A 558,682-nucleotide genomic window follows, 5' to 3' on the forward strand; every position below is an offset into this window, starting at 1 on the left:
AACTAACTTATAATCAGTACACTTACCAAAGGGTAAGATAATTAAGAGAAAATAATTTATCACGGAGAAAAGATCCTAAAAATAAAGTCATGGTCTTTCCAAAAGACAGGACTAGGTCCAATTCACCATCCAAAACACAAATACAAAGAATGTATTTCGTCTGTGCTCAGAAGATTTCCACAGGACCTATTAATCACTCAAATAATAAATAGGTCCTCCAAACAAACATTGTGGAGACTTTCTTCAGACCTTTAGAACAGGAATGAGCTATACTTGAAATACAGATGCTATTACTTGGGATATGTTTACACTGAATAATGTAAACATTCAGGACCTTGACAAATTTTAATTTAATATTGGAGGTAATGTATTTTAGAAAATTATGCAACATCCAAAATTGTGGCAGAGCCAGCCTAAGTCTGAAGGTGATAAAAGATAATTCACAAGAAAAAAAACTACCAAGGAAACAACTCCCCTCCCCCAAAATAAGCCTCCCACCCACATTTAGGGACTACAGAAAGGTAACCCTTGCAAAGCAAGGTTACCCAATGACACAAAATGTAATAATTCTATTATAAAAACATGTTTTTGCAACTGAGTAATTCCAGTTGGAAAATCTATTAAAAAAAAATAAAAACCAGTTTTGTGAAAGACTTACAACTTATAAAAATATATTCCAAACTATTTGATGAGACAGGCATAGAAGACTAAAAGAAACATTATTTTTCAGGCACTTGAGTCTTTATGCTCTTCTTTTTTTAATCTCAATTATATCTTGTTTAACATTTAATACTGATAATTATATTACCTAAGTAGAAGTGGATTTTCTGCACAGAGCATTCAGAATGTCAGTCAAATCACAACTAATGGCAGTGCTGAGGTTTACGAGATTCATTTAGACAAAGATTTCTGGCACCAACATGTTAGCATCACCATTAACATTTTAAAAGACTAAATAATAAGAATTTTTGTATCAAATGACAGATATATACAGAAAAAGGTTGAATATGATCTCTCTTCTATAGATGAACAATCTAATTGCTGTCCACCACTTTACTGTCCCTTTCCATCAGACATACCACGTTGTTTTCAGTGCATCCCAGGTGAAGATAAGCCGTATGCTACGCGATGGTTCTTACCACGCAGAGTATCTGCCTCCAGCCATGTGCAAAGCTTGTTGGAACAGTCAGCCTGTAGTAGGTTGTCCAGCTGCACATAGCCTGTCCCAGAAGCTGCCACTTAATAGGACTTGAAATTCCAGTCTTCAACTCAGAAATAATTTATTGCAAAGTCTACATACCCTGAAGTGTTTGGAAAATAAGATGTTTCCTTTGTTTAATCCTCTGCAGAATACCAGAATTAACAGTCAGGTTTGTGACTTCCATGTGTATATACTCCTGCACCCCTGGCAGAGCAAAGGACAAAGGTCTACTCTGAAAAAAATTTTTCAAACTCTGTTTTTCCTCCCAAGCATTTTAGTATGATTAAAAAGAAACTTTGTTAAATGGATTTATGCTGGTGTAAAATCAAAGACAGGGTGGATAAGCTGACCTTTTAAGAACAACTTTCCTCTCTTTCAAGCTAGCAAAAGATTGAAAAATTGACAGAGTTGAAAAGGAAGTTGAAACTTCAGCAGAAAGGTCTTTGAGAAGTACTGAAACAGTTTCCAAAGGTCTCCCCCCACTCCCTGATTCAGTCACTCACAGTTACTCTGCCCACAGTAAAGTGGGCAGAGATCAACACTGCAAAACAAGGGAGTAAATTATAGAGTTAAACTGGAGCAGGAAATCTCCTCTCCTTTGATACACCAAAAGCAGATTGCCTTCCTCAAAACATGATGGCATCTTACATTTTACTCTGCCTTTACACCATCCATCTCTTATTTTGCAGCTGAGATATACATACTTTACTTAAAAGACACAGCAAATCCAAAAACAGATTTAAGACAGGACAACTATGAACACAAATTTTCCTCTCAGGAAAAGAAGAAAAAAAAGTGTTTTCAGGGGTGAAAAGACTTGGCATGAAAGCTAAAATCCTTTCCCTAGTACGTGAAAGATACATACTGCAGACCATACACTGGAAAAGTGTTCCGTGATAAAAAAGATCCTTCTCTGTTGCTTTACCAGTTTCACAGATGTAGGAATCAACAGGGGCATAGTAACCTCCTTGGCTTTATTTTAACAGTTCCTGCTATGATAAAAGTCTTACTACACAAGAGCATTTAATGTGGAACCATTAGAGTCAGTGTCAATTTTCAGAGGTTAACAGAGCTTTTTTTGTAAAACAAGTTTTAAAAACAGAAAAGCAAAAATATTAAATGTTCCCAGAATGAGAATTTGCCTGCCAAGATCCACACAGACTTTTTATGGACAAGCTACAACTCCTTTAAAATGTTTATCTAATGGAAATATAAATGTCAGTACAATTTAAAGAGAGTGAGTGCCATAAATAGAGAATTGAAAGGTTTAATTGTCCTTTCCAGGTGTTCTCTTCAGAATTGCTTTCCTTGGCAACCTTTCCTTGTAGTTTCCCGTAATGTTGATTAGCACCTTGGTCTGGACTTTTGGGTATGCGAGCCTTTCATCACCCTCAAGTTTTTTACAATTTGACGATCATTGTCCTTCACTTGGCCAGAAGTGTATTTTATTCTAAGGGAAAGCAGAGTGTTAGCAGAAATTGTTCTCACAGTGTGATAGACCAGCTGAGGCTGGAGGGGACCTCTGGAGATAGTCCAGTCCAAATTCTTGCTCAGAGCAGGGGCTGCTGCAATAGCTGCCGGGGTCCATATCTGGACTTCTGAACATCTCCAAGGGTAGAGACTCCACAAGCTCTCTGGGCAACCTGCTTCAGTGCTCAATGCCTCTCACCATAAAATATCTTTTTCTTATGTTTACATGGCACTTCTTGCATTTCAGTTTGTGTTCTGTTCACCTTTTAGTCCAGTAGGTAATATTTCCTCTCCATTCCAAGAATGGAGTGTTGCATGAGCACATTTGCAAAGGGACCAGTATTGAAGGCCCGATCACCCAACAGAACACGATGCTCATCCTGCTGCTACATATAATCATTCACTTGTCATGTAAGGTACATGAAATTTTGTTAAAGAAAACAGTATCAAAGATTTCTCATTTCTTTTGGCCTCAACACCTAACAAATTGCCTCCTCCATTACCCCATTTTGGAACGCAAATGCAATAGGGACACTTAGCTGGAATACAGTCTGACAGGACATGGCTGCATGTTTGCAAGCAGGACAGACTGCAACATGGAACTCAGCAGTGCCAAATAACATGGTGAACATAAATATCACTTGCCATAGTAATGATACAAGAAATGAAATGCATATTTCATTTGCGAGTTGAGGCTTAGAAGTTAATCACAGAGACATATTTGTTTTTATTATTACTATTTAAAAACCCTTCCTGAACCTTCAGTAAGGAAGATAGTACATATTTCTTTTTTTATGAAGAAACTATTACAGTCAAGAGGAAATCTTACCCTGGGTTTTGTACTCAGTATTTGACAACATATGTAAAATCACAACTGGATAGACTAAAACTCCTTATTTAGTGATTACATATCTAAGAGATTTCCTTTATATATTGGCTCAGTTAACATTCAGCAAACACTGTGCTCATGGTACTCACACCTATGTGCTACTTTCTGACAAAAGAATATTAATAAGTAGTTATTCTATTGGAATGTTAGATAGGTGTACCTACTCCAAGGACTCTTTTGTAAGATACGGTCAGGCACAAATTTTTATGAGACGCAGCTGTTTTTCACAAATCAAGCTCTCAACTTTGTGCCTAAAATGTGCAGTTTAAAGATTAGGTTTTAGATCCTCCTCCCTTGATACATTTAAATCCTTTCAGCACCACAGGTAGTGTATATCACTTCCTTATCCTAAAATTGCTCACTCATTGTTTATGTCTTTGTAATGCTGAAAGCAGAAAATAGACTGAAGGACTCATAGATAAATTTATTTAATCTCCAGAGCTACGATCAGTTAAAACAAAAACCCTAACATATTTTTTACCTAAAGAGCTGTAATTTATGTTACTGATAACTAGTACATTATGTTATAGAACAGGAGTGATTTTCAGGAAGGACTATATTTATACATGAAACAGAGAAGTGTAACCATTTTAACTGCTTTTTGGACCTCAAATCAGTTTATGGAGTTCACAGAAATGTATCACATGGTACAGAAGAAGACAGAGCCCCACAAAATCAAGAGCCATGGAAATTATCTCTTTTGCTTTGTTTTTTAGGCCAATTAGATTTGACATAAAAGGTATTATATTAATATGATTCATTGAAATAGCCAGTCCCCTAAATGTATGCTCCCTAGGGTCGACCATATACACATCACAGGACAAAGCAACCTCCCAGTCCTGCCCGCTAAGAAAAAGTGAAGTCCTAGCAAGCATCTTTGTGAAACAACAGCTTCAAACACTCATAGCATAAATGAAAAGGGAAACAGACCTTACTTCTTCCACTGCCTCCACTCTCCTCTTTCTCTTGTCAGTTACATATGTTTGTTTCCTACCAAGACATGAATTATGTAATTAGAAAAAATTCCATTTGGATACGTAAATTCTAAACATGAAATTAATACTGCAGCATGTCAGGGTAATGTCTTATCTCCCTAGGAAACATGTATACATACACAAACATAAATAGAGAAAGAGTTTAAAGTAGTAGTAGTAGTAACTATAATAATAATAATAAATCCCAAACCATTTAGAAAGAATAATGTGAAATTCTGGTTAAGATTAAATTAATGGGAATTTAGTCACTGACTTTGTTGGAGTTGTTTGTGGGGTTTCTACATTCAGTCTTGCTGAACACAGATGAAAATTAAACACTTCAGTTGTTAAATCCTTGAAATCCAGTATTTTCCCATGAGGGAATGCATGGCCAAACTGGATATCAGGACCAGTTTATAGTATCTGTGCTCTCATTTTATGGAGAGTCTTCCAGATCCAGAAAAAAATAATTTTATTTAAGATGTTTTCATATGATCATTTTGTTTAGGGAGGGAAGATGAGACTCCTTCTCTTCAAAGAAGTATAATTTTCTTAAACCTGCATTTATCACCTGCTGTTCCTACTAAACCAGTGTTCAGTATTGCACAAGCACAATAAAGGAGACATTGAGCAATCTGAATTAACGTAACTTTTTTGTGTGTGTGTTTTCTCAAAACATGAAAAAACTAGTGGGATTGAAAAGTTCTTTGTTACTCAATTATCCACACTTGTTCCTCAGACCTGCTCAAGTGTGTGTTTTCTTGGTAAGTGCATAGGAGTTTGCCTTTGGCTTCTATGCAAAACTGCCCAGCTCCAGTGTAGTCCTAGAACTGTATAGATGGCATAGAAGGCAGACAAGCAGAGCAATACAAATACACTGGGTATTAAGTTCTTTACTTAGTTTTTAGGTCATTACAAATCAATTTGGTTTAGTTTCTCTATGTGTTACTGGACACCACCCAGCTGTATGCAACACACAGTTTAAATAAACAGAAATATAAATTCAGTGTTTTCCTTTTGAAAATTGCACAGTAATTTCTCCTAGTAAATTAACTTGGTCTAAGTGGAAAGAGAATAAGTATTTTGAGGTAAATACTCTGCATGTAATTACATTTCAGCGCTTGAAAATTCAGCAAGTGGCTGATTTTTACCCAAAGATCATTCGCCAGAGGTGTTGGATAGACAGACAGACTTCCATTTATCTGTACACCAGTAACTATTCATACAACAAGCAACACAGAAAGCTTCCTTACCCTGCACTACCAATGGGTAAGGTGTCCAGGAGTAAGCTGGACTTCAGTTTCCAGCCTCGTTGAACTTTTTAGCCTTTCTGAGGAGACATCACTAAGCCACATTGGTACAGAGCACTGCCTGTGGATGTGTCAAAAGAGCACTTACACAGAATCACTAGACGGGTCTTCTCATAGACAAATTATATTCTTATGCATTGCATCCTTAGCATTAACTTTAGGACAATTTTTCTTTTCTTCCTCATTGACCTCAGACATCCAGATCAGAAGTGAAGTAGTTATAGTTCTCACAGAGGATTTAACCTAGGAAGAGAATAGAGTTTGTGATCCTTAAGCCTTTGAGGAAGGGAAAGATGTTCCAGTAAGCAAGGCAGAGAAAGACAAATGCCTCCTGGTTTTTTGCTATGTGAGGAACTGCAAAGCACTGGCCTCGTGTCCAACTACATGCCAGCTCTGAAGTATCCAAAGGCGCCACTGATCTAAGCAAAATGAAACAAGCCTCTTCATCTACCCCCATTTCTTCTTTGCAAGTATTTCTCTACAAAACTAAGCTCATCGTGTGGACTCATTGCATCCTCAGGAAGACCTGCTGTCTGTGGAGTTCCTAAAATTAGACCCTGTCTTATCTTTTCAGTAACAATGAGAAGAGTTGTCACCTAAAGCTCCAGCTTTTCCCTCTGCATGTGCTTTCCCCAGCTATGCCCTGGAGTCAGGCTTTTTTTCTCTCTTCAGCAGTGCCTAGGTACCAAACCTCCAGCCTACATGCAAGGAGCAGCTCCTAAGCATTTGGTATAAAATGAGTCATAGAAAATCCCGCCTTTTCAGAATATGCTTCATTCCAGTCAATTCAAAAGTGGAAGAGGAGTGCCACAGCTTCAGCTTTCTGCCGTCGTGATAGTGAAACTCATTTACACTACCAATAATCTGAACGGACTGAAGGAATGAATCTCATTGAAATGCAATGAAGGCTGTTAAATGTGCGAAATCTATGGTAACAGCAGGGCTTAGTGCAGTTAAGTCTGTTTTAAAGGTGAAGTAAACTTTACAAGAGAGAAGGCTGGTTTAAGCCTGAACACGTTGCCCACCAAGGAACGTGGAACGGTTAGCTCGCAGTGGTAGCTCCCGGCCCCGAGCTGGCTGCGCGCAGCCACCGAGTGTCCCCAAGCCTTGTCCCAGCGCAGCCGGCACTGCTCGCTGGGCCGGCCTCGCGCCCCAGCCGCTGCCGCAGCGCCGGGACCGCGCCCGCACCCGCGGGGCCGCCGGGCGGGAGGGGCCGGGACCGCCGAGCCCGCCTTGCCGAGGGGCGGCGGGGGCCGCTCCCGGGTGGCTCCGCCGGCCGCCGCCGCGCCGGCTTCCCTCGGCTTTTCGCAGCACCTCCCTCGCCTGCCTCCGCCCCCCGTCCAGTGGCTGTCCCAGCTGCCGGGGCCGCCGGCGCGCCTGCAGTGCCCAGTGCTGAGCGAGCGGCGCGGCGTGGCGGGGACGGGACAGCGCGGACGGGACGGGCGGACGGGACAGCGCGGACGGGACGGGCGGCCGCCCGGCTTCAGGTGAGCGGCTGCGGGCTCGCGGGAGCAGAGGGGCCGGGGGCGGCGGGCTCCCGAGGGCGGGAGGGACGGGCAGCGCGGCGGCTGCGGGAATGGGAGTCGTCCTGAGCCGGGTGGAGGTGAGCGACTCTGCCGGGCCGGGCGGCAGAGGTGCGCGGCTCCCTTGGGATGGAACTTTCCCGCCGACTCTCCCGGAGGGGACGAGCAAGGTTAAGGTGGGGAGGTCCCGCAGGGGCGGCGGTGGTGGGCGGAGGAGCGCGGGTCCGGGTGCTCCGACCTCCGCCGGGCGAGTCCCGCGGCTCCCGCTTAGTCACGGATCCTCCCCTGGAGTGGCGCTGCGGGTCTCGCCCGGCCGGGGGCAGCGCGGCCCGGGGGGCTGAGGGGGAGTCCCGCGGGCGGGCCGGGCCCGCTGGGACTCGCGCCGGGCCGGTGCGGGGCGAGGCCGCCGTGAGGGGCCGCGGGCAGCGCGGCCGGGCTTCGTCCCGAGCGGCGCCGCGCCGCTCGGCAGGTACGGCTCCCGGTGCGGCTGGTGGAAAGCTCTCCTTCAGCCCTCCAGTGTTAGCTTAAGTGCTTAATCAGTCAGCGGCGAGAAACATTTAGTAACGGGTTTAAATTGGCTGAAAAGTGACTGATTTTTGTAGAGGCGTTGGTGGGGTTTGAATGCGGTTTAGACGAAGAGAAAACCGATGGGACAGTATTGCTAGACCGGGTCGGGGTTTGCTCTCAAACCCGTTTTCTGTGGGAACAGGTGCAGAGAATATATTCAGCTTAATAGTTTTCCCTACTTCTTTTGCATACATTCTGCCAGGAAACCTGTATCGCTGAAAGTGATGTCTTCAGAGTCACCTTTTGTGTACAATAATTATTTCGAGTGGGAGGGTTGTCTGTTGTTTTTTTTTTTTTTTTTTTTTTTTTCATGTTCACTGGCTAAGTGTACTGGAAGCATCCTTTCTTGACTGAATTTATTTTTGCTTTGGAAATATATAGGTTTCATCATTCATGGATAATATTTGTAACAGTACTGAACTCTGTTGCTTTACTGTATTATTTTCTTATATTGATTTATGTGGAAACAGGGTATAAATGTTTGTGAACTACTTCAAGATGTGTTTATCCAGCAAATTAAATGTGTGATTGTACAAGCCTAGGCTGGTTTGGACTTCCATGAAATCACAGAATTGGTAAGGTTGGGAGGAACCACAGTGGATCTGCGCCAACTCCCTGCTCAAATCAGTTTGAGTAATAGAGAAGGTGTGTTGGAATGGGCTTCAGCATGAGCCAAAATAGAGTTTACAACCTCCAGATCTAAGAGATATCAATCCCAAAGCAAATTAGTTGTGTCTTGAGTTCTGTCACTTGTACTGAAAAAGTAAATCTGGTATTATGTGTGTCTACTCAGAACATGTTCCTCCCTGTTGCTTGCATAGGCTGACAGAGTACATCGTCACTAGAAGAGAACTGCACAAGCTGATATTCCTGTTCTTAAGTTTTTGACCATAAGGGTATTCCAAAGTGGAAAGCAGACTTCTGTAAATGTTTCCATGGGGGAAACAAGCAAAATTTGTTCCTCTGCTAGGTGACCAGTAGTGTGTTTATTGAATTAAACTAAAGAATGAAAAACATGTCTTTGCTTAGGAGGATCTCCAAGTACTTGTCTTCACTGAGGAAGCACACTTAAAATTTAATGATGAATACAAATTTTTGAAGTGGAATGCTGTGAAAGAAGATGCAGGAAAGAAATTGCACATAAACAAAATTTGCTCAGATACAAATTGGGGCCACAAAATTTTCAACTTACACTGTAAGATAATGTTATGTCATTTCTACCATGGTACCAAGTGAAACAGTGTTATTGGTATCTTTATTAATATTACTTTACTGTCTTAAGGTAATTCTGTAGATCAAATGGAGTTTGTTAGCACATTCTTTTTTCTTCAGTGCCTTCCAAATTGAATGTTAAACTTCTGTTTCTTATACATCAACAGAAACTGGTTCAGATTAGGGCCAGTTGGAGAGAGATGAAGGACTAGATTCCCATTCTCAAGTTAATTACTCCATTTACAGTTTTTGTGCTGTGAGTGCTCTTAGTCAGGTCTTCCGCTAATAACTGTAGAGGGCTGGCAGATTCAGAAAGTTTGAGAGTTCATGGGAGAATACCTCTTGTTAAATTTGAACAATTTTTAGTTCTTAATATGTAACATGATCACTGGCCTTGGCAAATGCAGTTTAGCTTTAAAACTTTAAAGCTTTAAAACACTTGGGTTTTATGTTTTCAGTGGAATATTAGATTAGATTATTTGAAGGCCAAAGTAAGGTTAGTTCATGCAAGTTATCTCATAGACTCCAATGTAAAAATTAGCATGAATAAGTAATGTTATTTGCCTTGAAATGTTAGCTTTATGATAAATGGTAAGTCTACTAGTGGTTTTGTATATCTAGGTTCAGTTAAAAGATTTGCTCTTTTCCAGATGCAAGGATTTAGAGAATACTAATTTGTTGGTAGGTGCTACTCAGTTTGTGAATATGAATGGAGTTGATAGTTTTGTTTGTTAGACAGATGTTCATGATTATGAGGGTCTTACTCTTTACAGTCATAAATTCCTGGTGGAGTTACAGTTTGGAAAAGCTCTATAATTGCTCTATGAAAAAGACAGGCTTGTATAACTATATGGTATTAATAGGATTCAATTGCTTGGGAGCCTTGCATTCCTTTTGTGACAAAATACCTTTGAAATTTATTGTTGTTCAGGATGGACAAAGGGTCTTTTGTAGGTGACATTAAATCGAAGACAAAAAAATCCATCTCAAACTCTTCCCTGCACGAGTCACATGGATTTGTCTTCAGCTGTGAGTTGAATATTTTGTATGCCACAGGTATTCAACCTGTGAGTGCTACCTACATCAGATCCAGGACAGTTTTAGTGCAGGTGTCGTGCAGTGGAACTGATACAAGATTTTAGAAGTGTGTCAAGCAGTTCAAGTCCCTGACTCAGCATTTCTGACTTTCTTTTATTGATGTATGTTTCTGTAACACAGAAATATAAATACTGTTTGGCCCAACAGCTGCTTTTCAGCTAGTGCCATATAAAAATGTGATTTTGTTGTTCTGCTCTAGGTCCTCTTCTGCTGGCTTAAATATGGTGTTCTTAACAGCTCAGAGAAAAAGTATAGTTAGTAACATCATGAGCTTATTTTTGTTTATTTTAAAAGAAAACTGTAGAATGTCAGTTATAATAAATTAGACAGTAGATAGAAAATAAATAATTTATTAAGTTCCTCAATCTACTTAAAATACTTTTTCAACCTGTAGAATTTATAGAAAATTACTAGAATTTATCACAGTATTTCTGTTTAGTGAAATTTGCATAAGTACCTCAAGTGATGTCTTAGTTACCAAAAAAGAACAACCCCTCACAAATTAAGTACTGTTTTCTCATTTATGGTGTTCCTTAAAGGAATCATTGAGGAGTTAAAGTCTAAGAGATCCATCAGAAGGTTTGCCAGAAGTTGTCATGTTTGACAAGATGTGATACTTCTAGAAATGGTAGCATTTCAAAGACAAAGAGTAGTGTGATTATGATAATTGTGGAAATGTTAGTGTGCACGCATAACAAAACTTACCTTTTACTGATACTTTTAGTGGTCAAAATATTCTCTTTGTAAGTCCCTTTCTTTAGAGAAAAAAGGACTGTGCCTCTCTGCTTGTATTTATTAGACATTTGGGCATGCCTGATTGTGAATGCTGCTAAATTCCCTGTTTAAGTTGTAAAGTTTCCAATCACACTTTGAATACCTTTGTTTCTTTTGCCCCAAATTAATTATGGACGTAAGCTGAGTGAATGGGTTTCTGAGGGGCTTCATGTTTTGAAGTGACTTTGTTCCTCCATTATTTATTCATAGCATAGTGCATGTGTTCATATAAGTTGGATTCACCCTCATTTATGTTTCAGCAAGTCAGCAATGTGGTGATTGTGGTTTATTTCTGAGAAGGTGAATGACTTTTTTATGGAGATTATGATGGTAGAAAAAGCCATGTGGAGTGTAGTTGTACAAAGTAAATTTTTTGAGCTGATACATTTGTGGGGGTGCACACAGGACTAGTTCAGATTTAAATAAACTTTTCTGGAGCTACTTTCAAGTCATCTACTTACCTATGTGATGACTTTCAAGTGTTTATGAATGTTTGCTGTTGACTAACTTGTTTCAGTTGTAGTAGTCTAACATGGGCAATGGTACCATCTCCTGTTCCTCTGCAGACACTTACATTGAACCTTGAGGAGGAGAAGTGCTAAAGGAGGGCCAGAATGCTGTTCTGGCATAACCCTGTTTCCTAGAATGTCTTAATAGAGGTTCCCTAAATATTTACCCCATGTAGAGACTGAAGTGCCAACATGACTGTATTTCCTTAGGCTGTGTAGGGTAGTGGTGCCTTATTCTAGATCAGACTTTTAGTGAGACTTTGGAAGATGCTTGCTTCAGTGCAGCCATCCTTCCAAACTGATGAGTTTTATCTCTGTGGTATAAATTATTAGTTTTGGTCATTGGGCTGTTGACTGAAAGAGTCTGAGAGACTGCTATAAACCACCCCCACCCCCCCTCTTTCAACCAAAAACCTCCACCAAATACTCTGCTTCTTAGCTTCCAGAGAAATTTTAATGGCTCCAAGTGCAAGATCCAAGAGACCTGTTAAATCCATAAAGTGAAGCTTAGGATGAAATCACGGTATAATTTATTTTTAGGGTGTTGCTATTCAAGTCAAGAGAGCTTGGAAAAGAGAGTGGGGGAAAAAAGTGTAAACTGAGCAGAAACAACTATTTACTTTTCATTTTCCTTCACTTACAGTAAGATGACACATTCAGAACTTCCATACCCCAAAGTGTTAGTGAAAATGTAAACAACCTGTCCAAAATTGAAGTAATCAGATTTGCAGCAAATATAACTACTTTTATTGCATCTTTGCTTGTTGTGCTTCACAAGTACTTTGTAAACTCTTTTCAGAGGAAACCTGCTCAGGCATTGTCAGTGAAGGGCTTTTTAGTTTGCTGTAGAATTAATAGAGGGTGTGGGTAAAACTGTGCTGTTGAGGGAATACACCATGCAGACAAGGATTTCCTGGATAGTGTAAAAGTTTTATAAGAGCTAGAGAAAGGTCTCTTACTCATCTCCCAGGTGATTATTGGATATGAGGACCTGAAACATTTCCAGTCTGGGTAAGAAGGCGCAAAACTTGCCTGTAATTGTCCCCTGTCCTATTTTTGCACTATATAGAGCACAAGTTGCTGTACAAGAGAATTAAGTACCAAAAGTGCAGGTTATTTGGCCCTGAAGTCCATAATGGAGAGCCATCCAATAACATGTTCCACTCCCAAATCCTAAGTGATTAAGTTTGCTCTTTAACATGAAGGGAGCTCTCTAAGGGGAGATCTATGAGTTGAACTGAAGGCAGACCTTGGCTTGCACAGCTGGGCATTTATAAAATAAAATATATTAAAAAGGCATTCTAATGCCAGTGTCCTGCAAGAGTTGAAAGGCTAAATGAAAGAATGGATTTCTCAGAGTTCATCCTCCAGTTCTCTGAAGAACTCAGTCAACCAGCTATGAGTTTTGCAGATGACTGATGTCTGTGCTTAAGTGGCTTGTTGCGCTCTGTAAACCAACTTATTAAAAAGTAAAATATTTAATATCTTAGAAAACAGTAATGATGTATATCAGGAGGGACGTCCTTGAATTTGTACACATTACCATTACAGTCTTAGAAAAAGCTGGTGTTTTACATAAAGTGACTATACAGAATACAGTTTTTACAGACATGATTAACACTGGAGAAAATTAATGAAAACCAAATTTTTATCAGACAGTAGTAATCCTATTACTGTCTTCTGGAAAAACACATAAGAAACCCCCCATGGAACAACACTTTGAACTCAATGGTGCTACTTCTGCTGTTAAGTCAGTAAATTCTGTATGTGCCAAGATTTACTGTGACACAATAGTTTCCAACATAAGCGTCCTCCCTATTACATCTAAGCTGCTTCAGCCAAAATTTAAAAATAAAACGAAAACTTCACTGCATTTTGGTTCCAGTCTGGAAAATATAAGGAGTTGATGGAAGAAGTCTACAATCTTACATTTTGAAAGGAAAGACATCAAGAAGTTTTCATACCTGGGCAGTTTGATGTGTTTCTCTTCCTTGTTTTAGCCTGTTGTCACCTGGTATAGACTTGAATAAGGCAGAATATCACAGAAGAGCAGCCAGAAGCTTAGCATTCCTTATTATCCTCCTCCTAAGCAGTAGCTTCTATAAATTTGGGGAATATTTTTATTGAAATCCACAATCTTAGTAGGGGATGAGTACAGAAGATTGAATGATACCCAAAGAACATGGATTAAATAAGTGTGGCTTAAGCAAGGCAGTTTGATGTGCAGCAGTAGACAGCATGATTGGAAGTAAATGAATGATTTCTTTGGGCCATGGTTTCCATAACATGGTTCTGTAACCAGTTGTTCATGCATTGGCAGTGAAAACCTGCTCTGGCTAAAACTTAGCATAAAAGAACTAATAGTTTATTAAATGTCAAGGACCACCAGTAAATATGTGTTTTCAACAGGAATTGTGAAATTTGGATGTGAAATTTTTCCAAAAGTGATGTAACAAAATGCATTACAGAACACAACTGCTGTATTTATGTTTTGCACTTTCTTCGACTTTAATCCCATGAAAATATATCTGCTGTACTACAAGGCAAGCAGTTGCTGAAGGTAAGTGCTAAATGTCGTGATATATCCCCTATGGGTGTACACTTGGAAAGTTGTAAAGTAAAATAGCAGGGCATGAGCTAATTATTATTAATGATAGGAATACAGACTCCTTTTTTATACCATCTTCCTGTCTTTGTTTCCACTAACCTCTGTAATTTGCAGAGTGTGATATTAATGCAGAAATGTGTCATGTATTACAAAACAGACAAACAAAAACAAGTCAAATTTTTCAAAATATGTTTGTTCATTTGTTTTAAGAAAAGCACTCTCAATTATAGTTTGACTTTCAAATTAATAAGATGGTGTGAAATGTTGTAAGACCTGGGTACAAGGTTATCATTGGTCAAAATAAGACACTCTTCATGGAGAGCAAACAGAACATAACAGATTTATGCCTGAGCCTTTAATTCCTATTTTCTGAATTTTCATTTTTTCCACTGACCATAAAGAAATGTAACCACTTAGTTGTGACTGAGAAAGTGAAGCCAGCTGGTTACATCTTTACCTGAAGTCTGTGCACAGAATTCTTTCCCACACTTGGGTAGTTCAGTAACTGTTGTGCTTAATTAGATTTGCTTGATATACACGTGAAAATTTTTCATCCTGCTGCAAAAACTATGCATAATTATTCTGCATAATCCCTGAGTCACACTGTATTCATCTATTATGAAAAAGAATACAAATGTTCATTTGAACACATGAGCAAATTAATAACAAATGAAAAGAATCCCTTATGTCTAATTCTGTAATGTTCACAACTATATATCTGCAATTACATTACTGTTCAGGATCATTAAGAATAAAGATTTAGGATTCTAATACAGAAAAGGGCTTAAATAAGTTTAAGAAGAACATAATGACCAAATGTTCTGGGATGTATCATATGATCTTTATTTTAATAGATATGGTGAAACTGTACTTTATGTCTTGCTTTTTTTCTTTAAAAAACGTACCAAAGATAGCAGCATATTTTAATTTGGTAGTGTCTAAACAACATCATTGCAAAAATAAAGGAACACAAATGTTATTTTCCCAGCTCTTTTAATTCTATATTTTATATGAACATTGGAACAAGTCTTGAACTAGTGTAACCGTTCAAAGTCTTGCAAAAAGTCAGTTGAGCTGACCATGTTAGTATTTCACTTTATTTTCCACTTATCTGGATTTTATTGCTTTGCCTGGGATCATTAATTTTCCTTCATATCTTTGAATAGTTTTGGAGTTCTTGATGTGACTGTGTTCAGTCAGCAAGAAGCTCTGACTCTGTCCCTACTTGTCTTTGCTAGGCCCAACTCTGGAAGTGAGTACAACGTCAAAAAACCCCAGATGAGACAAAAACCTAAATGTACATAAAGTATTTATTACAGCCTTTTGTTTAAATACTGGAAAAATATTAGCAAAGCTCCCTCTGAAATGCCAGAGTTAGAAGAAAGTCCATTCAAACTCCTCAGGGCTGCAGAGTGCTCAGACAGGGCTGGAGTCATTACCAGGAATTTCTTGGCTCCTGTAATCAAATTTAGGCTTTTGTAATGCAGTTTTTATTTCTGGGGGTGGGACACTAACATCATTGTCTAATGGGCTCTGCCAAACAAAACAGAAGGCATGCTTGGTGGTTCAGGAGTAAACCTCTGTCCTAGTCAGCTCATTTCATGTCTGTCTGTTTGCAGGAGTGAGACTTAAGGAGAAAACAAAAAGCAGGGAATGTAGGCATGTTCTCAATGAGTATCATATGTGACACAAAGCAAGCAGCTTGCCTCATTACTTACCAGCATTAATGGCTACACTTGGTGGATGCCACTGAGTATTTTTGGGCTCCATCCCATCCACTTTTCAACTCTTGGTGTCTAGGTAGTAGAGAAAAGGGATGCTGGAGCTTGTGTTTGTTTTGTTGTCTAAATACATCCATAATATGGATGGATGGTTTAGTGTACAAAAGATTTCCCCATAAAATGGAAGAATAGATATGCAGCTTGGTTTTGCTTGGAAATGACCTAATTTGAGACTAGACTGGGAAGTGTAAATAAGCAAAGAAAGGAGACAGTTTTTGGATGAGCATCTCTTTTAACCCTAGGAAATTTCACTGTAAATGCACAGTCTTTGAAGTTGTCAGGTATATTTAAGTGCAATAATTTTCATTATCAGATTCTTAGGCTAATGAATTTAATTCTGCTACTTAGGTTGCTGATGGAACAACTTTATTAATACATGATTTTTAGGCATTCAGAGAAGCAAGTGGAGGACAGGTTTTAACATGTTTCCTGGGGATCTTTAGAATGCTAGACCACCATTGACATTTCTGTCCTTTTTTTGCTTGTTTTTGTTTGGTTTTGATCTGTTCCTGCTTAGGAATGGGTATATTAGGTATGACCATTGTTTTAGAATATGATTTATTTTGTCAGCTTTTTTTGATTTGTTAGAAGAATTTATTTTTTTAATTTGTTATTGCATGTTGCATAATTCTTGAAACTACTGACAACAATGTTACAGTGCTCTTTATTTTTTAAAAGCCTTTGCTCTATGCTTTCTATGTTATGTTGTTATATTGTTATAATTTATTTGCATGTATGTTTAATCAATTTTCAAAGTTTCAATTACTTAGCAACTTCACCAGTTCTTAGCTTATTCCTGTGGCACTTGTCTGGCAGAGTTCAGCCCATAGTAACCATTATAAATTAATAAATATTTACATTGTGTGAATCTCGCAAAAACATTACATTTTAGCCCCAACCTTAAAAAAAAACTAAAACTCCTGAAAGAATTCACCATTTAGCAATGCCTGAAAAGAAGGGAAGCTACTGCAGCCTGACAGAGCATGAGCAGAAGTACAGTGCAGTTTGTGAGCAGTGCGAGTGCTGACAATGAACTTGCGCATGCACCCAACTTGTGATGGCCAAGTTAAACTTCTGGTGTCAGGCAGAATGCTCTGATCTACCCTAAGGCTGATGCATGGAAGAGACTCAGTATGTAAAGTTTACTGCTTTGCATGTTTCAATAATCAGCTACAGAATCACTTGCCACTATGTATCTAAAATTTTTTATTTAAGAAAAAGCACCTTTTTCTTAAATAAGTTTCTTTCAGCATGCCAAATATTCAGATGCACCTTTTTTTTTAAAGATCTTAAAAAAAATCATAGAACAACATCGCTTATAATAGGAGGCATATTCTTTGTCCTACACATTTTCTTTTGTCCTGTTGCTCACATTAAACAGAAAGGTGGACAAACCAGGTTTTCATGATATTGTTCATGAACTTGCTGCCCACAGTCATTTGTGGCTGTTAAAGTGTCACATGAGAGAATGTGAGGGTAGTGGACTGAAGAGATGCTTTTTTGCATACTTAGTGAGATTATTAAAGCTTTTGGACAACCTTTCTAGGATTGCTCTGTCAGCTTTTGTTTGGGTTTTATGTTGTTGTGTGCGAATCTTTTGGAGGGGTTTGTTCGTTTGTTTTTCAAATGCTGAAAGTCTTATTTATGCAAGGAGTCATGGCCATGCTCTGATGTGTTTGTAGTCTTTGAAGAATTAGAGCTTGGATGGGTTTTCTTTGGTTTTGGGGTTTTTTTTTCCTTTCAGCAAACATCTCTTTCTCTCTTAGTGTCTTGGCAATATACAGAGTATCTGTGCATTTCTGTGCAATATATACCCAATAGTATAACAGGGTTGAGAAGATTTATGCTCATGTTGGAAACATATTTTGTCATAATGTCCATACACCTACATGTTTTCTAGTCATTGTGGTTTATTTATTTATCTGTTTCTTCTAGAATGGTTGCCTGGGGAAAACAGCACTGCTGTATTGGCAGAATACAGGAGATTTTCTTGAGATTCAAGATTGTTCAAGCAGCTCTTTTACTTCAGTTGTTCTTGGCTACAGCAAGCAAAGGTAAGAGAATTTTTTCCTGATTTGTCTAGTGTTGGTATTCTAAATAAATACCATTAGTCTTGATGAATAGGACTTTTGAATATATTCAACCAGGCAAGTTTTTGCCTCTTGAAATCAAGAGGAAAAACTGTCACTAACAAGAAATGAAACAGTTGGTGCTTAGCATTTTGGATGTTTTTTATGTTTTCATAAAAAATCATTGGTAGTAACTTTTTTTAGGCTATGGATGAGGAGAGAACCAAAACACAATTTGTAATAACAAGACAAATTAATGCTGGGTTTTTTTGAGCTGGAAGTGTTACTATTTTCAGAACATGTTGTTAAATCTTTTACACTGCTCTTACAAAAACACCACAAGATCCTTTGAGATTTGCTGTATTTAGGGCATGGGTAAGTGTAGAACATCTGTATTGATCTTGGTTGTGGACCTTAATATGGCTAAGGAAAAGGTAGTAAGGCCCAAAACATGTAACAGAAATGAAGTATTTGAACTTGGCAGTTTATGCTCTTTATCTAACAGTAAAAGAAAAATAAATTCATAAGGTTCTTGTGGATAACTGACGTGGTGATGCTTTTGTGTAAGGTTAAGTAGAATAAAGTGAGGTTAAATAATTTGTGTTTTTTCATAGCTGATCTATAAACTGATGGTTAATCTGTTACTGCTTTGGACCTTAGCTGATAAAGATAATAGTGCTTGTCATTCATAAAGGTTCCTTATATCAACAGTGGGTAGTGCATTTATCATGTTAATAATGTGCTTAGTGTATTAAAAAAAATGGAGTGTTTTTTGCTGTGTACCTAATGGATAGTTTCAGAACCTTCTTTCTGTGTCATGGCATGTTATTTTACTCTAGGTCAGAACTTGCAGTTCTGATTTAGTGCCTGATTTTTTCAATTGAAGTATGCCTGCTTAATGACGTTGTACAAACAATGAGGTTTCATGGTTTACAGAATAGACTAGCTTTGACTCTAATTCTCCAGATACATTAACTTTTACAAAATGTTTCTATTGAGACAGAATCGGAGATTCAGGTGATAAACCTGCCGCTAAGATGGAGAGGTATTAACCTCTTGTACTTTAAATTGTAAAAAGGACAGAGCTGCTCAGCAGATGGACAGATGTCATAGAAGAGCTTTTCCAGGGAAAATTTAACTCTATCTAAAGTTCTGAAGAAGCAAGCAAAGAGGGATTTCATTTTCACCTTTGTACCATTTACAACTGTCATTAATCATCAAGGAAAGCTAAACTGACACAAGAGTGTGTTTATGTTTCCCCCCTGTTTTATTGGAGTGTTTTGGTTTTAGGCTGTCAGCAATTAGTACTGTCAGCAGCATCTCTACTCAGCTCTCTTCTCATCTGAGGTGTCAAAGTATGTTTGTGTTCTCTGAAAAATATGAAGAGAGAGGAACTTCCTGTGTTCTTTTTGATGCTCAGGATGCTGCATAATGTGATATTGTTTGTCCCCAGCTAAAGAAATAGAGCTGTGAATGAAAAAGAGGGATGAAATTGATTTTGTGGAAACAGTTCTTAGCTTCAGATTTTAAAATATTCAACGGAATCAAGAGACCCACACATAGAAAGTTTAGAGTTTTAGACTTTTTATGAAACAGTGATGAGCTCCAGATGGAATACATGAGTATACAAGAGTCTTTTGACGTCATTTTAATGGACTGTAGTGAGCCAAATGTGTCACAGGTGGCAAACACTTGCAAGGAAGTTAATAACTATTGTTGCTAGTTAAAAGCCAGATTGTCCAGACATATAAACTTGTGACTGTTTTTATTTAAGAGAATACCTGACTGTATTAATGCTCAGCTGTATACTGATCCGGTGGTTATTAGTAATATAAGGAAAATTACACTGGTGCTTATGTACTGAGAGAATCTGCTCCTGTAGGTCTAATTCTTAATACCTACAGTTGGCTATCTCTTGTAAAGATACCAATTATCACAGTCTAAAAACGTTTAGAAAAAAGAAAGAGATGCAGTTTTGGTTTATGTTGTCATTCTCAGAAAATTAATTTTAAACATTTGGAAATATGTGCATATGTTTCAGGATTTCTTTTAGGGCTTAAGAGAACATGCTTATTAAATACATGCTTTTAGCTTAAGTGAGGGCAAAACCCCCAGGTTTTCCATCTCTTAGAGATAAATATAGTAAGAAGAAAAAATTTTCATTTCTGGAAAGGCTTATGTGCCCAAATACAGCAAAAGACATTGAATAGTCATCCCATGATTGCTACTGAATGGAGTTTCCTTCACTCCAAATTGTGAGGGTTTTTTGGTGGTGGGTTTTTTTTTGTTTGTTTGTTTGGTTTTTTTTTTAATTATTATCATTTTTTATATTTTCCTTACTCTGGATTTCTCTTACTCTGGAGCTGTTTGAAGCATTCTTTCCCTTATGCTCCCTTTTCTGTGCTGTGGTGATAAAGGTGTGTTCATGGCTACTTTTCTGAATTTATTGCATTGTGTGCATGCAAGGAGACTACAGGAATGCCTCTGTTAGAGCACAGGCAGTTCCAGCTCCTCAGTTCCATGGTCAAGGGTGGGTCACAGCCCACAACCACCGTTGCTAGAGAAAGTAAGTGATGATTAACAGATCTTCTAAAGGCTTTACTGTAATGTCATGTCCTGCTTACAATGCATCCACTCACATGTCAAGGAGACTTAGTCAAGATAATACTGATAATTAATTTCTAACGTAATGCTGTACTGCACTCACTTGGAACAACAAAGTGCATTTTCTGACTATGATTACAATTTCATTTCTGCAGATAAAGCATATTAAAATTTCCAGCCTTTCTTGCAACAATTCATATAGTATTGGTATCTATTCTCTGAATTTTGGCATTTCTTTTTGGCATTTTTTTTATGACTGTTTAGAGCAAAGTGTGCCAGCTTTCCAGAAGAGTAGACCTTTCTATGTAAACACTTTTCTTAGTTTGAATTAATTATTTAGGCCTTGCATATTGATCGACAGCAGTCTTTTTGGATTATATAAAGCAGACCAGAAGAATCATCAGCAGATTGATCTCATTTTGCATAATTTCTGTTGGCTGTCTGTTTTACAACTGTTTTAATCTACAAGTCTATGTCCACTCTGTCTCCCTTGACAACTTTGAAGTCACAATTCCCCTAAAGAATGTAATAGAATTTAGCGGCCCTTTAATCCACTATTGGCATATCAACACTGCTTTAATGCTTAACATGAAATCAAGCCTCTCTCAGAATTCATTCACTTCCAAAACCACGTCTGCTGATGATACTTCAAGTTTTGATTAGAATTTTTGCTCAGGAATGGAATTCCAGTCTGTCAATTTGGATAGTTACCAGTAACTTCACGTTTTGAAGCTGCTTCAGGAAACTTCCTTTACCAGTCAATTTCTACTTAATAATGAAAGTCTTGAGCAATATTTTTATTTGGAAAGACTGTGTCACCAGTATTGGCATGTAACTAGCTGGCTATTTCCTTTATAAAATTGGTTTCCTTATGACCTGTCCACGCTGTCAGATGGACATCTGTTTTAATTTTACTTAAAAAGGTAGGTATATTTGAGCCCCCCATTTTGAAAAATCTCATATTCTGTGACTTTCCCCTCCCATCCAGTCTTCCTCATCCAGCTTTTAAATAATTTTAAAAATTAGTTTTCCATGCTGAAATATTTTTAGCTGGGTATCCCAGATTTTGCTTTCAGACTCTGACAAGTGGCCAAACTGAATGAGTAAATTCATGCTTCAGGGTTAGGCAGGGGAGGTTTGCTGTTGGGTCAAGTATGTCTTTCTTCTCCTTTGCCATTTGGAACCAATCTAAGTATTAACTCACCATTCAGAATCCACTGTCTGCTAGTTAGGATTTTCACCTAATTTTAGCCTGTACCCAGAGAATTTTTGTTTGGTCTATGGCCTTGCATGGCACTTCTGTCACGTATGTTGAACTTGAGGAACGATTCCAGGTTGTGAAAAATGCCTGTAAGCTTCTGCTAGTTGAGAGTCACGGAGAGACTCTCAAATCTATAGGGTGCAACGAGAATAGGTATCAATGACTTTCCTTGAAACTGGATTGATATATTTTCTGTTTCAAACATTTCTGGTAGCTTGTGCCTATCAAGTTGCACTTGGAAGTTAGGAACTTTCTCCTTGTTTTCCCTTGTTGCTATTGAAAAATAAATTTGAGAGCCTGCAGGTCAAGAGACAGAAAAGTTGTTAGAATTGGCCTGATGAAAGCTGGTGCTCTGGTTGCCTGAGAACATTACAGAAGAACTGGCTGTGATCTTGACAGCTAACTAGAACTATGAACATAATCTACCCTGGAAAAAAACCCTGATCCAAGTTGCCTGGAAGTTTTTCTTCTTACAGAGGAGCTAATGGAAAAGGTTTTTTCGTATGTTGGATGATCTTTTTCTGCTTTCCAACCCTGACCAATCATGATTAATCCTATACATCTTCTGGAGTGTACATAAAACCTCTGCATGTATTGATAAATAATTACCTCCTTAAAGATATCAGTAGTGTGTTCTCTTGCACTGGCTGAACATCTAACAGGCTGTTTCATTTTTCTGTTGTTCCATTTCATGTTCCAAAGGAACTTTTTCTTATTTTGTTGCTGCTGTGTGCAGCATAAAGCAAGCAGCCATGATAATGATTATGCGAGTCAAGTGTGCATATTTCCACAAAATAAGAGTCAGCTCCAAAGAGTTCACATCTACAACCACAAAAGTCTGTCCTTTCCTGTACTGGGACAATGGAAGAAATGAGGCACCTACAAGAACTGAACAGTTATGATTAAGTTTCAGTGTTTGGGGCATTGTCTGGAGCTACTTGTTTTATAGGGAAGGTGCCTGCTGGACCTGTTGTTTATGAACAGAGAGGGTTGGCGGATGATGTGATGGTTGGAGCCCTCAGCAATTACAAAATTATTAGCTTTCGATTTTTGGAGGCTTAAGGAGGCGACTCAGCAGAACTGCCACCTTGGACTTCTGGAAGGGAGACTTTGGCATGTTTAGGGGATTGGTTGATGGAGTCCTTTGGGAAGCAGCCCTGAAGGGCAAAGGAGTCCAGGAAGGCTGGACATTCTTCTTCAAGAAGGAATTCTCAAAGGGGCAGAAGCAGCTCATCCCCTACTGAAAGATGAGCCAGTGGGGAAGATGACCAGCCTGGCTGAACAGAGAGCTTTGGCTGGAACTCAGGAAAGAAGAGTTTATGACCTTTGGAAGAAGGGGCAGGAAACTCAGGAGGACTACAGGGATGCCTTAAGATTAGGCCGGGAGAAAATCAGAAGGGCCAAAACCCAAGTAAAATTTAATCAGGCTACTGCCATAAAAAACAAAAATATTTCTATAAATGCATTAACAACAAAAGGGTGAAGGAGAATATCCAGCCTTTATTGGATTAAGGGGGAAATGTGGTGACAAAGGGTGAGGAAAAGGCTGGTGTACTTCATGCTTTCTTCACCTTAGTCTCTGAGTACCTAGCCCCCTGAGCTGGAATACAGGGATGAGGAGCAGAATAAAGCCTCAGTTGTGTGAGGTTTGAAAAGGCCAAGTGCCAGGTCCTGTGCTTGGGTCATAACAACCCCATGCAGTACTACAAGCTTGGGGAAGAGTGGATGGAAAACTGCATTACAGAAAAGGATCTGGAGGTGTTGATCAACAGCTGCTGAACATGAGCCAGTGTGTGCCCAGGTGGCCAAGAAGGCCAATGGCATCCTGGCCTGGGTCAGCAATAGTGTGGCCAGCAGGACCAGGACAGTGATTGTCCCCCTGTACTCAGCACTGGTGAGGCCACAACTCAAATCCTGTGTTCAGTTTTGGGCCCTTCATTTCAAGAAAGGCATTGAGGTGCTGGAGCATGTCCAGAGAAGGGCAATGGAGCTGGTGAAGAGTCTGGAGTACAAATCCAATGAGGAGCAACTGAGGGACCTGGGGCTGTTTAGCCTGGAGAAAAGAAGGCTCATGGGAGACTCTTGCTCCCTACCTTAAAGGAGGTTATAGCCAAATGGGGGTCTGTCTCTTCTCTGAAGTAACCAGCAATAGGACAAGAGTAAATGGCCTCAAGTTGCACCAGGGGAGGTTTAGACTGGATACTAGGAAACATTTCTTCATGGAAAGAGTTGCTAAGCATTGAACCATGATGCAGAGGGAAGGTGCATCCCTGGAGGTGCTTAAAAGATGTGTAGATGTGGCACCTGGGGACATGGTTTTGTGGTGGACTTGGCAGTGTTGGGTTGACAGTTGGACTCCATGGTCTTGGAGGTCTTTCCCAGCCTAAATGATTCTGTGATTCTACATGGTCATCCTTGTTCTTGGGCATAAGTTTTACTTCAAAGTTTTTATGAGCAGCTAGGATTTATCGACTGCCTCCAAATTTGTCACTTCCCTACCACAAAAATAAATCTAAAGGAGTAGGTTACAAGATCATTTCTTAATGTGTTGTTTTCAAAATTCCTAGGAAAATGCCTAGAAACAGTACTATATGGAAGAATAACTTTTATATAAAGGATCTTTTTTAAGACCTAAAGGTTTTACAAATCGCCTTTTCTTTATTTAGATCAGGAGGATTTCCTAGGGCGATACAAAGCCGTCTTTAAGACTGCGTGTGAAGATCCTTGGAGTATGTCATCAAGAATTTCTCTGCATCCCTTGAAAGAATTCCTTGTCTGTGTGCACCTCAAGCTGTATTCCTCAAGTAGTCCATGGACAGCATATGTATACGCTGAAAAAACTCTTCATGCCAATCTCTCTGCAAATAAGTATGATCTTGGACTTACAGGAGATCATGGGAAATTGAAGATATGGTTGTTTGGAAAACAAATAAACATAACAGTAAGACTTCGTAAAAACACTTGGAACCAAATATGTATCCAGTGGAAAAGTGACAATGAGGAGATGAAAGTATTCATAAATGGAACAGAAAAATTTCACAAAAAACTAAATGGGAAAGTTTGTTTGCCTGGAAAAGGCCAGTTCTTACTTGGCTGTTCAAAGCTGCAAGGTACAGCTGCATCACCTCGCCAGGGTATGACTGGGGAGCTGTACCTGTTCAGAATGTGGGACAAGGCAAATATAACACAATCTAAGGACTGCCAGGATAGTGGTGTTATACGCTGGAGAGGGGAGGATTGGACCTATAACACGACAGTAGAAGAGGATAACTCTTTGCAATGTGGTAAGTACTACTGCACTGCTTTTGAAATAGTAATTCAGTCAAAAGTTGATTTGAGTGTGTCTAGCATTTCTCTTCCAGATTTTACAAAGTCTCAGTCTATTAATAATTTCTAAAATCAAAATCAAATTTTTGATGAGATCGTGTGAGGACCTTCTGCTAGTTTTCATCCAAATGAAAAAGTACAGTATAGTACCAATCCTTTAAAGATTTTCAGCTTGCTTCAACTTTTCTGTATATCAACCATTTGTGTAATATGAGAGCAGGATGCAGGCAACTGAAACTCCTTAGAGTACTGGGGCATGTATCAATGTCATCTTAAAATAATTAATTTACACATTTTCTGTTCAGGGAATAAATACAGAGGAAAGCATTGCTAGTTCTCATTCTGCACATTTGCTGGGCCAAAGCTTCAATGAGTGCAACTTTTCACTGCTTCAATTGGCACATTACACCACCTTCAGCTGGTAGGGTCTACATCTGCAAAAAATTATAGGAGGATCCAATTTCTTTATCAGTATCAGTAATGTCTCCTTTATTAAAATTACCAAATGGTTTCTCACACATTTCTCAAGTTTTCCCTCTTTCCTGAAAAAGAACCATAAAAATCTTTGAATCAAATCAATCCAAGATGTTATTTTCAGAGAAACTGAGTTCAAGCAAGAAAATAATCCTATTTTTAGCTTTTACTATCATATCTGTTGCAAAAACTACGAACTTGAATCAAGCTTTGATGGAATACAATTGTAAATCATAGGAAATTATATTACCCCCCAAGAGATTTTAATGTGCCTAGCTCAATTAGTTTCCTAGAATTTTTATACAGCATAATTGATTCAGTTTAAATGTGGCACCAGTCTTAATCTTCATCACCTTTATCATTAAAACATGTGCCTATCTATTTCATGCAGATTCAAAAATATGTTTTATATATGTAATCTTATAACCACTGCCTGACTAGATTCAAAGTGTCTTAGTAAGGGCAGTAAAATAAGGTGACCGGATTTCTTTTTCTGGAAGAGAAAGAAATCTGTCCAACAAACCAGGACTCATGGAGAATGCTGCTAGAACTGGTTTGTAATGTATGAAATACCTTTGGTACCCTTGATGCTGTAGTTGAGAGCACATCTTCTTTGTTGGGTTGTGTGACTTGTGAAAGGAGCTGAAGAAAGGCTGTCTTTCTTTTACTTATGTCTGGCTGTGCTTGAAGGAACACAGTCCTAAGGCTGAAAGGAGGAACATTCTGTCTACCAGATGTACAAAGGAAGTCTGAGAGAGGTATGTCTGGACAGTGGGAGAAATCTCGGTCAGAGTGGAGCATCTGATTGTCTTTTACTGATGCACAGAAGGGACAAACTCCTTGTTTTCTGTTCCAGCAGTTTCTGCCCTGAATATTGAGCATCCTTGACCATCACAGGGCAGCTAGATCAGGCAATGTCCATCTTCCAGCCCTAACTGATTAATGATTTTAGAATTCATGATTTAGTGGCTTGTGGAATCCTCTGTCTACCTGCAAGAGCTCTGCTAGTGAGTGTGTAAGATTCATGGTTTGCAAAGCTTTGTTGATTAGCCAGACTGAATAACTGTGCTGACAGGGGTTTGTTTGAGTATAGAGACCATCTCTACTGCCAGATATGAGTTATCTCCTCTAGATAACCTGGGACATTAGCAGCTTTTCAAAGAGAACTTGCTGGAATTTTTTTACAGTTTATTTTCCTCCTTTCAATAATAGATGCATTTTAGCTGATTAACCCCCAAGTTATCTTGTGAAAAGCATATATTTAGCAAATACCAGTCCAATAGATAACGAAGCTTTTATTTTATGGTAGAAATATCTAATAGTCCATGTCAGGTGATTTCAATTGATGCTGCTACTACTCTTACAATCTGATTTCTTTCAGTAAGTTCCTCTGAACACCTGTGTAAAAATTACCTGATTTGAGAAATTTCTCTGTTTTGTGTCAAAGCAGAAGGACTTTAAGTAGTAAGTCTGCAGAAGGATCTAATTTTACATCTGCAATGAGTGTAACTGGCAAGGGACTAAAGTTTAGGAAAGTCCTCAGTAGGCACAAAAGGTCAAAAGGAAGTGGTTCGTTACAGTCATAATTGTGCCGGAGGACAAGTTTCAGAATATTTTTTTGTGACCTGGTTGGCATTTTGTGCCTACATAAAACAATTATTTGTAAAATGTTCCGTCAAAGGCTACCGTAATTTCTGTGATTTCTTTTTTGCTTAACCACTCAAAGCCTTTGTGCAGTGTAAGCCGTTGTCTAATTGGTGTCTCATCAGCAGTGATCCATTCCATTAATAAGTCTAGATTTACTTAGCATCAGTTTTCCTGCCTTTGTTTTTGTTGACTCTTCTCATTCCTTTACTTTAGGTTTTATAATTTATTTTTGTGAAAACTTTTGAAATTACCAAAAATTTATTAATTTTTTTTTCTTAACCATTTGAGGTCTAATAAGGATCAAAATCCTGATTGTGGTAAGATTCACACACATGCTTAGCATTTAAAGGTATGCTTAACTTTAACCGAATAGCTTACTCCCCAGAAGTGGCTGGGATTACCTCTGCAGTAGCTGCATATTTTATGCATCCGAAGATTTGCAAGACAGGACATATCTGACTGCTTCCCACTTTGTGATGAGGCTGATCACATTTCTTGGACTAATGGTTCTCAATAGTGAACTTTTATATCTGAGTTAAAGATGAGACTCTTGCTCCTTCCAGTGATAGAGTCTTCTGGTTCTCCTGCTCGGTGTGGCCACTGCACGCTGAGCAGGTGTAAATACTGCAGGCAGGGCCAGAGAGGGAAGGAGGTCATGCACTTGGTGCGTCACTGGCCTTCCACCTACATTCTTCATGTTCCTTTGATAATTCCCCTCTTGCTAAGAGTGAGAAGTAGCATAACAGCTGTGATCTAGAGAGAAGAGTGCAGGTTGAATGTCTCTCACTTTACAGATCACCTCCCGGTATTTAAAAATGCCTAAGTGAAGAAACTATTCCATATTCTAAACTTGGAAAATGTCTTCATCTTGTTCCTTGATGTATGACTCTAGCTACATACTTTAATGTGGACAATTTGAATGGTATCACTCTGTATAATCCAAGAAAAAAAATCTACTAAGTAATCTAAAGTTTGGAGTGATTTAAGAGAACAAACACACAAGAAAATAAATTAGTTTAAAGTGCTAAATCCTTGAAAAGAAACTCTAATCACCTGTAAGTACCAGGTCTTCTGTTGTCATTTTTACATGTGATATTTTTAAGTTGCCTTTAATAACTTCACAGTGAAATGCACTGTTTAAACATTAATAATTTCAGTTATACATTAAACAGTAAGTTTCTTAATCCAAATACAGATATCCAAACTGTTACACTGTGCATTTATGCAAGGAGCACAGATATGATGGGATATCTTTAACAAATTTCAATGAATAAATAAAATAGGTTATTTGAGGCATAACTGTAAATAGTATCACTGCTGTCTCATTTGTGATATTGGTGCTGTGACTTTCAGCCTGTTGCTTTTGGTTGCTTTTTATCCTAATTAAAATTCAGTGTCATTATGCATTATTATGGCATTTTGATTTCTCTAAATTGTCCTGTCCAACCTTCAAGATTAAGATGTTGTCTTCTCTTTTTCATGTACTCTTTTGATTTTCAATATTGCTGAGCCTGCTACTGGTATTGCTGGAGGGGGTTTCCACACTTGTGGGTACAGAGGAATTTAATGCTGATGGGAGAAATAGGAAATGACCAGTGCCCTGCCCAGTGTGGCTATTTGACTGTTTTGCCTCTGCATTCTCAAGGAAGAGAAAAACTTCAGTTTGGGCTTTTGTTCTAGTTTGCAGATGTGGACAGTAGAAGGTACGTATTAGGCTCATGTAACCCTGTTTAAAGATTTCCCAACTGTGTGCCCATCTGATGACAGGATCACCTTTCCTGGAAGGGAGGGTGAAGTCTCAAGATTTTACATCCTCAGGGAAGAAGTAGAAATACAGTTGTCCCTCATCCACTCATCCAGTCTCCATCCCAGTCTGTTGGGTACCAATCCTTGGGCTGTATTATTGCGTTTACTAAGTGGATCATGAAAGCAGAAGATGAAAAAGCAAATTATTTGCCCCAATGCCATTTTTTTCCCCTAGAACTGTAAGGACAGAATACTAAAGAAACCTCTAGAAGCTCTTGAAGGAAATGTGGTGGGAAAAATACCTAACTCTGGAGTGCCTTTTTGATGAGTCATGTGCCACTTTACTTTGTACCTATTAACAGAATACATGTTTGACCTTCCCTTTCTTTGCTCTTGTTCCTCCCTCTCCTGTGATACCAAACAAAGTGGCTTTTTGGAAATCAGCCTTCCAGAGAAGTGGTAATTCGATTCACCTCAGTATCTAATGTACAACTTTCCACGAACAGATAAAAACTTTATTTATAACCTAATTTCTTACAAGCTGTGAAACATCAAAGCTGAGTTAAAAATACTGAGCCTAAATTTTCTGTTAAGGATACTAAAATAAACTGTCCCAAGTCACCGAGCCTGATGTAAACAAGTTCTGGCATTTTTTTCTGTCTAATGGCCAGTGATAATTCATCCTTTCTTTCATGGTGCCACCACAGGGGGTCAGAGCAGATACAAGGTGTCATGAGGGACACCGAATCATAAAACTAAAGATTGCACTTAAGGTTTATCCTATGAACTTATATACAATGTGCCTCAACAGCTACCTTACATAGAAAGGTCCTTGTATTTTTATTTTCATGTGTTAGTCAAAACTGATCATAGCAGCAGTATACAGTCGTGGTTGTCTCATGTCATTCTGTGGTGACAGCCAAGTGCTGTGGCTTCAGGAGACCAAATTACATAGCCACCAAGGTGTCCCTTGGGATTCTCCCATTTGCTGTTGATCTGTTTGTGAGAGCTGAACATAGTCGAGACTACTTGTACTTTGAATGAAGAGGCCTGGGTGCTAATACAAATGGTTTTCATTTTTGGCATGTTTTTCAATTAATCTAAGTAAAATTTTAGTCACTTCATTCCATAAATCTTTTCTCTAGGCCCTACACATATAAGTGCAGGAATGTATGTTTCTCTGCCAGGAATGCTGTTGTCCTTCTACAGATTGGCAGGGCTGTTGCTGCTCCTTAGCATTCAGTGCCTATGTGGTGTCTGGAGCTGACTGGGAAGCAGTTGCCCTTGCATTCTCTCCCCTGTTTCCTGAGATAGAGGCCAGCTGGCACAGCCCTCCACTCTGCCCCTCCTCACCTATCACACAGGCTGGGCAAGGGGTGTGTCCATGGGGAGACTCGAGTTCACTAAATTTCAGACTCTTTCTCCTCCAAAGAAACCCCAATAGTTGCTTTCCCAGTCTCAGGCTTGCTCAAAGGATGCTTTCTGCAAAGGTTTAAAGGAGATCATGAAGTGTTAGGTAAAACAGCATTAGTCAGCAGCAGCACTGTTCCCCTGAGACAGGGGGACAAGAAACTGCTGCCAGTAATGTCCTTCTTGCACCAAATTGTTATCAGCAGCCAGGTTCCAGCTGCTTCTCACTTCTCCACCCTGGAAAAACTGAACTGTTTCTCACAGACTGGGTTGCACGAAGACAGGTGAATCAGAAATGGTGTTGCTTTTCCAAAAAATTTAGGAAAGGGTGTACTGCTCATAAGTTACTTTGAAGGTAGGGAGAAGAAATTTTTTTTTTCATTTTCACACTTGGAGATAGAACACTGTACACCTTTCATGCTTTAAGGGCTCTGTCCTGTGCCTGAGTTACTGAACAAATGATATACTTTGAGTGACAGTGCTTTTGCTGTACGCACCAGAACCATCTGTCCCATCTTGACTACTGTGTTACAAAACCTCCTTCTGCCTTTCTTTCCCTTTCACTGAATTAAATTTTCAATTCTGCTTTGCGTGGTGGAACAACTTCAGCAGGATATGTGGAGACCATCCCATCCTAAAAGATCCAGTAGCCTGAGAATTAAAAGCTGTCATGCTGAGGAATGCTTAAGCACAAGGCTATTTTTTAGACAGGGCCAGGTACTGGTCTTTCTCGGAGCTACATCAGCTTGCACATGTAATCTTAAGTACTGTTAATAGGTTTAGTCTCCTGCCAGTCGGGAGCTGCTGAAGTTACACTGGTTCCCATTGTCACATAAAGTCATTGGGAAATGAAGGTTGTCACAATTTTTGCAGCTGTGGTGAGAGCTGCTAAACCCGTTTCATACCTGTGGAGCACAGATGGGATTCCGAGGTTGTGGCTTAGCTAGCTATTTGTGTCGGACCAGTACAAAGTGATATGAAGACAGTAAGGGACTTGCTGCTTTTGTTTCTAATGATTCATGTTAGGAACAGAAACCAGTGCTTATCTCATTTAATCAAGTTGCCTTTTCCCTCAGAAAAGAAACCAAACAGTTCTTGTGGGGGCCTATTCTATCTCCCTTGCAACAAAAGCAAGGAATAATACTGCCTATTTAATTACTGTTTGTATCTTTAAGAGTGTTTTCTATTAGAGAAAATGTAGCAAAGTATTATTACAATGTGTAATCCTTTGTTTATGATGTGGAATAGGATATGTTAGTTATATTGATTTGGTGATCCTAAACTAACAATGTTGCAAATAAAATCCATAGAGCAAATAAATGGAACTTTCATATATGTAAGGATTTTGATGCTCTTATCAATAGTAAACAAGAAAAGAGCAATAAATTTTCTGTTAGCTTGTAACTAACACATCTTGAGTTACTTTACTTTCCTTTTTACATGCCAACTTTAGGGATATTTTACATTGAACTCTAATCCTTCTCCAAATAAATCTATTCACCTTCTTTTCTTGCTCTTAAACGCAACAAAGGAGGAGGGTTAACAAATTAATTATATATGAGTCTTTCCTCCTTCCTCCTTTCTGTATGCATAGGTGATTCTGATTAAAGACTTGGTTAATGTACTTAAAGATGGACCTTGATAAGTCCACACTCAAGCCTTGACAAGTCTCATACTCATGGATAATTTCTGGCAACTGTGGGCATATGACTATTGTGCTGTAAGAGAAGTCATGGTTAGATTGGTGTCCATAAAAAAGTGCCTCTCAGATTATGCATGCCATCATCAGTTGCTGCGTTTGCCAGCTCCATATTCGTGGCTTGTGTTTAGCTTGTTTTACTACCTGTGCTGCTAGATGTGCTGTTAAAAGCACTTGGCATTTTTACAGTTCACTGTCTTTTTACTAACCTACAAAACCAAGTATGTTAATGAACAATTTTTGTACCTACCTCAGGGTACTACTTGTATTCTCAAAAATTCACAAGGTGGTTGAAGGGATATAGAGGATGCAAAAGGCACCTTGTATACAGCAAGACTGTCTCCACTGGCTCCACAAGAGTTTGTGAGAAAGATCTTAAAGCTAGATTTCCTGTACAGATTTTATTTTTTAAATGGGCAGAAGAAGCAGTATGGTGGTGTTTGCTCTGAGGTGCTGCATATTTATGTGGGTTCCTTTTGAGAATTTAATTTGCTCCAGAGCTTTTTTTGGAGATGAAGGTTTTTGCATTGATTAAGACAGGATTAGTAATAGGTAAACTTTTGGAGACAGAATTTACTTTCTGTGTTAGGAAAGTCAGATTGCCCACGTGTGGAAGGATGCTTCCGTCTCTAACCAGAAGTTCAGTCAATTATCTTTATTCACCTCATTTTACCTTAAAAAATATTTACTGTTTAAACAATACAGAATAGTTTTATCTGACTGCTGCTTCAGTTCTGCATATTAAACTTGGTATTGTCTTGGTATTGTATTAAGAGTCTTCCCCAAGCCTACACTAGGTGCTAAGAAATTAATTTTGTAGCATCTGTAATTCGTAATCACTTTACAATGTCAAAGTAACAGGACTTGTACATAAGAGCTCTAGAACACATACCTTACAGGAATTTGTAAATATGTATTTTATCTGGACTTAACATATAGTAAGAAGCCCTAATTTTCCTGAAAAATTACCACAAAAATTAGGGTTATATCCAGATTTTCATGATCTACCAAGTTCATACAGTTCTAGTTGTCAAAAAGAGCAATTTTACTTCTCTGTAGGCAGAATCCTAGTTGTCTCAAAAGAGATGTTTGATGTAACTTTGTTTTATCTTTACTGAAGGAGTTTAAATTCATTAGGCTGATATGTATAAAGGTGTGAATTTTTACTTACGCTTTAACTTAATGGGTATGTATTATTTTACTAAGAATTTTGGTTCTCTCTTCTGCATAAGGAAGTTTCTACCCAGGATGTAAATTAACTAAAACTAATAGTTTAATGGAAAACTCCTAAAGAATTGTAGTGCAATTAATTTTATTTCCATGTATTCATCCTGCCATATTTCAGAGTTGCTGCTTTTAGCTTCATGCAATGTATGACATTCAACAAAAATGAACTGACTTTTTTCATGTTGTCAAGCTCTCGTGTTATCTCTGACTTCAGATCATTGGTCCCAGTATCCCAGCATTGGGGAGCCAGGCAGCAATCTGCTTACCTGGCTGGCAGCTGTCATCTTTGTGCATCTTACATCTTGCTCAGGAATAGGGACTGGTTAATTTCTCTCTCATTTATGATTTCTGTAATTTTCCTCTCCTGTTCTTGTGGCTGTCCTGCTGCAGAGCAGGCTGTGTCTTCTGACTTTTCTTCCTACATCACCTCCAGAGGATCTTCTTCCTCCTTCCCTAACTGGGTCAACCTCCACTTCCATAGCTCTCCTTTGATTGTTATGGTTAGGGTTGTATCTCTGATTCAGCTGCAGCATCCATTTGTTTTTACCTTAGATCCAGAGATCCTCTTGCCTCTTCCAGGGTGTAGGACACAGGCCTGGTAGGCATATGCCAGGACCCAACACAGTACCAAAAGTCTCTGCCTTTGGTGTAAGCAAGACATCCTTCCTGCAAATGGTCTGTCTTCTTACCAGGATTCTTTGGCTGCTTGGGTGTAAACTCCCATGCCATCAGAGGTGAATACTGCTCTAGGCACCTGCCCAAATTCTCCTGCATACCTTGCTCCCTAGATATTTGTTCCCTCAGAGCACTTTCCTGTGTGTCGTCTCCAAGTGATTGGTTACTGGAGGTCCCACAGAGATTTGAGTTTGGATGCCTGGATTCAGAGTTTGAGGATGGTCATGTAGACTGCACATGCAGGTGGACCACCACTGATGGAAGAAGGAAGGTGTCAGCATCTGAAGGCATTAGCAGTGGTGGAGGTAATCTACAGCAACCTGGACAGCAGCGACGACTCCAAGGATCTGGGTGATGTCCATTGCACATGGGCTGTGTGGGACAGTTTAGTACCCACCAGTGCGGCATGGCAGTGCTGGAGTGGCCAGATATCAAGGAGATATACCTGTGGAGAAACTGTCCCACCTACTCCTGCAATTTGGAGAGAATTTCTCTCTTCTTCTGTTACTCTTGGGCTTGAATCCTGATAATGCTTAGTGTCCCACCAGGTTCAGTGACTTGAGAAGAGTTTTCTTCCTCCTTGCCCAGACGGGGTCTCACCTATTAAAGGAGATGAAATAGGTGTTGCTACTTCTTTTTCAAGGCCCAGGGTGGTGTTTTGAGTGGTGACAGGCTACAGGTAACATTTGGAGCTGTCTGCCGCTTTTCCTCCATCACAGGAAGCACATAGCACTTGCCTTGGTGGCAGGTTTGCTGCAGTGGTGTGATTTAATCGATCTGCTGGGCCTCCTCATTTATAGCCCAACCGCTACCTTTAATCCAGAGAGGCTTTCGTCACTTGGCTCACTTGATGACATCATGTTTCAAATTCATGAGTGTGATGGCTTCAACTGTCAGATCCACCCCTTGATCAAGAGCCCATCTGTGTATTGCATCTCTCCCTCGGTGTCTCTGGGGACATGTTCTGTGGGCCCATTGAGCAGGAAATAGCTCGCCTTTTCATCCCAGCCCACATCCACCTGAGCTGCTTCCCTTCTGGCAGCCTGATCTTTCACTGTTTAGATGTTCTTTGGTGGTACAGCTCTTGGACACATGAGTATTTATATGATGTGCATGCACATCATGATGTTACGTGTTACATTTTTAGTTGCTGCTATTTTAGTCCTCTTCATCTTCACTCAAGCAAATGTGCTGAATAGGTTTCTGAAGACACTAGCAATGGAAGAGAAGAGGCAAAGCTCATGGCCTAATCTCTGTCTTCCATAAGTATAAAAATTTAAACTGAGGAAAAAACTGAACTCAAAAGAATTCAACTTCCAGCTTTCAAAAAAGCATATTGACACATATTTCTCAATGGATGCAAAGTAGTTTTGCAAACCATTTTGAAGTGAGGTGAGTACTACATCTAAAATAGCTGTGTTTTAAAAAAATGGGTGTATGTATATGCATGTGTACAAATGTATATATATATCTTCTGCTCCTAAAAAAATCTTCTTATTTTTCAGTTGAAACTACTGCTACGCTGCCTAGCAGAAAAATAACAGGTATGTTTGGGTCCTATGGGATTTTGCCCCATTGTTCTTCTGTTTTACAAAGTGTGTAGTAAGATTGTTGCTGTTGATACTTTTTAATTCTTGGAGATAGTAAAGCATATGCAAACATCAGCAAATTAATTTTCCCTATCGTCCTTGTGGCTTATTAGCTAATTTTGTGGTGCAAACAGCATCAGTAATTTTCCAGAGAAAATGAAAATTAAGTCACTGAGATGATTCTGATTCTCCCTTCATTACAGAAATTATATTCACATTTATCCTTTGGAAAGAAGCTATTGCTAGTTTTTAGTAAGGCAAGCAAAATAGCCTCACTGGAGCAAAGAATTAACGAGTTTTTATCATTTCAGAAAATCCTTCTTTACTATTTTTAGTCCAAAAAAATCTGGTATTCTTCAGGACTTTTGGTATCTCTGATTTAAGTCTTCTGTAGGAGTAGGAAAGGCTTTACAGTAAAATTAGCATATTATAAGTAACATTATAGGATGACTTTTGACCTTTGAGAGATGTTGAAACACCTTAAGTATATTTTAAAATAGTGCTTCATGTTTGCATCCAGCTAGTCTTTAGATTATATTTCTGTGATAACTGTGACCTGTAACTTGACTTGTCTATGACAGTATCAAAAACCACCCAGTGACTGAAAGGGCCAACTTTAAAGTTGCTATGTGAACAAGATATCAAATTTCCTAATTTCTTTTTGATCAAAATACTGACTGTAACTATATAAAAATCTGATAACTAGTGTTTGCTATATAAATAGTTGGCTGGTTCCTGTTAAAATCAGAGATTCAAACTTGAAATTAGGTTTTTTTATCTCTGCTTTTTGCAGGATAGAAAAGAGAATACATATGAATGGGATAAATTTTAAGTGGCAAGTCTCACTGTTATTATAAAAAGTCTGAGAATAGTTCTTCATACCCAGCTAGAGCCATCTTGCTGTGCATGCTTGATTCCCATTCCTAGAATTAGCAAGACACTCAGGATAAGCATGTAGCTTTCAGGCTAGTGTGGCACGTATCTTGGGTCTTTAACATTATACAGTAGTGGTTTTGTAACATTATGCAATTCAAACTGTCCGGTATTTCTCAAAAAAAAAAATTGTATTGCATCAAATTCTATGTGAGTGCATAAAGATTGTGACTTTTTTTTTACCAGAGATTGTTACATCTGCCTTTTTGACAACCTGGAAGTGTTTTTCTGAAAGAGCAGGTGTTGCCCTCTTCTGGTGAATGCAGGAAACTTTTGATAATAGAAGAAAAGCATGTTGAGGATGATAATGTATGTGTCTGAAACTTCATAACGGTCTTTTTTTTTTTCTTTTTAATCTGAAATAAAATTCACAGATTCTGAAGAATCAGCTGCAACAACCATGTTCGGTAAGAAAATCAGGACTTTACTGTTTTTTTCCAATTTTTGTTATTTCCTCTTCAGTAAATCTGCTTTTATCTGAGGTAGTGCAGAAAGGTTGTAATGTAATAGAGTTCCAAAATTCAAATATTTTCATTTCAAATTACTTGTTTGATTCTACATTGTAATGAAATAGCTTACTTTATAGGATCACTCATGGCTTCTGACAGTGGTGCTTGGGTTGAAGTAGGTGCAAGTTGCTTGATCAGGAGACTTTTGTTCAGTTATCTGAACAGTGAAGAGTTTGCAGAGATGGCAGAGGAGGAAAACTGTAGTGAGAGCTCCTTTACATCTCCTCTCACCCTAGCAGGTGGCATTTCATGCAGTGTATTACACTACACACACCCAAGAAGCTCTAACAACTTCTGGAACCAGAGGTGATAAGCATCACCTATGAAAGCATTTTTAAAAAATTAAGAATGAGACACACAGAAATAACCTGTGTGAAAGCCAGTTGCTTTCTTGCTTAATGTATACTGACATAGAGAGAGTGCTCTGGATAAAAGAAATAATACAGATGCAAACACACGTGATCTTGTTATTTTACAGATACAGTCTCTCTTTGGGAATGGTTTGTCTTTAACAACTGCATCACATTCAATATTTGTGTAGTATATACTAGGCCAAGTAACACAGGTGAAACCAGCACTTTGTTTTCACTCCGCTCATATTTTGACTACTTGTTAATTGGTTCAGAAAATTTCTTCTTGTGTTGTGGATCTGTTCTGATCCATTTTAAAAAAATCATTAAGTTGTTATATTGAAGTGTTATAAAGTGGTCTTCTAACCACTTTGTATTCTTGTGCTGACATCTAAAATATTCTTACTAAGCACAGCCCTTTAAATTTTCATCGATGGTCTTAATTTAATTTAGTCCTTTTTTTTTTTTCCTTTTGATGTAGCTGAATAAAACTTTGCATCATTACTTAATTTTATTTATCTATGGTTATTGACAAAACCAGCTTTTTTGGAGAGACTGTTTGCCAAACCCAGTGAGTCAATCTCTGCTTATGAATGTTGTGAGTTCATGCAGGAAAAGGTACTTGAGGTTAAGTAGTTATTGCAGTTGGATATGCAAAAATTTATCTGTACCCTCTGAAAGAATGAAACTAGTAAAAGGAACTTACTTGAGGAAAATTTGATTCCCAGCTGGTTGTATTCAGATACCCAGATTTTTAAAATAACATGAACATTATTTCAATTATTAGTATTGAAATAATGTGAACACTCCTAACAAGCTTTGCAGTTGTTCTTAAAATGAAATTTAGATAAATAATATTCAGTTTCTGTTCAAAATCTTGCAGGCTTGATATTTTTTTCTCAGAAATTCATAGAAGTAGAATACTTTCTTAATACAATTTTTACTTATTTTATATTTTTCCCTAGAATTCTCTATTGTTACTTTTATCATTTATCCTATTAATTCTTCAGGCAAGATGTTATAAATGTTTCTCTTATTTAGACTTTGCTGGACTTAGACTTTTGGGCTTTTCTTGGTTTATTTTATTTTTATAGATTTTACTGTTACGAATTTTTCTATTTCAGATATGTCTTCAGAGGAGACTACACAAAGTACAGGTGAGAATTTGCATGAAGAAAGTAAGGTTTCAAGGCAGATGTTCATTGCATTCATGTTTGTTGCTTTTTGATTGTTTTTTTTTTAGCAATTGGGATTTGTTTATTCCAAATTGTTTTCTTTCATGTTTTTAAAATTTGTATTTATCTTCAATCTGTATTTTAAGTCTGCAGGAGTAGGGCTCTGAGAAGCACTTAACTGAGCTGTAAACCTTTCTTTTTCATTCAAAATATTGTATTGCTTACCAAAACCCAAACAGGGCAGATATATTTTTAGCAAGTATATAGGGTGTTTTGTATGTAGAGTGTTTTCTATGTTTTCTGATACTATTTAAGGTATTTTACAGAACTAAAATGTGCACCCCATTCCTTGAAGACACTTACATATGTACTTGCAAGGAGCTGTCAAATAGGATCGGATAAGACTCAATCAGAAGAACTTGATTCTCCTTCCGTTCCTGATTTTCCCATTTGAAACAAGGAGTAGTCTCATTCCATATCAGTATGGATTCCTCCATGCCTCTATAGGACCTGGACATCCTGCTGTTCTTCATTGTTGATTGAAAAACACATTTTTAGAACAGGATTCCTCCTATGCTGGAGTGCCCATGTAGAATTGGATAAATAGGAATCACCTTAAAAGCACCACTTACTTCTCTGAGCAGTAGGGAGCCAGGAGTCACTGGCTCAGATTAGGATACAAACATGTAATTGGATGAATCTTACTCCACTTGCTGCTTTTGCATTTCCCACACTGAAAGTAACTTCATTTTCTTAAAATATTTCAGGTGTTTACACTTTTCCTGGAATGACAGTCTGAAATAGAAATAAGAATTTTTTTTTTGTGACATGTATTGCATGGGTTTTTTTAAGTTAAAATGCGAAAACTTTTGTCTTTCTTTTTCTTTTTTATTTTTTAATAACAGAAGCCCTTACAACAACTGACTATTACTCCACCATAACACCAGGTAGGATTCATCTATCACCACTGATAACATTTTTGTGCATCTCCAATTCTAAGTGTGTGTGAATTCAGGAAGTTTGCTCCCAAATGTTTTTTAGTATGCTTTTTACTTGGTATTGTGGTTTGTCATGTTAACAGTCTGCCCTACCTCACATCAATGTCCAGTCTGGTAGAAGGACTAATTCTGCAGTGCTTGTCTAGATGGCTGCATATAGAAGAGTTTGGTTATTTTGTAAGTCAGAGCAGTAGGTTACCACAAAAATGTAAGAACCACAATCTCAGGGACCGTGTTTACTTAAAAAGAAATCTTCATGCCTTTTAGCAGATGGAAGCAAACTGAATACTGTCATTGTATTTGACCTCAGGGCAGGCCCAGTAGGACCAGGAACAGACTGAATTTTATTTTTTAATTATCCGTGTAGAAGCTCAGTAGTCCCATGACAATGGATTTGTCCTGAGTTAGTGCAAGTGGAAGAAGAACTGGCTTGGAGCCTTAGTGACAAGGATAATTTGGCTGTGTGAACATGACCTGCAGAAACATTGCAGCTGTGTTATCTGATGCTTTCATGGGACTGGAAGCCCTAGTGATCTTCGATCAGTCTTTTATCCAGTCTTTTATTCTTTATCCCACTGCTAATCTGTTTTTGTGCATTTTGGTGGCATGCAGAGATCTTAAGACTAGGGGGCACACAAATGGGTGCTCTGTAAGGAAAAAGGAGCTGATGTTAATCTTTGGTGGCATTTTAGGATTTTGTGTTGGATTTTTATAAGGTATTCTCTATAGAGTAAAAAATTTTGACAGTTTATTGTTATATTGACATTTGATTATTGTTTATCAATTATTTATGAGCTTTTTATCTTTTTAAGGATTGTTTAAAACAGTATACAAGGTTTGTAATCATTTCACTGCCAACGAAAGGGAAGGCAAATTTAGGGTCATAGAATTGTTAAGGTTGGAAGAGACCTCTAAGGTAATCAAGTCCAACCGTCAAATTTATTTGATTCTAAACTGCTGTCTGAATTTTTTTTTCTTATAATTTGAATATTGCCACCAGCTTGCAGTCTGTAACCTCTAGTGGCTTATTTATTGATGGTGATAAAATTAATAAAGCAGCAAACTTTTACAGTCAAAAAGTGAAAAAAAATCCCTTCTCATTTGGTACTAACTAATGATAACAGCAGAAAAAATAGAATTTGGTTTTTTTTCTGGTAATGGAGGCCAATCCATCTGCTTAAGTAAGGAAGTTTTTTTAATGAACAAGTGTAGGAGTTTTGTCTTGGATGCAAATATATTTCCAGTGATTTATTTTGTAATTATACAACAGAGCCATCTGTTTACAGTACCCTAATTTAAGATGAGTGTTATTTCTCAGCAGTGTAGGTTGTATTGAAAATATGGAGCAGCCAAAAGCTTGCTGTAACTAAATGAGGGCATGTTCTGCTAGATAAGAGTGTACATGGTTGCTGTCATCATAATTTGAATTCCATCAGGTAGAACAGTTTTAGCTTCATGCTATCCTATGGATCCATAGTAGGATCCTCAGAAGCAGATAATATGCTGCCTAGTGATTGAATTCTGTGATAATTAAAGAGTTTACCAATTATATGCTTGTTTCTGTTTCTATTTAATTTTTTTTTAAGAAAATAAAATTGAGATCACTGGCATGTATGTCTTCTGTCAAAACTGTTGCAGAAAATTATTCAAAATTAATTAATCAAAGGCAGCATATTTCTGAATACTAAATCTTGGAAAATGTCACGGTAAGTCCTGTAGAGAAGTGAAGCCTAGACAATATGACAAATACTTCCGGAAGATAAATTTCAAACACTGGAATGATTGTAAATACATATGATTATATTGGATTTAAGTTTAATTTTTTTAATCCGTGGTTGTTTGTTTTTTTCCCCAAAAAAACTTATAGCTGGAGAAACCATTGTATGCAACGTAACACATGCCTGTAATTATTCAGGTTAGTGGCTTTCTTTTCCCGTTTTTTACATAAAAATCTTACCCAACTATTTTATACTCTGAGTAATGAAGCAATGTTTAGTTGCCATGTAAAAGCTACTTCTATAATAACTATCCTTGTAAATTTAGAGAGATTTTACATTAATTCAAAAAATATTAAAGGTGAGGAGATTAAGAAATGTTTAGACTCTTGTACTTTTGATCTTTGGTTTCTTATCAAAGGCACACAATTGCAGATAAGAATTGCAAAAAAACCCCAAGAAACAAGTAAGCTAAGGAGTTCTATTTATAGTAATGGTTTTCTGTTTTGGGAAAAGATTACCTGGAAGGAATTTAGGGACAGCCATCAAAATTAAATATATAGAAAATAATTAGGCTATTGGACTAGTTCATTTGTTAAAATTGGTGAAAACATGGAAGAACAGTTGCAAAAATAGATAAGCTAGTGCAAGTGTTCTTATTTCCCTTGTATCAAAGCACAAGACAGTAAGTTTTGCAATTCTCAAAAAAAATTTACATTCTGTGTTTCAGCATTGATTTTCCATTTTACTTTTGGTTTTAGTGTTCTATGTGGGCAAGGTAAAACTTCGAGCAAGTGAAGAAAGTAATGCATCACTAAACGTAGAAATAGTAAGTATACTTTCTTTTAAAACTTTATTGTAAGGAAGGTTGAAGTGAATTTCTTTGTCTACTTAAAGTAAGTAGACAAAGAATACTTTGTATACTTAAATACAAAGTATACTTTGTATACTTAAAATAAGTAATATGAATCTTACTGTGTTTACAGTACAAGATACTATATGCAGTGGTTGGACAGCTGTTTTAAACAGCTGCTTTGCAGCTAAATTTGAAAATTCCAGCTAAATAAACTTCCTACAATAAGGACCTGTATTTTCTACATCACCACTAAAAGGAGGGGGAAGCCCTGGGTAATCTCAAGAATTTACATTTAGGCACACAGGATCTTCCTTTGGAGATTAATTTAGACACTTGACTTTGGAAGATGAGCATCACTAGATGGCAACTATTTGTGCATAACTGAAGTTGGATTATACCCTGGAATAATTGGTGTTGAGATTCTCATAAATAGTTCTATGGCTTTTTGTGTATTTTTTCGATTATGCTTTTGCATGATCATTCAGTGTTTTTTGGTTTGTGGTTACTGAGTTATTAATTTTGCAATAGGCTTATGTGACATGAGTGTGTCCATTTATACAAGACAAGACAGGTTTAAGAGGACTGTGTCATGCATGGCAAGGACCATATAGATGACCCAGTATCAAGGTAATACTATGAGGATGAAAATGTTTAGTTGTTACAGATGGAAACTGAAGGGAGGAAAAAAGAACCTTGTATCTTTATCCTACACATCCCTGTCAGCCCTCAGCCTGAAATTTCACATGCCAGTCCTTGAAAGCAGGACTAATCAGCAATGTAACCACAGAGAAGAGCTACTGCACATGAAGCATCAGGTTTGGGCAGGGATGTGCCCCTGGCAAAAGCCACCTCTGCATTCTGTTGTGTTTCAGTGGTGATAATGCCTGTGGAAACTGTCCTAGCATGGTAACATTACACCTACAGTTTCTGGAAAAACTGGTTTCCATGTCTTGAAACTCTTTTGCTTTTTAGAAGAACATTTCTTAGGGGAAATCAATGCCACGTATATTAGATGATGTTTTTCCTCCTGGCACTTGCTGTTTGCACAAAATGTAAAAATAATCAGTAATGCTGGTAACCAGAAGAGCATAAGAATACATATATGGAAAGGGTTCTTAGATAAACCTCAGTGTATCCCCAGACCTTAATGCTAGATCATACTTATTTAGCTCAGTTCTATCATGTCTTTCACTACAGCTCTTGACTTCTCATTGCCAGTATTCTGTCATCTATTATTTATGTCATTTATGAAGCTTGCCCCATTGTTGCACTAGAGTTAAAAAATTCATTCAGTGTCTGGGGTGAGCTGTCTTTGTTGCAAACTAAGCCAAAATCCTCTTTTTCCAGCATAAGACATGGTGAGTTTACTGTCCTTTTGCCCCTAACTTTCACAAAGATTTTGGGGTTGGTCTATACAAGATCAGTGGTTCCTTCCCTAAATTGTGACAACAATGTCATGGTAAATACTTGTTGCAGTGTATTCATCAGAAAAGGTGCTTCTTATCTTTGTAATTTCAGCCTATTAAAATGTGTGAAATGAACAATTTTCTTTTAAGGCTAAAAATTACTGGTTGTATTTAGCTGTGGGATCTTTTTTCCTAACAGATTAATAACATAACCACCCACAATCAAGTCAAAAAATTAATTGAAATTCCAGCACATACCCCACAAGAACTGAGGTAAGTAATTCTGAATAAAAATTGAAATCTTTTTTATATTTGAAAAAGATGAAGTGAGACCTTCCATGTGTTGAGTGGACTTTGTGTTATTCCTGCACATTAAAAATTTCACAAGTTCTAAGTTTTTGCTCTTTCACATAAAGTTCATGCTGATTAGAATACTCTTAATTAGTTTATGTACCACTGGAGTTTCTTTTAAAAAATGGTACACCAAATGTTTCTTATAATTTAAGGATTCAGTTTATCAGGTAGGAAATTATGAAGAGAACTTTCCTAGCTGCATGTTCTTTAATAAATATTCTTGAAGTCATATCTATGGTTTTATTTTGGTTTAGTTTTTTTCTATCCCAGTCTTTTTAAGGAGAGGTTTGAATGAGTGAATATTTCCCAGACTTACCCCGAAAATCAAAAAGATGTGGTTGGCTAACAAATCTTATTTGTAGAAGAAATCCGTATTTCTTACTTGTTCTATTTCTGTGGCTTTGAGTATAAATTTAGAATTCTATTCCAAGGAATGCTTGGCAAAAGGCAATTTTAAGATTTATCTTCTGCTCTTTTAAATAACATTTACAATGGGTTGATGTTCAAACTTGATGACAGAGGTTTAAATTTAGTTTGTGTAGTGACTAATAAGCGTCTGCTCTTCAAATGCTTAATGCTGGTGGTTTAGAGTATTACAACTGGCCTGACTTTGAAAAAATAATTGATTAACTGGAAAAATATTTTTTTCTCTGTAATATTTTTTTATTAAATTGTTGTAATTGTTTTTAGAAACATAACTAAAAATCCTCCATAACAGTAATATTTTATTTTAAAGCATTTCAGAGTTCAACAAAACCTTGCAAGCAGTAAGTGAGGTAAGATTACTGATTGTTGTTACTCTCTGGAAAACTCTTTTTTGACTTACTTCTGATAAAGCATCACTCCTGATTTCTCCTTATAAACCTTTTTTTTTTTCTGTTTTCATTTGTCATTACAGTCCTCTGTTATGGAATGCAGTGCAGAAAACCAGAGGTTTGTTTTTAAATTTTTAAAGAAAAATATTTAAAAGCTCATATATTGTCTTGTGACAATATGCATGGCTCTTTAACAGAAGAAAAAGACAAACTCTCTAAGAAGTTCAGAAGTTCAAGAAACAGGCTGGAGAAATATGTATAGGCTAACAAAGGAATTCTGATTTCTGATTATTGTCCTGGCATTAGTGATTTTGAAAAAAACATTTTAGAGTTTGTAGGTTTGGTTTAACCCAAATGTATTGCTTCTCATTAGTCTTCTGCTGAAGCCCAGGCTTCCCTGCCATATTTCTTCTGCATCTTGGTATTACCTGAGTCATGTGACTGGGAGCACCAGAATTCCAGAATTTGTGAATGCAATGTAATCTTTATGAGGGATTTGTTTGAGACATCCCAAGTTGCTGTTCTTCAGCTTGGGAAACCAACCACTATTGGGGTAGGGGGAGCCTGAGGAAGTAAACAGTTCAGAATCTGGAAAACATGGATTATCAGAATGGCAAAGCTGCTCCAGAGAGGTGATCCTGGAAACCCTGAAACATAGATGGCATCTCAGTTTAAATGCTACTCACCATTAAATTGTCCTTCAAAATGATCAGCTTGGAAACATTGTATCCTAAACCAAAATGAAACTTCATTTCCCCAAATACTTGAATCTAGACTTTATCTTCCTGGATTAGGAGGAAAGAAAAGACCAAAACACTCAAATAAAATAGAAAGTAGTCAGATCACCCCTTCATGTCATATACTGGCAGTCGCTAGAGTAGTCTTTTAATTCTTATGAGCTGGAAAGAAACCTTTTAATTCATCTCTATGTTTGCATTTGCTGAATATGAAAAAATTTTACTGGAGATTCCCTAGTTTAGGCAGGGCTTCAAGTCCTCTAACTGTAGTCGTAAAGATGGAGTTACATGATTGAATGGGTCACTGACGTTCTCTCTAAAGTCAAGAGAGAATGCTGGCTTCCTCAGGTGGTGGAAGTTTCATAAACGCTGGCATATTTACACTAACAGCAGAGATTACATTATTATTCTTACAAAATAATCAACTCTTTAATGACTAACATTGATCAGGGAGAACCCCATTTAAGAGTTGACATAGTAGATGTGCATTAAAATAAGTGCATTAAAATAAGTGCATTATGTGCATTAAAAATAAGCCCAAATCTGACAGAGCCTAGGAAAAATGTGCTTTCATACTTAGCATTTGTACTAATATGCTTTAAGTTAGCATTTTATGTTAGTGTTATAAAGATGAGGCAGCTCTGTTTCTTGAGTCTTAAGCTTTTTTCTTCTCATTTAGTACACACTGCAATTTCATAATGAAGCTGGCTGAGAGAGAGAATATAAGCAGTTTAACGCAAAAAGCAAAAATAAGTCAACTTGGTAAGTTATGCTTTAAACACAGTCTCATCACAATTTTATGTAAAGATGTGGTCTTCAAGTAGCTAAAAAGACAAAATAGTTACTTTTAGATCAAAATATTTTTGGTTTTGAGCAATAAAAATACATAAAAATGCAGCCTTCTGATTTTTGGGGTTGTATGTGATAGAAATAACTTTTTAAAACATTTTGGTATAAAATTGCCAGCTACTTTATTAGAGCACACTTTGAAAGGATTAGGTGTAAAATAAGCTGAGAACATAAATGTCTTGCTGAAATGACGATCTGAATTTAAATGGTTGTTAAGTAGCCAGCCTTTCTTAATGATATTACAACAGGATGGAGTACTGTCACAATACTGTCTCTGTTTCAAAAGCTGTCGTGTTGCATTTTGGTTTGTTTAAAATAAAAAAAAAAAAAAAAAAAAAAGAGAAATCTGAACTTGTCAGGCCTTGAACAAAAATCTGGGGGTATGACAATTTTATGACTGGTCAAGAGTTCTTTAGTTTTGCAAAACTAATTTGAGAACAAACATCAAAATAAATAATGCAGTATATACTGTTTTTCAAAGACATAATACATATGGTTAAATATTCTACTTAATGGTATTAGCAGTTGTTATGCTTAAGGATAATGCTTCTTTCTCATCTCAGATCAGTGCTGCTGTTCATCACTGAAGTATTGTTCCTTGACTGCTGAAGAATTACGAATGTAGTAAGTATAAATACAAAATTTGACCTGCTTATTTCCTGAATTTCCTAATACATGACTAGAGTCAACTTCCATGCTTCAGTGCAATAGCCAGAAAGGACTCCACAAGAAAAAGCTGACAGGCATTTTCCAGTGTAGCTCCCTCCTCTTTCCTCCCTCTTTCCCTTCCTCCCTTCTTTATCCCTTTTTTTTTCTTTGATAAATCTAGCTTTTGTGTTCAACAATAGCTCACCTTCAGAGAAGGCAGCAAAGGCAGTAGTAGTATTTGTTTACAGACTTGCTAATTAACAACTACAGCAAAAGAGAATGTAAGAACCTTCTAAATATTAGAGCATGAAACATCCAATCTGATTGATTTTAAAATATACATTATTATTAATATGTCCATATAATTTATATATATATTCCTCTATTATAACTTGTTTTCTTTAAAATAGAAAAAATCTTAACCTGGATTTTTGTACCTTTTTTTCTTTTACAGTACTATACAAGTGCCACCTCATTTTATATGGGTTCCTTCCTCTCATTCACCTTCTCTCCTTAAAAAGACTTTCCTCAAATCTAATTCTTTTATTCCCCCCACTGTACTTTCTGCTAAGCAAAGCTCCACAATTAGACCACTGATCCCACCATTCACAGAAATTTATTTTTCTGGAACTCTTTCCACATCTCCCCTTACAAACCCTCTCTCTGAAAATTCTATGCCTTCCAACAGTGTTACCACCAGAGGTTCCTCTTCCGAGTCTCTTGCGCAACCTACCATGCCAACTTTTTCTTCCATAACTTCCATTAAATCCATCACTGTTCCCATACCTGCAACAAAATCTGTCACTAATGCTGCTTTCTCAATTGAATCTGATGCTGCACACCTTAACAAGACTTCTACAATACTTTCTTCTTCTGTAGGTTACACTTCTTCTGAGCCTCACAAACTTCCAATTGTAAATCGGCACTTTGAGGCTATCACCAAATCTGTTGCACAAATTCCCCCTGCTTCAAGCCAACCTATATCTGGTCACAAAAATGTTAGTAAAGTACCTATTGTTCCCCTTACTCCTTTCACAATATCTTTGACCCCTACTGTTAGTCCTGTCAACCATTCTGTCTCTGCTTCTCGTCCTCATTCTACTGCTGATGGCCATGGGACCCCAGGTAAATATGAAAAATAAATAATTATTTTTGTTTGAATGCCATATACTGGATTGGCTCTTAAACTTCATTAAACAATGTTATATATATGAGAGGTGACCTTATAATTCTTGTGAATTACTTTGGATGGGAGTGTTGATATGCTGGAGGTTAAGAAGGCTCTACAGAGGGATCTGGACAGGCTGGATCAATGGGCTGAGGCCAACTGTATGAAAGGCTCAACAAGGCCAAGTGCTGGGTCCTGCACTTGGGTCACAGCAGCCCTAGGGAGCAGTCCAGGCTTAGGGAATAGTGTCTGAAAGCTGCCCAAAGGAAAAGGACCTGGTAGTGCTGGCTGACAGTGGCTGAACATGAGCCAGCTGTGCCCAGGTGGCCGAGAAGACCAGTAGCATCCTGGCCTGTATCAGCAATAGCATGGCCAGCAGGACCAGGGCAGTGTTTGTCCTGTGTACTCAGCACTGGTGAGGCCACACCTCACACCTCTTGTCCATTTCTGGACCCCTCACTACAAGAAGGACATTGAGGTGCTGGAGCGAGTCCACAGAAGGGCAACAGAGCTGGGGAAGGGTCTGGAGGCGTCTCAGGGTTGACCTTATCACTGTATACAGCTGCCTGAAAGGAGATTGTAGCTAGGTGGGGGTCGGCCTCTTCTCCCAGGCAACCAGTGACAGGATAGGAGTAAACCACCACAAACTGTGCCAGGGAGGTTGTTGGACATCAGGAAGAATTTCTTCTCTGGAAGGGTTGTTAAGCATTGGAATGGGCTGCTCAGGGAAGTGGTGGAGTCACCATCTCTGGAGATGTTCAAGAAATAACTGGACACGGCACTCAGTGCTGTGGTCTAGTTTACAAGGTGATGTTTAGTCAAAGGCTGGACTTGATCTTAGAGGTCTTTTCCAACCTAAATGGTTCTGTGATTCTATTCTGTGTGAATACCCTGAGACAGAGACAGCTTTCACTTGATGTGCATATATTTCAAAATACATTCTGATGCCTTTGGGCATGGTGAGTGATACCTCACCCTACACCACTGTATGTAACTGTCATAGGTAGGTACAGTGCTCAATTCCCATTAGAACAAATGTCTTTTGGACAGAAAAAATTCAGTCAAAGAGCAAGGTAGATTTTTTTTAAACTAACCCAATATTTAAAATACTGCACAGTAATGTTGGATCATCCTTAAAATATTGTTATTGACTGGGAATATTCTTAGTGGCTATGTATTTTCTTATGAAAATTCTACACAAGCTTCTTCTCAAATTTCTGACACTATCTTGATTTTACTCTACATTCAGGCATTCAGTGGCTAAAAATTCAAAATAATAGGTTATTTAATATGTTAATGGTCTGATGTGAGGAACTTTGAAATTAATAAAACTTGAAATTAATGTTGGCAGTTTGAAACCTTGATTTATGTTTTCATCAGATTTAAATTACCATTCTCTGCAAAGTAGTTGATAGGGGGGGATTACATAACTTGTTGAGAAACCTTACGAGTAGTGATACAATTTTTTAATCAACAGAAATGTTTATTTTTCTGCTTCTCCAAGATTACATAATTTGTTGAACACAATGTTTAATTTTTCATTTGTCACAGGAAAAACCCTTTCAGCTACCACAAATATAACTTCTGTACCCACCACCATTAGTATTGCCACAGCTGAGCAAATCGTGTCCAAAATAGAAAATGATTTAGCAGCAGGAAAAATAGAGCCAAAAGATGTAGAAAGGATGGTTAGTGAGGTGAGCACTATCCTCACTGCTTCTCAGCCATTACCACCACGAATTTCTAACAGGTAGGTCATTTTGACAATAGATTACAGGAGTGTTGTATTTACTGTCTTGACAAATTGGCTTCAGCAAGTTTCACTTTTTCATAATCATAATCCAGAAGAATATTTCTTGTTCTTTTATGTAGCTATTCAAAATGGAAGAACTATCATTCTAATACTACCAGCTCTACTATAATATAATGCCATGGAAAGCGGTGGGGGTATTTTTGTTGATACTATAATAAGTGATTGTTTTGCATTACACTCGGATTATTGCTCCATAACCATAACTTGCCTGAGAATTTTGGAGGTATGTGCTTGTTAATGCTAAGTATACTTTTTCTTAACAGAATTATAAAGCTGGTGGACTATATTGGCTTAAAACTAAACTTATCAACATTATCTGCTGAATTTGTCTCCCCTTCCTTGGCTCTGGCAGTTGTCAAAACCAACAGAATCCGCTCCAACCAAATGTCTTTTGCTGTCCAGGACTCAACTGATCTCCAGGTTACAAAATACTAACAATACCTATGAACTGTCAAACATTTATTTTAAAGTGTCTATGGTTTTATATTTATAGGAATATGAGTTTGTTTATGTCAGGATCTTTAGTTCATGTTAGTTTCAGACTTTTTTTAAGCACTTCACAGTTTTTCCTTTAATTTTCAACTGTGTAAATAGGTATAGAAAAGAGCTGATTTAGCAAAAACTGGCAGAACTAATAAGCTGTTGGACAGGGTACAGCTAGAACACCAGAATGGACAAAGTGCTTGGCAGAATAACTTTGCCTCAAGCCCCCTGAATTATGAGTCATTTATTCAACCACCATAACAGTGCTGAAATTTGTCAAGGAGTGTTGCCAAATGGCTTCATCTGTAAGAAGGAAATAATTGTAGAGAGTTCCAGAAAAGAACTATTATATATGTTGCTTGGATAATGATGCTGAGAACATTTGTCACTAATGGCATCTCACCAAGAAAGAAGTGCTTAGAAGGTTTGGTTGGATCCCCTTTATCTCATTCAAAACCTCCCTCCTGACAGAGAAAATAATGGACAATACCAGCCTTGGAGGCTTAAGCAAGGAGAGATGGAAAGTTTTGGACCAATTTTGACACATTCTGCCTCCTCAGAGAAGAAAATAGCTTAATGTATCGTAAGCCATATGTAGTACTGGAACTTTTCTGTGTTACTGAGAATTATATAAATGTTTAACATTTAAGTTCTTTTCTATTTCTTAGCAATATATAGTGCATGAATGTGAGATGACTAGGCAATGCTAGTGCTGACATACAGATATTTGCTAAGGAATAATTTTTTATTTCATGGCACTGGCACTGAAACACTGAAATTTTTCAATAATTATCATCTACTTCAAACTAGAGCAACAGGAGTGCTTTTGTGGAATTGATTCAGGATTTCTTTGATGCTGTCTACACCAGTGGTCTCCAAAGTGGGGTCTGAGTACCCCAGGGTGTGCACACAGCAGTCCATTGCAGTGAGGGAAAATGTTATTTATATGATTAATAAATTAAAAAATACATTTTTAAAAGTAACTTTTAATCTCCTTAATTTTAAAAAAATATTTTATAACTTGCATAATATATTAGTAAACTAATTAATACATGTAACTTATAGATAGATATATCCTGGGGTCCATGCTCAAAAACTTTTAGGGGATGCATGATCAAAAACATTTGGAGTACAGTGGTCTAAACAGATGCGTTAAATCACATTGTTAGGGCACTTTGGGGAGTTCACACTGTTATTCTTATTACAGCCATTCTTTCAATACTCAGTTTCTTTCTGCATACTACTGTTTCACATCTCCCAGGAACTCTGAGTTGATGATATTTGTATGTAAGGGACTAATGTAAGACAGGAATGTTGAGAGATTCTGTACTCAACAAAGCTGCCTGGCGGGTAAGCACAGCAAATAAAATGTGCAGCACATAAAATGGGTGAAAGTTCAGATCTCTTTTTGTACAATATTAGGTCACTAAGCTCTTGAGGTACCTGAATTGTGCTTATCTAGTTTAGTTTTATACTTTTTGCCAGAAGATCAAAAAGTTAGGGTTCGTGTTCTTATCTAAGAACATAAACTTAACCTCCTAAACTTAAAAATGTATTGACAAATAATGGCTATTTTCACTTTTTCTGAATTCTGACGTACTTCCCACAGGGTATGAAAATTCTTTGCCTTTGCAGGCTTTCATGCTGTGAAACATTGATCTCCCTACACAGTTATAGTTACACAGAGCTAACTGGGTTTTTGCTCCTCACCTTTTCCAAATCAATACAAAACACACAGTGGTGTGTTATATCCCTGTAGGGAAATGGTTAAAGCCAGATTATTTTCAGTGGAAGGCAGACCTGAAATGGGATGCATCCTTTCCAGTCCTGTAAGTGCTATTTATGTATTGAAGGAATGAGAGCAGCAGTGGGTTTGTGACAGTAATTAAAGAGGCATTTATTTTGAAGTTTTAAACTGAAAATAAGTCATAATTTATTTATTTGGAGACTGAAACGAAGCATAATCCTGGTGTTTATTTTTCAGATCTCTCTAGGAGTTCAGCCAATTCAGAATTTAAATAATCTTGGATCAATTACACTTCCTTCATCATTGCTGAAAAATTTACGCACTGAAGACTTGGACTTGGCTTCTAGAATTATATTCAACTTCTTTAAAAAGACCACTGTGTTCCAGGTATTGTTTGACCCACTGTTCATAAGAATTTTAAATTCAAGCTTAGAGCAAAATATGAATGGATTTTTTTCCCCCACAAATCACATTTCAAAACTTCTGACTTAAAAACGAATTACTTTTGTCCTCTGCTTGCTCCACATAGTAAATGAGCTTGTGAGTGCTGTACTCTAGTATTGTTTCCTTTAAGATTTTAAAATCTGGAGCTTTTTTGTCATTTCAGGATCTGTCCTTGAAGAATGCATCTTTAATCAGCAGTGTTATATCATCAAGTGTTGCTAACCTCACAATTAGTAACTTAACAGCAAACGTTACTGTCATTTTGCAGAATATCAAGCCTAATCAGGTAAAATTTACATTTTGACAGTCTTAAAGTACAGTTTTGTTGACTCCACTGAAGTTGTTGTAGTGGAAACATTTTACTAATAATACAGGTCAGCTTGTTGTGCTTTCCTAGTATGGACGTTTCATTTCCACCTGGACATTAAAAATCACTCCTGTTTGCTTATTTGCCGCTGGTATAAATTTTGGTTCTCAAGTAGTGTAAGGTAATTTTGCTCTATCACAAATTCATCCAGTTTTTCTCTTTCTTACTTACTCTTGTGTTTTATACTACAAAGAATAAAAGCTCTTAGAGGGAAGACTGAAATTGTGGGTTGCTATGGTAGATGCTGCAGTCATGACATTTGTGGGTGTTGCCAGAAGATAATGTTTTCTGTTTCCCTGTTTTCTTCGGGGAACTGAAACACAGGACTGTGTCATCTGGAAGTATTAGGATTCTTACACACCATCTCTTTCTGAAAGGAGCATCAGGGATCAAAGTCTTCTATCTTAAGAGAGTTTAAAATACTTAATTATTATAAACTGAACAATGTGGGGTTTCCACTAATGCACCTGGAGCTTTTTTCAGGAGCTGGCTTAGTGGTGTCTTTACTTGTTTTGACATAATAACAAGTTTTGAGATATAACTGTAGAAGTATTAATATTTATAGCAATATAGTGTATTGCTGCTGGTATTTATAGAATTTGCATGTGTGTGAGGAAGTCTATGTCTAAGAGTTTAACATTGTGATCAAATATTTGCAAATGAAAGGGTTTTTCCTTTTCTGTGTGATCATGACTTCAAAAGTTACAAAGTCTGGAAGGAGGAGAAATCCCAAGAATTTGTATGGTGTGGGAAGACATTGAAAGAGTATTCAAAAGGTTCTACCAGGAGAAGAATCTTTGCATAAGCACAAAATTGCATAGCTCCTGTCTGGTGACTTCAAATCTGTTCAGCATATTTTTGCATGTAGTTTGCAATATTAATACTTTTATGCACCTACATTTATTTTGTGTTCACATAGAACAGGCATATTTGCTGTATACAGTGTTTATTCTTCCCTGATTTTTGTAAATCATTCATAAATCATTTGATCCTAAACTCACAGTTTAGTAACTTGGGTTTTTTTGCTTGTTTGTTTTTACTCCTGAACAGGATAATTCAACAGTTAGATGTGTTTTTTGGGACTTCAATAAAAATGGTAAGTACTTGAGATGACTCAAGATGCTATGCTGTTTTAGTTTTGTTAATCCATGTTAATATAAATGAGGCCTTTTATGAATAACAAAGCTGCTTTTTTTAACAGGAGGACATGGAGGCTGGTCATATGAAGGTTGCATAGTCAAAGAAAGTAGAGTAAATGAAACAGTCTGTTCATGCAACCATCTCACAAGTTTTGCAGTTTTGATGGTAATTACTTTTAAAATTATGCAATTTTACCCTTGTTCAAGAACACATTTAACCTTGCCTTGTCTTAAGCAAGTGAAGACCCAATAAGCCCATACAACCTAATAAATAATACTCAGGTTCTATTCACTTTAGTGTTAGTACAGATAGCCATACAATTAGGCACATGCTTAAACTCCTTGTTGAATTGGAGTCCATGGGTTCCACTGGAGGAAAGAAATTCTTTAAGTGCTGCAGATTTTTAATTTAGGCAGCTCTTTATACTCTAAATAAAATTTAGGAAATCAAATTTAAAACAGGTTTTTAATCAAATGGGGTTTCACAATTAGTGTCATAGAATTATAAAATAGTATCTCTAGTTGGAAGGGACCCATAATGATCATGGAGTCCCAGCTCCCTGCTCTTTACAAGACTAGATTGGCATTTTTCCATCTAACCTTTTATAAGAACCATGATGAAAAGAATGGAGTGCTTTTTTTATTTATAAGAGTAGAGGGAAAGGTGTGTTTTGATTTTTTAAAAATTGTTTTATATTTTTCCATTAAATAAACCTGTTCGCTGAAAATAACTTCTGTTTCTGTTTTAGGACTTGTATGGAAATACTCCTTTGACTCCCAGACAAGAATTGGTACTGACTTTTATATCGTATATAGGCTGTGGCCTCTCTGCTATTTTTCTTTCTGTTACTCTTGTGACCTACATAGCCTTTGAGTAAGTACCTATTCATCTGAGCTCCCATTATTCTTCAATTGTGATTGATTGTAGTCTTCACTGAGAAATCCTTCTCAATAGTTATGGATTCTGTCTCCACAAATAATGCACAGATTTGACCAGTTCACCAGGAAGATGTTTATTCAGTCTTCAGAAATGTTCACCTTACGAACAAGTGAATTATCATGAGACTCTAGGCAGTAAGAAGTGAAGAAGTGGCCCTCTGAAGTATTTTATAATGGATTATCATAATAGAAGTGTGAAGGAATGTATTTAAGATACAACATAGAAACCCAGTGCAGAATTTTAGCATTTTTAAAAGCATTTGTATTCTTTCTTTATTCTTTCACTATTCAAAGACTGGGACTTGCCTCTATCAAGGCTTTACATACCCAGTCAAAAGCTTGATCTAGTTTAGCAATAAAGAACAGACACCTTTTGGGTTTGGGTAGCAATGTAACAAGAAGTCCAACATACAATGGAAAAAAAATATAACCGTGGTGCTAAACAGTTAGACTCCAAGATTGTTTGTATTTATGTAACCTTTTCTAAAAAACTTTTTATATACAAACCATTAATTTGGAAGTATGTTGTGAATTATTCTCTCCATGTATAAATGCCACACATGCAGCATTGTATATGAATGAAAATGTATTTTTTTTTCTTGGCCTTTGTGAATGCCAAGGACTGCAAGAGAGGAAGTAAACCAGGGATCTATGGACAGCTGATGTCGTCTCATGAATTTTCGTTTTCTTTTTAGGAAAATCCGGAGAGACTACCCCTCTAAAATTCTTATTCAGCTGTGTGCTGCATTGCTTCTACTCAACTTAGTTTTTCTCCTTGACTCATGGATTGCACTGTATGATACACGAGGCCTATGCATTGCAGTTGCAGTATTTCTTCACTATTTCCTCTTGGTTTCCTTTACCTGGATGGGCCTGGAGGCTTTCCACATGTATCTGGCCCTTGTGAAAGTCTTTAACACCTATGTACGGAAATACATACTTAAATTTTGTGTTGTTGGTTGGGGTATGTATTTTTTTTTCCTTTTTTATGCTAAATAGATAATTCCTCTTATCAAGTATTGCAGTTAATGTGATACAGGTCAGAAATGAAAATTAGGCAGTCATTAAATGTTATATGTTCCATGCCTCTTTCTGAGGCATGGAGTCCCCCCATCTGCAGAACTGAAGTTTCTGCAATTCAAAGTGATAATGAATTTTCCTTGTGCTAGTACAATAGAACCAATTTTGAATATGCATGCTTCCGTTATTTTGAGAATAAATGCCAATGAGTATATATTTCATTTCTGGAATAGCACTGTTGCTAACAAAAAGCAGGAAAAACAGATCTAACTGGATGGAGGATGAAGAGATTCTGGGCCTCATTTTTATCTCCTATTTATTTCTTAAAACATATGTAAGAAAGAAAATCAGTTATCCTGTAAGAGATATTTTGAAGCAGTTTGAAGACTGATGGTATTTGCTGGTTTATTCAGAAAGTTTTGGAGCTAGCTGTGAAGGACTCCTCTTGTTTCTTTGGAAGTTGTGCTCCTGAGCAGTTTGAATGCAGCAAGTCTTTGGACAGCTAGTAGTCAGCAGAATTCAACAGGCAAATTTCAGAAACAATATGTAGATTTTGTAGCAAAATATAATAATTTCAAGTCCTCATAATACTGTCTCTTAGGATTTTTATGTAGTGTTTTCTCATAATCTTTTAGGGTTACCAGCAGTAGTTGTGTCCATTGTGTTGGCAGTATCACCAGATAATTATGGACTTATAACCACTGGAAAGGTTTCCATAAATGGACCTGATGAATTGTGAGTTACAGGGAAGTGCTGTGGGGGAGGTGAGGGTGGGGTGTGGAGGGAGTCCTACAAATTGCTTTTCTTTAAAGTGAAGGGGGGGAAGGCAAGAAAGCAACAGTAGTGCTTTGAAATAGTATAACTCTACAGTATCTCATGTGCTTTAGGGGTATCACTTTTATGAAGGCTCATATCTTTTGGCCAAAAAAACCCCTTTTTTTGTAAAAGGCAAAAATGGTTTGCATGCAACAAACTGCAAGTTTGTCTCATGTTTATTTCACTTAATTTCTGTTTCTGATAATGGTTGACAGACTGTTGTTCTGTTCTAGCTGCTGGATCAAAAATAGAATTGTCTTCTATATTACTGCTGTGGGATACTTCTGCCTGATATTCCTGATCAATATCAGCATGTTCATTGTTGTGCTGATCCAGCTCTGTCGTATCAAAAAGAAGAAACAACTCGGTGCTCAAAGGAAAACCAGTATCCAAGACCTTAGGAGTGTTGCTGGCCTCACGTTCTTGTTGGGAATTACTTGGGGGTTTGCTTTCTTCACAGTAAATGAGGTATTTACTTACCTCTTTACCATTTTCAACACTCTGCAAGGTAAGTTTATCCTCCATGTAATAGCTCCCCGTCTATAATATAACAAACCATACATTTTATAGCATCATTTTCTTGATTCAGCAATAAAAAATTAAATTTGATATGTGCAGTAGCATGTTAATTATGTTAGAGATGAGATGATACTGCTTTAGAGTAACCTTAAATTGCAGTTTTGTTATGATAAGGTATAGAAAAACTAGATACTACTTATATAGGTATGGGATATTTATAAATATTGTCATTTTAAAAGTGTATGCAAACCAGATATCCCTGTAAGTTACTGTGTTTCCACTAACACAGTGTTTGAATACTCAGTTACTTTAAGTGTTCATGTTATAATGCAATTAACGTAGTGAAAACATATCATTTCTTGAGTTTCTCTAAGGCTTCTGGGGGAGATTTGACATCCAGCAAAGGATCATTGAGACAGGCAAGGCTGAAACATCTAAAAGTTGGTGACCCAACTCTCAAGCGTGGCCTATATAGTACTTAAGTATATATGGGAAGTAGATATGAAAACATAAAGTTTTGCAAAGGCCAGAGTGCTATTGGACATATCCAAAAGCAGACTTGCTGCATAGAATTTTATATAAACAGGAGGTATTGTAGCTGTCCCCAGTGTCCTAAATATACCTGAATTGCCCTTCTGAAGTTTGGATGGAAACTTCTGCTTAAATGGCACTTAGATGACTGGCTGGATGGTTTCCCAGGGAGACTGAAGTAGTGAAAATTGCAGTTCAATGTATTCACCTCTCCCCTATTTGCTGTGTTGACTTACTATTATTTACTATTCATTCTAAACCTAATACAACTGTTCCCCATTGCAGATTGGAAACTGTGCAAAGATTGAGTGCCACTTTCCCTTAAAGGGGGACAACTGTGATGAACTTTTAAGCAGGGAAAGTTAGATGCCACCCTGTGTCAGTTAGTAGTGAATGAGAAGTAGAAAAAGAGACTGTAATGTGGCAGTGGTAGGAGATGGGATGGGCACCATCCCTTCTAGTAAATATTTGAAATTGTGGTAAAGGGAGTACCATTTATTATTGTTTTAGATATGAGTTATTTTCTTTGGATGAGTACTCAAAATTTTGTAGCATTGGTGATAACAGGTTAGCTGCTAATAAAAGATGTAACAGTGTCACACCATGTGCTAAAAAAGCTTGATAGTCTGATAGTGTGGTATCATATCCTCTCTTTGACATTGCTTTGAATTCTTTTCCAAAAGCATTAAGTAAATTTCAAGATAAACAAAATTTTCCCTTTTTATTTGATAAAAAGAAACTTTATGTACTTCGTGTATTTGGTTGTATTTGTTATTTTTTCTTTTGTGTATATGATTCCTCTAATGTCTGTGAGGAAAAAGTGCTCTGCAGCATTCAGAGTTGTAAACTTTTTCAGCAAAGAAAGGTGTCATTACTTTTTTTTAGAAATTTGAAAGAAATTAAAGAAAACCAAAACACCGTTCATTAGGAAGTAGCAAGAGTGAATTTTGCAACAATCTTTTATGCTATTGCTTTGCAGGGTTCTTCATTTTCATCTTCTATTGTGTAACAAAGGAGAATGTCCGTAAACAGTGGAGAAGATATCTTTGTTGTGGGAAATTCAGGCTGGCTGAAAACTCTGGTAAATATTAATGTTTTTTTTTTAACTTCTGAATACTTATATTTAGTGTTAAGTTTAAAAAAAAAAAAAAAGAAAACATAAAAAATAACAAAAAAAACCAATACCACCATTGATCATGTTGCTACAGTTGCAGCTCTAATTTATTATCCAAGATACAGTAAACCTCCAAAATTACTCTTTAAAGGTGGTAGCTGATGCAGTGCTTGCATGTTTACATGCTGTTGCCTTAAGCTGCTAACTGCTAAGAGATGACCTCTTCCACTGCAGGGTAAAGGCATGTCTTTGCAGAAGACTTTTGGTCAGTTAGAAACGGTAAGATTTGTTCCAGTTTGTGGGTCAGCTGTAGTTTTACCAGTTATTTCCACAAAAACAAAGTGAAGCATGGATTAAACAAAAAAAGACATTAATTACTTTATGTTATTTTAAGTAGTTGTCCTCTTGTAAAGCCATGTATTTTTATACACTTTCACTTAGAGAATCAACTGCACTTCAGTTTTTTTTCTGATCTGGCCTGCAGTTGTAAAACTATTGACAGCTGGCTGCTTGTATTTTAAAAAGGGACAAGAGAAAAGGAACTAGATTTAAAGAATTTTAAACATCAAGACTCATTAAAATCTTACAATATAAATCTGTCTAGAATACTGCAAGAATTGTGTAAAGCCTTGGTTTTATATCGTTTCAGTTGCATTATTAACTACATTTTTATATAGTGCTTGTGTAAGTTGTATTATTTTTTGTTTTAGACTGGAGTAGAACTGCTACAAATGGTTTAAAAAAGCAGACTGTAAATCAAGGAGTATCCAGTTCTTCCAACTCCTTACAATCAAACAGTAACTCCACTAACTCTACAACACTGCTAATGAATAATGATTATTCAGTCCATGCAAATGGCAATGGTAAGTTAATGCAAAATAGTACATCTTCAGAAGTAAAATTCTCCATCCTTCCTGTTCTAACATAGTACTGTCCTCCACACTGCTGCCCTCTGCTCATCCTGAGGAGTTGAAATGCAGGTGTAAGTAGCACTGTGCTCAATTTCACTTGCAGTTTGCTGTGGCTAATTTATCTGTTGAGAAAGCTAGATATGAATCACCATTGAAAGTACTTATTAAAAACTGACCTTTTTTCAGTGAACATAATCTAATTCTTCACACTCCTGCAGGGCACATGACATGCTGCTGATTTGAGCTCTCAATAAAGACAATCAATTTTTCAAACAGAAAAGTAACTTACAAATCTGTAATGTATAAAACTCTTAAGTCAAGCAAAACTCAGAAGACATTACTCCTGTGTGCCTGAGGTATTTTTCCCTACTGATCTAGAGTTGAGGCTAAGAAGTCATGTCATCAAGTAGAATGTTTATTATGAGGTTGTTGAACATGCTTGGAGAGGCTGTGTTGTCCTCATTTCTTGGCCTATGCTGTCAGAAGTCAGCACATAATCAACAGGATTATATTAGCAGATAACCTCTCATATGTACAGAGTAAAAGCTAGGTAATTCATTTGTGGGTTACAGGTTACTGTTCCTTTAAGTGTACTAACTGCATATTGCAGAGAAATCACAACACTTCAGGAGATGGCATTTGGACATGCCCTTTACAGCTTTCCAAATTGAGTTGGTTTTTTTTTTTTCACATTCCTTTGTAAAATCTCCCTGTTTGGATACCACATAATGCAATAATTAACATACTTTTTAACTAACAGATCAGTTGAGAACCAGAATCCAGTGACACTCACTATCATTAAACACAAAGTAAGGCAATATTTTTAGGTAGAAGTATTTCCTTTCAAAGAGAGAAATCTTAAGGTGCAAAAGCCTGCATGTCATGTCGGGTTCTTTTTCCCCTGCTACGTTAATTGCTCCGATGAAAGAAGTCATCTCTCCCTGCAACATCTGACATGCTTATACCAAGCTACAAAAGCATTTTGACTGCTTTTCTCAACAGAAAGAAAGAGCAGAAATGTTCTATTGAACTTGTCTGTTGTAGCAACCGAATGAATGAGCCTGTTGCAGCTTTCTGGAAAAAGTTTTGTTCTTATGGGTGTTTTGGAATGAGATGCTAAATTGATGATCTAAACCACTGAGTGATGCCAATTCTGTTGGCTGTGCTCCAATTCTGTCCTACTATATTCACATAATCAGACCTTTCCAGTGTGTCTGTGTGTGCTGTGCCAAAAGCTTCTTAGACAAAAGCAGTTGAAAGAACTTTGATAAAACCTTGTTCCTGTGCACTTACAAACAAGGATATCTCTGGTGACCCCCCTAATTACCTATTTTGTTGTCTATTTTAAATGCTGTGAACCTCGTACCACATCCTCCATTCATATCAAGAGGGTGGTATGATACCTTGCATAGTTTGACTAAATAATTATTCTGGGTCCGTGGGACTTTCGTAAGAAGAGGCTGAACCTATGCTTGGATAGCTCCCAGAAAAGCTCTTGGAGGCAATTCCTTATACCTAATCTTCCAAACATGGGGCAGCTGTAACTCAGAAGAGCTGGGCTAATGCCTCCAAAAGGTATTAGACTACTCTTAGATAGGAAGATGAGATCTTCTAATTTGCTGCACCTGACTGCTCTCCTCTCAAAGCTGGAACTTGAAAATAACATTGCAGCACTTAATTGTAAAAAATGACCTCCAAAACCACTCTAGAAGTTAAGACCTATGTCATAAATACACTGAGCTGTAAACACTTGATGGTTTTAGCCTCACTGCTTCAACTGAAATGCTGTTCCAGATTCAGGACTGAATGATTTACTGTGGTAAGTTTGGAATGTCTGTATAGCCTGTAACTTTGCTTTCCTACTGGACTTCATCTTTTCATGGCATTCTAATATTTCCTTATTTTCAGTTTTTTTCTTGCAGATTTGCATGTTTCAGAAACTAAAATTAGGTATCACATGGCTGAACCTGCAGATTTTCTCACTGAGGAACAAAAACCACTTTTCTGAATTTGTTCACAGAAAAGCTTTATTTTCTTCTCAGCTTTTGCCCTAACATTAGGGCACAACTATTATGAACAATCCTAAGATAAAACAGTGTTAGGCAGGCAGGGGTTTAAACAACAATCACAGTATTAGCAAGTATGGTTATTTTCTATCATTTCAACCTTTTTCTTACTTGAATTAATGAACAAAGCTCTCTTCCACTCGTCTTACCCTGTCTACATTTGTGCCTGTTTAAGTGCTTGATGGCTGCTTAAATTAATAAGAAATTTCTTTAAAAGTCTAAACTGAAGTGTTTGCACAAATACTTAGAATAAAAACCCCCAAATTCTCATTAAAAATATTTAGAACGTGATACATAGAAGCAGGAGATTTATCCAGTGAACTAAGCATTTGTGTAGCATTTAATTAAAAGGCTTCGGTCAGCAATGGTATTAGATGTGTTCATTGTGGATTCACCTAAATATGTAAGATTCTCTGCAGTTCTAAGTATGGTTTTGACCCATGATCAGACCTAGGCCTTGTTCTGATTGTCCTTCAGAAGTAAATGCTATAAGTTGAATTTTTTGTACTCAAATCTTATTTCAGATGCATGGCACACCTGAGATACCTTTAAAACTTATTTCAAAAAATCAAATCATTAAAATTAGGAGTATTTTGCATTATATCCAGTGATACTTATTCCAAGTCAAGTCTACATTTTGAGAAGTGTGACCTTCATTCCTTAAAATATGGAATCCTTGTGCATAAATATATTAATATCTCTCAAATATCAGGATTTCACACAGGAAATGTATACAAAATATTTACCAAAAATACACATTTTAAAATTGTTGCAGGGATAAAATGAGAGCGTATTAACTCCCTATAGTGACTAAAAAAGCATGGGAGGCTTGATTCTGAACCTTTCTGATAGGGAATTCACTTTTTTGTTTCAACAGGTCATCTTTCCAGTGAGAAGAATGGTGTTTGTTTCAGTGTACAGAATGGTGATGTGTGTCTCCATGACTTTTCAGGCAAACAACTTGTATTCCAAGACAAGGATGATACTGGCAGCCAAAAAAGCCAAATCTCGCTCAGAAGGACTTCAAAGAGAGGAAGCCTAAGTTCTATGGAGAAAATGTGATTTCCTTTTAAACAGCACATTGATTTACAGTGTGAAGTAGAGTTTAACTTTAGCAGTTTAACATAATGTGAGCAGACCAAGAACTCGTTTTATTTAATATATGGTACTGGAACTTCAAGGCAGCCAAGCAATGGATTGACAAGGACAATTATTAAAAAAAAAAAAAACCAAACAGAAAAGAAACCTACTATTTTGACAAGGTCTTGGATGTCAGATTACAGCTGGCACACTTCCATTTTGTTTCTTCATCAGAGTGGGGTTTTTTGAGGGGTTTTCTAACATTTAAACAAAAGTTTTATTTAGACTTTTTTCACTACAATTAAGTTTATCTGGATATAATGCTTAGTAATATTGTATAAATGTAGAAAGTTACAAGTTGTGCATACAAACGATGTTAACTTTAAAAATGTTAGCTACACTGTCTTCCACTTTTTGTATGTTTTAGTAGCAAACTCTGCAGTGATGTACATAAGCAGAAAATATCAACCTTTAAGCATCTCAGTGATACTTTTATATTTATTTCTTGTAATATAAATTTAAATATACCTATGTATAGAAAAATAATTGGTATTTTGTTTGTAACTTTTATTGTGAGTTTGAATTTTTCTTTAGTTAATTATCTTTAACATGGAATGCTACAAAACTTAATTTGTCCAGTAAGTGGATCACTTACAGTGGTTTGAATATATTCACTAGATGCAGAACTGTAAGTAACAAACACAATTGTCTTGAACCTTTAGCTACCTTTTAGTACACCATAGAGGGATACAAATTGGGTATAATTCAAGTAGAGGGCCATGAATGGAGTATTAAATAGTCAGTAGGTTATTAAGTACAACTAAGTTGTGTTGGTGGCTTGAGTGAAGTCATCAGTTTTTGCCATTGATTTCACCAGGGCCAGTAATTATATTGAGTGGTGAGACACGGCCATTTTTCATTTGCAATGATGGAAGTAGGGAAGTTTGGAGAGGGGGAGAGGCAAGCTGAAGAAAAAACAGAAATAATAAATGACAGCTGCTATATTTAGTAGCTGAGAAATGTTTTGTTTCATTGCATGGCTGTTTTTTAAGGGGCAGCTCTTGAGCTATTCTAATGAGTATTTCTGCTTGTGCTTTGGCTCGTGGTTGGCAAACCAAATACTGAGGCACTAGCTCAGTTATTGCTGAAGCAAAATTTCATTCCTCTTGGGGTATTTGCTGGGAAAAAAATGGATTTTGGCTCTTCATGTAAAACAGCTGAAAGTCCATACAACATTGTGAAGATTCCTCTTGAACAGAAATTGGCCTAAGCCCTGGTCTTACCTCTTCTTCCTCACACACATGTGCAGCTATGGCCACTGCTTTTTCAATTTGCAGTCTTGGGCAAAAGTTGGATGCTCCCAAAGCTAACTAGGACAAACTGGTGCCAGACTGCAGAGTACCAGGCCCTGTTAAGAGGGCTGCATGAAGCAGGTGCATGCTGATGGGGAGCAAGGACTTTGCTTTCCCAGTGGGGAGGGCTCAGTTGCCCTGAAAACACTCTCCTCAACAAAAAGCATGAGTTACACGCCTCTTATCTGGGGCTCTGTTGGAGTTAGCAATTGAACCTCTTCAGTGCTCAAACCCCATTGTGGTTCTGTGGGCAAATCGGTTCTTTCAGTCACTTACGTCCAAAATTACTCTGACTATGCTTTTAAGGTGAGGATTTAAAGTACTTTTTGTGTTTCTCCACAGGGTTTTAGCTGCATGTTGGTAAAAGCCCATCCTGGAATGCTAGTAGCTGGAATACATTTCTGTGAATGCTTTAACTATTTGGCTAATTGCCTTTGCAGTGTTTCTTGTAAATTTATTTAATGTTATATTTATATTTTCAACTGTAAAAAAGTAATAAATTTGCAGCAACCACAACACAAAATATATAAACTTTGTCTTTTAGATAAATGTGTCATTAATACTGGGCTGCATTACCATTGTTCAGATTACAGGATCAACAGTATGTCACCTCTTGGAGAAAAACCGGACCCAGCTTTTACAGTTATTCTCTGCTACATATTGTACCTTGCATGGTTCTGACAGATCTGGATTTTAGCAGAGAAAACCCTGATGTAAGTTAGTCCAGTCAATGCCTGCCCTCAAGTCTGCTGAAGCTCTCCCAAAGAAATGATGTAAGCAAAAGCACATAGCTGAGTTTAGCTTCAGTAATTAAATTCCCTATGAATACACATATTCCACTGACCTGTTCGGAGTCTTTTTTTTTTTTTTACACAGTAAATATGTTAGGATTCTTGAAATAAAAATTATTTTATATATTCCTAGGGGAGAGGAGTCCTTTCTGACTTTGCCACTTAATAGCACACTCATATTGTAGTAAAAGTTTGCACTTAAACCAGCGTAATATTTTAGCATAATATTTTAGGTCATCCTCAAGCTAGCTGAAAACATGTTTTTACATTGGGTGTTACAGTATCCTTTTGGTTCTTGGTCTCTCGGACTTTGTTTAGCCAGGACACCCAGAGCTGGGGGAAAGCTGCAACACCCGCCCAGAGCACCAAGTAAAATTCGGTGCATTACTTTGTGGCTGCACGGCTAACTCGGGCGATCTGTGAGGAGGTTTTAAGCTTAGTCAAAGATAAATAGCCACCTGCCGTGTACAGCTGGCACCACCCTGCTCAGCACATTTGGTCCCTAAGTGCAGTCTCTAAAAAGCGGTGCCCTGAAGGGGGAGGCTGGTGCGGAGCTCGGGGGAGCAGGGAGCTGGTCCTGGTCCATGTTTTGGCACGACGCAGGTGTCACCGCACGGCTCTGGCAGAGGGAGATGATGAACCTCCGAGCTCTGTCCTCTGCTCTGCAGGACCTACAGAGCTGGTGTCCCACCACCACCGAAGGAACGAACACGGCTGTGAACGCTGCTTTCTCAGCCACGACTGTCAGCTACAGGCAATGAAGGAAGAACAGTAAGGAAAAGTTACAATAGTAACTCTGTTAATGCCACAATTTCACTTAAAAAAAAAAAAAGACAACCGGGAAAAAATTCTTTCCTTTGAAAAACGCCAATCACTTGGTTTTTAAAATATTAAAAGTTTAATAATAATAAAATAGTTATAAAAATAGTAATACAATTAGAGTAATAAAAATTTAGAGTTAGGGCAATTACAAGACAATAAAAAGCAAAGAATTACGGACGTCCGGATGCTCTTGGGCACTTAAGCCCGATAAGCATGTTTTGTGAACAAAGGGATAACCCTTAAAAACCATACACTGTTGCATATTCATACATACTTCACGGTTATGCATACATTCTATTTAAAATAAGAAACTCTGTCTGGAATATGTCAACTCCTAATCCCCACGGCGTCTTCCGAGTCTGAGCAAGGCCTGAAGAAATTAGCTTCTTCTGATAAGAGAACAATAAATTCCTCTTCTCTGGAGGATTTAGGTGTTTTGGGACTGTTCTCTCAAAGCGAGTATCTCCTTAAAAAAAACCAAAATACCCACATGGTTTCTGTTTTAACTACAAAACTACATTTACTATACTATTAAAATGTTAATACAGCACTTCTAATCAATATAAAATAATACATATAGTATTCAATTTAATATTTGTGAAAAGCCAATCATAAAATATGCATTTTTCACACTTCCGAATTTTGAGTGAATACCACACCTTCAGCCGCTCAGCAACATCTGTTCCGTGCTTTCATTCGATCAGATCTCAAAACGGTGGGTTTTTCCAAGGCTGGGGGAAAGCAAAGCTTCCAACAAGTATTCTGGCATTCTCAGCTTTATTTCACGAACTTACCAAGCGGTTCTGTAAAATCGACACTATTTTTTTCCAACGCAGCCGGGCTTTTGTCGCGCCAGGAGGCCCCTCCTCTGCTCGGTCCTTGTGCAGGGCCGTCCCCGCGTCCCCGCGTCCCCTGAGGGCGGAGGCCGCTGCCCGCCCCGCCCCGCCCCGCCCCGCCCCGCCCCGCCCCGCCCCGCCCCGCCCCGCCCCGCCCCGCCCCGCCCCGCCCCGCCCCGCCCCGCCGTGAGGGCGGGGAGAGGCCGCCGCCATCTCCGGGTGCCGCCGCCCGGGCTGCCGGCTGGGCCAGGCAGCCGCGCACGCCGCGGGGCCATGAGGAGCCGCAGCAACTCGGGGGTGCGCCTGGACGGCTACGCCCGCCTGGTCCAGCGGACCATCCTCTGCCACCAGGTGAGGAGCAGCCGCCGCCCCGCGACGCCTGCTCGGGGCTGGGGTCGCGGTGGGGCCGTGGCGGGGCCGTGGGGCGGCTGCCGGGGCCGGGGGCTGCAGGAGGGACACGATCATCCCTCCTCCGGCCGGCGCACGGCCTCCTGTCCGCATGTCCCGCCCCCGCCTGCGGAGCAGCGCGGGGAATGCTGAGGCGGCGCGGATCCTGGGGGCGCTTGTGTAAGTGTACCTTGGAAATCACAGCGAGTGAAAAACACAGCGAGTCTGAGCTTACAAATAATAATAGTATTGTTTATACAATGTCTTCATGGCCATGTGATGCACGCCCACCCGTTGTGCACACTAGATCTATCTATACATCTATCTATCTATATCTATCTATCTATATGTGTATATATATCTATATCTATTTATATATCTATATCTGTCTATCTATAGATGCACACTACATGCTAAGTAGTAGTGTATATATATCTATATCTGTCTATCAATCTGTCTGTCTTGCACATGCACATATGGTAACAGCAGCATTCCGCCCCGGTGCCGTAAGCTCCGAGCAGGACTTTGTGCCGTGCCTGTCAGCGCCGCGCGGTGCCGATCCCTGTGTGCTCCCCGCAGCACACAGGCTCGGCACGTCCCAGAGCTTCCAGTCTGTTCTCCTGCTGTCCGCACTGCTGAGGCTCTGGAGCTGCACAGGCGAGCAGCGAAAGAACGAAAATAGCCGCGGTGGTTCCGGGAGGTTGTTGTGCACCTTGTGTTTTTTGGTCAGCACAGTGCTCTCTGCTTAGTGTGCTTGCTTTACCCAGGTGGGCACTGAGGACTCAGAAGATGTTCAGCAGTGTCATGCTTTGGTTAAAACAATCCAGTATATAAAGATGAGCAACAGGGGTTTTTGCACAGATCAGTTACCAAATATGCTTTGTTGATGAAAGTTGCAAGAAACTGATAAGCAGTGAAACAAGAGGCTGGGCCCCAAATGCAGTTTGGTCAGTAAGATTTTTGTCACTGGCCATTGTTTTGAGCACAGGGTCCAAACACCTGTGAATTGGTGTTTGTGTACTAATTATTGTAGACTCAGTAGAAACAAATGCAAGAACTGGTATATGTGGCGTAAGAAGATAATTTTTGACTCATCCTGTGCTGGGGTGCAGGAGAAGCTTTTAGTTGTGTTCCCATCTCTGCCTTTTGTCAGCAAAATGACCTTGGGCAAGTCACTTTGGCTTCCAGTGCCTGCCTTGATTTCTTTGATAATAAGATGAGGATGCTGATAACAGCTTCCATCAGGGGAAACATGGAGGCTCTGAGATTCAGAGCTCAAACGTACCCCATGAAAGCCTTGATGATATTAATATTTAACAATAGTAAAAACGGTAAGTAAATGGTAATACAGGGGTTCATACTGCTGACCAAGAATTTTGTAATTGCTATTTAAAGCAATAGGATGAATGTTCGTGACTGTGTATTGCCTTTTCCACTAAGGGCTCAATGTCTGGGAGAATTCAGAGGTGGGGAAAGGAGCTAAGTTTTCTTCTTTGTGTGGAAAGCAATTCACAGGCTAGCAGCAAGGCAGAGGATCAGTGGTATCTCAAGAAGACCCAGAGAAATGCTCAAGGCATGTTTCTAGATTTTTCAAATATATTTATTTATAGTCTTCCTATTTTTTTCACTGCAGTAGTTTGAAAATGTTGTGTTCAGCCAGGTGAAGTCATGCAGTGTTTGGGCAAGTTAGGAAGGTTGTCTTTGGGCTACACGCAACTATGTCTTTCTTGGGAGCAGAAAGTCTGTGGCTGGATGGGCTTGGATGTTACTGCTTCACTGCTGCTGGTGCCTTCTTCATGCCTCTCAGGAAGGAGCCAGGGAGGTGAGTTTTAGCCATGGGTTTGCCCAGGAGCAGTGTGGCAGAAGAACCAGGAGGTGTTTAAAATGCTTCTGAGGTGCTGCTGCTCAGCGGGGGGTGCTGTGTGACTGGTTCCCTGCCCCTCGCATCCACAGCTGCAGGAGTGCAGCCTTGGCACTTCAGCTGCTGTGCTCTGACAGAGGGCAGTGACACGCTCACCTCTGTGAGGTGCAGCAAGGGCAACACAGACTGTGCACAGAACATTGGGCTTTGATCAGGTGTTTAATACACCAGGAGCTAAGTTTTTCAGTAGCAGACATTGATCTTGTGCTCATTCCAATCGCTCTAGATCAATGTGATTTTAGAGGCAATTTTTAATGCAGGATATCTGTGCTACCGGGTAGATGTGTTCAAATAACAGGTTCAACTGCACCAGGGCTGATAGTTTTCTCTGTGTGGCATCTTGACCTGATCTTGTCAGGATCAGGTCAGTAGCAAACCTTTTTCTCTTTTGCAGATGTTACATTGTCCTTGTCAGTCCCTGTAGCATGCACAGTGATAGTTACCATCCTGTTAAAGGTTATAAAAGGAGGATGAGACCAGACTACTGGCTGCTGTCTGTGGGGGGCCTGCCATCTGTTGCATGTACCCCAAGGGACAGGGGTCAGAGGGATGCTTTGGTGCTGAAGCAGAGCAGACATTGAAAAGCACCACCAGAAGGATGTTCTCAGCTGGTTATTACACCTTTTAAATTGAATGGCATAAGAAAAAAATGTGAATCTTAAGATTAGGAAATAGTAAAACGTAACATCTATGTAGATTTTAAGTATTGCTATGGTACTGTAAGTGAAAAGCATATGGACCTGATAAGGAAAGCTCATACCTTTATGGGTAACCCCAGCTGTATTATGGAATCATATTGGAAGGGACTCACGAGAATCATCAAATCCAGCTCCTGGTCCTGCACAGGACCATCCCCAAGACTCACTCATACCATGTTACAGCTGGTTTCACAAACAAATCTACAAGCTTTGCTAATGCTGCCTCAGTTTTCACCTGACAGACCAATGAGACAATCTCTTTAATTTGACCTTTCAGCAAGATGCTGAATTACTTGCTTTGCTGCTCTTGTTAGAACCCTACTGGTTTTGTGCCTGTCCTGCTGAAGTTCTTATTGACACCTGCTGCCATGTAGGAACTGGTGTGGTTTTTTATTTGAGTTGTTGGGTTGTTGGGGGGCCTTTTTGTCTCCAGACTGATGGATAGATTTAAAAATAGGTTTGGGCACAGTACATCAGTTTAAAGACTTAGTCCAGCATGTCCCACCCCCAGTGCTCTCGGTGCTCTCAGCTGGCAGACCAAGGTGCTGATAAAATTCTTTGCTCTCTGGATCTTATGAGCAGGGTGATTTGCAGGATGAGACCTGCTAGTCTAATTAGCTATCACTGCATAGATGGAATGCTTGAAGTACTAGCTAAGCTAAAATCCCTTTGACATCAGGGGGATCAAGTGCACTCAGTGTTTCTGTGTGTTCTTTAGCACCTTCTAAACATTGTAGTTTTCATATGGTGCCAGCAGGTAACAGAAGAAAGTAATTGTAGTTTTTAAGAGAAAACACTTCTAAAAAAGCTGAAACAAAGCCACTTAAAATATTAATTAGTATATTACATTGTTCTGCTAACATTCTGAATGTGCACGAGGAAAGATATTGATGTGTTGTCAGTTCATGAGAGCCAGCCCCAGTGCATTCCAAAAGCTGGGACCAACTTGTAGAGGAATCAAAGGTGGTGAAATGGTGATAGCTGCCCATGGATGTGTTTAATACAACCTCTTGAGGTAGACAAGTCCCTCCCTGGGAGCTGAATGGTCTTTTAAAGACTCAGATGGGCCATTTCTCTGGGATTCCATTTTGGTACACAGAGACGTTTTTATTTTTCAACTGGCAGCTAGACAGCATGGAGAGTAGGGAAAAATAAACCAAAATGATAATTTCTCAGACAGCAGAGTGATCTCTATCAAGCCAGGGCTGCAGGTTAGTAGACATTTGTTATCCTGAATTGGAGGGAGGGAAACAAAGTGTCCTCTATGAATGTCGGGAGTATGTGGTCTGTCTTTTGAGACCCTGAGTTTTGTCATGTGGGCACAGTTCTGATCTGGGACTTCTGTTACTCCTTGTTTGACTTTGCAAGACCAAAGAGAAGTTTTTTAAGCTGTTTGCATTCATATATGGTACTTTTCCCATCAAAGAGGTGACTAGGGGTCCTTCAATAGTTGCTGAGGCAGGGATGTTGCAGCAGAACTTCCTTTCTACTCTGAGTTAGCCGCTAAGCATTGCTGTATTAAACTATAACAGTAGGGCTAACTGTGCCAGGTCATGTCTGTCAGGCTGTCACCCCTATGCTGCTCACATGTAGAGACCAGGAAATTGTAACTAAAGCCCCTCTCCCTCAAACCAGCTTTTTTAAAAAATAATGAGTTGAGTGAACCAGTGTGTGGGAGAAATGAAAAATTGGTGGATGTATCCTTTTCAATTTTACTTTTGTAGAAGTAGTCTTTAGTAATCTTTGCCCTTTGTCACACCAGCCCCACCAAGTGGTCTTCATTCACTGAAAGTTTCTGTAAAGGCTTGATTTGATTGAAAGTTCTACTGACCTTTTGCCTCTTTGTCTCATTTTTTTGTTAGTCAAGAATGTACAGCCAAGAAAGATGGTCTAAAAAAATTAAGGATAGTGAAGTAATGGGGATTAATGATGCAATGAAAAATTTAATGGAGTATTTGGGATGCTCTGCTTTTCAGACAGTGCTGCTTTTCAATACTTTCAGTGTTTTTTTTCCTGTACGTTTTCCAAACGAGGATATAAAAAAGCTTTTGTATTCATTTAGCTGTCATAAACCGAGTAGGCAGATATATAGAAATACTTCTTCAATCTCCTAGAAGATCACTAGTGGTTTTTTACTTTTTAAAGATTGTGCCACAGACCAATTACATAGAGGAGCATATATCCCACACTCAATTTCTAGTGTTAACTCAGTACCTTCTTTTCCTCATAAATATGTCAAATTTAAATTTCCATTTCCCTGATGTATTCTGAATTTCATTCAGTGACTTAGCTACTAATCCTTAGTGGATGAAGATGTCCAGCTGGATGCTGTAAGCTTTACAAGCTGAAGTGTTCAAATAAATTTTGCATTTCACTTGTGTGAGTTTGGGAAGGAAGGATGGGATCTCACTTCTGTTGTGAAATCATGAGCAGCTGCAGTGTGCACTTAGCATGAAATCATCTTTAGTTTGTTACTCTTTAATACAGAAAGAAGTGATGCTTCATAGCAGATGGGACTTGAGGTGGTAATGTTTGTTCTTTATTCCTTGTGCCATGGTTAGAACCCAGTGACGGGGCTGCTTTCAGCCGGGGCGGACCATAAGGATGCCTGGGTGCGGGACAACATCTACAGCATCCTGGCCGTGTGGGGGCTGGGAATGGCGTATCGGAAGAATGCGGACCGGGATGAGGATAAAGCCAAAGCCTACGAGCTCGAGCAGGTGCGTCAAGGCTCGGCATAAACCAGTTCCACTGTTTGGGTTTTCTTACTGTGGTGTGTTTGGAGAGTGCATTTGCTCTGCTGCTGTGTCTGGAATCTGGCAGGGTTTTCCCAGCTTGGAGTACACGTTCCAAAGACAGCAACATCCATGCAGTGTATGGTGTGCAGTATCCCTGGCAACTTTCTGGCAAGGAGGATTTGAAGAACTGGATGGCACAGAGGCTAACATCTGAATTTAACTGCAAATGAAACAAAAATATGTAGAAGTCAAACTTGATCAGTTGGCTGATTGTTGAAAATTAGGCTTCTGAGCGGTTTTGTGTCCCAATTTACAATTACTCTCTCTGATTAAACCTTGAGGTTCCTTGTGAGGTGTGTTATGGTGCAGAAAATCAGGCCTAGGCTGCTTGGATCTTGCAGCAATTTATCTGCTAGACCATTGTTCCCCATAAAGAGAAGCATGCCATTTAATGTAGAAGTCTTTGGAATGTGCACGGAGGTTGTACATGGTGTTTAGGTGTGTTTCATCACAGTGGAGAAGGTAACGATCTCCAGACTGATAAGTTCTGTGCTGGAGAATTGGAAGGGGACATAACTCACGCAGTTAAATACTAAAATCTGCAGCTGGGAATGTGAGTATCAGAAATTAGAATGTAAACAGAGGTGGGTTAAATGTGAAGTGAGGGATTGTTGGTGTCCTGCTGTTGTTTTGGAGTCACTGGGTAAATTTTTTGCTGGTGTGTCCTACTCGAACCAGGGAGGTCCATGGTGACAGAATAACCTTGACTCAGTTTACATGATATTTATATTTTGAGGCTATATTTTTGGGGTGAAAAGGTGGAGTTGATTATTTAATGCACAGTCTTGCACTTCTCTACGTTCACACAGCTCTTTCTCTACAAGTCACTTGATTTTTGTTGTACTGTATAAAGAGTGGAAGAAGCTTTACAGGTTTCACAGTCATGTCAGTGTCCTGAAGTCACCTACCAATGTTCCCTAGATCTGTCATTCAAAAAACATAGTATTAATATTCTTACAAGACACAGCATTCTTCTTACTTCCTTTAGTTCAGATAAAAGGACTGTGGAGAGTTGTTCTTTGGGAAAAGACTTCTCCTAGGTAGGGATGAAGGAATAAAATTTGATCAGTGTATTAAAAAAAAAAAAGTTTGCAAAACATTTTGGGCAAATACACATTCTTTTTTACCTTTGGCAGGATGGTAGTAGAGGGTTTGAACTTTGCCACTTTTGAATGTTGTTTGTAAGAGCTGATGAGGCTGAAAATGGCACTGGTATGTTTTGTTCCTGCAGAACGTTGTGAAGCTGATGCGGGGACTCTTGCAGTGCATGATGAGACAGGTAATGCCATAGGATTGAGTTAGTAGATGTATTTACAAAGTGTTTCATGGAAGTGTGTAGTTCTTTTGTCTTCTGTGGAGTGACTTATTTTGTGTGTGTGCAGATGATGGTGTGGGGAGACTTCTTATAACTCTTGAGCAAAGCACTGACCTTGCTTCCACTTCTTGTCCAAGTAACATTTTGAGAATGTGCTTGTAGCAAATCAGAGTTTTGCCTTTGCAATCTGATTTTCACCAAGATGGATGCCTCTAGTTTACATCTGAGCTCAACAAGGTAATTTAATAATATTCTTTCCTGTAGAGATGTGGATTTAATTGGAGTCTGATGTCAGAGTTGTTTAAGCCCTCTGATCGATCAAAAATGAGTGAGGTAACAGGATTAAGACCTCAAGATTCTCCTCACCTAAGGAAAGTTGTTAATTTCAAAATCATTCGGAGAATTTCTTCCAGAATGTTTCAGATTTGAGATTTGTGATGTTTTTTAGGTAGATAAGGTAGAGAAGTTCAAACGCACTCAGAGTACCAAAGACTGCCTCCATGCCAAGTATAACTCTGCAACTTGTGCCACGGTGGTTGGGGATGACCAGTGGGGGCATCTACAAGTAGATGCAACTTCCCTCTACCTGCTCTTCTTGGCACAGATGACTGCATCAGGTAAGCAGAAGGTATCTTTGCCTTTTGTTGCAGCCTTTTCTATTCCAGCTCTTATTTTAAAAGGAAAAGAAAAGTAGTAACCAGCTTCAAAGATCTTTACATAATTATTACTCAGAAGCAAGTCATGTTTCTCTGGAAAAAAAATATGCCTTACTTGGAATTTCATGTTTATAGTAATTGGCAGTGTCTGTGCCCTTAATCAAGGCACTAAATACATGAGATATTTACAATCGTGTCAGAGAAGTCTCATGTTTAAAGACTTCATAGGGGACAACCACGTTTCTTCAGAGAGCGGCAACATTGAGTCAGGTGCACTTGTGCCATCAGTGTTTCTTCTCTTACTGGTGCTGCTTTATCTTGTGTTCTTAATCGTACTCCTCCTGTGAGGATAAGGATTTGTTTCCTTACGTGCTTTTCTGTCCTTGAAGCCCCTTGCAATTGATCCCTGCAGAGCAGGCACCTGGTCATCTTGAAGGTTCCTAGGTAGAGCACTGAGCAGGCAGAGGGTTGGGGAGCTGCAGCAATTGGTATTCACTGTTCTGGAGAGCCAGAGCTGGCTCAGGTGCCTCAGGTTTTTACCCATGGTCTGAGTGTGAGGTGGTTTTTGGTTGGTCTTTGGAACAGTCTATGTTGGTGGGGTTTGAAGTGTTTTGTCAGTAACAAGTATTGAGGCTTCCTGCCTGACCTTTGGAAATAAGTATGAGTTTTTCTTTTGATTTCAGTGGGCAGGGATTGGTAGCAAATAAAAGCATGAGACTCACTGTAGAGTAGCTATTGCAGTTCTGATACAATATAATTATTCGCTTTCCATTTTTGATCAGGGCTACGTATTATCTTCACCCTTGATGAAGTTACCTTTATCCAGAATCTTGTTTTTTACATAGAAGCTGCCTACAAAGTTGCTGTAAGTAGTTATTTATATGTAAATGATCTGAACACTGCTCAGATCAAGTGTGGGTGGAAAATTTTTTATTGCTGGAGAAGTAAAATAAGGACTTGTTTTTTCCACAAGAAGATATCAGAGCCTGTCAGTACTTTAAAGTGCAAGCAGCATCTTTGGAGATATTGGGAGGGCTGTGGAGGATTTACTGCTGCGTGGGTGAGGTATACTTGTTCTGTCATAATAATAGGGGGTTTTATTAATAATTAATACTATTTCCTGATGTCTAATTATAAGTCTTGTAGGCCTTTCTAGAAAGAACAGGTTGTTAGCAAACCAGGTTGAAGGGACATGCACAGGAGGAGGGATAAAGGGCTTTGTGTGTTCTGTGAAGGCAGTGATTTGTGATTGTACACGTGATCCTGATGGGGTTGTACTTTTATGTGCTTCTTTTCAAACATGAGGAGGGTCTCTTTTGAGACTTGGAGCCCCTTTTTACTTTTTTTTTTTTTGAAGGCAAATAATAAACTAATTTCATGTAAGGGTGGGGATTTGTTGTGGGACAGGGGCAAAATGTTGTTTTAGTGTATAATTGTACCATTTTTTTCTTGATGATGTTGTTGCAGGATTATGGAATTTGGGAGCGTGGTGATAAGACAAACCAAGGAATTCCTGAACTGAACGCAAGCTCTGTAGGGATGGCCAAAGTGAGAATGTCTTCTTGACACCTCCTTCATGACTGCTGTTATGCTTACGGGCTCTGACAAACCTGATCACTTCCTTTGTTTGGTCTTCTTGGCCGCTGCAATAGTTAACTGATTGTATAAGAATTTTTGTTTAGGTGTGAGTATTTTTTAGTATGAACTCTTTGTGATAATGGCTCTCATTGAAGGGCCTTGGCACAGTTGTTCCAGGGATTGCAAGAAGGGTACCAGATTAATTGAACCATGAATCTGACAGATTCAGTGAGATGCGGTCTTATAAAGTGGCCTCTGGTTTTCTTTCCCTCCTCCTTAATTCTTCAGCCTCAGTGTCATATGTGTTGTCACAGTAAGATTAAGTCAGATGTAAATTCTGAAAAACAGCAGAATATCAGTTTAAGATATTTTCTACAAGTAGTTTAGAGAGAAAAATAAATGAAGATATACTTAAAAGAAAGTGGATATTTCTGGTTCCCTCATAGCTCAAGGTCACAGAGATACTAAATGAAGCTCAGAAGGCCATAAATGTCGTTGTGTAATTGACAACTACCTTATTACATGGTGTCTGAGGGACAGACAGAAGACAAAAATCATTAAGGTTAAAGGTGTATTTGCCTTTCAGCAAGATTTGTTAGATCTTGTGTGCACTGCAAGAGGGAGACACTGCTGGTCTTGGCCCCACACTGATAAAGGAGGCTATTTTAGAATACAGGGCAGGACAAGCATTTTTTACTAAGTACGTCAGTATTTAGATGATATCTCTCTGGAAACCCAGCTCCCAAATTTTTTGCATTGCATTTAAATTGTGGGAAGGATCACCAGTACATCAATCCTCTATCCTACTAGTTGAAAACCAGAAATAGTTACTTTTTCTAAAATATTGCCATGCTTCCCTTTAAAGATGAAAAAAATGTCGGTGGGGCGAACTGCTGTCTTACGTAATTTCTTTCAGAGACTAAGTAGAGGTGCTAGGGTGTATACTTGTTTTAAAAGGTATTTATTGATTTTGAGTTGTGGTTTGGTTTTCTTTGAAGGCTGCTTTGGAAGCAATTGATGAACTAGATCTTTTTGGAGCTCATGGAGGACACAAATCAGTGATTCATGTTCTTCCTGATGAAGTGGAACACTGTCAGGTAAAAATTAGTCTGCTCTTTGCTTTACTAGGGGAAAACCTAAAACCCTCTCCTCTTTCTTTTAAATGAAATGTTGATTAACTAAGCCGAGAATGTAATATAATAAGGATGGCTTCAGGCTATGCTGCTCACCCTGTTTCTAGTAGATCATGTGAAATTGAATAGGGTGAGGCATTCTCATTCTAACTCAGTTAAAAATAACTGCACACACGTCTCTGTCAGTTTGCAAATAGTGTAGTCTCATTTGCACTTGACATAGCTTTTGAAGTCAGCAAATTGTTTTACATCCCTCTCCTGTTCTTGTTTTGCTCAGTCTATTCTGTACTCCATGTTGCCAAGGGCATCCACGTCAAAGGAGATAGATGCTGGCCTTCTGTCTATTATTTCTTACCCAGCATTTGCAGTGGAGGATGTAAACCTTGTTAATGTAACCAAGAGTGAAATCATATCCAAATTGCAGGTAAGGATTTACTTTATTTTTGTTTTCCAAAAAGAGAAGCAGAACCTCTTTCTAAACCAAAAATCCTAATTAAACAAGGGTTGCCAGGTTGGTTCATCTGTGCATGAAGAGAGGGAGGAAGATCCCTAAGTGACTCATAAAACTCGGCACACATCTTTATGCTGATATTAGTCTATGAGGAAGAAGTGTATGGGAAATTTTCTGCAATGTTGTCTGTTTTTACAGGGCCGCTATGGCTGCTGTCGCTTTCTCCGAGATGGTTACAAGACACCCAGAGAGGTACTTCTATGTATATTTATGATGTATATTTTCAGTAAGCACATGGGAATAGTTTTATCTCTTCTTTATAGACATATTTTGTTTTATTTACATGAAGGGGTGAAATTTTCCATCACTGCTAATCTTAGTGGATTTGGGGGTAATCTAGGTATCCACCCTGGATAGGACACATATTTGAGGGAGGCCAAGGGTTTAAAAAACAGTTATTAAGGACAGAACTTAATTCATAATTCTGTAAGAAATTAACCATTAGATATGGTGTCTAAGATGAAGTGGTATCTCTGAAATATCCCAAAATATCTTTGAACTGAGGCAGAGCCACAATCATTTGGGAGACACTTAGATCCCGAGACTAGGAAGGATTGATTTGTCTAAAGAACCATTAAATGAGTTTGAGAGTGAATGTGACAAAGACAAGAGACTGCATGGAAACTATTTCTGGTGGGTTTATTGGTTTCTCTGTTATAATTTTTATAAAATAGGCTGCCATTATGATTGGAATATAAGTGACTAATTTAGCACTGTGACTAAATGAGTGTGGTTGAATTTTTAGGATCCAAGCAGGCTGCACTATGATCCTGCTGAGCTCAAGCTCTTTGAGAATATTGAATGTGAGTGGCCAGTATTCTGGACATACTTCCTAATTGATGGAATATTTAATGAGGACAAGATCCAGGTGAGGAAAAAAGAAATTGTTTTCAAATTGCAAAGGCATTTACCCACAGTACTTTGTAACTTGGTTCCATGTTTGTTTTGAGTATTATTTAGATACCCCATTAGCAGAGTGGAATAGTCTTCAGCCAATTTCACCTTCCTGGGGAGTTCATGACATGGTAGAGGCAGCAGGGTTGTGCACACTGGGGCCTGCTTGCCCTCTCCCTACCAGGTTGAGTGACTCTATTAGCTGGGGTGACAAACCTGGGTTAAACAGGGTTTATTTTGCTGGTTTTGTCTTATCACCAACCTTGATGTCCCTTTCACAATTACTTCAGGATGAGACAAGCTTCCTTTTCCCTAACCTCTCTGGCTTGGCTGCTGAGAACAAGATTTGTAGTACTTTCAGTCTTTTTGTACATTCTGAGAGATTTGAGATTGGCTTATGTGGGGCAATTTCATTTTCACTAGTTTCCCAAGTAACTTCATGCCGTTACTGTGCCAGACATCCAGTGGTCAGTGGAACTAAATTGATTGTAGCCCTCCAAAGGTTATGGTGGCACCTGGGGAGTATTGGTAAGTTAAAGAGCAGCAAGTAGCCAGGACTAAATGCATTCATACCAGAACTTCTGCAGTTTGGTAGCTTGAAAGAAATTTAAAATATATGTGATTTAAAATTGCCTAGTATGCAGAGGAATAGGAGATTGCTGAGCCCCGTTAAAAATTGAAATGTCATCAGAAACAATTCAGAGAATTTCAGACCAAAAAGCCCTCTTTCTGTATCAGATGTTGCAAATAAAGTGAAATTTCTCCTGGTGCTAGACACATAAAATGTTTTCCTGAACACAGCAAAAGTAGTCTGATGAAGAGAGAAATGGCATTATTTTGTGAGGGAAAAAGTTAGAAAGTTTACTGAAACTTCAGTCCAGCCAATAAAATACCATTTCCTAAGGCAGTCTCTAGACCTTAGTTGGATTATCTGGGACAGTATGTACCTGGTTGTGGTTTTTTTTTGGCATGCAGATGGACTGTTATAGGGCATGGTCAGGGCAATTGCTCCTAGTTTCCACTATGTAAACATAGTTCAATGAGTCACTGAGACACTCAGGTGAGTGTCTACTCCCCACTGCAAACAAATGGTTTTGGTTTAAGCACCCTGAGGACTCAAAAAAAGTGGAGTGGGACGGGATGTGGGAAAATATCAGTGTGTGTGAACCTGTGGGTACTTTGAGTAATCCACTGTACTCAAGAATAGCAGAAAAAAGATTTCTGAGGCAGATGCTGGTAGTGCTTGAAAAGTTTCCCTCTAAGTAAAAACTTGGATTGGATAGTTAATAAATGGAACAAACTAAGGAATCTGGTAAAAAGAAAATTCATTGCATGTTCTTATCAGTCTGTTATTCCTATTCCTAATATGTTGTCTAATATCACAAGAACAAGAGGATTTGCTAGTCAGTGAACTTAGGTATTTTTAAACATTTAAATCTATTTTAACCTTTCCTTATGACAAAATTTTAATTAAATGAGTTAAGAGAAACTGATATCCCAATCCTGCAAAACGGAATTCAGTAAGCCACAGACAAATGTTTATGGCATAACAGCTAACAATTTATACACCTTACACTCTGACAGATACTGGCAGTCTGATGTCTGTGTCACTGCACTGTCATTGAAAATTACTTGGAGGATCTGTTTCAGTGACTTCTTGTGCTGGTTTTGCATTGGAGCCATTCACAGAAGTGACTTTCTAAGAGAAGCTGCTAGCAGTTTCCTCTGTGTCTGACAAAAAACCTCAGCTTTGAGAATTAACAGTCTGTTAAACCACTGAGAAAGCTGGACACGCCTCTGTGGATACACGTTGAAGACTGAAAAATCCCGGGAAGCCTCTTTTTCCTTCCGGCCTGCGAGCAGGTAGCAAGGCCGGCCTGGCCCCCATCTCAGCTGGGTGGGCTCTGCCACGGGGCTGGGCCCCATCGGCTGCCAGTGACGGGGAGGGGAGGCCATTGGCCCCCAGCGTGCGGCAGCTGAGCCCTGGCCTGGCTGCTGAGATCCTAGCTGCTCCCCACTCCAGCCCAGCCACAGCTCCAGCCGAAAGCTATCCAGCCCGGCCAGGGCCTAGTAACCATCTTCAGGTCCCAGGCAAGATATTAACTCTTTCAGTGCACAGATGAAACTTGCAGACCTTCAATCCTTGCTCGGGTGAGAGAAAAGGACAGAGTGAGACCATGTAGAGGAAGAACATGAAGACACCAAAGTCAGTGAAGAAAGAGCCAAGTCCCAGATGGGAGGGATGAGGAGATGCCTTGATCTCCTCTCTTTCAGGGGCTGAAATCCTCTTGTAAAGCTATGGAGAAGTATGCAGTTGATACATCAGAATCTTTTTCCCTGTAACTCCTTGAAAGTATGGGGAGATTGAGTGTTCAAATTGTAGATATGAGCAAACGTCTCTATGCTAAAATAAGCAAATGTTGAAGTAGCTGTGAGCCCATGAGGTGTTTGAACAGAGAGAGAGAAGAGTGATGAAGACCCTTTGCCCTTGGGTCAAAGAAGACTTCACAGAGATGAAGATAATCTCAGAGATAAAGAGAACCTTTGCTCTTGAACAGCTCATCCTTAAAATAGTACCCCATAAGTTGACATGGCCCATAAACACAGCTGTTGGAAAAGCTGTAAAAAATGGGAGGGACTTCACAATTGCAGATTTCCAGGTGGCTGCTGTTTGTGGAAGTTAAAAGCCACAAGAGAACTATTTTCTTGTGGGTAAGCCTCCTTAAATTGACAATAGGGACTCCTCTCCCTAAGTGAACTGAAGAAAGACTATTCTAGAAGTGATAAACTGATTGAATTGTTTCTGTGCATCGTTAGTGAGGAAAAAAACGATGTAGGGGGGAGAAGTGTTCTAAAGGTTTTATTCTGATTCTTATTATTCTTTCTTTTAGTTACTGTTAATAAAGTTTTCTTTATACCCTTTTTAAAGTTTTGAGCCTGCTTTGCCTTCCTCCTAATCCTGTCTCACAGCAGGAAATATTCTAATGGGAACACTGGTGCTTGGACAGCGCTAGACCCACCACACTTCTCAGTAGGAATATATTGGAAGTTTTGTAGCAATGTGTTACGGTCTGAAGACATGTGTTCGTGTTTCTGATAACACTGAGATGCTGGAACAGTCTCTGATAATTTGAACCCTCTTCTTCCATCAGCAAGTCATGATTCCTCCACTTCTCTTTTTTCTTTTTTAAATATATTAACTTTCAGTAAAAAAGTACTGCACAAAAGTACTTTATTGTTTCTGTTTTGCTGACTGTAATGTGAATTCTCACTCTCCTTTAAAAATAATTCCAGGTACAAGAGTACAGAGAGGCTCTGGAAGGAATACTTATAAGAGAGAAGAATGGATTAGTGCTAATGCCTGAACTCTACGCAGTCCCTCCAGAAAAGGTATTGTAAAAAGGCAGTGTCCACTTCAGTATGCAAAGTAGAGAGAGCGAGAGGAATGTCAGTCTTACAGTGTTTTTGTGTCTGATGAAACCATAAAACCAACAATAAAAAAGATTATTGCACATTATTTTAAAAAGTAAGAGACCTCGCACAGCTCTTGCTGAGAAATGGTAAACTTTAGGCTTCCCAATGGTCACATTTTTCACATGTAAGTTGTCTGTGGAAATATCACAGCAGGTCTAAAATTTTACATCCTTAGAGCAAGACATATATTTAAGAAGTGCTGATACTAGCTTAGTAGCTGAAGCTCAAAGAAGAGCTAAAGCATAGACTGTCCTGCCTGTCTAGTCTGTTGATTGATTGTGCTGCCCTTTTGCAGAGCATGTATGGGAGACAGATTTCAAATGGATTAGGGTTTGGGCTTGGATTTTGGGTTGGGTATTTTCTTTTCCCCCACCTTTACTGTTACTGTTTATCTCATTCTCCCGTTGTGACAGAGAAATTCAGACGAGCTTATGTGCTCTTCCATGCTATTTGCTTTTGTATCCCTCCCTGCCAACTTCTTCTCCCACTCCAGACTTCTCAGCCCTCACTCACTAAGGGTGTGGAGCCTCCTGGGTTGGTCTGAGTTGCTCAGCCGACAGCTGATGCCTTGCTCGCAGATCTGAGGTGGAAACTGAATTGCCTTCCTAGTGGGAACAAGCGTGTAAGAGTCCAGAGCCTTCTTGTGAATTTTGATATGATGATAATGTTCCGAAAAACATGCCACATCAACAGCGTAGATTTTGTCTGTCTATAAAAGAAATATGAAATGGCTGCCTGAAGTTGTAATCTGGGAGGGTTTTTGCCCTGCCCTCAATAGATCTGTATATTGCAAAACTAAGGCAGTTTTTCTAAATTAGTAACTCTACTCTTAATTTTTCTATTGACCATCCTTGCTAATACAGGAAAGGTGGAATAATCTTAATTTTGGAAAGCACCTTTTCTTCAGAAAGCTGGGTGGACATCAGTGAAATAAAAGCGTCATCTTGGAAGGGGTTGGAAAGCAGACACCCAGTTACCTATGCTCAGCCCAGAGGGAGGGCAGCAAAGGCATGGTGAGAAGAAAGTGGAAGAGCTAATACCAAAGCTGTAATTGCATGCAGAGTCCCCATTCATGCTCCAGCTTTGAAGGGTGGGAAGAGGCAGAAAAAGGAACTATAGTTCTTGTCCCAGAAAATGTGTAGCCTTAGAAGTGAAACCACAACATCTCTATGTCAGTAGTAAGGGCAGGCTTGAAAGGGTTGATGTTAGACTATATGTCTGCAAATACTTACATGTTATTGATTGTTCTTCACAACTTTAGGGTAATTTTTCTTGCTTATGTATTTGTTTCCAGGTGGACGAGGAGTATGAAAATCCTCACTCGGTGGATCGTGTTCCAATGGGAAAGTTGCCCCATCTTTGGGGCCAATCATTGTATGTCCTGGGCTGCCTGTTAGCAGAGGTAATTTTTCCTTGCATAGTAGAATGGTAGATAAACTTGTATTTCATTTTGTTGGAGATGGCTTGGGCTTTAAGTACAGTTTGGTTAACAGGTAGAGAACAGTGTGTTTTCCAGTAGAAACATGCACATGAACCATGAAAGGCTGACTCTAAGCTTTCAGGACCTTTTATATATATATATATATATATCTAAGCAATTGTCTGTTTCTAATCAAGCTGAGTAAGTTGTCACATGGTCTGAAATATGGTTAGAATAGAGGAGTATGCCCAGGCTGACTTGGCTGTTCCAGAGCCAGGATTTTGGGCCTTTTCAACTTTACTAGGCTATTTCTTGCTCTATGAGGTACCTACTAGTCAGATGCATTAAAGTCAGACTAGTTAAAAGAACCACAAATATCTCAGTGCAGCTGCAAAAAAAAATCACTTTCCTGGTGAAATTATGTCAGTTGCTGTAACTCTGAAATAGGAATTCTGAATGCAGATTTTGTCGGTCAGAACCATTTTCTTGTTCTAAAAATTATTGCAGCCATTGTTTTTATTGAATGTACTACTTAGTGGACAGGGTAGACAAACCATCCTGCTGTCCTGAAAAAATATGAAAATTAGTTAGGATTTATTCTATGTGTCAGAAGCCTTTTGCTTAAATTCTATTGGTTTCCTTCTTTTTTCTTTTTTTTCCATTTGTTCTAGGGATTCCTTGCTGCAGGTGAAATCGATCCCTTAAACAGGAGATTTTCTACGGGATTTAAACCTGATGTTGTGGTACAAGGTGAGGGAATTCTGTGAACATTCTGTGTGAATTGAATCATGTGGTGGCAAAGTTCCTGTGTACAGGACAGATGAAAGATGTGTTTAAAAATAATGTGGATTTTTTTTTTTTTTTTGCATGGGGCATAGATGATTTGATGACACTGTGAGAAAGAGTTTGTTTGCCTAGCTGCCTTTTTCCAGGAGGGAAGATCGGGTTTAAGACACTTTAAAAAATTGTTAACATTTAAAGACTTGTCTGGAATTGGAAAGTGGTAAACTTAATCTTGTAGTGAAAAGGAAAATCTTGGCAGCTTCTAGAAAGAAGAAGCAGGACTGACAGGAGATGGATCCGGGTAATCAGGTTTCATGTAGCCCCTTTTCAGAGGAACCAGAGAGCACTGAGTGTGGAGGATCCCAGTACACAGAGGTGAGGCAGCCAGAGTTACCAGCTTTTGGCTGCTGAAGGGAGTGGCCTCTTTAGTTTGTGCAAGAACAGCCAAAACCAGAAATTAAGTAGAGAGCAAACATCAGCAGATCAGGTCTTAAAGACTCTTATAGTGCCTGGACCACACTGAAAGAGCAACCAGCTCTATCAGGAACAGCCTTTGTCAAGGATCCTGTGACCTGGGCTGGTGCTTCTTTACCCCCTGTTGGTGCCTCATGGGAGTAGCATTTCATTATTCTGAAGTGCTTAATTTCCAACAGAAATAGAAGCGCTTGCTTATTTTTAGCATTCTTTGGCAAGTATTCACAGAACAAAGAAGAATACTGCGTTACTAGTCCCAAATCAATCAGCCACTTATCATGGGCAAGACCTCGAGTGGGACAAGAGAAGGGTTCTGGGCCTGGACTGTAAATTCCTCTCATTAGGGATTTTTTTTTTCTCCCTACCTCTGCCATGTTGTGTCCTCCGAAACATGTATTGCTATACAAGTGATAGCACCTGTTCCCAGTGACTTGGCTGCATTGTTATAGTGTACTGTGTTAAAAGAATAAAGATTTTCAAGTCATGTTTCCCTTTTTTCTATGGGGGGAAAGCCCTAAAAGAGACTCTCTTCTAAAAGAGACTGTGATATCCAAACTAGTGGTACTCAAATAAATCAGAAGTAACTGATTAAGTCCCCAGGAACCTGCTTTAACCTCAGCAGTTCTGACCCTGCTTTGAGCAGGAGGTTTGAGTATAGACCTCAGAGGACTCTTCTGACCACCACTGTCATCCAAAGTGGACAGCAATGGCAAGAAATACTGAGAAACAGAGAATTAAAATCTGTCAGGTGCCCTATTGCAATCCCTTTTGATTTCATGAATCCATAAATTAAGAAAAAAGTGAGGTCTTCGTGCCTTTTCAGTTAGCTAAATGCATTTGTTAAGAGGTGACAGTAGAGACAGTTAAAAAGAGTAGAACATTGGTTTTTACTTGTGTTTTTGTTTTCTATTATACAGTGACTGTTTTGGCAGAATCTAATCAAATTAAGAATCTGTTGCAAGACCATGGAATCAATGTTCAGAGCATTGCTGATATCCATCCACTCAGGGTGCAGCCAGCTCGCATCCTCAGCAACCTTTACACCATGCTGGGTAAGTATTTCAACATGGAAGCCTCTCTACTTCCAGGCAAGGTATTTTTTTTAAGAAGCTTAACCAACTTAGAACTTCTGTCTTAAGTAAGGGACTCAAAGAGGTGGAAAAATTACCTCATTAGAAATGGTGGAGAAAATACTAGTTTCCCTGTGCCATTGGAGTTAGACATAAACTGAGTCTTCATTTGTCCTCCAGAAACTACTTCCACAGAGAAACTGGTTTTTGAAAAAATGTCTGGTAAAACACAGAAGAAAAAAAAATCAAGTATTTTTCCTTCAAGAAGTCATTTGATTCTGGAAACTGGGCAGTATAATTTTTATCTTCTGAGCAGGCAGTCTGGGAAGTTTTTTGCTCCAAATCAGGGAACCTGTGCTGCTATCAGGGCATCTTTGGGCTGTCGGGTTCTTGCTTAAGTTCCTTCCAACCCGGAGCTGAGATAAGCTGCTGAGGCTCTCTGTCTGTTGCAAACCCAGAAGCCTTTAGGGCTTTTCTAAACACAGGACTTCAAATACATCCCAGTTCCTCAGCAGTGGCTCTCAAGTCCTATTTTCCTCAGAGCCTGAATTGACTTAAATAAATGCTCCAAAGCTCTAACTGGTTCTAGTTGTTAAGACTTTTTATAACTGGTTCTTGATAATCCTTGCTGGGATTATTTGGGTCTTGGTGGAAAGTTTGTTACATGTATTCCTAATTTAACTTAGTTTACTTCTTCAGGCATGCCAGCAACTCGTGACTCAAAATTGTGGATACTGCTATAAAATAAAATTGAGGTGGGGTGACTCAGCACTGGTAGATTCCTTTGCTGTCTGGACAAGGGGAGCTGTGTCCTGCTTCTCTGTCAGTCTGGAGCACGTTCCCATGGCAATTTGGTTACAGATAATGCTGAGGCTCCTCATGGGGTGAATATTTTTTTGTTGTGGCGTTTTTGGTGTTTTTTTTTTTTTTTTAAGTTTTTGTTTTAACAGGGAGCTTTTTTTGAATCATTCAAAGTAGCGGGGCCTCCAGATAAATTTTAGGAACTATGCCCTTTACACAGAGAAATTGTATATGTTGCTTCTGCAAAAGAATCTGGCTCTTCCTCTCAAAGTTCTTTTAAAAAAATGAAACATTTGCAGGGCTTTGCTGAGGCTTACATTTATTTTATTATAATTCAAAATAGCTTTCTTTCACTAGTGGGGGAGTGTGAGTAGGATGATTTGATACATTGTTTTTAACAGTGACTTCTTTGGGAATGTTCACAGTAGTATTTTTCCCGCACGTGGTTGTTTGGTTCTTCTGCCTTGTCAGAAAGATTCAAGTCAGCGCCTTGCTGCTGGTGCAAAGGTTGTAGTGTGGGTCATTTGCTAATAAGCTCTACTGAGAAAAGTGAAGCATATTAAAGTCTGATGAAAATCTTTTGTTTGTATTTGATGTGCTTTGATTTAGCCTGCAGGCATGAGTTTTTAAGGTCCTATATTTGAAAACACTGGAATTTCTGGGTTATGTTGATGGCCTTGTTTTTTGTAATATCACATCTCCTGCCTTTCTTGGTGGGGAAGCTTTGGGTGCTGAGCAATTACTGTAATTATAAGACCAAATCCATGGCCAGTGAAGCCAAAATTTTAATTTTTAATCAGGCCTTTGAAGGACTGATTATCATATTGCTGCTTGCTACAAAACCAGTTTGTAGCCTCACACTCTGTTACTGGTTTTCTGCCTTACTGGTATTAGTGGAGTGAATTTTCCTATCTAAAGTGGTTATTTTGGGAAACAACACAGAAAATGTTAGCTGAGATTCTTTTCTTTCTCTATCCTTTCCAGGCCGGAACAAGAACATGAAATTAAGTGGCCGACCACACCGACACATAGGAGTGTTGGGCACCTCCAAGCTCTATGTGATAAGAAATCAAATATTTACTTTTACCCCTCAGGTAAGCATGTAAAGGTGGCAGGAAAATCACTCCCTTCTTAATGGTGAATCATTAGTGAAGCACTTTGCTATTCCCTGGTGTCATTGTACCTTAGGTAGAATGGGGCTGAAACAGCAGATGTACTTTATTTTGTAGGGTTTTTAAGAGCATGGGATGATCAGCATGGTAGAACTGCTGATAAATCTCTTTTCCATCACACAGACTCTGGTTTCTTTGGCTTTTGACTTAGGAGAACACAGCGAATCAATAGTACAAAGATGTTGCTGATCTCTGCCCACATCAACATTCTAATCAATGAAATAGTTTCTTCAGAAATAGATCACTTAATACATCTTTTTACCAATTGCTTTGATGAAAAATTTAGTACCACATAAGTGTGCCAAATTCTGTAACCCCTAGGAGGTGAAGGTGTGATCTTTTCATTAGGTTATTGAAAGGGTAGTAGTGCTGAGAAATGGATGTTCTGTCTTTTTTTTCTCTTTAGTGTGTTTTTTCAATGTTGCTGAAAGTTTGGATCCTCATAGAATTAATGGCTCCTACTGAATGAAATGCAACATTCAATGCATTTAACGAAACACAACACACTTATTTCAACAAAATTATTCCAGCAGTTGGTACTAGATGACCAGGGAGTCCCCTGCTCCAAGCATGTACAACTGATGCAGGATAAAGAATGCATCCACCCTTCTAAACAGATGTTTGACTAATGAAGTCTTTAAACTCCAGCTGAAGGCATTCAGTGGACTCTGTAGAAGGCTTCTGTACTGCTTCATAATGTCCAAACAAATCAGATTTACTGCAAAAAATGTAGATCCTTTCTCATTCTTCCCCATGGCAATTGATCACAAGCAGCTTTTTAAAATGTTAGTCGTTGTGTTACTTCCCTGTACCAATTTTCACTTTTGCAAATAAGGGGAAAATTCCTTAGAGATGTGATTTTTTTTTTCAAAATACCTCTTAGTTCACGTCTTACTATGTAAGTAGGACCCAATATTCCTGCTAAAATCTTGTCACATATCAAATAAGGACATTCCAAAATGGCATTTATCTTTACATTAGCAACACAGTGACAGTTCCTGCTTATTCCATGTTTTACTAGAACCTCCATAACATTTGCCATTGTACTTTGAAGCCAGATACTTCCCCTGCCTTTTTTTTTTTTTTTTTTGGTGGATGGAGTTAATATTTAATGTCACCTTCCTAAGGTTAGCAATTAAATCATCTTGTTGATCTTGACTAGTGTCCACAAATTTTGTCATTTGTATTTCATCCTCTTTTCTAGTGAAAAAATTGATTAGGCGTGGGGCAAAGGCAAACTTCACTCAGATACAGTAGTTCTGGAAAAATGGTTAATAACTACCTTTTGAGAACAATTTTAAAAGTAGTTCTGCTTCCTAGGAAGTCAGATCAGCTTACTAGTGTGAAAATTTGCAGAAGCTGGCAGGTGTCAGCCATTTTCTTATACTTACCATGTGGTTGCTCCAAAGAAGGAAACTGGACTAATCTGTTGAGATTGGTTTTTGACCATCTTACTTTATCATTTTGTAATTATCTTGTCTGTCTCAAACTGGCTTTGTTTTCTTTTGCTTCCACACACTGGAATTGGCCTGACTTTTTAAATGGCTCTTCCTTTTTAAAGATGCGCAGTGTGTTTCCTTGTCTCTGGATTGCTGGGACTTGTTGTTCCTGAATTACCAAAGCTAACTGTGAGTGGCTCAAGGATTGTTTTGGCTAGTTCCCGATTCCTTCTGTGAAAAAAATTTCTCTGGACTTTGTCAGCTTGAACTTCCATGTTCTTTATGCATTTACCCCTCCACAGGGCTTATGGGCTTCCTTAACTTTTGTTGTGGCTGCTTTGACATACTTTCCATTATTTGTCCAGCTTCTTTGGTTCCAGCTCCTGGAGAAGCCACAATAGTCTCTTACTGTGGTGCTTGGCTTCCTGCTGCAGTGGGAGCAGCACGTTGCAATTGCACATTTCATGTACCTTTTTTCCTCAGTAACTGCCAGCTTTTCCGTATTCTGCCTGACTTCTGGATGGCTCCCAAGAGACAAACAGTTACTGGCTCCCAGTCCCCAGTGTGTACTTAAGCCTGTTTATTTGTTTTGTTACTATTTTTAACTTTTTGTCCACATTTAGAGTACTTCCATCTTCTAGATCAGAGGTCAGTGTAATTGGTCATTGGGAAGATTCTGCTTCATGGCTGTGATTGCCTAGGTTTTATTTTTACAGCTTACGTTGATGGTCAGTCTACAGGCATATGGAAATGGACTCTTGCACAACATGGATTTCTTTGTCACAGTCTGAGGCCTTGTTAGGTTAATTCAAGTCATTTGTGTTGTGGTCAGGAGCAGCTCATATGGCTTTTGTGAATAATTTAAGGGAAGAAACAAAAAAAAAAAAAAGGAAAGCACTAACAACTACCCCTATGTTATGTTTTTCTCTTCTCTAGTTTACTGACCAGCATCACTTCTATCTGGCTCTAGACAATCAGATGATTGTAGAGATGCTCAAGACAGAGCTGGCTTACCTCACTTCTTGCTGGAGGATGACAGGGAGACCAACCTTGACATTTCCCATCACCCACACAATGCTTGGTAAACTTAATTTTCTGTTTCAAGCAGAGTAGATTATTGCAGGAGAACAGGATGGAGGTTGGTTTAAGAGGAGACAGGTAGCAGGACTTCTAACATCAGAAGTACAGTTCAGTTTTCTCATGGGTATGCCAAATTTGGATTACATGGTAATATTTAATTTTGGTTTTACTCCCTCTTCATATGCTTCCATCATTGACCATCTCCATGCTTTTTCTGTCTAAAGAAATTTCATAGAAATCCCTTTGGAACTTGTCTTGAGCGTGTTGGTGTTTGTCTTTAGAACTTATCTAGGGGTTGTGTTTTGTTTGCTTGTTTGTCTGGGATTTTTGAATAAGCTAGTATTGATAGCAGTTGTGGGTTCTGCTTTAAATTTTCCTGATTTACATAGTAGACGACACCCAGTAATTCACTGTATTTGGATGTGGTAATTTGAGAATGTGTTGATGAGCTTCAATTCTTCCATTTTTTTTTTTTTAGTTGATGATGGTACTGACATTCATCCAGCAGTTCTTGCCACAATAAGAAAATTAGAAGATGGTTATTTTGGAGGTGCAAGGTAATGTCAGATTTGCCAAATTATCTTCATGGTTTTTAAAATGAAATCCTGTAAAAGTCTCGGCTTTGAACTTGTGATAGTGCACAGACTTTGTACTAGAATTCTGCAGAGAAGGAAGTTTCAGCTTTAATTATTATGTGGCAATCAAATGGTAGCTGGGCCTCAGGTGCAATGGAAAAGATCTGTCTCCCAAAAAGTGCACCATCTCTGACTGCCATTAATGGATAAAGAAAACAAACATCAAATCTTTGGAAATATAAAATCTTGAAATATGAAATATGAAATCTTTTAAATATTAATCTGACTGGGCTTCTGTTATTAAAAAGTAAATTAATTTCACAGTTACTGGATATGTTTTAAACATTGATTGCATGTAGTACTTGTAAGGTGGAGTGTTCCTTTCATCTATGTGTAAAATATCCACAGTATCTCCCTATTCTTTTTCTACTTTCCCTCTCAGTCAGTATCTTCCTTTGACAATGAAACCTTGTCATGGCTTAACTTCAGTTAACAGCTCAGCCCCACATAGCCACTCACCCTTGCTCCCCTTAGTTGGGACTGGGGAGAGAATTGGAAGAATACAAGTGAAAAAACTTGTGAGTTGTGATAAAGAGAGTTTAGTAAATGGAGCTAAAACCACATATGCAGGCAAAGCAAAATGTGAAATTCATTCACCACTTTCCATGGGCAGGCAGTTGTTCAACCATCTTCAGGAAAGCTGTACTCCATCAAATGTAGCTGTGGTTTGGGAAGATAAATTTCTGTATCCCCGAGGATCCTCCCCTTCATCCTTCTTCCACCAGCTTTATATGCTGAGCATGACACCCTAAGATACGGAATGTCCCTGTGGTCAGCAGGGGTCAGCTGTCCAGCTGTGACCCCTCCCAGCTCCTTGTGCACCCCCAGCCTGTGCTGGTGGGGTGAGGTGAGAAGCAGAAAAGGCTGGGATGCTGTGTAAGCCCTGCTTAGCAGTAACTAATACATCCCAGTGTTACCAGCACTGTTTCCAGAACAAATCCAAAGCATAGGCCCATCATTAACTCTTGTCCTAAAATCAGCACAGATGGTTTAGCAGCCTCCAGTTCTGTGAAAAGACACATTCACGGGGCCTTTTCAGCCCCAGTTTCTTATGCATTATCTTTGGAGCTCAGGTCTTTGTTCAGTCTCTCTTCATATGAACATACAACACCCTGCAGAATTAGGCTGTGAGTTAGGCTTGTTACCATAGCACAGTTAAAATGAATTAGTACCTAGAGCAGTAAGTACCCAGCTGGATCTGCAACTGTTGTTTTCCTTTTTTATTTTTCAGTGTCAGTTTCTGTGGCTTTATAGTTGCCAAAGGTGGATTGAACAGTAGGTTTCATAAATTTTGGAGTAGTTGTTGAAAGCTAAGTGAGCATTAATCAGTATCAGAATGGTGAATGTTAATGCTTTTTGGCATGTGTCCCCTTTTTTAGGGTGAAGATAGGCAAGCTATCAGAATTTCTTACCACTTCTTTTCATACATATCTGAGCTTCCTGGATCCAGATTGTGACCTAAAACTGTTTGATGACCGTAATGACGACTGTAATAGCCCTGACAGTGAATATGGAGACTACCCAGCAGATTTCTGTGAAAAAGGTAGTAGTGTTTTTTCACTTGGTATTTTTTTTCTCTGTCAAGTTCTATCAGCAGAGCCTGGGTTTGCCCACAGTGCAGTCTGTTCTGTGCACAGCTGATGGTCATTTGGTTTTCTCATGCATCCACCTGAGGGCAGGACCTGCATGACTTAGTTTGGAGAATGAATTAATGTGTGTTCTTCTTGAATTTGTAGTATGGCATTGACTGGCAACTGCTACAGCAAAGCTGAGTCTGGAGAGTCAGCAGGTGGGGAGGTGTGGAAGAGGTTAGAGGGAAAAGGACTGAAGAGTCGTGGACAAGAGCTTGTGTGGAAGAGATGATAGAGTCTTAGAATCATACAAGTTGGAAGAGACTTATACAATCATCAATTCCAGCTGTGTTCTATGATCTACCAGCAAAATAAAACCCCTTTTGATTCCTTTCAAAGGCAAAGCTAGCTTCTAGCTTCTAAATCTGTTTTCAAAACAGTGTCAAAAAAGGTTTTTTCTTTTGTTTCCATTTTTTGGCTTAAAAAAAACCTCTTCCTTACACTATTTTTGCATATTTGAGTGCCCTTATAAATAAGCAATAATATAGTGGTGTATTTGAATAAGAAAGTGATGATGATAAATAGTGATTTTTACCTTTAAGAAACCTTTTCTTTTAATGTATGTTACACTAGATAGCCAGGATGAGCTGGATCAGTATATAAATGATGTCCTGCAGAGCACAGCCCTGAAGTCATACCTGCCTCCCACTTCAAAGACAACGAGTGAACCACCTGTGTTCAGTGCAAACAATTCCACAGAAGAGATACTGTCAATAATGGCCAAGACAAAGGGCTTGGAAGTTCCAGGTATTTCTCCCTATTGTTTATTTAGTGATAATAATTTAAAAACCTGGTTTGGCTGCTACAAGGGGTAAGTTCAAGTATTTAAAAATTATACCTTTTGACGTACTTGTGCCACTAGTTCTTTCTTTATAGAGAAGAAATAAGAAATTCCTTATCAATTAAGAATGACTAAAGCTGTTGCTTTTATGTTCCCACAGTATCCCGTGTCATGGTGTATACACAGCAAACCTGCAGTGAAATGTAACATTTAATCAAAGTTAATGTTATGGAAGTTGCTACAGCTTCTTAGAACCCAAATCAGTTAATTAATTGTTTTGTCTTTGCTTGTATGAAGGCAAACAAAATGTACTTTTTAATTTTAATAGAGTTGCTGTGAAATGAAACGTTTCAACACAAGAAAAACATAAATATTCACATGTACTTTCTAAATTTGTAAGAACAAATGGAGTAGAGAGGGAGAACAGTCTTTCTAATTATGCTACATTTCTGATAGCCTGTTTGGAGGATATACACCAAAATAAGACTTTGGCTGAATTTGTAAATAGATTCCAACATATGCATTGTTTTATACGTAGATATGTAGTATTCAACACCCTGGTCAATGGAAGACTTCCCTTAACTTCAGTGTAAATTAATAACTTCTAAGCTTTTCTGTTAGTTTTTTTCTAACATCTTCCATGTGCCACATCATCTGATCCTCCATTGAATTCAGCATATGAAGTTAACAGAGCATTAACCTGTGTTTAGCATTATAACTTTAATTATGAAATCTTACCAGTTAGGCCATTTTCTCCACTCATTTTTGGCTGAAATGTTTAAAACACTTGGCAGGGTCAGGTCGTTGGGCTGCAGGATTTCAGAGTCACGGGTTGAATAAGAGGTCTCAGTTGAGCAGAGCTCAGAGCCCCTGAGCCTCTGACATGCTGATCTCAGAAACTCTCAGAGCAAACCTGCAAAGAGATAAGGTTCAGAACATGAGCTCATCTCAGTTCCATGCACAGCATTTCAGAATCACTGCCTCTGTATTTTGACTCTTGGAGGTATTTCTGTTGTTTTTACCTAGTCAAGCTGCTTCATGTGGGTGTTTTTGATTTTCATGTTACTGAAACAGCCTTTTTTTTTCTTTCTGTTCTGGTGACTTTGCTTTCCAGCTGTGTCTATGTCTCTTCCCACTAAAGTTCTGAACACACACCGAAAGTCTCTGAATCTTGTTGATAATCCTCATTTCTTTGGGACAAAGGTATGGTGTGGGAATTTTTGTGGTTTTAGGATGCAATGCTGTAGCCTTTCCTTGTGTTTTCCTTCCAAACCCTATGCCGGGTCTCATTTCTCTTCACTGACAAGCCATTCTGCCCAAGGCACTCCCTTGTTTTGGAAAATTTTTTTTTGGCTGGTTGACAGTTTTTTAGTCAAATAGACACTATCAAGTGGAAGAGTTTTAATTGAATGTGCAAAACAGAAAAGAACATAATGATTGCTTTATTTTTAAAAGCCAAAAGTTAAGCCATTGTCTTTAGTTCTAGCTGAACACAAGGGGAAGGATGGGATGTTCACAGGCTTTAGAGATGTTTTCCAAGAAATGCTACTTATAGTAACATCTGGGCAAGAGGGAATGTGTGAATGTCCTTAAGGCACCAGCCAAATCCCACCTTCAAGGCATGAAGATGGGGTTGTGCTGGGCACTTGTTTTGTCTTGGTATATGTGACCAGCTGCTGAGAATGGCTAAAAGAGGTTGTACCAGCCTCCTGTAGGATTCTGTTCTGCACAAGGCTCTGTTTGTGGAAATGGTATTTTAGGATTATATAAACTGCTGAACAGCTTGTTAAACAAAACTCTTTTCATCCAAGAATTCACCATAAGATTGCATCATCTGATTAGTTATCATTTTACTTTCATTTTACTTGCAAAACTTACAATGGCAATATTTGCATTCACACAGTGCCACTTATGTACAGGTTAGAGATGGAACTCAAAAAGATCTAAATTATTTCAGCAAAAAAAGGATAGTATTTCTCTGCTTTTCTCTTTACAACTAACATAAGATGACAGGAAAAGTATGCAGATAAAATTATGCAGTATCCAGATTTCTTTGTTTTGTCAAAAAAAAAAAAAAAAAAGAGACAAGGTTCCATTCTAGAGCTTGTGTTTCTTGGGGTTAGTCTCCTTTTTGTGCCTGCAGTACCCTGACAAGAACTAAGTGGTATATCTGTATTTCAAGTGCAGAGCTTTGTTGCAAGTCTGTGGAGTCTGTGATTTTTTTTTTAATGGGAGTTTGAAGTTACAGGAAGTTGCAGATCTACTTTTTTCAAGGTCATGTCATATGATTTTTCATTCATCTTTGTTATCAGGACCATGAAAATGTTTTGCACTTACCTAAAGATGCTCATGGTGATTTGGATTGCAGGAAGCTTGTTGATCAGCTGAAGGAATGTCCAACACTCCATGATCAAGCAGATATCTTGTATATCTTGCATATACTCAAGTAAGTTGCCTTAGTGTGAACTTCAGCATCTTTAAGTTTGGTCACAGCTATCTGATTATTCTTGTGCAAAAGGTCCACTGTTCAGGTTGTGTTTTGAGGGGACAGTGGAAATATTTTGCGCTTTAACAAGCATATTCTCAGTTAGTTTGATTATGGGAATTATTTGGATACAAAAGAAGACTTGTGCAAATTCTAGAGTTGATTGGCACACAGTTACAAATACATAAAGTCTCCAGGGCTCACAAATTAGATGCACAAATCCTTTCCATGAATGAGAACACACCCTACTACATTTGTGGCACTCCATTTGAAATTCACAAAGATTTGGTGTGATTTTCATACACAAGAATGAAAGTGGAGGGAAAATTCATCTTGTCATTTTCTAACCAAAGGCAAAATGCAATTTTGATGCATGTTCACTATTTTTCCTCTAGTCCCTTTGCATATTTAAGTATACAACTGGCTAAAATTTGGTACTTTTTAATTCTTGGAAGTAGTCTGGACCCATCTGCTGGAGTTAGTAAACACCTGCTATTTAAAATTATTTGATGGGAACAAAATGCAAATAGAAACAACAGAATCATCTTCTGAAGTGTATTTATTGAGCTTGTTTTTTTTTCCTGTGCAAGAGAATACTGCTGGAACCTGTCAGCTTTTGGTGCAAAGACAAGTACGTGTTAATCACAGATGGTCTTCCCTACTGCTACAAAGACTGCATTTTTGTTTATTTTAGTCTGTCTCCTGTGTGGACATCTTCTTTGATCTTGATTTCCCACGCAAAATGTTTAGCATCCTCTCTTAAAGAGTAAAGGAAATCCTATAAAAATATGTTTTGTTGTTTTACTGCATGCAACACCAATAATTTCACCAAGGGAGACTGTTGGGCAGGCAGATGGACCTCTGGTGGACTCTGTCAGCAGGAGTTGAAAAGTCATTCTGTGACAGTTCAAAACATTGCCAAAGAGAAGCCATAGTGCAATGAATTTCAAAAGCAGGACAGGAACAGAAATCTCCTTTTTTTTTCAGTAATGACATAAGCAACACAGAAGTTTAGTTAATAGCTAAGAAAGAGGAATAGCTAAAAAATCCCCCTGAAGGATCTGGAAAATGGGTGTAGTCTTCAGCAGCACAGAAGATATTGCTGAATTCTACTCTGAAAAACACTGCATGGAGTGTTCCTCCAGCAAACTGTCCATGTGAATGCTCAATTTAAAGTCTAGTAGGAAATCCTTCAAGTGGTTCCTTTTCAAGTTGCTGGCTCACAGCTCTAGTGTGAAAGTTCCTGGTATCAAGGGGATTTTGTCCACATATAGTCAATCTGTGGTGAAGGCACAGATGTCCCATTTGGTATTTAATTCTGTCACCAACGTGAGCAAGGTAGTCAAAATCCAGCTGTGTGGTAAAGTTTAGCATTGTGCCTGATGACAATTACCTCCTGTTTGTTTTGTGGCAGAGGTGCTGACTGGGACACAGAGCTGGATGGACAGTGTGGTGTCACTGTTCACTGCCTCCTCAATGAGCTCTACAGAAAGGCAGGCCTCAATCAGGAATGGGGCTTAATCCGTTACATTTCTGGCATACTCAAAAAGAGAGTTGAAGTCCTGGCTGAGGTATGAAATACAAATAATCCTGGCTCAGCTTCCTGCTTGGGAACAGAGATAAAACTACCAGTTTGCTGTTGGGGTTTGTGCTTGCCCTTCTTCTAGTTTTACTTTACAACATACATAGTGCAGCATTTTTAATTAAATATTGGTTGTTTTTCTGATCTAGAGTCTTACTACATCTTTATCTTTCATCTGTACTGCAAACTCTGCTAATGTTGACATGGACTGAGAATGTCACACTGTAAATAGTTGTGAAGGCTTCATTTCATCTCTGTTAATTGGACAAGCTTAACTGTGTGCTTTGAAAGCTGCGGTTGTCACTGGTAATTGTCTGTTGCTGTTGTGATGGTATGAACACCTTTGGAGCACTGCTATGTCAGGGTGCTAGTGATGACGCAAAAACATGTTCTGCCCATTTCCATCCCCTTGGATCGACAGTCTGCCTTGTGAATGGGTGTTTGGAACCATTTAAATATCCATGACTATTAAGTGATAACAAGAAAAATCCACTGTTAAAAATACATACATGATTTTGATCATTATAAAAAGGTTTCCTCTCAAGTATTCTAAGAGTATTTGTTTAATTTTCTAGTAATCCCCTGCATATTTCTGAGGGGCTCTTTCTGTAATTCCTGGCTATTTTCTAGACTCTGTCACATCTGGGATGCCTTATTTTAGTGACAGTCCTGTCTGTGGAGAGCAGTATGTGGTAATCACTGTGCGTGGTACTTCATTAAGCACAGAATTTTTGCCTTCTCAAGACACAATGGACAAGCAGTACAGACATGTTCACAAAAAGCCATGTATGTTAACTTGAGAAGGTATTGACAAAGAACTGGGGAGGAGGAGAATAGAGATGATCTGTTTTCTTCCATGCTAAGGGAGTGAAAATAACCTCTTCAAAATCAGAGGAACACTGCTCTGTGATGTTTTTTGATTCAGGATACTAAAACAGGTAAACTGAACACCCACATTTAAAGGAGGTCAATATAAAAGAGTAAACACTGTGGTACTGGGGAAAGTACCTATTTCAGACTGCATCAGGAATGTGATGCAATATGCTGAGTGTTTGTTTTAGGAGGTATGTTAGTGCACAGGATTTTTTAACTAATGCTGCCAAACTTTTCATTGATTAGAAATATGATTGTCTTAAATAAAGAACAAAACTTTATCATATGATAAAGGATGAAAGCCTTTATTGATCTGCCAGCCCCACTAGAGTTCCTAATCTAATTGTTATGCTGCTGATTTCACTGAGCAGGGAAACAGGCTACTTTGAAACTCTCATAGCCCTGTTGACCTCAGGAGATCTTTGGAAACTATTTAGTAGCATTCTGCTGGATTTGCATAATGTCTGGTAATTAATAGAAATGCATTTAAAAATTGCTAAAGAAATAGAATTAATTTATTTTGGTGAATTAAATGCCATATCACTTCTACATGACACAGAGAAAGGTCTCTTGCTTTTTGTCCCCTTATGATAGGCATGCACAGACCTTCTGTCACACCACAAGCAACTTACAGTGGGCCTGCCACCAGAACCCCGTGAGAAAATCATTACCACGTAAGTTGGAGCTCTGCCTCGGGCACAGGCTGCCCTTCATCTTCCTGCTGGTACCATTCTGCTGCTGTTATCTTCTTTTAAACCTTACTCCTTGCCCTCAAAGGGATTTGCAGCCACCCAGGGTAGAACTGTAGGCACCTTTGTTCCGCGTTATTTGATCCCAGTGCTTGTTCAAGAATTTAATAGCTGGTTGTCACTGCTACCTGTGGTTTGACTTCTTGCAGCCCGCTGCCCCCTGAGGAGCTCACAGATCTCATTTATGAAGCCAGTGGCCAAGACATCAGTATTGCAGTCCTGACACAGGTATGCAGCCTGTGCAAAAAGGCTTCTTGGACTGTGCCCAGTGTTTACTCTGAGTGTTTGCTCTGAGACAGGGAAAGCCATGAAGACCCACTCTGACAAGTGCCTTTATGGATTTCTCCTTACAGGAGATAATTATGTATTTGGCGATGTATGTCCGGTCACAGCCCAGTCTTTTTGTGGAGATGCTCAGGCTCCGCATTGGTCTGATAATCCAGGTGATGGCCACTGAGCTGGCACGAAGTCTGAAATGCTCAGGTAGGAAGCAGTTTCATTGTAAAGGTACTTATGGTATCATTTTTGCCTCACCCTTCGTGGTTGATCTTTACATTTATGTGTGTTAAATCTTTTTATTAACCTCTTAGTTCATATGTGCAGTTACAACCCTTGAAGATCACTTTTTTTTTTTTTTTTTTTTTTATGAAAGATTTCTTTCCCCTCAGCACCCAGTTATTCAAAGACTATCAGAGGATATTCTTTATGGAATAACTCTGTCTCTGGAATTTAGATCCAGGTGTCATCTGCTGTTGGGAGATGGCTGTCATACCTTTCCAAGTGATCTTGTTCTATGAGGGAGCAACTGCTTTCTCATCATGAGCTTCAGTGAAATTTTGCAAAAGCTAGGACATAATAAAGATTAATGCAAGAAGTGTTATTTCCATGGAGTGTTTGTTGTTTAGTCCTGAAATATATTTTCTATGAAATGTGACGGCCTATTAATTTTTTAAAGGAAGGGCTAGCAAGAGTTAAATGTGACTGGACTTCATTCACAGTTTCCTTAGCTGGCTTTATAGCTCATTGTCTTCCCAGTGACATTTGTCATTCTGTTTTGTTTTATTTTGTTTAACTAGGTGAAGAAGCTTCAGAGAGCTTGATGAATCTAAGCCCCTTTGATATGAAAAGTCTTCTACATCATATTCTCAGTGGGAAAGAATTTGGAGTGGAAAGAAGCTGTAAGTTGTTCACTTCTATGAATCTAAGTTAGATTGTCTTACAATCTAAGTTAGATTGTCTTACAAGACAATCTAACTTAACATATAAAATCAATTTTTTAGATTTTAAAAAATAGATTTGGATTAAAAAATATTAATTTCTATTCTTTCTGCATGTAAAATAAAGGTATAGGTAATATATTAGTCATGGGTGAGCAGTACATGTGTATGTCTGCTGTGAAATTCACAAAACATATGGTGGAAGCGATCCTGCACTGAAAGAAGATTGTATCAAGTTTTCAGTAAGATGAAGGCAAACTTTTAAAATGAAGAAATTTTATTGAACCATAACAAAAGCCATTAAAAACTCATATCTAACCTGCCTTCAAGAAAGCATGTCCTTGATACCCACCTATTCCTGACTGGCACATCAGCTGTGTCCTGGGCTCCTCTCTAGACCCTCAGAGACTCATTGCAATTCTGACTAAATTTACAATTGCTCACTGTCTTGGAAGATCAGTTTCTGATACCCAAAAAAGGATTTAAGCCCCTTACTTGGTACAATCAGATGTGAAATCTTGATGTGATTCTGTTGAAAGGATGCTGTCACCAAAAGCATTGCACATTTCTGAAATTATTTGTGCTTACCTTCTTAGATAGAATTTAATCTACTTTTCTACCCCTAGAATGTTAAAAATGTCCATCTGCTTCTTTAGTGCGACCTGTAGATTCTTCTTCATCCAGCCCTGCAATTTCTATCCATGAGATGGGGCATTCTGGAGCAACCAAAACAGAAAGAAGTGGTATTACTAAATTGAAGAGTGAGATGAAGCAGGTGAGGGTTTTCTGTCAATGCTCATCAGAAAGTACAGCTGTTCTGGAACTGTGGTATGTTGGGTTTTATTCTTGCTAAATAACAGAAATTTCCAAAGTTGCTTTGATTTTAAAACTGATCACTAAATACTGAAGGCAGTTAAGGAATGTTTCCTCCAAAAATGTTCTTCCTCTTTTGTTCTTGTTTCACTTGCTGAATGTAGAATAACTTGAACAAACTGTAATGCATTCGTGGTGTCCACTGTAAAAACAGCTAAGGAAATGTCAGATGCTTCTCTTCAACGAGAAGCTTTTATGCAGTGTTCAATCTTGTTCTTGGTCGAAGTTGCAAAACTGGACCACATGCCTTTTGGAAAAGTTACAGGTAGAAAAGGAATCTTGTTTTGTTTTCTTCCAGTTCTGTTTCTTCAGGAATGGAGGATGATTACTGCTAGAATTTATACATATATATTCATGTTTAGTACTTTAAATTATACTTTATCTGAGTATAAGGGGAGATTACAGAAAACACAACCAAAATACTCTGAATGAATGTGACTAATGGTTTTGTTATGAGTGATTTGATTTCTCTATTTTGTGTCTCTATTAGTAATTCTTCTTTTGCTTTAAATAAATAGGAAGGTAGTGGTCAAATAAAATACATTTGTAAGAAAGAGTCTATTTTTCCTCATGGGTTATTCAAACTGGAGAGAGAAGACTCCAAAAGACCTGATTGCAGCCTTGCAATATATAAAGGAGGCTTAAAGAAAAGATGAAGAGATGCTTTTTGCCAAGGCCTATAGTGACAGGATAAGGGGCAACAGTTTTAAACTGAAAGGGTGGGCTTAGATTAGATGCAAGGACACTTTTTTATGATGAAGGGGGAGAGGCAGTGGAACAGGTTGTCCAATGAAGCTGTGGATGCCCTGTCCCTGGAAATGTATAAGGTCAGACTGGATGGGGCTTTGAGCATCTAAGGAAATATTTGATGTTTTCCTTTGATTGATAAAACAGATTGAATAAGCCTTCAGAAAGGAGTGACATTTTTACATGGTCTTAACGTGAAGCATTTGCTGGTGGCAGTGAAGATCGGTTAGTTAATGATGCTTCATGGGACATGGTCAGGCAGGGAAGCAGAGATCCCAGATCTGGTTGCTGTGTTTGAGCTGTGCCACTGCTGGAGCATCATCGTGGATGTGGGCGAGGCTGTGAAGGTGCTGCCGAGTGTGCTGCACTGGCCCTGAGGTGGCCTTGGAGGTCAGTCCCAGCAGGGCTCCCAGTCAAACCGGGGGTGTCTGGATTCAGGGCTTTTCCAGGAATGAGGGACAAGGCACTAGATGGCAGCATTGTTTTGTTTGAAATACAGAGGTGGGCCTGAGCTGGAATACTTGGACCTCTCCTGATATTAGAAACATAGTTCCTTTGTTGCTTTCGCATTCCACAGAAACTTGGTATTTTGCACAGAAGAGGAGTTGGCTGGGTTTATTTTTGTAACCCCCCTACCCCTCCCCACTTTGCCTTTCCTGCTGCTTCCTGCCACATCTCACTGCATTCTCTGAATAATTGACAAGCAGCTAATGTAGTGACACTTTGGCAGGGGCTTGGGTGGGGTGGTGCAGAATACACTTCGTTTTACAAGGAATATTTCAAGTACTTGTACTAACATCTCTAGATGTGTTGAGCAACTGCAGCTCCCTCTTTTGTTGCTGTTCTTTCTTCAGTCAGAACCATTAACACTGAATGTGAAGGCATGGCTTGGGGTGGGCAGTTAGAGAAAAGTGCTTGTAGTCTGAGGTGCTGCATCCACATTTCAGCAAAAATTTGCCTTGCAGCTTTTTGTTTACTGCTGCCCATCCAGTTGGCAGTCTGCTGTCTCTCCAGCAAGATGGCCTTCTCATGCAAAGAGAAGCTGGTGGCATGACAACAAATGGGGAATGGAAGTAGGGAGCTCAGTTTTTACCTTGGCCTCGAGTCACAGGGAAGCTTTTGCTTGCATCTTAAACTGGTGGTTTGTGCTGGCCACGCTGGGAGCTCCATGGATGGCGTGGGCTGCCAAACAGGCTCCTGGCATGGCGGGCTCTGCCTCATGGTGACCCTGGGACTCAGCAGCAGCTGCCCTGGTGTCAGCTGAAGTGCAACACTGCAAGAGGCCAGGGGCTGCTGCAGTTTTTCTCTGAGTACCTGAGGTTATTCCATATTTCTTGTCTTTGCACCTGTGTGTTACCTAACCTTGTCTGTGTTCTGTTCTCCTGGCTGTCTGACACTGGTGTCTGGTTTTGTTTTGTAGTTCTTTCATGAGGGTCACTCCATGTCCAGCAGCATGTTTGCTTCCACGGTAAAACGCTGTCTGTAGCTCTGCACCTGCTCTTCACTCTGTGTGTGTTTGTGTGTAAGGGTTTTAGTTCTAGACACCTCCTCTGTCTTCTCCTGCCTAAAACCTTGTTTTTAAACCCTACCTCTTTGTCTTGTCTCCACTGGGAACCAATTCTTATTAGTAATGTTCTAATAGAAGTTGAGTCTCACATTTAGATCCACTTAGTTCTTCTGAAGCTTAAGCGTTGTAGCAGATAAAGTACTATAGCAGATTTAGCTACTTGGTAGTGGCTTGTTACAGGTATCTCCAGCATGTAAAAATAATGTAGTGTTGATAAATGCTGACAGCCTCTGGACAGTGAGGAACCCAGAATAGCTTCAAGTTGCTGAGATAGGGGTTGCATGAGTATCTCTTCAAGAAGTCATCTTCTCTCAAGGCAGAGAACTGTAGCTCTTCTTAAGCTCTCACTGTCTGCATCTTGAGACTTTCTGTCAGTGGCACGCCTCCCAAATGCCCTAAAAACACAGCTACAGAGCAGGAAGTTCTGTCTGTCATGGTCAGTTTGCAGGGGAAAGGAACAGCAAACATTGGAACATCAAAGGAACACCACGTGTGCCTCATGGACATTAGTAGCAGTGGAAATGGACTGTTTGCTGGGGACATTTTTGCAGAGCTATGTAGAGTCTATGAGCCTGTGCTTTCCAAACATGCAGTTTACAGTCATTTTCCTCCTTCCCCATTACATTGCTCAAGTAGCTTCTTATTTGGAGATAACGAGATTAAAGATGGCACTTTGATTGAAGTCCTTTCTGGGCTGAAAGTAACAGGTATCAAAAAGGAAGGAGAATACAGAACAGTACAATCTCTGGGAGTGCAAGGAATGGGCAGACTGTGTGTGTGAAAATCACAACAGCAATTTGGTGGTATTGCCCCAACTTTGAAAATGATCTGCTGCCTAATTTAGTATTCAGACCTGGTAAAGTAAAATAATAGAGCAACAAGGGTACTAAAGGAAACAAGACTAATAGTTACAGAGAGGCAGGCATGATGATTTTGTGGCCTCATTAAGTCAATTTTTAATCTACTTACTTTAATTGAGCTTTTGCATGAGGGCCTCTCTTGCTGGACTAATGAACCCTTTGATACTTTTACAACACCGAGCCCCATGTCCAATGATTTGGACCTACCTGCAGATCCCCCCACCTTGCACACCAGTGATACTGACCTGGAAGCAGCTTGTGCCTGGTAAAATAGTCAGATGTTGCATTAAACCAAGCAGTGAAGGTGACTAGGTTATGCCATGTTGAAGTGCTTGCCTGTTTTGTTGAGAAATGATGGAAGTACTTGAGAAATTAAGCTTGTTGCAAAGGGGAGAGATGAGGATGAAGGATCAGTCCCACCCCATCATCCTGTATGACACCAAGGCCTGTATTTTTTCCCTGGTTCCAAGGTAACCAGGGAAAATATAATAGAAATGTACTGGCCAGGAGTGGCACTTGGGATGGTAGAAAGCAACTAACCAAAGCTTTAATGTCCTTACAGAGGGGCAGTACTCCATCCTCTCCCACCACTACTTCTCCAACTGGCTCCAGCGGAGACATGAGCTGGGGTGACAGAAAAGGGCAGTGGCTGCGCAGAAGGAGGCTTGATGGTGCTATTAACAGAGTTCCTGTTGGCTTTTATGAGAAAGTGTGGAAAATCCTTCAGAAGGTAAGCTGAATGCTGTGGAGGAAGCAAGCAAGCTGTAACTTGGGGAGGTGGTGGTCCAGGGGTGGCATCTTGCCAGGAGTGGAAGTTGGTCGACAGGTGGAAACCAGAAGTGACTGGTGGAAGGGTGTCTCTTGAACATGGAAGGGCTCCATTAGCACAAGTTCATGTGTTTCTTTGAAAGTGTGTTTTTCTCTGAAACCACCAATGCTGAATTTTGGCTGAGTGATTCTGTTCCACTGCTGCCTGTTGTGCATCCCCTGGCTTAATGCACATTGTCAGTGCACCTGAAGGGCACTGCAGTGCCATGCAGTTCTGTGCTCCAGGTCAGAAAGGCTGTGAGAAATGAAGTAGGAAACTGCTCTAACTCTTCCAGAATGCATTGAGACCTCTTGCTGGCTCTTCTGAGCTGTATGGCATTCTTAACATTTTTTGTTTGTTAGTTTGGTTTTAAGTGAAAAGTAAGTCCTTGCTAGCACCTTGGATATCACGGGTACAGAAAGGTAAAAAAAAATACGCAACTCTCCAGGAAGAAGGAGAGGGGAATTAAAAATTTTAACTTATTTCAGAGTGATTATGCACCTGTTTTTCTGCTTTGCTGGATACAGGCCAGCATTTGGCACCTTGCAGCACTGAGCTGTTCATGTTTGCTTAGTTGAGAAAAGAGTGCATCACCAATTTAGGCTGGTTTGTCCTTCTAAAATCCCTTACACTGAAGCTGTTCGTGTTGATGTCAGCCAAGACAAATCATATATGACCTCTTGGCTATTTACTAATAGGATCTTCCAGTAGAGTAAGCATCACTTCTGACTTAATGTAATAGCTGGAAGTAATTGTATATTTTTTCTGGCTGTTAAAATGAATTGTGCTTGTCTTCAATATTTCATTCTCAAAATCTTTTTGGATTACTCATAAAATCTGCCTCCTCTTCTTGGTATGTTTCTATTCTATACCTCATGTACCCAGATGTGTCCCTCCTTAGCCTGCCTTTTTGCCATTAAGGTTTTGTCACTGTTTTCTTTATACCACTTGTTATTTCTCTCCCCCAGTGGTTGACATCCTGAGGTGTGGTGTCCTGGATCTGAAACACATGACTAAATGTTGTTCTAGTGAAAATGAAAAAAAGATTCTTGTTTTTGTGGTCTGTTGTCTTGCTTTTGTGTTATCTTTTATTTCCAAATCTCCTCCAGCAGAATGCTCCCATCGATTTGTTCCCTCCTTTGTGTGCCTTTGCTGTAGTGGCTCCTGAAGTGCTCTGCTTCGTTAGCTGGGCTGGAGCACAGCATGCTCTGTTGTGTCATGTCAAGCAATTTCTAATCTTTGCCAGTTACATAATAACTTCTTCAGGAAGGATAAAATAATATTTTTGAAAAGGGCTTTTTATGTCATTAGGGGGGTTTTTGCTTTGCTTTTTTTTTTTACTAACTGAAAGTTGTTACATATTGGCTTAGAACAGACAACCCTTAGACTGACTTGAAAGAACTTTAATTTCTGTTCACTCTTGAAATGTTTCAGTGCCATGGTCTGTCCATTGATGGGTATGTCCTTCCTTCTTCAACCACCAGAGAGGTACAGTAAAATGCCCATGATTTTCTAGCCACATGTCTGGATACAGGGTTTGACAGTGTAAGATGCAGTAGGGCCTCTGTTACAGATCCTTTGTTTTAATTTCAGAACATCTGGACCTTCCCCCAGCACCTTTGACAGCTTCCCTGGATCTGTGCAGGTGAATTCCTGCCAGGCAGGCCTGGGAGGAGGCTTGTGACAGGTTTTCCCTTTGTTGAGCCTGCCTTCTGCACACCCTCACTGTCCCCCTGTGCCCACAGGGAGGCTCCAGAGAGGGTGGCTGACAGCAGCCCTTTGGGGGGAAGGTGAGGCAGCGCAGACTTGCTGGAATAAAGAGGACACGTTACTTGCCACTTGTTTTTTTTTTTATATGCTGCAACAGCAGTCAGTGTATTTTGGCTTCACAGTGTCAGAAGTAAATACCAGTTAAGGATGATTGTTTCTAACCAAAGCTTTGGCTCTTTAAATCCATAATATTTTCTTACACTTTTTCTTAGCTGATTCTGTCTTCAGGTGCACTGGCAAATTTTGAATTCACATCCATAAAACAAACTCTTGTGCATAGGAATCCATCAGTGCGAGAGTGGTGCTTGTGTGCCCAAGACTGTTTTCCTGAATGTTTCTCTCAGATTTGTCTCTGGCTTCCTTCTTTTCTGAGGAACTGTGGTAACAGCTGAAGAGAGGAGCTGGAATTTTCTGCCAAATTTAAATGGTGGGGTTTGTGGCTTTTTTTTCAGTAAGGGGAGCTTTATTTATCCCTATTGTGTAGATAAAGAGACTTTTATTTTTAGCCTGTCAGACCTGGATAGTATCTAATTTTGCTGTTTAAACAGTTGAATAAAATAAAATAACAAATTTCCTAAGGCAGCATAACATCCACAGAGCTATGCCAGTGCAAATTAAACTGCTCTGCAAACAGAATAGTGATATTCCTACATAGCAAAGCTCAGAGGTTATTTAAAAATCACCCCTCTAAGCAAGTAGTTGTTTTTAACTCAGCACTAAGTTTGGCTTCGCAACTCACCTGCAAGGCCAGAAAGACGTGTACAAGGCAGAATGTGCGAGACCACAGCCTGAGAAGCAAAGAGTTAATGTGCCAGCTAAGCATCAGCAGCACTGAATGTAAGTGAGATGTGTGTGATGGGTTGCAGGGCTGGAGCAGGCTTCTGGACGTTGTGTAACTGTTTGCAGAATCAGGTCTAGCAACACGAAAACTTTCTGTAAGTGCTAAAGCTGCGCAAACATTGTGTTCGCTTCAGTCAGTCTGCCCCCATGTGCGGAGAGGAGCATATGTTTCAGTGCTTGCAGGATGTGAGGAGCTAGTCTTTTGGATTTGTCAGTTTGTCTTTCCATTTCCACTCAAACTTGCCAGATGACCCCGTGCGAAATCAAGTTTGCAGTGCACGTGGAGTCGGTGCTGAACCACGTCCCCCAGCCCGAGTACAGGCAGCTCCTGGTGGAAGCTATTCTCGTCCTGACGTTCCTCTCCGACATCGAGGTGAACAGCATCGGGGGCATCATCCATGTGGACAGAATCGTGCACATGGCCAATGACCTGTTTCTGCAGGAGCTGGTGAGCTCAAAGGGCAGTGGGGGAAGCCTCCTCCTTTCAAAATTATCTCCTGCTCTTTTTTTAATGTGTGTGATGAACTTGATTTTGTCCTGGCTTTTTCTCTTATAAAGGCAGACCAAATCACTTAAGTAGCTTCTGGAAATATATTTGGGAAAACTAACGTAAGAATCATGGGAGATTTAATAAGGGGATAAAATCGTAGTGGCTAACAGGCTCTGAAGTACAAGGGTAGATTGAAGTTCTGCTCTATCAAGGCATTACTATTACAAATATTTGACTAATCCTACCCATTCCCCCCAAAGGACAAAAATCCATGAAGTTATCTGTTCTTCATTTACTTGCACTGATCCAACTAAGTCATGTGGGCCCTATTGTAATCCTGATTAAGGTTTTCATGAGGGGAAAGAGAATTGCTTTCAGTATTCAGCACAAATAAAAAATTATAATGAGGTGGGGTTTTTTTCTAATAAATAAGCATGCATGCCTAACTTGCTCTTCTTCTTTGCTTGTGTCTTTACAGAAATCATTTGGAGCTACCGGTAGTATATTGGAGAAAGACACAGCCACAGGAATTTGCCACTTTTTTTATGATAGCGCTCCCAGCGGAGCCTATGGCACCATGACTTACCTAACAAAAGCCATAATTATTTATTTACACGATTTCCTGCCCAGCACAGGCTGTGCAATGCAGTAAGTGATGCCTCATGTGGGAGGAAAGGCTCAGAGGCCCTTCCTCCCCAGTTCCCTGTCATGAACCCCTTGGTTGCTGCCTCTGTGTGTGCCATGCACTCACTCAGCATTTGGCACTGCTGGAGATGCTCTGTGCACATCTACTGCTGGGGACAGGGAGCTGGAATTTGGCCTGGTTTTAGGAGAGTGTGTGAGAAATAACAAATAATGAGGGTTATTCTGCCCAAAGTGCATAATTGTAATTCATATTAAATTAGCAAGAATTATACAGTTCTGCCAAGGGGAAAACAGATTACTCTTTGGAGATCAAAAGGCATAATAAAACGAGGGAGCTGCATCTTGGGCATAGAGTCTCACAAATAAGGGAAGTGATGGAATTCATTAATTTTTCTCCTGTTGTGTGTAAATGTACATCGTTGTGAATCACTAATGCACAGTGTGAAACATCCAGGGCAATGTAAATTAGAGGAGTAAGAATAACTTGAAATAATGTGGTGATATTTCTAATACACTTTTATCCTGATTCTCTTCTCATTTGCACCTAGTCAGTGCAGGGCTAATCCCAGTAGGGACAAACATCCTACAGTATCCATTAATGTGGGAGGATAGCCTCTGTCAGGAAGCCACATCTGTCTTTAATCTGAATAGCTTCCTTGCCTGCATCCCCAAGACTTCGGAGGCAAAATCTCAAGACTCCAGCTTCTCCAGTGTGACAGACAGTTTTATGCCTGTAATCCTTTCCTCTGAATGGAGCAAGATAAACCTCATCCACTTGAGCACCACTTCCAAGTCTCCTGATCATTTCCTTCGCAAACAGCCTCAGAGTTAAGAATGGCATAATTGTGGCTTTTCCAGTGTAGCATGAGTTTATGGAAGGCTTTGATGTTTCTCTTTGGGTTTTTTTTTTGTTTTTTGTTTTTTCTTTTATTTCCTTTTCAGTTTTTTCTTTTTCTTCTTTTTAGTTTGAAGTCACACTGGTCTCATATAATTAGGGGTTGGGCTGCCTGGAAGTCTCCCTACAGACAATTCCCAGATTAATGCTGTCAGTTGGAGGCTCTGATGTGCTGCAGGGAGTAGGTGCATCCTGCATGGAAATGACTCCATGGCCATTTAAACTGAAAACAGAGTTTGGCAGCCTCTGGAGAGGAAAACCCTGCCTTACCCCTGGCACTGGCTGTGGTTTTCCTTGTGCCTGTGCTGCTGGCTTTGCCACCAGCCACATGTCAGCATCTGACTAACAGCTTAGGAAAGTGGCAGTAGTTTCAGCATCCCATGGCCACAAACAGGCTCCCTCAGTAGCACTGCTGCTGTGTGAGCAGAAAGGATCAGAGCAATTCTGTCTTGCCAGGTAGAGGTGAAAAGAGCAGACAGGCCTGTAAAAACAAGTACTTTCTGAGCTATATAAGCCTGACAGCCTGCCTGCTGTCCCTCTACAGTCACTGCTGCTGTAGCAGTATCTGGGATCTGACTCAAGAGAGTGTAGGTGTAGGAGGCCTTAGTGTGAGGTGATTTAATGTTTCTTCAGAGACCAGAGGAGTTTGGTAGTCAGAGGACCAGGAGCCCTGTGTTACCCACCATGGGAACCATGGGCCTGTGCAGGGGCCAGTATAAAGTGACAGTTCAGGTACAATTAGCACTTGGGTGTGGAAGTTATCTTATTGGCGTGGTGCCTGTTTTGTAAGGGTTTGCCTTTGTTATTGTTTGGTGTGGGTTTTTTAAACTTTTCATGTGTATTATGAGAGCTCACTTGACTTGTTTCCCAGTGAAAGGAAGTAAAATCCTTTGTCTAGTTTAAGCAGATGTGACAGTGCAGAGCATAAGCACAAGAGCAAAGTGATGGGTTTTTTTATTCTACTCATTATCATACAAAAAGTAGTAGCATTTCTTTTTGCTTTTCTTCTTGAATCCTAGATTAAGAGAGATGCAAGATGACTTTTTGCTCAGACTTCTAGTTTTTTTTTTACCTACTGTGTGAATTTCTTTCCAGAAACAAGAAAGCTGATGTTGGCTTTCCTTGCAGCTGCATTGAAGTCTAAAGCAATGAAATGTATGGCCTAACATACCTGGACACCCTTTAAGACTTCTTAGTTTTTAAATGGGAGTGTCATTGGTGTCTTTACTATCAAATTCACAGTATGACCTAGGTTATGGTATATTCATGATGATCACAATGAATTACCACGTGGTAATTTGAAGAGTTTAGGTATCTGTCTGGTGGTGAAGGGTGGTACTCAAAGACAAGGCCAGTGGAAAGCAAACTTGTATTATTTGCAGGGTCAGACACAGCTGCACCTTGCTGCTGTGTTACTGCTCAGAGCAAAGAACCATTGCAACTGGAGAGTGGCCTTGCAGTGCAAACCCATTTATGTAAATAAGGTTTTACACAGACCCCCTGCTTTGCTGAGGAGCCCCTTTGTGTGTGAGGCTGCTGCAAAGCAGAGCTGGCACTGGCAGTGGCCAGGGTGTGCTCCCACATAAAATACAGGAGGACTTTGCAGTTTGTGCAGGGCTGAGCTAATTGGCAGAGGCTCTCCTTGGCTGTGCAGCCTCCCTGGGGAGCCAGCAGAGGATGACACTGCCAGCTCCTCGTCCCTGGAAACTCATTTATGGAACGAAGGCAAAGGTGAACAGACCTGTCCTGTGCCTCAGAAAAAAAGGGCATTAGTGAATTAAAACAGATTCACCTGAGAGTTGCTCATGCCGGCCTGATGGGCCCTGCTGCCCCAAGCAGTTTGCAGCTGTGGCATCAGGAGCACCCACACAGTGCTGGGGGCAGCTGGGTGTGCCTGGAGACAGGCACGGCGCTGGGGGAGGAGCTGGCAGAATAAGGACCTGTGTCCAGCTCAGAGCTCATACCACATGCTGGCCCCAGCCCTGCTCCCCAGCCCAGTGCCCCCCCTGCTCACACTGTTGTCTTCCCCTTGCTGTGACAGGGACATGGGTTTGTCAGACTAGACAGATCAAAAGTGACACTGATCTCCCTCAGCTGCTGGTCCCACAGGTAACTGTGAAAACTGAATGGGTGGACTACAAAGTTTGTCTGACTTCTCTCCTGCTAATTGTAGTCTCCTTTCTCAGGGAAAGAGTTCTGCTTGTTCCTGGAAGGTGCAGGTAAGCCTCACAGTGCTTGGCTGCCCTGCAAAGGGGCAGCCACTTTCTGTGGGGCAGTGAAACACCTGGCCTGCCACGTGTAGGCATGGGACACTGCAGGAATATGTCACCCCTCTGGCAGTAGCTAGGGCCTTGAGTGAAGCGGGAGCTCGAGTCAGTCCAGGTCCAACCTTGGGCACTTTTTGGAGTGGTCGGCAGGCAGGAGCAGAGTTGCACAGAAAGCAGGGGAGAGATGCTACCAGTGGTGGCAGCTGTAGCTGTAGGGTGAGAGCTTGGCACTCTGCAGGCTGATTCAGGCACTGTTTAAAGGACCGCTCACATCTGGAATATTAAGTAGCTGCTGCATAGAATCATGACTGAAAAGGGATTGAGGATGTGGGTTATAGAATCAAGCAGTTTGGATTTAAGTACAAGCAGCAGGGCTTTTTCCCACTCCCAGTTTCAGTCTCATGTGGCATTTACTTCCAGCATTAGATGTTTCACAGTTACTCCCCCTGCCACCCCCTTCCTGTCAGGGGCCAGAGGGCTCTTTGTGCCACCAGCAGCTGATAGGACAGCCTTTATCTTTTGGCTCAATGATTCAGCTCCTCTCATACCTCAGTCCTACATCCCCAAAAGGCTCTCCCTGCCTGCTGAGTGAAGCTGTGCTATGACTGTACCTTGGCATCCCCTCTCAGGAAGTGATCTCTCGAGGCCAGTCCTCTACATGCCAGGTTCAGGAATGTGTTCTTAGTGGGGGACATCTACACTGGAAGCTGCCAGCCATCCTTCAGAGGTCCTGTGTCTCATTGTACAGCCTGGCTTTGTCCTTTTTATTGGGGCAGGTGCAAAAGGGGGACTCCAGAGCTGCAGTGTCCAGTTCCACCTTGCACTTCACACCCACCACATGGAAGCCAACAGTGGGAAGCAAGATCCCACCACATACAGAGATGTTTGGCCATTATAAGTGGAGCCTTTTTGTAAATCCACTGGAATAAGGTGGGACTGGTCATCACAGTGCATAGATCAGAATAACTGCATGCTAAAAATATACATTGTGTATTACCAGTGCCATTAAAGTTTCACTGTAAATTTTGTTTGTACTGTTAAAGATTTTTCTTTCTCCTCCCCCAAGGCAGTAGAAATAAGTGTGTGCATGTTTGTTCATTCATCTGTCAAGTTACAAAATACTTCTGGAAAAGTGTTCTGTATTTAATAGTAGAAAACAAGATTTAAGAGAGACAGCAGTGCCTTAAGCTTGGGCTGCTCTTATATTCTGGGATGATAAACTTGGAAGGACACTTTTTTTGTACTTTCAGCACTTCTATTAAATGGAACCGAGCTGCTTTACTTAGCTTATCTTTAGCAATTAAAATTTAAAGAGGGACTAGGTTGGAACTTTTTCCTACCCAAAAAGCACTTTATGTGCATTCGATTTACTGAGCCTGAATGAGGTAATACAGTTACCAAAAAGCTCCTGACCTGATCTTGCTTTCAGAGTGTAAGATGCAAGAGCATTATATCCAGATCTCCTGACTTCTCCCACTTGGGAATTGACAGGGTGGTACTGGCAGGAATGGGAATACTGACTTCCAGTCAGGGAAAGGAGACAGGAATGTGAGTGCGAGAGTCTTCAATCTTGCTGCCTTCCAAAAACTCAATTTCAGAATTTCTCAGTTTCCTTTTCTTGGTAAAGAATTTATATTTAACTATGTGCAAGAATATTTAGATTTTGTAGTATCAAAATATGTTTATTCTTGTGTTCTTACTCATGTCTGTTTTTAAGAAACCCAGTTCATCTTCAGGAAGAGTGTTCTATGGTGATTGATGCAGGGTGCAAAACACAGGCAAAGAGACACCCCCCTTAGGCATTGCTCAGAAAGCTAAAGCTTTATTCTGTGATCTATCATGTGTTGCATTAACATGCTGTGGATTTAGCCGTCGTTAAGGTCACAAGTTATCTCGGAATCACCGAATCCCAGAATGGGTCATGTTGGAAGAGACCACAGTGAATCATCTGGTCCAACCTCCCTGCTCAGAGAGGGTCATCCCATAACACATAGCACAGGACTACATCCAGATGGTTCTTGAATATCTCCAGTGAGGGAGACTCCATGCCCTCTCTGGGCATTCTGTTCCAGTGCTCAGTCACTGCACAGGAAAGAAACTCTTGTTCATGTTCAGGTGTAACTTCCTGTGCATCAGTTTCTGCCCATTGCCTCTTGTCCTATTGCTCAGCACCATTGTGAAGAGCCTGGCTCCATCTCAGAAATAGTTATAATTGTTTCATAGCTCCAAATCCCAACAAATACGGGGAAAAGAAACCAGAGGCAAGAAGAAATCTAGTGCAAGTGTAAACATCTTTCAACCAAGAGCCTCTAAGTTGTGCCTGTAAACTATTAGAAGGATAAGAGATTGACCTGGAATAATTTAATTTCTCTGCATCATGCAAAGAGCAAGATTAAATGCAGGACTATCAATTTTAACCAGATGCGTCCTCCCTGTTTTCCTCTCCTGCAATGGACACCCCACAGCCAGCCTCTTGTGCCTGTTCCATCACCAGGGTGGATCCGATACATTCCTTGTGGTTATCGATGCACTCAGCTGTCACTAAGGACTGCTGACAGACACATACCAAAGTCTCTCTTCCTACACAGCTGTAGGCATGACCTTGGCAATGTTCAGGGATTAGATTGATGGGGGAGATGCCACCAAGAGGAGGGGATGAATTGTAATGTCCTGCCAGCGTGTGGCAGTGACAGTAATACTGGAAGTGTGGGTTTTCATCTCCTCTATCCCATTATTAGCAGGCACAGATCATCCAGGAAGGGCTAAATAAAGGCTTGCACTGTGACCCTATCAAGCAGCCCTTTTATGACTAATGACAGCAAGCTGAGCTTCCAAGACAACCCACAAGAAGTTCTGCCTTTTCATGGGGTTGCCTTTTTCTCAAGTCTGTGAACAACATGAAAGGCCTCTAAAAATTCGTTGAAGTCAATGTGGCCATCTTTGTTGTAGTCTATGCTGAGGACTAACTTGTCAATGGAGTCATCCTGTATATCAATGCCCAGGTGAGAAGTGAACAGTCTCCATGTCTGGCTGAATTCCTCAAGAGAAATCAAACCTAAAGGAGACAGACAACAGATTGCTTTTGGCAGTGTTGTTTCCCCTTCCTACATAAACACACACATGCATCCTCCACTGCAAGAAAGTTACCTGCCTACCATGCTGGAGTTAGTGCTTTCATTATTGAAGCACATTTTTACTTCAGGTAATGACTGAATGCTTTTGACAGTGGAATTGAGAAAGTAGTAAAGAGTAAGACTAGAGTGGAAGGGAGAAAAAATCCCCAAAAGAGGGAAGCCAATACTGGAGCTGAGGTGTATGAGAATCTTTTCTTGTAAACTCTGTGCACGGTCCCTTATATGACTGTAGCCTGACTGCTTAAAGTGGTTTCCACTAAACTGGAGAAATGGTATCACCTGTGGTTCCTCTATATTAAGAAGCCTTAAGGAGGAAACACAGTGGGGAAAAGATAACTGGTATAGGCTCCCTAGAGCTGACACGGTGAAGTTACCTAGACTTACCTGAGTGATCTTTGTCAATTATGTTAAAGATGATTTCCAGATCCTTTCTGTGTCTGCACAGTGTTTCTGCCAAAGTTGGCTGAGCCTGGTTTTGAAATCACATACAAGAAGCTATTTAGACCTTGGTTTGAGTTAATTTAACCAACAGAATATCTACTATCCAATTTCCATTTTCCCAGTTTAGCTTGTCAAATGTGAAAAAACAAATCTTTATGCTTGAGTTCTCTGGAATGACAGTTCTGTGTCTTGCCCTGAGGAATAATCAGATAAAACCCATCACTTTCAGATGGCAGGGCAAGGGGGAAAGGAGCTCTTCACACCTCCTACCTTCAGTAATTATTTGTGGAAATAATCTTGGATAATCTAGGGAAGATGGCATAGACCATGCACTCATACAATGCACTCACTGTACAGATGTGAATGGATCCTTCTGTTTAGGAAAATTGTGGTGATACCTCTGTTCCAAAGCACTGTGCAGCCATTTGGTAACAACTGGGCTCTGTAGAAGTGACCTCAGATACCATTATAAACATCTAAAAGTCCATCTATAAATGTGACTTCCTCCCACAGGGGCCTGAACTGCCTCTGGAGCTTGTTTGAAATGCTTATTTCAAAGAGTAAGGGTTGAGTGCTCTGGGCAGGATTTGTCACATCTCCTCAGCTCCGTTATCTAAACGCCCTCGAGAGCCAAGAGAAAGTAAGAAGCAGTTCTAGCATGTGATTCATCCAACCTATTTTAAGCATCTACCTTAGCAGGGAATGATGATTTGTACCCTAGAAGTGCTCATTTTCCTCCAGTGACTATAAAAGGAAGCTCAGCAACTAGTTCAGCTGTAGATGTCTCCTTGTTGGGCCAAACCACTGTCTTGTGCTTCAATTTGCACCAAAAGTTGTTCCTCCGAGAACTGCAAGGAAGTGTTTTCCCCTTTACCTCTTTTATAGGTTGACCCATTTTCAAATCATAAAAACATGACATGAAGTCAACTTCTCCATCTGGGTTCATCTGTGCTAACTGAGACCGCAGCATCCTCCAGGGCAGTTCCAGCTGTAGGACAGACTCCATTGCTGCAGCCCAGTCATTGACAGAAATCCTGCCTGCCAGAAGGGGTCAGGTCATGGTGAAAAGTACAGGACACAGCACACATCAGTCACCAGCACAAAACACAAGGATTTTCTCTGAACCCTGGGATGAAATCCCTCATAACAAAGGAGCGGTGGGGTTGGACTAGGCATTTCCACAAAGTTGTGATGCTGTTATGATATTTTAACACCTTTTTAGAAAGCCAGATTATGCCATGAAGAGTACTTCAGATTTCAGCTGGGCTGCAGTTAGAATGACATGTGGCTGAAAACAACCACACAGAAATATGTGAAACTGCTGTTCAGTGGCCAAAGAAAGAGTATTGTGTTATTGAGTGCCCTTGTAAGGACACTGTCAAGTGTATTTGTGGCAGAAATCAACTTCTTGCTTCTACATAAAAGGTTCATCTATTAACTTAGCACTGATTTTTCTTCAGCTGAGGGGCGAGTGTGTGTCTGCTAGAGGCACAGGCAGGCAGCTTTCCCCAGATACCTCCCAGACTCAGAAGGAGACCAATTCCACGTCCCCCCACCTGAGACCCCAGTTCCCTGTCTGACACATTCTGAAGACAGTCCTGCATGAAGGTGGTGACCTTTGAGCTTCTGGAACTGAATTTGCCTTCCCAAACTCTCTACCCAACAGCAAATATCATTTATTTATTTGCCCATGTCTTTCAGTTTTCTTTTTCCTACTTCAAGCTGTTTGGTCTAAGCCCTTCCCAACGCCTATTCTCCTCTGTGATCATGAAAAACAAGGTCAACCAGCCTCTGCTGCCCTCAGCCTGACATTGGCAGGCAGGCAGGACTCCTCTCCATGGAGTTTGTCCCCTCTGCCTCCCACACACATGGAAGCTGTTTTCCCATGGTGGCAACCGGACAGAGAGGAAGTAGTACCTGTGCCATTGATGTCATATTGTGCAAAAGCACTGATGAGTTCAGACCTGTGCGCGTAAATCTTCTCTCGTAAGGACTTTAAGGCAGATGATTCAATTGTACCTACCCTAGGAGGAAAAAAAATCTGCAGGATTAAATTCCTCTAGCAGGTTATGCTTTTCAACCCTCATATAAAATTCTTATATCCTTTAACATGTAGTATGTTTAGGGTCTAGTATGTTTAAGTAGGATGACCCAAAACACACTAGAACAACATTCAGTGGGGGGAAACCCCAAACCAAACAAAACCAACAATGCTCCACAAGAATAAACTGAGTTTATGAGACAATTGAGTTTATGCAGTATTTCTAAGCTGCTTTCCTTTAGTAATCTGACCACACTACTAGGCATGGCAAAGCTGTCATGATAAACTTGAGACTCAATTCATAACAGGATTTGTCCAGATTAACACTGCAGCCTTAAAGCAGACAGGTGCAGGCCATTTATGAGTCCCTGACAACTGTCAGTTATAACTGCTTACTTCATTGGGTGTTTCTCAGGAAACCAAGTTAAGCACCCAGAACATGTTTTGTCTACTGTATTAATTTTTAAATTGCAAAATAGAAAACTAGTGAGAATCAAGGAAAATGAATGCCTATTCAGTTATTCAGTCAAGCTCTAGATTTGTGGCAGGTACACTCACTGTGAGGTGACTCCATGCTCACTGCATGCAACACACAGCTTTACCTCTCCCGGAGATTCTGCCTGCGCGTGAACTTGCTGACCTGGTACTGCACAAACCGAGGGGTCAGCTCGGGGTTCAGCTTGATGTAAGCGCCCCGGTTACTGCCCTCTTCGTAATAGTTAGAGGCAGAGAATATGGTGATAACCTGACATAGGAAACAAAGAAACTGGATTGGCCAGAATAGCTTGACACTTATTTCTGAAACCGGTTTGAGAAAAAATTCCAGGTTACAAAATTGTGTGTCTACATATAAAACTCTGTCATTCACCAAATTGCTCTCGCCTTTTGAGTCAGAGCTCTGGGCCTTTATTTTTGACCTGTCAGACTTCAGAGAGCAGTGAGATATAACATGCTGTTTAAGAGAAACCTCTTTCAAAGAGAGACCTGATTTTCAGGATTCTTGTTGGCCTCCCAATACAGTAAGTTAGAAAACAGGGCCAGAAGAGAAATCAGTAAGCTAAAGGCTTCTAAAGTCTTAGAGCATGTCTTGAACTGTATTTACACACAACTCTTGTTGGGGATTTTGTTGATGTCCATTTGTTTTCATGTAAGTAATAAATTGGTCCCCACTCCCTAAAGATGTAAAGAATTTTTTTACTTGGAACTTAGTAATTTGTTGTAACATCTATCTAGGACAAAGTTCCCCCAAGCCCAGTTTAACAAAGTGACTCTCTTTTTTTAAAAAAAAAAATTGCAGACAAATCTATTGTGGATGTTCCTGTGAAATTCACAGGAGAATTCTACTTTACATGGAAGCATCTTACCTTCCCATCATGACTGATCTCATAACCTTCTGGCTTAAATTCATGAGACCTGATGAGCATCTTCAGATTATATCTCTCAAACAGCTTGGCAGTGACATCGGGACCAAAGTAACAACCTCCTCCTCGACACTTGTTTGGGGTACAGCCATTTTGGCTTCTTGGATCACTCCACAGAATGTCAAGGATCTATAAATAGCAAACTCAAGCAAGTGAGGACTGATAGCAAAGGAAGATTGACAGGCTATGGCTGTCTAAAGTGGTGGCCACAGCAAAAGCCCCACAGTACAGGGAGAAAACACATAGGTCTTGGGGTTTTTCCTTCTTTTCAGGAGCATATTCTTTTGGGCTGAGACTTTTCTTCTACTTTTTAAGACACATTATCTAGATTTTTGATTAACTTTTTTGTTTCAGAAGAAGTATAATTTCAGCAATGTACCTCCTTTCACAGCTGTCGTTTTCAGACTTGGGCAGGTGCACCAGAAACATTACCTGGGCTAATTCAATGAGAAAAAAGGCTGCTTTCTTCACATGTTGGTAGAAGATGCAATTTCTATTTTCCAGCACAGACTGGAAAACCACATTGGTCAGTGGTTTTACCTAAGCTTGGGAGTACCTGCTCTAAACATGACAAGAGTTACCTTTGGCTTTAATGTCTTCAGTTAGCTCACCTTTCAAACCGACATTTTACATATTAGCATTTTAGCAGGGTTCAGACATGAAGATGAATTATCATGGTTTAATTCTAGTCAGTAGCGAACATTATTCAAAATGTGTTTGTTTAAACATTTCTGGGCAAGGTTTGCATTAACACATTCCACTTCATGTTTGTGAGCATGGCTTAGCGGATGAATGATTAGCTGGGGGAGTATCAGATTTGGGGGGGAGGGGAGGGGAACCTTGCTTGTGCTCATTCTGTTAGTTTTGAGGTGAGATAGGTATCTTGGGAAATCAGATTTTCAGAGAAATTAAGCTTTTCAAATTGTCACAATTTATTAAATTACAGTATAACAAAAGCTCTATATTTGCTCTGATATTCAAGATGAAATTAACAGCCAGAGGACAAAAACTTCCCACTTCTGAGTAATCTGCCTGTATGTCTCAGGGGCTGGCTGGCTTTTTTTGGGCTATGTCAGCATTCAGCTGCCAAAAGCACAGCCAAAAAAAGGTGCTTTATCTCACCAACAACTGCTGTCTGACCTGTTTAAACCAACAACCATTTATGAACCAACAGTTCCAACCACATGAGGGCAGGCAAACCCATTTCCTACTGAGCAGTTTCCTCCTCCTAACGGCTATGAAAAAAAATACTGGGTGAATTTTACTTGTAAAGGATAAAACCCCAAGCTTTTATTACCAGATCTTCAAAAAGCATCCAAAAAACCCAATAGGTATCTAATCTACTCCTTAGACTGACTGGTTTCCTATTAAGAGACAGTTCATTCAGACTCATGAACGCAGTGCCAGAATAGAACACCGGCTGAGTTTGTGCGGGAGGGGTTTGGTATCAGTGCGTCTTTGGTTTCACCTACTTGTTTCCATTCCTTCAGGGCAGGGTCTGGAGGCAAATTTGAAGCTGAAGGCTCAGTGGAGCCCGATGAAGAGATGTGTTGTGTCTTCCCTGCAACATGCTGGTTGGCAATGTGTTTACTGGGTTTGGTCGTGGGAATTCTCTTCTTCATTTGGTCCTGTCTGTTTCTCTCTGACTTTGGTGGCCGCATCAAAGATTTCAACTTAAAAAAAAAAAGTTACTGCCACAAAAACAGAAGTTGATACAGAGATGTTGGCTGAAAGGCACATCCGCTCCCGTTTCCTGTATTCAGGAGAACTCCTTGAGAGTTCAACTAATGTTAGCTCTCATAATAGCCTGATTTCACAGGTTTGGGAGAAGCTGCAGGTATTTTGCCCTTGCAGAAATTTTGCTTTATACCTATCGGTAACTAGGCTCTTCAGAGCTGCTTTCATATTCTTATCCAGACACACACACTCATTCCAAACACAGTAAATCTGAAGGTCTCACTATACAGCAAGTGGGGCCTGGGCTCGGGGAAGACACTTCAGTGCCCAGCTTCCCTGGAAACAAAATATACATTCAAATTGTATAGAAGGTGAAACTCCATTCACTTCTGACACAGTACCATGCTGTTAGATTAATTTGGCTAAATTAAATGGAGTATCAGGAAGACAGTAGTGAAACTGATGGAATATTACATCAGGCCTTATACTGTTAAATCAAACTCCTCAAACATGCATGGGCATTTGCTTTCCTGGAGTGGTACGCTATGGTTCCATGAATGACCATTCACATGGATTCTTCTCCAGGGAATGTCTTCTCATTTGAAATTCTCTCATACTAGCTTATTTCTAGAACAAAGCCAAAATAAACCCCAAAACCAAACCAGCCAACCAACCCAAAAAACCCAAAGCAAAACACAAAATCCCAAACAAAAAAAAACAAACAAACAAAAAAAAACACCCACCAATAAAACATACACAGTTGGCAGGCCCCCAGATTTTACTCTTTAACAAAGGAAAGGACTAATTCAAAACAAATGCACAACACAGGGTTATTCACCAGTGCACTGACCTGTATTGACACCTGTCCACTGCCAGCTGTACCAATTAAAGTACATCACTTGGCCTGGAGTGACACTGCCCTGGGTTGGGGCCCACACATGTATCATTAGCAATGCTCTCCTGTGCAGCACTTTGACCTGTTAATTCTGCATTTCACAGATACTGCATTTCACAGAAACATGCAGAGCTGAGCCCTGGTGAAAGCATGGGCAGAACTCAGCTCACGGTTAGGATGCCTCCATCTGTAGTTAGGCACCCAGTTTTAGTGCTCAGTGGTGCAGCCAATGGAGCCTAGACTCCAATGATCAGAAGTACTCATGCCCTTTTTCATATCTTTAAAAAAGAGACACAACTGACTGTCCTGCAAAGCATTAATTTCTGCTTTAGAAAATATGAGGATTATAAAAATAGCACTAGATTCCACAGACATTGATGACAGGGTACACTAAGTTGCTCAAACATTGGTCTCCTATGCCATCTGAGCTGCTCCACTATGGCTGTGAATTAGTGTGAGGGGGGCACACACAAATCTGGCCTAAAGGGGACTGGTGGAGGGGACCTACAGAGAAGACTTCCTTCAGAGGCAGGCTAAGGCCAGAGGGGACATCCCTAGCCAATGGGGCACTTCCTTAAACAGCACTGGAGACGTGTGCCTAAGTAATGATCTCCACCAAATCTCCTGGATCTCCACTGACTATAAAGGAGTCTCAGCACCCTGATCACAAGCAGACATCTTGATTCAGTTGTTCATATCGAGACCAAATCCCCCACTATTTTCAGCTGATTTGAAAGGTCTGTGTTTGCTCATCATTTCAGAAAAAAACATGAACATTTTTGTCTTCTAAATCCCTGAAAAGCAGTAGATTATGTTTTATCAAGGCCAGTTCTTGAATTTTGATCCTTCTGGAAAGGCTCTCCCACATGTACAACACTCAGCTGCTGCCAAGGGAGCGCCTCACAGGTGGAGAACTTCCCCCACACAACAGATGGCAGAAGCACAGCCCCAGGAAAAAAGGCAGTGCTGGAAATATGTGGCTAAATTGATTTCTAAAGTGTTTAAAGGAAATGCCCAGGAATCAAGTAATTTTCATACTTTTTGGCTAATGTGTCATCAGTGCAGCAGGAGGCATCTAAAGTGGCTTTAGCTATTTTAAGGTCAAAAGACCCATGTTATGTGGAGAGCCAGACAACTGGCTCTCAACACCTACTGCAGGTCCTAAGCCCTGATTTTGAAGAAAAACTGGACTATACTTTTTCTTACATGCCTTATACTGCTGCCATTTCCTTTCCTAATGCAAATGACCTGATCCTAGCATTCGTACCGCAACATTTCTAAAAGAAAACAAAATTACCCTCACATGAATATGATCTCTTACCTTATTTCTCTCAAGTGCATTCAGGAAATCCAAATCTGTGGTGTCCGAAATCCCCCCATGTAGGATAAGAACTTTGCTATCAATTATAGTGGCAAGGGGAAGCCAGCTAAAAACATCTCGCAGAAGACACAAAATCTGTTTCCAATGGTCCTGTAAAATATACTCTTACATTAGATCCTATTTCTGGCAGATTCTGTTGCTTCCAAGTTCAAGATTTTGCTGAAGTGTCTGCTACAGTTTATATGAACAGTTTTGTTCAGGTGATATCCTGAACTGCAACCCTGACAAACATGTTCCGACATTTACTTTAGGGCCATTTGATTGTCTCTGTAGCGTTTCGTTTTTTCTTTCATGTCCACCTCTTTCTGTGTTCTTGATTGTTCTTATGGATGTTACTTATTTCATCCCATAGATCTCTGGGCATAAGAAACTAGCACTTAAAATTGTTTTGTCAGTTATTCCACTGATAGGTCAAAATAATTTCACCTACATCACTAAAGAAATGCTCTGCTAGACCTAAATAAACTGGTTTGAACTTTTCTTGTTTACACAGGTTTCATTTTACATGTGCAATTCTACCAAAACAAATATAGGGGAAGGAGGAGGAATCTTACCTTGTACTTCTTTGAAACTTCTTTTGTGAATCCATATCTGAAAACAGGACAGCATCATGAACTGGTTTTCAGTATACACCTTCTGCATGGTTTCCTGTGCTATGCTGTTTTCCTGGAGTTTTCTAGCCCCCTTTTTCACCTGCCATTCCATTGCACCTCAGCTGAAATGTGCTTTCCTCCACTCTGTCTTGAGATTTGAGTTAAACTCGTTTCTTGTACTTAACAGAGGTTGGGAACAGAATCCAGCCTAGTAGTTATTAAGAGGCCTTTTTGCCAGCTCTACCTCTTAGATACCAGAGAGAAATTCCAAAGGAACCTGATGATGGGAAAAAATTCCCACAAAATCTTCAGAGTTTTTGTCTTAACTATCATATAATGAAAGAATCATATCATAGAATGGTTCAGGTTGGAAGGGGCTTTAAAGATCATCTCATTCCAGCCCCCTACCATGGGCAGGGACACCCTCCACTAGATCCAATTGCTCAGAGCTTCATCTAACTGTCATGTCTTTTCCCCAACAAGGGACAAGGATTTTGGTACCTAATTCTTTTAACTCTGAGATATCCTTCATCAAGGAGCATTTTCACAACACTCAGCTTTCAAATTTACCAATGTGCAGCACTGCTAATCAAAACACAGAGCAAAGAGTGACAGACAGGAACACATCTGTGCACTCCATACCATCACAGACTTAGTTAATATTTTCTGCTATTCTGGGGAGGAATTTTCCTACCTCGTAGATTAAGTAACTGATCTTGGTTTATGTTTGTTGTTTTTTGGGGTGTTTTCAATTAAATGCCGAAAAAATAATTACCACGTGAAATTGATTCTCTTTTGTGGATCATTAGTAGGACTTGCCTACGGGCCTCTGAGCCAGGTGCTGACACAGAGGCCTGTGTTAAAACAGCAATACATCCTGTGTGCACACATCAAATGATCCAAGGGGTACAGCAGGTTACCCACCAGTCAGTCACCCAAAGGCTTTCTGGGGCAGTTTAGAATTGTAGGGAGTAGGACTGAGGAGTTCTCACATCTCTGAGATGTTTTTTGTCTCCAAGTCACACTTGGACTACAGCCAGAGCCACTGGCTGTGCTCACTCCCTTGCCTGCATTGCACAGCTGAGTGCAAATGTCAGTGTTAGAAAACAGGGTGTCAGCTTTCCTGCACTGACACCTCCAACTGACGAAGCTCCTCTGAGTAGAGGGTAGGATATTTACCTGTCCTTTGTGTTAGAGAAGTGAAATCTTAGTTCAAAGTTAACTAAAATATCAGATTTCGCTAAATATGTGCTTTAACTAAAATGCAATCCTTCCACCCATTCTTCCCCAACTTTGATACTCTGGAAGCTGCACTAAGCCCTCTGACTTCAATGGATCATGATTAGATCAAAGACAAGACATGACTGCCATTCAAATGTCTGTGTGTAGTGAGGATGTTCCTTCCCCACACACACCCTGAAAAGGCAAAGCTCCACCTGACTACTTAATAAAATATTATTTCTGTTTTAGGGTGTCACAGTGGCTAAAGTAGCATTCAAAAGCTCAAAAATTTCTAGTGATAGGCCAGATATTACCTGCCCCCTCCCAAAATCTACCTCAGGTTCATGATGTAGTCTTCATGGTTTCCTCTATTCAAGTGTAAATCATTGGGATAGATAAGAAGAAATGCAAACAGGATTATAAGTATTTCCATAGAATTTTTCCCTCTGTCGACAAAATCACCATTAAAGACATAGCAGTTTTGTTGTGAAGGCAGACCATTCTGCAGAAAAAAAAAAAAAAAAGGGGGGCATTTAGAGAGGGTGCTATGCTACTGTAATAAAGGAAATAGCATTTAAATGAGATCCCATTGCTAGAAATTCTGAAAAAAAATCCTGCATAATACAGAGATCTAAAATGCAGCATTTCTTTATTCCCACAGTTTAGAATAAAAGCCTTCATATCAGACAACCTGAGCCATTAGAGAAGAAAGGACCTCTCTGGCTGTTCTAACAATGCCATCTCTAATCCTTTCCTCTACCTATTAAATTAAACTGAAAGGGACCAAAAGGAACATCAGTCTTGTAGTAAAATATACGTTTTTGTTAATGCAACTGTTGCCAGGAAATTATGCACTTGGAAACAGAAGGAAGTCATTCTGTTTGAATGAAAGATAAGAAATGCATGAAAAATTATCTTCTGATGTAAGTTTGAATGGATTTCATATATTTACCTTGTTTGCAGTGTATGCTTCCAAAACTCCTGAGAAGGAATATAGTCCAGAGGATATAAAATCTTAAGACAGAATTTAAGACTTGAAGAGTTTGATTTCAGATACTTTAATCCTGAAAACACTACTTGAATTTCACTCATGAGAGTTACGATATACTTGAAAGCTCACAAATCTGAGAGGTTGTATATACAGGTATTTCTTACCTTATTTTTTTTTTCTGAAGATAATGTAAGAGGAATACTTTATTATAAATGGTGATTTAGTAAAGACAAGTATTTTGAACTGATGGTATGTTTTATTAGATTAATTGCCAGCACATGAATGGGTGCCACCAGCTTACAGAAAATATAGCACCTCCTATACGTAGCTTCATCATTTCCAGTCATGAGTATCAGAAATAGTATTTCAACTTTGACTTGCCAGAAAAGGGAAACCTGTTTTCTCAACTAATATGCACAAGAAATATCAATAGAACTTCTATAAAATTACATTATAACTGTGGAAGCCACTCTTAAGAGTTCTGGCAGCATTGTAGGACATCCCACTTCTTGAATATATCTACGGTATCAGTGTCAAGCTTTTCTTGTGCTCCTATGGCATTACTGGTATTCTGCCTTAGTGGGTTTATTGCAGGATGTGTCATGTGGCCAGGGACTGATGTAATGTGTCATTTAAATCAGTGTTCTGTGCTTTCATGTTAGGTTGCAGTAGTGAACCCTGGTCTCTCCATCCTGGCTGCTGTAAATTCAGCTTCCTTGGATTTTGCTATAGCCTGTCCTGAGCCCTTTCCAAGTTAACTTAGAAGGGGCCTTTGCTTGTTCGGTGCTCACAGGCGTGGCAATGTATGAGGCTCTTCTAATGCAGTGGGTTGAAGTGATTTTAAAAAGGAAAGGATGGATTTCAGGAGTGGAACAGACAGCAGAAACTCAGCAGCAGTTTCTGGAAAGATAGATAAATAATAAATAAATAAAGGCTTTGCCTTAAAGCCAATAGGCATGTGAATCCACCAGCAGATTGTGAGTATACACACAACCACTCTAACTGCAGTTCTCATGCAAAGACACATTTACTGGAGCACCCTCCAGACACTAGCACCCTTCTATGGGAAAAGATTACACACAATTTGAGTTTTAAACAAGTTTGGTTTGGACTTCCAACTTCAATTTTAGTTTTGTTCCACACTCTTGCACTTTCCTTTTCTGTGGTTTCAACCAACAATGAGAGCAAAACTAAATTAAAGGTTGTTGCAGCCTCTGACATGTCAGAGAGGCAAACAAGGCCCTCTAATGATTAGCAACTTGCTGCTGGGCATCATTACTGTATCTCCTGGGTTAGTGATTAATTAAGTTCCGTTTGTTGTTGGCATTTTCTACTGCTTCAGGCCATTTCTATCTATAGCATCCCTTTAACAATCTAACTGAGCAATACATAATTTAAAATTCAAGTGTTTCACGGAATATCAGGAAATACTGTAATTTAATGAAGATTAATGCAGGGTCTGAATGAACCTTACAAACTGGTCATTGAGGAAATAAAAGCAAGTGTCTTAGCTTCAGCCAAACCAGGTGTAAGGATTATACACCATCTGCAGCATTGTATCAATACGCTATAGATTGCCAGCTCTGTGTGTTTGCTGGGGGTGGTCTGTGGAAGTGACAAGCCTGGTCTGCATGCAGGCCTCCAGAATCCATTTCAGCTCTGCACAGCCCTGTACAGACTGAGATCACTCCAATGGCACTGTTTAGGATTGCACCCTCTTGTTCAAGGTAGTTTGTACCAACCTGGAGGATGAAATCCCTTCCAACTGAAACAGAGTTTAGGAAGGAGAAAAAGAAAATGGATCCCAGAAGCCAACTGGGTTCACTACTCATCTGAGTAAACTGCTCAGAGGGGACAGAAAATAGTGTGATTTAATCTGCTTCTAAATAACTAATCAGCTCTATCATATGCTCTCTATATTCTCAACTACTTTGAAATGACAAAACATTTGCCCATTTTATTTGATTTGATGGAAGGGACTTCCCTAGAAATTTAACAGAGAACAACTGGGTGTTATCTCTAGTCTGAAGTCAGTGGGAGTTCTGGCTCTGAATTTACTGAAGTCAGGATGAGAGTTGCTTGATTTTTTTCTCTTTATAACATCCATTAGAGGGGGGGGAAAGAATTGGCATCTGTTTACTCCAAAAAAATAAAATGCAGGCTGATTGCAGTTGTAAATATAATTATATCTGAGCATTTATCTCCAAAATACTTATATTTCCCATTCCAGGTTCTGTGTATGAAACCAATATGTGTCATACTTATTCCAATTTTAAAAAGAGAGCTAAACAACCAAAAGACTGCAAGCCAAGGACCAGCTAAAGATGGTTGATTAGTAAGAAAAGCAGGACTCTGTAAAAAGGTCTGATTATATTTTAACTATACTTCAACAGACTTCAGATGTGCACTTGGGCAAAACAACCACATTTACGTTGAACAAGTCTTAGATGAAGTGTAACACAGCTGGAATCAGGGGGAGAATGGCATCATTTAAACACCTGGTTTAGCTCACTCCAGTCTCCATTCAGTGCAGATGAATGTGTAAGGATCTAACACAAACCCTTCCCCCCTGCCCCGGAAAGCTCAAATCAAAGAGAGTACCTGCTCAATCAAAGGTGGTGATTCATCCTGAAGATAAATGTGAAACTAAATACACAACATTTCCTGCATCTTCAGTTAAACATACAATTGTGGAAAAGCTAGCCTGGACCTTAATTTGATTTACACATCAGTAAAACAGAGCTATGCTTTTTTAGCATGATAAAAAAGGATATGTAAAGGATGCCCAAAACATTTATTTTTTGCAGACCATGTGATTGCTTCAAAGGCTTAAAAAGCTTTTAAACACCACTCTTTCTTGTTTCCTGATAAAAACAAAAAACATTCCCCTCCCAAAAAACCCCAACAACAATAAAAAACCCAACAAACCCAAAAAAATAAACCAAACGATAAAAACCTAACCAAACAACAAAAACCCCCAAACCAACCCAAAAGCAAACCAAAAAACCTGCAGGTATCGGTGGGAGGCCTAAATGAAAGCTTCTGCATTTTTTCTTGAATGTTAAAATTATCCATGCTGTAGTGTTACATCAGGAACTCAGCTCCTGATTTTAGCAGACTTCAGTCAATATGGAATTTAAAACAGTGGCAGAACTTTGGAGACTTTGCAAGGAATCCTCTTATGTTTTGGCTCATGCTGCAGTTCAGCATTCAGGAAAATAACAATGTCCTCAATCTCCTTCACAGTGAGCAAGAGGATATGAGGAAGGGAAAGCCCTGACAAAGACACCAAATTGTTCCAGGATTTGTGTGTGTGGTGTATGGACACCACATGAGCAATTCTAATGGAAATAAATCTGTCACATATAAATATCTGCTCTTAATAACAAGCATAAAGTGAAAATGCTACATCTTAGAGTACCTACTTACCTTATAGAATATCAGCAAGAGATCATCCAGGTTTCCATGCAAATCTCCTACAGGAAACAAAAACAATTTTTTAAAAAATTCTCACAGAGGAGGAAGAAACTGGAATTATAAAACCAGAATTAGTTGGATCTAATAGCTTTTTATACTGTACAACTGAACATGTTTCAGGCCCAGGTTTTGATTATTACCAGTAGGAAGTGATGGAGAGTGTCAAGAACTGTTCATGCCTGTGTGCCTCAATGCTAAGGCCACAGGAATGACAGATTGGGCCCTTTCTGAAAGGTTTGTTTGGAACAGGCAGGAGGATTTCACCCCAACACAAAGCGTCACTGCAGCACAGATCCCCTGTGCATCTGACTGCATTTCATGCTCACAGAGCCAACCTTTTCATGTCTGTGACTCACCACCACAAAGCTGCAGAACAGTTTCAAAACCTATCTTGTGATAATATGCTTTTACCACCAATAATTAGGAAAAGAGAAGTGACATTTTTATGTGTATATGTTTTCTGTGCTTTTGATTAATTATGAGCCTGCTGAATTTGTTCTAAGGGATCTTTCAAGCTATGATAGATATTTATCACATGTAGATGCAAACATTTCAGCTATATATTCAATCTACATTATGAATTTGAAATTTTCAGAAATGGAGAGTGATACCTTAAGGAAATCAACATTTTGGACCAATTATGCTTAAACATGGCTTATCTGTCTTCTGCAGAGGCTCTTTCTGGTGACAAAAGCTTTTCGTTTCAGTACAGGAGAGGGATCCCTTTTGATGCTGCTCACATAGTGCAAATGCAATACCAATATGAAGAGGAAAGTTTATTTAATGAGAACATGTGTCGTGAACAAGCATGAATCTGTGTTTCCTTGGTTTGGAAAGGGGTCTTGTTGGCTTGGTTAATAAATTATTGTTTATACAAAACCTCATTTAAACAAACCCTTTCCTGGCAATCAAAGTAGGTCCATAACCACATCTTAAAAAATATTATTTATTTTGCATGTCTCACAGTACCTCCCTTATACCACTTTACTATTACACACAGCACACACTGATAGATGTCAAGAGTTATGTCACCATTACTGTTCTGTTTTGCAGCTACTGCATTCTGTATCAAGTCAGGATACTGCATCCCATTATCCATAATTTACAAAAGTGTAACAAAATAGATGGGCAAAGAGCTCTTAGTTCCTTACTGTGTGACACATCATTCTGTGAGACTAAATTGTTGGTTGTATAAAGACTTATCCATCCTCTTGGGTCTCCTTAGAAATTAGGGGTAATTATCATTTTGATTTATTCTAGATAGTCATGCTATCAATGAAAGGTCTTTTCTGCCACCCATATTAAACCCTCATTAAAATCATTACCGAGTAAATTATGATTAAAATCATTAAAATCATTACCGAGTAAGGTTTCTTTCTCAGTGAGAGGAGAAAGAGGTGAGAATTAAAGCCAGTGATCAAAATACTTGGTGGCATTTTAGAGGTGGAAGTGCAGGAGTATTTAAGCTGCTCTTCAGTGTTAGCTGAATTAATTCTGACTCATTCAGAAATGTGAAACAAGAACAGGAAAGAGGAGGTGAGGGAATTTCCTAAAATATACTTTATGATTCAGGAACTTTATTTTTTTGTTTGTTTGCTCCAATTTATGCATTTGTGGGGGAAAATAAATAAAAAGCAATATTTTTGGTGCATTGAGAACTTTCTTCTAATGGCAAAATGTGGAAATGCTAGTATCATTCTCTAACCACTTAGAATATCAACCCATAGCCCAAAGCAGTTATCTTCTCTGGCACCTTACCACAGACAGTTATCTCCTTGGAATAGGAAGTTGAAAGATGGGTGATATTTGGCATCTCCTTGAGAACCCTCCTAGTTTCACTTAGCAGCTGCAGTACATAGCGGGCATGAAGCAGCTGTGAGAAGAAAAAACAGGTAGAAAAGGAAGACTTATCTGAATTAGCAATAGGTCTGTCTGCTTTATTAATATCAGACATGTACTGCCAAGGTTATTTATAGTACAGACCTCCAGACATGAGTACAGGCTGTATGGCTGGGAATTAGGAGTGTTCACAGCTTTGCATTTGCTTCCCAGTGAATGGACATGGAGCCCTTACTGAACTTGTTTTATAGATTTTTCCGCTTTATTTACACTGTACTGTTTCTATTATTCCTGTTTTTCAGGAGAGAGAGATAAGACTTAAAGAGCGCTCAAAATCACTGCATAAAGCCATCTGTTTAAAGTAACTGGGAAAAAAACAAAAAGGATGTCAAGAGACATCTTAGGTTGAGTAAAAAAAAAAAAAAACAAACAAAACAGAAAAATCCCAGAACCTCCAAAACACAAGCCAACAAAAAAACCACAAACGTCATAAATGGTATTTCAGCAGATTGCAAAAACAATGACAAGAAAACTCCAGTAAGAGCTGCCTTGGTAAGCGTTATCTTCCTGTTCACAGTGAAGAAGTTATAACAGTGCAACATTGAAGCTTCTGGTCTTCTCTCCTGATGCTTTTAAGGAAAATTTTGTCGTTTGGTGATTTTTAAAGCTTTTAATTTCACCAGAGATCTGAGGAATTTTAGTAGAGGAGATAGATGAGCTACAGAATGACTTGTCAAGATTCGTGTCTTTAAGCAATCAAAAAGGCCAATTACATATGACCATTTCCTTAATAAAATGCCAGCCAGTAAGAGAAGGGAGAGTGGACAGTAAGGTGACGTCTGGGTTGGCTTATTTGTCATGTGCTTTATATTTGGTACTTTTACAATCAGCCTCCACAGAAAATTACTAAAGAAAAATATCCTTATTTAGTAAATTAAAAAGCATGAAAGATCCTTGCCCCTTTTATACAGATTATTTTTAAGCACAAATAATTACAAGTTCAAAGAAAGCTGTCCCATTTAATGCCTCCCTGCTCCACCCTCATCTTGGGGGCAACGAAAAGGCTTACTCAGGAATATAGAGAATGAGGAACAGCCTCCTCAGTGCCTTGGAAGCTGCAGCCTGAGCTCCAGAGATTTGTGCTGTCACTCTGTTCTGCTACATTAGCAATGCTTTATAGTCACTCCACTGTTATGGTGGAGTCTTGCACCCTGCAATGAGGTGATTAACCCTTACACCTCAATTTCTCTAAAAGAATGAGGTGGGGGACAAAAGACAGAGGACCAAACAATGAACACTTTTAACCCATAAAAAGATGATAATTAGTTTCTATTTTAGCTCAGGACACCTTCCCCAGCCCTGCACTCTCACTGAGAACCCCTGCCTTGCAGCTGCTGAGGGTTCCCATTTCATTTCACTAGCCCCTGCCTCCTCCCCCTGGCCGGGCCTGGTGGTCATGCAGCAAAGTAGTGAATCAAATGTGGGAACTCGTCTGTCTGAGCACTGTCTGCTTTTGATTTTATTGTGTTAGCTTACAGCCAGATCAATCTCCCAAGGCAGTTTACCATGCACATTTATGATCACATTGGGCTAGCAGGAAAAAGCAATGAGATGTAAAAGAAGGGTGAAATATCTCTTTGGCCACTAGTTTAGCTTTACATTGGATTGTGGAACTACAACTTGACAAATGTAAAATAAGTTAAAAAAAGAAAACAAGCTAGTTGCAAATTACCTGTTCATTCCTGAAAGCATGAAGGAGAGCATTGGCATCTTCAACAGTAAGGGGGAATGAGAGTCGTGGTCCATAATAGGAGTCTGGAACATCAATCTTCTTTTCAAATTCTTTTAAACATAAGTCTTCATCCACCACCTGAGAGGCACTAGGGCTGGTGAAAATTTGAGAAACTGGAACAGGATGGAAGGAAAACAAAAATGTAGAAATTCCACCAGGCCTCCATAGAGCTGTAACAGCATGGCCAGAACTGGTTGAATGTAACTGCTTTAACTGCTGCAGTATAACAGTGGCTGACTCCTGCCTCCTTTGGTGGAAAAGCTCCGGTCTCCCCAGATTGTTTCACAATACTAAAACCAACCAACCAATCAACCGCAACAAGGAAATAAAGATCAAACCAAAATTAAAAACAGGCTAAAACTCTTTTCCAACTGCTAGTAACTATGGTCAGGGTGCAAAACATTTTGCACTGAAGTTGTGGAGCAGTCTGCTCTTAGGTAACGAGAACCATCACCTGGTACAAACTTCCTTCTCCTTCCCCCTAATGCAAGGAGATGCAAAAGTCATAGCTGATCATTTAATGAACATCATCTGTTTAAAGTTCAATATTACACTTTTAATACAGGTTTTGAAGATTTCCTTCTATTGCTTTTATTTTCTACTTAAAATTTTTAGGCTAAATACCAGCAGGTCACAGTGATTATTTTAAAAGTCACCAACAAAATTATATTTATTCACAGCAGACTGCAAATCACTCCTTTCTGATACAGCTAGGAAACAATGCCAGCTTTTGGTTGGCTGCCATAAAACTATTGGATGAAGCAAAGTAAACAAAAACAGAGTGGTGAAAGTAGAGCACAGCTTCTAATTTTCCTGGAACATGAAGGAAGCAGGAACACTGCTAATTGCTTCAATCCAATATTTTTCTTGACATAACCTTGAAACATAACTGGCTGATCAGCAGATTTCAGAGCTTTCTTCTTGCAGATTGTCTTAGTCATATATTATTCTAAAAGAGAGAACCAGTCCCTAAATAAAAGTGTTCTAGCAGATGCTGTTGCAGAGTTGCTCTTGTGAGATGATTGGTGTAAACACTTTGTGCTGGGCTACAGTTAAGTTTTCTGTAACCCTGATTTCCTGCAACTGCAAATAAAAATGTATTATTTACAGCTGTGTAGCTGTATTATTTATTGCTGATTTACAGCTGACCTGTAGCTGTGACTCAAAACTCACAGTAGCCAAAACCAGCATGTAGCCTCATAAATGATGAGATTCATAAAGGCCAACTTGTCTTGCAACTGGATAAAATCCATATTAAAGAAATAAATAGATAAAAATGTAATCTGGATTTTAAAAAGTTCCCTTTTACTATCAGTACTTCAGCTGTGAGCTGATTAGCACTTTCAGTGCTAATGCAATGTTATACTCAGCCATTTAAAATGGATTAAGGCATCAAGTAACAGCAAGGGGCTCAGGGTTCACCATTTTCACCAAGTGCAGTTTGATTTGCAATCCTCCACCACAGTTACAGCTTTGTCTGGCTGGACACCAGAATGTCTTCATGGACTGAAATTGCTGATTCTCACATACGGATCAGCCAAGCACATTTGCACCAATTCTTGCTCCAGCTCTAGCAGCAGGCCTCTGGACAGTATCTCCCTCTGCACCCCACTTCCCAAGAAGTGGAGACTACAGAACCAACTCCTCAGACCACCCAAATGCCCCGTTTCTTGCCTGTTCTAACCAGCTGTCCTCATCTGACTTGACTCCTTCAGAGTCAGTGATCTTCTCAGCATTTCAAGCCAGGCAGACACCTGCCCATGCCTGCTCCCACTCTTACCTTCCCTTCCAGCACACAGTAGGCCATCTATCCATTACTTTACCTCTGAACATGAACTTGCCTTCCTCACAGACTCACTTCTATTTTGGCACATGCTCAGGCTGGGAAACCTAATCCTTCCCTGCAGGGCATATCTCTGCAAAGTACACTCCGTTTTCCACTTCTGGATGAGTTGTCAAAAGCCAGTCGTGGTCATTACCCTTAGAGTGTGCTTATGGCTCCTCAGGCTGTCTTTCAGCTGGATTTTAAGGCTTCTTCCTGCACAGCATGACTGTCCCATCTCTGAACAGTCAGTAACAGAAGACTTAATGCAACTCGGGGAATCATCACACTGTCCAGCAAGTACCCCAGCTCACCACATGCCCCATGTAGGACTAATTCTGAAGGATTCAGCACCCCTCACATTTTGCTGTTCTAGTCAAAGCTGTCAAGGCTCTTTCAGTTCATACTGAAAGACAGGGATGAAAAGCCTTGGCATGCCTGGTTTGGGCATGCACATCAAGACAGAATGAAACATTCTCTGCCAGCATCTGCATCTCTCCACTGACTAGAGGGAGCACAGGCAATGACCTAATTTGTACTCTGACACCAGAGGTCTAATTTGTACTCTGACACCAGAGGTCTAGCCCAGGCTCAGAGAGCTGAGCCTTCACTATTAACAAACCCTAAACAACTACAGCCATATTCCATGTTAAACACAAATGCCCAGAGCTAAGTGGAGTCAGTTTGGCCACAGAAAGCCCAAAGACCTGATTCTCCTGACCAGATCACCTTGCCATGGGAGTTTTTCAAGGCAAGTCAAAGCTGCCACTGCCAAGGATGTACTATCAGGGTAACCAGGAATCAGCTACTTCTGCAGCTCTGAAATCAGTTCTCTGTTCTGCCACCATCTGCGTGCCTTCAGCTGACCATTGGGGTACCTGAGAGCACCTCTGACTTCTGAGAAGTGCTCTTACATAAGCCAGATACTGATCCACAGCCCTCAGGTCAAAGCCAAATGGACACTGAGCCTACAAAGAGGAAGGAGGTTTCTAAAATGCTTCAAACATTTCTTCCTTCACACCATCCCTGGTGCTACAAACTGCAAGCAGCTATAACTTATTCCCCAGTGCAAGAATCACTCTGTGTAAAACATCTTGGAAGGGTGTTAAAGCTGTAAGGGAAGCATCATGGGGAGTGAAACTGCAGAAAACACTTTTTTTTTTGTTTCCCTTTGAAGGAAGGCTCCCGGAGGTGCCCTGGTGACCTTGAAAGGAACAGGTTTAGATTCCCAGTCCCACCATTTTTCTCAGAACGCATCTGCAGTCTTCTCACCCTCAATGTGCCCATAAAAGAGTGACTAAATGGGTCATCTTTTGCTGGAAAGGCATTTTCCAGCTTTCTCTGACCAGAAAGCTTTCCACTGAAAGCTGAGAAGGTAGGAAGATTTTTTTCAGGAAATGAGGGAGAAAAATGTAAGTTAGAAAAAGGTTTTATTCTTATTTTCCACAAACCTTTGCAAAATAGCCTTTAATAAAATGCAGAACAAGACACTCAGCTATATAATATCCCAATCACAAACTACACTGACATCTTAAAGAGAATGAGAGGATGGAAAAAGCTTTAGGGTATAACAGAAACAATCACATCAAAAGCACTACTGTGTTAATGAGATGGCAGCTACTTTCTTACTTTGAAAAAACATAATCTGAAAAAAAAAAAACAGATTAAAAAGAGGAAAGTAACAAGATTAATGGTGGAGGCTGAGTAGTTTATAATGTAAGGAAAACCATACATCACAAAATTTTCAGGTAACTTTCTTATCACATACTGAGAAGAACAGGCAACCCATTCTTTGGTAAGAATATTATATACTGTCTTCTTGGAGACAGCTTTTGAACCATATGCTATCACTCTAATTTAAGTGAGCACACACTGATGAAACAGAAAAAAAGCCAGAGAATTGCAAGTTTTAGAAAATGCTTGAGAATATCAAAGTCAATTTGAAGCCTCTCTGGTTGTTATGTTTACATTCACTGTGGTTCACATCTTAAGATGGTGATTCAGCAGAAGTGGAAGCAGTTCTTTAAGAATCCCTCTATTCAGTAATGATTTTGCTTACATCAGTGGGGCTGGCATGAGTGATGCAAAAGTCACTTCCAGGGGCAAGCAATCAAGAGCTTAAAGCAAAGAATGCACACGGCCAGCAGTTGGAAAAAAATAACCGCAATCCACACAATCCACATCTGATATGCAATTCCTCAAAAAAACTCTAAGTCATCTTTGCATAGGCAGCCTTGGCCATCTCTTTGTTAAACATACACCAGAATTTTTCTGTTTTATTTAGGGTTCTGGTATCTGTAAACACATGGTGTTAGAAAGGGGGAACAAACCAAGACAAAAATAAAGCTTTTAGAGCAGTTATCAAGTCTTAACAACGTCAGTCCTAAAAGATGGAAGTTTTAAGCCAGCAAGATGAAGGGATGCTTTACCATAAACCATATACACTTTATCATGTGTTGCAGCCTTAACCACATCTGCAATTCCCAATATCTACAAGATCAAGAAACAGGTCACCTGTGCAGTGATGATGAGGAGCAGCTCACAGGACCTTCCATATCCCTCCCTGTGCACAGGAGAGGCTCAGATCTGCACCTGCCCATGAACAGCCCTTGCATGTAGCAATGTGCTCTGCAATGTCCTGAGCCCTAGCAAGTCATCTGAGACACCTCACCTTTATTCCTTCTGTCAGTACACACAGTTAATAAAGGGGGGTAAATATTTTCTACAACAAGCAGCTGTAAAATTCCATTTTAATATTATAATAAAAATAGAGATTAACAATATTTTGCCAAATCTCAGACCGAGCACTACTGTTTTATTTCCCATTCAGGTGGAAAAGCTGAACAGAAGTGCACCATCAGCATGAAGAAGTAGATTAAGTGAGCAGTATCTGTTTTTCTTTAAGTTTGCCAATTCCTTCCCAGGAAGTTAAATGACTAAAGCAGATTTTTTTCACAGAATATGGCAGTAATGGGAAAAAAATCAAAGGGAGGACTGTTGAATCATCTGCCTTGTCTTTGGAGCAAGGCTCAAATGTAATTTATTTTTCTGCAGAGCACAGAGAGCATTAGGCACTCTAAAGTATTTAAGAGAGAAAATTTGCAATTTCTACCGGTTGTCATTAGAACACTGAACCACTTAAGGTTTTGATGGTGTTTTTATCCTGCTATCAAAGTATCTTGTGCAATTTTTAATTGGAATAACCCATGGCTAGACCAGATGGAAGTGAAAGGGCATTTTCTTGTAATGTAGTAAGAAGGAGACAGCCTCATTTTTAACTCCACTGGGATTAGATCTATTCTGAATTTGTTCAGGGAAGTCACGTTTGTTTTCTGGACTTAGGAATCACATTCAGTCTGTCCTTCTGTTGAGCTTGACCTCAAAAGTAAGTTATGTCCAAGGATCCCAAAATACTTCAAAAATTAAAGGTTATTCCTTGAATAACTGAAGCTTAATTGAGATGGTTTCTAAAGATTTATCTCCAGCAGTTTAAATTTATTTCCTTATTTATCATTCACATACTGATACATGTTGCAGTGAAATCTAGAACAAATTAAATGAAAACATGGTCCAGAACTGCCAGAGGTGGTGAGTGGTGGGGGAGAAAGAGCAACCTCTTTGATTATACCTGCCTTAAACTAACTGAACACAATCTTTCTGAATAATCACATCTCATAGTTTAAGAAAACATGAACAGAAAGCTGTGAAAATTGGATTCTGTAGGAAAGGCAGTAACATATAAGAAAGGACTCTGAGCACCTCTGAATATTCTCATAAGGACAACAGGCACCTGTTCTGACTTACTGACTGCTCTGACTCACAAAGTAGATAGTGAGCAGTGTCAATACTTAGAGGATCAAATTCATATTACAGTATTTAGAGTATCAAACCTCAACCCCAGCACATGCCATAGGCTGTAAATATCACGTTGAAAATTAAGTTTCCTCACATCAAGTTTTTCAAACACAATCTCCACATTACTTTTATTTTTATTGTTACCTGAATCGGGATGAGTACAATGATCCAGCATGAATGTAAAAAAGTTGGATAGCTGAGTATGAAAAAGAAAAGAACAAACACACTGATCAGTTTAGGTGATCCAACAAGCATTAATATCTTTCTTACTCAATTACATGCAATTTCCCATTTAGGGGGATATAAGTCAGTACTGTATATTCCCCATAGTATCAGCCTGCAATAATGACACAATTTGTGTCCTACTACAAAAATAGCTTCCTTTCCTTTTTTGCTATGAATTCACCACTGACACTTCATGGAATACATAAAATGTTTCAGGGCTGTTTCAGTGCTGCTGATGTTTCTAGGTGTAATTCATCTTGCCTACCACCCAGACTATTTACCTAGACTTCCTTCATAGTCAATAGAAACAACTGCTACAATGCAGTGAACTGACTTCAGACACAGATGCTAGGATGAACACAAAGGCCTCTAAGTTCCAAATTTCCTATATTGACCCTAAAGGAAGCCTGGGCTGACACTGATACTGACACTGGGCTGAAACGCTGATATCTCTGTTGCACATATATTGCCTCACAGACAGTTAAGATCACCCACAGTGGTCTGTAAATGACCTGCAATCCCTGGCTAACAGAGCTGCTATACAGGAACCTATACCCTAGATATGCTGTATGGGTAGAAAGGTGTCCTGATGCCTATGTAGTCACAGTCATCTGTATGTCTGTGTATGAATACGCATAAATTAATTAATGTGTCAGGTAGGGAAACAGTTTTATTAATCAAGTCCCAGCTTTGTAAAAGAAATCACCACACACCCATTTTGTTTGTGCAGCCACAGTCCTGGGGATAACAAAACTGCTTGTATAGGAAGAATGGAAGATTACAAACCTGTAGCTGGTCCTGTTCATCAGCATATTCGATTGACTGAAAGATACTGAGAGAATAGCGGCGCCTCATCTCCAGCCGGGCCATGGTAAAGCGGTACCACTTCTGGATGAGGACTGCAGCTCTAATGACTGTCAAAACAGAAAGCACTGGAGTACACATGGATGCAGGGTAATCTACAAGGAAAATATGCACGCTGCCTTTGCAGAATTTTTCAATCAGATGAGAAATTCTGTCCATTGTACATAGTCAACAATAATATGAAACCCAGTAAAAGTGAGACTGAAAAAATACATTATGCCTTTACTGTTTCTGTCTTCTGACGCAGATCCCAAGCTAGCTGACTTGCTCAGACCCAAGTAGTTAGTAACCTTCCCCATTTAATTGTCTTGAAGACAATACCGAGGTAAGAAGTCAGTCATGTTCAGCTGATGGGCACTATATGGGTTTTGGGAAGGTGAAGGAAGAACAGTTTGCCCTATCAACAATATATTTCTTTATCAAGCTGTAGTAAAAGGCTTTGATTTTGCGAGCTGTGACATGAACAACAAGGTAATGACTCTATTTGCAACAGCCTCTTCTACCAGAAAGTTTTTGCCTGCAGAGCTAGCTAGCTTGGTTAACAAAAGAACACTTGCCCCAAAAAGTCAATGGAACATGACAGAAGACCATTTTTGACTATGTGCTGAATATGCATTCCACTCAGCACTTTAAGAAGTTGTGTCTACCAGGGTCTCAGTCTGGAAAACTGCTAGAAACTTCACTGAAGGACAATCATCAAGACTGCAGCCTGGAAGAACGAGCCTGCTGCCTTCAGGCCTCATTCATGCCACGAAGAGATCACATACCTTTAACTGCTCAGATAAAAATTTATTAAGCAGAGAAACATCTGGTGGTAGAAAGAGGTCCTGGGGTGGGTGGGCACTGCCCTGCCCACTGCAAAACAGTAAAGAAAAGCTCTGTACTACAGGGACAACAATTTATACCAATCAATTATTGTAACTGATCACAAATACCAGGAATTTTTATACTGGGATGAGTGGAACCTAAGTGAGAATTTTTTTTTCTTACGATAGCTATGCAGGTAAGGGCAAATATTAATGGGAAAGTGATTCTATTAATAAAGTATAACATAAAGGAAATATTTTTATAAAAGTGCTTACAGACGCCATAACAACATGTTCTTTGCTTATTTTACCATTAATGAATATTTGGTATGGTTAAAATGGTAGAATTTTCTAATCTAACCAAGAGCAAAATCCAGAAAGAATCCCATCCTGTAGATATTGCATTCATCCTACAAAAATCCTCCTGCCTGAAGGAAATGTGATCTTTATATGGCTAAGCGCGTCCTTCAGACCATACATAAACTCTGAGAGCTCTCTTATTTTCTGTCATTTCTGGAAGTTCCAAAACTACAGACCTGAAAGTCTGACACATTACAGCCAGGCTGTCACCAAAATTTCTGTTTAGAAGAGTACCTAAGGGGCAAAGCACAATCACCAGCACAGAAACGAATTTCCAGCATCAGAGCCATTAAACTTCCCATTAAAGCCCTCTGGGTTGCTTAATGGTCCTGAGCACTTAACTTGGCACAGTTCCATTGCTATCACATAAGACAGATACATATCAATCACTGTGGTTAATGTTGCAAATCTAACAGAATGTTTCCTGTCTTTCTTTTTCTTTTTTTTTTTTTAGTTGTACTTATTACAGCACTGTTATTCTCAGGACTGAATCAGAACATGATTTTCACACTAGGCTAAACTGCATCTCTAAACAAAATTGTCATCAGTTGCAGTAGGTCTCTATACCAGCAAGTATCTGTTAAATTCATGTTATTAATGCATTAGAGAAATGTACAGCCTCAGGCTTCAGACAGAATGATGGTTCACTATCACTTGACTACTGCGGAAGAGCAGAAAGGAAACCATCCAGCAGCTCCAGAAGACAGAACACAATCCAGGAAGCACAAAAAATCCTAAGCCCCATATCAATGTGTGTTGATGGTTGTTATCAAGAAAGAGTACAGCTCCTCATGCCCACTCCAAGCTTTTATACACTCAGAAATATTCCCAAGTAGCACATCCCTAAGGTCTTGCAAGGCACATGTAGGCATAGTGTGCAAACCCAAACAGGGTTTGAGCTGCCTCTCAGTTACAGGTAGGTCTGGGATTCCAGATGATTCCATTCTACTTTCACTACTGTGATACAGCACTGATGCTGCTTTGTAGTAGTATACACAAAGCTGAGTGCTGCTCTCAAACCAGTCAGCTGGGATCCCTGTAGCCATGACTAAGTGCTCCTGCTTCTTAGTCACCAGCTTCCTGTGACTCGTGTCCTGGCTTGGCAGCCAAAAAAAGCCTTCCTTTTCAACCACGGCTGTTCAGCATAATAATGTCCTAAGACTATGCACAGTACCATGTAAAATGGGTCTCTGCTGACCAATAAATTATGCTTTAATGAAAAATTTTGAAAGAGAACACAGAGGGTCTGAAAAAAGGTCTGAGTGAATCCTGGAACATACCTGCCTGTGCAAAGACTGCTGAGTTCATACCAAGGTGGGGTATGATTAAAAGGAGGGTGATGATCCTTTAGTTTAATTAAACATTTAACCAGGTCCTGTGGAGACTTTCAGCTGACAGCCTCACTAATTGTCAGGGAGAATGTCACCAGGCCAGGCACTTGGTAGGCCAGAAAACTGATTTTGAAGTCATTGTAATAGCCCTGCTTTATTACACTTGTTTCATAACTGGGGTCACACAATAGCAGGGAAATTGGGGCGGTTTGCCCAGGAATCCTGTGGTGTGAAAAGCCATAAAAGGTCCCACTCAATACCTTACCTCCTAAGCTTTGCCAGTGACAGAGCGAGCACAGACACATCTGAAATTTAGCTTCTGTCCCAGATGATGTGAATCTTTTACAACCCAATCTGTCAATGTTAGAGGTGGCCTAAAGCTGCTTCCTGACCTCAGCCAGCATCTAAAAGCTATGCAGAGTTTTAAAAAGAAAATAATTAGAAAATAATTTTCCCTGAACAAATATTTTGACAAGACTGGGCAGGGGTTGTGGGGGAAAGGAACATTATCTTGCAATCCTCTACTGGTGTTAGAGAGAGAACAACCACTTGCCCTGAAGATAAAGGCAACACTCACCATTCTCTGACCTTCTGTCAGCTACAGAACTGCTGCACCCCATGGTTCCAATGATGCTGCCCATCCGTTTTAATTGCTGCTGATATGAAGCAAGTTTCTCTCAGCTGTTAGCATTATACACATTTCCTCTGTTGTTCCCTCAGTGATGAGGGCTATACTCCTTTGAGCTCCTGGGCTCTTCTTAGTACTCCTAACAGGGATGAGACTGGGAAGGAGGGATAGGGAGAAAAAAAAATGGTGCTTGACAAAACAGTATCTAAAGTACCTTCAGCCCATAAAATCTTATTGTACAGCACATCCTACCTAAACTGGACCACACCAGGTTTGTTTTTTTTCTTCCCACATGTGATTACTGTCAACTTGCAGTCAAGAGAAATTAATTTAGTAATTAATACAGTTTACTCCTTACATGTTAGCTTAATGCGCAGCAGTGATTTCTTATATGAAGAACAGCTATTTAAAGCTATTCCTTACTACTGTCCCATTTAAAGCTGTCCCTTACTACTAGGGACAAGGGACTATGGAGACACATTACTCTTCATTCTTATGATTTGAAAATTGGAACTGCAGAATTTTAAAGATTTTAAATTACATGTGATAGTACTGCTAAAAAACTCCAATCCTCCTAACACTCCACTGATTTGAAAAGTTGCCTTACTACCCCATTTATCATTTTATTTCTCAGTGTCACCACCACCAAATTTACCAGAACAGACAGTACCATAGCAAATCACTTCATTATCATATTTCATTTAAATAAAATATCCAATTTTCTGTTGCATTTCTACTGAAAACAATCCAATGAAAAGATTTTGTTTCATTAAATAGATGAACAAAATACATTTTGAAGTGAAGTCTTTTGGGTTTTTCTCCTGGCACTTGCTCAGTCCTTCACTAAATAGTATCACTCGCTAATGCAATACATTCTCTAATCAACAAACTCAAATGAATACAATTCCTCTGAGATACAAAATGGATCAATTTCTAAGCAACAAGAAATTAACTGATGCTCTTAGATACTGAACTTTGTTTTAGCTAAAGATTTCTTATATGATCACACTGACCCCTCTCTCTCCATCTCCAGGGATACAGCTGACATCTAAATTATTTTATCTGTTGTTTTGTTTCATTGATATTCCTTTTCTTTCAACTTGAGTTTTAAAAGAAAGAAGAAATTCATCAGCATAAAATGAACGCTTAGCTATTATTTTCCTTTGGCTTTACTAGAAGATATCAAAATAAAAGAAGGATACAAAAGAAAAAAAAACATAAATGCATAACTAGGTGATTTTCAATTTCAAGAATTAGAAAACACTTATAGTTGTGGGTCTGTATGTGCAGATTTCAACATTTATTATTATATATGATATCCTGTCCTGTCATGTTAATATAACACAACTCTCAGTAGTTCTGGGGATTTTTTTCAGGATCCCACAAAACAAGGGTATCTTACACTTGAGCTGGGTCTGACTCCTTTTGAGTCAGTAATTGATTCAGGAAAGAAGGATTTTAAGGTTTTTTCCCCCGCAATGGACTGCTTTACTTCCTTCTGAAGGAGCTATCATGAAATAAAAAAAAAAAGTGCTCTTACATTAATTTTGAGTCCATCAATGGCTTTGGCAGCATCAAATACAGCATTGATATTGCTAATAGCTCAAATTTGTCTTCTCTCCAAACAATTCTTGCTCTCCTGGTTACCATCTCCCCACTTACCCTTTTAAGAGAATCTCAAGCCTTCATTACTCCATCTCCAACAAGCCAGCCATGACTTGAATTGTGATCTGAAGACTGGCACTAAGGGCAAAATAGACCTTACAATCTAAGTTCTACTTAGACTCTTGATTAAAGGGCAGATTAGCCTGTGCCCAGCAAGTTGGCAGTGGGAGCCCTAAACAGAACCATCACACCTCTCAGGACTCCCTCCAAACCACAGCAAGCAATGGGCTGACCCAAGAAATGGGGGGCTGAATTGTGATTATAACCTGCTTCCAATGACTTCAGCTTTCCTCCCAGTCATCACCACTCTCCTCCACATACCTCTAAACTCATGAACTTCTACAATCTCCTTGACCAAAGAAATTAAAAGATAGAGCATAGCAACAGAAATTTTATTGTGACAGCTGTAAATGAAGACTCAAAGATACACTCAGAGCTTGGAGGAAAACTTGCACACATATATATCCTATCATTAAACCTCCTAAAAAGGCCAAACCTGGCCACCAAAGGGCTAGTCCAGGGGAATATTCACCACCTTCAGTCCCAAATATCTGCATTCCAAAATGGACAGGGTGAACATTCAAGTGTCTTTTCATGACAACTTCTCAAGTGGCTATGGAGCCGTCCTCACTGCCAACCTGCATGCCCAGACTCCAGGCCAGGAGAGTAATTTCCGTAAGCTACTTCCTACACAGCGTAGCAGTGTCTGGTGAAGAATCATTTGCCATTACAAAATTGCCCCAAATGTTGGCTGATAAAATGGAAAGCTGGGCTTTTTACCAAGGTATTGCAAGAGACGCAAGGTAGCTGGATGAGAATTTGAAATATAGCACTGTGTTAATATTCTGGATATTATACCATTGATTTACCTTTAAGAGAGAATCCATCATGTTGACTAAAAAGCAGGCATTCCATTTCTACAAGTCAGTAATCCGCCCCACTTTTAGACATAATTGAAAAAATTGCTAGATTTCTCTCAGCTTAGCAAAAAAGCCAGTTTTGTGATAGACAGTCACTAAAAGCAAAACCCATCCACTGAAGCAAAATAAAATGTCTTTGCAATCATGCCAATGTACACTCACAAAGCTAAGCCAGAGTGGCACATGCTGCTCTTTTCTGGACAGGAGCCACTGAAGGTTACACACAGCAAGTGCTCCAAAGGAAAATGGAAGTCCTGTAAAGATTTATAGCTGACTTTCAGTGAAATCAGACAGCAGGGTCTTTGGGCAGAGAGCCATCCTTTAAAGCACACCTTATCTTTTAAAATTATTTGAGCTGTGCTACTGGCTGACAAGTGTAATCTAGGTTAAACCTGAGGATATGGGAGCCATACAAATAAGACCCACTGGGATTTAAGTGGATTTCTTACTCCTCTGTATTTTCATTTGTTTCTTACCTTTGATAAACAAAAATGAAAGGCTCCTCCTTTTATTTTTGTTGGGATGGGGTTTCCATAATTACGCTACTTCCTCTAGAAGTTGTTTCAACAGTTCTCTCCAGCAATATGCCTCCTTTCACTACTCACCTCTTTTCTCAATCATATTTTTGAACAGGTAGCTATGATCTCCTCCCATAACATGTCTTAGGAGGTACGTGTACATGGAGAGGTGATAAGATAGAGGCAGTTTTAGCATAAAGATCAGATGGATGGATGGATGCTTCTCATGACAGAGGCTTTCCACTGGTGCTATCTTGTATAATTTTTTATTTTACCATGACTCACAGATTTCCTTTAGAATTGTTTTCCTTTGGAAACTAGGACTGCAGAGAATGTAAAAATGCCATAATGTGCATTTGTGATGGATTTGCTTCTGTGCATTGCTAAGGGAATGAAGCTGGAAAGAATAAAATACCCTAGAGAAAAGAACCCAGACATTAAATCACAACACTCAGGTCAGAACCTGCAGAAGAACAGGTCTCCAAAACTGTCTTGTTGGGATTGTCAAGGATGAGAATCTGGAGATGAGTTTAAGATCTCATTAGCTAATAGACCCACCCTGCAGAAAGTAGGATGAAGCAGTCACAGTCAACTAGCAGAATGAAATGGAACCTGGCTATGGCACAGGAGCTGTAATTTTGACACCAACACCGAATTTGATCTGCCAAGAGGTTGATCTGAGAACATCAAACATAAGCAAATCAATACATGATTAGGGCTCCATCATTTCATATCCGTGGAACAAACTAACATTTCCGTTAAGTGACTGTCAGTGATTATAAATATGTGAAAGACAGAAATGAGAAAGGGTTTTGTTAACAGATAATTTCCTCCACCTGCTCAGAGAAGCAAGGCTAAGCTCAATGTAGAGCTGATGGAATGATTGCTATAAGTGGTCGTGTTGACAGACCTCAGTGTGGGGCCAGGAATCAATAGGGAATGGGATGCATGTAGTGGCTTGAGCACTGGCCAAATGTAAGTAAGATACCAGAAAGCCAGCAAAGCCTGAAAGAGAATAGGATGAAGTTTTAAGGTGGATGAACATTCCTGAGCCAAAAAAATGCACTGCAAAAAGAAATAAAAGCAAGAGTAACAAATGTGTGAATACTTAGATAATTCAAGCAATCCCTGAGCTCAGGAACTGCATGCAAACCCAAAGAGAATCTGTAGAAAAAATGGCGAGAGAATACTAGTTCATATTATTTATAATCAATAAAGGGTATATTTATTTTTGGATTTTGTTTTGGTTTTTTGGGGGGGCAGAAAATAAACAAAGCAAGCAGCCTGGCTTTTTTGTGCAGCAAGACTTTAGGCAGATTTTGTTTTAAAAAGAGGAGGAATAGCAAATACAAGTGTACAAATGGGGTACACATTCTTCTTCACCTAGAAGAATAAGCAAACCCACCATATCACTTTCCAGAAATGCTAAACGCCTCTAGGGGGAGATTTCTTTAGGCAACAAGGGGAAAACTGAAAATCCCAAAGCAAATTTGGTTCTAGTAATCTGAACCCAACTGGAGTATAAAAGTTAACACCCTTTAAGCAATAAGCTGGATCACATACTTTCCTGCACTTAATTAGCAGGGTCTTAATGACATCCTGAAAAAGCAAATCTTCACAATAAACATGTGTTGAAATCTGAGCCAGTTTAGAAATTAAATTCATGCTTCAGCGTGGTTTTCATAAAATTTAAGTTAAGCATTAGAACAAGGTTCAAAATATAATAAAAATTATTTTTCCTAAAAAAAAAAAAAATATGAAATACAGTAGTCTCAAAGCTGTTTGATTTCATCTGTACTCAGAAGTTCTAGATAACTGATTCAGTCCAGATCAAACTATATTTTTAAGCACAGTGATCTTTCTCATGGTAAAATCATATATAATGCCACATACGTCTGTCATTTTGTCAATTTGCTCTTTAAAAGTGAGCTATATATATATATATATATATATATACCCCACCCAAAGATATTACCTTTTTTCCTTTCTGCTTCAGCAATACCGAGATTTTTTGTACTAGAGTACCTTTAGAAGATTCTTTTTTTTAAGAGAAAGCAACCCCTGAGGGGTGCAGCTCTGCAGAACAGGTGCTCCAATTCTCTCTGGGGCTCTGGAGCTCAGGAGCTGCAATGCACTTGCTCTCCACCTATTTACACAGCTTCCCGAGAAGAAATCTCTTGAATGCTGCTCTTCAGAAACAGTCAGGAGAAAATGTTGTTTTCATCGTCCAACCTGATGTGAAAGCTCATGGCTGCAGCCCTCCAGCTGGGCTGTTTCTGTGTTGAAAAGCTGTTTTGTCACCATGCCTCCTGAATCTCAGGCAGAGAAAGGGATGGGCTGAAGTTATCTGCCTCGCATCTGAAGTCACATGATCTCTTTCGGCCTTTCTGCTGTGTAGAGGCAATGATTTGCATTTTAGCAGATCTAGCACACCGGAAAAAAAACATAAGGCTGTCCAGGTTGTTTGGTCATCTGATGTGACTGGCATGGTTATGAAAGCCCTTAAGGAAAGAAATACTGAATTTACCACAAGGCATTGCATCTGCATGCAAGTGATATAATATATAAGTGTTCTCCAAATCACTCAGTCATACCCAGATAATGGCACAAGTATGAAGCATTCAGATCTTGTGTTGGGAGACACTGTGCTAATGCCTTCAGTTCATTTCTTCATGCGTGCACATGTTAACACCAAAAATGTGTGACTGGAATTCTGTGGACTCAGTTCATGTTTTGGCTCATCTTCTCCTTGTGTGACTGCTGGGAAGGGATTGGAGAAGCTGAGAACACTGCAGCCTTGCTCCGGTCAGAAAGCCACGATCTGAAATCAAACCCTGACCCCTGGCAGCACGTCCACATCTCTGACCCAGCTCCTGGCCACGCTGACCCCTGACTCCCAGTAACGGCACAGGATCCCTTGGGAAGGGCAGAGCCATCATGGTGATTTGTTGCTGCCCACTGCTCACACAACAGCCCCTGAGGAATCTGCTCCACTGGCAGTGCATGGATAGCACGGGGACACTGTGATTTCGAACACATACCCCGCCAAACCGCTCAAAACGAGGGGATGTCTGTAGAAGCATGATAGTGTAATATCACCACTAGAGTCTTGGGCCCGGTCCTCATCAGCGTTTATGTTCATCAGGACACCATTGCCCCACTCCAAAAGCCAGGGAGGGGTTGCTTGCTGCTGTGCAGTGATGGAACAGAGCACAGCAGGCATTTCTGTGGGGTCAGGGCAGGGCCTGTGGGTCCGAAGAGGACCACAGGTTATAAAGCATGCTGTGGTGGGAGAAAGCTCCATGTGCACAGGCACAAGATGAAGACCACTGTGCCCTTGCTCTGAAGCCTCTTCAGGTGATGGAGCCCCAGAAGGACTGGATAGAAACAAAAGATTTTTGAGAATAGAGGCAAAGTAATATCTTCATCCTCCTGCCCCTCCCCAAAGGTCTAATAATACCATAACATGCTATTTTCAGAATTTTTTTGTCATCAGTGTGGTGACAATTCTAAAGGCATCAACCACCACTCTGAAGGACAGAGTGATCAAATCCCCTTTTGAAACAGACATTTATTAAGGTGCACAAGATATTTAAAATGCCAAACCAGCAAAGCAGAAGGCATTTGATTGACCGAGCTAGTCCTCTGAGGTTCTGGAGTCCCAGACACAAGCTTCCACTTTCAAATCTGTTCCTCTCCTGTGAGACGAGACAGTAAATGGAAAGCATACCAAGCACAATAATTCTGCATGACCCAGAACAGTTTTGATGTTTGTTTTTTCTGGCAGGATGCACTTTCCCTGATCTGAGTTACAGCAGCTAATCTTTTATGTATGATCATGCTGCTCTGCCAAAATGCATGCAAGCAAAAATACATCACTACCTCTTTCCACTGTACTCTTGGGATACACATTATTTATAAACATTTACTGTACCTGATAAGTTCATCTCTATTGGCATTTACCAAGTTCACTGCATAATGAGAGTTTTGCTGCAATTGCCAATAAATCCATCAGAAACATTTCATCCAAGATCAGTGGGAGAGGGATAACCTTAGTAGTTAGGTTCTTTAGGACATGGTTTATTTTGTTTCTCTTCTTTGTCCTCTGTCTCAGTGATCTGACATGACCAAGCAACCTGATAAAGAGTCAGTGTTGCTGGACTGAGCCACCTCTCCAGTTACTTGTGGGGATCACGATAACATGCAACTTGAGGAAACACAAATGTCCTTTCCAAATTAACCTTTCCTATTCAAGTCCAAGGAGATAATACCATTTTCCTTTCTACAAAGGGCAAAGAACATACTCGTCCCATTAACAAGGTCACACATACTACTGCTTTTTTGCTCAGCAGTCATGTATCACACACACACTTAATATGCTGAATAGACTTTTAGCATCAACAGCTGCAACAGAAAGTAGGCTAAAAAATTCTGACAATATATGATTGAGCAGTCTAGCATGACAAGAAAAAACCCAGTGATGGTGCTAGTGTAGAAATCAGGGCATCCCTCTAAAAGCAGCCCTTCTTGATATAATTGCACCTATTCTGTTTTCCAAATACTTTAGAAACACTAACCTGAGCAAGTCTTCATGCAGGCATTCCACATACATAATTCAAATTCTGCTTCAGGCTTATTTCTCAGAAGCACCCACTACAAAGTGATGTAACCGATATTTTTTTAAGAATATGAAGATAATCATAGTTGAAGGGAACGTGCTCCTTCTAAGCTCTGACCATGGTTTCCCTCCTCTTGCCCTACCAAGCTTAAAGAAGTATTTTTATATGACCCAGCAAAGTATTTTAAAGTACTAGCAAGGGGAAGAGTCCCTGACTGAGAAACCTGGATGCCCAGAGACAGAAAGGAAAGGGAAAAAAAAAAAAAAACCAAAAAAACAAAAAAAAAAACACCTAATAGAAAAAAATGAAGAGAGAAATTAATGTCCAGAACAAATTTAAACTCTGACTCAGTCAGTGAGATGACAGAAATCTATGCTCACACATTAGAAGAAGTAGGTTAATTTGTGTGAACACAAAAAGAAATGTTCCCCCACTGACAATTCTGGGTGAGGTGAATAAAAAAACATCAAAACTAGCATCCTTGGCAAAAAGCACACCTAATCAGAAATGTGAAAGAAAGGCAGTGGTAGGGCCTCAAAGCTCCTGAAGATTGAGAAACTAGACCAGAACACTATGAAACCATCAGAATACCCTCTGCAAAAAATGAGAACAATTTTTTTTTCTTAAAGAAAGTTTCCCAAATTATCAGATGAATGCAGATTATTCTGGGAAGCAATGACTAATGACCTAATTTGCACAACTCTACCTCCCTGACGTTAGCTTCAACCTCCACTTAGAGCTTATAGAAATGATAGCTATCTATCTACAGCACTCAGGGTCTGACAGATCTTAGTAAAGCACCGTGAGGAAAAAGAAATGAGCATAAGAATTGCCTAACAAAAGCTTGATGTGCATTTTGTTGGTCTGGTGAACCTGAAGCTCCACACACAGTGCAAACCCTACATCCTGATGCCTCAGCCTACCAGGCTGTCTCTTTGCCAAAGGGGTAAAGCCTTTAAATCAGGCTCTCCAGGTCAAATCAGGATCTCCAGGTCAGGAGAGCACACAGATTAGACTCCCACACTAATGATCAGTATGTAAAAGGATTTAAAAAATATTTTAAATTGTTTTTTAAAGAATGGAATTTAGCAACTAATAAGTGCAACCACGTACATGGCAAGGGGTCACCAGGTCTGTGCAAATAATTGTCTTCATCTTTATTTTCATCTAATGCTTATTAAATTGCTTTTAATTAAACATTTTCTACTTTGTTAGAGTAAATAAATCTGCTGCTTCAGCAAAATATTATTAATTTCAACAATCACGTGAACTATGCTATTTAGCCACAAACAATACACTGTTTTTCTTACAAGTACCACACTTCTGAAAACTCTCAAACTTACCTTTTATATTCCAAATAATAACTTCTATTTGTAACTTTTGACCTGTAAACATAGCACAGGTGCCTTAATTTCTGCTCCAAGCCACTCCCTTTGAGACGTGAGGTGAGGCGCAGTATGGTGAGGTAGTGCAAGTAGTGCAAAACAGCGGCTAAAAGATAGGAGAGGGAAGACGGCAGTTACTGTGGGGTGTAAGGGGTGACAAGAAGGTCCATGGATGGATGGATGGATGGATGGATGGACGGACGGATGGATGGACGGATGGATGGATGGATGGATGGATGGATGGATGGACGGACGGATGGACGGACGGACGGACGGACGGACGGACAGACACCCAAAACACCCACTTCCCGCGCAGGCCCCGGGCCCGAGCGGGGCGTGAGGCGGTGGCCGAGCGCGGGGCGCCCCCTGCCGGCGGCGCAGACGGCCGCGGGAGCCGCCCCGGGGCGGCCGCACGGGAGGAAAACTCTCCGTTCTCTCCGGGGGATTGGGAAGAGCCGGGCGCTCCTGCCTCTCGCTGCCTTATGTTTTTTAAACAGCCTCCTGTGCCGAGGAAATCATCTACACGTCCCTCCCCCGCTGAGAAGAGAGCTGGAGCGCCCCGCAGCGAGCAGCGAGGCGCTTCCATGGCCGGTTTCGAAGAAATCCCCGCAGCTGGGCTCCCCCGGAGCAGCGGCGGTGTTGCTGCAGCTCTCCCGAGCTTAGGCCGCCCTTTCCCACACTTGGGCCAACCTGACGTGACACTCCAGCCCGACTCGGGGGGGACAGAGCAGCCGAGCATAAGCCAGGAGCAGCGGGATGCGCAGGAAGGCTGCCGGCCCTTCCCGAAGCGGGGCCGGTGGCACTGGCGTTGGGAGCACACGGGCTGAAGGCAAAGATTTACCGAACACGTTCGCTATGCGTGTGCCGAATACATGCAGGGGAAGGGAGCGCTCCCTGTAGCGTGGCCCGCACGCCCCAGGGGCGCTACCTGCTCCTGCGCGCCGTGTGCGGCCGGGCAGAGCGGGGCCCGCCGCTGCCCGCAACACGCAGCGGCACAGGAGCCTTCCCGGGAGCTCATTTACCCCCGTCACTGGCCCTCTGTAGCTATCAGAACGGCAGAAAAAGCATTAGGGTGATTTTTAACTACTGCATTTGTTTTTAATCAACCAGCAATGAAAGAGAAAATACCAGACTTCTGTCCTCAGCCAGGGAAGAAGGTGTGGCCAGAATGTCGTCGATAGGGGCAGTGCAGTGGGAGCACATTTATGCGGCGGTTCCATAGTGTAGTGGTTATCACGTCTGCTTTACACGCAGAAGGTCCTGGGTTCGAGCCCCAGTGGAACCAGCGCTGGAGCGGGAGGTTTTTTTCCCCTGCTTCACACTAACTTTTTCATAATTTCTTTCAATGCGGTGAATTTCGGCTTAGCTGTTTCCTCCACAAGACGGGGAACAGGAAGGCGCGGGCCCTGCGTGCGGCAGAGGCGGAGCAGTTTCCAGGGAAGCAGAAAGGCGCCTCAAGGGAAGCCCTGGCACACGGGATCTCTTCCACAGGCTGCAGCCTTGGCAGCGGAGCCTTTCCCTGCCAGCGAAGTAGGTGAATACCCACACCTTACCATGGTTCCTCGGAGGGGCACCCGAGGAGACCACAGAGAGCAGAGGCAGTGGGCAGAAGCAGCAGCCTGTGCCTGCTCCCAAGCGGCGAGGGACAAAGTCAGTGGCGAAGTCTGCACCCCCTGCATCCCCAAGGCGTCTCACGGGGACGGACTGGAACACGGGTCCTTTCATCTCTGTGTTTGGGGACATGTTTGAGCGCCGGGGAAAGGCCAGCCGTTTTCACAGCACACATCTAGCAAGCACAGTTAACTCCACGCTTGTTTTCCCCTGTACTGTGCATATCGTTTTATTAACTGAGAACGAAAGAGCCATCTCAGCTTGCCTTGGAGCAGTTTAATTTTTAAATCATAACGTGTTGTCTCATTTTGCACGTGCAAGGCTTTAGAAAAGGGTAACCTCTGGGCATGGGTGCTGGCCCAGCGTCTGTCTGTGTGTGGGAGCCCTATCGAGTGCTGGGATTAAGACGTCTCTGCAGGAGGAGGAAAAGAGTCCCTGAGCTCCACTGACCTGGAATCAGCTCTTGAGTATCTTTGAATGATCAGAGTGGGAGAGTGTGATTTACCTATCTTAAAGATTAAAGAGAAAAAATTGGCTTAACTTACTTTAATCAGAGACTTATTAAGAAACTTACTTTAATCATCATCATATGGAGAAAATTATTAACCTTTGTCAGTGCTTGTTCTCACTAAACAAACGCTCTGAGGTGTGGGCAAGCTGCAGTCAAAGATTGCAGATAGAGATTGCAGACCAATGCAAGGATAACTGGGCCAGGTTGCAAAAGCTTTTCTGGGTGGATAGCAGCCGTACATCCCAGAGTGAGACCTGGCAGGCTAAAGGTGTAACATTAACGCCATACTGATGCTAAGGGCCTGTGCATCCCACAACCTGAAAGTGCAGAAGTACTCAGATCTGGCTTTCCTCTGCCTATTTGCTCAGCAGTATGTGCACAGCCCCCAGGAGGTGAAGCCAAAGCAATGTGGTCCCCCGTCTGGGGTAAACTGTCTTCCACAGACTGGCTGCTTCCAGGATACAGGCTCAAACTGAGGCAGACATAGCTAGACGTCTCCTAATGTAGGGTCTGCAAGCCTCTGGTGTAGGTACATCCCATGTAATAGGGATAGTGATTCCATGGTGCCTACCCTGCCATCAACAGCCACAGCACCTCCAAGTGCATGAGTTACAGGGAATGGGCCTGGGCCTGGTGGTCAGCACTGGGTAATTATCTGCCTCGTGTTTTCTTACATTTAGGAAAAAGTCTTCTTTTCAGAAGATGACTTAAGCTCATGCTTCAGACTTGTAAAAAGAATGTTTTATTCTGAGAGCCATAACTTAAATGTGTGTAGACTACTGCAGCTCCATCCATTTGAAGGGGATCCAGCTCCTGACTCAGGCTCTAAAAGCGTTGACAGCCTTGCCCTCTCCGCACATCAGTATCCATGGTTCACACGTACATGTGTAAATGTGTGTTTTCTACGTTCCCTTACTGTGCTAAAACAAAAGTGTGCCAGTCACACATTTTTTGCTGAGATGCTGCTCGACGTGTGTGTTCAGCTTCCAGACGCATGGATCTGTGTGTGCTGCTCTGACTGAGCCGTCTGGCACTCTGACTTGGGGAGAAACGTGACACTGCTATGTGGAGTTCCACTTCTCTCTCACACACGAGTACTTTTGCCTCCTGATTCCCCTCCAAGGTCACACACACATGCTGCCAGTCAGACTAAAAGCATCTCCATGGTGCGGGGTGATCTCTGTGTTTTTTCCCAAAATCTGGCAGAGGAAAACATACCAGTATTTCTGAGGGATATGAAAACATAGCAAAATGTCTTACGGCCAATGGGACATGAGCTAGAGCTGGAGAAGATGTATGGACAAAAGAGCAAACCTGCCCGGGCAGTTCCTGTTTTACATAGCAGTGGGAATGTTACCAAAATGTCTTAATTTGGGCTGATTTTACTAGTCTCAGTTTTGTTCTGTAATCAATGCCAGACTAATCTTTATCCTTTTTGAAACTGTATTTTTCTTTTTTATACAGGGCAAATGTAGCCATTTCTGGTGCTGTGTTATGTACTGGCCATTAACTTTTTTCTGCCTTCTGTACCTGAAAATATTTCTGTGCTTGCTAGGAATTAACTCCATGATTCACTTAGCAATGCTGTCTGCAGTGGCAGCATGGTTTTGCTGTTTATAGTTATTAAAACGAAGGACTGTCAACACCATTAGACATAGACTGTCTGAACTGCATACCATTTATATAGAGACTTTAATTTAAATGCTCTTCCAATCTTCACGTGAAACAGTTTGGTTTTTTGAATGCTATAGACCATTTTTTGAAACAAAGGCTACCTTTCCTTCTGTGTGGAGGGAGTTTTACAACTGGGCAGCCACCAGTCTTAAGAGTATCTCTTTGGACGGAATGTTCTTTGATAAGAGCTGTGCTATTTCTGAACACGTTCCCTGAGCTACTGTGCATTTCTTACACAAAATCAAAATGTATTTGAAGGGTGGGGTTGACCATAAACCAAGCTGATTTAAAACTGCATGTGATGATGGGAGAGAATTTGGCTTTGCTTTTCTTTTAAACATGGTAGGTGATTTCTCTTTGTGTGAGTAGCTCTCCTTCTGTGTGACCTGTCCTTATGAGACCATAAGGTGAGAGGCTGAAGCTCAGATCTGGTTTTCCAAGAGATATGTGGATGAAGGTATTTAGGGATTTTTAAGCTGGGATTTTCAAACCCACGAGATTTAGACACCAACTGTTCATCAATGCAGAGAGGGAATAGATATCTGAGTGTCTTCAGCAGCTCTGAAAATCTCTGTCTCTGTGGCAGCCCATTTTAGACTGAACAATATAAAGAGGATACTGTGTAGAGACTGAAGTGAGATGCTGCACTGCATCAGATGCCCAGAGCCAGCCCTGGTACCCTCAGTGGGTCTCATATTTCTTTAATTCCTGGCTGGACCTTGTGGTGGCTCTCACTGCCCCAGGACAGGAATGGCATATGTGCAAGAGGCCTTTGGCAAAAAACCAGGAGCAGCACCATGTCCTTAGAAAAATCACCTCCTTCCTGGGGCCTGGGATGAGCTGCCCCTCCTGCTTGCCCTGCCATGCTTTGATTCTCCCCCAATGTTTGGGGTGAGCTGGCCCAGGTCCATGAAGCAGAGTGGCCACGTCTATGCATGTGGTACATGTCTGTGCCACAGGGGTCTGCCTGGGACAGCCCTCGTCTCCATGGAGGTAGGGTAGAATGGGACAAGTGTTGGGCTGAGGAGGTTAAACTCCTTGAGGCTCAGCAAAGCAGTGAGATCCTTGGTGGGAGAGTCCTCCCATCCATGTCACATACCCTGGTGCGTCTGGGGTGTGCTGATGCTGGAGATGCAACTGCAGTGGGATGCTGTACCTGACAACAAATTTACAAGGCATTCCAAATTTGTGGGTATCTAAAGGCAAGTGAAATGAATCCTGCCCAGGGGACTGTTTTTGAAAAGCCAGCATCCTTGTTTGCACAGCATTTTTGAATGAATATAAACCAGAAGAGTAGACATACAACTAGCTTAACTCAACTGCAGCCTATGTGACCTAAGCAGTGCCTTAATCTACTCCCAGTGCATACAATCTGAGATCTCTTGCAACAAAGCAAGCTGCTTCTGAAGCAATTGCTTTCAAAAACCTCCATTAAAAATTCACTGCTAATTTCATATGATCAACAGAGTTTGGAGGAACAGGTGCAAGATCCACTGGAATCACTAGCAGTCTGTTTTTATCTTGAATCAGTCATTCTAAAATCAAATCTTTGACGTAGGCTGGTTGAGAGAATACTGTTGGTAGAAATGTTAGTGAAGAGAGGTTTACAGCTTTGGTTAGAGATTTTTGCAGCCTAGCAAGTAAACAACTGAAAACCGCTATTTTTGTTTGATCTACTAATTGCAGTTTTCAGCCCTGTGCAATTAGGTGACTGGAAGAGCAGTAAGGCCAGGGCAGATTTCTACACACAGCTATTGCTAGGAAAGACATTACTAGTGTAGAGGTAAATAATTGGGGTGGAAGATAATGAATACATGCTATATACAATAGACAACATATACTATACATCTTTTATGAGCATTAGGCATCTGCATTTCTGTAGGGTGTATATGTGGTGCATACGTTGGTATATCCTGGTTTATTTGGACATATGTCTGCATGTACAATCAGATTCACACTCAGAGTGTCAGTACCTCAGTACGTGTTGCCTTTTAAAAACTGTTACAGATGGCACAGCCTCTAGGATGGAGTTTGACAGTAACAATTGTGTGGTTGGCTTGATGGTGCTTGATAAAATCATGGGAATGGGGGAGAGTAAGGTGCTTAGGCAATGCTTAAGGTAATCTCATGCCTTCCCATCAAGCCAAGCAGTGCACTAAGGAGCTATTCACAACAGAGGGAGGAAAAGATGCAGTTCAAGATGGGGAGCGTCCTGCTGTCTCTTCTTTTCTGGTACAAAGGTATGCACTTTGCCTCCTGAGAGGTGCTTTCAAATATCCCTCTTTGTGTTTCCTGTTTCAACCACGCTTTCTTCTGCCAGGGGCTGCGGGGTACAGAGCAAGCTCTTCTCTACATTCTCATGGAAACATAATAATTTGGGGAAAGGCAAAATGTGGAGGAGATGTGTAATTTATGTACATGAGTGAACAGCATTCTTACAGCACTATGAATATTCAGTAGTAAAACTGTTTCAAAAAAATAATTGCAGTGTAAAAAAATTGCCATATAATTTGTCAAAATATGAATTTGCAAAGAAAATTGTAGTGCAGCTGAGCCAGTGTGTAAATAATAATGCTGATTTGAAAAATGAGGTACGGTATACCATGAAAAACTGGTCCTTCATTAATCAAAACTCTTGATTAATCAAAAACTGATCATTTTCTCTAGCAGCAAGACATTGCTGATGAAGATTGCCCTTTTTTTTGAGGCCTTTCAAGGTATTTTGGCCTGGGAAGGACTTCCAAAGACACTTTTAGAACAAAAAGCAATTCATAAGCCTAGAAAATGGGAAAGGTATTTATCAATTTTGAGGCTTTCTCATATTCATTTTTCAGAAAAGTGGAAACAAAAGTAGGTAACGGGGAGCTGGAAGGAGACAGAAAATTTAGGGTGACAACTCCTTCCATTTTAATTCACTCAGCTGAGAACAAGGAGATAATTTCCTGGTTCATATTTAAATTTCTGGCTTCATCAAAGCCAATAGCAAAGCTACTTTTTTCTTAAATGAGGCTGAGGGTTGCTCTTGGTAAGTGGTGGGCAGTGTCTACCGACATGAATGTGTGAATTGAGTATGATCTGTCAGGGTGAGGAACAGATTAATCAGACAGCCCAACTTTTCTCATGTGGGTGTTGAATTCCCAGTGTTTTTGTATGTCTGTTTTTTTCCGTCTTTCTATGTTTCCATTGAATATTTTGCTCTACCAAATTTCATGGGTAGGAAAATAAATGCTCCTCAACTAGCCATGTCTTCATTTCATCTTGCTATTTTTGGCTGTACCCAGCTCTGCCTAATTAATAGGTCTTTCTTTTAATCTCCCAGCAAATATTTGTACGTTCTCCTCGTACCTTATCTCATCACTCTCCTTTGTTTCACTTGGGAAGGTTACTGGTGCCTCAGCTTCTAGGAAGAGTGTTTTTATACAGACTCCGGCATTTTTTTCCCTATGGGTGGCATAACTGCAATTAGTCCTTGGAATAAGTTCATATACCTTGCTCTGAATTCCAGACGCAGCTTGCTTTTAATAGACACCCACACATCGGGATATTTTTGGAAGAGCCTGCAGTGAAAATTAAGTTGCAAGATCACTTTCCAGGCATCACTCATTTGGTATTTAATTTATTTTCTTAATTTATTGTATTTCTTAATTTACTGGTTTTCTCTGTCTCGTGGACTAAGTGTCCTCTTGTGGATAAAAAGAGCAGCCCAGGTGCCCCTCACGCTGCTGCCTCTCCCAGCACGAAGGTGCCGCTAGGTCAGCTCGGAGCTACGTGCGCTGATGCCATGATAAGCTGCTTAGCTTATTTTCCCTGGCAGAGCAAGTGGCTTAGAGGAGCACCCGGGGGCTCCGCGCCTCGGCTGGGCTCGTGTTCGCTGGGGACACAGCAGAGCAGCGGCAGCGGCAGCAGCGTATGGCGCGACCGGAGGGCTCCTGCGGCAGCTGCCCGGCCCCTCCGCACGGCGAGGGGAGCGCCCGCGCCCGCAGCGCCGCGCTGCTCCGGCCTCCCGTTCCTGCGCCTGCAGCAGCGAGCGCACCTCGGCCCTTCAAGGGAGGGGATTTATCCTTTTTCACATCTGTTTTTTGTAGCTTGGGAAAAAAAAAAAAAAAAAAAAAAAAACCAAAGCAAGAATCTCCAAACCTTCCCCCCCCCCTTCAAAAAAAAATAAATTAAAAGCTCAAACGTGTTTTTGGATCAAAGTAAATAACATTTTTAGTAGAGCTGCCCTTTGGCGTAATCAATGCATCTAATGAAATTACTATGCAGTAATAAATACTGTACTAGTTCTGCGTAGTTCCAAGCAGGAAGGAACAAACATGTCAATAAGGTCTGAAAAAGCTGAACATTTCTAAGGAACACTTTGGGGGAAAAAGATAATTAATTATACATCTCTTAAGAAAAAAGGGAGGAAAGGTAGATTTAAAAAAAAAATTTAATTTATCTTTTCTCAAATATTGTCACAGCATAAAAAAAAATTAGTGGAAACATTACGGAAAAAAGGGAAATTATTATTAATGAAATAGGTGTAATTGTGATTACTACAATATGTTTTTTATTGCCTTCAAATAAATACCAGTAAATATTAAATGAACCACAATAAAAATGAATGAAAAGGAAAACCTAATGAAAAGCATTCAAATAAAGAAAATGAAACGGAACTGAAAATGATACAACTGTGAAGAATCCCCACAAAAGAAGGAGGAAAAGAATAGCCGATTTAAAGCCTGAGGGAAAGCTTAGCACAGAGCGTGAGACGTCCCCTTTGCAGGCTAAGGTCGCCCTGCCCTGGGCTTGTCCTGCCCTGGGCTTGTGGCTCTGACCGAGCCTGGCGGCGACCAGCAGAGATCAGAGCTCGCAGGCGGATGCGTGCCGGGCTGATGGTGCCCGGCTGGCCGCTGCCGGGGCCGCAGTGTCACCCACAGGAGAACAGCCTGAGCACTCGGCCCAGCGTGGCTTTAGGTGTTGGAGTCTCTGGGTGGGCAGCGTGCTGTCCCCAGGCCAGCCTGGCTGCCGATGTCTTCGTGTGGACACAGATCTGCAGGTGTCCTGGGGTCCCTGCCTGCTGGCACAGCTCCCAGGGCCATTTAAAGCCCCCGCTTGTTAGAAATAAAGGTGCTGTTTGCACAGCACAGGGTCCCGTGGAGCCTGCCTAGCCTGGCCATGGAAAAAGCCCCGCGGGAAAATCAACAAAAACAGCCACGAAGCGTGTGGGCAGCGGGGCTCTGCTTGCCAAGGGGACCTGGGGACCGGCCACAGCTGCCGCAGGGGCCCCTGGGGCCACTGCCTCTGGCACAGGGGCGAGGGGAGATGGGGAGGATGCCACGAATGTGGCAGCTTCCCGAAATGCACCTACCTTCTTACGGAGGCTGGTGCAACCTGATGTGAGTCACCTCAGCCGCCTGGCACGATTTTCAGGGCTGGATGTAAAAATAGCCTAAGTTAATAATATAGCAAGGTACAAACTACCACCCAATGGGCACAGAGGCGTTGCAATGCTTTTTTCAGTGTTTCGACCCTCGGTATTGCTTACGGGCTGTTACCTAACTCTGCCTCCTGATGCTGTCTAATGCAGTGCTCAGGGAAAAGAGGGCCTTTCAGAAAGCATGGTAAGACCAGTGCCAGCCATTCCAGCCATTCCATACATTTTTGTGACTTTTTTGAGCATTTCTGGGGCTCCAGCCTTATTTTTCAGGGGTTTAATATATTTTCTTTTCCTCTGCCTCATAACCCACAAGTGCAGAAGAGAAAAGGTGACTATCTGTGCAAAAAGAGCCATTGTGCACAGAAAGCACTGCTGCATCATGGGGGCATTGCTCTCCACTGGGAGGAGAGAAAATAATTTTGCCTCTCTGAGCACCATTAAACTGAGATGGTACTTACAGAGATGAAACCAAAAATCAACTATTTTCCAGCTGAAGCTTCTAGGACACCTATGTAATAAAGTAAATAAATAAAGAGATTTAACATTTTCCACATACTTTGCCTGTAATGATAAGTTTGTGTGAACTTATTCCAGTAAAGTGAGTGATTGATATTTATTCTGTGTTATATTTTATTTATTTCTTTTCATATTTATAATGTGCTTTCTCATGCTTGTATACCTGTCATTAATTCCTACTCTAAAAGATGACTTGCTGCTTTGACTTTATGGTCAGGATAGTGAATATGATTCCTCAGAGTTACTGTATTGAACACAGCCTGTGGCAGTGTTACTTCTGCCCACACTTATCTTCCTCCTTTCTTTCTCTTGTTTAACCACATTCCTAATGATTACAAATTTTCTGAGAAACACAGGTACAGTTACATGTTCCTGTCATTAAAACACCACCAGCTGGGTTTCCTTGCTATTGATTGCCCCTTTTGCCAAGTAGCCCTAAGCTGTGGCTGCTGCTTTATCCAACTTCCACCTCAGGAAGCCCCACCCCAAGGCTACTTGTGCCAGCTCTTTTCTTTCTGCCCCAAACTTGGACCAGTTCCTGGAGTATCATTCCCCTTCATCCTGCTCAGCAGCAGGTGCCAAGTGGAGCCATCTCAGAACCTGGGCTCCAGCCCAGCCTCACCGGCACAGGTTCCATAGCACAAAATCATCCCCTGGATCTTGTCCCAAGCCCTGGTCCCTAAATCCTGTGCTATGGGATAGCATTTGTGCATGGCAGTGCTCTGGACATACCACACTGAAGGGTGGGATGAAGGGACAGGAAAGGTGCAGGCCTTATCTCCCTGCCTCCTACAAACACAGATAACAATTTATTTCACTGAACTGATGGTTTGCTGGAGGTCCTGGGAGGCAGTAAATGGAGGTCTTTCCTTTTTAATGTTTTTGTCAGTCCTGTGCTTTTAAAACAACAGCCCCTGGTGGCTGTGCAGGCCATATGACTCTCCCTTGAATTGCAGAAATTGGTTCTGTCTGACCTACAATTACCAATTATCTTTGTAACCTTCCTTGAAGGCAAACATGCTTGCTATAAAAGCATACTGCCCATCACATTTTTAGACTATTGGCAGCCAGCTTTCCTCTTCATTTCCTTTGTAGGACAGGGCTTGTCACAGCTGTAAACACACCAATATATCAATTACTATGTTTTGTGGCCAACTGCAGGCAAGGGCATCTTTCATTTGCTTTCCTCTCCCAAGGCCCGGGGTTATCAGGCTGCACTGCCCAGGCAGGGTATTTGGCCATCCACTGCTATGCTTACCCCACGCCAAGCCTGCTGCTCCCCTGTACCATGGTTGGATGGCTGAGCCCCTTTGGGCATGAGCCCTTAGCAGTTCACCCCTGCTAGCTGAAAAAGGGGATGCTGAACTCCTGTCTGAGGTGTTTAAATCAGAAAGTTATGCAGTGAGGAGTGGAGGTGCCCAGCCCAGCTGTGGCAGCCAGAGGGGCAGCACACTAGCACCAGTGCCCTGGCAGTGCCTTTGCACCACTGCCTGTTGTGGGACTGACCCAATGAAACATTGCATTGAAAAAAGGGCTTTTGTGCTTGAAATTCACTCCCTTGCTTGGTGTCACTCATCTGCTTGGTGTCCCCTAGCAGATAAGGCTAAAAGACCTCAAAGCCACTCTCACAGCTCAGGAGCAGGCACCACTGGCTGAGTGCAGCCACCCACAAAATGCTGGGTCACCTGGGGAGGAGGATTTATTCTGGGTGGTTGAATTGATGCTACCATACACCCACCCACCTGAAATCTATTCCTATTTTGCCTGTTGTTTCACTCACAGCTGTTGAGTTTCCAGCTGCATGTGTCAATTTGGCATATTAAATTTTGATCTTGGCTCTCAAAGGGACAGACTCAGGAGGCCTACTGAAGGGCTCAGCAAGGTCACAAAGCAATATCCTACACCATCCTGGTAATTCACATCCCCTTTCCCCACCCCAGGCATGCAGTGCTCAAGAACAGGCCTCACCACACTAGAGTCATGGAACATAGCTTCCTTAGGTTAATGGCTGGACTCCATGATCCAGAGGAAGCCTTTTCCAACCCCTTTTCCAGGCTAAAGTACATTAAACAACCACAAGAAAACAAAACAAAAAAACCAAAATCCACAAAAGTTTTCTCTGCAAAAATCAATCTTCTAAAGATGAAAATAAAGCGGTTAAGCAGATGGAAGGAGCCGAACCTGTAGCCCTGTGAGCCAGGGATTGCTGGGCAATGGGAACACATAGCAGGCTGTGATGGCTGGGGAGCAATCCCAGATGTCAGGGGAAGGAAACCCTTGCAGCTGGTGCTCCTGGAGCAGGGCACCTGTCCTGCTTGGAAAGGACACCACTCTGTGGGCCAGGGGGCAGGAGAGATGCCTGCCAGCCTGGATCTCATGCCCCAGGTACCAATGCCTCTCCTGCACTGACATCAAACAGCACAGGGCAGGCAGGAGAGGCAGGCACTGCATTCATTTTATTGGCAAATATGGTCCAGTTTTGGTAAGTGATAAAATCCTGGTTTCTCTTGTACTGACAGACAGCATTAACTTAAATCACCTTCACACAGGTTTAAGTCAAAACTCTTTGTCCATGTGGCACAGCACAGGGGTGACTGGGTTTGCCCCTCTTCCTTGGTTTTCTGATTGCACAGTGGAGTCCCAGGGCTTGGCTTGGTAATATTTGTGCTGGGACAGGTGTAGTGCAGTGCTGTGTGGGGCCCCCAGCCTACGCTTTCCGAGTTGTCTGGAGATGTACCAGCATGTTTTCCTCCTGAGCATGCTGGCCTCTGGGTGATCCCTGCCTCCCTCTTGGGCCGGACTAGAAGCCACAACTTTTTATTGTAGACTGGTGTTTACTTCTTCTGCCAGGGCCAATGCCATGGGTTAATGTGGTAAGTTCCTGATGCCAGAAATGCTGCTCTGGGACACTGAAGCACAGGAGACCATCCCTGTGTTAGAGAAAGGAATTAAAAAAAAATTATCATTTTGGTTTTGAAGGTCTTTCTTTTAGACACTTGATACATTTAGACTCATTTTCACACCCAAGGAGCAGTTGCATTTCAGTAATAAACAGAGCTTTGTATATAGTTTATATTTCAGCTGATTATAATTGCTCTGTGTTTGTGAGTCTTTTGAGATGAAACTTGCTATAGTAATGTAAGATGTAAATTCCCAGCATTAGCTGGAGCTTCCTAGGCTCAGCAAAGTGACAGTGTATGAATGAATAAATCATAACTAGATTTCAGTGAATAATTCAGTGTCTAATTAATTTGGTGAAAATAATCATCTTTTTGTATTCACAGTATTTCTGGAGATGGCAGGTTTCTCATGGCTCCTGTATGCAAGCTTTTAGCTGCTCAATCACTTTTTCCTTACTGGCTTGTAGATTACCTACATCTCTGAAAATCTGATGTTTGACATTTGATTTGTGTTGATGAGTTATCAGTAGTCATGGGATTATTTCTTTTATTATTTTATTTTCATAGCTGTTTGGGAAATATTCTACCACTCTAAAAGCTTTTAACATACTCTGCTTTGGACTTCACTGTGAAGCAAGAAGAGCCTTTTCAGTAAGGAAAAAGCCTCATAAAAAAGCCATTGCTCAGTAAGAGGCAGGAGATAAAACAGGTCAGATGTTGCAAAAATAGCAGTCTCTTCCTCCACAGCCACAATTACTGGTTTTCCCTAAGAAAGGAAAAAAAGGTAGTCTTGTCTGTAAAACAGATTAGGAAGGCCTATTTACATTTCTTTTTTCTACATCACATCCAGAGGGAGTGATCTCAGACCTAGCACCTTGTGAGATACCTTATCTCCTCCAAAGACATTTAGGATCTGCAGTGGCACCAGGCTAGGATTTCAGCCTTGAAGCTCATCAGCTTAAACATTTAAAGGGGAAAATGTGACAGGAAAAGTGTGGAGCAGAAAGACAGAAAAATGGATATGAGTGAAATTAGCTGTAAAGCAGAGACTGAGGGGTCCAGCATGTGCCTTAGGGTGATTCAGGTGTATCTGATCAGAAAGAGGAGATGCCAAAGGCATCTGAAGGAAAACCCTGTGGAGGAGCAGCACAGACATGAGCACATGCAGTGCCCTGCTCCTGCCCATGTTCTCTTGCCTTCTCCTGGCAATCATCTGGGGGAAATGTGGTAGATTAATCAGTCCTTCCTCTATTTGTCTCTATCTCAGGAGTAAATGTTGATTGTATTTCCTGATGTTTGCTTACAGCATCTTTGTTTCTGATCTCTCTCTCTCTTCTTCCCTCCACGCCCACTCCCCAGCTGTGATGGCCCTCTCCCCAGGAGAGGTAAGTCTCTCTAGATAGTTCAGCTGCCAGGTAAATTCCTTGGGGCAGAAGGAGGGCTGGCACCTGGGCCTTCAAGCTCAGGCACATGCTCTGACCTCTGAAGCTAAGGGGATCCAAGTTGTTCTCTGCTTCATGTTGAGCTGGCAACAGGAAAGGGTCTCAGACAAGGTGCAGCAGTCCAGACAGGCACAAGCATTTGTCTAAGGTTCAGAATTCAGATTTGGCCTCGTGACACTATTGTTGATGACTGTATATATTTATTACTTGATTTTTACCTTTCCTTTAGGATGAGAGACTGGAGCTGTGGCACAGCAAGGCTTGCAAATGTGATTGCCAAGGAGGCCCTAACTCAGTGTGGTCCAGCGGGGCTAATGGCTTAGAGTGCATGCCAGGTAACAGAGGGACCCTTCAGCTGGGTTTGTCTGGGGCCCTTCAGCAGCTTCCCCTTTGCACCTGGCATTGCAGAGCTGGCACGTTCCAAATCCAGCTGCCGATGGGGCTGGTGGAGCTGAACCACTGTGAGGTGAGGGGATGACCCTGCACCATCAGGCAGAGGCAGCCCCCATGCCTGGGCCTTGGCAGGTCACCTAGACTGGCCCATGCTGACCAGTGACAGTGGGCATTTGTCTTTCTCCCTCTGGAGCCCTTGGTGCTGGTGCTTCCAGAAACTGGCTGGGGCAGCTACTGCCATGTGTAGGATTTGGTGTAGGAAACCTTTTGTACCACATAGGCTCATTCTCCCTTGCTGCTGTGAAATCCTCTAGACTCTCCAGGGATCAAGAAAAACAGTTGATTCCTTCTTTGCAGCATATTTTTAAATGGGAAGGGAAGGGAAGGGAAGGGAAGGGAAGGGAAGGGAAGGGAAGGGAAGGGAAGGGAAGGGAAGGGAAGGGAAGGGAAGGGAAGGGAAGGGAATGTGGTAGTTTTGGTTGATCTGTTCATGGCCAAGGAACATGTGGGCAAGGAGGTGTGCTGGGTTTCCTGGCCAGACCAGGTGTGAGGGTGCATTTTTCACATTAGCATTATGTAGCTGAGTAATGAAATAATTTCCTTTGTTTTCCTGAATGAGGAATGTTTCCAATGTAACTCTCAGCTGTCGCTGTCCCTAGAGAGGGGTTTTGCATTCCCCTTGCCCAGCCCAGCCCAGCCAGCGTGGTGTGGCCCGGTGTTCCCTGCTGCCCAGGGACAGTTTGCAGAGCAGCCATGCGGAGCTGCCTCTGGCATGGCCGAAGGGAGCAGCTGGCCTCACAAACACTGCATGACTTTTCTCTGGCTTGGCAGTAACAGTGTTCAATGGTTCAGCTGCTTTGGCTGGGCAGGCATCAGGCATCTGTTTTGGCAAGTCCCTGTGCATGGCACAAACGGACTCACCAGAAGGTGACCTGCTAATTGCATTACGGTTGTGTGGTCTGTGGATTAGTGTTGCTAAAAGCAAAGTTGGGTGGTGTTTGAGATAAGCCTGACAAATAGTAAACACATGGGGCCACCCTCTTGCACAAGGGGAGCAAGGCTTTTAACCTGGTGGAAAAGCATGATGTTTCCATGCCTGAAGGAAGGCAGGACAGTGGCTATATGTTTTCATGGGGAAAAACATGTTAATGAGGTTTCAACTGAGCAAGATATGTTAATGAGCTATTGATGCATGCAATATTGACTTAGTAGAGCTTGCTAATGAGACATCGACTGCATGGCTGCAGTGCTGGGGAGCTGCACTGGGGAGGCCACAGTCATGCCAGGTTCTGGGCACCCACTGATGCTCCCCATATGTTGATTGGTTTTGACACGAGGCACCACGGTGGTTGTTCAGGCACGGATAAGGCAAGGAAACCTCTCACCCACAAGTGAACTGAGCAGAGCTTTGCTTGCTCCTTTTTTGCCGAGACCTGTGAAACAGACTGTGCTAAACTGGAGAAAGGGACAGAATTACCTCTGGGAACTCCAGAGGCTTCACAGGCTGCAAAATCAGAAAATGCTGCCCATGATATAGATGCTTGCCTAGGGAATCCCTATATGACACCTGAGTGCCTTCATTTTGTATGTCTTGATAAACAATGATAACCTGATCATGTAAAAAAAAAAAGATCATAACAAAAAAAACCCCGCAACTAGGTCCAGGTAGCATGCAGGTGCTCAGCCTCACTAAAGTCTTGCCTTCCACAGCACTGTGTGGTGACCCACCACAGAAAGGTTTAATGAGGAGCAAGTATTTCTTTCTCCAGTAGTTTTGCAACCAGTGGTAGTCGTGTTGAATTTCTCACTATTGCAGAAGAGAGTTGTGGGGGCAGGATTGTTACCCTGAAGATCTGCAGTCAAAAACTGAGATGGAAATCCCTGAGCCATCAGCAGGGCTGAGCATGACACGTCACTGGCACCAGAGTACCTGCAAGTTTTTCCACAAGGCAAGGCTACCTCCAGATGCAAAGAAATGCAGATCTGAGGGTGCTTGTAGAGGGATGACCTGAGCTGGCTCAGCAATTTTGCCATGCAAGTAGAGCCATAAATCAAGACAATCATTGGAGGGGCAGAAGGAGGTAAAGCCCAGCAAGAAAAGTGCCCAGAATTACTCAAGGCAAAAAGCTGACAGCCTGGAGGCTGGATCCAGGTTGATGCAACCAATCAGGCTCTTCTTCCAAATGATTACAAGAGGGAGATTCAGACTGCAACATCTGAATAAAGCCTTTCCCCCAAAATGTTGCAGTCAGAACAAGTCTAGTAAGTTTGAGAGAGAAAGAAGAGTTAGAAATTAACGGAAGTGAAGGTTAGAAATGAAGACCCTGTGGCCCCAGGGCAGGTTGTGATCTAGGATAAGAGCATTCCCAGCATTCTAATGAGGGAGAAGAGAGAGCAATGAAACCCCAGGATGTGTTCACAATATGTGTGCAAACACACCCAGAAAACAGAGCCACTTCTGTCCCTTAAGTGTTTTTTCCCTTGTTCTGCAGAGTGTCCCTACCACAAACCTCTGGGCTTTGAGTCTGGTGCTGTCACCCCAGACCAGATAAGCTGCTCCAACCCTGAGCAGTACACAGGCTGGTACTCCTCCTGGACAGCCAACAAGGCCCGCCTCAATGGCCAAGGCTTCGGGTGAGTTAAAAAATGCTCCCCTGAGGGGTCCTGGGGGCTGTGGGTGTGGGGGCTGGGGAGCCCTGGCCATGTGGGGGCAGGAGGGTCTGCCTGGGAGAGCACAGTGAAGGACAGAGCAGGGCTGGTGGTGTCCCCCCAGGTGTGCATGGCTTTCCAAGTACCAGGACACTGCACAGTGGCTGCAGATTGACCTGAAGGAGGTGAAGGTGATTTCGGGGATCCTCACACAAGGGCGCTGTGACGCTGACGAGTGGATGACCAAGTACAGCGTACAGTACCGCACCGACGAAAACCTCAACTGGGTGTACTACAAGGACCAGACTGGGAACAACCGGGTCAGTGACCTTTGCTCTTTGGCTGCTGGTGGAAGGGTGGCATGTTTGATGACAGCAGGTGTCAGAGGAAGGTGCATCAAAAGGGGGATCCTGTGGGAGCAGCAGGGTGGGTCTCAGTGCTCACTGTGCCTTAGGGAGCAGCACAGAGAGGGGCCATTCCCCCAGAGGTGGGAGTATGTCATGCTGACCAGTGCAGAAGGACAAAATACATTATTTGTGTTTTCTAATGATCATACTGGAGTCCAGATTAAGCTCAGAGGCATTAGCTGGAATTGCAGAGGAGGCAGCAACTCCATGACAAAGCCCCTTTCTCAGCTGCGGCCACAAAGCCCCAGCCATGCTTCAGCACTGCACGGGGATTTCTTTTATTGCAGTGTCCAATGTGTGTTATCCTGGTGCAGAAAAACCCCTCAGAAAAAATCTGCAAATAGTTAAGTCATAACCCACCAAACCATTCTCATGCTGCACTTTTTACTGGTTGAATTGAAACAAAAAATTGCATTGGGGAGATATTACAGAGTTGCCTCTGATCTCTGTGCAGTCCAGCTGGGCTGGGGGATGCCACAGCTGCTGCCTCTTAGGTATCCTCAATGCCCATCTGTGGGAATGGCCCTGTCCTAGCATAGGAGGCTCTGCTGGCTTTGCTGAAGTTCCTGCAGCCCTGGGGAGATGCTGAGCTTTCCCAAAAAAGTAGGTCATGGCAGCAGATGTGACATGCAGGCCAAGGAATGGGGAAAGGGCCCTCACATATATTTTTTTGTCTATAATGGCTTGTGTAGGAGCCTGGCTCATGAACTTCAACAAGCCAAAGTCAATCATGCTCACTCCTTAAAAGCAGTGCCTTGGTATATGAAGGCAAATGAGAGAGAATAGGATGAGAATGGGGTGAGATTTTCTGGCCTAACTGTAGAAAGTGCAGGACCGATGGGGAAGAATGGCCTACTAAGAAAACTGAATCAGTGTGACAAAAATTGTCTACAACTGGCTATTTTTAAAGTCTTTTGTTCTGAGGGTAGAGGGGAAGGAGCCTGCTCCTCCTCCTCCTCTGCTCTGCACAGGCACCCCAAAGTCATGGGACAAGATTTCCAGCCCCTAAACACCCACCCGCCCACCCCTCCTTTGACAGGTTTTCTATGGCAACTCCGACCGCTCGTCCTCGGTGCAAAACCTGCTGCGGCCGCCCATCGTGGCCCGCTACATCCGCCTGATCCCGCTGGGCTGGCACGTGCGCATCGCCATCCGCATGGAGCTCCTCGAGTGCCTGGGCAAGTGTGGCTGAGCGCCGTGTTCGGAGGGGCTCCGTGGGTGTCTGCCGGCCCCTGCAGCCGCCCTGCCCCATTCCGCTGTCTCGCCCGCGGTGTCAACGCCCAGCCTGCAAAGGGAAGGGCTGTCTTGAATAAAATGTTGCTTCACACCATGCCTGGTGATAGAGCTGATGGGGGGTTGTGGGACACGCACTGGGGAAGAGGAAGGTTCAGGGCCATGGCTTGGATCCTGTGAGATGTGGTGTTTCTGGCCCTGGGCGTTAGGCTGGGGAAATGATCATCACAGTGTGCTGTGAACACTGGAATACATGCAGATGAGGTCCACAGGCAGGCTTGGAATTCTCTTCTGGAGGGCAGGTGTAGGCCAGGACAGACATCTCACCCTCATGCCCTGAGATGGGGTTGGGGCCTCATCTGGCCTGGTATGAGGGCGCCCATCTGAATATCACACTCTCAAATCACCTCACGTTTGCCTGTATCAGGAACGCTCTGGCCTGAGCTGCTGTGCCTGGCTTTGGGACAGACATCAGTGCCTTGAGCACCAGGTAGACAAACCCTCTCTGGTTTTGCACTGATACATCTTGGGGACCTGAGCATTTTGCTCCCTGTGGATGTTTGGGCACAGATACAGGGAGTCACTCTCCTTAACTGTTTGATCTCCATGGCCCAATCTCCATGTGGAGAATTTAGCACCCAAGGAATTTGGGTGGATGTGTGGATGTTAAACCCAATGTGGATGTTAAACCCATCTTCCTGAGGTGACAATCCAGTTACTAAGGTTCATGTCCCTGCCTCAGCCCAGGAGCTGATGCCCAGCACAGCCTAGATGGGACCTGTGCCTTCCCACACACCTGCAGCACAAACCTGGCAGGCACCAGAGGCCTTTTCCCTATTTTCTAACAATCTGTGCATCCATCCCAAAGACCCACAGCAACAGAACCTGAACTCTCTCTGGGAAGAGAGGAGAGGCATGAAGACAATGGCACTGAGGCAGCCTGTCTGCCTCTCCTGCCCTTTCCTTATCCCTATGGGCAGAGAGGTGAATGCTCAGTGTGCAGTGCAGGAATACAGATACAACTAAAAAGGACATGTGACCAAAAACATGAGAAAAGCTTTTGGATGGCTGTGCAATTAATCACATTCATTTGTGAGAACAAATATTTCTGCCTTGTTTTACTCCTGTATGTAGAGACAAATAATAGCTGTCAGGGAAATAAGCTCTTCTGGCCTGTCTGAAAACTGCTCCACTAACCAACAGCATGAAGTCTACAGAGATGTTAAAAAGACCAATTCCCATCTGCTGAGATGATTGCTATACACCAGCACTCCCTTGCTTCTCTCCCACCTCCTCATCCATGGACAGGATTTTTGCCTATATAAATTGGTCTAGAGACACATTTTCTTAGTAAGAAATCACTGTGTGGTTCTCTTAATGCTGAACAGTCAAGGCAAGATCTACTGAGAGGATCCACTGAGCTTGAGGCACTTCCTCAGCAGCCAAGCTGTGGGACCAGCATGGCACAGCAGCCTCCCTGGAGGCTGCACATCCAGCACCAGGGAGACAAGGGCAGCAGCCATCACAGCTCTTGTCTCGCTAACACCAACACTGAAAGCTGAAGCATTTCCAGGCCCTGGTTGCAGTTGCCAACATGTTAACACATAGCTCTCCCTGCCCTAAAAGCGGCACAGGCAGCTCTGCTCCATGACCTGATGGATGGTAATGGGGGAAGGAGCCTTGGTGCTGATGTTTTCCTGCATGACTGAGGAGTGAAGGAGTGGCTGCGAGGGGCAGAAGGATGAACTGGGGCACAAGCTGGTGAATATTTGTATCATCCCAAATCAGTTAAGCTTGACTGTAGCTAATCAAAACCCTGTTTGTGACTGACCTCTGACAAGCTCCTATGCACAGTTCAGGATTTTTCAGTTGTCTGGTTTTAGAAATGCACCCGATGGCAAAGGCCAGAAGCTCCTGTGAGATTTGGAAGAGCTGGCAGGCTTAATGCACAGCCTGAATGGATGGAACATACACCATTATACACCAAGGCACCACACTAAATTATATATCTTCACATGACTGATCCTACAGAGAGGATATAAAAAAATGGAGGAAAAAAATACTTTCTAGGTAGAAAAGACCTGTGCTATCACTCTTCCAGCCTCCCATCTTCAAAGAAATCGCTAGACCTTTTTCTAGATTGAAACGTATGGCAATACATAAGATGGAACACTGCATTTCACACTTCATTTGCCTCTTGTCTTGCCCTGTCCTTTGTCTGCAGTTCACCTCTCCACTTGCATGTGGGAGGGACTTGCTTCTGACTTGCAACTAAATGGCTTCTACTATAGCAGGAGTTTCTGTTCTGATCCTTGCTATGCAGCTCACTTGCTAATTGACCTCCAGAAATTCACTTAACCTACGCCTCTTATATAAAGAGCACTGAGAGGCTTAATTAATTAAGTGGTCCTAAAATGCTTTTAGAATTGCATTTGACTTCTGCATAAATTCAGCATGTTGGAGTAACAGAGTGACTGAGACCATAATGAAAGTGAGACAGCACTAGTAAAGTATAATTACATAAATACAAAAGCTTTTCCTCATAATCATAGAATCACAGAATGGTTTGGGTTAGAAGGAACCTTAAATATTATTTAGCTCCTATCTCCCTACCATGGGCAGGGGCATCTTCCACTAGACTAGGTTTCTTAGAGCCCTATCCATGCTGGTGTTGAACACCTCCAGGGATGGGGAGTCCACAGCTTCTCTGGGCACTCTGTTCCAGTGCCTCACCACCCTCACAGTAAGTAATTTCTTCCTAATATCTAATCTAAACCTGTCCTCCTTTAGCTTAGAGCCAATCCCCCTTGTCCTATAACTACATGTGCTTGTGAAAGTCCCTCTCCAGCTCTGTTGCAGCCTCCTTTAGGTACTGGAAGGTGCTATAAAGTCTCCCCAGGGCCTTCTCTTCCAGGCCCAAATCTCTCAGCCTGTTTTCATAGGAGAGGTGTGCCAGCCCTGTGAACAAATTAGTGACCCTCCTCTGGACATGTTCCAATAGGTTCTCTTCTTTCTATTGTTGGGGGCCCTAGACCTGGCCACAGCACTCCAGGTGGTGTCTCATTGGAGCAGAGCAGGGGGAGGGAACCCCCTCCCTCACCCTGCTGCCCACACTGCTTTCGATACAGTCCAGGATACAATCAGCCTTCTGGGCTGGAGGTGCACTTTGTCGTCTCATGCTGAACTTTTCATCCACCAGCAGCCCCAAGCTCTTCTCCTCAGGGGTGCTCTTGATCAGTTCCTCCTCTAATTTGTATTTCTGCTTGTGACTTTCTTGACCCACACGCAGGATCTTGCACTTGGTTTTGTTGAACTTCATGAGGTTTGCACAGGCCCAGCTCTCAAGCCTGCTCAGCTCCCTCTGGATGGGTTTCCTTCCCTCCAGCTTGTCAACTGCACAATAGGGGTTGGTGAGAGCACATCCATTCCCACTGACAAAGATGCTAAACAATCCTGCAGGCCTTTAACTGCAGAGATAGGGAGACCAATGTATGGCTTTGCAACTGCATAAAATACGAGGGGTTTGAAATAGGAAGTAGGACCAAGAACAGCTTTCAGCTTTATCACCTGGATTTTTAGGATGGGATGCATAGAGAGAAGTGAGGGAACAAAGGGTGCTGAGAAGTTTGTACCCAGTCTAAGTTACCTGATCAGAGACTGCCTCAGGCCTCCAGACCAGCAACTTCATTTGTAAGTCAACACCCCTTTATCTTAATGGAATGCAGGAACATGCAGGAATTATCCCTTCACTTCCTTCCAGAGAAAAATGTCCACTCTGCCCTCCATCCCATGGGGGTTTAATATTGACTACAATGGGGATACCACATCGAGGTGCTCAACCTCTTCAAGGAGATGGCCACTCCAGTTTCTGGGGCTCGTCAGGGAGTACAGAAAACGGGTTACTAAACTAGGTTGTTGGAAGAGTAAGAGCCAAGTAAAGTTTTAAGAGTTAAGCTAAGTTCCCAGAGCACTGGGCACCTCAAGGAAATGCATTTCAACTCCATTTCTGGATGGAAATATTAAAATGCTGGACTGCTTTTTCTGGTGGAAGTTGAAGCCATTAGCTCAGGCTGGAAGTTGCTCTCTTAGGGAGGTGATGGGCACAGCTCAGTGCAGGCACTGGCAGCAGCCTGTTCTCACCAAGGCTGTGGTTGCTGCACAACCCATCAGGAAGCTGTTTCAGAGGGTTCTAACAGACCTCAAGTCCTGGCTTTCAGCAAGTCTTGCTGGAGCTCAGAGGGAAAGAAGGGAGGCCCAGGAAAAGTGGTCCCTAGTGAGTTTGTTTCCAGTTACCCCAAAGAATGAGAGACTAGCAGGGAAATATTTAAAGTTTTTTTAAAAGCTGCACACAGTAGCAAAAAAACCTCATAGCCAGGATACATTAAAGAGGAAGCCAACAAAACCTCTTATTGCTGACACCTCAACACCTCAACATTTGCCTAGAAGTGTCTCAGTTTACATGTGACAATGACAAAATGTCATCATGACACTTCTCCTGTGGTGAAGACTGTGGGCTGAAAACTTTCAGGGCCTTTTAATTTCTGGTGGTGCCTGCTAAGGGGCTTGGTGGGTTGGTACTGCTCAAAAAAGAGAACAGCAGACATTCTTGCCCTGAAAGGAAGAATCCATCCTGCAATGAGACTAGAGATATGGTGGGCAACAAGGTGCTTCAGAGACGTTGCCCTGTGGAAACATCCCATGGAAACATCAGGCTTGTGGACAGATGTAAGTGACCTCTCAGGTGGGGGTGTCAGCCAGGACCTGGCAGTGACCCACTGGGCACAGGAGTCCTGGTTCTGGTCCAGGACCAGGAACCAAAACCAGGTTTTGGTCCAGGACCATCCACTCCTCTGAGCCAAGCTAACATATGGAGAGGTGCTCTGGAAGAGACGTGTCAGGAATAAGATCAGCTGTTGAACAGTGCCAGGGTTCTAGTGCAAAATCTGCATTTTTATTAAAGACATATTTTGGAAGGCCCATTCAAAAATACATTGTGCTCAGTAAAAATTAACCATTTCCATGCTGATAATTAAGGTTACCACAGGATTTTTTTTTCTCTTTTAGAATATTTACAGCAACAATAGAAATTTTACAGAAGTAAAGAATGGAATACATGCTCAAAAAAAATTGGTAAGGTGTACCAACAACATGATACAAAGGGTTGTATACAAACACTTTACAAATGGTTTATTAACTTGCATGAAGTCATCCTTAAATATTCAACACATTTTAAAATCAATTTGTATTCCAGGATTAAAAAGGCTAACACCACAACATATCCCTTCCACAACAGAAAGCATGATAGATTTAAAAGTTTGTGCGCTTTAGATTTCTAATAGCTGTTAAAAAACATCAGGGAATCTTATCCATAAATTTTTAAGTTTTGAAAGTTGCCTCCCCAGCCTGCTAATCTGTACTGGCAGACAGTTAAAAAAAAAATCCTAAATTTTTTTTTTTCTTTCTTCCAAATGTCACTAATTTAAAATTAAACATTCCACAGTGGAGATCTAAGCAGTCCTGGAATTCCTTATCAGATTAACCAGATTTTAAAATGCCTGCATAGAATTTCCAACAAAATTATGGTTTCTGGGAAGATTTTAGCTTATTGGTCCATATAACTCAAATATAAAGTTACTTCTTTCAATTAATCATATCCTTCAGTAGTACGAGTTCAAGATGTGCACTAGCAAAAAAAAAAAGCAAGAAAAGGAAGGTCGGGACAATTCCCTATGCTTAAAGTTTTGCCTTGTAACTAAAGAGTTAAAAGCTCTGCCACTGGATTTACATGTCAGGAGTTTACACCAAGAGGTTCATATCCTATAGGAAAATGGAACAGCAGCTTCCACCTTGTGCTATGAACATGCTTTATCTTTATGCCAATGGAAAGCTCTACAACAGCAGCTACTTCACAACGCATTTCTATGCCTGTACAATTGAGATGCCACCTTGCATTTCTCAGAACGGATCCAGAGAAACAATGCCCTGTGAAAACAGAGACCTGGTGGAAGGAAAAGCCTGGTAGGCAGTGTGTTTTGGTGGGGGCACAATGAGGTAAGGTATCTCACCCAGATGAAATGGAAAATTAAAATGAAGGAAATCCTGAGCAAGTCTAAGGATAGCTGTTTGAGTAAAACAGCAAATAGGGTGGAGTAGTAGATAAGGCCTCTAACTCCCTGAAAATCTGCACTAGAGAAACAACAAAGAACAAGGCAACTGCAATATTTGAGAACCACAAGGGGAAGGCCAAGGGAAGACTGCAAAGCAGTGCAAAGGATGGTACTGGGATTCTAGAGAAAGAGCTCAGATGGCTTGGAGGTTTCAGAAGTATTTCAGATGAAGGCCCAACAATATTTTATTACATGGTTGCTAACAGTACCTAGAGGAAGAATCTTTTTAGATGTCTCTTCAAAATTTGGAGTCAATAATAAGCTCAGAATAAACAAACCCTACCACAACCACATTCTGCAAGAGAGAGGAGGTAGATTGACTTGCAGAGAAGACAAGAGATGTGTAGTCATTCTTAGGCTAAGACACAAATTCCATGTTCAGGCTCTTGGGCCATGTTTCAAGAGTCACTTTTGCCCAGCTGCATATTTTGTTATGTTCTAAAAGAGCCTGAGAAGCAATCTGATTTGGTGGAATGAAAGCATCCAAATATAGTGGGGCCAGTCCTCTCACACTTCGCATGCATCTTCCACTGAGTAGGTCAAACCCCAGCTTTTGCACCAAACAGTTGGCGCACACAAGGTCACAAATCTGTATGCAAGCAGAACAAGTAAAATTCAGACCTAATCCATAAGATTTACCTATGCTGTCTCATGTGGTAGTTGTTAAGACACTCCACTGAGAGAACAGATGACCTAACACAGCTTTTTTCTTACAATTGAAAGAGGATCTATAAAATACGCTTTCCTAATTTTAATGAAATTTTCTTTGTGACTGCAAAATGAGGAATCTTCTGTTTCAGTACAACATTCAGTACAGCACAAGCCTTCACTTGCCTAATGAGCTTGAGCATTGATGCACTGCTGCTGCTTGACCATTTGAAAAGGTGCCAATATCTAGAACTTCCAAGTTTTGTTATATTAAAAGGGTTTACTCAAATCACCCTCTTTTAAAAAAAGGCCAGAAGTTAAATGGCTTTTTTCCTCATTCATTACAAACCCAGTTAATGAATGGTTAATATCATTATACCATTAGAAAGAGCTGTGGAGGGAAAGGCACCTGTTCTTAAATAGTGTCCTGATTTGAAGGTTATTCAAAAATGGTTACATAGGGCACATCACCTTTCCAACCACCTTCTGTGGCACTCTTATTTCAAATGGTTGGCCTACTAACATTAACAACAGCCTAGATGCATGGTTTGTGATATTACCCCATTAACAGATGTAGTATGCATGCTAGCTGGAATGGAAAAAATAAACATTCATTGCCACCCCACATTTTGCAGTATGTCATATATGGCTATCCTTTTCATACTCTTTGTGTGACTGGGATGCAAATATTCTCCCAGCTCTACTCTGACAGTGATCAACACATACAGAATAAATTACATGCAAGTATTTTGAAGCATGTCTATCAAATCATTACAAGACAACAACAAAAAAAAAATGAAACATGAATAAAACCCTCAATATTTCTAGAGCACAGCTCCTCTTTAAAGTGGCTAGGTTTTGCCTTAGCTACCTAGATCACAACAGCGCTTTCAGAGCTGTATAATCTGTATTCCCATAGGTTCCCTGTGTTCTTACAGGGAGGTCTACAGAATTGTTGAGAATACATAACTCCTTCTGGGTGAACCTAGGAGTCTACTCAGCTAACACCTCATCATATTTTGAAGAAAAAAAGAAAAGGTTGATATGCAGCTTTTTAAACAAGTGAGATTCATCTCCTAAGAAATCTAACTGCAATGACAAGGAAGGGGAAGAGCCTACCACAGGCCACTGCTTCCTGAAGAGTCTCTCCAGCCTTGGTCCCAGAAACAAGTTGGTGTGGTAGAGAGAAAGGTGACAAGCCAAATGATGACCTGAGGATGCCTCATGCACTTGGAAGTTTGAAGCGTGCTTTAATATTGATCTAAAAGAACAAGGGGTGTTTGGGGAAAGTTTTAGGAGACAAATCTGGGATCATTGACTTCCTGCCAAGAACGCTGCCCAGTGCTCTCCTGGCAGCCTCTCAGAGGGGCAACGAAGCTTGGGCTGCAATAAACGGAGCAAAAAGCAGTAAATAGGACAAAGGGACTGCTCTATGTGCCCGGGTCTATTGAAAACAGATGTTGTTCTAGGTTAACACATTTACATTGCAGTTTAAAATGACAGCTTAGACACTTATACAATTTCAGTTAGGATGACCTTAAGGTGCTTTTTTTCAGTTAAAAAGAGCTCAAGAGCTGTAACTAAAACATATAGACACGTTTAGGCAGCTTGAGTTCTGCAAAATGACTACAATTAATTTCTGAAACATAGTTTCTTTTTTATTCACATCATCAGTGATGGCATAAGGCAAAAGATTGCCAAAGAATAAAATACAGTTTAACTAGGATCCTTTATACTAAATAAATCTATAGAGCGTGTAGTACAGGACTCACAGACCAGTGCAAAGGAATGCTCACACTTACAAAATAGTTTGCTCTGTATTTCTCTTCCTCTTTATTAAGTCAGAAAATCTCAGTCACTATAATAAGACTCCTTTGAAAATCTCAACAAAATTACATTAGCCATATTCTAAATATTGGGAAGCTAGACTAAGTTAAAAATACAGAATTCATCCCAGCACCAGCTGGCTGAGCTACTGTAACTTCTTTCCAACAGAAGAAAGTACTACATACATACAACACAATTTAGTATTCAACTGAAAGCTACTACAGTTTGTTGAATTCAAGAGGAAAATGCAGTATGAAGTAGAAACAAGTTTCTGTAAATATGGGCCACTAAATACTCAAACATTCCTTGGGTCACCTTTGAAGATTTGCTAACTACTTTAAAAAGCTATATGTACAGTCAGGGCTCACCCTGATTTAACTTAATGGGTACGGAGAAAAAAAATCCTTTACTAACATTTTTCCTTGCTAGAAATCCTAACAACCACATATAGCCCAGTATCATCATCCCCAGTATGAAGATCTTACCAGCAAGCTAAAAACCTTGCAGAGGCAAAAGGATACATATCCACGAAGCACAGAAGAGTCTAGACTGAACATTCCCTGTGAGACTGAATGCAGAATCATCAAGGTTGGAATAAACCTTTAGGATCATCCAGTCCAACCATCAACCACCCCAGTACCCCTAAATCATATCCCCAGGTGCCACATCCAGATGCCTCTCAAACACTTCCAGAGTCGGTGACTGCACCACATCCCTGGACAACTATTTCCAATGCCTCTTTCAGTGATCTTTTTTCCCCAATATCTAATTTGAACCTCTCCTGGCACAACAGAAGGTAATTTCCTCTCATCCTTTCACTTGAGACATGGGAGAAGAGGCTGATCCCCACCTGGCTACACCTTCCTTTCAGGTGGTTGTATAGAGCAATGGGGTCCCTCTGAGATTCCTTTTTCCAGACTAAACACCCCCAGCTCCCTCAGCCACTCTCATAAGACTTATGCTGCAGGCCCTTTACCAGCTCTGTTGCCATAGAAAGAAACATTCAAACCACACTGCTTAGAGCCCCACGTTCTCAGGCAGTGCTTTTGTGAGGGATTTCAGTGGCATCAGCCCATTTCAAAGAAGGGCTAAAAGGGCTCATATAGCTGTGACCAAGCAATGAATAACAGAGACTGCTAAAATAAGCTGCTAAACTCTGACAGTGACGACAAGTAAATATCACAACATCTTTCCTGGATGCCCACTGAACTTAGAAAAAACTGAATTCCCTTCCATGTCTGTTGTATTTATATATGCTATATATATGATATATCAATACAGTATATATATCATATATAGAGAAATATTATATATATTATCTAGCTATAGAAAAATCACATGCACATTTCTTGCAGGCAATTGACAAAGGAAAAATTCCTGTTTTTTAGTTTTTCAAATTTAGTAGACTTATTTTTAGTCCTGGACAAAACCAATGTAACATCCTTCCACACTGTTCTTTCTGACAACCATTTTTACAGTAGTGGTGCCAAATTTGCTGTTGTTAGAACTTTGGTATGACTCAAGAGGTGCTGAACAGCATGTCCAGTTTGCATTGTTATCCAAGAAGGAAGTTCAGCTTTTACTGCCTGGCTGCTTGTGTTAACTACATCTATGGCTAAATCATTCAATTTACATTCAGGTTAATCTCTTTTTGGAAAAGACAGTGTATTTGCAAGTACAGGTGTCTTAGAAAACAAAGTATGCTGCAGAGTAATGAGGGAGTAGAACTAACGTGTTTAAAAAGGAAAGATTGTATTGTTCTGACACTACAGGCCTGGCTCTCCTCTTATTGCACAAAGTTTAGACTGGCATAACTCTTTTGACTCCTACTGGCTCACCTTTGATTTACTTTATTGGTAGCAACAGAGGAATCAGGGTGTGTATTTGCTACACTTGACATTCACCAAGGTAAAGGCAGTTTTAACTACGTTGTACAGGAGACTGGAGCCCAAGATCTAGTATTTTGCTGAGACTGGTAGCTGAACTGGGTATGGGAATATTTGGATAGTAAGACCTAAAGAGAAGTCAAGTTGCATGGCAACCTTCTCCCTCAGTATCCAAATATCAGATTTGTAGCTTTAAATACATCCTGAAATATAATAAAAAGTGCAAGAGTAGTTTAAATTCTAATACAGTGTTTATCTTATTAGCTAATAGATTGCTAGAGATGTAAAATACACATATGCATAAAAGCTTATACCATGATCTGCAGTGCCATGCTATGCTTAAGTGTCAAAGTTTTGCATTTCACTTGCAATTCATGCTGTGTTTCTTTGGTTTTCACCCCTGCTATTAAGTGGAAGAGCACCTGCTTTCGCTTGTAGTAATGGGGCACTTTATCTCATTTAGAACAAACAAAAATTTGGTACTGGGGCTCTGTGCTCTTGATGCAGAAATCCCATTAATATTACTAGGAAAGCTAAGGACAGGGGAGAACATACCACATTTAGATTACTGTACAGTTCTGCAGTCTCTTACATTTAGCCAATACTTCCAACAAAATAGCCCATAATAAAGCTTGGAATCAAATGTTGTCTTTTGTTTGTTACCAAAAATGCCTATAATACTGGGCTCTCATAGCCAAGCAAGATTCATACTGTTACAGTCACGTTTATATCCACATTCAGCTTCCTTTTATTAGAAGTATAATACTGCACTTTATATCACAAATGTATAAAAAATATGGCAGATAGTGTCATAACAATACTTTTCTTTTAAATGAGTATATTTAAAAAACAGACAGTTATTTTCCATTTATATATATATTTATATATAGAATAAAATACTCCTGATGCAATATATAAATGTTACTGTTAGTTTTTTATAGAAACTACTGTAGCTGTTGCACTGCTTCACAATGTTTCAAACAGCTCAAAATAACTTTACATTATAACATAAAAGATATGATTATAACAGTACAATATTAGGTCATCATAAATAAATATTACAAATCCTATCAAATATGGAAGTTTAAAAAACAAATTTAAGACATACAATTTAACTTTAAACCCTTAACAGGGATACACTTTCATCACATAAACCCCACTGTTTTAACTAGGCAGCAAAAAATGTAGTAAGGGCATAGGCCTAGACAATGTTTTCACCCTTATAAGTGCCAATACATACCAGAAGTCTCCCAGCTTTCAGACAGAGATGTGCACTAAGCTGGAATGTAAATGAGAGAAAATGACAATGCATTTTTCTCCCTGACCAGCACACTCTGCCTGGCGTCCAGTGACATTTCTGCTGACCGGTAATTCATAGTTTCACTTGTGTTCCTGTATAATCCCTGACTCTCTCGTGGTGCTGAACAGAATAGCTCCACATGTACATATTGCACACCTTTATAAAGCTGAAAATGCAGTCTTACCATCACCAGAACACCACCGCTCCCCCATGCTGATCTCCACCCACACCGGTCTGTTTGCTGGAGCGCCATTACAAGGCTGTCTCTTTGAGATCGTTCAGATTTGGCATTCGCGACCGGTTTGTTCGGCTGTAGGTGTGCCCGTTCTGGCCGCTCTTGGAAGGCAGCTGGTCCGAGTAGGGGGGCCCGTCGCTCACGCTCCTGTTCACAGGGGACACGTGCCAGGTGGGCTCCAGCTGGCTGGGGATCTGCAGCGTTGGCCGGCTCTTCGGCTGCGGCTCTGGCCGCACGTTGCTGCTGCTGCTGCTGGAGCTTTGACTCATGGGATGGATTCGCACTTCAGGAAAAGAAGCTTTGGCTGGCTGGCTGGGTAAGGGCTGGAAGCGGGGCTCAGCAGCGACAGGATGGTTTGAAGAGAGGTGTAAGAGCTTCCGAAGAGATTTTAACGGCTGGCTCTGAAAGACATGCAGAAAAGCTCCATCATATCAAACCTCCCATAAAAAAGCTATCCTAAACTGAACATCTTAAACTTTACAGGATTTCTTCACTTTTAGTTCATACTTGTTTGATATATTTCATTCTAAGCTGTGACTACATATCTGAGAAAATGCCTTCTCATCACAGTCCAATCTATTAGCTACCTGAAAAGATGGAACTTTTTCTCCCTCAGAAAAAAAATCCTCCCGTCAATTATTTTATCCTTGTTTCCTTTGAAAATGCAGGCATAGACAATTGCATTATCTGTCCATCTGTCTGCTATTAACTTAAGAACCTCAACCATATTTTATTATATTTTCTGAACAGATTTCAGAAATACAAGTTCTTAAAAATGTTGTGATAAATTAAGGGTTGGAGTAAGTTTTGAGTAACCATCTGCGTGAAACAAGGTCTGGCAGAACTCAGAAGTTATGTATTTTGTTTGCTGGCAGCTGAGTGATAGGCAGCTCTAGTCTTCCACAGCTTCTTTCACTGGTGAGCAGGTTGAAGGTGAATGGTGATATGGCGTTACTGAAAATGAGTAGCAAGAGCCTGGGGAAGCCTGTTTTCACTAAGTTGTATGAAAGCAGTCTTGTTAAATTCCACAGCTCACAGAGCAACTTGCTTCTTAAACACTGCAGCTGCAACAAACCCTCTTTTCAGTTTCCAATGTGACAACAATGGAGCATGGCACTGACATTCCCTCCCAAACACTGCCCACTGAGCTGGTTTTAGAACTGGATAAAACAAAGTTGCACTAATGCAGTGCTATGCTCCAAAAATGTAGCCTGCTGAAACTGTAGTCTTGTGCCAGCCACACTGTAACATGGTCTCGATGCTTTGGTGACCGCATCAAGTATCAAACTCTGCTGAGCCGCAGCCAACCCTCAAGATTCACTACTCCTTACAGAGCTGACTTGAGAGATTTTGTACAGCACTGCATCGCTACCATAGACATGCAATGAAACACTGCTTGCCTATAATAGAAAAACATAACCAATATTTCAAAGGGCTCAAAGACTGACACAGGACATTTAGTCTCTCTTTTCCTTGTAATTCTTGTCCACATTTTAAAAAAATTATGCAGGACTGGAGGTACATCCAGTGAGCAAGGAATTAGAAAGCTGGGAAACAATGTCAAATACAATTCTTCTATTCACCAGAGAGAAAGCTGTCAAGATACATCAGTGATATTAATATATAGGAAATTGATAATGCCACTTACATGAGGCTGGATTTCTGTCATCTTCTCAGGATGCCAATCCTTCTGCCTGCTGCTCTGGTGATTGGAAGAATGAATGGCTTTCTGTAATGCCAAGAGATCCTGACCTTCAGTATTAGGCATCTGCAACAAAATATTAAATACTGGTCTCCTAGTATTTTCTTAAGAATAACTGTAAATAATTTCCCACCGTTAATTACAGAACACAAGTGAAGCCCATTACTGCAGCAGAATTGCAATAACCTCTCAATAATTCTCCCCATAGAGCAAGTGGCTGTGGACATCATGCAGATTTGTTCTACCCTTAGCCCTTAAAGCATTCACATGCTGTTAGTGTTAATTGCTGTAAGAAAGAGCAGTTAAACAAGGCCTCAAAAATAAAATAGAAAACAAAGTATTGTTGAGCCTCATCTTCATTTAAAAAGCATTCCATACTGCAGTTAAGACCATGGATCAGTTCTATAAATTTGCTCCAGAATGAAGCAGACCAAAAGCCCTCTAAACTGATCTCTTGACTGACATCACAAAACCAAGAGCTTTCTCTATTCCCATCTTTCCTCTCCTCCATAAAAAGCCCAAACTAAAGCAAAAATTAAGAAATAGTTGAAACTTCATGGCAGAAAGATAATTTAAAACTTACATGTAGCCTTTTATCTCATTTCAAGAATTCTAAGTAAAAAGAGGACAGTCAAAATATAATCTATTTTTAATGCAAGCTGTCTTTTATCATGAACAATCAGGACAAACAAAAATACAACAGACGCATGAGCCAAAGTTCTTTGCAGATAATCAATTGCTAGTATTTTATTTATTTAAATTTATATATAAGGGAATAGTTTGCATAAAATTATGTATTTACAATATAGTTATAAACCAAACCAGGTTGATTTCTTTCCTGAATGAAACATAGTGAGACAGTTTAATGTTTAATTTTAAACATACAGAATTTTACAACTATTTGCTGTCCTTAGTCTTACTCTCAAGGCTCATTTTCTATGGAACTGTGTATGTTACATTTTCACTATATCAAAGACTATTAAAAATTTTCTTAGGCATAATCTGTTTCAACAAAACTGCCAATTTTACTTAAATTTATTGAACTGGCCCAAGATACTTAACTGGAATGAAGAGGAAGTGATACCATGAAAATAAACCACATGCTGCTGTAGTCAGTAAAACAAATTTACTGGAGCATTTTACAGTGTTACTGTACTTAAAAATTAATACCATTGGTAGAGTGACTACAGGAAGTTTTTTCAAAGAAGAACTATGCTTTAAATTATTCTTTGAATTAAAAAGAGGAAAGAGGGATTTCTTGATGCTTGGATTCTCGCCGTTGGTTGAGTCTGTCTGCAATATAAGACACAAAAACTAAATGCATAGTATTTCAATTCAAGAGATCTGCCCCTTACTAAGTTAACTCTTTTTTTTTTTTGATAATTAAACAATACATGTTATCAAATCTATAATTTGATAACAATAATGACTGAAAAAAGCCTATGGAACAAATTCAAGGAACTCAGTGCATAGAAAGTATGTAAAAAAAAGGTCAGCACAACTATTCTTATATCCATGTTCATTAGGAATATAGAATGTGTTTATTTCAAAGGCTTTTGGAAATAACTGGTAGCTCTTGTTGACTTCACTGAGCTTCGAATTAAATCCTGTAACTCTGGCAATCATTTGTATTTCTGATAATGACCTAAAGCAGCATGACATTTCTTATTTTTATATAAAGAAAATATTAAAGATACACTAACAACAATAGGACATGGTTTCAGAATGAGCAGTTGATAGTTACTCTAGGGAAAAAAAGCCTTTTATTTTTAACTTGCAATAAGAGCTGAGGCTTCAAGATTAATTATCTCAGTTTTAACATAAATATGCCATTAGCAACTTCACATATAGCTGCAAGTACACTGGCTGTTTTATTTCAATTTATGGAGCACAACCAAAGATCTTACCAGTAGATGAATGAACAACAAACAGAACTATAAGGCACTAGAACTATAAATGGGTCTGTTTCTCCCCTGCTCAGGTGCAAACAAGCATAGGGCATATATATTGTGCCTTGCATTTTCCTGTCTATCAGTAGAAATCTTTATTATGCAATAGAATTATTATATGACTAAATACAAGTGCACTACCAAAAGTATGGGCTTTCAAACAGCTTTTTCATCTTCCAGATTCCATCCAAGGTAATGAAAATCAATAACTAGCATATCTTATGTTTAGGAACATTATGGTCAGAAGAATTTCCTGTTTCAAATTCAGTAAATTAAAAAGGAATAAAAGATTGCTAAGAGAAATGCTCACCTGAAACTGTTTTTTCCAAAACAGATAATTTCTTCAGACCCATAGCTTGAAATAAGTGCCAAAATCTGCAAAACTCAGGCTCCTTTGAAGATAGTGCCTACTGACACTGTGCACAACCCTCATGGATATCAGATCATTTGGTGGCAGATAACATAAAACTGTGATCCTAACAAGCCTCAAAACATTTTGCTACATTACTAAAACACTTCAAATGATGAAAAGGAGAATGGATAAGAACAGCTCTGAAAAAACAGTATTGCAAAGAATTCCCATAACAGGCAGTAACAATTGCTAACCCGTGAGGTACTGCACCTGGAGAACTCTAGGGAGAATGATTCATGGCAACAACCTGCAGGAAGAAGTGTCAGGAACTGGGACCAATTCTGGGCTATTAAATATTTTGAGAATGATATTACTAAGATGTCTTCAATCCAATTTCAGGTATCTTTTACAGCTCCTCTGATGATGATCACCAGCAAAATGAGACTTGCCAAAGGAAATCAGAAGTAAATAACAGCTAGCTATTATGTGCTTCCTAGCTCTGTGACAGTCCCCAGGTCTAGTTTGGTATTTCTGGCTGAAAGTCTGTGTTTGAGTAAGTAAATGGAATTTCATACTTGTAGGACTCTACATGAATTGTAGGTCTCAGAAAAAAACCTTGGGTAGTAACAAGCTGTCTATTAAGACTTAATAGGAATTCGCAGAAAACATTATATGTGTAGTTGAAGAGTTAATATTACAGTGCTGTGAACAACTTTTACTACTAACACCAAATCTGGTGCTGAATTGAAGGCAGTAATTTTATTTTGTGCTGCAAGATCCTAAAGACTGTCCCAGTGTTTGTTAGGTAGATGAAGTTAGTTCTTTCAACTAAGAGATGAAGAAGAACAACAAAGACCAGTGTCTGAGCCAGACACTTGTACACACACCAATGGTACAGTCTATGCCTAGACACTGTCCTGGTAATCAGCTGTAAATAGAAATGAAAGCTGGTTTTTCCAGCTCTGGTTTGAGCCAAAACTCAAGTAGATCTCAGCAAGTTTCTAGCTGAGGATGAAAGAGTTGTATCACTATATTATTTCACTAATTTATTCATCTTTCGGTGAGATACCACCTCTAGGTAGCACACACAGTTTTTTCCCTTCTCTCTCTCTCTCTCTCCATTCCTCTCTACCCCTCTTCTTAACAGTGAGAAGAAACAGGAGCAAGGATTATATATAAATCTGCCTTAGCTTGTAATCAGTGATGGTTTTGGTAGCTATAGATCAAGGAGCTTTTGATTTAGGTGTTTTGTAAAATGCCAGATTTTGAGAGGCAACACAATCCAGTATGTATTTCTTTCACACAGTTCGATGTGGAAGTAATCAATACACCATCTATCAGCTGAGCTATTGGAGTGTTGTCTGCATGGCTGGAATCAGAATACAGTATATCAATGCCAATTGAATACCTTCCTCCCCCCCACCCCCAGCTTGAAAATGCATCACTGGAACCAATGGCCTTAGGTGTTATCCTTACATGGACATTTTGGTATCAAACAGTTCCAGAGCCATAATCTAGACATTTAATTAGGTTGTTCAATATTTAAGCTGCATACAGGTATGAGGGTGAACAAGTTCAGAAAGAGAGGTAGATGACATTGCTGTAAATCTCACCCAGCAGGAAAGTGAGGTGCATTGCTGAGTTCTAGTTAATATACATATTAACTAACCTTAACAGTAAATATTTTCATTAAGTCACTTCCCTTTGCCAGGAGTAAGCATGATTTACTAAATTCTGAGAATCTTCAAAACTATAACTGCATTTACACTTACAGGAACATTACAGTTTTAAATGGTTTACTGTTTCCAGAGCTATCATTTAAGAATGAGATTATGTTTAGGTTACTTCAGTTCTTAGGGATATCTTTATTATAAAAATTTGTGAAATGTTAGTATACCACTACTTTCTGATAAAAGAAAGTCCTTTCTCCCTCCCAAAAATTTATGAAAATGTAAAAACATATGAGACACTAAAGACTTATATTGAATAACACAAGCCACAATCCATTCCCTCAACAAAACATAAAACACTTAAGAATGGTTAAGACACATCATCCTTATTCCAGTCAAGGAATGCAGCAAGAAGACAGAGGCTATTACCAAGACACTTCCATGAAAAAGACTGGAAAGAATTCTCATTTGTTACAGTCTCATTTTCTTTGTATGGGTGGGTGCCTGAAACTATTCAAGCTCTGGGGACATGCAACAATGAAGTTACTATTCTTGGAATGGTATCATCATAGCCTGAAAAAGAATTTGTTGCAACATCATCTTAAAACTTGCATCAAAACTGGCTCTCAAAGGGTCTGAATGAAAACAAAGTGTAAGTTTGGATTTCTTCATTTACTAGTCCTAGTAAAGGACGAGTAAGTGAAGAAATACTTGAAAAGGCATAAAAATCAACCCTGAACAGGAGAAGAATTTGATTTTCATATAGTGAAGAGAGAAAATAAAAGAAGTATATACACATATAATCATAAGTAATACAAAGGTACTGTACTAATCTAGCATATTAAAATGGTATGATTCAAAATGAATAAAATAATTCTTCTACTAGAAATGCTGCATACTTACATTCTGAGATTTCTTCTTTTTCTTTTTTATTGCCCTGAAAAAACCTTGCTTTTCTTTCTCCTTGAGCTGTTCTGAGTGACTGTTAAGGTTTTCAGGACTTTTCCTAAATATGAAATAAGGTATTGTAAGAGAAATTTTATTATAGTATTACTTTGTAAATTCTGTGCAATACTGAGATCTGATGCCAAAGAATGTAAATTATTGATTAAAGTAAAAAGATAATTAAAGTTTTAGCATTCATTGGTTCCATGGTTACTACACAAATACTAGATAGACTTAGTACAAGGGATAGGAGGTACACAGTGTTAGGGTAAAATGTTAAGTTTAAACCAATGAATAGTTATTTAGGGAAAAGGAAGGCATGCATGTGTTCTTTTAAGCCAGAATTTAATACTCAAATCAAAATATCACACACGAGGTCTTTTAGAAAAATGAAAAGCATATCTGAGAGAACATACAAATGGCGATGAGCTATCAAAGCACAGGTCCAGTTTATCCATTGCTTGTCGGAGAAGCTGGAGTTGCAAAGTTGGCCAGAGAGAACCACTTTCGACTGCACTTCCTGACCCTTGCTGACATGGTTCCAAATCTACCATCAGGGAAGCTGGGGATCTACTGTTGTCCATTTCAACTTAAAACCTTCAGTTAGTTTGTTATGCATGAGACAGTGCTGGCAAAAGAAGGTGACCCAAAAAATGGAGCAGGCGACTTGCCTGAAGACTGAATTTCTGCCTTTTAACTCTTAATTTACATACCTGAAGCAACTACAGCTGATAAATAACACGTTACTTTCAATATACATGGTATATCGTGTATGTGAAGTACTTACACAGGGTAAAAAGATTGTTTACAAGGACAGTAGTGAGACATAACTGAATGCGGTTCTAGTGCCCTTTAAAATAGCTTGGAAATTGAAAATGGTGCAGGAAAACATCACAGAAGTATTTCCAGAGATTTCAATTTCTTTAGTGTGTTAAAAAACACACCCAAACCAGCTCAAATATTTAGTTTCCTTGATCACGATACACAACTACTTGTCCAGAAAGAAATTACAGAATACTAGAAAAATCTTTGAACTAGCAGGCAGATATTACAAGAACAATGTAGCCTAAGAAGTCATATTAGAAGCAAGGCACTGATTTTCACAGTAACATCATTAACTGCCAGAACAACCTCCTTAGTGAAGTGGATTTCCCGTCTTTGACATTTCAAATCAGGACCTAATACTCATCTGGGAGAAACACAGCCAACAGGTCTGCCTGTGGGCCTGGACCCCAGAGGATGGACAACATTTAGTAGCAACTAACATAAAGTCATACGGGGTCATTTCATAGTCCCTTTTCACACTTAAATTGCATGAAAACAAAAAAGAAATTATTCCACTGTCTTGATGGAAAACCTAAAGCAAAGCCACTGTTTTAAGGGCTCTGTGTGACAAACAGGAGCAGCTTTTCTTGGAGCGACTGTAATGTAGCAACATTTAAATGTCTAATATAGTTGTCACTGGCTTCTAATTCTGGCTTTAAATGCTATGCTATCAGCTGGTGATTCAACTGCTACTACATGCCAGGCTGACTTTTTTCCCCAAATAAATGTGAAAAACATAACTGGGGTAGAAATCATTGGAGTCGTTCTCTTTATTGATAAAACCATCTTCATTCTGATAGGTGGTATCAGTTCTTCAATTTCTACACAAAACCACCTCAAGCTTGAAATGTTACTTGGCTCTAAGTACAAATGCATGCAGTGTTTAAATTTTGTAATAAAGTGCAACTGTTCTTTAAGAGAATGGTCTTAGCAAAAAGATTCATAGGCAGGAAGTATGGTAGAAATTTTCCTGATTTAGATTTTTGGGAAGTTATATCTAGATGCAGAAAATACATTCAGGTGCATGACAATATATATTCAATGTGGACATTACAACACTACTACAGGGAAAAACTCTAGTTTAATGTATTTATTATACTTATAACAGGTATTTTAAATATACTGGATTGCTAAGGATTCCTGTTGTTGTCATGTCCCTGTATTTGGTACTACTGTAAGTAGTGTGACAGGTGTAAAGCATTATTATACAAGTCACTTAAAGCACCAAGGAGAAAGCCAAAAAGTAAAGACTACTGATAGCTTTAGATTCGGTGAACTCAGGAGTCTGACATAACACAGACAGAACACCTGTTGAGTTATTTACTCAGTGAGTTTATTTGATTTGTTAGAAAAGTTGGAGGAAGGCACACACCCTAAGTATCCTGCTTGTACTCAGAAAGTCATGTAAATGGGGCTAAGAATCTACAGAGTCTTTCCCCAAAGGAGCTCCTGTGCATCCACAGCTGCATGCATATCCCAAACCATAGCCCCAGTGCAAATTATCAACCTGATGACTGTTGTCCACTGAGGAACCAGTGTCAGATCATAAGCAAGACCCCAGGAGGTTACTTTACACTATCCTTTAAAATTTCCAATGTCATGCTATAGCTTTTATATTCCAAAGTCTATTCCAAAATGGAGATGCTATATTTTAAAAGGTGAAGTTAATCTTCAGAGTGAAGCTTGGAACAATTTTTACCATACTTTTAGACAGAGATTCACTCAAGTGTGACTCTTTTCTTTGGCCCAGGGAACCTGGATGAGAAAACTGCTCTCCACAGCAGTTGAGCAGAGAGGAGAGAAATTAAATTCTGCACCATCATTTCCTCTTTAGGCTACAGTGACCAGAGAGAATTGGAAAATAAGGGGCTGAGAACTGCTCATTTTCAATTGCTGCTTACCCAAAAGCCAGTGGTTTTATACTGAATGGTTTATGTCATTAACTCCTATGACTCATATTGCAGTACAGTTGTCTGAAAAAGCATTGACCTTGAAAAGCAACTGCTTCAAAACACATGCTCATTATGTGAAGAGAGTGAACATATATAGCATTATAGCAGGAAGCTTCAACACCAGGATTTTGTACTGGGTAAAAATAGAGCAGAACATTTTGATCAATGATGAAACTGGGATAATTTAGGCATCCCAAAAGATGATTTTCAGATAATGGACAGTACAGGAAAAAATTAGGATTATCAAAAAAAATCTGTAGACTCACATGACACTAAACTCTTACAACATACTTCAAGTATCTTGGTATTTTGCATAAAGCTTCAGCTCTTGAAAGCAAACAGTTCCTCCAGAATATTTTATGTGCTGTTTTAGTAGCAAGCAGGAGCAGCCCTAGAGAAGAGCCTGCACTCAGCTCATTCTCAAGCAGAAACCAAAGGCACAATGTGCTGTGCTTTGTTATTTTATCTTTGTGTACCTTTTTCATGTTTAGGACATATAATGTAGAACACATTGGTTACTCTGGTCTGAAACACTTGGAAAAGGCATAAGTACAAACAGAAATTCTGTGATTATCACTCTTATTTATTACCCCTGGTAGGAAAGGTATCCAGCTTCATGCAGGTGCAATGAGGTGTAGCAGCAAACATGCATGTAGCAAGCAAGCTGATGTGCTTTCACATTAACTACAAAGAAAAAATAGGAAGCATGTTGCATTCATGCTGCCATAGAGAGGTTTGTATTGCAGACAGCTCTTTTTGGGAGGCAGTTCCTCATGCTTTAGTTATTCTTCAGCAACCCTAATCTCAGCAGGCAGCCTGGCTTGGAAACCCTCATGTACTACTCCCTTTATGGATCCAATCACAATTACAAGAGTAAGGTTTTTGTGTAATGAAGGAGTTACTGAAATAGCAGAACTTTTCTTTGAAAGTAAATGACAAACACTAATTCTCCAAGTTACCTTTTAGTTCTAGTCAAAGTAAGACCCTTAAGGGGCAGTTACACAGTTCAGCAAGGGCAAGAAAATGTCAGAAACTAATGAAACAATTCAAATAGATAGTTCAAGATAAGAATCTCAATCCCACAAGCTGAAGCCCACAGTTAAACTTCATGGTCTAAAAGTCTGGCATTGAAAGCTTAAAATCAAAAGATCAAATCTGAACTCTGTTTGGAGCTGCAATTTTTTTATCACATGGAAAAGGACGATTTATTAATTAGAATAAACCCCAGATCTATTATCTCATATGCAGAATACTATTCAGAATTTGAAATTTCCTGGGTTTTTTTTACAAATTCTATTAAAGAACTGGAAAGTATTTATAATGCAACAACAGTCATGCTACACACACAGCTGAACATGCTCCAAACTAATTTGCTCAGATGCTGGTAACCTTTTACTTTCAGGAATAGGAATTGTGACTATAATGTTACACTGACAGAGCAGTATAAAAGTCAGTCATGTCCTGTTTACAAAACACTGTATTCTGGAACCTTGAAACGTGACAGTGGATAAAGTTTTAAGCCTTTTACTCTTGTAAGAATGAGTTGTTTTTTTTTTTCTTTTCTTGAATGACAGAGATTTTGTGTGTATATATATATAATATATACATATAAAAATAGTAATACTATATGCATGGTTCCTCCTTTTTATTATTTTTGCAGAAATGTGTGACATATGCTAGAGAAGATACGACAAGCTACTTGTCATAGCATGACTACATTTGTATGGACATAAAAGGTCTAAACAAAAATGCTTTCCAGAAGCCCCCAAATATTTTGTAAGCAGTCAATGCAAACACTTCCAATATGATGTGAGATACACTACTGCATGTTGGAATTAATCCTAAAGGGATATTTAGAACTATGACAGTGGTAAAGATAATTCAAGCCAATGTTCTGGCACACTGGCAGAATACAATTAAATATCTTGCCTATAACTACTGATTTTTTCCAGTTCAGGACAAAGCTTGTATAAGTAGAAGAGAATAAAACATCTATTCTTGTATCAATAAAAAAAAAAAAGAGCAAGTTCAAGGTCACTTACAGGAAATTAAACTCTAGCAAAGAAAAGATTTTCTAGAAGGATAAAAAATTTGCCTTTTTTCATATCAAGTTGTCTGAAGTTCAGAAATGATCTAGCAATTTAAGAGTAAAATCTGATGACAAAAGTCAAGTTTATAATATCTTTATTGTAAAAGGCAGGACAGTGGGGACAGAGCGAAAATATGCACACAAAGACAAGGGAACATCTGTGACAATTCAGTCTAGCAAACATTCACAGAATCTTTGACAGAAGAAAGGCAACACAGAGCAATAGTATGAGAAGCAATATTTTACAGTACTGGCAAGTCCAGGTGGAATACATGTCACTCATATTTCGAGATGAATTGTCATGTACCAGTTAGGTATGTCATTCAAACATCAAATATTTACTTCATCATAAAATTGATGTAAGCAGAATCACATTCCATTAGAGCTTTCAACATTTTCATAAGCATTTACACAACTTCTATACAGGAAATTAAGTAGAGGAACACAGACTCTTCACTACTCAGGAATTGGATTAAGCTGCATTTATGGCACAGAACAATTTTGCAACATTAGACCATTGCCAGGACAACTTGAACAGAGTTAGCAGGTAGAGCTGGGCAGGAAACATTTCAGGAAAATAGGGAGTAGGAAAACAAAAGAGAAAGATAAGCATATGCCAAAATAGCAGTAACTTGGTGTTGCAGCCACTGCTATTTCTTCCATTTCATAAGAAGAAATGCTTATTCTTCTGTGGGTTCTTCTCTCAAAGGAGCTGTTCCACTTTGTGAAAATATTTGAGTAATTTGGAGCAAGGACTTAAATCTAACTGTCTCAAAGTTAATGAAGTGCCTTTTTCACAAAGCCATATTCAGCACCTCTGTGGTCCTTTCACTGTTTTAACAAGATGAAACACCTTCAAGAGAGTACACTGAGGGAACCAGACAATGTCCTCCAGAATAACCTCTAACTTCTGGTTTAGGGCATTTACTTGTTAGATCTAAGATCTTGGTTCAAGCCTCTGGTTTAAATAACAAAGACCCTGCACTCAAGCTCCTTGCATTCTAAAAAATAATGCTGCCTACAAAATATTTTTTATTTTGAGAGTATCTCTGGTTTTGACTGGCAACTATATCCTGGAGCTGAAGAATCCTCACAACAAAAGGTTAGTGGTTATCAGCCAGTTGCTTTGAAAAGTTTTGGTTTTTGTAATTTGGCATTATAAATAAAAAAAATACTTCATAAAAATTCCCAACCAGCTCTAATAACATATGCTATTTTTCTCAGTTCAGAGTTCAAGTAACATTATATGTTTCTTTGCAGTCAAGACATTATATTGCTGAATGATATATAAAGCAAAACAAGATTTCAGTTGTCTTATGTTATATGCAAGATAGAAAGATCCAGATACGAAGGACAAGGTAAAATGGTAAAAGGGTTCAACAGCAGGAATAAATACCTTCTTTAGCCACATAAGCCACAACATAAGTACCACTGTTTTACACAAATGACCGGTTTCCTCAGCTAACTTCCAGAAAATGGATGTAGGTGGAGCTACTGAAGGACAGGAAGCAGACTCTAGTGAATCAGAGCAGGTGAGAAGGGTTCTGGAGTAAACATCTTCTATTACTGACATAGGTATAAAACCTGAACACAAGCTGAAATACCAATTGTCCACCACCCACCACCGCCCTTTCTCTTTAAGCACATAATTCTCTGGTTATTTGTGTGAAAACACAGTAAGTCAACAAACCACTGAAACAGTTTTGAGAGCATGACTTCATGGCCCTTTCAGAGAATGGTATAAAGCATAGTTGAACCATGCAAATGTATGCAGTCCATTCCTCTTACCAATCTTGTGACGCTCCATCTGCTTATTTTTATTCAATATGCTTTATTGTGATTTAACAAAATATAAGATTATTTTAGAGCCAAACAGCTCTAAGAGAAACAAAACTATTTCCCTTTAAGTCCTGCAAAGCTATGTATATGCTATCATTTTATTAGCATAATTAAGGTGCTCTATGTTATATATTGGAGCCATGTGATGCTTTTAATCTTTTAAAATCAATATACACCATTAAGATGTTGCTTAATCTGTTTTCCCATGGAATGTATTCATTTCCTTCTGTGTATAAACAAAGAGATCAGCAGTCCCCATTTTAGGGTGAAAATATTGTTCATTATTATAATACTTCATATATGGAAACATGCATTTTGATATTTTTTCCACTTGTCTAACAATTCATGCTTCTGGAATCCACAAATTTCTATATATACTACACACACAAGCACTTTGTACTATCTTTAACTAAAGACTAATAGCGGGAAAAAAATTGTGAAGGACTGGACGAAAGTATATAAACTTTAATGCATTCATGTTATGGGTGCAACGCGGGATTCCCTGCTGCTCAGAAGGGGACAGAAAACATGCCATGCTATGCTCTTATAGCTGGAGGAAGCAACTAAGCACATGGACAGCTGCAAATCTCGAGAAAAGCGGGAGGTTTTTGTCCATCCTGTTAAAACCACATTTTTTCCTGCCATTCTCTACACGTGTGTGCTCGTTACAACTCACCAGGTGTCAAAGGTGGTTTGTCTCTTGGGGTGGTTTGTCACCGTGGTGCTGTCTGCTGGTAACACCGAGGCTCTGTTGGACACATTGTTTTCTATGTAGGTACTCTCTGGACGCGGAGATGGAACTGAACAGAGAAACAGCAAACAGTGTACATGCAGCTGTGCCAAAAATCCCAGCTCCCACTTCTCTGCTTCCTCTCTGCCTCTTACAGTAACAGGAGAGCAAAGACACGGTTGTGTTTTGTGTATGAATGAAAAAAGCTGACTTTTGTGATCCTTGCAGGGTAATGTTGGTTGTAAAATAAGACCATCATCAGAATTTGGGTAAATTGCTATTAGATTTGAGAACACTTCTATTTGTAGGGAGCTCTAAGTGTGATATTTAAAAACAGGAAAGAGAAGGAGAGGTTGGAATACTGTTACTAAAGACATGAAATACTATAGTTTACACTTTTTCTTCACTTTAGATCTTAAAAAAAGTAGTACGCATCTTGAAAAAAAATTTTGTTTTATTTTTGATGCAACTAAGAGATAATGCACTAAATATTAAAACATCAAAATTAGATATTATATATTTTTCAAACAGACATACTGTGGTTTTGAAAATAGACAACTATATACAGATCTAGAACATAAATTTATAAGAATTATGAATATCACTAGAAATATCTGCACTGGATTAAAAATTTACAAGACACTAGCTGGAATATTAATGCAGCACCACATTACACAATCTATCAAAACAGCATCTGTAAGTCTTTTTTCAAGCTGTAGTACAAAAGTATATGCTAATAAATACTGTTCTAATACAAAGGTTAAATTTATATAAATAAGGATTTACCTTTTTCACAGTAACTGGCATATACTATTATCACCAGTTTTGCATATACGAAAAGCAAAGTATTATTTTAAATATAATATCTTCCCAAAGCAATAATTAAGTCAATCCAAAATATATTTGTTTGATCGATAAAGTTGAAGAGGAAAAACCCTCTTATTTATAAAAAGTAATTGAATAAATCCCAGACCTGCAGTTTCTTTAGCACATGACTTAGGGAAATCATTCTTCTTTGGAACTTTTGTTACACCATATATAAAAAAGATGGATAACCCATGTAGAATTTTAGGAGCTTTTAAGGGATTAATGAAAGCAATTCAGGATTGAGAATTCTTGAGCATCCTCTGTTGCATTTGCAACACAAACACTCAAATGCATTGCTCAAAACAGTACAAGCTTTAATTCTGCTCACAGGTTTTAATACTGCAGTGGGACACTTGCAAGGATTGTCAGATTTTAACATGTCTAAACCAGGTCATCAGCCAACCGATCAACCTGAAGAGGCTCAGAGGGAGATTTGTGACTCTACTTAAGGTTATTAGGTGACTCATAATCGAATTTCAGCTGATTGGGACTTCTTAAGGTTCAGGGGAGCCCCACAAGCCTCCTAACACTTGCAGGACAGTAATTAGCCTCTTATCATCTTTTTCAAAACAATTACCCAGGCTTAGCCATGAGGCAGCTGCTCAGAAACCACCATCTTTTGTGTGCCATAACAGAACTGTATCTATTTATGTGTGTCCATACACAGACCTATTTTATTATTTATTCTGAACTGGAATTATCTCAGTGTGCTCTTGCTTGTAAGAAACCCTGATCTTTAGAAAGTCTTAACAAAAGAAAAGCCACAGATTTCAAGCCATGAAAAGCTAGCATTACACTTCCATGTAACACAGTATCTGAAATAGATCAGTAAGTAAGTCTATGTACTACAAGTGCACAGGTATAAATAGAGTCTTTATAAGAACTGAAAATAAAAATTTGAAATATTAATTAACTGCCTACTTTGGTAATATTAATTTTGTTCATTTTGCCCTGCTAAATTATATTCTGCTTTACAAGGTACTGCAATGAATATACTTTCCAATTAAAGTGAGCTATCATTTACAAACAATAGGGTACCAATGCAGTGCCTGCAAACTCACCCTCTGAAAGCTGAGTAACAATTACTTTTCCAATAAACCTTTGTAGTTCATGTTAATTCTCTGTATAAATTTCTAGTGCTTAATTTATATTCCATCCTAAAATTCTTGATTAGATTTGAAAGATCTACCATGAAATTACCTCTGTAAAAGCTGCCAACTCTTCTTGGAACAGGGTCATTATACAGAATTCTATTCTCCTTAGTAGATGCTCCATCTTCTGCGTGTGGATCATGATATGCTCCACCCTATGGAAAAGAACAAAAACTATTTAAAATGAAAGACTGTAAACTGATTTGCAGTTTTAAACCAATATACATAAGCAAGAAATCTCCAAATTCACCATACAATTTTCTTTCCTTTCATATTATTAATAACTGCAAATATCAAATCACAGACTATGTAATCAAATATTACTTGGTTTTGCTGCTTGTTTCTTTCCAAAATGATAAAAATGGCATTAACAAAATTTTGCCTCTAAGTAGTAATTTTAAAGACATGAATCTGATTCAGGCCCTCAGGATTTCAACCTGAATGAAACACAGCTGTAACTTCTCTGGAGGAATCTTATACTGGAGATTTGTTAAATTAATTTCTGATGGAATCTGGTCACTCTGCCACTGGCAAACATTAAAAAGCAGATAGGAATGCATCTAATTTGTGATAATTGCAACACCAAAGCACCATCATCTCTTAATATCATTACCTAGAGGTACCAACAATCACAAAATCTACTGCATGCAAAATAAAACAAAGTCTCTGAACTAAGAAATCTATAGACAAAGTTCTTCAGTCAGACAGAACAGCTAAAAGCATATCATTACCTCTAATTTATTCTATTTTCCTGAAAATAGTACTGGAAGTATTTCAAGTAAAAGTTTAGGTCAGCCTGTAGAAACATCCTTATGCACATAATTAGACACCAAATATGACTTAACCCCACTCTTAAATGAATTAGAAACTACAAATTGTCCCTCAGTATGGACTGACCACATGAAATTTAATGCTCTCTCCAAGACCTCATAGGAAACTACTGAAATCCTTGTACTAACTGAAATCTAGAATGTCCAAGAAGGACAAGGGTTAAAAACCAAAGCCACAAAAAAACCTAACCAAAACTCAAGACTTGGATTTCAATTCACCACACAAGTGATTTGCAAAATCTACTTTACTTTTTGTGGATGAAGAGCTGCTCTCACTGTCACAAAGAAAACAAACCTTGAAATTGAGGGCAGAACTGCAGCTAAAACAATGTTTCAAAACCCAGCTGGATTCTTCTAAAATTTACTAGAGGCTGAAGCATTTGATTAAATCACTACTTGTATTAGATACCTTTTATTTATCAGCAGTTAAATTTTGAATAATAGCAACTTGCATTTAATTTTCTTCTGCTTAACTCTTTTTGTGTACATTTAATTTAAATGTAAAAAAAAACCCCTTAAAACAAAACTGTTGTGTTGAGACTTGAGAAGTCCTAAAGCTAAGATTGGATGACAGGTTTTTTTTTATTTTTTAAAAAATAAAATCTACAGATTGGCAAACAAAGAATGTTTTCCTTTAAAAAGACTTGGTAGAGCTAAAAAGAAAATCAATGAAAAACTAGAAACATGGAAGCGAGGAAACCACCAAATATGAGCAGAGAAAAAAAACCCAGGAGAACTGATCAGAAAAAAAAAGTATGAAAACAGTAAAGAATCTATGAGAACACATATTATTAATGAGTTTTTTACTTCACTAATCCTGAAGGGAGTGGAATTTTCTGACTCCTAATGCATAATGTAGGAAAGTGGGGAAAAATAAGGATAGGAAGCAGCCAAAGAATGACTTCTTTATGAAAATGCCTTTATGAGGCATAAGAAGATTGACAATTTGATTTTGATTTGTTACTGAAAGCTGTATAAATAAATAAAAACCAGCTTTGTGAATTCACAGACTTAGCATCCATTTCAGAAAAGTAATTTTCCTTTAACACTTCTAATGGTTGAAATACAGATTTAAAAGCACTAAGTGAAGGCTGAAGTTTTAAAAATACTGACCATAAGAGATAAAGGCAAGTTCTTTATCTTGAATGAACAGACTTTCCAAAGCAAATGAAAGTGAAAAAAACATAAGCATTACAATACATATTGATTTTCCTAATTAAAATAAAAATCTGTCAACCCATTTTCAATGACAAAGAATGATCTAATAAAATCAACTGGCCTCTAAATAGTATGAAATAAAATTTAAATTACTTCAAATTTCAAAATTACTTCTGCTGCATAATGCAGAAAATGAACTGAAGAATACAAGGTAGTGTGACATTTTATTATCAAAAACTGAAACACTGATATTACTGCCCTTCCAAATAATATCCTGAAGAATAAGTAAAATTTCATTTGACTGAAATGAGAGAGATAGAAAAATAACCACCCAGGAAAAAACTGATTTTGAAATGTAGCTGCTGTAATCCCTTCTAGGTAGCTTTTTAAAAAGTATTATTGCATTGCACTTCTATTTTGATATTTTCTCACGTTTGAATACACATAATCTTGAACAGAGGAGATGTGCTATGAATGAAAAAAACATATTATGTCTTTTTTTCTCTACTGGATTGAGGAGAAAACAACTACCAGAAATTCTTCTTTTTATGGTACTCATAGACCCCTATTAGGTCAGCTAAACATATTTCTTAGATTAACTACTAAGCAGGCAGAGTACTGTAGTTTCTCATAGTAAACCATAATCTTTGGACCTTAAATATTATTTGCAGCTCTTTGACTTTCTTCAATTTGTCAACAAATCTGAACTAATGTTCTCTCCTTAGAAGTCAGTGTATCACAGGTGTAGGCATAGAGAAACAAACATTTATTTTTGTATTTGTCTCTGCACCATTTTGTTAATAGAGAAATTTAAAGCTCTGAGGACAAACACAGTAATCTTTACATATCTGATGTGTAAAACATGAGATAATTCAGAAGTGTTGTATAACACATGTAAATCAACTCCAGAACCAGCCTGTCCTCTAATCTTTAATTAATGCTCACAGAAAACCACAACCAGGTATCCGCTGACAGTAACCACTGTGAGGAGTCAATTTACCAGTGGCTACTACAACATGAAATTTCTACATTACACCAGTTACTTATCATACCATTCTAAAGAAATATTGCAAGCTTTGATATTTGTCTAGTAAATTAAGGTGTTTCAGCAATAATGTCCTGTTATACCTGAATGAAACACTGGCTTCAAAAGTTAACATTAGCATTCATAACAGAAATACATATAGGAAAAGCTAAATAAAAACACAAATGAGAAAGATAATTAAGCAAAATGATACAGTAAAAATGACATCAGACCATGTAACCAAGGACTAAAAACAACTAATGAAATTTTAACTTCAGAGACAAGTTTTCTCATTTCAGTACTTTAAGATAATGGTATTCATAGTCCATTTTTAAAAAGTACTTTGAAATATTCAGCCCTTCCGAAAAAAAGCCCCCAACAACATCCCCATACCTTACAAGACAAATAAATGAATAACTGCAAAAAAACAAACAGAAGACAGAAAGCAGGCCACTGCCCCCACATGAGTTAAAAGGAGAAAGGTAAACCTTCAAATAAGAGGCAATATTTTGGACTAACCCTATTAGAATCTTCTGTACAGTCTTCTCGTGATGAGCCAACAGACCTTGTGAGTGACTTATGCTGCACCTGTGGAGATAACAGTTGCAGGCTGTTTGCTCTGGCTGCCATCCCTTGCCCTACGCTTAAGCCACCCTCTGAGCCCTTTGACCTCACTCTGTCCCGGCTCACATACATAGAGTGTCTATGAGGGCGCTGCTGTGAAGAAAAAGGACTGGTATAACCTAGACCATAGGAAAAAGATTCATGTGGAGCAGACAGAGAGTGGGAATGGCTTCCATCCATGTGATCTGGCAGTTTTAACTCCTCCATTGTTTTGGAGTGTCTTGTTGGTGGTCTTCGGGCGTCCAGGGTACCCTCGCTGCGGTTATTCCTCGCGGATGGACTGAGCATAGTTCTGTTCTCACTGTGCCGGGGAGCACTTGGACTGGTAGGAGAGTTCAAGTCCATACAGCTGGATGGAAAATACCTACTGGTGTTTGGTTCTGCAGCTTGGGCCCTGGCCTCAGAAAGGTTGCCCACAGATTTTGAGTCTGTCAGAACTCCATGGCTCTTGGACTTTGTCCGATAGGAGGGACTCTTAGAAGACTGTGGGATGGTATCGATGTAGCTGTGGCGACTGTGCTTGTCGCCAGGCTGCAACGTCCCAGTTTTGCTTTGAGAAGTTTCCATAAAGGAGTGCCGGTTCTGCTGAGATCTGGTGTTAGACTTCAGGTACTTTGTGCCTGAACCATCAGAACTTTTGGTGTCCACATTAAAATCAAACTCTGTTTTTCCCTTTGGTTCCTTTGGGCTGAGAAGATGCGGCATGTTATTATTGGCTATATCCTTGTTGCCAGATCCAGGTGTGTTGCTTGGTTTTTTTGCGTGCATTGGACTAGGTGCAGGTCCAGGAAGGTTTCCATTTAAAAAGCTTTCATTTGCTGGAAGCCCCTCTTCTCTTGGCCCACCAGCCCCTAGTGTCTGCATATCCTTGCTGTTTGATCTGTGGTGTGACTGCAAAGCAGAACTTTTGCTGGCTTGATTTCTATATTAAAATGCATAAAGAAGCATTAATATACCAGATTACTTATTCATGTATTAATAACTTTTAAAAAGTACATCTATTTCAGTTGCCATTTAAAAGCAAAAATTTAACTGCAGAAAGATCAAATACTGCCAACTAAGGCACCAAAAGTTTCACTAAAATAACAGATTTGCAAGTGCTCATACATTGCTGTTTCTGGTTATAATCTGATGGCAAACTCTGCTTTGGTTAATGATTTTGCTGACAAAAGCACTGAAGATATCAAATCTAATAATAGAAATTCCAACATATATTTGCACATTTATGCATGTATGTGTGTATGATGTGAGTACATCGCTAAGTGAAGCATTACATTATAAAAATTAGCTATATATCAATTGAAAAAATCTTAAATACACCTGGCATATCAAAGGAAGGTAGAACATTCAAATACGTCAGCACTGTCAAAAAGCCCTGATACAATCAATGCTCCAGGCTATCTTGTGTATTCCTGGTTTGGAGGAGGAGGGGAGAGGAAAGGAGAGGAAAAGAGGTTATTGTTCAGATGGAGTTAGCCTGAGCTAGCCATGTAACACCAAAACCAGGTCTACCACAGGAAGACAGCTTTTGTGGAACTTGGCATTATCCCAGTTTTTGGTACATTAACTCATTCCAAAGCTGCACCTGAAAGGCTCTGCAACCAGACTGACTTGGTGCAGAGCTACTTGGTTGTGTCCTTAACCTCTACTCCCTAGCCCTTCTGGTTCTGGGACTACAGGACTGAGGTATGAGTTGGTTCTGCAAACCCTGAGCCTGATTTTTTTTTTTTTTAGCTGGATTTATTATCTCAGGTTTTCTGGCATTAAACCAGTTTGGTTTCTGGATTTAGTCACTGCAATAGCCAAGACTGAACAGTGCTGGAGCTGTGCTTGCTTGCCTTGATGGACCTAAGCAGGCTATGAGCAATTAACTTATTTCTGTCACAAATCTATGATGTAACTCAGATATATTACTAAGGGTTGAAGTGAGAGCTCACTGTACCTCTGTTGATCTTTTTGTCAGTTATAATTGGATAATGCTAGCTGTTTTTATACCTTTTTTGTATTAACCACTTCAAGTGATCTCATAATCTATTCCATTACAGTTTCTAAAACTTTAGCAATTCTAATGCCAATTCAAAATATTTTTAAGTTAACAGAAAATATATTTTCTAGAACTTTAGAGATAGAGGAACCCAGTATTTTCACTAGGCAAGCCTTTTGGACAAGTTTCCAGTGGATGTAGGTCTTTCTTCCTGATGCCATATGTCTAATGGTAAAACTTCTACTCTAAGCATCTGTAAAGGCAGCTAAAACTTTTTGGTGTCTATCTTTGAAAAAGTATAGATTGTAAATGTCATCATCCCAAGTCTTAAAATAGAGGAGCAATTTTTTGAATCTCACAGGATAAGCTAAAGAAAAACATGGCCAGGATTAAAAGCCTGCATATAGAATATTGAAATATTCTGCATACTTCAGAGGGTGACCTTTATGAAGGCATTTATCAGAGCAATAATAATAAGCTTTTTGTACTGAAGTATTTCATCCAGCAGTAAACCTGGTTCATTGAGGTATGAAAATTAAGTGGCTTCTCTCAAGCTACGTGGGTCCAGCAAGGGAGTCACTGAGCAAACATATCCTGCTATGAGTCTGAGGTCAAATAGACTAGACATGATCCACAACTGCAACTGCAGACAAAATTCTGTTCATCTCCAATTTGGAATATGATCAATGTGCACAATTTTCAGAACATTTAGCTGCTACAAATCTATGTGAACTTTAAGCTTTTAAATATCAAAATCTTGGACAGATTTGTACATATACAGCAATGGTAGCATTCCAAAGAAAAGAGCATTCCTTTGGAATCTTGGGCATCTTCCAAGCCACAAAATTCCTATTGTTCAAGAAAAAGACTAACATTTTTTTAAGGTGGATCAGCCAATTATTTTATTTTGTCATATGCAGAAATGGCTTCGAAAATGTCTTTTTTTTTTTAAGATGCATGCAGCCTGATGCAGAAACGTAGCAGAAATTTCAGCTTGTTTGGCTGTAAATACCATGTCTGCTTCCTTTATTCAGAGAATACACAGAACAGCATACATGTCTCAGTGTGCCTAAGCTGTCAAACAACCACTTTTCGTGTACGTGATGCTGCATGCGAGCAGGACAACAACTCCCTCACTGGCAGAGCAAATGTCAGTGGTAACAGTGACAAGACTACATTTACCTGTTAGATAAAGTGTTGCTGTCTGCATGGTAAGGTTTTCTCTTAGCTGACCGCGAAGGTGAACTTCCACAGCGATCCAAGAGTCTTTGGGTTTGAAACGAAGGGTGGTTCAAACATTGTTCTGTCAAATATCTATCTGCTGGATCTAACTTCAGTAAGTTCTTTGAAAAACAAATCCCAAAGTCTAAATGTTAGTATCTGTATTTACATTAGCAAAAAAAAAAAAAAAAAAACACACACAAAAAAACCCCAACAAAACAAACCACAAACCCAAAAACCAAACCAAACCAAATCAAAAACCAACCACAAGAAAATAAAGAACATTATTGGGTAATTTTTTAATCTCCACAGTTTCTGGGATTAGATGTCACTGCTAGAATAATTTCATGGTGCATAAAACTACATATGATACAAAATAAACATATATATGTGTTATATGTATGTAATTTTTTGTACACATATATGATAGTATGTTTAAAATACAAAGATATCTAAAACTTTTAAAATATATTTTATATATCTCTATATATGTTTTAAATATATGTATTTTAAACACGTTTTTCAGGATAAACCGTACAACATTGTTTTGAATCAAAAATATTAAATTTACCAGTGATAAAATGCTGCAATGAAATAGGCTTTACAAACAAACAAAACAACTATATGGGAACATACTTATGCAAAACCAAACATTACTTTAAAGTTTTTAACAATACTTACAAATGTAAGAGTTTTTTTTAGCTTATGGGGGTTCAAGTCCACTCATATTTCCAAAGAATTCTCTAAACTGTTTACAATGCATTCAGAATAACACTTGCCTTATAATTCTGTTAGATCAGCTCTGATTCTAAACAAAGATACTTCCTGACACGTAGAAAATATTTAATTACTAAACTTGAAAACAGGAGCTTGGGAATTTTGGGAAGTTTGAAAGGTTTCTTGCAGGAAAACAGCAATACAGAGCTTACACTGGAATATGCAAACATGCACGACTGTTAGCAAGGTTAAAAGTTTGAATGGGTATTAAGTAAAAAATCCAGCTATTTCTTAAGGGTTGTATGTGTTTAAGAGAGAAGAAATCTCCGTGTGTCTGTGCATACACAAGCATAAACACACATGCACACACACTACATTAACACCATATTCAGCCACTTGACCACAAACTGGTTTTCCCTTCACAGGATCCCTGCACTTCAAAATGGAAAATGGTCAGGAAACAAAGCAAGTGGCAAACCAAACTCCTATGCAGTTTGGTCATACAGAATGCAGCATCTTTCTTTCTCAAGTGACACACTGGACTGAATGATTAACAATTTCCTTCCCCCTTTTTTTCTGGTGCTCATCACTGCGGTGGCTCAAAAGGCCAAACAAACATGAGAAGGCCACATGTGAATCCTATATTCCCCCTCAGAAGAGAGGATGTCCAGAGGCTTCTCACAAGTGCCTATACACTACCTTACACAGGCTGGACAACAGACGAAGAGAACTGGAAGTCCATAGGTTATCACAAGGCTGGGAATCTGCCTGGAATCACAGAGAAGTAGAGGGACAGGGCTCATGGCTGAGGCCTGGTCACTGATGGGTACAACTGGTCTGAGATGGAAGGGGATGGAGAGGGAGAAGAGTAACACTCCATATAATTGACTTCCTGGATCATATCCAGCATCTGCACGGTACAAAAAGTTTATCCATGGACAATCTCTAGGTCAGGATTAGAAGGGAAAGCAACATTTGGTATGTTATGATGGGAGTTTGTTACCAAAAATGCATTGAAGAGCATGAAGGTGATGAAAAGGAAAACTCTCTACAACAGCATAAAAACGTCTCCTGGTCACAGATCCTCATCCTCACAGCAGACTTCAGCTATCCTGACATCCAGCCTGTGTACATGTTCCAAGAGATTTCTAGACTCGGTTGGTGGAAATTTCCTAGTGCAGCTGCTGGAGAGGCAAACTAGCCAAGGAGGGGACTTCAGTTTACTTGAGCTGCTGCTCAACAACAGCAAAGTAGTGGTGAGAAATCTGATCAGAGAAGACACTGAGCTGTAGCAACCATGAGATGATTACAGTTAGGACTGAAAGAAGAGGTGGGGAGATGAACATCAAAGATAAGACCCAGGACTTCAGGAAAGCAAATTCCATTTTCTATAAGGAATTACCAGGCATAATCTCCTGAAAAACTACCATAAGAGGAAAGATGTCTGGGACAGCCACTGATTTTTATGGAAAATTTATTTTGAGTTCAGGAACAAAACATCTTACTGTATAGAAGACCCAAGTCTTTTTCACAGGTTCAGGCTGGCTAAACAGGGAATTTCCTAATAAACAGAAATGCAAAACAGGAGTGGGTGAGAACCAGAGTGAAGGGCGGGATACAAAGATGGACTATAAAAGCAGTGTATTAGCACAAAGGTCAGGCCACTCTTCAGAAGGCTCAAGTCCACCTAAGGCAAGAGAAGAAAACCAAGGGTAAAAAGAAAGGGTTGTTCAAGTATTCTCTTTAGCAAACAGCTCAGAGAAAATGCATGTCTGGTGCTGAATGATAGAGACAACTGAATGGTAGAGGATATAAAGAAGAGAGTCTCGATGTCTTTTTTTCCCCATGGTATAACATGCAAAACCAACTCACTAGTGCTTGCAAATAAGCATGACTTGTGAAGGAGAGCAGAGGACTAGAGCAACCACAAAGCAACAAGGTGAAATCGGTGCCTCATCATTAATCTAGTCCAGAAATGCTCTCTAAATAGATATGTATTAATAGAACTCCCTACTTCAGCTGGCATAAATTGAAGTGTGGGCTATTCAGTAATCTAGTAATCCGACCTGAGGTCCCTAGGAATGCAGTTAATGAGGAGCACAACAAGTGTGGACGTGTGTCAGACTGTCCATTGTCTGCAGAAGAGACAGGCACACAACAAAGGATGTGCAGCATTTGCAACATGTAACTTAACCACAAGTGCCTTCTGTTCTCTCCTTGTAGCATCTGCACATTGCTTAACAAGGTTCCAATTCTTGAATTAAGAAATGCAGATCAAACACAGAATATCCTCTCTACAGAATTCCTGACCATTCTCACGTTGTAGGCAGAAACATCAACAGAAAAGATTAACAGAATGAAATTATTTGGAAACCTGTGCTTCCCTAAAAACTCAAGTGCTTCATTTCACAATTTTGCAACTTTTAAATCATATCAAAAGAACCTAGAAGACACCCAGATATAACATAAAATCTAGGATAAAATTAAATAAACCCTCCCCCAGTACATGTAACAATGGTTTTAAGACTGATGTTGAAATTTCCGTTCTGCAATATATGCTACCAGATCTTGAGCTACAGCTAACTATGAAAAAAAGTTTCTGTGAATTAGAAAATAGAGGAGAAAGTAATATACCAAAACAAGTAATTATATGCACTGGAGTATATCATATTGCAGACTCCGTGAAACCAAGATAAAAGCCATGCTGACTCTCTTCATAAGGCAAGGAGATCAAAGGGATTTGAACTGGCTGTGTTGAAGAAGAGTAGGGCAAATTTGGTGGATTTCTGCTGGCTACAGCAACACTACTAAAAGCAAGTAAGCACCCAAGTATTTCCCAAAACATCCTTGTTTTCCAAGACAAGTGGTGCAGAAGGGTTTGGGATCATACAATTCACTCAGAGTTGATCAGCCATATCCACGCTTCATGTGTGTCCCATATTGCCTTTAATTCTTAGGTGGTTCTGTGATTATAAACCTAATTTTGTATACTATGACTTCTTTCTTCAGCTCACTGGGGATGAAATGATGTGAAAGTTATACTGCAGCTTACCATGGGAGTATTTTTATAGTGCAGTAGTAAGGACAACAAAAAGTGTTCCATACCCAGGAACATGGCACAAATGCAAAGCACAATATTTTTGTGGGGAATGAGCTTCTCCTGATTCCCCATAAGAAGAACTCTCAAGACTATAACCTACTTTGGCCATGTGTAACTAGCTGACTTGTTCCAAAACAGGACTGAAGAGTAAACTAACATATACACAGTGTAGAGGTGATAGCAAGCAGATTAAGAGTTTGGATAAAGACCCAGAACTCCAGTGTGTCAGCTTTGTTTCTAACAACTGTCCACATCCTCACACTTGCCCAACAACAAATTAAAAACAACTCAGGTTAGCCCAGTACTCTGTGAATACATCTAAATATGATCACACTCCAGCAGTCAGTGCATGGATGTCACTGTGAATGTACAACCCTGCAAAGGATGGTGATGATGCTTTGTCTGGGCCACACATTCTTTATCAAATCAGTTAAAATTGAACAGATTCTCCTGGCATTTGCAAGGGATATTTTCCTGATTCCTAGGAAATACCAGGCCTTACTACAAACAATGGTGGAATCAAAATATCTCAAAAGGGAGTTCCCAAAGTCCTTCTAAGATGCGTTATATTTAGAAAAAAAAGGTAAAAAGTCACTTATATTTTTTCCTACATATTACAGAGAATAAAAGACATTTTCCTACCTTCATAAGATCAAGCAATACACCACTTAAAATTCCCAAATATCTTCTCTCTAAAGACTGTGGATGATTGACTGCTGGAAACTGTAAAAAAATACACTGTAAATATACTGATAATGTAAACAAGGTAATACATGAATACAATGTTTCAAAAAATAGAAACTAGTGAATCAAGACATGTAATTAATGGGAATCCTAAGCACTGAAAAATGTAGTGGTTTATGAAAACTATAAAATATTATAGTGAAAGAAGTAACTCTTGATGTGTGGTAAGGATCTAGTCAACTGAAGAAAGTATTCTTGGTTATTAGGGCAGCCAAGAAACTACTCTCAAGTGAGAAATAATCAACTTTTTTTTTTGTGGCATTATCATTTACAGAAGGTTTAAAATAGATTCAGAATTAACATAAGTGATATATTTATTTTAAAAAAGGTTAAAAATAGCTCAGAGAGAATTTCAGAGTGCAAATACAGTATTAATTAAATACCAAACATTAACAAACAATTCCCAAGTGCTTTTAGTGAAAATAGGCAAAAGCTCTAAGATTTGAGTTTCAGGGTTACTGCTGTGGTCATGCTGATGGCAACACCATGAGAAGCAGTGCACACTGCTGGAGGCATCCATTAGTTGTACTAGTATTTCTTTTCATAAATTACATTATGTGAACATTGAAGACAAATGAAAGAACATTAGTTTGAATGCTTTTGTTCCTAAATAGTCTCTGTATTTTTCTTTTGACATTGCTTTATTTTGAAGTGGCTCACTAATAATTGAGAAATTTTAAAGTCTAAGTATGCTATATTGATCTTAAACAGTAACTTAGGTAAAACAAGGCTTCCACGCTTCCTCCAATTTTAATACAAACCAAATTGTAAAATGTTTGTGTCTTCCTGTGGAGTGACAATCATAAAAAAGCTTTTATATCTAGAATGATCAGGGTAACATGAAAATGTGCTGAAGTCATGCAAAGCACCAGTAGCTTGTCACTGTAATTGTTCAGATTCTTCATTAACTTATTGGTAGAACAAATATTTATAGCCCAACATTGCCACTCACACTTTTCTGTAAAGTCATGAGCCCATTGGTAATTTCTGATCCCATATTATTTTACTTCCTTATGTCTTCAACATACCCTGGATGTATTCCTCCACAAAGAAATTGAAGAAAGATCACTAAATATTCCCTAAACCTCAGGAGTGAGGAAAATTTTGGTATATACATATATATGGAGGACATGCGTAGAAAGAAAAGACAAGTTTGCAAATGTGCATTTGGATCCATGCTGGAGAATCGAAGAGAATTTTTTAAATCCTGTTTTACAATGTGGTAGTATTCACTTAGGGTAGTGTAAAAATTCACAAAGTCTAAGCATATGGACAAAAAAATTTCACAACATGGGCTAGTTTCTATCTTGAGAATATCCAGCACCAAATCCAGCTTGTAAGTAATAACTGGCTTGATCACAGCATACCTACTATCTGCTCTGCAACAGAAAATCTTTCACTATTAAGCACTATGCTACATTCAGAAAAAATGTACTTGTAAGGCTGTCTTATAGCACAGGATAATTTTTTCCCATGAATTAACTAATGAATACCATATTTCAAACAAGTAATTTTTGTAATATTTTTGATGTTTAAGCCAGACTTTATTATTTAGACTTTACTTCAATTCTAAAAAATACTCTCTATGAGGAGCCATATGGCCCCGTCCACATCAGCAGTATCCTGACTTTACAGACAGGCCTAAGAAGGCAGGAACATGTCTGAGGCCAAGCACTAAACCACTGATCTGGGATGAGAACAGAGACTCATAACTCTGAACCTTGTGCTAATCACATTAGGTCTGTGCTGTCTTCTTGAATTACTGTGTTTTAAAGCTACAAAACAAAGATACTTCATCTTAAGACATCACAGAGCATTCATCCAAACAAGATTACACGGCACAACTAGAAATGCTGTAAAATAATGTTGAAGAGGCAGTAATTTATTTTGCTTACAATTTTTAAAGAATTGCTTTCCTGATAAGAGTTTATAAATTTCTCATATAGAAACACCATCCAGCCCACTCTTCTAAACAGGGTGAAATACAAATAGGTTGCAAGAACTGCTTGTCTAATAATTTTTTTAAAACCCTCCACTCTTGAAGGGTCTACAAACTTCAACAAAAACTCTTCAGAATTAGTTATTCTTATACCTAAAATAAATACCCTAACACCTTAAGCCAACTCTTTTCTTATCACTGTTAGCTAAACCAAATTTATGGCAACTTTGAACATGCTTTAACAGAACTAGGTCCCCATTCCTTCCCTTTCATATTCTCACATTTTCTCTTTCTCGAAGTAAACTCAAATCTTGAGTCCTTGAGATCAGGTCTCCTAAAACCTTCATATGTCTCTTTATATGATTTACACAAATGATTTCAGAATATTATCAAGATCATAAACTCACCTTTCCAAGCAACATTCATCAATAAAGAAAGGACAACCAAAACTGAATTACAAGGAAACAAGAATGCAATCACTGACCAGGTACTGTTAAAAGTAACAAAGTTATTACTTATTTATTGATTCTGGTATTTTGTCATATTGCATATGCCAGCTTGCATAGATCTTCCCACTAGTGAGTCTCTGTCATTATATTATATTGGGAAACCCTTGAAAAGAACAATGTTGTCAGTAAGAAGAGCTTTTTTACTCAAGAGACTTACATAAAGTCCCCAGGAATATAAATCAAAAGGCAGAAAGCTCTTCTGCCATGATAGTAGCATCTATAGCTCAGGTTTTCCCAACAAACTAGCTTGAAGACAGCAGTCCTGAATTTTCCACAACCTGACCTTACAGAGCTTTGCCACTGAACTTTCCAGTGCAAACTGGTGTAATCAGAATTTTACTTTGACTTACGAATGCCTTGTAATCTCTATATCCTATACTTACACAGAAACCTAGGCAGCAGATAACGCACAATGTAAATGAAAACAACCTTTGAAGCACTTTACACAAGTAAATAAGAAAAATAAGAAAAAAAGAACAAAGCTTTCTCCTACCCGCAAGCCATGGAAGCGTGGGTTGCTGTAGAAGAGCTTCATCTGCTCGGCTGGCAGTGGGCCCAGCACCTTCTGAATGGTGAAGAGCTGGTCAATCTCACTCTCGCCAGGGAACAGGGGCTGCCCGTCGCTCAGCTCCCCCAGGATACAGCCTACAGACCACATATCCACAGCCTTGCCATAAGGGGCTCTGCGAAGCGAAAATAAAATGTTTGTCACTCGCTGCCACTGCCTTTTTACTGACCTGCTTCAATTTACTGGCCGTATTTCCCATGGCACGCTTCCTCACAACACAGAAGAATAAACTTCGTTATTAAGCAAACTACCTCAAAAACCAAGCCCTCTGCTTCTGCCCTAGATTTCCTGATGTATCTATCACTGCTTGAGAAGGCAGGAGATGGATTCTCAAGTGTCCCCAGGGACCTTGTTCTTTTTGAAAAATCTTACATACAAGAATAATCTTTTTGACTGCAAAGTGTTCTCCACTCACAGTTAAACTACCATTAACTTTTCTTCTCTCTAGAGCTTATGCCTGCACTCTGTTCCTGCATTACATTTCTTGTTTGTGCTTAATAGGTGGATGGGCATACTGGGTCTGGCCACTGGGAGAACTGAAATTCTAAGAATCTTTATTTCAGCATTTATACACAAAAGTTTTAATTGGTGAGAAAACAGAGTTCTCCTCAAAACTACTTGATAGAAAAAACAAGTGAGGAAACAATGAAAGCATCATAAAGTAATTCCTGTTTGGGAGCAAAGCCACAGGCTGGGGGTTGGGGAGAGCTCTTTTTTATACACCCAAATTCTTGCTTGTTGAATTTGTAAAAAAAATTGTAAAAAAAATATTTGTAAACACCCATATTATTCCAATAATATCTTTCTGATGTTTAGATTCTGAACAGAATGACTGGAGAATTCTTTTCATGTTAAAAAAAAAAAAAGAAAGCATATAAAATAATAAAGACTAGAACAAAGATTGAACTGAAAACATATTTCACTGAGTCTCTTCTTTTTGAAACTTGTAATCCAGTAACTCAAACTCTATTTCAAGAGATTTAAGTTTACAGCTGGCTTGCCTTTTTCTGGAAGAAGACAGCACCAAGAGTTGCAGGTGAAAAATCCTATCCCAAATCTGTCTCCTTCACTCCTTCCTTATATTGCTGATTAATGATGTTTAGAGAAAGAACATCCTCAAACAAACAAACAAACAAACAAACAAAACCCAAATTGACTCTTCCCCATTGGTTACTCATTATTATTTACTTCACTTCCTTGGCCAGAGGAACAGTAAACCCCTATGGTGATTTGGCTAGGTGAAGGTGAGAAAGCATTGCTAGCTGGACAACAGCCCAAGTGAAACTGCTGCAGGACTAAATGGCAGCTGGGAAAGCTGAAGTAGGGCACCAAAACTTCAAGAACCACTTGCCTTAGAGAATGTGCCATGAGACACTGTAGTCCTCTCATAACAACCATCCCAAAATCAAAAGTTTGCCCCACTGGAAGAGACCACTGACAAAGAACCACCATAGGCAAAGCATACCATGTCACAATTCCTCAAGTACCACTACTACTCAGTGGGTTCATAATTTGCTTGCTAATCCTGCACAGTGGCTCACTACAGATTTGCTGAGACTCAGTGTTTGACCCTTCTAGGATGCTGCTAGTCCAACCCACGCATTAGGTTAGAATGACTTAAAGTAAGGCCCAGTTTTTTTTCTCAGTGCACAAGGCAACACAGGTAAAAATGGACTCCAAAGCCAAGGATCTGTAAGCAAAACAGTGAGAGTATAGGTAAAAATCCTCCACTTTTATTATGACAAAAATCCAAATACATCTTTGTTTGCAACTCCTTCAATACACAGTTTTCTCCACTAAAATGTGAAATGGGGAAAAGGTTGCTGTAGGTTGGGGTACTGTAGAACAAGCTAGGGTTACAACTGAGGGATGGGCTAAAACTCCTTTGAGGCATGGACCATTACCTTTCCTTGCTCTCAAGAATAAAGGAAGCTGAACTACAGTTAAGAACTTTTCACTATTTAGTCTGTAGTCAAACAGAAACAAATCAGAAAACAGCTATTTGGTAAGGCAGCACAAACTGCAACACTGTTGTTTGAAAAGGCAAACTCGAGACTTCTTTTCTGCTGATTGTCACGATCAGTCTAGTCAGATCACAGCAGACAAAAAATGCAAGTGACATGGCTGGACAAATGAAAATAACTCCTACAGCACAGATAGACCATATCTCAGAAGCACTACAGTCTATTCCTGCACATATTAGATTCTCCAAAATATGTTTTCAACTAGTAATTTAGCATGCTTTAAAATCTACTGGCTTTTAGCAATATTTTGTCATCAAAGGGTACAGGGTACTCCACTAACAGCAATTACCTGAGGCTCTCCAAAATGCATAGATTTTAGATGTTCTGTGAATAATTACGAAGCAATTTCTGTCTTTTCCTGAAATTTAAGTCTTGAATGTTATCACTTAACAAAAACCTCTCTGGGACACATTTTCAAATTTGAAAAAGTAAAACTGTATTTGTTAAATTGAATGTAGTTAATAAACCTGTGAAGACTTTTGAATATTAGATGCTTATAAAAATTTGGTAAATGTAAGGAATGGGAAAGATGAATGCCTGGGAAACAGAACAGGATTGCCAAGAAACAGGCATCACTTAGCCAGAAAAACCTGGCTTTAAAAACATACACCAGCACAACTGAAACATTAAATACATAAATCCCCTCCCTTTCTCTACAAGCTAATCAAACAGACTTACTCAACTACAAACAGATATAATTCCTGCTAAATTTCCCCTGCCAACAAAACAGCTTCAGAAAATGCAGGTCAGACTAATACTATGTCTGTCAAGCTTTTCATGTCTTTCCTCCTAAATCCTCATTACTATTAGAGAGAGAAAAAAATGGTTTGTATCTAAAAAGATCACAATTGATGCTATTTTTCCAAGTCTTTTAAATTTTTACTTATATATGCACATTCACACTTCACTGGAAGCTTTATTGGTTTCTCCAAAACGTGAAAAATTGAGCTTAGAGTTTTTTAATAGCAACTTTAAGATACTATTATGCACATAAAAACAACTGCCAACAACTTTGAATAAGATTAGCTCAGCCCTGGGAATACTGGGATGACTTTATTGACAGAATAATTATTACTTAATTATTTACCTGTTCAAAAAATATCTAGTTCAGTGTTAATCAAATGTGCCAACAAAGACTTGTTTCCCAGGAGCACTTAACATGGTACTTAAAGACTCTTAGGAGTGACCAGAAATGTTCTGATTCATCCTGTGGCTAACAGTTCCTTATTTTAAGAGTGTGTATATATAAATACACATGCACTGTATATTGGAATTGTATTCTATGAGAGCGTTCACATAGTTTAGATTAATGCTGTGTTTAATTGACTGTAATGGGAAGATCACATATCACAGATCTCCACTTTTTTTCCCCCCTCTTCCTTTGCCCTTGAATTTGTTCATTTAGTGTCTCAAAATCTGTTTTACCTTGTGAGGTAGTAAAATGCTCATTTTACAGATGAATAAAGGAGCAATACTAAATTTTCTGGCTGAGACTACTCATGTAATTAATACTTTTGCAGTCAATGCAATGCTAACTTCTCAGTGCTTTATTAAAATAAAATTTTATACAGCCTCCTTCAATAAATTCTTCCTAACTAGTAAAAACCTAGCACGTTCTTTTTGACTGACTTCAGCAGTGCTGGAAAAGGGTAACTACAAATGAAAATAAAAGCACAGAATCATACAAAGTTTTGGGTTGGAAGGCACCTTTGAAGATCATCTCATTCCAATCCCCCTCACCTGGGCAGGGACCCCTTCCACTAGATCAGGATGCTCAGAGCCCCATCCAACCTGGTCTTGATACTGCCAGGGACGGGGCACTCACAGCTTCTTTGGGCAACCTGTTCAGAGCCTTGTCACCTCTGAGCAAAAAGTTTCTTCCTAATATAGTCCTGATTCAAAGGAGGAAGGTATCTAGGAATGTTGCATTGTGAAAGCTGTACTGCCATTGCTATGTGATGTCCACACAGGGCTGATGGAACACTCCAGGCTAGAGGACTACCATGGAATCCTCTTCTGAAAGAACTGGGGATGGGGTGCAGGAGCTGGAAGTACATCTGTTATAACTCAGCCTAATATTTTGATCAGTTAAATGCTGCTCAGCTCAAGACAGGTCAATATGTTAATTATTCATACTGACTTACTGGAAATGAACAAAATTAATGAAAATCTGGAAGCTCTTGAAATCTTGCCTTTAAATCAAACTCACTTCTCCACAGGCAAAGCTTACAAAAGGTGCTGAAAACCTGTATAGAATCAGTAAAGATTTATTATGGCAGTTCTCAAAGTGTACTTACCCAAGCAAGAGTTCAGGTGAGCGGTACCATCTGGTAGCCACATATTCTGTATAGTTAGCATTGCTTCCTTCAGAGAGATTACGAGCAAAGCCTGTCAAACAGCGAGAAAGATTGTGTCCCATTTTGAAAGCAGTAAGTGTATCACCACTGATTTTGGCAGTAAGAGGTCATGTCTATTTATATAGAAGCAAATTGTTTACAACCCCTGCTGCAGAATGATGTCTCCAACAACTGCTTGTCTACTGAAATGCAAGCTTTTATTGATACAACAGTGAAAGTCAGCATGTCTGCTTTATTGACTCCCTTGTGTACTATCCTCACAAGTCAGTGGGGTTTTACACTACTCTGTATGCTATTATGTAATCAAAACAGACTGATAAATGTTAACTGTCAGTATGCCATGTCAGCTATTGAAATACTACACTAAACTTCACTGAGGTGCTGTTTGCAGAAGAAGATTCATAACTTTAGAAACATTACACATGCCTGTGTACCAGACTCTTCTGATCATTGATCCTAACTACTGCCATCTTTGATTTTTTTTAAACTGGTCAAAAAATGACGTATTATTCTCATCTAAGGACGTTCCCTCCTGGGCTTGGCAAGGAAAATGGTCATCTCCTCAAAACTAGAAAATGCAGGAGTCTAGGAAAATCAGCAAAACTGTTTATATCTGCACTTGGTTCACTCCACATGTTTTGGCTTCCCAACTGCTTTAGTATCACGTTCACAACAAGTTCATGTTCTTAATAAATTAGGATCAAAAAGCATGTCCAGATCAACTTCTTTATCCACATCCTTTTGTTAAGAATTAAAAAAAAATTAACATGTATACTTATTTGCAATTATACCAAAACTTCCCTACTGTCCTAAGGCATAACAATTATGACCACTGGCTGACACATGTGTCTGGAAAATCCATTTGTAGGAATAATTTGAACTTTTATTTTCATTCTCCTCCATTCATTAAAAGTCAGCCAAGCACCACAATAATGTTACTGGATTTTTCATGTAGAAGTACTCCAGGACAGATGTTAGCACTATTTTCAAAACCTGTCAAGTCTTACTGTTTTGAAATAAATAATTAACAATTAGGTGAGACAGGACAGACAGATGTCAGCAGCAAGACTCCACATGTGTCAGCTCCTCACTAAAGCTCAAAGTGAGACAAACTTTTGGGACTGAAATCCAGAAGCAGCATTTCTGAAATGCTTTCTTATTGGGATGTGGCATTGAAACACAGTTCAAAATTCCCTTCAGTGAAATCACTATAAGTCTTTTCATTATTGCATGAACAATGAAGAAATAGTAAAAATTCCAAAGTGTTGAAAAAGAAAAAGGCGCAACTTTATTTTCTGACTCAATAAGTGCTACTTAAATGCAATGGATGTTTTTCTTTATATCTGATTTCCTCTGCAGAAGCTGCCAAAATTGCCTTTTCCATTCAACTATGTTTTGTAAGGTTCTAATTATAAAAAGTTTTAAAATTGTTTTTAGTATTCTGAAAGTGTAAAGCTTAGTGTGAAGAAGTCCAATTCCACTCACCCCTGTGGAATACTAATTTACTACAAGTTGAAGTAAAAATCTGGATGCAGATAATTATTATTATTATTATTATTAGACTAGTGATCATAGAAAACAATTATAAATTTGTTAATGACATAGGTTGCCGCAGTTACTTTTTGCAAGATACGTCTAACTTCAAGAGTTAGTAAATTAAAAGATAGGATGAGTATGATGAAGAATGGATATTTCAAAGATGTTCAAACACAAGAATTCATATCTGTTCCCATAAATTCTATTGAACATAACTGGTGCTGCTGCAGAAAAGCTAGAAAGGATTTTTTTTTTAAAGTTCTAACATGGGGATTGATTGAATTTTGAAATGTTACTATATTTAGAACTGCTTAGGCAGCCCCATTTCTGTTTCAAATTACGAGCTATCTGATTAATCTTGGCAGTGGAAAATCTTTCATTCATGTGTTTAAAGAACAGAGGGAAGACAATCAGGAGCTACACAGAAGAAATGGGACAGTCAAAAGGTTGGAAATCCCAGGCTGAAAGGGGGAGGGGAAGAAAGGAAAAAAGTTGTCACATAATAGAAAAAAATACATGTGCTTATGTAACACCTGAGCCTGGCAGCACATGAGCTCCTGTGCATCAGAAGAATCAACAGGTCAAAGTTTCATCCTTCTCCTTCCAGGCCAGTCTACCAGAACTTGGTCACAGACAGGAGCTATTATGTCCAGAAATCTGCTAATGAAGCCTGAAAAATCAACCCCTAACTTTACAGGCCAGGTGCAGCATGGATTTTATGCAGCAAGACAAAAAGGAAAGTTATCATCATGGGCTTCAGTGTCACCTTTATACTGTCAGGTGATGCATTTTCTAGATCCAATATTGCTCTGACCCTATGACACCATGCAGAAAGATGATGGACAGAACTAGCAGTTCAGGAAAACACATCTTTCTAAGGGAAAAATTATTTCTGGTTATGATGGAGTTTGCTTATTTTTCCTTCTTCCAAACTGTGCTGAGGTATCAGGAATATAGAAATAAGAGAAGGAAGCTAGGGAGAAGATTAGACAAACTCTAAAGAGTGAGCAGGAACAGATTAGAAGATGAAGATAGGAGATTTGGGTGAGAGCATCTACGAAAACAACAGCATTTGCAAAAGCATCATGCTGCAGAAAGAAATAAGCAAAATCAGAAATTTCAGGAAAGGACTTTAAACAACTCAGAACATGGTAGGAGAGATGTCAAGGAAAAAGATGTAAGAAAAAAAAGGAGGAGGCTGTCAGTTTCTTACAGAGAAATAAGGTACATTTAAGTTAGACATAAGGTAAAGCATTCTAATCTTAATGACATATAAGTACTTTAATAGATGCCTAGGAACACTAGGGAACCTCTATTATTCAGAATTTTAAGAATATACTAAGCAAACACCTGTCAAGAATGACACAGACATTCTTAATCCTTTCTTTGAGTAGGTGGAAAAACTAGAGGATTTCTTGAGGTCTTTTCCAGTCCCATGTTTCACGATTTCTATGCTTACACACCATACAGAAATTAAGAGGTTTCTAAAACAAGCAATTTTGAAGGCCTGGTGTTGAAGAAGCAAACACACTAGTCAGAAAACCGAATTATTTCCAACAGTCAGATGCATCTCCTGTAATCAGCACTTTGTACTGTTCTCTTTTTCCACTTCTACTGGCAGAAGTGACACCCACACAACATGTGTCCAGGCAAACACAACAACCAATCTCAATTTTATTTAGCACTGTATGTACAGAACACATGGCACAAGGATTATGAAGAATTGTCTCGTTAAAAATGTATGATCTTTTCTGTACAAACTGGTTTTTGTCCACTGGGCTATTGCAAAGGAATGCATTATGCTTTTTTTTGCATTTGTAATCACAAGAGGAATGCGACATTGTATGTGGCTAGTACCCGTGTTCCAAAACATGAATTAAGCAAGGTGGTCAGACAGCATATCATATCATGCTACAAGGCAAATTCTTATATCCTAATCGCTGAACATTCAGGAAATACTTGTGGTTAACACAATTCTGACATGTATTTTACAGTAATACCTTAACCTACCAGCAATTATGTTAATTAGTAATAACACTAAAAAATTAAAACTGATTCCATCATACAAGAGTTCCTCAGGATTTTAAATTCAACTAAAACTGAAAGGCCAGTAAAAATGAAAATTAACCCACATGAACATTAAGAACCACAGAAATTCCCGTAACAGTTTGCCTTCCTTGATATTATGCTGATCGCTCTGAGTACACTGTGATTGCACATCTTTTCCAGCAGCAGAAAGAGAACATGGCTGGAGCACACAGCGTGAGCAAGCCAACAGACCACACAGAGCACCACTGCTGGCAGAATTCACACCATCTCTATCTGGTACAAAAACTGATGTCCAAAACATGCCCATACCATTTGTCTGGCTTTTTGTTTTCCTGCAATTCTGCTGCACAGAGGATGTTGACAGAAGTTCACGTGCAGAGATCTGTCAGCTGATGTCATGTGACAACTCTAATGGCATTACTTTCAAGCAGGGACATCCCTCACCCAAGAAAAAAGGAGGGAGGGAAGGTTAGGGAAGGATGTGTGGGGTGCACAGCTCCCACAAAGACCCACTCATGCTGCATGCTCCCACCGGCTGTTCCTGCCTGTGATGAGGCTGGCCCAGTTTGGGGCATGCGCTGCGCAAGGCACAGCCTGTGTTGGTTGTTCAGCTCTGCACAGGGCAGTGGGTCGGCCTCAGTGGGGTTTGCTTGGCAGAGGCAAGACCCTGCTAATCACTGTATGGTGAGGGAGGGCAACCACAGTGGTGCAGACAGGAGGCCTGTGGGTGTCAAAAAGGCAAAGACACCAAGGGTACCACACAAGAGTATCCTGATGTTCTGTCAGACCTGTGCAGTACCTTACACTGCAGAATAAATGGCACTGAATTCAAACCAAATATTCTAAGGTTTTTCCTAGAATGGTTATTGATTCCAAATGTTTCAGCAAAAATGCCTTTAGGATTAAAAGAAATAAGCAGCACTGCAAATGACAAACACCTTTCTTGTCTTCCTTAAAAACTATTTTGATTTATTTTGTTAGCAGTTCTTCTTTTCATTCAAAATTGCAGAGGTTTGGAACGACAGCTTTCAAACTGTTCTTACTTAAAAGTGTCCTTGGGGTAACACTATGGAACTGTCTTTCATTTATCAAGCCAAACTGTAAGCGTTTCAGAGGGAGCAATATTTTATTCTGTGTTTATGTAGCATTTAGAATAAAAATACAGATTGTTGGAACATTCTGCCCTGTTGTCTTCTTGGATTACTCACAATGGCAAAGTTCACCTTCTACTTGGGTGATGATTCTTCAAAGCCTTAAAGCTGACATTAAACAGGCATTGGTAGGTCAGGAAACATCAGAGTTAACCTAACATGTGCAGCTCTGACTCTGACCTGCAGTCACTCTGTCATTAATCACAGGTGGACATGTGATTCCTTAATTAAGGTAACAAAACCCCTATAACTACACACATAATATTCCACAAAAGCCAATGGTTCAAAAAATATGTAAAAAGTACAAGTTCACTGTGTCTTTACTAAACAAGCAATAATTATCTTTTAATACACAGGCCAGATAAACCTATGGTTTTGCCAGCCTCCTAATCAGCTCATCATCTGTGCTCCTCCCAGCTGAGCCTCAGCAACATCAAAAGCAGAAACCTTGTCTAATACTGGAAAAGAGAAATGCAGTGTTTCTATAGACATGTTAACACAGGTATTTCACAGGGTATACAAATTAAGAACAGGATTCTTTCAAATTAAAATACTAGCCCCAAACCTGAAGCAGTAATCAATTCTGACTGCTAGAAGACTTTTAAACAGTACATACTGTAGAACTCTTACAAAATAATGCAAAACTGCACTGCAAGAGATCTTCTTTAAAAAGGTAAATAACAGGTATCTTCCAAACTTACCAAAGTCACACAACTTCAGAACATCATTGTGGCTTATTAAGAGATTCTCTGGCTTGATATCTGAAGTATCAGAGTGGGTGGAAAGAAAAAAAAAAAGCTATTAACTTCTCTCAATTTTGGACTTTGTCAACAAATATTATTTCATTATAACTTATTTAGAGATATTCATGAAATCAAAAATGAAGCATTACAAGAGCAACTGCTGAAGCAGCTTCCAGCAATTCAGTTTGTGAACAGGCAGAATTAATTTTCCGCCTTTTGAAGTCTTTTAAAGTGTTTCCCAACAAAATATGGAAAGATGAAATGTGCTTACAGATATTCCTGGGCAGAAAACCAATATTCATATTTCATATTGCAAAATAAAAGAAAGGAAAAGAAAGAAAAATAAATTCAATTACCCAGTTAACCAATAAATTATTAAGTATGTTGTGCTCAACATTTACAGTTATAATAACCATTTGATCACCTCTTGTAATTTCTTTAGAAAAAGTGTCTTGCCCAGTTTTAAACCCTTTTTTCATTCCTCTGTTATAAACATGGTACATTTTTCAAATTACATTTTGAAAATATTTTCAGAATCATGCTGGTCTTAAATATAAAAAGCACACTATGTGAGGATTTTATCTTATTGGAAATACTAATTAAGAATGTTACTCTTGCAAAGTCACAAAGCAAAATACAATTTTACTGAATCAGGATAAAGTACATAAAACTAGATGAAGCAATTAATCAAGGTGTGTATTCTAAGTGCTTGAAGCTTAGGGAGAAAATAAATATACAGAGCTGAAACTCAAGGGAGCTGGGAGGAACTGCCTTAAGAAGTAAAACACAGAGGACCAAATTTTTAGTTTTAGGTTATTTTTCTTCTAATATTCTATTATCAGATTCAAAAGTGAAATGACTGAGCACCATGAAATGTTTTTAAAAAATCCTTTTTCTTAGACAATGTCTGTTCCTCCAGTTACAGTTTACTGTGCTTATCACTTTCCAAAGACAGTGGACAGCAAACTTTTTATGTAGATGAATTTCATTTTAAAATTATCTGGAGCCATGCAGCAGACTTAAGACCCAGGCAGATGTATTCTTTTTTTCTGTTGATAGAAAGCAATTGTTTGTATTTATGTTAAATGCAAATTATTTCAAGTTGTAACATGTTTCCCTTTAGAAAGGGCCTTATTCCAAGTGGCGAAGCACACACTTACCTCTGTGAACAATATCATTCTTATGGCACCAATGAATTGCTTTTATTAGCTGGTAGATGTAGCTTTTCACTTTTTCTGGTGGAACTCCATTTGGCATTTCTTCTAGCAATTCAAGCATATTCTAAACATTTAAAAGACACATCATTTAAAAGAGCTATACTCTAGCTGCTGGAAGATGCTTTCAGCCTTCTGAAGCAACAATTTTGGGCTAAAGAGCTCAGCTATGGAAAATCAGTAATTTAACATTCAGGGAGTGAATTTTCATCATAAGCATTCTCCTAGCTGTTTTCATTCTGGAGAAAACACTTGTGAAGACAATAATCCTAAAAGGTGAACTACAAATATACCATAAGCCCTTAAAAGACTGTCATCAAACCACTTTCCCTAAACACCTGAAATGTCATTTAGTTACAAAAGGCTGCTTAAACAGAAACACCAGGTCAGGTGTGTGGCCACAAAAGAAGTTTAGCAAATCAAAGCATTTTGTAAATATTCCACAATGCTTTAAGACATTATTCTCTTCATTAGGTTAGTTCTGCCACTGTGACACTGCAGGGCCACCATGAATCACCTACTGCATCTGTATATGGATGGATAGAAAACAACACAAGCCTCTTAGTGCAAATGAAGTAACAGATATAAAAATGCCTCACAGGGGCATAAATAGAAACCTAGGGAGTATCCTAGGAGTATTTTGGCTATATTGCCTTACACAACTAATTTAATTATGGATCTGAGCATTTGTAGATTTTTCATTAAAAGTAAATTTACTTTGTCTTTGACAAACATTTTTTCTAGCTGTAAAGTAAAATTTTTGAGGTTTCTCTTGAAAGATATTTTAATGAACAGTAGAGATTTTGATGATATTTGAAAACACTTCTAAGTTTTGCAGTTTGGGAGTAAGTACTGGAACTTATGTGCTTGAGCGCGAGCTTTCTTACAAACACACTTCAGATCTGAGGAAAGGAATTTTCTGTTAAGAAACCATATTGATTTTAGTTAGATTCTTGTCCACACAGAAGGCTGTGGATCTGGATAAATAAGTCAAGAAGTTAGTGTTACAAATACAAAACAAAATAATAGCATCAACACAGGAAGACATAATCCTACATGAAGACATTAACTAAGGGGATGATGAATAAAGGAGATTAGACTAAATGTGAATTTAAGTAATCTGGATTTCAGTACTGCAGAGTTAACATGCCCTGAAGGACACATAGTGCTCATTACCGGTTAAACAAAAAATTATTCTACTCCACCGCGTTTTATTTAATTCTTTCTACTTTTCTCTCATCCAAATAATTCAGAAACATCCTGGTCTTCAAAGAAACTATGGGTGACACTACTTAAGATATCTGAAAATAAGAAATGTTCATTTACTTCAAAGTTTAACTGAAAAGAAAGGTGAACATTAATACAGAAATGACATTACATACAAACTAGACATGGTGCCTACCTTTATTACAAAATTATTTTATTCTGAGGTAAATAATTATAGATATTGCAGCCTAGTGTTTTTACTGACATTAACCAGTTTTTAATATATACTCCTTTTCATATCAATTAAATATCTTTTACTTATGCCGCTCTTTCAACCCACTTCTCCAGATAGCTTATCCAAGTCAACTACAACAGAAAATTAAATATATGTTCTAAGTTGGTGTGTGATCAAAGACATTCATGTGTCTGGAACAATTACAATGAACATGGTTGAAACAAGTCAAGCTCTGAATGTTAGATCCAAGTAAGATCCACGACATTAGAAGTTGCTGACCGGCTGGTGAAAACCAAAACTGATTTTTGCCAAATTGTGGGCTAATATAGCTCACCTCACATTATGTAGTCAAGTTCTACGACAAAATAAGTTGTCAACTTGACGTAATGCATTTAGGGTGAGAAATTTTTAGATGAGAGAAAATTGACTGCAGAGGACTAGCACTCAGCAAGACTGCAACACCACACTGGCAGGAAATTAAATGAAAATTTCAATCAAAAGAACAGTATCTCATGAAGGCTACAGACATATTTAAACCTGCATTTTCTTTTACTCTGTGCATCTGAATACCATCTAAGTGTTTCCATGAAGAAATGCTAAATGGTTAGAATTCAAAAGGAAGATCTACCTTCATCAGGAAGGATGCAAAAATGACAAAAGACCAATCTGTTCTAGGTTGTTTCTCCTTGGAAACAGATCAGGATGCTTGGCAATAGTAGGCCAATCTAAGGAAATTTTGGAATAGTTTCAAAATGAGGTCAGGATTGGAGTTAATGACAGTGGTCTTTGCCAAATCCCTCTAAGCAACTATTGATAGTGGCCTTGTTACAGAAATACACAAACAAATCCTATTTTTAACAGGGAAGGGTGGAGAAAGTTGAAAGAGATTCCAAGGTCAAAAGTCTATGATCTTGTTTTAAAAGACTATGTCTACGTCAAGAGTCATTACACAACGTAACAGGACAGTTATCCAGCTTTACAATTAAGTTGGATTAAAGAGTTCAGATGGAAATTTTTCTTCAAATCATATGTATTCCAGTCTGCATAATTTTTAACATGTTAGTGTTCACAAATGGAAGAATTTTGTAAAACACATGACGTAAAAACAACAGTAATCAGTGTTGCTGTCTCACGACATATTGTATTAAAGTTTCTGCTGCTTCTCTTTCAAAATTAGGATAACTTAATTTTTTTTTTTAAAAGAAGTTCTAAAGGTATTTTTAGTAAGCTGATAATTAAACTGTGGCAAGGATACTACAAACTCAACTCACTTTTTCCACATATTCAAAAACTAAGTATAATTTTCCTCTTCTTCTGAAGGCTTCCTTCAGCTCCACAATGTTCTCCTGTTTCAAAGTGCGAAGCATTTTAAGCTCTCGTAAAGTGGTTTCTTTGACTTCTTCATTTTCTAGAATGTGAAGTAAAAGTGACAAAGTGAGCTGATTAAAAAACAGAACAAACCCTCGAAGTAAAAAGCGTTATTAAGATTTGTTTTGAACCACTGATTAAATTCTCTGGTTTTAGACATTACAGAGGAAAAAAAAGCTTATTTTCCAGTGTGGACTCTCTGTTTGCGTACTTCTGCATTGTAAGAGAGGTAAATGACAACTCTAATTATTATACAACCCGCCTCACAGATTTCCCATCACTACCATAAAGGTTTTCTGTGGCTGAGAAAGTCGTAAGAAACAAACTGTTTGCATTTCTATCTTTTTTTTTTTATTATGAAGGGAACTCATATGCTTCAAAAAAACATTAATGTGTGTGTACATGCTATACCCCAAAAATACACGGCACACACATTAACCACTGGGAAGGTTGTCCTCAGCAGAAACACTGCAATGCAAAGCTCATCTTTGAACGATACCAAACAAATGTATTTTATTCTGAAATAATTTTATTTTTCAAAAGCCATGACAAATTCTAAGACTGAAGATTTTTAAGTCCTGTACGTTCCCCACATGGCTTTCCAAGGAAATTCAGCAATGCCAGACCACTGTAGCAGCCACAGGAGGCAGCAGAGTAAGTATTGATGCAACAAAGTCTCGAATCTAATTCAAAGGAGTCAAGAAATTTAACTGTTTTGTTAATTAAATTTAATTTTAATTTAACTGACTTGACAATTTAATTGTCTGAAAGGTGTTCATGAAAGGAGGAGTGCTTCGCTAATGCTTCATACACTGCTTATCATTAAGGGGCTCTGAACTCTAAATAGATTCTAAAGGATACTATGAAGGATACAATATGTGAAGCAAGCTTGACTATATTAGGTTTTATTTTTCATTTAGTAAAATGAAATCCATTAATTCAGTAAATTTACTCATGCACATAGAAACAGTGTAGTTAATCACTTAGAACTGTTATCTACAACAGAGAGTTACTAAATAGGAAATGCTTGCATAAATTCAAAACAAAATCACATTTGCAGGTCATGTACCACAAAGACAGTTAGAGACAGAGGAAGAAAAACAAGAAAGAGAAATTGTTTTCCCAAGGCAAAAGGCAAGAAGATGTTTGCAGAGGAGAGCGAATAACAGTGGTCATGCAAATGCACTAATCATCATCAGAAGAGAGAGGGGGAAAATAAAAAATTGAAGTGCAGCAGGAGGGAAAAGGAAAACAAAATACTATAATCACAAATGTTTTGATTAAAAATATATAATTTAGAGCAATCTAAATCTTTTCATTTTAAAACTGAGTGCTTGATGTTGGCTTGCATCAGCCTGATTGCATAATCTCATCTATAAAAAAGACAGTCACTTTCCAGCACATTTAGTATTCATATGTCAAACAACGGCAAAAATTCAGTGAAACAAAAACGTCAATAGAAACAATTACAGTATATTCAAACTTCTAATGAACTACCATATTAACAAGACAGATGTGAAATGGGCTGAATCAAAATCCATCAAAAGAACTTCTGTCATATTTCCAGACTCGTAAACAACTAGCTACAAATCTGAAAAGCAGACATCAGTCATGTAAACTGATATTATGTAATACCCTTGGAAAGCCAGACCTAATGGCAATGTTGTATTTTTTGTTTTCATTTTTTGGTTGACAAACTAATACAATAATCCTGTTTAGGGCTTAATATTGAGATTTACTTCCTAGGATCTGTACTGAATAGCCATGGCAAGTTCCAAAAAGCACTTATGAGATACTCCCATGACCTGGTCAAGATGGTCATCACAATTAAACTATCTTCTACATCCTTTACAGGGATTTAAAACAAATTTGTGAACAGCAGAGCTAAAACATTTATCAAATGTACTCTCTAAGTGTCTGGGAAAATGACATGCCAAGCAGAGACTGCACTGTGCACAACAAGATGCAAATCAGACTTTGCTGTGTCTGACTCTGAAAAATATAGCCCTTGTAACTAACACCATCTTCACGGCCACCAGCAATCCTGTAGGACAGCAAAAAAAGAAAGTTTGCTAAAATAAAGTGACTGCTGTTTCTTTAAACAACACTGCTAACTTTTGGCTAAAGCCTCGGTACCCAGCAAACCAAGCAGCATCACATCACAGCAGGATGACTCCTCTCACACTTCATAGCTCTGTTTGTGCAGGCCTCTGGGGCTCAGGGCTGACTTACAATGCACACAAGGTACACAGCTGCTCTCATGGTTGATTGCCAGTGCTGCCCATGAGAGGATATGGTCATTCCCTGTCCCCCAGCGAGTGCGGGTCAGAGAACCAGCCTTGTCTTGTACAGTTCTTTGGGTTTATTACTGTTGGGTGAGGAATGTGTGTGTGGAGCACTCAGAGTAATTTCTGTGTGTCATGCCTTCCGCCAGCCTCTTTGCCAGCAGCACTAATCCTTGCAGAAATTGGCTCTTCCTCCCTCTCAGCAAACTCAGCAATGCTGTGGAGTACACAGGGTCTGCTGTGAAGAGGCAAAGAGCAAGTTTCCTGGAGGAGACTGAAGCCCACTGAAGTGAGGACAGAGCTGCTTGCACACCACCCAGCTCCCTCCACGGGTCCTTGAGAGCTCCCAGATTTATCTTCCTGTGACTGAACTTCTCAACAACTTCTTTCAGTCTCCTTCATTTACAACTTCAAGTTGCCCTTACATTTAGATCCCCTCTCACAGATGAAGGGTGATAAAGCCCAAGGACTATGCAAGTCACTATTACAAGATGACTTTTTTACATTTTCTGGTCACATCCAATCTCCAAATGGTAGATCTTGCTACCGTGTACAGCACCACAACCTCTTCCATATTAAGACAGATGCATCAAGAAAGAAACATAGTTATCTAATTAAAGTGCATAATGCAGTCTCTAGGAAGGTATGAAAGATCAAGTGCCTTGAAAATTTACAGAGCTAATAAATCATTATCTTTTTAAAATCATATCTTGCTATATGGGACTTCTCATTTTAACTGGATAGATATTAACAATGTAGTTACTGACATTAAAGATCATGCAGCAGAGAAGATTACCTTCACTGTCTTTGAATTTCTTGATAGCCACAATTTCATGTGTCTCCTGTAAAATAAAAGCGAAGAAATGGAAATGAGCAAGATTTTTTGTGCATTTTTCTTGCCTTTTTTTTCCCCTGAACATCAGAGGAAGAAAAAAAGAAGGAACTTCACAATACAAAAAATTAAGTGAAAAATCTGGGAAATAGCTCAGTGATCAGACCAAGTACAATACAAACCCACAGGCAGCAGATATGTCACAATTAGGATCCCCAGCACAAAAGCAACAGAGTTAAATGCCAGAAGTTCATATTTAAACACCTTGCAATATATAACAGTGAAATACTCAGAAGTGTTTTTTCTGTGACTCTTGTTTCTTAGTTATTCTGAAGCTCTAGTAATCTTTTATCTAACCACATTATGAATATGGGTGCTTATCTTTATGAGGTGAACTGAAAATACTATGCCAGTATTAGGTTTATAGTTAGACCTGTGATTTTGGCTGTCAAAAGTTTTTGGGCTTCAAAGTTCAAACATCCACAAAAAATACAGTATTAGGGAAGTAGCTTCTCTGTACCTCCTTTAAAAAAATTGTCACCTCAAGGGAAACCTATCCAAGATAGGAATCTTATCAAATGGGAAATGTAGCAAGCACATTTACCAACATCTACAACAGGGAAACCTATCCAAAATGGGAAGTAATTGTAGAAATTGGCAGTGTTCAATCACACACTTACTGTACAGTCTTAAGTGATAACCTCCTAATGTCCACCTGCCTTTGCATTCCTCTAGCATTCTCCACTCACCAAATCATAGGTCACATTTTTCTCTTAAGCTTCTCTCTTGTTGTGTGAGCAGGAATGCATTTAGCACATGGAGAAAACGTAGCCTAGTTCAGGTCTGTTCATTCAATAATGCAGCAACTGAACTTCAGCAGCAGGACGTGGAGGAAACACTAAAGTCACGGGGTGAGGGCCTGTGAGCAGACAGGCAGGAGGCTACCTGAGTACTTGATGAGCTAGATCTACCTCACACACCTTTAGCAAATATCACAGTTTAACCAAAAAAACCCCACCAAAACCAACAAACCAGCAAAATCCCACTATTAACAGCATATAAAGGCTAGATTGGAGGACAGCAATAAAAATGAAGCCAATTCTGGAATACCTGAAGATGTGTGCATAATCAGTTATTGAGTAACACAAACATTTACTCCATTTTTCATTTCAAATCATTGTAACACATGAACCTGTAAAATACCTGATCCCAATTAAAATAAAAGCAACTGGAAGGAATGGTCTGAAATAAAGTGAAAAACCTATTTTAATAATTATATTTCTACTACCGAGTTATAGTATTTTTATATTTATTAATTCTAATTCTAGCAATAGTAGTAATAGTTACTAGGACTATGAAGGAACATTAGGAGGGCGAGTAAATTTAGTTTATTTGACTTCTGGTATCTACTGGTAGGTGGTCTGGCTAATAAAGCCACTGAAAGATTTTTCAGGAAAGGAACACTGTAATTGCCCTAAAAAGCCTCTGCTGACTGTATTATGCCTATGTTTAGACAGCCTGCACACACCACTTTGCAGAAGAACCAAATTTATCCATTAGTGTTACATGCCTATTTCACATAAGGTAAAAGAAAAATTTCCAGATGTTTCAGCTACCACAAAAATGCTGTGTTTTATTGTCAAAATATTAGCTAAGTACACCAAAAGAAATATAGGAGTTGAAACATGTATCTTCATACAGTTAGAAATTCTGATTCATTCAAGAAAACTAGTCCACATGGCTCCTCTGCCATATCCTGATTACATGGAATGTGATTACTTTGGAAATTAAGTTTTAAAAGCTCTTGGGTCAAGGTCTTTCAAAGACTTGGGTAAGATATGCTATCAAACATCCTGGAGGATTCTAACTATTTACAGTACTTAAAGCATGAGTGGTTCTAGGAATAACAGGAAGAGAAAGACCTCAGAAACCCACTTACGGATGAAGAAGTAACCTGAACAGTTCAAAAAAATCTAACATTTAAGAAATTTTTATTTAAAAAGCTTTGTCACTTGTATTATTTCATTAAACCAATGAAATGATCATTAATGGTGTCATAAGCGATTAAGAAGTCATACATGACAATTTTCCTATCTTTGAAAAAAACCCAACAAATAATATTTAAATAACCTGAAGTGAAACAACAGCAGAATGAGACTAGACAATGGGTGCTTTAAGGAGCTGCCCTAGTAACATTATGTTCCATCTTAGCAAGGAACATTCTTGTCTAGGTTTCTTGGAGAATTTAATCCTATGTAAATTAGATTCTCTAGGAATGTGCTACTGGTGAAGCAGTCAAGCCAAGGCTAAAATGGATACAAGGATACTGAAGATTACTATCCATAGATTTTTAAATACATTGCACCTGCTTGACAAAAAGTCTGTAACTTCCCTGTGATGCAGAACACCTCCAGAAGAACTGGGGTGCTCCATCTGACAGAAGAGAAAATTGCAGCCAAGTGCACATTTCTCAGTTCTTACTCACATGCTTTAAAGCAACTAAATGGTTTATATGAAGTGCCATAAAAAATAGGCACCCCTCATAATTTTAAACTAGTTTCAAATGAAAGAACCCATCTGAAATGCCCTGTTCCTCTATTTCCATTACTCCTGCTAATTTTGAACTAGATGTCCGGTTTCCACCAAATTTTAAAAAAGAAATGCAAGATATAAAAAGAGGAAATTTCAAAAAAATTGTCTCAAATCTGTCATCTGTACACAGAATATCCTTCCTTGGGGAAAGGAACCAGCAAGAACTCAGTCTCCTGTACCCTGTATGATGTTGCACATCAGCAGCATATGTAGACTGTGCAACGCAATCAGCCATCACACATAATTTTCGTTAACTTAAGTTAATAAAGAATGGAAAACATGGAATAAATTTTGTATGTGGATGAATACAGCAGGCATATAATAGAGGTGGCAAAAAATACCCTTCCTGGATTAGGAGAGACATGCTGGTCAGATGCAGGCCAAACCTGAAGTTTCAAACAAATATTGACAGGCATTTGGTGCAAAGATAACAAACACCACGTGGCTGAGCCCTGAGAAGATGGACAGAACAGGGGATACAAAGACAAGCAGAGGAATGAGGAAATTCAATAGTGATAATTCAGACTTCTGGACAAATCTGAAAGGTTCTTTACAGATTGAATTTAGATTTTGTTACTTAAATATCTACTTAAAAGGCATTTTGGAGATCTGAGCTCTTTTGTGGATCTGTTTTTCTGCTCTTCAAAAACAGGCAAAATTGGAATTCTCCAAAATAGAACTGTCATTCACTAAAATGCATTTTTTTTACATTTCAAGGTTTGTTCTTTCAAGATTGTACTATGAAACAGAACAGTACTGAAAACAATGTTCACACTGATTGTGGAAACCTACTTATACAATAGCTCAGTATCCAACTCCTAGCATGAAAATTGTCATTGACAATTAAATGTATCACCTAGGTAGATAAGCTGGTACTAGCTGATTCAATGTTTGACTTCAGTGAATGCCAAGGAAAGAAAAAACTCACATAATCCTTTCTGATCTCTACTACTTATTACTACCAGCTTATAGGAAAGTAGGAAAATCACAAAGTAGGAAAATTTGAGTTTGCTTAGCTGTAATTTTGCTTCACTCAGCTACATGTATTACTAAGCACCTCATTACCATGTTCTAAAAAATTATGGCCTCAATATTTGACTTTACAACAACAGCAAATTTACAAACACAGAAGTGAAATCTCTCGTAACACTGGCATTTCCTCTGATTATTGAGCATGTATATTATAAACATTCTGTGTTATCAAGCTATAGGAAGAACACAGCTTTACAATTAAACATACAAAAAGAAATGAGTATTACTGAAAAGACTTTCAGTAAAAGTTAAGGATGTACAGGAACTGGTTATTCATACTACATGATTACATGTGTCTAAAATGGGGCAAGATACGTCTCCATGTATAAACCTGCAAATGTCTTTTAATAAGGCTAAGACAAAAATTTCTGTTCAATTTTCTTCACATATAAATATAGTGATAGTGAGGAGGAAGGAGATACCTGTTCATGGGAAAAGGGCACCTCTAGCCCTGGAGAGAGGAATCACTTCATACTGGGGCTCAGTCCTTTCCTGCACCTCTGTGTAGGAATATCTGTGGGAATTGCCTCTGGAGAAAGCACATGCCTTATTATCTGCCCATTTAACCACAGATGAGAGTATGGCTATGACAGCTGAGCATTTTCACTGCTGTGCTCCTTGCCACCCACAAGTTTCTCTCCAAGGTTTCCTCACAAGATTGTCACAGCTGGTGTTTCCTGTCACCACTATCAAACTAAAAGAGTTCCTGATTCAAAACCATTTAATTTTATCTTATATAAAGGACAGAAGTCCTCTATTTTTCCACTGTCTCTACAACATTTATATGATAGAAGTCACTTTTATTATATGTAATTATATATGGCACAAGACACAAGTGTCAGAACAGCAGAGTAATGTGTCTCTGTTGTTTTCTTGAAAGACCTTGATGGGAGTACTCAAGGAAAAAAATGCTGCTTAGCCTAAATCAAGATCTTAGAACTACAATCATTATTGTCTGGAAAGAAAAAGCATATCCTATTCTTGAAAATGTCATGTTTGAAAAAAAAAGTCTCTTTAAATGTTTGTCCTTATTTTATTTCAAAGTTTCTGTTAGGACTTTTCTTCCTTTTTCTTTTGCAAATCATGGAAAATCTGACACAAAGCTCACGTACACAACAAGATTGTTGAAAAATAGATAAGACTGACCTTCTGAAAGTTACATTGTTCACCTCTAATTTTACTGCCTCACCCTGTATGAGTACAAGAATTTCTCAAGCATGGAATTTTTAAGCAATTGAAAGAACAAATGCTTTTAAATATCAACAAATGTGAGCAGAGACAGCAGCAGTCAACACTGAGCACATCCTGTGCACAAGCAGCATGTTGCTGCTTTTACTCAGGTGATGCTGCTCAAGCACTGTTAGTACATCACACCAGGATTTCATGCCGATGCATTAAGTGAAACAATAAAATATGACATGGCATGTTCTGTGGTTGGCTCATCATTTCCATCTGTACAAGTGTGAGGCTGTTGAGGCCCTAACTCAACTCCTGTAAGAAGTTGTTAAATCAATCGCATTCTCTACTCACAGAGAGCATTCACATGTCAGAAAAATTATTTAGAAGTGAGCAATAATCTGGTTTGATGCTCATTGATCCATTATTACATTTATACAATTTAGTTTGCTACAACAAAGGCACACCAAAAAAAAAAAAATCAACAAAATTCAGCCAACCATAGCCAATGTCTTTTCAGAAAAAAGTAGTACAATTTTACTCTGACTTGCATAAACATTAATATGTTCTACAACATTAAAGTATTTAGAACAGATTATTCAATAATCTTGATTTTGCAAAAGCCCAGAACATTAAGCAGTCATCCACAAGGCAACAAAAGCCCAGAAAGCCATTACAAGATGGTAAAGTATTTTTCATGAGTTGCTTAAAATGAAGCTTAAAAAACCCAAAACAACCAACTATTTTTTTTTTCAAATTTACTCTCAAAACAGGAACATAAAATATTAGCATTTTAGTCAGATCAATGTATCATAAATGTGACATTTGTAATTATGAAAGTTTTTAAACTGAGCCAAGCAATGCATGTTCTGTGAGGTCACAGGCGTCATTACCTGCAAGTATGTCAGGTCCTTAAGTCACTGCCCATCTCCATCTCCATTCTGCCTTAAACAACCACCACCTTTAGGCAGCACTAAGACTGGAACACAGCTTCCTGCTGTCTCAACACTTCTGATGTTACGTGCTGGCAATTTAGCTGGCAATTACTTTCAAAATCTAGTGGAGTACCTTAAAATATTCTCTACAGAGAAAGATGTGCAAGATGATGCAATTTCTTTTTTCAGTTTGACAATATGAAATCACAGGATACTGTGTCTTCTTCTACACCTAAAAAACTTTAGAGAATTTCCCTCAAGAGATGCTTCACTGTTTCAACCTTCTATTTCTCTCTTGAGAAAATTGCAATTCTTTTTATCAGCTAAAACCCTCACACTTGGTTTATCTAAGCAGTATAACTCCTAGCATAGAAGAACTTTCAGGAAATTACTTTCTAATCTAAAAGACCTATTTATTTTTAGGAAGAGACGGAGTCTTTGGTAAGTAATGACAGAACAGTACATCTGAGTTATCACAATGCCTTTATTTACTGGAAAATTGCTTAGAATTTTTTCAACACATATATGTTAGAGTTTACTTGAGAAGAAGCACTTAGAGTGAATCGCTGCAAATAAATTTTTTGTCTCTTGAAAGCAGAATGTTATTTACTAACCATCTAAGTGCAGGGGAAGACTCCTAACAGAACAAAGAGTTCTATATTTGATGTGCTACTTTAGGGAAGATGGTCACACTGTCTCCTGAGGAAGAACACAAGGACTAGGGATAGCTTAAACCACTCTAAAAGATTTTCAAAGGGAACAGCCATGTAAACTCAGCAATTCCACTGGAGAAAGAGGCACAAGAAAAGGCCAGAACCTTGAGCTACAAGTTTGACAGGAAATTACCAGTAAGTACAGGTTATGATGAAAAGAGACTTTAAAGAAAAAAATAATGTAGATTGAAACAGTTTGTCTGATTTCTTTATCTATGTCCTTCAGAAAAACTTGCAACAACTTTACTGTTTGTTCAGATGTCACGACCAAATGCTTGCACTACCAATCTTACTTGTTTTAAATCAAGTGTAGTACAAGAGAGTCATAAACAGCAGGCTTTTCTCATCCAATTATCAGATGAATCCATAAGCCAAATGAGTGGCCCATCTGTATCCGGGGGTCTCCCAGACTGGGGCTCCAGCCCCAGTGGCAGGCTCGAGAGACAGTGATGCTGATGCCAGGGGCTCTCCAAACTGCAGGAAGTTTACAGACCCACAGGACAGTTGGGATTGGAAGGCACTTCTGCTGATTTTGAATGTCCCCATTTCTAGGGATATTCTGAACAGCCTTCAAGGCATTCAAAATCCACCAGGATGAGATATGGAGCAACGTGCTGTAGCTGATTCTGCTTTGAGCAGTTGTGAAGAGGCACACCTGAATCCTAAGGACTGCACTACAAAGCATGCAGTTTACATTCTTCAAGAACTTGCAGTCTACTAATTTAGGGTGTAAATACTACCCTGAAAAGAACACTTGAAAGTAAGTGAACCCATGCAGTATTTTCTACCAACTATTGGGCTGATGAAAGTGGTTAGCATCAGAACTTCCATTATTCCAAGTGGATTTTTCATATTCAATCACAATTTTCTCCAAGCAATAAAGTAAATATGCATCTCCAAAGAACGTGTACAATCATGTAATGAGAAAGATCTGGAATAAAAATCAGATTTAAACACTATAAATGTAGCTATTCTAGCTTTTCATGATAAACTAGTACTATTTTAGCAATTTAAAAAATAATCTGTGTTTCATCTCATTCAGTTGTAACACTAATTCATATCATTTTACAATCTGACAATATTGTTTAATCCAAACCATGGATATAAAACAGAAACCAAATTCAGTACATGTCTGTAAAATTCTTCCAATGCAGAAATGTCAGTAATTTCAGTTTCAAACCTCAGTCTTCTTCCAGTTCTATTTGTTTGGGGTTTTTTTTTTTTTTGGTCTGTTAACACTGGAAATTGTGAAAATGAAAGCTATTTATAAATAGTATAATACTGCATTGGCAGATACCAGTATTACTTAACTACTTTTTATAGCATAATCTTGACACTTGTAATACAAGTGATAACAAAGTAGAAAATGCAGTAAGGCAAACTGTACTACCTTCATGGCTTCCTTTAAGATATCACTGACTCCACAGATTCAGAGGTCAACAAGACATTTATAATTACATTGTATTTCCTAATTTTTTTGTTATTATAATGCAATGCTCCTTTCCTGGGCACCTTGTAACTCAAGAGTAGGTAGAACTTATTAGAAAAAAGTTACTTTGGTTGGTTGGTTGTTTATTAAAAAAATGTATCATTGGCAAAGTCCTCAGTGTTGTTATCCTAAGTCTCAGAGTCAAAATAGTTTCAGATTGATTGGCAGAAATTCTGAAGTTTATCACATCTCAAGCTTTAGTTTTGAAATCTTTATTTCTGCAGTGGATACAATTTATTTTTTTATCTGGTATTTTCACATTTTAAATTTTTGGGGGTTGTCTTTTTTCTCATCAACAATCTAGCAGGCATTTTTTTTGAACTGTAAAACAAGACCTACTGTGAACCAAAGGCAAACTTGTCAAGCAGGTTCCTGAGGCTGAAACTCTCAGATGAAATTCAGTTTCAGATTAAGATATCCATATTCAGATCCCTGTATGTGAGTTGTGTGTTCAAACTTCTAAGAGCTCTACGTTGATCAGTCACTCCAGTCATGATTCAGTAGCCTAAACATGGGCATCTAGTAGCATCCGAGATTGCTGAGCTATCTAGAACACTCACATAGGATTGTCAGAGAGGCCTCTTAGAGCTTCTTCCCTTCAAATCTCCACCTATCAGTTTTCTGAATACTGTCTATTCAAGGTCTGTACTTTCTAACACTTTCTCCTTAATATCATGATCTTGAGCTCCACTATTATGTAAACACTGTAGTCAATTATTCTAATAATCTGGCTGGTCTTTCCATCACTTGCATCAAGAAATTGTCCGTGATACCCTCCAGAAATCTCTGGGACTGTTTACATCCCACCACACTGCCTGTCCAGGAAATGCCAGGGAAGTTAAAGTCCCCCCTGAAAACAAGGGTCAGAGTTCCCTCCCTGGAAAACGAGTTTTTCACAAACATCATCAGCTGCATAAAGAAGGCTTTGCCAATTTCTTCACTTTCATCAGGTGGTCTACAACAAAGACCCAAAATCATGCCACAGTTTCTGGTCTCACCTCTAACTCTGAGCCACAAGGTCTCAACCACACATCATCCGTCTGCTATGACCCACTTTTCCCTTAAGAGTGGGCCATCACACCACCCCAGAAAATACCACCATACATCTGAGACACTCCTTCCCACAACAGGAAACTTCATTCCCCTTCCTTTTGAGCCCATCTTTTCTGAAATGTCTGCACTCATCCATCCATCACAAAGTACAACTATTAATTCTATGTCAATAATTTTTATATACCAGCTAAGTTTTTTAGTGTGCAAGCTACAACAGGATTTCTCAAACTTAGATAACTCGGCTTAACACTATCTTAGAAAAAAAATTGGCTCGCAGTGCTAAAGGAAAAACACCTAAACATAGCAGCAGCTACTGTCATTTCCATGCTGCACAAGTAGAGACAAGGTTTGCCCTAACTTTAACACCTCTCATGTGCAAATGGCAGCAACAACTCCTCTGTATTCTGCAGTGGGCCTTAAACAACCAGAGGTGGCAATGCCTGTTCAGGTACCAAGCAGCCATTCCAGATCTGTCCTGGAGCAAAAGTAAGAGCCAAGGTAGAGGTTATTTTTGGTTTTAACACATTCATTAGTAATGGTAGTAGTAATGGTAATCTAGGGGAAAGCCTAAGCTACAATGATCTTCCTGTCTAGAACCCAACTTTTATGTTTAGTGCCTCCAATTAAAAAAAAAAAAAAAAAAAAAAAAAAAAAAAAAAAAAAAAAAAAAAAAAGGAAGAAAGTTTAGAAAGTTTTAAACTGGAAACTTTTCCTCCTCACATTTTGGGTGCACAAAGTAGTGTAACACTGTAACCCTGTCTTCATAATGCAATTTGGTATGTAAAAGGTGTTACCTAAGGTAACCATCACCCTTGGTATTTTGGTGTCAGCTCATTGTTAGGTTTGGCTATGGAACATTTCATAGACGTCTGCATTAACCCTAGGAATCTGTCAATTCCCTTTCACTTATTCCAGATTTTTAATGAGAATATTTTTTGTGTTGTTCTCCAGGGAAGGATAAATTTTAACAGGAAATGCCACTTGTATTTTCAAGCTTCAGTTCACATTAGACAACAGTATTACAGAAAGAAAACAATACCCTCCTCTGCCCATAATGATTTTGTGGCATTTACAAGACATCTTTTTGCTCTCTAGGTCTTTTTCATCAAGAAATATTTTTGTTGACACTACGCTCTAACCAAAGCAAATCACATTTTAGAAGTTTTCTCCAATCTGTATATTGATGTGTATTTCAGTGAAGACCCTAATTTCTTCTCAAAGTTTTTAAATTCAGGTTTGCAGAGAAAAAAAAAGGCTTTTCTTGTCTGGGATTATAGAGACAGTGCACTCTCTGGAAAATAAGAGAGAAATTCTTGCCTCCTAAGAAAATTGCCTGTTTTATCTGGGAAGCATCTAAAAGTGCATTCCTTTTAGAGATTTTCTCTTCTTCAAAGAATAGCATTAAGATTAAAATTTATTCCAAACTGCTTAAAAGAAAGACAGCAGGCAAAATTCATACCTCAAACACTTCCCAATCACTGCTGCAGAGGTCAGAGGAACAGGAGGGCTGCCTCTACACAAGCTGCATGGTAATTTAGCTAACTTGAGAAGCCAACCATACATGTGGAAATAAAGGAATCTGCATCCAAGGAAGATTTCTGCTACTACTAACAGATGAAGAAGAAATGGCAGCTAAGTTTTCATAAAAATAGCATTTTCAGCAGATGAATTTCAACTTAGGAGCTAAATCAAGAAAGGGAGTTTGTGGACTTATTTCAGACAGTTTCTTCAGCATCTGAAAAGCTGTGGCCAGATCAGTATATCTTGCATTATATTTCAATAAGGAGACAAAAAGTCTAAACATCTAAGCAGGAGTTCTGGGAAGACTAAAAAAGCTCTTCTAGCAAAAACTGCCCCTACCAGTAAGACTAACATGTTGCCCTTTTTGATCTTCCACACAACACATGTACTTTTGAGCCAGGGAAAAAAAAAAAAGGATAACCACACAGAAATTAAGTTCACTGAGAAAGTTTGCCCAAGCATGACAAACAAATATTTCTTGGAAAAGGGGGAAGGAGAAGTGTCGTGATCTCACTGAGTTTATTATCACAAACACTGGAAACACTATGTGGGGAGAGAGGATAAAAAAGTGCAGAATGAAGAGCTAAGGGACAGGGAATACATGGGCTAAAGAAAATGGGAAAAGAAGGCAGACAAATGCAGCTTCAAAACAGATTGGAAAAGAGAACTGGGGTAAGGCACCTCGACTGAGAAGTTAGTGTTAAAACCAGCATAACAAATAAATGAATCTGTGAACATTAAAATTTTAGTGGAACCCAATTTAACTGAAAGCAGAGGAACAGTGAGAATTCAGAAATAGCTGCAAACCCACTAAAACCACAGATGAGTCTTATTCCACAGTGTTCTGGTATGCACGGGGGATGAAGGCAACAGGTTACTAGCTATGCCATCTCAAATACTAGAAGCTGACAGCTGTGTGACAACTGCGTGGGTATCCATATGGTGTTCCATGATGAATTTTGTATTTGAGAAGTCTAGAAAATTATGGGGGGAAAAAAAAGTAAGTTTATCACAGTATATATAAGCAAGGCAGTATTTGAGGGGAAGAGGTAGCATTCTTTCATTAGAAATACTGGAGTATGCAAAAGAAACTGAAGCCCTTCTCCAGGCCTAAAATAGAAACAGCAACCTCCAAGGCTAAACTTAAACTGAGAACAATTATATTCTGTGTTTTAAAAGACTCAATGAATCTACATAAAATGTCAAATATTTCCTAAGGTAGAGTCTATCTCATTTAGCTTCAGCTAGCTAAGAGTTAGATACTCCATGTGAATTGTCAAGGTTTTCCCCACAGTTTGTAAAAGCAGAGGAGGGAGAAAAGATCTGGCCAGAAGGTTACTGGTTTTGATAATTTCCAGATGGTAAAAGCTGTTTTTCGGATTTTGGACTCTCTCAACTTATATAAACGAGGGAGATTGGTTATGCAAGACCTAAGCACTGAAACAGTGGGTGAGATTAATTCCACCCAAGTTACTTAACTTTGCAGCCCTTCTGTCTGAATGTTTTATTTTTGCATGCACAAACTTACATGCATACCCATGTTTTTAAGGTACATTTCCAAATCTTATCGAGACTAGTAACCTCAGTGATATTACGTTCTCTGGATCATTATTCTTTGAGTTGCATTGCTGCATTAAGATCATCGCAGTTCATTGGACTGTATTTGTAATTAACATGCTAGAAACACAAAGTATTCCAAACTGTGCTACTGAAGTAAGAACATCTCCATTGCCAACGTAACGGCAGCGTCAATTCTCACATCCCACAAAGCAATCTGGCATAACTAGCGGCAAGACCAGAATTTCTGAAGCTCATCCTTCTTCTTTCACCTGCATATTAGAGAATAAAGTATATGTTCACTGGTGAGGATCTTCATGAAGCTATAAATATCCCTGCTATGAGCTTTGCATTTCCTTTCTCTGGTATAATTAAAGGTACTACCTGAGATGAATAAAACTTCAAATAACTTGCAAATAAGGCCCCACTAGAAGTAGCTTTTCTTCTTCTTATGTTAAACTTCCAGAAGAATGCTTTAGATCAGATCCTTGAGCAAGAGCTCAAATATTTAACATGAGAGGTTTTCATAAGAAAATTATGGATTTAGAATGTACGTCATATATTGACCTCCTAGAGCCATACTTCTCTCAGTTCCAAGGCACTATAAATATTCATTTAAACAGAGGTGAAAGAAGAAGTAACAATTGGAAAAGCTTTATGATTCTTTGTGGAGTAAAGGTTTTGAACTTTTTACTCAGCCAAATTCCTCATTAATGTTTAATAACAGGATTCCTACTTCAGATTTGATTTAAGATTACTACAAAAATCCAAAAAGTATTTCCTTGAGGTACTTGCTTCTTGAAGTACTAGCTTCTTGAAGTACTTGCTTCATTGCAGGCCTAAACTAGACACAGATATGGAAAACAAAGCTTCCTCAGAGGAAAGGTGCCTTCTGTCCTTTGTAAACTGATATAGTAGCAAGCCTTCTGGGTACAGAGAGTAAACAATAGCTCTAACAGCAGTTTGTTGACTAGCATTGTGCTTGAATGTGCTAAATCTGACTTGGTTTCATCATAACATGATTCTGGGTGTGATTTCTTTTTTTAAAAAAAATCCACCACATTGCAGTATAAAATTATACAGCAATAGCTCTGGATAGGTAGCAATAAATAAAAAAGTTAGCAAATGAGTAAATTGGTTACTCTAAATGCCGTTGAAATCTTCATGGAAAAATAAAAATAATTAGTCTCATCATACAGGTTTCATTCAGGTATTACTGTTTGAATAGTCAGTTATCCCCACCTCTTCAAAAAATAAAAAGGTGGCCTTGAAGAACGTTAATTGTTAACCTATCCCAGTCTAAAAATCAAGAGAAAAACCTCAAACAAACCCATAGATAAGAGACCCCTATACCTAATTATTCCTTTACTTTTGTCTTTCCACATATTTGCTCTTTGCAAGAATAAACTATGCGCTCATAATTTGATTCCCAGCCAGATCTGTTCAGGAAGGGCATGTTCTTCCACTGAAAAATTCTAGGTCTTATTGTTTACTGTAGATACAGAGCTATAAAACTAAACAGACCTTTCATTTCCATTTTTCTTTTAATAGCTCAGAAGTGGTAAAAGATTGTCTTTGTTCACACAAACATATTTAGGAAAAAAGACAAGACACTTTAGCAATAAGGATAAATTTTCAGAAAGTTCCTGAAACACGATCTTCAGATGAAGAGACAAGTGAAAGCTGAGAAAATATAATCACAAGACTTTGGCTGTGAAATTTTTATTCATATTTTTGTTAAAGCCTTGTACATGCCTGCTATATATTTTGATAAAAGAACAGATTTATTGCCATTCATATTTTATACTGAGACACAAGTGTTCAGTTCTCCTTACACCCATAAAAATGAAAAGTGCAACAGTGCGCTAACTAGCACATACAAAAACCTTTGCAGAAGCTACAGAAGGAACGGGCTAGTAGCATTTTCTAAAACTGACCAGAAGAGACCTCTATGCTGTAACTCATTAATTAAACAAATATGTGTGTGTGCATGCACACTTGTGCACAGCTCTGTACATGTGCACATGCGTAATTGGAAGGATGCTGGTAAAGGAACAGAAGCTCGTCTACAGCAATATAAATTAAACATTATCCATTTCATTGAGAAGCCTGCTAAATAGAAACCAAGACATACTATAGACAGGCTGATCACCCTTGATTTGCTTCTCTGATCCTGCCATCATCTAGACATCAACTCTGCATTCTCTTTTATGCTATCTGAGGAATATGGATGAAGGGGGCACTACACCACAGAATTTCTGAGGACAAATGCCACTCCCTCACTTTCAATTTTTTTAAATCTGCTAGAGCCCATAAGATGGATATTGTTTGGCCTACGTTTAGCCTTTCTAAAAGACACTGGGGAAGCTCCTACTGATCTTTTTTGCTCCCCAAATAGTTCCTTAGCACTGCAACGACATTTATAGCAGTGGAAGCAGGAAGGACTTACAAAATTAGAACAGGTTCAGAGCCCAGGGAGCAAGTCCATCAGATAATGTCTTTTATATGTTTCTTAACACTATTCTTCACTGGCTGATGCTTTGAGGGAGAAAAAATGGTAGGCACCACTTGGATGAGTTTTTCACACAGACAGTCACAGAAAACTTGATCCTGTAAAAGCAGCAGCTAGTCAGCTCTGCTCTGCAGATGGCATTGCCTGCAACATATTTCTGTGCATAAACATGGCATTACTCTATCTCTGTTGGAAATGTTAATTGATTTCAAGAAGATAGCTTGCCTCCTGGTCAAGATGCATACTGTCAAAAGAAGAGGTAGGTGTAACCAGTCAAGTTTTTTAGGTCCTACAGAATTTCATCTTTCCACATCTCAGTGCATTATCATACTTAAAAATATCACCTACCTCTGTCATACCTCAAACCTACATTTTTTTTCAAAGCCCACCTATAAACTAAAGGGAAATCAATAATGATGATAATCCTGTTCAGCCAAGTTAACAGCTAAGAAAGCTGTTTTGCAAATAATTTTCAGCACACTTGAATCTGTGGTAAACTTCTGTTCTTAGAACTGTATGAAAAATATGCTTCATAATATGCATTTGGGAAGGAGTTCTCAGTTTTGTAAGGATTCTTTCTGGACTGAAAGATAGGAGAGCTGTTTAATAAGGCAGCACACTTCTATGCCAAAAACTGAAAACAGAACAACCACCCTTTCAGAGAACACAGGCATCTTGTGTCTGCTGCTGGAGCGTGTAACAGATGAGGGTCTGAATAGGATATGGAGGGAAGCACTGAGAGAGGGCATGCACGAGCATGAGAAGAAACTGCACAAGGTTTCAAGAAAAAACAGTGTTGATAATCAAGAATATTGTTCAAGGGATGGTGGTTCAAAAGTAAAATTGAGTAAAACATTACGCCAAGCCCAGAAGGTTGCAGCACAGCTGATTCACAAGCAGACCATGTGTCCCCCAACAGGAGGATGGCTACAAACTTGCAGCTTATAATATATGAGCCCATCTTCTGTTAGCCCATCAAGGGAACAGATTATGAACATACTTTTCAAACACAAAGTCCAAATAAGGAAAAGCAGAAAACAGACCCATGGAAGTTGAAGAAAGCAAGATTGAAGCTAAGGACTATCCCATAACAACAGGTAACATCTAAACATTATATATACACAAGGTAAAATTTGTGTATGTATTCTCACAAATGTAAGAACTAGTCTGTCATCATCACCCACAGGAACTTCAGACATGATGTGGGAACATGAAAGCTCCTTACCCTTGTCCTCCATCCTGCATGCTGGAGATGCTGCCCAAATCAGACACCTCTCACAAGCACACACACATCCCTTTATACTTCTAAGTGTATGGGTACAAGTGAATGAAACCATGAAGGAATGGGCATCCATGAGTACAATCATTTCACTTCAAGACCTGCAAATATCCATCCTCCCTTTATGCAAGACTGGTACTGAACTTTATTACACTAATCTTTCTACACCCAGTACTACACAGAAATTAGTCTTCACATGGAGGAAGAAACAGAAGCTGTCTTATCAAAGTTTTTAAGGTGCAAGCAACTATAAAATTGGAGAGAAATGTTGGTATCTGTATCCAAAAAAGGGCTACCTGTTCTGTTCAGAAACAAATCCTCACTTTGCTACACATCTGAAAAAGTGAAAATAAAATTGCATAAAGTGTGTAATTTCTCATAATGGGCAAAGTAAAGCCATTATGTTCTACGGTGTTAGGGCTTAAAAGGAAGTTGCATAAGGATTGATCTAATTTAGCAATTTAAACAAAAATGCATCAGGGATAGTAAAAATGCAAATACTTTAAAAATCCAGACGATGTTTTAGATTTTATCTTAAATAAGAAGGGCATAAATAAAATATCCTTTAGAAAATGAGAAGCTAGCATGCAATTGGACTACTCTTGAAAAAAAGCAAGCAGCAGACTCATCAAGCTTTATTGTCCAGGTGCAGGTGCAGCTACACACAGCAAAAAGAAGTATGTATTTTGAAGAGTTTCAGAATTGTAATATGTGTATAAGGCACAGATCTCATAAAGAATGATTCCAGTTTGTGCAAACATTTAACAACTGCTACTGGTTGAAAAAAAGAGCACAAAGCAGTCTGAGCAAAAGTGGCCTGTATTCAAGAGCTCAGCCTGCCTTCCCACTGTATCCAAAACTTCTTAATCACCACACTTTGATGTCAGGTTTGTCTAGTCCCTTACTTAGGCTTTTAGCTGTGATCAAACCACACATTATAAGTAAAATTATTAGGTCCTTTGCATAAGAATTTACAATTTTGTACAAATTTTAACAGCTGTAGTCGTATAAAAGGAAACTACTTTCCTTTTCCCCCATTTATCGTTATCCAGGCTTTGAATGAGAAGTAAATACCACTATACTTCAAAATAAGTTACAAATTCAAAGAATTTTTATTCAAAAAGAATAGAAAGGTTTTTTTTTTTTATTTTATTTTAGGAGGATATTCCATGAGTTAGGAATTACGCAGAAGTGAGTAATCATGGAAATATAAATTGCTTTAACCAGGACATTCAGAGGGACAACTTACTATTTAAAAACACACTGTAATCTTTACTGATGAAAAAACACAGTGCCAAGAAGAGCCTATAAGTTTTCAGAAAAAAATGAAATTATAGAAAGTTTTCACTGTTATTGTGAATGTTTTGCCTACACTGTCAACTGCTCATTTTGCAGGACTCCTGAGGTTTAAAAAAAAGGACTTTAAATTCATAAAAAAAGAAAATTAAGAAAATAAGGTAATGTCAATGACATATTCAAGACACTTTAGTGTATTTAAATTTTAGATCAACTTGGTTGATACAAATAATTTTGAAAGCCAGACAGATGATCCAGACCCATTTTTACTATGGTACATTTAATAATCTACATGAATGATCTTCTGAAACAGTGAGTTATGCTCTTAGCAGCCTTTGTTGAAACACACAAAGTGTCCAGAAATCAATTATTAACCTAGTGCTCTTAGAGCTTCTCATGTGTCCTAAAACAGTTTAAAAACTCCACAAGAATCCCTCAGAGGAAAACAATTAACCTAAAATTTAGAAATACCATTTTGTTTGCATCAATTATGCTACACAGTAATTTGCAATTTAATGACAAGACCAGATTGTAATCCAATATTCAACCAAGTTCATACTACTACAGATGTAGTCCTATAATTAGCCATATGCTGTTCCCTCTCCCATATAATAATTTGCATTAACTATAAATTCCCTCGCTTGCACCACTACTTTCCTAATGATCCAAGACCCTACATCAGGTCTCTAAAACTCATCTATTTCAATTTCGTCTGCTGATGCTTCTAAGAAATACTGTAGTCATGTTCCTAAACTTTAATTATCAGCATAAAATTTTCAATTTTTTGCAAGAAAATATTATTTGTATGGATAGCCTTGCTTTGAGTGCTCATCACATCCACACTTAAAAATAAGATTTCACGTACAAGGACCTTAAAATGAGATACAGTTCTACAAGCTGTTTGCAATTAAGAGCCATTAAGGGCAGCCACAGAACACACTGCCGCAGGTCTGAATATGATTCCTGTATTATTACAAGTGTAACGATATATAATCCTTTTGCAGATGGATTTTGCAGCAACTACAAGGAGCTTGTTTATTTACTGGCAATCTTCCAAGCCAAGTTCTTATGTGTGGCACAAGCAGTAACCTTTCACTTAGCAACACCTGTAGCCAAAGCAAGAATTCATATAAAAGATTATGTAAAATACTATCAAAATACATACAGTTTGTTTAAGAAACATATGAAAAAGAGCAAAAATATCTGGTTTACACAGAGCCATTAGTGTGACCAACTGGAAGAAACTGTCTGATTAAAAGAAATACTGATCTGAGGTACTGTGACTGCAACAAATTGCTTGTCTTTGACTTAATTTAAACTGAAAACCATCAGTAATACATTTTACATATCTTTCCAAAGCAAGATGAATCACTCCTGTTATTTTTAACTTGAGCTTCTATGCTTCTTTCACCTACCTCCATCACTACAGTACAAGGGTGATTCCCTGTTTGGCTCCCCTCACCCTTCTTGTTTTGAAGATTTCTGCATCGCAGCTGTCTCTGCACCCCAGCTTTGTACTGCATGAAATGTTATCGTGGACAAGCCAACTTAAGTCATTCTAATTTGTGGTACTGAGAACAAACACCTTCACACTGTACTGCTTTAAACTGAAAAGAAAAAAAATTTTAGCATCCCCTTCCAGAGCAAGTTAATTTCTCCACTCTGAAAGCTCTGTCTCTTATCTTTGCCCTGCACCTTCCTTTTTTAAATATTAGCCATTGGGAGCAAAGGAGGGATGGAATGAGAATTTTTAGTACTGAATACCATCCATATCTAAGCAGGGTTCATAACATGACAAGCACAAAGGAGGAGGTAAGGGAATGGAGTATCCTACAAGGGAACTTCCAAACAAACACCAGTTTGGATTGTCAGAAAAGACTCAAAGGGAAACAACACAGCACAACTGCAGACGTCAAAGCAGCATTATTCCACTGATATGGCTACAAAGTGACTGATATTATTAACAAAAAACATAAACTTTCAAAAAATCATCAAATATCCTTAGTTGGAAAGGACCCACAAGGATCCTCGAGTCCAACACCTGGCCATGCACAGGACACCCCAGGAATCACACCATGTTCCTGAGAGCATTGTCCAAATTCCTGTGGAACTCTGTTAGGCTCAGTGACCACCTCCCTGGGGAGGCTGTTCCAGTGCCCAGCCACCCTCTGGGTGAAGAACCTTTTCCTGATATCCAACCTAAACCTCCCTTACCATTCCCTCTGGTAATTTAATGCATTTAAAAATGCATTCATGCCCACTTTGTTGAACCCTGGCAAGGCCCTTTTAAAGAAATAATTGTATGTGACTGATAAAGATAGCAAGGGTTTATATAAGATCAAATTAAATAAAACATTGAAACAGAGTATATCTTAGCAATGTATAGCAGAAGTAACAGACAGAAAACAATAAAAGAAATGAAAAAAAGATCTGGGACTACCTTACTTCATCCCCTCATCCTACATAGCCTTACAAATGTGAACCCAAATATTTACTTCAGTTAATCCCAGGACTCAGACTTTGAGGAAATTAGGACAACACCAAAGATCCATTTTTTTTTCCAGCAGTGTGGATAAGACATTTTAGAATATGATAGTTTCTTCAAAATTACTGCTTTAATGGGTTTTATTAAATGTATTATGAAAAAACTCTTTAAAAAAGTAATTGAAGAATGAGAGCAACTTGGGAATAAGATTTTGAGGAAAAGAAATAAAAGGCAGTAGCATTGTGATACGGAGAATATTATAGCCCACCTTGGGAGTGAGAGGGGAGACTAAATTAGTAGTGGTCTGCTCAAACTGTGGGAACTCAGCAAGTTCAGTTTCTATGCTCCATTCTGCACACCTATCTGATCTTTGCAGCACTAACAGTACACATATAAGTCTTCCACTTACTTGAATGTAAATCAGCACTTTATTGACACCAATCATATTTAAAACCACATTGATACAATGCTATCTGATTGTCTGTTTCCCCCTGCCACAGGGGACTGAGAGGACTATGGAAGAGGTTCAGATAAAGACAAATGTCACAATGCCTCAGTGAAAAATGAAAGCTACATAAACTGCCAATACCAGATTCACATCTACCCTGCATAGGAAGCAGTTGCAGATGGTCACTGTATGTCTCTTACATGTATAGAAAGCAATGCCTGAAGTGAATCAGCACTAATCAAGCTTGCCTCTCACTGCTACACTCAAGGGAATGCTATGGAAAGTAGAGTTTGGAATCCACCAAAAAAATACTCTATATCTGACATTTCAGACCAGAATTCTGTAAGGAATTCAAAAGGTAACTCACTGCCTCATAGTGAAGTTGAAGCAAGTGATTATTGAAGAGTTACTATGACTTTCAGCACTACCACTTGCCTAATAGATCTATTTTCCTCACATAATATCTAGGACAGATCTCAACTCTGACTACTGCAAACATTTACTGCTGGCAAACTCTATTTACCCAGAAGGTCCAAAAAGTCTCATATTCGTTGTATGTGTTTCACATAAGTTTTGGCACAAAAAAACTACCAGTGATATGATGCTTTAGTCCAAGGAATAACAGCATTAATGGAATAATCTTCTATAGGTAAGTTGTCATTACTGAAAGAAAACAGTACGCTGCACAGAGATTCTAGCCTGGCAACAATTAAACCAAAAATCTTGCCACAAAGCCAAACCAAATTTGATTAATTGAGAAAATTAGCATATTGCTTTTAATTACACGCAAAAAAATCAGCAAAAAATTTGAGGATGATGGGAAAAAACACAAGCAGCAATCTGGTTTCATTTTGAGAACTCAGATTTTTCATTTACTCATCATTTAATTTCTCAATCAACCAAACAGGAACTACTGTCAAATCAATCACATCCAAAGTAAAACAAAAATGAGCTGTACCCGTTTCAGTACAAAAGATTATACCATGAAAGTTAAAGATAAACTGCAATGACTATATTCTTCAGTCCAAGTACTTGACTTAACACATGCTGGGGAGCTAAGGAAGCTTGAGAGCCAAATCTAAAGAAAGTACATGAAAAAATACAACACACAAAAAAAACCTGCAGCTTTTACAAACAAGTACACTTCCCTTTTAATTTTGACACTAAAGGGGAACTCAACAAGTTAAAAATGGTTGGCAGATTTAAAAAGCGAAGGTGTTAATAACATCCTTAGACACAAGAGACACAAGAGTTGGAAACATCCTTAGACATCCTAAGACACAGGAGTTGGAAAAGGGATTGTAACATCCACCAGGGAAATTCAGAACTCTGCTATTATGACAATGAGAAAACCCAAATTTTCTATGAGTATGAAATTCTCATTTGCCTTATGAAAGCAGCATGAGCAGGTTCCTGGTGCCTGTGCATAAAATTTCTGAGAAAAGACCAGGAGGAACTAGGAATTAGTGCACAGTTCTAGAAATATGCATTATCTGAACTACCTGTCATCCTAGATGATGGCACTGCTCTTTAGGGGTACAAAAAATGTAGTGGAATAGCTTGTGTGACCAGAGCTCTGACACAACAGACACAGCTCATCTTCTGTTAAATATCCTACAAAGGCAAGGACATCCTTGCAGAGGAGAAGGAGGCTTGAATGCATGTACATTCCTTTCAAGTAGCTAAGACAAAAGCCAAAAGTTTTTAAAAAGGCTGGAAGACAGAACAACACAGGTTACATTAGGGGAACACCTGCAACAAAGCACCTTATGAAGAGAGCAAAACCCTTTTAAGGGAAGCCTTACAATAAAGTCCAGTTTTCACAGAGGACTTAAAGCACTCCAACATTTTCTGCAAGGGTAATACAGAAAGATGGGAGACAATCAGACTTTTGGAAAACAGAGAAGGCAATTGCTTGGCACTGATCAATGAACCAACAGGAATGTGAAGGCTGATGATAACCTCAGAGGCAATGTGTGTGCACCCTGACAGAAGACCACTGTACAGGGAGGGAGTAGTGACGCACATCAGAGTTCACCTGAGGTGGCCCAGGCTGCAGGACAAACTCAGCCAGGTCATTGTACCAGAGGAGTCTGCAAGCAGCTCCCTCTCAGCATCTGAAGATACATAACCTCCGTGGCCCTGCCTTTATCCAGCGATGTAGCAAGAAGTTCTCCTGAGAACATCTTTCCATCTGACAATAGAATTGATCAGGAGTTTTCTTTTAAAAGAATCCTGCAATAGCTTGAATAATAAAAATAGAGAAAAACCCCTTCTTACAGACTGGTCTTCACAGTATGCTGCATTCTGATCAGAGGCCATTTTGATGCTGCACAACTGAAGATTCGCAGCATCTGAAGGGATGTAAGGTCACCTGTTCCATTTTTACTTTATTATAGTGATGTTAATACTCACTGAAGAAGCAGCACTTTAAATTACAATTTACAGAGCCTGCATGCCTTTCTTATGGGTATTACAGCAGACCAGCATCTCCACTGCGACAGTGGAATTTAAGATTCTGAAATAACTCAGAGAGAGGGACAACAGAAATACAACCCTAGACTGACAAAGGAACAGATTTCACCTTGCTCGACAATGTGCTCGGAGACAGCCCAGAAGGGCAAAGGAGTCTGAGAGCTGGTATTACTTCCTCTGAGCAGAGTGATGCCCATGGGAAAATGTTCTCAAGTTGGCCAGCATTGGTAAAAGGGGAATTCCTGACTCTGCTCAAACACAAGCAAATAGTGTGAAGTGTGAAGAAGTGGGTTACCTGTAGAAACAAAACAAAAATATTGGTTTCAAAGGGACAACTAAGAAAATCACGACCCTGCTGATCCATAGGGGCTCTAGTAATAGAAGACATGAAAGAGGCTGAGATACTCAAAAGAAATGTAATGATTCTGCTATATATGCATATTCACTGTATTTTCTAATGAGTAAAATGTACCTTTCTTTTAGGGGTCAGCAAATATTTCTTTCATGTATTATGAAGCAAACAAACAACTTAACAGAACACAATGCAAGAGTATTACAGAAGGATCAAACAAGACAAAATTAAATATCAGGCTAAGAAGACACTGCCTGGAAGCAATAAATCTATTCCACAGGTTATTCTTCATTTTTCTTCAATGCACTGAAGTGCCAAATAATTCTAACTAACATTTCTTTTTGTTTCTTTTTAATATAGGAATTGAGTGGTGTTTATCTCAAAGAAAAAGGTCTAAAAAATACCTCATACTATTAAGAACCACCAAAACACATTCCTAAAATAAAAGACAAAAAAAACATCTTATTAAGTAGGTGATGTTGGACTTATAAGAACAACTGCCACCAGACTTCCAAATCATTGAACTGTATTACCCTCAGGCTCAAGGCCTTTGGTAACACACAGCAGGAGAAGTCAAGGAGATTTCATCCATTTCAACTATGCTTTCAGAGAAACTGCATCACCACACACCTTCCTGCATGCCTGACTAACCTAAATGACCACCATCCATTTATACATACAAATATATAGATACAAATATATGTATATAGGCATAGAATCATAGAATGTCATGACTTGGAAGGGACTCACAAGAATCACCGAAGTCCAACTCCTGGGCCTGCACATGGCACCCCAAGAATCAGAGCCTTTGCCCGAGAGCCTTGTCCAAATGGCTCTCATGGTCTGACTGCCTGCTCGTGTGAACTCTTCTTCCTCTCCAGCCTGGCTGTGTGGTGAGCTCTGCCTCACCCTAAGAAACAACCCCTGTTCCAGAGTCATCATCTTCTCCACCTAGACAGAATCTTCTCCACTTACCTCCGGCATCTAAGAATGTATTCATCTCATTTCTACAAACTCTACTTGCAGCTGCAATTGTCAGTGTTCCTCCTATAAACACAGTTTATTATCTCACAGTGTAACATTTCCTTTTCACATTGGCTTTTGGCTTAATTTTTTTTTCTTTAGGCTTCTTTCTCAATGTGCCCATCTTTGGAGACCTCTGGCTTTACCACAGCATCTTCCAATCATGTTATTGCCCAACAACTCTGTATGAAGCAGGAAGACCACTTTGTAAAGTAAAAGGGACACTGGTTTTATTTAAAGGGCAAACATTTGACAAGTCTTAAACATTAGCAAAGATTATTTTCCTCAGCCATGATCTCTGGCACTACTTAACTGATCAAGTGGCTTTTCTTTTCAGAAAACAGCCAAAATCCAAATAAGCCAAGATGGCCTTTTTAAATAGTTTGCAACTATCAAATGTATTTCCAGTACTTTCAACACAATGCACTTCAGTGTATTTCCTTAGGAAATAACTTCTGACTAAATGAAAAAATAGGAAAAAGCTTTTCAGAACATAATCTCTGCTTTTTTTCAACATTATTTGCATTAGCTTTGCATCAGAAAAAAAACCCTCAGATAAACAAATAAACTTTATGCACAAACCAAAATTAGCAATGAATGATTTGGGATAAAAACAGGCTGCCTAATAATGTAAACACAGTCATTCTAGAGGAGCTAGTTTAGCTTTTCTGGTAATGTTCCTTTAGCAAAGGAAAAACATATATAATAATGACAAGGTATTTGTTCCTTATGCCATTCTCTCCTACTTAATATATAGATATGCCAGTGAAATGCACTGAGGTAAAAAGCTACATATTTACTGAAGCACTAGTGGATTATAGGTTGGAAAATTGTTGCAATTAAGGGCTGGCTCCTCATTTCACAGAAAATTTACCCTCTCAATTATACAGTGGAGATATATTGACTGAAAATAGCTGGGAATTTGATCCTGGCATATTACCACTATTTATAAACATTCAAAAGTATGCCCACCAGCAGCCAAACAGAAAAAAAAAAAAACAAAAAAAAAAAAAAAAAAAAAAACAAAAAAAAAACCAAACAAAAAAAAAAACCAAACAAAAAAAAACCCAACAAAAAAACCAAACAAAACAACAAAAAAAACCACCCAAAAAAACACCAAAATCCAAAAAAATGCAACAAAAAACCCCAAACCATACGTCCTTGCATTTCCAGGTAAGTCTGTTAACACTGTATGAAAGTGTATTTAATTTCAGTATTCATATACAAGTAGGAATGGTCAACATTTAACTTTCAGACAGTTACTCTTTTTTTGGTAAAATAGACAGCTCCTAAACTCATCTGCTCTCAGAGGCTCAGTGCAGCTTGTTTTAAGCAAGAATCATAAATCAGATGAAAACAGCAACATGCCTCAACTTTTTTTTAGGTCTCCAAAAACTGGAAAGCCTAGGTTTCAGTAAACCTACTTGCCAGAAGCTTAAAGAAATACCACTTTGGTTTAAACCTTTAGCACAACTGCTTCCATTAAGATGAAGCTGTAGAAAAAAATGGTGCGACTACCAAAAAATTTAGATGTTCACAAGGAAGGCAGCAGTCTTACACAGGCTGTTGGAACACTTTCTTCTGCTAAAGGAAAGCCTTTCCTTTCTAGTCATCTGGTGTGCTGCAAGGTGTTCTCATAGGAACCTGGGCAACAGATTAGCCTGCCAATATACCATACTTTTAGAGTACTGAACTCTTCTGCATGAGCGTGAATAGACATGCACAGCTAAAATTTCACTCAGCAATGTAGGAAATCTGAGAAACTCACTGAGTCTGGCTGAGGTTACTTTCCACAAAGAACAGAGATGCCTAGTACAAACTGTATCATCACTACCCAGGTGTTCTCAAACTACTTGCCCTGAATTTTCATACCATGAATATCTAAAAAGATCCAATTTACCTAAGTCACGCTACTGACTGTTATACATCCCCAAGCCCAACATGGCTTCAGCTGGGAGGATCTTAAGCTCAAATTTTTGGTTTTTTTCCTTTTTTAAGTCAGTAAAACAGTGTAAGACACACCAGATTGATCCATACACTGTGTGCAAAAGCCCTTCTGTGTACACATTAAGAGCCACCATAGGAATATAAACCCTCTGCACAGTCCTAACTTTTTCTAGAAAAAAGGTATGAACTACATAAAAAGACTTTTATATATTTTTGGATCACTGCAATTCTGTGATTCTGAAATGTTTTGCTTCAGAGAAGTTATTTTGTTAAATGACTACACTGCAGCTCCAAAGACAGCAAAGTAGTTTGTGTCAGCTCCATGTTGATGAGCAGCAAGTTCAGATACATCCAACTTACACACGAGTTAAAATAGTGTAGACAGGTTGCCAGACTTAATTTTTGTATCAAACAAAAATTCAATTTTTCATTCCTTTTTAACTTCTTCCTTTTCCAAATTAAAATCCACAACCAAAAAAGTCACTGCTTTCTTACTGCCATTTGATCATCCTAGAGATGTTGTAATCCCTCATGGACTCCCCTTTCTCTCCCCTGCCCCTTCCAAGACAGCCAAGTGCTTCTACAGCAGTATTTGGCAAATAGTTTGTCATTCTAATTAAGACAGCTTGAGCATAAACTGTGTTCCGAAATAATTTTTTCAGTCTACTTTATTAAAAGCTCTCTAAGTTGAAATTAATAAAATATTAGCAATATTTTAGAGAAATATTAAACACAAAAAATGATATTTGGTACTGCCTATAGGCAATTCATCTGAAACATGCAATTAAGATTGCTATTAAGTAACTGACTGCAAGGAAAAGTCCACCCCAGATGCCATGTCTCACACATATTAACATCTTAGTTCTCATCAGTCACTGCTTCACTCAAACACCAACATTTCCCTCTGCCTTAAAAGTAATTCACTTACCTTGTGTCTGCATTTAAGTACAACGCCATAGGCTCCTGAAACAGAGAAGATGAGAGATAAGCCATCTCAAAGAAAAAAATTAAAAGTGGCAAGATAAAATAGTGTTCAGTAACCTCCTGACTACAGAAGTAACATTGTTCCCAGTATTATTATCCAGAACTTACATATAGAGGTACTAAATCTCTGTACACTGAAACAATTTCATTAAAATTGCTCAAAACAAAATGGATTTTAAAACACTGAAATTACTTTTTAAAAAATATGCATGCAGGTAAATTTGATAACTTGCATCTCCCTAGTACCACTAGTGAGAAATCAACACATTAAACTTTCAAAAGGAAAAAAAAAAAAAAAAAACACAAAAAAAACCCAAATCCCCACAAAATTGTTCTATTTCTCTTCCCTTCCTTTCAGCTTCCAAACTCCTCCATCCATCTGACAAGGAAATTAGCAGAAGCTATAGATAATAAACACATACAAGAAAAATTTTGCAGTTGGTAACCTATTATCATCAAGAGGACTGAGTCAAATCTACAAAATTCTAAATAATCTTTTATTAAGGTACTACTTACCTTCACCTACAACCCCAAGGATCTCAAATTTATTCATCACATTACCAATGTTAGGAATCTTCATCAAGACAAATTCCTCTTACGATGAGAGCCACAAAACATGGCACAAATGGGACTGTCTGAAGACTTTGCAAAAGGCAGCTGTGAAAAGGCTCTTGGGAAAAATTTCCAGTTTGATCAATCACACTTCTCACACCCTCTTTTAATTTCTAGACAAGCAATAGTTTCCTAGGGAAAGAACAGAAAATAACGTAATTAGTACTTTGATTTATTTCAGTAAGAGAAAGCAATGGTATCACACCAATATAGTCTAACAATTTTAACAGACAATTAATTTACTTCTACATTTAATGATCAGGAGAGCTTAGCAGCAGGTATAATGGACAGAACCCATCGTCACCATACATCTGACACAACAGCTGGCCTTGGAATCCCATACACAGGATGTCTATTACAATAACAACTAACTGGCATAAAATAATTTTCTGCATAACAGAGGCAAACAAGTATGTTGTCAGGAACTACCTCAGTAAGCAAAAATAAGCTTATAATTATTTATGGTCTGCTTGGTGTATGTTGATAGCTAGGTATAAAAACAAATTTTGTTTCATTAGTTTCTTATTTGTCTGCTGTAAGGATAAAAAGGATACGGCAGAAAGAACACTCTACAGGAGAAAATAGCTTTCTACTACAATTTTCTGTGATTATTAAGAAAAAAATTAACGGAAATTAATTTGCTATACTGACTAGGAAAGAGATTTTAAAATTATTTCCATCAGCTTATTTAAGAAATGTGATAAACAGAAAAAAATGTTTTCAAAATGTCTTTTCTATGCTCCCCAAATGCTGAAGCAATTTTTCAAATTAAGCAACTATACATATGGTAAAGAACAAAGTTTTTTTTGGCAGTTTTAGGCTTACCACTTCTCTGCTATTCTATTAGAAATTTGATTTTACTAATTCAGACTGCATTTGCTCCCTTAGTATTAAAGGCATATATCCCACATTCAAAAATGGGGAAAGAAAAACCCTAAATTGGTTTCACCATGAATTGGAAATATGCCATTCCTACAATTCAGCGACTCAAGGACAGAACTACTTATGAAGAACAAGATGGTAGGATGGAAGTGAATACATTTAATTAAGTTAAGTGTAATGGGTGAGAGTGCCCCAATAATGCTGGGTTCAGCTCACACAAATGGGATGTCACTGCAAGCCAGGGCTGCTGGCCAAAAGCCCAGTGTTGACCAGGTCATACACAACAAAAGGACAACCCAAGGGTGGAGGAGAATAACAATGACATTTGCTTCAGCAAGACACAAGCAGATCATGTGGGGAGGGGTTGTTACTTTAGAAGCAACTCCAGAGTTAATCAACTACAGTAACTTGAAAATAAAGCAGTGAGTTCCAAATTAAAGGGATAGTTAGGGTTTTCTGGTTCGCTTTTGTTTTTTAGAAAAAGCTGCCCAGTCCTTTATTAATTATTTCAGTGGTTTAATTTACTGTTTTAATTAATCAATTTTTTCTTAACTGGTGAATTGTACGAAACACTCTTTCCTTTCCCTTCCATATGTTCTCCTCCTATTTCATTTGGCATCTCCTTCTCACAAAAGCCTTTTTGCTGTTTGTCCAGACTTTCTGGTTACGCTACCGAACGTAAAAAAAATGAGGTCCTGGAAAAACAGGAGCATCTGCTCAGTTGCACCCATCAACATGAAAACAGAGCCCACACTGAGCTGCTTCAGCTCTCTACTGAAACAGGCTGGTGCCAGGCACAGGGTGCAGCTGACTGTCCCTAATCTGCACTGACAGAAATACTGCTACAAAAACCTTGAAACAACCATTAATGCCGCCATAATGTAAGCAGGACACAACAAAACTGGTCAGCTAAGTTCAGAACAGCAAAATTACTTGCCAGAAAGAAAGGAAAAGTCAGAAAACATATATTGTTTTCTATCAGCACTATTCAGTAACATCACCAAATCTGTTACTTCAGTTCCCAACATTATTCACTGACAAGTCCCTCCAGAAATTGGTGTGTGATAAATTGATTACGCATCTGCTAATGTTATTACTGTACACTCTCATTCTGCCTTACAGTGTACACAATACTTCCTAGATATATGATGAAACAGTAAAGAAATTTATGAGATAATGTACCAAAAGCTCAAGAAGAAATTAAAATGTAGTTTCCTTTGTCCCATATTCATTATTTCTAAATTTCTCATAAACTGCCCAAAGCTATACAGGCCTGCAGCTTGTGATCCACTATTTTTATTTTTTATTTCCAGTTCTGCAAGTTTATTCAGTATGAATTCTAGCTTTTTATTAGGAATAAAGGTTAGACTTGCAAGCAGCTAATCTTCCTTTCTCAAATCCCCTAACTAGGGAGGTTGTGGATCCCCAGCCACAGCAGTGTTAAAGGCCAGGTTGGCTAAGGCCTTGAGCATCCTGTCTATTGGGAGGTGTTTCTGCCCATGGCAGGGAGGGTTGGGAGAAAATGAGGAAATGATCTTTAAGGTTTCTTCTAACTTTTAAAATTCTATGATTTTATGAAATTCAATACTATACATCTTCTCCTCCCTGATCATGTATCATCTTCCCTTTTCACTTCATTAGAAGAGCCACAGAAAGCTGATCCCCTGCTACCCCTGAATTCATGGCACCTAGAGAAGCATTTGCATGTAATTCCTTAAAGATAAAACCCTGTCAACCCACTCAGTGCTTTTCACTCACCACTAGTGACACACTTCAACTGGCCCAAAGAAACACACCAACCAGCTTCCCTCATTCTCCCCAAAGTGCATCCTGACTGACTGACATCACAGGTAACACAGATGCACACAGGGGGACTGTTGTAGATGTCGGTGAACCCAATGGGAAGAATGATGATGTTTGACTTATTTCAGAAGGCTGAATGAATTCTTTATTATAATTAGGCTATGATGCATTAATATACTATATAAAAGAGGATATTAAAAACTACATGCTACTCTCTCTAACTATCCTAACTAACTCTCCTCACAACTCGTGACCCTGTTCTCCAGAGTCCAGACACAGGTGGATCTCATTGGCCATCAGGTCCAAACAATCCACCGTGCTCCAACCAAGCATTCGCTCTAGGTAAACAATTCTCCAAACACATTCCACAAGAGAAAAACAAGGAGCAGAAATAGAAATTGTTTTCTCTTTCACTTCTCTCTGTGCACCTTTACAAAAATCCTAAGAGAGAGAGAAATGTGCTTGCCACAGGGGACTCCCAAAAGAAAACTGCTCTCGAGTGACCCCTCTTTTACACTAGCTCCAGGCAGCTTTGTGCCCAATTCTGCTGAGGGCTCTTAATGATAACTTAATCTTGAAATGAAAAGGAAAGCTAGGGAAAGATGACTAGAGGCACACAGCAGTAGTATGGATTCATACCCAAACACTTTTTGCCCCAAGTCTTTTGCCTCAAACTGGGCTATAATTTAAACATTAGTGAAGTCAAACTAGTTAGACCCATTTAATCTCTAGACAAAGTTTATATGCTTGTTTGAGATCTTTTCCTTCAAAAGCTGCTGAAAGATTAAAATCAAGCTGCTAAAAATAGTTGTTCAGTGGCAGTACCCTTCATTTGGGATTCTTCTGTTATTCGAAAGGCACTGGCCTTGTTAAGATTGTTTTGAAAATCACTGATTCTTGCAGGGAATCTGGTGACATGAATTCAAAACTCCATGAATGACACAGAGTCTTGCGAATGTCAGAGTGAGAAACTGTAATAACAAAAACAAGGAAAAACACCTAGAAGTTTTAAACAAAAAAGTGATTTCAAGAAAGTTATCCATAGCAAGAATTACTTTATTCTGTAACTTAGTGAGGACAGGCTGGATTCTTTCAAGCTGAACACTGGAAATAGCAAGGAAAATCTAAAACTGCCACAGTTTCATTCTTTGCACTGAGTGCCACACTGGTCTGTTTTCCTAAGTTGCTTGCTGGTTAGAATAACCCTTGCAGAAGTGGAAATAAGCCCATCATCTACTTCTCAAAGGCTCTCAGTAGGGAAATAGCAGCCATTCTTTTAATATCCCTTCCTAAGGCAGCCAGATTCACAGCACATCAACAATTTATGAATTAAACCAACAGATCTGAGATGCTCTCAACATTACCATGATGTTCTACAAAACACAGAGCCAACTCAGCAAAATGAAACGTCATGAGATGAACAAGAAAAAAGTAGTTTTATTTAATCCAGAAGTATAACAGTGTGAGACTTTAATACAAAAGTAGCCCTTTTGCATAGCATGTAAGGCTTATACATAAATCCCAGAAAATATACAAACAATTTTGAAATGAGTATACAGAATACTACAGCATTGTGGTACCTGATCATTTGAATTGGAATTAAAGAAGCAGGGAAAAAGCCCAGCTTTTCCACAACTCCTTTTCCCTTCAGAACCATTAAGAATTCTAGTGTATCACCCAAAAACATCAGTCTCAACCACTCAATCCAAAGCCTCAATTGTAAGTACAAATGCTATTCTTTATTACACAATCATCAATATCTGTGTGGAGAGGGGAAGCATTTTTTACATAGTTAGCTTTTAGTAGAGATGCTTAGTGAGAATTATGAAATACGTAAGGTAGATGTTTGCCTTCACAAAATGTAGACAAGTAAAACTGTTCTAGAAATACAGTTAAATTTGTATATCTACATCTTGCAAATCAAGCATTCAGTTAATTTCATTTATCAAGACAGAAAGAATGCAATCTGCATCCTGCTGAACTAAGTTACAAACTTCTGACTTCAAAGTCATCCATGAGCTTTTAAACAAGCTTCTTGCCAGCAGGTAATAGACCCCTCTTGCTCTTCTAAAACAAGAAGTAAACTTAATCTGTTTTATTTATTATGTTTACCCACCAAGAGGACACAACTAGGAATTTCTAGAGACTGGTTTACATTTTCCTCTGTGCACTAACAAAACAAGTGGGTCTGTACACAAATGTGAAGAACTAATACCATACCATCTTTGATGGTTATGCATTAATCCACACCCTGGCATGTCTTCTGTCAAACAAAGTACATGGATGAAAAAAGCATTAACCACCTCTGTTAGCAATGATTAACTATTCAGCACCTTTATTTTTCCTCCCCAATATACATGTAGCTCTATTCAATGAGATTTTCCAAGAAAACCCTAGCTAGATCTACAAGCACCCAATTCAGTGTTATTGCAGTAAACACACATTAATTATTCAGCACCTTTATTTTTCCTCCCCAATATACATGTAGCTCTATTCAATGAGATTTTCCAGGAAAACCCTAGCTAGATCTACAAGCACCCAATTCAGTGTTATTGCAGTAAACACAAGTGACAGGGTAAAGAAAATAGGTGAGATTTTTTTTTTCTGGATTTATTGATCCAGAGGAATGTGTCAGGTTTATTATGAGGAATTACTGATCAGGAAGAAAAAAGCAGTATATGAAAAGCTGTAAGGAGGAAGCTAGCAGTAACATTCTGACTTAAGGAATGGAAAGAAAAATAATCCAATCATGCTCCTAGTGACATTATACCAATCTCACTCCATAATTTGGAAAAAAAGCTATCACGTTATTTTTCCATTTTATGGAGGGAAAGTAGACCTTCTAAATGAGGTAAGATTCTGGAGAAAGAGCCATCAAGATTTCACAACATGAAGAAATCCACAACGAGGAAGTTGAAAAAAGAAAAAGCTGAAGAGATAAAAAGCAACAAGAACTTAACAATTATAGCAAGCCATTTTTCATACTCAAAGCTTCAATCTATCCTCCTCTGCTCATAAGAAAAAATTAGGAATGAAAAGAACAGCTGGTGAAAACAAATACAGAATTTAGAAAGCTGTCAAAGTTGAACAAATTATGTAAAAGCAAAACACCAAGGTTCCTTGCACAGGCTCACAGATTTTAAAATTCAGCTCCAGAAAGCTTTTCTTGACATTGCTAATATCAGCACTGGACCCTGACTTCACCATTGCTGGTTTTTGGAGAATTCGCTTGGGGTTTTTTGGTTTTGGATTTTTAATGGCTGTTGATACACTGAAACCTGCAAATGCATTTGAATGATCGTACATCAAGGGAAGAAGGCATCATCTCATAACTGGCCTAAAAGGAACAGATCTCCATGGCCACAGGGCCAGGAGTGCATGGGGGAAGAACCTGAACAAAGTTCCCATCCTGTAGCAAGCAAACAACTCGAAAAAGGGTGACTCAGTTCTCAACTATTCAAGATACCTGTTTGGTTAAATTCCTAAAGGAAAACTGAGCTTGAAGGCCAGGGCAGCAATAACAACTTGGTTTCTTTTATCTTGTTCTATGAGTGCTCTTTTTTTTTTTTTTTAATCCAAGTACAGATTCGAAAATAAATTCAGCTCATCCTGGATATATGAACTAAATTCACTTCTCTGAGTTAAAACACAGGATTCACGATCTTCCCTAACAGCTGTGGCCAACTCAAAAAGAGTGGGTGCTTAGCAGGACGCTTCTAAGACCATACTGACAAATAAGAAGACTGATTACGAAAGCACTGAGCACAAAAGCAGCTCCCATGAGTCATAACTGGAGGACAGGAAAGACAATTTTGCTTCCATTTTAGTCTTGCTCTCCAGTAAGAACCTTAACAAGTCAGTCTATTGTGGGTGTGACAGCTTCTTACGCAGTTGATGCCAGTCTTTGCACATGCTGGGTGGGCCTCACTGTACCTGTGGCAGCTCTGAAGAAAAATCATCAGTGTGCAGAGGATAAAACTCTCAACAGCAACCTGTGAAATCCAAAGCCTTTGCAGTTTCTTCTGGCATGAGGCACCTGACACTTTACACTTTCATTTCTATCCAATACAAGTGCCCAACATTTGTAGTTGAAGTAAAAGCACACTTTGGCTTAGTGATATATTATTAGGCAAAGAGGAGGATTTTTGAGGATTTTTTTTTTTTTTTTAGATAATAGAAGGTTTTATTTTGTAACAGAATAGTGGTCTCCTTGGAAGTTGGTTCTTGATTTTAATCTTTCCTTCTCTCTTCTCAGAACACCAGTCTCCAGTAATATCCTACATTAATTTGTCATGTTGCCTATGATTTAGTCCCATATTATTTTTGACAATCTGCCATGGACTTTAAATCCTCAATAAAATATTACAAAATAGTATTACAGACATTTTTTCATCTTTAAAAGTACCCCAAAAAGCTGCTATTTTCAGTTACACATCAGGACTCACTTTGCGGCTAATTCCAATGTTTAAAGATACATACTTAGGAATAAAAAAGGAAAAAAAAAAGGCACGAGGGCAGAGGGTGTTCGTGTCCAAGAAAAGTACAATATATTCTCTGGAAGGGGACCGGTTTGAAGCAGCCAGTCAGCTGGAGGTCTGCTCTAAGTCTGAGCTCAGCAGGGCAGCTGTGGAAGGAATGGCCTCCCAAGTGTGCCCATCACGCTCCAGTCCCTGGCATCGCTGGCACCGCGAGGTTCCTCTCCACAACAGCAGCAGCTCCGACACAGCCCTGCACTGCTGGCCTGCCATGCTGGCAGCAGACAAAACAACACATGGCCACTTCAGAAAAAGTCCTCTGATGCATTCTTAACTGGATCGGCCAGTGAATCCTTCATACGTGCACACACAGAGCATGCTGGTGATTTAGTGAGACTGAAATTCTGCTAATCTGACAAAATCTCCCCCTCCTTCCAACCCAGTTTTGTCTTCATTGTTCTAAAAATAACTCCCATTCACATTCTAAAAGTCAGATGTTCCTCTCTGCACTGTATTTGGCTGAGATGGATCTTTCTCATAAGAGTACAGAAATGTAAAGGTGAATAAAAAGTATTTATAAATAGCAAACGAATGCTGCAACTAAATTCTGTGGGCATTCTAATGCATATCAAAACAACTGCAATGACTACTCTTCTTGTAATCTTCAAGCATATAATTAAATACTGATGACTGGTTCACTATCTGAACCAAACATGAAAAATAAAAACAGCCCAAGAAACCCCTCTTTCCTCGAAAAGGGCATACCAAATATATAGAACAAACAGAAGTATGAGTTGGGATCCCCCCAAAACTTAATACTAAATTAATAATAAAATACAATACATACAAATGAACAGAACTACATTCTATACTATAAAATTATTTATCACTGCTTCTTCATGCAATTCCCAAGCAAATAATTAGAAACATTTTATTTAAATAGTAGTGATCCACCTTATACAATGTTAACCCTGAAAAGAATGTCATCAAAAGTTTTTTAAAAATGGACAAAAAGAAGCCACTCAACAACTAATGGTTGTAAGACAGGTCATTTCAAGAATAAATTCTTATTAGTATGCAAGCATATGGGCAGGAGCACAATTAAAGAAACAACTCAAAGATTTATCATAGGGTCTTCTGTCACTAAAGTCATTATGTGTCAAGTGATTAAAACACGTGGTGGACAAACGGTGTACAGTGGGGTTTTGTGGGGGAGTGCTGGAGGATTTTGTAATAATTTTGTTTAGGTTTGACTTATTTTTTAATTAGAAAAAGACTCTCTAATTCCATCAATCTCAAAGCAGATTGGTTAAAAAAAACCCAAAGAAATTAAAACCTATAGAAACATCTCCCCATATGAAGTTTCATCTAAATTTGAAGATATTTCCACTATTTCAATGTGTGAAACTCTATTACAAGGTATTTGCTTCAATTTTACCAGCTAGGAATTGAACTGAGTATGATTAATACTAAAAGTGTATCAATGTGCTTATTTTACACTTCACAGCTGGGGCCTTTTTAAGATGTCTATTATTAGAGTAACTGAACACTAACCATGTTTAAATTTGAGTTTTGCTATGTTTTCTAGTTGGAAAAAAAAACCCATTAAACTTATACAGGTGAATAAATCAAGTCAAGAAGACTAATCTCCAAAGTGGCTCAGACTGCATTAAGAGGTTATGACCATCACAATAAGATGAAATTCAATAAAGATTCACATCCCAGATGAAGAAGAGAAAAAAAAAACTCCAACCAACTAACAACTCCCCTAAATTAACATTATTTGTTAATTGTTAACTGTTATTAATGTAACAACTTATTAACATAAGCTTCTTTGAAGCAGAGGACAAAAGCTTAGAGTGTTCTGGAATGCCTCACCACAGAAACAGCAGCAGCAATGTATCACGTACCAAAGACAATTGGAGGGAGGACTCTGAACATTAAACTAAAAACTCTGAAACAAAGTTTGCATTTAATGCAAATCCACTGCAGAGAAAGTACAGCAACAGTGTGGACTTGTGCTGTCAGGACAGATGCCTTCATGCTGAGCCAGCTAGAACACCTTCAGGTAGGGGAACTTCGGTTTGTCAAATTACGGCAAACATATTAAGGTGACCAACTCAATCTGCAATATGTGCAAGCAATTTTCCACTAAAGAAAAAATAAGCAGAGAAACAAAAGCACAATTTTTATTTGGTGATCTCATCCAAAAGCAGCAGAAAAAGAAATACTCATTATACTATCTCTCCCCTGTCCAGCCAAGGACACAAGATAAGGAATTGGCTGGCTGGATGCAGCCAGAGAGTTGTGGTCAATGGCTCCATGTTCCAGTTGGAAGCTGGTGATGAGTGGTGTCCCTCAGGGCTCTGTCCCGAGTCCAGTGCACTTTGATACCTCTATCAGTGACAAAGACAGTGAGATTGAGTGCACCTCAGCAAGTTCACAGATGACATGAAGCTGAGTGGTACAGCTGACACAACAGAAGGACAAGATGGCATCCAGAGGGACCTGCAAAAACTTGAGGAGTGGGCCCACAAGAACCTCATGAAGTTCAACAAGCCCAAGTGCAAGGTGCTGCACCTGGGTCAAGGCAAACCCAGAGAGGAATACAGGGCTGTGAGAAGAAGTCATTGAGGACAGCCGTGCAGAGAAGGACATGGGGGTTCCTGTGGATGAAAAGCTGGATATGAGCCAACAGCACGCACTCAGGCACACTGGGCTGCAGCAAAAGCAGCCCAGCCAGCAGATCAGGGGAGGGGATTCTGCCACTCTGGTCTGCCCTCATGGCATGAGCTCCATGCCCAGCTGTGGAGCTGTGTCCAGGTGTGGGGTCCTCAGCACAAGAGAAACGTGAACATACTAGAGCAGGTACGGAGGAGGCCACACACAAAGATGGTCAGGCTGGAGCACGTTTCCTACAGACAAGCTGAGAGACCCGGGGTTGTTCAGCATTGAAAAGACTCTCAGGAGAGGGCACTGGAACAGGACGGTCACTGAGGTCCCTTCCAACCCAAGCCCTTTGTGATGCTCTGAGCAGGTGAGTAGACAGAGTGACTTTGGTGACAGTGGACGGCCAAGGTCAACCTCCCACAGATTCCTAGTTGTAAAGATATAATCACGAAGTTGTCTTTTCCTTTCCTGCTTATTTCAACTGCTGGTTGCATTCTTAGGTCTTGTCTTTTATTAGATGTTAAGCTCTTTGATGAGAAAACTTTTTGCTATGTTGAAGGCCTCTGGTGGTGTTATAAAATAACTAAGATTTAATGTTTGAAACCATGCTACAGTAATGGTTCTTTGCATGAACAGCATGCTGTGGTAAAATATGAGTCTTAAGGGAAGTGAAAGTCTTACCAGAAAACTCAGGAAAAAACTTTAAAAAATTAGGAGGCAATTTGATTCATTTCTGGAAACAGGATGTGGTAATACTTTATTTTTTTTTTTTAAATAATAAACCATGTCATTTCCATGCCAGCTTCTAATATCACTTTTAAAAAATAAATGAAGTAATAGCTCCTTTTCCTATTTCAGCCTAGTGGTTTTCATTTCGTAGTTAAAATGAAGAAAAGGAAAATATTCTAAATCTCACATAACACAAAAACTATCCTCATAATTAAAAGTACAAACATTCAGACTAACTTTCTTAATACAAATGCAGTCTGTACCAGCTCTATACCTTCTCTATACCCATTGACCACCATGAATACACTGGTAAAACATTCTTATCCGATGAACTTTGCTTAATTAGTATTTCTGTCCACACTATTAATCTGACAAAAATGTCCCTAAAGTAATTTGAGGAGTTTACTACTGAAGGCATGAGCTACCCCCCAAAAAAAAAAACCAAATAAAGGATGAAAGGATATTATTTACAGCTTAATCTAAAGAGAAGAATCATCCAGATTAGAAGTTTAGGTATCAATGGAAAAATATTTAAACATAAATAGGAAATGGCAGATACATGGCCCTTCTCCCACAGAGAAATGCAAGCCAAGCAATGTCTCCTGCTATGCTGACAGCTTCTTGCATGAGAGACTCCCATGACAGCAAAAGCATGTCTGGATATGTAAGTGACCCAAAAGAGGACCTGAAAAACAGGTCCTGAGAAAAAGGACATACATCTAAACAGTAAATAATGTTGGCAGACCTACCAGAAGAAAGGTAATAAAAAACCTCATAATCCTGATTTTCATCCTTCATGTCTTTTTCTATCCTTTGAGTCTTCCAAGTTTAATTATGGAGTGCGGAGGGTAGGAGGAGGAGAAGGGAAGTAAGAGGCAATGTTCCTGGCAAAGGGCAAGAAAGGTGAGTGAGGGAGGAAGAGAAGGGGAACTACTGCAGGGAGTCACGGGAGAAGACAATAAAAGGCTGGCATATGGAGAAGTGCTGAAATGAAAGAAGAAAACAAAATTTTAAGGACAAGATGCTTCATGCATGAACAATGAGTTCATGATATTTGCGATTTATATTAGTTTATAAAAAAATACAGATATGCAGCATGCAAAAGTCAATATTTGCATAACTGACTTTCTTGTTTCTTATATATCTAGTTACTTCTTGTACAAACAAGCTTCTAATATTCAGGGAAATAAAAGTAACTTGGGAGATATGAATGCAGAAAAATACACCCACAAAAATACTGTCATTTATTTCCTGCAAAGGAAAAGTAAAAACTGTTAAGAAAATAAGGACTGGCAACAATTTAGGGCATACCATGTCTCAGAGGGTTAAACAGAACTTCCCAAAGCTCACTTATACCTACTGACAAAGGCTGCTAGGGAGAAGCTGAGGTGAAAGACTCTAAATCAAAGATGAAACAGCTGTCCTTTGCTTGCAAGTAAGCTATACAAAACCATATACATATATTGACAGCCTTGAATATTAGGCATCAAGGAACTAGATGTAAGCAAATCAAGCCATTTCCTCAGCCACCACAGGCAGCAATCACAGAGCACAGCGCATTGAGCCCAGGCCCAACCCAGCTCATGCAACCCAAGCAGCCACTGCTCAGCAGGCAGGGACACAACCGGCAAGATTACACTTTGAACTGCACCCTGTTACTTCTTTCCACTAACGTTCTCTTTGTGCCTTTCTAACATTAGAAGAATAATCTCCACCTTCCTTTGGAATCCAGATAGAATGGGTGATATGCTATTTGCTCAGACAAAAAGTCAGAAATAACTCTTGTGATCTCCTTGGGATTATACCACTTTCTTTAAGTCTACATAAGAAAGCAATTTAAATGCAAGTTTAACACTTAGGCCTTTTTGTGGTGCTAGATATGCATTTTATGTTCCCCTCCACTAGTATGTCAAAAAGACCAACCAAACACAACTCACCAAAACACCAGTTTACAGAGTTGAACACCTACTGCTGGAGAGGGCTTTCGTCTAATATATAGGAGTCATCCCCCCACAGCAACAATGAAGAGAGGTAAAAGACAATCAAGTAATGCAAAGAGTCTCCCTCCTGAGCTGAAATTTCAAATATGGATGTTGAATGAATTTCACAGTCTATTTGCATCCATTTTTCAACTGATCAAAATACTTTATAGTCTAGAATAGCTCTATTTCTCTGCTTTCATGATCAGGTATTTTTAAAAAACAAAATCCTTTCAAAATAATTTGCACAACATTTTGCAACAAAATGCAGCTCAAGTACTTTTTCCCACTGTAAGGTATTTACTAGACTGCAGTAATTCTCTTAACACTTTTAAAGCTTGAAACACACCTTCGTTGAATGCTATGAGTCAGTTTTAATGACAGTGTTATGTTCTACTGCTCTGTAGCTTATGCAAGAGAATGAATTTGCATTAAGTACCCAACTTTAGAAGCCACCTTCTCTTCTCCTTTGTTAATACTGAATAAAGGTAAAAAAGGCTACATTCTCTGCCTGCCTTCTTATTGTTTTAAAAGAATAAATAGAGTTAGCTGCCTGTAATGTAAAATGAACACAAAATCTGTTATTGTCACTCAATGAATAGGGGGGAGGGCGAGTGTTTATTGGGGGGGGTTGTTATTGTTCTTGTTTAGGGATTTTTCCAGAAAGCCAGAACATAGAGACAGAAAAAAGACTAATAGTTTTCTAATTTACTAGTATTTCAGAATTTTATACTGGTTTTTCTGCACGAAAACTAACAGTTAACCTCAGAAGAATGAGAATAAAACAGTCTAAAATGCTAATTCAAGGGAGGGGAAAAAAAATGAGGGAGCAAAAAGACTCACTGCTATCATTAGGGTGGGGGAGTGCATACCTTTGTCTTCTTCAAGAAATTCAACAAGAAGAAGTTGTAACATATCTCTTTCCACTATGGGTCTTTTAGTCCAGACAATGGTCCAGTTTTATTATGCTTTCTTTCATTTGCTTTGTCCTCATTTAAAATTCCCCAACTCCTCACCCTCCCCAGCACAGTACCTCATACTTATGTTGGGGTATTTTGGACAAGTTTTTTGTTCTTTTGGGTTTTTCAAACAAGATTACACTTCACTCAGCTCAACCAAATGAGGGTTTGGCCAATTTTGCCAGAGATAAGACTGGCAAATTTTTAACTGGTTCTCGTGCAAAATTATGCTCAAAATTCCTCACAAATACCCTCGCTACACAGACATACAAGGTCAAATATTTTTTCTTATCTCTGCAGATTATATGTATACACACACAGAGAAATGTATATAAGTGTGCACCTACTTCTAATCAGAGGGGACAGAGTCCTTCTTCCAGAAAATTTAGTTTCTTAGAAGTCCAGCTAAATTACCACCTTTCTTGTCTTTATTGAAAGTAATTGTGAATTAAATGGATTACCTTTCCTACTCTTTCTACTTTCTAGAAATGAATCATACATAAGTCAAAAGCTTCACTGAAATCATAACTTACTCTCTTTTTAGCACTTTTAAAGATCCTAGATTCCCAAGCAAGAAAAAGGTAATTTACTTCCTATTTTCAGTCTAAGTTCACAAAGCAAATGCTACAAAAATGAAGAAATGGTCTGATGGACGTCTTCCTCCATGGTTGGAAGATCTCCTATAAAAGGCTATGCTATTACAGTAACAAATGAGATTTTTGCATTGCAGAAAAAGCACCAAGAAAATCAGATTTCTCATATACCAGTGGACTGAAAGACTGATACAGACAGCTGCTTTCTGAAAGTTCTTCACAGAAAACATTTGTAAAATAAAGCAACTCTTTGGACTGAAGAAATTATACACTTTACAAACCTGTAGAGACAGCAGCTGACGAATTAACAAAGGACCGTCACCCACATGAGGGTAAAACACATCTGTGGATTAGGCTTTGCCCAGCACATTGGAGAACAATATTCACTTTTATGAAACAACTGTAAGGAAAATGTCAACTGTCTCCAGCACTAAAAGAGTCAATTTCTCAAAATACAAGGTCTGTCATTATTGCCATGAGATGTGAATACAAATTATACTGCCATTTTTATTAATTTGCAAGTAAAAACAGAGAGGCAAAATCTAATACCATTCTGCTCTTGTTTGGGGGTGTGAGGAGGAGGTATCAGCCCTTTTCTTTTACTTATGTAAAAGCAAGCCTCTTTTTTTTTTCTTCTCTTAGAAGAACTTCTCCATATAGTACTTGAATCTGCTCCAATAACAAGCTCTCAATTCATTTCAGAAATATATTCTAGCTCTTGAAGTTCAATTAACTGGGGGGGAGGGGGGAGGAATCCATCATCACATTTTCCAACTATTAGAAACTTGTTTCTTGGCAAGCTGAGAACTTGGCCAACTGAGAACTTCAATAATTTTGTACCCTTAACTCCAGTGGCAGTGAAATGCAATGATCTTACTTCTGGTTCAGCCTCTAAGCAGCAGTAGCAGCTAAGTAACACCAGAAATAGAATATGGAATGCAGTTAACTTCAGGCATTTTGAAAGTGTCCTCAGCACACATTAACACATCAAGAGAGATAAAGGTTAATGAAATATGCACAGATATTCACACTGCAAACAAAAGCAACTGTTTTAAGCCTGATGAAAGTGTTGATGGACCTTCTCTAAGTAAGACTATGTTAATTTATGTTCAGTGTATAGTTTTATTATTAAAAACCATAATGTCAAAAGCAATTATTAGGAAGAAAAATACATTTGCACCAAAAACCTGAATCCATGAGACCTTGCAACACTTGATTCCAAAAGCAGAAGACTTCTTATCTCCACACAGGTTTTAAATGCAGCATGCCATCAAAAATAGTTTGCATCCTCTTCTTTCATATGAGAAAAGGGAAATCCCCTCTCAAGACACAGTACACAAGCAAGATCTCAAAGCTGTTTGAAAACTTGTGTCTACTTGAGGAAATTACTGAAATGAATGTTTAGTAAAAAGAAGAAATACTATTTAACCGCATCTGAAGTATCCAGTTGAAGTGGGAAACTGTTAAAACTTTCAGAGTTCAAGAATATAGGCGACTAGAGGTTTAAGCATACTAAAAACTTACTTTACTTGTAACAGAGGCACTGTCAAGTGCCCACTAAGCAAATATAATTCATACAAAAACCCAGGGCTAATTTAGTTGGTGTCCTTTTAGCAGTTCTTTGCCCAATTTAAATTTATCCTGCTTAGTTTATGTAAACTGTTTGGACACTGAATGTGCCAGCTGGAATTTGGCAAGGAAAACATGCTTTTACTATGTAGAGCCTGATTTATTTTAATTTCTATCTCATTAGTTAAAAATAAGTGTTGTGGTGGGAGATTTATGCTAAACAAAAAAATCAAGACCTTCACCAGTAATATTTATACTATGTTTAAAAGAATCAAGAATATTTTTTAAAAGTCTACTGCTATGAGAAGTAAAATTCATCTAGTAGATTATGTAAACTACTTAGAAGAAGTGTACAAACCAAAGCCACCACAATACAAAGCATCAACCACTGGTGGTGTGTTTCAATCAACTCACAGGCATACAACTACAGAATTCCCTATGCTCAGTACAGTAAGGATCCCAGCATCTACTCTCTACCAAAGAAATCTTCACACAATGAGTGTCACATACTCTGCACATAAATCATCCAGAGACCACTGAGGATTGCCAGCAAAAGACCATTGAGGAGCAAAGGACTGCTGTGTCACTAGAGGCTCTAATGTTTATTAAATTCTCACATGAATGAAGCCAAAACCTTGACAAGCCTTCAATTAACACCAACCCATTAACTTTCACATAGCAACTCAAGAAAACAGGAAATGAGAACACAAGGCTCTAGTTCTCTGCACTACCTTCCCAGGGTCTCACAGTCCCATGTCCTACTAGGGGTATACCCTTTTTACCCCTGCAGTAAAGAAGAACAGCTTCCAAAACCTGGCTTAGAGGAGCCATACAATCTTACAACTCCCTCCAGAAAGTTACCTTAAAAGAGAAATATGAACAGAAGTTTTGGGTGGTGGGAATACAACAGCGATAGTCTTACAGCACCTTCAGAGATACTGTCCAGTCTAATCTCGGGTCATCCCTACACAACAGATAGCAATCCACCATTTCAGTAAAAGAGTGACTCACATTTTCCCCATGCAAACCAGGAAACTCTTTCTAGATCTGGCAGTGAGACCACAGCAGAGAAACGTCAATGTGCCAAGGACACCTTCACTAGGAGTAAAACAATTACCTATACTGATGCCTGTAACCACAATACTGAGCTTCAACAGCACACCTGAACTGAAAAGAGTAGAAAACTCAGCTAAGAGATTTTACAGCTGAAAGGAAGAAAGGAATCAACATTTGCTAAAGGCTCAGCTTCCAGCAAAGCTACACCTCCACTGTGCTGCTCTTTCAACAAGTAACTTAGATCAGCTCACTTTTCAACACTCATGGGTTATTTGGCACCAGTATCTAAACCAGTTACAACCAAACATACTACCTTAATCAAAAATCCTCACCTTTATAATACATAATTTGATTCACTGGAAAGCACTAAACAATTTATTTACCAGCTTCTAAACACTCATATATGAAATTGCAAGTATCAGTTTTCATACAATAAACTCTTGACACTGTATAACCTATAAGGCAGTAGAAGCAAAGATGTATGAAGCACCAGATACATCAATGGAGTGTCAGCAGCCAGAAACCTCCCGTTTTGTATATATACAGTGCATATTTTTAGACACACATATATTTATAAAGATATAAACATACTGTATAGTATAAACAGTAGGAAGAAAACATAATATGAGAGAAAATGTAAAGAAGCATTTGTCTTTGAGAATGTCTCCATGGCAGACCTATAATCACACCCAGACTGTGGAAAAAAACCTGGTTTCCAGAACTGAGTAGCAGAGCTATGAAGAAGGAGATTCACTAGATTAGAACTTCAGAAGATGTGGCTGGAAGGGAGTAGAAGAGCACACAGCCTGCTCTGCTCTACCTCAAAATGGGACAAAGTCTTTCAGTCAGACTGCTCAGGACTCGGGCTATAATCCTTACTACGTATGTGAAGCATTTTGAACAAGACAAACTAGAATACCATGGTGACAGATGTGCTTTGACTGCAGTATCCAGAGGAAAAAAAGAAAAACAAAAAAAAACAAACCACAGAAACAACCAAACAACAGCACAAATGGCAATAAAGAATTCACACAACACCCAAATCAAATTAACAAATTTAAGAGAGGATGAACAGATAATTCAACAGTCTCAAGGGAGCTTCTGTACTGAACCTGATTTAACACAAAGCACATTCAACTGCCCAAAGTTTGCTACTTTCTGCTGGTTGGACCTTTTTTGTTGTTGGCACTGCCTCCCAATATCAAACCAACCTACTATAATATGCCTATATTAACAAAACTGATGCCTACAAAAATATGTCTAAGTTTCATTCCATTTCATCCTCTTAACCGCTTGTCTAATGGCACACAATTAGTTTTGAAAAATCTCTAAAGGAAAATCAAGTGTTCTTTCTCTGCAGTGAACTGCAGTCTCATCTATTTTCTTTAGTGTCATGCTGACTGATTAGCTTCTTTTTTTGCACTCAGGTAAGACCTCAGTAGTCAACTGGGAACCTCCTGAAATCTGCAAATTGAGATACAGAAATTACCATTCTAAAAGCCCTGTGCTTTCTTAGTTTCTCCTATTTAAATGAGGTCAGTACACAAAAAATATGTTCTAGAAGGAGAAGCTAGGGTCCAGGTGAGTTGAATAATCAAAAAATATCAATAGTGATTGTGAGATGCTTTCTCAGGTGTTCCCCCATTGCTAGCAAGACTTCCAAAGAACTTGCAGCTCAATCCATCTGAATAACTCACAACAGAAAGGGATGACTGGAAATTCTGCATGCCAGATTTTTAAAGCCTGTGCTTTCTACAGGCCCAAGAAAAATAATCTGCCTTCAGTATTTTCATGCTGGTCTATCAAAAAGAAGAAAAAAAAAAAGGATTATGCTCTAAAATAACTTCATCAATAGCCAGAACGACAACTGTACTGAGGGACTACAGCGACTACAGTCAACTAAATTCATAAGTACACTAAGCAAAAGGCAATGACAAAGTTTCATCTCTAGAGAACAGATGATATTTTGCAAGACATATGGTATTTATTTTTATACATTAGTCATACAATAATACTACAGGCCTAATTTTTCTTTAAAATAGCACAGTATTTTTTGTTGCGGTGCACTGCTGATATTAATTTTGTACAGTTTACCATTTATTTTTGCATTTGCAAAATGACTGCAATTTTCAAATAATGAACATACTATACATGGAAAGGAGCATTCAGTATACATACAGGTGTGTAGAGCGCCTCTTAAAAAAGAACAAGCCTTTACAAAAACTACTACTGCATTTAGAGAAGGAAAAAAAATCCAAATGCTAACACATGCCAATTTTTTGAGTATCTCTTATCTTTTCAATCAAATCTCCCAAAAATCTCATTATACATGAAATAGCAACAAATAACTAGCTTTGGATTGCTGCAATGACTGTCAGGTCAGTACAGTGTAGGCAAAAAGGCACTCAGTAATATCAGCAACAGATTCCATCTGAACTGTAATATATCCTTGTTGACTTCATCTAAGCAAAGTGTTCCAAGAGCCTGCAGTTTTTACTATTTAACTTTTAGTAAGAGAAAGTGTGATTGCACATATCCGCTTTCTCAGTTTATGCAGGTTTTGATTGAAATCTACACATTATTCTTGCAGTAATTTAAAGGACATTTGTCTTTTTATAAAAATTAACTCTCAAGTTAATTCAGATTTTTTTTGGGTGAAGGTGTTTCAGTATTACCTATGCAAATTTTCTGTAAGTTTTCTGTAAGTCTTAACCTTTGTTATTTACCCTCCTCTTTCTCCAACATATTTTCCAGTTAAAGTTCTTTAGAGCTCTACTATATGAAAACTTCCATGTAGCATCAAAAGTAACAATGTGAAAAGATTATCTATTCCTTAAAGGAAAAAAAAAAATAAATGTCCTCCTAAAAAGCTCTTATCCTGAATCAAGGCAGAAAATCTAATAAAAATTATGAACGTTGCAGACGCAGAAAACAGAGTTTGTTGGTTTGTGAAAGCAGCTCTTGCAAGGGTCAGCCCACTCAGAGAGAAGACAACAGAACTTGGCCGAGGCCTCACCATTAAGAAATGGTGACTTTCATGGCAGGCCCAGCATGTGTTTAAAGAGTAAAACACTCTAATACTATTTTATGGTGTTTCAGCAGGGATTTGTTGCTATCCTTACTGCTAAAGAAGCCTGTGAAGTACACCACAGGTTTTGCATTCACAGAATGCCATTGAATAGAAAATCAAGACTAACAAAAATAAGTATCCACAAATATTTGCGAGACAATACTTAAATGCTTCATTCAGGATACAACCAGATGTTCTATTCCAGCTGCTCCTGATCCAGATAAAGTTGTCTGCAAATCCAAGTGTCCACAGTCAATCACAAATCCCTATTTCTACCACCTCTACTAGTCCAGAATCAAAAACTAGTTCTAGTTTAAAAGTTTTTACACAAATCTATTTTACTTGTTTACATACAACTTTTTTTAAAGAAGAAATCCCTACACACTGATTTAGTTTTCTTCTCTGAAATTATACACTACTTCCAAAAACCTTTGCAATAAACATACTATATTCTTTTTTCAGTACAGAAGATTTTACAGAACAAGAATAGAGAGCAAAGGGATTTTTCTCCAAAAAAATTCTGCTCTCCCTTTAGGCCACTATCACAGCAGGCTCAAGGGGACCCTCTGGAGCAGCTTTGCCATCTGGATTCCAGGTTGCCAAATTATTAATGCACTTTCAAACAATGACTCCAAGCAAAGACAACAGACCTTTTACAGAATCCTGCCACTGTTTTCTCTTGCTAGATGACAATTCCAGCCTCATGTCAGCAAAGACAATTCACAGATCAAGCTACTTAGAATACATGGATTCTCACACATCTCTTCTTATCGAAGCCTAGGTTAACATGTTAAGATTTCACACTACAAACTCAAGATTGTCTTCCAACTCTGTATCTAACAGAGGTGACTAAGTCTGTCTTGTATCACTAACAGATTAGCAGGATGACAGATTTTTTTCATAGCACAGCAATCACAATGGTTAAAGTTTTCCCTGTTGTGTAAACAAAGAGAAAAATGCACTGCTTTCGTTCCAATGCAACAGTGATTAGCTTGAACAAAGACTGAGAAAGACAGAAGCTCTTTTTAAAAGCAGTAAATGTACCTAGTTTTTTTAACAGCTGCAAATGTGTTTGCAATGTCACAGACTTAAATCTGGGTATATCATTACCCTGTACTGTTTAATTCAATGTCTACAGATACTAAATATAAATCATTATGTTACAGTGATGAGGGAACTGGACAAGCAAAAAGAAAGCATAACAACTGATCAGCATCCCCACAAAAATATACAAGAATATATACCTACAATGTCATTAGCCATCCCTCCCTTCCTAGTGTAAAGGATAACAGTATTCTAATACTTTAGATAGAATATTCCTATGTTAAGTTCAATATTAATGACTTGACATAAATACATAGAAGCATTATGAATCATCCTGAGAAAATAAATATAACATTTTATTTTCTTAAAACCCTTACAGCATTCAAAAAAGTAGACAATTATCTTTTCTTCATTTAACCATATGAAAAACCTGTATTGGGACCCCCATTCATTCAGGAAAAAAAAACTAAACCAACCATATTGAGGTGCAGCCAAATTTCCTGAATATCATCTAAGAAAAATTAAATTATCTCTACTCTCCAACTAATTAACTATTCCCTCTAATAAACAAAGGAAGTCAGTGCAAATAAGCCAGTTGTATGGCCAGGAAGTTTCTGGAATTAAGTTCAAGAAGTTCTAGCACACGACAAAAAAGTCAATAAATTTAATTATTTGCAAATGGATGTACACTGAAACCCCATAAGACACATGCAACCAAAAAAAGCCTGTACAGCATGGAAAGATTCTTCTGTCATTCTACACTGGGTTTCCACCTTGATAGCTTAAGCAGGATTTTCCAACAGTCATGGCCACAACCATTTTCAAGAAGAGTAAAAAGCTGAAGCATAAAATGAAATGCTAAAACCTAAACTTCCTAAAATAAGACACTAAACATTAAGATATACTTTAAACACTGTATGCACTCAAGTCACTCACCCTTCCAAGCAGAACACAAAATCAGAGAGCTGTACCAAGCACTTGTACCCTACAGTGATCAGGACACTCAGAGCCTTTGAGAAAGCAAACAGCTTTCCCTTCCTATCAGTGCTCAAACAAATACTGTTTTCTTTTTGATTTTGTTCACTCTGCAAAATGTATAATGCTCATTTAATAATCAGTTGTTCACTCTGCAAAATGTATAATGCTCATTTAATAATCAGTTATTCCATACTGCTTTTTTTACTCCTGTTTATTGTGGGTATGCAATCATATGATTTTGAAATCATATGAGCAAATACAGGCCACAAATTAAGAAGACTCGGCACCCTAATTTTTTCTCTTTTATTCTATTTCAACACAGGAATATTTTTAACAATTTGCCTATGTGGACACATTCATACACCTCTGTGTAGGCTCTCCAGGTGGTGTGTATAGACTGGAGGAGCAGATTAACTCATTCTGCACAATGCCCATAGATAGTTCAAAAGCCAGGCAGAACCCCTGAGTGCCCCAGACCTATCACTGCCATTCAAACACTGCTCCCACTGAAATCTCAGCTTCCACAAGAAGTTTTTCAGCAGTGCCCAGCAGCAGGACCAGAGACAGTGGCCTCAAACTGAAAAACACAAGGTTCCCTCTGAACACCAGGAAACCACTGCGAAGGTGACTGAGCCCTAGCACAGGTTTCTCCACAGAGGTTGCAGAGTGTCCAACTGCGAGGAGACCCAAAAGTCACCCGGACACAGATCAGAGCAACTGACTCTTAGGTGCCCCTGCTGGAGCATGGGGGTTGGCTTGGATCACCTGACGAATCCCCTTCCAACCTCAACCACCCAGTGATGCTGTGATCAGATCCCTAGAAAGGTGTAAGAGACATAGCTCGCCACCAAGCCTCACAGCAGAGGAAGAAGAAACTCCCTTCCAAAAACCTGGCATTAGAACAGACTCCCTTTGCTCTCAGCTTTGGTCACTTACATCCCCTTCTCAATAACTGATCCTTCTCTTGTCCTCAAATACCATCTCTTCTTCCCCTTCTCACACCATTATCCTATATCTTAAGCTCAGTCACTCTACTAAGTGAAATCAATTTCCAAGTGTCCTCAGGCTTTTCATCTTTGGATCTCGGTAACTTCTAAACTCCAAACAGCAATAAACACATTCAAACACGAATTTTTAGTAATTTTTTTTTTAAGTGTATGAAACCTGAGCAAGTTTTTATCATTATTTGTGAAATCTGGAGTGTAACCATGAGAAGGTGACTCTTCCATCCCTTATTAGATATTCTAACAGCACTTTAAAAGAAAACTTTGATTTTTTTTTTTTTTTTTATTTTTTTTTTTTACATCTGAAGTAGCTTCTTTCTCAACAATTAACTGTTTTGGCTTAAATTAAATAAGAGTCAGAACCAAGGCACATGAAAATCCATAAAATAATAATGAGTTACTCATCCAGTATAGGGAGGGTGGAGAGAAGAAAAAAAAATAGCCCAGATGCATTTGGCAAAAGTTATAAGCAATTTAAAAGTAGCATCCAAAGGGGAAGCTTTGGAAACCTTAATTACAGAGAGTTCCAGACCTGTGTGCTAAAAAAAAACCCAACCCAACAAATCCCAAAACATCCGAAGAGCTAGCAAGACCAGATGTTTCAATTTATTCTTTTTGTAACTTTGTTAAATAAACATCTCTTTTTTAAAATCAGCTTAGAAATTCCCATATATATATCAACATCTATTCTAAGCCAAGAAATCTGACTTTTTATCTCCAGATCTGTATATATCATAGAATATGAGTACTGTTACAGTATTCAGTTCTCAAATGTACAAATTTCAAGCTGACAACCATGATATCCATGAAGGCTTCATTTAGAGCAGAGATCCGAGAGAAATAGAAAGGGATGGATTCAGTATGGTATATATAGCGTGGAACTGGTGTCAATCTTTCTTTCAGTAATTAACAAAACTGGCACTGCAAGATAAACAAAAGACTGCGTAAAATGTATATGCCTTGATCTTTAAATTAAATTTTAAAAAAGACTGAAAATGAAAGGATTGTAGGCAGTGGTCTTGGAAAAAAAAAAACCTAACCAGAAAACCCCACACCTTGCACAAATGCTACACCAGGATCTTTTTGTTGGGATTTTTTTTTTTTTTTGTGGGGTTTGGTTGTTTGGGGTTTTTGTAAATTCCTTAAACTGTTGTCTGTCCACAAGTTTAAGGCCATATCAAGAAGCCCACATCAGTTACCCAAGCATTTCTTTCCTGCAAAATACCACGTCTTCAGAAGTTTCACTTAGTGAAATAAAAGAAAGCAGATTAAATCAAAAGATCAGTTCAGGCAATATTATGGATATACTAGACTTTTTCTAGTTTTAATAAAGAAGAGAGGTCTGCAATCAGGAACTGATTGGTTGTTTCTAGTGCAACAGGAAAGACTGAAATAAAGGAGAACTGTAACTAAACAAAAGCCCAACAACAGAAAAAAGAGGGAAATATAATGAGCTGTAAAAGGACCAGGAGGTACCCAAGGAAAGTGTTTCAAATCCTACATATGGGGTGGGGGAACCACTCCCTTCTGAAGTACTGCAATTCATTAGGCATTGCATGGTGTAATTTCTTTACCACAAAACTTAGATCAGCAAACTGATACAGACTTAAAACAGATGTGAATGTAATTTAACTTGAAGACTGCCAGTTGCTTACTTGGCAGGACATTTTCAGGATTACCTGAAGGGAGCAGAAGTTTCAGAAGTAAAATTGGTATTGGAATAAGCCCCCAGAAACCCTAGCCTCTTATATATACTTTTAGCACAGATTCTTGGGCTTTCTAAAATACTTTACATTAATGGGGTTTTCTTATGTCACAAGAAAAATAAAACTCCAGCAAGAGAAGAAACACTTAGTATTGTTTTGTACTAAGCAGAGACTTGGCACATTCTCCCACCAGAGCCTTCAAAACTCACTTCTAGATGATGCTGTGTTGCCTTTCATGACCCTGAAAAGCACTAACCAATTCTGCTTCATGGATTAACAGTGCAGATTAATATTGATAATTGGATTTGTGTATCTGCCAAGAAAATGTGATTCAGTGCTCATCTACAATACTTATTTCTCTTAAGGTTTAGCATCACTCTATCAGCATGATCAGCAGGGATCACACAAGAGTATCTCTACAGCAAATTAGTAAAGCAAAAGAAATATTTGTGACTGCGCATTTTCCTAATAAAATTTAGGAATTCTGCTTGTAATTATGTAATTTAAAGTTACCAGATTCAATTTTGGAACTACCTTTGTGTTCCTGTGAAAAGGGAAATGCTATGCAACCATTTAAAGAATGGTATTTGGGACCGGCATCCTCAGCTGTTAAATATAGCTTAAATATAGATCATGGAACCTGTTCAGCAGCTTAGTTAAATTTAAACTTGAAATACAAGCCTTGGAAAAAAGAAAAAGATATTTGATCATCTACACCAGTTAAATACCAGCAATACTGTTTTTCATTAATCCAGATTTCAGCAAAATCCTGAGTTATATTTGTATCTCAATCTGTACTGCATTGATATCTCTCTTCCTATCTCCTTGGGCCACTCCACTTGATAAGCAAATCAGTTTTCATCAGAGCACACAAGGAAACTGGTACTAAGGCTGCATTCCATCCAGGTATTGGTTTTTATAGAAGATTCTTCAGCACTTATATTTTTCTCTACACAGCTTTATCCTGAAAAAAATATAAAGTTGAGGGATCCAAACAATCACCTATCCTATTCAAAATAACTACAAATTGCCCCTTTCTGGCATGATGTATAACTTTCAAACCCAGCATATAATAATAATCAATCACCTCAGTGACTTCAGTACTGTAACTTTTAATTCTACAGGTCAAACTACAAACTTCACAGGGAAGACATTAAGGTCTTGTTAACTTGGACAGCATTCATTTTAAGAAAGCAAACCAAAGTTAAAAGGTTTATGTTTCTACCGCACGTGCTGAGCTTGTCTATAGAGAGCAGCAACAATGAACTTTATGATAGATATAATATTCCCTGCAGCACCTCTAGCACAGCCTCTCAAGTCCAATTCATTGCTTCTATATAAAGTATTTTTTACTGTATTAATTCCCCTTCCATATGATCCAGTTCCATATACCCTTAAACTCTACTTTAGGGATTAAACAGCAGAGTATTGCATGAATAAACAGACATCAAGCAGATTAAACCAATGCTGCAGTCAGAATCATATGAATTACTTCTTTCTGTACCAACAGCAACAACTGAGAAACAGACCATTGTATGACTCCAAACTAATAATGATCACATTAAATACACCGTAGTTTGTAGAAACTGACATTATGCCTTGCATGTCAGTCTCAGTAATTACAAGCAAATTTCAATAACAGCATAATCCAAGAGTTCTTGGAACAATTGCTATAGCAGAAGGAGGAGATAATAAAAAAAAAGTTTAACTAAGTGTAAAGAGTTTTTCTCATGTTCCCTTCATGCTACTTGGTTTGTGTGCACTTCAGAGGTACAGAAGAAATGGCCAAGAAGGTCAACTGGTAAAAAAATGCTCACTGAGAAACCCTGCAATTCCAGCAGTGGTTATAAAGTCCTGTGATAAAAATCAAGACACTGGCAGAAGACTTCAGAGGACAAGCTCCAAGCACCTGCAAACTAACAACACTCCATAAACTCAAACAGAAGCAACCAAGAGTTAGCCAATGTCACCCTGTCACAGTAACACTGGGGCTACTGTGCTCCCTCCCCCTGCAGTTTTACCAACAGTAGAATGGTACTGGCAAGACACAAAAAATCCTGACAGCTTCAGATTAATGGGACTTCCCAAATTCCCTTTTTCTTCTCAGCTCATAAATTGGGAAATGGTATTTATTTCTTCAGTGTGCTTCACAACCCACCTGATCACCATGGCAATCTCACAAAAAATAACATGGCTTGTTCATGACTAGAATCTTTAGCAACTCACATGTGAGATGAACAAGCAGAGTTTGCTGTCATGGACTCTCATTCACTTTCATCACCACGAACAAGTCAGTAAGATTCTGATATTCTTCTTTTCGTTTTGTTAATTCAGAAAATTAATCCACGGAAATAGAAAATAAGCAGAAAATTACCAATTAATTAGAGAGGAACTGCTTACAAGATAATTAACCAAGTGCAGGCTGAACAATGCATTCATGAGAATGAAAAGGACAGGTACTGCATTTGATCAGATTAGGAACTGCTGAGACACGTTGTTTGTAACTGCAACCGCAACATCTGTGAACTTCACTCAAGGCTGAGGGAGAAAACAAATACTTTAAATTCTCCTCAGTTATCCAAAGCACTTGCAGAATCCACGCAAATTTAGCAGGGTTCATCTCAATTTGTAGAATAGAAATTTCCTTCTCCTTCAAATTTGAAAAGCAAACGAAGTACAGTAACTAGTTCAGTGATGTATAGATGCAGATAACTTTTCAAGGTTATTTGAAGTGAATTATGGTATTTTTTTCAAGTGCTCATATGCACAAATATCTTGAATTTTCACTTTTAAAAATACCTTTATTTAGTAAAGATCCAAAACATAAGAATGAGATTTTATTTTTTTAACTGCTCTAAGAATCAAAATAGTCAAATTTTTGAATCAAAACCCTGAGAGGCAGTACGAATTCCAACCGCACAAGCCCTCAGCTTGAGACAGTGCAAGAGCAGCTCCAGGAATGCTCGAGTGTTCAGGGTGGTCTCAGCAGTCAGCAGGTACTGCCACGTTCCAACACCCTACACTAGGGTGTCAAGGACCTCAGACAGGTGACCTGACACGGACTGTCTCTGTTTAAGTGTCTGACACGAGGGTGTGAAGAAGACAGACCCAGGCTCTTCTTGGAGGTGTTCCTGGAGGGACAAGCAGAAGTGGGCATGGACTGACACAAAGGAAGGTCTGTCTAAGGCAACATGGTGGCAGCGCGGAGGGCTCTGAACTGCAGCAGGCAGTGAGCCTCACATCAGAGACACTCAAAACATGACTAGAACACGGTCCTTGGGCAATCTGCTCAGTGCAGCCCTGTTGGACAGGGGGCTTTGGATTTCCAGAGATGCCTTCCAGCCTCAGCTACTCTGTGATTCTTTGACACCTTTTGAGTTATCTCGAACTGTAGTGCATGATGTATCCGAGGGTATTACACAACAACAGAAAGCAACTGCCCAAATTCAAGAGAAGAGTGCAAACTTTTAATATCCCTTGCTTGTTCTATAGTGTCCATGTTTAATGCCTACATTTTAATTTGCCACAATCCTCTTTAGCCCAGAGATATTCCTTCACTCCTGCCCACGCTTCAAGGCAGCTACCAGTTTTCTAATCATTATGTTATCCATACATAGCCCCTTCAGATGTGCCTACATTAAGATAGTCCTTAAACTTTGTATTGCTAATCTTAGCTCAGATGCCTGTTTTGCAAAACGTGAATTGTGTGTTTCCTCTTTCAGTGTAACATGAAGAGTTTCCTGAATTTTCAGATGTCTTTACAGCTTTCTAATAAAAACAAATTATAAAGAAAAAAACAATAACTTTATTCTTCATTCCCCACACTTGCTACATTAAATTAACCAATTTGTTATGTCATGTAGCAGTTACTTTAGCAAACAGAAATACAAAAATGTCTGAGATTTTAAGGGATAAATCAGCAATTGCAACTTTTGTTTTGAAATAGTTTCAATGACGCATCACCAAAACACTAATAATACTAAAGCAATAGGCCATTCACTTAAAATGCCTATCAGAGGCCCCAGGAATGAAATTATTTTACCAGGCTAGCTATCATTATTGGAAAAAGCAGTATGAGCTGTGTCATCTTCCTTCAGGACAATGAAATGAAACAGAGATACAAGATGAATTTTAACTCCCCTTGAAGAAGTTGCATACAGCCTGAAATTACTCTTCAAGACATTCTAGGTTACCTGTGTTTGCCTCACCAGTGGATTACTCCTCATTTTGTGGTTTCATTTGTGTAGCAAATGATTTATTAGCTGCTTATCTTCTACTTCATATTACAAAAAAAAAAAAAAAAAAAAAAAAAACAACCTGTCAAGTCTAAAAAGCCAAGACAGAACACTGTGGAGTGTAACTAGGAGAATACAGTGATATAATGCAAAAAAATCTCAGACTTACAAGCAGGAAAATCACACCTAGAACCAAACATAAAAATGCATCACTGACTCAGGTTCTCCATAGGATGTTAGTCTTAATTTGCTATGGAGATGCAGAAAAGTTTACCACTTAGAACATCAAAGAAAAGAAAAGGTTTCAGTGAGAACTTACTGGAAAGGACTAGACTATGTATTTCCATTCCCACAGGAGCAACAGGTTTTAGCCTTTTCATTGCTTGCTTAACTCTAACCATACTTATGATTTCTCTGGAGTATACAAGTATACTAAGCAATAGTTGTTCAAATCAGAGAGGAGGGTCTCCTGTGTTGCCCTATTCTTTTGAGAGTTTTAAAGTTCTTCTAAAAGTTTTCCATGCCTTCTGATGTTTACCTATTTCTACTGAATCTTCTCTCACACTGTTCATGTAAATAATAATTATTTTACATTCTTCTTTGTGAGTAGAGAAAATTGATAAGCTGTTAGTTTAACCAGTGTGGTTGGAGAGGTCATAATTTCACCCTCCAATCCACTGTCACTTTTACTATTCTATATATAGTAAAGTCAGAAAATAAAGCTTCCTTTTTTTAGTTCTTTTTCTTTCCTTTTCCATCTAATGTGCTTGTGTGAGTTATTTCGTGTCATAGTGTAACACTCCTGTAATCAAGGAAGAAAGACTGGATTCTGTTCTCTCTCCTCCTGGAGTAAGAGAGTTAGTAAACTCTCTCTTTCCCTGGAGTAAGATGAGACTCCAGGGAAAACTCTTCACATACAAGGTCCCTTCTAATATCTGTCTCCCATTTCAGCATACAGAGACAGCCAGCCCTGGCATAGTAAAAAACACAGCCCTAATAAAATTAATTTTAAGTTTTTGAAGTGTTTCAAAACTGATGCCTGCACTATTTACCTTTTACAATTACATCCACATATCAAAGAACTGCTCAACAGCTTTTCCTCACAGACACTTGAGGAGGAAAAAGCGCTAGAACAAGCACGTCCACTTGTAGGTATCATGTGTCTATTATTACATTTAATATTACTTCAAATAAAACAATATAAATCAGAGGAGAGAGATAATATTTGCAGTCCTTTCCCCAGGTACATAATTGAGTATAACTGGCATTGAAACAATTGCCTCCGATCGGCTTACAATTCTTCCATCACAATGATTTAATTCATCATAATGAATTTTTAAAATGTTCTCTCTTTCTCAGACTTCCTGAGGTTTTCAGGAGCCTCAAATTCCCCCACTTTATTAAAAAAATGTGTTCCATTTATGGCATCTGCTAGATGCTGACAGACAGGATGGTGTCCAAAAAATTATTTTAGTGCACCACTGTCCCAATACAAAATTGTGCAAGAGCAGGTAGAGGCAACAGTAAAAACTTCTTCACATGATCATCTGCCCACAGTTTTTGAATCTGTCCAAAACACATTGCTTTAGTACATGTTTTAAATGCAGTATGCAAAAACCTCACTTAAGTGTCAAACAACTTCAGTTAGGGAATTCCTTGTCTAGAATTCCTTGTGGATTTTTTAAGGCAAATACACTATTCACCATTAGAAAATGGAAAGTACCTTGCTATTACACTCAATCACTCAAAGATTTGGGAGAGATGAGAACAAACACCTAAATCATCCCATTTAAAACAAAACCCTCAATAATCCAGTAATTCACAGTGAACAGCACGAGACTCACAACCCAAGCAAAGGCTAGCAGTAGTACTTCCAAATATCTTAATTTAAAAAATAATAAAGCCAAATGTCTATTTATTACCCACTTTCCAATTAATGAGCAGGAAAATATACCATCAGTCTTTCTCCTCTATTTGCTCCTGGTACTGGTTCTTGTTCTTCCCTTGAGGTTCATCTTGTGCTTTACAGAAGACAAGAAGTTTCCTCACAGATACCAATGCAGATTCTAAATGAAGAAAGTAAAAGCCCTAATCTGTGACACTAAAAAATGTACCTGCTAAATATGGAATCAAAGTAGGTATCAACACATCTAGGTTACCAAATCCTTCTCCAAAAAATCCCTCCCTGCTAAGAAAGAAAACAGGCAATGTCTTCAAAGAAATTAAACACTTTTCATTAACTTGGAATCTGTTTCTTTAAAAGAAGGGGTAGAGGCTACATATCTTTAGATGCTCTTTATCTCTTTAAACCAAAAGTAAATCATTAACACCAGTAAGACCTGCAGACCATAGGTATTTCAAATATTTGTGGCTCTGCTGACTAATAGTACGAGTCTATATAAAGTATTGTCATCAGCCTAAAAAATGGAGCTTTACTAAGATCCAATCTTCCAAGAACAGCAAAAAAGTTACACTTGATTAAACACCAGTCTACCAAGTCCAGCATGGGGTTTCTGCCAACATCCAAGAGGTAATAACAAGTGTAGCGTAAGAACACTACACGCAGGAAAGGACAACCCTTAATATTCTCCCAAAGACTCTCCCTATACAGACACAGCCTCCAAAGATAGCATTGTTCTCACTGTCTTTGAGTGAGAGAATCACTCTCTCAGATCTAGATTTCAGTACAGCCCTGTTTTGTACATTTTGACAAAACAGTGTTTATTTAACAAAATACCCCAGAAACTAAAAGAAGCATAATATCATGCCACGTTGACAAGACAGTTGTAACAAGAAGAGTAATTTAATACAAGAATAATCTACCAAATACAGATTTGCAAGTAAAACCTAGTTTAGCTCAAACTTGATGTTATCATCCTTACAAATTTCTGGATGGATCATAAACTGATTTGTGGCAGACTAAAGCAGTTCATTAGAGTAGTTACTCAAGGTCTTAAAACCTATTAGCATTGCTAAGCAGTAAAATGAGTATCACTCTACAGAACAGAACAAGCTAAAAAGCAAACTGCCTTAGCTAACCAAAAGTCACAACAGTTAATTGAAAATGACTGAGTAATAAATCAGCCATATGTTAAAAACAGTTTTTTTCTAAACATGTCACATTCATTACTGAAAAGCCACAAAGCATCTACTTTATTTGAAGAACCTAAAGTGGGTACTTGTCAAGAGAAAAGGTTAGGGTGCCAGAGCAACTAATACAGGGTTAAAGTATTTTTCACCCACAATAGATCACATGAAGTGCAGAACAATTAAAGCATTGCATTCTACCATGTCTTCAGACTGCTTTCACTGAATACTGAAAACACTGCTAGGTGGTACCTGTCTGCTAAAACACAGGAACCTAAAAATTTCAAAAAATATTAAGTTATAGCTGTAGTTGCAACTTGTCTGTGTTCTGATGACTTCACCTAGTCAGAAGTGATTATTCTCATTTTACCAGAGTGCTGTTTAAGCGTAGCAATCCAGCTATAATGACAAATTTGAATAGTGGAAGCAGAACAGGGCAGGTAGAGAAGGGAAAATAGCCAGTTTATGCACCTATATTCAAGGTACACAAAGTGAGCTTGCCCATGATACAAAACTGGGAGGAGCTGTTGACTTCTGAAGGCAGAGACGCCCTGCACAAATCAGAGAACTGGGCAAGCACCAACCCTATGAAGTTTACAAAGGGCAAGAGCCAGGTTCTGAACTTGGGGTGGGGCAATCCTGAGTTGGGGAAATTTAGATTAGGTATTAGGAAAAGGCTCTTCACCCAGAGGGTGGTTGGGCACTGGAACAGGCTCCCCAGGGAAGTGGTTACAGCACCAAATCTGACAGAGTTTCGTAAGTGTTTGGACAACGCTCTCAGTCACAAGATGGGATTCTCGAGGTGTCCTGTGCAGGGCCAGGAGATGGACTCTATGATCCTTGTGAGTCCCTTCCAACTCAGGACATTTTATGATTCTAATAATTCCCTCCCTTCCTTTCAATTGCTTCAAAAATCAACAGCTTTTAATGTGAAATTTTCATTTAAGTTTGCCAGCAGAAACAGAACATCCACTATCTGCTTATGCCTTCAAATAATTAATCTGCCTTTTTTTCAGATTTGTAACACCAAAAAAAACCTATTACCTTTTGACAGTAGTCTTTTGAAATACGCTTCTGTAAAACTGATCTAATAGTTATTAAGTGTAATTTTATCAATTTAAATTGAACTAGAATGGAAATTGAATACAGTGTTTTCAGTAGTTTAAGAAGTGCAGATTACTTGATTCATTCATCTCAACATTCATTAAGGGTTACAATTAAATTGTTTTAATATGGAAGTCTTCCTGAGAAGGCAAAGACATTTATCTCTGGTTTGAAAGCATTTCTTTACCTGATACAAAGGCATAGAACAATATGGAACTACCACTCTCAGTATTTTCTGATCTTCTTCAATTTACTTCCACTGATTAGCACACAGACATGATTAACAACAGAATCCTACACTCACCACCAAATAAAATGCCTTGTAAAAAGAACTGATCCTAAATAATATATTGTCTTTAATACACCTTGTATCTGTCAAATATGCAGCGTGAACAAGTATTATACAGACCCAGTTGTAGAAAACATAGACAAAAGACTAATACTGAAGACACTGTCACATGATCTGCTGCTGCAAAATAAACCCTATAGGCAGTAATAGTGACTTTTCATTCTCAGGCAATGAATAGAGAGCACAAGTTCATATGTGTATGATTTCCACTTATGACATATACCTTTACAAAAATTAATAAGCTTTAAAGCCTGCTGATACTGATCTCATTAATACCACCATATATTAAGCTAGCCACTGGGAAGTGCAGCAGAGTAACAGTAGAGCTTCCATATGTAGAAGACGACTAAAAAAGTAAAACTTCCTATACCGCCAACCCACCAGCAGAGCCTAATAGTGTCAGTTTTACATACAGGTATCAGTCTTCAAGAGATGAATGATTTCCTGCATGTTCCCTTCTTTGAGAGTACCTGATAAATGCATTATTGTCTCATCTGAAACAAGCACTTGAGTATCAGCATCTTCAGTTAATTTGGGATAAACACCTTGAATGGTTCTATGTTTTCTGGGATATCTGACAGGAAATAAGGCTTTGGGGAATAGTTCTAGCTCAGTACTTCATTTTATTGCTGTCACCATTATGGCTAAGTTATCACAGGCACATCTTTCAAAAAAATACCAAGGCTAGAGTTTTCGTATTCTTCAAAATGTGACTGTGTATTGCAAATATCTAAGTGTTAGAACATCAGCTGGAAAAAAAGACAACTAGCTAATTAGTTTCAGTCCTTCTTTTGCCTTTTGTTCAATTGATAAGACATAGTCCACTATAAATTTCAAAAAATGTTTTCTTAATACTTCAACTAAAAAGCTTCAAAGCCCTATTTGAGGAATAAAACTAGGCAGAGAAAGAAAAAAAAACCAGAAATATTAAAACCCTACATAGCATTTATATATTTATAAGAATGTAATGCTGTTTAAGGAAAAAATTAAAAATAAGTAGGCTTCACTTCAGGGTTCCACAGGGCTTCAAACTTCAGAGAAACAGAATTTGACTGAATTGAGTTTACACTTTTGTTTTCCTCTAGTAAAAATGAACATAAATGATGTGCAGACAGACTTTTTATTTGATACAGCACACAGCTGGCATCTAAACATGAAGGTCTTAAATGGTAAAAAAACCACAGAAGTGTAGATTGGTATTTCACCAGGATTCTTTTCCAACCATAAGTTTTCTTCCTTCCTCTCTCTAAGCTCCTACAACATTTGCAGAAGTTCCCCCCAACATGTCAGAACTGTAGAAGCCTATCAAACAGAATAACCCACAGTGGAAAACCAAAGAACTACAGAGATTAGGCTGTCTGCAAAACAGAGTGGAAGAGCCGATCTCATTAAAGGCGTATTTCCCACTATTAAAAAAGCAAGTTAGCCTGCTGTTTCTGCATTACATTCTTTTAAAATGTGTTTATAGATGTACTACAGCAACACACCTCCTCCTCTTCCCCCAGTCCCACAAGAAATGCTTCAATGCTTCCCCTCTTGGTACTTCCACATCCTATCACCTCATTCATCAATTATTGCTTTGCTTTTTATTTTCTTTATTTTTACATTAGTACAACTGAACTGCAAAGCTAGAAATGTAAAGTTTATGTAATTATGACTTAATTACTACCAGGCCTTTAGTCTTCAAGAGAAAAATATTGAAATCAAAGTTGGATTTTGTGTCCCAGTAAGAACAACAAATGCATTATGCAGTTGAATAGCTTTAATTACTTTAATACAAATGGAAAAAACAGTGAAGGACATTACTGGAACTTCAGGGAGAAATGACAATTATCACTGAATAAAAGACTCAGCATACCTTAGTATTCTATCTTAAAAGCAGTCTACAACCTAGGGAGAATTTTTAGGTTTGGTTTCTATTCAGTATTCTTAAATGCTAAGCCAAGAACTCCACTATCAAAAAGGAGAAAATTACGGAGCTCCAAGCAACTTCCTGTGTACAAAGGAGCAGGGACACTGAGAAGTGCTCAGAACATCCCATCTTATGCCACTGACAAAGCTGCAAAACCTGTCTAAAATGTCTTCTCAGTACAGGCACCAGCAAAACTCGTTTCCACTTAACCTCATACTTCTGGTAGAAGTAAAATAGATAAAAACTACTGCAGTTCACATCCTTCAGCTCTGATTCCATTAAGCTGTGCCTCTGCTGCAAGAAATACTTACAACAGAGGGATAGTTGATAGCATTACCAGATAATTAGGGAAAATTATGTTGTTTATTTTGCAAAAGGGCTACTGTTTAACTAAAAGAAGCATTACAAATAACTGCCAAAGAAAACACTGACCACTTTTTAACCTTAGAATTGTATAAACAACAGCATATGAACAGTGGGGAATAAAAGACTAAAGGTGCCACCCTGATCAGAGCCAAGCAACAAAGGTGAAAACCACATAGCAACTTCAGATACAGCCCATGATGTTCACAGTTTATACCAAGAAGCACAAACCTGCTACAGATTTCTGTTTTCTCAAGGTTTGCTCCAGTTTGCATTTCTCCACCTTCTTTCACAAATCTCTTCAAGGAACCCATGCAAAACAAGGCAATTAAGTAAATCCATTCATGGAAACCAAAGTATATTTTCAGGTCATGCTCAGCACAACTCCTTATACAGCACAGATTTTTATTTTTTTCCACTCTTTCCAAAATTAATATATTTTATTTACACCACTTAATAACTTTGAACAATTGGTCAGTCCTTTATACCATGGTACACAATGATTTTATTACCTTAAACTCCTTGAAGGCACAGAGGCAGTGTATTATATTCCACAATTCTAGCAGACTTTTAATCAAAAAGCTCAGAGTACCAGTTTGGAAATAGGGACTCTCAAAAATGTGATAGAAAATATAGAGCTTTCATCACAGAACAAATGCAGGTAAGTAACTCTTAGTATTAAAATAACAGTATTTTAGGAAAATAGTAATGAACAAAAGTAAGCCTTAGTCAATGGCTGCACCCTAGAATTTACTCACCTGGAACTGAGTCGAGTTGCTACCTTGACTTATATTCCACCATTTTTTAGCACTCCAGTCACAGCTGTACCATAAATAGCTAGCACTGGCACATGCACAGTTTTCTGACCCCCAACTACTAACATCTTAACTTGAAATCAATTTGGAAACTTATTTTATATGTTTTGCCTTCAGAAGGATTACATTTCTCTTAGGTCCTGCAGTGCAATTGATCAACCCCTGCTTTCATCTTTATTTTTTTTATAGATTAGTTTGAGCTGTTTCTCCTCTTCCTTTGGTTTTGTTTCTAATTAAATGGCAGTATTGTTTTCCTCAGATGGAATTATTAGAAAGCATCTTGAATTATAATAAAAGTTATAAATACAGCATCCATTACTTTATTGTTAAGGAACAATATTTAAAAGAAAATGCCTACTTGTCTTCATTTAATCCAAGAAAATGGAAAAAGACTTATCAAATTGAAGTATTTCAGTATGTACATATTCCAGATTACTTTCTTGAACACTATTTAAAAACACTTATTGATGTTCCAGTAATCCATATACCTTTTGGACAATTTCTCTTCAGCTCATGTATTTTGGAGGCATATTTAAAAAACAACAACAACAACAACATCCAAGCAAACAAACAAAAACAATCAGGAGAAAATAAGCTCTTAGAGCATGGTATTATTTAAATATTAAATATTCCATTTAGGCATTCTGTAGTTTAAAATAATCTGATTTTTGTAACAAACAATTTAATAGCTTGATTTATAAAAAAAACTGCAGAGCATTAATGGTGTATTTTGTAGACTTTTGTACTCATAAAGTCAATCTTAAAGCACACATTACAGGACATTATCTAGCTTACAGATACTTAGGTGCTCAGCAGCATTTACTGTTCTACCAGTAGCCCTATAGAACCCAAATGTGAACACACACTACACTGCAGTATTAGCCTTGTGCTTTTGCTTGCAACATGTAACTGGACAAAAGCAGGGTTATCAAACATTGAAAAAGATCTCAGCTTTCAATATTTTACTTCCAGATTCTAACTTCAGGTTAAAGCACACTATGATGTCACTTCTGCTGTGGTATGATGCCAAAAATCTGTTCTATGTAACTACCAGGCATTTGCAGACATTAAGCAATTCACATCACGTTCAGAATGTTTTCTGATTTACAGCAGAGAACTTCACCATCACAGTCAGCCATATGTAATTTAATCTGTCCTGCAGTTCCTCAATAAAATGGCAAAGTCTATTAGAGAGGGGAAAGGAAGGTAGGAAAAAATTTACCATGCATCAAACAAATGTAATTGATCCTAAAGGTCCATTTTAATCTTAATCTATCAATGCACCTCAAATAAGATCCAATTATTTCAGCTTCACAGATGGACTAGCTTTTCATTCCAAGAGCTATGAATGAGCCATGAAATGATTTTTAAAAATGTAAATTAACACTGTACAAATATATATGCTACATACTAAGCTTTCAAATCCCACACTTTAAACATCAAACTGAATCTGCACCTCCCCAGTTTAAATCTTTAGCACAACATATCCTCTCTAACATTAGCAACACAGCACAAGGACTGCTATCCACAGACTAATGCCATACTTGAGCAGTACAGCTCACCTGGTGTTCCACCTTGAGCAGGAACACTCCAGGCCAGTGGGAGCCTTATCCACAGAGGCAACTTCTCACCACAGCCTTGTACCAGGCCCTTCTGGATCACGTGGCCCAGAATAATGCACAGAGTCTTCCAGATTGCCCAACACATGTCCCTCTCGATGTCAGGGCTCCACAGCAGATGAAAAATCTGTAAACATGCTCAAAAGAATAGTCTCGCTTTCATCCCTGCTTCCATTTCACTACTGCAACCCAGCTTCCACTATTTCATTCTCAGCACTGTATGCAAAATCAGCTTTAAGGGTAGGAAATATACTGTATTTCCCTTTCTAAGTATTAGCTACATTCACAAGTGGTGAAGTGGTCAGGTCATTCATCTGTACCAGAAGCATTAGGCTGGGGATCCCATCATACAGCCCTTACCTTTGGGATTCAACTGTGTAAAAACACATTCTTATTTTCATGCATTGCATTCATGCATTTGCAACGTTACTTGCATGAAATTTGTATATTCAATACTAGAAGTTATTCCCCAAATTTGGGGATCTGAATGGTTCAGGATTGCTAAAAGTGCATGGGATTTGGCAATTGGGCAATTTGGCAGAAACTGGTATGTTTTAACTATTTCTGCACCTCACAAGTTACATAGAGATTAAAAAAATCATCAAAATATCAGAAAGTGAGCAAGAAAAATTCCAATATACTTTGATAGTTACAAAGGGAAAGTTATAACTGTTATTAATAAATTCTTCTAAAATCTGAGCTATTGAAAAGGTGTAAGAACCAGGTGTTTTAAAGATTATCCATTGATTTTAAAGTGGGAAAGTAAATTTGTTAGTGTAAACGGTTTATTTATTTTTTAAATAACTGAACAATCTCCTCTCACTAGCATTGAAGATTTATGTAGACTAATTCCTTTAGGACAGCATACCTCCTCTTGGTTAATTTCTTTGTAGACAGCAAGATAACAAGCTTGATCTGCCTTCCATTCTCAGTGAAATAGCCAACAATAGCTCAAATGTTATTTTAAGTGTCTATAACTGGAACAGTCAAACGAAAGGTCACCCATTTTACTGGTATGGAAAAATACAGGATTGGCCTCCAAGCCTCCCAGGGCTGTTCAGTAGTTTGTATGATCAAAGGCAAGCAGACTTGGACCTCAATACAAATGTCTTCCTATCTCCCCTCATCCATACATATTACTTGCAACACATTTTTAATCACTGTATTTTACAGCGATTTATATAAGTAAATGCGATTTATCTCAAAAGAAACAAAAAAAAAAAAAAAAACCCAAACATCTTCAAGCATCCAAACTTATAGTTAAAACAACCTGAAGTTTCAAATACATTAATTACAAATATACATTGATTTTTTTTCTGTGAGTTACATCACATAGTATTATTGAGTCAGCAGAAGAAACTAAAAAAACAACTAGGTTAATAGATGGAAGGCCATGACTTTTTTTTTTTCAGATACGTTATTCACTCACAGAGCTTTAGGCAACTAAAACGTCAATGTGTATAGAATTTACTGAAACAGACTTAATGATCTCCAAATGACAGGAATAGCTATTTGCTCGGGAAAAGCAGAGTCACAGTTCACCTTCCGAAAATACTGTTTTGTTACTATTATTGTGGGCATCCCACACTGTCACCTTCATACTGAAATCTGTTTTTATTTATACCAGTAGTAAAGATTTTAAAGAGAGTCAAGCAACACATTTGCTGTCCTGAAGCTATGGATTTCTTTAAATCCTAAGCTGACAAAAACATTTGAGCCTTCCAATTTTTTCAAGAAATATTTTGATTATTTCAATTTGATTTGCTGTGCTACAGCACCTCTTCTCTCTCTAATCCCCCTCATTTCTATAGATGAAGTTCTAAGTTTGAAGTTCCTCCTGGCTGGCTGACAGTCCTCTTCCTCCATCAAGTACATATTTCTGTCACTGACTTTACAGGATAGGCACCACCTCTTATCCACATAGATCAGATGATGTTTTCTACGCCACCTATTCCTCCTTGCTCTTGATCATGGGTCTAAGCCCAGCAGCTCTTTCCCCAATTCCCTTAAAGACATGAAATTCTTTAAAAACCTAAGTTAGACCATCAAACAGGTCTCCCACAGTAATTCTGGGTCCCATGACCATCCATGAGAGCACCCTTGCTTCCCACCTACAATAACATCCCCAATTTATCACCCCTGTAACTTCCCTCCCATCATGTACATGCGATAACCTACTGCAGCAGCATCATGACTCTCCCACTTTCCATCTGACCTTCCCTATGCACTCCGGCCTAGCAGAAGGCAGCAAATGCCATGGTGGTTATTACTACAGGCCAGCCACAGAAACACAGACTGGGGTTCCCCATTTCTTGCCCAAACTCTTCTCTAACCATCTGCCTGTTCCTGTCAGACCTGTATATGCGTGCAACAGGCCTGGAGAACACGGCCCCTCTACCGAAGTCAACTAGGAATTGGGCAAGCAGTTCAGAAGTTACTGGCAGAGTGGGAGGACAGGCTAATGGACAGATGGATGGACAGATGGAACAATTGCATAAGCAACCTTCCCTCAAACTAAAATAAAACTTTGAAGTCCCACCTGTTCCACAAAGCATTTCATCAGCACTAGCCACTCCTCACTTCCAGGTTTTCTGTTTTATCATAGGCTATACAGCATAAAGTAGTAGCTTTAGTCTGTAGACTTACCAGATCAACACATTCCTGACTGTACATCATGATGTACAGCCACAGTGCTCCATAAATAACTGCCTTTAAACACAAGCTGTACACAAACAAGATTTCACAGTTAAGGAGAAAAAAAATGGTTGCATAAAAACATTATAATGGCATGTAATTTGAAACATCCTTTGTAATAATAATGCCAGCAAGGAAAGGAGAAAAAAAGCATGAGCTTTTGGGTTTTTTTTTTCAGGTTGTCCTTTTTTTTCTTTTTTCTTTCGTTGGGTGGTGGGGTGTCCGTTTTGTTTTTCAAGAAAGACAAAAAGAAGCAGAGAAGTAAAAATAAAGACTACTACCAATTAAAGGATCTGCAAAGGCGTCTTGCATCTCAACAGCCTAAGACTGTGTGAAGGGATAGAGAAGAAGCTGTGCTAGATGAACAGATGGATCAGGAAAGTGTGAAGAGGTCCATAAGGTAGACTGAAGTTTTAAAAGCATGAAACTTCTGAAGCCAGCACAGATTCTTGTAGGTGTTTTCATAAAAGGATTAGTTAAGGTGAGGCGAGCTGGGGGATTCTTTGGGTTTTTGAAAAAGCTTATAGGTGCAGGTAGATAACAGCATACTACGTGTACACATCTGGAGTGGTGGATTTGGGAATACTCCATCCTTGTCCAACATGCAAGGTAAGGAAGACTGGAAGCATTTTTGCAGAGGTTAAGCAAGCAACTTGATGGCAATATTGTGGATGCAGTAGATCAAGAGTAGAGGCATATCTGAGCCAGGAGAAAAGTGGGGGGGCGGGGGGGAAGTCTGCTTGCACCAAAGACATTTGGTTTGTTTTAGTTAGAATTCTCTTTTCAAGTGCTCAAAAGAAAAATATTGCAACAGTGTCATTACCATGAGCTGAGCAGGGAAGTGCGTTCGTTCCCCAGAAAAAGAAGAATAATTTAGTTTTACACAACTTCTTCCTACTGACATTTTAGGAATAAACATACTTCTAGAAAAACACTGCTTTTGAGCAGAAGGTCTACCTAGAAAACCTCCTGAGGGCCCTTTTCCATCACTGATGTTAATTATCACTTCAAAATACCCTACGCAATCCTAGCAAAAACAGCAGTAGAAAGTTGGAGAGGGAGTATTCTATATTTATTAATACATACAGCCTCATTGCAGTAAACACCCATCTTGCAATAAAAAGAGGTTATAAATAAAAGTAGTGTATGTTCCGAGGTTCACCACTGAAAATTAGTAACAGCTCCTGTCACTGCTATGACAAATGCTTAGTTTTTTACTAACAGCTTTAACTTTCAGATGAATAATCCTATCTATAAATAACCCATAAGCACAATAAACCATTTTTTCATCTCAAATGGTATATAACATTACAAAAAAAAACTTGTCTTAATGTATTATAAACCTATGCTCATCTCCTGTTCATCATCATTTATATTTACACAACACAGAAAACACTGAAGAGCTTCCAGTATGCCTACCAACCATTTTGAACAACATCAACTTGAAATACCAATTAAGATGTGTTAAAACCAGTTCCATATACTATATAAGATGCTATATGTTTTGACAACTTTAAGATTTCTTCACCTCTGAAAGGCATCACAAATTCAGATGGTCCTTAATCCTGCATACCCTCCTTTATAAGCAATGCAACTAAAGTCAAACACATGCTGAACTCACCACGGGCACAAATATTTGTAGAGAGGGTTTAAGTGACTCTAGGGAATAAACAAAATGCTGCCAAGTGCTCAAAATCAAAAACCAAAAGGGGAACTTTTCCTGCAATTTGTTTTTAGCTACTGGAAAGTTTTACTGAACACAGCAAGTTAACAGGAACTTAGAACAAGTGTAATAGGTCTGACAAGAAGAGCTTTAGCAACAGCTGACTACAACATGCCCCCACCTTCCAAGCACCTCGGTTTTGCTATTAATATTTCAGGTAACAGCTAAAAATGCAGCCTACAAAAACAAACACAAAACCAACCAATGCCAAAAACAAAACAAACAAATAAAACCCACTCTCACCATCTTGAAAGAAGCAGAATGACCGAACTACACCACCCTTATTCATTGAAAATACCTGCGACAAACCCGCAATTGACATGGAGTGCTGCAACATGCAAGATACAACAATCTCAGTGTGCCTGCTAAGGGTAAGAGACAGCAGAGGGTAATAGCCAAATCTTTCCAGCAGACTTCTGTAGTTTGTCTACTACAGATCTCCCACCAGAACACCATCCTCTTCACCATCACCTAGAAATGCATCCAGATGAAAAGTGAGAAGAGAGAAGAGAAGCACACACCACCGAGCATCGTGAGTCCCCAAAACTCAGGGCACACTGGACCTTCTGCTCTACACCAGCACAGTGCTGATGTATGCTGAGGCAAACACTGGGAGCTTTTGAGAAGTGAATTATGTGAAAAATACATAAAAAATAAATATGACCTTCTTAAGATTAGGAAATATAGCAGCAAGTAGAAAGCTAACAAATAAAAAATTACTATGCTATAAGCTTTAATTCAAAAGATTTCGTGCTTTAAAAACAAATATATAGAAGTACTAAGCCCCACTTGCTAGTACAAAGCTTAAAAAACTGGCAGTTATTTTGCAGCCATGAAATCAGATTGGTTTAACAAGTTAAAATATCACCCAGAATATCACATGCAGGCCACACAGAAGGAGCTATCCTCTCAAAGTCAGGAAGTGATGAGACTGAAAAGCCATCAATTATGTACATTCACTTACTTTGCATATAAAGTGGGACTTGACAGCTGAGGAGCTGCTCACTTCATAAGCACTAACTCAAAGCAAACTAAGCACACTGGAAAACTCTGTGTGTTTCTACACCTGATAGCAATCCCAGAGAACCATGAATTTAGTAAGGACTTAAAAAAATCAGTTTTAGGATCCCAAGTTCTCTGAATGTGATGATGAAGTCAGCCAAAACATACTTCTGAACATAAATCATATTAAGTGTAAACTGTTTCTCTAAATTCACTAAGAAATGTACAGTTCCTACAATACAGGACAACTTTGAAACACTGACACCTAATCATGAACAGGAGAAAGGAATGAAAAATGTTTTGGTTTCATATTTGAGCTCCAAGAAAGATTTTTTTGATACTTAATAGTTAAAAAAATATTTTATTCTACTGAACCATGCAGCCACCTCCTCCCCATCTGTCAGCTGAATACAGCAGTGTGTTACCATTAACATCTGTATTACTAAAGTAATCTGTAAGAATACATTAACAGAGATGGTGATACAATTTACTAAAATAATGGAGCTCTATGTGGCAGGCATACTGAAGATTCAGTTAAAAACTGATTGTTGACACTTCAGGGGTTTTTGCCCCACCTCTTTTTTTTTTTAACAATATTGCCAGGCAAGTATTTATTTTAAGTGCCAACTACATCACCATGTTAAGATTATATTCTTTTCTCCAAATAAGTGTCAATGTTAAATTAACTTATCCATTATTACAAATAAATAACTAAATTAAATTTCAAGACACTACTAGGCAATTCCAACACTAAAAGGCTGCATTAGGAATTCAAATTTGAAGCCAAGCTGGAACACACAAACATCCCTGCTGAAGTGATGTTAGAAAAATAAATCTAATTACACTAAAGCTAGAATTAAAAGCTTCTGGGGATCTAACAGTTCAGTATCATAGAAAGTCATCATATAATAACTATAGCTAATCCACATGCATTTTCCTCATTTTAAAACACAGCAGTAGATTATTTTTACTCCACATCAGCTAAATGTAACTTACATCTCAAACTTCACATGACTGAGAAGAGGAACACAACTTGAGAGCCCATACATTCATTTCTGAAAGTGACTTTGGCTTAAGGAAACAGGCATGGAAGTTCTCTGAAAGCTAACCTATTTCCAATTAAATTCTCACAGTTGCTCCAGAGAAGGGAGGAAAAAAATATATGCAATATTTCTATAGCAACACAGTTTAACACATGCACCTTTTACATTTATTTTGTTCTTTCTTTGTGACTTAGTCAAGATATTTAACACAACTGTTTCTACCATGATAAAATATCTTCATTAACAGTGACAAAGAAATCGATTACAATGTTCTAAATTTAAAAAATAGTTAAAAGCTGAATACATTAGTCTTGTGAACATTCTGAACTGTAACATTTTTCCTTCATCCGCATTTATTATTATGCAACTGCACAGACTGAGCAACAGGGCTGATGTTGTAACAGTGATTTCCTCCATTTACATATTGTTTTAATGTTTGTTTTAATTTATATTATAAAATTAATGCTTACTGCTTCTGATGCAGAAAGCTGGCATAACCATTCACAAACAAATCTTAACCTAGATACTAAAGCATCAGAGTTGAAATACAGAATTTGGAACCAGGAAATTAATTCTATTATTCATTCATATGACAAACACTCGTCATTCTCGTGTTAGAAATAACATCAGAATGCCCTGAAGTAAAAATCAAGATAATAATCTAGAGTTTACAGGTTTAGCTCATGGGTAATACTAAAATTCTTTAGAATTCTCAAACAGAAATTATGACAAATATAAGGCATTCTTGTTTCTTTCACATGACGAGTACACAGTTCACAGTGACACATTTATCCTCCATGTCAACACATTTCCAGGGTAGTTCTTTCTCATTACTGTTTCATGACCCATGTTCATGCTTTGCACACAATAAGCATATAACCAAAAAAAGATTTCATAAATAAGAACTCATATCCTAGTCAGAAGTTAAATAGTACCTATGAAAAACTGTTGGTTAGGTCCTTTCTGTCCAGATTCCCACTGCTGTATACGTTTGAGAGAGAGTGAAAGCCAGTGCTTACATGTGAGCAGTTTTCAAGAGTTTCCATATATAGTCAGGATTACAAATATTTATTTTTATAGCAGCACTGAACTGACTTTCAACATACACAGAGAGGGTGTTTTCTGCTTACAAAAATTATTCTGTTATTCTACCTTGTACTTCCAGTCATAGCTCTCCTCCCACTCATGGTTTTGCTCCACACAACAAAAGAAAGAGCCACTGCCAGTGTAAGACCAGCCTGGGACTACAGTTCACAGAACACCAGGTTGGAAGGGACCTCAAGGATCATCTGGCCCAACCTTTCCTAATCCAGACAAGATGGTCCAGGACCCTCTCCACTTGTGTCTTACATGTATCCAGTGTTGGGGAAAACAACAGTTTCCTGGGAAGACTGATTATTCCTTCAGCTGATTGCTCCTATTGTGAAAAATTTTCATCTCATGTCCCATTGGAATATCACCAGGAATAACTGGTACCATCACCTCTCATCTTTTCCATAGGACTCCTTGCAAAAGGGAGGTTCCATCTTCTTTGTAGCCACTCTTTAAATACTGGAACATGCTGTTAATTACACCAGTGCTCCAATAACAGTTTCCACCAAACTAACCCAAACCTCTATTTTATAAAGAGGCTCTCTTTATACTGATCATACAGTTTTTTACACTTCAGCTAGAGTATGCATTTCAGTACTCAAATCTCCAAGTCTATTTATTCCCCCATTATTATTAAAATAAACTGATAGGATCTATGAGAACATTAAAAAGGATCTGCAATTTCTTTATTTCAACACCAAGTTTTGAAAACTAAGCCAGGGCACATCAGCTACATTAACAGGTTTATTGTAACTCTCATTTTGAAGTCAGACGAAAGGAATCAAAACAATATCTAGTTTCAGCTTCCATAAAATTCCAACCTAAAATGTTAAAAAAAACTTCAACAGAAACTAACCATGGATTATATATCAGATTCACTAAAACTATCCACATTCATTTAAAAAGTGAGCATAATGCAAATATTTTTTGAATGTGTATTTTTAAAGATAATTGTTTTCAACAGCAGGTAACGGCAGGTCCAACACCACCGAAATTAATCCTAAAATATCTAAAACATGGTATAGCATTTCCTTCTTGCAACGTTTGATTTCTACAGCTTTAGATTTTTCAATGCTCCTATAAAATATGGTCTTTCACCAGCTGTAATGTGCCATCCAGTTCTTCTGCATGCTAGAAAAATCTAAGGAGCTAAATCAAGGCAACCAAGATTTTGACACAATTCTGATGTTATGTTCTAAATACTACAGTTTTAGGTAAATACTGGGAAACAAGGCCATATTCCTGAGAGTTATTCAATGTGGAGGCTTCTTGAGGCAAGAGGTCTCTCCTTGAAGAACACCTTGCCAGAAGTACAAAGGGGGAGATTTTCTTTCCTATTGCCAGATGAGCAAAATGAGAGAAATTTTGAACACCCACACAACTAGAGCTAGTATTTAAGTTTGCACAATAGAAAAGGCCAATAGTTTTCTTATTCAATCCACCTATTAAAAATGGCACTTCGTGCTTCTACTACACACACATATTTTATAAAAAGCTTGTTTTTTTTTTTTTTTTGCCAAGTGCAGATCTTTTTGCTGTTAAAAGCACACAGGCTAAGACAAGAACAATCTTAATGATCACACTGTTTTAGGCAAACCCAAAAGACTACCTGAAATGCTAAATTTTGGCACACACTGCATTTGGGAACTAAATAGTTAAGTGTACACATAGACAGTAAAATAAAGTAGATTGTACCAGCCAAGGAGCCAGAACTAGCTGGCCACATACAACTTGATCTTTCATTACACTGGAAGCTGGTGGTGCTTAACAATTCCCTGAAAAACAGCAGAGAGGCATGAGGAAAACAAAAGAAACTAAGAGGACAATTTTAAACTTCTCTCATGCAATACTGCAGAGGCACTTGTGATCTGCATTTATCAGTGTGCCAATGGATTTTCCCAGCTCTCTTCTGTTGTACATTCTCTATTTGAGACCTTGCAAAGCTTCACTAGATAAACATGTATTAGTAATAAATGATTCTTCCAGATGTGACCGTGACTAATGTATTACCATCCTGACAAGCCTACTGAGTACAAGTAGGGCAATAGCTTCCCTCGCCCGAGGCACAGCACCCAGGAATATGCACAATCATTACTAATTCCACCATGGCAGTGGCAGGCTGTTGCTGCCTCAGACAGCTACCTGCCGCAGCCATGGTCGGCACTGCACGATGCAGACAGGAGGAGGATCTCTGCGAGCAAGGCTGGAGTAGTTCAGCAACAGCGTGCAGAGCCCTCGCATTCATGAAGAGAACGGAACAGGAGCTCAGCTCCTTGCTCCTCCAGCCCTAGAAAAGGCATTGCTGCAGACACACAAAACCCTGCTTGGAAAAAATCTTTTCGCCTTCCATATACTCCAAGGACAGCAACCGAGGTTTCCCTGCTCGCCCGCCAATATAAAAGATGAAAGCTGAGAGCAGAAGCAAGGGAACAGCCCAGCGACGGGAATCCCGGCATCCCTCATCTTCCTAGCGGCTCGAGGGGAGGAACAGCCTTCTCTCCTGGGTGTTGCCCCTCTGATGCTCTCCATCACCACCTGCCTACCTTGGAACAACTGGTACGTTTTCTCACAACTGGCACCGACAATGCATAAGGCCAGCAACAGGGTGACTGATTAAAAAAATAAATAAAAAAAAAACCCCAAAACCACACACACACAAAAAAAAAAAAAAAAAAAAAAACACCAAATCCACCCAAGACAGAAACACTGCCTCCCCCTAATCATAATAATCTAAGGAGCATCTTTTTTAGAAAAAGCCCTAAGCCCTTACAGCGCGACGGAAGAAGGTATTAGGGAGGAAGCGGGGAGAGCTCGCGCAAGACAAGGCACACGGGCGAATCCCGCGGGCGGAATCCCACGGGCGGCCGCTCCCCCCACCCCGCGGCACCATCGGCGGGACCGAGGACGGGCCGCGCCCGCCGGCTCTGCCCCCACCCCAGAGGGGCGGCCGGGGACCCCGCGCCCCGCCGGACCCCGCCGGGCACCGCAGCCTCGCCCCCAGGCCCTTCCCGGCTCCTCGGGCGCACCTGGGCTGGGAGCGGAGCCGGGCGCAGACACCGACCAGCCCCAGCGGGATGCGAGGAGGGCGGCAGGCGGCCGCCAGCGGCGGCTGGGGAATCACGGCTGGTCGAGGAGGAGAGGGAACAGACAGGGAGCCGAGGGAAGGGGGTGAGGCGCGGGGCTGCCTCGCCGCAGCAGCGGCGGCAAGAGCCCGGCAGCCGGGCGGTGACAGGTGAGGGCGAGGGCGGCGGGGGGCGCGGGGCGAGCTCCCAGCGCAGCTCCCCTACCTGCGCTCCGGCGCGGCCGCTGCTCCCGGTGCGCCCGCTGCCGCTTCCCCGCCCGCCGCCGCCCCCTCGCTGCGCTCCCCCGCCCGCCGCGCTCAGCTCAGCCCACCCCGCTGGCCGCAGGGCCCGCCCCCGGCCCGCACTGACGTCTCCGCCCACCAATAGCAGAGGATGGAAGCGCCACAGACCACGCCCATTCCGCCTCGGCCAATAGCCGCTCGCCTCGGCCCGTGTCCCCGCCCCTGGCACCGCCCCGCTCGGGCCCGGCTCGGTCGGGGCCGCCCCGGTCGGGGCGCAGCTGCCGCGCAGCGGGCGCGGGGGGCGGCGCGGCCGCGGTCCCGGGGGTCGTGCCGGGCGGCCCCGGGGACAGGCCCGGTCATGGGGGACAGGGGGACACCTCCGCAGGTGGAGGGGCGGGGGCCAGCACTCGGCATTAGCGCACGGCTGTGAGCGATGTGTCCCTCCCTGACAGGGAGGGGGCGGGGGGCTTTTCGTGCGGGGGATTCCGCGGAACGGATGGGCTTCCTCTTTTTATTTTTTTCATTCTTTTTTTCTTTTTTTGGCATGGAAACTGGTCCCCGCCTCCGGCACGCAGAGCCGTTTGTCACCCGGGTGCGGGGCGGGGAGGTGGGAGAAGCGCCGTAGGAGCTGCTGCTGCTTTTGCTGGATGGGTGCAGAGAAGGAGAGCGGCTGGAGAGAAGGGGATGGTAAAAATCAGTATCTCCGGTGAAAATGCCTCCAGCCCTTAAGCATTTCTCCATCCTTTTTTACAAAACTCTCATCTGGGCTCTCATAATCTGTGGCTGGCGCCTGTAAGGCTTTCACCTTTAGCTTTGCTGACACATAATAACAGTTTTAAACTAAAAGCCACTTTCCAGCCGACGTCGAATATCAGATGCATCACGGCAAAATGTAGCTCTGCAAGTTATGGATGCTTGAACGCGACTCCCATTTTCCTGGTATGCTTCAATGGTTATTTAAATTTAAAAAATATTTTGAAGCCCAATGGACATAACATGAGGCAGAATTCAGCAATAGTTGAGTATTGCAACCAAAATTATATTTCTTCTTTAAGATTATATACCCTAGAAAAATCTGCACAGACAGATAGCAGAATTTAAGTCATTGCAGTGCATAAAAATCAGGCATCTCATTTTCGTTTGTTGTTCCGCACAGACTGCTTCATGAGCCTTGGGGCACTGAAGTGTTTTAGTTTGGATCAGAGATGCATTTTTGAAGTAAATGCTGTCATCATCTCTGCTAACAGTGCTGTAATTCAAAGTGTGGAGTGGTGTTGGAGTGCATGAAATAGATCCCTTTTGTATAAAGCTAAACCAATGCTTTCCAGCCACAAATGAGCACTGGGTAGGACTCAGACTGAAGTAGTCAAACACCAGGAATCCCTGAGGTGAGTACAGCTCAGAGATCAGGCCCTCAGCACCGACAGCTGCACTCCACGGGTCTGTTAGAGCTTGGTGCTTGCCAGTGGAGTTGGAGATTTGGAGCTTTGTAGTTCAGAAGGAAGGTCCCAGGAGATTTCTAGTGTAACATCTGATTCCTGGTTCACAGCTGGTAGTCAACCGACACCTAAAAACTTTGATGCTTAAAAGTCTGCCAGAACTCCCAGTCCATGTATGGATCATCCCATATTCTTGTGTCAGGAGTACATCACATCATCCACAGCTGTAAAGATAACTTGAACTGAAGTAAAAAATGTGCTACCACTGCTGCTGATCCAGATATTGTCAATTACTTTTGTGGTCCTTATTAATCTCCCTACACCTGCAACAGATTCCAGGATAGAAGGCAGTGGTACTGCAAGTTTAAAATTAAGATAAATGACTGGGTAGTGGTTTAATGATTAAAAATAACTGAATGAACTTCCAATAACATATGTTAGCAATGAAAACATTTTTTTCCTATCAGCGTATCTTGTAATTTTAATATGAGGCCAGATTGTAAGAAATGTAGCACACATAAGTTTTTGTAAGAAAGCATATAGAGAACCACTGTGGTAGCAAAATCAGAGTTGAGAGATTTTTTCTTACAACATACACGAATTTCTTTTTCTTGCAGTGCTTCTCACAGGCAACCAGTTTCATGCACTAACATGACGTAGCTACTCCTTTTACTGAGATCTGTCTACTTTTGGAAGGTGTGTGTGAGAGAAATATGTTATTTGATAGATAAGACACTTTCTTATAAACTTTAATCTTGAGGAGCTTGACTACAGACAGCAGTCCATATTTTTACATGTCTGAGATCAAACATCATAGGTCACTTGTCTTCTAGGTTACTTCCATATTCATCATTGTATTTTTTGCCCTCATTCTGTGGTTGTAACAGAAATGTTAGAATACAACAGAGCTTTGTTTACTGTCTCCAAAAGTATAAGGCTAATTTAACTCAGTTATAAAGGTGGAATTTTCTAATGTGAACACTTCAAATCAGGCATGATGTGGAGGCCAAATCCTTTTTTACTGACACATCTGTTATAGAGGTTTTGTTTTGGCAAGCTAGACTATGTGGTGTTATATTTTAGTTAAATGGTGTGCTCTGTCTTACCCCTGGAAAATGTCTGGTTTGTTCCAAGCCCGTGATCCTCCCCTGCAGTATCCTGTGTCTGTAATTCCATTGGCCCGATCTGTTCCGCAGCCACTTTGAATCTCCCTGTTCAGTGTGCCGGGGGACGGTTCTCTTTCTCTTCGCCGGCTCTCCTGGCTGGTGCTCTCTCAGCCCCTCTCTCCCCCCTCACTCCCCTTTCCCCCCTCTCCCTCAGAAACCATGCTGCCTCCTGGGGGTGGGACCCCAATAAACCCTCATCTAATGAGCACCCTCAGAAGCCGTGTGGAGCCTCCTTGCCTGCCCGCTGCCACCAGCGAACTCACAGCTTGGGGGGGGGCCCAACCACGCCGCAACAAGACTACATTTCGTAAAGTCACTAAAACAAAATATAGGAAAAAATATGTTTTACCAGGTGAAGCAATCATATATGACTCTGAATATAAATAAGCAGGTCTCATTCATAACAAGATATCTTTTTTTAGACAAACTTCCTGTTGAAAAAGGGGAAACACCCAAGAGCCACCTAAGTGTTTTCTCCAGGAACTTCTAAAGGGATTGTGGAGTGATGAAGGCCAGAGGCAAACACCTGAAGGCAGCAGCCAGATTGTCTTGACTTCTCTTTTTGCTCCAAGACACTAGCTGGCTCCATGTCAGGCTGGCCCTCCAGTGCAGATCAGAGCAGTCTGATCTGTTCTGCTGGAAATGGCAAGAAGTGCCAAGTTCTACACGTGTCCTGCTTCTCTGGAGCAGCTGTGAGTCACTCCTTCAGCTGGGTGCAAAGGCAGCTCCTGGTTTGGTGGCCAACCAATGTCATAGAGCCTGGAAGGAGAGACCTGCTTACCCACTGCATCCGTATTTTCACTGATGCTAAGAGCCAAGTAGGACTAAGTTTGATGTAAACACAACTGGAAGTGAGAGACAAGAGGACATTGAGTAATGGGCATTAGTTAGTGAGGCATGAATGTATATAAGTGGGCCAAGATACTATCATGGCGTTGGAAGAGCCTTTAAAAGGGCAAAAATCAATGGGAATTTTTCTTAGCTGCAAAGTGCAGAAATTGGCACATGGATAGTAGCAGAGTATTCATTTCTTCTTTCTTGCAATGGCATTTCATTACACACAGAATAAAGAAAAACCATGAAATAGTCAATAGATATTGTTTCTTTCCTGAGGTCTTAAGAGAAAACAGTGTAACAGAAGGGAGTGATGCTGGTTTTATTATTGTTCTCAACAAAATGCCTGTTGCTTTCCTGGGAACCAAGCTCTCAGTTGTGCAATCAGTACTTTTAAAATAAATCTATGGTGAATTTCCTGCACAGTGTTGCACTTTTAATACATGCAATAGTCACAATTTTCAGGTGGCAGAGTCTGCACTGACTGCATCCTTTTACAAAACTTTTCCTAAAATGTATATTTTAAAATGTGTAATTTGCAAGTGTTGCTCTTGATCATTTCATTTTGAAGATATGGCTCATGATCAAAGACCTATGGCTTTATTCCTTCCTGCACAATAATTTCTATGCAAGGACTACAAATCAATTCTTTTTTCCTTCTTTTGGTGGGCGATGCAACCAAAATGGCAAGTGGTTCACTCTACAGGATTTTCCTGGTGTGGGTGGGGTGTGTGTGCTGGTAGGGATGAGGGTTTTCTGCACATCCATGAGACAGAAATACAAGCTGCTCTACCCAGCACTTCTAAGCTAGATGCAGGAGAACAGGAAAGTAAAAGAAGAAATAGTACTTGGTCTTTAAGAAGTAGTCTTACTGACTTCTTTAACAAGACTTGTTTAGGCTATGAAAAGTACCAGTGATCTAGAGCTTACCTACTCACTGCCTCTTAGTTTAAAAATAGGTTTTCTGTGCTTCTTAAACCACCTGCTGTATTCTCCCCCTATGCATTAGCACTGCCCTTTCTGCTGGCTTCCTAAACATACGTGGGTAGATCGCAAGATACACATTCTGCTTTTACAGAGGCAGGACTCAGCCTAATTATAACCTGCAAGATCAGAATGTGACTGTTTTGACTTGCAGAAGCAAAGATGAATAACTGAGTTGTTGGCATTTAATTTTAGATATTCTGAACTCAGTCCTCTTTTTACTGTAATTTATTGTACTTATGACAGTTCTAATACGTGAAGAAAATTACCTATATGTGCAAGTGATCATTTGCATTGTATTTTCCAATTAAGTAAATTGACTTTTAGCAAAGTAAAACACTTTTGCTGTTATTTTGTAAATCAAAAATCAGTGTATTTTTGTTATTTCTCTATGAGAAGAAAATAATAGACAGAATAAAGGTAAAAATTATTTTTACCAGACTACAGTAATTTAGACAATCTGATATTTCAAGAGCTGTACAGCTTTATTTCAATATTAATGACCAGTTGTGGTTAATGGATTTAATTCATCCTAATATCTCTTACTGTGTGTAATAGGCACCTTCAGTGTGTACATAGGTAGCTTTGCCCATGACGTATTTCATCCTTGAGCATAATTTATAGTTCTATGTCAGCATTTGGTTGGAACGAGATGGGGGTAAGATGACATGATTGCAGGGTGGCTTTCTGCTGTGGTAGTCTGCATGTAAAGCTCTTGAGGGCAATTCCTGGTTGTCTAGACCCTTCAATGCTGCAGTCCTCACCTTCATCTCAGAACAATGGTACTGACATATATCATTACAGACTTGCACATCACTCATCACTTTGTTTTCCACCTGTTTTTCCCCCATGGAGCTCTGGTGTCCCTAGCAATGATGTCTGAATGAGTGTCCCTGTGGTGTCCCTAGAAATGATGACAGATTAGGTAGGATAACTCACATGTTTTTGTAGTGATTATTTTCTTAAAATCAGTCCCATTTTCAGAACATTTGTAGCTTTACATAAACAGTTTCCCAAAGCATGTCCCTTTTGTTATATTTAAATACTATACTTTCCTTCACTGTCTGACTTCTCCTTCTTACTCCTTTCTCTTGATTGCATTTAACCTATGTAGTTTTCAGTTGTTTTCAACCATACCAGCAGTATCCCTCATTTGGGGGCTCTTTTGACCTAATTTTTAAGAGACAATGTTTCCATATAAAAGAAGAATCACCCTTCCTTCTATAAGAAATAGAATTTGTTAATTGTCTTACTAAGCCAAGCCTCATGGAGAGTCCATGCTTCTACATTTAGTGTCTGTATACACAATCGAAAAACTTCATGTAATATATTAAATACTGCAGCTAGGTTGATGTACCACTAAATGTAAACTCCAATTAAATCAAAAATATAACTTTGTTTAAATGTATTTTTAGTAAAGGGAAAGATGTGTATATGTTTTTGGAGCCTGACATACAAAAGGTTATATTCTGAAATCTGAATTTAAATATAGCAGAGAAAGAAGGGTTGGACAATAGTATCAATGCAGTTGAGATGTTTCAAATTTTATTTATTGTAACATGTATTATCATCACAATTTTTCTTAAATAGAGTCTTACTCTTGGACAGAATTCTTATGTAGATGGATCCGGTTTCATACAAACACAAAATAATAGAATCATCCTTGCTTCCCCCCACCTTATAATTCATGGGTTCATAGTGAGAGACCATTGGGAAAGGATGAAGTAATTCACACACATGATAGACAGTTGGCTAGATGTATCCAAATTTGTAGCATTGTGGCAGAGGTGAACCTCAAACAGAGGTTTTTGAGGAAAACACTGAAGTGGCTTTCCTGATGTTTATGAGGAACTCAGCAAGAACACGCAGGAGCGCACAGGAGATAACATGGATGTGCATTCCTGAATTTTTAACATGCAGATAACACCCACCATCCTGGGTAGGGTGGATGTGAGAACTTGGGAGATGATACAGTGGGGACAAACTGTAAATGGACTTCAAAATGAAGACAGTGTATCCTAGTGCTGTAAAGATGGAGGGAACAAAGAGAGGGTTGTAGGAGTGGAAGATTTAGAACTTGCCATTTCTCATGGTGATGATGAATTATTAAGGTAGTTGGTGGCAAGAAAACAGAAAACATAGGAAAGAAAACAGAAAAATAAGAAAACAGATGTTGCAGCAATAAATGTGTGGCATAATGAAAATTTGGATGACTTTTAAGTATGCATATAAATGCAAAAACCCATCTACTGGAAATGTTAGAAAAAAGTCTTGTGAGGATTTCAGCATAATTTGGCTATGAAAAAAAGATGGAGGTGGAAAGTGCAGATAAGTGGCAGGCTAGATATGATTTGTCATGGTGACTGCAAAGGAGATGCAACTGAAACTGCTGTTTTAAACACATCATTTTAGGAGTCATGTCCCTGGAGAACAAACCTGAGCCAAATTTTCTGAGGCTTTCCTTTGAATAAAAACAGATCTGCAGTGAAGAGATGAATATTCAAAATAATTACTAAATCATCATAGGGTCACATTGTCATAAATACTGGAGGTGGGTCTTGAAAGAACACCAAGTGACATGAAGTGGTAATGGATACAGGCACAGAGAGAAAACAACAAAAAAAAAGAAAAATCATGGAAACTTAAGAAGGACAAGGTTTCAGTAATGGATTATTATTTTTCAACTTTAGCTCAGTTCAAAACCAGTAACAGTCGGAGGTAAAAGCAGATTATGTTGTGTCTAAGGGGAGAAATCTAGTTTACAGAGGTTCTGGGATGAAACTGGAGAAGAGGTAAATTAAATGAGCTTGGAGATGGGAATGAGGAGTAGAGCAGTTTGTAGCTGGTGAGAAAAGGGGATCAGAAAAAGAATGTTTTTGGGGGGAGTGTGAGAACAGAAGGAGGAGTGAACAACAGTTTGCTCAGAATGGAAGAACTGAGGCAAATGGAGGGGTTGGAAAAGAGAAAATCTTAAGATGTGACATGGAAAAAGGAAAGGAGTTACAGAAAGGGAAGTGATGGAAAGCACATATCTTCATGTATAAGACATTGGTGAGATCCCAAAGTGAAGAGTGAAGGAGATGCAGAGTAGAGAGGAGTGGAGTAAAAGGGAGGATGATTCAGGGTAGCTGAAATCCTACTTGAAATGACAGATGTTCCCCAACTGGAGAATGGAGAATTACCTAACTAGGAAACAGGAAGAAATATAGAAGGATAAAAAAAGCTTGCAGTGGCGAAAAGTGGTGAAGTGAAGGACGTAGAAAATTAACAACAGTCCTTGGGATAAAAAGAGAAAGGAGAAATGAAGAAACGTGGGGAAAAAGAGAAGGGAGACAAATACCGAGAATTACTGATCATCTGAAAATTGTGGAAGGATTGATTGACAAGGCTTGAGGGAGAAGATGACCTCAAGTGTGAGGGTGCAAGGTATATGATCATTGTTTAAAAGGGAGGAACACAGCATCAGAGATGCAAGAATATGGCTGATGAAAATCAGTGCAAGGCTGTAAGCCTTAGTATAGGCTGAACTGAAGGAGGAATGAACACAGAAAGGAGGCATGGGACTCCAGCCAAGGGCTCAGATGAATTGGTAAAAATAAATAAATAAATAAATAAATAAAATATCAGTGAAAATAAAATAATGCCTTGAGCTGAAATCAAAGGACAAGGCTGAAGATGGAGAGCAGACAGAAAGGAGGGGGAAGTGAGAAGGGTCTAATAATGCTAATAATGGAGAAAGAGTAAAAGGGATGTAGCCTGGGAGGAGTATGGATAGGGAAAGAGCAAAAGTCCAGTGTGACTGCCATGAAATGTATCTGTGGAGATAGAAATGAAACTTCTGAAAGAGAGGGAAGATTAAAAAAAGGATCCAAGACTTGGTGAGGGTAAAAGGAACAACATATGAAAAAGTCATGGATGACAGGGGTTTTTTACAGAGACAAAGAGAGTGGGAGGAAAGAAGGGTGTAGGTGTGAAATATGAAGCTGCAAAAGAAGACAGGTAGAAGGAGTAAGAAAGGAAGATGTAGCATAAAGACAAAATTTTCAAACTTGGATGGTAAAAATAATGATCTTAAATTCTGTTTAGCCATCTTAGTAGAAGGTGGCTTTAAAGCAGAGTCCCTCAAAATATTTTTCTTTTTTCTTTCCAGACATCATCTGCAAATAGTTACTCAGATGTGTGGGCTTTTCTCTGGAGAGAGCAGTGGGAAATGAACTATGGATTCCTACTCTGTCATCTTCAGTGTGTTCATTAGGTGGTGGTAGAAAGGCTGATAGAAACTACATTTAATAAACTATCAGGTGATTCATTTAGCTGAGAGAAGGAATAGATGTTAATAGTGCCATTCCTAAACAAGTTTAGATCTTTCCATTTCACCACATTTGGCAGGTCTGTTTGGATGATGCCTAATACAGACTTCAGTCTGAATGCAGTCTAAATGGTTGAGACCAGGTTTATTTCAGCAGTCTACACTGGAGGGCCCTGCTGCTTGCTAGTTGTGTTGGCTTCTGTCTTAGGGACTTTCCTGTTTCTGCAGCTGCTTCTGCGTTGTTTGGAAGTGGACTTTTTTTTTTTTTTTTTTTTTTTTTTTTTCCTGGACGTGGGCCTTGCTGTGCTTCTGTCACCTGGAGCTTGGATTTCTGCAGAGAACAGTCCATAAGACCATGCCCAGAGATCAAAAGGGAGCTTCCCCATGTGAGCACAGAACACCCACTGGCTGAGTGAGTTCCTCCTAATTCTCCTGGCAGGCAGCTTTGGCTCCTGTGAAATTCAAAGTGTTTGTTTTTACATGCAAAGCTTTGGGATGAGATCCATCTCGCTTGAATACACTGCTCAGTCCTTGGAATGGCTCAGCAGCTGGGGCTCTTTGGTGAGGGGGTTCTGTTCTCACCTGTTCTGGGGAAAGCTCTGCTGCTCTCGCGTCCTGTGTGCTCACCATGGTGCTCTCCACCAGCATTTGTATTTCAGTCAAAATGCCCATAAAAAAGCCTTTTTCCAAGAGAAGCTTTCTCCTTCCTGTTTTTGAGAAGGGATTTGGTTGTTAAGCCTTGGGAGCTGCAGCAGACTGTGGTTCTGATTTGTTTTCTAGGAATGACTAAAAGAGGAGGAGTTTGTACGCTCTGACTAAATTCTGATGACTGTTAGCAACCACATTTCTTTAACTGTACATGAGCTTGATGAAAGTATGCTTTTAATCTTGCAAAACCCTCCTCAGTTTCTGATGTCGCTTCTTACATACATTATGTTATTTTCCATTTTTAGCTTCAATCCTTCTGTGTTTGGCATACAGGATTTTCCAGAAATATTTTCAAATGGATTTTCTCAACTTAGTAAACCAATTACTTTAATATATTTTCATTGTTGGGTAATGTCTGAAGATTTCTTGTTTTGAGTAAAACCCCTTGATCCTGGCTAAAACCAACATTTTGTTTCACCATATAAGCATCTTAAAAGTGAAATATATTAAATCAGAAAAATTAAGGACCAGTATGGTAGAGATTTTGCTTTCAAGTTATAGCAAAGAATGCAGAGAAAAAAGTTCAAGTCTTGATCAGAATAATGGGATGTGGGATTAATGACTTGGCTGGAAGCTGCATCAGAAAAAAGGTGGTGATTTGAATCCTCAGAGGCAAAATGAATGGATTACACAGTAGCTGGTTTTGGTTCAGAATGATGGTTGTCCCAGATTAGCTTCCCTGGTATCATTTTAACAGCATCCAGCCACGACAGTGAATAGTTTCTTGTGTTTAGTCCCCAACCAGGAAAAAAATGGCTAAGAAAAAAAATCTGGATGTGCAGCCTGATACTCGCTGTTGAAAATCTGAAAACATAAGGCTGCAGTTCTCCATTATGGACCACTCCCTGGTGAAACTAGTATTTTTTTCTCCAAAACTGTGTTGGAACTAGTTATCCTGTACTGCAGTGACATCTACTGAAGGAAAGCAAAAAAAAGTCTTGGGAAAGCAGTGTTCGCCTCTCTAAAACAAAATACAAAGATCAGGGATTTAATATATTATTGAACACTGAGAGGTTTAATATTTTTTCTTTTGTCAATTTCAGAGCTATTATTGTCTGGTTTTTGTGAAGCACCCATCACCACTATGTTCCCAGATTTTAAACACATAACCAATGTATTCTGTGACCTGTTTTGTATGCAAATACTTAATTCCTGAAAGATTGTAGTTTCATTTTAGTTCGTTCTCCGTTTGAGAATGGAAGTAAAGGGACATTTTTTTTCTCGTTGAAGGAGGGGAGAGATTAGAATTTAGGGGGCTGGCAAGCATAAATATTGTTCAGACAGAGCTGGCTGCCGTGTGCCACAGCGGGTGGAAAGGACAAGAGAACTTTTGCTTCTGCTACTAAGGTGAACTGCTTGCATTTTTATTACCTTTAGGTGGAGCATATTTGAATATGTGCTTTCTTTATGCTCTCCTCTTGCCAGCAAGCAGTGTTTTATACTAGAAATGAACTAATGAATTGCAGAAGACTAATGGATTGCATTATGTACAGCTGCTTGTAGGGGAGATCTGCCTCATTTGCTGGCAAAGCTTTCTGGTCTTTAGCTGCCTCATCCAGATACTTCCATCTCTTTCTTCCAGGGAACTGGATTATGGGATCTAATCTTCTTGCCACTGGCAGCAGTGTATGCAGGTCTCCAGATGAGGAGAAAAATGGGATTCATGCCTGCACTTCCATCCCTCAGAAGCAGACATCTTGTCCTTTTTGTTGCAAGATCCTCCTTGAAGGGATACCTCCAAGCAGAAGAAATCCCACCACTGTATGCATGTGAAAAACTATCAATGAACTATAAAAAAATAAGCATAACATTGCTGCAAAATATTGTTTGATCGAGATTACTGTTGTTTAAAAAAGACCTGACAATACCAGCGGGAAGTATGGTTCTGCTCCCTTCTGCATTTTTTCTGGTCTTCCATCATGCAACACTTACAGCCTATAATTAAACCAGCTTGCTGCTATTTGCATTTTCATGAAAGGAGCCTCTTCTAACATACCTCTCTTAAATCTCCTATTTTATATCAAGTGAAATTTAATTTCAAGGCTTTACTCTTTGCAGATCATTTAACTCTTAATGGCTTTTCATCCTAAATCTATCTCTGCTTCTGTCTGGGCATATGTGTCTCCCTCCTCATCTCTCTGTCTCTCTTCCTCATTATTTGTTCACCTTTAAGTCATTCCAAAGCTATTGGAAAGACAGATTGCAAAGACAGAAGCCTGAATTCTGCTATTATGCTCTACAACTCTGGCATGAGTTCCTACACATTCCTATCAGAAATATTTCTGGAACTGAAAATCCAGTGAGGGAAAAAATGAACTCTAGGCTGCTTATTAGTTAAATAGTTCTGTATGGTGCTATTTGCACATGGGAGTAATATTTATGGATTTAGCTGAACAGTTAAAGAATAATGCTTTGCACAATATTCTTGGAAGTGCTTAACTTAAGGTCATACATAAAACTAAAATACAGTTTATATGCTCAGTTCTAGGTCCTTTGTGTAAGGCATCCCTTAGAAAAGTAATAGCTAGCAGCAAAGCATGTCTAGCAAGTGGAATTTTCTGTTGATTCTCTCATTCCCTTCCCTATCTTTCCTTTTCCTGACAGAAACAGATGGAATTTTATTTTCTCACAATTACTATGAACTGAGACTAACAGCTCTTAAATTAGCAGTGAGGGGGTGGAAAGGTGTGGAAAGCAATAAAAACATGCAAACCCTCTGTAACAGTCTGAACACTGAAATGTGGAAATAAATCTTGTCAATCAATAAACCATAACTGCCCTTTGGCTTGTGGGTTACACCCAATACATGTAATGATCCATCAGTCTTTCATATAATTTGTGTATATTAAATAATAAAAAATTATGTTGATTAGACCTTCCAAACTTATATGCAAAAGAGGAGGACTGACATTTTATTTACCTACTGATAAATTCTGCAAAGGATTTTTTTTCAGCTTTGAAGTTGTTGTTTAAGCATGGAATCCTTTGACGTTCTGAGAACATTTCCTTCTTCTTTGCCCTTTTTAGTCCTTTTTTCGCTCAGTTTCCTCTCTTCCAGAATTTGATATTTTCTTTTTGTGACCGTTATCTTATTTTTTTAAATTGTAGTATTTAATCACAAGAGATGGCACAATGGTAATAGTCTCAGTTTAAAACCTACTTCAGTTATCACATGGACATCTTCTGAGAAAGCAGCCACTTGACTTTCTTGTAGGCTAGTTCTGGAGTTGGTCTGCATGTGCTGCAGGTACTGTCCACAATATGATTGTCTGACACATGCCCCAGGAGTCACAGAAGGACCTCCTGTGCTACAACTATGTTCAATTTTGAGAAAGAAGACTTTCTAAAATGACAGGTTAAATCACGTAACCTCTAAGCAGGCTATATGGAAAGATGAGGAAATTAACATTCAGAGAAGTAGATGATGCTGAGACGTCATTTTCTAAACCTTGACTGAGGTGTGCAGGAGGAAGGCCTGATGCAATGCTCAGTTTTGTTCCTGATGAGGATCTCATGGTGGAAAATGCACATCACCTGATGAGCTGGAGTGAGGGGCTCCCCTTCAGCACGAACAAGGTGGGGATAACCTTTCAGGCAAAGAGAAGTAAAGGAAGAAATTCTCTGTGAGGGAAAGAAAACAGCTACAGGTGAGGTATATTTCAAGTTCTGTTTAGTCTTTGCTACAGAACAAAGATCATGCTGGTCCTGAGTACTGGTTGTGGGCTGCTCTAATATCAGTAAATTCATTTTGGGTGTGATGGACTTTGCCATACTGATATTGCTGATACTGACCTGTTAGTTCAAGAACAGGAGGTCACTACATTCTTGGTAGTGTTTATATTGACCATAACCCTTTCTAGAATTGATTACCAATGCCAGGTGATGAGGATTGCTGCCTCTGATCTGACATATGTGTATCCCTTCTTCTCTGCTCCCACACATGCACGATTGAGGCTGCTGTGGAAAACAATAGCCCAGAGGCTGTCAGTGATTCCTTCCTATCACTGAGGAAGCTGAAATACAGAGGTTGCTCCCGGTTACACCCCTCCAGCTTAAGCAGAGTTTCCCTGAAGATGACTCTGATGCATGGGATGAAAGATGTTCAGTGCACTAAAATTATTCAGCTACATATTTTCTGCCTAGTAGACCCTGAAAGTTCTGGGAGAAATGCCAAAGCAATGCTGGTAGATGAATGCTTCTGAGCCATCATGTCCTTGACTGCAGGAAGACAAAAATGTTTGATCAGGACTTTTTCTAAGGTTACCCTCTCTTTGTTTTGTTTTTCTTTGTATGGAATCATGTTAAATACCAGCTAAAAAATTGTATACTCATTTGATTATGCCCTTCTCATGGAAAACCATAAATTAGATATAGCTTTTAACTATGCAGTTTCCATAGATTCCACTTTATTTTATAGTTCCCTCCTACCAGTATCATATGCATTTTCCTGGATTTTCTGGGTTTGCATTACTTTGCTGATTCACTGTATACAGCACATTGAAAATTCTTAGTAGTCTTGCAAACACAATCAGCCTGATTCAAATTCCTTATACTATGTGCTCATTTAATGGAAGGTCCAACTTCACTCTCCCTCATTGTATACAGCTGGGAAAGATTTGACTTAAGTCAGATCTAAAACCTCCTTCTTGAGCATTTGTTTAACAGGATTCTGCACTACATGTTGTCTTGTATTTTGGACTTTTTTACCTGTGCCTAAAGGCAGTGGCTATTGACATTTCTTCCATAGTGGCTCATTCATACGGAACTTTCCTCTGAAATATGGCTTGTTTAGTTCACTGAACTACTTTTCTTTACCTGAAAAAAATTTTAAAATTACTGCCACAGCTATATCATGATTGTTTTAATTAAATTCGTTGCTCCTGCTAATTTTCATGAGGATGAAGTGTTTCTAGATAGCAGTGTATGTTTACTAAGCCGTTTTCAGCACCTTAAGTCCCTAGTATTATTTAACAATATAAATAATATTACAGTTCTAAGGCTTTTTTCTTCTCTTCAGCACAACCAATATGGAGAAATTTTAATTTACAGTCTGACATTTTTTCCCACATTGTAACAGGAAGATATCTTTCTATTTTACTTCAATCATACGCCAATGGATGTTTCTGATGCTCTCTTTCATGCCTTATTTTTAGTAATTGTTCTTGTGCCTTCAGTGGAACATTCATTTCACATTAGCTTCTTGTACTCTGGAGGGATTTTGTAGTGATGTAGAAAAATAGTCTAGAAGCCTTTAAAGAAAGATTGTCCAAAATTATTTTTTTAATTCATTTTTGAAGCATTTTCTAACTTTGTGACTCCTGTGAGAACTGAAGTATACAAATCCAGTATATGCTAAAATAATAAGCATTTTTATTCTGTAATATATTATTACTGTGTGAACAGAGGGAAGAAAGGAGCTGAGTACATAAGTGTTCAGGAGGTGCTGGATACATAAGGGACAGTCAGCCTGTAGTAATAAATGTCCCATTTAATCTGCACAGTGCTGGATTTCAAAGCATGGTTTAGAATTCTGGATTACAAAGGATATTAACAGCTCTGAACAGGTGTATCTTTGTCTGGGGTTTGGAGATTTATTTGATTATGCTGTGTATGGTCATATGTTCATGGCAACAGGGATGAGCAAAGAGCCTCTGTAAACCAGAAAATACAGAAATACTTCTGTAATCAATGGCTGGTGTAATTAGCTTTCCTACCAGTGGAAATAGCCAACAAAGTTCCAAGGAAGCCATGAAGTGTGTCGATAAATACAATAAATGTATCAATATGTGCAAAAATCTGCTGTGGCACATAAACTTCAAATGCAGCTAAAGATAAATAAAAAGAAAAAAAATCAAAACCACATATAAAAGTATCTTTTTCTTTATGGGCTTAGACTGAAGGTAGACTTAAGGTGGTGTCATCCAGACCTGTAGCATCATGCATGCCAGGACTAATATTATGTGGAAGTTGTTCAGAGCAATGTAATTCAGATTCAGTGTTATTTTAGGCAATGTTAACACAGTCCTGACTCACAAGAGAGAGAAAATTAATTTGGTCTGGATCCTATTATTCTCCCTGAGAATATTTCTTAGTGGAAATGTTTGGGGTTTTTTTTATCAAATTCAGTATCTGATTTTCAGATGCTACTTTACAGTCAGATTTACAGATTTGCAGTTCTAGTTTGCCTCCTATTTTTAGCCAAACTAGGGCTTTGGAGGGGCTAAGCTAAAGCTTGGGAGCTTTCCAAAGTTACAAAAAAAAAAAAAACAACCATTCCTTTTGTTTCTGTTCAGTCTGCTGCTTTTTCCATCTGCTGGAGCATTGACCATCTCACAAGAGTTTGTAGCCCAATCTTTGGATTTGGTGTTTAGCTTCCTGTTTCCTGCAAAACTACTTCACCTTTTTGAAGTAAGGCAGTTTTATGTCCTACTGCTATATTTTCTTTAGGTCATAGTTTCCTAAAGTTACTGAAGCACTGAAAATGTCCACAAGGGCAGATTTCATTACAGGGCAGTACATGGGTTTGATTGTAACTAAAATAAGATAAATTGACCCTTCTTTTGTCATCTCTATGCAGCAGTCATTTCTCCAATGCCTTGGGCATCTTGGAATGTCAGTTTGTTAAACTTGACTCAACAAAGAATTCTAGGGAACTATTTTGCAAACAATGTTTTATTAGTGAGTTGGCATCAAGATTCGTCAAATACAAAGGTTCCCAACTTTGTGTATTAAAATAAACTGAATTTACAGGTTCTTCAGTAGTGAAAATTTTCTGTTTTCAAAAGGAGTTTCTTATGATCAGGACTGGATAGAATAGTGATACATGGATGAGGATAGTGCAATGGCATTTCTGTTTTCTCATCCCATGGTCTCAGAAGCACTATTTGGGTGTTACAGCTCTCTCCTTGTCCTTCAACATCCCTCCTTCAAGTATCTACATTGGATCAGAAAAGTCAACCAGACAAATCACAACAATTTGCTATTCCATGGTGAACACTTTTGAGCTGGAAGCGTAAAATACCTCAAAGTGTTCATGGCTCGGGCCAACAAGAAAAATTTGTCATAGTGCCCATGGTTTCTAGGCCTTAATGTCCTGGCACAATTCCAGTGTGGGATTTTACAAATGTTTTAAAGGAACAGCTTTCAGCCAAAGGTTATGAAGTAAGAGGGTCCTGTAACTTCTCTGCTGCCATGGTGTGTCTGAACAGAGCATCGCCACAGCCAGCTGGCCATAGCCAAGAGAGGCAGATGGAATGAATATAGCAAGGCTGCCATGAACTGCAGTGATGAACACAGGTCAGGGGCATAGAAGACCCTATTCTGCACATGGAACCAGGCCACTTTGTAAATTAAAACCAAATAAATACGTGAGGATTTTCTAATCTTCAAATTATTTAGGTGATCATATGCATTCACTAATTATCACATGGCTGGTTGCAGGGCACTAGGATGAAGTAGAGAGGTTTTAAAGTAACAATATTTTAAAATAATCATCTGTCTTTTAAATAATAAAAAATAATCTTTATGTTAAATAATAATTTTTTAAAAATAAAAAAATAGCTAAGTTTTTTCCTTGTTGCTATGTAATTGTAAGTAGTAACTTGCTATTTATTTACAATAGTAGTCTGATAGAAAGATAACTAGCTCAACTAAGAGAACACAAAAACCTCCCAAAAACAATCCTTAGTCTGTCCATACAATGGTATGACATTAGCTAAGTAATCCATGTCCTGCCAGTGTATTACCTCAACCTCTTCTTCACTTGTCACAGGTAGTAAAAAGGTCTTTGTCTTGTGCAAATAAAAAGACATTTGAGCATTTCTAAGTAAAACTTTGAGAGAAAAAATATTTGCTTAAGACAAACAACTGTTTCACGACAGACCTATTTTGGGTGAAAAGAATGTAAAAATCTTAGCAATGTGTCTCTGGTGTATAAATAAATGCCCTGTAATTGTCTTTGCTAAAAGTGGAGGTAATGGTGTTGAAACAATAGACTCCATTGAAAAAATGAAATCCTGTAAAGTGATAAATGTGTAAGGTCAGCTGAACTATTTGAAGATAAATCACTTTTCTTTCCTTAGCTTCTGACATCTTTAATCTGAGAAAGAAGATGTCCAAAAATTAACTCTGTGTGTTCCACAGAGATAGGAAAAGACCTATAACAGGTATAGGATCACACCTGCCACTTCACTTAGCAAGAACCCCTCCATTACCCTGCCTCTTCCCTGGATTAGACAATTCCTAGTACAAAAATCTCCAAACTGTGTTCAGACATGCTCAACTCCTGCTCAGACTGTTTCACACAAATTGCTGGCAAGACTGATGAGGCCGATGCATTTCTGGCCAGCCTGCGGCCAAGGGGCTAATGCTTCACATTCCTTCTAAGGGGCTGGGGTCCTTTAAACAGGTAATGGACAAAGCTCCACTTGTATACACAAAGAATTGCCATATCAGTGGGCCCAAATCATACTTGGAAGTTCCATCTGGAGAGGAGAGGGCTGTTACAGTTGAGGGGTGCTTTGACAGCTCACACAGATTTGCCATAGCAGGCAACAGTGGCCAGCAGCCTCCAACGGGCTGCACACATCAGGTAACATCACCAGGAGTGGAGCAGATTTAGCACTGCAGAAACTAGTACCTTATTTCATACCAGTTTACACAATGTACTCATGCCATACTTTCTCAATTTCTCAGTTTCCACTGTACCTTCCAGCCATTCTTAATTCTGATCTCTCACGGCTCCCTCCAATTTTTATATGTACTTTACATATATAAAATACTACATGAGTTATATTGTGGGTGTATATATGTGATATGTACATATCCATACAGCACTGCTGCTGTCCCAGGCAGTAGAAATGTAGAAACGATGCATTTTTGATAGGAACATCAACCTCTGCACCAACAACTGGGTACAAGCACAGAGGGCTTAGTTTGAGAGGGTTTTGACTCTGTCTCTGTGCTCATATCCTCTTTCCTTTGAAGGCATGATAATTTTTTTCATTAGAGCTTACTTTGTGAAGTTATTTTGGGAATAAGCTCACAAGAAACTGAACAACAATAAATATATAAACATTGGAATAAAGAAAAAGCTGTTAATGTCAAGTATGTAAGAACTTACATCCCTGGCAAAAAAAAAAAAAAAAAAAAAAAGAACTACTAGAATGAAAAAACATTATGTTCTGAGAATTCCCATATTTGATGTCTTACTTCTTATGCAATGCATTTTCTTTACATCCCTGGTGTTTCCATTAGAAATATGATTCTCCTTCCCTGTGTCCTGCTCAGCTAGTATTTTGGTCATGACAGTTTTTCATTTTTCAGAACAAAGGAATTTTTGGAAAGGAAACAGAGATTTATGAAATACCATTACTTTTCTCTGACAATGACAACATAAATGTTTGAATGAAAAAGTACAAGCAATTGTTACAGGCAAAAAAAGAGTTTTCTTTCTTACCCTCAGCATCTGTCAGCTACAAAAGATAAACCCGAAGGAATGCTCTCTATTTAAAATTATCTCTATTATTATCATCATAAGACAGTCAGAACTACTTTAACCTTTACTGGTCTATCCCTTTGTCATATCCTGTTAGCTGTTGGTAACAGCAATGTTATAGTGTGTTAAGGAGTTTTACAGATTTTTCTATTTTAGCTCATCACATTTTCTGATATTCCAGTTCAGTGTACATTCTTATGTTTGTCTGTAAGTTTACATTATTTGTATTTTTCTTTTTTGAAAATATTTATTTATTGCCCCTCACTCATCTCTACATTAAACAGTTCCACATATACAGCGTCTCCTTGCATAAAAGTCTCAAGAGAATTTCTAATTTGATTCATTATCTCTTTTTGAAATAATTTTGTTTGCATTTTTTGAGATAGAGAGAACAAAATAAAACATAATAGAAAATATAACTCTGATTTATATAATGCTTGGATATTGTGAGAGTTATTTTCAGTATTGCTTATAGACACCTTTCCTGGTAAAGATCCTTTTATGCAGACACTTCCTAAGTGTGGCCCTAGGATTTGCCTTAGGGACCATGAGCATCTTTGACCCTTTGTTGCAGTAGAAGCAGAGAAAGTATTCCTAACACATTCCTGAGAAGTATCTCTTTGTCTGCCTAAGAGTGAGTATGTATTATTTTAGCAGTTGCATGATTTATTTTAAAACTCTCTGAAAGTACCATTTAACCTGAGGACTTGTCCTTCACCTCATCCTGTTGTTTCAACAACTCTCCCTCTGATTCCTCAATCTCTGATCTGGAGGCAGAACAGAAATGGTGTATAGGGCTATTCTGGCATTTCTTACTGTTTCTACCCTCTTCTTATATCCTCATATTTTTAACAAAGAATATTTATATACTTTATTTTAAGAAGTAACATATACAAAAATTCTGTTAAAATTGAAAGCTAACAAATAGTTGAAAAGCTTCATTTTTTTCACCCAAAGACTGAAAGCTGAAGGTAAGGTGGTATTTCTATGAGAAACAAAAAGTACATTATTTTTGTATCTTTGTATAAAAAACTTCAACTGCCATAACATCATTTATTAGACTAAATACCTATGTATTTGTTCTAAGTAATTAAAGGCAATGTTTGGACACAGAGAAAATAAAATCTCGTTACCTCTGTGTAGTGCTGACTTGGGTTCATCTATTATTAGGACAGGGATGGGTGACAGGAGATGACCACTCTTTCCTTGCAGAAAGGGAAAGACAGAGGTGTTAGCAGCTGCTGCTTGTGCTTGTGCCCTTTGTCCGACCCCCATTTCCCTGGCCACCTGCCCCCTCTCTCTCTTCCTTCACACTCTCCAGCAGCAAGGCTCCCCCTGGGGTCTTCTGCACTTGGTGGAAAGCTGAGAAAAGCTGTGCTTGGCAGAGACCCCTACATACTACCAGTGCCCATGTTGCTCTGAAGGTGGGTATTGAGGGACAGAAGCACCTATTCTTAATAAAGCCAAGTAAACTAAGCCATAAATAAATGAATAAATAAATCATTAGAAGCAGAATAAATGAAGCAGCAATTTAAGTACCCTATTTAAACCAAGGTAGTCTGTTCACAAGGAATAGTGCTTTAAGCAAAGCAGAAGTCACTGGCATTTGTGAACTTGCAAGCTGAGAGCTGCAAGCAAACTGCCTCTGTCATCATTTGAAAACATAATGCTGACAGATCCCTGACTTGGCAGTAGCACTAAACAGGATTAACCACTCTGGCATCTCAGGTTTCATTGCACTGAAATGGAAATAAGTGCTGTTCACACAAAGAATGGCATTTGTCATATTATTCATGCCTCTGGTGGCCTCTCAGGGTGTACATGGTTGGTCACATCAAGCCAAACAATGCATGACTTGAAACTAAACTTTCAAGAGTGCTTTAATGGTGTTTTTATTAGTTAATTCTTCTTTTGGTTTTAGGGTACTAATTGAAAGAGATACAACCTGGCTCAAACATCCTGATACTCTTGGCTTCAAAGAAAGCACCTTTTTTGGTTTTATTCTTATGCTGCACATTCATTTAGCAGTTAGCCCTTTGCGCACCCAAGGCACTCCCTATCACCTCCATTTCTCCCAGGGCATGCTCAGCACAGGGTGTAGCCGGATTTGCACACCCATCACCCAGAGACCTGATTCATTTGATTGTGGATTTGAGATCCTGTTGCCAACCCGGGCAGCTCATTTCCGTGGCTCTAGCAGGTCACAGCTGCCATCCTGTCCCAAAGGCAGTCCAAGTAGTGGCCAGCCTGTGCTGAATCCAGCTGATGATGGCCACTCCCTCCTCTCACTTGCCAGGTGGGCTCCACCTTGCTACCTTGCTTGCTCCTGGTCTCCTTCTGCCTGCCCCACCATCCGCAGAGCCAAGGGGCCACAGGAGGCTGCCAGCATGTGCTGGCAGGGAACTGTCAACAGTAACTGGCAAATCCCATGGCAGAAGTGCTTGGTTCAGTAGCATCACAGAAACTGGACTGGATTTGGAAGATGTAGGACCATGGGGTCCAAAGGCTGCATTTGAGAGAAAATCCTCCCTTACGTGTATCTGTACGAATCTGCCAAGTTACCTAAAAATATTGGGAGACAACAGTGCATTTTCTTAAATTTTTCATTTTCTTAAAGCTTTCTCACAACCAGAAGAGCTGGAGTTTTTTTTTTCCATGTGGAACTGAGTTGGGCATTGATGCTCCCAGACAGCTGGATAAGCCCCAGCAGCAGGGAGATGGCAGGCTTTGCAGCAGCTGCTGAATTCAAGGGTAGGGATTATTAGCACTTCATCTTGTTTGCTTTCACTCTTAGTGATGAGGGTGCTCTATTTTAATTGAATTTCCTTTCCACTTTCAAAGAGCATCCAAAGGAGAAATGTCAGCACATTAAAGGAGACTTTGCTTTTGTTTGCCAAAATATGAACCTGGAGCCAGAATAGTTCCTCCTCTGGTAATTATAAAAGCTCAAACATTTATTACTGTCCTGTTGGATGATACTTGTAGTACACCTTGGAGAATTTAATTCTTACCTAGGTATGCAGGGAAACCAATGGCATTAAGAGAAAAGGTAAGTTATGCCACCTTCTATCCTGTTTTGTGGAGTGTGTCAACTGAATGACAATAATGAATCACTAATTTTTACTATTGCAAAATGAATTGGAATTTGAATCAAGTGCATTGCTAAAATATTTGTTGACATATCAGGATGGGTGGCAGGATGTTTTTTAGAGCTTTTGCATTTGGACCTCTAATACAAATCACCGACCTGGGTTATTATGATCCAGAAGTAACAGTTTTGTTCCCTAGTGCTGTTGCTTTATTTCAAATACCATGTTTAAATCCATTTCATAAAATGTTTTCTTCTATTTTATTAATTTCTTTTAGCCTAGATGGAAAGATTCCTACTACATATACACAAGTAGTTTGGATTCACTGAAATTGTCTCCAGTAGAGGGATTATTTTTCTGCCTTTCCTGGATTAAAAAATAACAAACCTCAAAACAAGATTGATATTTTAACTCTCAAAATGAGATAGTTAGAGCTAGAAGTACTGAAAACATTTGATTTGTTGATTTGCATAATTTTAATTCAAACACAATGCAATTTATATCAAAGCAAAGAAAGGGTCAAATGAGGTATTTAGAAATACTGAAACAAATAATTTCCATATAAAAACTAGTTTTACTTTGTCAGTTTATGAACATGCTCAGGATTCTTATACTTAAGCTATGGAAAAAACTACTGCTTAAAATGTTGTCTTTTTGGTATTACAAATCTATTACATGTTTTTGCCCACAAGATTTTGGGAGTAAACATTTTTTTCTTCTTGTTGTTTGTCATTGTGCAGGAAGCACTCACTTAAAATAAGACAAAAAAACCAATCTGTTTTCCCTTGCTGGGGCAATTTAAATCACTATTCATCCAGTGGCAAGAGATTAGCCATAGCTTAAGTCTGCCTTACAGGAAATTGGTTTCTCACTGCTTTTCCTTTAAAAATCAATTTTTAACTAACACAGCCAAATATTTTAACAAGTTGTGTGGTGAATATTCTGTTCCCACTTATTTCTGTGAGCTTCTTGTACTTCAGAGAAGTTATTTTCAGGTTTGCAGCTATGCAAATGAAAGTAACATAACTCCTTTTCTTTCAGGGCTACCAGTTCCTACATGCATGTCTAAACACCTTATGTATATACTGTAATATTATAGCATTAAATGAAACTCCTTTAGAAGGCCTGAATGTTTTTACTTACTCCAGTCACAGTAAGTGTTCTTTACACTTGTCATCTGAAATTATTCCTGCTCTTAATCTACAGAGTTTAAAAATTGTGAAGGAGGTGATGGCATTTTTTATAAGCCAGCAGAAAAGGAAAAGAAACATTAAAGAAGATGTTATTAAAAGCATATGTCATTGTCACACTTTAGGCCCTGAAGGACTTCTGAGGCTGTTCTGGAAAAGGCAAGCTTCGTTCTTGAGAAATAACAAAATGTTAATTTTGCTGTAGGATAAAAATCTACAGTATCTGTTGGATTCACATAACTGAATGCTAAGGCAGACCTCTTTAGGTCTAAATTGCAACTTTCTTCAGCCAGTGAAACTGCACATCCTCTCAGATATCTGTGATATACTTAGTCACATAATCATATTGTGACAGCTTGAAAGGAGGAGGACTCAGAAAATAGAAAAGCAGTTTAAAACTCTTATTGAAACAATTTTGTTTTGGAAGACAGTGGTATGCATTTTGCAGAAACAATAAAATCCTTTCCCTGAGGAAGCTGATATTTTCCAATGGCCTTCAAGAAAGCTTACATTCATTGAATCATGTTGTTGGCAGGGACCATGGAAGGTGGCTGAGTCCACTCTCTGCCTGTGGGCCAGTCTACCTGTGCCAGCTCTGAACAGTGGTGCAACCTCTTCTTGTAGAGTCTGAGGTTGGTGGCCACACAAACACCCAAACACCCAGCCAATTTCCCTCCTATCCTTATAATTTTTATTTTCTAATCTTCTTGCTTTGTTTTAAACCTTGATCCATCCACTATTGAACGGGAGAGCGAATTCATCCTTTTTTCTTTACACTACTTGCATATACCTGATGTGTATATATATATACACATCAGGTATATGCAAGTATATATATATAGTACTTGCAAGTATATATATATACTACTTGCATATACCTGATGTGTATATATATATACACATCAGGTATATGCAAGTAGTATATATATCTATATCTATATCTATATATATATTTATCTCGTGTATATATATATACACACTAATATATATATATATATATACACATACTGATATGATACACATTCATATCAGTACTGCATAGATATGTATGTTTCTCCTTCATCTACTTTCTCACTTCAACCTAAATTCCACATTGTGGGGTTTTTAAAAAATTTTCTTCTAAGTCAGGTTTTATAGATATCTGATCATTCAGATTGTTCTTTTCTGCTCCTTCCATGGCTACATATTTACTGAAGCCAAACAGACCATGGCTGGTAAGTTTTCCTAGGGCTGTGTAAATAAGGCTGTTTCACAAAGAGTCCATCCTTCTTTTTCTGTATTGTTTTATGTGGTTTAACTTTCTCATTGCAGCTTGCAGCTCTGTGACATTATCTCCTTTGCATAGGTTGTGATTCACATAAAACCAGAACTCTTTTTTTTTTTTTTTTTTTTGGGGGGTCACATAATTGCAGCTTTTTTCCCTGCAGAACACCCAGTAGTTCCCCCTTTCCTGTTTGTATAGCTGATCCCATCTGCCACCACCCAGTAGCAGGCACTTATCCCTGTTGAATAGAACCCTCATTTTTCCAAACCAAACCACTAGTGTGCGAAAATCCTTCTAAACCCAACATCTGTCCTCCAGCATTCTAAAGACTCTCAGTTTGGTATAATCTCCAGTAATGTAAACATGTTTTCTGAGTTCATTAACATCCTTCTGACAACGAGCTGCTTGTATGAGCTCCCTAAATAACTTCTTCTACATTGTTTTCCTTGTTTGTTGAAAGAATATCATATGAAACCATGTCAAAAACCTTACTAAAGTGACATCCAATATGACCTTCAATGCTTCTCCTCCGCTGATGATTCCTCTTACTTTGTAGAAGAGATCAGATTTGACATCTTTTGTTCTTGACAAAGCTGTGTTAGCTGTTACTAGTTGTGTTACAACTACTTAAGGATAGCTTGTTTACTTGCTCCAGTATCCTTTCTGTGTACTGAGATCAAACAGATTGGCATATAATATCCTCTTTCCCTCTTTCTTTTTCAACAATACAGTTTCTCCCCTTCTGTCCTGTTGTCACCAGAGGACACAAGGAAAAACGACGCACCGCAGATTTGGTCACGATGAAGAGACTAATTTATTTCTTCTGACTCCAATCATTTATAGTCCTCAAAAGGTGCCAGTGGATTGGAAGGTGAACGTGCCACCTCTCCAACAACACTGGACAAACTACCAGTCTATCAAACTTCTCTGCCTCTATGAAAGAATGCAAAACAATAGGTTGTTTACAGAAAGTTGCCTGAGAAAGTTCTCTACAAGAATGTAAACTCAGAAGGCTTTAGAAAATCCTTAGAAATCAGGGTGACATCCTCTAATATTCGTTCATTGTAAATTATCAATGATAACCATTAGTTTTCATCATCCAGCCCTTTAAATTCAGGTGATGGAAAAGCAGCAAATTGTGTTTGAATAATTTTTCACTTGGTCCTTTGATTGTCAAATCTGAAATGTCTTTTTTCCCAATTATCAATAATGCCTGATATATATATGTATAAAAGTAGAAATTAGATACAAAAATATTAAAAAGCTTGACTTTCTCAGCGTTGTCTATTAAAAACTTACAAGTTCTTCTTGATAGGGGCATAATCATTTACTTGATTCTTTTCCATGCCTGGTAGTGTACTTTAAATTATTTCATGTTACCCCAAATATCCCTTACTAGTTGTATCTCATTTTTGCTGCCTTTTCTTACTTTATCCCTGCATGATCAGGCTATGCTTTTGTAGCTCCTCCAAGTAACCTGACCCAACTTCTCTTTTCTGGAAGCTTCATTCCTATCTGGGGCTCAGGAGGAGCTTGTGACATCCAGGCTGATCTTTTATTCTGCCTGTTGCATTTTCTGCATGGATAGTTAATTTACTTATACACTTAGTGTTGTTTCTTTGGAGAAGTGACAGTTCTTAAACATTTTTTTTGTCTGCATCAACCTCCCAGAACATCATGTTGACCACTTGTAGGAGTTCATGGGAACCTACCTCCATAAAATGTATTTTTTGGTGTGTTTTGATGTTTTTGCTTTTTTCTAAAATCACAGAATCTCCCTGCAAAAAACTGCGAAGCCATGCATTTAGATATGTATACATATACAGCTATATGTATACATACAGATCTACGTATATGTACATACTTATATATACATGCAGATGCATGTGTCTCTCTCTTTATGAAGAACACTGAGAACTTAAAAAAATGCCTGGTTTTCCTGACCCAAGTGTTTCAGTTAAGTACCCACAAAAGAAAATGAAAGGTGATGGGAGATTCACCAGAAAACAAGCTCATCATTCCACTGGAAAATAGAAGCAGTCAGGATTTCTTCTTCCTTTTCTAATAATCCTGTAGAGAATTTTTTTGTTTTACATCAGCTATAGCTTGTAGGTGAAGGACACATGTGAAGGCATTATAAATCTATTCCTGGATTAGAAGAGGGTGTTAAAAGTTTTCTTCTATTCCACTCTTTTTATTGGTGATGTATCTTGTAGATATTTATTCTTATGACTATTGTTTATTCGGCTTCATCACATCAGGGATCTAAGAAGCAGGATTATTATTGGCTGGACTTTGTGATTTCAGCCTTCAGGGAAAATTATGAGCAGGTATAGGACTGCACCAGTTCATGTTGTTCTGCAACAACAGCTGCAGAAACTGAGATAGGGTGTCCCACTGACTCCCAGGGAACAGATTCTTCAGATGTTGTATCTAGCACTGGCTTGAATTTAAAGAATAGCTTTAAAATATGTTTTCATTTCCTCTGTGTCTCACAGGGACTTATTCTGCGACACTTGGCATGTTTTTGTATTCCTCATTACAATGAACATAATCTCTCATTTTCCTGCAAAAGTTCAATATTACAGAAAGGGGAAAATATTTCAAATTAAAAGCAGCATTCATCTGCTTTGGTGATGAGCATAACACACTTCAGTATAAGGGCTTTCTGTAAGCATGTTTCAGTATTTCTTTCTCTTCCTCTTGTGTACTTTAATTACTTGGATTAGCATATTTTACTTGTTTCTTTCATGTTGTCTAAATATTAAATATTTATAATTATGTCAAGGACTCATTTTCCTTGTTTCTAAAGATCCACTTACTGCTTCTATGAGAGTGCTTAAAATAAATTGTTAGCAGTAACTTGCAGTATATGCAGTTATAAAGTGGGCTGTATGAATTTCACTGTCATACAGAAGAGTTTGAGGGCGGTTGGGTAGATATTTGGGGTTTCTTTTCTGTGGTTTGGGTTTTTTTTCATTAAAAGAACTCACAGAATATCACTCTCATGACTTTTGCCTAATTTCACATTTAAAATTTCACTTCCAAGTGATGTTAAACAGTGAAGATGAAAATTGGGCACAAACTCCTCTGAATGCTGGTAGCATTTAAAGTATGATTTTTTACCAGTTATGCTTATGCCTACTCGCCTCTTGGGGTCTGAATTAAAACGCACATAGCTTATAAAATCGGAATGCATCCTCCCAAAAAGCCAAGGAAGAGCTTTTCCTATACTACAGTACTCATAAGCTTAGATGTCTGTAAAATAATTGTGTGATATTTCCCAAGTGGATGCACCGATTATAAGGTGCATTACTCCCCGTTAGAAGAGGTTATATGTAATTGCAGGCGTACACCGGGATCACTCGCGCTCGTTCAAGGCAGGGCACTATCCACCACGTGTACGCCGCTGGTGCCGGCTCCACCGCGGTGCGGCTGCGGCGCACGGCAGCGGCTGCCTCGGCTTCCCCCTCAGAATCCCCTGCCATCGATCCCTCGCGCCTTTTCCAGGCGTTCGCTGCTCACACCGAAGTCTCCTACAAAAACACCTGCTCATTTCCCCCCCTCGCACAGCGGTCCCGCTCCCCGGGTGCAGCAGCCGCCGCCAACTCCGACCCCCCTGCCTCCCTCCCCCCGCCGCAGGTCCGGGCATAGCGCGGGGATACTGACGGCGCGGGGATGCCGGCCGTGCGGGGATGCCGGCGGGGCGCGGGAATGGCGGGGGGTTGCGGGGATGGCGGCCATGAGGGGACGCAGGCGGGGCGCGGGGATGGCGGGGATGCCGGCCGTGAGGGGATGCCCGCGTCTGGGGATGCCCGCGTCTGGGGATGCCCGCGTCTGGGGATGCCCGCGGGTCGCGCAGCCCCGAGCGCAGCCGCCCCCGCCGCGGCGGGCGGAAGGGGGACGGCGTGGGGGGGAGGCCCCGCGCCCCCGGTGCCGCTGCCGGGCATGCGCGGTGCCCCCGAAACATGGCGGCGGCGTGAGGCGGGCGGCGGCAGGAGCGGCTTGACAGGACGCCGCCGACCCGCGTCCCGCCCGCTCGGTGAGTGGCGGCGGCGTTTCCCGCTCCCCGCGGTGGCGGGCAGGGTGAGGGAGGAGCGGAGAGAGAAAGGGAGGCGAGGCGGACGTCGCGCTCCCTCCTAGGGCTCGTACCGCAGCCTCCGCCCCCCGTGGCCGCCGGACGCCCCGGTCCTGGGTTCCCCTCTTCGGCAACACCGTGGTGCTGGAGGCGGCACCGGGTCTGGCGGGGCTGCCCCGTGCTCCAGCGCCGCTCCCCTCCTCTGCGGGCTGAACTAACAGCGCGGCGGGTCCCGCCGACCCCGCCCGCGGGCACCCGCGGGTGGCCCAGTACGAGCGCAGCTGCGAGGGTGAGAGGAGCGGGGCGGCTCTGTCTGCCGGCGCTAACAGCGTGCCTCTCTCTGTCCGGGGGTGGCCGAGACGCCCGGACAGCAGGAGCTCCGGTGGGCAGGGGCGGCACGGGAGGTCCCTGAGCCGCCGGTGCCTCCGGGACGAGCAGCGGGGCCGGCGGCGTTTGACAGCAGCGCGAGCAGGACACGCCTCCCCTCGCCGGGGCGGCCCCGCTGCCTCCCCCGCGGCGGCGGCGGCGGCTGCCGGTCCTCCCGGCGCGGATCGTCCTCGCCCGCCGACCGCCGAGGCTGGCGAGGTGCTGGGGAACGGGCGTCGACCAGGAAAGCCGGATGCGTGTTAAAAATCATTTAATTCCGAGCGCTCGCTTGTGTGGGGTAAGGGGGCTGGGTGTGCCGCTTGAAGACAGCGCGGGCCTGTTACGGGGCACTTGTCGGGCTGCGATGCGCTGCGGCACTGTTCCCGTTTTCTTTACAGTTAAACTGCGTATGTAGCATATATTGATTGTCGACTTAAACGGGCATCTTGCACGGGGAGTCATAATTTTGGATGGTCCAAAGAAAGTAGTTAAAGTATGGGAAGTTCTGTTACCGTGTTGTGTGTCCTTGTTTTCGTTAGCTGCTAGGCTAACCTATAAACACAATGCAATGCTGTAGTGTGTATCAATATTCAAATTAAATTTTATGCTCAAATATTCTTTAGGAGTGAAGGCATGCTTTAAGTGTTAATACAATTTAAAGTTGAAGTCTATCCCTACAGTAATTTGCTGTTTCTCTCTGATGAGTTAGACTATAAGAGATAGCAAAATACAATTCTAAGACCTAAAAGGTTTAATGAAAATGGGAAATACTGATATTTTATTGGGTTCTGGTAATGTAAACTTTGCTTGTGACTCATGTGTATCCTAACTAACGTAGACATGGTGATTAAAACTTTAGAAACATAGACTCTGTAGATATGACAGTAGGTTTTCAGAGCATACTGTGTCTCACTTGTAAACAGATCTTCAAGTTTGACTCGTTATGAATTTTTTATAATTCGGCGTAACAGTCTTAAACCTTTGGATTTTAAGATCATTCCTGCTCCACCATACTCTTTAGAAGTGGCAGAGCAAAGCAGTTGGTGAGGCAGTCGTGCAGGGTCAGTAGCAACTGCAGCACTGGTGCAGATGGGAGCAGGATTGCAGGGAGGCGTTCAGTGTGTTACATTTGGGTGTTGGGCTGTCACGTTAATGCTACGGGGTAAATAGGGGAGTGAATGCATTGTGCTGTACCAGCTCTCCACAGGCCACCATCAAGTGCTGCTCAGGCCACAGCAGCCCCACAGCCCACGTGAGCGGTTGCACTTACAGTGTGTCCATAGAAATCCTTTGCGCAGCCAGGCTGTGCTTTGGGGGGCAAGGGGAGCTGATTGTCTCCCTGAGGGTACCATAAAATGTAAGTACTATTTAAGGATGATATTACTTGGTCTGATGTAATGAAGAAGTGCATTGGAGACCCTTCTATTAGTATTTTATTTATGGGAAGTTGCACAGTAATGCGAGTGGGAAGCTGCAGGAAACAGTGTATGGTGAAACTGAGGTTGAGACTGGGAATTGTTTATAGGGCTTTTAACTTTAACATGGTCTGGTCTTGAATATGGAAATAGAGTTTACTAATTTTGTTTGAAACTCAGTTGATGGAGTTGATGCTCTGTTTTTCTATTTGATATAAATAGGTAGCAGTATTTGTGTGATATCTTTCAGGTTGCTTGGTATTTTATGTTTTTGTAGTAATGTTCAGATTCAGCAAAAACAAATGTTGGCTTTTCATGATGTACTGTAGTAAAAGTATAAACTACTTTTACAGCAATTAGAGGCCATGTAGATATAAGAACATAACCAGATTGTTCTTAACATTCAGATATATATATAAGTCTTGATGTAGGAATTTTAAGAAACAAACAATGGCAATACTTTAAATATTTTTTCTTTTGACTTTGTGTGTTTCTACGTTTAATGTACAGATGCTTTTATTCACCGTCTTTGCTGTGACTGCTGTTGCTGTGACCAGACAGTGTGCTCTTAAGGCAGAGGCATTGTTTTCTGGAGTAGCTGCTCACGTTCAAAAGAGGCATTTTGCAAGTGTGAAATTTGTAATACTGAGAAAGTATTGATTCCATTATCTGTCTAAAATTTGTGCTAAAATGCAGCTTTACTTGAGAGAATGTGAAGAAACTCTAAGCAAACATAAGCAAACCATACAACATTTTGCCTGTTGTACATAGGTGTCTATTTTTGTTTTCTTGATATTCCAATGGGATTGTGAGCTGTGAGCGAGCCTTTGCTGAGTGAATGCACGGGGACAAATGAAGTCCTCAGCAATTGTCTACTACCACTAAATAGTGTCACTAACAGGAAATGACATTTGTCATTAACTGTTCAGGACACTGCAGCTGGCTTTCTTATTTGTGTGGGCACATCTACCTCAAACAAGGGTGAGTGAAATACATAGTTTTTCTTTTCATGTTTTAAGGAAGTCTTTAGAAATATAATTTGACAGTCTATTGTGATATTTTTTAAGTGTGGCCATAGAACAAATTACAGGTAGGGACCAGGACACTGCTTCAAGGAGTCTAGACAAGGGAGGTTGTTAACCAGTTTTGTGTGCTCCACATCTGCAGGGCATTTAAAGTTTTGTTCATTCCCATTTGAAAGAAATAGCCTTAGGCACCCAGCCTTAGTGCTGATTGCTTTTTTCAGAGATTAAAATCTTAAATGTAAAAGGACTATAATATTTGTATTCTTAAAAGTGTAAGACATGCAACATAAATTGCTCAGAATGAGATTTTTCTAGCATGTGGGAAGAGCCAGAAAAGCCCATATAAAATTGTCAAAGCGTAATAGAGCAGTGGGTAAATAAGAAGTGATGGAAATGTTAAATTTAAAGTTCCAGAATATTTGTGAACATTGTAATACATTTTGATGAATAATTCCTTTTTGTTGTGATTTGTGCTTTTGATGTATGAAGGTGCTTTTCCTAGAAAATTTGTACATCTTCTTTGGAGATTTCTTAAAAGGTCCAGTTGCTCTGTAATTAAGTGTTAGGAAGCTTTAATATTAGTTATATGCAGTGTAAGTTTATTTTTGCATTGTAACAATGACTGATAATGTGGGTGTGAGCAACTTTCCTTACGATGTCTAAGTAGAGGGGCAATTAATTTGTTTGAGGTGAAGACACTGAAAAGTGAGGTGGTTAAGTACTTAAGTGAACTGTAGGGCTTTTTAAGAGTATGCTCCTGTGTAAGTACTATTTTTGTACCTTCATGCACCTGCTGGCTGACTTGATGAGTGTGGGCAGCGAGGGCTGAGGGTGTGCACCCAGCTCCTGCTGCAGTGCTGGCCATGGAGCAGCAATGCTGCCTCGCTCCTGGGAGCAGCAGGAGGTGATTTGGTGAGTCACCTGTTCAGTCCAGCTGTATTTCTGTAAACTGAGCACATTGCTGAAAATTCGTGTTCCGTATCTGTGGTCTCTTCAGGTAGATTGCCATCTTTTGAGATGGGAAGGGTGGCTTCAGGTACCTGAGCAAGCAGTGAACAGGCTTCCCTTTTATCTGCATCAGATCTATACACAAAGAGTAACTGGTGCATAAATGATGCTGATGACCATGGGAGGTACTTTATCTCGTTCTTGTTAGTCTTTCTGCTTGGTCAACAACGGTGTAGGTCTGGAGGAAAGTCAGGAGCTGCCTCATGACCATTCAGAAAGCAGCAGCTGTCTCTATTACCCAAGTTATCACTTTTATTTATTTGGGCTTGCTCTGATAGTTTCATTTGGCACAACTAAACCACTTGTAGTAGAGAGTATATAATGTGTTACACCCTTAGCACTGTGTGTCTGCAGGGATGTGCTGTGTATGTGCCCTTAGTAACTCTCTGCCCAAGATCTCTGTCAGAAAAAGTAATAGCTTTAGTTTCTATGTCTTTTGGATAGGACCAAAAATTCATTATTTTCTTATCTTGGATCTAAATGAAGTGCAGATTTCTTCTTTGTGATGTTAAGTGCCCTGTCTCTTTTGTTTCAGCAGTCTTGTTTCAGGACTGGTTCATAGTTCTGAACTTCAACTAAGGCACCTGCTTTTTGGGTAGTGGTCGATGAGTTTGGATCCAAGCTGGTGCAATACCGACGCTTATTGTGGTTCTTAGGTGTGCTCTCTTCCTGCTTTTCTGAATTACCTGCAGAGCCTAATATCAAAGTGATTCTGAAATACTACACCTTTAGCAGAATTTTAGTGCTCTTTCCATGTGATTTAGCAGGATGATAGCCTTTCTGCTTCACAGGTAGGAAGGATACTGTCTACGTATCTTATGTCCAAACTAATCCTAAAGTATATTTTCTTTTTTGGCTTTGTAAGAATAAAGTTGTATCTAGTTTAAGCATGAGCAGTGTTTTGGACTGATTACTGATTTTTTTTTAAACCCATAAGTGGTTTATGTTTTTAATATTTGTATGTTGTCATCTAAACCCAAGTAAAACATTGTATTAAAGGTAGATGTGCTGTTTAGATAATTTTATTCTAGGCCTTCAACTTCACAAATCAGGTCAAATTCTATTTAAGATATCAAGGGAATTCCGTCATTTTCCTTTCCATCAATTTTCATAAAAGGGATGAACTTCTTTGATGGAAATCTAAGTCAGTTGTCTTCTCAAGGTAATACGAGACTCCTTTTAGTGTAGGGCAAAGACGAGGTTGAGCCTTTCATCCTCTACCATACATTAGTGCAGTGAGCAGCTGAAGTTTATAAAACCTGTAAGAGAGTAGCACCATTTTAATGAGGTGCATACCTAAAATGAAGCATGTACCATTATTTATGTACTGTGTGGAATCTATCAGAGATTAATGCAGGCAGGTTCAGTGGAAGGAGTGCAGTTTGTGGGGCACTTTTAAAAGCCCACTTTAAAAAGGGCAGTTTGTAAAGCTGAGTCTTGTGCATGGAGGAATGTGAAAGGGTATCAGAGCTGCTAAATTTGGTGAAACTCTTTATTGTCACTAACGTCTGTCAGGGGCTCAGAGATTAAAAGGGCTGCTGCATGTTTGATGGCACTTCCCCTACCAAATCTGTTATATGTGTAGCCTGTACTGGAGGGCTGTAAAGAGGCAGACAGTGTTTTTTTTGGGAAGGTTAGATGATATGAACTGGTTTTAATCCCAAAATAATCAGTGTTATGGTTAGATGGAAAACTCTGAATATAGTTTGTAATTATTTTTCAGCTTGTTGTAGGAAAATACTACCTAGTCTGAATATTTCTAGTGCTCAGTGATGTGAGCACTGGGTGGAGGAAAGAGGGGGGCTTGCCTTCAGAAAGGGGATCTCCAGAAACAGCAGAAACGGAGATACTCTGCCACTGTCCTGGGCCTGAGCCACATACAAGCAGTGACAGACGTGCTGTCACACTGAGGAAGAGGTGGAGGAGATTGCCCTGTTATGGCGTGCTTCACCTCTGTGTTGTTTTTTTAAATACAATTGGAAAGTTGTCATAAAAAGTGGGAAGAGAGATACAGATTTGCTGCAAATTTTCCTGATGCTCTTTAGTTGTCTTCTGTTTTTGAAGAGTGAAGCAAATAGTGCAGCGGAGTGTTTGCAGCTGTCTAGTCCTTTGAGCATTTAGGAGTTGTTATGTCTTTTATGACCTGTTAGTGCTTTGTTGGCTGCAGAAATGTCTAGCAGCACTGAGTGGTCCTTTGGAATGGCATTTGGTGTGATTCTTTGGGTTGGCCTGTTCAGGATCTTAGTGATCCTTATGGGTCCATTCCAACTCATGATATTCTGTGATTCAATGATAATGTTTGTCCAATAGGTGGACAAATACTTTTGTTGGCATTTGCATGAAGATCCCTTGTGTAAGGGGACTTTTTGTGTTGGGGAAATAGCACAGATGTCAGCACCAGCAACAGGTGAGCCCAGTGCATGTGCCTGGAAATTGCAAGCAGCTCTCTGGGTTATTTTTCATGTAGAAGCATTGTCTCGACAGAGGAGCTATCAGGAAATTGCTTAAGGGTTGTTTAGTTCTGGTTGGTTTGGTTTTGTTCCCTGACTGGACGCCAGTACATGGGATCAGTGTAGCTATTCCATTATATAAGCCAGGCTACACCATGGAGTGTTGCAGCAGCAGAAACATTGGTTGAGGCAAATTGTGTCTTTGTTAATATATAGTGACAGGGAGTCCCAGTCAGCATTATGTTGTTTGGATTCTCAAGTGGGAGAGAGAAACAGGTATTTTATGCACTGGAAGAGGATGGTAGCAGAAGTATGTTGCTGCTGGTGTTGAGTAGAAGCGAGGGGAGACAAACACGTTGTTCTGAAACTTTGTCTGGGGTACTGACAGCAGTTGGATCCTGTGCAGAAATGTTCCAAGGCTGTTTTCCATGCCTTCAGTGAAAAAAAAAATTGTGCATGTTATTTGACTTCTGTATATTTCTTCATCAGACTAAAAGTAGGTGTGTTTCTTGGATACTCCATTGTGAAGAAAAAATATGGGCCTTGGGGATGAATTTGCTGACTGCGCTGTGTGGATAGAACTCTGTTGGATCGTATCTTAACCAAGCTTTTACATCCTTTTCCAGTGTGAAGGCAATGTAGAAGGGAGGAAGCCAAGGTTGCCTAAAAGGGTGAAAAATTCTCTTTCTGCCATTGGGCCTCTGTCTTTTTCCCCCCTTGTTCCCTTATTCATTACACACTCTGACTGCTGCTGGTGCTGTTGCTTCTTGTCTGCTAAAGACAAGTGCAGAAAAGCTGTATAGGGTTCTTTAGCACTTGCTATGTTTGCAACAGCAATTTCTTTTCTCGTATTTACACTGTGCTGAAAGTAAGCTCAGTGCCTTGCAGAACAAATAGTTTGAGACCTCTCTTCTGTGTCAAGGGATGCTGAGCTGAAGATAGAGGAGATATATCTGAGTGTAAAGACAATTTCATGCAGGTATGTAGCTCTTAGTGTTAATTGTGCAGGTTTGGGAATTTTTTTGTTGGTTTTTTTTCCCAATTTAATTAGTTGGCTTCATGAAAAAAAATCGAGTTAGGTATTTGGAAAAGCCAGGTTGAATAATGATGAGTGTTTTCAGGAAGAGTTCTCCAGGCTTGAAGGGGGAAGTAGAAAACAGCACAGAGGTTTCAGTGTGCTGAATTCACCAAAATGTTTAAACAAATTGTCAAAATCTTGTACTACTGTAAATATGTACTAGTAAACTACTAAAACTGGCAATTTTGTTCAAGATAGAAATGTAAGCTATATTTTAAAAATTATTTTAATAAATAAAATTTTTACTTATTTTAATATAACATTAAAATACCCTTTCATGTGGGAAGGTTGGCATTTTAAGAATATTTAAAGCTGTTAATGGCCAGCCGCTTTGCTGAACTGCTGACTTCACACATACCATTTCCTTTTTCAGGTTTTTACAACCCCACATCTTCTGACTTTTAAAGCAGGATGGGGAGGGAGGGAAGGAGGAGAAAAGCTTTTTCATTTTTTGTTGGTAGCCATAGAGCAGCTCTAAACCGCAATTTTTAAAATTTACTGTCAATTTAGTAAATGTTAAATCTTCATGATGATGTTTCTGTTGTGCATTAATACAATATATGCTGTTTAATTTGGAGACCTTACTTCTCTGTTCTCATGTATAAGTATTATTTCTTGTCTCAGGATTTTTTGGGACAAATCTTTCGTCTAAACCCTGTGTTTCTTTTTAAGATATACAATGCCTTACTCTACTGAATAACACACTTAATAGGGTTTGAGTTTAGAGAGAGTTTTGCATTCTTGAAATGTATGACTTACTGTAATTACAGTTGCTCATATTCTAAAGCAGGTCGTAAACTTACCTGGAGAGAGAACAGAACATTTACAGGCAATATTTTACTGCTGACAGCTTAAAAGTTTGTTTATGCTAATCACTTCATAAATAGTGAGCAGTACACCACTGGTGACTTACCAAGCAGTTTTGCAAGTGCAGAAAATTTCTGCTTGATGTTAAAGAAAATGACATTACAAAAATATATTTGTAAAGCACTAAGTACCCACTCGCTTTCTTTAACAACTTAAGAAATATTCAAGCTTAGTTGTTGTAATGATATATATAGCTAGTTAATATTTGTTGGTTTAAAAGCCTGTGAATTTGATTAAAGTCTATCTGTCTAGCTTTGCTTTTAGTGACTAGAGGAGGTGTTCAGATAGATCAGTTTATTAAAAGTTGAGCAGTATGAAAATTTAGAAGTTTAATTTCCTTTCCTTGAAATAATTTAACTTTTTTTTTAATACAAAGAATGTGAACTAAAAGGGTTTCCAACTAGGATCAGATTTCTTGTCAGAACACCAGCTGTTTATGTATTTGTGTGCATAAATGAAAGAAGACCTGATTTTTAGTGTTTCAGTTCAAAGTCATATATGTGTAATGCTAAATAATACTGAGTTTATAAATACAAAGCTTTTGTTACATTTTTGAAAGTTCTGATACATTAGTGTAATTTTTTCTTTTTTAGCCTTTGCAATCTTACTTTTCCATAGCGATGCCACAGTATGCACTGAGAGGTAAACTGGCTATCTCTGTAACAGAAATAAGGAGGTGTCCTGTTGTGTCTTCAAGTATACTGGATGAGTCTATATGCTGGGTAGTGTACTGAAAATTATTTTTAAGTATTGCAAAATTTATTTAATAATATAATGTATATTATGTAAAAACTCCTTTAAAGTTTTACTCTCCTTGTTTGCTTCTTTTCAGCCCCTTAAAGACTTTTAAGAATGGTATGAAGTAGGGTTTTATTTAAGAGACAACAGATCAGTAGACAACAGATGATTAGGTTTAAGGAAAAGGTGTTCCAGATTCAGGAAGGATGGTTTTGAAGTATGCAGTTAAGTCACACTGGTTTGGGCAGCGACTGGTGCCTGTAGGTACACGTTCCCCATGTGTGGAGTCTGGAGTGGGAGCTGCGGCTGCTGGACTGTGTGTCCGTGGAGGAGGCTGCACAGGTCCTTTCCTTGAAGGGCTCTGCAGCGCTGGCAGTGGCAAGCAGCAGGGAGAAGAGGAGCGATGGCCAGCAGTTGTAGCTGGTGTCTCGGGTGTGTATAAATGTAATAGTGCATGAATGCTGGTGGGGAAAGCAAACGTGAGACTTCTACAAATGAAAGCATTGGCAGGGGAAAGTATTTCTTTGCTTATACTGTACCTATTTTCTTTCTATAACTGGTTTTGCTGTTCAAACTATATGTAATTATTTTTCACCCTTTCATATGGAATTTTAATCTTGAAGCATTTGTAGATGAAAAAAAGGGGCAAATACAACTCCTTGTTCACATTAAGCCTGAAAAACGACTGCCTTTATTTCAAGCTAAAACTGAAAACTTCATTGTTGCTTCCAAGTGGCTGTTTTGTTAGATTCCTCCTCCGTGCAGTGTATCTGTGTAAAAGAATAGTCTCAGTCCTTATCCAGCAGAGATTGCCCATTGATGACTGTCCCACCCATGAAGATGCCAATGGTGAGGTCTAAGTTACTGCATTTGTACCATTGGTAAGGTCAAAAAAGCTAATGGGCTTTAAAATTACTGGCTCTTGTCCTTCCTTAGATGCAGAGTCATTGAGAGAAAAACCTGAATCTTTTTTGTGTGCACTGAACCCACAATCTCCTCTTTGCTTAGGCTTCTTTTAAATGTTACGTTTATCTCCATAGTTCTGTTGTGTGTTTTTATGAGCAGGCATGCTGTCAAGATAAACTTGCACAGGGAAGCCCTAGATATGCATAAATATTTTTTTTCAGGACATTTGGCTTACTTGAGTGCCTGGCTAACAGTGAGAAGGATAATGGAGATGCATGGCAGGCAAAAGGAGGGATTTTGACATTTTCTGTTGAATGCTACCTTCTTGGAAATGCAGCAATGCATGCCCTTAGAATAATTCTTTCAAAAGAGAAAAAGTTAGGCAGGAAAAATGTTTTCCACCCTGTTTTCTGACACCTAGTATTATGTACTAGCAATGCAGAGAAGGTGAAGACTTAGGCTTGTCTACTAATATAATGCTTTTTGACAAAGGGCTTGCACAGTGGGAGGTGGCTAGTAGAAGTGATTTGGAGTTTGACAGTTAAAACTGCAGTAAGGAATTAAAAGCAGATAAATGCTTTCCATCAGATTTTTTAGAAAGGAATTCATGGAAGGGATGGAAATCAGAGAAAGACTAAAACTCAGTTTACAGAATGAATTGAGATGTAAGTGATGTAAATAATACACTTCATGAGTGTGGATATCCTTTGAGTGCTCTTTGGATTGAAGACATTTTGATGATTAATCCAATATTATCCTAGGTTTGTGGTTTTTTTTCTCCCTTGCTTTTTCCTTAATTTGCAGCAAATGGTTTCTCACTAGATTCTGTACTGACAGTCCCTTAAATACTTTGGTCATTTTCTGTTTGTGACTGACAACCTCTGTGCTTATCTCAGTCTTTATAACTTTGGTTTTCATTCTGCTGTTTTGTGAACTCTAATGCCATTGCACTTCAGCCTTGCCATTGCATTTCTTTGCTTGCTCACATATTCCTGACCTTGTTTTGTTTCATTTTTCCCTTCATTTCTGAAGCTGCTCGATTAATTTCTTAGCCCCATATTTCTTATTCAGCTTGCTTGCCAAGGCGCACATACAAGAATGCCTTGAGATCTGTCCTTGCTGTCTAATTTTACCAGAATGTGCCTGGAGGTGTTTTCCCTGTGTTTGCTGATGGTTTTCTTCTTTTCTGTGTTGGGTGTGCTGTGGGTTGAGCCAGGCTGGGGATGGTGAGTGTGACATAAAGGACTCTGTCTTGGTTAGCAAAAGACACAACTGCCTTGCTTAGGGTTTGCCACTTAAGTATGTGAGGTGATGCAAAGTAGTTCCTAGGTCTGCCCCTGCAGAAGAAGTTGCACTTTGTTTTAGGTTGACCCTGCCCTGTGTTTGAGGTAACTGGTTTTAATTTTGCTGTGGTTCAGCAACATGTAGTGGTTGTTAGATAGAGGCTCAGAAATACCATTCTTGAATGTTTTCTGTGACAAACAGTATATAATCTAGGAGCTAATTTTATAGCAGCTTTAAATTGAATACTTAGGTGTAACTGAGTTCTAAGTAGCACCTCTTCGAAACAGTAATATATTGTGTTCCTGCAGTCGGATTTGCCTCATTTCAAACAGCTCTTTCAGAACTTTCAGTTGTCTTATATTTTTAACAGGCTGGTGGGCATGCTGTAAAACAGCCTATCTGGTACAACACAAGCTAATGAAAAGCTGGAATCCTTTTTATGTTCTCACAGACGCTCCGGTTGTGCTAAACTTGATGACTATCACTGCAGGGTTGGAATCTTTATTACTGCACCAAGTGCAATCTGGTACTTGGAACAAAAAGATAAAAACCATTCGCTGTTCTAAAGTAATCTGTAAAAACAGTTACTTTGACTCTGCATCACCTTCCATGATTTATTACTTGCAGTGGAAAAGCTTTGAATTTTTGGGGGAGTCTGTGAAAGTATAAAGTATTTCAAATTTATTTGATAGCTTAAAAGGATTTCTATTCTTAATCTTGATGATCACTTATACTATGAATGCTATTGTGTAGCAAAACCTGCTTATTTTATGGTAGTATTCAGTTTTATTTATAACTCCTTTCAAGTCTCAGTCTTGAGTTTTTGTAATAACTGTCCAGCATGTTCACAGACAACACACACATGAAATAAATTAATCAGTCACTGGCATTGAAAAAAACCTTTTAATTAGCTTTAGCCATGGTCTTGCACTGTATAAAGTTTTCAGCATCCTGTCCATCATCATAGTGCTTTGAAGTTTCTTGAAGTTTCAGTAAAGGATCACAGTTTCAGGCAAATACTCAGTTGCATGATACCTCTCTTTTTATATGTGATATATATGTGTATTTTAATTTTTTTTTTTGCATGTGAGTAGAAGAGTCAAGAAATTCCAAGTAGATAACCTGCTTTTCAGCTGTTACTTCTTTTATGTCACAGTGGAAAGATGTAGCCTCTAAAAATGTTACCTTTGACAAAATTAATCATGGAAAGGGTATGCGCATATTTAAATTTTATAAACTCCTCAAGTTTTTGGTGATGTCAACTTTAAATCTCATGGAAGTTGCTTGAAAGGAAATTATCCAAGAACATAATTCAGAAATTTGAATGTACGTACCCATTATTACTTGAAAAGTTAATGGAGAAGGATAATAAACTTGCTGGCTTTGTTGCTTCAAGGCTAGATGCTTGAAATGAGTTTGACTTGAACACAGTCAAAGTTCAAAATACTAGATGCTGGAGTAGAAAATCACAGTAACACACACAAAAAAGAAAGTTTGTTTTTGCTGTTTTACACTAGTTTGACCAATCTGTACTTTCCAGTTTCTAAACCCTACAAGAATGTGGCTCATTGCTTTTATCTGCAGTTAGCATTTCCCTAACACTTCTCTGTGTGCTGTTACAGTCTGTTACAAATCATAGGGCAGGGGTATCAGTGAGCACTTGGGCCTTGTACAGATTTTTTACATTAGTGTTTTGTTCCCTCTTCAACTGTAGTTGTGCAAGATAATGTGTTTTACCCAAAGGTATTGAAGTTGATGATTGTTTAACTCTGTGCAAGTGAGGCAGGGTGAGCAGGTTATGTATAAGGAGTCTTCCATCTTTCAGTAATGTTTTTTGGGGAGAAAAAGGAATAAATAACATTTTATATCTTTCTGTGGTTTAGAAATCCGCAGAAAATGCAAATCATTAGAGAATGAACTGTCTAAAAGAAGGAAATGAAAGTTTGCATTTGGTATTTTTGCTGCTTTTATTTAACTGTTGTTTTCACACTAATCTCTTACAGATAGTTTGTTAAACACTTGCAATTTAAAACCAGCAAGATACGTGTATACCAATACAAAAAAATAATCATTTCCAAAAAAAGAAAACCCAAATGCCAGCAACAACCTCCCCCCCTAACTTGTTGTATTACTGCTCCACAGGAAACTGTTGTGCTGAAAGGAAGAATTAACTGGTCTTTCAACTTCAGCCTTTTTATTGTGAGAGGGAAGATCACAGAAGTGTTACCATGGGGAGAACAGCAGCGAAAGGTAAGGCCTGGTAGCTGTAATCCAAGAGGAAAGAAAGTGGGGAACCTGCTAAATTCTCTTTTTGGAGCTGGTGGGATACAACATGACAATTTGCCATACAGTTAAATTAAGGAAGACAGTTTGTGATTGCTGCTGAATACAGGTAAGTTCAAACTTCACATTGTTTTAGAATACATATGCTGAATTTGGCCGTCTTGAGTTCTACAAGTTTAATGAAAAGAATTCTGTCCTGTGACAGCCTTGAAATCATTACTGCACTCTGAAATTGAGGAATGTGTCTAGATGTGCTATTAAATAAAACTTGGGGCTTTATTCTGGAGTTGCCTATAATTTAGCAGGATAATAACTAAGTAGTACAAAGAATCAAATTTGGATTGGCATTGAATGGCATTAGCAACTGTCTTTTGAAGATAAAATGAACATTTTAAAAGAAATTCATCTACAAGTACATGGTGTACTGCAGAGGTGTGATTTCTGCTGTGTCATGTCTGCAGATGTTAATTGTGAGTTTAGAGCAAAAATAAAGAGTGAGACTTAAGAAGAAACAAGAGTGTTTGGGCTGGTGAAACAAAAAAAAAAATACAAAGAGCAAAAGATCCACACTGAAACCATGTTGCTGCTGTTTTGGAAGCTTCCAGATTGGTAGTCCTCCTCCATAAAAGGCTACCAACACTTTTGTACTTTCCTTGAGCTTACCACCTTCAACCCAAGCTGCTTTATGTGCTTGTGTGTTCCCTTGGTAAATAATTGTCTTTTGCTAGAATAGATTTTCTGTAATGGCAGGAGTCATCCGTTTAATTGTTGCACCAGGAGTTTATGGAGGAAGTCTGACCCCTTTTCTTGTAGGTTTTCTGCATGGCTGTTGTCTAAATATAGTCAAAGAGACTGGCTGTTCCAAGCAGATAAGATAAGAATCCCACTAGGGTAGCACAAAAAGAAAGGAAAGGAGAAATTTCATATTCGCTCTGTCTGGATATCCTCAACTGTGTGCACTGAGGCTTGGTGAAAGGTGCTCACAACCCTGTGTAGTAGGGAGTGAGAAGAAGGCCCCTTCCTGAGCAATGGTAAGTCTTGGGCTTGTTTTAGTAAACTTCTTTTGAGGGCGAGTAATTGTGCAGCATGGGAAGAGCAAAAGGTTTTATCACCCAAAGGTATTTCACATACATCAGGAAAAGACAAGGGATTTGTTTGAGAAGAGTGGTATCCTGCCATGTTTTGAAGACCCAGAAGAGTTGAAGACGCCAAGGTGACTAAGGGATAGCTGCAGAAGTATTGAAAGCATGACTGTGAACTTCGTTTTTCCCACACTGCGCAACAAGCAAATAACAAGTCTTAGACAGCACATACGTGCCTTCCCTACCTGTAACACACTACTGTGGGATGGAAACTATTGCTGTTAAAAGACATGATGTTTGCCATCACTTGGACAAAACAATCATCTACTTTGCTGAAAGGTTAAGTCTTCTAGAAAGAAGTTGCAAAGTTTTAAAGCTTCTCAGGCAAGAAACTGGAGTTCAGTATGGGAGTTTATAAGAGGAAATACACATTGGTCACCAGGATTATCTTTGCCCAGAGCTTTACCACTGCCTTCTCTGATTATTTTTCTTATTTGGTATTCACAAGTCAGTCAGGATAGCTTTGCCTTTTTTTTCTCCTTTGTCTCTAATTTCTTAAATGATAGATGTGGTTGCTCTTGCCTGTCTTCTGTTGAGTAATCTTATCAGCAAAATTCTGTGGTTACAGATAGGGTGGGAGTAATGTAAACACACGGAGTTTTGAATCAGTAAGCAGAAAGCACTATGTTAAATAATCTTACTCTAATCTTGGCTTGTATCTAAAGCTTTAGCTTATGCACTCTAGAAAAGAAATAGTTGGTGAACAATAGAATATGTTGCTTTTAGAATTTTAGTATATGCTGAGCTCTAATCTTCCTGCTCTGAAAGAAAGAAATCTTTCATAGGGTATTTAGCCTCTATGTGGTATAGGCTAAATATGTATAGATACATAGAAAATATATAAATGCTTTTCACTTATATGTATTACTTTATTTTCAGAACTTTTTTTGAAATAGGTATCCTGTTCTTCATTGCTTTCTTAGACAGCTGAGTAGCATTTGATTAAGTCCATTTCATTAAAAATTTCATTCTAACTCTTGTTTTGACAAATGATCTAACACATGCTATGCTTTACATTGAGAAATAAGCTGAAACTTTTCCCTTTAAAAATGGACAAGGGAAGATAGATGATGAATTAAGCTGACCTATTTTTTTTGTTAGCATGCTTCAAGACTATAGAACTAATAAGTCTCTTCTGTCTCCAATATATACATAGCATTCCTATTTTCAAGTCAATTTTTCAGGTTTCAAGGAATTAGCCATTGAATGTGGCTAGGAGCTGAATGTGCAACGGGATGAAAATAAAATACTCTTTGTACCTGTACAATTATTTACAGGTACATATTATGTCTTTCATTACCTCATTTTTTGAGGTTTGACCTCAAAGCTTGACCAAGCTGAGGATCATGTGCAGAGAGAGTCATCTTGTTCAGCCCAGTGATTTGAATAATAGACTTCTGTCTAAATTTTTTTCTGTGATCTTTGGAAGCTAAATTTGTAAAAATATGGAATATCAAAATTTGAAGTATAGATTGGCATGCATTAAAAAACTCCATGTGTTTATATAAGATCAATATTTATAAAATCGGTTTTAAATAAAATCTTACTTTCTTTTTAGTTTTTTTGAAAATAAGCCGTAATTTTTTATCCAACTTAACTGCCAATGTTGGAAAAAGCACACCTAAACAAGACTGGAAAGTGTAGACTGTGAAATGCAGACTGGGGGGAAGTTTTCTGGAGTGGCAATAGGTAAATACAGGCTGTCTGATGTGGAAACAGGTTGGTAATTCTTCCTGCAAGTATCTTTGCATCTCTTTAGACAAAACACTCCAGCTTTGTAATGGTATTCCCAGCTTCCCACTGATGAAGGTTGGAATGCATCAAAGCAAGGGGTTCCTTTGAAAGCAATCTTGGTTTTATTCAGACTTATTCTTGGACGCTTCTGCATATGCTGGGGGAGATTTATTTGTGCTTTTTAAAGAGAAGATTTCCTACCATCTAAAACCAGTGACAGTACTTTGTGTTTACTGTGAATGAAAATGCCTCTACCTCAGATGAAACAGTTGCTTAAAATGCTGTTGAGAAATCCACTTCTCAATAATCATATCTTCTTTTCTTGTAGTTTTCTAAAGGCTGATAAGAAAAATATGTTGCCAAGAGTGTTTTGTTACAACTTTCATATTTGCTGTGATATTTTCGAAAGAGGCACTAAAGCTAGCTGGTACAGGGAATAAATAATTCATTAAGTCATTGTCAGCAAGAACACATGTGGTGTCCAGGCTGCAATTTTTCACATTCTTTCACCTGTTCTTGATGTCTCTCATCACGAAAAGCTGTCATCTTGTTTTTAATCTGGCACTCTTTGGAAGGTACTCTTTCATGACTTTGTCCTTTCAAGCTTTGGGTGTTTGCAGGAAGCAATTATTAGTTCTCTACTTTCAGAGGAGTTCCACATAAGAGATTATTGATTTCCTTTTTGGACATAGTCAGATTGGGAAGTTATTTGTTCTGCAAGCTGACAGCCTGATGTCTGCCTTAGTACCATGACTGTTTGTGGGAAATACTGACTGAGGTTATAGAACGTGGCAAAAGGTCCTGCTGTTGATTGCTAGCTCCCAGTAGAAAATTAGCTGGATTCAGCTCAATCCCAAAGAGGCTGGATGAAATATATTTTGACCTGTAGGATGGAGAAGGTGAACATTAGCCTTGCATCTTTACGGTGTTACTGAACTAGTTTTAGCATTATCCCTTCTGAGATTCCCACAAGTAGTTGTAGGGTATCCACTTGTATGGGATAAAGCCCTACTGGTGGGGAAGTATTGGGGTTAGAGCTCTGTAGGCACTGTCCCAAATAATTTCAGCAGTTCCATCTGAAGTTGACCTTCATAAGCACCTTTTTTTCAGGAACATATATAATAGAACATTTTCCAAAGCAAACTTCTTCCAAAAGAGAGAGCATATAAGTCAAGAAAGAAGATTAACTCAAAGAGTAAACATAGCATTTTGTTTCCTTTTCAAAGGACTTGGAGTTCTGCCCATGTCTGCTTTAGGAGAAAAGGGTGGTATTTTTGCAGTGTATCTTGAGCAGTTATGTAAGCTGTGCATTGATTTTGTAGGACTGTGAAGTCTGGATTATTCTTGGAAGGTCTGGTGGTCCTGAGTACACTAATAGGTTTTAATGACCCTGACTCATCTGGGGCCTCCACCTGCTCTGCCCAGGGCCCCTTGTGAGCCCCTGCCCCACTGATGCTGCAGCAGGGCCAGTCTCCAGATCCCCACAGCCCTGGCCCCATGTCACATCCCAGCTGCAGTCTGTCTCCTGGCATGGCCACCAGTGCTGGGGCTGCCCCCAGTGCCACGCCCCTGGTAGCTCCTGGACAGAGTGATGGGGTGGCTCTGGATTGCAAGGGCCTGCCTGGCCATCCCCCAAGGGTGCCCTGGCCATTGCTGTGCTCTGACCAAAGGAGCATCACATCCTACCAAGCACAGAACCATGTGGATGGCCTTATCTTCTCCTCACTGAGTGGTAGGGGAGGATTTTGGGACTGGTGACAGAGAACTGTCATGACTCAGCTCTTGCATTATGTGGCAATTTCCTGATAATGAAATATGTGAGGTGGAAGTGCTGAACACCACACATTGCTTGTCAGTATGTATCAAGAAATGCTTTACTTACAAAAAAGAAACACTGTTAGGACTTAGTCTTTGCTGCAGAGCAATTCATTATATTTCAAGAGTTTCTGTCACCAAATGCTTCACATTCTAGGTCAGGAGTGCTTTTATTTCAAGAGCAAGCCAATCAGTAGCTGTAGACTTAAAAGTGAGTGAATACAGCTACTAAAAATTGGCTGCTAATGCAATCTTGCAGTAAAAGTGAGCCTTCCCTTCAGCTGTACCAGTTCGGGCTAAGTGGGATAACCCAAGGTGTGAGCTAGGCACAAGCCTAACTAGAGGAGCTACCCCATTCCCAGTAGTGAGGCATTTGCAGACCAAGAGGGTTATTCTCCTATGCAGACCTTGGTAAAAACAAAAAGGCTTTTTAGATCTGAAAGTGTACTTGCATTTTTGTTGATACTGTATTTGAGGTTGATATTGAGGTTGGTATTGTATTTGAATTGCACTCAAGTCCATGAGTGTCAAAAGCAGGTCACCAAACAATGTATTTTAAAAGGAGTGAGTGGAACTGTCTCTGTCAGTCTTCTCCATTATAGCATCTCTCATACCTGCTGAAATCCATCAGAAATGAAATATGGCAGACCCCTTTCTGAGTATGTGCCAAGATTAATGATAGAGAAGGTCGATTCTTCTGAGTGATTCTTTTAAATGACTGATGTGTGCTGAGATAGCGGCTTTGAGTATTTGAGAATTTTATATTGAGAATATTGAGTATTAAAGAATCTCAGTATAGAATGAAATCTTTAACTCAGAAATATGGTTTTAGGATGGGTTTGTTTTTTTCCTTGTTTCTCAGTTCAGAGTGATCTGTGTATAACCAGACGTATAAAGATATCCCGTGATCTTTAGGATCTCAAATTTTGTGTAGGTTTAAGTAAAACTGTTTAAAAATAGGACAGGATTGCTGTCTGTGGAGCTGATATTCTGTATTCTGCAACTAGATTTATTCTAATAATTTATAAAAAGTAGTCAAAAACTCTGCTTTTTCATGCTGTACTTTTCAATATATTTTGAAGGGAAAATAGTGTGGTGATTAAATTTATATACCTTTTTGATTATGTACTGAAATGAATAAAATAAAGTCAACAAAATATTCTGTATTGTTTGAAAGCATTCTGTGTTATGCTGGACATAGTTATGATGTGAATATTACATTTATTATGTAATGGAATCTTGTCTTTTAGATTCAAAGAATATTAAAAAAGAGAAAGATGGAAAGAATCAGCAGGCAAACAACCCATCTTTAAAAAGTGGTAGGTATTGCAGCTGTCAGGTTCTTAGTTAAAGGTACTCTAAAAGAAAATGTATGTGTTTGGATTGTACTATTTTCTGACTTCTTTTTCTTGTTGGAATCTCTTGGGTTATTATGGTGGATAGTCAAAAACATATCTTTGCTTTTGTCTAGCTGTTAGGAAAGTGTGTTTTGGTATAGAAAGTGATGGTTGAAACTACTTGAGTTGAACCTGCTAGTTTTACTAGCCAAGATAAGTACTCTTTGTATGTACAATCAAAGATGCTGTGTAAACTTTATTATTTTTAAACCTTTACTGATTTGTCTGTTCTTCTCATCATGTATTTCTCAGTCTCATGCCTTTTCTGCTGCAGTTACCGCTATTTCCTTAATGTGTTTCCTGGTGCCAAAAGAAGGATTTTCAGTTTAATAGTCTTGAATTTTTAGGATTGCTAACTGGATTAAATTGCCTGGGATTGTAATTTCACTTTAAATAATTGATGTGCTAGCAAAATTTGTGGGTTTTTTTTAGTAAACTGAGGAAAAAGTGCACACTTACCAGAAATGATCCAGATTCTTGGCTAACTTAGCCTCTACTGTGCACAGCAGGTGCCATAAGGCAGTGTATACACGAGATTGCTGTCAGGGTAGCTTCTATGGTGGGCTGCAGTGAGACAACAGCAACATCCTTAGATATGCTTTGCATGTTCACGTTGTTTGTCTGAATTTGGGACAGTAAGAAATGTCATGAGTAGTATTGACTAAAGTACAAAATCTCTTCAGGAGTTCTTGAAAAAATGACACTGAATTGTTTAAACTCTCACTCTGCTCGCTTTTCTCTGACTCCTGATAGATTGTCTGGTTCTTGGGTACCAGTGGAGACAAGTAGCATAGTCACTGATGAAACATACCAGGATACTGTCACATTAGCTGGGTAACTGAGGTAATGACTTAGCAAAACAGATACAATACTAGTCATAGTACAGCCTTCAGCTGTTACATTTGCCAGAGCTAATTTTTTCATTTATTTGGGTTCTGGCCATCACAGAATGGGTAAGGTTGGAAGCAACCACTGGAAGTCACTGTAGTCCAACCTGCTGCTCAAGCAGGATCCCCTAGAGCACGTTTCTCAGGATTATGTCCAGAAAACTTAGGAGTATCTCCAGGGGAGGAGAATCCACAATCTGTGCAGGCAACCTGTCATCGTCATTTGTCCCTGTTACTTTGAGCCAGAAAAAGAAGCATATTTGTCTTTTCCCGTCTTCCGCAGTGTGAAAGGAGCTCCAGTCAAACTGGACTCAGTGTGTCTGTTTTAAATAATGTTGTCTGACATGACAGACAGAGTGCTGTAAGGCACTCCCCCACCAGCAAAGTGCTCTTCATTTGTGGATAAGATACCCATATTTCATGAGTCACTGGAAAATATCCCTGCCTCCTCCTGCAGTTGAGAGCAAGGTGTTGACAAAGCTTTGTGGAGAAGCAGTGCTAAGCAGGCAAGCCTTATTCTGTGTTCCATGTTCTTGACTTGGTCTGTGCTGTTAACCTAGTGTCTGAGAACTGAACTTCTTCATGAAATCTAGGCTCAGCTTTGTCAAACAGAGAGGAGTTTCTTGCAAGATCTCTGCTTTTCTACAGATGAAATAATTTTTATTCCATGTTGTTGCTTGTTGGTGGCAAAGGAGCGGAAAGAGCCTCTTGATGCTAGATGAAGATGCCATACAATGCTTTGGGCTAACAACTGGGAAGTCTCCAGAGTTTCCAGGGGAATGTGTGATAGGAAAAGTTGAAGAGGAGATACAGAGGTGTGAGAAGAATGGGTTAAAAAAGTAGACTCGAGTGAGTAGAGAAAGACACAAGGAGGAGAAAAATTCTAATTGAAGGATCACAACATATAGAAAGAGGTACAAGGTGTAAAGTGGAACATGAAATACCTTACACTTAAACTGCTGTATTTGCAAGAGTGTGTGAAGAAAAATTATAAGGAAATCTCATCTTTGAAGAAGAAAGATTGTGGTATGAAGACTACAAAAGAGGCATCTCCATGTCCAAAGTTTCAGATGGGTGCCAAGGGAACCTAGGAGTGGTCTGAGAAGACACAACATGTTCCATCTGCCCAAACAGTGTTTAGGCTACGGTGATACTGTATTATATCAACCTGAATAAACCAGGACCTTAAATTGTACCAATCTGCAAGTGACAATTCATAGTTTAAATCTTCAATCAAATTTTTGCAAAATTTTGGACTTACACTAAACTGGAGAATTACATATGGTGAAAAAAGATGGAGAGCACTTCAACAAATTGGGCATTCACTTATTCGTGGCAGCAGATGTGACACCTCCAGGGGTGCTGAGGCAGGGGACTGATGTAACAAAGAGGCTTCTCACTTCTTTTGGAGAACTTGTAGTGATTGAGGAAGTTTCTCCATGGCTGGAAAAGGTCAAATAGTATGCACTGTCAAGAAGGACAAGACAGGAGCACCTGGGGAATTACAGGCTGGCCAGGTAGGCTGGCCTACCCAATCTAAGTCTTCAGGAAGACTATAAAGAAAATATTTCTGTAAACCATTTCCAAGCAAATAAAGGAAAACTATGAGGTTAGGAACAGTGGAGGTAGATTTGCCAAGTGTGAACTGCGCATGACTGATTGCCTTTTGTGCTCAGTTACTCTGGAAACAAGGGAGAGCAATGGATGTTGTTCATATCAACTTTAGCAAAGCTTTCTGTACAGTTTCTGTAGTGTCCTTTCAGCCAAACTGGTGAGGTGTGGTTTGGATAGGTGGATGAAGAATTAACTGGACCGTCAGGCTGTGCAAGGTTCACCTGTCGGATGGTAGCTAGTGGCATTTCTTAGAGGTCAGTATTAGGGCTGATGCTGTTTTATGCCTTACTGTCAGAGGGGTCCGATTGGCCAGAACACACTGCCAGACCAGTTTGTGGGCAGCATCTCGTGGGGAGGAGTAGCCAGTAGGCTGGAAGGCAGGACTGCCCTTCGGATGGACTTGCCGGTGCTGGGGGATGGAATGGCAGGACGGCGCTGAGACTCGGTGGTGAGCGGAGAGTCCTCCTCGGCCGCGGGCTGACCGGAGCCCGGCAGGCAGCAGCTGAGTGTGGGCCAGCAGCGAGCTCTTGTGGCCAAAGAGCTCAACTGCAAAGGGATCCTGCGGGCAGGGCTGCGAGGAGGCGTTCACTGCTTTGGGGAATTTGGGAGACTCTGTCTGGAGAGCTGTCTTCGGTTTTGAGCTGCACAGTACAAGGAAGGCACTGCTGTACTGTAGTAGGCTGGCTTGAAGTCCTGCAAAAAATTGAAGGAGCCGGAACGCAAAAACCTGGTACTGAAACCAGAAGAAATGTTTCTTTTTCAGCTAAAAGAAAAGAAAGCTTATGGGAGATGGTCACGCTGTCTTCAACTGCCTGTCAGGTGGATGGAAAGGGGACAGAGACAGGCTCCTCTTGGAGCCACTGTGGAAGGAGAAGTGACAAGTACTGGCTGGAGCATAAGAAATTCCTCCTTGATGAGGAAATCTTCACATTGAGTCTGATGGAACCCTGGAGGAGCAGGAGGCTGAGCTAGAGACCTCCCGAGGCCCTTTCTAGCTTGAGTTACTTTGGAATTGTCAGGTTTGACAAGAAGTGATAGGGTATTGATACAGCATTGCAGAGAGCATCAAGGGTCATTGATGCTCTGGGTCAGTGCCAGTAATGCAAGCAACTGTGACATGAACTCAGTCCCACCATTTTTAAATTAGTCAGGCTTTTTGCCATTGCTGCTTGTTTTGAATCACTGTTTAAGAGCCTCACTTCTATGCGGGTTTTAAACTAATATTTTTTTCATTTACAAAAGGTTCTAGTTACATTCTGGTTTGGGTTTTGTTTTGTTCCATTTCCAGTATATGCTGGTTTGTTCTTCAGCATAAAATTTTCTTTTTCTCTCTAGTTTTCACTTTCCTGGTGGGTTATAAAGTTGTGGTTGATGCATAACAGTCTTTTAAGCTATTTTATTCAGCCTGCAGATTTGAGTATTAAGAGAAATGCACATTAAATTATTTAGTATGAGCTAATTTCCTTGAGGATTTCTAGTTGTCAGAAGCTGCATATTTTTAGGGTCTTTAGAATTAGAAATATGTATAATACAATTCCTTCTTTACATGTGCACAATGAGAATACAGGAACACTTTCATGTAGATATTTTTTAATGTGCTTTTCTTTCTAGAGTTGCATCTTGTATGTTGCAAACATACATGTGTCTCCTATGTCTATGACTGCAGTAATTAAATGATAATTAGCACCATCTCTGAGAGCTTGACTCTAATTTAATACAGTGTATCTTCACAGGTGGAGAGCTTCTAATTTTAACTCCAGGACATTACTGCTTGATACAAGAGCTTTTGATAGCCAGGATTTAAAGCAAAGAGCTTTGTAATGCTGTTTTCCTCTTGGCTTTATCTGTAGCTGGCTTCTTACCTTCTGTGTCTTTCTAGTAAATGTTCTGTTTCCTTCTGTGTCTTTCTAGTAAATGTTCCCTTGAAAAAACAAAACTGTTTCATTCCCTCTGTATTTTTGGTTGCCCCACAAAATTTACCATCCTGTTATTAAAATTCAGATAATTTGGGAAAAGTTACTATATATTTTTTTGGAGGAGGTGAATGACGGTTTGTCCTGGTAAATGTGACATCACTGAAGTATTTGTATTTGTACAGTCTTTAACACAATGAGGCTATGCGTGACTACAGCTTTTACATCATGCTGGATCTGAGACAGCTGGGACACAACTAAGGTTTTCTTTTGACTAGATTTAATTATGTAGAATTAGGTACTTTACTAAGGTAAACCCTGATTAAAAGACTTTTTTTTTTTTTTAATCAGAAGGCAGCCTGAAGTGGCAGCTTTATTATTAGAGTCCAAGAATGAATTTTTATAAGATAAAACCTTGCTATCAGTTAATAATAGTTAATAATATTTAATTTTCGCACCCTCCTTGGCTTGTTAATGAAAAGAGAAACAAATCTGGAGACTACTTTCTGGGGAAAGCTCTGAAGAGCTATTTTGGCCTTTCTGAAATTCAAATGTATGCTTAAGTTAATGTGTCCTGCCTATTGTAAGTAATACAAAATCAGTGTTACTATATAAATGTGTAAAAAAAATTTTCATTCCAAAATAGGTGGAATTCCAAGATGTTGTAAAAAAGTGTCTTTGTTACCAGCCTGCATATATTCCAGACAACCAAATTAACAGCTTTTGACATTTTACTGACTTGTTACTGACTTCTCACATTGCTGACAAGCACATGGCTTCTGCAGCAGCAAGTACAAATGACTCGTACACTTTTGAGTCTGTTTCACCAAAGCCCAGGACCTCAAGCAGGCCAAGGTTCCCTTTTGCTTGAGGCACTTGATATTGTCAGCTGAATGCTGTCCTACTGCAGGAAGACTCTGGGTTTGAGCCACACAGAGAAGCTGTGTGCAAGTGCTGGAAAATACTGCCATTTTCTGATTGTTTCTTTGCTTCTCCTCTCTCCTGAAAACTGCAGATATGTGTTTAAGTGTCTGTGCCCAGTGGCCTTTTTGGAACACACACCTGGAGCAAGCTCTCCATCATCCCCAAGGATTTTGCATTAGGCCTTTTGAGTGGCTGTTGCTGAGCCGCTGGGTGGCATCACTGCATCATTTTGGGATCACCAGTGCCTTATTTTTCAGGAACATCAGAAAGATGCCAGCTGCCCGAACAAGAAAAATAAGCAAAAGAGCTCACTCAGATAATTTAGTAACAAAAATATTAGCTGTAGCCATTGTAGTTTTTCTCTTACACTTTATATTAAGATAGTTAATATGCTTGCTTGTATCTTTGATGTTGGTACTTCATATTTTTCCATTCATGCAAAGCTGGTAACACTAATTAAATCAAATGCAGAATCCACTTGCCCATACGCATAAACAATGACACTGGAAAAAATACCATGATTTTGTTACTTAACATTGCCATAATGTTTACCTATCTATGCCATATTACATGATATTTTACAAAAAGAAACCTTTATGTGATTTCAGATAAAAAGAGACAAAGATGCAGTTGGAAGGTTGTGCTAATCTTCTTGCTTTTTAGTGGATAGTGTTTATAACATACATTTTAACAGTATCCACGTGTCTCTGTTTTTCAATGTATATCATCTCAGTACTCATATGAGGTTATCCTATCAACCCTACTGCTAGGGAAACTAAGATATAGGAAAGCTAATGTGATTTATATAAGGATGCTTGGGAGTTCCTTATGCAGAGAATTGAATCTAGATATTCTGACTTGGATCATTTAACATGTAGAAAAAATAATTGAAGAAAGGTTTATATTAATTTTGCCTATTGTCTGTTCACCCCTGTAAATTAACATTACTTTTGTAGCTCCTTCAAGGTCTGTATGTATTTCAGAGATGGATTTTCCATTTGAGAATGATTCTGCTCTTGAGAAAATGTATTCTACAAGATAGGGTTTTCTGTGCCTTTCTTTCCTCAAATCTTCATTTAATTTAAATTCCTTTTTTTATAAGTTTGTATATGTATTTTTTTATCTTATGTCTTCCAGAACAGTTTAATTGGGATGATTATCTGAAAGAGACTGAATCAGTAGCTGCCCCTCTGCATTGTTTCAGACAGGTATGCCAGATATTATTTTGCAAGTGTGTGTGTATTGTATGCCTGTTACAGGGTGATCCTAGGAAAACCTTCTCATTTAGACTGCTTGCAGACTTCCCATTTGACTTCTTTTCATCTGTAGTTATCAGTAGCTTACAGTTTTGGCAGTTACTAGCTACGGAAGCTTTTCATTCTTGGTTTCTGCCTCGAGCCAAATTTTGAGGGTTTCATTAAAATTGTGTCTTTGAACTCTGTTTTCCTTTAAAAAAATACTACTTAATGAAAACAGATAGCTTTGTCAGTGTTCAAAAATGTTTTCTACTTTTGTTCAATAATCTTAGCGCTGCCATGGTTTTAGTGAGCATTAAAAATTTGGCTGATTGTCAGAGGAGTTTTGCCCCATTTTTGAAAGATTTCTTTCAATTCTGTCTAGCTATAAGATGTGTGTGTAGTAGAGTTGAGTCACCACTTTTTTCCTGGATCTCTAATATGTTTAATTTTTGTCTCTTTCTGAACAGAGTGCTTTCTACTTAGGGGTAACAGATACTAAAAAAAAAAAAAAATTCAAGTGGAATATATGGGAATACAAAGGAAATACTGGAATTACGATGTTTCATGTACTATTTTGTATTACTCCATACCCTACAAGTTTCATCCCCCCTACCTGATGACTTAGTATCTATTTGCAGATGCAGTTTAAATCTACCATCTTGTGTAAGCTAATGACCTCCAGTTGTTCAGCCCTCTGGAGACTGAGTCGATCTCTTCAGGCATCTTTCTCTCTGTTTTCCCAAGCTGAGGTGTATCTTGTCTGTGTAAAGTTAAATAGGATTCATTTTGGTCTGTGTGCCCTCACTTTGTTATAAAGATAGTTGCTAAGGAATTGGATTGTTCGGGTTCATAGAAGTGTAATAGGTGTGACAAGCAATCCATGTGTAGTTTAGTGGCTTGGGCATGTTTTGAAATTGTTTTCTAGGGTCTGTTGGTGGTCTGATTGTACTGTAAATGATACTGGCCTCTAGTGGGGGCCCAAATGAGAAGCAGCATGAATTGAATAGTCTGCGAAGGAGAGGAACCATCACTCGGTGAATCTGAAGCAGTTGGAGGAATGGAGAATTAGGAGAGAGAAACACACGTGGTAGCATTTCCTCATGCTAGATCTTGAATCTCAGCTTGTTCTTTGCAGATGAGGATAAAGGGAAAGAGGCCTCACATGCTGCTTTCAGTGAGAGGTGGCTAAAAACACTGGTGTCCATGGCTCTGAGTGGAGCTGCAGAAAATAATTTCACAGAATGTGTTTTTCACCAGGCAGACACCTCAAACTCCTCCTGGGTAGAGGCAGAGGATAGTATGTTGTCCCTGGATCTTTCTGAGGTTAATGCCATACTCACAGACATAAGCCACCATGACCAGAGTGTATGCTCCCAAGGAATATAACTACTGCAGAAAGCTGTTCAAAAGCCTTTCCATGTGTCTTTCTTGCATTTTCCTCTTGCCTAGTAATGCTCGAGAAGTCTGAACTGAGCAACCAAATAATGCCTGGAGTAGAGGTGCTTAGGTGACATGCATTGACAGAGATAAATCCATGTGACCTGGATTGCTTAAGGAGTGTGTGAGTTGGAAAGAAGAGCTTTGATTTATGTGCACAGCAAATTTCAAAACAATTTGCATATGCAGATTTTCATTTTTTTAAGAGTTGACCTTTAAGTAGAAAGTGATATGCAATGGTGATAAGTGCAGAGCTAGATCCTCTCACTAAATAATGTTTGCAGTTTTTTGAACCTAAAGTGCTTGTGCTTTGTTTAGTACTAATTTGACTTTTATTGGGTTAGGCATGAATTGTACATGTCATTATTACTTTGTGTAATGCAAAGAAATACGTTGCTGTGACCAGCCAGAAAATAAGAGCAGCAAGAAAATTAATTTGACAGTTACCTCCAGAATTTGTGACCTGTGGGAATTTAAAAAGTTTAAATTTTGTAGTAATTAAAAATTACTTGAGGAACAATAAATTAAAGCTTATACCATAAATTAAGACACAGACAGATAATGGAAATTGATTAAAGTATTTATCTTAATTTAGAAGGTGTTTTATCTGTTGTTTTGAGTTGTTTTTAATAACTACTTAAAAATTCAATGCACTTCATATTCCTTTTTCTTGCCCTAAAACTTTTTCCCAAGCAGTTGAAACTTTTAAATGTAAAAGCTCAGTCCCTTGTGGTTAGAACAGAACTGAAAGCAAAGCTGTTACTGAGCGAGGTTTTGTTATTTTATTTAAAGAAAAACCAGCATGGAGGACTTACCTTTTTGGTAGAATGCCTTGAGTTGTTGGTATTTAAACGAGCTCATCTTCTCCATAAACAAAGAAACAAGCTCCCCAGTTTCTCCATTTCTGTTGCTTTTCCATGTTGTACAAAATAACAGCTTGACAAGCAATATCCTGAAATTGAATTGCCCTTTAAATTTAATATGCTTGGGCTCCCCTTTCAGCCAGCCTGCTGTCTGAGTTCAGCACTGGCAAATGCTCACTGAATTTTGCTCGCCTCTTTGGCTTTTGGGCTCAGGCTTCTCCAGGGTTCCTGCTGTTGATCTAGGGTGTGTTGTAAATAGTGCACCTGCACAATATAGCAAGTAGAGCAAGATGTATTTTGGACATTTAAATGTGGTGGAGAAAAAATATCACTAACACTTGTTGCAGGAGCAGATTTCTCCTGTCTTTTCCTATGTCTGCAGACAGGTAAGTGCACTTCGTCTCCTTGCTGTGAGATCCCCACCTGACCTGGTCAGGCAGGCGCAAGGGGACGTAGGAGTCCTGTGAGTGTGAGTGCCTGTGCTTTTGGGTGTCCTAACGTGCCTCCTGTATTAGGAGTCAGACTGTGTTAGTCTGCATGGGGTAGCTGCTGGGTTTAAATGTCATGGGGAAGGCTGCTTACAGTTCTGGGTGCCTGTATTCAAAAACAACTTTGTACTGAAGAGTTGCAGAAAAGAGTTTCCAGGGTGATAGGAGAATAGTCATCATCTCTTAAGAGAAATTTCAGTGCTTGACTTATTTACATTGTTGAAAAGGTACTGAGAAAGAGTCAGTTGTAGCTTTTGGTTTTATTTGCTAAAGTGTAAAAATAAGTTAAATTATAATGTTGGCCAAAAATTCAATCAATAAAATTTCGGCTGGAAATGAGGAGACTAGTAAAGAGAAAAGTGAGAGTCATTCCATCCCAGTTAATGTTAAGACAAGGCTTTAAACATCATTACATGTCATTTGCCTGCAATATAACAGAAGGCAAGTAATCAGACTGCAATCCAGTCAATCTTTGCCTGTAGTGTGTTGATACATGAGTAAAAAAATACCCTCTTGTGTTCATCTTTTGCATGTGACAAAAAGTTCTGCCTAACGACCAAATTGCATTTGACACATTTCTTTTCCCTGTGCTAATTAAATTGGCATTGCATTGTATGTTTGTGATTATATTCAGTTCTCTACGAATAAGCATAATCTACAGTTTTTGTATTAGCACAGAAGTTTTATACGATTTTAGGACCATTTTCTTTCTTAAAATGCTAACACTAACTCCTTTTTCTGTCTTCTTTGTTTGTAATGTAACCTTTTTTTTTGATACAGAAGGGTCCAAATTTTGTTTAGATTTCCAAAATATTATTACAATGAGGATAATTATTTCTTTTGAATTGGAAGCTAATAAACCTTGTAGTTGGGAATTTTTTTTGGATGTGTGTGTTGGTTTGTGTTTTGGTTTTTTGGGTTTTTTGAGTTGAATGCCATGTTTCCTAATGTCCTTGTATTCCATTCACTTCACTCTTGTGTTCATATCTGCATAACAATTCCCTTGTTACCCTACGTAGCATCCCTATCTTTTTAGAAATCAATCTTGCTTATGCAGTTGGTAGGTTATCCAGTTGCCTTTTCTGACTTGGCTGCTAGACACTCAAAAGTTTAAAAGCTTCTTCATATTTATCATTTTCATGCTAAGTTTGGAGGAAATAAAGCTGTCTATTGAACTGGCTGGTAAATTTAGCAATATTAACAACAATATGAAAAAGCCTTTTACCTTTTATTGTAGTCTAGAATTCCGCCTACGAACGATTTCAAAGTTGGTATGAAACTGGAAGCCCATGATCCTCGCAATGTCACCTCAGTTTGTATCGCTACCGTCATTGGAATCACTGGTGCCAGGCTAAGGTTGCGGCTCGATGGGAGTGACAACAAAAATGATTTCTGGAGGCTTGTGGATTCCTCAGACATACAGCCCATTGGGACCTGTGAAAAGAAAGGGGGCATGCTCCAGCCTCCACTTGGTAAGTAACAAAGGTGTTGACCAAATGTGTGTAGTATTGTTTTCAGAAAGTCAAATTTACCTTTTTGTCTTGGCAAATTCAATGGTATGAACATCTCACCAAACTGTTATTTAATTGAAAAAGAGGTAAGTAAACTAATTCTGGCTAAGTGAATTGTGGCTTTTTCTTATTTTTTCATTCTTCTGACAAAAGAATGAGCAGGTTTTTTTGTTGTTGGTGTTTATTAATAGGCCCTTAATCTTAAATGTGCCCATTCTGTAAATGTTCCCTCACACACAGCCTGCCTGGTGTGTGTGTATACAGTGTTTTGTTACATGATGCCATGCGTGTTCCTGTTGGGAGCCCTTGGAAAGAACTGGAGAAAGCCAGATTGCCCCTTTACTCTTCATCAGTGCATCCAAGCAGCTCACAAAAGGGCACTGGCTGCTGCGGGCCTGGGAAGCTTCGGCGGGGCTGCTGAAAGCACACCCCTGCAGGGCAGTCAGGATGTTTCCTTGGGCACTGAGCAAATTGTGTTCTAGGACAGGCAGCATACGGTGGGTTAGTGCAGAATTGTAGCATTCTGCTCTGAATTTTTACTCGGAGGTAGTAAAAGCAGCACTCCAGGGCTCTAGCAAACTGCAGGCTTAGACTGCATTGTATTCTCATTGCCTCAAATCAACATATGTTCAGGAATGTCAGATCAGTTTGTCATGGCTGGTTTGTGTGCACAACGAATGCTTGTGAACAAGGTATAGCTTTCTTATGCTTAGAAATACCATGCAGAGCTTCCTTTGCCTTCCACGAGCAGTATGAGTGACAACATTGTGTCTCCCCAAACTGAGAAATAGTGCTTGGGTTTAGACTTGCTGAGGAAGTTTATTAAATAGGGAATTCTACAGAGCAAGTCCTTGTTGAATGGTCAGAGGTAACTTTGACTGAAGTGCTAGAAGTACTAAAATGTGATGTTGCCTTTTTTTGCTGTGATTAACTTGTATATTTAGATCTGCATTCTTATACCATATCTGTCAATAGCTTAAACTTCTATGTGTGGAAATATTTAAAGATTTCACAATGATCTGCAAATAGCTTTGCTTTTAAAAAAGAGGAAGAATAATGACCAAAATTTACCCATGCACTCTCTCCCCTTTTATCTTAGGATCTTCTGTAATTTTTAGAAGATGCAAGACATAATAAAAGTAATAAACTGTAAAATAATTTTAAAATTACCAGTATACAGAAATTGGTTCCTGCTGCTTTTCCATCTTATGATTATGAACCTACTTCTGGTTTGGTGCCATCAGTAATTCTTAGAGAATTCTTATTGGAGGTTTAGTGAGGATAGGTATGCTTTCTCTCAGTAGCCTCTCAAAATGCTTGTCATCCTGCTTTGGAAGCAACTTCCAGTTTTCTGTTTGAAAGATGAAGTGAAAAGTATCATTTCACTAGAGTATGAATCTTGATTTGCTTGTAGAGGGACAGACACAGGAAAAGTTGACTTAACCATTAAGATTAAGATTATAAGGGTGGATTTTTGTGCTATTGTGGTTCTTCAGAAGTACAAGAAGATTAATGCAACCAGGGTGCCAGTCTAGAAAAATACTGCTTATGGTAGATACGGTTTGGCCCAGAAGGGCTTTTTTTTACCTTCTTTCAATGGATATATAGAGGTTTTGATTGAAAACACTGGAAATTCCTGACATCAAGGAAAAAGTTGGGTTTTTTTCCTTTTTTTCCAAGAAGTTTCTCAGTTTAACCTCTCTGAAGTTCTTGATATAACCTTCTAGAATGAATGAAGTGATACCAGTATAAAAAAATGGAAGAGTATGGTGGTTCCTTCAGCTGCACATACATGAACACAGCAGTTTTTAAAATGTGTTTTTAAGCCAGAGTGATGAGTAAAACAACTCTGGTTATGTATGATGGGGGCAGTCATTAATTAAGAGGAGAAACTTTCCATGACCATCAGTAGAAAGGTTGATGCCCTCTCTCAGATACTGTTTCTTACTCTTAAGTGGTCAGGCTGCCTGCAGTGCAGCACCTAACAAGCAGCTGTTTCCCTGCACTCAGGCATGTAAGTTTACCTGCCCTCTGAACAATAGCTGATTATTCAGAAAAGAATGTGAGTGCCACTATTTTGGCCCTCCTGCCCTAGATTTTTCTAGAGATAGGCTGAATTCCAGCAATCAAACATTCTGGCATACCTAGATAAATTTTTGAAAAAGCCTTTTTGGCAGTTTCACAGCATCCTGTTCCTGGGTAAAGCTGGGAGGTAATTGGGTGTATAATTACCTCCTGTTAGACATTTAACCAGCGGATTTTTTTTTTTGCCTTAGTAGTAGAGAACCTTCTGGATACTAATGTTCCACTTCTGTCCTAATAACTAACTAAAATAGTCCCTCCTACCTGATTTTTACATGGCTTTTATTATGCATATTACACAAGGGTTTTGAGAAAGTGATTATTGCAGCAAAGTGTTCCTATCCCAGCCTCTTTTCCATAGCTCTTTGTTGTTGAGACCTTAATGTTCTGAGCAAATTACGTTGCAGATAGCATTTTCTCTAGTTTTACCAGGACAGCTTAAGGGCCAAATGAAGTTAATTGAAGTTGTTGTTTAGTTGTCACTCCTCTGTCTTGTCTTATCTGTATATCTTTTCTGAGCTACTTAGTTGGGAATATTGTGTTTCAGTAACCACACGTGTTCAGGTTTTCTAAAGACTAGCATGAAACCAGACCTGAAATCAGCTCAGTGGTCCCCGAATTATGACACCATTTATCGTATAGGAGCTCTGCATTAATTTAGGTGGTGCATGGGTAGTTCTGGCTTGAAAACTGTTTATTCTACTGCAGATAGCTTAAAGCTATGAGCTCAAGAACCATTATAGCATATAATCAAATTTTAAATGACTGAATTGTTTAACTGATCAAGAATTGCAGATATATTCCACTTTTCTTGTTACAGATTTTTAAGACAATTGTTAAAGATCAGTTATGAGGGAACTCATGAGCTCTTGGCAGATTATGGTACTATTTGCTTTGTGGAAAAAATTCCTATTTGCTGTATTATGTCTGTTTCTCTGCAGAACTGTTCCAGACATCTAACTGCTAAAGAAGCAGAAAAAAATGTCCACTATGTCTGTTATCTTACTCATTACTTAAAAACATTCATTTGGAAAACAAAGAAAGAAAAAGGATTTTTTGTTTGTTTCGTTTTAACTAGAAAGTGGTTGATTGTGAGGGAAGATTATATGGAATAAGAAAGTTTTCAGCCAAACCTTTGTTCTGTTTGAATAAGGTAGTTCATTCAAACAAATTTCATTGTTGTTTATGATTTTTATTCACTTGTTAATGAAGAATAATAAAATAGAAAGACCATCTGGTTTATGTTTTTCAATATGATACATGATTTATTACAATTACTTTTTTTTGTTCACTCTTGGGCATGCTTTGTTTATATGGCTATTTATGTATTTATTTTAATGAGAGAAGGAAGAAAAGCCAATTGCACTGGTTTTTTGTCTGTGGTTTGGTGAAAGAATAACAATATTCTCAAAAATAAAAAAGTATCTTCTCAATAAATGAGTTAGAACCTGAAGAGAAAGCTAGGTGCTTGTGCCAGGGAAGTTCCACTGGACCAGAGACTCTGTGGGACAACCTAATGGTCTCCTGTACTAGGACTGGCATGTCATTAAATCCTAGAAATTAATCTGTAATGCCTGACGTTATGATGAGTGATTTTGCAGGCAACTCACTCAGAATGGAAATGAATGACACAGCTTTCTGCAGCTACAGCGACCATGTTCATTTCTTCCTAGCTGCTTCTATTCTGGCCAAGTCTGAAATAGAGGGAATGAGGCATTAGTGAAACAGACTTGATAACCTTTTTCTCCTATTGTATTTTACAAGCTGAAAGTAGGGCTGTTTGTTTGGTTTTTGTTTGTCCTCAGGGTTCCAGATGAATGCATCCTCTTGGCCAATGTTTCTCTTAAGAACTCTCAATGGAGCTGAAATGGCACCTGCAGCATTCTTTAAGAAGGTAAGAATAAAGGCTTTTCTAGTAAACAACTTCTTATCAATTGGTCTGTGGTTACATTTTTTAACAAGGATGCTATGATATTACCCTGTTGTCTGCAGCAAAGACAGGGAAAGCAAGACTATTATTTAAAATTACTTTGAACTGGATTGACATGCTATGGAAGTAGACAGAAAGGAATCTGCTTCTAGTCCTTAGAGAGGGCTGTTCCTTTTCCTGAGCTGAGACTTCAAAGTATGGTGTGCTATTTAGAAAAATTGTGTTTGCTCCTTTTTTGTCTCATGGATTTTAGATAAAATGCATATCACATTTCTTAACAGCACTGTGGTCATGTGAATGTGCACAGGAGTAAAAGAAAATCAATGGGGAATGAGAACTATTGGAATACAGTAGTGCTTGGAAAGGTTTTGTTAAACATTTTCATTGGGCACACACTCATCATTTCAAATGTAGTGAGAAAGTAGTTGAAAATAGCATAAAAAGCCATTCAGGTTTTTAAACATGAGTCTTGAGTAAGTTACTATGAAATATGGAAAATTATATAAAAGTAACAGTAATATTTAAATGACTTGGTTCAACTTTTTGTTGAGGTGATAAAACCCTGTTGTCACACTGAGTGTGTTCTTTTTGGATACTAAGAGTGATACTGAGAGGTATGTCAGCAAATCAAACAGTTGGGTTTAGGCCTGCAATCACATCACTTGGTGTTAACTTCATATAATTATAATTTTTTTTAGATAAGATAATATAAATTTTCTGAGGCGTGATGAGCCACGCTTCTCTGTGCTAGCCTGCAGCACATCTGAGGTGGGCTTGGATAATAAGGTTCTTGAGGCTGAGGTGGTGATTTGTGTTCTGTCAGATCACACCTCCTGCTGTGGAGTCACGCTTATACCAGTCACATTCACTTGATTTTTGTTTTTCTTTTGTCCACTTGGAATTGGTCTAAGGCCAACTGAGTTAACAGAGGCCTATAAATAATGTCCAATGCTAATGAATTTTTCATGGATTAATTGAGAGGTAAAGCTTTTACCAGACAGTTATCAGTCCCCAGAAATACCCATGCTCTGCAAACCTCTTCTTTATTAGCATGTAATAATTTCATTTTAGTGTCTTGGCTGTCTTGCTGCCCAGACATAATGTATTGGTTGCAACCTATTGCTTATGTAAATACTTTTATCAGGGTCTTTCTGTCATGGAGAATTTTACTAATTATCCCAGCTGTGTTTTGGGGAATAGAATGAAGATTTTTGTAGTGCAGAAGAGCAAAGGCAAATTTGAAATATGACTGAGTTTCCTTGAATGTGTTTCTATAATTTCCTGAGAGTAATGACTGTAAGTAGGTAAGAATGTTGAGGAAAAATAAAGAGCTACTACTTAGTTTTGGTTCTTTTTCAAGAGGTCATAGAAATACAAATATTCTACCATGCTTATTTTTGTAGGAACCACCAAAACCTGTGCCAAACTGCTTTAAAGTTGGAATGAAACTTGAAGCTATAGATAGAAAGAACCCATACCTGATTTGCCCAGCAACCATTGGAGATGTTAAAGGAGATGAAGTTTTTGTTACATTTGATGGTTGGAGAGGAGCATTTGACTATTGGTGCAGGTGTGATTCTCGAGATATTTTCCCAGTCGGATGGTGTAGCTTGACAGGAGATGCATTACAACCACCAGGGAACAATGGTAAGATGACTAATAATACTGCTTAATTGTTTTTCTCCTCAATTACAGCGGAATTTTAAAAACCAGCTGGCTATATGCAGATAAGACTGCAGATTTGATTTGTGAGTGGCAGACAAGGATGAAATGTTGTTGAGTTTTCTTTATGTAGCTTAAAGCTAATAGAAATTGCTGGGAAGCAATTTTTGCCTGTTCATAGTGTCTCTGGGAACATGTTTTATTTAATACTGTTAGGAGGACTTTTGATGACCTCTAATTTTTGTGTGCTTGTAAAGAATCTTGAACTAGATTTGCTGTTTGTATTATTGATAGACACATGCTCCTGTTTAGTGATACTAATATATTGGCTGCTGCAGCACCTAATGTTCTACTAACCGCTAAGTAAAGTAAAGTAGTCTTTGCTTCTGTGCTAATTGCAGGTCTAAACTATATATTTAATGTTTCATCTTTCATACTGAAAAAATTCTGTCTTGCAGCTGCTTATTCTGAATGCTTTGTCGTCCTCTTGCCTTTAGGGCTGTTTGTTGATCAGGTGAGAGTGTCTCTTTAACTAATGGCCACTTCATAATGAATAACTCTCTACCTTAAAATTAAATGAGAAAATATGGTTCACATCTGAGAAACAGCATGAAGAGGAGTGGAATAATATTTTAATTAATTTCTTTATTAACCAGAATGATTTTTTTCTCAGTGAGAATTTTCATAGCTGGTGTTAGGTGAGTAAGGAACAAATAGATTGGTGTCACAGAACTCTCACTTGGAAGTAGGAAAGGAACAGAAGCAAGAAGGCAAGAAATCAGTAATGTTTCTTGGCCTTTCCATCCCCATTCTTTTTCTCAGTCTTTTGCTAGCAGATGAAGAACTGTATGGAAAATCTAACTGGAATTAGCTAAGGGTGCCTCTGCATCCTTGCTCTCACCTGCCTGCCTGAAGTTGCTGCCAGGGGTCACAGTACCTGGAATCGCATTTAGTCCATTCTGGCAGATTTCAGCAAAGGAGTAACTCTGTGTGTAGCTGTACTGTCCAAAATGATCTGCTGGTACAAACCTGCAGTGAGAGGAAAGGGGAAAGTCAGGTGAGGATGATGGACATTGGATCAGAAGTCATCGAATAGGTACCACACTGACCTTAGTCTTAATGTTTCTGTGCTCCCAATCTCTAAAGTGTCTTTCTCAGCTTCTTCAGGAGGTTGACCTTGTCTTGGGAGATCATGAATGAGATGTGTTACTACACTTAAGTTAACTGTTTCTTTACTGTGGGGGTGACTGTGCACTGGAACAGATTGCCCAGAGAAGCTGCGGCGTCTCCCTCACTGGAAATATTCCAGAGCTGGCTGGACACGACCCTGTGCCATGTGTTCTGGCATGACCTTGCTTGAGTGGGGAGCTTGGACCAGATGACCCGCTGTGGTCCCTTCTAACTTAACCCATTCTGTGGTGCACAAGAGAGGCTGTGTAAATAAGTGGCATAGAAATTTTAAAATATATTTTTGTGAGTTTAGATTACTGAGTCCAATTTCATCTTCTGGAAAGAATTTTATTAAATTGTTTAGTCTACTCCAATTTCACTGCTGGAAAGCCAGCGATATTTTGAGGTAAGACATCCAGAATTTTTTCTTGCCTGATTACTGCTTGATAGAGCTCAGAGTTGTTTGACAATAAGTAAAGCTGGTTATGTAATTCAGTTCTTCAGGTAATAAACCAAACAAAATTCAGACTTGAAATACCTATCCAGTTAGGATACTATTGCTTTGTAATGAGAAACAAAAGCATTTCAGGCATTAATAAAATCTGAAGCAAGGTTCTTACATACTTGTAGTTAAAACTGAGGATTTTGGACATGTAATAGAAAGTGAATGCAGAGAGGTGCAGGCTGGAGTGTTTTTCATTTTTGTTTCCAAAAGTGAGCCCAAAGTTAACTGCAGTTTTATTGAAATTGTGTATTCATTTTGTCCCCATTCCGACCATAAATAATTTGTTATTTCCATTTTGCTTTGTGTTGTTATTTTAATATATTTATATTTTATGTTTGTATGTTTTATACACACTTGTTGAATATACATATCTGGATAAAATATTTTTTGCTCTCAAGTTAGGTTTTTCAGTTATTTGATTGCTATTGAGCCATTAAAGAACTGCAATGACAATCCTTTATTAAGATTTAAATAATAGTTTCAATAAGAGTATAATGAAGTAGTTTGAATTCAGAAATACGATGATGTCAGGATTCTTCATTACATTGCACTAGCATTGACTACTCCTGTTAGGGGAGAAAATATTAGGCAATAGGTACTACATTGCAGGAATTCCTTGAAGTGTTATTCTGGTCTGGACCTTTTTTCTGCTGGCTACCTCAGTATTTCTGGCTTGAATTTCTGCAATAGAAAGTGAAAATAATTGATTTAAGAGTGGCTTGAATTCCAGAGTGAATATGAAAAGTATTCCTTGATTTTTGTAAGCTGAAAGCATTTAAATGTGTTAAATAACTACTAAGAGGGCTGAAAAAAAAGTCTCAGATTTTAGTGAACATGCAAAGCCAATATCCTTCAATCTAAACATGAAAGTGATAACTGATGCTTTAGATTTCATTCATACCTAGGACAACAATTTCCTGCCATGAGATGTATTTCGGGGTCTAATTTAACCTTTTGAAAGAGATATTAAATGCAGTAAGGGAGACAGTATGAAAATTAGGGAAGATTGTATTTCAACTGTCTACTGGCTTAGCCTTTTAGGATGCCCAGAGAGAATGTAGGACCTCTGCCATGGAAGGTGTTTAAGAACAGGCTTCTAGGATGTGAGTTATTCAGACCAGATTATGTGTTATTTTTACTCTTTTTAACTGTATATTCTGTGCCTCTCATTGGTATTAGACAGCTCATGAACTAAGATAAAGATAATACAGAGATGTTAGGTGAAAAGTTGTTTTGGACCAACTGTTGATAGCCTTCAGGCCCTAATATTTGTGTTTATGTTTTGTCTTCGGTCCTTATCAGAAGATGTGACTTCAGTGGACCTGGCTGGATGTCAGGATATGTGCACAGTGGTTTGAAATGTACCATTCAGTATTTATGCTATCGGAAGCTGTGCTTAGCTAATACTGTAGTTTGTGTCATTAGAAATATCTCTGATAGTACTAATTGGTTATGTATGGTTTGACTTCAGTGCTTGATGTTGGCTCAGCCTGCTGCCTCAAGGTTAATATTTTAAGGATGCAATAGACTGTTTTCTCTGCGTCTCTTGGTCATTTAAATGCTTTTAGAGATGACTAAAGAACACATAAACAGTGTTGTGAAAAGTACCTAATGAAAGAGATTGACATGGTAATGTCTGTGCTGGACCAGTCTGAAGGACCAGTATGAAGGACCGTCTGTTCTTGAAGGCTTTCTCCAGCACTGGCTGAAAGCAGATGTCTGAAGAAAAGCATAAGCACATAGGAGACAGGTTTGCACAAGTGTTCCTAGTATTTGTCCATCTGCAGCCCAGCTCCTTCCGAGCCCAGAATAATGCTTTTATGCTGATTACCTTCTCAGGTACTCAGCATAAAAGGGGAGGAACTCAATTTAACCTGTTCTGTTATATACTAGAGCCATCTGAACTTTTAGCACCTACAACATCCTTTTTAGCACCTAGAACATAAGGTGTTCTCTACGTGAGTATATTTTTTGTGGAAAAGGAGACATTCCTTTTCCTTGCTGGTAGTTTCATTTGTTGCCCTTGGTTTCTTGTACTGAAACAGGTTCTTGTACTTCCAGTACTTTTACAGGAAGATTTTGGTTTTGTTGTTCAGTTTTATTCCTCTGGTCACCCTTGTTCTCCTGTACTGTTTCCTTTTCACTTACACTTTTCACTTACAGCATTTTGAGCCACTGGATCCAGAAGTTCACAATATATGGAAACTTAGTGACATAGTGGTGCCTTTTGTTATGTTTTCTGTTCCTTCCATGATTATTCATGAAATGGTATTTGGGATTTTTGGACTTACACTGATACTGTGTGCTTCCTTGGAGTGAGTATGAATGCAAAATAAATTCAGTCTTGTTGTTTTACTGTTACCTTGTGCATTTGCTCATTCTGAAATTTGGTCATCTCTTGGGTCCATGTAACTTCTGCTTTTGATATACTTTAAGAAGGCTTTTAAAGTTTTATATCTTCTGCATGTTTTTCTATTCACTCTTTTTCTAGGCCAAATGTATTGGACCTTTTTATTTAACCACAATAGATTGTAATTTTTACTTTACTCTGTTGAATAATAGAAATCTGTTACTATACCCAAGAATATTCTTGATATTCATGTATTGCTTTTGTAGCTTGTTGTATTTTGAAGCTGATGATTGAAGTAAGCAGCAGGTGACTGGAGATTGCCAGAACAATTTCTATTTGCTGTTTCTGTATAAATTCATTTTACTGTTTAGCTATTACATGTTACTTAGTCAACCCACCTTTTTATTCATAATAGAAGTAAAACCTTTTTCATAAAAGAGAGAAAACAAAAGAATGACTGGGGACAAGCTATGTGGGAAACAGTAAGTAGTTTCACCTGCAAAGATTGATTTCAGTATTAAGTAGTATCTATCATTTAGATGTGAGCAGCATCTGTAGAGAAGGGGATCAGTTTCTACATATCCATGATCTCCCCAGCCTTACAGGGCTGGATGTTTGAAGGATAAAGGTGATGCAAAGAAATCAAAAAGTTGGAACTGCTCTCTGTGCTCTGAAAATTTGGGAGGCCAAAGGAAGATGATAAAATAATTTTAAAAAACCAACCAAAAACACGATACACTGTAATTTTTACCATTAGTCATACTCTTTCTTTCCCTCTCCTCTGTCTCTCCCTCTTAACTCATCCTGTGTCCCATCATTGCTTTTCTCCTCATTTAGTGCAATTATTGGCAGAGAGAGCAATCTTCTTTCATTATGCTAATCAGAGTGTTGATGTTAAAGGTCTCCTTCTAAAACTGTTTGCAGAAAAAGAGCAGTACAGGCTCAAGCAGAGATTTAAAAGTACCTTATTTGTCTATTTTATGATTTCTTAGTTTTATATAATTTTCAGTCATTTTCTCAATGTTTACTTTGTGCAGATTTTACTGAGCTAGATACTAGAGATGGTCTTCTCTGTTGTTGATGAAATTATGTGAAAATAAGCTCTGTTATGTTTTCAGCTGAGTTGTGCACAAATGTGCAACATCAGTACAAACCTAAGTGTTTGCCCTGTTTGCAGATGAAACAAAAGAAGTGTTGAAACTTTATACAAAGCTGTAGTAAGATCTGTGAAGACTCTGTGATGTTTAGATTAGCCAAAAAATCAGATAAGCATGGTAATTAAGTTTCATTAAAGGAAAAAAAAAGTGAAGTGGTACAATTTCATACTGCTGGAGGTTTTATTTTTCTGTCAGTGCAGCCAGCTTCTCTTCATGAGCAGATCACAGTAGTTAAATCAGGCACACACAGTAAGCAGATTTATGCTGTCTTCAGAATTGTACGTTAAAAACTCCTCAGTGCTTCAGGCTAAAACCTGATTTGCCACGTTCTCTCAAATGTTAAGCTTTTTTTATTTGGTATTAATGTTTCTTGACATCTTGCAGCAAGGCTCGGATAGTGCTGCAACAGGGCAGTAATCACTTAAGAAAAAATAAAGGTTTTGCCTTTCCCAAAAATGTGACCTTATTGTAAGTCTGGATTCCCTGTCATTTTACCATTTTTATTTATAAGGTAATTGTAATTTTCTTGTAAATTGGAAGTACTCCAACACATGTATTTTTGACTGCTACATGGACTTTTTTTTAAATTTGCTCTTGTTTGGGTCTTATGGACACTGCAGGTATTTCAGTATACTCTAAACAGAAAGTTGTACTACTGTACAGACCTCCCACCTGCAGCTTGAGTAATAAAAGACCCTACTTCTGTGGGGACTAAGCAGTAAAGGGTTACTAACCTAGGTGTGCCAAGCCACAGCAAATGGTTGTGGTGCCCTACTAGTGGATGTGATTGAGTGGATATTTTCCAAATCTGTGTTAATAGCTATAATCTATGTCCAAAGTATCAGTGCTGTCATTCAGATGCTGAGACAAAACAAATTGTTGCATTGTACTATCCATGCTCTCTGTGTCTTTTTTTTTTGCCTGGAAGCTTGTTGCATTGTATTATGTCATTTTGGGCCCACCTTTCATCCTGTTTATGCTATTTGGGGAAAAATAATGGCAAAACCAGGGCAGAATCAGTAATGATTGGGTGAAAAGTCAGGTTGTTAAATTTGTACCCAGTGTGTAGAGCTTGCCAGGCTTATTGACAGATTCATCATCAGCACATCTGAGTTCACTTCACGTACCTCAAGTTGATGCTGTTTTGATAGTTTGAGTTATTTGCTCGCTCTCTTCCTTGTCTTCCTTCCTTCCAGATTATCAACAAAGTATAGGGGTGTTTTTGTTGGGCTTTGTCTGGTTTGGGTTTTTTGCTAATGCAGTTGCAATGGCAATGCTTGTTGAAGGCTGAGACTAGAAGCTGGCTTTTCACAGTTCTTGGTTTCTGGGGACTAACTGAAAAGATATTCCAGGAGTCTTTCATTTGTTTGGCCTGTAACCCCCCAAGTGTCACATATCCTCTGCCCCATGTTAGCTCATAAAAGTTGGGGGTTTTTTTTGGAAATTATGAGTGTTAATTTGGTTATTAGCGGGCTTTGCTGGATCTCAAATGGTATTTTCAGTGGTCACTTCTGTAGGGGCTGGCTTGCCTACCTCTTGAAAATGTGGCAGACTGGGATGAAGGACTGAGGGACTGAAAGTGCTACAGTGCTGCCTGGGGAGGTCCCTGGGAGAGGAATGCTTTTTTTTCTTTAATCCATTTTTGTCTTACTTTGCTTGGCAGCCTCCATTTTGCCTTTCAGTCCTGTGTAAGGTAGGCTAAAATTTTTCACAGAAGACAGAGACTTTTTATTTCTTATATTGGTAACAGAACCTAAAATCTAGAAAGAAGAAAATTTCAAGCTGTAGTGTCCATGTCTTGCCAAGGTGGATGTTGAAGTTTCCAAGTGTGATGTTGCTTTTTAGATAGCAGAATAATGACTTATACCTAATTTTGTATTATAGCAACATATCAATTAGTATCTCACAGCTACCTCATAACCAGAAGTCATCCAAACACGGATAGGAAGAGGTGGAGTGTATTACAGATAGTTACACTTTTGTATGGCTCTGTTGTTCAATTGAGACATAAGGACATAAATTTTTATAATCCTTGGCAGTAAGCTGTTTTGAAAAATTGCTAATCTTTTCCACCTCCTTTGCCAGTTGTCAAAACTACCATGATAATAACTGACTGTATTAAAGAAGGTTAGTTTTATAGTTAGGACTTCAGGCTAGAACTCAGCAGATATGTTTCCATTACTTCTCCTGTGGAATGCTCACGTGGATTAAGGGTGAGTTGCTAAATCTCTTTGCCTCATTTTTTTTGTCTGTACATGACAGAAGGACAAAGCCTTTATATTCTCAGAAGAACATCGGGTTTATATTTTGGAGGGACAGAGGAACAATACTACAGTACAAATAGGCTCATTTATCTCTTGAAAGAAAACCTGATTTTAAAAGTGAAGTACTTTTTTTACTGGCCTAATTGGCACCTTCACCTTAGGTAGCAATTCTGTGTTCACAGAATGCATGGCAGTGAGCCCCTACCTTGCTTTGTGTAATTTCCCATCAGTTGTTTTAAGTCTTGTCTTGTAACTGCTGTTCTGTGGCACTAACTGAATGAGATATTTATAATGTTTAAATATTACAAATCTGAACCTTTTTTTTTGCCCTGCTTTCCATAAAAACATGGAGTGAAACTGTCACTGCTGATTTTTTGAGGGAATTTTACTAATTAGAATTGCATGAGAATTCAGGCTTTTGAGCTGTCATCTGTTCCATCCCCTTCCCAAGTACTGGAGGTTTCAGTAGCTTCAGATTTCATAGTTGTCTTAAATATGTTACCTACCTGTTACTTATACCTCTTGGACATAACATTCTGGGGTCAATTTTGCAGTTCTATCTATGTCTGGGAAGTTTTTCTGCTTCTGCAAGCAGAATTTGGCTCTCATGTGAGGTGTAACCTTTTGGGTCCTTTTAAAGCAAATGAGCTCAGTTGATTGCAGTGCATCTGCTTGTTTCAGGGAGGTACTGAGTTGTGGCCCTGCATCTCCAGGTTGTGAGTTCCAAGGTACAGGATTTGGGGTTTCTCTTACATTAAATACGAAGTTTGCAGGTGTTGGGATTCTCACAGAACCATCTGGGGAGGAGTTGCATGAAGGGCTATATACCTATAGCCCACAGAAATGTGGCAGCATCACTAGAGCTCTGCGAACTTTGAAATTGCTGCTTAGTTGCTAACATTTCTATGATAAAAGTGTATCTGTGTAGTGTGACCTCTGTTCTTCAGTTATTGAGGGTGCCTGTACAGGTTTTGGCTCTAAACAATATATTTGGGAAGGAAAGCCACGCAATGCATCCCATTCCTGAAAGTGGAGTGGCGGATATTTCTGTAGATGAGCGACATGACACAAATGCTTGATTTTGTTTGTGCAAATGAGAGGGCCTTTGTGATGCAAAGCAGCATCCTCAAAAGCCAAATGTGCTTTTTTGGTTGTAAATATCCCAGCTAAATACTGCAGTAATTGCAAGCAGAGCTTGGCATTTTTCCTCTCTATTCTCTTCATGGTTATATTTTAACAAGTTCTCATGAGACTATTAAAATGTCTTAGTTTTTGGAACATGTGGCCTAGTGGGGATAACTCTGTCTACAGATGCAGTGGATTGGCAGCCTGATTTTGCATGTCTTTTCATTTCCCCCCAGATCCTGTGACCCAGTGTAACCTTTGGTCTTCCTCTGAAGGCTGGGGTGAGGGAAGTATGAGCAGGTGACTGATGATCACTGTCAATACAGCCTGCAGACAATATGGGAATTACTTTAGCAGTCTCCCACTCCCTTGTGCTCCCCCCATCCTCTCTTAAATCAACAAATGCAAATAGCAGCTTCCTCATTTGCTGCTATCTCTGGGATGCTGCCCAGGCAGCATGGGCTTTGTTGCAGTCCTGCCTTTTAAAAAAAGCAGCTTCAGCCCTAGGCAGAAGGAAAAATACCAAGTGATTCCCTGATTCCCCCTGCCCCCTAAATGGTTAATGCTGCTCATATTTGGTCCTCTGGCATGTACAGGTAGGAAGATGCTGAGATAAGGTAGTGTTTGATGTGTGTGGTTCAAGAGAGCAGCAGGAAGTGGCTGGAGCTGTTTGCATTGTTACTCTTTGTCTGGTGAATGTCCTTCTGGAAGGGAATAGGGATTGTCCAGTGTACAAAATTCATACCTGTACTCCTAGAACCTGTTGACTTGAAAGTAGTGTGTATTTAACAACAGCTACGTCTTTGCTGTGCGAGAATAGAAATGCATTTGCTAAATTTCAGCATAGGCACAAGCACTAAGAATTTGTTAACATTTCTTTACAAGGTTATGATTGTTTTGTTCTCTGCATAGTTGTGTGGCACAATAGATAAAAATAGCTGCATTCTATATTGTTGTAGGTATAATATGTAGTATTGTATTATACATCATACAGTTGATACTGTTTTGCTTTTCAGATATACAGCTTAATGTGAGTTGTTGTTCAGCAATTCAGGAACATAAGAGTAATGCTGTGCCAGCATTTGGTTAAAATTCTGTTCATCTTATTTAGTCATTGCATATGAGCATATGTTTTGGCATACATAAATAAAAGGAAAGTGATCACTTTGTACATCCAGAAGGTGGTCCTTCTCAGATACCTCAGGGTATCAGCTCTGCATTTGATGTATTAGGATTGCAACTAGCCATAATGAAGAGATTTCTTCTGCCATTAAGGAATATTAGATTAGTAACTGCATTAGGCAAATAGCAATGTATGTAAATGCTCCTACTGCTTTAGAAATGTGTGTCAGTAGTTGTTGTATTTTATAAGGAAATCTGTGTACAGTGTGTATTTAATCTTCATGAATTTGAAAATAGTGACATTTTATATTGCAAATACTTAATAACAGTTAACTCCTGAATAAAGATAAAGGGTTAAAGGAACAGTTGTAAAGCAAGGTGCTGGACTGTTAAGTTGAATATGATTCATACAGTTAGACCTTAAAATTGTTACTCAATCTTTAAATATTTTATTTTCTCAATCTCTCATTTCAAAAGTATCTTTGTGGTTTATGTTTTGTTTTACTTGCTTACCAGAAAGCTTCAACATACTAATATTTTCAGGGAAGAAGATTCTACATTCACAAAAATCTAGAATTAACAGCCCCCTATACTCCATTTCCAGTACGAATTAGTGCTTTGAATCAGCCACTGATGACCAACACAGTCAAAGCCTGCTTTAACTCAAACTTGCAATACTTCTCTAAGTTATGTCACATTAAGTTTATGGTATTTAAGGTTGGGATGAATCACATGAATTTCACAATCAGCAAGATGCAAAAGGCTGTGATAGGGGCAGTGTGACTCTAGAAAGCTGTCTAATTTCAGTGTAAAGGTTTCAAATGATTTCAAATATGTTGTGTGTTTCTTTCCCATACCTCTCAACAAAGGTGGTTTGATGTCAAAAAGTTTCCCTATTTCATCTTCTACTTAATCTGTCCTGCAATTTATGCATTTGTCTGCCAATGGTTGGCCCAACAGAACGGAGTATTTGTCTGCCACGGGGACTTAATATTTGCTTTGTGTTGGCCACAGGTGCTGCTGTAGCATGTTGCAGTGCATCTTTTCATTGAGGGTATGTCCTCATGTTCTGTTCGGCATCCTTTTGGTGTTCTAATCTGTCCACTGGGAAGGGAATTGTTAAAATAAAACCATCATTATTTCAGAGAAGAGCAAGTTGGGTGGAAAGGACCTGTTCATTAGGAAGTTTTAATTTAATAAAATCTGGTTACATCTTAGAGCCTCACACCAGATTATAATGCTATCACAGCATATGCATATTGGAACATATCCAAGTGGATATCTGTTGGGATCTCATATTGAATTGGAATGGGAGATTAACCTGTCTCATGGGAGAAAATCACTTCAGCGTTAAGAATGAAGAAAAATTATAGTTTGTGTTTGATTTTTGGAATCCCTTCTTTGAAATGGCACCAGGTAGAAAAATCTGGGTTTGGTTATATGAGCTTAACTTTCTAATCCAGCATCTCAGACAAATACTCATTGAAGACATTTTGCCTGTCATCAGTTTCTCCTTGTCACTGGGATGATTTTCTTTGTGCTCAAAGTTGTTTTGTACCTCCCTAGAAGTAGTTTGCATGTCTAGTAGTTGTGGAAACTGCTCTTAGCGGAAAAGGGATGTATTAGAAGCTGTATAATTTTGTGAAGTATTTTTGAAGGCCTTCTTGATGAATGGCACTTTATAAATATTGTAATTAAATTATGGGAAGCATTTATAAGGTGAGTGGATTAATTCTTGAGTTTTTTCCCCAGTTTTTATTTGAATGTTTCTCTCTTAGGAAAGTCCCTCTAAAAGAATGGGTACAAAGAGTTCTCTCTTTGGCACCAATGAAGTTCTATAATTTCATGCCAGCTACTTAAGTTCAAAGTAAAAAGTATATTCATTTTACAATGTAAATTGTGCAGTACACTTTTATTTTTTTAAGCCTTTGTTAGAAAAGTTGCTTTCCATTGTTCATTTTGAGGTTTTCCCCCCCTTCCCTTTTGTTTTTGTTTTTCCTCAGTTTCCATTACAAAGAGCAGTGCAAAAATCCAATCTTCCCCTTCCAAAGTGACCCGGCGTTCAATGCAGTCTCCACAGAAATCTGCTCCAGTACCAGCGCAGCGGGGCAGGAAACCAGGTCGGGGCAAACCCCCTGGACAGTCTGCAGTTCCCAAGAAGGGCAGGTCTCCTAAAAATATTCCCCTGACAAAAAGCACCTCTCATACTGAAAATCTTAAAACAAGGAAAAAAAGTTTAAAACCTGGAAAAAAGGTTAGTCCTTATCTACTACTTTACTTTTTATTGCAAAATTTTGCAGTGAGATTTTTAATTATTATTACTTAATTTTCTATCTTCTCTTCAGCCTTCAGGGCTTTACTGTTTTCAGCAACTGATTACAAGAAAAAAATAGAATAGCTCTTCTGGAATATTTTAGTATAAGATCCTGTGGATTATTTTATTCCCAAACAAGATTACTGTTTTATTTATGGGTGAGTAATTGGTGTTGAAAAATGCTATTCTGAAGTAGAGAGACAGGGAAGCATTTAAACTTTTTAGTTTGAGTTAGTTTGTTACTGAACCATATATATTGCTTGAGTTTCTTGGGGTTTTTTCAGGTTTAGAAACAAAGAATTAAAACCAGTGAGGACTTCATTGCATAATTTAGGCTTCTTAAGCATACAGCTGGATTTGCCAAATGAATCTCGTGGATACTCCCTAAAGCTTCTTTTTCTCTAGATGTAGGCCTAATTCTGCCCTGGTCTGAAAGGCATTTCAGACCTTTCTCCTTGCCCAGCTGAGTCAGACCTGGAGTGTTGGCAGCTGCCTCCATCTTCAGCTCTGGTGGAGCTGTGTGTTCAGGTACACACTGGAACTGTTTGCTCAGGTACACACTGTCCCCTCACCCCACTTCCCACTGCCACTGACACCAGTGCTGGCAGATGAACAATCTCCAAGTCAGCCAGTGCAGGGAGCTCAACTGGAAGACAGCTAGCACAGCATCCATCCCTCCTACTTCCTTCTTCGTCCGCTCCGCCCCAAAAAAGCACAAATGCTGCAGCTGCTGCAAGGAAGAATAGGATCACAGCAGGGCAGACTTAGGGCAATTTGAATGCCATGGAAGTACAGTCTATTTTCTGAGGCTTGCTCATGCACAGCAGGCTGTCCAAGAAGAGTAGCAATCCTGCAATGTCTTTCCTCAGGCAATTTGAGTCTGTCCTTGTACTCCTTTCTGCTTTGCATTAGCACTAGTGAGGAGGTGGAGGGCAGTGCTTTTTCATGGTGTTTTTGGTGGTGGTTTTTTTTTTTGGTTTTTTTTTTTTGTTTTGTTTTTTTTTTTTTTTTTTGTGTTCCTTCCCCTTTCCTCCAAACAAGAATCAAACAGTAGAAGTTTTGGGGCTTTTCTCCTCCAGTCTGTATCAATGTAGGCTGTGGGATCTATTCCTAATAATGCATGGGAAGAGGTGGAATAATGGCAAGGTGGGATTCTCCCTTTTGGTGATGGTGCTGATCCGTGTGAAGTGCTAGTGAAGTAACATTACTAGAGCATAGCTGGAAACTCTAGTATGAAACTGGAAGCAGCACTTCATTGAAATGATGTTCACAAGATAAATTCATTTGGGGACCATAAATTGAAAGCTGAGCACTCTTCTCTGCTGCCTGCCCCTTGCAGTCAGACATCCAAACTGGTAGGCATTGATGGAATTGGTCTCCAGTTTTGTTTCTCTCTTACTTAGTGTACAAAAATGCACAGCGACAGAGATTAAAGAGGAGAAAGGTGCTCCTATCCAGGCTTAGCTGGTGGGTGGGATATTCTCTGTAAGTCTGGACGGGGCTTTAAAGGACACCATTGAACACAGGCCTGTCGTATCTAAAGGCCTTATTCAGGTGTGACAGGATGTGCACTTTCATGTAAGAATTTTAGCTCTCATTAAAAAGAAATCGAGAGGCTTTATGTTTTGAAACAGAATTTGGAGGCACCTTGCTATTAGAAGAGGCTTCTGGGCCCTGGGTGTCTGAAAGTGTCTGCTTGGAGCATTTGACACCTGGTTTGTATGAAGTGCTTGGAGGTACTGTTTAGGAATGAGTGTTAGTGCTGACATACCCTGTCCTGAGGCAGCAAATCTGAGGTACCTCTATGCATTCCTGATTTCCTCTGTGGGACCAGGTTTTGCAAAATCTAGGTTTGATACATCTAATTTGGGATTTTTACTTTGTTAACTTTAGCATTAAAAACTTGAAAAATTAGCTCCTTTTGAGAATTCACAGAAGACTGTTATTGCTTTGGTAAGTGGTTAAATTGCCAAGATGTTACACATATGTGCAAACTTTTCTTTGGACTATTACACCTGTTAGCATAAGGGTAAAGAGAGGAAATGGGGCTTTGTGGGAGTTCTACAGACAGGGTGTGTCTGACAAGAAGTGCAGCCATACAGCCTGTACACCTCACAGTATGTATGCAAATATGCAAGTGGTATGTGCCTAGAGGCTTGAAAGTGCTTTTTTTCTTCCATCCACCCCCCCTAGACTGATGCAAAAAAACCCCTCTCCAGATGTTGCACTAAATGGTTGTGCTTCTAGTGTGAGCTGGCTATTTGGTGTACTTAGGGACGTTGGTATCTGCCTTTCTCTCTGCAGAGTTGTTTGAATTTCTTTGCCCCTTTAGGTTTGTTATGCTGCAGTATTTATCATTTTGCAGATACTAACTTTTATTATACAGCTAGAAATGTTGAACTGTTGCATCATTTTTCTCCTTTAATTAAATTTTTTCCAAGCTCTGTAAGTATGAGATGCATGTTGGATTTTGTTTTTCATTTGTTTCTCACAGCTTGCACTGTATGTTTTTACTCTTCCATAATAAAGAAGGAACCTCTATACATCTCTTTCGTTATATTTTAAAAGTACACTTTACATAACAGTGCAAAGAATTCCTTTTAGAATTTCTTGAGGAAACCCCTTGGTCTGAGTGTGGGTACCAGCCCTAAATTCAACCCCACAAAAAGAGTTTTTAAGCATGAGGGTGAAGCTGATGGAGTTGTCCTGGTGGTACAAGCTGTGAGCCCTGCTCTCTGCAGGCAGACAGAGCTGCCGTGCCCTCCCAGCTGGCAGGGGCCAGCCAGATGAAGCCACTGTGCCCAGCCCTGCTGGGCTTGTGGCCCGTCTCAGGAAACAACACGGTTCTGGGCTCGCAGCTGGTGCCCGTCACGGGGGGAGTTGCAAAATGAGAGCCTCAGCTGAGCAAGCATAATGTGCTATATTCCCTTCTGAGGGAGAAGGTAGGAAACAGCCAGCTAGTCTCACCACATGTGTGCATTGGTGTGGAGAGTAGATGGTTCCTCTTAGTTTGTATTATGTTTTCATTCCTACATTTTCCCCCATTTCCTCATCTTTTCCCTCAATTTGACCAATACCAAAAATGAGTATTTTTGGTGGCATGGTGAAAGAAAACTGCCCCCCCGCAAGAATCCCTTCTAGAGGGGGCCTTCAGGAATGTTGGACTTCAGATCAAAACCTCAGTCTTCCCAAGTGCATTTTTTTGCTCTGTATTAGGGATGGAGGCCTTTCTGTTACCCATTGTTAAGATAAATGGTCAGTTCCTGACAAGTACATCACTGCTTGGTTCTGTGCCACCTGTGCCACCTGTGCTACCTCATCTCATTAACAATGCAATGCCAAGCCTTGGCGGTGTATTCCCTGTGTTCATGGTGATTCCACCCAGTGCCATATTGTCAAATACTTTCCTCAGCCAAACCTATCTTCTTTGAACTGTGAGTGGCACAGAATTTTTCTTTAAAGTGCCCTGGATTTAAGAAGAAAGTTCATTTCTTCTTTCTAGGTGTTGTGAAGAAGTTAAGCATTGCTTCTTTTAGGAAGGTATATACTCTGATTGCTTTCTACATGGTTTTCAATACATTACTTGGAAAATAGGCTGCTTCTAAAAGTATAGAGGACGAATACTGCTAAATGGAAGAGGGCTTAGCCTTCCTTAGCAAATTGACTGAACTTTTACTTCAGTATATATCAGTTTTAATGGTAAATCTGTACCACATTACCACAAGTCTCTGCTGTGTTCAGCAGTGTCAAGACCTTGGGTAATCTCTTACATTCCTAATTTTTGCTAGGTAAGAGAGTCAAAAAGCAATCTGTTCTCATGCAAAATAAGTGGTGAAGGGAAAAGAGATGAACTCTGATTTATTATTTCTTTTATTTCGATGTATTTTCATAGTATGTCAAAACACATCACTGATCTTTCTCTGGTGACCAGTGACAGGACACAAGGGAATGGTCTGAAGTTGTGTCAGGAGAGTTTTAGGTTGGATATCAGGAACTGGTTCTTCACCCAGAGGGTGATTGGGCTCCCCAGGGAAGTGGTCGCAGCACCAAGCCTGACAGAGCTTGAGAAGTGTTTGGATGCTCTCAGGCACATGGTGTGACTCTTAGGGTGTCCTGTGCAGGGCCAGGAGTTGGACTCAATGATCCTTTTGGGTCCCTTCCAACTCAGGACATTCTGTGATTCTGTGAAATGTCTTCCATGTGCACATCTCTTTTCTAAACCCCAGTCCAAACCAAATTAAAACAAAATTCTCTTTTCCTCACGTGGAGAAGGTAATGCACATGGACCAATCTCTAAATAGCTGTGCTATGAACTCTGGTTATCTGTCATATGATAAGCTGCAAATAAGTTTGCTTTGGGGAAGGAAAAGGTTTTGGCAACCGGCATGACTGGATTGTAACTACAGGCCTGTATGATATCTTGCATGAAGCACCTGAAAATTCCTGGAAGTGATTGATTACTTGAGAATGTCAACCCCTTTGAAACAAGCTGAGGAAAACTACAGGTGCACTGTAATGTTGACACCTAGATGTGACTTAGGTTTTTTATGGCAGTACATACACAGCCCAGCTAATTTACTTGAGCTGTGATAAACCCAGCTGGAAGGGCATGGACAGAAAAATACCCTGAAATATCTCTTCCTGAGATTTTTAGACTAGTCATGAAGTAGTATAAAGCTCTTTCTTTTCCCACTTTTTAGGCAAAGGTGGGTTCTTTTCTAAGTCATTTGTTTTCCACTGCATTACTAAAGTAGCTGTAACTGCAAACTGACAGTTTCTGGTCTTCCTTTCCTGAACTTTCCCTTCTCTGCTGTGTGTGGTACTTTTCTATTAAGGAACCACACACATTCATTAAGATGGTAACTGATAGCAGGAAGGTTGTGCAGACACCTTAAAAAACATTAAACATTTTGACTCTGTTGTTTTTTTTTTTTCTCTTAACAGAAAAAAGTCTTGCCAGAACAACTGACTCCTACATCTCTTTCCCCTCAGTCTTCTCCTGAGGGGGAAAATGGCACTGCACAGATACTTAAAGATGGAATCAGTTTGTCTGGTGCAACTGCAGCAGTTATATCCACAGGTAAAAAACAAAGAAGTGTGTGAAATGGCTTCCATGTCAAGCAGTTTCATTTTTATGAAGAATATGCTGCCAACTTATTACTGTAAATCATTATCCAGGTGGCTTATTTTTGAAAGACATTTGTAGGAGCCAGAGTTTCTTTTCAGAACTGGTATTTTGATGTCCACATTATAGCAATAAGTGCTGGGGCACAGGGACTTTTGATGGATCTGCTGGACCTGGCAGTTTGTTCCTGTGTGAAGAAGGAAACTGTACAGTTCTTTCATGTCTGTCCTACTCCTTAATGTATGAAATGGGAATAGAGGTAGCTAAAAGCTCATATGATATTCTGATCCCATGCAAGCTGTACTGTAATGTTACAAAATGGAGATTTTATCTCTATATAGCCTTACATGAAAAGAAACAACTCTCTTAAAACCCAGTAATGGCAATCAGAGGGAATACATTCCTCTTTCCTCATACTTGCTTTTTTTTTTTTTTTGCCTCTAAATATAATGAAATGTGTCTTGAAAAGGATTGGGAGAAAAGAAATAAGCTAGTAAATGAACTAACCCATTGAGGAACTGGTAACCCTGTAGTGAAAGAATTCATATATTATCAGCTGAAATCTCAGAACTTTCTAAAAACTCCATAAATTACAATAATTTAGCTTGGAGTGCTTTTTTACATTCAAAAACTGTTTTTACAATAGAAGTTGTCAGGCTCTTCTTACACCCAGTTTCAGTCATGGATGAGGGGAAAACAAGTACCTTTTTCCTAGGAAAATAAACCTTTTGCAAGGCAGTTGTTGCTGAGCCCAGACAGAAGATGCTATACTATTATTGTTGATTTGTAGCTTTGATTATTTGTACAAGTAGGTTTCCTTCAATTTGCAGAAATCAGAGAGCAAACAGATATGCACAAAGACATTGCATCATTAAAATACATACTTTACTTTTAAGTGCTCAGGGTTTTTATCTAAAATCAAACTACAGTTCAGAAAATATGTCAGTCCTTTGTGTAATAGAATGTTTAGATTGCTCAATCACCACAGAGGCACATTTTTTCATTAAGCTGTAATAGTGTCTTGGGTGCATGTGTGGCAGCCAGAATGAACAAGAAAAAAAAATCATCATTTGCATGTTTCCCATGTTCTTCTGCCTTGGCAGTTGTTTTGGAAGACAGTTTCACATTGTCTTTTAAAAAAGCAGTTACAAAAGTCCTATATGATTGTTTTGTGCTACACTTGAAACCACCTTACAGTGTTTGTAAAGAAGTGTTTATTTAGCAGACAAGCCACATTGCAGTGTGGAAATCCTGTGAGTGGTTCATGTCTTCGGATGCTACAGGCCTTTGGTAGCCACTCTGATGTGTATGTTAGTGTAATATGGGTGCTTCAGAATGAGCATCAGTGGCAGGTATATAACATAGGGTTCTCTATGTTGCAGCTTCTCAAACAGGAAGAAAATTAGGCAGTAACTTGGTGAGGCCTGCTTTGTAGAATTGTGACTTGGTAGTTTGGAGTACCTGCCAGTAATTTGTACTTTACTGAACTAGTGCATGAGCAGAGATTAGTCAAAACGCAAGCACAGATCATGTCAGCTTTGTTACATTAGTGAGCTAGAAGAGGGCTTCAGAAAGCAGGAAAAAAGTGAGTTTAGGATTCAGTCAGGAGAACAAAAGTGCTTTTTCTTGGTAGAAGAGCACTTTCTGCATATTCTGAAAATATGGGTGCATGCTCAGCTTCTTGAGTTGACCAGTATAACTTTTCTGCAGGATTAAAACTAAAATGACAATTTGTAGTTCTAACTTGGAAACATGTCTTGGTTCCTTGGCAGTAAATATGGCTTGTACTTTTTCAGTGTGTGTTTATGTGAACAAACATGGAAATTCTGGGCCTCACCTGGATAAGAAGAAGGTTCAGCAGCTTCCAGACCATTTTGGACCAGGTCCTGTAAATGTGGTACTTCAGCAGGCTGTACAGGCTTGTGTGGATTGTGCCTATCAAGCCAAAACAGTCTTTGGATTTCTGAAATCTGGCCATCATGGAGGGGAAATGATAACTGGTATGTGAAGAGGCTCTGTTTCTTTTGTTTCTTTACTTGTTGAACTTGAGGTAGGGCAGAAGAACTGAAGTAGCTGCAATGAATTTATATCACTTTTGTAGCTTTTGTAAACACAGGTGTGAACCTTGATGGTGTAGGATTTATCTTACTTAGAGTTCAGCATGATTTGAACAAATTTTTAAATTTAAATTAAAATATTTTAAAGCATTATTTTTAAGCAATAGCAGTGTTTAAATTACAAATGCACAATGCAGTTAGTTTCTTACACTAAGTAGAGCTTGTGTACCTCATTTAGCAGCTGTAGCCAAACATTAGTCAAGTAAACTCACTGCAAGTTAAATAATCAGCTTTATTAGTTCAAGTCATTCGCATAATCTTATCCATGCACAGCGTTTGTGTTCTTAAAGCATTAACCAAGTGGTTGACAAGTCTCAAATTAATCTGTTTAGCTTCCAGGCAAGTGATTCCACATGTTAAAATTGCTTCTGCTTTCCTTGCCCCATTCCCCAGAACTGCAGCAGTATCTTAGGTCACTCTTCATCCACCTAAGTCACCTATTACGGAATAGGTTTATTTCTATTACACATTGATGGCAGGTCTGTAGATAAATTATCTCTGTGTCTCAATCTGAATAGCTGTTGCTTGACATTTTTCCCTTCTAGGCTAGGAAATATTCTATGTATAACAGTTAGCACATCAATTCATAATTCCATCAGTGGTGGTAAAAGACTTGGCATTACTTTAATCTCTTTACATTAACACCAGATGTGAAAACTGATCATTGGAATAGAGGTTCAGTTAAATACTCATAAAGATGTTGCTGTCTTGACTGTATTTAAAGAGCAGCACCCTAGCCCGTGTATGGCAGAACTACAGTGAGCCTTGCTTAGGCATCCCTCTGAGTTTGTGCACAAAATGGATGCTGCTTCTCTGCTGTGTAGTAGAGGTTTAATAGCATCATATATATGTGGTTTTGAAACTGGTACTGTTTTATTTTTTCAGTATATATGAACGTTTGTTATATTATTAATACCTTGCTATACCTATTTCAGACAAGTCAATTTTCTAGAGCAAAATGCCCTGAGATGTTGATTGCCAGTATTCTGTTTGTGATTGTTTATCATCAAGAGCTAAATCACAGGCCAGTGGCATCTCTGGGCTATGACTGAGTAATTAAAAAGAACAACTTCGAACAGGAGAGAGAAATTTCAGATTCCTTACATTGTGGCTTGTTTGCATTCAAAAATTCTGTACAAAAAGGATTTACGGTTGTGCACCTGGCTTCACCCCAAGGTCTGTATTCTGGATTTGAGGAACCTGGCAATGTGGACTGCTCTGGAAGTAAGAGTCCTGGTCTGGCTGATAGTAAGCCACAAGGCCCCAGTGGGTTTGTAGTGTTCTTGAGCTCTTGCTTCTTCTTGGCTTGTCAAACAGGTAGCTGAGAAGTGGCTGAGCAAACATTCCCTGTCATTTTATCGAAAATTTGTGTGTGATAAGTTTTGTGAAGCATAAAATATGATTTAGATTAATGTAGCACATTACATCTAGCTGTGCACATGAATAGTAAGAAGGAAGAGGGAAGCAACAGCAGAATAAAATACAGGAAATACAGTTGTAGCCCTTTTGTTTTTAAGGGTGGGTTTGGAGGGTGCCTTGTTGTTCAGGTTTTGATTGGGGTTTTTATTTTAGACTGTCAAGAAAAAAAAAGTTGTGGCAGAGAATAAGCAAAGAAATCTAAGTCTTTTGTGAACTGCTGCTTTTATACAAAGTATTATACCTGCCACAGGAGGAAACAGTGTGCTGATGAGGACATGGATAAAATAATCTTGCTAGAATACATGGAATAATTAGTGGGTTCTTTTGCATCAGCTACCAAAGAAAATAATTGTTTTGAATAACATTTAGTTTAGGATTTTTCAGTCTTTTCTTTCTTACACAAAAGCACAAACTATTTTATTTTTGCTTAATGCATAAGCTTTCAATTCAGGCAAATAAAACAGAAAGGAAATTAAAGGCTTGATTAGCAAGCCCACTAATGTTGGTAATGTCAGCTCCTTTTTTCTCTTTGTAGCACAGAGACTATGGTGTTTGGTGGGATGAAACAGATTGAGGCTCAGATGAATTTTCTCAAGCAGCAAATAAAAATCAGATTCTAGGATGAGTTTCATTACTATCAGAAAAAAAACATTTCTCTGATTGTTTTGTTCTCAGTCTTTTTCCCAGCTTGAACCTGGTATGTAAAACATACTTAAAGAGTGGAAGGTGAAGAATGAGTATGACTCTTCATCCTGAGGGCTGGGGTTGCACATGGAAGCTCCAGTCCCTGTTTATGTATCATTAAAATTGAGGTTATTGCACCTCAGAGGTACTCCTTTTTATTTTTTCCCTTAGCATTTATCTGGGAAGTAAGATGCTTATGTTTTTCCCAAACAGAGTAGACAGTTGAGCCTGTGGATCTGGATCCCACACCCTTGGTTTGTGTTTGTATGGTTGCCCTCAGGTGTTAAGAGTCTGGGGGAGCTGTGTTTGCACTGAATGTTTATTTGTGGATTTTTCTCATGGAATGTTTTGCTGGGGTAGTCCCAATACCTCAGCTGTTTCTTGCTTTATCCTCTTGACAACTCCTGAGTAACATTGTTCTTTTCAATGTATTTTTTTCAAAATGAGAAATTAAGGGGTATAGAATAAGTAATTTCCCCGAAGGCCGTATAGGAAGATCCATAAGGCTATTATAGAGCATTTTAAATTTCTTCTGTAGCTGACTACTACCTTGCAATAAATTTGTCAGGAGGTCAGTCTATGGCAGGTCTCACAGCCCATTTGTTCTTCAGAACTGGTTGAGTTCCAAGCAAAAATTTGCCTTTGGAGACTCCTTCCCCAAACAGGATGTAGAGGACCTTGTGTCAGAGCTACATGTGGGACTGTTAATCATTAGCATTTCATTTGGACATTGGAGCCTGGAAAAAAAGATAATAGGCCATGGAACCACTTCAGTCTTGTAGTACTGACTCTTAAACTTCAAGCACTTGAACTGGTCAGTCTGTCATGAAAGCAGGTGGGAGAGGCAGCACATTGTTGATGCTGGCTGGTTAACTCACATTAACTCTAATCAGAAGCTTCCTTACATCAACAGTGTAAGTAATTGACACTTCAGATTTCCTAAAGAAGCCTAAAATATGTTAGACTTAGGCATTTTCTTTGGTTTTGTGTATATTATCTGTCTCTTTTGTAACACAATATGGAAATATTCCTGAATTCAGATCTCCAAGTAAAGGCTTTCTTGTCATTTCTGGCTGCTTCTTTTTTTCTTTTTTTTAGCATCTGCTACCAACAAAATGTGATCCTTTAAAGCTCTGCTTATCATTTGGAAACTTATGTTAACAACAGAAAGCTTCATGACAGGCTGAAAACCAAAAAGACAAATTGATGCATAAACCTGGTGTTTATGCCACTTCTTTTCAGCCCTAAGCTTAAGTTGCAAGTTTTTTCCTGCTTTGTTCTAAAGTCTTCCTAATCACAAGTGACTAAAAATTTCAGCTGATGTAATGGTAATTATTTATCCATGTATCTGTAGTATTGAGTCTTTTCCAAACCTTACTAATTTTCACAAAAGAGAAAAATATCCTCAGCTGCCATACTGTTTGAGGGCAAGAAAAAGACAGGGGCACATGTCCAGGCTCTTTGTAATCACTCAGTTTAAAAGACAACAGATCCATTTGTGGCTGCTGTGGTATCTCTGCCACCTAACTCCTGTTGAAATAAATGGGAGCTTGACCACTGTAGTGTTGACAGCAGGATAGATTTCTCTAGGGAAAAATAGCAAATGGCAAAACAATTTCTGAGTCAGAATTTCAGTGGTAATGGATGCCAGCACCTTACCACAAGGATTCTCCATTCAGTTAGAAACTGAGAAAAAAAAAAAAAAACTAAAATTTTTTGTTTCATTTCTTCAGGGTTTTTTTTTTGGCTTTTTTTTTAATAACTGTTGGGGCCTTTTGTTGATTTTTTTTTTTTTTGAGGATTTTGGGGTATTTTTTTAGCAAGTATTGTAAAGGGTCTTTCTTGTGCTGTCTCCTGCAAATAGGTGGTGGAGAGCTTGCTGCTTTAAAAGCAGTGGAAATTCCACATAAAGTTTCAGTGGTGAGGGAGTAGTTGTAAGTTTTGTTATACTGGTGTGAATCCAAAATTATTTCATTAAGATAAGTTCCCATAGAGCAAATTTAAACTGACATGGATCCCATGGAAGGTAAAATCAGTCCTTTGGATATAAATTTTTTAAACTATCAGAATGACTGTTTACTCCTCTCATGTCTTGCATGATATAAATCAAGTCTGGATGTCTTCTCCTTGAAGTTAATGATGGTGTTTTACTATACTTCATGATGCTTGGGGGTGTTTGACATAATCTTCTTATTCACAGCTTCCTTTGATGGGGAAAAGCATGCCATCAGTCTTCCTTCTGTAAACAGTGCATCGTTTGTCCTACGCTTCTTGGAGAAGCTCTGCCACAGCCTGCAGTGTGATAATCTCTTCAGTAGCCAGCCTTTCAGTCCTTACATGGGATGTGCACATAGTCCTATGGAGTACGATAGGAATAAGCCAGGTACTGTTATTCACTTGTTATTTTCAAGTGCTGATATTTCTGAGAAATGTGAGCACTTTATGAAATGCATCTTTTTAGTCTTTCTGTGACATGAATTGCTTGAAATGAATACACTTCAGTTCTTAGTGAATTGGTTCCAGTGTGGAAGTGCTTTGACAGTAATGGATAGGTCATACCACATGTGCAGAAATAATTTTGTTCAGCAAACTTCTTGTAGGCAAGCCAGAAAGCATATGTGCTTTACCACTGTGATACTGCTAAAAAGACAAGGTCAGAACTTCACATTTTATTTGTTAAATTTATGTTTGGCTCATAACCTAAATTTACCAAAAGATGCTTGCTGTCTGTGAGAAGGCACTTCCCCTGAAAGGGAGTTCAACACAAGAACAAAGTCTTTTCTTTCTCTTTTTACCTCACTTAGGGATGGCTCAAAAATTTTTACATTCTACTATGTACAGTCCACTCATCTAGTAGAAAAATGTGTGAAATTGGCTGCTTGTGAAATTTTGTGTGAGTCCAATAACTGCTGCACCGGGAATGTAGAGTGAAGGGGAGATGCAATTAGTTGCCCAAGATCTCCCAACAGGTTGTTTCTAGGAGTTGGTATTACAAGTCCCAGGAGAAGCTGGCTGCGATAGCTTTGTTGTCAAAACAATTTCACAAGACTTATATTGGCAGTGAAGCTTCCTCAGAGCTCTGATAGCTGAGTCTGTGTTCTGGGTGCTGGTGCAGAAAACTTTTTTCCTCTTTCCAATGCAGAAATTATGTTTATAATTCTATCTATTGTATGAAAGTTCTTAGTTTTAACTATTCAGGAAGGTAGGTAGGGTCAAGGTTATTCAGCTTTCAAAAATTGTATTGAAGTGACTGAGTCTGTGTGACACAAGAAATGGAACTCTAACTGGGTGAATGGCTTATGTCCGTCTTTGCTTCTGTCTCTGGACTTAGCCCATGAGCAGCTTTATGTTAGAATAACAGGTAGTGACTTTTCCTCTTCCCAGCCAAAGAAGAAATACCTGAAAACAGGAGTGCTAAACGATACCCTCAGGACTCTCCACCGTACACTGCTCCTCTTTCCCCTAAGCTTCCCAGAAACGATGCTCATCCATCTGAAGGTAATTGCATTATGTCAGAATTATATATGAGGATTATTTATGGGTTCAGTATTTCCAGTCACAAAGGACTGAGTACAACATATGTATCTGGTTTGTCTCTAGCCTTTGACAGGTCAGGGTGGAAGTATGTTAATTATTGATCACTGGCACAGATTTTGCACTTAAGGAAGATCTACTGCAAGTTCCAGCATTGCTTCTCCTAAACCTGCAGCCTTTTCTGTGAAGGGGCTCAGCCACACAGATGACAGATGAAGCTTCCTGCTCCACATAGGGCTACTGAGTAGAAAACCAATTGCCTTGAAATGGCTTAGGAGATAAATTTGGAAGCAACTCTTAACTCTAGGCTGGGTTCATTAAGTAAGGGTGCAGCTTGATGATACAATTCAGCTGAGTTTATGGCTAGCTGCCAGTGGAAGTTGTGCTGCTCCTGCTTTCCTTGCCTCCTTGTTCCTGCAGTGAGTCATAGCCCACCCCCTGCTCCCTTTCCCTGGCTGGGTAGTGAGCTGAAGCAGGGAGCAAAAGCACAGAAAAAATTCTGGTGAAGAGTCTTGTTTTACTTCTCTGGAGTGACTCTGTGGACTCGGATGTGCACAGGGTAGCCTTGAGTGGAAGGCAGCCATGGCCAGGGGAGTGGTGTGGCCCCCCTGTGACAGCTCACTCTTAGTTTGGTGTAGTTCACAGATAAAATAACACTTTTTCCTGTGCTGCAGCTCAGCTACAGTAACTGAGCACATGTCTAGTCTTAGTCTGCCTCAGATGTGAAGTAAAGCATCTAGGTTTAAGTGTCAGTGAGAGAGACAAGGCAAAATTGTTCAGTATTTGCGGCTTAACTGGTTAATACATGGTAAGTTGATGGTACTGACTTATCCCATCTGATACATACTTTCTCTTGCAGCAAGATACTTGCACATCATTTCCAAGGGCTTTTTTTAAGAATAATGGGGATTAGTAATTTTTCCTCCTTTTTTTCTTTCTTTTTGTTTGTGACCTTGAAATGATTTTGAATCTATTACCATAAGTGGGGGCAGGATATCTCTTCTGTGCATATTAAAAAGCTATAAGACTGCAGTTAAAGCAGAAAAGGATGTAAAATTAAAATGTACCAAATGGTAGCTTATTTAAAATAATACATCTTATTATTTGCTGTATATATAACATATTCACATCTTTTTATTTCCTGTAGCTGTTATTATACACAGTTATGCATTGATTATTGAATTCTGTGTCTTCACAAAAGAAGGTCTGGTTTAATTCCAGAGACACATTATATATCTAAGTTATATTTCTGGTACTAATGTAATAAGTGTGGAGCACTTAATAACGCTCAAATTAAGTTGTTTCATTTGGAGCAAAACAAATATTTAAGTAGATTTGCAGTATCTTGTAAGAAATCTTACTCAAGTAAACATAAGTGCACATACTGCTTTTTATTCCTTGTTTACTAGCGGATCTTCTACAGATGGAGTCAGGGTACCCTTTAAAATACTTTTTAAGATCACTAGTTCATTGTAAAATGCAGTTACTTGAATAAAAGTAATTAAAGTAAGTATTTTTCCATAGTTTCAGATGTTTGAATTTGTATTCTGTGTATTTTAACAGGCAAAGTGTTCTCTAGCATTGTGTGTTTCCTATTAGGACAATGTCCTCTGCTGAAAATCTGGAGGCAATTTTGTAGCGGTCAGTCATGGGTTGGTTAACAAGAAAGATCTGCCCCTAAAAAGTTCTGGTTCCATTGAGACACAGTTGTCTTAAAATAGTTGTTTTGAAATATCATTTGAAGGCAAAATGGAGTAATTGTGGGAAAGTCTTTCAAACAGCTCGTTTTCCTTCTGATCTGCTCAGGGATATGCTTTGCAGGGTTTGCTGCCTTTCTTGCTCACTGACCGTTTCTTCTTAAAGTTGCGAAAGATAAAGAAGGAGGGAGTGGGTAGTAATTCAGACTCCCTTTCCCTGAAAACAGAGTGTTCCTACTACTGTGTCCAATTACATCATTTTGTTATGTATGAGACAGAACAACTGGCTTCTAATTCCCAGAAGAGCCTCAAGAAAACAAAACATCCAGTTCCTGCTAAGGCTTCAGTGCCTAAACAGTCTGCTGTCATCCCTATATTTGAAACTTAAGGCCTCTTACTGGCCTTTCATTAATCTACCCAGAGGTCAGGCATTCTGCAGTAGAACCTCCCATCTCCTTCCATACCTCTGTTATTCACAGCTGCTCAAAATGCAGAGGTAGGTGAACTCTGTCACTCCATGGATTGCAATGCTCCATTTCCTAGATGCCAATTTTGCTGCATTTTGATTGTAGAGAAGCCGAATGGATTGGAAAGTGGATTGGATACTACAACTACTGAACAGAAAGCCTTACACAAAAAATGATGGGAAATATATGCTAGCTTTTCCACCTTGTGTATATGAATTTAGAATTTACAGTAAGATAAATTAAAATGCTGATATCTTGGATGAAAAAATCAGAGTTGATCTTTCCCAAACCTAGTATTTGCTTCGGGATATATTACATCAGAGAGAAAACTGGGATATAACTGGAATTAATACAATTAAGTTCTTTTGCAATACAGTCAATTTTTAACATTTTTTTCTACAGAAATCTTGACAAAGATAATATAAGCCAATTATAAAAAACCCAAAAAAACAACCTTTATTTGGATTCCTGCTAATTTACCATAAAATCTTAAAAAATATTCTTATTATGTTACATGGAGTTGGCTGGTACATGCTTTAATACTTCAGTTGAGACTCTCTGCTGGGGAGTGTTGCCTCCATTGTTTCATCCTACCTTTCAAGACTTCTGAAATCTGAATGTACAGGTTCAGTCAGTTAAACCTTATGCTCCTTCATACAGCTTTGCTGTAACAATTTAAGGTATCACCTCTGCCTTTCGGCCTTGAACTGAGATGTGATTTCATTCTCTACAGTTCTAATTTTCCCTTGTTTGGGTACTTTTTAATTTTATAGTGTGCATCATTGACTTCATCTCTTAATGTCTCTCTGAAATTCTGTGGAATGATACCTTTTGTTTTTAATCTTGGTGAGTTGCTCTAAGTACTTCTGAGAAATATAAAGGCTTTTATTTTCTTGTTTGTTTTCTTCAAAAACCTCGTAGCTTCCTCTTTGCTTTTTTGATTCAGGTCTGACAAACTAGAACATTTTGCAGTGGTTATTTTGAAAGTTATTCGTATGAAAGAGAAAGACTTGTATCAATAGAAGCTTTTTTATTCCATGGCTATCAAATTTAGTAAAAGATGTTACATCACCTTGCAGATAAGGAGTCCAGGAAGGCTAGACATAGATACAGGAGCAGGCTGTCCTCACATGCTGAAAGACAAGCTTGCATGGAAGAAGACTGTCCTGGCTGAACAGAAAAGTTTGGCTGGAACTCAGGAAAAAAAAAGGACTTTGGAAGAAGGGGCAGGAAAATCAGAAGGACTACAAGGATGCTATTAGGTTATTTGGGGCAAAAATTAGAAAGGTTAAAGCCCAAATAGAGCTTAATCTGGCTACTGCCATAAAAGACATGAAAATTTTTGTCTCATTTTTCTCAGCAGTCAGGGGAGGGCTAAGGAGAATCTCAAGCCTTTATTGCATGTGGGGGGAAACAAAGTGATGAAGTTTGAGGAGGGCTGTTTGAAGTACTTTATGCCTCCTTTTCCTCTGTCTTTTGTACTAAGATCAATTGTTTCCATGTACCTAGCATCCTGAGCTGGAAGGAAGGGATGGGAAGCAGATTGAAGCCCCCACAATCCAAGGGAAAATGGTCACTACTTAAGATGTGCACAAGTCTCTAGGACCATATAAAATCTGCCCAGGAGTACTGAGGGAGCTGGTGGAAGTGCTCACACCCTTTCAACTTACTGTGCTCTACAATCATGGGAAAGGAGGTTACTGGGAGGTGGGAATTCATATCTTCTCCCAGCTATCGCTTCTCCTAAGCGATAGAGGACGAGGAAATGGCCTCAAGTTGCACATGGAGGAGTTTAAATTGTGTATTAGGAAAAGTTTCTTCACTGAAGGCTTGTCAAGCATTGGAACAGGCTGCCCAGGGTTGAGTCAGCATCATTGGAAGTATTTAAAAGGCATGTAGGTGTGGCTCAGTGGTGAACACAGTGGTACTGGGTTAACAGTGGTCATCGTGGCTTCTTCCAGCCGAAACGATTCTGTGGTTCCATTCTGTGATTCTGTGGTCTTGCCTTACCGAATTCACTCAGTAGGGAGCTGGCTCTCCGAGAGCCTTTAACTCCCTTTCATGGTTATGCTGTTAGAAGGTCAAAATACACATAACAGTTCTTCACTGTACTACACTTCAAACAGGATTCAGAAAGAGAACCTGAGACCTCATGAAACAAGTTCAAAGCATGCATGAGAAGGTCACTGGGTTTTTTAGGAAAATACTCTTCCTTTGGTTTTAATTGGGCGTTTGCCTAATAAATTCTTGAAAGTTTTCATATAAAAAGGATAGTAAAAAGCTTGTTTCAGGAACTTGTTTTGCAGAACATACCAGTTCTTATTCCAATGAATATGCTGCCTCACTAGCATATGTTTTATAACTTCAGTAGAGTTATTTTCAAGATGGTAGTGTGGGGCTTACACTTCTGTGAACCTGTTAGCTATATTTTTCCAGCTCTTAACTCTCCTGCCAAAGCAGCATTTGTTTCATACAGATTTGTACATCATGCTTCCAACTTCTTTCTCGTGCCTGATGCAAATGGAGGAGAATATCTATGATTGCTAGAGAATGGAGTGATGCTCCTGTTGATTTGGGTTTTTTTCCTCACATAGCATGCTTCTCTCAAACAGACCTGAACTGAGCTGAATAGGAGTGGAATTTTCAGTAATGAAGCAAACCTGGCTCCTGTCTCATGGCCCAGGGAAAGGGACATGCTGAACTCCACTCACGTGGCTTAGAATCAGTATTCACAGACTTTAAAAGTTCACAAGTCTTTTCAATGGATATTGTTTTTCTTTTGTAAAGAAAATTTTGTAAATTTGCTGAAAAGAAATAAGAACTAGAATATTGTTATACTCCCCCTGCCTGAGACTTCACTTTTTTTTTTTACTTGCCCAGTGGGCTCAGTAATTTACCTATATCTTCAGCTTTCCAGAGTCTGCAGTTAGAGACCTTGAAACCCTGCCCTGTGCAAAGAACTGTGTGTAGATAAAGCAGGGTGGTCAAGACACGTTACATTAGTGTGCCATACCAGGCACTCACAGCCTTCTGTGGCTTTGCCTGTAGCCTCTTCTCTTTTTAATAATGGCACCTCTGTCTGAACCTGTTGGGGTCCTTAGATAATAATTGTCCACTTGTTTTCTTTATGAAGTTAGTAACTCCCTCTTGCTGTTTCGAACTTACTAAACAATTGTTAGTTAACATGAGGGGTTTTTTTTGTGTTATAAATGTCTTGTAAAATAAATTCTACATAATATTAATGGTTGGCTTTTTAATGATATGTTTAAAAAGCAATGAAAATTCTTGACTAAAATTATTTGATGTATCAATATTTACAGCAGACAATTTTATTAAAAAAAAATTTCCTGTGTCATTTCTCCTCTTATAGCTTTCAGTAACAACTGAAATTATTAATGGAAGAATGTCTCAAACTTGACATATTATATCTTTTCCTACAAAAATAATGTTTGAAAATACAATAAGAGCTCAATGATTAGTTGAGGAAAAGGGACAAACATTCAGTCTCAGTGATTGTCTCACAAGAGGTTTGTTAACAGGATTACAATCTGTCAGTCCCTTCAAGAGAACATAGCAAGGCCTTAAGTAACAAAGGTGTGATGTCCATCACTTTGAACATATTGATGCTTGCTTTTTGTGTAGCAGAAACATTGCCTATAGAGGAAAACAGCACTTCCAAAGATCACCGATTTTCTGAGGATTCTATGGATTCTGCACTTAATTCTGTAAATCCATCAAACCCAACCTGTCGAAATTCCACAGAGTACCGCACTTCAGGAAATGCTGCATATTACAGAAATTCCCATCAGCCAGCAACTGCTACCTCAAATTCAGCCCCAGTCCTGCGCAGGCTGTCCCTGAGCTCGGCTGGCAGCAGTGGTTACTATGAAGTCAGTAGGAATCGGATACAGAGGCGGATTGAAGGTATGCTGTCACACAAAACCTTCCAGAATATGTAACTGCTTCAATTAACACGCAGAGTTATGAATAAAGAAGTTCTTTGCCATTGGAGAGCTTGCATGTGGAGTGAAATGTGCTGTTGCCAAGCATGTCAGGCTTGCTAATGTAACTGCAAATACAGAACTCAAGCCTGTTAGTACTAATAGTGTAGTGCAAGCAGAGAGGTCTTTGCTGCTGCAGCTTCGTCTTGCTGCTGTGATGGACTCTGCAGCAAGCCAGAGCAGACAGGGATAGCTATATGCAGCTCACTTCCTGAGCATCTTATCAAATATTGCCATGTTGCCGAAATACAGGGATAGGGTTTCCTACTGTCGCTCCCTCTGTCTGCACAGCTTCACTTGCCTTTGCCTCGTTCCCAGTTAAAAGCATCTTGGGACCCAGGAGCCAAGTACAAGTAAAGCTAATCCTCTGGGTATGTCACAGTGCTAATGTTTGTGCTGCTGTAAGTATTTGCAGTTATAGAAGTCATGTAAAGACAAAAGGAACAGTTCAGTATTATTAGAAGGAAAATAAAGCATCTTTTCATTTTAATATATTGCAAACAATGCATAATAAATGCCATAAGGTAATATTAAAGTGTCTTATGTGAAATGAAATGTGTTATTCCTGTACAAACTAGTAATACTTCTTCCTTTCACAATATTTTTTATTAAAAGCTGCAAGTTCCACAACTGGACCAGATTTGAATTCACTAAAAAGGGAACCCTCAAGAATATTGAATAAGGATCCTTCCACTTGGTCAATAGAGGAAGTAGTGCGTTTTGTGAAAGAAGCTGATCCACGGGCACTGGCTCCACATGCAGAACTCTTCAGGAGACATGTATGATGCTTGTCCATTCTGTTCTAGTAGATTGTGTCATGTCTATCAGTCTGTTTGCAGCTGGAGGTGGAGTAGACTTTGCTGATACATTACAAAGAGGTGGAAAATTACTTTTCTCCCTGAAACCCCTCCTGCAGTATATTTTTTCTTTCTTTCTTTTCAGTCTTGCTAGACTAGCATAAATAGCCACCTCTTCCCAGTGTATGTGAAATAATGCCAACCTGAAAGAGCCCAAGTTCTAATGGCCACCATCCGTGGTACCCCTGTCCTCCCTGGTGCCTCTGGAGACGAAGGCATTCTCACGTACAGTGCGGGACATTCGGTCTCCCTGTTTGGAGACTTAATCTTCTAGAGCAGAGATAATGTTACCATTGTTAGCTTGGCACTTGGTCATTGACACTAAAATTCAGAGAACTGAAATAATTTATCTGTTTGAGAAAACAATGTCTAGGGTTTTATAGGTCTGACTAGATGTTACCTTTAGAGACAGAAACTGTATCAGTTTGTGGTAGGTTTGATCTCCCCTATTTCTTCTTGCTGTACCTTTCTGTGGTAGGTCGCTCAGTAAAGAGCTGCTTTCTTATTTTATTGCATATAATGCAATATTTTGTTGCATAAAATGCAATTAAATGCTTTCTTATTTTATTGCATATAATGCAATATTTTATTGTATATAATGCCCTCCAAAAAAAAATTGCTTTGTCTTTAGAAGTATTTCACCCATGTTCTGCTCCAGCTCCTCCTAACAGTTTAATCTCTGAGTAAACTGGATTAGAAGGAAAAATCAAAATAATTTCTGATGGAGATTCCTGTCTTACATTTTATTCGTAGTTGTATGACAACAGTAAATGTAGCTTGTTTTGTCAGGTTTGTGTTTAAAAAAGTAAGACAGAGTGTTTCTCTTTATGGTGCTTTATGGAACTAATTGCCTGTCTTTGGTATGTAATGATACTAAGAGCTTGGGACTGTCACATTTCAGCAGCTTCTCAGTCACATAGTTGAAATCTGACTAAGTTGTCCTTGGTCTTGATCCTGACAATCTCTTTGGTTCAGCATGGAAATAGATCTGTCTAATTTCCCATATTTAGATGGTCTCTAACCCCTTCCTCCATGTGACCATTTGCACATGCATGCTGAAATCCTCCCACAGCTGTTTTCAAGGTTCAGTGCAAGGCCTCAGTGCTTGGTTCATTTAATCTCTAACTGCACACATCTTCCTTTGGAGATTCTTTTTATTTTTTTCCCTTGACCCATTCACTTTTTTTCCTGGTTGGAAACGCTGATTCTGAGGGGTGTTCAGTCAGTTTCTTTTATTTACTATCATTTTCTTTCTTTAACATCTCAAACACTTAATCACACATTAAAAAATACTAAATAAATCAAATTTCAGTGGTCATCTATAAATTCAAACTTACTGTTTTATATATAGTAGATATATTTTTACTAGAGTATAAAGAACTATAATGTACTTTCCCATTTTACCATGCAACTTGTTCAGGTAGTTGTCTCTTGTGTTTATTCTCTTCCTTCTGCAGGAAATTGATGGGAAGGCACTACTCTTACTGAGGAGTGATATGATAATGAAATATATGGGACTGAAGCTGGGGCCTGCCCTAAAGTTGTGCTACCACATTGAACGACTTAAACAAGGAAAGTTCTAGCCAGTGGGGATACCACAAACGTGTGTTTGGATCACACCAAGCTCTCAGGTTCCCAGCCATCACCTTGATTTGAAACGCTTTTGCTGATATAAACCTTTATTTTTGAAAGTGGCCTCAGATTGTGAAAGAGACATTCAGGATAAAGGGCGGGGGGGGATTTGTATTACATTCTAGTATTTTTGCATACTGTTTCGCAGAAAGTTGGCAGGGAAGGACAATGGATCATACTGGGTGTGGGCAGCTCTGGTAACACTGCTCTCCGAATCCTGAAATGTGTGTTCTGTGTTACAGGCTTCAGCCAACGTGTTCATATCCAGAACCAAAACAGCTGAATCCCAAAGGGAAATAAGAAATTAAACCAGCATCAGGTGTTAATAATTTTTACAGGGGTGGCTGTAAACTTTTATATTGCAAGAAAATCTTAAAATAGAAGATTTCATCTCTGTAGTGAATATTTTGGTCTTTCAGAAGAGAGGAAGGGTAATGGAAGAGAGGGCTTAATACAAATATAAGCTTTTATAAAGTGTGATTATCAGTCCTTTGGGAAGTTATGAGGACAAATGTATCATATTGTCAGTTTAGGCAGGCAGTAAATATTTCTGTTTCATGGAAGGTCATATTGGCTGTATAAACAGCCATTTCTGAGACAGACTGGTTTTACTGGAACAATGTATCCACATACTAAACATTCCACCTTTTTGCTAAGTTTGGCATGGATGTGTTCATGCTTTTTATATGTACACGTGTATGTGTCAGGGAAATACATACTATATAAAAATATACATACACACTGTACATATATTTTCAGTTTTTAATGTGTACTTTGCACTGTGCCAGAGAGAACTGTACAATTTCTTGTTGTTTTTTTACCAGTAAATTTAGTTGTGTATTACTTTCATTAGCACCTGTTTAATTTGTTCTTGGAGTCAAAAGGTGACAAACAATCAAAAGGTGTTTTTATTCATACAGGCAAGGTCCCTGTACTATGCAATACTCCTGGTAATTCATCCCTAAACTCTGAGCCATATATTCTGATATGTATTTGGAAAGACACAATTGGTTCCAATGTTTTGGGTTTATATTTCCTGTGAGGAAGTGCTACTATGTAACTGATAAACCTTTTTTTGGGTAAAATTGGTGCTGTTTGTATAAGCTGCAAGAATGAGTGGTGATAATAAAACAGTTTGTTGTCACTGCCAGTTGTAAAATACATCAGGGACAAGAAAATATACTTTCTGTTTAGGAAACTGAATGTACTGTATGTAATAGTCAAGTGATAAAAACTGTTTGTTAGGGAAGATGTAGTCCTAAAATGGTAGGATTTATTATATTTCTTAATGCCCTTTTTATATGAAAGCATATAGTATAAATGTATTTTTTACAAATTCTTTTTTGAAAATGACTTTCTTTACTCATAGACTGATACTCAACAGATTTCAGCAGAGGTACTGCTAGAAAACAGTAAATTTTGTGACTCACAAGTCCAAGTATTTTGTTATTTTAAGTGACTGCAATGCAATTTCGATTCAGAAAGTCATTTGGGCCCTGAGAATTGTTTTTGTTATTACATCATTAGACATTTGACACTAAAGTTTATCTGCACCGATTTGTTTTGCATATCTTTCATGGTGCATGTGTGCTTAGATGATACAATACAGGCATGCCTTTCATTGTAAGAAAACGTCAGAGCATTGATTGAAGAAACAGAATATTTTCTCTTGGTGTTAGAAAAATACTGGCTTAACTTGCATATGGTTACACCAAAAATTACATATTAATGAAATCATCATGCCCCATGTATTCAGTATATTGTTTATACATATATATTATTGTATACTACTTCTTCCATGCTTTATTATGCTGAATTTGGGTTCTTCAGCATAAAAAGATCCCATGCAATTTAAGTGGAAGCAATTGACTGAAAACAGCTTTCATTTTTTACATTGCCCTTGGCATAAGAAAAACAAAGATGTTTGAATTTTCTGTTTGATCTTTTGTACATGGCACTATTATGGGTATAAATATTTGTTCAAGGCTTTCTGTGTACCCATGTGCACAAAGATAACTGTGATGTTTCCGTACCAGAATTTCTCTGTGTGCTGTTATGTGAGATTCAAGCATTCAGTCTTACAGCAGAATATATTTTTATTCTTTATTTTCAGTGGGATGTTCTTATCTAGCAAGAAAAATAAAATAGTTTGTTCATAGTTGTAACTGTCCATTCTGTTTGATGCTTTGTGGATGTGTGAGTGCTCTCTGCGTAGGCAAGGGTGGCTGTCCGATCTGGCATTTGGCAATTCTTGACAGTTCATGGAAACATCTGATATAAGGAGGTTTTAATGAAAAGGGTAAGATCATTCCAACCTTGTTCATCTGAAGCAATTAGTGTTTGAATTTGGGTTGTTCTGTGCTTTCAAAGTAAGAACTTATCTAGTTATTCAACTATTTTGTTTGGTATATCTCATTTTGCAATTTAAAGCTCATACAGAATTCTCATACAACCACGGAGGGGAAGAGACTGATAAAAACTGTGCTGTGTTCAGATAAAGATATTAAGTATTTTAAATCAAAGCAGTTAATGGCAGTAAGTTTGAACTTCGTAGACTTCAAGCTTTCTTATTTCTATGATACAGAAGTCTCTTGTTCCAGAGACTGTTATCAGCAATCAGCCAGTGCCTGAGAAGGAACTTGGATTGGGTTAATGGTAACCTCACAACCATCACTGGCAGTTGATGAAAATTGGAAGTTGGCAGTACCAGTAGTCCAGAGGCATTTTGGATCTGATCTCTCCCAGAACATACTTCATATGTTTTTGGTGTTTGATATACAAGACAATATGATTTAGTCTCTTTGTTTCTCCAATTTGCTTTTCTGTCAACATGGATTCATCTATTTATCTGGTTCTGTAACTTTTGGTTATCTTGGAAGACAGTACCAAAACTCCTCAGTGTGTTGTGGCACTATTGCAGAACACCTATGCAATAGTGGAATTGAAGAAGGCTGGAGGGTAGACTGTGGCAGTATACATACTGTAGGACTTTTTCACACCTATGTTGGAACGACAGTGAAAGACAGCAACATCATGTTACGAATGTTGGCTTGAAGGTTGGAGCATCTTCCCCTTTTTTGTTGCTTTGGATAAAAAGACACCATTTTTTATTTCAGATCGTAGACACAGGCTGTTAATCTGTTAATCTGATGTTAATCTGATTACTCATTATATTGGTAGAAACTCTTCTTCCTCTGCAGTCAAGGATATAATTTGCAAAAAGTTATGTTTACCTTCTCTGTAGCTGTGACAGTTTTGTGTGAGTCTGTGGATGTGATTATGTAAGCCCTGAACGTGATACAAAAATTCTAACTTTGAGTATCCCAAATATTTTTGTAGGGGAAAAATGAGCCCTGGCTGGGGATGGCTAAAATCTTGAACTTTTAACCTGATCAGATAAAACTTTCTTTGTGCTTATCTTTCCTTTAATTTAAGCTGAAATTCAGAGAATTGAAATATGAGGTAAAGCTGGTATTCAGTAATTCAGCCTTTTCCACGTTTTTTGTAACACGGTCCCCCACCTCATTCAGCAGTGGGCCCAAGTTTTCCCCAGTCTTCTTTTGTTAGCTGTAGAATGTTGTCTATTTTAATGCAGGATCATGGAGAGAAACACATTTTAAAAGGGAATGATAGCTGTATTTTTTCATTGATTGGCCAGCTAGTTACATAATAGAGTAAAATGAATGAAGAGGTGTGAACCTCTTCAAAGTAATGAGCATCTTCATCTTTTTGTTGCTCTTTCTGCCGAGTTAAGGCTGTGTAGAGTTACACTGGCTTGGCTTGAAGAGGAAAAAAGAAAAAAGAGCGACCTCCTTGAGATCAATTTCAAAGGTCATATATTCCTCCTCTCTATCTTTATTACATGTAAAACCGTGGGAGTGAGTAAAAAGTGCTCATTTGGAACTGCCTAAGAGTGATGCAGGGAGGCAGAAGCTGATTTCATGTCCATTTTAGTGGTGAAATGATTGCTGCTTCTTTTTCATGCCTTGATTATAATCTTTCACTCTGTAAAGCTTACTAACTAGCCCATAATCCTGGGATTGTGTTCCCCAACTGTCAGTGTTCCTGTTGTTTCAAAGGTCATGCAGAGCCGTTTTGAGACTTGTTAAAATCTGAAGAGTCTGTTGTAAACTCAGTGTTGTGAGTCTGCAACTGAATACATAACATTTTATATATATTTTTAGGTTTTTTAGTGTGAAAACTGCAGAGATAGGGTTGGGGGGTTATTTAATGGTGAAGTATTTTGCTACTTTGTTCTCTGATGGTTTGTTCTAAATAAATCCTCATTATTGTGGCTGTGGTAGGAGACGGGAGTCTTGTGAGTACTTAAAATACGCTATTTCAGTGATCCAGCGAGCTTTTAAATTCCTCTCTTACATAATCATCCATCCTTGTCCTAGCAGATCATTTTGATTAGCTGTAATTTGTACCATTTGAATCAGAATTAGCTTCTATCAGCTCCAGAATCTCCCAGTCCTGCTGTACATGCTGAGGAGTCCTGCAAAAGCTGCTTCTTCTCATAGCATTATGGACCACTGCTAGTTTTATTTCAGCTTTCATTGACTGCAGGGGAATTGTTTACAGTGCTGATAGCGAAGGCTGCACACCTTACTTCTTTTCTTTTTAAAATACACGAAGGCATTTTCATCCACAGAGATTCACTTTTCAGCATCCGAAATCTAAGGCCTTTGAGGACAAACAGCACAAGCAAACAGATGCCAGCACAAGGGGAAGGGGCGATTGCATCCCATGTTGTCTGAACAGACAAGCGGGAACAGATGTACTGCTTGAAGTTGGCAGAAACCCTCTCTGCCAATGGTTCCTTCTAGCTGTGACAGCTGGAAGAAAATGAATATGCCACAAAACTACCATGACAATTGCCATTACCCTGTGTTGGCTGTCCCAGCTCTGAGGTGCAGATCTGCAAAGACAGACTCATCTACCCTTCCAGGTGGACGCTGAGGCAATTGGCAAGGCAGTGGGAAAAAACATAATGAATGGTGGTACACCTTAGAAAGTCTGGTGTTCAAATGCAAGAGGTCATGATTTTACTGAATATTTTCCCTTTCTCATATTTAGTTTTTTCAGTAGTTGTGGAGGCACTCTGTTTCCACAAGCAATTGGGCTAAAGCTGTCTAGATTACCGAGAGTGAGGTTTTCAAACATGTCTGAACTCTTCCACAACTTCCATTATTCCAGACTAGTGCTGCAGAACATGTTTCCTCTTATTGAAGACCCTTTTGAGGGAAGGATCTTCCCATGTGCTTCTTAATCCTGCATGTTATGAAAAGTAAGGGAAGGAGTCTGCAGCTTTTGCTTGCTTTATCTCTGATGTGCCAGCGACTGCTACTGATTTCAGCCCTTGCCTGGGGATGTACACAGTACTCTGTTATGAACAGATGCCTCTCACCTGCACAATATTACTCAAGGTGTGATCTACAAAGTGCTTTTCTTTTTAAGTCCCTGTGCTTATATGAGCAAAATTGTGAGGTGCGAGAAATTAATAAATAAATGATCAGTTTTAGTCTACCCTTGGTTTATGCTTGTACTTTAGGGGTGAAGTGGAACATAATTGCTAATAATTTTTATATTAGAACATAATTGCTTATTAGGTTCAGTGGGTAATGGGACAGGGGCAGGTCTTGTTGGTTGGTTGGTTTTAGCTTGGGTTTGGTTTTTGGGTTTTTTTTGTGGTAGGGTTTTTTTTTGTCTTGGGTTTTTTTTTTTTTTTGGGTTTTTTTGGGGGGTTTTTTTTTTGGGGTTTTTTTTGGTTTTTTTTACCTGACTGCTATCAGCTGTTCATTTGTTTTCAAGGGAGCCGCTCAGCAAGGGAGCATATTGCTTTCATACATCTTTGCATTCACTGTAATATATTAATTGTAATTGCCTGGGTGGTGTTTGGCTGCAGGAAATTAACAGGTTGGGGAAAGTTTAAATATTTTGAAAGAAAACAGAAATGCAAGGCTGGGATGAGTGATAGGATTTGCTTGCAATAAACATAGGAAGGAAAATACATGAAGAATGAAGTAATGGAAAATTAGGAAGGAGAAAACCAGGTGGATGTATCAAGATAAACTGTTTCAGATTCACAGATGACTTGTGTCTTTGACTGTTCATGTTAAGCTGGGATTTTTAATGGGAAAGTTAGGAATAAACATTTTGAACCATATCAGGGATGTGAAGTCTTATCTTGACATGCTTTTATCTGAAAACAGGGGATGAATCCTTGTAATTCCCTACCCAGTTTTTGGGACATGCACTCTCTGGCATTTAATTGTTTCTTAGATGCTGCTAACAACTCACTCTTGGTATGACTTCTTTTAAAGCCAGACCAGTTGAGGAGCCAAAACCTGGGAACATAGGTTTGGGTTTCACTTAATGTAACTTAATTTCTTGATATCATAGTTGTCCAGACTCTTTCTGAATTTAGTCCATGGGAGTGGAGGGTATGAGTGATCTGACCAAATACCAACATTTGCTTTACAGAGACTTCTTGACTCTACTGGTTTTATTAGCCAGTTTCTATCATGGGAGTCTCAATACCCATTTCAACTTTAGCACATGACCTAATTCCCCACCTAAAATTCTCTTCATTGAAAGTAAGCTGGAACAACCCTCTTACTTGAGTCCTTCATTGGAAGACCTAGTTGGCATTGAGAAGCAAATGTTCAGGTGCACATTACAGTAAGCAAGCAATGTTGGCCAGGTCCCATGTTCTACCACATGAGAGGTCTGGCTTTAAAGTCCAGTTGCTCAGAATATCTAGCCAAAATTCTGTCTGTAGAGAATATTTGTGCGTTCTTAGATCTTTGTTGTTGCACGGAATGCTGTGGCAAAAAGCAGACACCAAGCACTTAACTTTAAAATTAAAAAAAAAAGTTGGTGTCTTTAAACCCCACTCTGAGCCCTGGGTACACAGATACAGGTGGTTCTAGGTGACTGTGGCATATGCATCATTGGGCTGTAAGAGTGTGGTGGCTTTGTGCCATCATGGCTCAGCTGTGGAGGGTCTCTGAAGGGTTAGGTACATGCTCTCTTATGCTGGACTGTGCTCTGTGGACCAACTTTCAAAGTACTTATTTTGAAACAGTTGTTAAAAAAAATCTACTTGTTAGCTTTATAACTTTGAATGCAGGCAGGTTGGGTTTAGGGTTTTTTCCTCCATAAGCGAGAATTTACTTGTGTATCAGAAACTTCAGAAATCAATAGCTTTCCCATGCTTATTGGTGGTACTTTTAGGGGTTTTCTTTGGGTACATATGCTCCACAAAGAAGGACCTCCTTGTGTCCAGCGGCCTGCCCTTGGTCTGTGAGATGCCAGACTACGACAAATAATTGCCTAACTTTGTTCCTAAGCAAAGAAAGATGGGAACTCCGTTGATGAGGATGTGGTGGGAAGGATGATATTGAACAATGCAAAAAATGTGACCATTTTGAAACAGCTGTGGCCTAAGGAACATTAGTAATCCCAGGAGCAAGCGGGGGGGACACAGGGTGATACAGGGATGCAATGTGTCTGTTACCAGAGTTTCACTGGAAACACATTTCCAAACAGTGAAAAAATGATGTTCCACTTGGAAAAAAGTAGAAATAGTCCTTCCTTCCAGATACTTGATTAGATTGTACCCCGCTGTTTGCTCTTTTAATTTTCATATCTTAGTTTGGAAGAATCCTAATAATTTCAGTACTGGGATATTACGGTATTATTCTAAGAGAGCTTGGGGTATATGGGCACAAAGCAGTACTAAATATTTTAGCAATTAGTAATATTTCTACCCAAACATGAAGAAATGTTTCAGATGGTTCAACAACAAAACAGATTTTCCTAACAGGATTGCAATACCATGATTTTAACAACCGTGGAAAATAGGTTTTCCACACTAAAATTAGGGGATTTGCTTGTGTGTATCAGACTGCCCCAGAGTACTCTGAATTGAAAACTTCAGCATTAGGGGTATGTAGTATAGTCTAAGAGAAATGCAACTTTAAATAGGAGGAGGAAGCATTGGGAAAAAAAAAAGCGAAAGGTGAGTGAAAAAAGCAAATTGCACAAATTAATATTATTAATGTCACTGTGTCAGACTGTCTGCCTTTGGGAAGGCAGGAACAGACCCCAGAGGAAAACAAGGTCCTTGACTGAGCCCTTCAACATGTTTTTATAAACTTGAGCACAAAAACAAACTAAAACATCTGGCACCAGGATATTATGCAATGCTGTTTTATGCTATTTTCATTGTCTAATATTCTTCATGAGAACTGTTAACAAGTCACTTACTATTGTCAGATCATAGTCTCAAGTTGCCTCTGTGCAAGTGAAGGGGCACAGACTTCTCTGATTCATTCCCTTCCATGCCACTTCTCTGCCAAATGGTTTCCCCTGAAACCTTTCATGTGCATGTGGTGAAGCTGATCCTTGAGCACTTATGGGTCAAACCTCTGCAGGGATGTGCAAGGTGGTGTAATCATCCCAGTGCTCTGGGAAGCCTGAGCAGAAAATGGGTAGAAGTGGTTAAAAAAGTGAGCACTGATGGTGAGACATCATGGCATATCAATTTTATAGCAGATAGGAGTGTGGGTGGTAGGAGAATATAGGTCATACACGTTACCTCAGGCATGGGAAAGGCAAAACCAACCAGCTACCTTTGCTCTTCTGCTTCCCTTCGCATTTCTGCTGGGACAGTTTTGCTGCCCCTTGTCCTCTGCTGGAGGGCAGGAGGAGCAGGAGGTTGCACTGCATTGTGTGCTCTGTATACGTGGTTTGATATATGGTCTCTCCCAGCCCTCACTTTTTGGCTGCCTTCAGCCTAAGAAAGCATTGCCCTCTCTGGGCTCAGTGCCTGCCTTTCTCCCTGCTCTCACCAAGTAGCCCGAGCTGTGTCTTTGAAGCTGATGCCCTTCTTTTCTCTCTCTGTTAGCAGCTCATGGCCAAAGGCCATCATTTTGCTTCTCCCTTTGATTCTCTGGCTGCTTGCTAACTTCAATAAAGGTACAATACTTACAGGCTTGGATCTTGTCTCAGCTTCCATTGCCTGCTTTCCTTTCCCCATTCTCCAACTTTTCCTTGCACTTATGGTTGTCTGTGCCTTACCTGACTGCTTGGTGTCCTCCCAACCTAGAAACTGCCCAGTCCAGGTAAATTCCCTGTCTGAGAAGCCACTCCTTCTTCTTTTGGATTAATTTATTTTCCTAACAGCTAACTCCACATTTGGAAGCTTTAGGTGTGCACCGCTGGTCCTGAAGCTGTGCTTTGGCAGCATTGGGGAAAGACTGTCCTGTGTAGGAAAGTTGGTACATCTGAGCACTCCTTCCCCCAAGACTGCCTTGTCCCATGGTCTTCATCTGAGATGTGCAGCCTTTCTGCCTGCCTTGGATTTAGTTTCTGGATTCCTGCAAAGCCCCTGCCTGACAAGGAGAAGAGAGCAGAGGGAAAGGTAACATGACCCCACAACCTTCTACCCTCTCACTCCCTAATAAGACCCCACACGCAAAGTCCAAGTCACATGGAGACTTGAGCCAACCAGGGGTGCCCCTGAGGGCACGGCTCCTCTCTGCCTCTGCTCTCTCTTTCCCTCTTGCATATACTCATCACTAAAATGTCTTCCTCCTACCATTACAGCTTAATGACTTTCCCTTCAACTTCACTAGAGGTATTAATGTCTCCATTAACAGCCACCAGAAATGGAAGCTCCATATATCATGAGTGCAGCTCTGCATCCTTCTCCTGATATAGAAGTTTCAGAAGCAGTTAAAATGTAGCCCTGTAGAAAATTAATGGCCCAATATACAAAATCTGTAATTGCTGCTAGAGGCGAGGAGGAGGAGGAGGTGAAAGTGCTCAATCTTGGTGTAATTAAGTACTTTGTTCTATGGCCACTTCTCCCCCGTGCTGATGGGATGTAGGACTTGTGCTTCACACACGAGGGTGGTGGGAGGCAAGTGGTCCCTACTTAGCATCATTTGTCCACCAGAGTTCAGCAACAGGAGAGGTGCCAGTGCTCCTCTTCCCATGGCACAGCCTTGAAACCTGGGGTTGCATGAAATGGCAGCAGGGTAAGGGAGTGCCAGCTGTCCTAAGCCTTCCTGGGAAGATGCTGTTGAGAATATTCCCCCTGCCCCTGCAGTTTAAGCAATGGAAAAGCCAGGCAGCAGGGTGGGTGAGCCTTGTCTGCTCTGCTTATCCATTTCTATGGGAGTGGCTCCAGCCTGTGTCACAGGCTCTGGGGATGTTGGTGGCAACCAGCAGTGCCAGGGAGCCTGCCCATCCTGGCCCTGTAAAGTCAGGGAGGCTGTCCTGGAGTGGCAGAAAGGGATGTTGGGATAATTGGAGCCTGCTCTGCTTTTCCTCAGCCCTGCTTCAGAAGGAAGAGGTTGCAGTTACCCCTCCAAGGGACTGGGGCAAGATGCAGCCACATGGCTGCTGGTCTGGTCTACTGTTACAACAGCACCAGTTGGCTTTAAACTCAATTTGTTGTCCCCAGGCATTGGCTGTTTTGACAGTGCTTGTATGGGTTTATAATGTCATAAAGCTGATTTAGGCTTATTTGTTGTCAGGGTTTCTGGAGCCTGTGGTCTAAATTCAGTTAAACCAGACCTCTCTGTGCAGAGTGGGCTGGGAGGTACCGTCAGCATTGATGCTCCCAGTAAAGGCCTCTGAAGGAGAGGAGGGAAAAGCTGAGCACCTGCAGCCAGTACCACCACCAAGCTCTGCCTGTCCCAACTATCAGCAGTAGGGCAGCAGTGGATGGATGCCCTCTCTGCCTGCTGAGGATGCTGTGGGGAATGATTCACACAAGGACAGCAAGGATTTGTACAGTTGGTGCAGCAGATGCCACCACCAGTGTGAAACACTTCTTTAAAAAAAAGAAATTAAATTTCTTTTGAGCTTGCTTCTGTCAACTGCAAAATAAAAATGACAGTAGCCAATTCAGTGACCGCCTTATTTTACTGTGGTATAGCCCTGGGGAAAATTCACATTATCAGAAGGTTTTTTGACACTCTAGAACGGGCAGGCTGAAATAGAAGCGGACAGTGACAACTGGGATGGCCATCCCAAGGGATGTTGAAATCCTCAGCCTCTGCACTGCAATAAACAGATGACATATTTTATTAGCAGTTTCTTGGAAGGAGAAAAATGAAGTAGCTGAGTATTTTCAATTAAGAAAAAAAGATATTTAAAAAATACAGTCGGATGACTAAACATTAATGAATCCATCAACACTTTAGGCTTTACGCTTTTCTGAACGTTGTCAGTTCTGCCACCTCAGGGAAAAATAAAAGGCTTTAAAATGCTTAAAAAGCAAGAGTTTGACAGAACTGATGCTATGCCTATGTGAAAGTCTTCCATTTTTGTATTAAGCAAGAAGGCGGTGATCTTTCAGCCAAGGAAAAGAGAAACATAATGCCTTTCCTAACCTCATAGTGCAGATTCCTTTTCCAAATACTGAACTGGTGCCTGCTGCTATCAAAATTTGCAGCAGATTTTGGCATGACACTGATGCCTATGGGTGTGAGAAGACTTGAGACACTGAAGCTGCTGCATTGTGCAATTTCTCATTGTATGAACAACTGCAAAAACCTTTCCAAAGCTGTCCAAGAGGAGTCTTAGAAATAGGCTGGTGGCAGCTAGGCAAAGGCAGGCACAGTTAGCATGTGATGGCATCCAGCTTATGGCATTATAATGTTTTTATTTTTTACTTAAGATAGTCCTGGTGCCCTGCCAGGAACATGCAATTTGAAATTGTAACAAAAGTTTTCTACAGGTATAGCCACAAAAAAACACAGCACCCACCATCTGTCCTGCTCTCGCATTTGTCCTTCCATCAGGATCTGTTTTTACCAGTGAGCTGTGTGAATTCTGAAGCTCACAAACAGTAATTCACCTCCAACTCATTTCCACAGACAAGTGCAAAACTGTAACCTAGCAGAACTTTAATTGTACATTCACATCTCTCCATTGACGTGGGCGGCTTTGTACACTGCTGAGTGATAAAAGTTACACAGCTCTGCTCTTTTATGTGCACTGGTATCAGCCATCAAAGAAACATAGGAAACTAACAATAAACAACTTTTCCATATAGCTGTAGTCAGGCTGGGAAAAATGATGTGATTCTTTTTTCCCCTCCTGCCTCCTGGCAAGCGAATTCCCCTGACTTTTAGGCTTTTCTGTTTTAAATGACTGGTAACATTACTTAAGATGGTTTGCTATGGGTCTCTGACAGTGAACTGTCTTAGGTGTGCACTAGGCTGTAGCACTCACTCTCACTCCTCTGGTAGCTCATTGGGTGCATTGTTAGCAGCTGCTGTGACATGCTCTGCGACACTGCTGCGGGACAAGAGAATTTTTCTTAGCCTGCTATTTTTCTTTTTTAATATTTCAGGCTCATCACAAGTCAGTTGCAGCGCTTTACAGCTTACGGGCTTTTTGCACGACCTTCCTTGTAGACTGAAAGCAATTCAGAAATGAGAAAAGAATGCCACAACCAATTAGCACGTACAAACATTTATTTTGAAATTTCCATTCCGACTGTTATGAAGAGTTACATCATCAAAGCACTTTATGGCAGTGAAAATAGCTCTTACCCCTCTGGCTCATCCATTACTCCATTAAAGCTGCAAAATGTGCAATCTGCTTGAAAAATAGGTTGCTTTTTATTCAGTTTCCCATGAAAAGTCAAAATTTGGTAACAAAAAAAAAAAAAAAAATCCAAAAACAAAAGAAAAAAACAAACCAACCCAGCTTATAGGGCCTCTACATCCAATCCTTTCCCTCTTCCCCCAAAAATAACTTACAAAGATAGTTTAAAGTTTTAAATGAGTTTAAAACCGAGTGCATCTTTTTTTTATTATTTTTTCTTCTTCTTCTCATAATAATCTTAAAATTCTAAAAACCGATAATTTACTTTCTTGGAAAAAAGGCAGCCAGCCGTTGCTTCTTGATTGGAAGAATATGTATCTCCGGCGAGTTCATTTTCTTTAGCTTTACGCTCCTGTTTTTGACGGGTTTCCTGAGGGCCTCGGCGCTGTCCCGCGGCTCGGGCGGGCTCTTCACATCGTAGCACTGCAGCACCGAGTCCTGGGGCAGGTCCCTTTTGAAGGAAAAGTTTTTGGTGGAGACCCCCGACAAGCCCTTGATCTTGCCGCAGAAGATGGTGGGCACGGCATCCTTGACGGAGACGATGACTTTGGCTGTCTGCGATGTGCTGACGATCTCGATGTTGTTGCCGGCCTTGGGCTCGCAGCCCGCCCTGCCCGCCTGTTCCACCAGCCACTTCTGCGGCTGCCGCAGCAGCTCGGCCGCGCCGCCGCCCGCGGCCCTGCCCTCCGCCTTACCCGCCGCCTCCGGGGGCTTGCAGGGGCCGAAGGGGGCGGCTGGCCCGGGGAGCTTGTCCGGTGCGGGGTGGGCACCGACCTCGGCGGTGGTGGCAGGGCCGGGGCCGGCCGCCTCCCCGTGCGGCCCCCCCGGCTTGCGACAGGAGGCGAGGGACAGGTCCAGCGCCCCGTCCTCGGGCGGCGGCGGCGGCGGCGGCACCGCCTCGCTGGCCCGAAGCGCGGGCGGCCCTTTCATGGAGAGGTCCAACGCCTCGTTCTCGCCGCCCATCTTGATGACAGTGTGGCGGCTCAGCTGGGGCAACTCCCGTGGGTGGAGAAGTTCGAAGGGCTTCGTCTCCTCCTTCTCCAGGGGCGTCTGGGTGCCCTTGCACGAGTGGGGGGTGAAGAGTGGCGGCTTGGGTGGGTCAGGGGCCGCCTTGGCCTCGGCGCCGTGGGGCACAGGGATGGGGACAGGGATGGGGATAGGGATGGGGACGGGCAGCGGCACGATGACGGGGTAGGGCACCAGCAGCGTCGCAGGGGGCACCAGCGGGGACAGGGGCGAGCTGAAGGCCTGCGGTGGGAGGGTGGCGTAGTCGGGGGGCGGCTGACAGGGGGCTGAGCCCAGGGCGCCCTGTGAGGGAAACAGGTCCTGAAGGACGGCGGCGAATCCCGGTGTCTGAAAGACCGGGGGCAGGACGGGCTCCTGCGCCTGGCCGGAGGGCTTGGGGTCCAGGAGCTGGGGCTGCCCAACGGGGGTGGCGGTGCCGGAGAAGAGGCCGGCGTGCAGGGGGCTGGCGGGGCAGGCAGCTCCCGGGGGCAGCACCAGGGGCGAGTTCAGGTGCTGGAAGACGTGCTGCTCCAGGAGGACGGGCAGCGGGACGGGGCCCTGGGTTGTCATCACGTAGGGGGTGGCAGCATTGGTGGCTGGCATCTGTGGGGCTGCGCTGCCGGCGACCTGCAGGTGGATGGGCAGGACCACGGGGCTGTCCCCCAGGCAGATGGGCTGCAGCACGGTGGCCGCCACCTTCAGGGCCACCCCGCTCTGCGACTCAGCCGGTGGCGTCAGGATGGAGGGTGCAGGGACTGTCACCAGCGGGGAAAGGGCTTTCTTCATCAGGTCGGCCGAGTTGATGTTCCAAGCCTCTGCTGTGATCAGCTGAGCCACCCCATTTTCCAGCTTGTTGTTGGCCATGGCCGAGGGTGAGTTGGTGACATCCATAGGCAGGTTGGGGGCATCCTTGTACAGCTCCTCCATGTCGCAGGGCTTCTTGGTCTCTGCCAGCAGCACCTCTACATCGCTGTCAGTGGGACCCGCGGCGGCTCCACGCTGCCAGGAGCATCAGCACTGACATAATTTGGCCTGCAAGCCAGAAGCATATTTTAGGCACCACATAAATCTCTTCCCTAAAATAATATTTGCAACTGCCTTTAAAGACCCCATCGCCAAAGAAAAGCCATTAAATGTTTCCACACTTGAAGCTAACGGCTCCATAATACAGTGTAGTATATATACAGAGATGTGGGATATACATACAGCCCTGAGTGTTGTGCAAAACATTTTGGGGAACTTTTATTTAGCCATAAACACGGCCTTAAGGACTGCCTGCAGCCAAAAAACCCTCTCAGTACAGCCTGAAGCAAGGACTTAGAATGCCCATTCCACATTTTTAAACACAGCTTCACATAATGACAATGCATGTCAGTGCTGAGTGACAGCATGGTGTTTTAACTCAACAGAAGCCCCAAAACAAACATTTCTAAAAATACTGCAGCCATGAAATATTCAACCATTCATGAAGGGTACTTCATTCCCCTTCAATGCTTGTCCCTTTTTCCTCCCGCAACTGCTCTCTGCAGGATCAGAAAGGAGCACGGCCATGCGATGGCAAAGCAAAACCAACCAAAACTCCAGTGTTTACCCTGCCACAGAGCTAGACAAAGACAGAAATGTGAACCAGGCACCTGATTCATTAAAGACCTGGGAAAAAAAATGAAAACAACTTAAAACCCAGTTTGACAGCCCAACTCTTTATATCAATCAAGCAAATGGCAATTAAAAAAGGGCAGGGATGGTTTCTGTTCACGCTCGTGGTGAAATATGCAGCCTATTTCCCCTAAAGATCAACACTTCCCTGTCCTGGGGAAAAGAAAATAAAAAAAAGTCAGCAAATTAATGGTACTTTGCATACATTTATTTAAAAGGATAAAAAATTTCTGCCCTGTGAGCTCCTGCCAGCAGACTTTGGCTGATGCCTGGCTGCTTTGCCTGGTGCTGCCCATGCCTCTCCCGAAGTGTGAAGAGAATCCTGCTGTAGTAATAATCACCATGGAAACTTGTCCAGTTTCAACTCTGTTACCATGGGAAAGCACCAGCACACCCCAAATGTACATTTTTCACCAGCACACAGCTGAATCCTGCTCTCTATGAGCAAATGATGTGATCACCACAGCCCAGCTACCCAGGCCCATGGGAGCAAGGCACTTCCCCATGTCCTGCAGGCACTCTGGTACTGGGATGACAGGAGATGACAGGGAGGGCAGCACCACCTGAAATTGAAATTGTCTGGGTGAAGGGTCCCAGCTTGGGGATGTGCCTGAGTCTAAGAGCATGTAAAGAACTCCTTGGATCTGGTGCTTACATAAATGGTTTGCTGGCACAGATGTTTTCTAAGATCAACAAACGTGCAAAGAGGTCGAAGAAAAAGGGAAAAAACAAAAAACCCACAAACAGAGGCTAAAAAATGTTCAAGGCAAGGAAGTGGGAAATCTAATAAATCTCTCCTGAGACCTGTAAATCCTTGAATTTGGCAGTGAGATACTACGGTGAGCACAGGACTACCTACAGAAATGCCAGCAGTTGGTAGCAGAAGCTGGTTGGGGGAAATGCTAATAATTTATCAGGCACATCTGAGTGCTTAAAAAGGATTTTTAAAAGTAAACACATGAGTCATTTATTTCCCCTTCCTGCTGCTGGCTTAAGGAGAATAAATCTGGATTTTTCCCATCTCATGAAATGTTCTGCAGAAAAGATTCACAAATATAGGGCTGGGTTTTTTTGGGGGGTTGTTTTGTTTTGTTTTGTTTACTTTTTCCATCTTTGGCTGAGACAGATTACAGAAAGGCAGAGATACCCAAGTGCTGAAAACAGGAGCAAAAATCAAATTTCTTATTCAGAAAGTGACAAGTATCAGTAAGAAAACCATTGGGCCAGAGTTGTTTTAGGGGAAAAAAAAGAAAAGTAATTGTTTATAAAAATAAAGACTATGAGGAGACAGCTCAGCAGATTAAGCTGAAAAAAATAGACATCGTCATTTCTGTTAAGGAATTAAAAAGCCATTTTCTACTGCTCTTACATAATCTCTCCCTCCCTGTTTTTCCAAATGACCATTTTGGTCTCTACAGTGCACACCAGCATCTTTGCTCCTCCAGCTGCTGCAGCACAGCTGAGTGTTCTGCACATGACACTGCCTCTTCCCAATGTTTCTGTTTGCTTGAGAAGTGCAGTGTTTTCACAGAGAATAGTGAATTCACAGAGAATGATCTGGTGGGGACAGGAAATTACCCCTTGTTCCCCTGGCAAAACCATTAAACACTGAGAAACAGAAAAATTAAGATGAAAATTATGCTGTATAAGAGACTTGAGGGATTAGCATGCTGTAGAGACCCATGGAGAAAGAGACAGATCACCGCTGAAGATGAAAGTATAAAACATAATAAAATTCCCCCATTGCTGCTTTAAAAGGCGACAGGGCTGGAGGCAGAGGAAATACCGAGATGAGAGGAAGAAGAGCTCATCTATCACCCTCAGAAACCATGGAGAAAAGCCTGTAAGCTTGGCTGGTTTTTTTCAAAGCACAATCAAATATTGTTTTCCACACTGAATCCTATATGTGCCTGGGATCTGCAAACATACATTGTTGGGAGCCAGGTCACTACCTCTGGGAGGGCCCCACTCCGTGAGGGGAAGGACACAAGAAAGGTGAAGTGCAGCCCTTGACCCAGGTTGATGGGTTTGGGGTGGGTTTTTTCCCCCCTCACCCTTCCTATGTAGAAGTGGACCTTTCTGCACTTCCAGTACGCCTGCTTCTTGAGCATGTCATCACTGCAGAAAAATAAATTAACATATATAAAAAAATATATACATACTTAAAAATATTTCCTGATCATGCCCACAGCCTGCAGTTCAGAAGTAGCTGGCTGCCAGGTACAGAGGAGTCCAGCACAACTTGATCCTGCTCCCTGTAAAGCTATTTTTAGTTTCATTTGGGAGGGAATCCCAGGGCTGCTAAACATGTGTTAGACTAAAAATCTTTTATCAAGGTCAGTAGGCAGGCAGAGAGAAAAATCCCCAAACCTCAAATGAGGAAACTGAAGATCTGAGATCAAGAGACAGACTGAAGTTGTCCAAAGGCGTTTTGTAGTTCTTGGACTCCTTTTTTATATACTATGCACATAGTGTACACCATACAAAACCCTAAATCCTCATGGAAGTGACTGAAACAAAAGTAAATTTTCAGTATTGGTACTAACAGTTATAGCTATCCTATACTTCTGTAATAAAAAATCAACCTGAAGCGTGTGCTGGGGTTTGGGGGGTTTTTTGGGTCTTTTAAAATTGCTGCTTCACTACACATAAATTATTCAGTTATCCAGTTTTTAAAATAAGTTTCATGTATCTAATATACATAAAAGAAGGTAATCTAGAGGAAGTGCCTTAAGTTTCCTCTGCCTATCATACCTCAGTCCTGGACAATCAATTTCACTTTCCCTACTTATCTATTTTATATTTAATTTGCTGTTTGTTTTAACCAAAAAGAAGCTTGGAACACTGAAACAAGCCCTACTGTAAATAACCCGAGCTTTCCCATCAGGGTGCTGATAAGAGCGAAGTTCATGGCACTATGCAATGATGTGTGTGACTGTACAGGAAATGATATCTTAGCTATACACAAATGCTTTGGAAGGGTAGTGATAACTCCAGTTTATTTTTTTATCTCCTGCTGATGGCTGTGCAAGACTTTTCTCAGGGCTGCTGTGTGCCTTCCTGTGGGGCTGCAGCACAGCTCTCCCTGCGCTCTGCCTGCTGGTCTGTACCATGGCTTGTACCTCATGTCTACACAGAACTCAAATTATAATGTGAACACCATGGGAAAGGATTAGACGCTCCCTTTGTGGGATGCCTGGCTCAGTATCTCCTGGAAAAATAGGGCTTCCCTTGAGTATAAACACAGTAACAAACAGAAAATTAAAAATCTTGACTTAATGGAGCTGCTTGGGGACAAAATTATGGTTGGATATGGACTTCAGTGTTTTCCCAAAACTCACTGCTTGATGTCACCGATCGAACCAACTACAAAGCATCTTCCATGCTACAAATTTTGGTCTCTATAGTTTCAGCCATACACAAAGGCTTTACCATAATAGAAAAAATGTATTTGAATCAAGTGAGCTTTTATATACCAAATACATGAACTTTTATACACAAATAACACACAGGTGGGCTCTCCCACATGTGGAACCCATAAATGATTTCAGCAGTGTTTGCCTCTCACATTTCCCTCTGATTCACCTTTACATTCAGGCACCTGGGACTGAGAATCCTGGCAATCCTATGTATGCTTTTAGGACTGTAATCCTCAAGCACCAAAGGGCAAAGGAGTAATCAACTCACAGCTAGTAGTGAGCTTGCCTTCCCCCCCGTGCTGCACCATTTGTGCTGCTGTTTTTGATACACCACACACGTCAGTTGGGTGCAGAGGCACCATGAGGGCCAGTGGGGCCTGTCCCCCTTCTGCTTGCAGACGGGCTGACAGTGAATGCCTCCAAGGTATGAGGCAGGCAGAGCAGAGGAGACCCACAGGATATCTCTTAAGGCGAGCTGGCCTTCGTCCTCTTGCCAGCTCACAGCTGGATGCCAAACACAGTCCTACTGCCTCTGAGAAAGGGGCTCAATGACCATTGCTTAGTCATCACAAAAAGGGAATCACTGGGCATGCACTTCTCTGTCTCCTCTAAGGGGCACCAGGGGAACATCCCAGTTTAGCTCTGCTCTCTTCTGCCTCAGTCCCTTGGCTCAAACACCCAACAACTAACTCCCTGTTAGGATTTAGGAGGCACCATTCAAAATCAATTGAGGGCAAGGAGAGAAAGGCATTGGAAAGATGGGCAGGATTCATTCTGGCACCAGTCAGAGAGAAGGGAGGACTACCCCATGGTATCACTGCCAATATGGAAGTTACACCCACAGCCTTTGCTGCCCATCCCTCTGCACATCTCCTGTTCACCATGCATGTATGCACTGCTTCATGGTACTTCTTATTGAAGTCCTGTGGAAGCACCTATGGAAGCTACACTGTGGAGAATAAGCTGAATGCTGCCAAGGAGCAATTAAAATAAGCACTTCATCAGAAAACTTCAAAAGATGCTAGAGAATAACACTCCAATGCAAATGATGCAACAGGTTTACTTTCCACTGCTGCTTTTGTGGATCCTTTCAAGAAGCAAAGCTATTTGTGTCAAGGCTCCCATCCAAACTGTTAAGCCCTGGAGAAACAAGAGAGAAATGAAATCATTACAGCAGTGCAAAATGGCACATTATAGATGGGACAGGACAATATGTATACACTGCTACAGCACACAGCATGATCATTCTCAAATGCCGCAGCCTGACTAACTGATGGTACTTCGGTCTTTTAAATGGTTCCATTGAATAAATACCATGGCCATCTGCCTATTGCACAGGCTAATCGCCTGCAAAGAGCACGTTAGAGTCATAGATTTGCTAACTGTATTGTGTTGTCAACAATTTGTAGTTAGCAATCCATTATGGGGAGAAGGGAATTCACTTTTTTCTCGTTTAAAAACAAATCAGAGCAATTGAAAAAAAATCCTATCACGGGCCTGAAATCGGTGCCTTCACTCCCAAGGGCAATATATACAAGACAGACAGTAAATGCTGTGGAAGGAATAGAACATTTTCCTCACAAATTTCATCCTGAACTGAATTTTTATACCCAAATTGAAAGCCTCACAAAACCCTCTACATTCGCAGTGGAAACTGTGACACACCCTAAGCGTAAGGGAGATGGCACTTGCTGCTGTGCTCCTGGATGCCTTTTCCCTTTTCTTTAATTCCATTCACAAACTATTTCACTAACTGGTTGTAACACTTAACTGATGGGCTCTGCTTCCAAAAGGACCACTGCTTACACAATATACACTATTACACGTAAGCCAGCATTATAAAAACAGGGCTACCTTGAAATTATTTCAGATTGATCTCACTATTCCCAAGTCTTCAATATTTCCCACATCTGCAGCATAGGTCTGTTCCTGGGGTCTTTGAACCATCATGCTTGGAGGAACCTTTCACCAAGTTTCTGAAAATAAAACCTTAACAGTCGTAGTTTAATTTTTATCATTGGTATTGTACACAAACGCCTGCACAGCATCAGCTTGCTTAGCTTCCAGTGAGCCAAACACACACTCTGAGGTGGAGACAGTGCATGGAAATCTGATGTATTAAATCTGACATGCGGAGGACAAATATAAATTTGCCAGCCATAATTACTGCTGAGTCACGTGTTAAGTGATGTCCCTTAACCCAGCTGGGGCTTCTGACTCCATGCAGCTTTTGTGCTCCCAATTTCTGTTCAAACTGGGAAGACAAGTTACTGTTTTTGTGACTGTAGAAGTACCTGTTTAAATCAGCTTTCCCCCTACACAGCTGGCTGTGTGCAAATGTCTCCCTCAAAGCATGAGGCAGTCCCTTGGGATGGGGACATCAGCAGCTGCAGCACTGTGTTGGGACTGATGTGTCAGTGCTCAGGCCTGAGCACCTACCATGGGAAGGTGCTACCTGCACAGCCCTAGGGGACTGTCTTCTCACCAGCACCTTCCCAAATCCCAAACTTCCTCCAGCAGAGATGCTCTAGCCCATCATTTTTGTGGCTTGTGGTCAACTTGGTGTCCACCAGGACACCCAGGTCCTTTCTTGCTGAGCTGCTTTCCAGGTGGGTGGCCCCTAGCATGTACTGATGCTTTTCCCCAGGTGCACGGCTTTGCACTTCTCTGTGGCAAACTTCAGGAGGCTCCTGTGAGCCCAATTCTCCCGCCTGTTGATATCCCTCTGGATGGCAGGACGACCCTCTGATGTATCAGCCACTCCTGCCAGTTTTGTGTAATCTGCAAACTTCTGCAGGTACACTGTGCCCATCATCCAGATCATTAATGAAGAGGCTGAGCAGGGTGGGACCCAGCACTGACCTCTGGAGTACACCCCTAGTCACCCAACCCAGCTGGACTTTCTGCTGCTGCGCCTGTTCCGCCAGTTTGCAATCCAGTGCCTGCTCATCCAGCCTCCCATCAGCTGTGTGTCTGTGAGGATCTTGTGGGGCATGGTGACAAAGGCCTTCCTCAATAGCACCTGCTCTACTCTCATCTACCAGGCTTCCTTATCATACAGTAGGTCAGCTTCCCACAGGGAAGGAAAACTGACAGTGGACTGCAAGTCTAAGATTGTCTAAATTAAAACTATATGAGGGAAAAACTGAACTTACTGTAGGGATCTGTCTTGCACCAGAGTTCCTGAGATTTACTATACCTTAACCTCCATGGCTTTCACACATGCTGTGCACCCATGTATTACTTTTGTAGTAGGATCAGAGGAAGAATGCAGATTCATGCTAGCAGTTTTAGGCTCAAAAAGTGAAGTGCATGATTTTCCTATGGGAAAAAATATTTTGAAGAATTTTTCTTGTCATTAAATATCCCATTTAACTGATTATTTAGTATAATTTTCAATCAAAACATAATATCCGCCAGCAAAGCAAAGAAAAATGAGCTGGTTTGAGTACACAGAGCTAAACAAAACAAACAAGAGAGCCCTTACTTTACAGTAAATTTTAAAACCCATGCATTTTGTTTTCCCAGCAATCAATATACCAATGATAACAAGAGGAAAAGGATACCAATTAAACATAATTGCCAGCCCTGCTTCCCCCAAAATCTGAAACAAAAAGCACTCAGTGTCAACCTAATAAAATATTTGTTCCTTTCCCAGTCAAGTGCTTTATTAAACAGCCCATAAAGCATCTCAGTTCTTACAAAGGATTTCCAAGTTTGATACCAATGAAATGACTTCAAAGCCTCATTGGTTCCCCAGTGGAGGTTTGTTCACTGCTCTGAGACACTTGGCTCCCTATTTTATCCTGACTCTCTCCACTGATCCCAGGCATAGATATTTTTACCACATTCACTTGATCTTCTCCAGCATCAGATGAGCTCAGTGTGGCAAAGGCTGCCATTCACTGCTCATCTCTTCTTGCTGATGTGACTGTCTTGCTCCTGGTAAGAGGGATAGGGACCTCACCATGGATGTGTTAACAGGTCTCAGCCAACAGGTTAGTGAGGTAAAGTTGAAAGTAAGTTCTTAAATTGCTATGCCACTTTTGCAGGCAGAACATCTGACTTTTCCCTGTTATACAAACATGGTTTGTCTGTCTCCCAACTAGCCACAAAAGTGAAGCTCACCAGACTAACCCCTCGATGAGTAAACAAGCTTCACCAGCTCAAACCCAGTAAATGATGTGAGATGCCACTAGTACCACACCTGCCCTGAGAGACCCAGCCCTTTAACTCACTGCAAACCCTTTCCCGTCCACTCCTTACAGCATGCTAGCTCCAGTTAAAAACCACTTTTTCTTGGTGCAGACAGGGCTGGAATAGGGTTAACCTCAGCTTTATTATGAAGCCATGGGGTTAGAATAGCAAATTCCAACACTTGTGTAACTCATCTTAAATCAACTGAAAGCCACATTTTCACACAGCCTCTCAGCGTCCTTATATAGCCTGGCTTAAATAAATAAATAATGAGAAGAAAAGAAAAACCAAGTGAAAAACTGAACCTTCCAGCTCACAGATCCATTCTGGTGACATATGAACACTCTTGCCTAAGAACTTAGGTAAGGACATGCAGGTGTGTGACACCCACACATGTGTGTGATACCCAGCTTGCCACCTTGGGCTGAAAGGGATAAACCCTTTCTGCTGCCCATGCTTTGCCCTTCCCCACTAGCATGAGTAACCAAATGCTCCATCAGCTTGCCACTTCAAAATCAAGTTTATGCTCATAGTTTCAGATTTATTAGACTGACTCTCCTTCTCTCCCTCCCCATCACTTTTATAAGCCAAGCTCAACATTTCATCAGCTACACAATGGCACTAATCCTCAGCAGAAAGTATGCACACAGCAGATTTCAAGCACTCATGCACCACCCTATCTCGTAATGTATGGATGGAAAAAACTTTCAAGAAAAGGCCCCTTATTTTCATCCTTGCAAAATTTTTAACCACTGCAAGAATTTTTTTAATAAGAGACAGAAAAATATAAGACTCCTGTGACATGATTAAAAAAATGCAGCATTTTTTCTTTGAATCTCACATCATTTTACATGTGCTTTCCCCACAGCATTTGTACCAGGTGTTTCCTGGTTTGACTTTGAGGGGAAGAGAATTGACCTCTTCTCTCCACCATGCCATGATGCATGAGATGTCAGATGAATTCTGACTGAATTCTAAATAACACCAGCATGAGATGCAGCACGATGGCACTGATGGATGCAACAAGAACACTTCAAAACTTCTCAACAATGACCAGTTTTGTCCTCCTAGAAGCCTCTAGACTGAAATGGGAAATATGCCTCTGACAGATGGATCTGACCACAAGCAGTATGCAAAGAACAGAAAATACTGAAAAATATATGTCATGTTGCATCTCAGTGTTACTGAGGCTACCACTGCTCAGTCAACCAGTCCAGGTTATCACAGAATCATAAAATAGACTGAGCTCAGGAGGACCCATTAGGATCATTGAGTCCAGCTCCCAGCCCTGCACAGAACACCCTAAGGCCCACCCCATGTGCCTGAGAGCATTGTCCAGATGCTTCTCGAACACACCCCGATAATCCCCTCCCTTGCCCAGCTGGCACTGCTTTGCCTGATGCCCCCCAAGACACAGCTGACCCTCCTGGCTGCCAGGGCACTGCTGGCTCATGTTCAACTTGGCATCGACCAGGGCCCCCAGGGCCCTTTCTGTGGCACTGCTCTCCAGCCTCTTGTTCCCCAGTCTATGCACAGAGCCAGGGTTGTCCTGTTCTCGGTGCAGAATCTGGCACCTGCTCTTGTTAAACTTCATATGGTTGGTGATTGCCCATCTCTCTAATTTGTTGAAGTCTCTCTGCAATTACAGATTGCAGTAAATTGCATTTCTGTAGTGCCTAGAAATGTCCCACATGCACACACATACAAGCAAAGCACTTCTGTCGTGCCATTTTCCCTCATCCACTTGACTGAGGTCTCATGGACAGCAGTCACTTTGGCACATGATTAGCACGAAGCACAGACCTCAGCTTGGATTCCAGTTACCACTGCAATCACTCGAGAGGATGAGTGGACACACATCCAAGCACACCCTCACTAAGGCGGCACAGGCTGCCTTTCCTTTCAGAGTAGCTGCTGGCCACTCCTTGTGGGTGCATTCCTCCAGTGTGCCTTCTCCTCTCTCTTCATCCGGTTTCTCTGCTGCCAGAGCATTTCTAGCCAGCCTAATGTTGTCTGAATTTTACTAATTCGATGCTCTATGAACAAAGATCTTCTAGCCAGTTCAACATAGTCTTCTTCAGCTCCTTTGGTATCTGAGCTTGGACCGACACACTGCTCTCAATGCATGCAGTGCATTGAGACTATTCCAAACTATGCCAAAGCTACAAAAAAAGTAGTAATGTTCTTTGTCATCAGGGGTCCAAACTCAGACTACTCAGGGGAAAAAGGCTGTATTTCAGGAAATGCAGGCAGGGCAACCAGTGCTGTAAAAACAGCACTGCTATTGCAGTAAATGGCATTTTCCTGATTCTGTGAACAAGTCAACATGAACATATTTTGCAGATCCTTATTGCAAGAGGAAACAAGGTCAGTCTTGCCCATACTTTTCCATCAAACCTTTGGAGAGAACATACATCATGATGAGTGCACTATACCAAATTTTGTTATTATCATCTCCCCTACCTTAATGATGGCTGCATGGTTCCAGAAAAGAAGCACACTGCCATAGGATATAGAGCCCCTGACATATTTACTGCAGCATTTTTCACCAGTAATTTCCACTGCAATGTGTGCTATTACGTGTTCAGAAAAACTTAGGGAAACTGCAGGATGCATAACGACAATTACATCTTTCCCAGATGAGACTACTACGTTAATGGATCGGCGTCATCCATCACCATAGATCGTAAGTCCTCTGGGGAACGTCACCAGCCCACTCCAATAAATCTGACTGGGAGATTTCATATTTGGCTGTTCAGCTCAGCCTCAGGAAGCAGTCTAGCAATGCAGTCCACAGCATGACTGTGGCTCAGCTCTCCTGGTGAGGTGATGTTACTCTATGGCAATGAAGCTCTGGATGTAAGAGGTCCTGCACTCCAGCATGCAAGGGCACACAGGGCTGCAGTCTGGCATTAATTCCTCACATAGTCAGTTCTTCAAAGAACTGAACTTTGGTATACACGGATTGTAGATAGTGAAGGAGGAAAGTTGACTGCGTAGCTTCATTCCTTTACCACCAACAACAAAGAAAATTAAATAAAAAATAAAGAAGAATAAAACTAACAGTGAAAAAACCTCAAACAGACCTGCCAACAAGCTGGTGAAGTTCTGAAGTAATTTTTTTTTCTGTCAATCTTCTTGATTCTTCAGGCCACCTCAGCAGACAGAGTAGATTGTCTGCCATGAAAATGTAAGGTGATGCTCTATTAGGGAAGAACATGGTACTCACAGGCTCTTCCTTTAGGAAAGTCAAACAAATAACACACAAATAAAAACCTCCATGGCTGTACCATGTCCTACCTTATCCTTGTAATAACAAGAGGACAGGGCCTGAGGCTGCTTCCCCTTGTTTCCTGCACTAATGCAAATACAGCTGCACTCTTAAGAGCAGGCTGGGGGGAAGGTCAGCCCCACAGAAGCCCTTTTGAGAAGCAGCTCGGAGTAAGGGGGTCTGAGGGCACTTTTGTCTCTCATGTTTTGTGTATATCCTGTTTCAGACAATGGTACATTTTCCTGATCCATTTTTCATGTAGCTGGAGCTAAGAGTTTTCTTGTATTGTATGGAGTGGGGAATGCCACAGCATTGCTGCTCCCAATGGCTTAACCATTTTGAGTCCTCTCTTCCCCGAGTCACCAGCTTTTCCCACTGACCCCACCCCACTCTGGATCAATGTCACAGGCAATGCGCGTCGTCCTTCTTCCTCAGCCTGGGTACACAATGAGGTGGCGCCAATGCCAATGCCTATTCCCACTAGGATAGGGCCACTACCAAACATACCCTTGGAAATGGGGACAGCCTTGGGGTGCCACCTGTGCCTGTTCAACCCTCCCTGTCCCCAGCTGCCAGACCTTAATCAACCCGTCCCCAGGGTGAGTGACCCCCTCCCCTGTCTCGTTGTGGGTGCGCTGGGTATGGCAAAGGGAACAGGGATGGACACTGAGGGCTTGAGCTACTGCAGCTCCTGCAGCTCCAAGTACCTGACAGAAGCACAACAGAGCCTGGGAGATTAGCAAACAAGAAGGAAGTAGTTTAAATTACATAGTAACTTTAGGGAATAAAAACTGTCTATAGCCTGTGCAAGTTGTGAGAAATGGAGGAGCACATGCTCCTCTTGCCTCAGGCAAATGCTTATGTTGGTAGCAAGCTTGGCTATGAATATGACACCATTGCAGATAGAAACAAGAGCACCTAAGATGTACAAAATATTCTGTATTTTCTTGGTGGGGTGTTAAACAACTGTGTTCATTGAAGAGGCTGCTTTTGGCAAAAGGGATGGGCAGATACCACCTTCAAAAGCTCTCCCTCATCCCTTTCAGTGGGACAGTCAGCATCTGGTCTCTGCACCTGCCCCATGCTCAAGAGGTGAAGTTGTTTCTGACCAGAAGGGCTGCTGTACCTTTCAGGTCTTCTGCATGGAAAATGTGGTTCTGTCCCACACTACCCCAAGATATGGCTCCAGCTGGGCTGTTCTATCTAGGCACCCCACAGGCAGGGATAGGTGGTCTGTGAGGTACCGAAGCAGTGTGTGCCAGGCCACTGCACTCCCAGGGGCTGCTGCTGGCCTGCCTTTGCCCAGGATGGTGGCTGAGGGAAACCAGAGGCGTCTGCAATATGAGATGCACAGCAGGAACAAGTTGCACCACTACAGGGCTTGAAAAAGAAGCCCTGAGAGCCAAGGCAGCAACCAAGAAAAACCTCTGTTTTTACTGCCTGTCAGTGGACATGCTCACGTGCCAAACTGTCGGTCGAGCTGGGTAAACATCTTGGCAGCACAAACCAAACTAGAGGAGACAGCTGTCCCCTGGTGAGCACAAACCCTTTACGACCTCAACTGAATCCTCCCTGAAAAGGTGCCATGGTCCATAGTTCAAAAAGCCAAGCAGACAGCTGCTGGCCATGGCTGCATTGGGGAGGGTGGCCACCAGGGCACATACAGCAACCATAAATTCTGTCAAGGTGTGCTCCACAACAAGAAGGCACCAGAGCTGCCCTGAACTCAGCATCCACAGTTCTCCCCATGGGGAGGACAGGTCAGGCTGCAACAACCAACGTGCATTTCCATGGCTGGCTGATGCAACTGGAAGGGCCATCTTTCCCAGAACACACACTTTGTGTGTGTTCTGGGAACAAACTGGTTAACTCCAGTCATCTTGAGGGATGGCAGCCCTTGGATGGACCTCACTGGTGAGGTCAGTGCCAGCACCCACCGCTTCACATGGAATGCAGCCACGGTGAATGCATCCCAGTGCACACTCATCTTGCCACCCCCAGGCATCTTCCATGTCCAGTGGAAAGGCTCCCCCAGAATGCTGCAAAAGCATGAAGAATCAATAAAATACATTGTCTTTTTATCTGACAATAGCAATTTTACAGTTCAATGCTAACCACAGTAAGCAGGAGAGCATACTGCTACCAAAAATAAAGGAGAGGCGTGGGTCTTTGAAGATCCCAAAACACCCAGTACAATTAACACCCGTAAACCCTGCACAGTCCTTACAGTGATTAAGGACAATTCAGACCCTGCTCTGGGTGAAGGTCTCCCCAGGACCCAGCTGCCAGCACATGTTTGGGTTTAGCTGTCTAAACAGACACTGAGGGATTAGGTCTCTGTGCATCTTCAACGCTAATTAAAGGTTATTTATTGTCCAATTTTTCCCAATAGTGTATATTTCTTCTTTGTGTAAACACAACCGACGCCAATGTCTAAAAAAACCCACAGAACCAAAAGTGGTCGAAAGGTCTGCATTTTACCAAGTTATGGGGTGCGAGGACACCCCACAGGCTGTCCCGCCGGCGCCTGGCTCTCCCGATCCAGCAGCCACAGGCACGGGTGCTTGCCACCACACAGAGCTGAGTCTGAACACTCCTGAGTTCCATCAACTCCTTCCATGCTGTTCATGACTTGGACAGTAGTTACCAGGAGAAGTTCTGGTCACATTTGCTCCTGGAGCAACAGTGTTTACATTCAGTCAGATCTGAACAAGGTAGCTGGAGCACACTCCAACAGCAGTGTGAAGTTGGTACCAGAGCATCCTGGACAGCATTTGTCACACACTGACACACAAAATGTGCATCTGGAACAAGGGACAGCATCCCCTTATTTCATCAACCAATTTTTAGGACCCTAGAAAGGGCTTACCCATACAACCTTTGGCAACATCCTTGATACAGCCCATGAAGTACAACTCTCTTCTCCAGACCTTGGCTTTGCGTGGCTGGTGGGCACCAGCTGGGTTTGGCTGGCGCTAGAGCCCAGACTTTACACCAAAAAGCCACTGAAGCTGCAGACTCAGGCACTGAGGAAAACAGAAATGCAACCTTATCTTGGTTGCCTATATGGTCCTGACAGTATGGCTACATTATGATACATTCTTAAAGACAGTTATCTCCTCTGTTTTAAAAGGTCTTGTTATGATGCAAAGGGCCATCTGCAAATGGAAAAAACAATTTTTTTATAGGCCTCTTTGTGACTTTTAAGTTTGTGACTCCAAACTAAGCAACACTTATTTCACACAGATTTGTACAAGTAATATGAAAAATTTAAACTGGTCTATGAATCTGCTATTAAAGATATAATGCTACTTGCTACCCTTGTAAATATATAGAACTATTTTAGTCTTTCTCTTGCTGTGTCTTACAAAGGCAACACACTGTATTTCCAGTAGTTGCATTTTAAATGTGTTTATCCGGGTCACTGCTACTTACAGCATAAGAAGATTTAGTGAAGCCAGTTTAGAATCAGTCTAGTGCAAAGGAAAAAAATTCTTTAATTAAAACTGAAAGAATTATATTGTTTGGATCGTAAAGATCTCAACATTATCAAATTAAAGTCTTTGGACTGATTCAAGAAGAAAATAGACCTATAGGCAATTTCATTCAAAAAGCACTTAGGCTTTTGGGGACTTCTGGACTCATCACAAATTATTTCATGTAACTGGCAATTTCAGGTAGAGAAAAGAAAACCACGAGCATTACAACATTAGGATTTTCTTTAATTGTATGACGTAAAATCAAGAATAATGAAGTGATTCCTGATTGTGGCGGTCTGTCTGGCTCACTTGGAGCACTGCTGGTGTGCATGCCAGCTCGACATGAGAGGCCACACTTCTGTCTGCACAGTGGCCGTCACAGAAGACGGGAGAAAAGACAACCTGTTTTGATGGCATTGCTCCCAGATCCTTCCACTACGACAAATAATCTGCAAAGAGAGAAAGCAGGGAGGGACGTTCACAAGCCAGAAGTGGCACAAGGCTCTGTGCATTTCCAATGGTCCTAGCTTTCCACTGTCTTGGAAGACACCCTAAGGAAGGTGTTGGTCAGGATAGGCAAAGCTGCCACTCACGTAGGAAATGACGTGGGAGGCTGAATGGCCTGAATGGCTGAGCACATCTGTGTGATGCAAGGCAACATCCCGCAGCATCACGCTGCCCGTCAGTGACAGGGAAGTGACTCAGAAGACAAGAGCACTTGAAAGGTTCATGGAATACTGGTTTATTTTAGCTGAAGCCTGTTTGCCACAGAACAGGGATGACTGCAAGCAGAAAGCATCCACTTCACATCCTGTGGCTGCTACTGGAGTGGTTCATCCTGGAGGAACAAAAGCCTTCCCCCTCTTTTCCATTTCTTCTGGTCAGGGGACGAGGGCAGGCTGGGAGATAACCATCACTGCTGCTGCTGAACCGCAGCCAGAGGACACCTGACATTGCACGGAATGGGATGAGAAGTTCAGCACCTGCCCCAACCTGCCCCATGGTCTGCACGACAAAGTTGAACAACCGCCCATCCATCAGTAGGCTACTGGTGTGACAGAAACATGAGGTTACAGCAGCTGCATCACTCTGATCCTCAGTTAATTATTCCCCATATCCAAACAGCAGCAACACAGGGAGGAAAGGAACAATCATGTAGTCAGCAGTTTGATCCTGTTATCAACAGGATGCTAACAGAGGGAAATAACTAAGTATAAAACATTTCTTGTGTCAGAAGCAGGTAGGAAGGGTGATGGATTTTCTTCAGACTATTGAAGGCAAAAAAAGGAAAATACATATTTCTCAAAACCCCAAAGTTTTTATTTAGTTTGTTTCAATCAGGGCCAATTTTTACCAGGTTTTTGGGAGTTGATTTTTGTTTGGTTTTTTTTTTTCAGTTCCTTCAATCTATTCCTTGTTGACAGACAACACACCAGTTATTCACTGGATCTGGTGATCTACAGCTTCCGTTTTTGGGGTTCCCATGTGACTGCAAGAGGGTAGTTTCTGGCACTTCAAGTCCGGCTGCAGCTGAAGTCATCTCACAGTCAGCAGGGCCAGCTACAGATCAAGACTCCAAAGGAGTAAAAAGCTTAATATCTAGCCCCCTAGTAAGAGAGGATTTATTTTATCATATTGTTTTTTAGAGATTTATCACTTCCTTTACCTTCCTCCATACGCACAGTGAAGAAAATCTGTTTTAAACATGTGACAGGCATTATTTCCATTAGAGGGTCAATTTAGGGGATAAATGAAGAAAAAAGGGAGCTATTATTGACCCAGAGACAATCATTGTGCTGATGAGTGAGCACTAGCATCTGAATGTAAGTGTTTTTCAGCCTATTTAACAGATCAGGTTGACACACCATTCTCCAGATGATCTCAGAGCACTGGAATTCCTTTCCTTAAAAATAGGGCTATAAGAAGTAATTAAATGCTGTATTTGGGTTTGTGCAAGTGGGAATAACCACTTTCTCCACAAGTGCCTTGGAAGTCAGCTGCTGGTCCTTATGGAACAACACATTTGCCTCTAACATCAGGTCCTGCAGGTTGTGAAGCCCTACATCAGCTCGGTGAAATTCTGGTGCAACAGCATCAGAAAGCTGTATTGAATCAACCCCAGAGATGCAGATACCTTTGAAAGTAGGTCAGACACCAATCCTGTGGAGACCAGAGCGTGCCCCAAAAACATAAAGCAGGGAGCAAAGAGAGAAGGAAGTATGCAGAGTTCTGACATCTGTATCACAGAACTGTGGGGACCTCTGAGTTGTCTCCAGATCAAAGGACCACTTGATAGCAGTCACCAAACACCTTCTAGCAGAACACCACCACTCATCTCAAACTTCACTCATCCTCCCAGGAAAGGCCACTATGCTGAAATAGTGGCCTTCATGATTTATTCCTAGGACTAGCTGCAATGGAAGGAAGTGGTAGCACATGGAAATGTGGCATCAGCAGAGAGTTTGGGGAATGCAATTCTGGGGATGCACATGGTGCTGCTGTGAAAAGTGGAGATGGTGCAGCATACAAGACAGAATTTTGGGTATTAAAAAACCAACCAAACAGAAAACCCAAACAAACAACCCCCCTCCTGGCCCCCTCCCCCCCCCCCCCCCCCCCGACAAAAATATGTAGGGAAAATGAAGAGGTGAATGGAAGAAGTAAACCTAGAGCTGCTAACCCAAGGGAAAAGATGAATGAAGCTGCAGAGAACACTAGAAGTGGAAGTGGTGGAAAACTGAATTTATTAGGGAAGATACAGAAAGTAGGGAAAATAAAGAGCTGCTGTGCAGTACCCTTATCTTGCAGAAATTAGACTCCTTGAGGGATGTCTACTGTGTTTCTAAAAGAGTTGGATGAAAAATCCTTCTGAACACAATGGAGGAAGTGATCTGTTTTCATAATTCTGAAAGCTGGAGAATACGCTTGTCTTGATCATACCACAGAAAGCCAGATCATGTAATCAGGTGTACTTGGGCAAACCATGCTCTCTTACAGGCCTCCAAGGGCTTTCCATAATCCAGCTGTGAAGGTCTGATTTGGACTGAATGCTCAAACGAAGTGACTGGCAAGCAGTGGAGTCCCAGGGCATCTCCACAGTGTGAGCTGCAAAACTGTTCTCAGCTAAAATTGCAGGAGCTGCATTTGTGCAGAATGAAAATATATTGAGAACAATGTTTAGGGCTCTTAAAAAATTTTTACTTTCTGCCTGCAGTCAATCCTATACACATATCCTCCTGCAGTTTGCTTTCTAGGAGGGAAGAATATTACACTGAAGCCATTCTTAAGCAATAGTATTTCTTGTGATGACCAAAAATCAACTTTAAATTTATGTTGTCTCTTACTAAGTCATCAAGAAATTTCTTGCCTTGAAGCCACAGATTCCTGTAGTCTGCTTGGACCCACTTTGTGCTTCAAATTCTCAAACAGCCACAATAATGAAGACTATTACAAAATGTGTGTTATGCTGCAGCCAGTAAACATCACAAAGAGCATCCTGAGATTTACGACACAAAGCTGTAAGATTTTACAGCCTTCAACCTGAGAAATAAAGTAACAGGGAATAGAGCCTGAAAAACAAACAAAATATATTTCCAAGTCAAAGCACAAAAGAACATGAAAGACCCAAAGAAGAGTCAATACAGAATTTCAATTTCATCATTTTAATTTAATAAAATTCTTTGGATAGTGTTGCTGGCTCAATACAAGTATAGAAATTGTAATGGCAAATACTGTACAGTGATTCATGGACTGAAAACTTGTCTGATTTCATTATGCTGGTAAATGTAACACTGCAGACACCTTCTCTTGAAAAGCTATTTCTAAATTGCTACATCAATATTAAGACAATAAGAATTGATATTTACCTTTACAGGAACAGCATGTATCTATATGTCCACATGGGCACATACACACAAACTTATATTTTTAACATTTCTCCATTTTTTGGATCACAGGAATACATGCTACAGGAGCTGCTGACTTATCCCAAACGAACCTGTGCAGTTGTAAGGTGCCCAATCCAGGACATTTTCACTGGTTGTACCCTTTTCTCCCGCTAAAGTAATTCAAACAGAAGTACCCAGCAGAAGTTCAGTTGAATCATTTGTTATCCCAGAACCTGGAGGTGTAACTTCACCTTCAGTTTACGATGACATAATTGATGGATAAATCAGTGAAGCCCTAAGATACGCAGTATCTATTAACACTTATGTTAACTCTATTTATATTTTTCAGCTGGAATAGAGCATGGTAAATAATTTTAAACTAAACTTTGCCTTTCGCTCATGGTTTTCCAACAGAAGTACAAAGTAGTGCATTAAGGCGGATTTCAGGCGCAAGAGCCCACATGCCATTGTTGACAATATCTGTGGGACAGGAGGCTGACAAGAAAGCAAAGGACGTGAGACAGCACCAGTGAAGGAGAGAGAGGCAGAAGTGAGGAAGCAATGTGGCCAGAGAGGGATAAGGAGGTCCCTCTACAAAGTGGAGCCCAGTGTCCCTGCTGACCCCTGCCTTGAATGCTCACACAACCCAAGGGTCACACAGCCCAAGGGTCACACAACCCAAGGGTCACACAACCCAAGGGTCACACAGCCCACGGCTCACACAGCCCACGGCTCACACAGCCCAAGGGTCACACAGCCCATGGCTCACACAGCCAATGGCTCACACAGCCCAAGGGTCACACAGCCCACGGCTCACACAGCCCAAGGGTCACACAGCCCACAGCTCACACAGCCCAAGGGTCACACAGCCCAAGGGTCACACAGCCCACGGCTCACACAGCCCAAGGGTCACACAGCCCAAGGGTCACACAGCCCATGGGTCACACAGCCCAAGGGTCACACAGCCCACGGCTCACACAGCCCAAGGGTCACACAGCCCAAGGGTCACACAGCCCACAGCTCACACAGCCCAAGGGTCACACAACCCAAGGGTCACACAGCCCACAGCTCACACAGCCCACGGCTCACACAGCCCAAGGGTCACACAGCCCATGGCTCACACAGCCCAAGGGTCACACAGCCCAAGGGTCACACAGCCCAAGGGACACACAGCCCAAGGGTCACACAGCCCATGGCTCACACAACCCAAGGGTCACACAACCCAAGGGTCACACAGCCCAAGGGTCACACAGCCCATGGGTCACACAGCCCAAGGGTCACACAGCCCACGGCTCACACAGCCCAAGGGTCACACAGCCCATGGCTCACACAGCCCACGGCTCACACAGCCCAAGGGTCACACAGCCCAAGGGACACACAGCCCAAGGGTCACACAGCCCAAGGGTCACACAGCCCACGGCTCACACAGCCCAAGGGTCACACAGCCCAAGGGTCACACAGCCCACAGCTCACACAGCCCAAGGGTCACACAACCCAAGGGTCACACAGCCCACAGCTCACACAGCCCACGGCTCACACAGCCCAAGGGTCACACAGCCCATGGCTCACACAGCCCAAGGGTCACACAGCCCAAGGGTCACACAGCCCAAGGGACACACAGCCCAAGGGTCACACAGCCCATGGCTCACACAGCCCAAGGGTCACACAGCCCAAGGGTCACACAGCCCATGGCTCACACAACCCAAGGGTCACACAGCCCAAGGGTCACACAGCCCAAGGGACACACAGCCCAAGGGTCACACAGCCCATGGCTCACACAACCCAAGGGTCACACAACCCAAGGGTCACACAGCCCAAGGGTCACACAGCCCATGGCTCACACAGCCCAAGGGTCACACAGCCCACGGCTCACACAACCCAAGGGTCACACAGCCCATGGGTCACACAGCCCACGGCTCACACAACCCAAGGGTCACACAACCCAAGGGTCACACAGCCCAAGGGTCACACAACCCAAGGGTCACACAGCCCATGGGTCACACAGCCCATGGGTCACACAGCCCAAGGGTCACACAGCCCAAGGGTCACACAGCCCACGGCTCACACAACCCAAGGGTCACACAGCCCAAGGCTCACACAGCCCATGGGTCACACAGCCCAAGGGTCACACAGCCCAAGGGTCACACAACCCAAGGGTCACACAGCCCACGGCTCACACAACCCAAGGGTCACACAGCCCAAGGGTCACACAGCCCATACCCCCAGCCCTCAGGGCAGCAACCCTCCAGAGGAGGCATCTGAAAAGGGACTCCAAAGGGAGAGGAAAACAGGGACGGCAACTGAAGCTCCAAGGACATGGATCTGTCCTCTGCAGCAACTGGGAGAGTGAGGGCACGTCCAGCCCTCATAAATAAACCAGGCCACATCCCCATCTCTGCTCACCATTGCAGGAGCCCAGAGGGTGATCCTTTGCCTTGTTCCCCTCGATCACTGTCACAAGGAACAACTACTGGCACTTATCAGCAGAGACATCTCTGAGAAGGAGTGACTTCAGGACACAGTGTCCTTCCCCGGTCCCTTGAACCCTTGAGACAATTTACAATGCTGTCACTTGTACATATTCCCTCCTCATCTACACAGTTCTTGGCTCTAAATTTAACATTTTGCTTTCTAAACAAAAGTCCGTAAGAGTACTCACAAGACCTTGATGATAAGCCCTTTTATTGATATTCCAGTTCACTTTTCAAAATATTTGCAGATTATAGGATAAATGATGATTGTTTTTATCCCCATTTCAGGAGATAATGGTTGGGTAACTTACGATATTCAGATGAAAATTTATTGGTTAGCACTGGGAAAACCAAATCCTTCCCAAAATTAGCCTTTGACCCAGTTAGTCTTTCATAAACAAGTAATGATTTAAAAAATCCTCATCAGATAAGATGTTTGCAGCTGCAGCATCAACTTGCATAAATGTTAGAAGGTGTAAGCATAACAAAGCTACATCAGCCATAATTTACAGCCCCAAGACTGAGGATGAAAAACTATGGAAAACTTCCCTAATGAAATGTCAAAGCCAACTAACTTCACTACAGCTAAACCGCAAATCTTGATGACAGCGCAGATTACCCAGCCTGCTAAACTGACAAGTGCCCAAGGAAGCTCTTCTCCCAAGGATTACACCTCCATTTCTGTTTGCCTTCTTCTGAGTTATGTGGAAGAGCCCCAGAGGAAACAAGTTTCAGCTCATCTATTTCCTTCTGAGGGCTTTCATTACACTACCCAGTCTTAAAGCATCAAGCAACAACCATACATATACACACAGGGAGACAAGAGTCCCAAATATTGACATTACTGTGCAATAGGCCAGTCACCCGCAGATGCCAGGCAGAAAGCTGCTGACAGATGCTGCAGCATAAACCTCCTAAGAACCTTCAGGTTTGACAACAAAATCCTCTGTTCCCTGTTCACGATGTCCTGATGCTTGGATCTAAATAACGCCCAATATGAGAGATTTATTTTTTTCTCACACTGGCTATCTATAGAAAATCCTTTTTTGTAAGTCTCTGTTGTGCAGCTTCTGAATGTCAGGCCCTGCAAATCAAAACATTTTATTGTAATTTCATATTGTTTACTTTTGCGAGGCAGGATCTTGGCAAAGATGAGTGTTTCCTCCAGGGACAAGGAGGATGGGGCTGGGAGGAGGGGAGGACAGACGGATGGAAAGGAGGCATTTTAATGCAGACTTCCTTACTGTCTGCTTTAATAGGGACCTGGCTGAAATACAAAGGAAGAGGTAAGTAAGAAGACCTTGACTACAAATGTAGAGATGCCAGAGAATGGGTGTGAGGATGCCCCAGACCAGCCTACACAGGCAGTGACAGCAGATCAGGGAAGCAGGGCAGCACCAGGGAAACACTGCCAGCCCCAGCCCACCCACCACTCACCCTCAGCAGGGCTGGGGGGATCCTGGGGTCCCCACGGCAGACATAGTCCAAAGAGCTGTGGCCAAGAACGAGCAGGGAAGGACAACCTTTACCCAGGCTGCTCCCACACATCCCGCCAAAGCCAGTGTGACCCCCTCAATACGCAGATACTCCTGGCTCCTTGCCCAGACCCTCCTTCTCCCTACACAGCCCCAAACTGTGAGCAGGTTTCCCTCCAGGAAAGATGGCACCACCCAAGTACATATTTCTCCATGAGGATCCTCCCACTATTCCAGGATGGAGAAGAGGAGGAGGCTGCTTACACCCTTCTGTCCGGGAACATTGGAAAGCACCAGTGATTCCACCAGAGAAATCTATGTTTCACTGTGTGTTTCCAGGGAGATTTGACACACAACATTCAAAGGCTTGGGTAAGCAATATGTAAGTTGATAAGAGCTGATTTAAGTGTTTTACATTCGGGGAACAAGGCATTTGAAACACATCACATTAGATGTGAATCTCCTGCTGAAATGATGGTCCTCCACGAGACCTGCAGGAGATGTGGATGGTGCCAGGGCAGCAGTGTAGTTGAAAGCAGTTTTATTGACTTTGTGCTGTCCCTAGCTGTCCAACTGAGACACCTAGACCATCTCATCTTCTTTAATCCTGGATTCTTTGGGCTGCTCCTCACTAGACAAAGTCTCAGGACACATGGAAGGAGCATGATGCTTTGAAGTCATGACTCACCCTGTCCCCAGGACCACCCGTGGTTGCAGGCAGACTGGCAGACACAGGCGACAGCTCCCTGATCCCGCTGGGTGCCTGGCAAGCCTCAGCAGAGTGGAACTACTAGCTCTCTTCTTGGCATAACAAATCTCCCTGTCCTTCGGCATCGCCTCTCTCTCCTTCTGAAGCTTTGTTTTGGTAGAAAGCAGTTCACAAAGACCTTTACACAGACTCACCCAACGACAAATGCTTTACTACGTAAAATGATTCACTGGTGTTTAAAAATCCCACAAACAGGAGCCCTCACTGACTTTATGACCGACTTCCCACGAAGGCACTGAGGCCAGCAATGGCTAATGCTCCATCTGGCATCGACTCCCTGTGAATATCTCTCAGCAATAACAACTGATAGCAGAACTCAGAGCCTACACATCATCCTCCTGTTTGTACATAAATTCCCTTTAAAAGGATTTCAGCATCCTCACACTGCTTCTTCCCAAGCGTTCAGGCTCTCAAAGCCAAGTCAGCCAGACAGAATGGTGCCACGCAACTACAAACAATACAGGACAATTTTTTATTACAATACACGGCACGATTCTTTCTAAAAGCACTGCCAGTAATATGCAGTGTGTAAAAATACATATTCATCATAAAGAGGTTAGATACTAATTCCTGCAGCTTAATTTCTTCTTGAGGGCACCAGCCCATTTTTCAATTAAGGCAGGATAACATTATTAATCATAAAAAATTGTTGATGTGTAAAATTGTTTCCTTTCTGGCTAGCATTGACTAAGAGACATCAGACACACTGCCTCTGAATTAGTCTAACTTCGTAGCAGTACGGAAGCTGTATCATCCTTTTTTTGGTGAGGATTCATGCTGCTCCCAGCCTCAGCCATGGGGAAAGGCGTGTCCCTCGGGGAACAAGCAGAACAAGGTCTCCACTGCATCAGGTGCAGGCAGGTGGCAAGGAGCCTATGGATACAGATTCTCATGGAAGATACAACATTGCCAGCTGTGAGGCACAACAGCTGGCATGAAAGGGCAGCTCTATGCCAAGAGGGTGCTTCAATGGTCTCTGCTGCCTGAGCATTTCCAGAGCACCGTGTTTCAACACCCCCTGAAGAGAAAGAGGTTTCTGCCCACTCCCTCGATGTTCTCTGCTGAATTTGGTATTATGGGACTCTCCGGTGTAATCATCAGTGCTTTCTGTTCAATGTTTTTTCCTCCTTTCCTCTGCTGCTAAATGGGTTTGCCTAATTCTGACCAAAGTAACTGCACATGTTGCCTTCAGATGGGGCACCAAAAGCAGAATGGAGGGAAGAGAATTTAAGAAACAACCCAAACTCTATAAAAGACTAACCTTTGAATAACAAAACCTCTCCTTGCCATGTAGTCAGCAAGGGAGACTGCTGGACTGTGACTTGGCAGGATCCAAGAAGATGCTGCAGAGGTGTGGGCATGCCAGCATCCTGCAGAAGGACGGCAGCTCCCTGCAAAGGCACACCCTGGTACCTGGCCCCTCACTCTGCCAAACTTAGGGCCTCACAGATCAGCCCTGCTGTGACTGCTCCACTCCACCAAGGCCAGATTATTTCAGGGGGACAGGAGGGGACAGGCACGTGCCCTGGTCTTGCTCCTGTAGCAGCCAACCATGACCTCTAGGAGCCCTCCACAGGACACAGAAGCACCCAAGAGAGGAGCAGGGCTGTCCAGACCCCTCTGCGCTGGGGCCAGGAAATGAACCTCCAGCAGGTTTGCTCAGGAGGACGGAGCTGGAAGGAGAGCCTGGTTCCTGGCTCCACAAGTGCTTGCCGTGTACTTTGGTGGCACAGATCCAGACGAAACGCCTTCTTTCCAGTCATGTGTCCGACCCTTTTGCCATCTATGGGCAGTTTCCCTTCCACACATCACAAAGTCATATATCCCCTGACTTTTGTTGAGACTTTGCATCCCCCTGCTCACAGGACCTCCCAGAAGCAGCTCATGGCAATAATCTCCTTGGCAGCTCAACCCTTTGCCCACTGCCTGGAGATCTTTTGGCAACACTCCCAACTTGCGTGCCCCTGCCATTCATCTCTTCCCTCCCCGTCTTGTTTCTCCCCTGTTCTGGAAACTGCACCCTCTGTATTTTTTTCCCTATAGTCATGAATCTTCTCCCAGCAGCAGAATTCTCCTCCTGTTTTTCCCACACATGATCAACTCCATAATACTATGCCAGTTATCTGTAGCCTTATGTCTTTAGTTTTCTGACATCACCAAATAGTTTCTTATCTGCATCTGGTATTATTTATACACACACACATATAAAAGGCCATCTTCCACCATCTTATTGACTGCTGGCTGAGAATAAATCATGCAAGGAGAACAGGCCAGACTTTGGGACCACCCTGGGGAATACCCCACCCCACAGTTGTTGCCTCTTGGCAAATACAAGCAAGAAGTGCACATTCACTCTGAAGTCTGAGGAGGCAAATCACATATACTAAAATGGTGAGTTTCAGCCAAAAAAACTCCTTTCTGACAAGAGTCACTGCTATTCATATGACTAGGCTCATTAAGAGTGAGAATTGGGGAAAAACTGCAGGATGGAGTCTGCGTGTGCCTCCTGGCTGAGATGTTCAGCTGTATTTTTCCTTGTGAAAGGAAAATTATTCCTGCAACATGAAAGCAATAAATATAGTGGGATTACTAGTCAGCAACTCAATGGATACTACTTCCAACATCCCTATAGTTAGTAAGTACTCAGTGACAGTAATTGTTACAAGCAACTGAACCACCAGAGAGAAATTTCCATGTTATCTCTACCCATACATACATAAAATACCAGTTTGTACAAATCCAAAGTATGTGAGGTTACAGCTAATGGGCAAGCTTTGTTGAGCATCTCAAAAATCAAATTAACTGCAATCAAATTCATGGCACAACTCAGGGTTCATTTCATTACTATCAGAAAATTCAATCTCTGAAATCTTATAATATTAAGCTAAAGCAATGATCTTTCTGTTAAAGTTCTCTCTTTTTTCATTTCAAGGTGAAAAAAGGCTGGCACGCCTGGGGAAGGTGAGAGTGATGATTCCCAGCAGATACTACTGAAAGCTTGGCAAACATTTAATCAATTATTGTTATATAAAGGAAAGGAGAAAACCCCCAAATATCCTTTCAAACACACACTCAAAGACATGTTGCATTACAAATTCTACCTCTTGCATCTATTTCTACATCATGCCTTTTCCTGCACAAATAGGCATAAACACACATGCATAGGTAGGCATATACATATTTAAATTCAAAATACAAATCCTTTAGGGAGCTAGTTAAATATGCTCATTGCTGCAATAACTAATCATATATCTGTGCTGTACTGCAGGTGGGAAAAGTCAGTTCATTGCATTAAATTCAGGCATTTTCCTTTTTTAAATAAAGCTGCATTTTTGGTTTATTTCATAATATGCACTTACTTAACCTTACTGCAAGACCTAGCTGTAGAATACTCACTGCAATTTCAGACTCCTTTTTTATCCCTCCTCTTCAAGGTTTCCAACTAGGTTTCTCTGCAGGAGTCAAGTGCAGTTTTAATAAGGCAGATGAGGCAGGGCTTCTCAACTGCTTTTGATAGAGGTGAGGTGGTCAGCTCTTTATTGACTTTCTGCAGTACTGCAGCTACAGACCGTACAGACAATCTTGCTTTATGAGCATGCACCAGGCAGGAGGAAATGGGCCTGGAAATTTCCAGCCAGCAGTGTTTGATGCACTGCTTGAAAAGCTGCACAATGTGCATATAAAGGAAACTAGGGACAGCCTTTTTCCTTGTTGTTGTTGCTAAACCACCAGGCTGCAGTTGCTGCATTTACCTAGGAAAGCCTGCTCAGGAGCCATTTTAAGAATGAATATGTCTCAGGAAAAGGAAAGAAAACAACGCTGGTTATTTTGTGCACATTACAGAGTGCTGCATATCAAAGATCCTTTCATAAACATTTGGAAAAATCACATGGGAGGTAATAACCCGCTGAATTGTTTCACTGTCCTTTTCTTGCGCAGGCAGCCACAGCACATCCACACTGTATGCAGTGCACAGCTGCACTGATATACACACAACCTCACAAGGGGATGTGGAAAAAAGGAAGCAATCACAGGCTGGTATCATGTACTGTTAAGGTTTTATTGGTACCAGCATGGAGCAACTGCATCACTAATTAATGGATGCACACATGCTACACATATCCTTCCAGTCAAGTGACAATAAATCCAGGTAGCCTTCTTCACCCTCATACATACATTACTTGAGCTATTTACCCCACTTCTTGTTTTTCTGGACTGCACATTCCCCTCTTCCCTCACCATCCCACATCTACACTAGCAAGGCACTTCCTTGAATTCTGCTCTGACATAGGGGAGATGAACATCCATGGCCCCATTCATGAGCTTCCTACATTGGTGCCACTGGACCAAGTTTTTAACAGCAGATGGGGTTCAAACTATGCAGACAGGAGGTTTGGAACCCTCCTCCACAGATGTGTCCACAAATGCTGACACAAAAATAACCATCAAATTCAGGTTTGATGTCTCTCTGTGCCTCTTTTACTCCCGACCCAAGGGGGACAACATTCTCCTTCCCCAGGGGAGTACAGCAATGGTGAGCAGATCAAAGACAGCAAGAAAGTTCAGACACTTTGTTGATGGCAGCCCTGCAAAAGCCAGAACAGACTTTAGTCCCTACAAAAATGTACCCACATAGGGCTGCACATCCCAGCTTGCACCCAGCTGCAGCAGCAGCAGCTGCAGCACTGCTCTGCCAAGGACTGGCTGAGGGAGCCAGGTCCCACCTCCTGCTGAAGCAGCGCACCTGAGCAGCCAGCACTGCTGCAAGGTACGCAGCACAGTTTCACTTCTGTCAGCTACTTGCAAAGCTCCTGGGGATTCTGAAAATAGTTATACACACGCAGGTTCAAAAACCTTACAGCTACAGTGCTCCTATCTGAGGATATACCCTTACTGCAAGCAAGACTTAACTATGTGCTTAAATTCTACTGACTTCAGGGGACATAAGGATTTGCTTAACTTTCATTATACCAGCCATTTGTTTTACAGCTACCTGGATAATATGTCTTGCTGTTTCATGTAGAGCACTGAGCTCCTTCCACAGTAGGGTATTCTTACACCTAAATGGAAGATCAGGTAGAAATTGAGGCATTTTTAGCTAGCTACCTGAAAAACATGGACAAGGAGAGGCAGATGATTTTGCTGCACACTGCAATGCTATCTGAGTGCTCCTCAATTTTCACCTGTGAGATAAGTATCGGTGAACAGCTACAACATAGTCTTTAAAGAAGGGTAACAAAAGGACGGTATCCCATAGCAAAGAACATTTCCATACTGTGTTCTGCATTTTATTTTAAAAAATGAAGCTACAGGGAACAGACATCCTGTGAAATAACAGATGTTAGACTCTCACCACACATACACTGCTATAATTCAGATGACCTTGCTGAATTAGAAAGCTAAGCACAAGATAAATGTCCACTTTCTCTCTTCAATGCCTGTCTTGAGCATGGAAGGGTTGTGCTGGTGTTTAGTTATCTGTTTCCTCCCAGCTCCCCATCTGCAGTTCCCCAAAGTATGCTCTTACACCACTTCAGCTAGTTTTTCCAAATCAGATGCTGCTGACATTGTGAATCTTATGAATTTTCTTTGCTGACAGGGATTAGATACTGCTTCACTTTAACCCCCCAAACTGGCAGAAGCTGGAGACTGGCCTGGACCTGCTGCCAGTTTGTGGTCAGGCTCTACTCCCAGTAGGCAAGAGATGCTCAGGGCTTCTGGACAGTCATATGCAATACATTGATTTTATCAAAATTACATGCCAGTTTCACTCTTTAAAGCAAAACTCAAACAGTCAAACAATTAATTATTGCTTTAATTCTTAAGATCTTGAGATCTGCATGTGTTCAAAATACTCTAAGAGAAGAAACAAACTGACATCGTCTTTTGGTCTTTTGCTGGTAGCAAAGCAGATTATTCCTATCATGTTCTGCAGGGGTGCTGTCAAATGCTGTTTCAGGCTATGGGCCAAAACCTACCCCCAGCCCATGTGCTCAGTTCCCACTGGCATCAATGATATCTCCACCATGGACTGACAGTAGTAAATGGGCAGAGATGTGCTGGCTGCTCAAATAGCACGATCTATGTGCTGAATAATTCATTTTAAACTGTTGCACAGATGTCAAAATGTTATTGCTGATTTCTAGCCAGCAGAATGGGCGTTTCTTCTCCTGATATGAGTGTGTCACTGCCTGTAATGCCAGAGAAGATTTGGGGGATGTCTCAGCCAGACAGCAAAGCCCATACATGGCATGCCTGTGCACATACAATTATAAAATGATCACTTAAGGCCACCTTTCACTCTCCTTATTAGGATTCTCCTGCAGATGCACTCACCCATTGCCTTCAAGAAGTTTCAAAAAAGCAGCTCAAAACATGGCATGGTTACATATGTTTGAGAGTACTCTCCAACAGTCTCTTCAGCCCTTTGGTTTTTTGCTTTAATCCCATGGAAAAACTCTAAGTACAAACAACTTAAGAGTCACGGATGAGTTTGGATAACAAAGTAAATCCAGACAAACAAAAAATAAACCCCTGCCTCTGTAAAGGGGAACAAATAAATGTATCCTACAGAGTTTGCCAGCCTAGCCATGAAGAGAACTCTATGGTACAACCAGAAGATCATCCTCCTCTCCAAAATCAAGGAAGAAAAAAGGAGTTTTTCTGTGTTTCTCCTTTCACTAAACCTGGAGCAGCCAATATGGTGCACTCCAACATTTTCTGAGCACTGGCTTCCTCAGCCAGGTGGGCTCAGCTGCTGATGGTCAGCAGCCACCTCCAGAGTGACGTGGGAGTCCTGTGTGCAGGTGGGCTGGGGTGGCTGGGGATGATAGGAGAAGTGGAAGGAAAACAGGAAAGATCCAACAGAGTCACGGATTTTGAACTGAGGTCAGAGACCAGGGATCTCTGACACAAACAAAACAAGCACGTGCACCTCACGCCAGCCCAGGAACATTGCTACCAGGGATGTGTCAGCTAAAAGGTGGGATTTTTCATGCTCCTAGAAGGGCTTCTTCATGTCTGCTGGTCTGTGTGGAAACAGACCTAGGCTTAATGAGGTCTAATTTGTTTCAAATCCATAGGTTTCTTTTTAATAATTAACAATCCTCATCACTCAGCAAAGTCATTCCTTACCCCTGACTACTTGCTATTAGGAACGAAATTTACTGTGAAATACTGTTAAAAGGTGGAAAGCAAGTGACATAATTCACATTTTAATTAAAAAAATATATATATCACACAAAGCCGGAGCCATAGAAGGAATAATAACAGAATAACAGAATAAGCCTTAAAAACCCCCACCCCAACCCAATGCCTACTCTTCCCCATCACCCACTTTTTTCTTGTCATGCTATTCGAATTCTTCTAATTGACTTCTCTTACTGGATGCTCTATGCCCAAACCACATTTCAGTTTTTCACTCTGCGATTCCAGGAACTAGAGAACGTGTCGGCATCACTACCATGAGCATTACACACCCTCACACACAAGGGTCCAGGAACTACAATTAACACATTAAGAAATAATAACTGCCAAGGGAGCAACAGAAGATAAACAGCATGGAACTGATGTAGCAAGAATTCTGCTTGGGAAAGGGCTGTCTCTTGGGTAACGGGCAAGGGAGAGGAATTGAAGCACTGTGCAGCACTGCCCATTCACCAGAGAAAACCCCAAAAGCAGTTGAGCTGTTCACACATTAATTTCTTGAAATTTAATTTCACTAAAGTTATTGCTGGCTTTAAACTAGATTTCAAAGGAATCTGAAGGCTCTTGTTCTCAAAGAAATAATAATCATGTCCTGTTCCAAAGTTTAAAATTGGTATATGTTTTCTGGTATTTGAAAACCTGCCCTGAAGTGCTGTGGGTTTGTCATTTTCTTGTTCTTTTACAGCAGAAGTGAGAAATACCTGTTTCTTTTACCTATACATTAAGATATATTTATTTAAAAAAAAATCAAAAAATACCTTTTTCCTACTTGTCAATATCTTTTTGTTGTTGTTGTTTGGCTAGTGTGTTTGGGTTTGTTTTTTTTTATAAATGTAAATAATTGAGTTATTTTCCCAAGGTTTTTTAATGAAAAAAAAAAAATTAGATTCCAGAGTCTTTTATTTAAAGCTTCCACTCTTGAGAATGTTTTGTGTGAGTAGTACTGCAGAAGCTGCACAACAAAAGCCTGCAAGAGCATGCCAACCATTTGGATACCGATCTATCTTCACCACTGTAACCAACAGAAATCATGGAGCACGCTGCTCCCTTTGGGCATCAGTCTTGACTTTCGCTGCTGCTTTCAGGTGGACCAGCCAAAGGCATTAATGCTTTCCTGTGAGATTAGGAGCCGAAGGAACACGATGGCACAGGCGAGGTTTATGAAATGCTTTGTCTGGTGTCTCTCCCACCTTGGGGCTGCACAGTCACAGAAAACCCAACAAAAATACTGCCATTAAAATAACAGCCTTTCCTACGTTCACCCAAACCCCTGTGCAGGAAAAGGGAGGCAGAAGAGGCACAGACACACAGGGTAGGATTAGCAGCTCTGCACCTTTTGGGAGAGGGGGCGATGCCTGTGACCCGTGTGGGGCTCGGGCGCTGGGTTTCTGTGACAGGCGTGATCCCCCGCTGCCCCCACGCACGGCTCATCAGTCAACTCAGACATTTCAGCAAATCACATGGCACTTTGTAAAAACATAATTGTTTTTATTTTCCAATTTTCCGTGTTTTGTGTAGAGTGCTGCTGTGTTCAAGCGAAGTGAATAAAAGCATAAACAGCAAGCACCATCTGGAGAACATTCTTCCAGCACGCTGAGAAATAGCAGCCGCCTGTGCGCTACCTGCTATAAATAAATGTCATTAAAAAATGTCCAAAAATTGTTTGTTCCTATTTGATGGAACTGTAGTCAGATAAAATTTTCCTTAACCATGTCTTCAGGTACCCAACACCTTCACAGAAAAAAACTCCAAACAGATGTAGATATTTGTCTCTCTTTATGTTAATATGGCTATTACTAACAGAATTGCAACCCTACACTTTATTCTAGTAACAACAACAGCGGTTGCAACTTAAGTGTAACACGTGAACAAAGCACTGAAAATCCCAGTGCTTTTTAAACTGTACCAGGTTCACAATAGGGAGATATCTCTCAGCCTGCTATCAAGACAACAGGCAAAATTATTCATTCTTCAAACTGATAGTGTATCAGTTTGGAGGGGGAAAAAATACCAGAAAGTCCGTAATTTATTTTCAGTCTACACAAAGCAACATCTCCCTCTCTGCTGACAAAATACAGACCAAGCTGGCTGTGGGGCTGTGATGAGGCTCTGCGAAGGGTTGGAGTTTGCTGTGTTTGTTTAATCACTGCAATTAGAGCTATGCAAATAATGGAATTGTTTGCTAGAGTGGCAAGGCTGGGGTAAAAAAATTAAAAAGAAGTATTTGGGTTGAGTGATTTAAAAACAGTTTTGGTAAAATGAAAAAATGAAACTGCCTAGTTTGTTCTACTCAGATTCAACTCAGAATCCATTCAGTTTGAAATGAAAAATACATTTTCATACTGGAACAAAGCATATGAGCAATTGTCATTTTTCCTTCCTTTTTTTGTCAGACAAAGATTTTCAGCACCCAGGAAGGGATGCTTAGGAGACCTTGCTGCTTCTTGGGGAGGGAGGAGAAGATTTGCCTGTCCCTTATCCCAGCCTTGGACACACCTGATGCTGCTGTGCAGGGGCACGGCCGAGTGCTGAGGAAGCTGCTGCCAGCCCTTCTCTTCCCCCATGCTCTGCCCTGGGCAGCTGCCCTGCCCCGGGAGCCCGAGGGTGGCAGGTGGATGTGGGTATGGAACAGCAGCACTGCCTTTTCTTGGTGCCACGTGGCTCAGCCACAGCTGGCACTGAGCGGGTGACTCCTCCCAGAGCGGCACAGCCCTGGCAGCCCACACGAGGTTGGGGTGTGCTCTGGGATATGGCATGGGGCTGCGTGTCTGAAGCCTCCCTGATAAGCCACTAGCCACCAGTAGGGAGCAGGATGTGAAGAAATTTTAGTGGTTTTTTCCCTTGTTTTAAACCCTCCTTATATTGGCAGATGTCATGAAGTGGGAGGAGCGAATCTGTCTTGTTCAACAGCATCCACAAAAACAGGCTGGGTGTCTTTCACAAGAGTGGCTGAGATTGCTGAGGCTCAGGGCATATCACCAGCATAGCCACCTACCATCATTTAAGGGCAAGAGTGGAAGTGATGGACATCAACCAGATGCGGTCCTTCCCTCGAGCTGTGGCGCTTTGTCCAAAGCCAAAGTTGTTGAACACTGGTGTGGTCACAGAGCAGCTCTGCTAAAGCCTTGCTTTTGGCTGGGACTGGCCACCATTCCCACTGGAAGCAAAGGCATCATTCCCACCATATTTTATCCTCTGCTTTCATTGGGATTCGATGTGTAAGGAGCTGCATGAGTAGGGATGAGGGTCCAGCCCCTTCCCTGATGAAATCATCGTCTCAAACAGACCAAGGGCAGGAAACGGTAACATGGTTAGAGTCCTTATTAGCCATGTTTTCCTAATATTTATATTTTAGCTACTTTTATTTACAGAGTCCACTCACACTAGTTAAATTATACACTTTGAAAAAGAATACAAAGGCTGTCTGGAAGTGAATACACTGGACTACTGATTTTGTTAAGATAATAATGATGATTATCGTGATTAATCAGCCTTGATGAATAAGATTTTGCCAGACCAGGTGTGGAGGGAAGGCAGGTGGTGGGAACATGGCTGGCTGTCCATGCACGCACACATGCATGCGTGCGTGTGTATGGGGGGGGAGCGTTGTTCTTTGTTTTGTTTTTGCCTTTGGTCAAATTCAAACAATGTGCAGTAACAAGAAGTAAATGTCATTTTCCTCCCATCCATCTTAATTTGGCATCCATTTTAAAGCTTACCTTTGACCTTTTAAAATGTTAATACACTTAAGCAGATATAAAAACCACAAAGCTCCTGGAAAAATTAATCACACCCATATCATGATGATGGTCTAAAAATGTAACATCAGTTGTTTTCCTATTTAAAGAAACATTTGTCCAGTGCAGCAGCAGTAACTATGCTACAATTACCTACTATTTCCTTTTCAAACAAATAACCACATTAAATGCTGTAGCAAAACCCTTTCAGCATAACCAGCACAACTTACAATGAATCTGTTTTGTTGAGTAACTGCCTAGAATCATGGAAAGGATCCTGAAATGGACCTTGAGAAGTGTCCTAACCCATCCCTCAGCCCCAGGCAAGGCCAGCTAAATCTAAACCATTCTTGACAGGAAACCTTATTTAGATTTCCTTTAAGTAGCAGCCTTAAGTAGAACTGGGGAAAATTGCACAATTCAAAATATATAATATATATACATACATGAAAAAAATTTATATATGAGTATTACGTATGTATAGGAAAATACAAAGAGACAACCCTTATCTAAATGATGTCTCCCTCCTCTGACCACTTCATACCCTCTAACCAAAGAGTCCAAAACAGGAAGCTCTAATAAAAACACCTCCTTCCTTTTTAAAAATAAAAGGCTACTCGACTGAGAACCTCAGCTCCTTAGAAATGCAGGGGCATCTCTTCTCAAGAAAATCAGAATTATCATGTCCCAAAATATTTGGGTCTTTATGTTGCAGAGCAAAGAGCTTTTCAGTTCCACCAAAAAGCAAAAAGTAAGAGTGTTGACCAGCCTTTCCAGTAACCAAAGTGAGTCTAAGATGTCTGTAGGCTGTTTGTCATCAAGGGCATCCACCTTGTCTCCTGACCTAATCATTTCTGGTGGGAGGCTGTACTAGGTCCCTCCAGGACAGTCACTGCACATCTCTGAGGTTACATGCTGTGAACACTGGGATCCATGGCACACAGCCTAATGCTGTTTCTGCTTTCCTGTCTGTAGCACTCATGGCATCCAAATTGATGGCTACCCCTATCAATTCAATATCCCCCTTTAGAGGACAGAAAGCTGTGGTGACAGCCAAAATACATCCTAAAAGAAGTGATGATTTCATAGCTAAACACAGCTGTTACACAAGCATCTAAAAAAATCAGTTAGGGACCTAAACATCAAACCCAAACCAAAGGCAGATGCATTTCCTTGGTGAGCGGAGAAGTAAATTCCTTGCATCTGTTTTCTTCCACCTACCATCAATGCTTTGGTTGTAGCACAACTGGAGCATGGTCAGGCAGTTTTCTGCAAAATGAACACAAGCTTAGGCACAAGGGTGTGGGGAGATGTGAGACACTGAGCTTGGCACCACCAGTCCTGTGAGAGAACGACAGCCCTTGATGTATCCTGCACACACAATGGAGCAGAGCTCTAATGCAGAGCCCAGTCTCTTCTGTCACAGAAGCTTTGTGAATCCACCCTAAGCATACACGGCTTCTCCAGACATAAAAAGGCAAGAGGTAACTCCATCCATCCCCCAGGGACCAGAAATGAACTACAAGCATGTCACATGGGAACAGAAAAGCTCTTCTGTGTGCTCCTTCTTCTAGGATCTGCTTATATGTTCCTACTTCCTTCTGGCCTCCCCTCAGCATCCCACAGCCTGCAGAGCAAGTTTTGGCTACGTCAAAAGTCCTCTTCCCCCAGCTTTCTGCAGGGCAGGCCTCCTGGCTGAGAGCTGCCTCGGACCTCCAGCCCCAGCACCAAGGCTGGAGATGAAGGCATCTATTATTCAGACAGTGATGCCTGACTTCTTGGTTAAGAAAATCCTGATTAAAAAACAATGTGTTGCCCTTCCTGTTTGCTTTGCAGTGGCCTTGTGTAGATCCAGCTCTACAGCAAGTGATCCATCACCAACAAACAGGAGATGTGTATCATGCAAACACAAAAATACTTCACATTTCACTTTATTTTCTGTGTCTTCCATTCTCATTGCCCATCTATTCCAATGTTCCTCATTATCTTTTCTTTAACCTAATTATTATAGATATATATGGAACACCAAATAGTTTTCTTTTAACCAAGAACCATTTTGTGCAATACTGCCACATCAGCTTCAAAGACAATCAAATTTAAAAGAAAATAAACACAATGAATTCTCATTTCTCGCTTTGTCACTCCTAACCCTTTATTTCTTGATTTTTTTGCTTACATGCCACAGAATCTACATGTTCCTTTGTCACACTGTTTGTGAAGTTTATTCACCATATTCTGATAATCACAGATTAGAACTTCAGTAATACTCCTCCAGTAAATTAGTTTATTCACTAGGCACAGATTAATAACTGACGAGCTACAAAAAGTTGCTATTGTCTGAGTCAGTCACCAAGTAACTAACTTGGCCGTTCAGGCAGGGAGAAATTTTCTTTTCTGAAAGGTGACAAGTAGCTATGTAATGACTTCTATTATTTTCTCAATAAACTCAGAGAAAATAGGACACTGCAGCTAGAAAAACACAGAAAGAGAAATTAGCTGCTACTGTCATTAAGGATTCAGAGACTGATAAAGAACAGTTGGTGCAATACAGCTGGAGAGGCTTTTCAGAGTAAAGTGATTATTCTCTGGCCATTAACAAATTATTTTTTCCTGGACTGAAAGATCTGCACTCCTCCAAATAACCTGGCTTTGCTATGAGGAGCACACTGACTGCCAGGGCAGGCAAGAGCCATTGGCCTCTTGGCCCTCCTGGTGGCCACTACACTTCCACCTCTTTGTTTCGATGCCACAGGAAAAGTGCAGAATAATTAAAAGGTTGAAGCACATGCAGACGTTGGAAGGGAGACTGGTTTTCAAAATTACCCTGACCAAATGAATTTGGAGCTGCACCCAGAATATTCAGGGACCTGCCTTTAGCAGCCCCACTGAAGCATAGTGAGGAGTCACAGCAAACTTCCCTCACCTCTCTTGTCAATCAGAGCTCACCCCCAGTCATCAGCTCAAAGATAACACAATGATAAGACATTTGGGGACACAGTCAGTCAGTCCTGAGGCTTGTTCTGACATCTCTGTGCCTGCCATGGGGGAGGTGGGGGGAATCCAAACCCATACCCAGCTTGTCCTGCAAGTCAATAGCAGCTGCCTTCCTTCTGCTACAGTGGCTGCTCTCTAGCCACTCTAAAGGGAGTGGGACCAACACAGAGACCTGGAAGCTGCTAAGCTGAAGGACACCTTTTTTCTGAAGAGTGTGGAAGAAACAGGAGACCTAATCCAGACTCTCTGTTTAATTCTTGAGAACATTTAGCCCTCTGATATCTTAAAGACACATTTCCAAACAACTACATGCGCAAATTGAGATCAGTGATGAGCGGTGTCCCTCTCAGGTCCATACTGGGACTGGTATCCTTTAATAACTTCATCAATGACACAAACAGTGGATCAAGGGCACCCTCCACTCTTGTGAGATCCCACCTGGAACACTGCATCCAGCTCTGTGGTCCTCAGTACAGGAAAGACATGGAGTTGTTGGAGCAGGTCCAGAGGAGGGCCATGAAGAAGATCCAAGGGTTGGAGCATCTCTCCTATGAGGACAGGCTGAGACACCTGGGGCTGTTCACCCTGGAGAAGAGAAGGCTCCAGGAAAACCTTACAGCATCTTTCAATACCTAACGAGGACCCACAGGACAGACTACTGGGACAGAGGATTTGGCAGGGCCTGTTGCAATAGGACAAGGGGTAATGGTTTTAAAATAGGGTCAATTTAAACTGGACATAAGGAAGAATTTTTTTACTGAGAGAGTGGGGAGACACGGCAGCTTGCCCAGAGAGGTGGCAAATGTCCTATGCCTGGAAACATTCCAAGTCAGTTTGGACAGGGCTCTGAGCAACCTAATGTAGTTGAAGATGTCCCTGATTACTGCAGGGGGGTTGGACTAGATGACCTGTAAGGTCCCTTCTAATCTAAATATTCTATGATTCTATTAACTAGAACATATAAAAGGATGCTGGAAACATGTCCTGCTCAGAGGGATCCAGTCACTAACCCAAAGCCAGCAATTGACTGTGGAGCTGCAGCTTACATAAGGGTCCCCAGGACACCCAGCCACCTGCAGAACTGGCAAAATCCTGCAGATGTGACCCTGTAAACTCACCTCATCCATGTTACAGCACTGCTCTGTACACCAAAGGGCAGTATGGATAGAACTGGGTGGGGGTGGGAAAAAAGAAAGCCAGAACTAACAAGCTACATTAAATCAGCCAGCAGAGCAGCTCCTCCACAGAGTGGCCTATTTACAGAGTAGCTCAGTGCCCTGGGAGGGATGGGAAATATTGCATACCCAGGAAAGCAAATTCCCTAGGAGAACTAAGACAGGCTAACAAAGATCCCTGCAGTCCAGGACCTCTCATACAGCCACCTCTTTTTTGAAATCTAGAGTCTGCTGGGAGGATTTAGGCCTACAGCTTTGAACATAAGATAAGGAAAACTTTTTCATCCTGAAAACAGACTGTGAAACTCAAGCAATGCTGGGAATTGTTTCACTGTATTGTTATTCTGTAGATGCTGTTTCTGGAGGCAGGACCCAGCACAGCCTGATCTCAAAACAAAGCCATCCGTGGCTAGCGCCTCATATCACCAACCATCTCCTTCCTCTTGAAATAAAATAAAATAAAAACAAGTACCCCCATAAATCATTCATCCATCCCAGTTCCATAACAAGAATATTTGTCAGCTCCCATTTTACGCCCCTTTCTCTGGCTGCCTGTTCTACAAAGCCACCATTTCAGCTGCCTGTGCATTCAGACCAGCAAGCACACAGCACCACAACAGCTCCCACACTCCCATCCTCCTGCCTGCAGAGAGGATGGCCACTTCTCTTCCACAAACCCTCACCTGCACTGCCATAGATTTTTCAGGAGATTTTTTAAATTTTTTTTTTTTTTTTTTTAATCAGTAGCTCTGGGGCACCCATCAGAGGTACTTCAGCTACTGTAACAATCACATGATTTATGTAAAAGTAATTGAGGTTAAACTATCTGCCACATCAAACTCTTCACATTTGGCCCCATCTTTAGGACCTAGAAACATCTGAAATAAATAAAGCTGTGTGTCATTTAACAGGGTCTGGGCTTAATTAGGATAATACAGGATTTTATGGGAAAAGCTTTGTCCTGGCAGCTTTACATAGCTAGTCTAGCACTTGTAAGGTTATCTGCCTTTTTTTTTTTTTTCCTTTAGTACCTACATCAAAATACTTTTCCACACAGCTTTTCCTTTTTTTTTTCCATCTTCCAACCAGCCGGATGACAACCACTCCTTATCTTTGGCTGTCTTCCATGCTAAAATAAGAATGCCGTTGTTACGCCGAGGGAGCTGCACCCTTCCACCTCCGTTCCCTCCCGACCAGCACGCAGCTGGCTGTGCAGGAATGCCCAGGGTTCCATTTTCCGATCATTTTTCTGTGACATTGTTGAAATTTACCCTTTAGCTATAATTTTTATTTCTAAATCACGCCAGGCCTCTCGTGCCATGCGTTTTGTAGCCCCAAGCGACAGTCTGTGTCCTGGAGAGCTGGTGATCCTCAGCCCATTTCCACTGCCACTTGCTTCCCTGGCTTGACGTAGGCTCGCCGACACGAGGGCGAGCACGCAGCCAGACACAGCTCGAAGGGCGCCGGGCGATTTGATCAGCAGCAGAGAAGGACTGGATTAGAAGCAGGGTAGGATTAGAGATTGATGAGTTGCTGTGAGGCTGCTATGTCTGTATGACTGGCTCCAGGAGCAGTATTTGAATGTCAAACTGTGTCCCCTCGGAGCAGAGAGGTACCACCTACGTTGGGTTTCAGACTGCTGTGTGCAAGGCAGCTGGTGGAAAGTAAGGGGTTTGAGTTGGGGTCTGAACAGACAGCTCTGTAGAGATGAGACCTTGGCAGGTCAGGCAGAGATGAGGAGAGAGGGAAACGTGGAATGATTTGCCCACAGCTACACTGGCAGTTTGAGTCAGAGGCAGAAACGGGAGCCAGATTTAAAAAAAAAAAATTAGTTCCTCATGCAGGAGATGAGCCAGCAGCCTTTGTTACATCTAAATGCATTTTTTTCTCCTGTAATTCATACTGCTGCAGGCTCTGCACAGTGAACTCAAGCATCCTGAAGTTGTAGGGTGCTCAGTGTGACCTGCTGATTGCACATGCCAAGCCCTCTACATGACCAGCTCCATTCTCCAGCCCATGCCTACAATGCAATCCGTGCATGTTGCAAAAGCACTTGCTTTTTTTTTTTGTTAGGAAGTGACCAGGACCCTGCAAAACCCATCACTGAGGTGATTTCCAGCCTGACCCAGATAGCTCTGGCTGCTGGATTGCCTCCAGAATTTAGTGTATACACAGGAACTTAGCAGCACTCTCCAGTCAACTCAAAGAGTTATCCCCTCTTCAAATTTGGTTTCAGTCCTCTCTGAAGGTGAAAGAGACTTCAGCTTTCCCTGTTGGAGCTGCTCACAGAAAAACTATAAAATTCATCAAAGATGCCAAGGACAAAATAGTGAGGATGCATTAACTGATCAGGTTGCTCTAGCAGAGTGGTGCAGGAAACCACCCTGCCTTATCAGCAGCCTCCTCTGCTAGTGACTGTAGTTACATCTGATTAACCGGGCCACTCACAGCGTCACGAAATGGAAGGAAAGGCTTTTCAAATTTACATATTAAAAAAACGGAGGTGTGCTGATTTCTGTCCTATGGAGTGTTTCAGACATAACATTAGTAATCAGTAGCGTATTTGCGAGGAAATCTTTACTTTGAATGCCAAGCCGATTTGCTAATGATAAATGACATGAAAGGTTACTTAGAAAAAAGAAAAACAATTTCCTCATCGAGTTTAAACGGAAAATACCTGAAGAATTAATGGGTAACCGGATACTCTTTCCTCTTTAACAAGACACCCCCATTAGGCAATATATATACTTTGAATCCCGCATTTGAACAATTTTTCTTTTTAGAAAAATAATTCTGATGGAGAACGTGCAAGAAAACTACCATCAACAGCGGTAAATAAACCGAAGCCGAACCAATCTCTCAAAAAAGAGGTGTGCTGGGGATTAAATGAGAGAAGGAGAATAACTGCCCTGCAACTCCTGCCCAGGGCGCTTGCACCCTGCAGCATGCCCTCGGAGGGATGCAGAACTTCTGGAGCACGACACTTCACCCTGGCATTCACCGCCACGTACGCCCGGACCGCTGCGACGCCGGCGCAGATGACCCACGCCCCGCGACAGCCTCATCCAGAAAATGTCATTACGGGAGCCGCAGGTGACAGTCCATCCGCCTGGCAGACTTCGCCAGGAAGCCGGGCGACAGCGGGAGGAATTTCTGCCCGAACTTCGGAAGGGTAAATTCTCCTCCCGTTTCTCGCCTGTGACCGGCTACGCGAGGGACCCCAAATCGTGCCACTACCGCCCATCTTGAAACGCATCGCCCCCGTTTCTGATCTCCTCTCCCCGGAGCGCGGCCCGCCGCCGTGGCCCTGCCGCCCGCGGGGCAGAGCCGCGCGCCGCGGGGGCGATGCCTGGCCGCGGCACGCGCCGCTCCTCCCCGCGCACCCACGGCCGCGATTCTGGAGAAGTTGCGCAGGCAGGAGGAGGAGGAGGAGGAGGAGGAGGAAGGGCGGGGGTGGGGTGGGTGGCTCTGCTCGCGCGGTCACGGTCTCGCCCCGTCCCTTTCCCCGCCGCGGTCCCTCCGCGCCCCCCCACCGCCGCAGCCCCACTGCCGGGACAACCCGCACAAAGCCGCCGCCACCGGGATCTCGCTGCGCCCGCTCGGCGCCACCAGAAACAATAGTCACGGGCCGAAGCGGGGACCGCGGGGCCGCCGCCCTCCCCACGGTACCGCAGCGCCCGGCCGCCGGTGGGAAGAAGGCTTGGGGGGGTGGGATTCCCGCAAAACGCCGCCGCCCGGCCAACCTGTCACCGCTCCACCCGCCCTGGGCTGCCGGCGCGCATCCGCTGCGCGGCACCTACCTCCGGTGGAGGGTGCGGCAGCCCCTAGCTGGGCTCCATGGGGCCGCAGCCGCCGCCCGCTCTGTCAAGCGCGGCCGCCGCCGCCGCCGCCGCCGGGGACGCGCCGCCCTGCCCTGCCCGGTACCGCGTCCCGCTCCCCCCGCGCCGGGCGGGCCGGGGCGGGGCGAGCGCCGGGGGCGGGGCCCGGCCAACCTGCGCCACGCCCGCCAGCGCCGCCCCCGCGCCCGCCCGCGCTGCTGCCGTGGGCAGCGCCGGGGTCCCGCGGAGCCGCAGCGGGAGCAGCGCGGCCGCTCGGGAGGATGCTGCGGCAGGCAGCGGCATCATTCTTCATAAATCTCCTGGGTCTTTTGCTCCTTGCTCGCTTGAAGTCTTGACCTTGTCTCCTCCGCGTTTATCTCGGATTGACCACGATTCTGACTTCCTGTTTTTCTTTATTCCCCTTCCATCTCTTTGCCCTTTTTAATTCCTCCTCCCGCCCGCCCCCCCTCCCCCCTCATCTTTTCCATCCTCGCTTCCCCTTGTCCCCGTTTTCCCATCAGACTCTGAACAGCCCGTGCTTCTTGACCTCAGTCTCTGGGCTTTAAAACGGTTTCGTCAAGGGCAAAAGAGTTTTTTGTAGGTTCAAATCGCTATTAAGTGTTGCCAGCAGCTTATTGGAAGGTGCAGTGCATTAAACTAAATCCATGGCTAGTATTACATAATATGCCCTCGAATGTACGCAAAAAGATGATTGTAATTCCATCTGGATTTCTGTTGATATTAGCAAACCGCTCAAGATTTCCTCTTGTGGTTTAATGGGCTTTTCAAAACCTTTGACTGGTGCTGGATCAATCGGATTATGATTTAAGAAAGGGTAAAGCACACACACTCATGACATCGTAGGAATTAGTGAAAGAAGAAAAAAAAAACCTTAGTAGGTCATCTGCCTAATCCATCTTCCAAAAGAGAGTAGGAATGTCCCCCATACAATAATTTATGGGCATTTGTCTAGTTTTCTTTCAAATGCTCCAAATATGTGGCTTCCTCATTGCCCATAGGAATTTAGGTCAAGCTGCCTGAGAAGGAATTTCATAGCATCTTGGGATTTAAAATCCACTACTGTTATTCCAAGGTGGTTTGTTTGTTTTGTGGCTTTTTTTTTTTTCCCAGACAGCACAACTGTACAGTTGCAGTTGGTCATTTATTTCTTGCTCATCATCATGGAAGGATTTTGGCCATCACTTTCCCTAGGTTGAGAGCCCAGGGACATGCACAGCTGAGAAAATGTCAGCTTTATGCTCAATGTGGCCAAAAGAGTGACTCAAATGTCAGGACTTGTTAGGGGAGCAACGAAGAGGAAAAGATTTTACACTGGAAAATGTGTGCTGGACCTGTGCGCTCAATACTGCTGGAATTCCGGTCTCACCTTCTCAAAAAGGACATAGAAGAGCTGTAAAAGATATGGAGGAGGCCAGCAGTGATAATTTATGGCTTGAAAGGGTTTTCTAGTTAGGTACATGCACACTGGCAAGAGGCACCAGAGGGGAGATGTGACAGAGGTTCCTCAAATCTCGAGCAGCATGGAGAGGGTGAGCAGGGACTGGTGGCCCTGGCTTCCAGCACAAAAGGGAGAGGCTATTAACAGACCACCTGACTGTACAGAGGTGATTCTTCATGCAAACACAGCTGTGGGGCCCTTTGCTATTTGACAGCAGGCAGCTGATGTCATTTTGAGGGGAAAATGAATGAATTAACAGGAGAGAAATCCACAGAGAGCAACCAAATCACAGCTTGCTCAGAAAGGTCCCTCCATGACAAATGGCTCATGGCTGCGCTTGCTCTGTTTTTGCCCTTTCCCCTTGGTGTATGTTGATAGTCACTGGTCACCTGCCAGCAGTGAATACACCTCTCAGATTTAATGTTACACCTGTGTTAGTTTTGTGCTGCCCACAGCTTTCCTAATGCCCTTACTGCATAGATTTGAGTAGTAAAAGGGATGAGTGGTTTTCAGTGGGAGAATGTCACTGCTGTACCAGCATGTTGCATATCATGGAAGTTGGAATCATCAAAACCCACTGAAAAAACCATCATTATGCATTGAGTCACTGAAGAGAGTGAGCACTGGTTGCAAAGAAGTTTCTGTCACTCTTCTAAAATGTGACAGAAATAATCAAATCTAGCTGTGGCCTGGGGACAGTGACCTTAATTTAAAATCAATCAAAAATCCCTCTCTCGATGGCAGCTGATTGTCCCATGTGCTTTCAGACTGATGCCCTCCAAGGCCTGCCATTGTCAGTGCTGTTACACAAGTGGGTAAACATTGTGTTGTCTCCTTGTCTTCCCTCCTTTTCCATGTCTTTGCAGCTGAGATAGCATGGTCTCAAACATCTCTGTGTTTCTGGCAGAAGAATTTTTTTCTGTGCATTAATTTATAAATCTGTACATGTATGCCTCAGTATGGCTGTTTTATCCATGCAGCTTCTCCAGAAATGTGCCAGTTCAATATTGTATCTTGGTACAAAACACTAGCTCTGGTGAGGTGGGTTGCCACACAGGAGGCGAACTACAGCAAGAATGAAAATGAAGGAGCCCAGACTATGTATGCGAATGACCTTGGCCAAGTGACTCATGGTCATAGTCTTTTATGGGACTGGTCCCATAGACTGTTTCCACATTGTTTGTGCAGGATCATGTATTCAGGTAGATCAGGATAGTCATCATTTGTCTGTGAGGTTGCTCCACCTCCAACTTAAATCTCAGCACGAATTCACGTATGCAGCGCTCCTCAGCTCCCATATAAACTGTGTTCTAAAGTTGGGTGTCTAAGGTAACCCTGTAGAGAGGATCTGCATGAACCTGGTGTATTGTCTGTGCTGATAAACGTGACATCTTTACTTTTGCCAAGCATGTAAAGCAATCAGCAGTGCCATTCATCTCAGCCTATCACTTGATCACTCTTTGATCCCAGGATAGTACTATACAGTAGCAAAATTAATGCTGCCAGGTGTGATTACTAACATAGCAATCCAGGATGCATTGCCAGCTTTAAATTCTGCATAAGCAGCCACACTGCAAATGCTGGGTGGGGAGAACTGACAGATGAGTTCACACACACTGTCTGTTGGGAGCATTCAGAGCCCAGCGAGAGCGCTCATTGCACCTAAAATGGGGGTTCTGAGCAGATGCAAGATTCATAGTGACAGAAGTAATTTTCAGGTTTTCCTCTAATAATATATAGGCAGTAGTAAGCCTGTGGCAAGTCCAGATTGAGTACTGAGCAGCTTTTAAATTGTTTAAGGCATTATCTATTATAAGGAAGTTTATAAAGCTCCATCTCCATTATTTGAGTTTTCACAAGGTCATAATCCACTTGACCCTCGTGGTTTATTTCATCACTATTGTCCCTCAGAGGAATTATAACCTTTACCATTACCACTTGCTAAATATATCACGAGGTTTTAGTGATATTATCATAAATCACCAAGCTCAGTTTTGTTGCTTGTAATGTGACCATAGTACATACTGGTTTTGATGCAGTGATTGTCAGCCTGATCTAGATGTAGTTCTTTAATTATTTTATAATGGGATGACCACATGCTAGCAGATATGAATATATATTTGATTTCCTTTAACATTTAAAAATTGCCTTTTTCTAAGGTAGTCTGAACTTCAAGTGCGGGCTTTTTAGGCAAAGTTTCTGCAATCAAACATGGAAAATACAAACTCATGGATATTGAAATCAAGCACAGTGACTTCAAGAATAGCGTTCTCACAATTGTTTCTCTTTTCAATTAAATGTGTGAGCATTCATTAGAAATCATATGTAATTTGATCATCCTGAAGAACAAAGGTATCACATGTAGGCAAAGTTCATTACTCTATGGGTTTTTAAAAGGATAAACTATAGGGAAGCTAAAGATAACTGAGAATTTTGGATAACAGTAATGCATACAACTGCTGCTTTTTACATTTCAATCTGTTTTCTAGCAGAAAGTTGGTCCCATGTCAGCCCCCCAAAAGTCTTAAAGAGAATTTGCCATAGCAAAGATGTGCTACTGAAGCCAATCTTCAGTTGCACTTAAAGATCAGCTTGCATCAGAATAAGTTGGCCTCAAAACTGTTTTGACAAGACGTACCTTGTTAAGCAGTAATTGGGATCCAGTCAAGCTGCTTCTGACTCCAAGAAGGATTAACCATTACTATAAATCAGGCTTACTTGCTGAGACTGCTGGGATCCAAAACATCTTTGCAGCATCACCTGCAGAAGAAGTTTGTCTGACAGGATATTGTGGGGCAGGTCTGGGCATACACTACCCTTTCTGGTGATGTATGGCAAAACTCCTGGAACCAAAAATCTCATCTGATGAAACTGCAGAAATCTGTCTTTGGGGAGAAGGAGGAGGAGGAGGAGTTATCTGTCTTTATTCTACAGACCCTTCCCCTGTGGCAAATGGAAGAATAGGGGTGCACTTCAGCACTCCCTCCTCCACCAACCCACAGGCTTGTATGTCTACAGTGTATTAATTTGCATCTGAGTTAGTCACTCTTCAACCTTTATGGTCAGCCAGGAGAAATAAGCACTTTTAGGATGCAATTCATTTGACCTTTCTTGGACATGTACTTTAGGAAGAGATAAATCACTCTCCCAAGTGTCAGTGTTTCTCTGTTGACCACAAAAGGACCAGAGAGTGATTAGTTCAGAGGCAAGTGTCTATATTGCAGGCTGTCTACAGGCAATTAGGCAAATCCAAACAGATTTTTCTATAATGCTGCTATTAAATTGTTTCACAAAGATTTTTATTTGTATATCACAAGTATAAGTATATAAAATAACATTTTTCTCCTTATTCTACACATTTATATTTTTAAGAAGCATTATGTTAGCAGAGCCTGCATGTTGTATTGGAGTTGATTATGTTGGTGCTCTGTTCAGAATTGTTTTCAGGTACCTACTGAGAAATTGGCAATTTTTGCACTCTTTCACCCTGTGAGTTTCACCAAATATTTGTCTGATTTAATGTAAAGGTGGAAAAAGGGCACATTTTACACCAAGGGAATGCATACAGCATTAGAAATACCTCTCATCACTGTATGTGACTAGAAAGCAAAGATGAATAAGTGCACTTTTTAAAAAATTTGATTGCAGGGCAAGATTTTAAATGCTATTAGTAATGAAAAATCCACGGCAGTAAGAGTCACTGTACTGCCAATAAGCCCAGTGAGCCCGTGTACAGTGCATTGCAGAAAAGGCCCAAGGCTCAGATGTCTATCTCCATGTTCTTGTATTCCCAATAAGCAGTGAATAATGCATTAGTTTTGCTTCAAGCATCCTATTTTGAATATGCTTTAGCCAGAATTATTAGCTTTCATGTAGCGTATATTGTTAACAAAGGTCATGCTCTGTGCCCATCTAGTGCTGTCTCCAGAAGTGCCCTGGCACAGCACACAGAAATGTTTTACCAGAACTTCTCATTATTTGTTGTTACCACGAGGTCCCCTGAGATGTCCAAATTACAAGTACTCCAGATCCAGCTGAAGTCACTGAGAACGTCCCTGCAAACACCACCTGTCTTTGGCTCAGGCTCAAAATATTTACAAAGCAGGAGGAGGGAAACATATTACAGTGACCCAGGAGGGCTCCTAATTTCTGGGCTCATATTGCTCTGTGGAGGTCAGCCCCTAGACCATCTGCCTCTGCTCAGGCACTCCAGTGTGTGCATTGGGCTGCGTTGAGAACATCTGAAACTGTGCAAAAACAAGTAAATCCCTGGGGCTGCCCGTCCCCCTAACTCTCCTCACCTGGCCAATGTGAGGAGAGCCTTTCTTAAACCCTTCGGTCTTCATGAGGGCCACCAGTGACCCAGTACTGATGGTGACCCTGCTTATCTGCTGAGACTTGTGTGAGAAAGGGGTTGCACCCCAGTCCTGGGGTGAGGCCATGCTCTTGGGTGCTGTGAAGCTGTGCCATTCTCCCCTTCAGCAGCTGTGGTGGTCTAAAAAGAGAATTAGCTTTTAGAGTTATAAAGAGAGCATTGTTTAAGATAAATGGTATCATTTGCAAAGGAGTAGGCGTTTACTCACACAGATGTGTACACACACACACATGCACACGTCCCTCAGTTAAGTTTCCACAGCTACCCTTAGTGGTGTTAACACAGCCAGCTGTTAAATCCAAAATAGCAACGAGTGCACATCATACGCCCTCTGTATTACCATTTGAAAGGGACAGTTCCTTGGGAGGATGGGAATTTGACAGGATATGAATATGTCTGAGACTCTATTAGGCACTAATTCAGCAGGACTGGCTGAATGAGATGAAGAAGCAATGAGGAGGAGAGAATCTCTTCAAATTTGAGCTGATTGGTAATTTTGATGAAAGCCCTTAGTCTCATTCAGTGACTGTTAATTACCTCTGGAAATTAACAGTTATTTTTCTCTTCAGGAAATGTTGTTCGCCTGCCAGTATAGAAAAATTAATTAAATTCTTCCAGGGATGAAGGTGAAATAGGGCCCTCGTGGTCAGTGCACATTTTGGCTGTAGATGCAGGGATATCGTGACAAATTCCCTTTTGAAAAGAGCAGTCCAACTCTTTCCTCTTGTGTTTTCACAGGAAAGTTAGGTGTCCTTGTCCTTCTAGGGAAAGGTTGGCTTTCATGTGCTTTTACCAGGAAAGTCTGGATGTGGGAGAGCTGTGAAAAAAGGGAGGGAAATGACTAGGGTTAAACAGCCTGCAAGTAAATTAGGGGAAGCCTCTTGTAGCACTCAAGGAAAAATAATTAATATTGTGGACAAAGGTATTTCTGCTTCAGTTGAAGGGAAACCCTCAGCTTAGACCCATCTATACAAAATACCACAAAAGTTAATTGCTTCAAAAAAGTGGTAACTTGAACCTCACATCCATAAGCTATGCCAGCTTCTCCTACCAGCTCTCATTATTTGATCTTGGCAGCCTCAAAAGCTGCTTTTGTCAGCATTAATGATGGTCCTTCCACTGCTCAAGAGTTTATTTCCAATATCCACTATTATGCCATTCACTCCTGCTTCGCAGAATTAAAAAAAAAGGAAAAAAGAGTGAGGCAATATCCCAGGGAAGCTCCTGTGCAGGGCTGGTACAGGCTTTTGATTGAGTTCTTGATTTATAGCTATCAAACAAATATCTGGGCATAGTTGTTTAAAATCAGAAAACATTATGAAAGGAAAGGAATGCTCTGTTCCTCGATCTATCATTTTGTGACGGGAAGACCTCGCATTAAGGTTTAATGATAGATTAAATAGATGGAAAGTCACTTGGAGGCCCAGTGAGCAGAGGGATTTCAGGCTGCCTCTGTCAGGATCACAGGGAGGAAATGAGGCAGCTGAGAAGAAGCTCAGCATCAGGAAGGAGGCAGACAGGTCAGACAGACAGGCTTTCCAGAAGCAGCCTCGCGGAGAGCAAACAAGCAGCTGCAGTCAATCGAAGGCAGCAGGGCGGCCAGCTCCAGAGCTGCTCGGGATCCCTAGTGCGAGCCAAGCCGCGCCGGGGCACCGCTCGTGTGTTCCCCACTCCGGGCAGCCCCAGTGTGGCGAGCTGGCATCGCCACGCGACCTCGCCAGGAGAGCGGCAGCTCGACTGGGGGCAGGATGTTAGTCTACATGCAGCCTTCCCACCTGCAAAAGCTGCCCGCCCCACCCCTCCATCCTTGTGCAGGGTTTCTCTGGGTGCTGAACAGCAGACCTTGGAAAGGGGATGTCCAGGAAAATCCAGAATTTTGGGTCTTATCCTGGTCTCAGGGGGTAATACTTTTCACACATTTTCCAGGATCAGCAACAGGCCAATTCAGCCATGAAAAATGCCACCTTTGCTTACCTGACTTGCTTTGATCAGAGGGGATCCTGCTTGACAGAGGCATGGGATATCATTCTGTGTGTTTATCCAGCAGCAGCATTGGATTGAAGGGTTACACTTTGAAGGTTCTGTAATGGATGAAAGACAAGTCTATTTTGGCTCTTGACTGTTCCCTATAGCAAGTGAAGAAGAAATAATACTTGGCCCATTGGCAAGTGTCATGCTAGTTACAGATTTTACCACTAGTCTACTTTAGTGTGTTTTAATACCAATATATGAAAGCACAGCAAGAAGCAGTATTTGTTACATTTTGCATGGGCTCTATCTAATGTTAGAGGTCACTGACCACCAATGGTGGTATCTTTTGGATGTGATAAATTTGGAGATTAGTAACTTAGAATCTATTCAATTAAGTCCATGCTGGAGAAAAGCATTGCGAATTATGAAGACAGGCAGCAAAAAGTAAGTAAAAGTGATTTAAACAGAGAAGATGGCATGGAAAAGAGTAAGGCTCTCACATAGGACATGTCTGTTCAGTGGCCAGTCTGGAAAAAACAAAGAGAAAGAAGAAATTCTTCTCTACAGTCTAGCCAACCTCGATCCCTCTTTATAGCTTTTAAATAATGTCACACATGGAACAAATATATAATTTCCAAAGAAAAACATGGAAAGTTTCAGTTATGTTCTTATGAATGCTTTCTATTTCTTTCCCAGCTAAATAAATCTGTTTACCAAGTTGGAGTCAATTCTGCAAGTCGCTTCTTCAAAACGACATTTTTTCACAAATTTGTTGTTTGCCAAAAACATTATCCCAGCTTTAATAAAAAAACCCAAAACCAAACAACTAAAATTCAATGGATTGGAAAGAATCCAGTAGGCTTTGGTTCAGTCCTTGTAAAGCAGCAAGTAAACATTTTCTGCATGCTTTAGTAGAGTATATGACTTCTCAGTCCTCCACCATCTTTGTGTAGAATAAGGGAGCTAAGCACATGGATGAATAACTGGTTAGATTTGTTTCATCTTCAGTTAAGAATGCAAGCTAGATCTTCATCCTCTGGTACTGACATTAAACTGCCATGATTATAGTCACAAAACCTTTTTCCTCTCCTGTGGCATACAAATCCAAGTGTTCCAAAGGACATTAAAAGGTAAGTTAATAACTTCATTAACAAAAGAAATGAATGCTCACAAGTGAAATAGAGAAAACTGAGGCTACCTGGAATAATTCTGTCCTAACTGAACTTGCATTTTGCTTTTCTGCCTTCAACCAATCATGTCATAGCAAATAGAAACACAAAGCTACTATGATAACAGCTCTCATAGTGAATGTGGTTTTCAGGGTGCCGAAGCTAAAAAGTGGTGTTTGACATCTAATGGCAAGTGAGAGAGAGAACATCTATTAGACATGTTACATGAGCAGTGTCTCCTGTTCCTAAAAGATACTGGCTTGAATGCCATCTTCTGAGACAGAGAAAGATACAGTGATACACACACATACATATGATGGAAAGAAAGATATAGTAAGCCAATATTAGCACTGAACAAATGATTCAGAACTGAGGCCGAGATGCACGTGCACATGTGCTTCTTGCTGCACCTTTCTTCCTCCTGTCCAAAAGTCTTCACAATATTATTTGCCCACTACTTTTGCAATATTACTTGTTTGACTTAAAACAGCCAGCACACTCTCGTCCTACAAAACTCGGGGACTGTTGGCCCTCTCTGGATGTTGGGATTTTGTGATAGCTCCTACAAGAGCAGTCAGTGCATGAGTAATACTGGGAGCCTGGCAGTCCATGTCACCGTGATTCCACAAGACATTATTTTATGATGCAAACACATCCTGACCTCCAGAGCACTCAATATATCAAATGTGTAATGTATGCAGAAACAATCCCAATAAGGAAGGAGGTAAATAAATTTGTTATGATTTTAATGATATGCATTTTAAATGTCACTTTTGCTGAGCAATTAGGGTCTGAAGAGAGTGACCTTTGCACAGTGCTTAAATTGTCCTGAGGCATAGTACTCCTCCATGCATTTATTACTGCCTTGTGTGATGAAGTGTAGGTGGTACGATGCAAGTCCATCATTTGTGGGAGGGATCTTTCTGGCTGAGGCACAATAAAAGCAAGGTGGTGCAAACTTTTTGCCACAGAAATGCTGTGTGAGAAGCAGGGGATATTATTTATTGAAATGCACTGCACATGGGTGCCCTTCAATACACATATGCACAAATGTGGGCTGGGGGGGTCTCTGTCTTGAAGAGCAGAGAACAAAGGGGACCAAATCACCTGCCCAAAGTGTGGCATTCTGCCCTTCCCCTTGCTTCCCAGGTGAGCAGAGTGGAGATGGGCCATGCTGTCTATCTGGGTGTAGGAGCAACATCATCTCCTTACTCATCCCTACTGCTAGATTCTGTTACAAGTCAAACATCTTCCAGAGTGTAGCACACCATCTATTCTCAGGTGTATCCACCCTCTGAGTCATGTTTAAGATATTTTTTGTACTTACTTACACCAAGAATAGATACTTTAGCCACTAGCATGTAGGCCCACTGGTTTGTCATTAGCAGTTTCAAAGGCAGTGCTTTATGCAGAGAAGTGATCCCAAGGTAAGGCAGTCCCTCTGGGGTAGCTGCCACTGCAAAGGGAAAACAAAGCCATAGACAGCTGCTTCTACTTCCTGTGCATCTGCTGATGGTGTGGACAGCTCATGTGTGGGAGCTGCCCAGACCCTAGGTCTAGGGCTATGAAGTATTAGCTTTGCAGCTGAGGCATTTTAGTATGTGACAAAATGCAAGTGCAAGCAGGAGATACTAAAATAGAGGACTCTGTTTTGGCAAGCAAGAACATTACAATAATGTAGCAATGGGCAATGTCTACCTTCCAACTGTGCCTTTGTGAGCTCTGGACACTGTGCAGCATCTGTTAGTTCAAAACCAGTGTGATGCATCACCAGAATAAGCAGCAGCTTATACAGAGCCATTTTTTCTCTCGCTTCAGTATTTTTCCTTTAGTGTGGGTAACAAGTTGGTATTTCTCTGGTGGAGACTCCCAGGGTTGCAGGTCCAACAGGAGTGGGGAAGGGTGGCAAGAGGATGGATGGTTCTGCTTCATCAAGGACGTCCCTCTGCAAACTGGAAGGCCAACCCTAGCAAGGGATAGTCAGAAAACCTCCATATCTAATCAATTCTTTGTTTTATTGCTAGCAAGGCTGTCAAGCTCTGGGCAGATGGCTAATATTTTCTTTCACTATCAGGCTCTCTGTTGGATTCAGACCAATGATGTAAATATAAACAGCCCTGGCTCTTGGTCACTAAAGCCTCCTGCCATCAGCCTTCTCATAGAGATATTATTTAAATGAACCAGGAAAGTGGGTATCACTGAGTAAAACAAACCAATTAGCCACACAAACTGAAGAACTGATTTCTTTAACTGAGTACTCAATTTTGCTGTCACTAACTCACATCCAAGGGGATTCAGTTCCATGTTTACTGCATGCCTGGTGCTCCGTGGCTTTGCAGGGCAAGAGAGGTGTTAGAGTATTTAGGATAGTGTGTGTTTTAGGCCATCTGGCATATTTGAGCCACATATGGAGCTTCTGCCACATTGAAATATTGAACAATTGGAGCCCAAACCTGGTGGTCTTTCCAACTCTAGCTGTATTTCCATGATGTGAGTCCATCTCTGGGGCCGATTCCAGTGAGTCCAGGGAAAATTCAAATGATTCATTAACAGCTGAATAAATAAGAAGTATTTGGCATAAGAATATGGGTACACTGGAAGAACTGCCACTTCTTTCCAGTGTGCCCATATGTTTGATTTGCTGCCATCAGTTCTGCAGTGTCCTTCCATTCCCTGGCTCTGATGCATTCAGCATGTGACCACAGAGCACTAAAGCCTGGTACAGCCTGAGTAGGGATGCATGAATGGAGGTGTCTATCACTGCTTCCCCATGAGGGAGAGTCACTTGAGGCACACGGTCATCCATGTCCTCCTTACCTGTCCTGCCCACGTGGTGTTAGGAAAAGAGGGGCTGGTCTTACCACTGGCCCAAACCCATCATGGAGGAGCACTTATGGCTACACAGCAGCTGAGCACCTGGTTCCAGGGACACCAGCCCCTGCCATCATCCCACTCTGGACACAGGGCATTTCCAATGCAGCATCATCTGCCTGTCTCATAACGTGTTCCTCCACATCCTTGAGACTGATCTTTCTTGAGCAGCACCAGCATCAAGCTTGATCCATTTGGGTTTGGCCTTCTCATGGCAGTGAAAATGCCATTGGAGTCTACAAGACATGGGGAGACCCTGTCAGGAACCCTGCTGTGTATTTTTTTCCAGTCACAGAGTAGAAAAGGGGAATGTAACAGAGTAGATGATGAATGTTTCAAGCCTCAAAATTGGTATGTTCTAGGCTTAATTGTTTAAAAACCTAGATTCTGAAAATCTGTTCCAGAGTCGAGAGACCTCATGACATCTTCTTTCCATGCTGGAAGGGAGATTTTCACTGAAAACCAGAGAAATATGTAGTATTAATGGGCAAAATAGTTCCTCTAATCTCCAGCAGCATGATTAATCTCTAGAACATTTGTAGATAAGCACCAGTCCTGTATCTTACCGGAGAGGTATTTAGTTTTTGTGTCTCTCAATAGCATATTTGCTTGCTTATTTGCAAGTTCATATGTCTCAGATTTTACCTTTTGTATTTTTTGGTTGGTTCGCTATATCAGATGAAAGTGCATAGGGATGGAACAGTGTTGGCATTGTTCTGGCTCTTACTGCATCTTGGAGCCAGTGTGCACCTATTGTGGAGCAGTGGCTTCAGACAACAGGGAGGGAAAAAGCTTCTATAGATTTCTGGATCATGCATTAAAATTATTCTGAAATATTATCATGGATTAGTTCAATGCAGCTGTAGAAAAATTTTATTTCAATGACCTCTGAAAAGAGAAAGGAGTACTTCATAGGGCATAAATAAGCAGGAACACTGCTAAAAAAGAAAGCATGCAAATTATACAGAGACATATTCAATATTCTAATTTAAAATATTGAGTATGGAAAGGGAGTCTAGTCGGGGGGGATGTAGGGGAAGTTCTCATGCAATTATGCAAGGATATCCATGTTTTACATTTATAGTGTTCCATGGAATATCTGGAATTCAGCCTATGCTGCCTTTTAGAGGTAAAATAAATAGAGGCAAAATAAATTGAGTGAATACAATTAAACAAGGTTAACTTGCATCTAGACTTCTGAGAGCCTGGTATTTGTTTCATTTTTAGTCAGAAATTTCTAAAAGCAGAGGCTTTTTTAATTTAAAACAAAAAGCCAGACAGAGAATCTTTCTTTCCCCCTCTGGTGATTTTTCTCAGCCACTTGTGCTTTTGCTGTGCTGCTGGAGTAGCTGGGAGACAATTGGAGGTTATTTTTAGACTGACTCACTCTGTAAAGCTGACATTTGTAGGTTAGGCGTACCAGTTGCCGACTGCTTCTTCTTCTGCGTCTTCCTTAAATATTCCCCTTCTAAACAGTTGGACATCCTCCTCCTCCTTCCCCAGTCTTTCCCCATAAGTATCAAAGTACTAAACCCACGTTATGTTTGTCAACATTTTCTGTCGAGCTGAGTTAAATGCATCATTTAGGAGGCACAGTCAGCTCATGTCCTCTCACGCAGCTGGAGAAACACAACACGAAGCAGTGCTTCTGCACCTCTAATCTGCTCCTAATGGAGCACAGCATGCTGAGCATCCCTCTACAGCTCAGAGGAGGACCAGGACATGGGCCATGTCTCAAGGCTGGATTCACATACTGGGGGTCCCCATAAGACCCACTTCAACACATCTTCTCTGCTTCCCATCCTCCCAAGAGGAATTTGGCTGTGCACAGCCTAGGTCCCCAGAGAAGGGAATGCCCAGGAGCACCATGCAATGTGACCTTCATTTCTAGGGGTTGCCATCCTTGTCCATTGAAGCTGGAGAAAATGAGCTGTATTTAAAAGTAAAATTTCTGGTGTGTTTTGCCTCTGAGGAATTATCCAAATGTAGGCGTGCAGGCAGCAGCCTGTGGGAGCTGGGGTGCAAATCCCTGGGAGGGATTGTCACCAATTCAAGGATCTGGAGAACCCCTGGTGTGTAAGAGACTCCATATTGCAGTTATTCACTGCTCATAAGCCATAGCATTTAGCAGCATGGCAAATCTAAATCACTGAGCTTTCAGCTCTGAACTCTTTCAATCTGCTGGAGTTTATGGAAACACAAAGACTTTCTAAGCCCAAGGAGGAAAGATGGTTGGTAAAACAGGAATTCATCAGCAGATTAGATTATGAAACTGCCATTAACCTACTCTCTATTATCATCTCAAATCCTTCGAATATATTTGCCATGCAGCAGTACAAACATTATTTTCCACTTAAATTAAGGCTGAACAGAAATCCTTTTTCCAGTGAACCTTTTTCTTTTCCTGATGTTTTCTTTTTTAATGAATATCTTCTTGTAAATGGCAGTTTAAATAAATCCAGTCATGTAATCTTTTAGGACAAAATCCATTTTTTTTCAGTAGAGATCTCTTGTGGGCCTCATGCCAGGTAAAATCTAGTGTGCAGTCTAGTGAAATCCAGCCTTGGGCATCTTGTGAAGTCAAAGCTCTGCTGTTCTGCTCAGTGCAATGCTTCTACTGGGTTTTATGAGCACAGGGTTGACCACAGACCATGCTCATGCCGAGTTACCAGGACCATATTGCCCTTTTCTGCCATGATAATGCATATCCCCCCTCATGGTCCATTCAGGAAAACCCTGAAATCTGCTTCCAAAGAGCTGGCTGAGGGCAGACAAAACACATTGCTGCTGTATCCACACCTCCTTCCATGTAACCCAACTACATGAGGTGCTTTCTCAGAGACAAGTGATATTCCCATGTCAGTAAAGAGGGAAGTAGGAGCATGACCCAAACTAGGGTGTCTGGAGGAAGGGTTTCTGGGAGACCAGAGCAGTTCATCAAGGCAAGGACATCACTGAGGTTTAAGTAGTCTTTGGAGGAAGGCATGGCTGAGTGGGGACAACCTAAATCAAAACAAAAACATCTCACTAGGTTCTTATTTTCTTAGCTCTGTACCTTCTTCAGAAATGAGGTCAAATAAAAATGCTATTACACTCTCTCTGTTTTAATGAGATTGCAAAAGCCCCTGCAATACAGTTCTCTTGGTTGACACAGGAGAGCACACTGAGGGAAGCAGCTCATCACCCAGGTTGGTCAGAGTGTCTTGGTTCATGCTTGTAGAAGCCCAGGGTTGTTGTAGCTCAGCCAGTGTGGAAATATTCTGTCTCAGGAAGCAGCTCTGTGCTGAAGCCTGGGAGCTTCTCCTGCTCTGCTGAGCACCGGAGGGGAAACCTGAGCCCAGTGGTGGGAGTAGTGCTGTCTCTGTTCATTTCTCCAGCAGTAAGCAGGATTCTGCCTGTATTTAATAAATGTACACCTGTTCTTTTATTTCCCAGAAGTGTTCCCCATGGTGCTAGAGACCCCACGAGAGCACAAACCTCTCCCTACAGTAGCAAAATAATATCATGAAGGTCATGTTGGTAGGGTCCCTCTCTCACATCAGTACCTCTGGTTGCCCAGAAACAAACCTCCTGAAAATTCAGATGCTAAAAGCAGCTAAATGAAAATCAAAAGCAGGAATTAAGAAGGAAGGAAATGTGTTAACTAGTTAATTAACTGATTGATGTTACTTTGTTGGTTCTTACTCTGCAGTCAGCACTGGTTCATTGAAATGTGCTTTCAAGAGAAATGATGCTAATTAAAGTATGTGACAGAATGGCCCAGGTAATAATTAGCAGGGGATGAAGTGACCATTCATTAGGAATTTTTTTGTCAGGCCTGCAGATAATTTGTATTTTTGTTTGCCTGCCCAAACCTTGGGCTACCTGGAAAGATTTTCACTAAATGTAACGTCCAGATCCCCCCTGGCTTAAAAAGCAGCAGAAATCTGAGATACAACCAGCATTCATTTTCTATTATGCAAATACAGCTTCACAGTATGACACATCTGTAAAGCTTCATTTGGTTCCCCCCTGGCACAGTAAGCATCTGCAGCTTTAATGTCTTTGATATACTGTTTTTGATTAGATTAAAGATGATATTTATAGTAATTTCAGTAATGTCATTAGCTGTCACTGGAGTATCCTCCAACATTTTGTTTCCTCCATATGTTTTGCAGAAGGGATAATGAAATTTGACTGTCCTGCAGCTTTTGTATAATAGCCTTGTTGGGAGCAGGGTTCCATGGGATCAGGCACTATTCTCCAAGTGAAAATGCTGGTGATCTGGTGTGCTCTGTAAAGTGTGCAGACAATCCTGCCCTCTGCATCCCCTGTGTCCTTCCTTCCCCATCCCTCCAGAGATAAGGTCCCCTTTCCTGTTGGTTGGCTGGAAATGCACTTCTTGTCTGTGGAGCCAGGTCGGGAGGGACAGATGGAAGAATGGATAGGTGGGAGGGTAAGACATGAAGAGTGATTAGAGATCACTATTATATTTAGCAGAGAGGAAAAATCCTGGGGAATATGACGACAAGCAATAAATACCTTCAGTTTAAGAGTTTAAACAAAGGTGGGGAATTATTTATAGAAGGACAGCAAGTGTTGGCCAAAGGTCAGGGAAAGGAAAACAGTTCAGACTTTTTTTTGGTGTGGGGAAAGTAACTGGTATGTAGCACTGTTGCCAAGACCAGAGGGGCTGAGGCATATGTTTGTGGCCATGCAGGATGAGAAAGACCATGGTTTGGGGTTACATGGTGACAGTCCTGAGGATGGGAGACAGAAACTGGACATGTAACCAAGTGATTTTCTCTTCTATTTCTGATCCCCAGCCTCCTTCTACAGAGCACAGATGCAGCTCTCCAAAAGCACTCCCACATAGCTCTGTGTAATTATTTGTGGGAATAAACACTCCAGTTTTGGGATTGTTCTAGATTCACTTTCCTAAAGTCCAAAATATACTATGTTACTTGAAAGAGTAATGCACTGGCATTTATGGTGGGCAGTGGGCATACTGAAGGCAAACTGTTACAGCAGAATTCCACATATAAACATTAGCTCCCCAAGAGATGGTTAGTGAAAGTATATGTGCGAGTGACTTTGTTTAAGTGAAAGAAGGTTGCTTGACTTTGCATTAATCTTTAAGATTAATGGTGCTGGAAAAAAAGATAAAATTAAAAAACTCCAGAAATATATCCCAAAAGCATTTAGAGGGACAAAAAGAAATAGATAATTTGGAGTATTGCACTTAAAGGTGCATCCCAAGTTGTGCATGCTGAAAATCTGACCCACTGTAACATCACCATAGACAGAGAGGGTCCAGCCCCAGTGGGGAGGGCTGTGGAGAATGTGAGGGAGAGAGGTCTGACTAGTCTCTGGAGCATCCATGTGCCAGGTCCTGGAAGCAGCAGGGGTACACAGAGCCCAGTAGCCTTTCCTGGCCGGCTGGAGATGATGCAGATGTCACCTGATGGCAACTGCAGTTGATCATGGTGCCATGAACCTTGCCAGGATGGTGTCACCTTGATCAGCTTAGCACCAAAAGAAAAGACATTTTAATTTAGAACTTGCTGTGTCCCACAGTCTAAGGCAAGTTTTGCCCCTAACGTGAACAGATGAAGTCACTGCTGGTTTAAATGGGCATGGCACAAGCACATCATGAGGGGATACCCACCACAGTGGTGGATCACACCCTCATGCTGCTCTGAGCTAAGAGCAATACTCTGGTCATAATAACCTTGGTCTGGTCCCTTCCAGCCAAGGAAGAGAAGCTTGCCAGTTGATTGTAACACAGGTTCTTCAAGCCAATTGTCTTTCTCTGGCCTCATACTAGCTTAAGCTGAGAGCATATGATTGTCTCATTGGTCTAATCAGAGCTAGAAAGTCCTTTCAAGCAGCAGTTCCCTTGGGAACAGCATATATGTTGCAATCAAACTATTTCACCACTAGATCTTTTTACAAGGGTAATAGGGCAAACAGCGCTTTTTTTTTTTTTTTTTTTGCAAATGCATTTTGCATTTATGACAATGAAAATGTAATTTGAAAATGCAAAATCAAAATCTCACGTGGAAACTGTCAAATACAGTTGTTTACGTTTCTGACAAACAATCCTTCCTTACAAATTCTGGTTCAAAAGATGTGTGAATCATGCTTATTTATTTTCATAGGTAGTCATAGGCATATGAAATATATTCGTATCAGTATATTTGAAGATACACTTGTATTTTGCATATAGCCATTCCATTAACATTGTAAATATTTTCATTTATCACCAAAGTCAGTTTGTAGGGACTGTAGTAATCCATGTATTTATCTAAGATGTGTGAGTACATCTGTAGTCCTGTCTCCTGTGCTGCTGGCTTACCCCTTGCACTAGTCCTTTTAAACCTCCCAGGCACTTTCTACTCCTTCTTTTCTTAATTTTTGCCATTGAATCACCATCCCAGTTTCATCCAGCTCTGGTTTACCCTGGTTCAGAAGCTCATTTCACTGGCTCGCACACCTCTACCCTGGGCAAGCACCTTCCTTCAGTGGGCTCAGCCTGGGCAATGTGGGGCTTTCAGTCCAACACACCTCAGAAATGTCCCCACCTCTGATTAGCCCATGGCTACCTCATATTCTCCTGCATTGCCACCACACAGGGAGAGCATGAGCTCTTCACACTGAAGATCAGGGGTTTGAAAGGAGAAATGGTGATTGTTTTCAGATCCTTCAGTTCTCCATCCTGATTAACGTCTCATATGGAAGAAGTTTATGTAAAGCTGATGTTCACAGGCTCTGCATTATGCAATATCATTCCCTGCTAAGCAATTCTTGTCAACACCTATAGTCTGTTTCTTTGTTGGACTCTTGGTGAAAATTGTTGAAACTCGTGTTTTAATGTTCCTTCTCCTATTATTTATAATATAGTGACTTAAAAGTGACAACTAACCAAAACTGTTCTAGGTAGATATTTAATTTTCTGTATATTTTGAGCATGAAGTTTTCTCTTCTTAAAGAAGAGGATGCTTAGCTTAACAATCTTAAAATGTAATTAAAACATTAAAAAAAAGAAAATTTTATAGCTGCCCTCCAGATGTTCTAAAGATTTCCTGTAGGGTAGAAAGGATGTGATCTGTTTCTGAAGTCCTCACAGCTTTCAGCAATATTCACTGTCTCAAGCTGCCAGAATTTACTGTCTGCAGTAGATAGAAATTTTTGATAAGAATAAGGAGATGATCCTTTTAACCTCATGTGTTACAGCCCATAGTGGTTATGAGCCAGTGTACCAGCCATACAAGTTGTTCTCAGTTGCATGAGCTTTGTCTGCTATCAGTCACCCTCATCTTCTCACCCCTCATGCACCTCGGTAGCTTGTGTCATGGGCTGATTTATGACTGTCTCTTCAGCAAGGCCACCCCACACCCCCACCCCGTTGGGTAGTCTGTGGTGCGTGAGGAATACCCAGGCTGAACTCCCTGGATGAGCCTGCCACCCACCATCAACTCCTGTCTCCATTTGAGATCAGACTGCCCTTCCTTCACAGCCCTTTGAGCAGCGAGGCTGCACTGGCTGCCTGCCCCCCATCTTCTCAGCAGACTCACCAGAGTGCCACAGTTTCAGGGTTGCCCTTTATTCCCCTCAACAGGGTAAAACCAAGTTTTTTAGGCAGAATAAATTGTTTTTGCAAGGTCTGATGTTTCCACACCAGCCTGCTCCCTGCAGGATCATAGAATCAATGGTTTGGGTTGGACCTTAAAGATAATCTATTTTTGAACTCCCTGCCATGGACAGGGACATCTTCCACTAGATTAGGTTTCTCAGAACCCCATCCAACCTGACCTTGAACACTTCCAGGGATGGGGCATGCACAGATTCTCCTAGCACCCCATGCTAGTGCCTTACTGCTCCCAAAGAGCAGCCAAGGACTTTTGCAGCCTGTGAATCATAACAAGAAAACCTGCCATGGACAGTCTCAATCCCAGCTTGTGCACACTCCCATTGTCTCTACCAGAGCTGCTCAGGAACCAGGATTTTGCCATTCTGCAATTTGCAGTGCAGGGGGAGGGGAGTAGTCCTGAGCCCCAGCAGGGAGAGTTGCATCCTGCAGTGTCCCACAAAACCCAGCACCCCTCCAAAATAAATTGCAGACCTACCAAGACATCATGTTTTGGTGTGTTCAATTTCCTTTTTGTTTCCTCTCACACACTAAAGGATATTTGTTATGAAAACAGAAAAAAAAAATCAAAATTACCGAGCTGAAATTGAGCAGAGAAGGAAGATTACAATTATTTTCTCATCTCACCAATATTGGTAACAAACCTACCCCACAAAATATTTAGCTGAAACTACATTTGGCCAGAGAACTATTTGGTCTAAAGAGAATTCTGAACATTTTTCCCCAGCTGTTAGTTTAGTTTGTTTTTTTTTTTTTTTTTTTTAAATCTCAGTCCTGAAGAGCATGTGTGTGCTTGGAATTATAATACTTTTGGGATGAGCTCCTCATCTGCATGATACAGGCGGCAAACGAGCAACTCGGTTTGCACCTCGTGCTCCACACACGATGCCGCTGCCAGGCGTGTCGGGATGCGCTCAGCGCCGCCTGAGCCCCCTTCCCCCGCCTCCGAGCCCATTTCAGAGCATCGGCCCCAAAGCCCCGCCCTGCAGCCGCTCCGGGGACCCGCGGGCTTCGCCGCTAAGCTCCGGATCATCCGAAATCACACTCGGGGGACGAGAGAGGGGGCTGTGCTGCGGAAAGCCGCCTATGCCTGCGCAGGCTTTGGCTCATTCTGCAGGTAACCTCTCTGCTTGGGCATCCTCCTCCGCAAACTGAGCAATAACAACACACTTCAGAGGGGCGGCGGGGTAAGGATTAACTGCGATGCCACTTTGAAGCGCTGTATACATGCCAAATATTATAATCATCCTAAATGCGAGGCTGGGATAATCCATGTATTTTGGCAGCCCTGGAATCCTATTTTACTTCATCTGTTTTAATTAATAAATTTAATTTCGCATTATTAGGGAAAACAAGGATCAAAAATAGAGCCTGCATATGCTTTATTACAAATTATTGTTATCAGCTGCCCCGCAGGACTCCAGTCAGCACTAAATATGAACAATGGTTAAATTACAGGGGTCAGGGAATGAGCACAATCAAAATGCAAACACTTTTCTTCTACGTGAGATGAGCAGGGGAAAAAAAAGGGAGAATCCTTGGAACCTCCTTGGAGCCACTAGGACTGCGGAGAAGCATACCAAGTAAACTGTAAAACTGATTACTGGGCTCAAAAAGGCTAACATGCAATTTGTGTTCTTTTTATGTAGATTAAATGCATTCACTGCAGTTCATAGAGCTTAGATACTCAGCAGGGATTCAGAGGGCTGGGTATCAGTCAACCACAGCCAGCCACTAAACCACAGGGCAAAATCTGCTATTGTACATTAGAATAGTCACTTAATCTATCTTAATGGGTGAAAACCCCATGGGACAAATGTATATTAAAATCAGAAAGTTAGTTGTAATGTTTGAGGAAAGTAGGTTTTTCTTTTTTGAGATAACACTGTAAATCATTATTAATGAATCTGAAATCTTCTTGAACATCTTTATGTTTAGCTTTTGAAAATACAACTGCCCAGTGGCCCAGCTTGGTGGACTGGGAGGAGACCCAAAGGCATGAGACATTCACCAAAGGGCTGTGCCTGGAATAAACCAGGGAGGAATCAAAGAGGATTTCCTTTGGGTACCTGCTGTCTGACGGGTTCCTCTTGACAACATAAAACATGCCAAACATGAAAGTCTGGGGACACGGCTACCGGAATATTGGTGCTGTAAACAATAGTAGAGCCACCTTTTGGAAAATAACTCCAATAAATGTAATTTTTTTTTTTTTGGCAGGGCCTACTGAAAGGCCATTCTGCATCTGCAGCAGAGCAGAGAAAGCCCAACCTTCTGTCTGCCTTCTTTCAAGAACGCTGTGTTACTGGAAACTGAGAAGAAATAACACAACCTTATCCTCTGCTTGAAAAGATTCTTATTTATTTTGCTTGTGTCTGGGCTCTCCTTGGCCCCTTCTATCTTAGATTCCCCCTACAGAAGTTTTTCTCCCCCCACCCCCGCTATTTATATCCCATTTAGAGTTAATTGGGACTGCCTGCCATCATGGCTCAGAAATAATTACTTTGCCATAATTAGTCTTAAATCAGGATTTTTACACCTGTGCTGAGGATGGCTGATCAAAACACTGGCATTCCTACATGTGGACCCTGAAATGGTGCTATGGGCAAGGACCCCAACCCCCATGTAAGACCCCATGGGTACAGATTGGGGGGGAGATGCTTTAATAGTCATCCATCAACATTATTTTGGAAAATACTTGGTGAAAAATCCTCCTAAAGTCTACAATATCCATTTCACCTCAACTGGACATAGGATGAGGTCTTCACCAGCTATCTCAGCTGCTTGGTTACCATCTGCACATGGATGCTGCTGCAGGAGAGCCATTTTTGGGCAGAAACTGCCTTATGGTAAACCTGTGCTCCAGAAGCACAATGTGAGTTGATTGGTCTGTGAGCTAGAAGTGATGCTGTGGGATCTGAGAGACACAGTGGGAACTAATGTCCTGACTCATTCTGTTAATCAGACATTTGCAGTAGCCTCCTAAAAATGTATTCCTGTTGGCTGGAATGAGGACCCCAGTCAGCATGCAGCACTTGACCTTGCAGGAAAACTGGATGACCTTGAAAGCCAGAGCAATAGAAAGCATTCAGTAGTGCTGAATGTCAGGTCTTGCTCTCAGGGACTGGACAAGCACTGCTGATGTAAGCTGAAGGCTCCTGTGTCAGAAACTACAGGTATGGCAGACAAGCCTGGGAGGCTCCATCAGGCACAGACTGGCTGAGAGTCACTGCTAGGAAGTGTTAATGCTCTTCCAAGAGCAGGGAGCAAAGGTGTTTCTAACAGCTGGGGAAATAGCAGTGCTGCTGTCTTGTGTATAGGTGAGGCATAGGCCAGGTGAAGATACATAGTTCTGGTTACACCTTCCTATGGGGAATATTTTTTTTTATCTCTGGGCTAACTTCTGCATGATTTCTTCTATGAAATCTGCATGTCTCAGACAGGAGCACGCAGCACAAAAATCTGTTCTATTCACTCAGCGGCCCTGCACATGTACAGACACACACACACTCTTCAAGGCATCTCTAGGTGTGATTGAGGGACTAGGGACTGAAGCACCTCAGGCCACTTACACTGCTTGGGTAAGAGACATCTTCAAATTTCTCCAGTGCAGTTCAGGTACCTGGCCCCGATAAGCTGATGCACAGATCAATCTGCTGGGGCACACAGGGTGCCAGCCAGGATGGATCAAGAACAAGGGCAGATGCCAGCTCAGGAAAAGTCAGGCATAATCCTACTGCAAGGAGGGAGTCTGGCTTCTGGTAGCAAAGGCACTTGCTGCCTGCAGCACTGGCACCCAACCAGGTGGGATGGTGGGAGGAAATGGGATCTGGCCCGCTGTGTTGGGAGGCATGGGGGATGGAGTCCCCTTCATGCTCTGCAGCCAAGCAAACACTGCACTCCTGCCACTTCACTGTGATTTGCATGGCAGATCAGAAGGACAAATTTCTCTCTGGATGATTTATCATTCACACCTCAGCAAGTTTTCTTCATAAGGTAAAGAATTTTTCAGTGCCTTAGTGCCTTGCAAGTCTTACCAAAAGCAGGATGCTTAGAGTGAGTCCTGGGTCCTGCTGATTGGCCTTATCTACACTCACTGTGCCTCTGCACATTTGGTTGTCCTCCAGGACATAGACATGACTGACATTGTCAGTCACTGAAATGATTTTCCTGGCCTCTTAGAGAGGGTTAATTTGATATGCTCTTTTCTCCTGGCCTAATTCTGTATTCTTCAAACGAAATACAAATGCAGAGCTGCCATAGTCCTTGTTTTCTGTCACAGACTGTTGCCTACCTGCCATGTGAAAAGCAGGTTTCTGTTTTGATAATTACAGGTTGCCTATAGACCGCATGGCAGGGGCTACATGTTGCTTTCATTCAGACTACCCTGTTTTCAATATAACCTCCCAATCTTTTTCACCTGTTGGCCTTAACCTTCCACAAGCAATGAGAAGACCACTAAGAGTTGTGAAGTCTGATTTCCTCTTTGCTTCCATAAGGTCATCAAATTGCATACATCACATATTGACTGCATCTGTTTTGCCATTTAATTTTGTTCAATAGCTATATCACACATGGAGGTAAAGTATGAACATCTGCTTCAGTACAAGAGCTTCAAGACCAGTCAAAGTCATTGTTATAATTTCACCTTAGAAACTTGTAAAGTCTGCATCCACCATTCTACTGGGAAATAGGCATTACTGTAGTCTATGTTTAAAAACCCACTGCTTAACCCATTGCTGCACACCAACATGTCATGAAAAATATACTGGGATTTTCAGACCACAATAACTTTTCTACCCATGATGTTGAAAAAGGGAAAGATCTGGAACTTGTAAAAGACTAGGTGGTTTTCCAAAACTCAGGCATTTTTCAGGAAGCACTGAGTTTTAAAGTCCATTTTTGGAAAAATATTAAAGCTGGCCTTTCTATTACACCATTCAAGTATTAAATATGTTTTAAGTGAGGGATTTTCTTCTGCATATTAAATTTATCTTCCAGACATCACTCCTTTTGGTACTGTAACTAAAAGATGAAATTATAAAAGACACTAAATTACACAGTCTGAGATATTCTGGCTAATGTCTCTATTTTAAAGGCCAATATACACAGTGGTATTTACAACTCTTGCCTGGAGAATGGCTTATCATAATTTTCTTTTATTAAAGATGTTTGAAGTATATCTCACCCTTCTCCAAGGACACAGATGTCCCCAGCAGTAAGGAAATCACATGGCTCCATTTCACTTTGATCCATAACAGGGAAGAATATTCCAAATGTCCATTGTGGTGCTAGCCAATTGTCATGACTTCAGGTCACAGTCACCATCAAGCTGTCCAAGAATTATAGAACTGTGGAATCATTTAGCTTGGAAAATACCTTTAAGATGATCAAGTCCAACCCCTAACCCAGCACTGTCAAGTCCACCACTACTGCATGTCTTTAAGCACAACATCTACACTTCCTTTAAATACCTCCAGGGATGGTGACTCAATGATTTGGAGCAGGCCAGCCTGTTTCAATGCTTGGCAACTCTTTAACTAAAGACATTTTTCCTGCTTTCCAATCCAAACTTCTCCTGGTGCACCTTAAGGCCATTTCCTCTCATTTGGTACCTGAGAGAAGAGGCTGCTCCCCACAGCTGGTTACAACCTGCTTTCAGGCATCTGTAGAGAGTTATAAGGTCCACCTTGAGCCTCTGTTTTTCTCCAGGCCAAACAACCTCAGCTTCCTCAGCTGCTCCTCCTCAGATTTTTGCTGCAGAAACTTCACCAGCTCCTTTGCCCTTCTCTGGACAATTTCCTTCCTGAAATCAGGGGCCCAAAACTGAACACAAGATTTGAGGTGTGGCCTCACCAGTGCCCAGTACAGGGGATCAATCACTGTCCTGGTCCTGCTGGCCACACTATTGCTGACCTAGGCCAGGATGCCATTGGCCTTCTTGGCCACCTGGGCACACACTGGCTCATGTTCAGCTGGCTCCACGTCCTTTTTCACTGGGTAGCTTTGCAACTACTCTGCTCTCAGCCTGTAGCACTGCATGGAGTTGTTGTGGCTCAAGTGCAGCACCCAGCACTTGGCTTTGTTGAACCTCATACAACTGGCCTCAACCCGCTGGTCCAGCTTGTCCAGATCCCATCCAGTACACCCATCCAGTACACCCATCCAGTATACCCATCCAGGCTGTGAGCAGCCAGTTTCTCCAGAATTCTGTGGAAAACAGTGCCAAAGGCTCATCAGCCTCCTTGTTGAATTATGCTCCATGCCTTGACTGTGACAGTCAAACACACTTTTGAAATGTATTTAGGTGCAACATAGATAGAAATAATTGACAACAGCTTATGTGCATCATCACTTGTAAGGGATGATGTCAGCTCCAATAGGTTCATGCTACACATGATTTGCATTACACCCTTTTGCTGGTTCTTGGGATGAATAGTGGTGCACATTTACATATGTGATATTTATCTATATTGTTACGAATTCACTGCTACCTGCTTTTTCATGGTCATTGCTTAATGACACATCTTGCCCTCTGAGACTTTCTGATCCTGACAGCAACGAGGTCTAGTGCAGGAGTGCGCTGGTTTTGGCTGGGGTAGAGTTAATTTCCTTCACAGTGGCTGGTATGGGGCTGTGTTTTGGATTTGTGCTAAAAAAAGGGTTGATAATATAGTGCTTTTGTTACTGCTTAGAGGGCTTAAAAAGAGCCAAGGCCTTTTCTCCTTTTCCTACTGCCATGCTGGTGAGGAAGTTGGGGGTGCATGGGAGGCTGGGAGGAGACACAGCCAGGACAGGTGACCCCAGCTGACCAAAGGAATATTCCAGGCCATGTGATACCATGCAGTACATGAAATGGGGGAAGAAGGATGAAGAGGGGGACGTTTGGAAAGATGGAGTTTGTCATCCCAAGTCACTACACGTGGTGGGGCCCCGCTCTCCTGGAGATGGCTGAACATCTGCCTGACCATGGGAAGCAGTGAATGAATTCCTTGTTTTTCTTTGCTTGTATGCGTGGCTTTTGCTTTCCCTATGAAATTGTCTTTATCTCAACCCACAAGTTTTCCAGCTTTTACACTTCCATTCTCTCTCTGATCCTGCTGGTGGGGCCTTGAGTGAGTGGCTGTGTGAGGCTTGGCTGCTGGCTGGGGTTAAACCACAACAAGGAGGTAAAAGAGTTCTTTTTAAGACAACAAAAAAAAAATTGAAACAATTTGACTTCACACAAGTAAATTACATGGGTTGTGCTACATTAATGTAAAGAAAATATGCATACACCAGATAATGGTGATGCTACATCAATCAAACATATTAGGGAAAAATGAGCAATGTGGGCTTGGTAACTTAAAAGTACTGTGACAACTTCTGTATCCTTTTGCTGATAAAGGATACAAAAGGACTTGTCACGAATCCAGTTATCCATGCCCACAGAAAACCATAAAACCCCTCTGAAATGAGCCAAAATTGTGTTTTCAAAAACAAAGGTCTCTCATACTTAAAGTCCTTTCTGGGAGCTATTCCAGATCTAAATGGAGTGTCACTAAGAAACAGGAAAGCTTTCTTTCCCAGTGCCACGGCCCTTTCATTTCTCTCCCCAGAAGATTAAATTTGAACATTGCACAGTTGGATTCTCTGCTTTCCCATCTTGTGCCATGCTTGTGGTGAAAGGCTGCCACGTCCAAACAGCAGTTCTTTGCTCCCTGTTTGCATTTCTCTGTATGGCTGCAGGACAAAAGCCTTAGGGTCATATGATGTTATGTTTAATGAAACTGGTAACTGGTCCAGCACTACATCTTTCTCATCTTGCCACATGGCCATGTAGTGCTCTGTGGAAATTCTTGTGTGCATGAAGGAAAAAAAAAAAACCTCAATGGGTGAGCAGGTTGGATTTTTTTTGGTGATGGTGACCTCTCTGGTTTAATTTTCTGGTTTTAAATGGTGGCTGTTCAAAGGAATGTTAGAGTAAATCCTGAGAGATGGGATAAAAGTCAGAGGGCAGGGGAAGCTGTTGGGGGTGCAATACAAATTCATTTAGCACATTGCTCTGCAATTTATCACTGAGGTCTCACCTCCATATACGTGGTGTGTGCTGCATATTTAGGGACAGGGATGAAGTACAGTAGGGAAAATGGCTTCCCTCTTCCTCGTACAGACAGTTTTATAAACTAGGATTTATTTACTGGCACACAGTATTGCTGTCAAGACACCTAAAACTATTTTGACAAATAGATTTTCATTGAAGTAGGCTAGGCAGCTGGAGTTGTGCCTTCCTCAGAATGACATCTGAAAGGGGTGGCCTGGTGGCAGCATGCTTGGACTCGCTTCACTGCCCAAATCTTGGCTTTTCCATGAAATACCTAGTATTTTGCAAATAACAACCAAAGTACAAAGTAGCATTTGTGAGGAATGATAACAGCAACAGAACTTTGCAAAAAGATGGATATTTAACTGCTTGGTTGCTGAGAGCTTGCCTGCAGAATGTGGAGGGGCACAATACACTGCCAGGTCACTTGCTCTGGCTCCACAATGGGAGTCACAGAGGAATACACTGTGCAAATTCCCAGTGGGCTCAGTGCCTTGTAGGTAGGTTGTGAAAAGGAGGGTCCCTTTACCATGACATCTGCATATTTGCAGGGTGCAGGAGGTAGGCAAAATCTGCTTATAGCTGGATTGGGAAAGTGGGGGAACAGTAAGAGGAAGAGGGTTTACAGAAAGGCATTAAGTCACAAGTCACAGCTTGTATTTGCCTAACCAGCCCCAGATGGGAGAGATTTGTAGGTGTGGTGGCTAAGGAAAGTTTTCAAGAGAAATTTAAAAAGATGGGAACAATGGGCTTTGCAAAACCCAAAGGATTTTCCTACGCATGGGGGGATGTGTGAAAGTGACTGACGGGGAAATGCATTCCAGGAGGAAAAGGCAGACCAAGGACAGAAGGAAGGAGCTTGAAAAGCTAAAGAACATAGAAGACAAATGTCTGTGCTTTGATATGATGAATGGCTGCACAGTCTGCTCTGAGCTGCACATGGCTGTAGCACTGAGGAGTGATGGCTGGCTTGCATCACTCCACTTGGTAGTCACTGGGGCAGTACCACCACCACCTTCCCGCCTTCTTTTTTAAACCCCTGCTCTTAGTAGAAAACAAACAAGCAAACAGAAGTTTCCTATTATGTAATCTTTAAAGATTTGTTAAGATGCTGGCTCAGAATCAGAGGCTTTTACAGAACAAAACTTTGTCCCTCTAAACTCCATTTAAATCCCATTTCAATGGATAATGCTATCAATTCTTTCACTAAAAATTCAGAAGGAGCTGCCTTTCGAAAAAGTTCCATTTTCTGGATTACAGAGTGTGCTTAAATCTGTCTGTGGCTATATTTATTACAGTTCCTTTTTTTTCAGCTTGCTTGAACTCTGAAAGGAGAAGGTCAACTGATACAACCTCATAAAATCCCAGTGCAAATGTAGGGACTGTCAGGAAATTTCGTAAGTTTAGGATTTCTGTCATTTCAAAAAGAGAAATTGATTGTCCTTTTCCCATTTGCCTGGAATAGGTGAATGAAGACACTTCTGAAGCAATAATTTATTGTGTCTTTAGGGATTTAGTGAAGCATTTATGAATATAGTCCAAAGTCTCTTGACATTGGCTGCTTGATATGTTATCACATATTTTACACAGGAACTTGAAGTGCAAACTTGGCTTTCTGTATGAGGTCATAAACATTAGAAAGCACTGTGCACAGTGAAATGGGCTACCAGGTGGTGCATCCAGGGCGGCTTTAAGCTCTTCTTTAAGCCCTCCCTGACCCCCTACTACTCTGATCTATTCCATCTGTGGGATATGCACCAACACCTGACCTTTCTGTGGGAGGCTCCACTCCGCTCCACAGCAGTGGACTCTTGTAGGTGAGAGAGGAGATGGGGACAGGCTGGGCACACCTGTATGACTAGAGAAGGGTGGGGCAGCAGCTCTCACAGGAGGCTGGAGGCATGTCCCCAGTTGCATTCTGAAGATGTGTTAAATCATTGGTCAAATGGAGGCTGCAAATTGGTATCTGCAGCTGACAAGGCTCAGGAGGAAATTCCTTTAATTATGCTAGGAAGAGCATGATTAAAAGACGTGAGAGGGGTAGGTGTACAGGGTGAGGGACAGCAGGGGTCTCATTTCTGTCACGTCTGGGAGCAATCCCACAGTGACACAGGAGTCTGTCTATCAGCCTTGCTTCTGTGAGGCTTTAATTAAGTGAGACAGTTAAGGTACTATAGTATAAAAGTACTAAATCCAGATTTTAGGGAAGATGATTCTGGCACCTTGAGGCAATAATGTGCTGGATATCTCCTGCACTGCAGATCTCCTGCAGTGGGACACACAGAGCAGAATCAAGCCCATTGTATGCTAAGGTCAAACCTTAGCACACATATGTTGATCAAGACTTTGCTCTCTTCCTCCTTGCTGTGATGTGCACTTTTGACCATGATGTGGACATGGAAGTAAAAATGTACTTAAGCATTTCTTACTAATGGAACAGTTTAAGTTATTCATACTTCAGAGGAGCCTAGGAAATTTGGCTCTTAGATGTTCCAGGGTACTTCAGAACTTGCATCCTAAAATTGTCCTGCTTTAATGTTAATGATTCAATTTTAAAACAAAATTACTTAAATCAGAGTATGGTCAGGTTCCAGCAGACAGCACTGAAAGTGCAGTAATAAATGTCAGGCTGGTTCAGCAATGTGTGTGTGCTCATGTTGAACTGGTGCAAGCAACCAGGAAAAGTATGAAGCAAAGGCAGAACTGGCCCACTGGATGTGTTGGAAGAGTCAGCATGAAACCTGTATCGATGTCTGAACTTCATCAGAGAGATCTCGCCATGTCTCTATGTGGCATGTACAGGTCTGAAATCTTAGACTGTGGTTATTCATAATCTGTAACTATTTTAAATCTGTAGTCCTAAGTAGCTTGCACCCAAGAGTAATATTTAAAAAAAAGCAGAGTCCTCTGAACTAAATCTTTAAGCCCTGGAAAAATCCTGCAAAAATGGGAGTAGGAGAAGGGAATAAAAAACAAATAAGAAGATGACCAAGAGGGCCTTAAAAGAACGTTTTGGGCCAATATTTTAGAAAGCCAAGGGAATGATGCACGAGACACTGAACCAGTTATCTTGGCATTGATCCCAGGCACAGTTCAGTGAAAGGCTGATTGGAGATGCAATCCATAAAAAGAAATTAAAAGATGAGAGCATTAGTAATGCCAATCAACATCACTTTATGGAAAACAGGTTTTGTCAAATATACTTGATAGCATGTTTTTAGTAGAATCACAAGTCTGGAGGTCACAAAAGAGAGTATTGCCATAAAGTACCTACATTTTTGTGTTTGGGGAAAAAGAGCACTAAGCAAAACCAATGTAGCTCCTATTCAAAGAATGAGTAATGTGAACAGAGAAATTAAAAAAAAAACTTGGAAGTAGGGAAGGGTAATCCCATATAGTGTGGTTTTATTGGAGTCCAATGGGTAGCTATTTTTTATCTAATGATATATAATATAGGTTTTATAATCTGACCAAAAGACTTGCTTCTCTATTGATGAAGGCTGATGTAAACCACATGCACTTTCTTGTAGACATAGGTACAGTTATGAATTTAGAAATAAATAGAGTAGATCGGGACTGTAAGGTGGGTGGTTTTATTCTGGAAATTTATGGGCTTAAAGCATAGCTGGAAGTAATTTGAGATAAATTACAGAATATGTTTCTTCCAGTATAACTATTTAGCTAGAGCAACAAACAGGTTTCAAAAGCACCCAAACAAGTAGAAATAGAGAAATGGATCCCTGCATACAATGAAATTTTCTTTCTGTGGCAGCATTACCGTTACACTGCATCCACTAACTAGTGGATACAGTCCAGACCTCAGCTGGGATCAGGAGGACTCGAAAAGTTCCAAGAAAGACCTGTGTGCTCTCCCAGTACAGGCTGCAGCAGCATGAGCTGGTTAGTGTACACAGAATTTTAAGATAAAAGCTTTTATGCTCTCTTTAAGAAGATACTTCTGTTGGCAGAGAGTGTCTTAAGGTGACAGAAAAGCACAAGATGCTCTGGTGCTTCATGCACATTAGAGAACTGGATGGGCCTGAAAACAGTAGGAATAAAGCAAGGTGGGTAAATGGTTTCCTCTCTGGAGTCAGCTTAGGATGAATCTGCAAGCACTTGTGTAAACTTCAAGTAACTGAGATAGACATTTCCTATGATGTACCCAGAAGGTTCAGAAGCAATTAAAAGAGGTGTGTTCTGCCCCTCCACCCTCCCACCCACACATACATATTCAAAGTAAAAACCACTCTGTAAAATAGTGTTTGAGAGCAATGGCCACTTTTCCAAGACTCTGGGAAGGTTAACTCTACTGCCTTGAAATAAATTAACCACAAAATGTGGTGCTTTTGCAATGCAAAGTATTTTTACTCAGTTTGCAATGTGCTGATGAAATACTGATATACCTAGGGACATACAACATGAAGAAATGTGCTCCAAAATTTCTCATGACACAGCCCAGCAAAACATTGCTAGAATGGCCTTAATGGGTTCCATACCAGAAGGGCTCGTTCATACCATCAGTGGTTTGCAGAGCTGCTTCTCAAATGACTCGTTAGTTGCCTTTTACAAAATAAAAAAATCTCAGTTCTACAAGTTATTGTTTTATACAAAGAATGGGCAAGAAACACACTGCAGAAAATAACAGCAAACAGACATTGTGCTACGTGAGACACACAGCTCGTTTTAAACACTTTGTTGTTGTTGGTCTTAAAGTGCATCGGTTGTTTTTAATGATTATTTTGGTGCACAAAGGATGAAGCCACAGAACATTGCTTTCTCTGAAAACAAAAAATCCCCTAAAAACTCTTGCTGAGAGGCTCCTTCCATGACAGCCATGGCCATGGGGAGGGACACAGCAGAGCCACTATAGTGAAACAACCAAGATACCAACCCCAGCAAAGGCAGCAGCAGGCTCCGAGCCCTGCAAAGGGCTGGTGTCCCAAGCACACACCAATGGATTACACTAGGCACCCAGGATTTCCCTCCTCTGTTAATAAAATAGGGAAATGGCAATTGCTCTGGGCTAATTTCTGTGCGATTCATAACATATAGAAACACATGACTCTGGAGCAGAGAGAGAGGAGAACAGACATGGTTGCAACCAAAAAGCATCTCCACACAACCAGTCTTCATCAAACTGGATCTAACAGCTTCTGTATTTTAAAAACAAAATACTTTTTTTTTCTGCATATGTATTGTGTTAGATGACTGCATAGGTGTAAACAAGCCTGCACTGACTTATTGTCCATAAATAAATACTTAGAAAGTTCAAAGCAGGGCTGGATTCGTAAAGCAACACTCTCCTCATCTGTATTCGGGTCTCAAGCGTATTATCTGTAATTTACAACCAATTTAAATGGCATTAACAGCCTCCCCCTTATGGGAATTTAAATTTGCATCCTACCATTGAATTAAACACTGATTGCATATTTTCTATAGGGGACATAATGCTCTTTGAAGCTTGTTTTGAATAATAAAGCATCTATTCATGCACATGGTGCAATGTGTTTCTTTGTCCTGAATGTAATTGAAGTAAAATGTGAGTTAAAGGGATTTTTCCTCTAGCCACAGGTTTGTTGATTACCATCTATTTTCATCTATTCAAGATTTTTAAAAGGAAAAGAAAAATACAGTAATCTCTTCCTGCATTAGGAACCTCATTTACCACTCAGAGCTTTCCTGAGAGCATCTGAGATGAACAATCAGAAGGTCAAGTTTCAGTCCATCTTTGAAGGAGGAGAAGGGGAAAAAGGAACAAAACAGTGCCTTACCCTTCTGAAAAGAAAAACATGAAAGAAAAAAGTAAATAAATATAACAAAAAGCAGAGGGAAGCAGACAACTCCACACCTAACCTCCAGGAGACAGATCTTGCCTACCTGTCAGGTAGCTGTTCTCTGTGCTGTCAATCACTGAGAGGCAGGAAATCCACAGCAACAATGACTTCAACATTAAGGAAGCAAATAGGATGAAATAAAACTGTTGACCTTGTTTGTTTGATTTGTAAGGGAGGAATAGCTGAAACAAATAATAAACATGACTTACTCCTTCCTGGATGGGAAAAAAAGCAGAAAGGATTGAAGAAAAGGAATTCTAGCTGGTGAATGTGTGGTTTGCCTTCAGCGTGGTTGGGTCCTCCAGCCACAGCCACCTTGTCAGAGAGAGGCAGCATGGGAGGACTTTCAGAGGAGTGGGTGACCTGATGCCAGGAGCGGGTAACCAGCTGCAGCAGGAGTGGTGGAAATGTCCCCCAGCATGGCCATCCCTGTGACCTTCTCTTGTCCTGTGCAGCTCACCAGGCTGGAAAGTTCTGCTTGCTGATGATGCTCAGTACACTCAGCAAACCATCTGGAGAAACTGAGTTCTCTGCTAGCTCTCTTGTGCCAGGGTACAGCTACAAATGAGATAGGGAAAAAGCCTCTCTTGAAATCTGGTGGATTTTAAGAGATTTTTTCTCCCTCTTTTCCCCTAAAGGTGATCTTCATTTCAAGATGCAGGCAGCTCTGAGTCTAATAAAGCTGTTGTGGTGTTGATAGCTCTGATATTCATGATCCTGGCATTTATTCAGAAATGACAGAAAAGACAAAACACAGTTGATATATTTGGCATTTATGCAGTGATATAAGTAATTGTTCAGAGATTTTTTAAAATTATTTTTTACCATTTTCTAGTTTCTACATTCTTGAAAAAGCGCAGGGGCCACTTCTGCTGAAACCCTCCTTTTCCTTCAGTTCTCCTCAGGAAAGCTTTAGAAAAACCAGAAACTACTGGAAACCAGAACTTCCTGATAATTTGTGCCTTTCCCCATCTTAAAAGGTGATTTTATGAGTCCTTGAGGAACAAACACTGCTTAAAAACTGCCGACTATGTTTTAGGAAGAGGCAGGGAGGATTGCAGACCGTGGCCTTGATCCCATTAGGACGAAATGTCACACCAGCAACAGTAACTGTATCTCTGGACTTAGCCAGTTGCTCAAGATTTCTTTACAGGCTATCTTAAATTGCAGCAGTTAATATTGTATTGGTGCTATAAAAGCAGGCACCGCCAATGCCTCTGTTGCACGTGGAGCAAACATCAAAGTCCCCCGCGGCCACACCGCCTCAGATAGCGAGAAGGCCTCGAGATAGTGAGGGACATAAAGACTCTCTTTTTTCTTTTGCTTTCCAAAACAGTTTCATGGTATCATTTGCACACAAGAGACCACAAATGGTCCCTGGGCACCTTGGGGGTAATTGCCATGTTGTTCAATTTGCCTCAAATAAACGACTCAGGAATGATAAACACTCTTTTATAATAAGCTCGCTACCACTGGTACGTAGTATGGGTGGGATACCCTGGGCCCTGACCCTCTGCCAGAAAGCCATCCTCCCACTTTATATTTGCAGAAGCAAGGAATCTCAGGGGCAAAGGAGGTTATTAGCAGGCACATACCCATCTGTGGGCTGCAGCCCCACAGGCACATTGTGTTAATGCTGTGCCCTCAATGCTACCTGCTACCATAGCACGACACAGAGAGCCGGAGCAAGAAATGATAACAACAGGAAGGTCTCATGGCTGGGAAGCCTGTGTGGGTCAGAAGAAAACACTGGCAATTCCTAGCACAAAATAAAGCTTAAAGTGAATTAGACCTTCATGATTTCTAGCCCTGGCTCAGGGAGAGTATGGGCAATGCTGGCTGCTCCTGTAAAGCTATCCTTGCTCCTGACTCTGGAGGTTAACTGCAGCCTGCTGTCCTGTCTTAAGAAGACTGAAAAGCACAAGATGCTGTGGTGCTTCATCTGTGTTAGAGAGCAGGCTGGCACAGCCACCCAGCCCCCAAACCCCCTGCTGAAACTGCCTCTTCTCCTGCCCACAAAGGGAACTGGGGTCCTCCTTTCCTCAGAACAGCATGAATTCATAATTTTTTATGGGGTGGATTCACTGTATTCCTTTATTCAAAGGCTGAGCTCTGGTTTCCTTTCCTCTCCAAATGTGCTGCCCCAGTCCTGTGGAAAGGAGCTGTGGGTGCCAGGCGCTTGGGGCACCTGAGCAGTCCAGCTGACCTTCACCATTTCTCCTCGTTTTTTGCTAGGAATAAACAAGGGCTCAGGCCCAATTTGCTTCACATGTATGATAAGTACAAGTCCAAATTGGGGATGCTGGAGTACATGTTGTCCATCCCAGCAGTCAAGGACAATGTGCAGTAACTCCACTAGAGATCCACATTTTCAAACAGCTCAACCTCAGCAGTCCTGCCAGAGCTGGTTGAGGAGCTTGTGCCTTGCTTCATGCTTGGTATACTTTGCCACACTGGGGAAATGCCAGTGTAGAGTGACTTGTTGAGCAAAGAAAACAGATATATCCTCAGGTGCAGAAGTTGCTGCTGGGGCTTTTCAGAGTCCCACACACAGCTACTCCCCAGCATCTTCGTTAGTCATGTGGAAATAAATGTGAAATCACTGCTGATAAAACACCCAGAGAAAGGCAGGAGGGTAAATAAAGCAGAAAGGCTGGCTGAATCACACAGTCTGATGCACCTGGACAAGCAAAATGCATTTTATTGTGGGCTAATTGGAAGTAAAAGCATGGTCCTGAGAGTGATACCTGGGAACGAGGGGGAATGGCAGGAAATGAGTCAGCCTTGAAAAATTGATGGCAGTCATGGTGCAGCTGATAAAAATTTGGTAGACTTTTTCTAAATCATGGAGAATTTCTGAAAGTTTGGATGAAACTGCACAGGATGATGATGGACTGATATTTATGGGCATCTTCTAATTAAGATGGGATGCCTTGCAGTACCCCCAACGAGGATGTCCAATCTGCCATAGAGGGATAATTCAGTGACATTTATATAGGAGGATGGCTTCAGCAGATCTGATGAGTTCTGCTGGTTTTAGGCTTCATTCATCACTGAAATTGTCATACTGCTTTAAAATCTATTATAAATAAATAAAAAAGAGAAGGCACTGAGCTCCCATAGCAAACCCTCTGCCTGCTTTCCAGGCCTCCACAACATGAATTTGTTTGTAAAGAAAAAACTAGCAGAACAAAGGTGACAAAGCAGACTCAAACATCACCATTACCATAGCAACAGTGGCATTAGCCTGACACAGCAGCAGAAGCCAAAATATACCCTTGCACAGAATGCCATGCAAGTTAGGAAATTGCTAGCTCTGTATGGCACACAAGGTAAACAACCAAAATATAAATGACTATAGATTGCTCAGTCAAATTATTAATTCCTATTTTAAAAATACACTTTCTGCAAGTAAATAGTATCTTAATAATCTCTAAAATTGATTTCCTTTAACACGAACAGCAGAAAAAAAAAAACAATTGCAAGTTTTATATGTACCACAATATAGAGCAGCATCTTTGCCTGGAAGCTGAAACTACTAAGGCAGCAATGTTGCAGGGGTTCCCTGACTGCCTTTTGGCTTGGCTCCTGCCAGCAGTGCGTTTGGCAGCGTGACTAACATCTGTCACATGTGGTTTGCTCTCTCTTTCACCTGCTTTTTGGGGAAGGACTACATGTGCAGGGGACTATTTTGCATGGACTTTCTTTTTTTCCTTTTACTTTTAATGCACTCTCCAGGCTGCATTTAAACGGGGAAGGTTCAAGCCAAAGAGATACACTATATGCATGAAGAAAAAAAGGATTTCTTAGCCCTCTATTGGATTTCATAGTGCAGCCTCAGACATAAAAGGACTGAGGAAAGTCTCTCTTTTACCCAGATGAGTTCAGAAGAGACAGCTTGCTCAGTGAAGAGCAAGAACTTGCAGAAACCATCATACTGGGCAACTGTCCTTATCACGGTGCTTTGTGGGTGGGTTGAGATGGTGGGTGACAGCAGTGCCTCCCATGGCCAGTGTGACAAAGGGCACTCAGTGGTGGATGGCCGAGCCCCAGTGTCTCCACTACACTGCAGCAGCACCTCTGCTTGGGGACATCAGGGGAGCAGCACCACTGCTGCTGTTCCCACACAGCCACCGTTATGTTTTAGGCACACTGGACCAAGGCTCTAGAGATAATTCTGCACATTTTGAGACTGTTTAGTCTTTGGGGTAGCAGGACAGAGGGCAGAGGAGGGTGTCTGACATGTTTGCAGCGGGCAGTTTTCTGAAACAATGCTAAGCTGCAGCCCTCCAATGGGAACATCCTGCAACCCATTGCCACATCCAGCTGGAAGCTGCATGTACAGGGTGGGCACTTAAGTAGAAAAAAACCCCAACCCAATGTAAACCAGTGTGAAATAAAATTGCTTTTCCCCACCTCTTCTGGAGGCAGACACTGAGGGTTGCTGACAGAGCACTGGGGATGCAGTGCCCTCGTCCCAGTAGGCAAGTCAAGGGCACTGCTGTCACTCAGACCTGGCAGGGCAACCACGAGCAGCACCTGTCAGCCCACAGGGCCACTTGGCCTCCTGCCTGCATTTTCCCTGCCTGTGTTCTCTCCCTGCCCGACTGCCCCTGAGCCCAGGAGCTCCCACACTGATGCAATCCAACATTTTCTTGTAGCAGCAGCTGAGCACACATGGGCTGGGTGCTGCAGGCAGTGTTGCAGAGCACTCGCAGGGGGACGCAGGGAGCAGGATGTACTGCGGAGAGAGATGGGTCCCATTTCCCTGGACAATCAAATGAGCCCAGAGCTGGAGCAGGTAGCCAGTCAAAGAGCATCAGTCCCACCAATAAAACAAAGAAAACGTGGCAGTAAAGGTAGATTTTTTCCCATTTCAAACTGTAAAATTGTCAGCCATCTCTAGGTGCTATTAATCACACACTGCACTTCTGAAATGTGTTCAGACACAGTGGAATAACAGTGACTTGCTCTGCAGGACAGCCAGCCACCAAGATTGCTGGGGACAGAGGGCTCTCCTAATTACTTTAAAAGGATGAATAACACTTGTGCTAGTCCTAAGACAGAAAGCCAGATCCCCAAATTTGGGCAACTCCATCACTTCCACTATGATAATGCCAACAGTACTGGGATAAATCCAGACTGGAAAAGGAGGTGCTATCAGGTTTATGTGGCTGTTTTACATCCTCTTTTATGGAGCCTTTTTCTTACATTATACACATGTGCATTTAGATTGTTTACAAAGCAACAAATGCTCTTTCTTTTTATTTAAGTTTGGCTTCATAACTAGAGACCATTCCACTTCCTGTGTGTGATGGAGATGGGTTAAATGGGATTCAGCCCTCACAGACAGGAATTTATGTTGTCAGAAAGATACGCTGAGAACAAACTTGGTAGTGTTTGATGGAGGCAACACACACAACTTTTGCAAAAGAAAACAAATTTACAATTAAGTCCAAAAGATGTTTTTCGTAGATAGTTATAACTACTATATACATATAGAACTTTTTTTTCTTTTGTAGAATTGTTAGCCTGACATGTATTTTTATTGTAATGAGATTACAACATATCACTTTCATTTGCAGTTAGATCCTAACATTGGTCAGTTGTTCTTAGAAGCCAGCAGAAAACTGAAGAAAAAAAGGTAATGAAAGTTGACTTGTACTATTGGCACTTAGCTCCCATTGGTCACCAAATCTAATATCTTCTATACTTCAAAAAATTTCCATAATCAATTCATTCTGTGAAATTACTCTCCTCCCCCCCCCCCCCTTTTTTTCAAATCGTAGATAAACCAGAGTAATTTTCCCCCAGGGGATATAAATTCTTTTAAAGACTCAGCCTTCTCAGGGGCTTATTGCAGAGTGCTGACTGCCTAGGGAGACAAATACCATGTCCTCTTCTAAGTTACATGAAGATAATTTCAGCTTTCAAACAGGGAATTAGGAATCAGCCCATCATAGATGTTTAAGCTGCTTCCATCTTTTTCAAGATACATCTGTTTCTCAAGCAGATTACCACAGCTGATAGAAGTGCTCTTTTATTTTAATACTCTAGAATAAAAAGGGAACATGAGTTGCTGGGGAAGGGATGACGATTGCTCTTCCCCTCATCTGCATGAAGCACAGAAATGCCTGGAACGGCTGGATGTGAAAAGCCACCCAGAGGAGCAAGATCTGCTCTGCAGGGATGCAGCTGCAGCACAAGTTAACCTGTCAGCCAACAGTGGCCAAAGCGCCTGTCATGTCAAACATTTCCCACTTTTGAATTGGCCTTTAAAAACTGCAGAGAGCATCAAGTTGGTGCTGCAGGCTAGTGGAGGGGGAAGGAGCCAGGAGCCAGCCTCCCTGGAGAAGCAGATGATTTCCACCAGCAGCTGGTTAACACTGAGCAGCACCTCCTTGGGTCCCACAGTCTGAGGTCACCGATGTTCCAGTTGGCAATACAACCATGAATGTAGGACCTTTCCAATTGTCAGGCCAGGAAAGTGACCAGGAAACCAAGGCTGGTTTGTTTTCCTGTTCTGTGGCTGGGAGGGCTCTCCTGTCTAACAAAGCTGATGCCATCATGGCCATTTGCTTTGTGCCCTCCAGGCTGTGAGTGTGGAGCTGTGGGCCAGAAGGGGCTGGATGAGAAATGACACATTTTGGTATTTCTGCAGCTGTTTCCAAGCAAGCCCATGAAAACCAGAGCCCACATCCAGTGCTCCAGTCAGGGTGATGACGGGGAGAAGTGGCAGGAGCACTTCCCAGCCTTGGCCTCTGGGATAACTTCATGGTCTTCAGAGCATCCCTGGATGGAGGAAAAATGCTACTTTCCTATTCAAGATTTGTGAAACCGTTTCCCCAGGTGTCTCAAATCCAAACCAAACCAGGACCTTTCTTGAAAACTGAGAGCACAAAGAAACCCATTTCCATTGCTCTCCACCTTCTGATATGGGATTTCAGAATCACCTCTGATATGAGAGTTTAGATTAGGATGCAGAAGTCCACAGAAACAGCTTTCCGCTGGTGTTGCATTGTACTCCCTACCCTAGGAATAGTTTATTTGGTAACAAAATCAGATATTTTACTTATTAAGAGAATAAAGAGTATTTCTTGAGCTCTGGACATCAAAATGCAGGAGTTTCACACACTGGTTATACAGCAATGGCATAGCACCCAGCCTGCCCTGAATAGAGAGAGGTGGATGATTGTATAAATATTACTGGTTCCTCATTCCTCTGCCAGAAATGATAAAATGGAAGAAGATATATAATTTATCTTTTATATACCTTTCCTAAAAACCTTTAATCAGGGTTTCCCTTACTTTAATATTTTTGAATGTTTTCACATTAATGTGCTCAGAATGTAGGGAGAATTTGACACACAGTTTATTTTCCAATTATTTTCCCCTCTTTGTGGTTTTTCACAGCTTTTAAAATGTATAATATATTGAAAAGGAACAAAGCCTTGTAGAAACGGGGCTGAGAACGGAAGAGGCAAAAGGACATTCCCGCTTATGCACAAGCTACCACTATAGGGTGAAACAACTTTCCTTGCAGAAAAGAGAGACAGGGGAGCATTACCTCCCAGTTTTCCTTCACAGCCCACCTTGGGGAAGATCTTTTCCATGGCCTGTCATAAAGAAGCCATTGGGGTCCAGTCACCCAGCCAAGCAGGTGTGCTCATGTGGCTCCAGGCATCTTTTGATGTATGGTAACACACTGTTGCCTCCTCACCCCCAGCTTGGCTATGTGGAGCCAGGGACTGAATTGATGCTGTAAGATGAGTGGCACCTGGCTACTCATTGTCCTTACTGTCTTGAAAATGTAGCAAGTGGCCTGCCTGGTGTCTGGATCCCACTTGAACCAAGTGTTCAATATCTCATGAGGCCATGGAATAGTAACTCAGTCTGGCACAGCCCTCCAGAAGACCCTACCCCAAAGTCAGACAAACTCTGGGATCAGCACCAGACTGCTCAGGACTTGGTTTTCAAAACCTTCATGGTTGGAGCCAGCACAAGCTTGTGGGGCAACTTGCTCCACGGCCTAACTTCCCCTCTTACCAGCCTGTCTTTCTTGTTTCAATCTCTTCTCCCCTACCATACCCCACTACAGAGACCCTGGCTTCACGCTGATGACCTTCCTATAGGCACTGGGCAGCTGTTGGGTCCTCCCAAAAGTGTCTCTTCTCCAGACTGTACAAGTCCAACTTTATCAGTTTTCACTTTAAAAAATTCAGGGATGCAAAATACCCCCATAAATAAAATCCAACCTCTGCAAAAACCCAATGGCTAATCTCTGGCACCTCCATCAGTGTTTTTCTAAACTAATAGTATAGTTCTGATGGTATAGTTCTGTTATAGTTAAACAAGTAATTCTAAACCTTCCTTGACCTGAAAACCTATGCTGCATCTTTGGATCTGTATCCCCAACTTCTCCAGTGAGCTAAGAACCACTTGCCTTTGAGGCTGTGTAGTGAAAGGAGCACACTCCTGACTCTATTTCCTTCCAGACCCCACAGAGATGGAGAACAGCAGAGGAGATTATACAGTGCAACACCAGAAAAATTTTACATTTTTCATTGAGCAGAATTGTCACAAAACTCAATTTTAGTTTGAGAATTACCAAGGCAGCCTTAAAGGGTAGGCTTTTTGAACACATAAAATGACAATCAATCAGTTCTCAATCCAGCCATTGCAATCTGACAGAGATGAGGAGGATAACATATGTAAGGAGGTTGGAGTAAAGAAAGTATACTGGAAATAATATTTAATTACAAAATTAACCAACAACAACAGACGCCGTGTCAAGTGAACCTTTGGAAATGTATGCAAACAGATAAAAAAAGGAAAATGAGACATAGCTCTGGTAAGTGAATTAAGGGAAGTCTTTAAATGGCTTAATAATAGGAACACGTTGAGAAGCAGTGAGGTTAATATGGAAATTACATAAAGCAGTGGGGGGTCTTGGACTAGATTTATTGTGCATACTAATTGGAGGACACTGAATACCAGATAATAGCTGAAGGATGGGGCTTCCGCTCTGTCAACATCCTCTTCTTCACAAAGGATGACCCAGCAGAATTTAATAGCTTCACAATATTGCTGAGCATGACACTTTATTAGGTAACAAAACACTGTATTTCAGCATTGTGCAGGGGGAAACCACAAGAAAGTGAGAGTGGAAGGGGATGACACTGGAGGCCTTGCTGGCAGCTGCCAGATCTGAAAGCAGCACAATTCCCCCAGCCTCTACCAGCCTGAAAAAGAGCCCAAGTGATATCTGAGATGATATTAAAGCAAGCTTTAAAATAACAGCACCAACAATTGAGACCGAAAATGTCTTGTAATTCTTTTAATCCTTATAACCTTGCAATGACTGAGCGTGCTCAAGAACTGGCACATTAAAACCTGAAAGTTAATTGGAGCAGGAAAAGCAAGCAGCTCTTACTGGTCCCTACTGCCCAAGCTGAGGTAAGTGTAGAAATTACACAGACAGCAAATAGATTTGCTTTTTCTGTGGTAAGGCTTTATTCACACAAAAAAATCACCTAGCATTCAGTGATGTAGGAGAAGTCATGGTGTGCAAGGGTAAGCCTCAGCTTTGCAGTACTCAAACTCTGAGTTACAAGGCAGATTTCTGAATAAGGGAACTATCTGTCAGGAAAGGTCTTTCATGAAAATTTTTTTTCCTGTAGCTTTTAACATGCCAACACAAGAATACTGTTTAGAGGTCAAGTGGCAGTGTCTGAGCAAAAGCTCAATAGCCTTAGGAAATCTCATTCCTTAAAAACAAACTGTGGTGGCTGAGGCAATGCTTGCACACTTGAGGCCAGGCTCTCAATGTGAGACACAGGATGTGTGCAGTGGCTGCTCTTTTGCTGCCACTGGGGATTCACAGTGGGCTCTGTTGGGCTGCATGCTCTGCCAGAGGGTCAGAGGAAAGCAGTGACCATGGATACTTGTTGGGATGTCCTGCTGCATCTCCAATGGCTCCAGGTGCCTGCAGAACACAACAGAGCACTACCAACCTTAGAAGCTTGTGCAGAAACAGCCACTTTTTACCAGCTGAATACACCCACGGGGCTCTACAGTGGTATTCACTAGATGTACACTAACTGCCATGAGACTCTAACCACCAGGATCACTCGTAGTCATCCATACAGTGAGCAGCTTCTAGATTTCTCTGTCAGAAACCCAATCTCATCTTCCCCTGAGCTCCTTGGCACTTGTCATCCTGGCACTGAATTAATGAAATAGATATTTTTCCTGCCACAGCTACCAATTCAGCATCAAAGAACAAGGTATACTATTTTTTGTGGGGTGTTTATTTTTTTGATATGCAATGCAGGGAGGCATAAGGGCATGTGTGCCTCTTGGCCTGACCTCAGCAGAGCTCAGGGGTGTGCAGGGTGAGGTGTCATATAAGTCACCATAAATAAACAGAAGGCACCAGTCAGCACCTGTCTTAAAGAGGCCAAAGCACTTGCATCTCTGCCCATCTGCCTAAGAGGGAAAATAATTTTCAAGTGATTTTTCCAAACTGTGGCACATGGTGAGTCAGAGAGAGGAAGGCAGCTTGTGTGGCTCAGCATCAGGAACCCCTGGCCCTTTCTTCATCCTACCTCCTCCTCCGTGCAGCATTGTGCTCAAATCCCTTACCCAATGATTTTCAGGGGTGTAAGAGACACCTGGGTGCACAGTGGTTTACTCCTGAGGGAATCAGCAAACAGGATATGCTCAAGGTAGCAAAGAGGAACTTTAATACAAAGTGCATGTACTGGCAAAGGACGTGTCAGTATCATGTAAAACACACTTGGCAAGGTAGTTTGCCATGCAACTAGAAGCTGTCCAGCTAAAGATGATCAGATACTTATCTGCCAAGGCACATTACCAGGGTAAACTGAGCATGTAATCCAAGCAGATGACCCCACACAGTACTTGTTTAACTGACTCCATTTCTGTGAAAGCACTGGAGTCAGACAGTAAAAGAAACCTTTCCTCTTAGCTGGGATATAATTTCCTTGAAATTCAGAGTGCATCACCAAAATGGGCTTTCCTCTCAGGTTTCTTACTGAACACTGACTTTGCTTTGCTAACCACTGCTGTGCCCAGGCCTGTAAGCACAAGTGGGGAGAACATGATGAGCTGGGAACAAATTTTTTTCAGAACAGGGAAAAACAAAAACGAATGCTAGAAGAGCAGACCAAATTAAAGCCAAGCCCTCAGCTGTACCCTGAAGACTGAGGCTGGTTCAGCTGGGAGCATCCCTGGGGTGTGTAGTACCAGGATACTTGAAGCAGGTGGACACTGTGTGTACTCTGCCCATGACACAGTCTTTGTTCTTCAGGTCTGAGCCCTCTGACCTCACCAAGATTTCCATTTTGATGTAAATTTTCAGGGTGCAGTAGCTGCCGACTTCCAGGAAGCTGGACTGGATAATTCAATAATTACTTACAGTCTTATACTCCATATGACTGGAAAATATCCCACAAAATCCTTATCACAGTCTTGTCATAAGCTGGTACATTTATTACTTATTATGGAAATGACAGTGCTGATAACACTCACTATCTTTGGTCCCCGAAGCTGTCCTCTATCTGTGGCAAGACCTTATTTGCATACTCTGGAGCTGGGATCCCTCCCAAGGGCCAAGTCCTGGGAGCCAAGAGCAATACAGAGAAGAAACTGGGCCCAGAGCTTGGATTTTCTTCCCCAGTCAGAGACGCTGACACACACTGCTTTTGCAAAGTGCCTGATCTTCTCATGTCTTGGTCAGCCCAGCTGCCAAACTATGTAATAGCAGGATCTCACTGAGAGCCATATGTTGCTGCTGGGTTGTTTTGGGGAAAATTAAATTAAAACAATCCACAACAGTTGTTTTAATGCCACTTCTTGTTTGCTTGAAACCTTAGTCCCGAATTACCTTTACACAATGGGAAGGTAAAACCTATGGTTTCCAGTAACCTGAGGGACATGCTGGAGACTCTGGAATGGCTGCTGATGGGCAGCACAGAGACCCCCAGCTTTGGCAGAGCTCTTGAAAAGGAAACTGAAAAAAAGGTTAAAAAATTCAGGAAGAATTGCAGTTTTACTTGCTTTAAATTCATCTAAAAGCAAAAATTACATTGCATTACATGTCTTTTTCCAGGAAAACATCTTCAAGCCAGTTATTAACTTCATTCCACAGATTTTTTTGCTTCCTCCCTCTCACTCCTAGTATTTCTCTGCATGTGTGGTTATCAAAATAGGGGTTCATTTAATCCACAGGACTAAGCCTCGTGCTCAGAAACCCATATCACTGCTGTAGGACATAGAGAGCTGTCAGATTAGCGATTGAATTGAAAGCACAGATCAAAATTCCCATGGAGGAACTGGTTTCTCTTGATAATGAGAAAATGGGTGTTTGTCAGACTGAGCAACAGCGTGGATGAGACACCCAAAGTGCTCTGCACTGCTGACTCCTGCAGCCTTGACCTTCCTGATCCTGTGCTTGGCACAGGCAAAGAGGATTGGCATGTTCAGTCTTTTGCTGAGAGTTAAGTCTTGAGAGCAACTAGTGTAACAAAATAAGTTTAAATGGAGAAAAAACATGTTTATTTGTTTTATGGAGACAGTGACAATACAGACTTTTGCATTCTGATAACATTGGGGAGTTCTGAGAGTACAAAGCTCTTTCCAGGCTGGGTAAGAGACCTTCACGTTTAAAACAACTCCCAAAATGATAACGGCTCCTTACACACATATTTCCCTCCCATGATTTTTCACTGAATAAGTAAGAGACAGAATGGGAAGAATCCTACAGCACAGGCAGAAGTAGTCGATACATCCAGAGCCATGCTTTCTCTCTAATGCTGTTTATGTACATCACTTTGCAGCCATTAGTGTAAGGCCTCATTTGTATGACAGTGTTTTATCTCCTCCCTTCTGTTAGCACTGGAGCTGGATTGTGAGGTGAGAGCACTGTCCTCTCTCGTTATTTGTGCAAGACCCAGTGATAATAATGATGTATGTGGTGCTGGATGCTCAGGGCTCTCACGGTGGTGGTGTGGGTTCCCTGGAGAGCAGAGCAGAGCAGAACAGAACTGATGGTGCCCTGGACAACACAGCTTCTACCCCAGAGGCCATCTAAATCTGCTGGGCTGGTGTGCTTGTTTGCAGTCCTCTGGGTCTGCCCTGGGATGTTAGCATGGGAAGGGCACTCAGCAGCCTCAAACTCCTGGTTCAATGAGGGGCCATGGGCACGTTTCAGGGATGCTGTGGGGGGCTTGCCCGGCTCCTCATTTCCTTCCTGCCAGCCTGCAGGCTGGGAGTGTTTGGGCTCCCAAGGGGACTCCTACGCTTCCCTCTTGGAGTGTCCCCAGGTGAAGAGATCTGCTGAGGCTTGGCTCATGTTTGGTTAGCATCTGGGAAGGTTAGCAAGGTCATTCTTTTACTTTTTATTTCCTCCCCCCAAGATTTCATCTCCACTAGAGGCTCAAGGCCAGGGAGGAGACACCTCTGCATGTCTGGTTCATAAGACCTTTACCTCAGAGCTGTTTTCTCAACAGTGCTCCATCAAGGGCAGCCTTTGTCTGGGCTGGGATAAAGGCACTTCCCTAATTAAGTTAGCTTAACCACCACTTGGGACATACAATGTTCACTAAACTCATCCACAGCCAGGCACTGACGAGGATCCCAGTTATTCTGTGGGAATGGAGCACATGTCAATTATCCCCAGAATTTCAAAGCTGCAAAACCCAATAGTTTCCTTGGCAAAATCTGCCAGGCATGACATGACTGCTACTCACACTCCATACATTTCCTAATGCAAAGGATTGGACAACCTCAAATACCGATTCCAAGAATAGCAAGAGCAAATGAACTGCAAATTACTAAATTCCTTTTATTCCTGGGAGCTACAAAGTAATTTAAATTAGTTTCAGTCTGAAGTGAACTGTGGGGCAAGCTGGGAAAATTATATAAGTGGTGACATTTTAGAAACACCTTTTATGATCATTTAAAGAAAATATTTTATCTCACACCAGGGTATTTAGTAGTCTTAGGAAAGATACATTTGTAAAAAATTATGTATGCTTTCTGTACATGCATACATGCAATACATTTAAATGAACATGTACACACACATGTCTGCTTTAACCTATAATGGAAACTGAATATTTTTCATTCACTTAGCAACTCGCCTTTGCAGGGAAAGGGATAACAACTGACCCCAACAGAAATTACGTTTTTGTGGAAAACTGCCATTAACATTAGACTTGATTACATAACACTCTTTTCCTCTTTCCCACAGCCTCTGATGTAGGTGGGTTTACTAAACGTATAGGTAAAATAATGATCTTCTACATTCTGCAAACAGTTTCCTGCTCCAGGAACTACTTTTGGCTCCCTATGGTTTTGATTAACATCCTACCTGTGATTTCTGCAGATCAGCACTGGTTTGCTTCTGCAAAGGAGAGAGGGGAATAAGCTCCAGCACCTGGCACTGAATCATTGCAGCTGGAATGGAGAAGTCATAAAACGCACTGCCTTTTAATGAAATAGGATAGAGGGAATAGATGCTTCCCCTCTCTTGCAGCATCACTGCAAAAATAACTCAGCCATGCTGAGTGATGTTGGCTTCACAAGCTCTACATGTCACAGCTAGAGCAGATGCAAAAAGACAACAATAAGGATAATGATAATAATATTAATAATAATAATAAATAAAACCAGAAAATTGTTGGAAATATTTCACACTATCATGACTTCTTTCAATGAAGGGAGGTTAAATCTTCAGCCAGCCAAAAAGCAAAGGATAGGATTTGTCCCTCTTACAAATAATGGATCAGTGACTGCAAACACTGGATGCAATATGTAGTTGCAGAAAGCTTTCAGTCAAGTGGAGATAACTTCTTCATGGTACAAAGCACTTTCTGGAACCTCAGTGTCCTAAATGTAAAGCAATACAGTGCTAGTGTCATAGAAATCAGAGTGCTGCAGGGTGAATGGTTGAAGGGAGCGAGGGTGTAATTTCAAAGGGGAATGTCTAGGGTGATGGAAGTGGCATGGACTAGCCCATGCTTTATTGGCAGATTTTGTGTGCATGTATTCATTAATTTTGTCTTTCCTGGAGTCTGAAGCTGTGCAATTTCTGTTCTGCTTCTCCCTGTGTAACTCACTTGCTTTTCCCTGTCTGGTATCTGGGCTGCAGGCATGTAAAGACGGGTGGGAGGAGGTGGATTAGTGCCTCCAGAGACTCCTCCTGGGAGCAGAACTGGCACAATATCCCAGTCCGGAAGCAAATTTGAAACAAGCAGATGTGATATCAGGAAAAAAAAAAGCTAGCACCTGGGTAAGTACAGGATGACCTCCATGGCTGTCTGGAAGGAGATGGTGGGGGTGTGAGGCAGCTTTTCCTAGGCTGTCTGTTCTGAGAGGTTAGACAGAGCTCTGGACCATGACATCTGGGGACATCCTAGTGGAGAGGGTCACAGCTTCGGCCCCTCACAGGCCTAGGGCTGCTGAGCATCAAGAGGAACTATGACCAGGGAGCTTCCTTCCAGCTAGTCCTTAGCTAGCCCAAAGAAAGCCCAGAAGCTTTCTGAGTTAAGACCAAACAAATAAAGACAGCAGAGAACAATATGTTCTGGAGGCAAAGGGGGCCTTGGCTCATCACAGTATTGCAAGGTATTATTACATTGTATTTCTACTAAGTAATAATATTAGTAATACACAGAGGGTCAAAGCCTCAACTTTTTCCCAGGCAAAGGTCCTAAGTCAGATGTTCATAAGGAAGCACAGATAAAGAGATGAAAGAACTATGAAACAGATGAATGAGTAGACTGGGAGAAAGGCATGAGGAACGTGGAAGCCCAAGTGGAGAGGAAGTATCACTGTGATTAATTTTAAGAAGAAAAGATAAAGTTACTTTATCTTAAATGGAAAAGAAAATAGGGGTATTTGGATAAGAGTACAGTTTTTCAAGCATACGTGAGTCTTTTGCACCAACTGCTATAGAGCTGGCATGAGAGGGATAAAAAACAATATAAAAGACAAATTTTCCTTCTCTCTGAATGGGCCTGGTGCATAGGCTGAACACAGAATCATAGAATTAATTAGGTTGAAAAAGTGCTTTAAGATCATCAAGTCCAACCCAACACTGCCAAGTCCAGCACTAAAACTTCACCTGAGCTACCTGCATCACAGAGGGAGATGTTAACCCACCGGAATTACTGTCAGTCTTCATGTCTAAGACGCAGCAGGCAGATGCTACAATAAGAAATATGAAAGAAAAAATGAACAGAAACATATTGGGATAGCCTCAGGGCACAGCACATGTCCTAAACCTGCCCTAACCTCCACCCTGACCTCAGAGTCATCATGCCCAATGCTTGCAAGCCTGTGGGTTTGCAAAGCAGCAGCTTTATTCTGGTCATTTAAGACTAGCAAGAAGATAGGAAGGCGAGAAAAAAACATTATGTATATTTTGTCTGAAAAAATATTACTGATAGATAATGTAGACCAAAGTTCTTTTGATTTCTTACCAGAGGTGTAAAAAAACCAAATTCTTTATGTTTCTCTGCCAGCCCTCCCCAGAAATACAGAGACTTTGAATTCACCCAGAACTGACTGTTCAGACAATCTTACTTTTAAAGGAGTCAAATTACGTCTAACTGAGCCCGGGCTGAGCTCAATAACATATGAGAAACTGGGCTGATAGGAGACAGCAATTTCACAGAGTAGCCAGTTTTCACTAACTGCAAGATGAATTTGTGGTAATAATGGCAGAACAGGAAAATGTCATATTACAATTTCAGTTGTCCAGATCCACCTCTCTGCTGCATGTTATAATACTTGAATTTATGCTGGTGTTCTTCTTTAAAAAAAACCTGGGGATATGAGTTTGTTTTAATAATGTCTGTGCATGATTAACAAACCCTTAGTTTAAATTCCAGTACCAAAACTCAGTAAAGAGATATAGTGCAATGATAGTGTTCTATTGCTGAAGAGTATTTTCTTATGAAGGAAAAATCCAGACACACATCAGAAGAGGATGCAATCAGAGAGTTACTTCCACATGGAACAGACCCTTTGGCATTGAGAAAAGTGGGTGGCTGGCAATGAATAATTTCATGGACTGAGCCTCCTGTTACTACCTGTGGATAGTGAAAGACTGGGGTGCAGGTCCTCCAGATTATCTGCAAGTATTATTGCAGATAATACTTGATTATCTGAATGACATTGCAAATCTTAAATTCAGAGTCTCAATTGATTCCTAACACTGTTCTACAGGTGTTCAATATTTCAAAGCTGCAAGGTGGTCATCATTACCCAGAAACTGTAGGACACCATTTCTGATCTCCTGATTCCTGCCCCCACTGATATTTCAGCAGGAATAATCATTCCTGTAAGATTAATTTTTCCCTAGTCCTTAGGCACATTTTTGAATACAATTTCCATAAATGCCCATGCCAAAAAATGTACTGTACAAGTACGGAACAAAGCAAACACAAGAGAAATCCTGACTTATGCAGTTCTGTTTGAAGCAGTCAAGGTGTTGTTCTTAGTATGTACAACATTTCACATTAAAACATTTTGATTATGTTTTTTAATGCTATTACCTGTTTTACTGCTGTGTTATACTTATGCACTGAGGACAGATAATTTTGAAAGGCGGGACAGCAAGGGAAAATCAAACAGCTTGGAAAGAGTTAATGCTCTCAAATAATGTTCATTTGTTGTTATTGTGCTTGACAGAAATGCTTCCTGCTTGCTTTCTGAAACCATTATGGCACACTTAAACCTTTTTGGGTTACTGTACCTGCAGGCCAGGTAGAGACAGGTATTTCTGTGCAGCTCAGGGACATGATTTGTGGTTCAAGCTGATTTGGGAGGCTGAACTTTCTGCCAAACAACCTTTTTGATGAAATCTTATTCTTCCTATTCATGATTTTATTTTCATGCCCACTCTGTCCTATGGAGGACTCAGATCAGTGAGGGGGAACCTGCATGCCAGTCCCCATGGCAAGGAGAGGTGGGGGGAGGGAATGCTTGGCCAGATGGGCTGGGGTGCCCAGCTCAGGGACAAAGCTGTGGTCTGGTTGGGCTGCTGCAGGTGCCTTGGTGCGGTTAGTTTGTATTAAACAAAACCAAGAGGTAGAAGTAAAAGGGCAGGCTCAAAAGGTTGCAGATAGAGGTCTGCCGTGGAGTCAGTGCTGCCCTGCTGAGCTCCTGTGCTCTGCTCCTGAATTTGAATGTCATGATAAGATAAAAGCAAAAGCAGGTTTGTATTAGGCTGAGCAAACAAAAAAAGAGCAGGACTTTTCCATTTAAAATCACAGCCAATGCAAAGTGTCTAATTTCCCCTACCCTTTTCAGGCTGCAGCACAAACCAAGCTATCTCAGCACAGTTGTTGACACCTACTGAAATAAAAATGCATGAAGCAATCTTTGTGAAGGTCACAGTGACCTTAGTGCTTAGCACAAAATTCTCACTTAAGCTGAGGTTTCTGGCACATCCTTGTCTGTAGCTAGGGAACCAGGCATTTTGCTCGATAGAGACATGATCTTCCGTTGGCTTTGCTCATTCCCAGCCCAACTTGGCTGTGCCAGAAGTACAGTTGGGCTGAAAAATGGCTGCTGATCAGACAAAGCAAATTCAAGGACACGGCTCAATGCAAACGCCGGGAAAATGCTGCATCACTTTCGAACAAGTTGAACCAACCTGCGCTTTTCTCTTTGCCAAATTAAATAAGGATCAGTTGCAAAGAAATGAATGAAGCGCATTTTTGCTTGAGTGAAGACAGTGGGGTAGCAAATAAAGGGTGATTTCTAAAAGAGTCTGGAGATTTTGAATTGCAGCAAGACTCCAGGAACCTGAACTCTGCAGGTCATTTCAGAAACTTCATTGTAATGTGTTTCTCTAACTGTGGTAGAAGTGGGAACAGCTACAAAATTTGACATCTCAAAACTTGGCTTCAGCGTGGATTTTCCTATAAAAATAAAGATTTATTTTGAATGAAGTGTAGTAACTCTAATGTTAGCATTACCAGTACTCTTAGGACTACTCTGAAATATAAAGTATTAGTGATGAGGATTGAAGTGCATCTCTCCACTGACATTTTTCCACTCTTCTGAATATTGTGCTGCCATTAATACCCAATACTATCAAAAGAGCCCCCAACTTACCTTGGAGCACTGCAAAAAGACAGTGTTTTAGAGCAAAATGGAAGGGGGCCTGTGTTCACAGGGCCTGTGCAGGTTATGAAACTGCCCTTTGTGGCCTCCCAGCCACATCCTTGCTCTCTGCTGCCCAAGGACAGAGTTCAGGGAAGAAAGCTGAAGGATGGAAAAAGATATGCACAGCTTTTCCTGCAACCCAAACAACAGGACCTGAGTGGTAAGGGTAGCCTTATCTATTGGGTTTTAACCCTTTCAATGTAGATGAGGGGTTATGAAAAATGTGTGCAACACCTTCTTCACACTAGTGTTGGATATTTTTAGCTAATTAAAAAAAAATCTATATGGAAAAAAAATTTCCATCTTTCTTCATATATGCTTTAAATAAGGAGCCCTGAGTCATGTCTGCAGCTCTTCACCTTAGAAAGGAAGTGTTTAACACAGTCACATAAAAATGTAGGATATTGGGAGATGTTACTGATTGTGATAAAATCCCATTAGAGTGACAAGCCAATACAATACAACAAGAGAGTTGTACAGTTAAACACAGCCAAATAACCCTGAAGCAAAAGAAAAACAGGCTTGCAGAATGGAGCATGGCACAAATGAACACAAACAACAAATGCAGTAATGAAAGCCACACATGAAAGATCAAGAAAAGGGTTTCTTTCCCAGGTGCAGCATAGAAAGGAGGGGGCAGAAATGCTGTGCTGCAGCACCAAGCCAAGAGCCACCTTAGGGAGGGCACAGTATCTACCAGGGCCCTGGGCCTCAAGACAAGAGAGTTCCATCTGGCCAAAATATTGATTCTGATAATCAAAATGTTATTTTCCAAGTCACCACAGTGTCAGTGCAGAGACATAAATCTGCAGGTGAGAATACTAAGAATACCACCTGACAGCACCTTGGGATCATCTTCATCAGGTAAAAACGAATACCATCTCAGGCCAGGCAAGGTTTCCCTGTTGAGTTTGATGAGATCTAGCTAAGACATGAACATCCAGGAAAAAGAATGCCATACTGACTGGTAAGAGGAATGGCTGAGAAACAAAACCCCATATATTTTCACAATGCATAACTTGGTGTTGAAGTGCTTAAAAAAAACTGACTTTCTTTTCTTTGTGTAAATTACTTTATCAAACTGATGGTTAATGCAATTAATTAATCAAAGCCATTGCTTCTGGTGAATATAGAGCCAAGCCACTGAGTAAGATGACATTGTTTTCATAGAAAAAGGAGACTTTCCACAATTACAGCCGAAATCTATATTGGAAGGGAACTGAGGCATCTTGTCGGCAAAATACTCCTTTTTTGGTTTAAAAAAAAGGAAGTCTTACCAGCTACAGTAATTAACATGCAATGAAGCTTGAATGGGTGCCAGAGGATCTACAGTAGCACAGTGAACAGTCAGAAAACTCAGACAAGAACTTAGTGTTCCTGCCTCGTCATGCTTCTTTTCTCCACATAGGTGGACAGACTGAAATGGGCTGTGTGACCTCTTTCTGTCAGAAACTATTATTCATGTTATGCCACTAATGCCCCTGGCTAGCTCAGCTGCCAGATCTTACATTAGCAAAAAAAAAAAAAAAAAAAAAAAATCATTGGGTCCTTTTCATCTCTCAGGACTGGCCACTGCCACGGGCCTTGAGATAAAACCCATGCTCAGTGATGGACCAGCAGGGCCAGCCCTGGGGTCTGCTGGGGATTGCTGTGGGAATTGCAAAACGAATCACAGTGAGAAGTGCACTGGGAAATGAAAGGGGAATCACAGTGGGAATCAGAGTGGAAATTGCACTGGGAATTGCAATAGGAATCACAGTGAGAAGTGCACTGGGAGTTGCAAAGTGAATTGCAATCACAGTGGAAATTGAACTGGGAAATGTTCTAGGAACTTCATTGGAAATCACACTGAGAATTGCAAAGGGAATTGCAATGGGAATTCCAGTGGGAGTTGCCAACCTGCAGCAGGGGAGCCCATTAAATCTCAGCGTGGCTCTGAACCTTTCCCTCCTGAGGGAAGGGGGCAGCATATGACTTATTGCAGCACCTTTGGCCTCGAGTTGGTGAAACTGGAGGGCAGCTGGCACCGTGACGAGTCCCCATTGTTGCCAGAGCTGCAAGGCAGGGGGGTGGCTTTGGCCAGCACCAGGAAAGCTCTTTGAACAGGGACCCTGCAGATGCTGGAGGATGCTCTGTGGCCAAGCCACCCCGGGGAGGTGGGGGACCCTTCTGCATGGGGGCTGGCAGCTCTCCTCAGAACCATGCTCACGGCCAGCCTGCATGCCTGGCCCCACATTAACTAGTGCCTGATCATCTGCATAAGCAATCAAAAATAATTTAAAATTCAGGCTGGATACAGTTAAGTGTCCCATTAAGCACTGGATGTGTGGGGTCAGGGCAGACTTTTAAAAGGTGGTTAGAGTGGTTGTGCTGCCTCTTGGTGAAGTTACCTGGTCTGAGCAGGAGTTAAAAGCAGATTTGTCTCATGGGTGAGGATGTTTATGGTCTGCTCTGGCATCTTGTGAAATGGAACAGAGGCCTGCATGCAGGGAAGAGATAACTTTGGTGCTACAGCCATCTAGGACAGCAGAGGACTCTCACCTTTGAGAGGCTAACTTGATCCCAGTGTTCCCAGTAAGGACAGGTTATCTTGTTTTCATTTGGGCTCTGAGTGAGGAAGGTAATAAAAAAATAACTCTTCTGAGTGTTCTTGCACTTTGTGTGTGTTTTTGCAGGAATTTACAGACACCTGAAAAGGATATTTGCAAAATGACCTATGATCCTTAACCTGCGGTAACACAATAAATCTGCCACCCTAAGCACTGCCAGCCTTTTTGAATGAAAGGCTGCATTATAACAACACATGTGTATGGCTACAGGACTGTATATCTTATTGGACCTCCTACTCCAATCATCATTTAAAAATAAAAGGAAAGCAATATCAAACTATCTACGCATAAATTCTCTTGCAATGATTTGGCTCTCCCTTCTCCCTAGCCCCTTTCCATCCTGACTGATGGCTTTATTATACAAAGGACAGTAATAAACATCCCAGCAAAGCCAATGAACTTCTCTCACAGTAAATACCTCCTTGGAGGATACCAGGTATGACCAAGAAAAGAGTAATGATTTTTTTTCTCCAATTATTCCATGTTAATGAAATAACTGGTCATCAAACTGTAGGCTTGGCTGTGATGGTCTCCCAGTTTGTATCTGGACACCAAAACAGACTTAAATGGGAGAAGAAACCAGTTAGTATCTTTAAAAGGAAATAGGTTGACAAGCGTTGTAGGCTCAGGGTAGCACTACAGGAGTATCTTTTGATTAACTTTTTGATTAATTCTTTTGGTTCATCAGATGATCCAAAGAAGAACCCAAATATAGGGCTAGATCAACTTTAAATAATTTTTATATGTACTTGTTTTCCCTCACCAAAATAAAAAGAAAAGATAATTTTCAATTTCAGTAAAACAACCTAAAATATAACATGCTGGTTTTTGTTCAATTCACAAAAGCTGATGGGAAAAGCTGGATTCACAAAACTTCCTGAAAAATTTCCTTGTGCTCAGTTCAGCTCAAGAGGCAGACAATATTTATTGGAAAACCAAGCTCACATCCACTGTCTGCCTGAGAGGATTCAGCCCATCCCCTTGGACTGCAATCCAGCCATTGGGATCCTGTACTCCAGGATGAGCTCAGCCTTTTCTACTAAAGCCTTCTGTCATTAGTGACATGAATATTCATTAATACAGAAAACAAAGCACTTCCTAACTCATTGGTTAGGCCCCTCTAAGAAGAAGACATTAGTAAGTTGTTCATGCAGCAGGTTATCCAATAATAATAATAATAATAATAATAATAATAATAATAATAATAGTTGTTGTTGTTGTTGTAATAATAATGTAATTGCTGACGTGACTTTCACTATCTTACTCAAAGCATTAATTTCTTCCAATCTTTCAACAAAATGAGCAATACAGTGTGCCTGTCTTCTCCTTGGCTGAACTGAGGTCCCTTTCTTATCTCTTATTTCCTAAATCTGGCTATATATCTGATGAGATAACATATACATACACAGAGCTATGACAATACTTCTCTCACATGTGTACAGAGATGCACTGGATGCCCTGAAATCAAGTGCTGTAAAACTATAGTGAAGAACAAAGAGAAGCCCCCAATATCTGATTTTGTTTGATATCCCTGGGTTGTTATGCTGATATTTTTTATTTGAGCACAATTTTGACATAATGTTTTAATATAAAAAACTTATAAACCGATGAATATTGTGAATTACCTATAGAATTTTTTGAAACATTGAAACCATTTTCCTTGGAGACCACTGATAATTTTGTTTTGACTATCCAAATATTTTGCATATTCTGGTATTTAAAATAATTGCCTTGTAGGGGGAGGCTTCAGTTCAGGAAGAGGACTGACAATTGACCACAAATAGTTGTAGTTTTTCCAAATTTCTTAACATTTCCCTCTCAAAAAACTTGGTGGCAATAGTCAATGTTTTCTATGAAACAGTCTGCTTCAGACAAATTCTGCACATTGTGCCAAGAAACCGTGCAACGAAATTTTTTAGTCAGCTGTCAAGGTCAGGCAGATTATTTCCCAGAAAAGAATGTGAAGGAAGAAATAAAAAGAAACCGTTCAAGCAAATGCTGCCCATATTGAGCTGTACCTTCAGAAGGTTTGGCCACAGGACTGAAGACACCTCCTCATGTCCTGTCTGGGATGCTGGCGCACCAGTTGAAGAGGTTACTGCAATTTTGACAGGTGCCTTGCAGGGCTTCATGGGGTTGCCTCAGGACCCTGTGCAGAGGGGATCCCAGGGGAGCACCCACCTCACCTCCAGACTTTGTGTGACTCTACACCTCCAGACTCCTCGGTGCACTGCTCTTGCCCTGGCACTTGTCATTGTGGACAATTGCAAACCCAGCCCCTTTCTCCCTGTTGCCCCCCACCTCCCCCACTTCCCCTCTCCCACTTCCCCTCCTCCCCCCATCTTGATTTTGAGACACACAGCTCCAGATGGGACAGGTTTCATGCCAACCCTCTTTCCACACAGGGCCAATTAAACTGTTCTTTAGATAGTCTCTCCAAACTTTAGGGGATGAGGAAGGAGAAAGTAAGGGATGGGATGGGTGGTCCTTTAATTCTGGCTGGGGGGGATGCAGTATAGGGGCTGGGCAGAGCACCCAGAGATGCTCCCAGACTTCGCCAGCACCTCGCTCATTTTCCTGCTTTGTTAAGAGAAGAGAAACGGCTGAAGAAACGTTTGCTGGAAGATAAAACAGATGAAGAGATTTCCAGCCTCTTCTCAGCTTCCCTGCAGAGTAAGACTCAATGCTGGGCCAAGAAGGCCAGCAGTGTGTGGAGGGCTGCCTGTGTGCAGCCCCTGGGGAGGGAGCACTTCTGGGCTGGCCTTCCCAGCATGCGCTTCCCAGATGTGCTGCATCGGGCACGTCAGGATGGGGCTGATTTACTGCATCTGTACAGGCCATCTGCAGGGTAGGAGAGAGCCTGTGTGATAAACATCCCAGCCACGCTGGCCTCATGGCACGTGCACCGCAGAGATGATTTATTTGCAAGGCGAGTGGCCCTCTGTCCAGCATTTCTAGCTATCCAGCAGAGACATAATGCCAGCTGGGCTGTTGGAAAAATATCCAAACTCCTCAGTCCTATCCATGCAACATTGCCAGGTAGGACAATAGCCATATGCACAGGAAGCCACTGCAGCAGTGCTGTCGCTGTCAGGCTGAAGGTGTATTGCTGACACCTGCTCCTGCAGCTCCTGCTTGCATAAATGGCTTGCTGAAACCACTGAGGAACCTCACTGGGGTCCTTGACTGCCAGATTTACATCCCATGTGTTTTTTCTTTCCTGGCTCAAGGCATGCATAACTCACTAGGAAATGTGGCTTGACAATGGCAGACAGAGGAAACTGCTATGAGCCAGCTGTTATTTGGCATGGCCTCTGCTTCCCACCCTAATTAGGATGAGGCAACACCCAAAAAGTAAGGAAGCCAACAAAGCAATCCAGGGGAGATATAGCAGATGGGGTTGTCTGTACGGATCCCTCATCCCACCCACAGCACTGAGAGGATTTTTAAAGTGTTTTAAAATGCTGCAGGGTCCCAGCTCTGAGTGGCCGAGGATGTATTGCTATAATTGTCGGGTGGATGATTCACGGCTTTGCACTTACACCATTAAAGGTAGCATTAGCACCAGGACCCCTTATGCAGCAACATTAGTGAATGCTGAAAAACATTCCTCTGAAAGGGCTTTGTCACCTTCCCTTGGTTGTGAAACAGACTCTTACACCAACCCCGTACATTTCAATTACTATATGCTGGCATTTCTGCCTCTTTCCCCAACTCATAAAAATCACAGCCAATAAACACAAATCACCACCTGAAGGAGTCGGTGCTTTCCTCCCACTTTAATATACTTGCCCATACTTCAAAGAAACCCGGAGAGATTCTCATATCGGCAGTGCCTAGGCTGCCTAGTCCTAGGCAAGGGTTAGCCATGTGTGCACTTGGAACAATCTGCTCTTGGTTTGCTTTAACACGGTTTTTATCCCTCTAAAAGCCACTTGACCTGACAGCAGACTAATACGTGACCTGTTCCAGGGAAAGAGGGTGAGGAAGGGCAGGAGATTTTGCTCTTTTCTTGTTCATATTGGAAGAACCCTGCATCTTGCCAGGTGAGCTCTTTTCTCAAGAAAAAAACATAATTCCCCCTTTGTTTCCCAATGGTAGCTATATTGCTGTATTTCAAGATGGCAAGATAATGGCAATGACTTCAAGGCTCCATAACAGGAAGCTTTACTGGGAACTACCAGGGGAGAGACAGGCACCACTGAAAATACATGTAACCCTGCAAAAAAGAGGGCAGCTAACAGGCAGGCACTAGTAACAGGAGAGGTAATGTAAATACCTCAGTGCCAGAGCCATCATCAGCCTGTCTCTGTTTTTCAGGGGGCTCTGGCAGGGTTTCCTAGGCATTGATGCAGCACTGATTTCACCTGCCTGCTGTGCTAGCAGCTGGGGAGAGATGGCAGGCAGGAGTCAGGGAAGCCTGGCAGAAGCGCTGCCTCCCCAGCTGGATTTTTCTCACTCTGTCCCAGCACTTTATTACTGGAGGGCTGGGATTTGGACAATGCCAGTGCTGTGGAGCAGGAAAACAAAAGTAGCTTTTCACTCAGGACTCTTGCGCAAAGCAGTGGCACTTTGAAACTTTCCAAGTGTTGCATGGGAGTTTAGCATGTGACTCCCATTAAAGTTGGTATGAGTCATGTGGCAAACAACCCCAAACACTTTGAAGATATACTGCAATTTATGTTTTTCTGATCTCCTAAAAAAAAAAAAAAAAAAAAAAAGAAGAAGGAAAAAAAAAAACCTATTGTAGACTGGGACTTCAAGGACAGCTTTTCCAAAGCACTTGTCTTTCCATGTTTGCTCTTAGACATAAATCATAGCAGGAGGGAGCACAATCAGGCTGTTAGTTGCTGATGGTACAGCAATGGCTGGGCAAGGGGGAAAAATAGGTGTGATAAAGAAATGCTGGTGAAAATTATATATTGATTACTTAAGCCTGGTACTAAACTACTGACCAGACCCAGGTGGATTTCAATTCAATACAATACAAAAGCTTTCCATGGAAAAGCTGAAGTGTTTAACAGAAACTGGAGGGAAGGTGTGCTCCTGGGTTTGCATCAGTGCCAAACATTCCTGGAAAGGTGGCTAATCAGGGGAGCTGAAGGCTTGTGGGTCTCACTGCCGCCTTTCCAGAGGATCAGATCTAGCAGGGCCACTTTGGTGCTACGTTTGGGACTGGTGGTCCCACTGCATTCTAATCCCTTTAATAAGGATGAAACCCGGCCCATGTTGCGTGGCTAAATGAGAGCTCACCTTTTCACAAGTCCAGGCTTGAGGTTCAATTTGAAATAGGCAGAAATATGTTCCTTCTGGATCCCTGCTGTCACTGGTGGGCTAAACGACAATGCCTCAGTCAGAAGAGTGCTGGGATATTTCCTGCCCATGTCACATGCTGCAAAATCCTCTGCAGAGCCATAAATCCTGTCCTCCAGCTCTGCTGATAGAGAGTGCCAGGGGTGGCAGGCAGGCAATGGTTCTGTCCCCTCTGTGACACTGTGATACGCTGCTACTGACCAGCACTCCCAGGTGGGCATCACCTATGTGACCTCAGCCTCCATGTTCTGGTACCTCTCAAGAAATTGACTTCATAGTGCTTCTCAAAAAAAAAAAAAAAAAAAAAAAAAAAAAAAAAAAAAAAAAAAAAAAAAAAGTTTTTGCATCTTGCTGGCCCCTATGGAGCCACCATAAAAGGGGATGAAGGATTTATCACTGCAGCGGCAGAATGGCAGCTCAGTGTGTATTAAATAACTACAATAGAAGGAGACAGGATTTGTTTTGATGAATAGTAAGTAGAGCAAATGAAAAATTCACTTTCCAGTGAGAACTATGCACTGACTGGTGTTAGATTTTATGGATAAATGGGGAAAAATGTAGGAGTGAGACATTTTTGATAGTTCCTTGATATTTTGCTTTGAGAGTTTCAGAATAAATTGTTTCAGTGCAGTATTTTGAGAGGCTGGTTTTATTCTAAAATTCACCAGAATTGAGAAATAATGAAAAAACAATCATATATTATCCTGAACCAAAGTGTGGGTTTTTTTATTTTTTTAATTTAGTTACTGAACTATTGAAAAAAATAATCCATTCAGGTAAAGCTGAGCAAAACCAAGGTTGATAAGAGGCCTGATAATGTGACTGCCATTCACTCATGTCCCTGCTTGGCATATAAAATGTTTTCAGGAAATTAAAACCTCCATAATAGTGTAAATGGAATATTGCCTCTCTGTACTATCCTCCTCTAACATTTATTTTTCATTTTATCTTTGCTTCTCCTTGTCTCACTTTTCATCTTGAGTGGGAATCTTTCATAAAAGATATTTTGTTCCCAGGCAGAAAGCACAAGGCAGGTGAGAAGCAGCATCCAAGAGAAAATGCAATGCTGCACTGTAGCAAATTCACCAGGATTAAGTTGGCTGTACTTTTCTTGACTAGCGAAGTGCATCTGTCCAGAAAGTGAATGCAACTCCTTGAGGCTTTGATGTAACCTCTACCTTTACTTCCAGAGCAGAGGAATTCAAGAGGCAAAAATCAAGACGGGCCCACTTGTATTTTCCCATCCCAGTTATGGATCTCTGCACATTGAACTTCCCAACTATTTCCATGACAACAGATGACAGACTGACGCTTTTTTCCTCCATTGGCAGTGAATTTATAAACCAGGGATTTATGAATTATCATTGTTAAGAGATGCATCAGGATGGGAGAGACATGCCATGCGTTTCTGAAATAACTCATGTGCAGCTGTCAGGAGTGCTGGGTGCTCTGTGCAACACCATGGTCAACATTCACACATTGTACCTCCTGCTCATGCTGGAGCCCCAGTAAGGGGTAGGCAGATACCAGTAAGGGGTAAGGAGAAGGTGCCGTCTTGCTTTTCTGCTCTTGTGGTTTTATTGCTTTCCTTTAGCTGCTAGCTGTTGTCATCAAACCAATTAAAAGCTTACTTATCACTCCTGGGCAGGGAATGTGTGGGTACTCACCTCCCTTCCCAGTGCTGGGATGTGGGGTAGGCTGTGGGGATCATCTCCAGCCCCATCCCAGCAGCAGAGTTTACAGCCTCTTCCCTGTGGCTCTCCCACTGATGCACGCTGGGTGCTGGGCTCACATGTGGGTCTCTTGGGACTACTCCAGAATCCAAATTATTCCCAGAGCTCCTTTCTAGCTCTTGCCACCATGAGCATGGAATTATAGAATGTCATGAGTTGGAAGGGACTCAAAAGGACCACCAGAGTCCTGGCCCTGCATAGCTTGTCCCCAAGAGTCACACCATGTTCCTGAGAGCATTGTCCAAAAGCTTCCTCAACTCTGTCAGGCTTGGTGCTGTGACAACCTGCCTGGAGAGCCTATTCTAATGTCCAGCCACTCTCTGGGTGAAAAACATTTTCCTGATATCTGACCTAAACCTCCCCTGACACAGCTTCATGCTGTTCCCTTGGGTCCTGTCACTGGTCACCAGAGAGGAGATCAGTACCTGAAGCAAGCAGAAAGCAAAGAGCAGCAAGCAAATAAGGAGCAGCAGCTGGAAATCAGCCCCAAAGATCCTCAGTGAGCAGAACTGTGGCCCTGACAGCAAAGTCCCATCATGGCACAGGAGAGCCCCAGGACATGGGAAGCCCAGAGATGGAAGGATTAAGGTGCCATTAGCCTGGCACATTTCCACAAGGCCCCTTGGTTCCAGCTCACCTATGCAGAAAAACAGTTCAAAGCACGAAGAGAGGGTTCAATAGACCTTGGGAGAAAATGAGCCTCCTTTAAAAGCCCTGGGTTGATTTGTAGTTCAGCAAGTTCATAAGAATGATTGTTCAAAGCAGAAGGAAAGGTTAACGTGCAAATGCTTCACCCCTGAAAACTAAGGTACAGCTTCTGATTATGTCACAAGTAAAAAATTAGATTTTTTCCAATATGGAGAAATATTAATAAGACCTTTAATGAGTCCATAAAAACATTAGGATAGCTTTAGTCACTTTCTTTTGGTAACTATTAGGCTTGTACATTTTCTTAATGGAAGTACAGAGCAAGAAAAGTGCTTCCTTATGAAGAAAAACGAGAAAATGGCTGATAAAAGTGGAATATTGGATGCAAAAATGTGGCTGGCTCCTCCATCCATGTGAAGAAATGTGAAGGAGAATCAGGGGAGAGTGAACTGCCAGGCAAAGGAGACTTGAAGAGGGAGGGCACAGCTGAGACATGTCCGTGACACTTCGGGGGAATTACTGGTTGTTTCTACATTACAATTTTTCCTTTGAGAAGTGACAAACTTAACTAATATAAGGAAACCCCATTTTTGTAGGATTATTTCTTGCCAATGAATGTGTATTACCTTTTCTAGGTCTACTTCTATCTGATTACATTAATGTTAGTAATGCAGATTCTTGTTCAGAATCAATTAAGAGACAAAGGTAACAATCTTACAGCTAAAATCAAATTATTTTTTTTTTTTTAATACTGTCACAACCTTTTTTGGAAAGAATACCTTAAGGGAGATCCTTTAAACTGTTTTTTGCAGTTTTCCTCCTCCTTGAAATTCTTTTTAAAATACATTCAACAATACTGACTAGTAAGTGAGGATGCAGTCCCTGTGTTGACACAGGACTCATCTGTCGGAGCCCAGAATGTCCATTGGACACTCTTGGATGTTCCGGGCCCAGGTCAAAAGCATTTGAGACCCTGGAATGCAGCCACAGACCCCTGTGGCTTTGAACTTGATCCATGGAACAATTTACCGACCTTGCAGGAAGAACAAGAAATCACAGAGTTTAGATATTATAGTAGAAGTAGTCACAAAGTGAAAGGAAGAATTTTTGAGTGCTGTACAGGGGGGTTTTAGGCCTTATACAGAGGGGTCTGAGTTTTGTACATGGGGATCAGAAGTCCTAAGATGGAGGGATTTGGGTGTCCTCTTTCCTTCTTCCCTTGGGTGTCCTCTTTCTTTCTTTCGCCCTGTCCTCTTTCTTTCTTCTTCCTAACCTCCATATTCTTGGTGATGTTGGCATTCACAGACTGGTTTAGAGTAGAAGGTCACTGTTCAGTATAGGTGATGGGCATTGGGGAAAAACCATAAACATTTAACACCTAATGTATGATATTAAAGAAGGCACCAGCCCCCTGGGTGTTGGAGTGTGCCCTTGCCTGACTGCTGAATGGACCGCAGCAGCTCAGGGAGAAAATCTTTTAGATAACATACAATAAACTACCTTGAGATCGGACGACTGAAGACTACTGAGTCTTTCTTTGAAGGCACGGGTTGGAGGAGAGACTTTTCCACCTTTCCGGGCCACCCCAGTCAGGGAGTGAGGCCTGACACTCATCTACACGGCTGTTGATCATTATTTGCCTGACACCCTCTCCTCCTGCTGTCCCTGCTAGCTGCAAACCTGTTCAGCAGAAAGGCTGCATGAAGCATTTCTGAGCCTTATCCAGTCTCCTGAAGCAGCCTTTACAACTCACTCACCATGCAAAGAGGGGCATGGGCAAGCAAAGGCTGTCTGCCACAGGAGCCAGGAGCAAAGCACTGCACTGCTGGGACAATTCGGGTGCCAGCAGGGAGTACCCAGGCTGTCCAGGTCCCCTAGATGTCCATCTGGGAGGACAATAGAAGAAGCAACAAGACCTAGGGGCAAACCACCAGTCCCACTAGCAGTTCAACAACACAGGAGGAGGAAATATCATCAGTTCTCTTCCTTGCATCTCAGGAAAGATACTGACAGTGTTTCACAGCACTCTGGAGACACATTGACATTTCCAGATCTGCTATTCAATTGTCACCTGAGCCCTTTCCACAGGGCACCAGGTGCTTTTGCTAAGCACTGCTGTTGGGTCTGAGCTATATATCCCCAGCAGAGATGCCTGCCACTTTTGGGGCATTTTCCCAGCCCAAAGCCTCCCTCAGTGGCCCAGTCAAACACGGGGAGTTACACAGTGCCCAGGAAGCACAGCACATCCTATGACAGCCATGACAGAGCCATGTGCTCCATGGTCAGGGTTGGAGAGCTGTTCATGGGAGACAAGGAGGGATCAGTAACTCTTATAAAAGTAAGAAAAAAAGCAAGAGCAGAACCAGCCAAGACCACTGAGCAGGTCCCCGCTGCTACTCCCCACTGCTCCCCAGCACAGCTATCCCCGTTCTCTGAGCACCTCGGTTCAGCTGCCCCCACAGGTCCCAGTGCCCTTGGGCTCAGCCTGCCAGAGGGACAGGACTGGGGCCTGCTGGGGCTCCAGGGATGCACTGCATGACAGAGGTGACTGTACTCAAGGCAAAAGAGGGCAGACAAGGTACCACAGCAGCCCTGAGCATACAGGCACTTTCTGGGGTCAGTCACACCAAGCAAGTGTACATGTGCTGGTGTGTCCTGTGGTGTAAGACACTATCCATGGCAGTGCCAGCCCCAGCATGCAGGAGCCAGCAGCATCCAGCAGCAGCAAGAGCACCTCACATACCCACAAAGCTCTCAACTCATGTGCACATCCCCTAGAGAAAGCTGCAGCTTCAATGGCAAGGCTGACCAGCCTCTCCCTCCCAAATCTTCACTGCTTCCATCCATTACAGGAGTTATTTAAGTAACAGGAGTGGTAGCACAGACATTCAGCCCTACACAACACCCCAGCTGAGACTGTAGTGCTATGTGTGGCCCAGGATACTATGGAAGCCACATTTCTATATCAAATCAAATTTTCTACACATATCTAGGAATGAGGGCTATGGCATCCCTGCATGTATTTATAATGCTCTCCCTTCCTTACCCTCAGTCCCTAGGAATTAGCAGTGTGGGCTGCCTAAAGAGCAGGGTACAACAGTTCATTGCTGCTTTTGCCTGTGGCTCATGCTTTCAGAACTGACCATGCCCCATTCAGTCCAACAGAAAGAGGTGGGAGGGTGTCCAGCAAGATCTGTGAGCAAATACTCAGCTCTGCCAACACTTTCCATGGATCCTGACTTCACAGAGGGGGCAGAGCCTGGCACTGGGCACTGCCAGTGGCACTCAGCTCAGATGTGATACTTGCTGTACAGCAAAGCCACCCTCGCTTCCTCACATTTGCTGTGCAGAGGTCACATTAGTGTGTAAGACCCTGCCATGTTCAAGACTCCAACCACCTCAGCCTGCCTCCCTCTGCAGCATCCTCTGCCCTCTCAAGACAGCCCAGAACCCTGTGCCAAGGATGGCAGGCAGTGAGGCACTCAGGCCTTGCAAAGTGCAGCACCTGCAGATCTATTAAACTTTGGCCCTGCATTCCCGCAGAGAGGTGGGATAAGCTCAGCATGCTGCAAACAATTACAGGGAGGTGGAGGAGAGACAAGCACTGCTCGGCTCTGTAGCAGTCAGCAAGCAGATGGCTCTCTCAGCTTGCTTCGAAACAGAGCTCCAAGGCACAAAGGAAGGCCAAAAACCCATCCACTTTTCTGAGAGCTGGGCTCTGAAAACCTGTGCTTTATGCACTACTGTAGTATAAATCTTAGACTTGCTCACTTTCCCACTTCCAGACCCCTAAGCACAGCTGAGGCAGGTCCCTGCAGCCCCCTGGTACAAAGAGCCCAGCTAACACATCCCATCTGCAGCAGTGAATCAGCAAAATCCATCAGTATTTCCCAGCAGGATTTTGGCACCTGCTCACAGAGTGAGTCGACAGCCGAACCTGTTATTCCCCAATGCAGTAATAATAAGCTTGCATTTTCACAATGCTTTTCAGTGGAAAGTTTCCCAAAGCATTTCACAAACAGCATGAAGCATAGAAAAAGGGATTGTTCCTGCCAAAACCTGAAGCACAGCCATTCTGTTCTGGAAAACAGCAACTGCTAAATAATGGAGAGAAACAACACAGAGCTTTTTAGGAAGCAAAAACAAATGGCTGGAGGAGTGTAGAAAGACATCCTGGAAACTTAGCTACTATTAATTAAAAAAATAAAACCAACAAACTGCGTATATGTAACTGTCTCGGCTTTAATTTTCATTTCAAAAGGCCTCCTTTTGTTATTTGTGTGCCAGTCATAACCAGGCTCCTGTTTCTTTGGAAGACAATCAGCAATCCAATTTCTGCCTTTGTTGAAAATAATCCCAGTGTTGAAGAACATTTAGATCACTTAGATGTCCTCCAGTCAGCAGAACAGGCAGGGTCTGACAGAGGTACAGAAGGGGGTTGCTGGGGTAATTTCAGCAGCCATAGCAATTATCTTTGAGTGCTCACACAGTAAGAGGGAAATCTCAAAGGCACAGCAGGGATTGGGTCCAGGTTAAGGTCTCTGATGGTAGGTCTCCACATCAGAGCTGGGTGCCTAAATTTCCATTAGTGAAGATCCAGTCAGTGGGGGCGGGGAGCAATGTGCCTCATTATAAAGGAGACAGCATGGGCAGCTCAGATGAATTCCTCTCCAGATTATGCACTAGAGTTTAAACTTGGATAGCTTGTGCCAGTTTGGACTCCCTGGGATGTCCAGAGTGTTCAGATGAGGCTGGTATAGGAGACATGGCCTAGGGTGCCCTTTTGGAGTGGCAGCAGAAGGGGAGGTGTAGACCTCATGCATCTCAGGGGACATGGGACAGCCCTGTTTACCAAACTCCCTCCCACCTTGGATCCCTCCCACCTGCAACGGGAGTGCAGAAGCCTCATGCCCACACAGATACCAAGGAGTGCACACCTACAGTTCACTGCCTTTGGCTCAAGCTGTCTTCTGGCCCCCAGAGCTGCTTCAGCCAGAAACAGAAGGACCTCAGAGCACTGTACATGAAAGGCCCTGTCAGCAGGAAAGGGCAAGGAATAGCCATACTTCAAATGCTCATGTGTGCTTGACAGCTTAAGCTCCAAGAAGATAATCACAATGGTCTGACACACTCTTGGTGCTTACAGAACAGGGACACTGATAAGACATGGTGGAACAGAAATTGCTGAAAATACTGCTGGGTTTGCAAGCAGTGCCTTCAAATCTAGTAGAAAGCATTCAATCAACCTATCATTATATATTTTCCAGTGAATTTAATTTCAGTAATATCCCACTGTACCTTGTAGGGATTGTTGATTTTTTTTTCTCTTTTTAGGAAGAAATGTTGCACCTGGATCCATAACACTCCAGGAAGAGCCATGTGAGAACACATATTGAATGCATTTTTACATTTCCTAGAGATTATCAAATTATGGTTATCAAATAATGAGTTATTATTTAATTACATTTCATTATCTGACCTGCAGAGTTCTCAAACCTGAGAAACCTACTCCTCCAAAGACTCAACAAAAAAAATTGTTAAAAAATAGTATCTTCTCTGTGCATTTCTATAAGCCCTTCTGAAAGAAATCCCTTGGACATCCTCTGTGCTACAAAAAGAACAAATTTTATTGTTCAAGAAAAAAACAGCATTATTTTTTTGAAATAAAATTCCAAGTTCCATTCAGAGGCAGGAGTTCTATCCTGAAATGCAGAAGGAGGTTCCCATACTTTTGTGTACATTTTTCTTATTTCAACAAGACCTCGCCTTTAATACTTCACTAGATAAAGTACCTGGGAAAAGCTGTTTAATCACTGACAAAATGTCAAAGTACATTTCTGCAAAACAAAGAGATTTACAATGAAATGTGTCCTAGCTTTTATTTAAAATTCTTTATTAACTTGTTCAAATATTTAAACTAATCCCAGGGAAGAAGGGGAACAGAGATTAGATACCAAATTAATTGATTGGCTTAAAACAAAGACTACACAGAAAGAAATCCCCATCACATGCTGCTTTGAATGTCTGCTTAATTTGTGTAAATAATTGCAGATGCAAGTAATTGGCCTAAAACACTACCAACCAACAGCAATAGTGGAAGAACAGGATCCCTCAGCTATCTCAGCGATACTAGTTTGAGATGACATGTCTTTTGCAAACTGCCTATTTTTCATTTTATAGAATCATACGATGGTAGGCTTAGCTTAAATCTCAGGAGGTCAGCTAATTTTAATCCATCCTCCTGTCCTCAGGCTGGAGTGAATATCCATTACTAGAGATATGTGTATTGTGTAGCCCTAAACCACCCCACAGTCAGTCTCAGCAGCCCCTGCCAATTCTTAACAATCATTACATTTAACCTAAATCCCTCATGTTGCAACTTAAGCTGATAATTTCTTGTCTTGCCTTTGGTCATGTTGAAGAAATGAGCAACATCCTACTTAAAGCAAGTTTATACACATTTTAAGACATTCAAGATTCCTGTCTTTTCTTCAGTATTCATTTTCAGGAAACAAATTACTCAGTCCTACCCTCCTTCCCTTTCATCCATCCCTCCCTTTCAGCCATCCATCTATCTATCCACCCACCCACCCACCCATGCTGAATTTCCCAGATGTCTCACAACTTTATTTTTTGCTCTTTGTTTGCTCTGTAATGCATCTATCTTTCTTTACCTGAATCTCCCAAGCCTGGAAACAGCTGAGGTCTTGCCACCAGTCAGGTAGAAAGCTATAATGGTCTCTTCTGTCATGTGCTAACAAGACAGAGAACAGGGATTGTTGCAATGAAGGAGCATCACTTGCTAATGCTTAGATCACTTATCAATAATTCAAATTGTTTTCATTTGCTATAGAATCTGTGGGTTTCTCCTTCAGGTGTGATATTTTTCATTGTCTTTGTTCAGTGCTATCTATTGATTTAAAGTAAGTTTGTTAACCAGATATGTATCTCCTTTTCAAGGGCACCATTTAGCTCATGTCTCCCTAGTATTCTTGTAAGTGTAGCATGTAGAAATACAGGAAAAACTATAAATTTGACATCTACTGCAGCTATTGTGCATTACCTTTGCCAGCCATCCTGCCAAAGAAAGCTATCAGGTGGCTTTCATGTGGTTCATTTTGAAGAGAGGTAGGATGGCTTGCCATTAATCCCCTACTTTATCTAGCATCATGAAGTGCTCCAAAGGAAAACTGTGTGTGTTGGCTTTAAGGGCACTCATGAACAATGATGAAGAGCTGGGTTTGTTAAGCCCTTGTTCTCAATCAGCAAGGTCGAGTACCTTAATGCTGTTTTCCTACACCCAGGATAGACACTGCCACGTTGAGGCTCTTCACTGTTTTTGAGGAGAGACTGACTGTTATTTTCCTTCAGAGACAGTCCATCACACACTCCTAACTCCATGGTAACGGAGAGTTCAGGACTGGGCAAGGCACAGTGAGGTCAGTCATCTTCTCTGTGTGGTAGCTGGAAGAAACATGTATGTCCAACGTTTTTCTCTCCATTCAGTGTATGTCTGGCTGCCCACTCTGCATCTCCAGCGTTTCCCTTATAAATCCTTTGCTCACCATTCACCTTGCAGGAATAGCCTGGTTCCTTTGTGACTGAAAGGTGCCCACTGCTTAGCATCTAGATGCCTGAGGTACTTTATAGTACTCTACAACTCTGCAAAATACAAACAGCTGTTTGGCAATCTTGTGAGCTTCACTTTAGTGCCTTGAAAAAATTAATTCTGGAATTAAAAAGGTGTTAAAAAACCTAATCCAGAAGCATAGGAATGCAATGATGCCTTGGCAAAAAATCACTCAAGCACATCTGAGAAAAGCAAAGTCCTAGGCAAGATTAATATTTGCACATTGTGTACCTACTGTAATTTCAAATGGTTTACAATGTTTTGACTCAGGTGGAGTTTTGCAAAAGATAGGGCTTTAGAAAGTGATTCCTAAAGAGAGTCTGCTGGGTTATCCATGTCTCTTTCTGATGAGTTTTGAAGCCTTTGACCTTGTAAGAATATCAAAATTTGGGTGTATGCGTGTCTGAAATGGCAGCTATAATGAATATCAGGAAGCAGTTTTACATCTTTTGGGAGGGGTGGAAATGATAAAATGAGTTTTTAGCTCAAGTATCTAAGGAAAAGTGTAATTCCTTTATCACCTCCTCAAGATCAATGTAATCCCCAGAGTTTTCAGCTTAGCCCATTATTTCATATTAAGTTTTCTTTGTTTTTGATTTTAAAATCCACTCTCTGAGGAAGAAAACATTCACCAAGTACTCAAAACCAGAGGCAAGCACTGAAGTATAGCTTTGTATTGAGTCTTATAGGACTAAAATCTGTTTTCTATTAAATTCAAGCAAGAATTGAATCATGATCATACAAAATAAAGGACTGTGAATTGTGGGTTTTTCAGTGTTGTCAAGCAGCTTGACTTTAGCAGGCTCAAGGGCAGTGTTTGCTTGCACTGTGGTGGTGAGGCATTAGATGGAAGAGCTGTGGTCTTGCTGCTCTAGCAGGGCAGGAGATTAGCCCACCCAGCCCATTAGACAAGAGATGTATATTTCAAATGAACATTCCCATCACCTGCCTTCTTTCCCTCCCCTGAAGTAGATAGCCATTTAAGCATAAAAAATAATGTAAGGGAGAGAGAAACATTATGATTTAACCCCTGGAGGCACATCCCTTCCCATATGGTATAAAGTGCCTTGGCAGTCACTTAGACTAAATACCCACTAAAACCAGGCCATGTGAATCCTACTCTTTGTGCTTTCTTTTGCATTTCCAATTAAAAACCTGATGAGATTCCACAGCCTGATAAAATTTAATGGATCCTTTCCACTGACTCCATAGACTCAAGACAGACCAACCCATCCGATTCAGATGGCACACAACACCTTGAGCTGGAGCCACCAGACAGTTGTTCTTTGTAGAGGGCCAATGGGGTTTAGGATCATACCTCTCGAGTGCTAGAGGTGATTTGCCTCTCCAGAGAGCCTGCTGAAGCAAAGATGTGATAGTGTGGGTGGTGCTTGAGATATGATACCAAAGTTCAGGGCCTTGCTTCACTTGTTTCAAACAAAAGACTTGAAACAAAGGATGCATCTATGCTGTGCTGTGGAGAGCCCCTGCCCAACAGGATCTACCTCACTGCCAGAAAGGGCAGGTTTCACAGCTGTGTCAATAGAAAGCTGCACCCAAACTGCTGGCCCTGCTGGGCAGCAGGGCTTGCCAACGTAGGCACATCAAACAAGCTTGTGTTTGAGAGAAAGGTGTGCCCATGGCGGCATTTCAGACTGACATGGTCTAACTTATCCTCATAAAAGGGTCTAAAAGGCAGCAAGAAGCTCCACTCTTATCTAAACATTAGTGTTTGTTATCAACTGAGATGCCATAAGGACAGTAGGACCCCAGCTGGTGGCCCAGAAGAGCACAGGTCACCCACAGATGTGTTGCCACATCTGCCAGTTTCATGTGGATGAAACTTCTTTAGACACATGTAGGCAACTGTACCAAGCCCCGATTGACTGCAAATGGTACCTTAACTATCCAGCTCACTTAGACCTGTGTGACATTTCAAATTAATCACACCCACTGTCTCCACAGGTACTTTGGATTAGCCCCTTTAGGCTGGCTTTGGTGCACTCTATAGCCCACTCCATCATACCAGCTGGAAATTATCTCAGTTGCCCAAGCCCATTGCCCTGAACCGGCCTTTGGCTATTCTGGAGCCCCTCCACAGTCTGGGCAGAAATTCCACCTCAGAAGTGGCAGATTTCACCTCTAGAACTTTTGTTACAACAAAGCAACATGTTGGAAAATTACCATCTGGATTTTCCTGATGATCTTTGAGAGTGACACTGATTTTTTAGACATTACTGCCCATGCTGAGATTGCTGTCAGGACCAGAACTCCATCCCTCAATTGCTCCCTTCACCATGTTGTTTCGGAAGGACACAGGAGCTGGCTAAAGGCCCAGGGTTTAGTCTTTTCAGCAGCCCCTTGGCATCTCCTGTGGGATGGGGTAGGGTGGGCAGAGATGCTCCTGCTTCAGTGGACAGAGGCCTCCTGGAGAACTGGGAGGGGGGATTGAGCAGAGCACACAGACAAGGGACATGTTTGAATGAGAGTTGCTCAGAAGGAATGATACTCATACTGGCATCCTTACTAAAACTCCCAAGGAGTTTGCATTGTCCTTTTGGTTGTAACCTGAGTGTTAACATTGCTGTCTGCTAATGAACTGTATCTTTTTTAATCTTGCAGATGCCCAGATATGTAAAGCTGATCCTTGAACTGCTCCTGGATGAATAGGTTGGTAAGTGGTTACTTCCTTAGCACTTTACATTCCTTGGAAACCAATTACTTTTATTTCAGAAGCTGTGAATCCTAGAAAGCCTGTCCCTAGCTCAGAAATGTAGCTGAAAGCATAAGTACTCTAAATTAGGAGCATGATCTAATTGATTAATTTTACAAAAATATGAGTTCCAATATGAAGCAGGGTTTCATTGCCTTGACTGCTTTAAAGCACGAGTGTTTCATTTTTAACATTGCTTCTCAATAAATATTCTTTTTAATGAATTCCACTGATGTCTTGTGCATTGCTAAAATTTTATCTGACTATGCTGAGACGTTTTTGCTTTTCTCCTTGAGAGGTTTGCATGAGTGTTCAAGATACTTGATCATCAAGAAGGGTGATTTGGGAGGCCTGATCTAATGGACAGGGCACAAGCCTGGGACAGTAAAGATCCACGTGCTAATCTCCATTCTGTGACCTTGGGCAAATAATTTCCTCTTCTGCATTTCTCTCCTACCTTTTATCTTTCTTTAACACTCTTAATTAAGCCAGAGTGCTACAGATAATACTGATAATGACCAATTCTTTCCTTTCATGAAATAGACATGCTTCTCTTAAAATGCTGTAGAGGTTGGACTGTGGTGAATATGTACAATTACTTTTAGTGAAGACAGTGGCTATTGCACACAACCTCCCTGGATTCACATGAGCATCTGGATTAATTATATCCTGTCTTCAGTAATCCTCTGGAGAATGAAAATAATGAAGGGTAAATACCTTTTATTAATACAGTTATGGAGTGTAATATGAAAAAAGCTGAATGCATCATACTTTTCACTAACTACTTAATGGAGAACACAAGCAGAACAAACACCTTGTCTTGGGACATGCTCCATGCTGGGTTTCAGCTGATGGGCCTTCTGGCAGGGCGACAGAGCTGCCAAGCTTCCCACTCCACCAGCAGGAGACACGACGTGGTAGTAAGCAATGGCCCTGTGATACTGAGAAAGTGCTCTGGGAGCTCCAGCTGTGTGCCAGGAGAGGTTGTCCCTCTCTTGCTATGATGCTGCAGATGACAGGAGGACTAGGGTCCATGAAGTCTCCGCAAGCTGCCACAGCAGGCTGCATATTTTGGAGGAAAGGAGGCAGCTGCCAAGCTGCTGGGCCACTATTCAGTGGCCAAGGATGTGCCTGTGAAAGTCACTCAGCCATGATTAGGAAAGTAAAACTTTCAACAGATAGTAATATCCTAGTTAAGCACTCTTAGTGCCTAAAGTAAACAGTGACATCTTTGTATTAAAAAAAAAAAGCAAACCAGCAGGAGAAATCTAACCTGTAAAAGCCATCTGCATGCACACAGTGGAAAATGGATCATGACAGTCTGAGTGCAGGAGGATGTGATGAAAGGTATATCTGCCTGCAAGCAGATAAAGTAGATGAAATGTAAAAAAATCCAGAGCCCTCCTAATGCAGCGCCAGTGTGTTTAGCTGCAGATCACAGCAGAGGGGCACTCAAGCCCTCAGAGCCCCCCAGCAACGTTAATGCAGCCTCTGGGCAGAACCACACCATGAATGGTCAGGGTGGTCTGGTCTCTCCCTAATGCCAGCTCTCAGACAGACAGCACACAATGCATGGTTATTACTGGGGAATAATGCAGAAGCGCTTTAAGGAGCCGCTTACGTAGACCATTACTACGCAGGAAAGAATCGGAAAAAACGAGGTGGTGTCTTTTTAAAAGGCTCTGGAGCAGAGGGACAGCACTGCCCCCTGTCCGGAGCCGGTGCTGCCCTGCTTTCATTCATGGAATACAATTTGCTGCACACACTTCACTAGGATGTATGGCTTACAGTATTTTAAGGAATGGCTAAAATTTCACCCTCAACTGAATCCTTAGGACATAATAAGTTTTTCAAATTACAAAATCGGCTGTCTGCTTCTCATCCTCCTGGTAGAAAGAGAAAAATTAATGTATTTTTGCAAATCGGTGGGGAGTGTCTTCTTTTCTCCCTCTGAGCTCATTTATTGCTAGAGCTTAAAGCTCTGCAAGGTGAGCTATACACACTTACTATCTAAAGGGGCAATTGAACAAGAAGGTTAGGCTAGACAAACTCAGAGGTACTGTGAAACCTCGGCTGTCCCATGATCCTGTGAAGAAATGCATAGTCCTGCTGTAAATAAGTCAAACAGCTTTGCTATTCCTGCATCAGTGAAGCACATCAGAAACCTAGTCCAGTCATTCCTGGGGAAAATGTGGTGTATCTCTACCAAGAAACCTGTTGTACTGTCTTTATTTGTTGGCTTCCTGTTGGCTGAGCAGGAATTAAGGGAAAAGGAATTAGCTTCAAACCAAATTGGTCTTAAATTCTTTAGAAGGGAATCACACAGACCTTCAAAGTTATGCAGAAACTCCAAGCTCCAGCCATTGCAATGCATGCAAATATTTTATACCCTGAGTACTGCATGTAGCAGTGGGACTTCTGGCTTTTATTTTTTAAGAAGCACATGTTCCCTTATCGCTGCATTGTTATAAACCCTCCACATCCATGTAATTTTTATTTTCCGCTCAATTAAGTAAAACGTATTCCCCAGCAAAATATTCAGAGTGTTTGGCCTGATAACTCCTTACAGAGGCAATCACAGCCTTCTGAGATGGGGGAGGAGGGGTGTGCATGCATGGCTTCATCTCCCTCTGCAGCAGACAGGGCTGCCTGGTGTTACTCCTCAGCTGTCTGCTTCCCAGCCCACGTCTGGGCATCCAGCCCCCTCCAGTCATCCCTCCTGGTCTATGTAGCTGTTCAACGTGAAATTTCCAGGTATCTCACTCTCTAAATGCCTGAGGTCGACATGACCCTCAGGGGCAGGAGCCTTCCCTGCTGAGAAGGTAATGCATGTTCACACACTATCATTTTCTTCCTTTGCCTGTGCTGCTATCCTCATCAAACACACAAGCACACACACACATACATATGTGAAGCTTTTAAAAGCAAAGTCAAGAATGAACTCAGCATTTCTGTCAAATAACATAAAATACCCCTGGTTTAAAAAACTATCAAAATTATTATTAAACGGAACTGCATATGCATCAAGGAACAACTAAGGTACCCAAATAATCCTAAATCTTAACCTGCTGAGAGCCAACCATCTCTGACTTTGTGTACAGACTGCTGAAAATATACACCACAAAGCTCTGGGTCTGTTTTTGTTTACATAAATACATGAATATATATGTCTAGTCTACAGTACTAAATGTAGTGTTTTGTAGTCATGCCAACCTTTGTATTTTTCATGTAAGTACTATAATTTTATTATCTAGACCCATGAGATCTGTACATAGGAGAGCAGAGCTGGTGATAGGTCTAATGGCACAGGGTAATTCCCAGGAACAGGCCAGGTGCTTGGCAGACTGGAGCAGCAGATGAGGAGGAGGAGCAAGTAGTACCTGCCTCCTGGGGGATGGGTGTGAGGCTTTAAGCCACTGTCTGGCCTCATGAACAAATGCCACGAGTCCATGCTTCCTCGTAATGTTTCTGAATTCTCCAACAACCTCCACCTTTTCGATCAGAACAACCAGAGCACGGCAAACTGCACATACAGCTTCAATGAGACTGTGTCTGAAACATTTTTCAGAGTCAAGACAGCAGTGGCAGAGAGAACAGATCCAAAGTTACAGAGGAGATAAAAGGAATCTGAAGGGTAAGGGTGAGGTAGAGCAAATCAGAGACTCAGGTTCAAACCCTTGTCTTCCATATGGATAAGGTGTCAGGTCTGCAGTCGTCTGCCCCTGTGCCTGAGGCCAAATGCACCTCTTGCCTTCATTGCTAAGCCCCACTAAGACATTTTGGGCATGTCCTGTGGTAACAAAGCCCTCCTGCACTGGTGCTATAGAGTGTAAGAAGGCTATGCCCAGAGGTCCGGGTTCTTGGAACCCCATGTTGTAAATGGGGGTCCAAGAACCCATTCTACCACTATGCAGGAGGTCTAACACACCTCACTGCCTGTGCAGACTCACATGGCTGAAGTGAAAGCACACAGAAAGACTTTATACCAAAGACACAAAAGCAGCAAACTCACCCCGTGTGAAGGGAAGGCTGGTCTGTGCATTGCAGCAGTACCTGGGGGCTTCCATTGCTTGTGAGAAAGCCCTGTGCAGGTACACAGCTGGTGCCTGCAGGAACAGGCTCTGGACTCTCTGATGACCATTTCTTACCCAGGTTTGCCTTACTGAAGAAAGACCAAAAAACCTCCCTCTTCTCTTTTCTAGCTCAGCATCAACGGAGCTGTGTCCACTCCACCTCCAATCCTTGGCCTCATATGCCATTTAAGACTCCATGTGCTCACATTCTATGTTTCCAGGCTTCCTTCTATGACTCCAGACTCACAAATGTTTTATCTGACAAGAAATATGAAAAGGCATTTCTGACATCACCCTGTGGGCAGTGCTGGGGCATCAGAGAGGGCCTGATGTGAGGCTTGTCCATAACTTTGTGTTCCTGGGAGGCTTAATCATCCTTTCAGGTGCAGGGGATCAGTGCACTTGGGGTGGTCCCTAAGTGGCACATGCCATCTTATGGGGGAATTCACAGTCCACAGTGAACAAATGGAGTCAGCTTTGTTTGTGCTGCCACTAGCTTGCATCTGTGCCTCTCTGCAGTACCACTATAGGACTCTCCCACAGCTGCTCCAACATCTTAACACCACAGACTTTATCATCACAAGGCAGAACACCATTCACAACTCATACAGAAGCATCACCTTGCAACAGACCCCTATCTTAGCAGGGAAGCTGAGAAGATACTAACAAATTCTGTTGGATATGTGTGTCAGAGTCCTTGCTGAATATACTGAGGCCATTCCCTTCCAACCACCTTTTCCATGGGTAATTTCTGTGGCATCCTGGACAGGGTTCAAAGAGCTGCAAGTGGGTACAAGCCCTGCTACAAACTGACGGGAGCAAAATTTCTGAGTCCCAATCCACTTGTCCATCTGCGTTAGGTACTTCAGTGAAATAGGGTTACAGAGGACATGATTAAGAGGAGTCACAGGCTTTTGATGGATTTCACTGTAGTGCTCAGCCTCTGCTGTAATCACCTTCCATGCAGCCCCTGACAGGCTCCCTCTGGCAGATAAGACCCTTACTTGGCCTCATGGTGAATAGGAGTCTACTGTGACAGTCAGAAATACCATTATCATTGAAGAATGTGCCACCTTCAGGCAAGTGCAACAGAATGTCAGTGAGTGTTTTCCATACTTAGATCTGCTTCTCAAAAATGGCATATAATGCTCAAATAACAGGCCATAAAATATGCCACATAGCCAGAACATGTGTGTTGAACTCTTGGTATTTTGGAGTCACTGGGAAGAAGGGAGAAACGCCAGAGTAGATGTTTAAGCTAACATTCACATCAAAATAACTTTGGATTCTTGATTTGGGGATTTTCCATACCCAAACTAGTAAGGCAAAATCCATGCCAGCTTCAAAGACACTTCAAAGACACCCTTGTGACTTACATTCAATCAGTTTGTGAACAAGTTGTCCCCTGGCAAGCCACTCATAGACATGACAATGCTTTCAGGATATGTCTGATGAGAAAGGAATAGTTTCTGTCAGTAGGAACAAAGAAATATGTTGAACCTCTTGTTTGTTCCTCTGACTTCACAAAATCACAGAATATTCTGAGTTGAAAAGGACCCACAAGGATCACCAAGTCCAAATCTTTAAGTGGATGGGGATCAAACACATGAGCTTGGTGTTATTTCCACCATGCTCTGACCAACTGAGATAATTTCAGTTTACCCTGCTTCCTGCTGTTTTTGCTGAGCAAAAGGTCTGGACCACCTGAGGGCAATACTGGAAGGCCCCATGGAGGAAAACAGACAGAAAGATACCCCTATATATGTGCCCAAATGCAGACACTGATACCTATCATCACTAAGTCATTTCCATCCAGACCCCAGAGGCCTGAAGACACACAACACAGCAAATGTGAAAGCTGCTGTCTTGCTCAGTGAAATTCATGTCTGCTGGAAAAGGAGGCCTCAAGCAGCCAGCATGAATTGCGGCAGCCCTCACGACCCACATCAGTTCACACCAGGGAATAAAACCAAAGCATCTCGGCGTGACTCTTCCCCAAGATATGCTCCATTGCTTTTCGCTCGCCAACGAGAACTGGGACATAACTGTTTTGTTATCTGTCATTATCTGTGTTCATGTTCTCACAAGCAAATGGGTAATATTCCCTCAGCAGGTAGCACTCTGCAAAGCTGGCCCTGGCAACAGATGAGTGTATTCATTGCAGGGACCTTTGCATTGAAACTGAACCCAGTGGATCTCTGTGGCACTGGGCTGCAAAGGCAGGCAAGCAAACAACAAAGGGGGCAGCGAGGTTATGCCAAACATACACTGTGCAGTTGATTTCCAGATCTGGTTCACTATCTGGATTAGCAAAGAACAAAGGAGGAGAAAGACTTAAAATATGATGCATGATAAAAATATTTCTCAGTTGGACGATTCAAAAAGTTTTCTGTTAGACATCATCTGCTCTTTAAGCATTGAAAAATGTTTCACTTACAGAATTTATATCACAAATAATAACCACATTTTCTTTCTTTTAGAAGCATCTGTGCAGGTCTTCAAATAGTTGGCTATCAGTTTGACCAAAGAATACTGTTCTGTATTCCCAAAAATTACTGTTGGGAGGTTGCTCTCCCAACCAAGGCCTCAAGAAATAGGAGGATAATAACACTACGCATTGGCCTTTAGTGTTCCCCCTCCACAGACCCAGCTACTTCCCAGCACAGGCTTCTTTTTTGGTAGCTGGCAAAGTTCACTCCAGCAACTTGTGCAGCATTTCCTGCTGTCCCTTTCCCAGTTTCTCAAGAAAACTGGGATGGAACAAAATAGCTTTTGAGGCCAGAGTGGATTACCATCCCCAGATACTTTACATTCAACATACCATCTGTGTTTTGTTTTCTTGTTAAGAGGGTTTTGTAACATTTTTTATTATCTACTGTAACTAGAAACAACAGCAGGAAATCATGTACTGCAAAGCAAGTACAGCAAGTGATTTGGCTTCACAATCACTGGCCATCAATCCTCCACTTGAAACCTCTCCCCTGCAAGCCTTTTCCATCCTCTCTTGCACATGTACCTATGAGAGAGAGTGAGTGCAAGTGTGGGGCAAAAGCATGCATATGGCAGAAGGGCAGGAGATGGTTAAAAACACTCCCCAAAAATAAGGCATAGAAGGGTTTGATGTTGTTTTAGATATCATTTGCAAACAGCATGCAAACTAGTTAGCTCATTTCTAATTTTTCTGACTCTTTTGCATCTTTGGTCAGCCCAAGAGATTATCTGACTGTCCAATTTACTCGGTCCTGTGCTCTCAGCAATTTGATTAACAGCTTCATTGATTAATAGTGATTAGTTTAACCAATGGACTTAACCTCAGAATTAATGTGTGGTCAGTAATTTAAGTGACTTGTAAAAAAAAGTAATCCTGATTGCTGTCTTGCAGCCCATTTTCCATTAAATCTTTCTTTTAATTTGTAACCTTCTGCTTTGTATAAAAAGTCACCATCTCACATAACTCCAGTTTCAGTGTTTGGACTCCTCTGTATACACTAAGTGGAGGAAAAAAGGAGGAAGGAATATGGATTATGATGTTCTAGTGTAGGGTTATTGTAAAATTGCACTCGCTGCATGCCAGGGAATAGGAAATTTCATTTTCAAGAGCTCCCTGGGGGGTGGAGATAAACTACAAAAGTCACAACTTGTCATAATTAAACACTCATGCCCATTACACACAAAGGAAATTATGCACATTTATCTAGGTCATTGAAACATTCATATGGCAATACTATACAGGAACGTCCATTAATATCCTGTAAGAATTTAGTGAAAGTGTTCTCCCAGAAGCGATGCAAGGCGGTCTCTGATGAAGGTGCTGTAATAGCATGGAGGAGGCGGGGTGGGGGGGGAGGGGATGGGAATGGTTAATGTATTTCCAGAAGGAATGCAAAAATACTTAAATGGGTATACCCACCATTCCTTCTCTGCCAAGTAAGGCATAAATATGTTAATTGGATAAGCTTTTCATATGATTATTCTATATGGTTATCAAGCAATAGCAATGGAAGTGGTTTTAAAAGTGATAAACAGCAAGTGTTGTGGTGCTTGGAAGTCAGCTTGGTTCATCTAGTGAAATTTGGTGTACTGGAAGTTGGTACTTCTGAAAATATCTCCCACCTCTTCTCTCAGACTTGTATTTATTTTGAATATCTATTTTCTGTGGGAATGTGTGTATGGTGTGGGTTAACAAATAAGAAAACATTTTTCTACAGATATTGCTGTAGTCATCCATATTCCCTTTATTCTTGTAATCTCCTCAATGGTAAACTGTAGTAATTTTGCCTGCCTTCTGGTACTTCCCGAAAGACAAAAATATGTTTTTCCCCATTAAAAACCCAGCAAGGATTGTTAGAAACAGCCCTGATGAGTTTGGCCTTAGCATCTCCTGGGAAATTAATGGCCAGGTGTCACTAATGGCTCTCAGCTTTGTGTCAACACTCCAAGTTACTCTTAATCCCCAGGACAGACTCTGCTCTTTATTGCTTAATTAGAACACAAACAGTTCTATGAAAATAACACCGATGGTCTGACTCAAACTCACAAAAGAAGATAAAATGCAGGAGTTAAGGGTTAAAAAAAAATCCCAGAACTAACACGCAGCCATCTGTGTAAGTAGGTTTTGGTTTATGGCAAACACTGTTAATAGAAATGACTGATTTTTTTTTTTTTTCAAAATCTGATCTTTTGCAGCTAAAAGACCTGCATTCATTTGCTTTTATTCCTAGATTATGGTTTATGCTCTTTGGACCACTGCCAAGTATGTGACAACCCTCGTGTGGGAAAGTGGCATGAATTTTAAGAATGAATGAGTAGTCTTCCAAGTGTTTGTGCCAAAAGCACCTCATTCACTAGTGGTGTTTGTTTTTTACTTATATAACATGTTTTATTCATCCAATCAGAAAAAAAAGTCTTACCATATAACCCCTGAAATTTGTGCATCTCAAAGAGTAACCAGATAGAAGAACCCACAATTTTGGTATTTCATCAAAATATTGGGTAAAACTCTCACTCAATAGACATGCTCACAAGAAATCCATAGTAAGTCATGAACCATTTTTTTAATTCAAAAGGACAGGAGTTTGTGATAACATCTGAGGTTATTTCACTTCCGTTTGCTTTCAAAATGCTTTTCAAGCTCTGACATGTACAATAGTTTGCTGCTTGAAGAAGTGTTCTATCCTCAGCTCTAGAGGTTGAAAGGTCTGTCTAAAGAAGGGGGTTCCTAAAAAGCCAAATCAATTTAACCATGAAAGTTTATTCTTCTAGATTCAAACTTTATTGTCGGAATGATCTAAGGATCATTTTTATGAATATGTATAATTTTTTTTTTTTTATATGGATAAAGCAATCCAAATTAAGCCCCGTCTCTGTTTAAAATATGTGGCTTGCAATGTTTGTCTGACTGTAGAAGAAATTTCCAGACCTGAACTAGTAAGACTCATGTCTGGATGTAGATTCAAACACATGATTTTGCTTAAGACACTTTGTTCCAGCTGCCAAAGAAAGAATTTTTATTCTTTAGCTATTTGTGAATCTGGATATACACCAGATACAGTCCTACAGTAAAGCAGGAACACAACCTTTAGACTTTAACAGAAAACCAAGGCTAAAACGCAATTCAAAAGATTGTTTTACAATGCATTAAAAAGAACCTTTCTCTTCCAAATTAGCAGATAATTCTAGACTAAGTCCCATTTCCTTCAAGGGGATGTTAGTGAAAATAAGCTATTATTTTATCAGTTTTCGTTGGTGTCTGTCCCTTGGAAAAATAGGAAAAGCAGTGATGCAGCCATCAGTATTTTGAATGCATTTGGAACATGTGCCATACCTATTAGCAGTGCTGTTATCCCTGTCAGCAGCACTCCTGTGTTTCTGCTAGGCTGCCTCGGAAGGCTCACATACATACAATGCATCCTGTTTCTTCTGACAAAAACATCACTTAAGCTGACTTCTGCTAATCCCCCTGGCCACACAGAGTGGGCTCAGTCAGGCTGAGGAGCCAATTTATAATCAGATCTATAGTATCTCTTGCAAGATAGAAATTTAGCTTCACATTTGGAAAAGGTGAGAGGGGGATAAAATATTGGAAGGTTTTCACAGCTATCCCAGTAACAAATCTGTATGAGCTCCATATTGGAAATTACTGTAATAGCACAGAGCATCTACTGAGCAATATTAGTTACTCTGTTTTTTCTGTCTGTAACACCCAAGTACGAGTTTTAAGAGTGCATATGCACTACAGACTTATGACTTTGTACATTCAAATTAAGAACTTTTGGGAGATGTGTTGCTTCATTTCTTTCAGCCAGTACTAGTTTTAGCCTTTTTTAGCATGAGATATAAATTTTACATTTTGTGAAATACACCACACACTTGCACTATAAATTATTTCCCTAGGGTTTCCCTGGGGTAGAAAGGTTGATTTTAAGCAGATTATCTGTCCAAATGTGGCTATGTGCATTTGTCACTTGAGTTTTCAATTAATTGGAAACTCTTAATACCATGTAGGACCTGAAACTTTTGTTCAGCTGAGCCTGTTTGGCTACATTTCATATCCTGGCAAACAATTACTTTTTTGCACACATGGTAGGTACTGTGTGAGGGAAATTTCCCCAAGTGAAGGAAAAAAAGTTAGGGTCCTCATTCTATGCACTGTATTGCCAACATTTGCTAAGCATGATGTGTTACGTGTTGATCTTGCAGTACATCTCTAAGGCAAAATGAAGTTATGGATGTAGCGTACCTTGATCTACGTATGCCTCACTGAATCTGCTTAGCCTGGGTAACAGAAGTGAAAGGATGATGTACAGGAATCAGGACAGCTCAGTGCTCTTCCAAGACTCATTAGTGAGGCCTGATCACTGCATCTCTGCTGTCTTGTACATTTTTATAAGCACACCTTCATCTTATTATGGAGACAAGCTCCTAGAAATTGAGAATCTCTAGGAAATTTGTTTCTCTCCTAAGAGATTGGAAAAGGCCACTGCCTTCTTCTTGCCTTTCTTTTAAATCGATGAATGGATGGATGGATGATATTTTCTGGAGGAAATGTGACAGAAGTATGTCTTCAGGAAGGAAAGCATCAAAACAGATAAGTGGTAAGAGCATAGTAGCCACCTGCAGGCAAGTTGCAACACATTCCAAGGGCCAAGGACAGAAAGGCTGTGGGGTGACACCAAGGCAACTACATTGGGATGCACCTTCAGGGTAGAGGCCACAAATGGGTAACATAACTCAGAAACACAACACATGGAAAAGTGCAGAACTGTGCTCAAAACTGAGTGTAAGGCAACTCCAGCTGAGACGAGTCAAGAGAGAGTGGCAAGGGCTGAGGAAATAAGCAAAGAGGACAAACTTTGCAACAGCATTCTTCCCAGACTGGAAGGTGCAGTGCTCAAGGCAGCTGGGTCTAGAATGGCCCTGGGATGAGGCAGCAGCACTTCAGCACAGATCTGTGGGTTGCTGAAGAAGTAACTCCTGTGTGTCTGCTTTTCAATAGCGTTCCCAGAGAGTTAATGTGCAGTTACAGCTCATGCACTTTCACATTTTCATACAGCATTGGTTATTTAAGTTATATCTGCATAAAATGAGTGTTCAAAATACTGAGTGGCTGTGTAACCAAGAGTTGAACAGACCTAAACACTTCATGAAATACTAACAAAATACCTATAAATCTCATGCTTAAAATGCCCTGCTCAATACACACAGAATATTTAATCTTACTTTTTCCTCAGGATACACATCATTAACTGCTAATCAACTCAAGCTTCAGAAATCCCTGAGCACTCTTCTCAGTTTTCAAAAATGCAGGCATAAAACAAAGTACTTTTTATCCCGCCCTCAGCAAGGGTAACGGGTCCCAGAGGTGTCCAGGTGCAGGCGACATCACTGCGCTGCACACGCTGTGCTGGATGCACTTTGCCTGTGTTTTATAGAACTGACACAAAACCCTTCAGGGTGACAAACAAAACTGCTCCGTGGCACATGGTGCTGCCCTGCAGTTCGGCAGTGCCTGGGAAGCTGAAGCCAGCAGAACTTGCCTGCTCCCAGTAAGTCTGGGCAGGCAGAGGCAGTCTTGGTGGGGCTGGGTGGGAGGGAGGTTGGTGGAGGGCTTGCTTTGCCAAGCGAGCTGAGCAAAGGCATCAGGCACAGAGCATATCTCTGTTGCTGAAGTCCTTATTTCCCTGTTGGAATCCTACCTGGGATTGGTCACCCTCTGTGTGCAGGGGCTGAGCTCAAGCACACCCTCTGCAGTGCCCTTATTTGTAAGGGAGAGGCTGCTATTTAATTAGCCTGGCAGGATATGCTGTGCATTTCAATAGAATGAGAGAATGCTGCTTTGTTAAAATGCCTGCTTGCAGGTGCTAACAGGAGTAATTGGTGATTCCCCACAGCATAACGTTTTTGCTGGGGAATTTCTGCCCCAGATCCTAGAGCCTCACACATCCCTGAATAAGTGCACTGCAGCCTTGATTCTGCTTTTGCTCCAGAACCTTCTCTCTATCTCTGTAAATGGTTTGGGATATTTATACAGAATGAACACAGAAACCAGCTTGCCTTTATTTGAGTTAATATCATGTGCCAGTGAGCTTGGCCACTTCCTTCCACTTTATCCTCTTTCTCCTGCCTTTTCTTCTCTGCCTTTTCATTCCACAGCTATTGCAGGGGTTGCTGATTAAGGTGAAGGCTCAGAAATCAAAATACAGCAGTCTGCTCCACCAGGTGCAAGGAGCCCTGCACTGTGTTGGATATAGATAAGCACAGGATTACATATGCAGGACAAGCACATGCAGGGACACTTGTGCTGGACTCCTGCCAGGCCCCAAATCAAGCCTGAAGGAATTGCTTTTCCAGTGACCCCACATTAAAAAATTCTGCCCACTGGGCTCAGCTGCCTGGGCAGTATGTGGGTCTGAGGTGGCACTGGCGAGTCTGCACCTCAAATACTATGTTTGGTTTTGGTTCCCTTGGTTCAAGAAAGACACTGAGGTGCAGAAGCATGTCCAGAGAAGCTGGTGAAGGGTCTGGTGCACAAGTCTTATATGGAGCAGCTGAGGGAGTTGGGGTTATTTGGCCTGGAGAAAAAGAGGCTCCGGGTAGACACTATTCTCTACAACTACCTGAAAGGAGCACTTCTTCGATGTAACAAGTGACAGGGGGAGAGGAAATGGCCTCAAGGCGCACATGGGGAAGTTTAAGTTAGATATTAGGGAACATTTTTTTCACTGAAAGAGTGAACAGGCATTGGAATAGGCCTGGAAATGTTCAAAAGGTATGTGGATGTGGCATGTGGGGACATGGTTTAATGGTAGACTTGACAGTGCTGGGTTTATGGTTGGACTTGATGGTCCTAGAGCTCTTTTCCAACCTGATTCCATGATGAATAATAAACCTGTGCTTCATCACATGGATGGACAAGCTCAGACCTCCATGATCTCAGATATCTCTCTGCCAGACTAATAGAGTAGATGTCCCTCCCCACCCTCTGCCCATCATTCTGCTGGAGGAGTCTCCAGTTCCTGATGTCCCACCTGGTATAGCCATTTTCCAAATCCATATGGATGATGATAGTGCACTGCTAAGGGCACCTGCTCTGCCAGCAGGCCCTGGCCTCCAGGCCAAGCACGATGCAACATCTTCTGCCCCCACTGCTCGAGGCTGGGCCTGTCTGCAGCAAAATGACTGAATCCACGCTATGTGATACATGGAGCAGTTAATCACAATGTCCCCATGGCTATGGGTTCAAATGAAGGAGCTAGGCTATTGACCCAGCCATCTCTGCAGAAAATACTTCCCTAGTAATGGCTGCCATGTTGCCCAGTGTGGAACAGGTTTTGATGTAAGTTGGACCAAAAAAAATTAATGACCTGGATGATTAGTACCAGGTACTTGAACTGAACCTTCCTCTGAAGAAGGAAGGCATGGAGGACTCTGGAGGGCTGTGCTAGTTCTGCTGAAGAGAGCTGCCTGGTGTGTAGCTCATTTCTGTGTTGGTCTGAGCCTCCTTGCCGCAGGCTGGCTTTTATTTTTCCATTCTAGAGGGACCTTTTAATGAGAAGGCTTTGCCTCACAGATGTCCCCCTCCTCTGAGTCAGTCTGGTGTAAGAGAAATAAGGATATGGCCCAGAGGGACTAATCATATAAATAAGATTTTAGGATTCGACTCAAGTAATAAATGAAAGACTAGCAATTTGGTATTATGAAACCCCAGCTGCATGAACTCTCAACTTCAGCCTAGTGCCTGTGCCAGCTTCCAGCTGGCTATCAGAAATCATTTCCACTTCAGTGAGACCAATGTTGAAATGTCCCCTTTATCCTTTTCCAAGCCATGCCCACACATTATAGCTGTATTTATTTTTACAACAATTTGAGCAGAAAAGGTGGCCTGATATCACTCTAGGAGTAGTGCAGCATTTGTTTGAATGCCTTAAGACTGATGCCTGCCCTCCTTCCCACCCCACCAGGCTCAGAGTTCTGCCACGGCCTGTCCCCTCAGCCCTGACCCGCTCAGGCATGCTGTGTGGGGGCACGGTGCCCAAATCATGAACAAAAAGCGAAAACATAAGGGAGAAAAAAAACCCCCAAACTATTTCACAGGTTTTTACCACAGTTTTGCCAAGGTTTGCGAGATATGGGTCTGGCTGGGCCTTCTCACCTTTGAGTGTGTTGCAGCTCATTCATCAGGAGTAGATGGCAGGAAGCCAGGGGTGGCTTTTGCTGAGTGGCGTTGGCTCGCATTCACCGGCTGGCCTGGGCTTTCCGGAGAGAGGGAATGAAATTCTCCACCACTCCGTCCTGCGAGCTCTGATCACGACATTTCAGCTTTCCTGCTGAGTGTGGCTTGAAGCAACGAAGGTGGTGCAGGCACCGCCCTGCCGTGGCTCCATACCCCAAGCAAGTGCTGCTGGAAAGAGTTTTTTGTGGAAATTTCTGGGTGACAGCAGCTGCAGGACAGCTGCTCTGGAGGTGGCAGTGTTTTGTGTGGGAACCATATCTCTGTAGGGGTGTGTGGTGTGAAGCCGTGGGGAAGCCCTTCAGGGTGGGCAGCCGGGCAACTCCTATGGCCACTGAGGGCGACTGCCCCTACACCGGGGCCCACTGTCACCACTGTTGGTCCTGTTGTAATTAATAATAATTTAATGTGGCCTTTGGTGACCTGGGGGAGGCACTGCTGTTAGGAGGACGTGGGGAGATGTTGGTGGCCGGGGTAAGGGGAGGCTGGCCCTGCAGACCCTCTTGCATGGCAACTGGCAAGACAGGGCATCTGAGGGGAGGAGGGCCATAGGAACCTGCTGCTGGCTTTATTTTTAAACAAAACCCCAAATCCCTAATTGCGGATGGAGGAGGTTCAGTGCGAATGGGGAGGCTGAGGGGGATCATGGGGGAACCGCTGGGCTGGGTGGGTGTGAGCTGTCCCCCTCAGAAGAAGGAAGGTCCAGACCAAAGTCAGTTTGGTGTGCAAAGGGGCAGGAAGGACATGACAGAGGTCATCAACCCAGCCTGCTGGGACCAAGGCTGTCCAGGGAGGAGTATGGCTGAGTGTGCAGTGCCTTACCTACGGTGTGTCAGGGTGTTCTGGGCATGCAGTTCTCTGCAAGCCTGGTTAATTTCTGTCACTGGGAAATGAGGCACAAGAAATAATTTGTTACTTTTAAGGATTTTGACCATCATGCATGATCATAGATCAATGCTGGTATATCCTCAAGTGACAGCTCTTGTCTTAAGAGCTAGATCACCAGCAGTGGGGTTTTTCACGTTGTTTTAGTTGGTCCAACCTTTCCCTCTTTTAATGTCTTCCTTTTTTCCTTTTCCTTTTCCTTTTTTTCCTTTTCCTTTCCTTTCCCTTCCCCCTTCGCCCCTTCCCTTCCCCTTCCTTCCCCTTCCCCTTCCCCTTCCCCTTCCCTTCCCCTTCCCCTTCCCCTTCCCCTTCCCCTTCCCCTTCCCCTTTCCCTTCCCCTTTCCTTCCCCTTTCCTTCCCCTTTCCTTCCCTTTCCTTTCCTTTCCTTTCCTTTCCTTTCCTTTCCTTTCCTTTCCTTTCCTTTCCTTTCCTTTCCTTTCCTTTCCTTTCCTTTCCTTTCCTTTCCTTTCCTTTCCTTTCCTTTCCTTTCCTTTCCTTTCCTTTCCTTTCCTTTCCTTTCCTTTCCTTTCCTTTCCTTTCCTTTCCTTTCCTTTCCTTTCCTTTCCTTTCCTTTCCTTTCCTTTCCTTTCCTTTCCTTTCCTTTCCTTTCCTTTCCTTTCCTTTCCTTTCCTTTCCTTTCCTTTCCTTTCCTTTCCTTTCCTTTCCTTTCCTTTCCTTTCCTTTCTTTCCTTTCCTTTCCTTTCCTTCCCCTTCCCCTTCCCCTTCCCCTTCCCCTTCCCCTTCCCCTTCCCCTTCCCCTTCCCCTTCCCCTTCCCCTTCCCCTTCCCCTTCCCCTTCCCCTTCCCCTTCCCTTTCCCTTTCCCTTTCCCTTTCCCTTTCCCTTTCCCTTTCCCTTTCCCTTTCCCTTTCCCTTTCCCTTTCCCTTTCCCTTTCCCTTTCCCTTTCCCTTTCCCTTTCCCTTTCCCTTTCCCTTTCCCTTTCCCTTTCCCTTTCCCTTTCCTTCTTCCCTTTTTTCCCCCCCTTTCCCCTTTTCCCCTTTTCCCCTTCCCCTCCTGCCCTCCCTCCCTCCCCCATTTTTTCCTTCAATTTTCTTTTCCATATTTCCTCTCGCCTTTGTCTTTTTCTCCCTTGATTTCTTTCCTACTCCCCTCCTCTTTATTTCTTTTTGTTGTTGTTGTTGTAAGCAGGATTTCCTTCAGAGACCGTACAGAACTGCAAATCTATTTGCAAGCCAGAAGTGTTATACACTCACAAAGTTGCCTGTGAACACTTGTATCATTGCTGGTCTTCTTCCAATGGTTATAAAAAATCCTTCAGATAGATAGTGCTTTTTAATGAACCAACAACCCTCTCCCAAACAAACCTGACAATAATTCAGCCTCTCACTTCTGACATGCTATCACTGCTGTGCACAGAAACACAAACATTTGCTGCTTATGGATGCGTGGGGACAGCAGCACAGTGGCAATGGCTGCACGGCCATGCCTCCTGCAGGGTTTTCTGTTCTGCTGCTCAGGTTGGCCTAGCTCTGTAGTAAAGCTGCCAGCAGCTCTCCTGCCAGCTGCAGCACAGCCCACTCCCAAAGCTGTGCTGCAGCTCATCCTTGAGCACTGTGACAGCTTCCCTAAAATCTATCAAAGGATCAAGGGGGTTTTAGGCATGGTATTGTTTCTGCCAAGGAGAGCAATCAGCTGTTTCCCAGAGCTCAGAACAGGTTGTCCTATGCCTCACTATCCATAGCACCATTAGCTACAAAGCAGTGTCTTGCTAATAACTGGCTTTTGCTTAATACTATGAAATTATTATTTTGGCCATATGCCATCTATATTCCTCTTCAAAAATGTGCTAGGCACTCCATTACTGGCATCCACTGCTTACTGGGATCACAACAAGCAGACAGTGTTTGAAATGTTGCTATTCACATGAACATAACATGTTAGAATTCAGAACTTCCAAACACATAAAGAAACAACAGAGGAGAAAGTGCTTTAACATTCACTTCTTTATCGACAAATGCAAAATCTTCCACAGTGAGATGCCCTGAAAAGGCACAGCTACTAAACCAGGGGCACTAACACTAAATAAGATTTTCCCCTACACTTGTTTGCCTCTGACTAAGCCTGGCTAAAATCTGTAAAGAATGATAACCAAAAGCAAAGCCGAAACCATTGTGGTGCTGTCAGAGTCAATCTCTAGTGGGCTATAAGGAACAGAAAGAGATTACATGAGTCCATGCCAGGAAATTTAAAGGGTCAGTAGTTAAAAGCTGTGACTTGAAGAGAGACTCAACAAGCAGCCAGGGAATAGTGAAATCTGGGAAGGTTCTTCCTCTTGTGGAGGAGAGCAGAGCCAGGCTGCTTTTACACCAGAGTCCCTGCTTAAAAACAAGAAACAGATTAATTCCACCACAACAGTGTATGGACAGGCTCTTATCTGCTTTATTTTTTGCTGGCAGATCTCCAGGAGGATATTATTGTGGGGATCTTTGATGCTATCTGGCATCTATACAAGCTCATGTATATGGAAAAAGCTAAAGCAGCGCAACCAATAAAGTGGGAGCCAAAGCAGGACAAATCGTGAATAAACCAGGTGGGAAACTAGGAGGAGAATTTGGGTGGCAGACTGAAGTAGCATATGCACTTGTTTTTAAGGCGTATGCTCAAAAGCAGAAAGTCATACAAACACATTTATGAAAAAGGCACAGTGCAAAAAACTTTATGCATAGGCTAGCGAAGGTTGGGAGGATATGCCACTCACACACACACACACACACACACCCTCCCTCCAGGGGAGAGTTTCCTGTACTCTAAGCCCTGCTGAGGTGGACACACTCTTCCTGCATGTCTCTCATGCTCAGCACATACTTCCCCATACTTGGCACACACCTTTAGACACTGTGCTTCCTTTGCAAACTTCTGTCCACTCAGGGACAAGTATCATCTTCTGGTGGACAGGTGAAGAAGCCCCCAGTCTTTGGGCTTCTCTCAACCTTTTCTGCACAGCTCACACAGTTCATGGGCAAGGTCTGCCTTACTCCTTGGTAGAGCTCCACTGCCCAGCCTGCAGTTGGCTGGCCACTGTCAGCTTTGGTTAGAGCAGAGCAACTTGACAGATGCTTAACTGCTAACAGAGCCAGAGCAGACATTTTGGGAGCTAAGTAGGCATGGAGAATTTTGGAATATGTCTCGTTTCTCCCAAATGACTTGTCTACCACCTCCCTATTCCCTTATTCCCAGAGACTACAGGGTTGCTGATGAATGGCCAAAACCCTTCCAAGAACTCCACCATGCTGAAAGAAAATCATGTTGCTAAGAAGCATGAATGCAGTCAGAGGGGGGGTCAGAAGAGGGGCTCTGTTTTTTACTCATTATCAGGAATATGTCAGGGGATTTACAAGTGCATTTTGTGCCTGGGGTGGCAAGCTCTGTGTCAGCCTTCAGTACACACTGCAATGGCAGATTGCTTGCTGTGAGGGAGTTCTGCAGGCTCATCACTGTGTTACTTCTCACATCTTCTAACATCCCACACACACACACACACACACACTTGAGGAGCACCAGTATCAAGCTTAATCAAACAACTAGGCATCTAGTAAGAGCCTTGGTTCCCTCCCTAAACAGTGAACACAAGGTGAGTCAGATCCTCTCAAAGGGATATTCACCAAGGAGTTGCTTTCTCTCTTTCTGGTAATAATAGAGGCTATTAAATATAAAAAACCAGCTCAAGTGGCCAGCTTTCAGGTGACTGAAATGGTCAAGCAGGGTGAATTACACACACAATAGATAATATTTGTATATCCATTTTCTTGCTTTGCATAAAAATGTGTATCTATTATAGTGAGGGCATGTGAAAACACACACCGACACACACACAGAAGAGGAATGGGTTTATTGTGAAAAGCTAAAGCATCTCAAGCCTTCTTCCTCCACATAGTGCTGGCCAAGGCACTCATCAGGCATTGAGAGGCTGTGACCACTTTGTACTGAGGTGCAGACTTGGCCATGAAGGCTGGGCTGTTTTCCTGATCTGCCTGAAATTAGCTCAGTGCCTACTACAGAGACTGTAGCATTCTTATTGAAGTATTTTCTTTCTTCTTATGTCTTGGTTTTGCGATAAATCAAATTATTTGGCTGTTATCTCAATCCCTCAACATTAAACAATTCATTTTAGCGTTAGACTTTTATGATCAATAGAAAGCTCTTAATCAGAGCTGCCAGCAGTGCTCCTATTATTTAAGGCTCACAAAGATTAATGAAAATGTATATGATCTCAGTTGTGCTAATTTTTGCTAGTTATGGCAGGTACTCCCAACAGCCTGCAGGGGTGACCGGTTCTCATCCACTGCATGCATCATCATGGGCATGCTAACTGGTCCTCACAGGCAGGGATGTATTCCTGGCTCCACACCCACTTACCACATGAATGCCATCACCCACTGAGGACCATGGCTGTAGGACTCTAAGTGAATCCAGGATCTGGCCCTGAGGGAACACACATTACTGAGGATAACTCAATAAACATAAAAAGGAAACCCGGGCTGGCAACCAAAGCCCAGGATGAGTTGGCACATCTGGTGAACAGAGTGGGAGTAAAAAAGGAATTTAAAAAATGTTTTAATTGGATTTATTCATATATTCTCATTGAAGCCTGGAAGCGTGGGATGCCATGTGAAAAAAAGCACATTGTGTGAGCCCATTTCTTCCAGCTTGTGGCAAGCAGCACTACTAGTATTAACAAATAGAGGGTTCACTCACTGTCACCCAAAATAGCAATACTGTCACCCAAGCAGCTCAGAATAGCTTAATACCTCTTCACTGTTTTGGGGAGTAATTTGGTGATGTCACAACAAAGGACAGAGCAAAGATGACATTACCACTGAGTGGAAATGATAAGCGGGGCTGGTCCTGTGAAGGAGAAATGCAGGGTGGGTCAGACCACAAGTTCACATACATATACAGCAGCTGAACTCAACTCCTGATGGTGTGTGATGAATGTTGTTAAAATCCATTCTGGAGAGATTAAAAAAATAACCCCAAGAAGCCAGTGAGGTTTTGGGGGGAAAAGCATATTTGCAGCTAATGTGTATGTGGGTACACTCAAGACTCTTGAGGCATTATCAGGTTATCAAGTTAAATCTGTGCAATTTGGTATGCCAGTACATGGTGTTATGTACTGCTGCTGCTGCTGTATTTCCAAGGATGCAGACACTGCCATCCATTGGTATGAGTTCATCACCTCTGTGGAATTTCAGCCTCATTAAAAAAAATTTGAATTTAAAAGACAAAGACACAAGACCAGTAAATAGAAAAACATTCTGTTTTCCATTTAGAAATCATCATCATCATCATCATCGTCGTCATCATCATCATCATCATCATCATCATCATCATCATCAAATCATACAAGAAATAGAGAAAAGTTGTGAGGCAAAAAGCTTTAGGAGTAAATGGCTGGGTGGTTACAGGGCATGAGCAGATGCTATGTGGTCATTCAATGAAATTACCACATAGGCTGATCTGAAAAACTGTCAGATCTTGTAGAAAAAAAAGCTTCTGAAGGCAGCAACACCATGTCTGGTAAGTGAGAGAAAAGATGGGACTGTATAATAGACAATGCCAACAATAATTTGTGTGTTTTAGCTTGTGCCAAGGAAAATTCACTTATTTAGTTTATTCTCTCCACTGACTTCATACAAAAAAGAGAAAACATTTCACTAGTAATTCTTAGGGAACATTTTTTTCCATCAGGAAATATGATGATCCAATATGCAAGTGGAAGCATAAATGGAAGCACCAATGAATCCCCACCCCTTCTGAAAAAGAGAAATAGTCTAATGTCTATAAACGGTGCCTTGCAATAAAGTTGATAAAGCAAATAGAAAGAGAATTTATTCTCTTTTTGAAAACAGTTGGGCCACTGACTCATTGTGTGGGCAAGTCTAAGGACTTCTTTGCATCTCATTCACTCCAGCAATTCAACTGGATAAAAGCAGAATGGATGGCAGCATGCTCCAATATTCAATATGCTGCAGATGCTGCTGCTAAAGGAAGCATTCCTGGCTAAATAAGCTCACAATACAAACCCAAGGAAACCAGAGATAGCTGCAGGCACCAGTGCAAACACCAGAGTTTGTGTCTTTTCTTGAAGCCTTTGTGCTGTTGTAGATCTTAATGGTAACTCAAACTTATAGCTCATAGTACAGTGGATTGGATTAGATGAGATTTAAAATTGCTTCTATCCTGTTTTTCAGGTAATCTATATAATAATTCAATATATATATGTAGGTAAAACAATATGGAACTCTTATTTGTTTACTTCACATATAGCCCCAGCATGTTTTGATGTATACATAGCCAAACCTGTATACACACTGCTACCTAGAATGGTCGTGAAGTGGTTAAGTGAGAGATGAACCTATTTTTAAAATATTTATACATTAAACCTTATTAATTATTCCCATTGCAAAATAATTCTACAAGCTGCAATCATTAAAAGAGTGTATGTGACATATTTTAAAGTAAATTCCTCTTAATGGAAAAATATCCTTTCAAATATTAAATATTCAGTGCACAAAGCTGAGGTACACAGTAGACAGAAATATAGGCTAAAATCAGGCTTTGGGACCTGGTTCAGCACAACATTTAATTGTATGTAGGTACTTAGATCTTAATGCAGCAGAGCACTAATGCACACATTTAATTGCCATGATGAATGAAGACCCAAATAGGAACAGGATTACAGGCTTTTAGCATTCTTAGTAGTTCTTCATGTTCAGCCGATGTTTAATACTTAATGTTTTACTGAGCTGGATCTAGGCTAAATTTATTAACAGAAAGATTTAAAATTTCTTCAGAAAATTTCAAGCACCTCCCTGAGGAAAGTGAGAGCTTTTTATTTTTTGAAAACACTGTAAATCCTGGAGATATTCTGGACTGTGGCTAAACACCAAACTGTTCCACTGGGTTTTGATAATGCTTGTGAGGCCAGCCTGCATTGGAGCACGTGGAATCACCTCCTCAGTGTCTTACCAGAATGAATAAAGCATCCAGGGAGTGTGTACCAACATCACAAACTTGCATATTCTTCTTCCAGGACCAGCTTTCATGAACAACCTCAGTGAGTGAAAGGGAGGACAGGCTATGCACTTATCTTCTTATTAGTTTTCAGCAGGCAGGGCAGAATAATTAGCATTACTCTTGTGCTGTACATGCAGGAGGAGAAATGTAGGCAATGCTTGTGCAGAAAACAATAGAGCACAGACACTATGAATACTGTATGCAGTTCTGGTCAGCCTCTACCAAAAGGGATTTAGAGGAAGCAGAGAGAATAGAGAGAAGGATGAAGGGATTGGTCAAGAGCACAGAATCTCTTACATTTGAAGAAGGAATAAAGAAACCAAGACCCTATTCCCTTACAGCAGTAGCAGAGATGATAGGGGCAATTTGTGACTGAGGGCAATATAATCACAGCTGGTGTGGAGAAGGTGGCCAGGGAGCAAATTTTGTTCTCTTACCACAAGAGTTCAGAGGCACTCCATGAAAGAAAGAGGCAGCAGATTTGAAATCTAACACAGAGAAGAAGCTGGTTTCATACTATGCATAATTACAGCTGAGCAACTCATTGCCATAAACGG

The 558,682-nt window shown here is 40.5% G+C and overlaps 7 protein-coding genes, 5 long non-coding RNA genes and 1 other non-coding gene across 33 annotated transcripts; 7 read left to right on the forward strand and 6 right to left on the reverse strand.

Annotated features, from left to right (window-relative positions):
• The first annotated feature begins 7,226 nt into the window (after positions 1-7,226).
• On the forward strand, positions 7,227-65,021 carry ADGRG2 (adhesion G protein-coupled receptor G2). 9 transcript variants are annotated; one of them, XR_010995880.1, is made up of 28 exons: positions 7,227-7,331; positions 17,852-17,970; positions 24,517-25,134; positions 35,561-35,599; positions 36,952-36,984; positions 38,531-38,593; positions 39,517-39,558; positions 41,477-41,524; positions 42,086-42,153; positions 43,786-43,859; positions 44,677-44,716; positions 44,839-44,873; positions 46,172-46,254; positions 46,905-46,965; positions 47,444-48,114; positions 49,709-49,907; positions 50,234-50,390; positions 52,438-52,587; positions 52,808-52,930; positions 54,062-54,107; positions 54,213-54,316; positions 54,900-55,024; positions 55,785-56,053; positions 56,745-56,844; positions 57,159-57,433; positions 58,955-59,056; positions 59,241-59,368; positions 59,800-59,884. XR_010995880.1 is itself a non-coding variant. In XM_068179945.1 (28 exons), exons 2-28 carry the CDS (start codon positions 17,853-17,855, stop codon positions 63,126-63,128), a joined length of 3,906 nt encoding a protein of 1,301 aa, XP_068036046.1. In that variant the 5' UTR covers positions 7,227-7,331; position 17,852; the 3' UTR covers positions 63,129-65,021. The 9 variants fall into 9 exon arrangements, 8 of the variants coding, with proteins under 8 accessions (XP_068036046.1, XP_068036047.1, XP_068036042.1 ...); XM_068179945.1 differs by lacking the exon at positions 59,241-59,368 and adding an exon at positions 63,019-65,021 and having other exon boundaries at positions 59,800-59,952; XM_068179946.1 differs by having other exon boundaries at positions 59,324-59,368; positions 59,800-59,904.
• A 2,101-nt stretch (positions 65,022-67,122) lies between these two features.
• On the forward strand, positions 67,123-110,757 carry PHKA2 (phosphorylase kinase regulatory subunit alpha 2). Of its 3 annotated transcripts, XM_068179952.1 has the most exons (32): positions 67,123-67,298; positions 72,515-72,673; positions 73,983-74,030; positions 74,515-74,683; positions 75,505-75,587; positions 76,190-76,270; positions 77,299-77,397; positions 77,711-77,857; positions 78,083-78,136; positions 78,690-78,812; positions 82,133-82,228; positions 83,607-83,714; positions 84,404-84,482; positions 85,907-86,041; positions 87,845-87,954; positions 90,408-90,552; positions 91,030-91,108; positions 92,566-92,729; positions 93,391-93,564; positions 94,713-94,801; positions 95,911-96,044; positions 97,498-97,654; positions 99,133-99,212; positions 99,437-99,515; positions 99,641-99,770; positions 100,364-100,465; positions 101,161-101,279; positions 103,545-103,592; positions 105,114-105,281; positions 106,794-106,847; positions 108,217-108,417; positions 108,938-110,757. In XM_068179952.1, exons 1-32 carry the CDS (start codon positions 67,221-67,223, stop codon positions 109,109-109,111), a joined length of 3,666 nt encoding a protein of 1,221 aa, XP_068036053.1. In that variant the 5' UTR covers positions 67,123-67,220; the 3' UTR covers positions 109,112-110,757. The 3 variants fall into 3 exon arrangements, with proteins under 3 accessions (XP_068036053.1, XP_068036055.1, XP_068036054.1); XM_068179954.1 differs by lacking the exon at positions 106,794-106,847; XM_068179953.1 differs by lacking the exon at positions 103,545-103,592 and having other exon boundaries at positions 67,124-67,298.
• LOC137468334 (uncharacterized) lies at positions 94,894-95,562 on the reverse strand. The gene is made up of 2 exons (XR_010995881.1): positions 95,329-95,562; positions 94,894-95,271 (listed from the first exon to the last, which is right to left on the reverse strand). It is a non-coding gene; the product is annotated as an uncharacterized lncRNA (long non-coding RNA).
• A 3,304-nt stretch (positions 110,758-114,061) lies between the features above and the next one.
• On the reverse strand, positions 114,062-143,147 carry PPEF1 (protein phosphatase with EF-hand domain 1). The gene is made up of 16 exons (XM_068179961.1): positions 143,010-143,147; positions 139,858-139,985; positions 138,991-139,042; positions 133,110-133,282; positions 131,297-131,411; positions 129,491-129,537; positions 125,406-125,572; positions 123,811-123,847; positions 123,197-123,346; positions 120,776-120,976; positions 119,247-119,432; positions 118,485-118,627; positions 117,759-117,865; positions 116,716-116,879; positions 115,785-115,869; positions 114,062-115,321 (listed from the first exon to the last, which is right to left on the reverse strand). Exons 1-16 carry the CDS (start codon positions 143,071-143,073, stop codon positions 115,128-115,130), a joined length of 2,013 nt encoding a protein of 670 aa, XP_068036062.1. The 5' UTR covers positions 143,074-143,147; the 3' UTR covers positions 114,062-115,127.
• A 10,232-nt stretch (positions 143,148-153,379) lies between these two features.
• On the forward strand, positions 153,380-153,452 carry TRNAV-UAC (transfer RNA valine (anticodon UAC)). Its single transcript has one exon. It is a non-coding gene; the product is annotated as a tRNA-Val (tRNA).
• A 1,734-nt stretch (positions 153,453-155,186) lies between these two features.
• On the forward strand, positions 155,187-170,908 carry RS1 (retinoschisin 1). 2 transcript variants are annotated; one of them, XM_068179951.1, is made up of 7 exons: positions 155,187-156,305; positions 158,107-158,203; positions 166,158-166,183; positions 166,470-166,575; positions 169,126-169,267; positions 169,407-169,602; positions 170,729-170,908. In XM_068179951.1, the coding sequence occupies exons 1-7, from the start codon at positions 156,303-156,305 to the stop codon at positions 170,879-170,881; spliced, it is 723 nt and encodes a 240-aa protein (XP_068036052.1). In that variant the 5' UTR covers positions 155,187-156,302; the 3' UTR covers positions 170,882-170,908. The 2 variants fall into 2 exon arrangements, with proteins under 2 accessions (XP_068036052.1, XP_068036051.1); XM_068179950.1 differs by lacking the exon at positions 155,187-156,305 and having other exon boundaries at positions 156,950-158,203.
• A 4,938-nt stretch (positions 170,909-175,846) lies between these two features.
• CDKL5 (cyclin dependent kinase like 5) lies at positions 175,847-306,915 on the reverse strand. 4 transcript variants are annotated; one of them, XM_068179955.1, is made up of 18 exons: positions 306,798-306,915; positions 257,860-258,087; positions 257,288-257,322; positions 230,439-230,484; positions 227,261-227,397; positions 224,495-224,615; positions 223,293-223,352; positions 217,796-217,886; positions 213,400-213,589; positions 210,357-210,437; positions 205,859-206,019; positions 202,588-203,614; positions 199,106-199,211; positions 196,985-197,108; positions 189,562-189,664; positions 185,858-185,980; positions 184,634-184,753; positions 175,847-183,386 (listed from the first exon to the last, which is right to left on the reverse strand). In XM_068179955.1, the coding sequence occupies exons 2-18, from the start codon at positions 257,921-257,923 to the stop codon at positions 183,003-183,005; spliced, it is 2,973 nt and encodes a 990-aa protein (XP_068036056.1). In that variant the 5' UTR covers positions 257,924-258,087; positions 306,798-306,915; the 3' UTR covers positions 175,847-183,002. The 4 variants fall into 4 exon arrangements, with proteins under 4 accessions (XP_068036056.1, XP_068036057.1, XP_068036060.1 ...); XM_068179956.1 differs by lacking the exon at positions 306,798-306,915 and adding an exon at positions 306,537-306,695; XM_068179959.1 differs by lacking the exon at positions 185,858-185,980.
• Positions 306,916-307,488: 573 nt separating this feature from the next.
• LOC137468335 (uncharacterized) lies at positions 307,489-319,028 on the forward strand. Its single transcript, XR_010995882.1, has 2 exons — positions 307,489-308,202; positions 317,837-319,028. It is a non-coding gene; the product is annotated as an uncharacterized lncRNA (long non-coding RNA).
• Positions 319,029-335,188: 16,160 nt separating this feature from the next.
• Positions 335,189-433,528, forward strand: SCML2 (Scm polycomb group protein like 2). 7 transcript variants are annotated; one of them, XM_068179968.1, is made up of 16 exons: positions 335,189-335,335; positions 348,651-348,758; positions 354,733-354,801; positions 361,355-361,425; positions 365,481-365,715; positions 369,642-369,730; positions 371,170-371,413; positions 383,125-383,375; positions 388,380-388,515; positions 390,357-390,560; positions 394,981-395,163; positions 396,165-396,278; positions 402,121-402,402; positions 403,095-403,258; positions 404,794-407,267; positions 430,518-433,528. In XM_068179968.1, the coding sequence occupies exons 2-15, from the start codon at positions 348,737-348,739 to the stop codon at positions 404,917-404,919; spliced, it is 2,190 nt and encodes a 729-aa protein (XP_068036069.1). In that variant the 5' UTR covers positions 335,189-335,335; positions 348,651-348,736; the 3' UTR covers positions 404,920-407,267; positions 430,518-433,528. The 7 variants fall into 7 exon arrangements, with proteins under 7 accessions (XP_068036069.1, XP_068036068.1, XP_068036072.1 ...); XM_068179967.1 differs by lacking the exon at positions 430,518-433,528 and adding an exon at positions 407,553-409,271; XM_068179971.1 differs by lacking the exon at positions 430,518-433,528 and adding an exon at positions 407,553-409,271 and having other exon boundaries at positions 402,124-402,402.
• On the reverse strand, positions 417,451-462,307 carry RAI2 (retinoic acid induced 2). The gene is made up of 2 exons (XM_068179975.1): positions 462,143-462,307; positions 417,451-419,638 (listed from the first exon to the last, which is right to left on the reverse strand). The coding sequence occupies exon 2, from the start codon at positions 419,531-419,533 to the stop codon at positions 417,863-417,865; it is 1,671 nt and encodes a 556-aa protein (XP_068036076.1). The 5' UTR covers positions 419,534-419,638; positions 462,143-462,307; the 3' UTR covers positions 417,451-417,862.
• Positions 462,308-466,896: 4,589 nt separating this feature from the next.
• Positions 466,897-470,136, reverse strand: LOC137468336 (uncharacterized). Its single transcript, XR_010995883.1, has 2 exons — positions 469,969-470,136; positions 466,897-468,811 (listed from the first exon to the last, which is right to left on the reverse strand). It is a non-coding gene; the product is annotated as an uncharacterized lncRNA (long non-coding RNA).
• Positions 470,137-496,560: 26,424 nt separating this feature from the next.
• Positions 496,561-502,656, forward strand: LOC137468337 (uncharacterized). The gene is made up of 4 exons (XR_010995884.1): positions 496,561-497,027; positions 497,788-497,832; positions 501,142-501,196; positions 502,214-502,656. It is a non-coding gene; the product is annotated as an uncharacterized lncRNA (long non-coding RNA).
• Positions 502,657-510,047: 7,391 nt separating this feature from the next.
• On the reverse strand, positions 510,048-522,895 carry LOC137468338 (uncharacterized). Its single transcript, XR_010995885.1, has 2 exons — positions 522,618-522,895; positions 510,048-510,177 (listed from the first exon to the last, which is right to left on the reverse strand). It is a non-coding gene; the product is annotated as an uncharacterized lncRNA (long non-coding RNA).
• Positions 522,896-558,682: the final 35,787 nt, after the last annotated feature.

This window comes from Anomalospiza imberbis, chromosome 2, assembly GCF_031753505.1.
Source record: "Anomalospiza imberbis isolate Cuckoo-Finch-1a 21T00152 chromosome 2, ASM3175350v1, whole genome shotgun sequence".
NCBI classification, from domain to species: domain Eukaryota; kingdom Metazoa; phylum Chordata; class Aves; order Passeriformes; family Viduidae; genus Anomalospiza; species Anomalospiza imberbis.

Excerpts from the sequence above, each read along its gene's own strand:
- ADGRG2 (XM_068179941.1), top strand. The coding sequence starts at position 17,853 with ATGGTTGCCTGGGGAAAACAGCACTGCTGTATTGGCAGAATACAGGAG. Across the intron at positions 41,525-42,085 it reads ACATGCCTGTAATTATTCAG|TGTTCTATGTGGGCAAGGTA; the intron begins GTTAGTGGCTTT and ends TTTTGGTTTTAG. Across the intron at positions 43,860-44,676 it reads CATACCCCACAAGAACTGAG|CATTTCAGAGTTCAACAAAA; the intron begins GTAAGTAATTCT and ends TTTATTTTAAAG.
- RAI2 (XM_068179975.1), bottom strand. The coding sequence starts at position 419,533 with ATGGAGGAGCTGTACAAGGATGCCCCCAACCTGCCTATGGATGTCACC.
- PPEF1 (XM_068179961.1), bottom strand. The coding sequence starts at position 143,073 with ATGGGCAGCATCATTGGAACCATGGGGTGCAGCAGTTCTGTAGCTGAC. Across the intron at positions 123,347-123,810 it reads AAGTTTCAAAGAAGTACAAG|GACCATTGGAAACAGATTTT; the intron begins GTAAGATTCCTC and ends TATATTTTACAG. Across the intron at positions 119,433-120,775 it reads CCCTGAAGGAATGGAAACAA|ATCCTTGACATTCTGTGGAG; the intron begins GTAGGTGAAACC and ends TGCTATTTATAG.
- SCML2 (XM_068179968.1), top strand. The coding sequence starts at position 348,737 with ATGGGGAGAACAGCAGCGAAAG. Across the intron at positions 371,414-383,124 it reads ACAACCACCAGGGAACAATG|TTTCCATTACAAAGAGCAGT; the intron begins GTAAGATGACTA and ends GTTTTTCCTCAG. Across the intron at positions 383,376-388,379 it reads GTTTAAAACCTGGAAAAAAG|AAAAAAGTCTTGCCAGAACA; the intron begins GTTAGTCCTTAT and ends TTCTCTTAACAG.
- RS1 (XM_068179950.1), top strand. The coding sequence starts at position 158,074 with ATGCTTAAGGTAATCTCATGCCTTCCCATCAAGCCAAGCAGTGCACTA. Across the intron at positions 166,576-169,125 it reads TGGCTTAGAGTGCATGCCAG|AGTGTCCCTACCACAAACCT; the intron begins GTAACAGAGGGA and ends CTTGTTCTGCAG. Across the intron at positions 169,603-170,728 it reads ACCAGACTGGGAACAACCGG|GTTTTCTATGGCAACTCCGA; the intron begins GTCAGTGACCTT and ends CTCCTTTGACAG.
- PHKA2 (XM_068179952.1), top strand. The coding sequence starts at position 67,221 with ATGAGGAGCCGCAGCAACTCGGGGGTGCGCCTGGACGGCTACGCCCGC. Across the intron at positions 77,858-78,082 it reads AAATCATATCCAAATTGCAG|GGCCGCTATGGCTGCTGTCG; the intron begins GTAAGGATTTAC and ends CTGTTTTTACAG. Across the intron at positions 94,802-95,910 it reads CTCATTTCTTTGGGACAAAG|GACCATGAAAATGTTTTGCA; the intron begins GTATGGTGTGGG and ends CTTTGTTATCAG.
- CDKL5 (XM_068179955.1), bottom strand. The coding sequence starts at position 257,923 with ATGAAGATTCCTAACATTGGTAATGTGATGAATAAATTTGAGATCCTT. Across the intron at positions 217,887-223,292 it reads TCTGAAGTTGTGTGACTTTG|GCTTTGCTCGTAATCTCTCT; the intron begins GTAAGTTTGGAA and ends GCTGTTTGACAG. Across the intron at positions 206,020-210,356 it reads TATTGCTTGATCTTATGAAG|AACTTACTGAAGTTAGATCC; the intron begins GTAGGAAAATGT and ends TGTTTTTCAAAG.